This window comes from Ischnura elegans, chromosome 1 (genome assembly GCF_921293095.1).
Source record: "Ischnura elegans chromosome 1, ioIscEleg1.1, whole genome shotgun sequence".
Taxonomy (NCBI): Eukaryota; Metazoa; Arthropoda; class Insecta; order Odonata; family Coenagrionidae; genus Ischnura; species Ischnura elegans.
In genome coordinates, this window is record NC_060246.1 from 106968534 (window position 1) to 107520003 (window position 551470).

The following is a 551470-nucleotide window of genomic DNA, read 5'->3' on the forward strand; positions in this document are numbered from 1 at the left end:
GCAACCGGTTGCGCGTCCGGTGGAACTGGTGAGTCGTGGGGCATAGAATCAAATGAGTCCTATTAGCCGAGGCAACCAGACGCGCCACCAGACTTTCCAGTCGCCTGAGCCCCGCAACCGCGCCTTCCACCTTGGGTTGCTTAGGCCCCTATTAGCCGAGGCAACCAGACGCGCCACCGGACGCGCCACCGGTTGCGCGTCTGGTTGCCTCGGCTAATAGGGGCCTAAGTATTGAGATTTAGGGTGCGTCGACGGATAGGTCATTTCGCACCACTACTACATCATTTAATTCCAATACTTAGATGGAAATAGAATAAAAAGATAGCCACTGTACCTGTTGACTTCGTAAAATGGGTGAGAATACTTCATATTAAAATACTTATTTCCTAGAGGAACCTAAGAGTATTATTTAAATTGATATGGTGGTCTCCTAGGAGGGATTCTAGGTCTCCCCGTAGAATAATCCGTCTCCGCGCGTCGCGGTGCTTATCACAATCTATCAAATCAGCTAATGCATGAAGCTTATGCTCTCACAGCCTTATAGAATGAGCATTTTGCCATACTCAGATACAATTCGTTTTCAATATGATATAATTTTGAAATTAAGTACATCAATTTTCTACAAGAATATTTAATCCCATCGCATGGAAATAACAAGAATGAAAAGAAAACCATAGGAAGAACACCATGTTTCAAACTGTTGACGTAAAATATCCAGCTCCATTGCATCTCGTTAAATAAGATTTGATGTACGGCGAAAACAAAAATAGCAAATAGGATGTACATGAATGACGATTCATGGATAATAAGGTCATATTCATTGAAAGCAGTTAACACACTCCTTAAGTAACTCGCAGGTCGTTAGCTGGAATTTTGCCTCCAGCGAGGATGTTGCATTGTCATATAATGAATGGATTCCCATTAATGGAGATGTAGACACGGTAAATTGACCTTAACCTACATGAAAGCAAAAAACATTCGCCTGCCTCGCTAGTCTGACAAATAGGAAACTTCATCTTTCCTATGAGTAAGTGCAGTTACCGAGTGAGGTATTCCACTATATTTTCCAATGAATCCCAACTTAGTTTAAATTAAGTCTACTTGACATACGTCATGATATCATGAGTATGCATGCATAGTGCAACATATGGAACACGAGGGTCATGCAGGCGAAATATTAGTTTAAAATATCTCCAATCCGACAACCTCGAATATTATCACAGTACGAACTTTGCTCTTAGCTATCTGAGGAAAAAGGAAGGATATTTGTTCAACGGCGAGAATGTGCGATACTGGGGTTCAGAGTAAAATTTACAACAATTTAGGCTTGTATCGTTACATCCCAATTAAAATTGTTATTCATGATTTATCCCAAGGAACTTTTCATCGCCACATTATCCTTAGATATTAAGAACCAGTAGTTCTAGAGAACGTCATTGGAATATTATTAAGCATAAAAAATTTGGAGAATAAAACGCAAAAGAGCAACACTTCGACGTTTGAGGGATACACCAACTCGAACATTAAGAAAATAGGCATTTAATAGAGGGCTATTGTTGAATTGTATGTATTCAGGATTTTAAGTCGCACGTAAGATGCCCACACGGAGCCAAAATGAAATGAATCCAAGTTTTGCCACGTGCTAGACATTAAACACCACACCTTGTGGTAAACAATACGAAATTTTGAAAATACGGCGAATAAAAGCAAGGTCAATCCACAGAGCACGTCCAAAACACTCGAAACACGAAATCGGAAAGAGATGCATCTCCTTTTCCGACATTTAAATAATCCCTTCCAACTAATACTCACTCGATGTTTTATTATTTGTTATTTCATGGTGATTTAAATTGCTTTTGTATCATTACTGCCGTACGATTCGATAAAAAGGCAAAATATTGAACTAATCATTTTTGTACTTAATAATTTATTGCAGCCCTTTTCATTAGTAATGCGAAAATTCAACAGTAAAACGCTATCTTTCCGGAAACGGCTGGGCTTTGGAGGTTGATATTTTCCGGAAAACTGCAGAGTAACCTAAGAATTAAAAAAAAAAAACGGTAGGAAAGTTATACATATGTTTCAAACGGTTTCCTTTCATTACACAATTATCTCTTCCGTTAAACGTAATCACAATTCTCACATTTATCTGAACACCTAGGTTGCTTTAAAATGTATACCGATCGTAGGAAGAAGTGAATTGATGAACTCTATGAAATTTGCTATGACTCTGTTGTTAAAAATAAGAAGTAATTTTTTTTATAAACACCACCCAAGTCGTTTGTGTGCCCTGAAATACGTTTAAAAAAGCATTCCCCCCTTACATGTTCATAAGAGGAGTAAATTTTCATCAGTTTCATCTTAATACCATTCAATATAATTACATCGTTGAGTTGTAAAAAAATTCATGCATACGCACTAACTACTTTTATTTATTTTTCTCCTCCATAATCGAGTAAAGTGAGGTGACTTGATATCTCAACAGCAATGGTGTCCTAACGACCATACTACTGTATAATTGGTTGAATAATTACTTAAATGTAGAATTCGTTATGTTGACGTTAGTACAAAATCTTATAAAAATATTTCAATTCGAGTTTTCACGAACCGGCAATGTCTGTTAATCTCTTAGTAATGGTACTTATGATGATCTAGAAAAAAATGTTGAAGTCAATCTTTTTAAGAAAATAAAAGGAAAGCGTTTCAATGTAATAAGCCTCATGGAACCCCGAAAAAATTGGTAACCAACCGTAACGGATACAGGAAAAACTCAAGGGGGGGCGCAAAATTTATTTTGAGCTACTTATACTTTTATCTTAATGAAAAATAATCAAGTTACAAAGATAGTTTCATTTAAACTGATTATTCGCATATACTAGACAATGCTATCTTATGATATGAAACGGTTGCAATAGAGTGTTTTCCAATTATTTTTTATTGCCTAAATCGAGAGATTATTACTCCTGGGGTACGTATTTCACGCTTGTAGATTTTTAAATGACGATATCTATTTTTCGCGATTAAATGAAAAGTGAAAAATTTCAAGCGCGCGAAAACGCAACGGCTAAGTATGAATGCTGGGAAAACCCCGTGTGACGTCATTCTGGTTCCCGCTGTCGCCGTGTGAGGTGACCTTGGAGCGAGGATATGCGCTCTATTGCTATTACGATGCAGGATGCAAGCAGGTAGCAGAGTACCCTGCTAGCAGGTAGTGCTTAGCTTAAATAAGGGTTATTAATACCCTATCAAACGAAAGAAACTTTCCGACCTTAGGCAGTTTCAATTGGTGATTATTAAGAAATGTTTCCCTGAGCTCTGTGCCTCATGCATGCATTGGTACTCTCAGACGATGTAAAACTCCTATCTACTCGTATAGAAACTAGGTCCCAGTGACGTCACGTGGAGTAGCATCGCATGGGCGCCAATCTGGCCTTTTTCAAATGCGGTTAAAATTGACCATTGCCATTCGTCTGAGCTGGGATTTCTAAAATCAAATAATTTGTATATTATGAATGCACTAATGGTGGGTAACGAATCGTAATCAATGTCCTTCGTTTTCTTTGATGAAGGAAACTACCCTATTGTGGTCCTGCAATGTTCGCCAATGTGGGCAGCCTCGCAAGAGGGTAGGGGGGCGCGCGCCCCCAGGGCCATCCATATGTATCCGCCACTGGTAACCAACCTATAGTTGTGGTGACGAAGTAGCAGTGCGAGGAGATGATTTGGTAACGACTTTAAAATGAGCGGAGTCATGTGGAATAACACGTAGTTAATAAATACATAAATAATAGCATGTAAATACATATTTTTTAACAAAATAACAATGACTGATTACAAAAAAGTGGCACATTACGTGGCTTAAAATAGGTACACACAAGCTGAATCGTTCGGTCGAATAGCGAGCATGGATTATGTAACCGCGGCGGAATATCAGCAATGGCTAAGTACTTGGGATTTAAAACACACCCCGTTTCCCAAAGCCCATCCCAAAAATACGACAACGGAGGATTATATCGAGCAACAGTCTTTGCAAGCTCAATTGGGCACTATCGCCACCAAGCCATGACCGTAAACAAGTTCTGATGCACCCACCGGGCAGACCAGTACAACACTGATTCAGATGAGTGACGAAGAGTGGATAAAGCGTCTCCTGGACACAAACTGTAGCGAGAGTCATAATAAATGACCCGGAAGAAAGTCGAGAAGCTCACTGGAGCGATGCAGAAGGGGGAATGGACGTTACTAATTACCACCGAGCCACTCCGAGCCTCAAACTTGTTTGGAAGCTGATATTAATGCAAAAGAGACAGCACAATGCGTTTACCAAGCAGTAATTCCAACAGCGAAAGGTAGGACTTTGTAGCTTACTTAAAAGAATCTTTGAGAGTTAATTAGTCCTTCTCGTCAACGCTGTGAGGTAAAAATTAAGAGAAATGAGAATAAGAACACAAAGAAAAATATGCAACACAACTAAAATGGTAGAATATGGTAAAGGAAAGAGATAAATATTTTCCGTGGTAAGACCGAATCTAAATCATCGCTATACTACCGAAAGAAAACTGATCCTTGACTCAACCAACTTACGCTATCATACGAACAGCAATGTTGAAGTATTATAAATTTTAACACTTACTTCTTGCCAAAAATCGAGAGCAGGGTTTTAGCTAACTTATGGGTGAATTCAGCGTCCAATTTTCAGCGAATCTACAGAATGGAGTTTTAAAGATCACGAAAAAGTTAATAATATTCATTGGAAGCTAGAGAATCTTACGAATGGCAAACCTTCTCGATTTAACTAGGATATTTTTGTCAAACCTATCTATTTATTACCTTACAACGATTAAGTGCATTTGCTATGCACTAACTGACCGAATGAATTTATCCATTCCAAAATTTCTCAGCCCCATATAAATTATTCAGTAATTTTTGCCAAATAATAGTTTTTCGATTTGATTCGGCTGTTTGACAAATTTAGGATTAAGATTTAAATCTTTCAACACTATTATTTTCAATTTTTGGGAGGAATTTTAGATTAAATTAAACAAAGGCATAATTATATAAGTAGGCATTATAAATTCAATTAATTAATTACTAACCAGAAGATACTTGAATACGATGACTACCGTGACCTTATTCATCCTCCGACTGAAATAAAATCGAAAAATTGAAGGGAGGGAAGTTAAGACTCAGTGAGCGGAACTAATTTCGTTTTGCCTATGGAAAACAACTTCCTTGCGTCGGAAAGTTGTCTGGAAAATTAAACATAAATTTACCATCGAATTTCTCCTTCAGGTCCTTATTCTAATTAAAACCAATGGACTCTTCCGTAGCTTACAACTTCGAAGGGAAAATAAAAAAGGATAACTTCCACGAATGCTGAATAATACTTCCTCATAGAGTCCAGCCTCGTGGGATGCATTAACAAAGCATTGTAAATTCCACTTCTGGCCAAATTATTTCTCATTGAAATTAGGTAGCAACGCCATGAATCCGGCAAATGAAGTACATTGTTTGGGAACTTACTAGTGAAGTAAATTTAAAAATTCTATAAATATAAACAATCCTGAAATTTGAAAGACTGAATATTTGATTTCTTTAGAAACACGCGATTTTCTCGTATCTTCGTTCGCTAATAGTATTTTTTGATGAATCGCGCAACTTTTCTCTGTATTTTATTAAGCTAACGGGTTAAGTCTTTCTGGGCCATATGCCATGTGCTCACCGCTTATTCGTGGCACCGCCTGACCAGCGCAAAGTAGCACTTTCTCATGCAAAAGCCTGCTCACAACACGCTTGACGAATACTAGCTACTTCAGAGCTCTGCCACAAACATTTATTATACGTTCTCCACGATAAGTTCGAAGTCATCAAATATTTGACATAGGGATACATATACATACATGGGGATAGTTGGACATCTTTTACAAGACACGTGATACGAGTATAGCAGAAATAGAGAGGGGAAGAAAAATAAATCATAAAAGATTGCCATTCCAGACCTATTAAACATCCCTAGCAAACACCTACTTAGCACCAAATGTTGCATAAAGAATCTGCACATAACTCGCAAAATTTACCCGCTTTCGTTAGATTGGGGAATCGAAAGAAAGAATTAATGCGTCCTTTCGTCCAACGTTGGGGCGTTCGGCATTGAAGGCAACCACGCACATGCGCAAGTTTCATCCAATATGTGCTTCCGAACCAAAGTCTTGCGCAAAGAGACGTACGACTTCTCCAATTACAGGCGAGGGAAGGCCGGCATCTGCGGGGTTGGAACGAGGGGAGAATGCATTGGGAGAGTTGGGGGGGACGGGGGGGCGGGGGGGGGTGCGGAAATTAAGCAGAGACGGAATGAAGTATGGGAAAGAGGAAGGGAAATGGCCCCCGACCACCCGCTCCACGCATGCGCCCTCTCCGAGAAGGGGAGGAAAGATCCATAAACCCATATCGAGTGACTTGCAATCTGTTGAGATGAAGGAAGGCGGACGATGGAAAATGGAAATAAAGAATGTTGCAAATGTGCCAGGAAAACAGGCGGCTGAATTATCCGCCCGGCTGCTGCTAATCGTTTAAACTCGCAGTGATGTCCGAAACGAGGAAAGAAAGACGATTCAGTTACAGGCAACGGCTGTTAACATATTGAGGACCAGGAATACATTGTTCAAAGGTTTCAAGGGCAGTAAAATACATCATACCCTAATGATTCTTAAGCATTCAAATATTATATGGTTCGTGAACCTCAGAGATGCCACTAAAAATTCAGGAAATCCTAATATGTAAATATACATAAGTAGGAAGATTTGATGCTAAAAAACAAGTGCATGGTAATTCTTGTATATAAGTATTTTTATCCGAACTGAAGCTTCAATAACCTGATTAACTGCGTGTGAAAGTGACACATAAAAGCAGTAGATATATTTCCTTGTGATATATCCGTGAGTGAATGCGTGAAACATCCATGGGTCCATTCATCCAGTATCCACGAGTGAAATATCCAAGAAAGCAATCAGTCTTTGCCAATGAGTTCAATAAAGTTTGGAATAAAGAAGTTAGCAGGAGAATATAATTGGTTAATAGCTACTTAATTAATAACTATTTAGATACTTCTTACAATAAGAAAATACACAAAATAACCAGAATTATAATTACCGAATAAAATAATTGTTTACATTGTCTGGAAAAAAGTTATTTCCTGTCGATTAAAAGCATTATAGATTATTTATTCAACAGAATGACGATGTTACTTACAAAAATAGATGCCGATGGACTTCGCTACATGAATATGAGATACTGACACATAAGTTTAAAGGTATGAAAAGTATTAATTAACTAACCGAGGTTTTACCCAAGTTTGATTCTTGATTATGCAATCTACAATTCTATCATCCGATGGAATTTTTCAAATATGTGATAAAATTATCATTTAAGTGAAATAACTAAGTTTGCTGACTCCAGATTCCACTCATATATAAGACGGAAGTGGAGAGGAATGCTCCGATATTGCCGTACTTTTAACAAACTTTGCGTGTTTCAGAGTGCACTTTCATCGCTCCACCAGTTCCAAACACGAAGTTTGACAGGATGTAGAAGTTAGCTCAGATATTTCAAATGTCCTCGTATGCCCGACCCACGCTCATTCTTAGAACAGGAATTGGGTCGGAGGGCAAAAATACTGAGTGAGGGGTAAACGCCCTACCATGGAAGAAAGAGAGCGCGATGGGGAAGGATGAAAACGAAGTGCTCCTTCCATCGGAATAAAAGCTGGCGCCGCAAATACGACAAAATATGGCACTTCTCAATGATAAAAGAATGCAAGAAAATTGGCATTTCGACACGTTTTTGGGAAATATTCAGATCATGTATTCCCTACTTTTCTTTGTAGTGATTCATTTTAAGAGCTTATAATTAATTTCCTCGAGCTACAATAACCGATTTACATTCTGATGCAATAAGTCCCTTAAGTTTCACATTTCGGTAACGATGAGAATGAAAAAAATACGTTACTTTTACTGCCAACTGAAATTTTTGTTACAAACATGAGCGTCCATCACTTCCTTCATTAAAATTTTTACACTTTCCTTTGTTACATAACCATGCCAAACATCTTATTGACTTAAATATAGTAATTATTCATACACATCAACACGATAAGCAATATAATCAAATTCAATCCTAAAGAAAATCACAGCTAGGAAAATAATGAGTGATTTCCAAATTTTATCGAAAAATAAGCATTAAAGGAAAAAGGAGACCTATCGTTACTTCCGCAATTGCTTGTTATGGGATTCACTCATGCGGATTGGCATGAGAAAAAAATTAATAAGAACCGCTCATCCAGCCTCAGGCCAAGCCTTTCTGGCCCTCTGAATAGACCACTTTACGTTATAGAATCTATCGTTTAGTTGACGTTGACATTATATTTCGTTTAGGCAGAATACCATGGGAAATAATATGCCCGGAAAGACAATATATATACAACAAAAATATGAGAAGAATAGGTAATTCCAATATACGTCTTTGAATTCTGATCATATATTAACGACGCGATCAATAAAAGAAGGTATCTGGTAGAATTTTCCATTGGAATTTAGAAGTCACTACAGCACATTCATAAAATATAAATGATAAGTTGTCTAAGCGTTTTAATTTATTATCATATTTCGACGGAAATCAGATCTTTAAATAATTTCCATTCATTATGCCAATAGAATTGAAGTTAATATCTTAAAAATTTACCTAGTGCTCTAGGGTGGAGAAAAGTTTAAATTGAATTCAGGTATTAAGCCTTTATGTGGTTAAAATAGCTCATAGATATTTTAATATAACAATGCAATGTCATTGCCGTATAAAATTCAAATCTTTATTCACTCCATTGCCAAAAATTTTCACGGTGACAGGCAATTTGGGATTTGAGTAAACATTCTAAGAAGGACTACTTCCTAGAGTCTCGCAGCTAGGCGCAGTAAATGTGGATTCAAGTGATTAGACTTTTTTACCTATCTGGTTGAATGATTTTTTTCAAGCAAAATTGTATAAATCTGCATACATTAAGCAGATGACGCGAGTGTGTTTCTACATCCGTCGATTTCCGCTTTAGTCAAAGATTTCGAGGAACTATGGTACAGGTTCAATACGGAATCACGATCAATATCGATTCATTTTTCTCTAAAACAATCGCTGGCAGTCGATGCGTTTTCATCACTACCACTGACAAGGAAGAATCATTAACATAGAATATTTTTTATATGCTTGATTAGAACAAAACGAAACGTCTAAATTTCAAGACAAATGAACGTCATTTAATATGTCCGACCCCTCCAAACAACGAGAACAACACTTGAGCCTGAGACAAAAACTCACAAGCCATTGGTCACATAGAGAAATTGATAAATTCTGTTTCAATCCGTACGGAAGAACTTTTCCATCTCATTTAATAATATACATTTAAATCCATAGAGCATTGCGCATAACCCATTATGCATCCAAAAACAAAGTCCCTTCATTTCCTTATTCAGCTGTTCAATCGTACCAGAAACCATTCAAACTTCCAGTCATATTTTATCAAGATTTTAGGATTTATATTATAAAATAGTTTACACTGAAAAAGGAAATAATTAATTAGATTTTCCAAAAGTGATAGTTCGAAAAAAAGCATTTTTTCCAAGATGAGATATCAAGAGAATTCTGAAACGGGCAAGCAATCCGGCAAGTAAAGCCTCGAAGGTAAAACTGCATTTCATAAGGAAGGAGTTCTTTCAAAGCCTGAATTTAACATGTATTTCATGTCAATAAAACTGAAAAAAGGTGCTCGGTAAAAGTTAGGTATTTAGCGGGCATTAAATATGGAGGAGATGGAAGATATCCATATACATCATACAACGGTGAAAATTTTCAACGCTCACGATTCCGCAAGACTCATATTGGCTATTAATTTATTTCTAACCGCAAATATTATAATATGGTATGCCTCGCACAAGGCGGATATTAATAACCGATGAGGCGAAGCATATGGGGAAATAATACCCTCCCGGCACTGTCTACTGCCCGCTCAGCAAGTGTGAAACCTGGGGAAGTATGCCTTCCAGGGGCGAGAAGCCATTTCTTTTGAATAAGCTGCGTCTGTTTGTCGTTTATTTATATTTATGTAATTGCTATTCACTCCCACTTACTTGAAACATATGCGCTATTGTAAAAAAAAATAATCCTCCTGCATCACATTCTGGCAAAAACAAACTCAATCGAAATCAAAACACTAGATGAACATCAATATGCTCAGATCTCGGCCTAAATCGATAATTAATGAAGCCCTAAGTAAAATTACGAGACATTACGTCACCGTAAGCGATCAATAAAACTGACCCCATATTGTCAATGCTTATTAATTATGGGGCCAAAGAAGTAAAATATTGAGTCTACATAAGGAGAATTCAATTTGAACCAAACTATATTGTTATATGGAAGGATAGACGGAGAGAAAAAGAATCATTTTGCTCGATTTGGTACGTGCAGAAAGGTAATTAATAAATGAGATTAACAGAAGACATGTTTTTCAGAGTGCTTGCGTCGGGAGGATTTAATGGCGAAGGCCATGACTGAGGGAAGGATTTTAGATAAACGGTATGGAAGGGAATTGGAATTAAGGCAGATGAGTTAGGGCGTAAGTCGACGTGAACTAAGTATTGGCAGCCAAATGAACCTACTCCAATCGGTAGGATACTTGGATAATAATATGGAACAATATTACAATATTTTTATAGCTGAAAAATATGCTTTAGTTCCTAAAGAGAGTACTATTTTGGCGGAATATTCTGGAAAAACAAACTTGTTTTAACTTTCAAAATCTGTGTACAGTTCAACTAGTTTCGATAAAATGTAGATTATACTCATAACGACTTCGTTTCGTCTGCGTTGACTGCGACAGCGTGGTGAATTAGGGAAGAAAAATGACACTCAGGGAGTCGATGTGGGTTTCTGCGTGGGTTTGAAGGCAGCTTTAGACCGAGGAAGAGAGAAAGAAAAGCACACTTGGGGTTGGGAATCATTACTCAGCGATCCCAAAAAAGAATGAGTGAAACGGAGCAAAGAGGTGGAGCATGAGAAATCGGCCCTTCCCAATTTATACATCGTGAGTAAGAGAAAGGATGTTCGAGAAATATTCTTCGGTTAAACAAATGACAAACTCACGCAACATGCGCTGTGCAGACAATTCAATGGAATTGAATCACCTCTCTCCTCCTATCTCACAGCAAATGCTTTGAAGCCTGCGTACACCCGTTAGCTAAGAAGTTCTACCCAGCGAACAAGAGGGAGAAGATGAGGTAAACAGGCTTCCAAGCCAAGAGTGACACTTTAGGTAATTTTGCTCCTAGGATGAGCTATAGTGATTCAGAGACGCTATGTCGTCAGCGTCCATCATTTTAAACTTTAATTCTATAAACACTTATATTCGACAGAAAATTGCTTTCAGGTGAAGAACGACGCTCACTAACACGATGGGAAAAATAAATAGACACCTTAAATTGATTATTCGCAGTCATCCGTTGAGTCTCCCAAGCTGTTTGAAACCCTCCACACAAAAAGGAAATTCTCATGATTATATATGCAGGTAGAAAGGGAGACAGTACACAGCTACACAAATCCTCATCATATTGTCGATATAAACATGGAAATGGAAACTTAGTATTTCGCGAGACAAAAACTAGAGTGGTATTTTACCAAAAGTACTAAGCTCATACATCCTCATTTTGATAAAAGAATTTGAAAAAAAGAAGATAATACCTAATTCTTCGCCTTTACAATGAACCCACAACGAACAATTGGATGAGGGCAAACATGAATTTCATAGTCTAAGGAAATGATAGAACTCAGGAAATGATTTGCCTTTGAACATTCGGAAACATTTCCAGTCTTTTGATTTATTTTAGTTTTGAAGTTATTTCACTTTAACTTTGGTTTAATGCTTTTTTTTTTATCTCACAGTATGTTAATATAATGAAAGAATTTCTCTAAATACATCGTCCGTTCGATATGTATTTGATGATACTTATCAATGATATTTGTAGCTGATTTTAAACAATAGCAATGCATTGAACTAAATCTCACGATTATGATTATGGGTGCTAAATGGATGCAATTTTTTCACACAGGCTATCATTTTGCAACGAAAACCAACTGCAAACACTAAGAAATCAAATCGATAATATACATCGTAGATATGCAAGTAAGGTAAGGTTAGAGTCGTAATTCGAAGAAATGGGAATCCACTCCCAATGGAAGCTTTGATAGTGCAAGTTTGCATCATTTGTTCTATATTTGTCTCGCGACGCACAAATTTAGAGTGCCAAGTTAAAAATCACCTTTTTTTCCTGTCTCACGTTGTCACCTGTAGGGAAATCGTGGAACAACTTTCTGGAACCTTGCCCGCGACGCTCCATAAAAAAACTTAACCCGCGACTTCTATAATGCTTAGAAAAGCCTCAAAGATTGGGCACGTTAGAGGGAGTATTATACTTACCCAAGATCCCTAACGAACTCCGGTGCTTGAATATCCTAAATTAATCCCTTATATAACAGCTTTTTTCTTAAATTTTATTCTAGCACATTTTCACTCTAGCAATTTAACAACCACGTACTCGTCGAGGGCAATCCTTAACATACTACAGCAAATCATTTGCAAAAAACAAAAATCTATTAATGCCACTTACATAGTCTTTACTTCAACTACACTCAAACAGATTCCATTAAGTTGCCTAAAATTTTGCTTCAAAATTAACAATAAATTAATGGAATATTTTCAAATTTAGCCTAGCCCACCGTTTGAAAAGGTGGCTACGACATTATGGGATGAGTTCACGAAATGAGAAAAAATCTCTAAAATTCTGTGAAAGATGAATGCAGTAGGATAAAAATAATTGCATGACGAAGTGAGATGAAATCTACCGCATTCGAGAGTTTACATTGCAGCATGCTGCTGACGTATTTGTTACGTAATCCCACGGCGGTTCAAGAGGGAAAGGCCCGACGGCAGTTCCCTTGCCCTTCTCGAAATAAGCGAAGGAGACTGATCAGAGCGCCCTCAACCGCGAAAAATCCGAACCCCATATTTCCTTCTCCTATTCCCCATCATCGTCCTCCTCCGCAAGTTCTATTTTCGAATGGACGCACTTTCCATTCGCTATGCGCACCGAAGAATGATCCCTCTTATACTCCACTCCTCGGAACCAATGAATTACACGAGGAATAATTACTATCCCTTGCAAAGTGAAAGGATGAACAATCTAATTTATTTATTGCTATTATGCGAACAATATAATTATTGAGGAAGAACAGAAATGAGTGGGTTGGAGGCCAAGGGGTACAAGTGATTTCTCTTTCCTATACAGAGTTAGGTACAGAAATTAGGTATAGAAAACAAACGAGATCAATTAGATACTTTTCAGTGCATTTTATTTTCCGCTCGATGTCAGTACAGAACAGAGACTCACTCGTTTCCCTTGGCAACCAGGTGTTTGTGTATTTCTTCTGACAATTAACTTTACCGAACTCTGTTGAGAAAAAAAGTCACTAGTACCCCTTGGCTTCCAGCCCACTCAAATAATAACCTGTGGAGCTGAGGAAACAACTACGATTATCAGCGTCTTTCGCGATTGCGTCATCTCGAAAATATGAAAAGCGAGCCAAAGTATGTTTAACTCGGCGGCATATGCATCGTTTGGCAGTTGAAGATAAAATGGTGGATGGCTATTCTCCACGGAGTTCGGAATTCATGGCCAAAGCCGCAACATTAAGCGTGTTCTCAACAGAAATATCCAATTCTTAGACAAAATTATAATACTCATACAAACAAATGTTAGTTTGCTCAGTATGGGAGAACATAGAAGTACATAAAATATAGAAAAATTACAGCGAAGATCAGAAAATATCATGTACCATAAAAAATGAACGGTTAAAAACTAATAATTAATTTAATTAGGTAGAAATACACAGCGGAGTTTCAGTGTCTCTTATTACAGACATGAATATCTACTGAGATAAAATAACTGATTTAAATAAACTAAACAATGATATTTTACTAGTGAAATAAGAACTCATTCAGTGTAAGCTTGGAATCGGGAATGCTCTCGGCCTTTGGCCAAAAATCCACCGGCTTCTTACGAAACAACCTATTTTTATCTAGAATCATATAGACGCTAGTATGCGAGTCTTGGGGAATATTATCGTTGAATAGTGAATTTTACAAATCCATGGTAACATGAATGGCTCACTTTCATGTATTACAAATGGCAAAAAATGTTCGAATTAAACACGACTATTACAAATGAAGATTCTCAGTCGGCCTCTATACGTATTATCACCTATCGCGTATTAAAATGGATTTGCAAAAGTCGCCACTCCCGTCGCTGACGGGTAGAGTGACCTGGATTCCACGGGGAAATAAGCCATAATAATGACAGTGAACCGAAATTTATATTTTTGATATTGTGATCTACCAAATTCATACTTTTCCGATGCGATTCCCCGCGGTTATAATAATTACATGGTTATCAATAAGACTAAATGGACCTCGGTCATCTCATCGCCGCGCAGCTGACGTTTTGGAGTACCGATTAAAATGCGCCCGAAATGGCAACAAAAATCAAGCTTCAATGAGAACCACCTCTTTCTGATCTCCTTGGATTAAAAAATATATAAACCATATCATTCTCCATGTTAATCCTTAGAACAAGGTACTATGCGCATCATCAGTGAGCAATGCACCAGTGTTTCAGCGGAAAAGTGGGCATCAAAGAATTACGAATGGCAGTTCCAATACGCTTGCGGAAACAATTGCTTCCAACTAAATTCACGACGGTTAAAAAAAACAGCATCTAAGCCGCACGACCATCCGTTTTATGTATGCGGCTGGACGTGTAGAGGAATTCAGTAAAACGGGCATCTTGATATCGCACGTCTTCCCGATCGATTGGAGATCGCTCGACCTAGTGGCGATCTGCGGAGCGGTCTTACAGCGGCTGCTTATCCATGGAGAACCGTTAGCTGCACTAGATCCAGCACGTTCAAGCACATCCGCTCCACATGTCCCCTACGGCTGTCTCGTCTCTATGCCTTCTTCCTCCTCCACAAGATTTTTCTTCCCCATTAATGCGGTAACCGTATGACCGAGAAAACAGCCTATTGGTTTTGCAGACACCAGTTAAATGGGTCATTTGCGAAATCCTGGTTCATACATCCAATGCATCTTACTTTAATACGCAGTGCACTCAAATTACGGAAATAGATGCAAGATCCTAAGTATCTGAGTGAATGAATTAATTCTTGATATTTGAGCCGAGAAAAATAAATTAATTGCAACCGCAGATTTTTCGTCAGAAGTTCCTACAGGAAAAAATATTTTCTTGTCTCAGACCATCATTTAAAAATCCATGATATTGAAAATAAATAGAGAAAATATTTTATCACCTCTGTAAAGATAAGTTTGGATTATCGGTGCAACTAGAAACTACAACACACACATGCCATTTAATTGTATTAAAACTTAAAGGAAATGCTTACCTACCTCAGCATTCTCTCAGGCTTAAATCCCTCTTTTTTTCTTAAACTATCTCTTAGGTAATAGCCGATGTATTTTAAACACCAAACCCAAAAATGAGAGCATATTAACCAATAAAATTAACATGTTTCCAAATGCGAAGAACTCTCATTTTGCAGGATGATAACTACTTTTAGTTTTAAGTACACCGGAACTAGGTGATAACTTTTACGGGAGTCACCCGCAATGCACAAATTGTCCCATGATAACTACTCGAAGATGCTACCAATGAATGCATAAATAAAAAACAAAATATTTAATAGATAGTGACTGCAATATGCACTACTTGAGACAATAATAAAAATCAGGAAAAGCCAACCCTAGCCATATATACATGAATGGTAAAGTGAAGTCCTAAGACGGTGAAACCTATAACTTGGCGAAAGAGGCAATGAGAAAATAATAAATAAAGACTCTCCTCCGGGATGGGTACGAGGAATTATTTGAGATGAGAATTACAAGTATGCAGCACTTGATATAAGTAGTTCAAGTCGATGAATATGGGTGGTCAAATGATCAACACTGAGCTAAAAAGTTGGATAAAAAAATCATCCAAGATATTTTTTTCAAAAAAGGCAACAGTTTATTCATTCTTTCGTTGGTCCATATATATATGCATAAGCGTTTCAAGCTGTTTATATATTTTAAGCGTGATATATATATTGTTTGTACGATAAGCGAATCGTTTATGAGAAAGCAATAAGATGCAGATCAGATCTCCGCCGGGGTGGGGCTGGGAGTGGGATGATCCAGAAGGCAGTGGTGGTCGCTGAAGTAGGGCCCCGCGTTCCTCTCCGGACTGCCAGCATTACTCACCCATGAGCAGGGAGGCGGCGGCATCGTCCAGCCCGACGGACCTCGAGTGCGATGATGTGGTGGTGGTCGTGGATGTCGTCCGCGACCAGCTGTGGCTGGCAAAGTCGCCCTCGGCGGGGGTGGGCGGGGGCGAGAGGGGCAGGGCGAGGGCGAGCGGGGGGTAGGAGTGGTCGGACAAGAGGTGAGAAGGAGGCCCACCACCCCCGCCGTAGGTCGTGGCTCCCGTGAAGAGTTGTCTGTAGGTCCCGTACTTGTGCGAAGGAACCCCTGGTTTGTGGAACACAGATGGAAGGGACGATATAGGGATCAGGTAATTAAATAAAAAGTGGGGCAAGCTAAGCGCGCTGCTAGATTCTCTCGGGACACTTCAAAATAATGAGAAATAAACTGGAGGAGCGAAAATGCAAAAACAAAGCGAAATGATTGCGAAACTGAATATGGAGGATGAAGTGAAATAAAGCTGAAACCACTAGAAAGAATCCATTTCCAAGTCAGATGTTAAGCAAACCTCATGCGACCACCACCATTAGAATTGGCATTCAACCTGCATCCACATAAATAATTCGCATAAATATCGAACAAGGTTCAGTATGGAATTCCTGCCTCATTGCCATTCCATTCGCACGTTAAACTTTCAGAAGGCACCAACAGCCTTGCAACATACATACACAGGCCAGTTAATTGGAAATAAACCTAAAATTCAAACTATTGTTTATAATTGAGTAAAAGACGAGGCCAAACACTCAATCTTTTATTGACAGGACTAAAAAATCATAAACGTCTCCGTAGTTATGGTACATACCAATACTTAATGATTGTATGCGTTATATTTAGTATCTTAACCACTTTCTTCCTTCGTGGGTGCACTTATTCATTTTCCCGAGGTTTGGTCTGGCAACTTTTTTCGATTAATGAAATATTTCTGTTGGTTAACGTAACCACCAATTACCAATGTAACAAACCAATCCTAACATCGAAACACATACCGAAACGTTGGCTGAGTGACAAATATTTCAATACCAAGAAAATTTGCTTGAGAAAGTGACCAAACCTACGAGAAAGAAAAAAAGCGGAACTTAAGAAACATTGATTGCTAAGAAATCCACATATTTGAACACGAAGCATACATCTAATACTAAGTAGGAACTTAAATTGAAAGAACTACTTCCGCGAGTACTTCTGTGCGCTGTGCTCAGCGAAGTAAATTCCTCATTTTTGTCTTATTTATTGATTTAAATTTTACCCAAAGTTTTCTATTTAAACATGAGTGTGATATACTCATCCAAATTACCGCGTGAACGAGGAGGGAAATCACATTAATTAGCTCCGGTAAAAACATGGACCAAGAAATCATAACACTATCCATTTTCCTATTTCCCATGACAATTAATCTAGGCTCCTGGCGCTTGGCTTTTGGTCCTCGCGGTTCATCATGACTGGCAACGCAAGATAGAATATGCATCAACCAGTGCTTAATTTCTAAAATTTGAGGTACGCATACCAACACGAAATGTGTTGGAATGCGTTCCACTAACACTAAATCCTCACGGTTGTCAAATATAAGCCCCCCTCCTGAAACTTCCGAATTTTTAAAACCCGTATTAAAAGTTATAATCAAGAATATTGTTTCACCAAATAGATAAAACAACGATGAAATTTTTTGATACGACCCAATATTCCCCGAGAGGGATCGAAACGCCCTTCCGGTCGAAATTAAGCCTCGCTTAGCAGTATATGTCAAATGTGTCGATACCACCACGTTAAAAGCGACGAAATTGACAAAGACTGTCATGGGAAAAAATTCCCTTGATCGAGAATAAAACCACTGACTTTTTGCTTTGCGAGCCACTGTGGACACCACTACCCTATCCAGTTTCTTAGATTAACACGCAAATACCAGAAAAACTTTTTATGCACACAACAATTCAAGAAAATGAAAAACCTAAAAAGTTGCATTCAGAAGATACCTTACTACGAACACGCTAACGCTAAACGATATGATCACATAAAATATTGTTCACTACAACAAAACACGAAAATAGTGAAGAGAACCAATTTCGTACATCATTAGGAGAGTAAAAAGTAAGAGTTTTTATTTTATTGAATTTTACAACCTCTTTTCGTTTAATATCCTCTTGTCATTATAATCAGATAGAAAACTATTAAACCACGTAACTTCCACGGGATTCACCATCAGTGAAGACTTGGAATGAGATCCAGCCTCCTTCGGCACGTCATTACCTGACATCCACTGAATACTAAACGGATAACACAAACCACTGCCCCAACAAAAATGTCAGTGCATTGAATTCCCTACGAAGTCGCCAGACATTTTAACATACAATCATTTCTTGAGATCTTGCGAATGCATCCCATAGCTTTTCAAGACATTTGCCACATGACGAGCATATTTCATGATCTGAACAAAAGAATCGCCCTGAATTGAATGGCATGTTAGGAAGATTATCTTGGGCACCGTTATAAAATACCATTTAAAACTAGATATTTCACAATAGAGTAAATACGTCGCTCAAACGATTGTGGTATTTGTCTGGGTAAGCTTGGGTCGATCTACTTCCCATTGACCTTATGCCAGAGACACGTTCAACGGAATAGCTGAGAGGGAACGTAAGAAACCAACTTCTGATACGATGCTCTAACAAACTAACCGAGACAATAGATTTCATGACAGAAACCCCATCCAGAAATAAGCAGGAATGCTGGGTACATTTTTCCAACACTAAAGAATGTGTGGGCACTTCTCCATAATACTGACTCTACGTTGCAACTGAGAGCCAGAATGTCCTCCAGGGCAGGCTTGACTCACATTGTCAGCATATTTTCAACGGTCGAGAAAATTCATAAAATTAGTCGCACGCTTTATATTTACTCTATACTTGCATGCACTTTGCGAGAAGAATTTTTGACGGCTGCGTTTATGACTCGCCTTCTATTGCAAGGTCCCAAGTGAAACGGAAACGACGCTGAGTGGTGATAATTTTAGCCCAAAAATTTCCAGTGAGCATGAGAAAGCCGGAGGAAAACATACAACTGCGCACATACAGGACCTTCTGGAATAAATTCCGTCAGTTCGGTCGTTTGCTTCTGAGGATTTACCCCTGGCATTCAGCCACGAGCCAGCCGCCAGCCATGGCCGCCGAAGAGGAGGAGGTTGGGGGAAGGCGGTGCCGGGGGTGGAATATATATGCAAACGGGTAATATTTTTTATTCCCTGAGAGGAAAAGGGGAGAGAGAGAGAGAGAGCAAAAGTGAGAACGTCAGACGCAAACAAGCGAACAGCGCCGATTTTCCCATCTGCCCGCGGGCCCCAACACACAGAGGAACTCTTATCACGAGAACAGAGCGGGCCAGAAGTGGAGAAAAAGGAACAATGAAATAAATAAATACATCATTTCAAATCTAAAAATAACGAAACGAAAATATTTTCGTTGTCAAAATCTCCATGAGAAAAAGAATACCATTTAGAAAGAATACAATAAAGTATTATAACACCATGTTCAGGTAGTTGCAGTAACCTGATAAATTACATGGATTTCCCTACTTTTCTCTAATACATAGGCTCAATAATAAAAAACCTCCGAACATACTGATGATACAAGTAATTGCAATACGTTAATTAATTGAAGTATCCGATTATAAAAATATTAAGGAGGTATGTTCATTTGAGAACATTGCCTAACGGTTCTGGTGAATTTAAGAGCAGTGCAATGGACTGCTTGCTCAGACACAATGATGATTGTTATCGTTATAAAACGTTAACATGGCAAGGCAACGCTTCCGGTATTTGAATCCGCTCTACACACTACGTCACGATTTTGATCGAGTATCTACAACTAACGACACATCTAATGGATGCTGCCCCATAAAAAAATCATTGGTGTAGTGAGATATTAATTAATTAATATTATGATAGTTCTTTCTTAAAAAGAACCTAAACTTTTACTCTGTTGATCCTAATTTCAAAAAGACCTGGATAAACAAATATTTTGGCCTGAGTGGTGTTGGGTCTACCACCTGACTCACCCAAACTACGTCAATAATCTAATACATTCGCTTAGAAAGGTATTTTCATGGAGAACTCCACGTATCAACGGATCTAGAAGAAAGTGCTTCAATTAGTGTACTGGCTCAGTCCATGAGGTTTGGCCATTACCATTTTTTTACCGATTCAACCACGAGTTGCGTAATAGTTTTATCTTTGGAAGAAAATTAGCACGATTAGGCCGGAAAGTAACATATTGAGCCTATATTTGACCCACATTTGATTGATTTTGTCCTAAAAATTTGGATATCGTCGGCGGAGCATTTATTCGACCTAGAATTTTCTATTATAATGTTACATGAAAGCAAAACCTTGAACCTCGGTGAACCTTGGGCATAATTAAGTCAAATTGGAGCACTTTTGTAGAAATTTATTTTGTATGAATGTGTTCGGAGAAGGTTTTAATAAAAAAAACCTTTTGTTTCTCAGCTTTTCCGGTGGATTTAAGGGGGACAGGGGCACGTGCCCCTCCCACAAGACGCTTAAGAAATTGATCAGTTTTTTTAATACGGCTATCATTAAGTTCGCTTTTTGTGTATTAGGGAGCCTCAATCATTAAATTTCATATTAATAACTTTCATATCAAAATAAAGAGAATATTTCGTACAGTAATTGTTATGTCTTGTATTTGATTTCAAATATGAGGAAGAAAATTTGCTAGTCAGATACCTGTGCTACCCTCCCCCAGAAAAAAACATTGATCTGCCCTTGAGTACACTCATATATTAAAAGGGACAATTTCACCGAGGAAATTAGTTTACTTTGGGAAAAATGCGATTAAATTAATAGATTCCTCCTGTTTCAACGCAAGTAAAAGGGTATTTTCTTAAAAAGTAGGCAAGGGGTCAAGAGACAAAAATATAAGGGCATTTTCTGCCACAAAAGTTTCATGAATTGGCATTCACATTTGGGGATACAGGCTATATTCGTCGGCAAAACTTTGAGGCAACCTTTCCAAAAAAATCGTCGAACTCGAAAAATAGGCAACGAACAAAAAGAAAAAAAAACAAACGGGAGTTCTTTATCAAACGCTTTATGAGTTCGCATTACAACATGGGAACAAAAATCTATACTTTAAAACGGAATTCAAAGGCTACCTTCACAATTTATAATTCTCATAGATAGTATCGATTTCAACTAGCTCATCAAACTTCCGGGAAGTATTGCCTCTCACCTGAAGTTGGGTAAATCAAACACAATATCCCAAGTTCAGGTAATACGATTGTACTTCTTAAAATGAAATGCTCATTCGCATTAATATTTTAGTATATAAGTCGATTATTCCCAAAAGAATACAAGGGCAGTCTTGCTAATTAATTATTCTCACAAGAATTACTAATTCCAGTTAGTCAATCAAACTTTCAAGGAAGACATTTCCGCTCACCTGAATTTGCGTTCACCACATAAAAAAGTGCGAATGGTACCTACACATTCGTGAATAATTCGCAATCTTTTATTCGACGAACACTTGAAAGAAATTGCAAGAATAATGCGCGCACAAATATGCACGAGATGATGGGTAAAAGTTGTCGACAAAATCTTTCCAGCCCGAGCTGATGTGACAGCTTCAATTGCCCGGCACGAAAGCTAAGAGACGGGGGAGCGAGGTAGGAGAGTCCCTGGACCTCGCGTATCTTAGCTGGGCCAACGGGTCGGGCCCACATGGTGCCGAAGCAAATTCTAATCTCGCGGATGGACCACGGAGGGAGGGGGGAAGGAGGGCGGTCGTTAAAAGGCAGCCTTGAGCGCGGATAAATAAATTGGTGCGGAAGGGAGAGAATAGAACGGGAATCAACGTATTGGGACCGCGAGTCAAGAGACAGAGAGAGGATCTGTTTGGGTGAAGGTCGTTGGCTTAAGTGACATCTTCCAATTGTTTCCAGGTCCCACTGAGACTTTGGTTTGGATTCTCAACAGTGAGCTCTACGAGAGACAGAATGAAGGGCAGGGGGAACAGGGAAAGAGACTACAAGGAGACAGTTGATAGATACGGAAAAATATGCGTCACGAGACGACTTTGACGAAATTCACGCGCAAAATAATAGCAGATGGCAAGAAAGGGTATTCATAGAAATAAGGCAATTAGCTTGAAGTACCAGAATAAGCGCCGAATACCGAAATGGCTCGATGAAAGTGGCACCTTAAAAGATGAAAAAAGTAAGCGCCTATAATTATCGACTTTAAATACCGAATTGTACGTCTATTTGATCTAAATAAAAAAACTTATGCCAACTGGTACATACATAATCACTCATAAGGAGTAAACGAGTAAGCTTCTTATCTCAGCCCAAATACTGCAATCATAACGGGTCTCAAGGTCCTACTTTATCGTATCAATGTAAGCACCCACGATTTCAGTCAACTAAAGGGAAAAGCGAAAAAGCAATTCGCAAAATCAGGAAGCTACTCACAAGAAAGGCTACATAGGAATGATTGAGCTAATCATACATCATAGAATGAAAGCCACGAGCTTCCATTAATTCCGTATTTGTGATTCGTATTTATTAGCTTACGTATTCCATTGATTACGATTTTTACAACAGAGATTCTAAAAACCGTAAACCTGGAGTTACAATCCTGATGGAAGCAGTGGCGGACTAAAGGGAGTGCGGAACCGTAATTTCTGGAAAAATTGAAAAAATTGCAATACTTAAGGTGGCTCTCTAATAAAAGTTCTCATTTCTCCAGCTTAGCAAACAATTCTTAAAAGTTATTGAAGAATATCAAAAAGCCACTTATCTATGCTTGTCAGACCTCAAGACGCATTAACGCGGAGAGGTATTGCATGGCACTATGGTACAGCGGAAAGTCATGAAGCGCCCAAAACAACAACCTTGCCGCGTCCCAGGATGGAAGCTAAAAAATTTGGAGTGCGACAGATACGTCAAAGTAGTCTAAATCTGAAGTGTGAGTTGAGCATGAGAAATAAAACCCAACAAATTAGGGAAGTAGGTGTTGGGAGATAAAGACAAGAAGGGCCGATGCGCTTCGATCAGGCTGTCGGGAATCTGCGAGGACTGATCCGTACGTAGAGAGATGAGAAGTGAGGTATGGAGGAGTATGAGCGGCCAGGAAGATTGGGGAAGAGGGTGGGGATGTGGTGGCAGCATGAGGCAGTGGTGGTGGTCATTGCGAAGTTCGACCAGGCCGATCCCTCCTACCTCAATGCCCAGGATTCCAACCATGTCGTCCACCTCGACAGTCTTGCCAAACGCTTCCTCCCCCACTCCTTCCTCTCCACCCCCGGGACGGCCGTCACCAGAGGGCGAATCAAACTGCGGAGGCGGCGATGGCGTCTTCCGCCTCGTGTGGTTCGGCTGAGTAGGGTTGGGTTGTGTTATTCCGTATGCTTAGGCATCCGCTATTTTGTTTGGCACCCACTGCTTGATATCGCTATTTGTGACCAGAAACTATCCGGAAGAGATCTAGGGAGTAAGGGGTCATGGAATACCCAACGTACCACGACGGTGAACGGTGTTATATGTCACTACGGTTAAAACTACTTTGTTGGGCATAAAATGGTTAATATTTATCGTTCTTGGCGATTCAAAGCTACCTAAAGGGTAATGTGGAGCCAAGGGTCACCGTAAGTGAACCAGTGGATGTAGTACAATTATTATTAGTATAATAACAAGTCTTTATAGAAGCCAGACTGACGCATAACTGCTCAGCCTGCCGTGTCTCATAAATCTCACCTCATAAATTAACACGAAATCACAGACCAATTTTGATTAAAAATATTTGGCTAGCCACCCAACACTAGATACTCATAGCTGTTTGCCAACAAGAGGTTCAAATCGAGCAAAAAGAGCACCAAGAAGGCGCGGATGAACGTATAACGAGTGTACTACAATGGGGAATGTACAGGAACTCCCAAAAATCAGCACCGTAATGAGATTTTGGCAGGCCCTACGAAGTTTCGCAAACACCTTGATGAATGAAAAAGTGCTTGGCGTCGTGAAGAGAGACTGACTGTAGAGGTTTAGGGTCGAGCTGACGGAGAGACCTTCGACGAGAGGAATTTTGGCCACCGTTTGCCGCACGGGTAGGGAAGGCCGCCGGCGAACTGGAGCGAAACACCATTAGACGGGCGACAAAAGGATTGGAGCTAAAAGTGGGCAAAACCCTTAAAGGTGGGTTTCCCAAGACTTCAATCATGGCGCAAACACAACCGCAAGCAAACATTCGGCGAATAGTCTTATTTCTCGCACCCCTTTCGAATGATGATCTACAAATACCTCCATGACCGGAGTGAACGTTGGAAGCTTGGGGACTTCGCTCATCGGGAACTAGAAACTCACTCCTTTATGTTGGGAAATTTTATGCAGACAACACAACTCAAATTCTAAATCAGTATTCAAATTGAGCGAAAAATCAATGCGCGATATAATACCGAGTAAATAAAAATAGCCACACAATTACGCACAGATTACTTCAGACTACTGAGAGTAAAATTATTCTGAGTGTAAAAAGAGGATTTGGAATTTTTTTAATCTTCAATTTTAGTTGAAAACATGATGTAAGCATTAAATTGGTAGGCTGCCGAACGGGTACGGCAGAACTTGGACTGAGAAATCTTAACGAAGAACGTGGATACTGCCTAAAATCAAGGTGCGATTTTCTAGCTTCCTGGAGGATTTCCAGCTGGTCAAGGAATAAAAATATACCCTTACTGTGAGCTACATAGGCCTTCCCCCGTAATTTCTTGAAAAAATTGCAATTTTGAGGTGGCTCTCCAGTGAAAGTTTTAATTCCGCCAATTTAATACGCAATGTTTAAAAATAAATTATGGCTATCTAAAAGCCTCACATCTACGCAACCTGATCTCAGACGCATTATCGCTTAGAGGTATTGCATACCTCCAAGTCGCCCCAAAAAAACGACATTAATCCGCCCTTGCATAGACCAAGGTTAAGTACCAATTTAACTAAGCACATTCTACAATCAGATAAATGTACAAGAGACCATAACCCAGGTGGGAAGTGAGCGGTTGCGAGTCGAAAAATGCTCGAAGTTAGTGTACTTTCATTCGAAATCAATCAGGAAATTTATCACAATACCTCCTACTCATGAAAAATATCCTCTAAGATTCCAATGGAAATTCGCTAATAATACTTCCAAGCACACTTAATTGTAATGAATTCAAGATGAATATCCCACCATCTCTCTACGTGATTACAACGTGGAATAAATGAAATTTCATGCTGATGTTCCATAACAAACCCATATGGAGACCGTGCACTCATTGATGAATTAAAATATTTTGAGTATCAGACATCGAATTAGTAGGAAAAGGCCTCCTAGTGTACCTTACCGTAGAGGAGAAGATTCGGAGTAGATGGAACACAAGATAATACAGCTAATATAGGTAGCAAGAAGAAGTAAATAATGCGAGAGCAAGTAAACACTACAAGAGTACTAAATCCAATTGTGCCGTGATCAATAACACAATGGAAATGATTAGCTACTAGAAGATAAAAATTTTCTGACTCAGAAACACTTGATAAGACATTACTTTCAAGGCATAATGATTAATTCATTGACTCATTAGTATTAAACACGGAGTTTACGTCATCAATGCTCCAGCTAGTACACAATTCATGCCAAAGTATCCCATTGCTCAGATTTTTCAAGTAGGTAAAAAAAGAATTGCCATTAATCATGACCCATCCTATTTTGATATTTCAGAGTTATATATTTTCCACCTTCCATATTGTTATCGAAATAATGAATGGTGGACACTCATTAAAGAATATTAAGTAAGAACGAACTCCCCTTGTCTTCAATTATTTCTACCTTTCGAGTAAATCTCGGGATTCTCATACAGAGCCGACAATAGACATTTAGGCTCACGGGACAATACTGTTTTACCTTACCTCTACCCCACCTATAGGAATGCTGAGAATGCTTTTATTTTTTGGCGGGGGGGGGGGGGGCTCTGAGATATACTTCCCTCACTTGCACCCTATAACCTATGGTGGCCCTGTTTCCATCGGGTTAGTAGTTAAGAAACCAGAGTTTCGATAGCTAACTTCGCCATTGACTCGAGGATGGCGAATTTCGGAGTCAACCTTCCCCTTTAGTTGCCATTTTTACAACCAAGAACTTTTCAGCTTACCCCCGATCAGTTTATTCGTCTATACACAGTAATTACCTCGATATTCTTAATCTGAGCTTCAAAGCATTTTAATTAACCGAGAAACAGAGTCTACACTTAATATACCGTCTTCTTAAACATAGTCGCAGAGTAATTTTCAAAAATTATTCCGATTTACTGCTGACATACTTATTACTTTCTGATTGCCCAGACAAAATAAAAATGTCTTCCGTGGGATCGGGGATCGAAATAAGTCGGAACTGATTATAAAAAAGTACCACTCTTTATACACATAGAAAGCAAACCTAATCAGATATTATACATTCGAATGAATGATTCACAACGGTGGCTCTTAAAGTTTACAACGAGAAAATGATACCAAGTAGGTACATAAATAATACCTAATACAAAAATTATGGACGTTGGAAGAAAATACACGTATACAAGGAGGAAACAGTTAAAAATTATCCCGTAAAGTTTTCTCTAGAAAAGTTCCGAGAACTGATGACAGTATCAAGACTGTGAAATCCACTACCGTTACACGAACAAGATTACAGCAAAAATGCCTATCTATAATTGACCTCCTCGAAGTTCAGCAGCAAATGAATTAAATCATCGATAATTTATAACTTCCCTAATTTCTAACACGAAAAAATGATAAAAATGTAATGAATTACAAGCGATATCACCTGATTCATTCATTCGTATTTTTACATTAAAGTGGCATTATTAGTTATGCTTTGCTTTACCACTCTATAAGCTGCGTCTTTGGCGTGCCCAGGAGGGTTTTAAAAGCTTCACTTTACACTATGATTATTTATCTAATTAAATCATTTTGTCTTGGATCTCAGTGTATTCAACGCGAGTACTTTTTCCACACTTTGTCATCAGCTTTTCCAATAGCAAATTTTAGTCTAATTTCTTTAACTTTGCGCATAATATTTCTAGCATGTGCATCCCATAATGAATTGTTGAAATCACGTTGGTTCCCAAATTTTTAACTTCAACTGACAACACCTAAGTGTTAACTCCACTAAAGAAACAAATATCATCGGGACAAAATCCGCCAGAAGTGTAAAGCAATAAACACACGTATTTGTATTTATTTCAAGCTCACATTTCTATTGCTCAAGAAATTTCTGATGTAGGCAATACATTTCCGCGAAGACAAGTCTAAAGGATCATTCTTTACTATGCCACGGGCTTCAGTCGGACGTAACCTTCCCATTCATTTTACATTTCAAAACTCCGAGGTTGATTGGAGTCCAAAATCTAGAAGGCATATGAGCGTCTTGCATTTGAGATAGCTTACATTAGACGATAGGCGCCAAAACCTCTAGCGAGTGGGTTGAGAGAATAGAACTGCCAAATGCGCAGTGAAAATTCATAATTTCAGGGAACAGGTTTATTCCAAATAAATTACGGAGGAGGTAGAAAAACAGAAAATCCCCATCTATTACAGAGATACTGAGGAGTCGTTCAAATTCCTTATGACATTAAGAAATTTCAATAATTTAGGAAACTTAACCCTCAACCTCGCTTTAAAATAATCAACCACAGGGATAGTAAAAAATAAAGAAATCGTTAAGAAATCAAGGGTATAAAATTCATTAATATCGGCGAATAACGATGTTTGACGGTACTCAAATCAAAAGCATCAAGAGATTTTCCTAATAATGGTATTACTTGGTGTTCCACCTGTGACTAAAAGCTTCATTGCTGTGATTGGTTACGGAGGCCAATGCTGGGCGACTATCTCAAAAGAACATAAGAAAACCCAAGGGCCTAAAAAGAAACTAAGACGAAAATGCTTCTTACCGGGAATAAACGGTTACATCTCCGTGTAAACATAGGGAAGGCATCGACATACGTCAATCGCTACTTTCGGTCAAGACGACTGAAGGTCAATAGGCTGAAAGATAAAAGTGGAAGGAGTGGTAGATTGAATTTTCGCTGCTCTGATTGCAGCCTCCGAGGTTTTTAAGGTGCCACCTGGAATGGGGACAGCGAAGCTAATTGGCTCCAAGGTGAACACTTTCGTACGGAGTCCAATTCCGACGGGCTAAACGAAGGTAGGCAATTGATCTGATGCACGTGCATCTGCCTCTCGTCAATTGTGAACGCCAGACGACGGTGAAATATTCCCGAAACCTCTGGCGCCTCACCAGTCGGGGCCGCGAATGCAGAGCAAAAGCATACATATTAATCGCGATGATAGAATGATTGATGTAAAACAATGCGAGGTAGTATGGAGCCAAGGGAGTTGGGACGGAGATACATGGGGACTACAGTCCTTCAATCAGTGGCGGATTTAGGGGGGAGGTCACAGGGGTCGTGATCCTCCCCAAAATTTCATAAAATATTTTATCAAAAATTTGGCTATTTATTTCTTCCATTGTTAAACTTCTAAAACGTCTAAAATTGTCCAATTTCATTTGTTTTTAAGGATAAAAATTAAATTTTAAGCTCCAAAATGCGTAAAAAAAATGGACGTCTAAAAAATTTAGATGAGAGAACGCCCCTCTCTCCCATGGTGGCATTCCATACTCCCCGGACTCAGGTCATGACCCCCAAATTTGATGCTGAATCCACCTCTGCCTCCATGTATAGAGCAACACATTACACTAGATGAAATGCCTTAACATAAACTTGTTTAACACGATGTTCAATTTATATTTTATTAGTACAAACGGTATACCAGATTAAACAAAAAATTAGACTAAAATTTATTTCGTACATTATAAATCCACTGGCCTCTTCCTATGCTCACACCTGACCTCCCGTAAACTCTAAAGCGACAACCCTCCGGTATCTCTCCCGCATGGGGTTGTGCGCATAAATTAAATCCCAGGTTTAAAACTCAAGGCTACGATAATATGGAAGATAAAAATTAAAAAAAATAAATATATTTGTCGATACATCCCGAGATATTGCCATTTTTGTCCAATACATTATTTATTTTTAGTAAAACAATTTTATAATATAACTGCAAATACTAGGCAGAAAAACGAAAAGCAGAAACGATTGTTTTATAATGGTCGACAGCGAAATCACTCAATTTCCCTCTATATTTCGTCCGCAAATACACAAAAAGGTACGTAGAGATAGAGTCAAAAGGAAGGTGTGCTGTGACAAGGGAAAGGAGTGAGAAATGCCTTGATATTTTTCAATTAAACTAAAACTGAAATGATAAAAAGGCACTCACTATTGTTATAAATAAAAATATAAAAATACATCACGATGAAAGTTTAAATTTTATTCAAGCCAAATTATCTCAATTCCGTCGTAACATACAACCAAAAGTCAAAGACTAAAAAAAGTTTTTTTTTTAAATTCTCGCTGAAGTAAAAATTAGCTGACCGATACATTTACACTCACACACCAAGTGGTTCCACTCAACCCTTTCAGATTTTTTTAAATAAGACTTTTCACGACAATAAAATCCAGCAAGTTTTCCAAGTTTTGATTAGTGGCATAAAGTGCCTCAATAAAGGGTGCACTTTAAAGTTAGATGATGTATCTTGTGAAAATTTGAGAAAAGTTACAGGACAGAATGTGGCTATTTGTACAAAGTGGTTTCAAAGGGGGTTGCAAGGGGAAAGGTAGGGTACTACTGGGCTCCAATAGGGTCCCGTAAAACACTACATGAAGTGGAAACAAATTACCCCCAATTAGCCTATTGGAGCGTTCTTAGACATGGGAATACTTCCTGGCATGGAAACAGGCACGCAGCCAAAGGGAGGGGGGGGCTCGAATTCAGGCCCCTCGATTTTTTTCCTTTGTGGCGACTACCCGCTACTATCTGCTGAGGAGACCACTACCTTCAGGGCATCTATCATCTGAAACTCCATTTTTCTACACAGTAATATTTCATAATTCCTGCAAAATATTTAACGACGAATTCAACTTTCAGCACTATACAAATAAAATACAGAGCTACTAATTGAAATGTATAATTTCCCGATGGGTGCGAATGGACAGAAAAATACCAGCATAAGCAATCTGCAAAACTCTCACTCTCGCACCTCCCATTCTCCCCTAACCCGATGAAAATTCTCGGCAACGTACCTTTTGGGAAAATACCATTTTCAAACAATGAAAGCTAATTACGTTTTCCAATACGATAACAGATGAAAAATAACTGGACAAAGTGTTCCACAAAAACGCTTATAATAGTTGAAGCAAAAAATGAGTAAAAAGACGAATTGTGCTTACAAGATGGACCATCTCTTGCTGGGTAAAAAAAGGAAAATACTAAAACATTTCAATTTAAGGCAATCGTCTGGCATAAGATTTACATGTAAAAACAAAAAATTCCAGTCAGAAAGTTATAAATGAAAATCCGCAAAGATAAAACAAATGGATATTAGTTGGGAAATAAACTCAAACACATTAAAAATAATTATTCCATGATTACTCAGGATACAAATTAACGAGCAAAATAATGTTAAATTCCAGAGTAAGCTACGTGAAAAATAATTTTCAAAGGTGTTTGAACCTCACCAAAATAACTCATATAAAAAGTTTAAATCGATTGTTTAACTCCTTAATTAGCAGAAAGGTATAATTCACGTCGCCGTGATATTAATTCGCTAACCGTGAGTTTACACATAAAAACAATTACCCCGTTCAAAGGATTCTAGGCATCTTTTTCCTTTGCGTCAAGCATGGATGTCAAGGTGACCCCAAAATTGGCGCAGAGCCACCCTTACATAATGTGGATTGTAGTAAATATTTCGCTAAAAGGCTGACTATCTCTAAACAATGATTATAACGGCAAGGGAAAGCGGGATAAGAAAAGACAATACATATTCGCATACGTAAGTACCGTGGTATGTATAAAGCAGCATAATTCACCCAACAGGATCACCACATCGTCTATCGCGGTTTCCGCACTACCACTTATATTCGACATTTTATCCGAGCCAAGTCATGTTGAACGGCGAATAACGCATGGATTAACATAAGTTTGGCTGATGAACTGTAAGTATTGACCCTCAGGTATGAAAAGCATGAAATAAAAAGCCCATTATGCTCCATTCGACCACCTTTCCAAGATGAAGGATAAGCTATATTGACCAATAATGAGGAACTACTTCTGATAAAATATACTTCCCAACAAAATTGCACAACTAGTCACAAATGTCTTTGCGTCTGCGGTACGGGAAAATATCTCTAAAATTAAGAATAAGAATTCCTGAAATATCGGTTTTCTCACCAGCTTTCCACATAGAGCCTGGTAATATCTTTTCGAAGACCTTAACGCAAAGAAACACGCTTCTAAAACGTCATAGCTGTCGATAATTGCCCAAGAAAAGGGATCAACCACCCCTAAAACCACCGCTTGATCCCCATAGCAAACAGTACGTCGAAGCAACAATGTACTCGACACCGAGCGGTTGACCGCCATGAGAATAGAGGTACAATTGATTCCCATACTAGCTTTTAGATCCTAAGTGCTGTTGACCTTATCGACAAGGGACATGCGATACGTTAAAGCATCACCTTAGCTGTCGTTGAGAGTTTCACTCAAGGGCTACAAAAGCATCGATACGCTCCATTCGGGACGGAAATGCTAAGAATCCCGCAAGCCACAAAATTCTAAGAATCTCCTTCGCAAGCATCGTGCGTTCTCGTCTCGAAATGCAAAACGAATGCGACCGGATCCACCGCCACAGCGCCATCCACCCAACACGAACAAGAGAAGCGGATGCGAAAACAACAGAAGAGAAGAAGCGCCAAGCAGCGCAGTGTTTCAAATGCGAGGAGTGACCCTCTTCGATACTCCACTGCTTGAGAGGGATGCATCAATCCATCTCCACCGCGGTCTTATTTTGACATTTCCGGGACGTACTATTCGTTCAAAATTTTAAATCTTGAAAATTTCAGGCTGTATAAATTGGAATTTTGCCTAAATTGCCTGTATCTGAATAATTAAAAAATTTGAAACATGAGAAAATATAGAGCTACAATTTGCTATAAACCTGGGAATTTCAATGTGGAAATATACGTTAGCAAAAAATTTTAAAAATTTAATTAATATCTAAATGACACTTGCCTGCGCACATCAGACATAAGAGACACTATCGCTAATAGTTATTGCATATACTACCAAGGCGCAAGGCGCCGCGGCAAGGAATGAACTGCTCTCTCAAAACAACATTCTTAGTCCGCCCCGGACGCAGGAACGGGAGTGCCCAGTGCCCGTTAAGGGAATACATATTCCCAAGCCCTTTTCATCCAATTTAATATCCACCTCAGTTCAACAATCGACATCGCTCCTTATATTATCCATAAACCCTTCCAATCGATCTTCCATCTTCGCTTACTCACATCCTTCCCTCCGTCACGGCCTTCATGATACGGTACATCCCCAAACCTTCTACCTCCCCCTAATCTAATTTCGAATTTCCCCTATCCCCTCGTCGAGTACTTCCTCGTTCCTTCAACGAACGCTTCGTTCATCCCACCTTCTCGCATCCTCCTTACCAATCTCTTCGACGCCCAGAGCGTCGGTCTACGGCCTATCTACATCCTCTGCATTATTTCATCCCGCAATTTATCACTTTTCAGGTGCAATTCAAATTTTAAATTCGCGTAACAGTTACACGATAAAAGCAGAAAAATATTCGCATACTTTGCTAATAAAGTTACTATTCTGCCATAGGTGAAATAAAAGAATCGTTCAGATACAGTGCACTTAAAAACTTAATACATGCAAATTTGAGAGTATCGTTCGCCACGAATAACGAATGTGTGCTACATATGGAATAGGTAAAGAAGGATGTGAAAGAGGAGAAGTACGTAGGTGTGAAAAGATTACTTGACACGAGAATCAGTGTAGAGCTTCGAACCTCATTTCAAACCAATCTTAGGATTGTTGACCAATGATGATGATGTAACGGTTCCATAAAAGCGATTTGAAAATGGAAATATATCCGTAAAATATAGGTATAACCTGCCGTGAGTTCACTATTTAATATTTTTTTCCACTAAATTAGGATAATTAATGCTATTAAGAAGTAAAAAGTGCACTGTTTGAACATAATATCGATAATCTTCTAGTACTCCTGCAAAAACGTTCATGGAAAACAATATTAGAAAACCGATTCTTGCTCAAATCTCATAGCCGAAATTCTGAGAAAACACGACGAAAGACATGAAGAATTCAAAGCAGCGGGAGACGTGAAATTTTTGGATGGAGAGAGAATGGACAGCTCAGGAGCGCGCACTGGTATATGAGAGGGACGGCGGTGCGTGGGTGGTTTGAGCGGCAAGGTCCGTGGGAAGTCGCCGCCGTGGAAGCAAAATATCTCTCCTATTCGTCAAGCGAAGGTTTCGCCGGCAGAAATAGCGACGGAGAGGCGGCCTCTCGCGCTGGCGGCTAATTTTGGGGAGCTTCAGGGTGCCACCTTCTCCCCTGATATCCTCCCCCCTCCCCTTGTAAACGCCCTTCATCCCCCTCCCTCCCTTCGCATCCACCCCTTCCTCTCTCTCTTGGGCTGCCCGCAGCGCTCCACCAAGAAAACCCTCTTAAACCGCACATAACCACGCCCATCCTCGACCTGCTTTAGGAGGACCAATTGCCTCAAGGATCCATTATACTCCCTCTCCCGTCAAAGTGTAAAAACTTACCCGAAAATCCCTTCCCAAGCGTTTTAAAACACTTCCACTTTACCCGTTCACGTGTCGCCCTCTTCTAATAAGGCACTCAAACGATCGCCATTCCCACCCTCTCCGACCTGCCCCCACTCTTCGCCCGTCCTCGCAACCTTCCAAAGAGTCTGGGAATTTTAATTATTCTCCCCAACGAAAGATTCTGGATTTAAAAAGAGGCACTTCTCCAAGAACGAGCCATGGCGTTACTGATGAGCAGAGCGAAAATATTTAATACATGGGTATTCGAGAGATTGAATGGCAGGTGTCAAACATTTTGGATGTAAGAAATTCCTGCTACGATGGGAACTGCCTATCATGAAAAATATTTTGAAAGGCATTGGTGGATTGTATCAGTCACAATGGTTGCATACGAACTGATTAATGCAGTTGAAATTTATTTCATAAACAAGGGCGGATTTCATTAAATATAAATTGGCTTGAGTTACTTCGTCACTTGACGGCAGTTAACTTAAATACGTTAATTATCTACGTCGTTGCGTGTGAACCCCTAACGGTTCTGGCGCCCATTCTTTGCACATTCGTTATTTTACTTCCAAAGTGTATATTAATATTCACTATGGTGTGGAAAGAACAAAAATGAATATTCAATTAATGACCCACTTATCAGGCTGATTTCTTTAAATATTTTTACTATCTAGTGGCACGAACGCTAAATAACGGGTTATCCGGCAGTTTTCAAGGGAAAACCTATCAAATACGACTGAGATACAATTGCATATAGAGTCAAACCGGCTAAAAACTTAAATTCGATCTACACTCTAAGAGTATTTATTTATCTAAAAATAAAAAATCTGAATTCGAGTACATCCGTAGTTACTTTAATTCACCACCGCCACCTATCAAATTTTGTACTACAATTACTTTACCCTCGTAACTATTTGTTCAAGGTGCTCTGATTCTCTGGTAGCATAGAATATTGCTTTGATTAACCGAAGTCGCACATCTCACTAATAATTTTTATAATATTTTTAGGAACTATTTCGCGAGTCCCTTTACTTTCGATTACTCTTACAAGCAGTAAATAGATGCTATAAGAAAATAGTTTTGTAAAATAAAAAAATCGATTTGTATAGATGAATCGATGTGATTTTGGTGATAAATCATGCATTATTTATAATCACGTGTTTTCCTTAGTTACACATGATTCGCATGTTCACGATATCTTTCAAATCCATCAAATGCCTTTAATGGTGATTACAAATGGCAATTCTAAGCACAGAATCGAATGACCGCAAAGACAAAAAGATTGTCAAATATTGTAGTAAAAATAAAATCCTATTTAAAAACTCTGTCCCAAAATTGGGTCAAACTCAAGTCTTTTTCTAATTGAGGAAGATTTTATCACTGATAAACACCTCTAATCAAAATGACTCCAACTATAAATATCTTTCCCCTCCATATGTCTAAAGCGACGCATCAATTGGCGTATTTAAACGTCATGTGCACGACTCTATTTTCCATTTAGAATTCCTATTCAAGCGGATTGCAACATCTCAAGTTTACACTTTCATTAATGAGCATCATTCCTCCCGGCTTCCCCAAAGCTTTCCATCAAATACCTGCGCCAAAATCACCGCAGTTGACGGCGAATCTGCTTCGTTTATCTACTTTCGCAAACTCTTTCACGGCGGGAAAAACGTTACACAAAATTCAGCAAGAGGTTCTAAAATAGTTATCTTTCACCGTCAACAAAAATAAAGAAAAAGTCATAATTCAGGCGACGTAAGTTACAGCAGCCTTTTGCACACAGCCCGAGGGCGATGGCGAATAAAGTTGCTCCAGAATAGAACCGCTCTCTCATTACGAACGCACGTATTTTAGCGTTCCCACATCACCCTACCCTCGCACCACCCCACTCCCCCTCCTGGCATCTTTCTGGTGAGTGTGACTCATTTGGCATTCGCTCTCGTTTCCTGAAGTATAGAGGCGACGCATGAACCAAGCACGCCTTGGAGCGACGCTTCCACCAATCCAGTCCCGTCCTTCCTTCGAACCCCGCCGCGGACGCCCTCCGAAGCCATCTCACCTCCGGCACTTTCATCATCAACAACGCCCCTTCCCGCACTCCTAATAACCTTATAGCACCCCTTACCTAAGAGCGAGCCCGCAATTTTGCCATCTGCGCCTCCATCCGTGCCCTGCCCCCTTAACCGTCAAAGAAAGTGAGGAGTGATTTAACGCGACTTAGGTATGACTGGTCCCTTGAGGAGCAAAGGAGTCATCCTGACCAGCTGTGGGAGGGGTGGGGGAACCCACGTACAAAGTATACAGAAAATGTACGTACATTGAGCCAATTAAGGAGTTGCGCGCCAGCAAATTACGATTCATTGATCTAAAATTGCTACTTAACCGCGTCACTCAAATTCAGACGATTAAAAAATGTTCCAGAAAATATTTTACATTATCCCCGCTAAGATCATTGATGATTAAGATTTTTTGGCGTGGGAGCAAAGTGGGGAAGTCCAAGAAAGTCGGTCCTAACAAACTTAGCCATTACGCTTCCAATAGCTAGCTAATACAGAAACAGGCTATTATAATTTGATATCAAACAAAAAGGTTTAAGGTAACTGAGTTGAAACTTTTATTAATATTCAGTCCAGTCAAAAAAAAACATTGTTAATGCCCTCCTAGATTTATGACGACTACATAAATTCTCCATGATGACATCAAATACCAGAATATTAACCTCTCTGAGAGCGAATGAAAGTAATTTTACACCAATGGTCTATTCAAAGGTGGGTCAAAATATGCTTTCTCACAAGATCGAATTTACCTTGCACTGAAACGCTATTGACTTAAATCAGGATTTTCGATGCAAAATTGGAAAATAAAGTAGTATGCAATACGCAAATTGCAACACCTATGCACATTTTGCAGTTTCTCCTTTGGATAAGCTGATTAAAATTTTTTCTAGACTTGATACCTTATGAGTCATGCTTAAAATTGTTGGAGAAAATCAAAGAGACTTGGAAACAATGGAGTAGCACTCTTTTTCAATGATTTCCACGTTATCAACTGGAGAAAAAGCTTTCATTTGGCTATTTCACAGAGGAAAAGACAATAATGTGAACCTAGTGTTGCGGGTTGCCTACATAAATTATGGCGCTTTTTGCAGGAACCGTAATTGATTTAAAAAATTATTAAAGCGGGTGTGAAACTTACATGCTGTGATTTAAATTCCAATATTCTTTAAAAATAATGTCTTTTACGCAAAATATAGTCACTCTTTCTGAAAATGACGATTTGGTTATTTTTGTCAAAATTTTGCATATGTGAGGCCTAAAAGATATTCATCGGCTAGGAAAAGTTTCATCTGTAATATCGATAAGAAATAGGAAATTTTTTCACATACTACGATTCATTATGAAAGAAAAATGGCAAAATAGGGCACCCAATAGAGAACTATGCAATAGACGAACAGTTCCAGGGTTTGTGCCTTTGGACACTGCAGGCTTCTGCAGGACATCTGCATGATTTTGTAGTTGCCAGAATTTCTTAAAATTGTAGGCAGCTCAGAGAAACATTCACCTTGAAAATTTAGGTGCGATAATGGATATAAAATGTATATTAACTCTAATACAATGAGTCCATACTCCATTCTCACCCACCAAACCACCTCTGAACAATAATACAAAATTGACTGATAATAATGACAATTAATTCAAAGTCATTACATGCCATAACATAAATTTACAGTTGCTTTTGAGTAGCATTATTCAACCCTTACATAAGCCACACTCAAAACAATTTACAATCAATTTTAGTAAACCAGTCATGCATACCCATCCATACTGAAAGCCCTTTCAACCAAGTATTCTAAGTGATGTTATGATTTTGTTTGCATGCATCAAGTTAGCGAAAAACTAAAAACTAAAAGAAGCATCTTCCGCACATCAAACTTTATGCATAGCTTTTATATATTTCCATACCTGAATATGAAGTGTTGTAATTGCCGATACTCCATTCACAAAGTTATTCCTCATAAAATTGGAAAACTAATTGCTTTATATTGTCAAAGAAACTATAACTACAACTACTCACCATGGATGGGACACAACATTTTCAAAATCATGAAAAGATTTAAAAAATTGAATTTAAAGCTATTTTTCATACAAATATAATCAAATTCAAGATATAAAAAGTAAAAACCTCGGTATAACTAGATTGAAATCAATGAAATGATTGGAACCCCACTATGTGAGGCACTTGCAAGAAGAGCATCTACATCACCACTGAATCTGCAATGTGGTGAAGGTTGATTCCAGTGGTTCTTCCTGAGGGCATTTGTAATTTTAACGATGATCCACTGTGAGTGGGACAACTCAGAGGCACCACAAAACGGCATTATGTGTAAATCACAATTAAAGTTATTAGTTAAGATTAGTTAATGATTACAAGTTCAATAGTAGATCGATCGCTGGTAATATGTTGACACTATGGGTGGTATATAGCAATCTCTGTACTGTGCTGTTTGAGAAAACATACCTAATTGAATTGAGTGAAGAATGCTCTTTGGCAAAAACAGATACAGAGGAGAGCCCTGAAACATTCTCAATTCCACAACTGAGAACAGTGTGTCCTTTAGGGACATGCAATTGCCCTATTCAGTCTGCCATTTTGGTGAAAGGTGGTGCATTTGTATTTGATTGAGAAAATTATTACATAACCTCTGTTACCCAACTGCACTCCCAACCAATAATAAAGACACAATGAACAGCAAAAGGTCACCTAACTAGGTATGGCAGTGCAATTTAAGTTCCCATGTTGATAAGCATTGCATTGATATTTAGAAAATTGGTAGGGATTTACCATATATTAAGGTTTAAATTTTACCAGTATGCAAAACCAATACTGTATGTCACTAAATTACAGCTCTTATTAGAGGCAAGAGAAACAAGGATTTCAGAAATGAGTACTGATGTAATGTAATAAATTTTCGTCCTAAAACTGGCATGATCATCTGCCTAGACTTTTAAAATTTTAATGTCATCCATAAATGCCATTGTCAGAGGCATGAATGAGCAATAATGGCTGTAGGTCGTAGGGAGACTGATGCAGTTCCTTTTTATTCGAGTTCTTTATAATGCTCTTTAGATGCTAATTCCAAAATGGTTTGAAGCTATGCACAAATATCACTTTTAAAAATCACAAAGGAAGAACTCACAAACACCATAGCACAAAAGCTGGAAACATGGGCAGAAAACACATTAGGATTCCAACATTACTGCGGATCCCAACCAGAAGGACCCACAACTTATCATATTTTTACAATAAGAGGACATTGGAAAAATGTTATGAATGCAATATATTTGAGATTTAAAATGTAGAACTCATCACTACCAATACCAAAGCATTGTTTCATTTTCAAGTTCCCAAACTTCACAAATTTATTGCAACATTACCCAGTTAAAATGCATATTTTGAAAATTAAATACTCAAGTCAAACTCATCGCCATAAACGTCACAGCTCACAATTGAACAATCAAATTTTCTTTGACAATAAGAACGTACACACCACCATTGGACGGCCTACCTTTATGATACTCTTATTACACTAGACATACCAAAGAAACTCATTTATGTGGTTAAGATAATGCTAACAGAAACAAATAAAAAAATAAAGATGATTTTTTTAAAATTTAGCACTAACAAAGGGCTAAGACAAAGCAACCCCTCGTCATATACCTTCTTCAACCTGACATTGGGAAAATATATATGGAAGATTGAGATGAATCCTGGCAGAAGATTATTAAAAAGGAAGGCACAGTATCTGGCATATGAAGATGACGTGGGCTTAATCAGAGGGAATGTGTGGGGACTAACAGAATGCTTTCAACAAACAGTTGAAGAATCAGAAAGGTCTGGCCTTTCCATTAATGAGGAAAAAACTACGATTATGGTTATGAAAAAGACTGGACATGAGGCTTTTGCATATTTTGCTGTAGGTGGATACCAATTTGAGAGAATGCCCACCTTTCCTTATTTACGCTCATATATGTCAGTAAGTTGAGATAATTGCGGAGAAATCACAGTAAGAGTGAATGCAGGGGGTAACGCCCACTTTAGAATCCCGCACCAATTTCAGTCACGCTAATTAAGTCTGAAAACATAAGAAAGATTATAAAGCATAGTTCTTCGACCCATGGCCTTGAATACCTATGTACCCTGGATCACAAAAAGCCTGGATGAACTGCTACTCAGAAGATGGGAGAAGAAGATCCTGTTAGGAATCTACAGACCTCACCAGGAAAACATATTTTGGTGAATCTGCACTAATGCAGAGCTATATAGACAGCATGATAAACCTAGTCTCATTATTGAAGTCAAGTGTCCCAGACTGAGGTGGTTTGGTCATCTAGAAAGAATGCCTGAAAATAGGCATTGGCAAGTTGGCTGAATGATATGGAAGATGACCTTTGACTAGTTGGTGTAAGGGGAAGAGTACCTCTTGCTCTTAAGAGAGAGATCTTGAAAAGAATGATTGGGGAGGCACGGTACCGTTCAGGGCTATAATGTCAGTCAGAATGGTAAGATGCACATTAGAATGTATAGTTTCCAGATTAGAAGAGTGCAGTTCCCAAATGATATTTCTTAAAAAAATTTCAAAAGACGAATAGTCTGTGACGTGACTTAGTTAACTGCTTCATGCTTAAATGAATTACCACTGGCCAATGGTGTCCACTGAAAGTAGGGAAAAATATGTATATTGTTTACACAAGAAATATGTTCGGTTCATTCGAGGGAAAAGTAGCCGCTTATGGAGGCAAACACAAAATAGAGGAGGGCAATTTGGCATATCTCACTGTATTTTTCCCTATAAGGTCAAACTACAGTAATTTCAATTTGTGCTGAAACATCCTCATTAAATGCCTGTAAGTCACTATAGATTTGAAATGCTCTCATCATCCAGCCCTCTATACTTATTGAAAATTTTAATCAGCATTAAATAATGAATTTCAAATTCTTCTAATGTAATTCAACTTTGATTTTCTTCAGGGGTAGGTCAAATAAAAGGTTTCTCCCTCCTATACAGAACTTAGGAATCTATGCCTTAAAATTATACCAAATTAATAGGAATCAAAAGTAATATGTACATTCACTGCTGCTGATGCCAACTGATGAGTAGCTAGTCTGACTCAGAGATTGGAATGTAGCCTATGTTATAATTTTGCTTTTTAAGTTACTAACCCTGTACGGTGGCACTTCAAATTTTAAGCACGGTGAACATATTAATAATAAAGAATGCCTCACCATCAGGGTGATTTCAAAGATTAACACTTGACATGCATGAAATACCCAATTTCAAGAATATCATTATACAGACAGGTATGAATATGTAGATATTTGTAATACAAAAAGCACCATTATAAGTGCTGCTAAGCTAACTACATCAGAGGAGGATTTATAACAGGGTCCCCGTGAAGGAGAGAGAATTACAGGCAGGAAGAAGAAAAGAACCCAACACCACAAAGATTCTTGATAAGTATCAACTTATTTATTTACATTGACAGCTACAATGCGAATGCCAAGTCACCGACACACAATTAGCCCATTGATAAGACACCATTTCACCACTTCCAAAGCAGAAATTCACAATAACATTTTCACTTTCAAAGCCAACAATATTGCATATAAAAATCTAAAACAATATGCAGCACAGAATGAGTGCTACGAACATTCAAAGAGTACACCACCACATCAAGGTAAAATTACTTTGTTAGTCCCACAGGTCTTTCCTTACATTTTATGAAAACATTATGTTGGTATTACATTACTAATTTCTCCTATAACCAGTATTTAATGAAAGCTTCTTAAGTACACCTGTTATTTTTTTGCAATTCATCAACTGTGCTGAATGTGCCTTAACTGTAGCTTGCAATAGCAAATCAAGCTATTAACTGTTAAATATGCCTGAGTTAAATAAATATGAAATTATTAAATGTGTAAATCCAAATAAATATCTATCACCAGTCCAGACAACTTTAACTTATTGTTAAGCATGAAGTTCAAAATGAAAATTAAGACACAAATGTTTTCTTGAAGGCAACGCGAAGTCACTGTATCACTCATACCTTGAGAGGCCTACGTTTCTCACCTGGAACTTGTAGAGAACCTGTGGTGCCAATAGTCCCAAGCATATTTGTAGCAGTACAGGTATAAGTCCCAGCATCCTCTGAAAATATTAAATGGCATTCAAAAGTAAATTAAAAAGCATTTTATCAAACTCTCACTAAAATATGGAGCAAACTGCAGAATAATTTCATCCAGAACTCTTTTTACTGTGGTAGTACAGATCAAACTTCACAGATTCAGATAAATCACAATTTATTAAATATTTTGTTTAATCAATAGTTCGAGGTGTCAGTGGGAGCTATTGCTTAACTTTCAACTTCTTTTTTTTGCTTCAATATTTTGTTACAGTAATTTCCTTGGAAGACATATTAACCAAATAACTTCTTCATATTTAAGGAGTTTGCAGCATTTATTCATGATCAAGGCTTTCAGGAGTTTCTCTACAGTTGGGTACCTCATAGTCACAATAGATTCTGCAGCCATTTACAAGTTCTGATGAGGAAATGCCAGAAAGTTCGCTGAGATTCTACTATTGCCTTCAGAAAATTGAACGTGGAGGAACACCTGAAAGTCTTTTCCACTTTGGCCAATATTTTATTATTTACTATGTTAAGAATTTCTCGTCCCTTTAAAAAGTACAATCAGGAGTCTGAGTTATTGCATTTCAGAGTCGAGTCTTCAATTATCACGAAGGCTTGGATCCTCTTACATATCTGCAACACACATAAGATACATGAGAGGGAGAGAAGCCATGGGGTACAAGTGATTTTTTCCTAAACATAGCCAGGACAGAAACAGAAATTATTAGAAGAAATAAACAAAAAAAATTGGTGGCCAAAGGATACAAGTGAGTCTCTTTTCCATCCAAACATCGAGTGGCAAATCAAAATTACATAATATCTAGTTGATCACATTTGTTTTCTTTACCTAGTTTCTGTACCTAACTCTGCTTCGAAACAAAAATCACTTGTGCCCCTTGGCTTCTCACCCCCTCATATATTTTAGACCCCTTTATAACAAAGTCATTTTTTAAGTGCTAACAAATTCATTATAGGGAGGTATTCTGCACTTAGAGTTATGTCACGTCTACTAGCTCATTGAGCTGCTCAGGTATACTAGAAAATCATAACATTTTTTACACAAGTATAATTATTACCAATGCTTTTTGTCTGGAAGAATGTTGTAATTATATACACCAAGGATGAAATTCACCATGAAAAAAAATCATTTGGCTTTCTCACTCATCGAGAGATCTGGGTTCGAATTCTGGCTAAGCCAAATGATTTTTTAATGGTGAATTCCACCCTAGGTGTATACATACGTGTAATTGCACCCGTGCCCAAGACTGCATACAAAGTTACTTGCTTGATGCAATGGTTTGGAATGTGGTACTTATTGGCACACATTTTCAGTTTGATCAAGTTTACTTATCAAAGCAGATAATGTTACAATTTTAATGCAAGCACGTATGCAACTGAACAAAGTCCAACTGAATTCTCCCACCTTTCTTTCAGAAGTATGTCAAGCGGTACCTAGAAACTCAATGAAAAATTATGGGTGGTGAGAAATGTTAATAGGAACTGGATCCATGTCTTACCAGGGTAGGCTTCAGGAATTGTAAGACGACACACACCATTCCTATAGTGAATTTCGTGATCTGGAGAGTTTTCAATAATGCGACCATTCTTTGACCAAAGGATGTTTGGTGGTGGCTCAGCTTGGACAATGCACTCAAACCGGGCTGTTCCACCGCTTTTCACAGCAATATCTCTGAGAGGCTGAAAAAGATGTACATATTTAATCAATGTAATCAATCCTAATGGGAAGATAGTTCCAGTTGAACTTTCTGCAGGAAAACAAGATTTCGGAAGTGCTAGCTGTAAAAGCACTCAGCAAGTGACACTAGTTTGTTCATTCATTTTAACAAGATCAGTGTTGTTCGAACCATATGCATTTGAACCATGAAATAACAGGCGCAACTGCAGGAAGTAGCCAGAAAGTCTCTTCATAGAAGCAGGCTGACTACTTCCAATAGCCAAATTCGACCTAATGAATCAATAATCTGGACAAAATTTAAAAGGTGACATTTGCTCCCTAAAAAACTATATTTTTGCTGGATGATATGACTACTGATGGTGGCAATTATACCTGCATTTAGTCTACTGGGGACCTTTGACTCCCTACTACTTCTATTGCTCTGAATCTTAGGTCTATATATATCAGTTGATACAATGAACGATGAATCGAGGAGTTAGCCATTACTACCCCAAAATAAATTGTTAAACACATCACTAATTCCATATTTAATAGACTTACTGTTATGAATGTTGGAGGTTTCTTGGGTTGAGCAGGCTGAGAAGGGGATATTACATACATTCCATGGGCACTGCTTGGTGTACTTGGAGTACTGGGTGGTGTTGGGGTGTTTCCTCGTCCTTGACTAATTTTCATGGGGCTTTGACCCTGAACACCACCCATCCATGGAGATGATAAAGATGGGGAAGCTATAAAGAAATGAAGGGAATTTTTAAAGTGAGCTTAGGTAAATTTTTTGCACTACATACAAAATGATATTCTTTAGAAATTGAAAGAGGAATATCTCACCACAAATCATCGAAATCTTTGTACATAATTAAATAAAATGATTTTTTACTGGTCTTCCAATTTGTCATTCTTATTTCACAGCAATGAATTTTTATTTTAACAACACATCAACAATTACATTATCATGTGTATCTGGAGACATTGTGAAAAGATAAATTATATCCAAAGATTAATGTGAATAACCATCATATCTTATAACAATTGGATCCAATTTAGGGGACAGGAATAACAAAAGCATTGATCCTGCATGAAAAATGATGTGTGAATCTTCAATTCATATGAGAATAACATTAATTTCTCAACATCAGGTCAATGTACACCACGATTTAAGGTTGGAAAGAATAACAATCCTCAACTCATCTTGCATTGCATTTACATCTGCCCCAAAGGTTAAAGCATTGGGACGTATATACAGAATGGAAGGGGCAAAATGTATTAAAGGGGCAACGGAAAGCTGAAAATCAATGAGATGATACGGTGTTTGCGGTCAAATCTCATAAAATTGGAAGAAGCAAGATAAATGCATTTTCTCCACTAGGTCCAATAAAAAAGTAATATTTGTGTTCGTTTTAAATATTCGGAAGGGTGATAAATACAAATAAATGCCAAAAGAGGCCACAAAAAGGAAGTCAAAAATAAAATAAACACACTAAAAGTTTCAAATTTTCAACCGTACTTCTTTTGGTGGAATTAAATGGGAAGGATAAATCTGAGGACAGTCCTCAACCTTCTCCTTCCCAACAAAGACTGCCGAAAGAAGTATGGTGAAAATTTTGAAATGTTTTGTGTGTTTATTTCATCAGTGACTTCCTTTCTGTGAACTCTCTAAGCATTTATTTACATATGTGTATTCATATTAAAGGTAATATATAAATGCATATTTTTACGCAACAAGTTCACTCTTGAATCCACAGCGGGAGACCAAGCTGGAGACCCGGAGATACCTCATACAGAACTCACATAGCACAAGACAACTGAAAGCTCTAGCCCCCACATAATACACTGTCGTAAATAACTGATAGCACGAAAGGAAATTTGGAAGCTGGTAATGAAATTGCAATCTTTAACTGCTCATGAAAATTTGCATGACTGTGCCACCCTTCCAATAAGACAAGATTTTAGAAAAATCAGCACATTAAGTTATTGAATCATTTAAATTATCTTGCCTTCTACCTTTTGTAACAGTTGAATGCGTATAGGTACTCCACTGAATGACCACTTACAGAATTAACTTACATAATTCCCACAAACTGAGTCAAGACAATAAATTTATTGATGGGTATATTGTGGACTAAATCATGGTGTAGTTGACTAAATTTTTCCCTAAAAGTTATACCCATTATATATATAGCCCATTATAGCATCCATGACATACTATTAGTTACTTACTCAAATACTTGATTCATCCACTAAATTAGAACAATCCCTTCAAATTATTAAAACCCAACATAAGATTCAGCTGATATTGGGCAAAATAATGAATCACTATTACACAAAAATCATTCCATACTTTAAACGTGTAACATGATTATTTATTCATTTGCTTTTTAATCAGGTTACCTAGCTAGCAAAATGTGAGTAAAAATTTCAAAATCAGACAAAGAAAGAATATCAGAAAATTGTACCCGTTAGAATACTGATATGTTAATGATGTGTTATATAGCTGACTGAAGGTAACAACCATGGAGGAGAACTCAGCCATAAGTGTTTGTTGGATAAATAGAGAAAGCTAAAAGCCCCTTTGCTTCAGGGGAGGATCACTTCAATTGACTAAATCTGTACTGAATATATTCCATGTAAATTAACATCACTAAATCTACTTCATTAGTCTCAAGTTTGAAATAGACAAGATGAGCATGAAACTTCATAAGAAATTGACAGCAGACTTGAAATGAATTTTGACTACACATATAAGGCACACACTACCAATCATTTGCCATGTGAAATGCACCACCAAATTTTGAGTACAGTTGATGGTGCACAGTTGTAGGGGACATTGCTTGTTTGTGGATGTTTGAAGTGTGAAATAGAACACCCCCATGTAAAACCCAAAATGAAAGTCACGTCAAGTCAAAATCATAAACTTATACATATCTACTAAACATCTTACCATCGGCAATAGAAATAAACAATTATAATGTTAGTGGCTATAAATTTTGATGCTTAAGCTAAAACTAAGGACACGGCTAATTAAAGTCATCATCTACCTGCGATTATTAATGACATAAATGATGACATCACCTACAGTTAATTTAGTTATATTACTCCCTTTCAGTGATAAACATGGAAAGCAGTGCCCATCTACTAAATTCTAAGAACACTTCATAATCAAGCGATTATATCCAAAATTACATGCCAGTAACTATAAATAAAATAACTATGTTAGTCTAGCTAAGTGAGAGCAATGAAATATGGATGTGCATGATTGATATTACAGATGATTGAATGATAAAATTCACTCTATTTCCTTCCTCACTAATTAAGAATTTCAAGAAAAGTAAACAAAATATGCATATAATTACATTAAGGTAGAAGAAAAATTAAATACAAGTATCAATCTTAAAATATATTTAACAAATTTGCACACATTCATGATCTGAAAACAGAAGAAAGGAAACACAAGCATATGTAAATTGAAGAGATAGTTCTTATTTAGAATGAGACATAGCTTTTTCTCTATCTAGTCATAAATTATAAATTCAGCAATTTTTAAACATAAAAGTAGCATTCCAATAAAAAATCCTTTCCAGTTCCTCACCACATCTACTTCATCAGTCTCAAATTTGAAATTCAAGTTTATCACAGTGAAATTTGAACTGAAATTCTCAAAGACTAAGTCCCTAAATGACTGATTCCAATGCACTTGATTCCCATTACGAAATAAAATTTTAATTAGCAGAAGGGTGTCCAGTAACATAACAAGTGTCACCCTTCAGTTTACCACTTTTTGATCTGAAAAAAAAAAACAAAATGGCGATCCAAACTTTTGACCCATAATTTCAACAAATATAGAAGTGGAACAACATAATTTAGAGCACTTTTGAATGCCACTACAAAAACCCTTGAAAGAATTTCAATGTACTCTCTGTTCATAAAACTTATGAGGATTTTTCACCATTTTAATCATAGAAAAATGCAATGCCTCTCACTAACAATAAAATTTAAATATAAAGTGAAATATCCTCAAACCAATGATCATTTCATAAAATTTTCATTATCCACAAATACCAATACTTTACCTTAAGAAAGCGCTATCTCTACAGTTAACTTTCTGTCTACCTCTACATGAACTGACAGGTGATACTAAGGAAATGAAACTTCTCATATACTCTAAAAAACCTTAACAGAAAGCTAACTACCAATGTTGCTGATTGAGTAAAATGAAAATGTCAACTGCACTTTTTCATAATATGGCATCTGGTATCCTAATAACTGTTCATAATGCAATTAAAGGGAAAAGCAAAGGTTGACCAAATTTTGTCATTTGGTACGTTGATAGCATAGTACCGGTTTTGGCTGCCAGGTAGCGGTAGTGTACTTCTGTTAGTTTGGCATATGGATGCTACGTAGTGCCCTTCTCGTTGTTAGGGAAATGATTTCTGTCATACTCAGGAAATCTTTCTCTTTGATTTCTCCACATTTTCTCTAATTTTTCACCAAAATATACAGATATATTTTTCCTTTCCATATAAGTTATCTCTGTTTTATACAGAAAGTTTATGTATATTTTGGTTCTATTTACAATGTTGTGCTGGCTGGGAAGATTCAAAGGTATATGTGATAGATATCAGGAAACTTTAGAAACATTGAACAAAAAGATCAAATAAAATATGTTATCAAACTCCATGATTCATATAGATGAAGCCACATTTTGTACCATCTTGAAAAAAAATTTTTATTTGAAAAATTAATTAATCTAGTTCTTGATGGTGCACTTCAGAAAAAATTGTCGATGTTAGAAATGAAATATTAAAATTAGTTGTAAGAAGTAGTTGATAGAAGAAACGAAAAGCACCACATTATTATTACATCCCTTAAATTGTTAGTATCCATGAATTGCAATCTATAGTTTTTATTCTATAATTTGTTTTAGTATCGTCAACAACTTAACGTGGACTGACCATGCAACATATAAATAAAAAAAGTTTGCACTGCAAGCATACATCCCCAAAGTAAATATGAAGATACCAAAAAATGAGAAGCAGAAGACGTATGTGAAGATGATAGAAAAAAATCTTTCATACAAAAGCTGCCAACTTCTGCTAAGGACAATAACACTTTCAGACAACATTTGTGGATCTTTGAGAACCATGACTGTTAGTCATCCACAGGCATTTGATGCACTACACTAAATGCAGTGATACCTGAAGAGTCTGCCCCAGTTGCAATTCTTAGAGGTGTCGCAGCACTCCCGGCTACACCTTGCTGCAGAGGGTGGGGCGAAAACGAGGGGAGACTTCGAGGGGAAAGGGACACAGGACTCATGGTTCCAGTATCACCCCCACCGACCCACTTCCAAGAAGAGGGAGAAGATGACATGGGCGGCGGAATGGAAGGAGATGTTGGGATGATGATTCTTGGTCCAGCCATTGGCTGGGGAAGTCGACGGGGACCTCCCCCTCTCGGTAGAGTCCCTTCAGCGTCAGACAGCTCACTCTCGGAAGTGGGCTCCCACTTGACCGACTTCAGATGGCTAAACTTTTTGGGGTGAAACTGAGGAGCAGAGGACTTTTCTTTAGGGGTACTTTTCCCAGCAACCGTGGGAACTGATTTATCAACTGATGATTTGGAGTCTTTCGCACCAGATTTCTCATGGATGACTGGTACCACTATGTCATCATCTCTTGGTTTAACATTTGAAGTTCCTCCCGAACCAGCCACTGCTTTTTTGGCCCCCATACCTGCTCCCTCTCCAGGAAGGAGAACACCAAACTCGTACCCAAAATCATATTTGAAGTATATGAGGCCTGTGTCAGGGTCTATACATTTTGTACCTGGAGTAAAGGATTACTTAAAGTAGACAACAAAATATACACAAAGAGGAGTGTAAAAATGATGATGAGCCAAAATCTGACAAAGAAACATTTGGGAATTTGATGGTAAAAATAACTTCTTAATATGTCCTAGAAAACTGTCGATATGCATTGTAAGTGCTGTCTTTCAGTAAATAATTCTTTGATTGAAGTAAAAATAACTGAAAATATTATTCAATTTGAACGCAATTACTCATTTTACCAATATCATCAGCAATACTTAAATACAGTGCAACCTCGATAAAACGACACCCCACGGTGCACCAATAAACACTCGTTATATCGAATTGTCGCTTTACCGGAGGTGACCTGTTGCGAACAGTTATACAGGAAAAGAGTGGTGCGGCGACAGATTAATTTCTATCTGATAAACGTAAGCATAAATCCATTAGAAAGGTGATGTTTTTTTTGCATCATTAAATTTCCTTACTCAAACAACGACTAATTGTTTGGTGTTTTCTTGGCCATGGTGTCTGCCATCAAATGCTTTCTATTCATGCAGCTCATGGACGTGCAGGTATGCAGACGACTGCTTTCTGCCGCCCGAGGAACAAAAGATCAAGTATTCGCGAATGCTAATGCCACAATATTTTCACCAAAATTAACTACTTATTTATCAAACGACAGTTTACCATATACATTTGAGACAGAGCACTCCATTAACTTCATTTCTAACAAATCGCTAGCAATTACAGAGATTAAGGAGTCTTGATGTAAGTTTTTCCGGCGGTGAAACCCTCGCTATGGCGAGAGCCAACACCAAAAGGGCCTCGTAAAAACGAATTTTTTAACATGCTTATTATAGGGTCGATCGACGGTGCATCGGCTATCTCTCGTAATAGCGGGGGTCTCGCTATAGCCCGTACTCGCTTTAACGAGGTTCCACTGTATATTGAAAATGCTTTACTAGGATCTGTAAGAAGAATATATCATTTCTGGTACTAGTAAAATATGTCCAATTTCTATGCGAATTTATTTCACAATCGCAATTCATTGATGCTGAGATTCTAAACAGCCCACAACAATGCATTTGATAAAAGTGCATAATCAGACCTTGGTAATAACAAAATTACAGCAAGCCTAATCAGTTGTGAATTACAGCTCTGCTATTTTAGGTATATCACAACACGTGAGAAATTTTGAGAAATTGTAAGCGCCATATTTGTGTTGTGCAATATCAAAATTCTGCAAATGCTTTGGTATTAAAATATATTTTCCACGCAGTTCATAAACTTTCATCACAATAATTTGGGAAATGAATATAAATTAGCAACCTTCTGAAATATTTAACTTTCTCCTGGCAACCTTAGTTTAGTTTAGTTTTAGTTAGTAGTAATGTCACCATTTTCCTGGTCTCAAGGAGTGGACATACGTTCATTTCAAGACTAAAAACTTAGTATCGAGCCAAATTATCTCTGTTGATAGTAAGAGAACAAAAAAATTAGATTATAGAAAGTTTCAGCCGATTTTTTTGCAATTCATGATTAGGTAAGTGATGCCAAATTTGTCAAGACTGAATATCTTGATTCTGTACAGTTACTTCCTCATAGCATAACAATAGCAAAAGTTAAGAGCAATTTTTAGGGACTTCAATAGCTATTACCCTCTTTCAAAATAATATGAATTAAAATAATGCTAAAAGTGACAAAATACACATTATTGGAGGAAGGAATGTTAATAAAAGGCAAATAAAAATGATTTAACCTCCACCGAGATATTCACTGTACAGAAGAATGAACCATTACCAATTCTATACAAAGTCATGTTCAATACAGATGAGAAATAATCATTCCATCCATTCACATATAGCTTAATTTAAAAATAAAGAATTATTTTCTATAAAACTATACTCTTTCTCTTTCTTAAATATGTACTGAGGTACTAAATAAGAGGAGAAACAGCCATAGCCTATAAATTCCAATTTCTAATAAATCTCATTAACTCTTAAATTACTACTGTAACTGTGCATGCTGTGAATACAAATACCCTAGAGGATAAAATTCATGACAATTAGTCTCTCTAGTGCTTCAAATACAGTAAATCTATATGATATATATTTTAAAACCAAGTCCCTATTCAAGTGGCAAAAAATTTATTCACACAAAACACAATATTCTAGAAAATAAGCAGCATAAAAAGGAAGATATATTCATGACTGACACAAATCCTGTGCACCAATAACATTATGCGATCTAATAATAAGATAAATATATAAAATGCATTTATTAAATTCTGTGAACTAAAAACTATCACAACTTATCGCATTAAACATATCTTAAGTGCTACACATATTTGACTATGCATGCCAATAAACAATATTGTGTATCAGAAGTTTTCAGATATTGGAATGAAACTACTCACCAAATTGAGACAACCTTGACTCTTCACGATATGCATGAGGATCACTCCCATTAGCCAATTCTTCCTCACTTTTCGGGAGTGTCTGTGCACCATTAGGCTTGGATTCAGGACTAATTTGATTGGTTGTTTTCACTATATCGTTCACAAACTGTTGAGCTTTTGATTTAAATGTCTGAGACATCTCACTCATGTGATGGGTAGCAGCATCTAAAGACAAAAAAAGTGTTCTCAGCATATTCCCATCAAACAAAATTCACTGGGTTAAAACTAAACATCATCGAGCTTAGGCAAGTTTTTCTTAGCTACATTATAAATACAGTAGAGGTAGGTAACAGTATAGTAAAACTCCTTCGACAAAATTCCAAACAGCCAAATTTTCCGCAAACCTCCAAACAACTAAGTCAAAGCCCTAGTTGCTTCCCACATATAATGCAAGGATATACATAAAAACCTCTGGTAACTATTTCCCAAAAAACATAATTCATTCAATAATGTTCTGGAAAAAAAGTCATTTTCAGATCAATACAAATTCAATACACTTCTCATGCACCACCAAAAACCAATATCGGGGAATTATTTACATAAAAATTCATGTAGCAAAAGGACAGACACATGTAATTTAATTAAAATATATCATAATTTAAAACATAAAAACTAATTATGCCTAAAAATAATCCCCTAGGAACAATTTCGTACACAATTCTCTGAATAAAAATGAGGTACATATGTAGAATTGGTATTTTACCTTTCATTCACGTCCAAAATTACATTGTAAAACATTTTCTGTATTGATGATTGACTCTTAGCCTTTTCTGCTTAAAATCATCTGGTATTTACATCCCATATTTATCCCTGATAATGAATAATAAAATTTCTAAAATTTCGAACAAATAGCTTTTTTATTCATTTTTGAAAAGGACTTTACTCCTGATAAAATACAGTAAAACCTCTCTTAAACGAAACTCAAGGGACCGAAATTTTGCTGTTTTGTTGATCGAGAGTTCGTTCCCCGGAGGTGATACGCACGTTGCATCATCTTAGGGGCTCGGAAATTGAAGCAAGTCTGCATGCGTTACCTTCATTCTACCTTCGCATATTTCAAAACAGTGCTGATTTCTTCAGCTGCAATGCAAATCGCGGGCAATAGACCACATTTAGGAAGCCACAGTTCGTATTATTCAATCGCTTCGCGTGCTTTTTCATCGGTTTTCAAAAATGTATGCAACGGAGCGGTGAGCGCGAGGTCATCCCTTTATTCTCAATATTTGAAATAGAGTATATGTATTCGCGAAGTTTACACTAAAAAATTAATAATTCGATAGATTTGACCATTACTAATATAAAGTTAAGGTAACAGCGCCAATTATAGCTTCATCATGAAATTTAGATCGCTCTACCATAACGGCGCGAGTTGCGACTTTCGTCGACCCATTAAAGCGCAGTGGGTGGCAGCATTTATTTATAGTAGTCGAATCCAGAATATTCCATAGCAATATTTGCGGTCGCGGGCTTCATAAATAATTCATTGTACTAGCATCATTTCCATCGCATTCGGGATAGACAACTTCCGATAAGAAAACGTCTTGAAAGGCCTTATGCAGGAGTTCTCGAAGTAAAATACGTCACGATTTTGAAAAATGAGTTTTCAAGAAAATATATTCTGCAACTCTCAGTTCCCTGGCTTCGCGGATAACGAAATTTGAGTCTATTCTAGTGAACCCATCAAACGACCCTTCAATATTCATGTCTTTTGAGAGACCCTGCCAGGATTCACGGATTTCGTCATCACTCTCCATCGCGTGGTCGCAGTTGATTGCGAACCAGATTGACAACTCCCGATAAGAAAGCAGCTTGAAAGGCCTCATGCATGAGTTCTTGAAGTAAACTAAGTCACGATGATGATGCTGTTGACTGCAAACCCAGGTTTTGCAAAATAACTAAATATGGTGACAGGTGCGACACGCTTCCAAGCTTTGCAGAGCCGGTGCATTACCTGCAAATTGGTCCTCTTCAATTTCGCCGATCCCTTACATCCATTCGACAAACCAAAAACTCAACTAAAATCCCACGTTAATGCCGCTTTGCTGCAGAAAGGACCCCGCGGTCGAGAGGTTGCAACTTAGCTGGTGCAGTTGGGGGGAAGAAAATAACGTGCACATTTCTTATTGTTAGTCCTATGTTCGGGCCCGTGCAGCAATCGAGGAAGAAATCTACTTTCCCCATGAGTGCATCAACTCCCGCAAACCACCGCTGAATTAATCCCGCTGTCATTCATGGATTTTTGCCGCTACCACCGGGGTGAGGCATCACTCTCACCATCACATGGTATGTTTAGACTGTGCCAGTGGCGTAGTCAGGGGGGAGGTCCGGGAGGTACAAAATATTCATTTGAAAAATGAATTTTTCTCGATTATGAAAAGTGTTAAAATTGGTTTAATACTCTCTACTTAGTAGAACAAAGTTAGTACCCTGTTTTTCAAAAATTCCCCCCCATGTTTTCGACCCCCCCGAACAAAATTCCTGGATACACCCCTGACTCTATCATTCTTAAAACAGCGGGGTTGCACGTACTTCCCCACTAAAAACGGAGGTAACTTCTCTGAGCCATCATTATTGATGCTTAGGAGTACTATAAAACGTTCTTTGCTCATTTTTCCCCCGCAGCCCGCCTATTCCTTTAGACTACGGTCAGGAAGCAAATTATAAAAAAAAGCGCTTCGTGAGCATTAAATATGTCCTTGAAACTGTTTTTATTCAGCTATCCATTCCCAACTTCTTGCTTGCTCCTGCAAGATGGGCCCTGAAATGGGGATCAGCTCCAGAAAGATAGTTGAAGACATTTGTCCATCGACATTGGTAATGGAGCGTTTTCGGTTAGGCCCCTGAGACGCAACGTTAACAATTTCCGACCGTTATGCAAGAATTGTCAACAGTATTATGACCGAATGTCATACTTAATTGCGACTGTCGTCTTCTTCATGCAACAATTGACGGCCGTCGCAAACCTTTTCCTCTGGGGAAAATCAACACCGCTTCACATCACGTTAGGACATCACTACAATCACCGACAGACAGAGACCACCCTTTAGTATAAAGCACTCAATTCGAGTAAAGTCTAGATCAATGGGAAATGTTGGCTTTCGTCTCTTAAAGGCGAATATTTTTTATCCAAGATTGCAGCAAATGCAAAAGTTTCTCCTATTTTTTAGATGATATTGAAATAAACAATTTGAATGAAACAAGAGTAACTACTGAGTCATATATTCAAGATAATTAAGAGAGGCAAATTTTGGCTTTCATCTTCTAGCACGCACATTGTATCTTCCGTAATTTAGTTAAATTTTAAAGAAGTTATCCAAGATGGCGGCGAGTTAAAAAAATGCTTATCGGAATTTACGCATTGTAATTCTGTAAAGTAACTTAAACAACCGTCAAAAGAATGCGATCGAAGAACATAACTCTAGATATCATATCTTTGAGCGTGTAAATATTGGGACATTGAGTTATTTACGAAAGTCAGCATTAACATTTTGCACAATTCGCCGCGAGCTGCGAGTTGGGGTCGGCAGAATCACACCACGGAAGGCAATGGTTACGGTTAATAACGACGATTCTGATTGGCTTATTCAGTGGAAGTCTCTGATTGGCCCTCCAACGCTACAAATATTAAATTATTCATCTGAAAATAAAAATTTAACCGGAAAAATTGGTTATTGAGAGGTGAATTTCACTCGATCGCGCCACAATTTCATTTCGTTGTTCGGGAGTTTTCGTAAAAGAGGAGTTAATTCATCGGGGTTTTTCACTACTGTGTTTACATAGGCAATTGGCCGGACCGATAGCATTTGTTCGTCGAACGGAGTTCTTCGTTTAGCGGGAGTTCGTTAAGGTGAGGTTTTACTGTAACATCATTATTAAAAAGAGAGCCAGAAGTCTGCCAACTTAAAACTTTTAACCTTTCACGCACAGTGGATCTGATTAGAATTAGGCAAAACAAACCACTTACATGATGCAGCAGCTGGAAGTCCTTCAGCAAATCCATACTCTGGTTTCTCTCCAGGTTGAAGCAATATGTCTTCCGAATAATCGACTGGCCTTCCAACCGTCCTCTGAGTCTCAGAGCCCCCGCTAAACCTCCTCTTCATTTCTTCTACCCTCATCAGTCTTTTCTGCTCTGCTTCGGTCTTCGTAGTTGAGGTTATGACTTTGGTCTTCTCTTTCCTTTCCAGAGTAGGAATTGGTGATTTCTGAGGGCCACACAACTCGGGAGGCTTTTCAAATTCTGTAGGAGGTGCTGGAGATGGTCCACCCCTGTCCACCGTGTCCGCTCTTTTTGGTGTAGTAGATGGAGGTCTCACCTGGCATGTACAGAATATTGCCATAACACATAATTGGTTGCTTGCAAAATAATTTTCTGGATGAGGTGGCTGATATTAGAGACAAGGTACTTTCAAATATTATTGATTTGTGAATGAAAAACTTTGCTGTTTCTACAATTTGGAACTTTATTTTCCTGACTAGTTTCGATACACTGTATCATATTCATAGGACTAATATGATACAGTGTATCGAAACTAGTCAGGAAAATAAAGTTCCAAATTGTAGAAACAGCAAAGTTTTTCATTCACAAATCAGTAAGATGGATTTCTACAACGTGAAGGCCTCTACTATTCAGTGTTTCAAATATTATATAAAAATTTAGCATGTAAATCTTCAAAACTACAATCATCTTTTTTAGTGTCAAACTATATCTCATTTCTGAATGATTAAAAATCAAGCCAAGCAGCATAGAACAATTCAGTTTTGCATTAAGTCAAATCTTTTTGAACTTAAAAGACACTTTAGGCTGAATAAAAAAATGATAGCCTTAAAAAAGTATTGAAAGATTATTTTGTGAAAAAATGATTAAATATTTCCTACATTTTTTGTTCTTGGAATGAAATATTCAATGCCAGATTCATTGAAACCCAAAGAAAATAAGTTTTTTTTCTTTTTGACAAATAGGCATCACTCAACTAAGTAAAAGCCCACTAAAGCCCAAGTGAAAGATGAGTTTTTTTTACATTGGAAAATTTATCATGCTATGTAATAGATGTAAATAAAAAATACTCATTACATTGGTACATATTAGTCATGCTTATCTTACGATCAGGAGATAGATATTAGTTCTACAATATCATTCCCATTATAATCCAGATACATAGGAGTAATAAACATTCTTGAGATTTAAATGAATACTTTAAGATCTACCACAAGAATTGCAGTGAAATTCACATTTCAATTGCCATGAGAAAATATTCTCTGTACCAGAATTTCAAACTCTGACCTAAAGCTAGAGGTCAATCGTCATTCAATTTTTAGGCAACAGGTTTCTCAAAGCAATGCAAGTGAGCCAGTTAAAATTATTATCATCTTATGAATTACCATTCAATTATGTAATAGAGGTTGCACAATACCTTTCTATACTGAGGTTCGTCACCATCACTTTCATGAGGAGCCCAAATAGGTTTGATTCGAACACTATCGACATCACTCTCATAGTCACTTTCTCTGAATTCTCCTTTGGTGAATTTCTTTGGCTTAGGGGGAGGTGGGCCAGATGGATGCCTTGGCTTTTGAGGGTCAGGTTTAAAAGGGAATGGTTCAAGTTCAACCAGTTCTACCAATTTCGGCGAGTCTGCAGAGGGTTGAGTTTGACTTCTAATGGGATGCACTACCCCCTTCACACCCTGATCACCGAACTGAATAACCCGTGTGGTTTGTTCCATGCTCACAACCCTATGACATGTCTCAGATGATTCAGTGAAGTGCATTTTATTTGAAGTCTCAACAGCCTGTAAGGGATTATTGTCAGCTGGCTTCTTCTTCCTCCCTGGAGCTGATGCTTGTGGCTGAGGAGGAGGAGCATAGTGCTCAACTGGAGGTGGGCCTGGTTCTGGCAGTATGAATTCAGTCTGGGCAGGTAGCTGTCGAGGAACTCCCATTGGCCTATTGATAAAAGGAACAGGAACGATGCGTAAATTTTACCAAAGAATTATGGAAGTAGAAAGAAAAAAATAAAAATCCACTAGCACAGCAGATTTTGCCAGTTTCCTTATATAATGCTCAAGGCCAATATGATCCACTTACTTTAAAATTAACAGTGGTATGGGTTTATTTTCAAATTGGATGGTATCTGTTGAGGTTGTTTTTCCTTCGGTTTCAAACTTACGACAGAAAACATGGGAATGGTCAATGATTATAGTTTGATTAGAGAGAAAATATCTTCGGATACATCTCTTAGAAGGAAAATTTGAGTATCAATATGATTGTTAAATTGCCCCCACATTTATATTTTTTAAAGCTTAAAGACTTTTTCTAAGAATTTTGGGCTCATAGAGCCACTAAATCTTTGAAATCAAAACAGTAGATTTTACTCAAAAGTTGCCTGACAGGCATTTTATAGGGTATCTTCATAGGGAAAACTATGCCTCATAGAGACAAGAAGACAATATCTGTAGAGAGCATAGTAGTCAAAAAACACCTCTTTTGTCAAGTGTTGCAGGGATAAGCATACTGGATTGTGTATAGAATAATTGAAATTCCATTTGTTAACCGCGATACATCATCATAAGATTAGTGAAGGATGTCAGGAGACAAATGTAGATGTTGATGGTATAAAGCCATGTCAAATTTAGCTGACCATAGTAGTACATGTACTTTGAGTAAAAATTGATTTTGATCAATGATATGAAACTCAGGAAAGATAGAAAATATTTAAATGTTTATTCTGAGTTTGCTAATTAACAACAGTTATAGCAATGGAAACAGGAAGATATAATAAAATCTCAAGCAGGCATGTATAATCCAATGTTGCACAACCAATGAATCCTGTTAACAATGACACATTTGTGATAAGAATCGAGGAAGTAAACAAAATATTAGACAAGTATTCAAGGTTTAGTCAAAAGCTAAGTGAAAATAACACATTTCACAAAGATATTTTCTCACACAATACAGCCTGCAATAAAAAAAGGAATTGAAAACTATTATATATGTACCAAAATTTTGGTAATTTTGAGAACATTAAAATATTGAATAGGAAGTCTGAGATGGGTCAAAAATCAAATGGCATCTTTTTACTCCAACAAAAAAAAATAATGAAAACCCCATTCACAAAGCATAATACATATGTTGTACAATTATAACTTCCATGGGATCAACATGAAAGAATTTATAGCTTTCAGCACTACTAAAAATGCAAAACAATCATGGTGTTCAATTAAAAATTTATACTATCTAAACACTCACTTTGAAGAGCTGGAAATCTCAAACTGCTCTTTCTTGCTAAATTTACTCTTGGATGCCAATGGAATCTCCTTCACAATAGCAGGTGCAATTAATTCCTAAAAAATTAAAACTGATTAAGTACAGTAAGAAGAGTATGTTACAATTTCCTGTGTTAAGCACCCAACAATCGATGGTGAAGTTAAAACAGTTAGGTTAGCTTAACATTCAAAACTTACAAGACAAATCTCAATTATTCCAAAGATAATTTCCACAATTATCACCTCCATATGAAGCTCTGATGTATACTCATCAACTTCAAGACTGAGGAATTCTCTACTGCTACAAAGTCAAACATCAACATCCACTATCTATGAAATTGGGCAAACATTAAGAACAAATCATGAATAGAATAGATAGTGTGTGAGCATAAAGTCATTGGTGAAAGCTGTAGGGGCAATTAAAGAAATGATATTGTATGCAAAAATAAAATGACGCATACCACTACTCCCATATTTTTATTCCATCTAATTGTGTGAAGTGCACCACCATAAACAAAGTGATGAAATAACCTCAAATGAGCAAACTTGATATATTCATGCCTGCAGCAGAAGCCTGGATTTCAGTACTCATTGATGATTGCCCTCCGACTGCAAATGGCAAGAAATGAATACAGATATTTCCATCAAAATTATGCAGGACCATGACTGACAAAGAATTATCATTGCGAATATTCCTAGCAGGCAACCCACAGCTGAGGTGCAATGAGGGAAGGGTAGGCGGAGAGAAAATTGGCATTGGCCCGCTCTTAAAGAAAGGCACCAAGGGAATCACAGCTTGAAGTCCCATCCAAAGTGCTACACTTGAAATACCCTCCACAGAACACTCAAGTAGGGAATACTTAATGAAGTTACAGGCACTGAAAAGTATCTAAAATTGTCTCTCAGGCAAGTGAGGGGAGAACTGTAGATTTTCAAATACTAAGCTGAACAAGATAGACAGAATGAATTGGCAGTGGATTAGTCTTTACAGGCAGGTGCTAAAACTCCTCTATGCATAACTCCTAAAATGATAAGACACAATTACGCCCAGTGGCAAAGGTAAGATATTTAAGGTAGGTATTCCAATCCATTGGTGGCTTAACTTAAGGCCTCAGCTTAAGAAACAAATAATTATTCCACAAGAAAAACAATCCACTAAAATCAGACTGATCTTCCTAGTTACAGGGGACTAGTAAGCAATAATCAGCATATTAATGTATGGACATGGTTTCAATTAAATATTTCATCAATTCACCATCAATGATAATTCTCTTCAACCATGAGTTTATGCTGAGGGTCTGAGAACTAAGCGGGGGTCCATGCTCTCAGAACTCATGTTCATGAAAGAATCATGTTGCTTCAAATGAGAGTGAATTTCAGTAGATGCATAGCAACTAAGTGTATGAGCCATCTGTACATATGGAGTCTGCCAGTATTCCCAGTCCAAAGCCCCTAGAACACCTCAGCTGAATGCAATACATAAAATTGACTAAATGTCCTTTTCATCGCTTGTCAGATACAACCAAATTTGAAAAATGCCAAAATATTTTACGGAATTTTTTGGCCTTCTTTGAGAATAGGATTACTCTTCAGCTTTAGCCCTGATTATACCAAGCACTCACAGTCAGATAGAGCTGATAAGGTATTTTTCCAGACTATAACAGATAACATATAATTAGCAGTTAGTTTACTGTTAGTAATATCTGTGCAGCCAGATAATATGCATTCCACATCACAAGTACATATTTAGTAAAACTATGCTAAAAAGCACACAAAAATAAATGAGAAATCATGCCATTTGATGCAAACCTCGAATCCAGAAGGCTCACTTTTAATTCAGTCAAAATGTCACAACAAAGGGCCTATCTAAAAAAGTTCTCGGGTATTATTGATTTCTTCCGCTAAATATGGGTTTAGGGTTGTTGACTTCGATTCTGAGGTTTGATAACAAAATTTTGTGATGAAAAATTGCAAACAATGGCAACATATTGTTAATTTTGCAATTTTTTGTTTATAACTCAAAATCTTTCCTCTTTCAATAAATAATTTTTCAGTTCAAAGTTAAAGTACATAGAAAATTATGAATAAATTTCAGCTCCTATGATTGTTTCTCTTTCCAACCAATGGTTTGGACCCCGGCGACATTTGAAATTGATGTTTTTTGTCCAGAACTGTAAAAACTACCAGTTTCTCATAAATTAAAACAATTCGGGAATCAAAGCAAGTAAAATATTTTCAAGCAAGGTAGACCATAAAAGCATAAGTGAATTTAAGATCACTTACGGACAGTAGCAAAAGAACAATGCAATAAATTAAATACAGAAGGACACCATAACACCAAGTACCTCTTTCATTTTTCTAAGAATGAATATTATGCCTGAATATTTACAAGCAAAATCAAAGCTAATCCTAACACAAATCTTTAAAAGGCTAACATCTAAGAACAGTTACAAGGATGGAAAAGAGCCATGCTTAGTTCACTTACAAAGCTCTAAAAATAAGAGAAAAGATAACTATGTATTTCTAACCACAAAAGGTACTAAATATATCTCATAAGTGCTGGCTTGTAAGCAACACATAGAATTCACAAGTAAAAAGCTATTTATGACAGAACGAGGCAGCAAATTTTTAGGAATAGAGATATCTCATAGATCAGTAAAATTTTCCTTTCCAAAATTGCAATGTAGACTACATGGAAATGTAGCACTAAGTTAGCAGACAAAGTTTGAAATCTATATCACAATTATGAATACACACATTGCTAACCTTAACTGAAAACATCAGTACAGTCCTAGAAAATTTGGTACCTCAAATGACACAGAAGCTAAAATTTGTGCACTAATCTAAATGCCAAGGACAGGACATATTTAAATGCCAAAAGGCGAAATTGTAAAAATTCTGCAGGTAACACCTTGAAATACACATGCATAATGAATCATCTCAACCATATTAATCAATCGCAAAAGCAACAAAAAGAAACAAAACAAAAATTGAGCTAGACAGATACTGCTGAATGCAACAAGCTCACACCTTCACAGGCTTCCTCCCAACACTCGGCTCCACGCCATGAGTCTCTCCTTCGCCTATAAGCTCTGCAGCAGCAGCTATTTGCTGCTGTTGCAAAAATTTGGATGATGCTTGATGATGGTGATGGCCTTTCTGAGGACTTTTGGCCACACCTTCCTGCGATGATTCACACACCCTCTCCTCAAATTTTGATGTCATTGTTGCTGTGGAAGTAGATTGCACTGTGGAGGATTTCATTTCCTTCTGCTGCCACCTAGGTTCATCAGTGTCAGCCATGTAACCACTCTCTGTCATCTCCTTTTTGATCTTCATTTTGGGCGAAGTTGGCTTGGTTTTCACAGGAGACTTAGGACCAGCACCTTCTTCTGACTCTTTTGCTGGTGCACTTTCCGCAGGGGGAGTGAATATTTTTCCAGGAGGTGACTGCTTCCTCTTTTGCCCATCAACTTCATGCTTTAACACCTGCTTCTTGATAACCTTTACTGACATCACCTCCTTCACCTCCTCTTTCATGTGCTTTTTAGATTCTTGCTCTGTTCTGCTAACCTTAGTCGTCAATGGCCCACGAGTCTTAGCTTCTTTCCCAACAGTCAATGGAGATGGTCCTTCAAGTTTTGGAGGTTGTGCTTCAAATGCACTGGGAGGCAATGGTACTGGTCCTACTGAAGTAGGTCTCTTTGGAGGTACACCAGAGCCTGGAGGCCTTACCCGGCGATAAGCAGGCTGATCACCCTCATTGTCACTACCATAAGGTCTCCATTTAGCAGGTATCCTAATTGATTCAACGTCACTCTCATAATCACTCTCAGTAAATTCACCCTTCCTAAACACAGATGGTTTGGGTGGAGGTGGCAGCTTGTTAAAGGACTGTTTTGAGGGCTCAGGCTTAAATGGAAATGGTTCCAACTCTGGAAAAGGCTTAAAAGCACTCAACATCATTGGTGGGGTAGACTGGGGTCTTTCCTCCAGTTTGGGCTTTTTTACAGGTACCCTTTTCTGAGTTTGACTCCCAATTGGTTTAAATGTTGTACTTGAGCTTGCTTGTGGTTTCTCAGCCTTTGCTTTTTCTTTTACTGGAGGAGGAATAGTCCTAACTGCTCCAACAATGTGTTTTGACGGCTCTTTGTCTAGGTCTAGTTCAATTGACTCCACTTTTGACACCCTTCTTTCTAAAGTTGGTTCTGCAAATACAATTTCAGGTGGAGGGCCAGGCTCAAGCTGAATGGGTATATCATCCTCATGTTTTTCCACAGGATGAGGATCCACATATTTCTGGAGTTGCACTCCAGTCTTAATTGCTGGAGGAGCCATCATTTCAAACTCAGGCTGTGAGCAAGGGGGCCATATCTTTTTTGCTTCTGATGGTTTCAAAACCTTTTCCTCTACAACCATGGCATTTTCACTGGTGGATGATTCCAAAGTGGAACTGACTTCTACTCTTTCAAAAGAACTAACTTCCATTTTAGTACTTGATGTTATCTCAGATGAGATTGTGTTTGCCTCAGTATCTGCTGCAGAACTAGAGTGAGTAACATGAGCAACATAGTGAAGCACATCTTTCGGAGGACCGGGTGGCATTGACTCAGTAATATTTTCTGCAGATGATACAGAACGAAATTCTTTAGAAACTTGGGGGACAGGTTTGAACAATGACTCTGAAGGCAATGAAGGTTTAAAGGATGATTGCAGTGCCTGCATAACAACTGGTTCTGGCATTGCCGCTGGCTTCAGAATTGGTTCCGGAGGTGGAATAGGTGTGAAAATTGCCTCTTTTGAGGCAATAGGTTCATGAACTGTTTCCATTGTAGATGAAACACTCTGAATAACTTCCTTCTTCATTATTGATGATTTGACTGATGTGACTTCCTCACAAGAAGAGACAGTAGGAGCTGGTTGTAGTGGAACTCTCTCAGGGAGAGGAGAGGGGCATTTGGGGGGCTCAGATTCACCTTTTGAAACCCAAACAGGAGCAATTCTTTCTTCTTCCCCACCACTTTGCTGTGGAGGCCACGACATTTTAATGGACCTCTGAGGATGCTTATGAGCCCACAATCGATCCATGGCAACACCTTGTGCCGATGGCCTGGGGGATTTCGTGCTCTCCCTTGGAGGAACCTGGTATGGGGTAGGAGAGGGGCCCTTTGTAACCACAACTTCTGGCTCAGGAGTTTTTCTTGATGCCCAAAGTTTCTCCATGGCTATTCCTTCTGCAGACGGAACGAGTGAACCAGGAGTGAGTGGCCTCATGAGGGGACTTTTTGGTCTGAGAACCTTTTCAGGAACCCCCATAAAGGGTGGTGGCACCTCAATTTCCTTCTTGATTTCCTCTTTCATAAACATCTCCCTCTTCTCAGTGAACGTTTCTTTCACACTGGAAACTTCTTTCTCTTCCTTTCCTATTGGATAGAAAACTGCCGGGGGAGGAGGCACTTCTTTTTGTTCAGGTGGCATTGAAACGGGTGGCTTTACCTGTTCTCTCTCTTTCCCAATCCAATGCGTGAATGCTGAGCTGGAAGTTCCCATGGAAGTTGAGGTAACAACTGCTGCAGAGGTAGAAACAGGGAAGATCCTAACGCCACCGGATGGTATGTCTATGGGAGACAGCACCTTCTCAGATTCTTCTTGAAGCTTCCTCACCTTGCAAGCAACTTCTTCCTTTTGACTTTTGGTAGAGACTTCATTCTTAGGGATGTAACCCATTTCTGGTGGAGGACCTGGTTGTATCTCTTCTCCACTTTCAAGAATGAGAGATTCAAGGGGTTTAGCAGCAATGGGTTCATCTCTTTCAACTTGTGGGGGAGGTGGAACAGGTGCAGTCACAGGGGGTATTCTCTTCCCATCAGTCTGAGGCTCTATTTGCTCCACTTGAATAGGAATTATTCTTCCTGAGGAAGATGACTCATCCACCCTGGTCACAGAACTGGCCATACTCAATTTCTTTACAATTAAAACATCAGAGCTTGCTTGCTCCTGCTTGAACTCCTCTTGTTGCACAAATTTAGGCAGAGGGGGGCTCTCTTGAGATTCAAGTTTTTTAAACTTAGACAGTGCTTCCTGCACATTCCCTTGCTGCTGGATTTCAACCAATTCTTTTTGGATCTTTTCTCGGTCATTTTCTTTTGCTTCCTCTTCAGGCTCAGGGGTTGCTGAGGGCACATCTGGAGTAGTATCAGATGGCAACGGTGCTTCAGTTTTCTCTAACTGAGTACCAACTGGTGAAACCACCTTCCCGATTGGAGCAGGAATATCATCAACCGGGATATGTTGCATTTTCATTGACACATGCCTCTCAGTATGTTGAGTAGTCTCTAATACAATTTCAGTGACTGATGAGGAAGGCATGTCTTTTGTTGGAGCAACAGGTTTTTCAGTTTTAGAAGCATCAGTAGGCATGGGCGATGTTTGAATTCTTGGCTTCTCAACCTCGGCAGCAACCACCGGACGGGGTACAACCACGACCTTCTCAGTTGCTTGCTTCGGTTTTCTCTGCAGAATACCAAAACCTTATTTTGACAAAAGAATCAAACCCTAACATTGCTAAACAATGATAGCAAACAAATATTGGCAAGTATAATTCATAGGATAGAATAACAATTTTTACAAATATTTTAAATGCACTAATTAAAGACAAATTATAAAATGCCACTTAAGAAGGAAAACCTATTGAACACAATTCATACCTCACGACTTGTTTCTTGGATATCTTCAATTACATATGTGGTTATTTGCTCAGCTGTTCCTTCTGGAGGCTCTTCAACAACAACAAAATCAGCAGAACTTTGGGCTTCTCCCCCAGCATTCACAGCTCTGACAGTAAAGCGCCCAGAATGGGAGGGTGAAGCTGAAAAAAATTATGATTATTTTAAACCATTATAAAACATGAAAACCTCACTTCATTCATCAAATTTTCTCCCTGGAAAAAAATATCATTCTTTACTGAAGAAAGTGATAAAGCCCAGGACTGTCAGATGGAATTCTATCATCAACTTACAGCTTATATTTGTCTTTAAATGGAGAAAAATGAACTTAATCTACCAAAATAAAAATAAATAAATTTGGATTATATTAAAATTTTGGGAAAGAAATTCATGAAATGCTAAAAAATTTTCACATGTCCTCCCATAAGTTGACCAAATGACCAAGGGCATACCCAGGATCGAAACTAGACGGGGGCAAGCTGTGGTGATTCAAGTTGTAACACAGAAAAGATTATGAAACCAAAATTTCAAGAAAACTATAACCGTACTCAATTGTTTTCTTTAATTATTTGCTCAGAAAAAATATTTTTATTTTAATTACATGTTTAATACTACTATGTATCACTTTTCCAGGATTTACCGAGAATTTTTTCAAAAATTTCGTTTTGAACTAAATTTAATACTGCTCCCTCCTGCCCCCTGCTGGGTACAAATGATTTAAAAGTTTAGACTAGCAGTAGTGATAATACACCCATTAAGACCATTTAGAGTGTCTTTTGAGAGCACAGAGAGCGCTTTTGAACATCAATACACTCATCCATCCAAATTCTACCAATCTTCATCAAATAAATTAGATATATGCTAAGATCCATTTTCTGCAGTATTTCTGGTTGTATGAGAAAAATTTTCCTCAAAACTAATGAAATGGCAGAGTTAGTGGATTGGGAATATATGGCCTTGAAAGAAATCACACAATGAAAAAGAGCTATTCATGTTTAAAATTTGGCAAAATAAGAGAAACTAATTCATAGCTTTATTAAACTCCAGACAGTAAATTCAAATGCAACACCCCACCATTATTAATGGATGTTGGTAGTTAAAAATTAATTTTGGTAAAAAGGACTTCCTTCAACATAAAATTCTCACTATTCAAAGAATAAAGACTAATTGGTATTCAATACACACATCTACAGCTACTAGGTTGAAGTGAAAATTCCATCAGCAAACAGTTCCCATTCATTTCAAACCCAATAATGAATAAATAAGCATTAGAAAAATGTACATTACAATTGTATTGATCCTTTGAGACAAGAGAAACAGTTACAAGTTCACAAGATAAGTAGAAGAAGACTGAAGGAATAAAGGAGGACCTAAGCCAAATATCCAGCTCAAAACTTGTCACCCAGCCAAATTTCTTCCAGTCATGCTGGCTGGCTAATGCTTCCCCCACTTCATACACAAGGGTATACCTAATGCATTAAGTCCCAATTTTAGCATGGCCTGCAATAGGCATTGGCCATTCATAGATGATTTATCATCTAGATAATAATAGGAGTTTAATAAATGGTAGCATGTAATATAGTATCTACAGTGGGTTGTATTGTTGTATTCATTGACCTTATTTGACTACACCCATGTCTCGTATAGCGCAATTTCGATTAGCGCAATTTCGATATAGCGCAAATTCATTCCTCGGGGAAACATTGCAACGCAGTGTAGCCTAATCAAAAATCTTAAACGCTCTCGTGATAAAACGTGAACTTGCGCTAAGTACACACGAAATTTCTATCATTTTACGCATACAAATATTATTGCTTGCCTCAAATTTTCTTTTTTGTTTATATATTAATCGAAATCCATTGCTGTGCTATGGCCAAAAGGATTAATCGTCATTGGGTCCAGATAGCCGGCCTACCGAAGTAATTTATCTCGTCTCCTTAACAGAATGAGTTAATTTAGATCATTAATTAAGCGTGGGGCTAGTGGAAATGAGTGTTTTTTAAGCAATACTGGTTGAGACGTAATTTTTGCCGTCATAAGTTATCGGGCGATTGACTTCCAGGTAGAGGGTCTACACTAAAGCCTTCAAGGTCATCGGTATTCACGGGAGGAAATGGAGCAGTGGCCGAGTTGCGCATGAAGAGCACCAACATATAAGAGGGTCCCCTATAGAGTCTCAAACACAATAGCCTCGTTCCCTCCCCGCAGTCGTAGGCCCTCTGCATCTCAAGAACACAGTTCAGCAGTAGAAGGTGATTTCAATAGAGCCATGCAGAGTAAAAACCAAGAGAAAATGGCAAAAAATAGGAATGCGGGTAGAAAAATCATAAACCTAGAAGAGAAATTGATATAGGTCAGTTGCTTTGAAAATGGAGAGCGTCAAAGCGATATTGCGCGGAAGTTTAAACGCACGATGCCTTATTCTGAATAAAGACGAAGTTAAAACATCAGTGACCGCAGCCGCACCAACTTCAACCAAGCTGTCTACACATACGGAAAGTTCATAGTGAATCAGTACAAAAAGACGAGAGTGGTAATCGCTCCGAGACATTTAGTGAAAGCTCCAGTTGGTTCTAGAATTTAAACGGCAAGCAGGTATTTTCAGTGCGGCAATATCAGGTGAATCTGCAAGTGTTGATAGCGCAGTCACCACAACATTTTCTGATGAACTCCAAGCTGTGATTGAAAGTGGCTCCTTTCCCCCTCAACTAGTTTTTAGTGTTGACGAGACAATATTCTATTGGAAAAGAATGCATTCTCGTTCATTCATTTTCAGGGAAGGAAAACCTGGGAAGGCTTCAAGACATTTAAAGACTGTTTCACGTAGCCGCTAATGACTCGGAGGACTTCAAATTAAAATGATTTATCATTCATAAATTCCGCTAGCTATGAAATGGCATTCAAAGCAGTGTTTGCCTGTCACTTCGATGAGCGACAAAATGGCCTGGGTGACACAATAGTTGTTTTTAGACTGGTTTGAAAAATCGTCCACTGCCGGCAATGCATTACGAACCCCTGAGATAGCAGATGTTAGCCCACCTGCACGACAGGAGGGAATTTCAAAAGCACGTAAGAATTTTTTTAAACGTGAATAAAAGTCTTCAAATGCGTGCATACTATCTTTAAAGATGTTTTAAACTATAAAAATTTATATAAATAATGTTTTCTAAGGCTATTTATGGGAATATATATGTTTTAGAGGAAATTCAATACCCAAGACCTATGCTACCAGGAACGCATCCCTATCTTCCCAATATTAAAATGCTCTCGTATAACGCAAATTCGTATAGTGCAAAGACCCCAAGGAACGCATCCCTTGCGCTATACGAGACATGGGTGTATTTGAGTCTCACGGCATGAAAAAGGTACCAACATTGATCATATAAAATTTTATTTGCACCAAAGATGATAAAATCAAGCTTTCAATTCCATTTCCACCAAACTCTCTACTTTTAATAAACATATGGTTATATCTAATTCTAAATGGGACCCTATATTTCTGGCTATGGTCTTGAATGCACAGACAATTCTTTTCCACCATTAATTATTGCATGTGCCATCAATAGAAAACACATGAGTTGATAAAACACTAAATGTAAGGGCAAAAAATGAACATACATAGGGGCTTTGGTTGCCCAGGGCAATTAAGAAATAAAATAGACATACAAGATGCCGGGTAAAATAAGTGACTTAAATGTCAAGGAAATTGCTCATTATATTAGGTATTTGTTATGCCTGAAATGAAAGATTAAAAATCTCAACTCCCCATTTCTCCATATTTTTATTTTGTATGTGTGCTCTTTGAAAGAGGTAGAAGTTTTGTACTTGAATTGACTCACATTTTATCTATAATTATGCAAGTGAAATCTCACAAAACAAAACTACCGCTTATTCACAAAAACTATCACGTGCATCTAATATTGGTCCTCTTATTACAGGACCTTTCAATTCACTTAGACTGGTATTTCATACCTTCATCAATGATTAGAGAATGGCTGCTTCCTTGGTGCTTAATCTTGTAGGGTTTAGTGTTGTAAATGATTGTATTGCCATCCTTTGACCAAGTAATCGTGGGATCTGGTAATCCGGTCACCTCCACCTCCATCACAACCCGTTGTCCTTTTTTAGCCACCTGAGCCTGTAATCTCCTCCCAAACACAGGAGGAAACACAGTTTCTAGGAATAAACAAAACAAATCAATTTCACCTCTACAACGTGAGAACTCAATATTGCTCCAGGAAAATATATTTTACTCACTTTTCACCACAAGGTCAGCAGTGCTTGAAGCAGATCCAGCAGGATTCTCTATTTTACAAGTGTATCTTCCAGCATCCTTGACTTGAACATTTTTGAGATCAAGCCGAGCTTTCCCATGGTCAAATGACACTTTGGCATTAGACTCAGGTTTTGAAGTATCCACTTCTTCAGTTCCATTCTTAAGCCATGTGACTTTTGGCTCAGGGTAACCTATGCATATAAGCCATACTAATCAATGGAAATCACATGGAGGATTAACCAGAATCAACTTGAAAACTTTGTCTTATAATTTACTGCTAAATTTTTAATAGTTTCTCGAAAGACAATTATATAAAATAAATTATTTTAAGGGAAAATGTAAAATGCATAAATTAATCCAATATAGAGTAATTTGTAGAAGCATGTTTCTAAGGACGTGAGTGCTCACATACTTTCCACATCGGTCATAATGAACAGTGAGTAAAAATTTAGCTTTTCCATCTTTTAAATCATTCGCTTCTTAAAATACATACATATTAACAAGCCCTTGAATAAGAGTGTGATTGTTCTGGATGAGCCTTTAAGCTATGGCAGCAAGGTTAAGAGTTATTATCAATGACTGCTAATTTCCGGGTTCTCCAGCCGCGTCTGTCGTTTATGGTTGACTACAGTTTCGGAAGCCATCCTGCTTCCAAAACAGTAGTCACCATAAACGACAGACGTGGCTGGAGAACCCGGAAATTAGCAGTCATCGTGAACAACGCCGCGGAAACCTACGCACAAATTTCAGTTATTATCAAGGTACAGAAAATATGCTAATGATCCCTGCCTACTTTTCCCATGGCAAGAAAAATAATTCCCCAATTTAATTATTTAAATTGTCTAGTGGGAGAGGCAAAGAGGGTGGAACTGGAGGTAAATGAACAGAAGGCATGTGAATGTACCAGGCACGAGCGAACACTGCTGTGATGTACCACGCATTTTCATAGCAGTGAAAGCGTTATAAAGTAAAATATTGACTAGAAAACTAAAACTTGAAATTCTAAGACCACCATACTACCATTGGCCTTGTGTGGGTCATAAAAATGGGCTATGTCCAATAGGTAAAAAGAAAGCTGACAATTTTGAAAATGCAATTTTAAGATGTATCTTTGGTCCCATAAACAAAGATGGAACGTGGAGAATCTGAATCAACAACAAGCTAAGGGAGCTAGTATATGTGGAATAAGACATGACCATAAGCAGAAGACTGAAGAAGGCAGGTCATGTAAGGAGAAAATTGTACAATTAAGGTGGTGTCAGAAGACCTACCAAGAGTAAAGCGATCACAACTCCATCGGAGAGATCACGTCAGAAATGATAGGAGCAGAAAAAGACTGGATGGAAGATCAAAAAAGATGGTGAGGAGTGTTGCAGCCAAAAATCTTATCAGATTTGAGTGGCCTGATTGTTAACGCATTATTTGAAAATAAATATTGCTAGAGAAATGATAATTTTAAAAACTCCAGAAAACCCCTTTGCTGAAAAAACCATCTGAATCATTGAGATAGGCATCTTCTGAGGATCTAAGTAATCACTCACAGCCAAAAGAAGGACAATGCTTTACCTATAATTATTGGCAGTCACATACAAAATTTTTTTTCGGCAGCTGAAAGGTTGAAGCAGCATTCATGTTGGTACTCAAAAGGATGAGCCTTAGGATGTGACTAAGTTTTTTATCTTTTCTCAAATTTTTAATTTAAAACTCTCAAAATTTGCTATAAGGAGTAGCATTAATGTTCTAAAAATTAGATCAATTTTTTAAAAGTTAGAGGTTGCTCAAGAAGCCTAAATGAAATAAAGTTACAGCACATTTTGAGAGCTTGAAATTGAAAGTCTGAAAAAAAATAAAATAAATTAGCCACACCTGAATCCTCACCTATGAATCCTGAATCGACCAGAAATTATTACCCTTAGATAGGTTTTCCCTAATTAATCTCTTGTTTTGTCTTACCATCAATTATTGCTTCAAGACACAAATCTGCTCCTTGATCGACTATTCGGCCCATCAATGGGGAAATGAATCTAGGAGCAACTGACTTTCTTTGAGGCTTTGGTGGTGACGGTAAAGGTGCAATAACTGATGATGGGTCACCAGACGAATAGCTCTCTTCGTGAATCTTCTTCTTATCCCCTTCACTGATGATCAAGGAAGCTTGCTGTTTAACTACTGGTTGGTTGTCATTCACTTGCTGAATGACAGCAAATTTCTTCGCTTCAACCTTTAAAAGGATGAACATTCAAACACTAATAAGCAGCTGTGATACATAGTTAAGACTAATAAACTAACACTTGAAATAAAAGTTATCAGATGGTTCTGATAACAAAACAGTATTATTTGTTATGCATTAAAATGTTGTGCTATGACAAATATATTTTAAATATGTATTCCCATTGATATTAGATAGTTTTTCAAGGGTGTATGAAATTTTATTTCCATTCACTCCAATTTAGATATTACACTATTAGCACATGATCATTTTGAACTTGGGTGTATGAGGAGTCGTCAATGCATATACAAATTGCTAGAATGAAATAGACTATATATGGAGCAGGGATTCAAAGATTCAGGAATATATTCTCAAATCTATGGATTTAAAATTCAAATAAGAGTCATGCAAATTCTAAAGTGTAGGGGAATTTATGATTTCCTTTCAAAAATTTGATTTAAGTATCAGATGGATTGAAATGGAAAATACATGACCACAATTTCATTCTAATTAATGAAATTTGAAGGTAAAGAGACAAACACATTCGATGAATTGATATCACTTTTTACTAGGGATGGCCGGATCGGATACCTCGGATCCTAATTCCCTGAAAGCCCTAATTTAAAATTTCGGATCTGGATCCGAAATTTTAAATTAGGGCTTCAGAGAATGCAGAGTCCCATAAGAAAGAGTGTAAAGAACCCTGATCCTCTCTTCACATGCATCATTTCATCGCGATGCTTGTCCTACTCATGAAGCATTTTGTTTAAAAGCTCTCGTAGTAGTTATGCAACAGAATTTCAGCCGTGGAAAATTTTAAGGCAAAATACAACAGGCACACAGCGCGAATTTTCCAAAGCAACTATTGGGGGAATCTCAGCACCATAGGATAATAACCACGTCAAAAGTAACTACGTCGAAGGTTTAAAAAAGCCACCCTCCGCCCTCCATCAGCCCATGCCTTTGATATTATTTTCTTTCCGAGACTAGACAGGCCATAAATCATTATCTTTGAAGGAAAATATCAAGTTACACGAGAACAATGGAATCCTGTTTCATCCCTACCCCATCTCACTCACTAACCTTTTTCCTCCTACCTGCTTCAATCTTCCGTTTCTGGAGGATAAATGCTAGGTGAGTTACTAGCTAGGCCTGAAAATACTTCGATAGCTTTCGGCAATTGGATGACATGAACGAGATTCAAAAAAGAATAAAACCAAACAAGACGCATTTATGACAGTGTTTAGGTTTTTTAAGCCCTAATTGATTGACATGAATAGGGTAGTTTCCTTCATTAAAGAAATCGAAAGACATTGATTGCGATTCGTTATCCACCATTACTGTATTCATAAAATACAAATTATTTGGTTTTAGAAATCCCAGTTTAGATGAATATTAATGGTCAATTTTAACCTCATTAGAAAAAGGCCAGATTGGGGGCCATGCGATGCCACTCCAGGAGAACCAATGTATGCCATGTGTGTGCACTGTGGCGTGAAACTATCGTGAGGAAGTGCTAAATCCACCTCACCACAACTGAAGCATTTGCGGCTGAAACACAAATCAGTATGCGATGAGAAAGGGAAAAAATTTAGGGAAAAAGTGTGTGAGAAAAATTTGAATTCAGTCGGTGATTTATCCAAAGATTTTTCTTAATTCCATTTCCAAACGCAAGCGTAACAGTTTAGATGCTGAGCGTGCAAAGATGTGTTTTTAAAAAAACAACTTGAAAGCTTACAAAAATGAGTTATAATCAATAAAAATATAAAAATGAGAATGAAAATCTAAAAAGCATTCCTTTGATAGTACGTACACAGAGGAAACTTGAATAAGTACCTACTTTGTTTTATATCAGGAATTTCAAAATGCATTTGGATCCGAAAATATCCTAAGATCCGGCTCTGAAAATCCAGGATCCGATCCGGATCTGGATCAAAAAAAATCCTGGATCCGTTCATCCCTACTTTTTACGAATTTTTAGAACTTAATGTAAAATGCAAGAAAATAGTAAAATGGCATTCTTAAGCAATGCACCATCATATTTCTGCATCGATTATTTTTCACTAACATGCGAGCAATAATAAATTATTTCTAATGTTAATTCCATTTAAATTCAACAATTAGGTTAATCAGGTAGAACAACATTTGTAAAAGATTTATTGCCCAGATTGCACATACCTGCAGCGGTGGCTGATTTCCTACTTGCTTCATAGCTTTTTCAGTTTGGGATGAGATAGATTGTGACTGAGTTGAAATTGTTGGCTCCCCAGATTTATTAGAAATTGAAGAATAACTACTGGATGAAGTTTTTATCACCTGAGTCTGGCTGCTTGACTGCATGAAAACAGCTCTTTTCATTGAAAATGAGGGTGAAGATAACCCATCTTCATCATCTTGGTTAGAAAGATCAAACTCAGCTGTTCCATTGGTAATTTCAGAAATAGCAGGAGCTATAAGTAGAGAGAAATGCATTAAAAGCTGAACAGGTATGAGAAACATTAAACATCAGAAGTAAAGATTCTCAATGAATATTTTAAATTGAATCACAAGGCATCATACATCCTGGTCAATAAAAATGCAACAACAACATGAGTACTACAAAGTAACTTCTGTGAGAATATTGTTTTAAATTTGCCTCCTTTGTTAGTCCGAGAAAATCCAAGAAAAAGGAGAGAGACAAAGTGAAAAGGCAGAGACCATGATTTCTTGGACAGTTTCAACTTAATAGGTGATTCATTGCATAGTGAAGACATAAAAAAAAACAAATACACAAATTCACCGAGATTTTTGTTTCTAAGATAAACTAAGGAAATATTTTTTCCAATTTATTTGATTCCAAATGCATTTATTGGATTAATTATTTTAAGTTAAACCTCAATTCATTTTTAGTTCACTGCATGATTTTTCAAGAAAATAACTTCCATGAAAATTTATTGGAATAATTTCATTGAAAAAACTCCCAATTAGCTTAGCTTGGGAAGGACAGTATGAGTAATGGATACTTTGGATGAATTATTTTCCGATCAGTTCACACTGTAATAACACTTATCAATCAAGAAAAATATCAATTGGTGCCTGAAGTGTTGCATGCATACAGGGGCAAAAATTGTGCTTCCAAATACAAATCTGCGGGCTTATCTTAGGAAAATCCTTTTTCGTTCTGCCTCATAAGACATCTTTTTTATCAAAGGGATATAAAAGACAAAAAAATTCAAGCTACCAAATCATACTATATTGCAAATTATACTAAGACAGTTACGAAACACTTTCAATTTCAATAAAAAAACTAAATTTTGCAAAAACTTTTCATAGAAGTCACTCAAAAGAATTCTAAGTAGATTCTTAAGAAATTATCTAAAATTTTATAACAAGGTTTTAAGAATTGCCCAAAAATTCTGCATGGATTTAAAATTGTCTCCCTTTCTCTTGTGAATTTTTTCAGCAAACCTCGGCAAAGTTCAGTGAAATACGCATATATTTCATGTGTAGGTCAATCCACCTTGATCAACAAATGTTTGTCACTTAGGGTTCCAAGATCTTGATAAAAATTCCTGCCCAAGTCTATATACACCTCAACTTAGTACCCCTACAAAGTTTTACGAAAAAGTTTTGTATTTTATGCGCATTTTAATTTTTTTCCAAAGGAATATGCCTTGAATCATAAAATTCCTTTTAAATCACCATCATGCATTAAAGCCGTGATTCATGGATTATTTCAAAGCTAAAACTTTTTTTAGGACATAATATGCATCAAAAACTGAATAATTCCCCTTTCTTATCATTATTATATTTGTTTAAAAAAAATTCATTACCATTTTATCTCAAATACTCCACCTCAGAATTAGCCCAAACTTTTATTTAATAATACAGGCACTTCTAACTTACGATTCCTAGAATAACATTTTGTGGCAATTTGTGAATGGAATTTTTGAAAGTATTAGAATACTATTTAGATTTTTCTCCCACACAGTTTTGGCCTCTCCACTAGAAGGCTTTGGCTTATTTTACAACTCTGTGAATGTGATAACACTGCTGACTATAGTAATTTGACCCACAGCTTTAATTATAAACCATCAACGCCACCAATTTTTGTTACTAATATTTTTAACAATTACTTTGGACACACCTTGCACAAAAGCTGTACTAAAGATTTGGATCAGACAAGTAGCTAGTGTGACATAATTTTCAAGTTCACACGTACTAACCACAGATTAAGGATTGAAATACTTTTTAAATAATTACAACTATAAGTTTTCCATTACCTTCAACTATTAGGTTCGCACAACATGTAGCTTTTCCAGCCTCATTCTCAGCTATGCAAGAGATTTTACCAGAAAGGCGAGGTTCAGCATCAGGAATACTTAGCACTTGTCTCTCACCACTGGTTGATATCCAAAATCCTTGACCAGAAACTGGCATATCATTGAAGCACCATCGGATCTTCAGATAAAAATTAAGATACAAAGTAAATACCAAGTAAAAAATAAGTGAGCTCTTGAAAATATGCTAAGAAGAATATCATCTTTGGAATATAAAGAAATAATCATAAATACACCACCAAAGGATGAAGTTCACCATGAAAAAATATGTCACTGCCACTGTCAGAGAGAAAAACCCCCATTTTGTCACTGGTGGCGACGACGAATTTCAACCGACAGTTGCTTAGTAAGCACGACCCTTGCAACATGTGCAACAGTGTGGACTTATGATGTCAACATCTTGTTCCATAAAACCAATCCTGAAGTTCGCTCTGAGAAAATGGCTTGGTGGTGTAACACCTAACCCGCAATCGGGAGATCCAGGTTCGAATCTCGGACAAGTCAAATATTTTTTCTTGGCGAACTTCATCCTTTGGTGTATTCAACTTTGCACCCGTGCGCATGACTGTGTACTAAGTCACTTGTTTCTGCAGTGCTTTGAAATAATAATAAGTTAAAAATCAAATTTTTAGACATCCTTTGTCCTGATAAAATGCTAACCAAATGAAGTGGTAAAAGCTCGTGAACAGTAAATGTATAGCTGATAATACAAATACATAATTAATAATTGATGATGAAGAATAAACAATAATTGTAAATAATGAGAAGAAAATCGACTACCTTTGGAGTAGGTCTCCCAGTTACTATACACTCAAATTTAACAGAATCTCCTTGCACAACTTTTTTGTCAGAAAATAGTTCCTTGAAAGCCGGGATGGTATGATTTTCCACTAATTCCATCACTACTGGTTTGCCCCTCTGGCTCTCGGGAGTTTGTCCAGCTTTGACAATTAGATTGGCAAAGCACTTGGCTTCTCCACTGGGATTTGCAGCCTTCACAGTGTAAACACCTCTGTCATCAGGTGACACTGAATTAATTGTCAGTGTGACAGAACCAGATGAATCTTGATCAAACTGAAGACGGAAAAATGATTTTGATGCAAAAAAAACTCAGTGTTACACTCACGGATTACTTCCACAATGTCTTGCCAAGAAAGATCTTTGTGTTGAAAATACCTTAATGCGAGGATTGTACACAATTTCCTGATTGTTTAGCAGCCATTTCACAGAAGGCTCAGGTTCTCCAAAGACTGAGCACTCAAGAACAACCTCTTCTCCCTCACGTGCAAGCACATCTGTCAAAAGTTTGTTGAAGCGAGGTGCTATACCAATTGGCAAGGGCTCAATTGGCACAGGTTCAGCTGCAGGAGCAGGAGAAGCTGCTTCACTAGCAGCTGAAATGAGGATAAAAGCCAGGAGTTCAGTAGCACAAAAATAACTGAATAGCTCATTGGCCTCAAAAACATAAATGACTACCCCTACTGGAAGGCAATATGTGGGCCAATCTAGTCCAGGGGAGCTGCCCACTCATCACTTACAGTATCATGTTGCCAAAAGTACACCATTAATACAAAATTTTAAGTACAGTTTAGCATAAATTTAGAAAAGAAACTCGTGAAATATTTTTTGTTTTTCAAACCCACCACCATGTGAACTCATTACTAAATATATCAGATATGTAAAACAAAATTACCATTTACAGTAAGTCTGCACTTGCTAGAAGCTTCTCCAGCTGAGTTTATAGCAACAACCTTATAATCTCCAGAATCTTCCGTGTAGGCCTCTTTAATGATCAAGGAACATCTATCTCCTTGGAACAGAAGTTGAAAATCTGCAGATTCTTTCACAGGTCGATCATCATGATACCATATAACCTAAAATTACAATTCATTATCATATGACATTCAATTCAAATGATTAGTACATAATAATAACACAATACGTGTACTCCAGATTGAAACAGAGAAATTCAAATATTTTATCCGGCTGAAGTCACATAGAGCTCTCTAGCTAATGCATCTCACAAGAATTTCAATTAGAATTAATTACCCATGCCAACAAAAAATGCAACTGAACATGTCAGAACATCTTGCAACAGTCATACATAGAATGTACATCCAACCAATGATATCTTTAGACTAATGGGCTCTTTGGCTAGTAACTTTCGTTGCCAAGATACGGAGAAAAATCTAAAAAAAAATGAAGGAATTGACATATTTTAGGCCAGGTTGCTTAGGAAAGAATGATAGAAGGAAAGTAGAATGGGGGAAGATATAACCTGGGAATAGTATTTCTAGAGAAGAATTGGATTCCCTTAAGCAATTCTTATCATGGCTGGGATTCTACCCAAAACCTTTTGTATAAAAGACGAGCCAAGCCACCACAACAATCAAATCACATTTTTTTGCTCTGTATTCAATACATTAAATGACTCACCTCCACCACATATTTTTTAAATAAAAAGAAAGAGTACATAATATATTTTGAAAATACACTGCTCTTACTTCTGGTTCTGGCTGACCAACAATAATGCAATCTAATCTTATTTTTTCTCCTTCTTTCGATGTAATATCATGAAGAGGCACTTGTATTGCAGGTTTGACAGGCTCCATGTCACTGGCTAATTCTGAATCAGATGTTTCAGTTGGCAAACGACCCTGAAAATATTTCAAATATGTAACGGTTAAAGGACAAGTCAACACTCAATGGCTAATGTAGGTACACAATGGCAAATGCAGGAATTACAAGTACAAGGAAATAAAGTTAATATGCCATCTAGAAATACCATAACTTCATTCCAGCACAAACCACCAACCTAAGGTATTAGAACTATCGTTAAGTTTTCATAAAGACTAAAGATATTCACTCAAAAAAGGTTAAGCATGACCAGATAGCATATTCCATGGTACTGAATTTTATAGGTAGCAATATTCTAGCCATCTGTAACAATATTCTAGCTGTCAAATGATTTTTGGATAGCCTCAAAAGATTGAACTTTTAATGTGACAGTACTCGGAACTCTGCCAAAAAGATAGGAAAAGATGTAGTTCGTGATGAGCAATGTTTTGAATAATTAATTTGTAACAATTTTTTCACCATAAAGTTGTATTTCCATTCGCAAGTTTGCGAGAACTTAGTTGCCTACCTAAAATAAAATTTTATGCGACAATTTTTAATAACCTTCCAACTAATCAAAGTAATATGTATACGTAATAGATACGTAAATCTCTCATTTAATTAAATTACCTTTACATTGAAACATGAAGCTTAGCAAAAACTTTTTAATCGAGGCTTCATTAGCAATCCATCCTCATCCCCCTCAAATTCCTATTAAGTAATTTTTCCTCTTCTTTCACTAACACTTTTCCAGAATTTTTCCTGCCACTAAGGAAGGTGGTAAGGCCACCAAAAATTATATTTTACTAAGAATTGTCCTATTTGTTCTTTAATTGCTTCTTGAGAATTTCACCAAACCTGATTTTTGCATGTACAATGAATAAAATGCTTCACTGTGATGGTTCAATACTCTGACCTCCACAACAACTTACCTTCACAGACACATTGCAAGAACTTGATGCTTCTCCACATTTATTTTTGGCACTAACCACATATATACCAGCATCTTTTGGAAAAGCTTCTGAGATAACTAGAGTTTCCTTTTTGCCATCAGAAGAAATCTGTAATCATTAAAATCAATACCAAAATTAAGGCTTCTTATATTGCTCCTATGATAAAAAATAAAATACTATGATATAAAAAATAGATTACCCTGACATCTCTTGTTTCCTTGATGACTTTTCCATTGTGCATCCATGTTAATTTAGGAGTAGGTAATCCTTTAACTTCACACTCTAACTTAAGCTTAAGTCCAGCCCGTGCCATTACATTAGATAAAGGAACAACAAATGATGGTGCCTCAGATGGCTCAATGGCTGTAAATGCAAGAATACATAAAAGATAAATAAATGAATATTTAACGCCTTCAAAAATCCAAAACTTGTACAGAAGTTGATTCATAAAATTTATGAAACTCCTCTGCATAAATTACTTGCATTATTTTTTCACCCAAGAACACTGAAATCATAAACTTAAATACATGACATGACAGGTATCATCCAACAATTTTCTGAATAGATTTAGAGAGTTAAATTATTTCACCATCCTTTAATACAATATGGAGTTAGGTCAAAAAAGAACACTGACAGTGAAAAACTAATTCAGAAGATATTGGAGCCATAAATTGATGAAACACATATTGCATATGCAGTACGTTATGAAGAGTGTGTGCTGAGAATTCCCCATACAATGTACAGGGAATTCTCCAATAAAACATCAACTCTCAACAACAAAACTTTGTGTGCTGCCTACTAATATTTACCGAAGTTACAATAAGACCCAGATAGCACAAGAGAGACTTTAGATGGAAATATTTTGGGTAAAACAAGAAGATGTTACCCTTTCCTGCTTTACCATGACTTGATAACCCATTTGCTCGGATCAAAGGGGCTGGTGATATGGGGGAGGGAGCACGAGAGGGTTCATGGTAGTTATATGTGGCCCCGTTGGCCCTAGGTATACCAGATCAAAGCCAGGGGTGATTACTGCTACAGCACAACTTTATCTAAAGCTCTCTAAGATAATCCAGGTCCTCAGGATATGTGAGGTACTCCTGCAGCTGTAGCATATTTTTGAGTCCACTCATTCCAGTACTTAGAGGTAAATAAATGCACTAATCATACTGCTCACGGTGGAATGATTAAGTAGATGTTTCAATGAAGGTCATGGTGACAAAAAAGGATTTTAAGAGAAGATCACATTTTAGCCGACTACCTCCACTGGTTCTTTTATTGTAATCAACAGGTAGCTCAGTCGTCGGTTAGGGAGAATTTAGGATTACATTTGATGAATTTTACCACCCTTTTATCAGTCTCTTCCGGGAAATTTAGAGGTAATAATTAGATATAACCTTTTTTGAGCTACCGGAGGTCTTTAGGTTAAAAGGGAATTTAAGCATTGAATCACTACATTAGTGAGTTGATTATGCAATCATCGAAGATCCATTAACAGTGGATGATTAAAAATCCAGTGTTTTAAAATATTACAATTATTAATCCCAGGTTGCTAGTAATCAGAAATTAAATTAAGACTAGATGTAACAAAATTACATACCTTCCACGGTCAGTTTTGCTTTACTCTCTTCACTTCCAACACAGTTGGTGGCTCGGCACCTATACTCTGCCTGATCATCAAGGAAAACTTCCTCAAAACGCAGGACTGCTTCACCATTGTTATAAGTTATAGCATAGTCAGGGCTAGAATCAATGCAAGTATCTCCCTTAAACCATTGTACAGTTGGTAATGGATTGCCAGAGACACTGCATTCTAGTTGGAAGGATGAACCCTCTTTAGCAGTGGAAGGAGCCAAGTTGCGTGTAAATAATGGAGGAGTCAGTTGATCTTGCATTTCAGCCTCTGTGAATTTCACAATTTATGCATTTCATTGCAGGGTAAGCACCAATTCAAACAAAAATAAATGCAATAGCAGTAGTCTCATCAGTGTGTTTGTTTATTCCAAATAAAACATTGATCGATATTTAACAGCTGAATTAAAGGGGAATGAATGACGATTATCTCCAAAACTTTATAAACCACAATGACTTGAAAGATGAAATTTTGATTACTTTGAAGCATAAATACAAATACAGAAAAACCTCTCTTAAGCGAAACTCAAGGGACCGAAATTTTGCCGTTTCGTTGATCGGGAGTTGGTTTCCCGGAGGTGATAAGCACGTTGCATCATCCTAGGGGCACGGAAATTGAAGCAAGTCTGCATGCGTTATCTTCATTCTACCTTCGCATACTTCAAAACAGTGCTGATTTCTTCAACTGCAATGCAAATCGCGGGCAATAGACCACATTTAGGAAGCCTCAGTTCGTATTATTCAATCACTTCGCATGCTTTTTAATCGGTTTTCAAAAATGTATGCAGCGTAGCTGTGAGTGCGAGGCCATCCCTTTATTCTCAATATTTGAAATAGAGTACATGTATTCGCGAAGTGTACACTGAAAAATTAAGAATTCGATAGATTTGACCATTACTAATATAAAGGTAAGGTAACAGCGCCAATTATAGCTTCATCATGAAATTTAGATTGCTCTACCGTAACGACGCGAGTTGCGACTTTCGTCGACCCATTAAAGTGCAGTGGGAGGCAGCATTTCTTTATAGTAGTCGAATCCAGAGTACTCCATTGCAATATTTGCGGTCGCGAGCTTCGTAAATAATTCATTCTACTAGCATCATTTCCATCGCATTCCGGATAGACAATTGCCGATAAGAAAACATCCTGTAAGGCCTTATGCAGGAGTTCTCGAAGTAAAATACGTCACGATTTTGAAAAATGAGTTTTCGAGAAATTATATTCTGCAACCCTCAGTTCACTGGCTTCGCGGATAACTAAATTTTAGTCTACTTTAGCAAACTCATCAAACGACCCTTCAATTTCCATGTCTTTTGAGAGACACTGCCAGGATTCACGGATTTCGTCATCACTCTCCATCGCGTGGTCGCAGTTGACTGCGAGCCGGATAGACAGCTGCCAATAAGAAAACAGCTTGAAAGGCCTCATGCATGAGTTCTTGAAGTAAAATAAGTCACGATGGTGATGCTGTTGACTGCAAACCCAGTTTTCGCAAAATAACTAAATATGGTGATAGGTGTGACACGCTTCCAAGCTTTGCAAAGCCGCTGCATTGCCTGCAAATTGGTCCTCTTCAATGTCGCCGATCCCTTACATCCATTCAACAAACCAAAAACTCCACTAAAATCCGACGGTAATGCCGCTTTGCTGCAGAAATGACCCCTCGGTCGAGAGGTTGCCACTTAGCTGGTCCAGTTGGGGGGAAGAAAATAGCGCGCACATTTCTTATTGTTAGTCCTATGTTGGGGCCCGTGCAGCGATCGAGGAAGAAATCTACTTTCCCCATGAGTGCATCAACTCCCGCCAACCACCGCTGAATTAATCCCACTGTCATTCATGAATTTTTGCTGCTACCACAGGGGTGAGGCATCACCCTCACCAGTGGCCCAGTCTAAACATAGCATGTTTAGACTACGCCAGTGGCGTAGCCAGGGGGAAGTCCGAGGGGTACAAAATATTCATTTCAAAAATGAAGTTTTTTCGATTATGAAAAAATTGGTTTAATACTCTCTATTAGTAGTACTAAGTTAGTACCCTGTTTTTCAAAAATCCCCCTCCCCCATGTTTTGCACCCCCCCCCCGAACGAAATTCCTGGATACACCACTGATTCTATCATTCTTAAAACAGCGGGGTTTCACGTACTTCCCCACTAAAAACGGAGGTAACTTCTCCGAGCCATCACTATTGGTGATTAGGAGTACTATAAAATGCTCTTAGCTCATTTTCCCCTGTGGTCCGCCTACTCCTTTAGAATATGGTCAGGAAGCAAATTATAAAAAAAAAACGATTCGTGAGCATTAAATATGTCCTTAGAACTGTTCCTATTCAGCTATCCATTCCCAACTTCTTGCTTGCTCCTGCAAGATGGGCCCTGAAATGGGGATCAGCTCTAGAAAGATAGTTGAAGACATTTGTCCATTGGCATTGGTAATGGAGCGTTTTCAGTTAGGCCCGTGGGACGCAGCATTAACAATTTCCGACCGTTATGCAAAAATTGTCCACAGTATTATGACCGAATGTTATACTAAATTGCGACTGTCGTCTTCTTCATGCAACAATCGATGGCCGTCGCAAACCTTTTCCTCTGGAGAAAATCAACACCGCTTCACATTACGTTAGGACATCGCTACAATTGTATGACAGAGACCGAACTTTAGTATAAAGCAATCAATTCAAGTAACGTCTAGATCAATGGGAAAATGTTGGCTTTCGTCTCTTAAGTGCAAATATTATTTAATCAAGATTGCGGCAAATGCAAAAGTTTCTCCTAGTTTTTAGATGATATTGAAATAAACAATGTGAATGAAACAAGAGTTACTACTGAGTCATATTCAAGATAATTAAGAGAGGCAAATTTTGGCTTTCATCTTCTAGCGTGCACATTGTATCTTCCGTAACTTAAAGAAATTATCCAAGATGGCGGCGAGTGAAAAAAAATGCGTCTCGGAATTTACCCGTTGTAAATCTGTAAAGTATCTTAAACAACCGTCAAAAGAATGCGATCGAAGTACATAGCTCTAAATAACAATATCTTTGAGCGTGTAAATATTGGGACATTGAGTTATTTACGAAAGTCAGCATTAATATTTTTCGCAATTCGCCGCGAGCTGCGAGTTAGGGTCGGTGGAAACACACCACAGAAGGCTATGGTTACGGTTAATAACGACGATTCTGATTGGCTTATTCAGTGGAAGTCCCTGATTGGCCCTCCAACGCTACGAATATTAAATTATTTATATGAAAATAAAAATTTAACTGGAAAAATTGGTTATTGAGAGGTGAATTTCACTCGATCGCGCCAAAATTTCATTTCATTGATCGGAAGTTTTCGTAAAAGAGGAGCTCCTTCATCGGGGTTTTTCACAACTGAGTTTACATTGGCAATTGGCCGAACCAATAGCATTTGTTCGTTGAACGGAGTTCTTCGTTTAGCAGGAGTTCGTTAAGGTGAGGTTTTACTGTATAACTTTAAATTCTAATAACAGCATCATTAAAATTAAGAGCAGCCGCTTTCTGCTATACACTTTTTCCAATGAAATTTTTCCATTTTTTATATTAAGTTCATCCAATTTCATTGTTTTCATACCACTTCTACATTTTGGCTTGAAATCTTTAATGTAATATGTTGCTGGGATAATTTAATGAGTAGAGAGCCTTTAGGTAGATTGGAAAGAAATTCTGTTGACTGTTTTTATGTTTCCCTTACTTACAAAACTAGATGCACACAGAAATTGCACTTTCCATTATAATTATTGCTGCCAGATAGAAATGACATTATGAACCTTGTTAATAAAAATGTATCATCATTCTTTCAAATTCCCTTCCCACAAGGTTCCATCAGACATATCATCAAATGGATTCCAACTTAATTATCGATTATTGATTTACATAAAAATAACTTCAGAGACCCTTTTTTCATATCAAATTGCTGCTTTCAGAGGGGCAGTGAGGAGTAATGATTTCAGTGCAATTACTCAGGAAATAGGATAGTTAGGATACTTGGTTCCATTTTTCTATGACAGTATGTGTATGATTACTAATCAGGCATCAGCAAATAAACAAAAAAACAAGCAGTTTATAAAATTACATTAGAAAAAAACAGCTTGGAGAGCATACCTTTCACAGAGAGCATTGCACTTGTTTCAGCCGTACCAGCAACATTTGTGGCTTTACAGGTGAATTTAGCCGAATCTTCAGCAAATGTCTCTTCAATTGTAAGAGAACAAACACCATCAACATAACTGGTATGGTAATCAGGATTACTCACAATTGAGATTCTATCTTTGTACCAAACAATTTCTGGAATTGGATCTCCAGTAACTCTGAAAAGTGAGAAAATCTGATTAAACCACCACATCAGTAAAAGAAAAACAAATTAAAATATTTCTTCAAGGCTGGTCCATTCAAATTTTCGCAAAGCTTTATAAGGGAATAAATCAAGACCTCTTAAAATACACAGTTATTGCAGAAAAATGTTACGTGCAAAGATGTGTAATCCAGATTTGACTGCATTTAGCAAAGGCTGTATAGGTAACAATAGCTTTTGAATTTATTTCAAATTTCCGCACTCATAAATAATTCAACTGTTCGCTATGTAAGGATTTGCCATGAGAAAAATTAAAACAAATATCTGCTTTGTGTTGTGTATGTAATTCATGAAAGTGCCATTACTTTTCCCTCATCTCATAAATTATTTCATTTACCCTGATTCAGACGAAAGCATGCATTTTTTGAAAATACAGCACTAATTTATGAAAAAATTTCACATAGTTTGTCAAATCATGAAGTGAAAAAATTTCACATGGTTTTGAGAGCCAAAATTGCTAGGCTACAGATGTACAGATTGAGGCCATTATATAGTAACTATGGTAAGCCATAGCTATAAGTGCCACGTATGGGCTAAAATTTGGCCAAAAGGCCATGGTTTCTGTGTTGACTGGGATTTTATCCAACATGCAGACGAAAATCCTCCAAAGCCAATGGGAAGTAGTTAAGATGCAAGTAAAACTAGCATAGCTTTTAACACAAGGACCTTGATACACATGAACAGTCAATTCTTGGGCTATTAGAGCCCATCACATGAAAATAACATGCCTAAACGGGAGTTAAAACACACTTACTTGCATTCCAAAGTAAGTCTCTCGCCTTCTTGAACACTGCGATCATGTAAGGCAAGAGTGAATGTTGGTGCTACAGGTTTTGGGGCTTCCACTTCAAGCACTTTGACGGCCTTTACTGGACTAGGAGATTTTTCCTTCACTTCTTCTGCAATCTCACGGGTTGAAGATGAGGTAACAGTTTCAATTTTGTGTATGTGAACCTACAAAAATATAAAATGCAATTTGCTTGATAAAAAAGCACATGGAAGTCTTCACTGTAAAATGTAAACATGCTAACACTTGTAATGACTGACAACAGGTTGCTTCTTCCATGGGGAAACAACTGAATTACTATGGAAATAAAAACAGTTACCTATCTTTAATTTCTGTATCAACAATAACAACCAAAAATAACAATTTTACAAAATAATAATAATCAGAGATGACATATCCAACAGCATTTATGAATTCAATAGTACCAATTTTGCTTATGAGTTACAAGTGGAAAAATTACGAAAAACCTTAAATAGACATTAAAATTGGAATAAATAAAGCAAGGCATATTAAAAGTTTTCCCCTGGAAACAGTGATTTTTAGCAAACTTATTCTTTAACTAGGTTTCAGATGGATTTCCTCTATTTATACAGGTCAGTGGCTTGTGATAATAAACACGAATTTTAGAGTATACATAATTTCTAAATGAAGCAATCATGTAGATTTTAAAAATCACATGATGTTTATTTAATCATTACAAAACTATTTGTTGCGCTGCTCATTAGATAGATAGGATAGATGGAAAATAGTTAAAGGTGGATGTATGAATGAAGGTGCTTTGAAGGAGGAATACTGGAACTATACAGACTATCCATAAGATAATGTGCATATATTCCTAATATCTACATGCATATTTCTTCCAACAAAAAAGTATAAAAAAATTTAAGATTCTTTTAAATATTTCTTCCACTGAAATATTATCTACATTTGGAAGTTTTCATTGCAAAAAAATCACTTGAGGAAAAGAAGAGGACATCCAACATCATTACTACTCAAATTATTACCATTTAAAAGGATTTTTGCCTTGAGAATAATTGATTTACTTATCACATCTGAATTCACTGAAACTGAGAAGTTAAGGTTGCATAGGTAATACAGAATATGTCATGGCTAATGTTGTGCAACAGACTGACATTTAATATGTAGCTTAAATTGGTGATAACCCACCAAACCACTGAATATGAACTCACTCTTACCTGCTCAATCAAACTTCTTTGAGCAATTGTGGCCTCTTGTATAGCTTTGGCTGCAGCCTCATTTAAAACCTTTGCAGCAGCCTCTGCAGCCTTTCTGGCTTCTTCAGCAGCAGCTGCAGCCGCACTAGCTGCAGCAGCTTCTGCCCTCGCTGCATACAAAGATGCATCCACTTCCTCTTGCTCCTAAAACATTATAACAGTTATGTAATTAGGAACAATATTTTATAATATTTACACATGCACACAAAATAAAACTCACTTATAGGCTCCCAGACTATTGGAACTGATTTTAACTATGTTTGAGGGACATAATCTGAATATGAAACCAGTTTTTCACAACTAAATGAAAAGTAAAACTAATACTGCTTTGAATGTACAGTTCATAGATTTGATATGATTTGATAAATGAGCATGAATCACATGTGAGCTCAAAATACAGTAAAGTTAGGTATAAATAGCTTCAATTTCACGAAAAGAATTACAATTAGGTGTACAAAAAACACAGCACGTCATATGAATAATTTAGTTATCTTATTAATAATTTTGCTGCCCTCTATTATTTCAGTATTAAATATGGTTATTTCAGCATGAACGACAAAAAAAATATCTATACACCCATGTCTCGTATAGTGCAAGGGATGCGTTCCTTGGGGTCTTTGCGCTATACGAATTTGCGTTATACGAGAGCGTTTTAACATTGAGAAGATAGGGATGCGTTCTTGGTAGCATAGGTCTTGGGTATTGAATTTCCTCTAAAACATATATATTCCCATAAATAGCCTTAGAAAACATTAATTATATAAATGTTTATAGTTTAAAACATCTTTAAAGATAGTATGCACGCATTTGAAGACTTTTATTCACGTTAAAAAAAATTCTTACGTCCTTTTGAAATTCCCTCCTGTCGTGCGGGTGGGCTAACATCTGCTATCTCAGGGGTTCGTAATGCATTGCCGGCAGTTGACGATTTTTCAAACCAGTCTAAAAACATCTGTTGTGTCACCCAGGCCCTTTTGTCGCTCATCGAAATGACAGGCAAATGCTACTTTGAATGCCATTTCATAGCTAGCGGAGTTTAAGAATGATAAATCATTTTAATTTGAAGTCCTCCGAGTCATTAGCAGCTACGTGAAACAGTCTTTAGATGCCTTGAAACCTAACCCAGGTTTTCCTTCCCTGAAAATGAATGAACGAGAATGCATTCTTTTCCCAAAGAATATCGTCTCGTCAACACTAAAAACTAGTTGAGGGGGAAGGGAGCCACTTTCAATCACAGCTTGGAGTTCATCAGAAAATGTTGTGGTGACTGCGCTATCAACACTTGCAGATTCACCTGATATCGCCGCACTGAAAATACCTGCTTGCCGTTTAAATTCTGGAACCAACCGGAGCTTTCACTAAATGTCTCGGAGCGATTACCACTCTCGTCTTTTTGCACTGATTCACTATGAACTTTCCGTATGTGTAGACCGCTTGGTTGAAGTTGGTGCGGCTGAGGTCACAGATGTTTTAAGTTCGTCTTTATTCAGAATAAGGCATCGTGCGTTTAAACTTCCGCGCAATATCGCTTTGACGTTCTCCATTTTCAAAGCAATTGACCTATATCAATTTCTCTTCTGGGTTTATGGTTTTTCTTGATAAATTCTTGATTTTTCTACCCGAATTCCTATTTTTTGCCATTTTATCTTGGTTTTTACTCTGCATGGCTCTATCGACATCACCTTCTACTGCTGAACTGTATTCTTGAGACGCAGAGGGCCTACGACTGCGGGGAGGGAACGAAGCTATTGTGTTTGAGACTCTACAGCGGACCCTCTTATATGTTGATGCTATTCATGCGCAACTCGGCCACCGCTCCATTTCTCCCTCGTGAATACCGATGACCTTGAAGGCTTTAGCGTAGACTCTCTACCTGGAAGTCAATCGCCCGATAACCTATGACGGCAAAAATTACGTCTCCACCATTATTGCTTAAAAAAACTCATTTCCACTAGCCCCACGCTTAATTAATGATCTAAATTAACTGTTATCATTCTGTTAAGGAGACGAGATAATTTAAATTACTTCGGTAGGCCGGCTATCTGGACCCAATGACGAGTAATACTTTTGGCCATTGCACAGCAATGGATTTCGATTAATATATAAACAAAAAAGAAGATTTGAGGCAAGCAATAATATTAATATGCGTAAAATGATAGAAATTTCGTGTGTACTTAGCGCAAGTTCACGTTTGATCACGAGAGCGTTTAAGATTTTTGATTAGGCTACACTGCATTGCAATGTTTCCCCGAGGAACGACTTTGCGCTATATCGAAATTGCGCTAATCGAAATTGCGCTATACGAGACATGGGTGTACATGAATATTAAAATTAAACATTGATTCCTGCTCATTTCATGGTTGCCTATCTTCTTTTAATACCTAAAAATCAATAATGACACACAATTAATGGAAGGCTTGAAACATTTTTAACAGATAAATTGAGTTTGTAGATGGTTTTTTGGTGCCTTGGCCAGTTCAAGTTTGAGATAACATTTCGATAGCTGCATTCACTTCTGTTATCTGTGGAGGTGGGAATTAGAGGGTGTGGTTGCCCCGCATTTTTCATAAGTTCTGTAGCAATTTACTTACAATAAGAAAACTGAAGAAGTATTAACTAAAAATAAAGAGGCCATAATTTTGCACCAAAATTCTTTCAATCACTGACAATTGCCCCCTTTTGAAGGCAATGGTCCCCATACTTTTACATTTTTTTTCTTCTATACATTTCCTGAATGATCCTGTCTTTTCCTAGAAGTATATTCAACGGCGTGATCATCCATTCCCCAGACATTTCACACTACTTTAGATTCTGTCCCTCCCTAAGTGAACTGCTTTGTGGCCAAATCTACACTGCCTTTGTTTGATTATTACTCTTACTCCTGGTTCCATTTTTTTCTTTTAATACCTATCTAATGCCTTCCTTTATTTAACATCCTTTCTTTCACCCTCACACAATTTCATTACTTTAAAAAAATAAGAACCTAACATTTTACAGAATAAATATTTTCTTGGCAAAAAGGAAGAAATTATGAGAAAGAAAATAAGAAAGGGCGGGAAATAATTGTTAAAATATAATGAAGTAATAATAAAAACTGAAAAATATTTATGCGAGAACCACTTTGATTGACAGCATTTCCCCCAAAAAGATAAGCAAGAAATCAACATTTCACCTTTTTCTGTAGCATTCTTTGCATCTCAGCTGCCTTCAAATTCTTTGCCAGGGTATTTAATTCATCACTAATGATGGTGAATGAGTCAAGCATTTCCTTGTTTTCCATCAATACCAGACTGACTTGTTTGGACTTTTCTTCTCCTAAAAAAAGGAAGATAGGTTTTACAACAAATGACACAAATATGAAATTATTTAATTTTAATTACAAAATGTCTATGACATTAGGTATATGCACATACTTCTTGAGGGTGTTTTGAAAAAAACACAGTAAACATAACTTGTTACCCTGATAAAAGTTTTCTAGCTAAGAATATCTAAACAAAAATTTAAAATTTCTTTTTCTCCTAATATTCTAGATAGATCACCCCAGACAAAAACAAGCACTCGCATGATATACCCTATTGGAAAAAAACTGCTCATTCAATTGAAAATTTGAATTGAATGTGCCAATTTTCCATAGAATTTCCTTACATTCAATTGCATTTTCATACATTCAATTGACATTTGTCACTTTTCCATTGAACGCTTCTTAATATTTCCAATAGGGTATAGGTAGGTATGATAACCAATCTTAGAAATTTAACTAACACAACAACAATGCCACAAAATCAGTGTTAGAAAGAAAGTATATTTCCAATGCTAACTTTAAAAATGATAATTTACCATATAGCTCAATGGCAAGTGCAGATATTTTCTTGATCCTTTCATCTTGTCTAATTTCTCCAGGTTTGAGAAACATTTCCACTTCATTTAATAGCTGTGTTGCTTCTTCTGGGCTTTTCACAGCGGTAGACTTCCTGGCTATAGTCACCAAAAGTTTACTTCCCTCTTTGAACCATTTTTCAGCCTAAAAAAATTAACAGTCATTTAAAGACAAAAACTAGCTAATTACCAAGGATAGATTAGAGATAACACCTATTGAAGCTGTTTACTACTATTACTTACCAAATATTGCATCCATTATTCATATATGAAGCATGAAACATAACATATTTACAGTAAAAGTGAACCACTTCAAGCAGTAAAAAGGCTACTAAGAAATACTAGGAAATTTGGTAAGACTCCAAAATTATCAATCCATCCAATGTCGAAGCAAGATATGACATTAAAACACAACATTCAGCAACAAAAAAATATACAAAATGCTACACACCTCTTCCACCAAAGTGAAATATTCAATGCTAAGATTGATCAATCTTCGACTCTCAACGACCTGTGAGTGGAATGCCGACCATCTAGCTTGCAGCTGAGACAATTCCCTGTGAATATGACTCTCGGTGAATGAGTCATCTAAATCATCAAGATTTCCATGGCGAGTTCCAGTTCCAGCATGCTCTCCAGTGGTTATGAAAGTTCTGATTCTCTGCTCCAGCACCTGTAGGTAATGATAAAATTATAAGAGAGTTGAATATAATGGCAAATTATTGGTACACACTGTACACATATTAAACAAGTCCTGGGCTACATTTTAAAAACCAAGTTCATAAATACAGTGCAACCTCGATAAAACGACACCCCACGGTGCACCAATAAACACTCGCTATAGCGAATTGTCGCTTTACCGGAGGTGGTGCAAATAATAGCCAATATACCTCATATTACTCCTTTATTTTTATTTTATCGCTTAGACGTGTTTGGTGTTTTTTTGGCCATGGTGTGTTCCATCAAATGCTTCCTATTCACACAACTCACGGACGTGCGGGTATGCTGCCGTCTGCTTTCTGCCGCCCGAGGAACAAAAGAAGATCAAGCATTCGCAAATGCTAATGCCACAATATTTTCACCAAAATTAACTACTTATTTATCGAACGACAGTTTACCACATAAATTTGAGACTGAGCACTCCATTAACTTCATTTCTAACAGATCGCTAGCAATTACAGAGATTAAGGAGTCTTGGTGTAAGTTTTTCCGGCGGTGAAACCCTCGCTATGGCGAGAGCCAACACCAAAAGGGCCTCGTAAAAACAAAATTTTTAACATGCTTATAATAGGATCAATTGACGGTGCATCGGCTATCTCTCGTAATAGCGGGGGTCTCGCTATAGCCCGTACTCGCTTTAACGAGGTTCCACTGTACTCAATTATATTATGTCAAGATCAATGTCTCAGCAACTACCCATGAAAATTTTCATATTTTCCAAAAGTAATTAGTAAAATAAAATTGGTGAAGTTCACAAATGATATCAAACACTTCAACTTCCATTAGCTCCAAAAATATTTTTAACTGTAATTAAACCTGATCTGATAAACTGGATATTAATCAATAAATCTGAAGAGGTAGGTTTGTGTTTCTTTTCCGCAAAAAAACCTAATGCCTAATTTTTTTAACCAATCAGGAGATATTTAACCAAAATGTATCAAATTTCATCCAGTATGTGTCATGGAACTTCTCTTTGCTAATTTTACCATTTGGTTGTAGGGATAACAGTATTTAAGAATGGGGAAAATTTATGTTCAAACGTCAAGGTTGCATATTACTGAAGGCAAAGATTTTCATGAATAAAATCGTAAAATTTAATCAAATAAAACTGTCGATTTCTGTTTATTAGACGAATGACAATGGTATGGAAAAGTCTTTCATGTTATTAATTGTTTCAAGTATGCTAATCTTCATCCGAAAAAAAAGATGCTGGAAAATTCAAAGAAAAATGTAATAACATGGATAAACAACAAAAACCTTCAGGCTGGTCAAAAGTTTACTGCATTATTTGAAGTCAACGTCAAAGCCTACTCAGTTGCATTTTAAAAATACTAATACATCTGATAATTCATATTAAATTAAATTTGATAATTTTTTTACTTTTAAAATTATTTAAAGTTTAAAAGGATTCATGCAGTACCTACCTCAATAGTTCTCTCAAAATAAACAAATGCAAGAGAGGTTGCTTGTGCTGTGGCCAGAGATTCTCCATATTGCCCACGGATGGCTGAAAGCTGTCTTCCCAAGTCACTCAATTGGGAATTGATCTGCTTCAGGTCACAGTCAAATTGACACCGTTGAAGGCTCTGCTCCAACTGAGCTCTTCTCTCAGCCCATGCCGCTTCCCAAGCTGCACGCTTGCCCCCCAGAAGTTGCATGACTTTCTCTGCATCCTTCTTGCCTGGCTCAAAAGGTTCCTAAAGGGAAGCAGAAGTTGACATCTCAGTAATGAATTTAACAATGGCATAACATGGGTGGATTTAAGGAGGTTCTATCGTGACTGCATGACTCAAAACCATTACTTTTTTTTTTAAGTACATATAGCTAAATATTTCATAGATAACATAAGTTAATGTTATAACCAAAATTATGGTAGGTGCACAAAATATAGGAAATTCATAGTGTATATCTAAAAACTTATAGATTTACCTACAGTTGAAGTTGACAGAGATACCATAGTAATTCAACCTACATATTTTGGTCCCGATTTCAGCAATAATTTGCTAATCTATACATATATATATATATAAAACTAAGACAAAAATTGAGTTAATTACACCATTTATAACTCGAAAATAGCAGTACAGATTTTACAGAGAAGCATTCTTTATAAGTAAGAGCAACTAACTCATCAGACTTGAATGATAACCGAAGATGATTTACATTTTTTTGTCCATTTTCTTCACTGGCACAAAAGAACATGGTTGATATATTCAAATAATTTATGATATCTACCTGCTGATATATCCTCTTTATTATTTGTTCACTCTCTGCTTGAGTGAATTTAAATAACTCGAGGACTGCCTGTCTGGATGCTTCGTGTTCTTTAAGTTGAAATTCAGCTTCGGCCAGATCCCTGGGCATAAGACTGCTTCGATACTGAGACTGCAAATTCTCAATTGTTCGGTCAAGCTGCAAGAAAAGTGGTATGAAATTATTTCTTATTATCAAACAAAACACAATGATAAATAAAATCCATTCTCCAATGGTTTGTTTATATAACTGATTTTTTATTAATGTTCCTACCTCGGACATATTCCTGAAGAATGCAATGAGCATTTGCACCAATATCTGATATTCAGTGCAAATCATTTGGAATTTTTGGTGCAACTCCATGAGATTTTTTATGACTTGATCCTTCTGTACTTCTGTATCTCCTGCAAGGGTAAATGCAAAGTTTTAAACGCGGAAGTGTATTACAAATGTACTTAGTGTCTATGGGGTGCTAGATATCTCTCAAGCTAGATAGCTTCAACTCCCTCCCAAAACTCAATGACAGACCAGTTTCTTTGAATTAGAAATTATCCACAAATCAACTTTCCCTCTCTCAGTAACAATCTTTTATAGTGAAACAACTACGCAGTTACCCTTATTTTTGCTTCATTAAACCAACTTTTTATCAACTTGAGACAAATAAAAACACTTATAACATGGAAAAATGCACAAATGCATTGCTTTCTGCATTGTAACCAAAAATAAAATAAGTACCATCTGAATTTCAAAATTTTTAGCACAATTTTTCCAAAAATTCACAGAAAATTTCTCAAAACGCATATGATATTAACCTGGTACCACTGCTACTTAATAGCATCCCACATACTACTTGAATACATATTTCAGTCTGAAAAATGAGAATGACTGCTTGTTTAAAACATTTCTGACCACCTCTGCCACTCACAAAGTTGACTATTATTTAAAAGCTGATATATTCATAACTATTCACCGGTTATACTAATACTTTGTTACCCACAGTGGCGGATACAGATGGGGGGCACAAGGGGCACGCCCCCCCCTTGCGGGTCCACCCGTATTGCCGAACATTGCAAAACCACAATTGTAACTTTTTTATATCATAAGATGGCATTGTCTTTTACATGTTTATAATCACTTAAAATAAAATTTTCTAATACTTTGCCTGTGACTTGATCATCTCTTATTATGATAAGAGTAAAGACAACTCAAGATACGTTGCACCCCCCCTTGATTTTTTTCTGTATCCGCCACTGGTTACCCATTGCATGGGTTGAATTATCTCACAATAGTCGCATGTCTTCTCTCTATATTAGTACTTCTCATGGCTAATATTAATTGTACATGTCCCATTTCCACTTTTACTCATTATGTGTTTAAATAATTTATTTTCCTAATTTTATTTTCGTATAACCAAAAAAGAATTTTCAAGACCCAGCATTTTCGACGACTCATTCTGCACAAAAAAAACTCCAGAAAACACCCATGTATACCTTTTTCAACACATTTTATACATGTTTTCAAAAATGCACACTATGGTTAAAAATTTAAATATTTATTACAAAGATCAAAAGATCAACAAAAGACCACAAACCTCTTAAAGTGAGAGCTTCAATTGTTTTCACCCTGAGTTCAATTTCAGATTGGGCACGTTTAACTTCTGGAATGAAAGTCTGTAGTCTTTCTTCAAGTTCACGAACAATCGTTCTAGATGAGGAGCTCTGTCCCTGGAGTACTGGATAAAACTGTAATTCCAGTTTTGAAACCCATTCTAAAGTCTGTAAATAAAAGAGGAAGAAGATATTAGAGGATGGTATACCTTTGTCTTCTCCATAGCTGACTTAAAAAGACAGGATGTGGTTCAAGTATTAAAGAAAAATAAAAATTTAATGGCTAAAAAATACAGAAAATTTAAGTTGATACTACTCTAAAATTGATTATTTTCAGCTATTATAAATAAAAATTTTATGATGCACATCAGAAATATTCAAAAACACCATGAAGATAATATTAAGGACACTAAAAAGCCATCAATTATAGATATTATATAGTTTGAAGCAATACAAAACCAAAAATACCATGCCTTCAAATCAAATGACAGTTTAACACAGCATTTTAATGACTGTCAAAGTAATTTGCATTCTGGTTCTCCAAGCACACATTAAAAAAAAAAAATCAAGCTAACATGGATTAAAAAATTTGATACCTTGCCACTTTCTGCCATTGTCTTCTCCCACTGAACCTGAAATTCCCTCTGAATGGTTATGCGCTGTTGCCAAGCCTCCCAAGCTTCGTTGACCATAAGCTGGCGGGACCCTAGGTGCTCCAAGATGGTTTGAACACACAAGCAAGCTCGTTTGATATCCAGATAGGGATCCGTTGCCTGAGAATAGAAATTGGCAATGAGCCAATATGGTGGAGGATGAGAGTGAAGGAAAATGTGAGAAAAAATGAGTTTGGGAAGAGCATGGGAATATGTGGGTGGAAGTTATATAGGACAGATGGGCCATAAGACATAGGAGGGAGGGATACAGGGGAGGGTACAGATATAGATAGGGGTTAAGATGGTAGAGATGAAAGAAAGATTAACAGCGTATGGAGGGAAGAGATGGGTTCGAAGGAAATGGACAGAGGAAAAATAGTGAGGTAAGAGAGAAAATATAATTCCAGATAATAATTTAAATCTGAGAGAAGAGTCAGGATGTAAATGAAATTTTTGGCAATTTGAATCAGAAGGTGAAAAAGAGGAAGTTAAATTTAGACTCTACCAATCTTCAATCATTACCTAAGGAAATATTGACTGCAGGAGGATTCTTATTTTACACAGTCCAATAATTAACTTTTAGACAGCTATCAAGCTACCGAGTTTTGCTGGTAGGATGGTAACGTCTTGATCAATGACTAATTAAAGTATTTGTTCACAAACAAAGTTACTATTTTGGATTTATTTAATTTATAATTTCAACCAGACCAATGCAAGAGTTAATACGAGGATTCAAAAAAATTAAGCATTACTTATAAAGAGCCCCTAGATCAAAATTAACTCTTAGCCTTATTATTAATATTTAACATCAAAGAAGAAAATGATTACCAAGACAGCACAATGAATTACTATGACTGAAGTATGTATGTTGTATGTACTGAATTTTAACCAAGTGAGATGAAGTTCTTCTCAAAACATAATTTAGGATGGTGTTTGTGCCATAGGGAGTTCTATGCTTTAATCGCCACTTGCTTGCTACGTTGTTTGTTGGGTGCACGTGTGGGCGATAGTTTAATTGTTAAAAGTTATTGTTTTCATGGCTGTTGGCCATGAACGTGGGAGTTATGAATGTGTCATCAAGTTGGAAGCCGACGCTGCCTGAGGAAGCCATCGACGGGAGCCTGACACTCAGGTGAGTGGTGATTTTGGATGGGGTGGTACTCCCGGTGCATTTAAAAAAATACAGTCCACTTTTAATACTCTTGTGTTGTGCACACAGATGGAAAAGGATTATGTAATACATGATGTCTAATATGGACGGAAACAAATATCTTCAGCACATTTTAAGGCATCATATATGTATTGAACTACTTCTCCTACTGAGGTTCTCCCTGAGCTTCTTAAAGTATTCTATGTGATCTTAAGGATGGAGAAAAGACAAAATTGACCCATTCTCCTGTCTGCCTCTAGATGACTCAGCCAAAATATAATAAGATTGAACAAAATGCATGCATGCAAGGGCGGATCCAGGATTTTTTTCTCGGGTGGGTCTGACAGGCAAACGGTCTTCTCATATTTGGGATTAAAAACTACATGCAACATTTACTCTATGACATATACCCGTATTTTAATATAAAAGTTATTAATAATTAAATATTTATAACTTGTATATTACAATATAAAATTAATTGATGTTTCCATTAAAAATCTTGTATACTCTTTATGCATCTGAGTGGGGCACGTGCTCCCATCCCCTCCACTCCTAAATCCACATATGCATACATGCAACAGAGATAGAAAGCCTTGAATAACAGACCATTTCTAGAGAGGCAAATTCGGGAATGAGAGAAAACTTGATACCACACTTGCAGTAATTGACGTCTCATCTTTCAGGACCCCAGTCTCAAGGTTCAATTTTGATATTCAAGTCCAAGGAAAGAAATATAACTTAAGGAAATAAATGATTGATATGACACAAAGATTCCATTGCCTTGAAGAAGTCTTCAGCAGTGGAGTTGAAACTGCAGGCATATACTTTCTAACTATGGTGTGGGTTTGCCCATTAAAACATCGCTGGACAACAAGCCTCACGATTAACACAATTTAAATAGTATTCCCACAACAAGGTGATTAGTGATGGAAAAATTTTGGTCAAAATTGATCTGTCGAGCAATCGACTTTTAAATCAAAAGCTTGACTTTTCAGCATAAATCAAAGTTTGAACTGAAGATAGATTAATAAAAAAAGTTGGTGATCAATTTTATTTGAATACAGTTTGTACTAAAACAGGTTTCCTATATTATCAAAAAAAAACACTCAAATACTTGCATTATCAGAGGCCAATAGTGATGCTGCTGATATCACACAAATTGGTCAAGATCAAAGTCCAAAAATCGACTTTTGATTGAAACACTAATACCAAGGATCGATCTCGATTTCCTCTGGCATTTAAAAACTCGATTTTCGATTTTAATCGAAATAGGTTTTCCCACCACTATAGGTGATCTGGCCAATAATTGCAAGCCTTATGCTGTGTGAAATATAAGGGCTAAAACTTCTGTCAGGTCAAAAGGAATTTCACGTTAGAAATAATTCACTCTCTATACTTTCATAATTATTTTGACATTATTATATACTTATAGCTCCCTTTCGGCCAAATTAAGTGAAGGCAAAGTTTTATCCAATATTTACCTCCCTACAGCTGCAGTAATATAAACAAAGAAAATTGAAACAGATCTGTGGATTGGACCACACTGCTTATGACCATACTAACAAGCAACATGCCAGCCATCCACTAAAAAATTCATTACCTTTTCAGCATCCTGCAAGAAATTTTTGCCTGTGTTTGATAGCTGTAGGAATAGTTGCTGAATAGAAAGCCATCTTTGTTCAGCATCCATTTCATCTCCATTTCCTTCTCTTCTCTGCTGCTTCTCTCTAAATCCCTCTTCAGCAGAATCTATTTCCTTGGTCAGTCTAGTAGCTAATGAATGGAAGGCAACATATGGTGTGCATAAATCAATCCTTGATTCAAGTCGAGATCGCAAATCTACCCATTGCAGTCGAAGAGCAGATGCCTTGCATGAAATATCAGTCCTCTGTTCTCCATCCAGCCACTCCAGAATAGGAGGTAGAGTTGAAAGTAATCCTTCAATTTCAGTGCCTTTCAACTGGATTCAATAAAAAGGAAGAAGGAAAGAGTTTTCATCAGACAAAACCTTGAAAAATGACAGAACAGCAGCATTCAGTAACGCACAAAGAGACAAAAATGCTTAAATGTCTCCATTAAACTTACATTCAAGTCATTTAGTAACTTTTGGTGCAATTCAAGAAAATCTTGTGCCATTGGATACACACTTCCCATATCCTGGTGACCCTGAAGGAAGGCTTCAGCTATGCTAACAAGCCATGAATACAACTGTTATGAAAAAGAAAATATTAAATATTACCACATGGATGAATGACTAATGCAGAGAAATCATCAAAATACGCTTTACAGAATCAATTTATCCAATTTTCTAACTACACAGCTACTCAGGAAAGAAGATTCCTTTTTTTTTAGCTTCTGGATATGCATGAATCTTTTTCTGAAGCTGCCGATTGATTCACCAATTTAAATGAGCGAACTATGTATTCATCGAATCTTTTAACAGGAAGAATCACAGGCAATATTTTTCTAAATCATCACTTCTGTTTCATATACAAAGCAGTACATAGTAGCTGATTCACTGTACCAAGTTAAATGAGAAAACTAATATTTGACTCGCTGGATTTTTTTTAGAGTAATGGATGCTATTTCTGTTTAGAACATCCCAGTTCCAAACAAATGTGGCTGTTAATGTTACATTCATTCCACAAATTCATAGATGTTTCAAAAGAGGGAGTAAATATAAACAGCATTAGCTTAAACCTCAGTGCCAGCAATTAAAACTTCATGTAGACAGTAACAAAAGGGTTACAAAAATTTGTTGGAAATAGATCATTGGTGGAAACAAATATTCAGTTGACCTTAATGAAGAGCACAACCACTGATTATGATCTTAAGGTGTTGTGCTCCTGTAATGTAAAAGTATCCAGTATCAAATGAGGAGAAGGTTTGTAAACCAATGTATTGGACAGGTTAAAGATATTTAATATATACTGCATATGTCATATTAAATGTATATTATGATTTGCAGTCATATTTCCATTATTATTATATGCTCATTGAATTTTATCACTTGGTTTTCTGTAGTTCAATACTTTTAACTTTTATTTAATATAAATCAATAGTAACTGAATTTTTTTGCATTACTATTTCAAAGGAAGCATGATGAAGAGTATGGTAAATTTTTACATAAAATTACTATACCCCAGCTGACACAGCCCACACTACATTTATACGCAAAGCATATGCAAGGTGGATGTGCTATGCATCAATTTTCCATTTCTCTTACCTCATTTTGCCTTTCCAAAAAGAGAGTTAATGCTTGAGTTAGGCGAATATTTTCTTCTTTATGTGCAGTACACATGTTGCCCAATCGAATTTTCCTGTTTTCCAATTCTTCTATCACTTTTTTGACTCCCTGAGAAAGAAGTGAAAATAAATTTGAATGGATTGAACAAGCACAATGAACACAAACATTATTGTGATTTGTGTTTAATATTCAGATTTAATCACATGCACTGCCCAAAAAATATTTTCCCTCTACAGAAAATTTACTTGGTCACTCAATCACAAGTTTCCAATTTGTGCTGTAATGACCATTCATATTTTCCTTTGAATAATTTTCTGCTTTTCAATTAGTCTGATTAGTTTTTCTAGTTGGGTGGGTCCCCAGTCAGCCGGTCAATCAAAATTTCCATGACAAGAGGCTCTCAGGCAGGGTAGGATCCAAGAAATCCCGCCGCTCGCACCATGATTTATTCTTTTATGGAATATGCAACATAGCAGACAATCACCGATTTTATCATTACCCTCATTAAATACTGATTAAACTGGTTTTATGATCAACCTTTTATGACTAACTTTAATTATTTCATATACATATTTTGAGAGCCATTCAAAACCACAGAAATTCAAACAAAAAAGGATGATAGAAGGCATATTGTTATGCCCTCATTCTTGCAGCTACTTCATCCTAATCCACTCTCTGTCTCGAGAAGGGTCGTTTATTGCCCTGAAGGAATGTACGGATAGTGGGTGCAAAATTGTCATTTCCTCAGAGGCACACTATTCAGAATAAGTTCTGCCTTTCTCAGTACCCGTTTAAAGATGGCCGTGATAAGATTATTCTGAATGTTACCACTATCGCCCAATTCTAGACTAAATCTCAAGATCAAGTAAAAATTACATGATAAGCGTTCCAATCAGTTCCCCTCAATCACACATGTCGCAGATAAGTTCAGAAAGACTGACTAGATACACACCTGAGTTCCTCTGCTCCCCCTATTTCCAATTTCACGCAGCAATTCATTTCCTTCTTGAATTGGAGCTTCAACAACATCATCTAAAGCTTTAGAAACCTGTGAATGTAGCGATGCCAACTGCGAATTACTTATGCCATATCCTTTAGGCATTGTGCACAACTGAACTTCTAACTGGTCAAGTTTTGTTTGAGCCTGAAATAAACAAAACACATAGATGCATCTTTAACAATGCATTGATTATGATCGGAGGATAGAATTTTTTCAAAAATAAATACCAACACAGGGTTTCATCATTTAAAAATGTGAAATGCCTGCTGCATATGACTAGCTAATTATGAAAAATGGTAACTACTGATACATTTCACAAGGCTAAGTTTTATGCTAAGTCGGTGGCAATTAGTAATCACATGTCAAATGTGCTTTCTTAGTGGAGTATAGCCCAAAAATGCAATTTTTTCATCAATTTATTTACTAATTCATGTGAAAAGTGAGAATTATCACATGGATGTAATTACATATTTACAATTTAATATACAAATAATTCAAATTAAAATAGTTACAATGACAGTGACACAGCATATTAATTGATGCACTCTGTTGCTCATGGATGATCAATACAAAGTCCACATACAGTCTACAGTTAACATGTGAAGCTAGATTCATTTGTAAAATGAAATATTTAAGTATTTACCAGTATAAACCACATCCGTCCAGCCTATGCTGATATATTATTAAAGCCATCAAGAAAAATTCCAGGCTCGGATTCCTTTGCTGGTAGCAAAAAGTTGTTTACATATATGTTTATTCACGAAAAAGCTCTAATCAATTGCACAAAATAGAATATTAATATTACATGATAGCCATAAATCTAATCAAAATTACTCACCGCCTGAGCAGATCTGAAAAATGTAATAGCCTTCATCAGCAATGCAGTTCGCTGATCAACAAGTTCGCCAAAATCTGTACAACCAGCAAGAACAGCATATGCTCTAGATGTTGCACGTCTCTCTCCAGATGACTGACCTCCTGGAGCAGGGCCACTACTGACAAGATGTTCAGTGGCTTTTGTGATTTTTAAAGCTTTGTCCCTAAGCTCCTGAATGAACAAAAACACAAATGTGATCATCAAATGTTAATACAATTTCATCTAGGCAATTTCAAAAATTTCTTCGAAGATTAAGTATAAATTATTAACCTTCACCAAAGGGAAGAAATATTTACCCCTGAAATATGTTCCACTTTCTTGTGCTCATGAAGTAAAAGCTCAGCTGAGGATGATGAATCACCAAGGGGAAGGTCGTACACATTGCCTTCCTTTTGGAGGAAATTGACCTCTTTGGCTTGGTATAAAGCCTTCTCCAATGCTGTTAAATCACTGGCCAGTAGAGAAAGGGCCAGCTGTCGTTCCAAGTTTGACCTGTAGTTTCTCCATGCTCCATCTAAAGACTGCCTTTGGTCATGGAGTGATTCCAACCAATGCTCCACCTGGGATACAGCTGAAAAATAGTCTTAATGTAACCTTCCTGCATTATAAATTATGACTATGAATTAAATATTGAATTTTTAGCATCCCAGAGTAACCATATAAGTATGAATTTACTTGAAGTTTAATTACTTACTATCTAACACGCTTATTGTCTGCTGAAGTTAGAATATACATACAGTAAACTCTTGATTTTACGAAGCAGGATTTTACGAAGTTTTCGATTATACGAAGTGATATTGCGGTCCCGGTGAAAAGCCTATGCTAAATACATGGCGCTATTCGATTATACGAAGTTTCGATTATACGAAATTTTTTGAATTTACGAACCTCAGCTCGGTCCCTAGGAGCAAATGGCATTCGTTTATACGAACTACGGCGAAAAATTTGTCAACAAAACTAGTTACGCCGGCGTAAGTAGCTAAAAAATCAGCGCTTCCAACTGTGGTCCATCAAAAGTGCGAAATCGTAAATGATAATGCAACTTCGGAGAGAAATGGGTCGCCAAAAACCTCACTGTGGGAATTTAGGGGGAGTAGGAGTTCAGTTAAAATATCGCGGCTGATATTATGCCCCTATTTACGTGCCTGTTCGTAAACATAGCATCGACAATAATTCGTAGTTTAACATGTCAGGAAGGTCGCGCGGAGTATTTCGTACACACCTAATTAACCCTTTGCACTGCTGTGAACGTACTTCGAAGACTACTTGACTACTTTTCGCCGAAGCACTTCGAAGGGTCCCTAATCCGGGACCCTTTCCTCGACGAGCTCACCCTCGCTGGCCCCTGAAACTGGGCTATTTTTTAATGCATTACCTGACGCAACCCTGGGTTTCAAAGGGCAAAGGTACCATGGGGGGAAAAAGAGTGAAGTGCGTGTTACTGTGGGGCTGTGCGTCAACCAAACGGGCACGGACAAAATAAGCCCGTTGTCATTGGGAAATTTGAAAGGCCACGGTGCTTAAAACATGTAAAATTGGAAGCCCTCCCCGTTTTTTACCATGCAAATAAAAACAGCTGGATGACCCGAGAAATTTTACAGCAAACGGTTATACGTCTACAGAGAAAAATTGCTGGAGAGAACAGCAAAATTGTTTTAATAATGGATAATGCCACCGTTCATAAATACGTGGAAGATCTAAAATTGGCTAATGTTCGAGTCCTCTTTTTACCCCCGAACTCGACTAGCAAGTCCCAGCCCTTGGACCAAGGCATTATCCAGGATTTTTAAGTCCTATACCGGAAGAAGCTTGAGCGGTATTACTTGCGATGGATCGGTATGTATACATTCATCTATTTTGCTCATGTGCGTTTGGATATCGATTTAGATATTTTTATTCATGATTATCATTCTTTCAAATCTATTTGCTACTTATATAAATGGGAACAGAAATTAATAACATCCCGAAATGGACGTTGATACATGCAATCCGCGCCATAATATCTTTTCGTGTATATATTGGCCTTTGTGAATGAACAACTTAAATATCTTAAGTACTGGGCTCTATTTACCGCCAATTTATATTTCAGGCTTCTCGTAATGAAGACGCACTTCCAAGTCTAACCATGAACTTTCTTCTCATGCGCTTCCCCGTTCTCCCATGCTGGGGTTCTGTCTTTCCAAAGCCGTCCCTTCCCTCCTGCCGCCTTTGGCTGATCTTGCTGACACCCACCTTATGCATCCCAAACCCCTCCTTCCCCAGCATTTCCCATTCACTCCCTCCCTAAGGAGACTGAGCTTGTGTGCGTCGCAAAAAAATACGGCCCCCAAAAGTAGACTGAGGCAGAGCTGAAGGCCATTTCTCCACCCTTCTTTGTCCTGCCCCCTTCACCAGTCCTTGTGCTGACCACACTTCTTCCCTCAGGCAATCCCCATCCCACTCTTATTCACCCCACCCACTGGGAACATTCCCCGATTGTGGAGAAGGGCATGGTTCATCTTTACCTGCAACGGGGGGAAGTTATTAACCGGAGAGAGGCAGAAGAAGTATCTTCCACTATCGGGAAAATGGTGCCGCGCTTATAATTGTCTCTCTTCTTCTCAGCTGACTTTTCAATTGAAATTAATTTCTTTGCTCTTTCCAAACTGTATTTAGTTACGATTATGGCGCGACTATTTTTTAGTGCTAAAACTAAGAAAATCTTTTCTCTATGTCAATGATCCTTTGCCTAACTTTCAATACGGCGGAGAAAGGAACACGAAAACTAAATGAGGTGACGGTACAGGTTTTTGCGTGTCATTTTTTTGGAATTCACGCTAGCGAACCAATACTTAACCACGTTGAGAAATGATAAAACGTCTCTTGTAGGAAAACAATCAATGTGGATAATAATGTTTCTATCTATATTTCTCCGATACTGTAAGATGTTTCTCCTGTCGTTTTCCGGTTGGAACCTTGCTCCTGTCGGCATAAAAGGAGAGAAACATACTATATGAACAGGTCACCTCACACCCGGTATGAAGAATACAGTCCTGATGAAGAATTAAGTCTTTTATGGCAACGTCTGCGAAGATGATGGAACAAAGTAGTCGGACGGAGAACTCAAACAGAATTTACTTCAAATATTTGCCAGAAGATAATCACATCCTACGTTATTTATGATCGTAATTGAATCTCAGTGAAAATAGAGCACATTCTGCTGAAAATACGAAGTAACTCGAAATATTAACATGCGAAGGTTATTTTGGAAACGGGCTTAGACCCTTGTTTTTCTTTTTTTCTCGTCACTGAGCGATAGAGGGCGACATAAATGGCGGTTAGGCCGGCTGCCGCTAAAATTCCGTGGGTGTCAGAAACAAATATCTATCTTTTGCATACTTAATAGTAGCTATTGGCTCCTAACCACAAATTTATTACTGTTAATTCTTATAATAAACATTGCAATTCATTATTTGATTACGTTTTCTAAACTGGTCGGGAATTTCTTTAGCGATCGTTGATGTTGAAGTATGAACAAGAAATGGGAATTTTATGGTGGTATAATTATTTAACGATTTTTCACATCATAAATCGATAGCAAAAAGCCTTTTCTATGAATTATACCGAGAATAACCACCGAAAACATTTAAATAAGACCACTAAAGACAAAAAACGGCGGAAGAAACAAAAGCGAACATTTTTTTGTGACTTATGAAAAAGGTTTGAATTTACGAAACTCGATTTTACGAAGTGCCAATTTTCCGGTCCCACTGACTTCGTAAAATCAAGATTTTACTGTAATTAGGCTAAATGCTTTAAATGGCCACAGATATTATAATTAAACAGTTAAAACAGTTTATTGATCATGCAAGAAGTATATAAAATTCAGACAATGATACTTTCAAATACAGCAAGCAGAGTGATACAGTTATGAAAGTAAAAGTTGTAAAGACATTAGGCCTGAATGACTGAAAATAATTATTCAATGGACAATACTGTAGCACCAGAGATAAAAATAAAAAAAAAGATTTCTTTTCATAAATAAATTCTTCTTTTAGTTTATATGATATATGTATAAGACTGATATTGTGTTTCAAATAAAATGCATTAAAATTGGTGGTTTCCGTTTGTATATACACAAAGTATAGTCGACACTATAAGCATAGATGTAGAGTGGTAGGTTTACCATGCAGCAATCAGCTTCAAACATTGACAACAGTAATATCTAACAATAGGATACCTTAAATTCGACTTACTGAAACTCAACTCATTGAAGTTCAAGTTAAAACATCTAAAACTCCAAGATAAATTGCCATCCCACATCCAAAAAATGCTTATGAAATAGAAGTCTTTAAAAACTCACCATACTCAGCACCAGTACGGATTTTATCAGGTCTAGAATCAAGAGTTCCAGAAGCAGCAATCTCTTTTGTCTTGCCAAGAAGAGCCTTGCCTTCTTGTAAAGCAGCAGAGAGTGACTCAAGCATTAACTTCCGAGATTCATGCAGCCTAGTTAATGCTGCTTTCACTAATTCAGGGTCATCCTCACCTAACTCTTCATTCTTACGACGACATTCAGCCTCAAGATCATGCATCCTTTCTATACACAAACTAGCTTGACTGAAAAATGAAAAAAAAAGTAAATAAACATGATGTCCACTGAGTGGCATTAATAAAATTCCCTGAGAATTTCAGGTTTCCTAGGGGAACTGCATTGTTTTCCATCATAAACATTAGTATTTTTGGCTAAATGTTGCTCATAGTTTATAAATTACGGACCATGAACAATTACAACTCCGTAGAGCACCGTAGACACATCTTGATGATGTACAGAACATGGAGAAGATATAAAGTTATTTAAACATGCAAGTTACTAAATTTAGATGAGGTTCAATTCACCAACAACTTAGTCCATCAAAGGTCAAATATTAAGTGATGAATGAAGAGCACATGAATTATACATTTATCCTGATCTTTACTGGCAGTACCATGGTAGACACTATTTTCTCCTACCTCCACAAAATATTGACCTTACAATGCTCTCAACAAGACAGTGAGTATTACGGCTAAACTATTATTTCTTGTACTGACAGGTCCCTCATTTTTTTATTTGTTAATAAAAAATAAGATATGCGAGAATTCTACACAAGTAGGAGAGAAACAGGAATTCAATGCATTGGGCGGATGCTGAAAGCTTCACTGGTCATAAATAGATTTTGCGAGGATACTCGCCAATTTTCCAGTTTTTTCAGAGGGCCAAATTTCCCTCAGAAATTCAGGTGTTCCAGATAAGTGAACACCCCGATTGATTCCCTCAGATTAGAATATAACACCCAATTTTTACTATGCAATAGAAAAATGATATCGACCTAAGTGGAGTCATTCAATGCTGAGATATATTTGGGCTGAAAAAGCAAAAAATAAATTATTATCTTAGCTTATGACATAATAAATTCCCAAATTTGCAATAAGAATTCGGTCTTTAGAAGCCTCAGTAGCTCAGTTTCATGTAGCTGAAGAAAATTACTTGAGGTAACAGCATGAAATAACTGGAAGTATTTGTATCTTTGTATAGACAGCAAAACCCTCTATTAACATAACAATAAACACAATAAAGCACGTTATTTAGTAGTCGTAGTTGCAATTGCAACTACGACTGCAATTGCAATTGCGACGTTTAAACCAAGTGTGTATTTATATTTTTGTAATGATTTTTCAATTCTTCATTTCTAACGACTTTGACATGCAGTTAGTAATAAAGGTTTTGAAATTATTATTATAATAGGTGATCAATGTATTGTAAAAGTGTATTCCCTTGGGTTATTGGGAAATAATAAAAATAAAATACATGAATAGTACCCCAGGGTCTTGGATTGGAAAATTGGAATGTGGAATGCAGTGAAATACATAATGATTCACGAGAAATTGAAAGTATGAGCCCAATAAAGCATGTATATATGCTCACATTCCTTAAGAAAGTTAGCAGAAGAATTTTCCTTATAATAATTTTGGTATCAAAAAGTAGCAAGTAACATCAACATTACACACCTATGATAAGCAACATTGAGATCAAGTACTGTCTTCCTTAGCTCCAGAAGAGAATTTACATCTTTCCAAGCTAATCCCAAAGATTCAGCCATTGCAGCATACACTTCAGCACGAGGTCGCTGAGTTGATATTAACTGATCAGCCTGCCGAAGTAATTCTTCAACGGGGCTCTGCTTACTCTGCAATAAAGACAATACCACCACTTGTGAGGTTATGAAACCAAAGTTACATTAAAATATTTTCAGAGTATAACAAAAAATGTCAGAGAGTTTATGAGAGCCCATAAGAGGGATCAAGAAGAAATCTAACAGAACTATTTATTATGACTGGACTAAATCTTCACAAGCAGTTAACAGGTGAGAGAGTTCACGATTGGCTGACATTTTGAGCCAACTTGAAAATTACCTCCAAGATGAGCCAAGAGCAGAAAATCGAAATGGATGCAAATATTGACCCTTCTAACCACATGTAAGACTTAAATGATTCCAACCAGCTAAGATGACATAAGTTTTTAAGTACCACATTTATGCACCAAAAGGTACATGGATAAGATCTGTCAAAACTCAGCCTCATATTTTATATCCAGAAGGCAGTCAAGTATTTTGAAGAATTGGCACCCTTTCAATGGAAAACGATGAGCATTCACATTAGATTGTTGGCTGGTTCTAGCCAAATGGGGTCATCTGCCCCCTTAATTAAAATGAAGTATGCAGTTGATATTTTTCATCAGCAAACCTGCTGAACAAATCCAGACCCAAGGCCTCTTGGTCCCCTTGAGTGGCCCACCATATGAGCTGGCAACGCCCACTCATATACTTGGCTGTCATTGGATAATGCATCATTATTGATAACAGAAAGCAGGGCCGGGCAACCCGGGTGAGGTAGCTAGGGGGGAGACCAAAGGCCTGGATCTCCTTGATCTCATTATGCACTTAATTGAAGGTATTCCATTCCAAACCCCCCGGTAGGGGAGCAACACTACAGCAGTTTGGCCGAGTTAAGTATTTTGCCTTGAGCCGGCCCTGTTAGAAAACACTCATAGTTTACCAGGGAAAAATTGGAGTACCTTCGGCACAGGTTTCAACGACATTATGTAGAAAGTGACGCATCAAGGAAATCCAAAACTAAGGAAATGTATTTAATTATTACCTGAATTTTGAAACTTTGACGTTCTTGTTAACAAATTCTTGATGCCTATGACCTTGCAGTTTACCATAGCAAGCTTGGTGAATACTTGCCATAACATGCCGCGATAACTTGGCCAAACCGTACGTTAAATGAGTGACATGCTTGCCGTGAGTGTCACCTCAAATTCTATCAGATTGTGAGATTTAGTTACATCAACATAAGTTCATAACTTTTGGGCTCTAAACAAAGGGGTCTCTTTTCTATCTCTTTTGGGGGTGGACCATTTGTAAATAAAAAATATGAAAATATACACTACATCAACGACATTGCATCAGTTCCTGCCGAGAAATTGAGATATGATGAAGTCACAAGAATTAATTTAAAAAGAGATACCACGACGAATTTCGTTGTACCAAGAGGTACAAAGAAAACAAACCTAATAAATCCACGGTAAAAACTGCAACAGACTGGTAGACAAGAATAGCTGCCGAGAAGTTTTGAGAAGATAAATTTCCTCGAAAGTACACATGAATTCGTCATTTTAATGACTTATGGCCGCTTATTTACTCCTGAAGATGTAGAACACTGCGTAGTTGCACTTCTTTCCAACGGTTGTGTTCGTAGTCACGGTAGTCACCACCTACACAACAGCGTCCGAGGATCCTGTAGAATGAAGGTTTTTTAATACTGAAAAATCAGCCCTACAATCATATTTCACGCCGAGAAAAAAAAACACGAGGACAATATTGACTTGAACTTGAAAACTTGTACGGCCTACCACTTGTTGAAGTCCCACAATATATCGTTTGGCGAGATCGGTATAATCGATACTGATCGATATATTTTTCCCCGCCTGTCGTCTGCTTCATGTCTGCTTCCGTTCAGTCCGCTTTTCGACTATTAGAGGAGAAAGCAGGGACATTCAAATGAGAATACCGTACTTATTTTTCAAACGTATCGCTTGAACGGTGGTTAAGCCCTTTTACGATGTACCAGTGCTTCGCTATGGCCCGAAATCGAACCACGGACAAATTTTTCCGCGAAAATTCATTGATCATGCTCGCTAAATGGTCATGGGATGAAATAGGCACCTTAATGGCATACGAAGTGGTCCGTAAGCAATATATTTTCGTCTTTTTGTTACCACTACTGCCTATGCGGCAATATAAAAAAGGCAGAGTTACCCCATCTTAATCCCGTTGGTTGCTTCCGTCAATTTTGCAATTTTTTTAATATGCGCTCGAGTCGACTGACAGCTATACATATTGTCATTTGCTTTGGTGGCGTTGATTTAGCGCTCCATCTAATGGACAAAGGGTATGCTGTAATTCTACATCTACATAACACCCTGCGAGCCACCTCTAGGGTCTTTGGCAGGGGGTGATCAAAACTTTAAGTGCTCCCCACTCTCGAACCACCTAAATGATGTGTGACCCAAGTTGCTCCATAAAAACGTTTTTGGGGAGGAAGCAGTACAGATGTGCATTCCAATTTTTCCCTGCCCCCAGAATAAAATTAGGGATCGGAATACCACATAAAACTCTCCTCCATAGATGAGAGGTGATCTCAGCTACCCAGGATGACATCCAGGGCAAACATTGGTATCCCAGCACACTGGCTACCACACCGACCCAAATACTCGTGAACGCAATATTGTTTACATTATAACAAATGTAAATTTACATTAACAAACAGTTAAAAAAGTTAATGATGTCGCAACGTTGCTCAGCTCCCTGACTCATAGCCCATCTGGCGGCTGAACTCCCAAAGAAGCAAATGTTCCACTTCTTCTCCAGACACTTTTATGTGAATTTTTCTAGGGCTACATTTGTAGTGGGTGTAATTCTTCGTTTAATTTTACTGATATTTTTTATTTAATATTACATTAATTTTATGTGCAGTGCGCCATCGACTCCTCCCTATTAGGCACGCCTGGTTTTTGAAATGCGAAGTTAATGAAATCCTATCTTAAATTTATGACATTTATTCAATTTTGAAGTAACTAAATTGAATAAAAACTAAAAATTGAGTGTGTGAATATACATCCATCCTTACGAGATATTTCATGACTTTTCACTTAACACTCGACTTCGATTTCATTTCTGGACATCTATGAAGCCAAAGGTTCGTAGTTCCATTCCTCATCCAGGGTAATATTTTTTCACTAGTGCATTAATTCAAACGTCTCTGTAGTTCACGCTGCTCGATGCATCGATCTCGATGTCCATTCTAGGTTCGGCTTTGCGAATACCTCCTTAACCTGCCACCTTCTAGCATCTAGCTTTAACACCCTCAACGGGCTCCGTAAATCCGCAAAACCTTACACGAATAACCTCCGTAAAATTGCCGAGAGAATTAAGTATTTGGTAAGAAAATTAAGATAATATTTTCCCTTGACCATCAAAGTAAATTTCGAAGACGGGTTGTATTTAATGAAGAGTAACATTGAAAAACCAATTAATCGCTTGATATCTATCAAAGGAAACCCTTACTTCTTTTGAGTTGCATCCAAATAGAGTTCTGACCATGCTTGGCAACAGAAACTGAACTTAAGACAAATATTCTTAAATTTCAGGGCACTTCCATTATTATTTTGGATGAGACTGTGGCGCAGCCCACGCCAAAAACTTTCATGAAACCTTATAACGAAGGTTACACTCATGGGCATTAAAACTATGGTTACCTCTGGCAACTTAAATACAAACCTGGAGCTGCATCAGGACATTATCGTGAGCTATCTGCATGGCAACTGCTTCGGCAAGAGTGGACCCCAATCTCGATGGTTCCGGTACTGCTTCAACTATCTTCAGCTGCAGCCAGTCCCTGCTCTGTAAAGAGAAAATTAAATCCTATTTAAAAAAATTGTTTGTCATTATACAACTGAATTGATAAGAAGATTACATATTAAGGTAACTTTAAATTCAATTATTTCGGTAATTTAGATAATCAAATGCTATGATCACAGTGGGATCATTCCGCTTCAACTCGATGTGAAGAAGGGTAGCATTTTCAACCTAAACTTCTCCCATTTTTTATTTTAAAAATTTTCATACTATTTATGCACACGAAGTAAGCAATGAAAAAAATAATTTCGGTTACATCCCATTAATTCAATGTCTTCCGATTGTGCGCTCCCGCGTTCTATTTGTGGCTTCAGTTTTGCTTTTTACACTTCAGTGCTTCAGCTGGAGTTTATACTATCTAACTTCACAAACATTTCAAATAATACGTTCAATAAGTAAAAAAAGCACGTCATCATCCAGCCCACTTTGGTGTGTCAATAAATGCCTGGGTGGACTTTTCCACCACTCGCAATTTGCATGAATGTGACATTAAATAACTTAGTTCATTGGTTATTGTCAACGAATGAGTTCATTCAAAGAGAGTATCTGAAGACCATAAATAGGTTTATAAAATAAAAATATTTTCTTCAGTATATTCTTCTGCGTGAGATTAGAGCGGATTTTACTCTTGATTGATGAGTACAAACACGAAATCATTTTCATTAACTCTTAACTATTTATAATTATCTCCCCTCAAATCAAATAGATTTCATTCAAAACCACGTATTTTTAGTTAGATATGCTGTAGGTGTTCTTTTGGGTCAGTTGATCCAAGGCATTTTGGGTGAATTTTTCATTTCATAGGTAGGTAGTTTATCCTCCAACAATTGCTCCTTGTAAAATAAATGCAAAGGTTAGATAAAATTTTATAACTTTGACAGCATACTTCAGAGGGAATAGGGAATTCAGTGCCAGGGTAAGCCGACAAAATATGCGTAGAATTTAATGAAGTTTATTATATATAGAGTAAGTAACAATAAATGGTTAAGAGTAACTAAAAAATTTTATTCGTGTTTGAAATCATCAATCAAGACGCATCATCCGCTCCAAGCTCACGCAGAAGAATGCAGTGAGTAAACAGATTGGCGGCCATTTAATATGGTCAATTTCCTTTTAAATTTAACTGCTAATTTTCAATTGACATTCCATTATCATCAATTGAAGAAAGCGAATGCGATCTGTGAATAACAATTTCTAATATTTAATGCCAGTTCATCCATTTGTACGTGAAGAGACCAAATAATTAATGGTGCATTGACTTAAATGTGCTTGGGGAGTGTGACTTGGTCTTATTATGAACGCAAATTGTCAAATTAGAATTTTATTACGATAATTTTCGTTATTTTTAAAGTGTTGGTTGAATGCAAAAAAAAATTTAACATCAAATTTCAGCGACGACGCCTTGCGACAAGATGCATCCCGCGGCACTGACAACTTCAACGGGTTGCGTCACGCCAAGGATAAGTATAGCTAGATCCAGAGTTCCCGTTTCTTACTGAAGACATTTCTGCAAACACTGCGGCACTCTTCACATTTAAGATGAACAACCATTGTAATGAATAAACGCTGGGCCACGAGGAAGTTAAAAAAATAAAACTAGTTAACCCGAACGAAAATTTCGCACTTCCACGCTATAAAAGAATAAGTAGCGGTGAAGTAACGGTGTTATTGGGTTTTCATTAGAGAAGGTGTATCATTCAGTACTTTCTTTATACTTGTTTTCTTGCTAAAATTTACAAAACATGTGAATAAAATATAGGTAAGAGAGTTTGAGTACCAGTTGGAACAATCGTGACGTCTGATAAGGCCGCTTTACACGGTACACGGAATTGCGCAAACTGACGTACGTGCGAAGGCGCAGTCAAAATTGCGTCGTGTAAAGCGGTGAATTGCTAAAACACATGCGAGAATGCGTGGATGCGAGACGGCAAAATAGCCCCTGTTCTAATTTCGCTCATGCATTCGCGCAATTCCACGCCATTTTAGAAATGAATGCAGCTCTAATCTGCGCAATTCCGTGCCCCGTGCAAAACGGCCTTTACTGAATAATGCACGCAATTTACAAAACTTCTTTAAAGACAATATTAAAAATAACGATCTTGTAGTCGGTAACTTCTAGGTTTCTTTAACACAAATATAAATATCACCGAGAGAGCGAACTCTATAAAATGCTGCATACAACAGTCCGTGCGAAAAAATGGGTACAAAAAAAGGTACAATCCGGCTCTCTGAAAAGCCTGACCCTGTGCTTTGTTAATTTTCATAGCAAAGGCCACTTTTTATAAATAAATTCATAATATTCTCTAATTCTTAAAACAATTTCATAACCAACTCTCACTCTTATACATAACAATTAAAATTCACCCACGTACAATCACTATGTGCATTTCATACTATATTAATTTTATGTTGTCAATTCCCGTTGGTAATTATTCTTTAATACTTTCAACACGATAATTTTACTTATTCGTGATACACGCTATCTTTTATGTTCCTTACACACGATCATTGACGAATCCAGAATAGGAACAAGAGGGGCTAAGTGGGGGTTAACTTACCATCTGTAGTGGGGGTCCGAAAAAAATTCTATCTAGTATAAATTGAATATCCAAGGGGCCACTGCACATGATGCCTCTTTTAGAGAACTTTAAACGTTCTTCATACTTCTTATGTTTCATTTAAAAATTTTTTCCTGCTTATGTAACGTTTATTTGGTTTACTTATGGATTTTACGGATTTTTAAACCTTTTTTTGAAGTTTAGAATCTAATAATTGTGTGTGAGTTAAAAATATCTCGAGCGAGTAATTGACATGGAAAAATCGAAACTTTTAAGTCACATTAATGGGTGAATAGTGAAATCAGGGCAAGAATTACAGCAAATGAAGAGTTTTGGCACATCTTCTCCTTAGTAAATAGTAGATGTTTGGTAAACCCATGATATAAAAAAAATCCAAAAGGTTAATTAATATTTGTAAAACAATATACGCCGGGGAAAGCTAATGAAAATATTTCCCTGTGATATGGACTCTTGGAGTTTGGCTGTTGAGGTGATGCGGGCTACAAGGGTGGAGTTGGAAGCCGGAGGAGGACTCAAAGAAGCACGCTACTGCATAGCGGAGATATGTGTCAACGGCGAGGGAATTAATCAATCAATTGATTACATCACAAATTGACAATAGTCTTGAAATCGTCTAAAGATCCCTCTCTCAACCTATTGTTCTGTTCACATCCTTTCTAGCTCCGTTCGAACAGACTGTAGGATAGATTTTAACCAGTAAGGAAACGTTGGCTGCCGATGAAATTTGTGCAGACGACTACGGCCGCATTATCCATCTGAAATTTTCATATTTTGTAATTGTATTCAGGTTCATGTGATCTACAGCCAGGTATTCCCTATGAATACAGCTAACCCTCTCACTTACGAAAAAAATGGTCCTTGTAAATGTGTCCGTAAGTGAGAGGTGTCCGTAGTTCGAAGGTAAACAAAAGAAAACCTCATTTTTATGCTTAATATTACCCCTCAAGTATTATAGTGTAGGAATTTTAGCCAGCTGAATGAAATCGTTTCATTTAAAAAAACTCAATTTTTTAGTGATCGGTCAGAAAACCAATAGCGATGGTGTCCGTAAAACAGTAAAATTGTGCCCAAAAAGTGTTCGTATAAGTGTATGTATACCAAAAGTTCTATCGTTATACAAATGCATATCCTCCAGCCGGTGAATAAAACTCTGCCGTTAAGTCAGAGGTGTCCGTGAACAAAGGTTTCACTGTATTTACAACAGCGACACGAAAATCTTTAGTCACAAATAAAAAACTGGTGAAAGATTACAAGCACATCACAAGGACTATACGCCATGGTTACCAGAGTCAGTGGCATGGTACCAATGATTATTTAATAAAAATGTCATTGCACCAGGCTTTAATTGACGAAGTGATTTAAAATTTCTCGTGTTGATTATGTCTTAAGGCATGAAAAATTATTTTATAGCGCTACTAAATCTCTATCATCCACATAGTTATGCTAGTTTACCCGATTCCAAGTCTTAGATTCGGTTCGAGTAACATTTTTCTTATCGTTTCCTCAGAGGTTTCTCCGATAATCACTTGAACCACCATACCTCTTTCTTGCCTATGCTCCTTTATTGCTCGATTACATTTCCCATTTGACACCATCACTGGCGCTTGCTGCGCCGTGAAATTATTGATACCATATTCCATTCGCCCAGTCTTTCCGAAACTTCTCATCATCATTGTTTTCGAATGTTTCCCCACTTCCTCATTAACATAGTGATATTATGGTTTATCTTCCCGATCCATACAAAAATTGCCATACGATCCATACGAAAAAAGTGTTATTTTTCACCCAGTAAACATGCCAAATAATGTTACTAAAATAATTTAAACCGAAATTACTATTTTCTATCTATTAGCGATCTATCCTAGAATGTTCTTTCCATAGGAAGCATAACAATTTTAAGAATCCTATTGCTCTACCTCCAATTTGATCTCACCCATTAGGGCGAAAAATCATACGAGCTAGTGGATCATTTTTCGAGGTCTTACTGATTATTTGAATTTGAGTTTATTCTCAGACACAGCCAACTTTTTTCCTCATTTAAATTTTTCAGGTTTCATCATCCGTAAATGTTTATGGACTCAATTCTGTCCGTCTGCATGTGGTCACCTAAGCCTCGGAAGTAGTGTGCCCCGATGGAGTTTAGATATTTCCTGGCTCCGCTATTATTTCTGAACCTAGATCTCGAGGAAATAAATGATTTAACCTCGTACTATCCCCACAGTAGTACCTAGGTAATACAAACAGATAATGAGTGACAATTACATCCTATTCCATTCACTAATTCATCGCCACATTACCCTACCACAATTTTCCTGAACTCCACCAATATTTATGCGCCATATATTAATTTGTAACTCTTTCTACTTACCTTAACAGGAGCAATCTACATTCCAATGTTTCCTCTCCTTCTTTGTACATCAATGCCATAGTGTAATTATCATAATGTAATGGCAATACATTGAGAATTTTATTTTAAGATGCGGAACAAGCGAAATAAGACAATGAGCGTATGCAAATTTGACGGATATGGGAATCGATGGGATGAAAAAATATGAGAGTGAATCAACAAGTGGAAAATTAAGGAAGATAGGCTCCATTTCTAGCAGAAAAAACAATTCTAGTGCATGAAACACTGAAACATTGTGAGAACTGTGAGGAATCAGGCAAAGCTAGAATAATCTTGTAGCAAAATAACCTCGTTTATCAGTACAATTTACAATTCCAATGAATTTCCATGAGAAACAAATGGTAATTATGATGAAATATTACCAATTTACTAAGCTTGTTACTCAAACATTAACACATACGACACTCATGAAACACAAGGACTTGGGCAAAGAAGAAACACCATGATTTTCCATCATTGTTTTATACTCAATGATTGAATAATTCCGGCGGAACCCCAAAAAGCAGTTTTAAAAACATAAAATTAAAAACTATTTAAGAGCTAATTAAGAGTTAAGATCTACATATAACATGAGGAAGATATAAATAGCTATTATTATAAATTATTTCAACTAATAAAGCATATTAGCTATTGCGTTTATTCTGCTTAAATAAAAAATCAAGCGTAAAAACTGATCAGAGAGGTAACCACATTGAAGGATAGGATTTGATTCTCACAGTTTTCATATTCACAGGGAGGTATAATTTCGGAAGTGAAAAATAAAAAAAAGCATTCGATTATTTTTAGTTTATAGAGATTTCTGTCAATCCAGTGCAAATGAAAATTACAAGCAATATAATTTGAGACTACTTCTAAGATGCATTGCCGTTCCTCAATTCTCTTTAAGACGGCAGCGGAGGGGGAACATAATGACATAGTATTTATAGTTTCAAGGATATTGAAATACCTACAATTATCTTACGGTAAATTTTAGATATGTGTGGTCTATTAAGACAGCATTATTTTTAACGCATTATTATTATAGTATTCTCCCTATTTAGGTAGGTTTGCATGGAGTAATTACGAAGTATCATGGCAGTATCCCCTCCCGTATTGGACTTCCCCCCTAAATTCACACCAATGCCTACTCCCTTTTGTTCTATCTAAAACTTCTATTTTCTGTCTCCCTCTCCCTTGTTTACCCAACATTCTACCCTCTGTAGCACCGCTAGAAACAAGAAGAAAGGGAACAATTTTTTCATAGGAACCAGGTTTTCCCATCTCCTTCCCCCTTCTCTCTGCCCTTACTGTCCTCCATTCCAGTTAAAATTGGTATAAATTGAATGCAATACCCACCATTTGTACGCTGAAGATGATGAAGTGACATTGTCACCTAGGTAGTAATAACTTTTATAATCGTGGAAAATTGCAAGTATTCAATTCAATATTTCGATGTGTATAAGGCTCTTCGTACAAATTCACAAATAGATGCAGTCTCAGAGTTTATGTAAATAAGATAGATTTTTGACTTTTGGACTTGTGACCAAAATTGAAATGGTAAATTCCGAGGATACGTTTTATTATTACAGTACTCCACCGATTACGGTAGTGTTTTATGGATTACTTAAGAAGCATTTTAGCAGCCTCCCCTTCCTTCATGCCCTTCCCTCTTCAATTCACTAACTCCTCCTTTTTATTCCATCTAAAACTTCGTATTCTTTTCTTTCGTCTCCCTCATTTACCCAACACTTCCCCCTCTGGAACTGTTGTCAACATGCCCCCCTCGCTAAGTGCTCCCTCCATTCATACCTTCTGTCTCCTCCGTATCTCTTCTAGGAGCTGCCTCCCCTCACCCACCGTGTCCAGCACATAGTCATACCTCCTCCTCTACGTCCTCACCTTCTCCATTCTGCTTCAAACCCACCTCTCGAAGGCCTCCAGTCTTTCCTCGACCTCCTTCCTATGTGTCCATGTTTCCGCACCGTAAAGTGCTGCACTCCAGGTAAAGCTATTCACTAGCCTTTTATTTTAACTCTTACATGACCATCCTGAACTCTTCCATCTGTATATCTGCCCTTTTTGACAGCTAAACCGCCTGTTTGTGACGAATAACTTGTTTCTACTCCAAAATTATATTGCTTTTTCTTCTTGTTCTTCCCTATGATTGTGATTGAGTATGTAAACTTGACCCACTACTAGGATGGTGGATCGCGACTCAATTTCTACCACCAGAATCATATTTCTTACCTGATTTATATCTACCACTCCCTTACTAAGCTTCCCACTTGCTACCAAAGCTACCCTACGTTAACTTTCCTCCACACCACTATAGATAACCCAGTAACAATCACTCCTGTAATCCCCACTATCCTTCCACATATATTTGTGGAGTCCCAAAATTATCCCTTCCTTCATTTCCCTCTAGATATTTCACATCTTACCCGCCCTCATCATTGCCCTAACATTCCATGTCCCTACGATAATTGCTGCCTTCTCCTTCTCTATCGTCTTGATCTTCTTTTTTGGATGCCGCTGCTGATGTCATTGCAAGGGTAACGCATGTTGATGACGGCCTTGCCGACCTCGCTGCCGTAAATGACCCGCCCATTGCGGACGGGTCCCATTTGATGAGTTTCCTAGGCTCATTTGGCTGTATTTCATATTTTCAGGGAAGAGATAGTTGGTAGGGTTCTCACATCTATTCCAACAGTGCTTTTTGTGACAACATCACGTGACCCACCTTTCGTCTGATTCCTACCCTACGATCTATCTAGCATGGGTGGCCCTACATGGTATGGCTGAGAATTAATCCCTCCAGTGCAGCTGTAGGTGTTACGAGAACGCGCAAGCCTTTCTACTGCAGCAAGGTTATAGCCCAAGAAAAAGGTTTAATGAATGATAAACATTATTGAACTAACGCGAATATGGTCGTCCTTACGGTTTACGGCTCTTAACAATACTAAATTGTATTCAGTAATAAATTTATATAACGTAAGTTCCAATAATTTCAAACAGTAAGTTCTGATAATATTTGGAAACAAAATATCTAACACAACGTCATTATATGAATGAATAATTTCAATCACTGTAATTGAAAGAGAAATTCACTTTCACTTTTTCTTGATGAAAGGTAATTCTCCTTTTTCTGATGAAAAGTACGGGATTGCGGAGATGAAATCGAATCCTTTAGAGCATTCTCCTATCTTACACAACCAGTACTCTAAAAATGCAAGACTGAATCAAATTTTTGCCAAAAAATCACATATGCCCAGGAATGATTGAAGTATAATCACAATTCAACTTTTGCTTTAATTCACTACTATGCCATGAAAAATAAAATATATACTTTGTTAGGTTCACTAATATATTTGAAAAAGCACGACCCCGTTATCATAACATAGTTACATCGTCAGGTCTGATCTGACGACGTAATAATGTTATGAAACCCGTGTCATGCTTTTTCAAATATAATAGTGAACTGGACGAAGTATTTTTTTTTCATTTTCCATAAAGGAAAGTTTTCATTTAGTTAAGCCTAAAATCAACAGCACCATTATCCTATTCCTTACCCGCATTTGAAGTGGTAAAGAATTACATGAAAATCAAATCACACCAATGGGACGAGTGAAGTAATATGAATAGCAAAGAGAAAATGGATATGGATAAACTCATGATTACCTTTCAGCGGCTAAAAATGAAAGAGGATAAGTCGGAACACATATGATTTTAATGGTGATATTTTATTGTTCTCTCAACAAGATACAAAATAATATGGTCCACCACACCGAGGCCCTTATAATATCAATAAGCGTCCTGAAGTGCAGACTTATTACAACAAATAACATACATTCACACACCCAGACGTCCATACATGCAACCTCGAGTGGTCCCAAGCGCGAAGAAAATGCTCGCATCACATTAATTATTATTTATGAGATACAAACACAACATTAATTGGCAAGTAAATATTTAATACTTGTCTTACAACAAGTTTGACTTCAGTCATTTGCTATCACCAAATACGTATATAAAGCAAATAAAAAACTATACTTGTATAATAAAAAAGGCAGTGACATTAAAATTGTATGCATTACTATGCCTAAGCCTTTCCAGCAAATGCAAACAATAAAATAGTTTTCCTTTAAATGGAATATATTTACACTAAAAATATCTATAAGTAGTTATAAAAGTATGGCTTAAATCATACATACAGAGAATTTAAAATGTGAACATATATAATTCATACAGACATGGCATTTTCGAAATTATAATATCCAAAATGAAATAATATATATACTTTTGCCAAAATATGTATGTATACATGCATTTATATCTTCAGAATGATAAATATTTATGGCACCAGCACAGGTGATTAAAAGCTCTTCTATTGGCTCTTATTAAAAATTCACACTAAAAATTAAAGCAACTTTGCTGACGACTTGTTTTGGTGGCACAAAACCAGTGAATTCAACAATATAATTCGCACCCAACCAAATATAAATGTTAACTTAACCTTGTATTTGAAACGTATATCAACATAACCTTTACCTCGATAAACGTTTGCCAGAAGCAAATAAAAAGACACACCACAATTTTCCCCAAATATCATTAAAAAATACCCACCAGGCAACTTAAAAAACTGAAATGAGTAACATTTGATCATAAACATTATAAATCATTGCGTTTTTGCGTATCCCAAGGGCAGGTAATTAACAGGAGAAAATTTTTCCCTAAGAAAAAGTCCTTTACTAAACAAATATAAGTATCGCTCTCCATTGAGACAAAGGTTATTAAAACATTATTTGAAGGCACTTATAGCAAAAAATGATACTGAGAATAATAAATAAATATCATTGTTATAAAAGCATTACCAGGCTTAACAACCCTGGAAAGGTGCTTTTTCTGGCGTTTATATCACCACGAAACATCTTCAAGAAACCCAGGAAAATATCTCAAAACGTAGTCGCATTTATTTCTATCCATAGCAGGTTTTACTTTTATAATCATTGTTAAACTCAACGACCCATTTCTTTCAAATGTAACATGGTTTCCCATAGTTCTTTATTTAAACATAGGGAAGATAGATGGAAGACCGATAACTGAGCCTTCTCGGCAAATGATCCAATTGGAGTTATAACACTTGTTATAAGAACTCCCTTCTCACGTCGGAGTGGATACCAAGCTGTGACAACTTCCGTAGAATTCGAAAGTGAGAAGCTGCGAGAAATTACTTGGAAAATGTAGGAGTTCGGTTATACTAAGCCTAATATATGTTATACATCTGACGAGTTCTCAATTTCGGTTCCTTGACTTAACTCTCCGGATCTGCTTCTTATAAAAGCTGTGACTGTAATAATCACAGGTTGAGAATGTAATAATGGAGATTTTCACATTAGCTGTCGATATTTCTGCGACTGTTCATCAACTACTAGGTTAAAACCAGCTGTGGAACAAAGTGCGGTCAGCTCATGGCTCGGATTTCATTCCGGACGCAGATTAGACAGTCTTTTTGCCGTTTCGTTATACTTAATCGTGGGGGAAGAAATACCGCTATTTTATCTCATTCTAAAATTTTAACATAACTTTCAATTATAAAAGTATTTAATTCTATACACAAACAAATATTTTTGGATCCACTAAACTACCCAAAAATAATAGTTTTGACTGATTTAACAAGATAAACTTTTTAAAAAGAATTAACAATATGGCAAGTTCAGCCAACAAATATCACAAAACTGAAATTCAATACAACATCAATTCATCCTATACTTTTCACAGCAAGCATTACGAGATGAGGGACATTATTAAAGTAGGTGATATGGAACAAAAAAGAAAGAAGAATCGAAACATGTTATCCACTCATGATTGCAGATTAATGTTCCAGTGAAATTGTTATACATTTAAGTATGCGATCCCTGGTTTTAAAAAACTTAATTTTTTCTCAAAATAATGTACATGTGATAAGAAAAGCTTTCAGTTCCCTCAGAAAACAAACAAGACACAGGGGAATCATACAAGTATATGTATCCATGCTCATAAGCCGGACTTCTCTACGGTTGAGGAAAAAAGCATAAACGAAATCAGATATTGCGGAGGCAGATAACAAATACTGCGTGATTTCAAGCAGTGATACTAGAGAGACCAAGGTGCTAATGCATAAAAATACCAATCAGAAGTAAATATTTCAATTCGTTCTACATGGAAACAAAACTCTAATTAGAATAACTAAGACATTTTCCTCAATTTTACTCTAATTTGACCATAAAAAATTAGTAACACACCATCAAAGGTCAAATTAGCAATATTTATACCAATTTCATCTTGGAAAATAATAATCCCGTTACAATAACCATCTATATTTCAACTTTTGGAATAATTTTATTTGTGGACCAATAATGATAGAAGCCCACGTCAATAGTTCTTCATTTGGATAATTTCCACCCCGGGGAAGTCATCGGAATGATAACGAAAAAGGTCGACGCTCATGTTCGACCGTGTTCCTGCTGCAGTCTCGTCGCCGCCGCTCCCTGACACAACCGCTTCCATCCTGCGGAGATCCTCCTAGGTGGCGCTGTCAGCGATGGGTCCCTCAACTCGCCGCTAGTGCTCTCCTCTGACCCCTCTTCTTCCGGGTTACTGCCTGATGAAGACGCCTCGGCGTCCGGCGAAACATAGGTGGCAGGGAACACCAACCGCCCGCCGTCATCTTCGCCAACCCCTCCTCTGACTCCGACGCTGGCGGTTCCCTAAGTGATGTGCACACGGAGATTGTGGTGGAGGTCGGATGCTGTGCTTATTTTCCCCAGCATCCACCTCCTAGACCCTTCCTCTACACCCTCATCCCTCCCGCACTTGATTTCCATTGGGGGTGTCCTCGTTTGGAAAATTTTATGAGTCCAAAATGTACTTTCATTCATTACATGCATTCATTTTTCTCTTTTTTAAGTTATGCGTTTTCATTCACAAAATTTTCTGACCCAAATTTTCTTCCCATAATCCCTTTTTTCCCTTAATATTTTCTCTTTTTTCCCTTTTCGATCCCTTTTTTTATAACTAAGAACACTCCTTTAGCGATAAACATGCGTAAAAAATCGTATTAACTTCCTTCAGAGAATGAAGTGAGCAAATACGATTCACGGCTTCCTGTTACATGATTTTTTGAGCAAGAAAGCAATATCATGCGCGGTACATTACATACATTATAAACATTGTTTTCCCCAAGTTAATTTTATGCATCTTCTCCCTTCCCTCACTTCTCCAAAAGTTACTTTTTTCACAGTTTCGGAGGCGAACGAGGAAATCCCCAGGAAACAAAATTTATTGGACAAAAGAAAAATGGTCCCTTCGAGGGACGTTCGTTCACGGGCGCCTTCGAAGATGCTCGAAGATGCCCGTCAACAGACAGGAGTCGCGGATGAAGGGGAGGAGGGGAAGAGGAGGAGAGCCGAGAAGAGGTGCGTCATCATCACCCGCAGACCGTAAGCCGGAGGAGGTGCCGTAACTGAGAAGGGATAAAGACGGAGAGGAGGTTGGTCGGACGGGCGGCTAGATCTGGATGGAGCGCGGCGGGAGAATCATCATTGCGAGGGGACTACCCCCCAAGGCTGATATACCACCCCCAGGATATGTGCGCTTCCCTCTGCATCGCCAAATTCTTTTTTTCACAAGGGATGGACTCGAAAACTAACGACTATTTTCCCACCCATGCAAAATAAACTGAGGTACTGAGGCCATACACTTTGTGGAGCAGCGGGAAAACCCCACGACGGTGAACGAAAATATCTTACGGCAAGACGGTGATAAAAACGCAAACGTTTACTAGCAAACGATCCTAAATGGAACTACCGCCAAGTGATGGCAAGGCTATTACGAGACCTCTAACGCGCTGATTCATCTTTTGAGACCCCATAGCGTTACTGCGCGCTACGTCTGGTCAAGGGTACTTGTTCAACATGTATGCTAGGGTGAATAAAAGCACCAAATAGCCATTCAGACCTGAAATATACAGCCGCGGTGCCGTAAAAATTCATCTCTATAGATTAAAAACATGTAGGCATTTTTTTATTATTATTAGCTGCCACTAAATATGAAATATGATATCAAAATGAAAATGGAGCCCAACTTAGAAAAGTAACCGACAGCTATAACGACAGGAGAATTGTGTCTATACGCGGATAGAATTTTGATTAAAGATACGGAAATCAACTATTATTCATTAGCTATTCGTGGAAGCAAATGAGCTACATTTTTTTAAAACACTGTGCATGAACTATATTATACAACAGGGCAAAACAATAAAAGAAATCTTTATACTCCAGTGGAGACAAAAACGGAGACTTAATAATTGGCCGTCATAAGGAGAAAGTATTTGTCCATTTATCATTGGCCAACAAAAAAACAACGATTTTCAGAGGGAGACAAAAAATAACTAAAATAAAAAATAGAGACGATTCCTTACCCTCTATATCATTTACAATCATTGGAAAAAATAGTTTTACTTTTACGTTGAACTTTTTTTTACAAGGAAAACCCAATTTTAAAAATTCAACAACCAAAACACTAGGTCGTGCACATATCCAAAAGGTCTTAGGCATTTTTACTCGAAAGGTAACTTAGTCCTTGATTCCGCCGCCCAACACGCTCCAATCAGGGATCTCAAAGGGAAAAAAATGACAGAAATATAGAAGAAGAACTAGAAAAACGAAATAATAAGAGGTGGAAGTATCAGGAGTTGGGTCCACCGTGAACGAAAGAACACGTGGTCACACACACGAGAAACAGGCAATTCAGAGACAAGGCGTCCACCAGCGTCACCACCACCACCATTACACCCGCCGCAGCCCACCGCTGCTGTCACCAATACCACCACCAAACCAAAAGGCAACCGAGCGAGCCAGCGGCCGACCGCCGACACCGCATTACCTACCGACTGTGCATGCATGCCATGTCCCGCACCTCCGTTACATACCCAGTTGAGGTCTTTTTAAGACTCCAAAAGCGTTCCAGGAGAAATGGGATAGGATATCGACCTCAGGAATCAGCATGCGAGACGAATGGTGATGAAAGGCCTGGGGGCAGCGGTCCCAGACAGACGATGTTTACGACGCCGGAGTGGTGTAGATAAGAGGGGGCATGAGTGACCACAAGAATCCCACGTATTATAAAACCGTGCCCGGGCTGGTTTTACACTCGCGGAGGAACGCTGTCCTCCCTTCCGCGAGCGACCAACGGATCACCGTATCCTCTTCACGGCAAGATCGGGAGGAGGGGAGATTTTAACGAGAGCGTCCCAACCAGTTATGATGATCGACAGATATGGGGAAACTTTTGCCTCCGTAACACGGAGACTCCATATGTAATCACCGACTGGCAAGGAGCTAATTAATGCTAACCAGAAACGGTTCAAGGATCAGTGCAGGTCGCTTCAAGAATGAGAAGTTAGGAATTAGAGGAGGAACGTAATATGGACTTCGTTGCACAATATCTAAATAGGCAATCTCTAGAGAGTGAGTCATACAATTTATAAGCTGCGCTTCAATATCAATTTATTTGAAATAGCTAAATAACGACAACTGTAGTTAAATAAAATATAAAAAATAAAACCACAGTTAGAAAAAAATAACTCGAGCGCAATTCCGCCATGTCCTTCATTTTCATCGCGAACAAGGACACTTGCCCAGTTTTCCAGAAAAGAATGCTAAATATTAATTGTCTGAAATAAGTTTAGAAAGGATGAGCATGATCTCTGTAAGGAAGAGAAATAAATATTGAGGAAAAACTTCATTACCTTATTATGATAAAGCTCTTGAGCATATGCTTATTTATATAGCAAGAAAGTTACAGCTTCTATATAATGCGATTAAGTAAATTTCATGGTAATGGCTGAAAATATCTATAAAATGCATTTAATTTCTCTGAAAAGACTAAAAATCATGTATATGAACAAATATTTCGAATTATCAAAGCTGATAATAAAGTACCTACTGTCCCACATGGTCATGGCATAAAATATCAAAGCTCTTGAAAATTTAAATGAAGACAACGGAATGGGGAGGCGTATAATATACTCAGTGTATTACACCGTAGACTATAATACCAATTAAATACAGCGAGCATGCAACCAAGTTCCATGGTTAAGTTAACTCTTAAGTTTGAAAGTATGACGTATTTTTGTATGAGAGTTTGGTGCGAGTCTCATTCACCAGAATAAACGAAAAATTTTACGATCCTTTTTTCGTAAATTGGCTTGTTACAAAATAAATATGCTCCCATATATACTCCTTTGACAGGAGAACTTAGTCTAACAATTAATATCATTCATTAGCGCCACTAACGTCTCCGTGTGTTCGTCGAGAGAAAATCGAGACGGAAATCTGAAACATATTTGTTTGCAATCAGAAAAGGGAACTAGAGGATAAATGGGTGAATGTTAATATTAGCATCAGTTCCAATAAAGTTACTTTTACCCAGTTAACAAGCAAAATTTTCCAGTTTGGCGACTTTGGATCATTTAACACCGAGTGCCTTAGGGAGTAGCAAAAAAGCCGACCGCCGCGCAGAGGATGTAGAAAATGAAGTCATCGCGGCCTTTGTGCGAGGTCTCAATCGGAAACTCGATGAGGAGACATCAAGATGGAACAAGTGGGGTTGTCACGGGAGAAGCAACACGCGAGGGGGCTGATGGGAAGAAAAACTGCAGCGATGTTCACACAAGACTTTCAGCGAGCGAGGTTTGTTTATCGCGCCTTAATGGACAAGGCATCCGGGAGATGGCAGGCACGCGGGGAATGATTGACGAATGAAAATGGATGGCCGCAACAAATACGTGGAGACGCCAAGGTGGAGGAGTGCCAAAAAACGGATGTGATTTCATTAAAAAATTGTTTGAACCGTTGCCGTATTTCTTGTCCCGTAAACTTCGTCCGCAATTAGTGAGTGCTGAGTTAAAACAAAAAAGAATGATCGTTTTCATGAGAAATAGTTTTCAATACTAGGACATATCATAGGCTTTCCGAACTTAAATGTTATTTTCAAATTAAAAGACAAAAATAAGCAGTAATAGTTGGATAATGTTACCAACCTCAGGGAAAACGAGAAGCTCAGCTAGGAACTGATTTCCTCAACATATTATCTTCTCTGCGAAAACTGACAACCTAAATTTGACGTACTATTTTTGAGAATTAATGTAATAAAGCAAATTTTATTATTTAAGCGACAAAAACAAGTACTTCTACATTTCCATAACCCTATGGAAAGGAAACTTGTGCGTTGTGAAACAATTAGTATGGATATTGTCGTCTTCCGTGAGGGACAAAGAAATGAGAATTTGGTTGGGAACATGACACCCTAACCTTGCTTACTTGCGCTCATTCGTAGAGGAGAAAATTTTTACAGCTCGAGATAACATATCAATGCCATATCATACAGTACTGACAGGGCGCATGAGAAATCCACGACGATAATAATTGGTAGATCCACAGCAGAGTAATTACTTAAAAGTTACAGGCCAAAGTGCAATTATGAATGATAAAATACAGATATAACTTGCCTTCATAAACGAGCTTCAATTCTTGAATGCTCGCATAATATAACTGCGTTACACAAACAAAGGGACATATTCGTAGTACCTTAGCGTTCGTTGAAGCACTTTAATGAACTAATTAAAATATAATGTAACACATATTAGGGTGCATTGTGTGCATGCATAAAATTATGGATGAAAAATCACACACATCTGTTGTTTATAAAACGAGGTGCTACAGGTTTTCAATGCCCTCCAAAAATATCCTCAATATGCAAAATCACATCCTGAATCACTTGGTGATCACGGATGTAGTACCTTTTCAGCAGACATCGGAATAAATACGGCTGGAAACTAAATTGGACGAGAGCTTTTTCCAATTACAATAATGACTCACCCAATAAGTGAGTAAATTGTTATCGGAGCGTTCTTTTAAGGAGTAGTAAAGGAGTGCAATAAAATTCCTTACGTAATCTTCTTTGCGGAATATCCACGTAAGGTAACGTTGTCACGTCATATCCTTCTTCTACTCCGCCCTCAAGCCTCACGTAATGGGATGACATGTTGTTCTCCTTGAGGAGAAGAAAAGACCGATAGTGGAAGGCATGAGGAAGACGGAAAAGGATCGCGAGCACGAGGCGAAGAAAGGCTTTCGGCTGGATTAAGCTTTCGCGTGAGGTGAAGTTCCAACTCGGTGCCTGAAATAATAGAAGGAGCCAACACCCAACGGACGCTTCAATGCCTCGCGAGAGAAGCGACTGAAAACGCGGGATAACGTAAAAGCCTTCTAAAAAAATAAAACACGAACATCGCACCCACGCCAGGCCGAGTAGAACAGCGACGAAGGCTCCCAACACGGAGTGAATGGAGGGGGGACTGGGGATAACAGGCAGTTAAGGACGTATGTGAGAGTAGCGGAGACATTCGATTTTTTCGCCATTTGTCTTCAAGCAAACAAACGGAAAGACGGAAACGAACAATGGAACACGTCCGGCTGTCGTTTGCAAAGTATTTACATCGATTACCACGAAGGCCTAAGATATTTATTTGACTGCGTGGACAGAGCTAACGTATGCGGCTAATAAAAAACGAAGCAACGAACGACATTGTTCAGTTGTTTTTCGATAGGGAATAGTAATCAGGTGGAAAACAGTGATCACGGAAGACAGTTGTTTCTTTCTACCTCAAAAATGCACCAGTTTTGCACGTGTAAGCATGAGGTTGACGCACCCTTCGGAAAGAATGGAAAGATGCTAAATAAAGCAATGTAAACTGTATTCATCGTTTCAACAATTTCTTCACCACAGTATCCCGTTCCATTCCGTTTTCATTTATCACTACAGCGATTAAAAGATGAAACGTGCACGGTAAAAAAACGCATAATACTGGTACATGCAAAATTGAAATCAAACTTATTTGCTTTATTGGGAAATATTGAGCATTATATAACTAAATTATAAGATGGGAAGACAATAAAATGAAAACTAAACGTGGAAAAAATCACAACACGGACGTAAAAAATCACTTCTGCCTTTATTTAGTGGAAGTTCGATATGTGGAAATTACCATTTGAGTTCATGATGAAGGAACTCAAATGGTAATTTCTACACTTTCTAATTCCAGAACTCAACAACCGACCATGGTTTCAACACATTGTTACAATTTGTTGAAACCATGGTCGGTTGTTGAGTTCTGGAATTAAAAAGTGTGGTAATTACCATTTGTGCTCTTTCATGAAGATCACAATACGGATATTCAAATTTTCGTCACGATATTTTCACCACGAATTATTCATTAATCCCCATGCATAAAGAGAAGTTATGAGTCAATAAATTGAAACCGGATGCAATTGGCTTTAAAATATGGCAAGAAATCATTCAATACAAATCAAGCCACGCTACTTCTCACGAGACGCGAGCACTGAATCGCAGTATTTTTCAACACCATTAAAAAGAGGGCTTATAAAACTGGCCATGGGAAAGAGAGGCCTCACGGTTCAATGGACTACGTACTCAATGCGCGAAAATAAGAAAAAAAAGCAAAAGAGTTTGATGAGGAAATAACAAGCCTTCCAATCAGCCGTCGAGAGAGGGCTGCAAATGAGACTGAGATCCCCAGAAGAGTGCAGAAGAGGCAATAAGTCGGTGTGGAATGTGACGCAAATGAGGATGAATAATGGATGGGGATGAGACGACAGGAAAGGATGCGCAGTCGACGAAGCAATCAGAGACGAGAGTGAGAAAAGGCTTTCATTGGCAATTTTTTTTCTCCCTTCAAAGAAGGAAGGAGTAGCGGACAGTTGCAGTGCGTAGCGTGATTTTCCGCAGATGGGAGCGAAGGACATGGTGAGAGGAGCTGTCTTTCGGAGAGAGGGAAAGGGAAGAAAAGGACGGAAAAGAAGATTCTCTCTTATCCCTCTCATTTTGACCGCGACATTCCGCTATTGGCGCGATCCCATCAAAGCTTCGTGCCCGTTCGTGTGAGGCGTCCTTTAAAAGGGAGTTAAATACGTGATCGGAATCGACTATCGTTCCCATTGCCGATCGCTCGAAGAGGATCGCGTCAGCGCCAAAACGGTGGGGCGAGGAGAGTTGAATAAGGCGAGATCAGGCCGTGAGTATTCTATGCAAAGGTTTTCTCGGGAGTCTGGATGCTACCGAGTCTTCTTATTTTCAACCATTTTGGGTGAACTCCCTACAAAGTTTTGCGGATGCCTTCGCAATGAGGAAAAAAGATTACGACAGCGCGGAAGATTAAAGCGGTAAAGGGATGAAGGAATTCGAGAAGGGCACATGTTCGGTTCGGTTCGCGGTTAATGCCCGGACAGTGCCCGGAAACTGAAACAAACCATACCAGTTTTGCACGTGTAAGCATGAGGTTGATGACACCCTTCGGAAGGAATGGAAAGATGCAAAATAAAATAATGTAAACTGTATTCTTCGATCCAACAATTTTTTCACCACAGCATCCCGTTCTATTCCGTTTTCATTTATGCTCTTCATATTTTATTACATAATCCTATAATCTTGACAAAACTTTCCTAAAGGAAATATATCCGCAATATTTCAACCAATGCAGTCGAACAATAAAGCTCATCCACAAACCACAAAAGTTATCGATCTCATTAAGTCTCATGCATTCATTCGGGGTAGGGAAATTTCACCTAGCATATCATCAGCTAAGCAGTTAAATAAGATAACATACCGAATAAATGCGACAGTTTTACATTGCAATGAGTGTTTATTTAAAATTAGAAGAATAAGATTTCTTTGAAGGCGTAAATAACTCAAATTTGAAGAATAATAAGTACACCTAATTCATTATAGACATCTAAAATTTCGATTTTCAGGAAAGATAAAGGCAAAATAAAAAAGTTTATTTAAAAATCACGAAAAATGATTATTAAATAAGTGAATAGTCAAATTGCCCTCCAAATGCACTGGAAATCAATCAATTGTCGCTCCATCGAATTTTTAATTTTTAAAGTTCTTCAATATCCTTCGTTACCGTGCAAGATAATCAATAACCTTTTCTAAAAATTATTCTTAGGCAATGGTATTTGTCAGTCTAAAAAGTGATTGTTTTCATTCAAAAAAATATTTTACGCTAAACAAGAAAACAATGACGTCGAAATGAAGACTATTATTCGCCTTGCTCATTATAACTAAAAATAGACGTATACTTTTTACTCTTCTCTTTTTTCTTCCTACATTCCATTACCCCTAGCGGACAAAAACTTCATTCATTACATTTCGCACAACGTCGATGTCGTTATCCGGCTCCAAGTCTTTAGCTTGCAAAGTCCGCCTTAAAAGGATCCGCTTGCTTCCGTGAGAGTCCACATGTGTGACGCAGACAAGGGTTTAATCATCCAGTGGAGAATTAAGCATAACGATGCAGAAAAAAATCAAAAGGATATGTTGAGCTGGAGAAAACTTTTTTGAAGAGGGAATGTTAGGGAAATAATATCCTAAAAAATATGTGATATATATTTGGAGACTCGATTCTCAAGTTCCATTTTTTGGAAGACAACAAAGAGGTTCGAAAAACAACTGACAAAAATATTTAATTTTCGTATGTATATATATTTGAGAAATTAAAACAGTATTAATACTGCTAGCACTTAAAAAAAAGTTTTATGTGGATGCGAAATAAGTTTTCGTCTTTATCAATAAATTCAAATTATTGAAGCTTTCGGGAAAATAATAATATTTTAAATACTATATGAATTTTTTTAACCTTGCATAGTCGAAAAACAATATCCCGCCGCTACGGGAAGACTGGGCTCTCAACATGAGATCACAAAAACCTTGGGCACAGGAGGCAAACAAAATTGCCGAATGATTTATTTATTACTCATGTCGTAAAATGTCTCAATCGTACCAACGCTATGTGATGAATAAAGTTTGTGTCCGCAAGGGGTAATGAATTTAGAGAAAAAAGATGAATAAAAAGTAGACGCATTTTTTCAGTTCACTTGGACAATTCGAATTCTAGCATTTATTCGGACACCGTTATATAGTTCTTGTCTACCATTAAATAATTTATTTTAATTAAAAAAAATATTGATTTATTTTACTAATAACATGGCCTGTGAATAAAGTTTCGAGAATATTATTGGATTGCCTGCACCTTGGCGAAAGATACTTTTGTACTTTCACTTCTTCAGAATAGAATTCGCAAACAGCAAATGTCGACGGAAACAGGAGAGACAAACAAATGTGACTAACGCTACATTTATTAATTTCACATTTCGTAAAATATATCAATCATACCGCACAATTTCTTCTTGATATCATACATCGACGCATTCATAGCAGAATATGCAGTAGTCTTGGAGAGATAAACAAATATGGCCACTGCTGCAGTAATTTATTTAATGTTCCGCGAAATGCCTTAATCATACCGCACACCTTCTTCTGGATAGTAAAAATCGACGGAAACTGCGGAAAAATCGTAACCAGTGATATATTTGATGGATCTTGTCTCGCCCACCCACAACGATCTAAAATCTCGCACACACAACACTCAAAACGCGATCTTAGCGGTCATGAAATCTGGGAGGAAGTTTACGGACGCCGAAAAGGGCAGACGGAAACAAATTTTACGAGTGCTCGGAGGGCGAAGAAGGGAAACGCCGATGGCTGGACTATGAGCGTGGGGGTGCGGTACCCACACGCCCACTACCCTTGGCGATGGGCCGGCGGGCGCGGAGCCGCCGCCGCACCGCGCCGGGCTGCGGGAGGGAAGGTGGGGAGGTAGCGAAGAGGCAGCGAGGGAAAACGATGACGCGAGGTCTAAAAGGGAGCGTGGGCCTATCCCGTCACACGGACGGAACCCAAAAATATCCTGGGCCTCTAAAAACCACCCCCTCTTGCATCTCTCATCCAACACACACACACTGCGCGGCCACAGTATACGGATCAAGAGAACGAAATGGAGGCGACAGGGGGAGGGAGAGAAAGAGGATGAGGGTCAGAAAGAACAGGAGGGGGAGGAGTTTTTCAGTGTGGGCGTGGAGGGAGGATTGGCTGATCTGTCGAAATCGTGGCGAAAAGAAGTTGAAATTAAATTGTCGATCAATCGAAACCACTGTCGATGGTTTGTGTTATCGATGTTTCAGTAGTGACTTTAGCGAACGGTTACAATAACGATACCTCTCTATCGACAAAGATTGTTCTAATCCGCTTTCCTATGGCCAATTATTTTATCGAAAATGAATCTATAATGAGAACTCATTCGATTGTCTGGCCAATTGAGCGCTGATGGCTAACTGGTTGGATAATATCCGACTGTACATGTTCAGTAGAATGTGTAACCTTGATAATGGCCATCAATTTTCAGTATTTGTAAAAGTGATAATGATAAGCATATCATAACTTATATGAATAATAATAATAAAAAATTAATGATGAAAAAAAAGACAAACTTGGCACTCAGTCCGTCCAGATAGGACGGAAAGTCGTGTGCTGAGCTGCAATTCTCGAAAAAGTGTACTAGTTGAGTAAAATTAGAGCTACTATAGTCGCATTTTATTTTGATTTAATTAATGCATTAAAATTTTCAATTTCAATGGAATTTCTCACACTTAAAAATTTTGTTGCTTCACGTGGTACAATTCTTATAATCTTGCTCTGAAATAAATAAATGTGCCGCGAAAACTGAAATTCAAAGTGAAAACTGAAAGAAGTAGAGGATAATACTGCACATGGAAAGCTTTGCACTCGAAAAGAAAAAGATATTTTTAATGTTGATTACGTAGATTTCCTAACTATACACAATATCCAACACTTTAACACATCAGGTTCATGTAATAAGAAAAATTGTTTATAGTCATCAAATTTTATAGAGTGAACCTTTAAAAACCTACAGAATTATTTAAGATTGTGCCGCACTTTCAAAAGGTAAGCACGCAATAGTTACATCGAAATTCTCTCAATACTTCGCCTGACATCACTTTTTTATTTAAACCCTGAGTAAAGCTTGAAGACGAAATCGAACTCCAGAATTAGCAGCAATCTGCCTGAGTCGCTACACTCAGGATACCAGGGCTGACTTTTAACATCACAACATAAAATACAACTATGATAAAAGGAGATCTAAATATAATTTTCACTCTTGAAACATAATCAGAAAACCATGCACGAAGCAACGACTTAATGTTTTTTATAGAGAATTCCGTGTTAAGCAACATTTAAATATAAAAATAGCATACTTGTGATGAAATCTAAGTCAATATTACGCAGTAATTTTTATTTTAGTGGGTCGACAACGTTACGTAATGCAGTGTACTTTTTGGGGAGGTGAAATTCCTCGGGGAGGCTGTTTTTAGAGAGGAATGCACCGGAGGAGTGGAGCCTAGGCCGGGGAAATGCCACGAGGTATCGCTCGCGTGAGATCGCATAGGAGCGGGTGCAGCGATGGAATTCCGGGCACACTGACGCAAAGCGAGGCCCATATTCCCATTTCTTCCCACAAGCAGTGATAATGCCACTCAGCAGCCCAAAGCGAATTCCAGCCACACAAGGAAAAAAATCACGCAGGGTTGGGAAGCGACTTAATTTTAACGAAATCGGATCTATTAAGGTGCACATGATGAAAATTTAGGATAATGGATTCAAAATGGATGGATTTAAAGAATTCTATTTGACCTCGAACAATAGAATCCGCAAATGCCGTGTAGCAGGAGTTTATTTCCCTAAGGTTCCGAGCGAATAACTCCGTAAGAGTAAAGAGGACGATGATAGCGATTCTTCCGATATTCCGTTTACAATAAATTTATATTGCCTCCGTGGTTCAATTATTTTTGCATCAAAATGGAATTTTAATGTGGTGATAGCGAACATAAGCAAACCATATTTAATAGCTCGTGTGGAGGCTACAGTCCTGGTAGCTTTATACTGAGTCGATGCAGAGACAGATGAGGCATTGCCTAAGAACGTATTGAACCAACAAGTTGGAATTATTCCTTGAAAACTGCATGAAACTAAATGCCACCACCGAGATATTTCTACATATCGTTTCATCCTCTTTAAAGGCAGGGCGCTCAACATTTTTCTCTGAAAATATACCCACTAAATACCATTGTAATTGCATCTAAATAAAAAAAATAGTTATAAATACGCTTATAAATGCCAGTTTGAGAGGCGATTTTACATAAATACTTACGCACCGGCAAAAATAATAATGTGAGAGTGTAGATATGAATGAAATAAATCAACAACAGACCAAAATTGATAGCATAAATGACGTGTATTTTTGAATGCTCAATAAATTTGCGACTTCAGTTGAACACGTAGAATGAGAAGAAATAGTAGAAAGTAATCTTGCCTCAAAAACTAGCAAGGCGAACATTTATGCACTCCAGCTGGCGAAGTCCCAACGAAAGCTCTTCACTTAGTACGCGATAAGCGAGGAACGGAGGCTTATTGACCGTTCCACACAACGTTATGGAATATCTAACCTGTTCCTAAGTCAATTCCTCCCTTTAGAAAAGGCAATAAAAGCATAAGAAGTTCGCTATTGAAAAATCCACAATTTTTTAAAGAGCAGAAGGTCAGTAGAGAGAAACACAAGCGACAGTCTGGTGGCACATTTGAACGGGTGGGAAGAATTATTTTCGCCCTGACTTAGATCTAAATCCTACCAACAACTATAAAGTGTACGTTCATCCTCTAATTTTTTATACTTTTCTTTAACTTTGAGATATATTTGTATTCATTTTCGACAGAGTTGAGACATGTGTCAGCCCCTCACATAGCACACAAGCACCTGATGTACCAATTCAATAAATTCTACTCTTTTGCAAAATATACGTCATTTAAAGGCTTATTATGAACAAGCAAAACGATAAATACGCTATAACACAGCCCTTAAATATCGACAGTGATCTCTTGAAATTTATTAATTGAAGTCATAAATGGCCTAAGTTAATCACTACATAATTATAGTTTCACTTCCAGACCGTAAAATCCGTTACTTGAACTTTGCAATAGTTTTCAATGAAGTGATTTTTTAGAATAAATACAGAAATTCCAAGGAAAGCCTTGTGACTAGCATCACCAAGACTGCGTTCAATATGAAATTCTCAATGTTTTATTACCTTAACTCGAGAAAACACATAATAAAAAGTCGGAAAATATGGACAGGTATTGGCTCAATGAAGTCAAATACAAGTGCAATGATTACTAGCCCTGTACCGCCGCGGCGGTACAGGGCTAGTAATACCTGAAAACTAGTAATACCGGGCGCGCCGTAAGACCTGAAAATTTCGTCTACTAAGCATGCGAAAACTTGATTCAATTGCAAAAAAAAGGGTGTCTTCGCTTTCTAACGACGCGACGCGTTGCAAAAATTTATAGCATCCCCAAGGCTAAGTCACATAGTGAGAAATACGGCTCCTTTGAGTACTATACTCACTGCGTTCACACTTATCTATAAAAATTACTATAAAACACTATCACCATCGCATTCACTCATTTTTGCGGCTAATTAAGAGCTCTGTATTGCCTGGTAAAACAATTATGCCAAAAATATTGGCAAAGGCTGTACACTGTGTACAGTTTATATTTGACACAGACAAACATGCCCTACACATAAAATGAACAAAATTAAGCTAATAAAAATACCAAATGCAAACCTTGATTGTATTTTAGAAAAAAATATACCGAGCAATTGTAAACTGAGCCCACTTTCGGACGGCAGCTCCCAAGGAAAAAAAGCCTCTCATAATTCTTCCACACACATACACATGCTTGCCAGCCGCGTCGGGTTCCTTCCGAGAAAAGGAGAATCAGGATTCGAGACGGCACCGCGATAGATCACTCGTGAGGACCACAGGAGCCCGAGATAAAAGGGAGAACGGGAGTCTATGGCCAACGAGGACACGGGGGATGTGGGAGAGGGTGGGGGTCGATCCTCCATTCCCTCCCCCCGGGTGGGTGCTGGCAATAATAGACGCGGCGACCAATGGCGATAGTCGTGCGCTCCACGATCTTCACACGCCTATTACTCCTGCGCGTGTTATTCCCTCCCCTTACCCCAGTCCAAGCCATCCTTCTCTGCCGGGCGACAATTTAAACGAGAGAGAGAGAAACGGGAGGAAGGGCTTCGCGATGAGTCGCCGTGAGAATGCGATCTTCCGGCCAGAAAGAGGGCACACAATCGACTCAGCCTCGCGTTTGCCAAAACAAAGTGGGGTCGCCCTCACAGGAGAGATTCACGGAATGCCCTAGAAACACGATGACTAAACGCGGGCCGTGTAAACAATCGGTTCACCCCTTTTTCGTGGGGATTAATCTCGCTGAAATAAAATAAGAATCACCTGCAAGATATGAATATTTACCGAGAGAGAGAGTTCGGAGGATGTGTCGGATCCAAATGGATTTTTTTTCTAAAAAATATTGAAGGATAAAGCAAACATTTTCCGCCAATAATTTTTATTCTCCGCGACTTATTGGGCCTGATGGGATTTGTCACTGCTTCATTGTAAGGGGAGCGGCAGCTACCCCACCCTGCTCCTTTGGCTACATTTATAGAAAATACCTCATCTAAAATATATTATTTTACCAATATTGGTAAAATTGGTTTTTTTACGGTAGTCTACCATTATAGTTAAGTTCAATATTTCTATCATTTCTACAACAGCTACAACCCACCAACTCAATTACTCTATCTTGGAACCACCCTGATCAATGGTAGTAAAATTAAAACCTTAAAACACAAATGTTTATAAATAATACGGCTAAAATGAAAAGGAAATATAAAAAATAACATGGAAGATTCACGTCACGTAGAAGCACCTATGTTTATCTCCGGAATGTACAAATTTCTACCAAACTCTGCCGTCAGGCCTGGATGGTGACAGTTATAGAAAGCGAGAGGAAAAAGGAAGACGTGGAGAAGGAAAAGCACATGGCTTCGAAAAGGAGAGATGAAGCTGGAAAAAAACGGAGCAAATGTCTTCATATTCGAAGCCACGACCGCAGTAAAATTTGAGGGAAGAGGTCTCTTAAACTACTGAAATATGCGATACACAGAGAAGGAATATTTAAAGATTATCACAATGAATAAAAGAAACTCGGTGACACAATCAGGTAGGCCTTAAAGCACGGTCACAGCGGATTGACTCGTAACTCCAAAAATATTTGCAAGGAAGATGAATGATAGCGCGGAATGATGGTCAAGGCTGATGAATCATGGTTATGTAGAAGTCTTTCCATCAAGTAGATTACCAAAATACGAGTAGCTGATCGGATTATCAGAATAGATATTTAATATCTCTTTTAATTATTTTTAAGAATATCATTGGAACAAATTTATCATCGTCAGTTTGGAGAATCGGTGTTTTAACTTCGGCTACGGCAAGCCGCAGGCATAAGGAAGGTAGTTTAGATGTTTGGCCGGCTGTCCATTATTCAGTAAATGGCAAACAATGTGGTCGTTCTATTATGATAATTTTTATCACCTCCTTGTTAGGAGTATTTAACCTGTGCTTAGCCGCCCTTATTACAAATAATGAACACATGTACTATGGTCAAACTTCGAACTCAGTTTATTGATTGGAAAGCCGGAGGGTGGATAAGGCTATAACATATCGGAAGAAGTAAGAATCAGAAGAAGGAAGAAACAGAGATCGATTGTTGGAGAGGGTATGGTGCTAGAGTAACGGATAGGACTTCCTTATGAGCCAGTGAGTTAGAGGGAGGTGCTCCTTCTCGAGGGGGACGGGGAGCAGTGTGTGGTTGAGGGCTACAAATTACAGCTCAGGACACAAAAGAAGGGACAAAGACACCCGAGGGGAGAGGAAGAGCCAGTAGAGATTTCACTGGTAGAGAGAAAGAGATACAGTAATCCCCTCACACTCCGACTAAGCCGCCAGGTTTTGTGAAAATGAAACTATCACATTCACCTATACAAACGGAGTATTATCAAGTGAGATTAAGATACGAATGCATTAACATAGTTGTGAACACGTCCAAAGAATGAGAAAAGAGATGAAAAATTTTGAATACTTTCCCAAACGATAACATATTTTAAAGTGCATAACTTCTACTTTTCTTCAATTTTAGTCTCAGAAATAATGCTCAATGTAAAATTCCAGACAGTGAGCACAGGACGCAGCATTGCCTAGATTAAAAAATATACAAAATGCTCATACAACGGAGGATGCACATACAAAAGGTGAACTTTCGGAAACGCCAAAATGCAAGAATAGAAGTGAGTAAGATCCACGAGGGTGCGTGCTCTTAAAGGACAAGTTTTTTGGGCAAGCCGAGAACGACATATGGCAGACGAAGCTTGAAAAAAAGACAGTGGTGCAAACAAGGACGAAAACATTATGGAGAAAATGGAAACACTAACCAGATCAAACAAACGAGGTACTCGAACCAAGAGACTGAAAAAATTAATACCAATCCGCTAACACGGTCAAACAAAAAAAAAAGAATGCGAGAACACACCAGCAATAAGCGAAATTTCGAGTGTCAATTTTCCTAGGTCTATCACCAGTTCCTTTTCTGAGAGACTTCTCTGGAAACGAGTAAGACAAAGGAAGAGATCTTTCATGGAGCCATGGGTGACGGAGCGTGGGTGGAGGGGAGGAAGGGAGGGGGTGGGGTGGATGCGGAAAGGAAACCGTGAAGAGGAAACAAAAACACAAGTTGGGACGGATACAAACACGCACTCGAACCGAGAAAAGACACGAGAGGGAAAAAAATACACGGGCGCATGTGGCGACGGGTACGATTCGGACCAAGGAGGACTAACATGCACAGAACTGGGAATGTGTGGAGGGGGAGACTGGGCCGTGTACAGGTCTGGTAATCGAAACCAAAACATTAGTGCCACTCCCTGCGACTGGAGAGAAGGAAAGGAGAGGCTGGGGAAGAGATGAATGCATAAACATTTATTGCTTTAAAAAGCGCGGTTATTCAAACCGCAAAGTCACTAACTACCCTCAAGTTTTGACCAGCGTTTAGTTAACAATACAATTGGAAGCAAACTTGCTTCCGTCTGCGACCGGCATTGATACTACCCTTTTGGGATGTAATTTTCCCTGATACAATATTAGTTACGACTTAAAATTTTACTATGGATTTTCACGAAGATGAAATTCAGTGAATTATCCGATTGATTAGAAAGTTGTTCACCTAGTCCGTTTAACAAAAACGACGGGTAAATAAAACCATTCGGGTTGAGAGACAAATTCAAGTGATCGGCGAGAACCATTACCTACTTAGGGAACGGTCGATCATTATTCACTTGTTGGGTTGGCCCATTCTGTGCCATTACCACTGCCTTCGCCCATCATGCAGTATCGGCATTGCGTACAAGCTGAGCATAGAGATGTGGTACTTCGGTTATTTAAAATCTAGTGCGCGAGCCTTTGTCAGAGTTGGAAACCCAATTACTGCGAAGGGTAAAATTTCAACCCACCCAGGAGAGCAAAAATTGGTTATTTAAGTGGAATATTACAGAGGCGCGCTGAGGAGTATGTTCACTAGTAATATTACCCGAAAATAATTTAAATGAAGCCCATATTTTGAATGAGCAGTTAGAGACAAACATACATTTTTGTAAATATCAAAGCTGTTCTGCTTAATTAAGAAACTCTTGAGCCAAGGGCAAACGCAGGAACGAGGGTTTATAGTCTAAAAAAACCGCAGCTTGTTTCATCAAATTTTTGAATAGGTCAATAGGATAGGTGAATAGGTTTGAATAGGTAGGTTTGAATTGGAGTCAACCAATGTTTAAGAAACTTGATGGTACATTATAAGCGACAAAATCAATGAAAAATACAAGCGATAAAAGCTGCTGTGCGATGAAAATTTTTATGATATACCCAGATTCACGGTAGTTAAAAACGTTTTGGACTATATCGTCGCGTCAATATTTTGGGTGGCCCTAGAGTTTCCCGACGCTGGTCGCTCTATAAATTCAACATATTCATAAATCGACCAACATCGGTCGGGAAACATTGGGGCTACCCGAACATTGACGCGGTGACATAGTCCAAAAAGCTATTAACTACCATGACGAGCACGCGCGAAATTTTTAACGACGAATAAGCTGGATTCAAAATACGTGACCATAAAGCGACAATTTTAAAATAACGATGACATACTGTTATCAACCGTCATTTAATCGGCATCCGTCATTCACGTCGTAAATTTATGCAAAATAAGCAAAATGTCTAATTTGGCATCAATTAATTTTGAAATTCCCAAAGTAATTCTCCAGCTTTTAAGCGCCAATTATGAACCAGGGGAACGAAAAGGAATGCGGGATCAGAAAGAGATATAGACTGAAATCACGGCGTGACTTATTGGGAGATAGCCTGTTGAAACGCATTTCTAAGTTGACGCGTTGGTGAAGGCGCCGGATGAAGCAGGGATGGGAAGAAATGGAGTGAGGCGAACCTTTTAACAGGGGATGAATAGGGGTGAGACCCGATAGCTTCAGAGGGAGTGGTGGGAGGAGATAGCACGGGTGCCTGGCACGCCAGCACTCCGTGCGACGGGTAATCTATGCGAGGGTGGGGAGGGGACGAGAAACACGAGCAGACACCCGACATGGAAGAGCAGAGGCCTGTTCATTCAACCCCCGCCAACACCCTCCTCCTTAGACCCGCCCCCTTCTTCCCCACCTCGCATAATTTCTCGACCAACGACTCTGACGTCTTATCCCATGCAACAAGCGTGCCGTAACGTTCAGTAATTTGGTTTGCTTTATGATTCGACACCTTCCTTAACGCCTTTCAAGCGTTCAATCCGCCCATTAGACGAAGTAGATGATGCAACTAGCGTGCGGAGAAACGAAACTGTTGGATAAAGGTAAAAGGAGTTGAGAGATTGGCTAAAAATTACTAACTCCAAAGACCACAATCGCTATTACCATGATTCAAATGTTAGTATAACTTCAAGAACAGCTTAACAAGGTCGTTCATTCCATCATTATATTTACATCAACATGATACCCAGCCTCCCACCTCTCACATTGTTTTTCAAGGCATTGGTTCACCATTAGCACCAATATACCCCGCAACACACATACAAATTTTGTGCATGTCTGCTGTTACGAATAGTAAAGCTTCAACTTCCTCGGCATAATTGTTTTTACTGAGTATACACTGCGTGTTCTGTGGGAATGACCACAACTAATGTAGCAGAAGCTAAGGAAATACGTACTTAGCACTCAGGAAGTGTCAGGGGTAAATGAAGTAGATGCAAGGATACCAAAAAAAAGACATTGCATGTTTTGATACGGATGAAAGAACGCCTCGCCATTAATAATGTCACTCACAAAGTCGCACTTAGTCACTCCAGATTACCACCACTTCCCCCAGCTCACGGCCGCGGCAGAAGATTCCACTCTTCCTAGTCACTAACACGCTTTCAAGTCGTAGGGATGAGACTGACGAAAAGAGAGGGGGATCATTGCAATACCTAAGCGTGCTTATGATTTCACTCGCATAGCAGACTCATCCCTTTGTTGGTCGATCAAGGGGGAACGGAATTGAAGTGCTCTAATTACGACACGCCGAGCACGAGCTGACCCGAATGACAATAAGCGTGCGCCGTTGTCTTCCGGTCGCCCAGCCATACATCAAAAGTACATTATTATTTCATCCATCTCTTCGAGAAAAACTGCTCAAAACATAGCCTGTAAACGAAGTTGTATTTAATTTAGTATATTTCGAGGGTAAAATTGTTATCTGCAAGAGGTTGGAACACACAAAATCTAATTACAAGTCCATGGAAAAACGGTACGCGTTATTTTTCACGATTTCTGGTTAAATCTCGACCTCATAATGAGCAAACGTGACAGCATACAGCGTTTATTTCGGCTTTAACTTGCTAAGGTAAAAGGAGCAATGGTATACGCAAAGATTTCACCCGAGCATTTACTCTACACTGATCACTTGTGTACTTCTTAATTCACGATAGTACATTCACTTACTTCTACCGACTCATGATGATGCATTGCGAAAGATACACCACATCTTTCGTATGAAATCATTGAGAGGCAATAATAAAAAAATGTATAAACTCGTTCATTACATTATAAACGTGTTCAGACTGACATCAATTATACATGACTTGGCATTTAATCCCATTACGATACTCAAGACAGATGGGCTATATCGTATTAAAATACGGATTTCATGCACCAAGCCACTTTAAAGCCAATTAATTTTAACTGATGACCGTGGAGTAAACGAGCTCATACCCATTTGATTTTCAAGAAATACAACCGATAAAATGGATGAGGAAGGAATAAAAAGCATATGTTTTTCATTACATCAATCAATGGACGACATTTTCCTCGCACAAATACCCAAGTATGTCGTTACTTTAGAAATGTTAGTGAAATATCAAAATTGACTGGCGTTGGACTGTGGCGTTGAGAGGAGACAGAGGGAGGAGGTGTGGAGGGACGTAGGAGCAGAATTAGCATGTTAAAATGATAATTTCCAGCTGTAAGTGCCACAATGTGATGAACCAGAATTTAATAAATGAAAAATTACGTGGAATGCTTCATAGTTTTTTAAACGCCGACGAGAAAATTGATTTTGAAGGGCGTATATAAATAAAAATACAAATACTGCGTAATTATCCTTGGTTAGATCCGAGAATAATCTTTCCGTTAACTTGATTATAAAGAGTAATATTTAATTTCCGAAAATATTGGCTGTACCCTTGGTATTTCATTTGGATAAAACAAGGTACAGAAGTAATTCTACAGCACTATGCAGAAAATAGGTGTACGGTGGTGAAATAAGGAGGCCATCGGGTCCTGGCGATCGAGGAGCGAGCAAAGAGAAGGGCGAGGTCCTTGCTCCATTGTTCCGTCATGTGATCGTAAGCGCGATTAAGTACAGTTTTTTTTTCTCTGGGACCCGGTCCTTTCCCTGCTATCCGGGGATGAACCTTGGCGATCGGAATTCTAAGTGGAAGATAATGAAGAAAGGAGGGAGAAAGGAATTGGTTGCAAAACACGAACTCTTACGATTAGCCAATTTTGGTCATGAGACTGGCAAACAAAACGAGCGAATCTGCCCCGACCGGACCCTTTCTCGTATTGGGTGAACAAAACGATGTAAACGAACGAAAGCGTTTATTTTAATCACGTACGCTTACGGTAGAAAATAAGATTCAGTGATGCCATAAACTGCAGAGAACGGAATGCGAAACTCGAGATTGGTCAAAGGAGAGGTCTGAGTCTTGTATTTCTAATATTAAGTACTTTCTTGACCTGCGTGACAAAATCAAGCAGCAAATAAATCCAATACATACTTGAGGGCTTTTGAGTATTCGAGAGTCAACACTAATTCTAACGTTCACCGCAATATATTTGATAAATAACTGGTCAAACATGTATTCCACGAGTATTTTTGCCAAAAAATGGGTGAATGGTTCCATAAAATGAAATATACAACATAATTAGCGTGTGTGAGCGTGAATTTGCATCAAGTCTCAGACCAGGTATAGACCTGTCGTTCACATGATTAAATACACACATATTTAATAAAAATGAAAAGAGAAAAATATATCTTTTTGCACAAGGAGAAATACGGCATTACCCACGAACAGAGCCATAATTTAGACGTCATTTCATTGAAAACAAAAGTAACGACATCATCATTCTTTTTTAAATATTTTCAAATTCTACGGTGAATAGGAGACAATTTATTATGAACGGAAAAAATGTGAGGGAACAAAAAACAAGGGAGACATCCAAAGAAATGCTAGTTCCATTCGTTATTTTCTCACCGCAGAGGTATGCTTCGGAGGAAGGTGGTGATTTCAACGGCTGCTTCGACCTCAAGGGACCTCAAGAAAGTGCGGGCGGTGGGAGAGGAATGCAGGCGCAGAGACGTGGATGAACGGGGACATGGACCCGGGATGGATGCGGGCTAATTTACGAGAGTGAAGTGGAAAGGTAAAGGAAGGAATTGGCATGCCGTCAAGAGGGAAAGCTGCAAACCGCTGCGGTCGCCCATGAACGGCTAGCGGGCGCCACACCGCAGACTAAGTAAGTAATAGGAGGTGAGACGAACGGTCCAGATTGCTGCCGGCTGCACTATGAGGCCGTGGCACCAAGGACTAAGTATTTCTACTTATTACGCTCACTTTAACCGAGTACTTCAGTGAACTTAAGTTTCACACACGGAGGATACAATCAATGCGGTAGACACCCAAACATCACTGGAATGTTAGCATTTTCCACGCTACTTCAACAATTTTTCAGACTGTTTCATCACACGTATTTCGCGAATATTTACCCAGATATACAAAAAACGATAAAACGTGATTGAGAGCAGTTATATACTGCCATTAAAATGAATCCAGTAAAATTACGATGTGTAAGTACTAAATTTTAACAGGCATAAAGCTGACATTCATTCAAGCATTCTGAATGACACACCGGAATGGGATCTTCATATACTGAAGAGATACTTGAGAAATCGAGGATGAGGAGAAACAAGCATTTGGCCTTTTACGGAAATATTGTTTTTCAAGATCTTAACATTCACATTCCCTGTCATTCCTGAACTTTCCAAGTCATTCGAAATTCCGTGGCTTTCCACGTTCATCATAAACGACCTGTTTGGTACTTTCCTAATGTATTTATGCGTTTATCCTCGGAGGCAGAAATTTATTTGGCTATTTCCATCAATGACAGACTGTTTTTTTTAGAATTGATGCCAAGCACTTAATTTTTCATAACGACAGCATACGCATTATTATGGTTAATTGGTACTAAGGCTTCTATTACGACGGAAAATAGAAAATACGATAATGATTATAATGCAGGTTCTCAGAAGAACTACCCCACAGACGCTACTAATTGGCGAACCTAACAGTCTCGTGCGTTTTTGATCGTGCAGGAAAACGGATGAAAGGAGTTGTATCAACCCCATTGCCGTCATCAAACCATAAGAGAATCTCCGGAAGAGAGTTGAAGCGAGAACACGACCAGAGACGATACGAATGAGGAGTACTGAAGATGTCAAGAGGAGGGAGTGCGCACATATTCGAAACAAGAACGAAAACAACTTTCATGGCTTTTTCCTCGCTCTCCTCCTGAGGGGACGGATGGACGGTCATCGGGAACCCGTTCTTACGGCAGACTCCGCGCCGTCGTCCGGAGGGAACGCCTGGCGCACCTCCTTCTTCACCCTTTCGATCTCGGAAATGGAGGAGGGGATAGGAGGAGAGGAGGTAGACGCCGATGATGCTGAAGCAGTGGCGTAACTATGGGGGGAGGGATGAGGGGATAGATCCCCCCCCCCCCCAAAGCCTCCGAGAAAAAAAATATATTTAAAGCTATTTTATAGTTTTTACATGTAAACACTCCATCTTCTTAAAGCTAAATCTTTAGTGCCAAATCATGTAAAATTTATTTCCATGCATATCATTTTTCAAATAAAATTAATTGTTTGAGGCGTAACTTGGTGAAAGCGATTCATAATTAAATTAAGAAAGAAGAACTTTGTACTTTCACATTAATATAATAATAACTTTTCAAATACTTGTCGTTGACCCCTCTCCCTCTACCCCTAGGGCACCCCCCCCCCCCCCCCAAAGCGTATTCCTATTTACGCCACTGTGCTGATGGCTGAGCCGCTGCACCACAAATCGGTCCATGTCCCGAAAATGCACGGCCTTCGATGAAAAAATGCTACTTGTGAAAATTGGAGAGAGGGGTATAGTAAAAACTGATTAGCAAGAACAAAAAAATGCTAAAAGGTGCAAGACACTCAAATAAAGTTACTTGACTGAGCGGTAATGCGGTAACGGCACGAAGCCAGCATTGATAGCGTCGAGTTCCGAAGCTGATTAATAATCCATTTGGAAGAGATATATTTTTATTTTTCAATCAAATTTAGCATACTCCCATCAAAAAGAGGCAGACGTTTCGTCAACGAGTCTGATCGGCGGCATACGGTCACCCCTACATCGCTGACCAAATAAGTTCGTTAAGCTCTCAAAATATACTCTGTAATTGGATGAACTCATAATATTACATCTTCTTTAATTAACACCAATAATTAAAATAATTTTGAATGTTATAGCTTAATTTACAATCACCAATGACCAATCCACTCCGTAGAGACCAACTCCGAGGACGCCGAGGCGCTGGCGCAAAAAAATAATACGCCCGAACACCGCCGGCGATGAATACTTCAGCCGGGGCCCAAGTTTAAATTGGAGCCCACTCCTCAACAGCAGCCTAGCTCCCCTCTCTCCACCTTCAAAGGTCCCTCTATCTCCCATTCTCCCCACGGCCATTTCTTAAACCCACCCCACACCGGATGATGCACGCAATTACGGGTTAGCGACGCTTTGCCCTTCTCTCCCCCTTCTCAAGGCGGAGGATGGCCGGACCGAAGAGGAGGAATGGGGGAGGAGGAATTGGCGGTAAATAACCGGCGAGCAGGGAAGCCTGGCGGTCGTTCCACGGAAAAGAGAGAGAGAGAGGGAGTAAGATTCTGGGCGAGATGGTCAAGTCTGCGGATGGGGAAAGGGAGGCGGGTTGTACGAGGAATCACGGGGCCGGTGAGCGTGAAGGTGCGCGAGATAGGGGAATCGTGACGGGAAGAGGAAGGGAAAAGGCGAGACAACGATTATGCACGGAGGAAAGGGTGGTGGATTTAAAAAGAAACAGATGTGGAAAGGACGGTAACGAACACTCGAAGCCACCAAGGTAGCTTTAAGGTCACTGAATTTCTTTTTCGGCGTATCCTCCCCGCTGGTTTAAGAGAGAATTTGGTTAGATTCGGAGTATACTCATACCGCAGAGCGAGATACGAATTTCTACAGGGTATGAGATTTTGCTGAGGAATCTAGACGCCTTCGACCACGCTTGGGGTAGCTCCAAGAAACGTCCGCCATTCGTTAAAAGAAACTACCATACGAGTACATGAGTAGATACCTTACGTGATGAATTCGCCAATAAGGACGACAATCTCTCCACCATTCCAAGATGATTATATCAAAATCATGGCTTATCATCAATGTAGTTTAGACTTCCAAAAGTCAATTAATAGCAATGCAACATCTGAGGTGGTAAAATTTGATATAAATGTACCGTCTATCAAGGCAATTATTTTTTCACCCCTTTTTATTTGCCAAAATATTCTTGTTTAACTACTTCCAGGGATGAATTAATAATCTATACGATAAAAACAATTATTAAATAACAATGGACTACACAAAAGAAAAGTTTCCAAATTTTCAATTGCATAGAGACGTTCAAGCCATCTGCAGGTTGGTTTATCTGTTCTCGATACCAAATTTTTACGTCTTTCTCTGCAAAAATTACTTGGAACTTTTCGGAGACACAGTAAAGATCAATAACGATTCACCAAGTCAAAAATACTTATGCGTGGACTTACAGTAAGCACTCGATGCCGGACGCGGCTGACTTTATAGGGTTCTTGAGATAAACTAAAATTGAGGATGAAAGACTCGAATACATTTAAAGGTACGCGGTTTATCTTTTCCACTTGTTCAAATACGTTTCGAGGAACGAGTAAATATTTGTAGAGAAGCGCCTGCACGGGAGCAGACGGTTTCTGACTACAAATAAATGGAAATAACGCACTAGATTGACGCGAAATGTAGACATGCCTGAGAGGTATAAAAAGCCAAAAAATCGGTCAATGAACTATAGATTTAAAACGCCAGAGTATACACAGTTGCAGATAATTTTATTCAGCATAAAATGTATACAGGAGGAAAGCGCTACCGATTTATAAAATAGTTTTGTATCACTTGATTTACGCGAATTTATAATTTAATGAATTTGGAATAGTGAGTTTATACTAATATTAATAAGTATAAAAAGATTTTTAGGGAAAGACAACATATTAGGAAACTAAAAGTAAAGGCGAGGTATTATTATCATTAAATTTACTAGAAATCAGGAGTGGAAGAGGAATGCTATCTTGATTACCGAAAAACTGATGATTAGAATTCTTACGAGCTTTGTTGGTAAATCCAGACAAATGATTCATTTCGGCACAGAGGAGACCAATAAATTCCCAAAAAAAGGAAAATACAATCTATTTGCATTATACGCATAGTAACAAAGCTATGGCCTAGCTCTCATAATGAAACCGTCAAAATATCAAGTATTTTCTTAATGAATTTGTATTTTCATAGGGATATTAAAAATAAAAGGAAAAAACAGCATTGGGATTCATTTTGGAATTTCCATACCATTTACACTTCTAAACCGGCACCTCACCATTAAATGAGCATCACTACCTAACAATCAGGAAAGTACTTGGTGAAACGATATCATCTGAAGAGTTATCGAGCAATACTACTGCATGAAATAAAATCCTCGAAATACTTCGAGCAAATGGAGTTCAAATTGTGGACAAAAAGAGCAACGAAAAAACTGGAGAGAAATGAGACTTTATGGAGTCTTAAAATTTCTGCGAAGGATAAGGTCACGGCGCATCGTTGAATACAAATTAACAAAGTGAGATCACCCAGCGAATAGAATGCAAGTGCAGAGGATTCGACAACGATCACGTAAGCGACCAAGTTAATTCGCCTGAGAAAAGTCTCGAGAGCATGCGAGGGACGCAGATCAAAGTTCCGTGGATTGCTCACTTTTTACACGGTTGGCATTCCTTGCGGGTGAGCGAAGGCCAAAAGACGCCGCCAGGGATTCTTGTCAGATTCCTCACGGGGGCGAAGACGGCCGAAAAAAAGGGAAAACAACGGAACCCTGAAGATTTATTGGAGCGAATTACGCGCGGCAATTTGCGCCATAAAAATTCGTACCCTTTTAAGGCGATTGGAAGGTATGCAAAACGTCTGCCATCCTCCATTCGCGATCAGGTGGTTAATTAAGAAATCGAGTAAGTCTTAATCTTAGCCCTATCCCAAACGTGAAATGAATTAATTTCACTGAGAGAAGATTACCTTTCGTACTCCCAAACAACGTATGACTCTTATTTTTTCAAACCCCGATGAAGCATACATCGCCTCTAGACAACACCCTTGAGATTAGTTTGTGATGACTTCTAATCAATCATTACTCCTAAAACCGAAGCACAACATTTTGACTCATTTTTCTCTTTACTCTATCTCCAGATTCTTTTTCTCTAGCTGATTTTTTTACCCTGCTCTTTTACAATCTTCCATTCTTTTCTTTCAGCGGCACAAATAAAAATAAAAGAAATGAACATGATTATTTTTTATTTTAGCAGCCATGTAAAACGGAGCCGTTCACTCATACCCGAAACCGTTGCTTTTTTATAATAATTCGGTAAATATATGGGTGGCATAAGTTATGACGAAAAAAAATCGATAATTTTTATGTATTAAGGCTTATTTCTCTTGAGTTGGAGACGTTATTAGGGCCTTCGCTCGTGTAGTCGTATAGGGAAGAACCGCTCATTAAAGAAAGGAATCGGTCACCAGAAACGAAAACGAACCACGCAAGAGCTAAGAGTAGCTGAAATGGAGTTACCTCCTCGGCAGTAGTGCGTGACGTCTTCTACTAACAGGTGTAAGGGTTAAGGTCGTTAATTTTTCATCGCTTACAGCTCGAAAAGTATGTAGTGGATTAATAAGCAAAAAATAAGGGTTCATTTATTTTAAAACTTTATCATAGCCAGCATATTTAAAAAGAACTTGAAAACCTTGAAGGCATAACTCATTGGAGTTGGGGTCTTCGAAACTTAGTGTTTACAATTTCACTAAATAATGATTTGACAACAACATTGATATTGTTCACCCTTTTTCCCCTCATCCGAATCGAGCCAATGTCTAGCAGACAAGCGCCAATCGCGGAATAAAGCCACTTTAAAAGCCATCAGGACCAACGCGACGAGAGAGCGTGAGCATGGGGGGTTTGGGGCGACCAAAGACAGCTGCAAAGTAAACTCCAAGGGCAAAGTTACGTCATCCGAGAAGTTTCCATTCCAGTTACGCTCACAAAAAATCGCATCGTCCCATATTCAGATAATAACAACATGTTTTTCCTTTTCCAAACTCTCCGATCGCCTTGGAAGGATGTCTGCGGAAACGACACGATCGCAGTTCTCATAGTACCTGCGCATCATCACGTTTCCAACAGCCTAATAAAATTATCGAAAATTGAATGACAATCCCAATGGAAAATTCATCCTGCTTGATAAATAGTATTGATATGATTGAACGCCCTTTTCGGCAATATCTTTTAACGGACTCGCCATAATGAAAGAGAAACACGAGCGCAAATTTCACACAAATTGATAAATGACTATTAGCATGACTCCTTACTCAGCAATACTTCCAGCGTCGATACCATACTTGTCACCACTGCTTCGATTATCGAAATATAAGGAATAAGGGCCCATATATTATGCCTATTTGAAAATTTATTTTGAATGGGATTCTACTCAGACGCCGCGACGATGTTAAACGAATCATATGTATAAATATCATAACTATACAAATAAAATAGAATAAAAATCAGCTTGAAATTAACAAATAAAGAAAAATTTGAGCAATCATTTTAATACTGTATGTATCACGACAAGCGATTACAAGATAACTGTCCTCAAGACGATAAATATCAAGAAGAGAATAAATAACCCTGTCAGTCAGTGGCGTAACTATGGGGAGGGGGATAGATAACCCCTAAGCTCCTTAGAAATGCAAAAATTATTTAAAATTATTGCCTAGTTCTGACATATAATAACTGCATCCGCTTTAAGTTAAATTTCAAGCGCTAAAATTATGTAAAAATGTATTTCCAGGCATGTCATTTTTTTACAACTTCCCCCCCCCCCGATGCCTGAGAGAAGGTCGCTTCCCCAGGCTCCCCCATTCCCCCAAAGCATATTTCTAGTTACCTCACTTGAACCCTGAGATTCCAACCCGAGTGTGATACATAAAAAGTCCACAGCGGTAAATTTAACTTAATTCGAGGTATGGACATAGTGGGATTAAAAGAGCGAATGACCTACACCATTAGCAAATGCACCTACGCTTGGCACTCAACCAGGAGCCAAACACAAAGGCAGGAGGCAAAGTCAATTACAACCGGCGTCACTTGGACTAGAACTGAAACCGTGTTCCCACGGGAAATCTTTGAGATTATTCCTTACTCTTGGCATCCCGCAGACGCAACACCGGAAGCAACATTTACCGCTTCTCTGCGCCAATGCTCGTACGTGGGTCGTTCTACTCGCATTTCCTCTCGCCTTCCCCCCATCGATCTTGCTACCGACCGTTTTCAGTCGACTTATATCTCGGTCCAAATCGCTCCAGTGTTCTGCAAACATACGCACACATACTGTTGCAGACTAGGAAGAAGGGCTACCGGACGATGGCTGGGCCCGATTGCACGAGCGGCGTGGGCGGTTGTGCCCAGTCCCCCATCAAATCACCACTCTCATCTCCCGCCATGTCCACTATCATTCGACCAGGAATTCCATTCCCGGTAGCTAAAACTTGTACGAAGAAGCAGCTGTGGATAAAATAGTTTCGATGGCTGATATCGCAAAATTGAAAACGGCCGCATCGATTTCCATGGCCGTTGATAACAGAACTGGATTCAAAACAAGGGAATAATGATTCCCCCTCCTCCAAATAAAGAATTGAGAATTGTGGATATGGCCATCTCGGGTAGGATCTCGAGCATTGCACTTAATTCACATGCATGGGGAAAAAACGCAGCCTTGAATTTTTCTCCGCCCATCAAATTCGGATTTTACTGTATTTTTCGATTATAAAATACTGGGGCCTTAAACGATAGTCGAATCAATTCAGGAACACTATCTGACGATCGAATTTTGAGCATTTCTTCTCCTGAAATGCATGGTAGCCAGCCATGTTAGGATGAAACCTTTTAGACCTAAACCTTTAAACCTTTTAGATAAATTCAAGAGCAGTGTCTTTTCTGACGAAGTTAACAATATCTTGCGGACGCCAACGTACTACTGAAGATCAGATCATATAAATAAAATAGGAGAGATAGATTGTAGAACAGACAGATTCCGAATGTCATTTTTTCCACGATCAATAAGAGATTATAACGGCAGCAATAGAACTCGTAAATAGATTGCATGACTTGTAGTGTAGCCTACTAACCTATGTAAAACTTAATGCATGTTTCTTAATTTCTATTCAATATTCTATTTCTAACAGCATACAGTAGAATAGTTTGTTATTATACGGGACGTTTTTTTGGACGGTGTGGTGTGCATGTGGGAGTCCAAATGCATGCTGGTGATTGATCACCCCCTGCCAAACACCCTAGAGGTGGCTCGCAGGGTATTATCTAGATGTAGATGTAGATGATGCCCTGAAATAGTTTCAGCCGCACTTCTAATGATCCCGAGGGCGGCAAATAGTGACTTACTAGAGGATTGCTACAATGGATATGACTTTGTTGGTGGATGCAGAGTATAGTAACGTCAATTTTCGTAATTTGGCGACAAACTGTGAGCACCAAGTTAGTATTGGTAGCAGTAAGCATAACAAAGTATCATACTTAGCCTGATAATGTAAATTGCCGGTTTGAAATGTATTTATCACGAAAATTGAGAATTTCAGGCAATAAACTTTTCGGCAATTTCTTTGTTACCATTTACGGAAAGCAAGAACTGTCATTCATTACTAAGCAACCACTAAGGAATTGACGGTTATTGTACAATGAGATCAACAACAATTTCCACAAATTATCTTTTGTTTCATCATAAAAAAGTAGTCAAGTTGATATTAACATAAAAAAATTAAATTTCATCATGTAAGCAAAAGCAAGATTACAAAAATATTCAATTGCATTCAGAAAATAACTCGATTGCTGTACGATTCAGAAAGCGGTGCCTAACTCTTCCATCCAGACGCGAGCCACTGTCGACTCGACTCCGACAGTCCTCGCCGAGATGCCGTGAAACGATAATGTGTCACCCATCCTTTGGGTCTCTCTCCTTCATCCTTCCCCTTTACACTCGCTTCTGGAAAGATATTAATGAATTCACGTCCCATGGAAACTCGTGGACTCTCCACTACGGTCAACGCAACACTCGGAGAGAGTTTAACTTCACACCGACACTCTTTGTGGAGTTCTTCTCTCGCGCACTATAGAATATCTACCGAGAGATTGAGGAGCGTGATAGAAATGGAAGGAATGTTAATGGGCGTATGTTTATCTCGCTCGCCGTGGATTATGGAATTAAATGTACCGATTTGAACGCGGGTAGTTCAAAGGGACCAGCCCACTCGACTGTAAATACCCACACATGAGATCCTTGCGTAGGTTTTCGCGGTGTGGTGAATATTCAGCAGAGAGGTTTATTGGATATGCACCTCGTGTGTCCATATTAGCATACAACAGCTTAGTCAGTATTGCAGCTTACTTCTTCATTACAATTCTTCATCGACGTGCAGAACCCAGCTTAAATGCGCTCGAAACTGTTCTCTACGAAGTTGGACACACGAGGTACAAATCCCGTAAAACTCTCCGCTGAATCACCTACACATTAACGACCGCAACTCATGAAGAGATTAAGTTTTTAGGAACATAATATGCTAAAACCTGACAAATAAATAATGAAATACACCCTGAAAAGCATTTAAGGCAGTGAACTTCGTGAATCAAGATGCGCCTGCGCTTGTATTTCGAGGGAAATTAGAAGTCTCGGGTGATCTTGCAGGTTATTAGCACCACTGCCTAAATGTATATCGTACACACATGGTCAGACGAACACATAAAGAAGCTTTCAACGGGAACCAAATCCAGGTACTTAGCGATATTGAGGCAGCTCCTGAGCAAAATGACTATGGTACCAAAAAATAATCGGAGTGCTTCAGTAAAATGAATCGTGAGCTTCTAAATATCCTTCAAAAGACAAGGATGGCTGGATATTTAAATGATAGACAGTTTCCCTTTTCCACAATAATTTAACCTTTTGGCTGCGGGAACGGTTTTAAATAGGTATTATTAATTTTTAAATATCAAAACCACCGCAAATAGCACTATTCGGCCTTTACATCGGGGTTTTAGATAATTTTCAACAATCACATGTGCACAAACATCCATGACCTGGGTAAGGGTACCTTACCCAGGCGGGAGTAGAACCCGCGACCTTTAGTGCGGCAGTCAAGGAGTTTACCCCGCCGCCACCGAGGCCGGCCGTTTTGTATTTTTGGGATGGCCAGGGAGAGTTAAGCGACATTAGCGATCCCTACAGTGTGGAAAAGTGCATTTGGGCTCTACCCAGGTAGCAATAAAATTTTTGGGAAACTGAAGAAGGTAGTCGAGCCAGTGGCGCAGCAAGGGTTTTTTTTGGGGGGATAAACCTCCCAGAGCTCAGAGAAATTTTTAAATTTAATTCATTTTTCTTAATGGATTAGTATTACTTATAGAATAGTGTTAGGATTAATCAAATATCCTCCAGAAAGCCCTAAAACTCGCCATTTTGAACCATAAATCTTTTAAAAAATTCTGGAGGAGAGCCCCCCGCAACTCCCACTCATCCTGGCGGGTATGCAATATCCCCACCCCTCAAAGTATTAATTGCTTCGAAAACCCCCCCTAGCCTAAATTTTTGGCTGCGCCCCTGAGTCGAGCAATGGTCAAACGTTTAAAAACGTTTTTCCTGGAGTCAGCGCACAAAACATATAAAAACGTTCCTGTAGTCTAAAGGTCAATCTGTACTACGCATTTCGGATCACAGAGACGACATCTGCAACAAGACTTGTCTTCAGTCTTGCAGCAGATGAGGTCTCTGAGAGCCGAAACGCGTCGTACAAATTTAGTTATAGTAGAAAAGTGTCACTACCTTTCATTTCAATATGCCGAACTTCCACTATATCACGCCTGAATCGGTTGAACTTATAGCAGGAAATATTATCACCCGATCTAAATAAAATATTACATAAATGTTTACAAATTTCCAGCGTATTCAGTAAATCCACCCCTTTCTCGTAAATTATTTTGTCTACCATATAATTGCCACAGATTCCGCATTTATTTAGTGGCCACACTAAGATACCAAGGAGGCCCTTTCTATTTGCAGGGTCACAAGAAAAAGTGAGCAGCCGTGAGACACGAGGTCATCCAAGCCATTGTTTTCAGCGAATCCTCGGAAAAGATGAGAACGAAGAAGAATCAGCGAGGCGCGCACAGTTAAAAATAAAATGCGAGTTATTACAAAGGAAAGGACATGCTTTCTCGCCAAGGCCGAAGCCATTATAAACACCCGGAGACAGGTAGGTAAGCAAGCGAGTACGCTAGCCTCAGAATGAGTCGATCCCCGAGGCACCACCGGAAATGCTAAAAAAAACAAGAAATCCGACGATAAGGCTAATTTGAAAGCAACAAGTTACGTTAAAAATAATGAATAACTGAAAAAATGCGCAAAATCAAAGCGAGTTTCGTTCAGGTATCACCCGTCAAGAGGGATGGACGACTTTCCCGACGATCGTGTGTTATTGTTGAAGTCATATAAATACGAAGTTTGAGCAGTTAACAGCGTTCAAATAGAGAGTTTGATGAACATGTAATAAGATAGTTCGAACAGTTCAACACTAGCAAATGTTTATAATGATAAAAAGCAGCATGGTTAACTATTTTAGGACTGATTTGGCTGAGAAAACGTACCTAAATGAATGGCAAAGCGGGAATAATCCGCGAAACTCAGGTAATTTAGGTTTAATTTTACTTCACGTAGAATACAAAAGAACTGCATGCACTTTGAAGATTTCTTTCCCGAAAGACAAAATATGCAAGCGTGGAGATGCGGACTTTTATGAAGAAAAAAAACGGCACATATGGGCGGGGGAAAAAACTAGGCACAACGAATACTGAGTAGGAGATATACGTGATGATGCAGACCAAGGAACAAAAATTAATAGAAGACTTTCATATATATGTGATAAATCAGTATTAGAAAAAAGGTATAAATTGGACTACATTACGACCGGCGTCGATAAGCAATAAGGGTACTTCTAAAGAAATAAAAAAGAGCCATATGTTTACCTGGCATCCAAAATCAACCACTGAAAATGAGTACATGCTTACAGTAACGAGACAGCTACTTTCTCTAAGAACATGCAACTAACTCGCCAATAGGATACTTTCAGTAGTGATGGCAGGTATAACTCGTCATATAATCAATAATGAATACGAAGAATGATGAATACGTCAATTAAGTATGGCAATATAGAAAAACTATTTCTGGGATGACCACTGATGCTATCCTAAACTTAATAAATAGTCATAGCTAACATCATCAATGGGTAATGAATACTTGACTGTGTGAATAAAAATGATCGGTGGCAAGCAAAAATAAAAAAGTATGTGTAATTATAAGAACTGAACGTCATCAAAAAATATTTATGGTTTAACTTACGAATGTCTCAATCGAGGTAATGTGAGGTTTATGTAGTCAACAGATTATGAGTTCATAGATAAAGCAAACAAAATCCAGTAAACAAAGGAAGTGATAACGCAAAGATTTACTCGCGACTTACGAATAAGATACAAGGACTAAATCCGCTCACGACTCAGAGAAAACGAGACACTCCAAACGCTAAGTCACGACTTGAGAACTCAGCTCATGTCGGAGTCCTTGACTTAATGAGGTATATATTCTTAAGAGCAAAGGTAAAGTTTGACCGCATCAGTGACAAGAGTTGATTTTTTATTCAGGTCAGCTGCGAATTCAAACCACACAGGAGCGGACATATTTATCGCTGGTATGAGGCGAATTTATCCCTAATTGTATTAGTAGTTTCACGTATTTATGGAATTAAAAGGTCGCTCCCCTCCTACTGTACCTATTGTATTTTGTCTTATATTTCAACCGTTATGACTCGTTTAAATATTTTGCTATTAAATTTAAATTAGAGTATGTGGAATATTAGAAGTGGAAGATTAGAATATTAGAGTATGTGGAATAAATCCGCATCAACAGTTACGTGTATTTCAAACAAAACTCTTTTGCATCTGAGAAAATAATGAGGTATGATTTTCCAATTTCAAATGCAAGCAAATTTTAAATGAGGTCTACTCTATACACTTTGAACGTTTCCATATAATAGCTTAATATTTATGCTATCATTGCGTCACGAAAAAAAGACAGCTCGATCTCGATTGATGCGTCCCCATAATTTCAAACGATGTCTATCACAGATTTTGGGGAGAGATTCATGCGGTGAAGAGAAATTCAAAAGCAAATAAACTTCATTCTTTACTTGGCAGACACCTCTTTTTGTAAACTGAAAAAGCAAAGAGGCGGCCGGCTGTGACCGGTACTTGGGGCCAATGGCCTCCCTGTACGGAGACACCGGTTCTCCCTCGATCGCTGTTGTTAGCTGTCGATGAACTTGGCTTGAATTATGATGGATGATTTTCCGACTCATTCAAGGCGCAAAAGTCTACGACTTCAAGTGGTAGACAATGCGTGCAAAGTGACCCCAACCACCTCACCACATTCAACTGAAGGGGCGTGGTCGGTTAAAATGGAATCGCTCAGCAAAACCTAGGCCCCGAATGGTCACGTGTATTCAAGTATTTATATGCCATTTTAGTTCATATTCATGAATTCGTATCGATAAGTGGCTAAATAAATCCGAAAAATAAAATTATCAATAAGTAGAGACTCTATCGAATAGACTCCAGAGCTATGAACGCGTGAAAACCCTACCCAATATTAAAAAAAACTTCACCGTAATCAATTTATTTCTTCCCTCAATGTGAGCAGTGTCAAAATTGGACGTCTATACTTTCTATTTTACATTTGTATTCATTTAAATACAATAATTCCATTAAATTCTAGTAAATAAGGCCAAAATAAATGTAAAAATCTAGATAGGCACGAATACCCCATTCGTGCAAGCGGTGAAAATTCCATCACTGTGGATTGAGAAGAATATTTATGCCGAAGATTACGATTGAGAGGGGAGGACTAAATTCCCCTACCACAGGGACTTAAAATTGACCACTACTGAGACTTTTTTAAATACCAAAAGGTTGATGACGAGCGCATCAATTAAAAATTATTTGCCAATTTAAACTAAAAATACTCTATTGAGAATAATTCTTGATTAAAAGGAGTACAATGAAACCTATGTCGACACATTTTAGTTTCAACTTACGATGTACATTTTTTAAGTGTAGCTCATTTTCCCATGGACACAATAATTTTCAATGACTTCCTGTGGTATCATTCCCCATTCCCAAATTCCGCAATACCTTCAAGTGCATTCATGTTCTAAAGATTATAAAAAGATACTTGAAGGTATCGGAATGTTTATTATAGCATTAATAATAAAATATTACTGCCAAATCAACCCCTACGCGATAACAGATAACATTTTTTTACCTATTTTTTATGATATGCCCAGTAAAGCATGGACGAATCGATCTAGTAACGCATGAAATATCAAAGTGCAGGCGAAACAAAGGGGGGAAGTGGTGAGCACGTTCCTCACGACATGTAGTGAACGACGCTGGGGCGGTAATAGGCGCAAATAAAAAACACTCCCGTCTGCCGCACATGGCCGCCCCAACGCCTCCTTTCCTGCGCCACCGCACTAGGTCCGAGGTGCGGTGCGGTCGCCTAGGCGTGAAATTTCATACACGACTTCATAACCATCTCGACTGTCCGCTTCGACTCCCGGAATCGACCGACCTTTTTGCTAAGCAGCGCTCGTGCGAAAGGGAAAGTGTCTGGTGGACTTAACATTCATCGCAGGCATACCTTTCGAAGCGGAATAATAAAATGGTCGCGAATCAAAACTCACATCTCACGCAAAACGGAATTCAACGATAATCAATAAGGGTGATGATACGAGTTATTTTTTTTTCACGAGTCACTATCGATGATATGAAATATTCGTAACATGGATAATGGATATAGAGGTGATGTACATCGATGGATGCGTGTGTAGTGCAAACTAAATTTTTTTAAACAAAAACTATATTATACCCACGACAAAATGAATACGTTAAACTGATAACCTTATGAGGCATAATTGACTGTTTGACAAGTTGAGAAAAAATACTTTAATTTCTTATCAATATTTCTTCATCCATTGATATTCGAGCACTTCCGGTGTTATTCTCCGATACATTCCATTAATTTTATCCCTTGAGTGATTTGCCATTGGATGCTGTCTCCTAGAATATTTTTAATCAACTAGCAATGACACGAAGGCTGTAAGATTACAATGAAAAGTCTTCATGAGGGGAATAAGCACCATCTTAGAGGAAAGTGATAACTTTTTATTGCCAATTCGGCCCAAAACATTTATATTGGCCGTGACAAATAACCGAGATAACTTTTATTATTTAATTACTAAACGAAAGGGTCAAAGAGTTCTGGATCTTTTATTATGATGCCGCGTAAGGAATACGCTCGTGAACCATAACAATGTCAGTTGTCGGCGAAAAAAAGAGGACAGGATTAAGTTATCTACCAATCTACCATACATGGCAGAATTCCGACCCGTTCCAAGTAAGAGTCCCATGGAAGAACTCTGAGTAAGCCTCCTCCTTAAACTCTGAGTAAGGGTAAAGATATCCACCTCCGTTCATTGAATTGATCCCAATTTTCATAATACAATGATGCTGATAATGACTTGTAATTGAGGGAAATAAAAGTTATCAAGATACTTTTCAGGCATAATGTGAAGGAATTTCATCCTACAACTCATGCGGAGATAATAAAGTCTATGTGAATTATAAAGCAATGTTTTTACTTAAATAGTGCCAATTAATTGAACCGGAAACATCAAACCTTGCACTACCGCAGTAGAGAAACGTTTGGAAAACGATTGCTTAGCGCGCACTAAGAATTTGTTTGAATATCTCCTTGAGCTTGGATTATGGCCATCTTCAAAGGATTCAAAACCCTTACTCATATTTGGCAATTAACTTTGGCAAATTAAGTATATGAAATCCAAAATCTAATTTAAAAAGTCAATAATATCATTCTCAGAAACCGAAAGTATGATTGAACAGGTTATAATAAGATTCCCACAGGGGAGATAAACTCTTTTGCAAAATTAGACCACGTGACATACACGATAACAAAACCTCAGAAATCCAGCAGCATCAACCTGATAAACTGAAACGACATTAATGGCATGTTATTTTCTAAAAACGCAAGGGCAATCTTCTGTTTCGCATTCCAACGCGTCTCCGGATCAAAATCATTGAAACCGAAGACGGTGTGTGCTGGGAATAAACAGCCTGGGAATAGCCCTCACGCCCATGCGACGATTTTTAGAGCAAAGTATGCCCCCTTGCGACGACCTCGTAACCAGAAAGTCACGAATCTCGGCGGCGTTGATCAACGGTTTCATTACTCGCAGCGGCGAAGGACGAGTTCGCGGAATCTCGTTCCAGTGACAAGTCTACAATGAGTTCATCGACGGGACTAGAGTCTCGCGGCATGTCCGTGGATGAAGAAGCGAATAAACGCCTCACTCAATGGGAAATGCATTCGCTCCGCACGGGTGAAAACGCTCAACTTGACTCATCCACCTCAAAGGGCATCTTCCGCGTTGCAAACGCGATTTTCAGCCGTTTTTTTCTTCCCCTGCGCACAATAACAACATCAAGGGCAAATTACTAAGTCATCAACCTTTCCGCTCACTTATAAGAGAAGTCAATTTTGATATAATATTTTATGTAGAAGAAAATGCAGCTCCACGATTACTACGTTTTAATGCTTAATAACTTCAATTTCATATGTTTTTTCTTTAGCATTTGATCTAGATTCTTAGCACAGGTGAGCGGCTGACATGGAGGGCGTACTTTCTGGGCCAGTTTATTTTTAACGGTGAAAGTTTTTGTTTCATCACTCTCCTGAAAAAATATGCGCGGCAACACGCCATGAAATACGCGACAGTGTAAAAAATAAAACATTCATGCCCCAAGGTCACGACCGATAAATCTGTCTCCCGAGGTTGAGAGGATGATATCATTACGAGAACTACTGTTAGAAGAGACCACACATTAATTCTGCGTTTCTCGGATAACTCATTAACAGTATATATCCGAGAATATCCTCGAATGGGAAGGTGAACTCATGTTTATAAATGCTTTAATGAAAAATTTGCAACATCCATATTGCCTCAGTCAACCAAAATAATAAACTCTTTTAAATAATAAACTCTTTCATAATATTTACTTGAGCTTACATACGTTAAGATCTCTCGCCATCGCCCGGATTAAAATATAAGATATAGTGAACTTATCTCGTGACGACATCAGCCGTCTTCGGTAATCATCGGATGCGGGCGTTCGTCGATATATTTTCGGATAACGACCGACCTTCCATCAATTGATTTCGGACACCAGAGCAATTCTTCGAGCAACGATATAAAAAAAGATGGCGCCGCGCCATTCCACGAGGGAAAAGGTCATTTGGGTCGGGGCAGCGGTTCATCAAGAGGTCTCCACAAAGTGATCAAAACGATTCGTGGGAGGTCGGGTGGGGAATGAGGGGAGGTAGGAAGGGGGGCGGAGGAGAGTGGGGGGGGGGCTGGAGGGAAGGGAATGCCCGAAAGCTAACAAGTGCGACGAGAGTATGGGAAGAAAAAGGCTGCGAGATGGACGCTGACGGAAACATCAAATAAGGGCGGTGTTATCTTGAAGGCGATGTGACGTGCGCCGGAAAAAAAGACCACGAGTACCGACTCGATGGATTAGGAGGAGATCCAAATGAAATTAAAAGACGCGAACCACTTAGAAGAACAGACAACTACGTCATCGACATGAAAAAAAGAAATCCATGACACAACTTACATATGACCCATAGGTACCGTGACGTTGCAGCCCAAGGGTGTAAGGCTAGAGGTATTTTTCGGGGGATTTTGAAAGCGGGATCACATTTCGAGGGGAGACGTTAGTTAAGAAGGCGTCCACTAATGAACATACCTTTCATACATTTCTGGGAGGGTTTTAACCCCTCCCCCAGCGCCAGCTCGCCACGGCCTTGGGGGTGGTTTCGGATGTAGACCGCTATAAAGCAACCTGTTGATCTCCACACCCATCAGTGGTTGGAATACTTTTAACCTTTAACACTTCAACGAGTGAATTTAGTCATTGATAATTTTTGATTAGGTTACGTTGTGTGATGTCGCAACCCTTTTTTTAATCTCTAACAACAATAGACCTCTATACTCTCTGGAGCTTTATTCTCTCTCCAGCCTCCATTATGGTTCTCTCAATAACAATCAATTATTTTCACTCCGATCACCATAGCGCCCTCAACTCCCAAAACAGCAATATAAACATAAACATGCATACAAACAAAAACACAATTAAAAAAATAAATGCATAAAACTCAAAAACAGTAGGATCATCATCCAACATCAAGGACTCGACGTTACAGTTGTTATCGGTCATGGTCGGAAATAACGAACATGGAACATAATTTGAAACACCATGCTAGAATTTTGCGCATCTCTTACTTTTCACAAGTAACGTTGGACGCATATTCATAGTATCGCTTAAGCGAAGAATAATCTGAAATTTCACGAAATAAGTGTTTTATATTTAAAAAAAAATACAAAATTTAATATCGTACACGCCCCCTTGATAAGCGATTTAAGTTTTCAAGTAAAGAAACGATTTGGGAGCAATTGGTTTTGCGGACACCAACGCAGGTACGAAATAGAAAAAAAAACTCGAATAATAAACTTTAACCATCATATGCAAACAAAAAGTTGTCGTTTTTACCATGAGGCAAACTTGATCCAGAATTAAAATTTCACCAGGAGCTTTCAAAAGAAATTTGAACCCAAGTTGCAGCTTATCTTATTAAGATATAAATATCGCTATGACGCCAAGTTCATGAGTAGATTAGCATCGCGTTCTGAATGCAGCGTTAAAAGTCAAGACCAGAGAGTGGGATCAATGCACTATGGCCTTCGAGCCGATTAGCAAGTTGTTTTTTCAGATATGATACGGAGTTGCCCACTTTCTCTCACTCTTCAACTGTTTTGAGAAAGATAATTCATCGGCCGTCAAACAGCTTTCAAATGTGTGATTCATACTTATTACAATCCGAGTAAACATCGACTAATTGACTACTATTCCGGTAAATTAGGCTGAAAATCCAACGCTATTTTTTTCATAATTTTCTGTCAGACTTCGATCTTGAAAAATTGGATGCTCAAATTTTTCTTAATTGTTCGATTTTTCCATTCCGTACCATCAATCAATCCGTAGTAAAAAAAACAATGTTTATCTTAAAAATTGATATCGTTAAAATGAATTATACCATAACACAAAATCTGAGTTCACTTTTTTAGACGCGTGACAATTCTCTGTTTATTACTGACGGCACGAAACATAGTAAAGTATGATTTGATGCTTTCGCTTGCTTTTGGAGAATAATGCTTGATTGCTTTTGGAGAATACTCTGGGTAAACTTTTCACGGGATTATCACTTGGTTAAATTCTCCTCTTTAGCCAACGTTTCGACCTCCGACTCGGAGCTCATCCTCAGGGCTGCTGAAAGTCGTTTTTTAAGTTTTTTGGTTGCTAAGTCTCATTGTTACAATTTTAGCTGCAATAAAGAAACTGGCACATACTTAGTAATTTTTTTACAGTTTAATGCATCAAATTCATTGTAATAATGAGTCTTAGCAGCCAAAAAACTTATTGAACTACTTTCAGCAGCCCTGAGAATGAGCTCCGAGTCGGAGCTCGAAAATTTAGCTAAAATGGAGAAAAGCCCTTTATCTAAAGTCATAGGTGGATTTAGGGGGCTCGTGCCCCCCCAGACGCTTAAAAAAAGAGAAAAGATTTTTAACACGGCTATCGTTACTTTCGTTTTATTTTGTATATTACAGAGCCTAATTAATTTAATATATATTAATGACTTAGATATAAAAATAAAGATAAAATGACTACAGTAATGTTTGTACTTTTGTTTTTAAACTCAAATATGAGGAGACCTGTCAGACCCTTGTGCCCCATCTCCAGAAAAAATCCTGTATCCGCCCTTGTATATAGGAAACATAAGTTTAAGTTAAGCTAATTCGATAATTACATTACGCTCATTTTAAGAGAAAATTTAGCAACCCACACTAGAAGGAAGTATGGATTGAATTAATTTACATAAACGTTGACGTAACATTTTCCGAGCGACTCTCGGTAAAGGATTACCCATCACGTATAACTAAAAATGTCCCAGGCTCACCTCAAACTTTCCCATTTGCGTTCGACCTTCGCGGTTGCTTTGCTGGCTTTAAATCACTCACACCATATGGAGAGATGTTTCAGGCCCAAAAATTCACATTCATTCCTCGACTTCGTTTCCACACCTATAAGGAGCGAAATACTATCCTTCGAGCAAACAATGACTCATTCAGAATTGAGTAACAGCGCGCGCGACGTCAATGGAGGTCGAGGTCGGGAGGTCACAAGAGAATCGAATGAGAGAGAAAGGTACTGACCTATAGCCGGAATGCATATTCGAGTTAATTTTCACAGTCAATCGTTCTGAAACAGTGCAAGTAACAGACGTGAAATGCCACTCATGATGCTTGGAAGGAGAGACAATGCACGTGAGGTGAAAATGAAATTGAAGTATCAAATCAGCTCAAAAGGTTTTTGTGTAAACAGAGTTTTTAAATGTAATGACATAAATAGGGATTGCAAAATCTCCCACCACTACACACTGGTACTCAATCAAATGGCATAGAATCAAAAATAAACTTCGAACAGGTTAAAACCGGTAGAGTTTTTAATTATTACTGTGAGGAATGTAAAAAAAGGTTTTTTTATTCTATCACGTCACCATTTCACGAGGTGAACTCCCAAAACAATGATTTGACACTCAAGCCACGATGGGAAATGAATATCAAAAGACGGGGAGAGAATTAGTGAATTTTCTTGTTCATTATTTAACCGCACATAAAGGGAAAATTATGGATTATTATAATACAATAAATACATTCGGTAGCATCTATGATCTTAAGCAATATTGTGTTTATGGCATAATATTTATCACACAAATGGAATCAATCGTAGATACAAGCTCGATAAAATAATTGTGAAGTACATCTAAATCAGATAGGTGATTTTCACCAATTAATCTGGATCAAGAAGTTCGAAAGTCGTAAAACCTATCTATCCACTCTCTTCAAGCGTGAAATTGGCAGCTACCGGGATGAAGAGTTAATGGTCCACTGCTAAAAAACTAACCCGCTGAGAATTCACACGAATCCGGTCTTGGCCCGATCCGCATGAATAATTCATTAGATGGAAAGGAAAACATTTTGCAACTTCATTTTACTTTGGAGGGCATTTCAAGCATTCCATTTACATCTACCTCTCCAAAACACTATCTCCGAGAGAGATACATTTTGGAGATGCCATAGTAATCAACATAAAAGTGAGTGTTTCCCAGTCACTTTAGAATCACAAGGCCAAAATCAGAAATATAAGTCCAAATAATTTCTAATAGCACAATAATAAATAAATAAATCTTTAACTTACTCATCTACAGAATATACGTACAAGCAACGTCATAAATCTGAACAAATGATCCCAATACCGATATGTGAATGTTGGTACATAAAATGCCATTTCGCACAGGTGAGCAATACACAAAGACGATCTCTTACAGTGAAAATAAGGATCGAATCTGTACCGGTTAAGTCATTGAGCCTCCATTGTGAGACAATTGCGGTAAAACTTTCGAGCTCACTTATACCACAATACATCTAATTACTACGGATAACATAATATGGATCTGATTCGGTGTCCTACTTTAAATGCAATTGATTCTATCGCAGTTCCTCGCCTCGAGGTACCAGTAAATTCAGAGAGCACAAAACTTTCTATTCCGACCGCATACCATGCATTCGTTTGATTAGGCTCATGGTACGCGTGGTCAATCAAACGCCAAGATAGTAACTATAAAACATCCCACGGTCAGGTGACCACTCACGGAATTAAAATGAGAACTTCACGCTTCAGCTTGACAAAATTTTCCCAATCGTTAAAATTTCCAAGTTGACATGAAGTTAAAGTCAAATAGATGACAGTAGCAGCAAGATTTAATTCGATAGGTAGTAAATAATACCACACACTGGAAATTCCATGCTTATTTATAAGGTAGCCCAAGCAAAAATACGACGCTATTCGCCGTAAAGGTGGACGGGGGCTATCTCCATTTGCATTGATATATTCTTGCCCAAGGAGAATGTGACGACAGCAACGACAGGTATTTAAAAGCCGAACTGTTTCATGCGTCCAAAATATGTGACACAGTTTAAATCCCATCGCAAGAGAGCAGAGAAAATAAACAAAAACTTAAGAATCAAGAGAAAAATATCGGGAAAAAACGTATGGAAACTTAGTCTTGTAGCCGTAGTCTTTGGATAAGCCCAAAATTATAATCGCAGTTTGTTTGAAGCGCCTATCGTTTATGCCTGCAATGTGTGCCATTGGAAATGGATCCCCAAGAAGTCTGGGGAAATCCTTCGCACTCTGAGAATTTTTACTTTATTCAAATTATCAGTAATGTTTATAGCAAATTTCTGATATCATTTCAATGCGTTGAAGGAGACAGAGAATCAAAAAAGAACTGAGAATCTCCAAATTATGCGTTTAAATAAAACATCCCGATATAGACCCAAGAAAAACATGAAAATAAATTGAAGCTAGAAATTTTAAATACCTCAAAGCAGAATGTATAAAGAGTCACAACTGAGCATAAACACTCTCTCGGGATGAAATATTTTTCCCCACTCCAACTTTGGGCAATCACAAGGCCTGCCAGAGGTTAGCATTTTATTAGTCCCAACGTCAGGCCTTATATCACCATCAAGAATTTCGCGAATGACTTGAGCCATAAAAGGCAAGCAACCAGACTTCTTTCGGACGCAGTTGGAACCCAAGGTCATATGTGATTACTTCCATTCGAATGAAAAAAAAGGCCACAGAATAGCCCCAACGAGCCAGTTTCCCAATTATGTGAAAAGCTAATTCACTTCTTGAAGAAGCATAATTTGATGTGCAGATATTCTAACTCATTATAAATCATGCAACAGGATTGCCTCTTTAAATTCAGAATATTTTGCACCAATCCTTGCAATTTACAGCTGAAATTCTATTTTTGGTTGCCTGAAGTATAGGAACAGCTACATTATGCAGGCACACAAACTATTTCTACCTTCGTTGTATTTTACCAATAATCGTCACTCAGATATGAAATCCCAATTCAATAAAAGAATTCGGTCGAGATTGACGGGAAAGATAAGTTAAGACGAAAATAGTGACCTTCCTTCAGCCATTTTCACATGACTTTTTAATACTCTCTTATTTTTTAATAAAATAACTCGAAAGTTGCCACCCAATTTTCATGAGTCAGTGATCTCACATGAGATTTGGCTTATTCTCGTTCAGATATATTACCTGATTCACGGCGAAAGAAAAATGGCTCAATAGAGTGTCAATAACAACGAACCATATGAAATGGCCGAGGAGTAGCGGAGAAGCAGTGAGCCGCATGGCAAGAGTCAGTGACGTCATGGACTTAAATGCGAAAGGGTTAATGCTGTTGATGTTTCGCCGCGAATAGCTTGAGAAGTAGTTGATGGAGCAAAAAACAAAAAAAATCGGTTTTCTTTGTTTTCTAAACCATACCACGATCAATAATAAAAGAAAATAGGAGAATGAGTCCATTACATTCAATAATGCTGCTCGAGTCGGACAATTAGTCATCGGAACTCTTCAACAGCTATAAAAGAGAAAAGATTAATCAGAGGACAGGGAAAATTTCCTTTCCAAATACACAAGGAAAGTGATATTACATCTTGTTCACCAAAACGGCATCGTGTGTAGTATTATTATAGAATGTTACTTGATAAAACAAGCAAGCAGGCATAATCAAACCAGAATCACCCAAGCTGTGCAGAATGGTATATCAACCCGTTCTGCGGAACCACCGAGTCGCGTAAAATAATTAAGGGCGTTCCGCAAGGGATTGATGACGGCAAAAATATGAACAGGTGGGCATATTTTTGCATCACAATTTACTTCAATTTAATAGTTTGTCGTTTCTAGTTTTTCTTATGCGAAAGTTCAGAAGTTAGTATAAATGTCTACCGTACAAAACCGATTTCAGAGAAAAGCAACCAGAGAACCCAGTATCAAGCAGAAAGACTTCATTCTCGTTTGAAGGCACAAATTGATTTGACAGCTAAGCGTTCTGATTGCCCGGTTTCAAGAAGTTTTATTACAGTGATTGCCATTCACAACAGTTTAGGGAAAACACTGCATCCTAGAAATCACTGGACCATTTATGATTCGCTATGCAAAAGGATCGCACGCAAACATTATTCTTGAGCAAAGATAACTCGCACTTTCGCTACCTGAAGGAGTTAATGATACCATGTCGTCAACGCCCATTATGTCGACAAAGCAGAATTATTTATTTCCCAACCTCGCTATCTTTAGGACGTTGCGCAAACGGCGAACAGACCTCCTCCAAAGGGGCCAATGCCCCCTTCTCCCCCCTGCCGCCTATCCATACGCCTCCCTCGACCGGGAGAGGCAAATGGCAAGCGGAATTCCATCCACTTTCGACCCCCCAGAGCTCAAAAACCTCACGCGATACATGCCCCGAGGCGACGGTCAAGGGGAGATATGCCCGAAAATCGTAACCTTCGTTTTGCTCTCACTAGTAAGCACCTAGCAATCTCCCTCGCATCCACCTCGCTCGTTGAGAAGGAAGAGTACGCGGCTGACGTATCTCTCGTTAAGGCGTGGTCTTCTACCCTCCCATTACGATTCGCAAAGCCGTGATCACGTGGCGGGTGGGGAATTTAAGACAACACGACGAATGTAAGCACCGTATGGAGTTCTCCTCAAGTGATTATTGGGAGCTATGTGAGTGGTATTAGCAGGTGAGGGTCCAGCACGAATGTCAACGAAGGCATAAAAACTATCAATTTCGCCAGTGTCCACTGTGGAGTTAAGTAAAGTTATTTCTGGTAATGTATAGCAATATTCGCCAGTATAATGTTTTTTTTTAGTGATTGACCATGGGAAGACAATCTCCTGATCAGGACAACGAGCCAATTAACCAATTCGCCTCTTAATTTTTCATAGAATATCAGAATATAAACCTCTCTTTGATTTCTTAAAATTTTCATTAATATATTATTTTAATCTAAATAAAATTAATAATTCATTTCATTACCTGTAACGGAATTAATGTAGTTATTCGGTATTACATAATATTTATAAATGTACATTACTTTATTTGTACATTACTTATAGACAATTTTTCAAATGCAACAGCAAAAACGCAACCGGCAATTTGACTGCTCTTTACCATTAAGCAAATTGAGACAGGCAGCCGATTCGCCGGCTCTTTATCCGAATGGGTTAAGGCAGGTCTGTTGTCTAACCCCTGGTACAGACTAGGTTTGAAGATAAATTATCACCGTATATGTGGTATGTACGAAATTTTAGTGATCAAAATATTTCCCAAAATTCCGACCCAGTTTTTGGGTGAAGAAAGAGGCAATTATATCCAGAGGTAAACGGCACCAGCATTCCAAAGCTACATCAGCAAAACCGTATTCCTTTTATTTCAAGAGTATTCCTACTCAGCCTCACAATACTGCCCAACAGTATTCATTCCCTACCAATTGTTACTCCTCCAGTATTTTTCGGTATTACCACTGCGTTCATTGGTAAAATGTTTTTACTGACAGTATTTATCGGTATTCCTACTCGTATTCATTCAGTGCGGAAGTCATAGGTAAAATTTAAGATACAGACATTAGCATTATTTTAATGATTATATTTTCCAAATACAGGCCACTTCAATATAATATTTTCATTCTAATAGTATACCATACTCATGCCGAATACTTCTCATCCATATTGAGCATATTCTTTCGCAAATCTGCGCATTATAACCTCAGTGCACGGTGCGGTATCCTTCCTTCATCGAGCTATGAGTACCAATTAAACCCTTTAACCCAGCGGCATCGTATGCAGTATTCAAGTGATGCTTTGATTAAACGATTTGAGCTTGTCTTCCACTCGCTGAGTAGCTTATCTCCAGATGACTTACCATGACGGAAAATCCATAACACCAGCTACCGAGGACGTCGCTTCACTGGTGATAAGGATTTTGCCGACACAGTTGTTTACATTTTGGAAAGAGAGGAACTTAAAAGGGTCGAGATAAACGCAACATCAAAATTTTGTCCTTTAAAAGCACAGAAATACCTCGAAATTAATCACATTCTCCCTCAGGATGCTCAGTGATGGAGAAAATCACGACTTTACGTAATGATGACTTGACCAAGAAGTGACAATGAAATCACTTGGAGACCTTGATTCGTTATAAGCATGAATCGCTGAAGGATCTTGCATACACCTTACGAACATAACTTCCATATTGGCTACTCATGTTTTTAAGCCATGTATGTAATGCTTTAAGTATCTACCCAATGTCTTCCCAATTACTCACGTGGCATCGTGTGTACCTATCAATTAGATTATAGATATTATTCCGTATTCTATAAGTCTCACAATCAGACCTTTAGACCCATAGAGGGGAGGAAGTCCACTACAAGTGACAATAAATCAGCCTTTCCTTTAGAAAGCTAAAAAAGAATAAACCCCTAAGGAACAATAAAATAAGTGACTATCGAGATATTTCGCCACACTGCAAAATATGAGTTTAAAAACGAAATAAGTTTTTTTTCCGAAATGATCAAATGTCACTGAAAATTTTACTAGGAATAAGCACACTAAAAAGTGTATTTCGGGGTAAGGGGGGGAGGGGTGGCGCTCATTCTCCATTAACCGTTTAGATACCTACTCGAGAGTAAGTGAGAATAGAGTAAGTATATTCCATAACTCACTCCCTGGTAATATGCCTGGCAAGAAAGAGACGGAAGCGATTAGGAGTAAGCCTAGGGTACTCTAATAAGAGTAGGTATATGATTAACGAGATAATAATACAGTTCCAGGATAGCTAATCGAGTGCCCATGCATTCCCTAGAGTACCTACTCGTTCGGGAAATAGATAAATATTTGAGGGAGACAATTGAATGTCTCTGTGAGCACTTGATAATCTCCGCGAATGCAATACGTATCGTTTAGATACCTACTCGACAATCCAGACGAATACGCGACAACTCGAGACGGTATATAACTGGGTACCGTAATACCATCTAGGTAGGTAGTCGAATACCTGCAGTGAGTATGTATTACATTTGGCACACTCCTCGTACCAATCCTCCGCGGCGTACAAGCCAGCCTTGGTCCCCTAGTCATTCAAGATGGATAGGTGGCGAAAGGGTTGAATGGGGCGAGGCGGGGGTGGAGGGTGAGGAAGGGTGGGCGGGGGTGAGGGGCCAGGAGATTGGGGTCACCGCTTTCGGCGGCCAAGGGCGCTTTTCGACGGCGGGGGAGGGGAGGGGAGGACAGAAGGGGGGAATGGATAGATGGGGAGGGGCGCAAAGAGTGAGGAGACGAAAAGAGATGAACAGAGACGCCGGAGAGGTCTCTTTTTTTCCCCCGTGCAAATAAGAAAGCCATACGGCTCACGTTGCATTGAAAGCGGCAGAAACGGGGCCGAGGAATCACTTATAAGGCCATCACACACGGTCTAGGGAGAGCATCGATCGGCCATATGGCGGATAACGTGGAGATCTAAACCGTCCACTGCTGATGAAACAGGCACAAGGAGCCAGGTCACTTAGATAGCCCATGGAAGCGCACCCCCCACTTTCGATAACCAAAAACTGATGAATTAATTCTTCTCCGGTTTCCGACATTATTAAGGCTTCATCGTAGAAGCTTTTATACAGTTAGAAACCCGATCCTATTTAGCATCACCACAGTCGATACAACCCTGAAATCCATAAAACAACGAACTTCAAATTAAACTTGGCCTTGAGAGACTTTTTGGTGCAGCACACTACAGCACTATAAGAGCATTTGGGGATTTACAGGTAGGTCTTCGCTCACGAAAAAAACGGTCTAAATTCCAAAGATAAACCATTTCCATAAATGCAACTTCAACAACTTTGTTGAAGGGCCGTTTATCGAAATTTGAAAGGGCCACTGTTGAGAAAAATTCACCAATGTGCACTCAAAAAACAAATGCTCTCCACTAAAGAATAGTAATGGTAGCAATCTAGGCAAGAACATCACTTGAATCGGCGTAAGGATGAAATTATTTCAACCATGAAAATACCTCACCAGAAATTACGAAGATATTAACAGAGTGGTCACGGCATTACGGTAAAAGTTTTTTTAAATAGAGATAGAAATTGGATTAACGGGAAACTTTAAAATGTTAAGGTTAACGCAGTTTACGAGAAAATGCGGTCAGAAAAATACATATCTCAATTGTGCATATAAATCATGGACATACTAAAAAGAATAAGGGTCAAAAACAAACACATTTTCTTTCACTTCAAACGATTTTAGTTTCCCTTTATTGGGTACATTACTTCATGAAAGTGTAATAACTTCGACTGAATATTAAAGATAACATAATGCCACACAGAGAAACCTACTAGTTAGCAATACAGTGGGAAAACAATTTTGTTGAGAATTAAGTCAACTGATTTTGGCGGTAATTGGCGGAGCGAAGTAACGCTAATGGTAGAACAAAAGCAAACACGAAGTAATGTTACACTAACATCCTGTTTTTGTTTATTTCGATAATGACGCTATAGCTCTCGAAACTAGTCGACAGCATTAAAAATAAAAGGTTAATGGAACAGTACTTTGTGTTTGTTTTTGCTCCACAGCACTTTGTTGCGATTTTCTTTGAAGATTATGATGCTTTCATGACGCGGATCACTACGGCAAGTTCGTGCATGAAACCACTCCCTCACTGCAATAAGTCCCATCCAGCCGAATCACCGTGATACAAACCGTTCCACCCTCTCCCCAAACGCAATACACCTACTCCTCAGTGAAATTTACTGAATGAAGCCCATTGTGTACAATACGCTAACCGACATTTCTCTCCCGAATGCAAACAAAGCCCACAGCATTTCCTTCCCAAAGCCACGGCCGCCGCCTCACCCAGAGGAGTGCCCCGGAGCAAACATGGGCTAAAAGAGTCCTTCCTCATTCCACCCGTGATGCTGGATATAGAAGGAATACAATCAGTAGAGATGGAGATCCGAGTGAGAGAGAGAGAGAGAAAAATATTCACACTTGCACGGTTGACGCCTTCAGAAAACCACTTAAAAGCCACCCGTGTCCAGCAGCGGTGAAGAGATACCGCATGCACGCTTCAGCGCAAGTCAGAGTATTCCTATGCCATGAAGAAACGGGAAAACTTATGGAAAGAGCTAAAAAAAGAGATATTCTAAGCAAATATTCACAAAGGTACCAACGACGGTGTGTAATTGACCCTCTGTGATGCCCATTTTCTATGATTCCCAGGTAAACGCCTCGCCAGCAGCGCCCGATGTAATTTTAAAATTTAATGGAAAGTGGACTTTAATCCTTTCCGATTCTAAAATAATTACACATTGAGAAAAAATTAAGGAATGAATGAGAGAAATGCTTTGATATGATAACTTAGAACGTGTAACATAATGAGCGATTTCAACCTCTACATCAATGGAATCAAGATATTTTGGAATGTCTGACCAACACACTTATTGAGGCGGTGATAGTTCGACGCGCCTGATTTAAAAGTTAAGAACCGATGTTCAGTACACCAACACGTCCATACAAATGCCGTAAAAATTTAAAAAATATCGTGCATTGAATAATGTGCTACTACTCAAAAGGCATTTTTAGAATGTAAGTACAGGACAATAACTGGCACCTGAAGTGTGCGTGGAGTTCCGAAGTAGAACATTACCTCGAAGATTGTGTAGGTGCTGCCGGGTATTAAAAAGGCTAGAGTAATCAACTCCAAAGAATTCGAGACACTAATCGAACAGATACAAATTCGACCCAAAAGAATTCACGTAGGTTTTTATGAGTGAACGATGTGAAGCAGTTTGGCCACACCCATCTGATATAGTAAACGCATGCGGAACTCAAAGACGTAAATGACAACAAAAACTGAACCAAATGAAACATGAATGCAAATCAAATAGTATAGTCCAATGTCGCAGTTCTAACTCGTGAGATTTCTGTGATTTTTCTCTCTTTATGGCGCATTTAAAAACTTCTCGAAACAGAACGAGCAGGTGACTGAAAAATGACTATTTTTACCAAAAACGCGTGGCATTATGAGTGGTTTCTTTTTTACGACACGATTTCAAATATATTCTAAGAGCATTTATGACTTTTGAATGCTAAATTTTGAACAGCACGTTGCCACACGGTTCTTTACGCCGAAACTCAAGAAAGTCCTAACAGATACGACCATAATAGCGTCCATAAAATATTCTAGGTCCCTTACGTTTGTAAATGGTAGCTTATAGTTGTTGGACCTGGTTGAGTAGAATTTTTTTAGCAACAACTTACGAAATAGCTCTTCCGAAATATTTTGCTCCGAGTGTTAATGAACGAAGGAGCGTGTATCTCCTGATTAGTATATACCGCACATGCGTATTTCTCAACAATCCTTTCATATCAAAACGATAGATTATATCTACCTCTGCACCCAAGCACAACGAAAACACTAGACACATTTGTAACAAACACACAGTGTATTGATAGCAGTGCAAAAATATGTAACGATTCCATGGCTGCGAAGCCAAAATCCCTCAAGTGATGACAGAATCCCGAAGATAAATCTGACCACGTCCATTTCGTACTCGAGAGGTTAACAATCAGTGGTTGTATAAGCGCCCACGAGCGCGTAAAGTTGCTGGGAAAAACAAGATCGCCACACCCCTTGTCCGACGACTTCGTGACAACAAAAGAAAGACCTCCATCCATCGAAGAAATCAAAACCAGTGGGTGATGTCATCGGTGGCGGGGAAGCTCCGTGGTAGAGGTATGGGAGCAGGAAAGGAGGAGAGGTTGGATCGGAGGAGAGGAGTGGATTACCGATGCTGAGGAGGAGGAAACGCTAATGATGGGCCCAGTGGAAACTTAGTACACACCAACTATAAAAATAGATGGGAAAGGTCTGTCTAAAAACCTGGAGCAGGTAATCAAAGGGTTTCCCTTCAAGTGAGGTGTAAAGTCTACAGAATTTCGCAACATTCTGCGAAATGGAATAAATAAGCACTCAAAAATAAAAGTGAAAACGGCATTAATAATTTCCAGATGAAATTTGCATAAGTTTAGTTAGAAAAACGTATGATACCTTTCGCTTTCCGACACTTACTAAGAGTAACCCTCTGGTTGCACTGGCTGTCTTAAGTGTAAACATTTATACCTAAATAATGCTGTTAAACCACGCGCCTATTACAGGAAGCAGCCATTTAAAAATATGGTTAACGAACTATAAGCCATGGTTTCTCAGGTTCCCATAATGGGCACTTAAACTGATTTTTCGAAGCTCGACGTTCATCTTTGGGTGTAGAATTTATTCAAAGTATACCGAGATATTAGTTATCGCATACAATAATGATATTTAAGAAAATGTGAGTCCAAAATAAACAGACTACGGTGTGACTCCCGAAGATAATGCAGCGATCCTTATCAAGGTACTTTATTTAACCTCAACTCTCAAGTGCCGATACATCGGCTCCGTGTTCGAGATAATATTTGTTCAATTATTTTCTATTACAAATGCATTACTATTTTAAACTTCAAAATTTTTTTATATGAACATTTTCTGAAGAATAAGACCAAGATCAAGTTTCAGCATCATTTTTCAAGCATTAACTTTGCAATAAATATAAAAAACTTGAAAATTTCGAAAACTGGGCTTGAGCTAAATGGAAGCGAAAACGGAAATTGCCGTGAGAACGAAAGGGCTAAAAAAATAGTACATTTAAGATGAAATGGGTAGGAATTCACAAAAAAATTCAACCTATTTGAGGTCCCGACGAAAGAAATTGATGAGCGAGTCCCAAGCGGGTCCACATCCTTCCCGCGGAGAGCGCCCTCGACCTCGCCGCTTGTGCAACCAACACGCCCCCCTCCCCCCCCCCACCAACTCCATCCCCCACCTCGCCGGTCGACCTTTTTTTCTTCCACGAAGTTGCATTCTTCTCTCCAGTCTGGATCCGGCGCAATCTCGTTCGCTTACCTTGACTCTACAAACCCGTCCCGAAACTACGCCCTCCCCGAAACCCCTCCCCAGCTCTCACCCTTACCTCCCACTCCTCCCCCGCTCAGGGGTCAACGAGAGGCCAGAAGAGTACCTACCACACATCGAAAGTGCCACTCCTCTATGGGAATTTCAAAACTCAGAGACAAGCCCACGATACATACATGGGTACCTTCATATCATCCAAGAAAGATGTTCGAGCGTCTCTCCCTTTCACCACGATCTTGTTTACACTGCACGCTGTCTTTCAAAAGATTTCAAGAACCGAGAATGCGATATTTTCCCTCTCGTTCGTTTGCGGGATTCTAGAAGGTTTGGTGATTCCGTTTTCACACGTAAAAAGTTGATAACCACTTCAATGACTGACTTCTTTTGTTTTTTGGGCGTTGACGCTCAGTTATTCAAAGATTGAGAAACGTGGACAACTTATGCAACGTTGAGTGGAAATTAAGATGACGTGAATTCAGCGCGCAAAAATATCAAATACTTCATGGCATAGAAGTATTTTATCTCGATACGATTTGATCAATTTATGTTCAGCTAAATGCGTCTTCCTTTCGCTAGTCGAAGTGCATCTGAGGAAATTGCGGGAAGTATGAAATGAATATATTATATGCAAGCCTATCGACAGAATGTGGGATTACAAGTAGTGGGCATTGCTAGGTGAATAAAGCTTATTTTGTTGTTTTTTTTGTTATTCTTAACTTTAATACTACTAACTTTGTGGTGCTTTCAGGTTCTATCGGGCAATAAGCATCTTCAAATGGAAGCCCGAAATGCGTCCGTCGTTTTGAGTTCCTTTCGAAGTATCGATTATTTACTGCAACAAAAATGCTCTCCATTCAGCCTTCAAGTAGAGATATTATCAAAAACAAATAAAATATATTCTCTGCTTCGGTTGATAGTCGAAGCCAAACCCACACGTAATCAAATATATGAACGATATCGATGGGCATTATAAACGTGAAATTGCATATTTGCCGCCGTAATATGGCTCCGAAATACCTCGACTACAACCCCTTATTAAAAGAAATGATTTTAGATCCTTGTGTAAGGAAAACAATCCATTATTTATCGGATTACTCAATCAACATCATAATGATCGGAAATCGAAGGATATTATTTTTATCATGGGCACGCTCCCAGAAGTAAAAAAATATAAATAATGAAGTTTCAAGTCGTGACGTTATATCTTACAACAATTAAAAGCAAAACCATAACATTTAAAAATTCAAGTAAGAGTGGAACATTATCACAAAGAGTGGGCGAACGCGAGTAAAAAATATAGCGATACAAAGAAACCTTCGGGTAAAACTTAAGTACTTAACAATTCAATTCTGAAACGAAGATACGTTTTCAGTATCACTGAGCAAACTATTATGTGGATAACACGGCATTCTCAAGGCAGTACCACTACGGACGGCTCCACTCCTCCGCCCTCACTCCTTACACCCATCCCAATACGCGCGTGGTCTCATTTCCATCTCCGTCCATTATTTTATTCATTTAATTTTTCCCTCGCTTCGCTCCGTCTGGTTGACCGCAGGGAAGTTAAATGCTCACGAAAATCCCCGTTCCACAGTCTATCCTCATTCTCCCCCCACTTACAATCTCCACTCCCCCTATCTTTTTTACCTTCCGCCGTCGGATCCAGCTCCCCACCATCTCGGCCAACACCCACCCCCCCCCCCTTTCACTCCACTCCCCCCTCCCGTCCGTATTTATAGCCAAGCTTCCCACCTCCATTCTCCTCAAAACCGATAATTTCATTCTAGAACGCTCTCCCCCGCATCCTTTATCCTACACCCTCTCCCTTCTCCGCTGGAACACTTAACAAACAACAGCGAGAATAAAATAAGCTATTTTACGGAGGTTTTTCCCCCAAGTGTGTTCCGATGAACGGGAATGATTGATGAGTGGCCTAAGCTAAGAAATTTGCACTAGTGGGTATTCTCAGAAGCGGATGTCTTTCAGTGATATAATGTTTAATTTGAAAAAGTAAATTAGTTTTTAAATATTAATTACGTTGATTTAGTCTAAAGATGGCGGGATCTACCACCAATCCTACTAGGATCTTCAGGTTAGAAACCTTCCGCCTTGACGGTATGACCGAAGGTAATGTCATCTTTAAAGAACAAGCAACAAATATAAAACGGGATAAACATGATGGCATAATTAATGTACCGCTAAACTTCGACAAGTACATTAAAAAAACTTTTGATGATTGTCAACGTTCCATTTAGAGCTTTTTCCTGGCTCGGTTATAAACTTAACTTTTTTTTAATATTTCTCTCTCGGTCTCAATACTGTACACTCTCAGTTCACCAAACGTAGCAAATCAGCAGCTTATTTATACACATATTCAGTGTATATAGATTACTTCTAATATGATAGAGTCTAATGCAGCCACTCGATAGATTCAGCGCGCATAAAACAAATCAGGTTTTTATATACTTCCATTCTCCCAACCAATTCCACACCGTCGACAGCATTAGGCTTCCTTCACATCCATAATTTACATAGACCCCTACAACAATTCTCGTGCACTGCACATCCTTCTTGGTCTGGATCAGTTATAATACGAGTTCTGCGGTTCGACAGCGGAGCCCAAAACGTGATGCGCCAAACCACCATAAACTCGACCCTCTCGTGATAGACATTTGCATTGAAAAACTTGCGGTGGGCACCTTTTTTCCGAACGGGCGGGATGTTGAAATTAGATACTCATGAGTTATACCATCTCATATCGAGTTACCTCCAACACGGGCATATTTTTGGACATGAAAAACCGAGCGAGCTCATCCTGCATCATCTTTTTCCTCGCCACACGAACAGGTTTTTTTTTATCTACGCACAACCTCATGGATGTACAGCTTTCGAAGTACAAAAATATTGATACATGAGGGACAAAGGAAGAGAAAGTGTCACAGAAAATGCTTTTACGGGTGATCTGCAAGCAACAGTTCCGGGAATCAAATCACCGGTTCGGGGCTCTTACAAAATTAAGTGCCGATCACATGCCTTCGATGCTTCCTTCGCATCGGTGAAGATGAGAGTAAAATGAATTTAAAAAGTTTCACATAACAATTCATATTACCGACGCAGTTTTTGGTATGATCTTCTTCATTGCCAGGGTGTAATACCGCAACCAAAGTCGGTAAATCAAGCCCTTTGAAGACTTTACGAAATGAAATTACAACTCGGTATGAAAAAATCCTATTGTTTCATGGAGGTACGAGGCTTGGTGAATCAATCATACTTGACATGCAATCGTGAGATCCGGAATCCAATCCCAGTGAAGTCAAATGGTTTTCTCGTGCGAATTTCAGTCTTTTTGTCTGAATTTTTAAGAGAATCTTTGAACCTGTGCACGCGAGTACACACAGCGTTAGCGTTTAAGGTTCCACAAATTACCTTTGAGGCTCATTTCCGCACGCTAAGAGTAAGCGGTGTGGTGCTAATTTCCTAGTACACCCTGGAACTATACCCTGTTTGCCATACCTGCATCGATACTGAAACTTCCAGCGCAATGCTTAGATAAAATCTCTTCGGTTTGGTACAAGATCCACTAACACCGATCGTAACACCGTTGTCAACGCCTCGCGACGTAAGACGAGAAATAGGCTCCCACATTCTACGATATTACGCCATGCACGACAGGCCATTCCTAATCGAGGATCCACGTCTTCAAAAATGGAGATGCATAAATATTTTGAGCGCGTCTAAAGCGTGCCCATTACAGTAAAGCCACGGAACGATCCGAACCATATCTCGAAACACAAAATTAATCCCTCTTCAACTCCCTGTCAACTAGAAAAGCTAGCCACTCCAACCTCCCATCCTACTATCCCTCGTTCCTCCCCCTCCCTCTTATCCATTCCGTAGCATTCGCGTTGAAGGGGAAAAAATACGGCCGCTTTTGAGGCGACATAATGTTAAAAAGAGAGTGTTTTTGGCAGTCTGTTCATTCTGAAGGAGGCTCGGCCACAACGGCTTTATGTTGAAATTTGTGAACCAAAGAGCTGTGGAGGTTCATTCTTGTTTCCATCTCCGAAAATTTGCCTGCCAGAGATCGTTTCGTTTGTGGAGCCGGTGGCCTATTTGGCCAGCACTCCTATTTCGAAGAAGTCAATGACCCAACAAAAGCCAATATGGCCTCTTCCAAAAGACCAGCCCCGCCTCCTTCCACGCTCTTATTAGAGAGACCTGTTTTAAATGCACCTCAAACATTAAAGCCATCTTTTCATGCCGCTGGACTGTATTTTAGCAGTAACTTTATATCCACAGGGCGAGTGATTACTTACTTTCGTTGGATGTAGCACCGAGATATAACAGGTATTTATTCATTAAAAAATTGGCCTGCATCGAATCAACTCAAGAGTAACGAGACATGATAGTCATTAATGATGAACGGCAGACTAAATAAGGAATCACTGATACATTTCGACGTCCATAAAAAAATGAATAGCATATTTTCCAAAATATGCGTCGCTATGACAAAGGGAATCTAATTCCAGAAGCAAATAATAACTCCAATTGGATGCATCAAAACTATTGGGAGAAATAAACAATGCCGTATATAAAACGGACCGTTATATTGTAATTAAGACACAAGAGGCCGTTAAATTCAATGTAACCTTAAGCTACAAGCATTTCTCACAGTTGTCGACTGTACATTTTCCCTCACAAGCACTCTTCCTGATAGCACAAATTCATGGCCATCGGTACGCCATTCGTTGAGAATACACGAATAATAGAATGACAAATGTCTTCCCTCCTACACATACTGGAGGTCAAAAGGTGAAAACACTAAAGAACAAGGTGAAAGGATCATTTTACAGTGGTTGGAGAACAATCACATCAACCGAAATGAATGTCAAGCAGAGGATTAATTGAACTGGAAAACTGCCAGTGAAAATGAGATCAGCGTGAAAAAACGCTCGTTGGAAACGAAAAGAAATTTGCCATCCCATTAGGCCTAAAAATTCCAAAAATAAAACTTTTTCTTTTTTTAGGGCGTCTTGAGTTACAACATTTTATTTTTCAATTGTCTCCGATTAAATAATTATACGCATTACCAACAATTCATAGCTTTGAATAATTTTATCGTAAATACGACAAAAAGTACGGCCTACGAGGTAGTGCATGAATGCCAAACTCGTTAATAAATTATTCCTAATAATATAACATTATAGGGTTACTCAATATTTCCCTTTCTTTCGAACATGTGATCCCCACCCGATACGCTGCTAATCTTCAAAATGTCATACCGAGAAAAGGCTCAAATACACTCAACCTTTTTCATCAAAGCCCGCACGCAGTTTGCATAGCAACCTGCCTCTAAAAGATATGCGAAGGTGAATATGCATGAAGGCACATGAAAACCAGTCAGCCAAGTCCTATTCTTTCCGAGAAGAAGACATTACATGCTTATTTCCTAACAGTAAGTATCCACGTTTCCGCGAACGTTCAAATCCGTTCCTCCTGACAAGATTTTAATGAGCGACCTATATCCCTGAATTTATGCAGCGGGTTCATCCGTTCCCATTTATCGGACCACCGCACGCCGAACAATCACTGTCACCTCAGCTAGAGGGAATTTCTCCTTCCTCTCTGCCCCTTTTCCTAACACTTGAGTCCACACGAAGGCAAACGAGGCACTACCTTTTCGCCTATCCTCCGCGACACCAACAATTTTCACATTACCGGCGGCCTCTTACATATTCATGAGTGTAGGGGGGGGGTGGGCAGGGTCGTTCCAACAGATCGTGCTAGTGACGCCCCTTCACGAATTCTTCTTGGAGGAGAGCGGGAGGGATTGGGGGGGGGGGGTATGGAGGGGAGGGGGAGGAAGCGAGAAGGAGACCATTATGCAAGCAGCGGGTGATGTCATGGAACCATTCGGTCACTTTGCGCACACACAGCGAGAACGGTCGTTTATTTCCTCGCAAAGGTAAGCGGGTAAATGGAATGCACGCATGATTAAGTCCCATAGTTAATCCGCTGCTGCACCCATGGATGTATGGTACAGACGCAATGCGCGTGGGCGCGGAGCTATACACTATAGGCGGACGATGGCGAATGCAGTCGTGGCACGGTTTTTCCATGCACGGCGGGGATGAATAGAAGAGGCAGCGTAAGGAAAAACTATCAAAGGCAGTAAAGCATGAAGAAAAACACTTGCGTCGCCGCAATGATCACGGCAGTGGTGATGCTTTCGCAGGAATCTTCCGACCCTTCATTTCAAAACCTCGTTTCGTTGTGTAGCCACATAACCAGGTTCAGAAACGACAAATATATAATTTTTTACGGTCGCAATAAATATGGCGTTGTTACGATGCAACGAAACACGAAATCTTAATAAAGAGTTGAGGAAAAACCACGCCACTGCCATATAGTATATTAAGAAGAAATACAACACAAATAGTGGTAAAATCATAAGGTTATTTCAGCGTGTCGCTTGCGAGCGTGGATATTCCAGATCTTGTCGCTTGGACGCTTCTGAGCAATAACTGTTCCAAATCGAATCTGTGAGCGCCGATTTTACAAAATCAGTCAAACGAGAAATTATCCGCATCATTGCTTAGGTTCGCGCATGGAAAATAGAGTTTGCGTGATCTAGTACAACATCCGTGCCTTTTAAATGCGTTCAAAATATAGTGCAGCAGATACGGGAATCGATCCGAACCAACACAAATACTTTGAATTCGCGTTGAGTGAAAACATTTATCATCACAGTGCGGTGTCAAATTTTCAACATCAAAACTGGATTAAAAAAATTTAATTCGTTCACTGCTATTTTGCCAGCCGCGTATTATCGCTTTGAGAGATTCTTCGCGCCCTTCTATTCTAATCTTATTGCTAAGTCAACGTTCTCCGGATCGGTTATGAATCGATTTGCTCTATTTCTTTTGCCCCAAGACATTGTTTCAGCTCCAACATTATCTCCCTCCCAATCGAACTCGAAGCGTATGCATGAATGTTATTGTTATGTCGCTATCAACGAATTGTACCGAGCTTCACAATATATATCACATCGGCATTAAATTATTGGAAGTTAACGGGGATACATATCAACATGAACATTCACTCAAGTTCAAATAATATTCAACATCTTTTGCGAACTTTTCAGAAGGACTGTTGCATTAATATTACTATTTTTAAAGCAGTATATCAACAAAACAATGAACACCCCCTTTGAAAACATGGGCAAAAAGGAGACATAGCAGAAACTCACGAGGTGATTTAACGGAAGAGATTATTCGCCAGCACATACTAATGTAGCTTATGAGCTTTGAATCAATAATATGCAAACGCATTCAACGATAAGGACTTGTTGGGCATGCCGCAATAAACCTCTTCGTTCACAGGGCACGCAAATCATTTATACGAGCAGAAATATCAGATCGGGTATTCGTGCGAAGATATATCATTAACGTTGAAAGGGGTATTGCCAATGGCACATCGAGGATTTGACTATGTTTCAATGCTCGGCAGAAGATGATAAGCAGAGGTCGATCGGAGAGACCAATTTGCCATGGGCAAGGGTGGATTTTCGAAGAGGCAAGCGAGATAGAGGAAGAGAAATGGAGACAAATGGGTTCGGATGACGGAGGAGTCACGGGAGCTCTTGGCCTTTTCAGGAGGATGGGGACTTGACTCATCCTCGCTTCTTCGCTGGAAAGGACGCGATTGTGGGCGAGGGAAGCAGTGTATTTACTTGAAGAACGTCCATGCGGAGAGCAAAATGAGATTCCAGAAGTCGTGCGTGACAACGATGGCGAAGAAAAATAAAGGATGACCCATGGAAATCAACAGAAACTGACGCTCATCGTGTTTTGATGAAATATTCCCGAAGAAAAACGGGAAGGTTGAAAAATAACCACGTTTTCTCACTCATTTTAAAGGCATCAGATTTCCTTCGGGCTCAATATTTATGCCGCAATTAAATATTTCTGAGATTACAGCAGCAATTAAAGCCATGAAGTATTAATTTAATCTCTTGGAACAATCATGTTAACAAGAGAACTTACGGTAAGACTTGAAGATAAAAGGCACTTTAAGCAGCTGAAGGGTGAAAATAAGAATTCATACCGACCAATAATATCACATAGTTTTAAAATTCGTCATGTTGTTAAGGCGTCAGAAAATTACATTGCGTCAGAATTCTAAGGCAATTATTTGGATGCTGATTATAATTTCCAGTACAACCTCATCCCATCGTTGAAAAATCAATGTCCAAAGAGAGGAGAATTCACTACTAACGCCGAAAGAAAGCAAACTCAACTTAGTTTTGAAATAATGGGATAAAAATAATAATTTTCAATAAATATCATCGCAACATCGCAGCATAAATACTTCTTCCTCAGGTTATGAAACAATGGAGCATTAAGGAGGAAAAAATGTTATAAAAAGCTATTGCAATGGAGTTATTACATAGCGCCGCATAAGAGGCATGAATAAACATGCAATGTCACTACATTTGGCAAAATCTGCATCGCTTCGGAAGGAGGTAAACTACTCCTTACAATTAGCAAATATTTTACGTATTACATGCGTTGTAGAGAAATAAAATGCATTAAATTTACCGCTCGTATTTCCACCGAATTATTTCAGCGACGTCTATAAGTGGAGACCGAAAGAACTCAAACTTAAGCGAAAGAAGGACTAAAACTACGAGAGTTTAATTTTATCAATTGTAAAAGGAACTATATCTACAGCATTCAGATGAATTGGCAATTAAAAAAAAGATAAGACCAATTAAGCGACATGTGTGCCATCATCTAGGATGAATAGAGGCACCCAACCATTTCCAGGGAACCTTAAGGAAGAATGTACAAAGCTGTCAATGTAGATGAACGACTTAGGATAATTCGCGCTTCTTCCAACCGCAAGTGATGCGCCTTGACAGGAACAAGACTTACTCGCCGCTCATACGATATGACTAATAAATCGTAGCTTCCTCCGCCTCGCGTCACATCCTGTGCAACTGTCTGGCCACTATCTCTCCCTTCTTCTGCATAAAAAAGGAAATCACTATCAGAAACTTCACCGAGATGCGTTTCAAGATGTTTAAGTCTCACGGCCATCAAGAGAGATAGATTATTATCACGGATGTTCCCTGAGTAGGTATTGTAACTGCTGGCTGTGACTTAAAAAATATTATATACTCAATGGGAGCACAAGTATGCCTCTAAAATCGGGGGCAAATGTTATCGACGGAATGATTAAACAGGTTCCTAGACAGAAATACTTTCTATGTAAAGAGACAAAAGTCAAAAGAATGCCATTTCACCTTCCTGAACTGAAATATTGCCCCAATCGAGGGTCTCTCGTATTCATTAAAGTGTTCCAATACTCTTCAAGGACAGAAAATAATCGAAAAATTTTAAGTGATAAGTATCTCTGATGATACTTCAAATGAACTGAATATTTTCAATGCGGATTAACCGCTGAATTCTCTAAAATGACAAGAAAAGAGTTATACGAATTGAATTAGTTAGAATTTCAGTTCCAAAAATATCTGTATCACTTCATCCAAAGTTAGCTGTTTTATTGACGGAAAAAACAATAGATATTGCTTAAAAATTAAGTTTTATTTTAATGCAATAAAACTAAGAAACAAAGTTATTTCCGAATATCAAACTATCAATCACGACAACTGCACTTAATTAATCATCTGCGGTAATAAAAAAAAATGATTCCTCTGTCAACCGCATAGCTATTCCTCAGTCTAACCACTACTAACGTCACTGATTGTGACACTAAAAGAAAATATATCCATACTACTCCAATGGAACTACCTCCTTCCCTCGAGTAGCGTAGAAAGAGCACAGTCAATATGTATTCACTTTCGCCGAAAGGATTATGCAGAACGTATCATCTCTGGCTTACAGATCTTTAGCGTCCCGACTATATAAAATACAGCATCGTCTCTCGGCCAGCCGCAATAAATCACCGCTATCTCTCATTTATCTCTAGTTTTCTTTACCCCATCACGCCCAAAAGCCTATTCTCCATTATTATTACAAATAGCCGCCCCTATAACGTTTTTTGTACTCCTTAATTACTGACCCATCCCTCTGGATTCCGTGCGCCCTCCATTCCTCTCTTCTTAGCCTCTCACCTCTCCTCATCATCTAGCAACTCCTCTTTTTCTCTCCAATGCAGACGACTGCGCTACTCTCTTTCTCATTTTCCTCTTTCCTCCGTCTACTAACCCCGGGAAGCTAAAGGTTATCTCAGCACAGCTGATCCCCTTCTCGGCCAGGAGAAAGGAAATGCCAATGGAAATCGAGGCGAAATGGGCGAGCGGAAGGAGTTAGTGCCTCCAGAGACACCCGGTGAACTACCTTCGTTTCTATAATGCCACCCTGGCTTCAGGAGTCTCACTTCCCATGGCATATGAAAGGGATGTGGCGTCGTGGCCTATTGTCAGGGCCGTCAACCCGGGCGCCTTCTCGGGGCGACGTAGCTAGGGACCAAAGGCTTACACAGCAAAAAAATGTTATCCAATTTTATAAAATTAATATTTTGTATTCAAATTTATTGTGTAAATTTATTTTTAAACCTGCGGTAGAAAAACCAGACTTTGCGGACCAAAAAAAGCTCATAAAATTTCATTTTACGTTTTAAAGATAATATCTACATATAAATTAAACATATATCACTATCCCAAGTACTAAGTTTGTTTTTGTGAAATATAAGTCTATGTTAAACCAAGGACGTACCTAAGATCAAAACTGGGGGGTGGGCAAGCCATGGTTGTTCAAGTTGAAACATGGCATGGAAAAGGTGAATGAAACCAACAATTTATGGGGACATTAACAGCACTTTATCAGTTTTTAATATTATTTGCTTGAGCAAAAGTATTTTAGTTACATGTCTTATACTAATATCATTTTTCATGGGTTTAAAAAAATTGTTGAAAACTTTCGTTTCAATCAAGTCCTGAATTTCCTTAAAGACTTTTCCGATTTTTTCTTGTAGGAGGGACCAGCTGCCCCCTCCTGTCCCTCGCTGAGTACGCCCATGTGTTTGGATAAAATCTTCATTTAACCCCAACAAATACTTTCTGATGACTCTTTCCATCAAAAAACTTACCCTGTTATGTACGGAAAAGGTGATGGTATAAATACTTTTGTAAAAGCTCAAAACTCACTATTTTAAAGTTTAAAAAAATCCCATGGGAGAATACCCGGATCCCCCGTTTAATTGGAGGGTATTCCATAACAAACTTCCCGTTAGGATAGCGATGTAACAGCAGTTTGCTAGGGTAAATATTTTGCCTTGAGCCGGCCCTGCTGATTGTAGTATTTCTCAAATATTTTGTGCCCGGGGCTCCTTCAACATATCGCATGTATGTAAAAGCGCCCCTTAGAAACATTCTGAAGGCGACGAATCACGCATGCTCGACCGATCTTTTTCGGCGACGAATTACTCGTTCAAAACACACGCTATTATCTTGACATTTCCGGGGCATGTGGTGTAGACCCTAGTCAACATATGTCAGTATCTTAATATTAAAATTTAATTTGACTGTTTTAGTAGTACCAAGATTTTTAATTTCATGAGTGAGGAATATGTTGAAAAAGGTCCAGTCTCATTAACAGAAATTTCCCAGGCATAAAAGAGTTAGTGGTTCGTCGAAAAAATAATAAAAAATACGACCGGTCGAGAGGAAATGACCCGTTCTCTTATGAGACAATTTTGTAAAGTTTTAGTTATTATTTAAATACACAGCTGATAGTTGTTTACAAAAATGTAAATATATGTGAAATTTTAGCTTAAAAATGTGAGTGCAACAGCGTAAATTATATAAAACTGGAAAATTATCTCAAATTATTTCTAACACCACTATCATATCCACGGATGTGAAAAGTAGGATGTAAGGACTACCATTACAAGGACGAAACCATATGCATAAGATCATCAAAAGTTAAAAATCAACAAACATTGTAATGCCTGTATGCGCTTTTATAAGTTCAAGGAGAGAATATAAGCGGTGCAACGAAATGAATGGAAAGCACCGAGTAATGAGGAATTTTGACCCCTATCCGCCTCACCACTCCAATCCGCCTCCTTTCGCGAGGCCATTAACGAGATGCGTGGAATTTAGCGCTTTCAAATCGAGACATGACCAAGCGGTCGAAAGAAAACCACTGCAATCATCACTTTAACAACACTCTCAGCAGAAGCGTAGTTATATGCCTATCTTAATCAGCATTAATTGAGAACGGTTGCAAAGAGGAGGGAGGCACTCTAAAGTTGCCGTAAAACAATGGGAAACTGAGGAAAGTGGAATTACATTCACAACAACTGTGCACCAAGTTTTAACATCATGTAGCTCGTACATCATGCGCATTATACTCGCGCCGCCGTCCATTTGAACGCTTGCATCGAAGAGTAATGATGTGAGACACAAACTATGTGCCTTAAAGCATACTCTTCTAATGGTACTTTGACAGGCGGCCACAAAAGTCCGCTTCCCGTCCCGCATTTTTTTGTAATGCAGCTGAAACTTCGCATTTTTACACAGACTTTTATGAAAGTATTGGCATGAAATTGGCTAAAATAGCCGGAAAATTATCAAATAAAAAAATATAAGGAAAATAAAGGTTGAATCGACGGTCTCTAGGGTGACTTAATGGAACCGATTCATCATGCGAATGACAGTAATGACTTAGTTGTTCCACATGAACAATATTTCTCTAATATGCCTGTGTTTTGAAGTAACACGTCATCGTCAGGTATCGAAGTAACACTTCACCTTGCTTCATTCCACATATAAAAGCTTCATTCAACGACGCTAGTCATTCAATTGAATATTTTTTATGTGGAACAACGAAGTAAACACTGCCATTCATATTATACAAGGAAAGCATCATCAACATTCTGTGTGTCCTAATTTTGCTTTTATAACATGGATCTCGTCTATGATGGATTTTTTTATCAAGTCTGCAAAAAGTAGTTTCGGATGGCGTAGACGCGAATCTTACCCTTGAACTCTAAGAAAAGTAGCGGAGACGCATTCCATTGGATGTACCTCAAGGGAGCGGGGCGAGATCAAATCATTACCCTCAGCCACGAGAAAGTTCCGAGCCGGAGGAACGCCCAGGCTCATTCCCGCTGTACACAAGCAACACCCTTGCCGCCTTAATGCCCTTCACCGCCCACCTTCATAATAGCAACCCTGAGACTGGTCAGCGACACCGGAGGAATCTCTATACGCGACGGGAGGGAATGGTAGAAGGATTAGGAGTTACGATCGACTGAGAGGAAGCTCGCAAGGTAATAATTCAAAGGCTATCTCTCAATCGCAGAATTCTTCAGTCCCTAGACAACCAACCGGCGCCATACACCGTTAAAGTTTTCAGTTCCCACCGCACTGAAAACCTTTTCTGGTTAGATTGAAACTTCATTTAAACATTTCTACCTATACGATGACTGTGATAAATCGGCCAAAAGCTCAATAGCAGTTAATTGTCTCAGCTGTCGCGGTCCGTGATCACACAGATATATTAGAACGCAGATCAACAGTAAATGAAAAATGAATAATTTTAGTAGAACAATGCGCAATTTAATATATAACTTTTTTGTAGATGTCGGGTGTTCTCGCCTCTTTGTCGCATTCTTGTTTGCCCAGAGAAATCCATTGAAGTGGTAGATATGAATATTTGTATAAGTAACTTGCTGATACATGAATATTCATTTAAAAAAGAGCCAAGTCTGTGGCTAAGAAATTTGGATGAAGATAACGGTTATCCACACCGTTGCATGGTAACTCTTAAGTGATCATAAGAATGGAGCAGTAACCGTAAAATTTAATAAACCGTGAAGTAAACCTGCTCTAAATCGGATACATTTTCCATCATTTGCGAAAATGTTACTCGCTGGAAATGCATAAAACTAAGGCATGGTTAAACGTTGCAAACGGATTAAAGGCATAAATAATTAGGCAGTGCGGTCGGCTTGGAATTACCTCCTTAATAATAAAGAGTTCACACGAACTGAACATTCTGATTCGCTATAAATTGGGATCAATCTCTCTCTCTGTAATAATCCATTAAAAACTATCACATTTAACAGGGCCAAATCACCAATTAGCCAAAGTAAACAGATTCATACCGAGAGTTTGGAGAGTCTTTAAGGAACTGTTTCGAGGCCCTCAAATGCATCCATGACAGAAATCAGTCCCAACATACTATAGAAAAGCAAGTACCAGCTTCAAGGTCATAAGCCTCTGTAATAATTTTTTCCCGTTGTTTCGGAGATTGGAAACAAAAATACGGCATTGATTCGCTGAATCCCTAAGACTGGTCGATCGGCCTTTTTGGGATCATCTGAATTAAATCATTAGCTCGCATTAATTCGTAAATTCTCAGGACCTGAGACAGTAAAATTATTTCATGGCTTTCAAATAGCACACAGGAGCAGTCGCCATTATTTGCAGACGATCCTCAGAAGATATTATTTATGGCACTAAGATCCTTGATGACGGCGAATCCTAAGTACTCCGACTTCTCTAAAACGTTTTTATGGGAGAAGAAAAAACGTAGTGTGGTCATTGGCAACGGCCGAGGCGCGAAGGGAAAAAGAGTGATAAATGGAAATGGCGGCAAACTAGCAAGACAATAAAAGATCACCTCCATTGATCTCACCAAGCCGCGAAGGACGGAGTCCCGTCTACGGTGCTCGAGTAAAGGTCAAAAGGGCTGGGAAACATCATTCAAACAGGAATGGAACGTCTCCTACGCCAGCCGACTGCGAATAGCTTTTCGAGTAACAACGGCACAGTCATATCCTTTGCCTCCTTGACCATACCCTTAGGCATATGCCCACACTCATTCATTTCATCTTTGAATTTGAATTATTTAGAGCTACTTTCAAAGCAGACTGGAGAAGGTAAGATGTTGCTACGGCAAAAGATACTTTATAACTCCAAAGAGAAGAATTATCATGATTTAATTCCTATGCTTACCGCGGATCTCATTCTGAGCGCTAAATGGAAGATACTTAAAGAAAAAAAAACGCTGCATATTGTCTAAAAGTAACATTCTATTACTCATTCGTATAGAGTGCCACAATTGGTACTAGGTTTACTATCATCGTCAAAGCAGATATTAACAATATGATAGTTATATAATGATTATTAACAATATATTAATTATTTTTAAAATTTGCTATTTACAATTAATATCCAATAGTATACCAATACTATCAAAATACATCTATTAAAAATTAAAATAATATAAAAATACCTCTGCCATAAATAAAATAATTCCACGTAAATAGCAAAATAAATATCATTTAAATAATAATAATATGTAAGAACGATGATTTTTAAATACATTTCGGACATTGTACGAGGTTTAAATTTTAAGTTAAAATTCCACCGAACTACGCCACTGCCATTTGCAATATATTGTCCCAGTGACATAGGAGACGGAAAAAGCTTACTTTGCACACATTTAAGACAAACATAGCTCCATTCGGAGGACTTAACTGTAGCGGCCTCAAGCGAGTCCTTGAGAGATTCTCCACTAAATGGTCTCTCCATTCAAGAGAGAGAAGCGGCCATCCGCTTAGCGAGCACGCATTTCAGCCGAGCGTGAGGTCCTCACGACGCGAACTCCGAAATTCGCATTCATCACCATGATGGGTCGACCACGACCGCTTCCCCACACATGCATCAAGTCATTCGCAAGCCGACCTCCTCCACGGAAACGGCTTCATTGAAGTAGTTAACAGAAGAAGAAAAAACAATTGCGATCAACATCCCATTCCTTCCTCCTTGGCCTTGCCGGGGCAACATCATCTGTCCGCCCTAATTCAGCCCGGTTGACGCGGCTGGGAAGCCGTCCAGACATTTTTAAGTGGGGACGGTGGTGGTGGCAATTTTTTAAAAAGGGTCTCGCAGAACAAAACGCAACGGACAATTGTTAAAGTGCGGACGCCCGCGCCGCGCCGGACAACACCCACGCACCACAGGCTTAATGTGGAGTCATCTCGTTTTATCGTTTGAGCTCGTCAGTCGCGCCCTTGTAGGCCGTGTGATGGAACCTCATTCGGACAAAAGAAAGGACAAAGGCGCATCCGCTGTCGTCCCACTATTCGTAAGTATTTACGACCATTCTGGGAGGCTAAAAAAGTTCTCGGGCTTCATGAATGGTAAAAATAAGGGTTCAAGAGTGGATACTCCGCCCTTCAATAGAGTCAATTGCCAAATTTACAGAGTAATTCACACAATTATTTTGCTTTCAGCTTCGTTCTTCGAAACTTCGGCTCAATACGATGATACGTCCTGTGCATTTAAACTGGCACGAGTGATGAGTCAAACGAACACCTGAGTATAGCAAATAATGACGCCAGCAAAATGAAAATGCGCTGAGCTAATCGAAGTTGAGGATGGTTTGGAATAAAATCTAAGAAAAAACACGAAAATTGGAAACACAAATATTGACGAAAAAACACATATGTTATATTAACGCTCCACTGTATAACTCTGGTTAACTGAGTTAAATAATTTGAAAATACGTCTCTAATTAAGAGTGTCTTTTTCATCAATAATTCCCTGGATATGTAATGATAAAAAGTACTTTACCATTTCAACTATAAGGCATGAAAAATAAATGGGATGGATTCTGATTAAAAACCAAGCAGCCATGCTGATACATTTATTAACGATCCTGTTTTTTTTTCTAGTTTGATATTAGCTTATCCTATGATAAAATATTGACTCATACAGGGTATCCAGAAAAGGAGTTTGACTCAAAAAAGTACACCAGAATACTTTTTTTTCTAATCCACTGTGCGAGAGCTATTTAGTGAGTATTGCATTCAATTCCACCAATTCAAAAATGTACAGAAGGCGTACCCATCTGGTTCGAGAAGCATTCATTACAGATATTTCAATTTTTTTAACTACAGCTTATATTACCTAAAAATGGATGAAAATATACCCCTTCCTTTCATAATTGGCACAGAATGTTATTCTGAACGCTAGGAAAAGACAAAAGTAGAGGCAACTGCACAGTGCCAGGCTGAGCCTTTTTGATAATTTGGACAGAAGCCTTTCCACAAAACAAATCCGTTTTCTAACGGCCTCCTCCTTGAAGAGGAGCATATAAAGATCAAAAGGATGAGTCTATATTAAGAGAAGGAAATTATGTCTTCAGAGTGAGGATCCGCATCCAATACAGAGGATATAATATTTCTAATTCTGACCGACTTCGGACTTCTTTCCGAAGAGAACTCCCACATGCAACCCTTACCATAGGAACGTAATAATAAATAAAAGTTCTCTTTATTCGTACGGCAAAAAATATAAGGGAACGTGAAGTGCGGTAACGGGGAAAAAAGAAGTATTCCTTCATACCTTCACGAACAAATACATATTATATCCACCCTGATGGAGGGGTTTTTATACCCTCTAACACCATACTTCCCGAAATTATAGCAAACTTGTAAATTTTACCCACCCATGATCCACGGTAACGGTCACGCGGGTTGAAGAGAAAAAATGGTATGTGCTATTTTAAGACCACACGATACTTAAAAAGAGAAAAACTGGGATAAAACCTCTCGATCGTAGCAATATTTTTCACGGAGCATGCGGCTGCAGCAGGGGCGGGGGTGGGGGGGGGGGGGGCAAGGAGACCGCAAAACGGCACACGCCGCCGCGGAAGGAAGGAACAAATGAAGGAAGAGATGCGACGCGTGCCGTAACCCACCCTCCTAGGGTCGCGAGCCGCCGCCGCCGGCGGACCTGGGATTTTTGAGGCGAGAGGAGGCTGCGGTGACCGAGGACGTAATGAACTCTCGCGGGGCTTAGGGTGAGGTCCGCGACGCGACATCCAATAGCGCGGCGCAAATTAAAAGCGGCCGGGAGCAGGGGTGTGGAGAGGGAAGGTGCGGCGGCGGGGGAGGGAAGAGGTATGCGTACAGGACGTGAGCCCATGCCACGGCGCTTTCAGATAACCGGTTTTTCGCTCTCCGCAGCCGTTGGGACGAGCACGGAGGAGAAGGCCGCTCCGAGAGTCGACGCGACAAAAGAGATCATCAGAGGAGAGAGGACTCGGCAAGTAGGCGAAAGTGGTGGTGCTCCATGCGCGATTTTCGCCAGCGTGTTTCGACCATCTCACATAATAATATTGAGGTACTACGATCACGAGTGCGTGCATACAAAAAACGAATGCTTGACATAGATTGTCGATGGCCATCGATAAAATTTTTTTATTGATTTGCATTAATCATCAATTCTCGATGTCCTCAGATTATTGATGCTAGTCGATTGTCAATGGTCGCCGATGGCCAAATGACGTCAATATTCGAAGATGGTCACTTTTATGAGGTCATCAATTGATAGTAGTCGCCAATTATTCATGTCCGTCGATTTTCGATGATTCTCAATCATAATTTTGTCAATTGTCAAGGCCAAATCACAATCCTTTCATATGAATCGTTTCCGAATAAAGATATTCATTATCATATCCCTAGATTGCCGAACAGGAAAAAAACAATGTGCCCAACATCGATATCGAAGGCCAAAATGATATCGAGGATCTACATCGGGGATTTTCAACTTTTAACAACTGTAAGATCATAATCAATCATGCCCTGGGTAGAGGTAAATTACTCGAACCGCGACCTTCCGTTTAGCAAGTGAGGATTCTACTCCGCCACCACCGAGGCCTTTTACTAAAACACAGCAGAGACGACAGACGTACCCAAACCCTAATATTAAAAATCTTCCATCATCTGCAATGATTCCCTCACGTGATGACAACTGAACCCGCCAACCTCACCTGTGGTCCACTAAACGGTCGAGCAATTGGCAAATCTCCTTCAGAGACACCTGCATAATCCGAGCGCCCATCTCGTCTACCGAGACAATGAGACGTCACCTTCGCCAAAAAAGATCACGGACGAGAATGCCAGTTCCCAATTAGGGCGGCGGCCTCTCAAGTCACTGAGGCGTTCTCAAGATTTCTTGAGTGTACCTGCCGTTGGGGCGAGAAAGAGAAAATACTCCACGTAGGATTCCGGTGTTGAGTGACGCAGGTGAACTCATCTGAGAAACTGGGAAAACTGTTTCTGCTCTGCTGACTGAATAGCATGAGAAGCAATTAAAACATGAATAATTCCATCATATAACCGTATCACTTACTGAAAAGAGTTCTCGCCATCTCACCCTCTTTCTTGCTGCACAGAGAAAATCAGATTATTACGAATTATTTTGCTGGTAAATTAGACTAATCGTAAACCACAACAGAATGGAAGAAAAAATCTTGAATAGCGAATTGATGCAGTATACTATAACTAACCATAAACAAAACTTGACTTTACCCCAATAATAATACGGGCATAATTGCATTAAAAAATCAATAATGAAATTAAAATATCAGTGGCTATGGTTTTTCAGCGGTAAGAAAAATAAAAATAAGCCAACTTCCCAATCGAACGAACTGTTGGAAATTTGTACGCGACGTTTTTCACTAACTCAATGTAAAATATGAATAACATTGACAATATTAATCAATAACATGGAGAGGTGGTTAACAAACATAAATTATTTATGCACAAACACAAATTATTTTTCGTATGAGGAATTCATACGAAAAAAATCCGCCGCTGACAAGAAGATGGATGCAAGGTGTGAATTACATTTCCTCCCATCTCAAGGCGGCATTCTCCCCGACTTCTCTCGTGGAGGAAGGATGCTTACGCAATTTATGTTCGCATCAAAATAAACCACGATGAAGGCGAGAGAGTTCAACTTACCCTCACATGACGAGTTCTCTAAACATTCACTTCTGAAAATTAGGACCTGGTATGAATGAAATCCGAAATGAAAAAATATCAATTCCAAAAGTAAAAGCAGACCCTCGATCATTTCTAGGATCAATTGCGCAATATAATTTTTTGAGCACGATTCATTGAAAATAAGCAGTTTTTGACGTCACTTCCTATGACCAGGAATATTAACTACGTGTAGGGCTAGATCACTCACACTGACGCACGGTTGGCATATGTTGCTTATAACATGTCTTTTTGTACATTGCTCTTTTTTAAAAATGTCTTTTTCAACATTTCTCTCCATGCAATTCATAAAAGGACTACGAGGAACTCAATCACTTAAATAAATAGGAAATGTAAGGCTAGAGCTCACATCAGACTAAGCCACTGGCATGTGAATTTCAAACATTAAAGGTAGGGGGTCAATGTCTTCCCGGGCCACCTCCTCGCACTGCGACATGAACCCGCTTCCCATACTTCGAGGTTTTTTTTTCAAGAAGTCCTAAGGTTACACCGACGGGATTTCAATCCAGGGCCATTCGACCAGTAGCGCAATGCTCTACCCACTATGCCACCATTGAAGTAAAGATTTCTCTGATTTCGCAACGGGTCAGGTCCCCCATGTCTTCTTCCAACGTTTCATTTCATCAGGAATTCAGGAATCCAATCAGGAATTGGATCGTTGAAACGTTGGAAGGAGATATGGAGGACCTGACCCGATGCGAAACCCGAGAAATCTTTACTTCAATTGTTGGCCGGGGGGGGGGGGGGGGGAACAAAAATTATATGCCACCATTCTCTACTCACGGGGGTGCTCAATGCTTTAAAATAAGACGACTAAGTTATGTTGAAACACGCAAAATACAGGGACGGATAATTTTATTAATGATTAATGTGTAACTACGCATAAGCACTTCCATCAATAAGGCCTCAACCAAGCTAAAATAGTCGGGCACATTTGCTATTCCAAACATTCCGGCTCGTGCAGATACCAAACTTAGGTCGTCAAATATTTAAGCCACCAGATATCACTTCAACTCATATGAAAATAAAATTTTATGGCCCACAATGGAAAGGAAACAACCGCGAAAATCTTGTCATTTGCGTCCTAATAAGAAATACTAAGAAAAGGGGAAAATTTACCTCTCCCGAAGACAGTGTAGCAGAAAGAGATTATTCAATTAGTGAGGAGACGAAAATGCGCTTGGTGGCCAATGTTGGATGCTGTGGGGATGACTTCCCTCCCACCAACTGCGCCATCTCGGGGGGAGGAACCGATTCAACCAGCACGGACGGCCCTGGCTGCTGCGAGGAGAACACGCTTCTCTCCCGGCGAAGGCTAACGAAAAGGGTCAACAGCGGAGAGTGATGAGGCTGTTCCCATGCCCGCTCGTTAGCTTCTCCCCGATCTCTTCTCCCACCTTAACCTGAACGAAAGACGACTGGTGCATTCCTTCGACCCAACTCTACGCATCTTCGCCATTACTCGGTTGGTATGCAAATATATATCCACCAAAGAATTTTGAATTGGCGATCGCGAGTCGTTGAGCGTTCATTTTTTAGGATTGTTCATGCACGATGAAAAAAAATCACCAGAAGGACATATCGAAGGAGATATAGGGTGAACACGCTATACTTGCAGAAATGGTGGTCATCAAAGAATTTTCGCATTCAAACCGCGAAATGATACAACACATATTAATGAGACAAATGATAAAATTTTTGCAACATTTCCAAAGAAAATAGTGTACCATACGTCAAAATAATTATTCGGAGGTAGCATTTGATTTTTTAGCTTGAATACTATAAATGATAGCTTGATAGCTTAAAATCAGTTTAAATTAATATCGGTGCGTAGTATAGGTAGTTTTTTTATTTAATGGCAACATAATTTAACAGCAGTGTCATAAGAAGAATATACGGACCATAACAAAATACGTACGAATATAAAAACATAGTTCATAAACACGGAGTTCATGCATTAAACATCTCTAAGAGTACCTTTTCAGTGCCTAATCCTTCCACAATAGTACAAGTGGTTTTTCTCACAAGATTACAACGGTTTATGTTTCGGTATATTCCTCGATTGTCGATTGATTTCCAAATACAAGGTGGATACAAAAAATAAGAGCTATTATCCAATATACCATAACTTCTAATTGCATGATGTGTAAATAAAAAATGTGGTGAGTCACTCGTTTGAAAGAAACGTATTTTTATAAAGGCCGTTTTACACGGTACACGGAATTGCGCAATCTGACGTACGTGCGAAGGCGCAATCAAAATTGCGTCGTGTAAAGCGGTAAATTGCTAGAACACATGCGAGAATGCGTGGATGCGAGACGGCAAAATAGCCCCTGTTCTAATTTTGTTCATGCATTCGCGCAATTCCACGCCATTTTAGAAATTAATGCAGCTCTAACCTGCGCAATTCCGTGCCCCGTGTAAAACGGCCTTAAGAAAAAGACGGAGAAGTGCAAGTGTTATTATGACCGATTCAAACGTAGCGTAGGCAAACGCCATGATGACTGAGTCAGTTTGGTCGCAATAGGAATCTGGTTAGAGATTATGAGAGAGAGAGAGAGACGCGAGCTGGAAGAAATAAAAGCGAATCTCAAGACGTCACTTTTATCTTAAGATGTAAAAAGTTTGTTGACCTCTTCAGGGACGTCCGAACCGATAAAACCGTGTGAAGGCAGGCATAAACCTAATTCTCGTTTACGAGTGCATTTATTACCTCCTTTCAAGTGGAAACGGCGGAACATTCACATTTAACGTTAAAGGTAACGGATCGAAAACATATAAGCATAAATAAAAATGACAAACCAACAAGATGAAAAATCTTCTGAAAAATGAAATCATATAAGAAGTGATCAAGGCTTCAATGTAAGTCACATTTAAGTAAACTTCAGAAGTAAAATATTATTTATACAGATTCCTTTTATGTCAATGATTATAACAGGGATTCAATGGAATTCTGCCACCGATTAACTGATTGGAAAGTTAAACACGAAGAGAATATTGTGCTGAGTTATCTATTTGTTCACCATTAAAAGTATGTCTCTTTGATACTAGTCATCAGTTGCTGAAAATCCAAATTAAAAAAAAAACGAAGATCACAATTTTTTTAAATGCAGTGAGGAAAATAAATCGACCTGAAAATGTAATGAGTGATCAATTTGTTTCCAATGAAAATCTGCCTTATTCCCTTGCCACGTTTCAACTCGTCGCCGGCTAGTTCCCAAACATTAACACGCCTCATCGGCGAGTCGGAGGACTGTGAGCAGATGCAGATGGACTGGTACATACAGCCACACCGAGATGAGACATGAAGTTAACGCTTCAAATCATTCCGAGAGAGAGAGAGAGTAAGACTAGACGCGTGTACGATGAAGGGAATTCTTCCCGTCTCCACGTATCGCGTCTCCTTCCACCCATCGCTCGATGGTGCAAGGGTGGAGGAGGGGTTGGTGGGAAAAAGGATGGAAAGGTGAGGTGGGTGCCGCAGGTGGATGGAGAGGTCGTAGGCACCAAGAGTCAGCGTGGGGCAAGGTGTTGTCGTGGCGGGGATCGAATAGGCAGAGGTCGCGGCGGAGGAGGAGGAAGAAACGACTGCAAGGCAATGACACGAAGGGAGGAGTCGAGGAGAATACCTCGCGCCAGAAACTCTTTGATAATCCTGGGAAATCTTCTTATTCCTCTTATTCGACATGTTGTTTCCGTAATCCTTAGGGTAAGCGTCCAAAAACTGCTCTAATATTGAATACTTACGGTCTGACACGGTAAATTAACACGCATGAGTCAATGCCTAAATGTATTAACTCGTGAATGGACACGAAAATGTACCGTGTAACTTCCCAATTCGTGCGAACGCATGAACAGAAAAAAGAAACTGTTGTAATTTGGTTATGCTTTCGTACATGTTCCGCTCCGGTCCACCAAAATCTTTCATGCATTCACACATTAACTCGTATGCGTTATGTATCGTGTAAACAGGCCTTTAGATGGTGATTTTGGAGATTTGATGCCTATTTTAGTACAAATAATTTATTAGCTCCCATATCGACGGTCGGCATTAAACCATGATCATTGTGTGCTCATGGTACTTAAGGTCATCGACCCTCTAAGGTCAGCTATATCTTTTGCAGATACGTCAGTTGTTGGTTTTTGCCTCTAGGCACTTGATATCAACTTCTGTTCTTCACATTAGTCAGAACTGTTTTGAGCAGAATAATTATGCTTGGGACTGTGCATTACTTTTATCGTATGAAAAAAGAATGTAAGTAAATTTTGACATCATATTTGGAACTTTTAAATGTATTAGAATATGCATACTCAATTTTATTCTACACATGGAATACCACACATGAGTTTTCAAGGATCACAATCAATATAGGAAAGAAATTTAACTGGCAGCAATTCTGGGAAGCAACGTTTCTCACAATCGGTGCATGCGAAAAGAGAGACGTCTACATCATTAATTTTCAAGAAAAACGATAAAAGATATTTCTCTTACATCGTGTCGGCGAATATTCTTTAACGACCGTGATCTGCGCAAAGAATTTTCGCTTAAAGACCTCGTCGAACCAAAAAAAACTTCGAACTCATTGGTGTCGTGTGATTATGGATAGCTAGGCCAAGGACATCATCAACTTGAAATATATATTTTTTGTCCCGAGCACGATAAAAATGCTGGCGATAATGGTCGTGAGACTTGTAATCCGCCTTATACTGATAAACGGCATCGCTCTATGGAACAAAAATCCATATAAGGCCTGTTTTCGAAAGGGAAAGTGACTTTTATGAATGGGAATGGATGTAGGTTTGGCTCCATAATTAACTACGACGCCCCAGCTCAGCCGAGAAAATAAAGTTACATTAGATTCTCCAGCTTTTAATGATGCATAATTGGTATTTTCACAACTTTAACCCCCGTTGAAATAAATACCGTCAACAAATGGGATAGTTAAATTTAATGATATAATATAAATGCATAATAAAAATAAGAATGGCATACTTAGGCTTTAAAGCGTAATATGTTTTTTTTCAGCCGAATTTTTAAAAAATTCCCTCGCCCCTCTCCTGGCCCCGATGATCCTCGCCTCATCTCCGATCACAAAAATCTTAAAACACATGGCAAATCGTATTGCACTGGATCTGAAGGAAACTATTAATATAGATGCTGTAAAAATACACACAATTTCAGCTCTCAACACTATTTGGGCACTTGAAACTAATAAAAAAATCTCGGCCACGGTTTCAGCAAGCTGCCGCCGCCGTCGAAATCAGATAACACTGCCTCGTATGGCGCGTGCGCTGAAAACATTGTATAAATAATCTTTTAAGTTTCTAAGTGACCAATAATCGTATTAAGTTACCCCTATGTTTATCATTTCACCATATAAGCTCCAAATACACCCTCATTCGGGGATGAAGATAAAAATTAATAACATACCAAACAAGCATTCTTCGATCAATGTTACGTAAGATGATAGGGACACCGTGACAAGTAACGAGGTAAGGGTAGTCACTACGCCACAGAGGAGGAGGAATATGCTGTCTCTCCCTTGACTGAATGCGGAATTAACGAACACGTTCTGTACGAAAGGACAATTGATCCGAGAAGGTGAAAGTTCGGTCTTGTACATGCATAACCCATGCATCGAAGAGGGGAGACAGCGAAGATGTCCCTTCGCTACACCTGAAGACCCCCCTCCTCCATGGTTGAGCGAGTGCATGATGGTGACCCCCGTCGGTGGTCTGCCGCAATGGAAATGAGTCCTGGTGCCCTCGTTCTCAACAGAGTTCAGTTCTGCGTCGCCCTGCGCGCGGGCCCGGGCGGAAGTTTCAGCGTGAGAAAGCACATGGGGACCGATGGTATCAACCGCTCGCGGAATGCACCGTACGATTCTCAGGAACTCCGAAGACAGACACGCGATACGGGCTGATTTGATATCACTAATAAGATAAGGAAGATTACATCTACAGCTATCTCCGTAAATTTCAGCCTAACTTATCTTTATCATCAATTTTATGACAAAAAAAATAACTTTAAGGATTCGAATGAGATAACGTGCGGCATACGTGTATTTATAACACAGCCGAATAATTCCTTCATTTCCCATAAGTCACCTAAGGCATCGTGCACCCTTAAATTCCCCAGGAAAAACGTAAAAACGCGAAAATCTGCAGTTAAATTATTCAATTTCAACGTTAATGGTGGCCATTAGGTTTTTCTAGTAAATTATAAAATAGAAGCGAAAAACTCAGATCCTAAGCTTCGTAAGACGACTTTGAATATAAAACATCTTAGTTTTTTCCTTTCCAATAGTAAAATTAACCCAAATTTTTCATTAGGTATTAATGACCATCGCAAACATACGAAATGGATTGACAGATAACATTCGATATTTATACATCGATGTTGATAGCTAACACGATAAGAAATATATGAATAAGTCCATTCCTTTGAAAGATAAGATTGATCAATAGGAATAATAACGAAAATAAGAAAAGACCGGGTTTTTTCTTCGTTTTTTGCACTCACGTAATGGGCGAAAATCTACAAGGAAAACCGCAGAGAGATGATAAGGCATGGCATCATTAGCACGATAAAAAGAAAGACTCCTCTGAATTTTTTTTATCACAAGTCAACGCTTTATCACTAAGAATGTTACGTGAATGAAAATGAAATTGCAACAAAAATGAAAAAAATATCGCGAGACGAAGTGGCCCAGAGAACTGAGCATGAACTCCTACCTTGAAGTTCACGAGCCTTTCACTTACGCCCCTGTGAGCTACCTCACCTATCGGAATCAACCTTTGGGTGTTACATGACCGCTGAATCAAAAATCTATGCAAGGAAGTAGTGTTATGATGACTACGAAGCAATCGTAGCGGTTGTGCTTGGTGGAGCATGACCTCTAAGGCGGAAGGGTACATTCGAACGGTTAATGTGATTTGCTTCCGTCAAATTTGGGTCCCCACATTCGAGTAACCAGGAAAATACCATGCAAATCAATTTGGGTAAATCAAATCAGAACATGAATCCTGACCGCCTTGCGCACTCCTTCGGAATCAAGCTTCGAAGCACACAGTTAACCTTCAAGTCCTCATCTACATCAACATCTATATAATACCCCGCAAGCCGCCTAAAAGGCGTGTGGCAGGGGGTGTTAGGACACCAGCCGTTTACAGCTAAAAAAAATGAAGTACTCTAACGAGGTTGGTACTAGCGTTTATTAAAGTCCTTTATGGTTCGGGAGAAAAACGAATTCCCATATCTATCCGTTCGGCAAAATATCTCTCTTCAATTTATCGCCTCTATCGGACCTGGAAATATAGTGTGGCTCTAATATTACGTTCTCTGGGTCGCTCTTAAAGATATCCATTCTCAATTGTTCAAGCAATCTTAGCCTAGCGCGCAGCCTCCGAGTCTCCAATGGCTCCCAGCCTAATTCGCTTAACATCTGGGTAACGCTGTCTGTACGCCCGTAGCAGTTCTTGGCGAAACGCGCAGCCTTCCTCTGTATTTTATACAGTTCGCGGATTAAGTATTTCTGCACCGGATCCCATACGCTCGCTGCATATTCAAGGTGCGGTCGGACGAGTGCGAAATAGCACCTTCCTTTTACTTTCTCATCCGAAAATCTTCCCACAATACGCTTGACGAATCCTAATTTCTTCAGGGCTATGACGCAAATATTCTTTATATGTGTTCCCCACGTGAGGTTCGAGGTTATCGTAACTCCCAGGTATTTCACTTCGTCTGTTGCCTTTATGTTAATACCATCCACTGCATAAACATGGTTAGAGTTGGACGAATTCCGCAAGAAATGTAACGCCATGCATTTGCTCAGATTAAGTTCGAGTCCTTCGTCAGGTAAGGTCGACAAGACTATTGGGTCCACAGGGATTTGGAGGTTGACTGTGTGCTTAGAAGCTGTTAAGCTCCCAGGCGATATCCATATCCTTATGCTAGAACTCTTCTAACCACAATTTAAATTAGGATAGCGGCAAACCGGCTACTTGACCAGTTCTCAGCTTCTACATACACACGGCTGATGCTCAATCAAAAGCCTCAGATCACGCACGTATAATCGGATAGATCTAAATGAGCACGTCTTAAGCCACGCCATAAGTGAGCACACTTCTTCCTGCCACTTGTCATCATTGACATGTGTCGTAAGATTACACCCTACCCGCGCACATGAATTGCATACCAGGTACATAAATTGCCTATCCAGTTACACTGGTTCTCTCCGCAGACAGCACTCCCAGGTACAGACGTCGACTTAAATTAAGAAAGAAATTTGAACAAGAAATATAAAAAAATGAAAAAAATATAAGTTATCCCTTGGCAAAATCCTTTGAGGTGTCAATATTTAACTCATATTAGCTTGTCCAATCTCCTATTTCATTGGCGCGCCTTGTGCTTCACGTATCAGAACTTCCCAATTCATCTCTTTAAGCTGGCTACTATACACGTTCGTTGAAATACTAGTAATGGTGATTTAACTTCCTCAATTAAGGATTGAATTTTTTTTGGAAATTATAATTTCCCTTCCCAATTATGACATAGTGAAAACTTAACACGTTAAGACTACACGTAAGCAAGACATAAGCTTTTTTTTTTACATCACGATAATCACATCAGAAACTGATGTAGCGACATCATACAAGTAACTTGCGGCAATTTTTTTACCAAGGGAAGAGGAGGCCATATTTACATCAATCATGATGATTTGTTCAATGAGAAGGTAGATATAATCATAACAAGGTTTCTAATAAAATATGTTATCCTAATAATACCTATTATTCAATAAAAATTATATCGAAGAACGCTAAAATTAGAAAAAGAAGAATATTATAAACGCAAGAACGCGTAAGAAGCTGAAGGCGATCACGGTTAAGTCTCGAGAGCACCATGCCCGTGTCGCGATAAGCACACTCGGCCATAGTCGAAGAAATATTCCATCCAATAAAAGGAAAGTTTTTCAAACATTGCGTGAAATACACACCAGTAGCGAAAAGACATTTGAAATGGCTGCGCGCCAGAATCTAAAATTACCCCGAGGACGTCATACGTTCTCACTGGCCCACCTTTGGGAGGCGGCGGCGAGCGACGGTATGGCCAACAAGGCTGTCTTTGTAGCGTCTCCTTTCCTCACTTTCCCAGAAGTTATCAACGATGCTGCCACCCAAAAACGCCTGCTTCAATCCTTTGAAATCTTAACCCCTCCTTTCACGTAAGGTCTCCCTCGAAGGACGTCAAGGACGTCACGATCGTGGAACGATCTCGGAACAAAAGTTATGGGTAGAAGGAGGGCACACTTGATGACCGAAATGCAAGATTTTTTAAATAAATAACGACAAAGGAAAAATTGGGCGTTGCGGACCGAAACACACAAAGGGAAGTTACTCACAATTTTGCGTGTACCCGAAAGTTTTCCAACGGCGACTAAGATGGATTGGAGTCTAGTCAAAGAATATTTGGAAAGATAAAAAAGTTAACATAATATTCAGCAAATGATTTAAATAATGAATACTCCAGCCACGCTCAACCTTCAGGTCGATGATTAATTACTATAATTAATGAAAAAGGATACCCCAGAAATATTGCTTAGCTCTATAGAAATAGGAATCACAACGACAAGGTATTTTACTCATAAATTTACGTACCCAAGACATATACAATTTATTTATATTAAAAAATTTAATTAATGACCAAAATAATTCGCTACATTATAAGGAGAAATCATATATAATAATCAATTCGAAAAATGTACTGCATGGTAAAGCACGAATACATACTAAAATCGTTGCCGATAATTTTGAGGTTTAAGTTATTTAATTACTTTCATCATGTTATCAAGACGCTTTGTAAGTTAGATAAGTAGGCATTTATTATAATTTAGGCCCAAAAATATAGTACAATTTTCAGAATATTATTGATCACATGAAATTCGAGTAAGTATACAAAGAGGAAGGTAAGTGTCCTTCCTAACCAATTATTACGCAATAAAACGCACAAAAATAAGAACTTGTGCCCTTCGCACGTTTCATACGAATAAAAAAATCTTAAATATGTTTTTCGGGTTTATTCAGTAGACTTGACGCCGCGTGGAAAGGAGTAAACAAGTGAAAAGTGAAGGTCGAGAGTGATAAAAATACGTGAAATGCGACTCGAGGATAGCGTGTTCATCCAGCGGCACGAGTTATGCTTTTTTCAGGCCTTAAACCATCGAGTTTGACCACCGAGAAAAATCAACTCCTAATTGGGCCCACGTTGCTTTTATAACTACAGATTTCAAAATGAAATCATCTATCCCAGCATAAAAAGAAAATCACGCCAAAGAACGTCCACAGAATGAATGCAACTTTATGGGATTCTAATTTTTAAAAAAGGATAGGACAACTAACAGATATGAGAGACTGAGAATATGTGAATACAATAAAATTTTACATGATTTTCCAATTTTCCACTTATAAAAAATTCGATGATGATTTTAATGGAAATATGTATGTAAAAGATAATTTATTCAAGCAGGTCAATGATCATAAAAATATCATAACGCTTAAAAATATAGCTATGGATTTCACAAAACACAAGCTCGTGGAATTAATTTAAGTTTTAAACTATGTCTCGCACCTACTAACTCGATAATGTACATATAAGTGGGAAAAATCCTTCTTATATGTTTGAAATTAAAATATATGGAATTAAGGGAAGTGTAACAATATAGCAACACGGAGAAACTAGGCAATATGTTTCGCTTTCTTCCGCTCGCCACATCTCCCATATTTAGCCAGCATGGAACGAACACTTACAAAGAACCTGAACTATAAAAAGGAATTTATTCAGAACAAATTGAGGAAAGGATAAGTATTGCATGGTAACTCTGTGACATGCTAGCCAAAGGTCCAGCAAGATAGTAAAAACGAGTGACAAGAATGATAAGATGGACCAACCAGCAATGAAAAAGCTTTGATATTCGTCTTGTATATAAAAAAGGAAGTTTACGAATCCAAGATTAATATACTTGGGCAGCTTCACCAAAAATTGTGACATAGGCCAAGTTTGAGCAATTCGCACTCACAGGAAAGACGTGGAACTTGAGCGGGAAATTGTTTAAGTTGTTGTGAACTAAAATCCGAAGCAAGTACGGCACACACATTTGCTTTTAACTGAAGTTTGCTTGTAACTGAAGTCATCCAAAGCTTGAAGTAAACAAATTACAAAGATTGGGGAAAGATTGGCATCACGCACTGGTAATTCCTTCCGCTGCTCGTTGACCACTTGTCCCACATGGAAGGGCTAGCATCTACATAACAGGGCGAAGCCTACTAATGGGACGGCGGAGGAAGTGGGGACATCAAGCACGCCGACGAACAGATCGAGACATGAGCAGACATCGAACGCCGGATGCGTAACCTGGGCGATAGACAAGAGGAGGAGACAAAAGGGAGCCGTGGCGTGGGTCGGTGCGATGGGAATAGCAGTAGGCTTAAAAGCCACCACTCAGACTCCCACGTTTACCTTAGCAGTGTGACGTTTTGGTGGAAGGGAAGCAGAACACAGGGACGCTCTAAACACAAATGAGGGCCTGCGAGGAGACCCTTTGGACCCAACTCCGAGCGGGAGGACCGGAGAAATAACAAGAAAGAACATTCGTAAACGGCGGGAGGGCGGTGAAAGGTACTAAAGCTAAATTTGTACGAAAAGCAGAGAATTGTTTTCGTGGACTGTCTTCTTATCGACGACTCTGCTTTTATGCTACCTATTATTTATTTAGTTATGTTATACGCTTGTCAAAAACTGTTGCCTCTTCTAAAACTAGAAAAAAGAAAAATGGATAGAACTAGCAATTCGTAACACATGTAGAAAAGGAAGATACTCAAATGGCCGTAAAAATAATTTTACACCCCGTTTTGCATTCGTAATTCACTCAATAACAAATCAAAGAGAACCGAAGAGAAAATCACAAGAAAACTTTGCTATATGGGGACGAAAAAGTTAAATGCCGAGAAGTCGTGAAGAGATGGGGTTATGAAAAGCAGCTCATCCATAATGATAGGCAATCTGAACAACTGCGATCAATGGAAAATTTACAAATGGCATTTGCGTTCGTAAAATAGTCCCGAGGCACACAACAAGAAGTGAAAATAATGAAAGGGAATATTCAGATTGTTAGAATATATTCTGAAGGGCATTATTATTACACCACCAACAGAACTAGGCGTAAGAATAAATGATCGCTGTTGGAGGAAAGTGTCACTGTGGTCCATATTTTATAAGATATTAACTTTAAACTTGTTTTAAAAATTTGCCATAGATCCGTTTTAACTCTTTTATGAGGAGAGATATGGAATAATAAAATTGCTAAAGCAGTGCAGCAACGACTTTTCCAACTAATTATGATAGGCAGATACATAAGCGAGGCGCTATGAAATAAGTCACGGATGAAAGACGATATACCGGTGCAACACGATTGTATAATTAGCATTGAAAGAGCACTTAAAAATCAATTTCTTTTGGACCACCCTCATGAAGTCATTCACTAGACCGGTCTTCCGAGTTCCTTTCAAACGCGAGGCAGAAGATTTCCAGGTAGTTTCTAAAAAGGTAGGGTCAGACGAACCAAACACAGCAAAAACAGGCAAGGGTGTGACTCTCGAGGTCAAAAGATGGGAAAGCTATTACTTTACGGCAGGCAAGCCCACAGGTGAGAGGAGGAATAACAAAGGCAGAGGAGTCTCGGGGGAAAAACTTAGGAAGGAGCAAGTCTCTGGTCGAATCACTATGACAGGATGGATATTATAAAGAAAATGGCGTTTGTATTCGATAAGTAACCATTAGTCTACTACAAAAAAGGACAAGTTTTATTTTTAATATGAATTAATCATAACGGTAAATGGTTTAATAATTAATGCGCAAATGGCCTTACAACACCATATTACACTTTTTTTAAATCACAGTTACCGCTTCATGCTTTCTATCTTCAAACCGCTGAAGTACCGTGGGCATATTCACTGCTGATTGTCGATCGAAACCACCTGGTAGAGTTGTGTTAAATAAACATTAAATACTCAGCTTCCCATTGAGATTCACTAGACGCGAAAGCATAAGAATGAGACAAGGAAAATCGCACATCTATTCCCAACAGCTCAATCTTTAAGAACTTCACAAAAGGCCATAAAGTAGGAGCACCATTCCTCCTTTTTCTAACATAATTTACATGCTAATGAAAATACCGATACGTATGTTGAAGATCTGTTTCGAAACTATGCGATGAAAGAAATAGCCTTACGCACTCCAGAAAAAAAGGTTTCTGAAGTGTTTTCGTCATATCTTATCATACTATGCCATGCAGTATCGCTCATAAAAAATTGTCACTTCAATGAGGGTTGAAGACGGACAAACGTTCACTAAAACCATAGAGTAAGTATATTACTTATTCTATGCTAAAACTTATCACTCACCTATAAGTTCGGTTGATGAACGGTTGATTTGACAAAACGGAACACCTCTATACAAAAAAATAAACCTAATGTCGCAAAAATACCCCAGATTCGCAAATAAAATAACCTGAAATTCTCCGTAAAAATACACAAAACCACAACACTGATGTCATTAAAGATTAATATGAAGGATAGCTCTATCCAATAGCGGCCGGATTAAGCGGTAAGCGAAATACGCGGCCGCGTAGGGATCCAAGCAAAAGGGGGCGCGTCAGCGCTGGTTTTTAAGCCCTAAAAATATCAAATTCAATTCATAAGAACAATCACACTCTAAGTTCACGCTAATATTTAAGTCTCGACCCTAATTCCTAATTGTATTAGTATTTATTTTAAAATACACCAAGAGAGAATCCCTACTACCTCTCAGATTATTTTTGAGGGGGGTAGGGGCTGAATGTTGTTCGCTTGCACTAGAAAAATATCTAGAACCGGCCCCGTCCACGACAGAGGAATCCATCGAGAGGCATAAATCACGAATCGAATCACATGACTTAAAAATCGCACTTTCTTCAAGAATGAATTACTGCAAGTATGGCTCCCGGATTATAACAGTTCCTCGAAGATAGAGAGAAGCTGTGGGGAGTAACAGAGAGGGAGTAAGACGAGAGGAGGTGAGGCAAAGGAAATGGATCGGAGCAAGGACGCGGGAGGACTCAAAAGAACGAAAAGAAAGGGGAGCACCGCAACGATTGACTCGTAAGACGCCGAGGCTCTCAAGGGGGAACCGGCGGAGGTCGCGACGGAAGGGGAAAAAAAACTACTTAAATGCATACAAATGGCTTAGGTTGACGGCATGAAATTATTCTTCCTGCAAGGAGGAAACACGTCAGGGGGAGAGGAGGAAAAGGAGGGAGTAAGTACCGCTCGACCTGGACGCTGAGGGAGTTGAGAAATACGACTGAGAGGAATGGAAAGAAGAACGAACGACCCCTCCACCAGACAAACGTTCACACAACACAGACGTAACAACGTAAAAACTTAACAAATATTTCGGAATGCACGCATAACGCTTATGGTAAGGGTAGTGGCAGAAAAATGCAGAGTGTTTATTATTTTATGATTACAAATGAGAAAATGAAACATATTAAATTGCAAAAAATCGTACTTCCAAAACCATCTGTTTTGTAACACAATATAAGTTCCTGAAGTATATAATTGAATATAAATATATTGCATACTAGTTTAACGAAATAATCGATGATTTAAGTCAAATGCGCGAGACTGAATTACAGTGATAATAATCGAAGTAGTAGGTAAGATTACCGAAGTAGTTCAAAAGTATGCCTTGACTTTACTTAATACATGAGAATCACACACGGAAAATGCCCTAAAGGCCATAAAGTAGGGGCTGTACCTTTCGTCCTTTTTTATAACATTATTTACATGCCGATGAAAATACCGATACACATGCTGAAGTCCTACTTCGAAACTGTGCGATGAAATAAATAACTTTTCGTGATTTTCTCACGAGAGTGCGCCCAATTAATACGAAAAAGTATTCATACATAAACATTGTGCAGCGTATGATAAAATGAAAATTTGTAATTGAGGACGAGAGTTCATCCCCAGAGAGTTTCTCTGATAAGTGTCAAATTCATTCACTCCGAATAATCCGTCGCTTATCAAAGTAGAAAAAATAATAAATCGATCAGATAAATTCCGGAAAGGAATGGAGTACAGCGAGGCACTTACATTCACGAGCTACGAAAGTCAATAGTAGATAACAACAGCGAGAGGAGTCGTTTCACTCATCAAGCATACGAGTTTTCTTGAATTAAAGATAAAGAACTGAATGATGACTCATTCAATGTAACATCAAAGGACATCATCAAGCAGAGGAAAAAACCAAGACACCTCAAAATTCTCGGGCTACTACCATAATGAAAATGTGGATGACACCTTGAATTGGAGTAATAATTCGTTCATGCAAGCTCTTTAAAAGGCAATAACTATTTTTAAATTATCCAAAACATTCGCTCGTGAAAAGACTCCAACGTATGAAATAAAATAAGGATAAAAAAACAGGAGGCATAATGCTGAAAAATATAAAATACCAACGAAGTAATCGTCCACGTAATAAATGTGCCCCTTGCTCGTTACACAATACAAAAACAGTATTTATCACCAATGATATAAACCCATTATTTAAACAAGGGCATTCAGAGCACAGAATTTTCAAAATAAAGGTGAAACCATTACTTTTAAATTAAGTCAAAATATGAAAGCTATTGACGTTTTGACAGAATGCAAGAAAATATCAACCTAATCCACACGCAGGATTGAGAAAGCCAACAGGCGGCTAAAGTTTCTGAAGCTTCAGAACACCAAAAGGGACGATATTCAACCTCTTGTGAGAAGGATGGCAAGCAGACACATAGAGAACACACTTAATGTAGACGAAAACGATCAGCGCTCCCACGAATGTCGCAATAATTTGGAAGAATGTAAATCATTATTGGAAATGGTAAATCATAACTTTTTCCACTTAACAAGCCGCCATCATCGGCACAAATGAACGCAACTAAAATACGATTCTTCTTTACCATCATACCGCTATAACGACGCACGCTACCGTAAAGTAGCGTATCACATAACACTCGAGCGAATGCGTATTTCTCATATCACTTTCTGCTAGCAAAACTGTGCTCTAATTTACTGTGCGATCGTAATGAAATTCCAGAGGGTGCTCAATGCTCATGGCCTTTCTACGTCCAACTCCTTACTCACTACAGTTAATTTTTCTTAATATTTCTAACAGCATGTTTTGTGTATTTTTGCTTTATTGGCAGATTACCTTAATGAGTAGTTGGCAAGTTTTGTCTTTGCATTAACGTGGTAGTATCATTTGTTAGTATGTGTAACGTTTTTTGTACCGTGTGGTGTGCATGTGGGAATCCTATTGCACGCTGCATGTTGCACCCCCTGCCAAACACCGTAGCGGTGGCTCGCAGGGTATTAAGTAAACGTAGATCACATGGCGTTAAAATAACGGTTATATAAACGAAATAATAACCCCAGTTTTCTTCGTAAACGACCCCCCACTTTCCCTAAGCCCCAGGGTAGGAAACAGAAACAAGCCGGCTGAATTTGAGGGCCCTCTTGATACTGACCATCCCCATAATTTAAAAATAAATGATTTTTAAGGTAAGGCGGGTGCGAGACGATAAATAAATGGAAGACGCTACAGTGGGAAAATCACAGGCGCGTGACCTCCGCGAGAGACGACAAATACACATAGGCGCGGAATGCCGGCCCTTGCCAATGTTCCGTCGCCCATGCATTATGCATCAGGCTCCGCCGGCACTTGCGGGCCGCAACAGGGGAGAAGGGGTCTGCATGGGGCAAGGAGGCGTGTCCCACCATCCCACTATCTGCCTGCCCCATCGACGCCCGCCCCATGCGTCTTGCTCCGTGTCAACCTCTCGTCTCCCCACCCTCCCTGTTTTTCTGCACCCGATCCTAACAGTACCTGCCTGCGTCCCTTCCACACCGAAGGTCGGAGGTACATGTGCAACAAAGTCACACGAACGAAATGTGGCAGGATGGACCACAAAAAAAAAGACACGACAGCATCAACATTAGAATAGAAGGGGATGATCATCAATTGAGATAGTGGAAACGGTGAAAGGGACGACTGACGTTTGTAGCTGAATGAAATTGAAATTGAGTTTCATCTTTGAATACATGACATGTAAAAATTTTCGATTCTCTTTTGATAACATTTTATGAGGGTCCCACGGAGCGCGATAGAAATCATATTTGATCGTTGTTTTCTTGGCGACATGAAACAATTCCTATATCTATTTTTGTTAAAGAGCGGTGAATGAAATACAAAACCTTCCGTGTTCCGGTGGCCAAGCAGCTTCGAGGGAATCAACCATAGCTAAATTACTAAATGATAACGGTTTAACTAGATTCGAAGCATTTTTCAATTCCTATTCGCTTTTTGGAGTGATGACAAGAATGATTTTGGAGAGGAGAACCTCATTTTTGACTTCATAATTTTTGCAATCAATGCGATCATTTTGAATGCAAACAGATTATTTCATCATACACTTATTAAAGCCTTTCGAAAAAACATAGTAAATGTACGCGAAAAATTTTACGACAAAGGTAAATGGATCTGAAAACAATGTCAGGAGTGGAACTCAATACTTATTGTTAGCAGAAATAAAATTGATAGAATACCGCATCCTGATTGACTATTCTACCTAACTCTAACACAGCAGAAATAACCTATTCTGAAGGCTGATTTTTAAACCGAGCTCCATTTTCCATGAGCTATGCAAACCCTAAACGAGAATATGATTAAGAAAATCTATTAGGTTCTTCAACTGGAGACATCTTTCGGCACTATAAAACGATTAAGTATAATTTTCTAAGCCCAATTTTAAACCGCGAAAGAAATTACACGCCTAATTATGCATTCATTTGCATAACAGGCAAATGATGGATCAAAATGGAACGATTTCTCCCGATTCATTTCATTCAATTAGTAAAAGTTGACCTACACACAATTCTCCCGGCGCTGCGAAATTATAAAATCGCGCGGAAACGGAATTTCAGTACCAATTGGCCGAAAAATATATACATAGTAATCGTCAAATGTAATATTAATTTTATCTCTCGAAATCAATAGTTCTTTGTACAAAATTTCATCTTTACACCTACTAGTATTAATCCATCGCCTTATACGTTACTGGTAAGCATTATTGGCTCGAGTACGAGCGAGAGATTGTAAGAGGCAAACCCAAAGTGGCAGAAATCGCCTATCTGAATTAGACGTGAATTCCTGAAGTGTCCTGACAGAAATGATCGCCTCTCGTCTCCGAGGTTACGCTCTGCATTGGGGCCAAACCAATATTTGCAGTTGCTAATGGTAGACCCGTTAGAGGCCAATCTCATAGAGGGAAATGTGTTGCAAATTCTGTTCTCAAAGATATCCGAATAAATCGCACGCGAACAGATTTATAGAAATAATGATGGTCAGCCAGACAACCGTGTTCCTTTTCGGCAGTATTGAATGACCGGCAGAGAAGCGAATGATCAACAGAGATCCCACGGAGCGCTGACAATGTTCTCTCGATAGAAAAAATAGCCAAGGTAAACAATAAAAGCGTAAGATTGACAAGCAGTTCAACATCCGATGGAAAAAGCTCCAGAGGCACGAGAGCTGTCACGCATAGCGAGGGGCGGGGCAGGAGTTGTTGTGGGGACACATGGGGAGTTGGGTGGGGGAGGGGCGCGAGGTAACACGTGAAGATCGCGGCGCGGCGTGGGCGGGCGTATACCAAAGGAGCGCTGACGCGTGCCACCACACTCGAAGCCTATGCGGCGGACACGATCATAGCTCTAACAGTGGAGGCAAGAAGAGCTGCGTCACCCAATCATTTTTGCCATTTCACCTCACCGAAGCAGAAGAAAACTCTTCACATACATAGCCGCGAGAAAATATAGACAGACCCCCCTGAAATTTAATTCACGTAGATATCCACCAGAATTTCACTCCGTTGCGGTGAGAGATTTCCAATAATCACTAAAAAAAAGTGATGCTGGGCCTTTCAGTCACTTAGCTTTGGTCTTCTTGTTCTATCTTACGTGTTAAAATAGGTTTACGGCAACATTACACTTTTGATCAAATAAATTCATTTTTACAGCCCACAAGTAATGATCGTTACGGACCACATCGTATATTCTACTGATTTTTTCCAGACAAATCTAGGAGTAAATAAAAATAACTACTTAGGACATTCTTGAATTCCGAAGGGTCATAGATGGCGCCTTCGCAGAAAAACACACACAAGTACATGAACATGCAAGTTATCATTTGATGCGAGACGCGTTTTGATTTCACCTCAGAACTTGACTTCGGAAACTCTTCTTAAATATTCGTGTCGGAAATGAGCTGAATATTATTGGACGTGATACTTGGAACTGAATCCAAGATATAAAGTTTACGGCACCAATGGAACGGCTTCTAATCTGCTCCTCGATGTCTAAAAACTAAATAAGCAATTCAAAAATGATGAATACTCATTCAGTGCAGGCGGCCGCTTTGAGCATTGGCCTCGCAACGAGAAATTTCAAAACATTCGTGTTGTAACGCAATAATATTAACATTACAATTAACACCAAAGGAAAATATGGCAATGCGTATTCCTAAAGCACACACGTGTTTCATTTACAAGGGGAGAAATGTAAGTAATTTTCACGAATATTAAGTAATTAAATTACGTAAATGTAATTTATGTGATAATAAGTCAAATTAAATTTATGAGGAGAGATAGCAACATCGACTTTAAAATTCATCACCGATTAAATTACCCAAATGGAATTATATTGCCACCATATTCGAATCGAGGCTATTTACATCGCAAAATAAAGATCCTCCTGCATGGCATCTTGCCGCATTTGGACTATAGGTAAAGCTGTAAACCAAGCCTGATGAACGTTAAATATGACATTACAGGAACCTTTGAATTGAAGGGATGGTGCGACATTGATTGTGTTTACATTATTCCGAGCTCGGTAAACATATGGCCACCTACTTGCAGGAGGGCAATGACGATCCTCGTGTCCCCACTTTGCACCGCGATGGTACTAATGGTGGTCGTCGGCGGTGGGTTCTTGGAGCCGAGCGGCGATTCCCCATGGTGATGGCCGTTGAGGACGGACACCCCGCCTCCCCCGTCCGACACCAAGATCGCGCCGCCGGCCGAGGAGGTCGAGGACAGGGAGGTCCGCGGGTGCGACGTGTGCACTTCCGAAGAGTCTACCGACTCCTCCATCGCGTTTTACTCTTTTCTTCTCCTTGTCTCTTCCAGTCACTGATCAGGGCTTTCCCGACGTGCCAAAACGAAAGAGGCCCAACGCTCCCTTCCTGGAACTCCGGGTCGCAGGTCAAGCACTCGAATTGAATATTTATGTTCGGTCGTTGATCGATTTGTTTTCTTTTTTTCGCGAGAGTTAAATAGTAATCTATCGGCTACTTTTTTCAGGGTTAGACGAAATTTGAGGGGGTAACGACACGATACGCATTTATCCGCACTGGATGGAATCAAACTTCGGAAGGGAGAAGAGCTACCGCGCTCGAGTTTCACGAGGGAGTCGAAAAATTCAGTTCCCCGGTTATTCTACGAGGTTTTTTTGCACAAGTTGTGGTGAAATAATTTAGCGTTCCGTCTAATCGAATCGTCTTCGTCACACCGGAGGCTGCTGGCGCCAACACAATGAGATCCCACACTTCCAAAAAAAGACACACCGCCAAACACAATTAATTTGTCACAAAAAAATCACTCGTTTCCCATCGCACCGGCTGATGTAATATACCGTTCACCTGCCAAAAAAAGCACACAAACACCACGTTGAAAAAGCCTAAATTCGTCCTATTTTATTATGTGAGATTTTTTTGAGCGATTTAATTCGATAAAACTTCCAGAGAGAATCACAAAGCGATGTATCCAATTCCAACTTTCGGTATATAGTCGTTTGCGGTCTGCGGTTTTTTTTTATTCTTGTCTCGTCCACTTCCACCGGCCTTCGCCAAGTTTTGGCAAGTCAGCGAAAATAGAACGCGGTGACGAAGCAATCTTCGGGTATTAAAAAAAACTGATGAACAAATACGCCTCCGGAGCACAAAGCAATTCGCTTCAAGGTGTTGTTTCACACAATGTCAATTCATTTCTTTCAAAACTTGCAGGTGACGGTGCAAAATTGTGTCAAAGGTCGTAAAAGGGTACAAATTCTTCCCGGACGGATGGTCGAATGTTCCTCACATCAGCGATCGAATTGTTTCCTAGGCTAATGTGTCGGCGCGTGCTCCCTCGTCTCCGGCCCCGCCGGTCTTCGTGTTACCTCCTTCGCGATTGAGTTTCTGCCCCTCACTGAGAGACAACGTGCCGTACTCCGAGTTTCAGCCCGCCCGCCCGCCCGCTCGCCCTTTCCCCGCCACTGGGACGAAGACATCCGATGTTGCCCGAAAAAAGCCGAACGGTAAGCGTGAAAGAAGACACGACTTGAAAGCGCGGGGACAAGCAAACATGATTTTCATGCAACCAATATTGATAAGCGCTCACCGATTGAAAGGTACAAACATGACGTATGAACGCATATCCAAAAGATGAAACCTACACTTTTGGAGATAAGAGCGACGTTTTGACCAGATAATACTCACGCGAGATAAATGCGCGAACGAAGAGTCTAGTTTCTGATAGGATTACATACTTTTCCCCATACAAGTTGGGTATCTTCATGAAGGAAATATGCTAATCCTACGCATTCAAATATGCGATTTCGATAATTTAAAGATATTCTGTCGAAGAATAAATTGTCATTAACAATTTGGAGCGTTAAAATTATGGCCAATTTATTCCATCCGAAATTACCAAATCATATATTCAAGTTTAAATACTTATAGTAACTCGCATATCAGAACGAATTTCAATCTAATAACTAATTCAGGAAAACGGCATAATTCCAAAATTTGCGTTCGCTAACTTCTTCAAAAAGATTATAAATTAATGGACTGTTATACTTTCGTCCATTTATCAATGAACGTTTCTAGAATAACACAAAAAATACCTTCATGACGACGAATGAAAAGCGATAATATTGATACTAAGGGTCATCAGTAAGTAAGTCTTGATTGAGTTCCTGTACTTGTAATGGTGACTTTCTCGATCCCAGAAGATGGGGTTATTTCATATCTATTATGATATGTAGGCTTGGCGGCACAATATTCTGACGTAATAATTCGATAAGGATCCTAACAGCTTAACAATTCACCTCCACCCAATCTTGATTAGGCGAAAAAATTTATCTCATTCATCCTTCCAAGATTTATCTTATTCATCACATTTAGTTCCACTGTTTCAAGATTATATTCTTACATGCAAGACCAGTGGCGTAGCCAGGAATTTCGTTTGGAGGGGTTCAAAACTAGGGGGGGAAATTTTTGAAAAACAGGGTGCTAAGTAATGGGTTTTAAACTAATTTTAACACTTTTCATAGTGAAGAAACTTCTTTGTAAAAGAATTTTTTTTAATTCATGATTTTTCAATATTTTGATTTCTTTTATGAAGAAAAATGATTGTGTTTTTATATTTCGGGGGGGGGGGGTCCGGAACCCCGGACCCCCCCCTGGCTACGCCACTGTGCAAGAAAATAAATGCCCTCATAGAGAGGTAGGAGCAGAACGAGCACAAAATAGTTATTACATTCAGTTATTCCGTATTTTATCCAAAACCGACAGATAAGATATATTTCCAACATCATTAACTTAACGTTCGATTAAATATTATCGTTCAAATGAGACAGAAAACACTAAGAGAATTTAAAATTTGACGAAGGCAAACCCCTTAACTTCAATGTCCACGAATTTACAGTATTTAAAATAGACTTATTGATGATACAACTACCTACACTTTCTGGCAAAGTAAAAAAATCCCCTAAGAATCCTGCTACCTTATCAGGGTTTCAAAAGATTCTTAAATTCAAATTCCCTGCCTTTTCCTTGAAAAAAAGCTTCCTTTCCCTTAACATTTCATTAAACAATTCTGTGTAGTGGTCGAAGGGGGACTTCGACCACTACTCAGAATTCTTTAATAGTATGATTCATAAAAATACTAAATACTTCAAATAAATTGGAAACCTTTTCAAAATGTATTTATACACCACAGATTTGCAGAAAAACAGTAACTTGTACATTTTATTTCAGTCCTATAAAAGTTAAAATACGGAGCCAAATTTAAACTTACATATCCGACGAAAGTCTTCAAAATGAATTAATAAAGACATTACATTACCATGTGTTTGTTTTGCTAACTCAATTAAAGACAAAAAAGGAATCTTATCATCCAAATTTCCAAATGCATACTTGGGGAGTTTCTTAGAGACTCAAGATCTCCCTCTGCCGACAGCGCAGCAGTTCTTTTGATTAGCACGTCATGGCATTCATTTTTCCTGATACCCCTGATGTCCATTTCAACTTTTTAGATATGACTTTTCAACATGACTTTTGCCTGATTACTCTGGTTTTCCTGACCTGTAACAGCCTAGCTTATAAAATACATTTGCTATCGAACACTCGTATCACATACCGTTAGCAATCTCATCGTAATCTTATCTTTTTAACGAGAGAGGTATTCAAATTATCCGCAATGCCGCCTTTTTGGGGGCGGGGGGGGGAAACTTGAACGGGTCAAGTACAAAGATACTCATTCAAGAAAACAGTTCCCCGATTACGGAAAGCAATAGAAATGACTCCCTCCATCGACAATCGTCTTATTCTCATCAATGAACCCTTACTACTCAGCGGAATGAAAATATAACTTTTAAGTGATAATACCCAATAAGAAAAGAGTACATGATCCACCTGTTTTGGCTTATTTGTCTACATAATATTTAACCTTCAAGCCCTCTCGGATAATTCTCTCTGCCGCCACATGTAGCCACTTCCAATTTATCATTATGTTTATTTATTATCATTATTCATTATCTCTTCCTTGGGCGGACAACTCACTCTAGCATTCACGCTCAGTGTTTTCTTTTCTCTTAGGGTTGGCTTTCGCCAAAATCAACGCCGATATTATTTTTGAGCTCAGAGAATTCAGGTTAGCAAAAATTAAAAGAAAGCACTCGGAAGACGCATCAAGATTTAAACGGCGGAGATGCATTAATAAAGAAATAATAGATTTAAAAAATGTCCCGGGAGATCTGAAAAGCAATAAACGAAACCAAAATATCATTTTACTTTCAAGCCCTACATTTATCAAGATAAGTGGTTTTATTCGTGATAAAACTACAAACTTGGTATTCTCTACACTCTGGCATTGTGAATATTCATCATTATCACTAATTATGACATGATGTCATATATTTCAAAATATTTTAAAGCTTTTAGTCACACTATCAACATGAGCGTTTGCAACCCATCCCTCATTTTTTCTCCAAATAAAATCGAAATTTTTTTAAGAATAATGTGATATCATGGTGTGGCCCTATGCACATGTAAGAATTTTACATTGCAAGAAAGGAATTACGGTGCCAGTAGGAGAAGCAATCGTCAATCATTAATCAATTATTACCTTCGATTAGTTCCGATGACTGGAAATGCAAATTCCAATTAAAGTTGGAAGGAAAAAATGATCGTTGGATTTCCTGTCTTAGAACATAGTCACTCAAGCCAAATAGTAGCCCAAATTAATTATTCTAACCACTGAGTAGGACAAATGAGGCAAACGGTTCTGATAATTCTTCCTCCACGTGGTGAAAACTATATTGATAGTATTGAGGTATATCAGAGGATTCCTTCAGTAAATGTGGAGCAAGATACAATCTTAAATAAATATAATTTCCCCTGAATCATATAATCATACGACATACCCTGGCCAACAACTTCACTCGGGCACGTTAAAAGTTATGACCACCTTCACCTGCTTTAGAGCAAAAATATGAAGCATGCTGATATGAAAAAGGAATAAGTATCTGGGAAAATAATTGAACTATAAAGTAGCCTCCTAAGTAGAAGTGGGTTCTACACACACGATTGAAAAGAAAAGCTAACTCCAGAAACTTCCATCGGAATGAAAAATTAAAAGGGAACACAGTATACTTATATACTTAACGAAATTAAAACCATGGCTTTAAGAGGCTTGATTGTGCAAGGGAGGAAATCAATTTCAAAGCAGTAAATGCATTCGAGAGAATATTCGTTTCACATTGGAATATATGCTGCAAAAAATACTTCGTTTCTTACTATTTCCAGCCATTACTTTTCGCAAAAAGTACCTTGTTTTGTGCGTAAAAGCCAAACTCCCAATGTTGAACGTTTCGAATTCTCGTAATGTTCATTCCAATCGATTTCAATTTTAGTAGAAGGCGAGATCCACCCAAACTGGTGGAAGAAAACTTTTTATGTGCCGCAAAAAGTAAAAATAAACGTGTTTACGACGCAAATCCGCTAACTTCGCAACGAATAGATGAATTGAATTTGAATTTGAATTTAATACTCCAAGCTTGAATGTACACTTTTTTTAACAGGACAACACAAATGGAGCTTTAGGTAGCTCCAATGGTTAAAAAACCAGCATGGGAGCTACCATCTTAAAAATTAATTTCACGGCAGACCAGAAACAAAAGAAAGTATACATAAATTTTTTGAAACATTATCACTATGAAACATATATGTGATACAATAACTTACAATAAGCAAGAATATAGTATAATATGTGGGCAGAATAAAATTAATTTCTTTTTCCTCCTTTCACAAAAATATAATTAAAAACTGATTGCAATCGTTGTGCACTCAAGAATCGTAATAGTCAATTTCATTTGTAATTAATCTGCACTTTTAGCTTTATAGAGGTCTTTAGTGGAGTCGCAATTCATTTGATCCTGCTTGAACCCAGCCAATAGATTGTGACATCACTCACTCAGCCCCATCGCCTCGGTGAGTTCAATCGGAGCAAATACGGGTTAAAACCGAACCAAAGCAAACCTTTTTCCCCGAGACCGCCAATCGCCCTTCTCATCCCGACCACCCCTCGCATATGGGAACCTCAACACGCCCCTCGGAAATCATATCTTCGTTTTATCGTCGGGGGCGGATGGGGAAATAGCTCCTTGCTGCCCACACCAAACTCCCCTCCCCCCCCCCCCCCCAGCCAAGACCAGCAAGATGTAGCATTTTAGTTTTTCCCGGCGTATACTTATACGAAGGAATTTTTTTCGGGTTTCCCACCGGGTGTGGTATTGGATAATCGCTCCCAACGTTTCAACGGCTGATTCTGACATCGCTTTCAGGGGTAGAATACTTTCGATATTTTACTCTTTATTTAATCATATACTTGGTTGCCCCGACTGTTGTTTACGGATCTGATGATTAATTATGGCATTCCAGGCACTGCTTATTTGGAAGCCTTTATCTCTACTTATGCTCTTCTCTTCCAGGTTCTGTGCTGTGCTAATGATTATCGGGATAGGATTGTAAAGGAGGCGATTGAAATTAACCTGGCGGAGAAGGGCATAAATAGAGATAAAGGCTTCCGACTAAGCAGTGCCTGGAATATCATGATTAATCGCTACATGCCTAAACAACAATCAGGGCAACCAAGGATATGAATGAATAAATAAAGAAAGTACTGTAAAGATTTTACCCTTGATAACGGTGGTAGACTAAGCCGTTGAACGTTGGGAGCAATTACCCAATAACACACCCTGTGAGAAAATTTCCTTCAAAGACCATCAAGGATCAACACCAAGCCTCTGCGGTACATACATGCAACCGGCAGCGACCCTCTTTTCTCCCATCCCCCCAAAAAAAGCCAACTCCTTCCGCGCCCTAGAAACCTCCCACCCCACCCATCTGTCCACATCCTAGCTTCCAACCCCAAACACTCTCCGATCACTCCCTTCCTTCGAAGCCTCCCTTCAGTGTGGGTCTGTGAGGAAAAACGATGGTCGGACGGCCGCTTCTTCTTTCTCCCCTTCTCTCGCCTCGAAGTCTTTTTGCGGCACGTGCCAAGAATAGACCGCGTCCCAGGGCGGCGCAGAGGAAGGGTATACGGGGTGCAGAGGGGCCGAAGGGAGGAGGAGGCCGTGTGGATGTGCGAGGGACTTGGATGATGATGAACTCACGCACCGGAACTGTAGGTCTGCGAGAGTGGCCAGCGGCCGACACGTGATCTATAAGTGTTCAGCATTGGGCCACACAAAGCGGGGATCAAAGACGGATATTGGCCGTCAAACATTCCGAACAAAACAATGCCAAACTCTCCAATAGATTGATTGATGATTTCAGGAGTAAAACAAATAGCGGCTATTAATGCAAGAATCCAAAACTTAACTCAAGACGTCCAAAGTTATTTTAAAGTTTTCTTACATATTTGCCGGATGCTAAAACTATTAACCTTTTTTAACTCATTTTTTTGGATAAAAAATAATTGACGAACTTTTTTAAGCATTACTCGATGATCCCGAAAAAAACAATGCATAATAGTATCACTCCAATGAATGTTCAGTGAAGGTTAACAATGATTACTTCAATAACAATAGCATGTGTTCACATTAAGTACATCGACAAATACAAGAGCGTTAAGTTAAGTTAACTGAAGAAGTTAAGAAACTGAGGATGACGAATAGCGTCGAAACCATGATAGTGATCTAATAAATATTTTATGTGAAAAAAAGTTTAATTTTCATTCAAGTTAAGAAACGTCAAATTGAATTCGCTATTAGGTTCCCAGACAATCAGTCAAAGGACTATTTCAACAGACAGGCGTGACAAAAACTGAGCCATAAAAAATTAAAGCGGAAGGATAACCACTCGAAGCTATCATTATTGGCATGATTTTTTTATTATTTTAATTGTGAGGAGGATTTAAAGGGTTAATTTGAAATAGAGAAAAGATAATCAAGAGAACGCCAGGACTACTCCCCTCTTGAATGGAGGTCAGACAGAAAACGCCCACTTCTTCGAGTTAAAAATGGAAGCTAAGCCAAACAGCGCATGAAGCATCGGGAAAACCAAGAAAGAAACATTTCGAAAACCAGCCGGCTGACCGGACGGACAATTTACAGCCGTCGTCCTTTTATCTGCAGTGCTCACGTGACAGTGACAAACTGAGCCTTACAGTGCGCCCTCCATGGCAGAAAGCCCATTGTCATTGAGTGTAATTGACGTAGCAGTAAAACAAATTAAAATACGAAAAAAATGGACGACAAATTAATGCATTTAATTTAATTTTCGAAGATAAAAAATTTCAAAGCCGCAAAATGAGCAAAAACGTTCGAAGAAAATAAACGTGGACCAAATTCGATTATCAATTGCTTGAAATCTGACAATTAAGTAAAAATAATGTTAGAATACTAATGCTCATGGTTATTAAAATCCACCATAGAACGGAAATAACACCCTTCCTCAAATAGTACAAAAAAAATAGAATCAAATATACCAGATTTATACGGAGTCTATTTTCTAATATAGCCGAAATAACCGGTATGACTCAAGAAGATGAAGCAGGAAAAAATTCTGTGCGTAACGGTCCTTGCTTCATCCCAGCATGTATAAAACAGTATATAATTGATGAAATAATTAATGATAATTCGTAAAATAAACGTGGAATCCATTTTTAAGTATAAAGACTACTTTGAAAAAGAAATTTGATGACTTTACATAAACATTTTTCGTTGATATTCCTTTTTTATAATTTAATAAATCTTAATTTTCGGAAATTTTATTCCTCATTCCGGAGGAGTACTGAAAACGTGACGGTTACATGTTGTTTTATATTCATTTTTGAAATATTTCAATGCAGTTCGTGAATTAATAGTAATAACGTCGAGATCGATGCTAACTCAAATTTTTGAAACGAAAAATTCTCTCCATTGAAATGAGACTTCCTAAGAGAGAAACATTTCGAATGCTTTCGTTCTGTAGCAGCTTCCGGATTAATGACGAGCAGGGCGTGAAAAGAAAAACTCCAGGCGCAACCTGACGAATCCAAGGGGAATGAGAGTGAGGATGGAATTGGAACAACCGGCTTGGATAGAGCGGCAGCTTTTTTTCCTCTTTCCGACGGCGGAATTTCGGCCGGATTTTTCGCTTCAACTCCATCTTCCCCGCTTTATTCCTATATACGTCCGGAATTTTCAGGGGAGAACTATTACTCCACTCATTAGTCAGTCCTTTACCGTTTTTGTGAGTGCAGTAGCCTGTCGTCAACTCCTTTGTTCCTTTCACTTTCACCATTACGGGTATTTTTCTCATTCCTACCCCATGAGAAGATCAATTTAAAACTCATTGGATTGGACCTCCACAAAAAGTAATGAAATAATTCCATCCATTCACTATAGCAGATGTATTCAAACGTCAATACAAATGTCGCTCAAATAACAAGTGCAGTGGACAAATATTTGACTAATTAAAAAATGAATTTCCAACACTTCAATATCTACTTTCCCAAGTTGGGCGATATCCGATCAACGAATAGTAATTTCAAACTACTGAAATAACGGCTTTAATTGGCAGAGGAATTTCAATTGGTCGATTTTGCGCATTGATTAGACAAATTAGCCCGCGGTATCATCCGAGAAATTTCTCTTCCGTCAACACGTTTCATATTTTTCCACGTAACACAAGGAAGTAGGTCAATAATTTTGTCATCAATAGGTGTTGCAGGTGGATCAGATTGCTTATTACAGGAAGAGCACTCTTCTGATGCTGGCTCGATGATTCCCATGCCAGAACGCCAAATAAGAAACCATCTTTACCTTATTAGTCTCAATAAAAAGTTTGAAATACTGCAATAATCAAACCCTAACCGATTTCCGAAAAAAGGTATTGATCTACTTATGTTAATTTACGTGATAGACGTTTATCTGTGAAGTCTCTTAAGAGTCTTATCTTATATCTGCTATTCACTGAAAGTAACTTTATTCAAATTATCGTCATTTCATGTCTAGGTGGATGACGGTCTCAAGTTTTAAAGAGCTTAATGAGCGAATGTTCAAATCTCCATGAATAGTACGCATTTAACATTAAGCGGAGAACATTTGCCGATGTATAGGTCATCCGTTGTCCAGCGTTAGGAAAAAACATCGTCCAAGTGGGCATGAGGCCCATGACTTTTCTTATCATCTGTAAGAACGGATCGCACCTCCGCAAAGTGCGATCCTAGTGATAATAATGACTTTGTCATCCAATGTTTCAGTGATGAAATGATCCTGGAAGGAAACTTTAGTTTTGAAATTTTTGAGTTAAATGTGAGCGACGGTCAGTTAAATATAAGTAATCGCAAAACATAAAACGCACCCGGTACCTTGACTGATCTCCGTGGTGAAAAATATACGCGTTGTTAACCATGTATAATGAGCAATAAACTTTTTTGGTGTATTTTCGCGGAAAAATGCGAACTACAAACAGAAAATTGCTGTGATCGCCATTCGCACAGTGCTCGGCATCGATTCTCTATAAAGTCGGCTTCGAATACGTAATTCTGCCCGCTGGGATGGACCCCACTTTGTTCTTCGTCGAGTCCATCCAGATGCGAGCCCCGAGCACCAATGGCAGATGAGAGCGGCAGCAGGTGCGCTAAGGGAATGATGTCACCCACGAGGCATATTTTTTCCCTTTCGAGGGCAGGTTGTGAAAAGGGGAGTGACCATGTATGTTTGTCCACAAAAACAAAGGTGCACCAGACAAGAGCGAAGAGAACTCCATGAGGGAACCGGTTTCCATTGGAGACTCCTAAAAGACTTCTTTCTACGCGACTCATTACATCGACAAAATACGAAAATTGATTTGGTGCAAAGCAGCAGGGGATGATGATTGAAATAAATTACTGTATCAACTTATTGCGTGCATTTCTAAAGGAGAGGTAATTATGCGGGAATCTCGTTTCCGCAAAACTGAAGATTAAAAGTTTACTGCATTTTTAAATTGATTTTTAAACGGGAACTTTAGCGAAGACAGTTATTCATATATTACACACAATGCATCAAATAGTCACATTTAGACGGAAGATAAACTTTTACAATTTTCAATGAATGTTACGTATGTTACCTAAAATATATGACCACGTCCCACTTCTTCATGAACGTCAGTCTCAGAAGTCTGTTTTACTAATTTTATCGAGTAACGGTAAAAAAAACCTTTAAACAACAAATTATCCCCTTTAAGAGACTGATTTATAGATATTACTGGCAGATTAGCTGCATGCATAAAACACCCCAATGAGATGAGTACACTCAAGAAGGTGGAGCATCAACGCAGTACTAACGCCAAAGTATTAACCTACATTCCCTTGGGCTGAAAGCCAAGCCTGAGAGAAGTCAACGACATACGGAGCCGGCAGCGCCGAGGTTTATCCCTGGTTTCCAGAGAAACGCGCACAATAAACATTTTATTCAACGTGTAGTCAGAATAAATAAATATAAATAAATGGTGGATAAATGATGGGGAGGGGCGGCCGCTCTCTCCGTAATTTCTGGGAAAATTGATAAAAAATAAATGCGATATATAACGTGGCTCTCCAATGAAATTTTTTACTTCACAAACTTCATAAACAATGTTTAAAAATTTTTGGTGAAGAAAAAGCCGCTTGTCCGCACATTCAGTCGACATCAGAAACATTTCGATAAGAGGTATTGCATACCACCAAGGCGTCGCAAAAACTTACTAACACCCCTATGCAGCGACCTTAATCCACCCCTGATGCAGGAGGGTATAAGACTCAGTGATTGTGTACAAAATATAAATTGCAGCCGAAGAAAAACTAACTTCATTGATATTCCACCTGTTCCAGATACGTTTTCATAAGATAGAAAAGGAAAAAATAGTTTAAGAGAGAGCTTTAGGATGCATTAACCTGAATTTCATATTTTTTTACAAATCAGTGGCACATTTATGCCCCATTCAGTGCTGCGAAGTGGTCTCCTAACCTTTCTAATAGAAAATCGTAGGCATGGTTATTTCATTGCATAATGTCATGGCCTTATATTTAGTTGCTTAGTTTACATTTCTTAACTCCCTCCAATCATTTTTCTATTCCTTCCTCCTTCTTTGCCAGGCAAAATTATTTTTAACCAAAACTGTTCCCAAGATGATGAGCGATCATCAAAGAGGACAGCGTGAATGAAAAAAATTTGCAAGAGGGAGATCGGGTTGGTGTGGCAGCTAGAAAGTTGGCTTCCCATCCTGTGGGCTCGGGTTCAAATCCCAGTGATGGCAGAGAATTTTCACAGACAACCCGATTCCTGCTTGAGTGGTGTGTGTAGGACAATTCAAGTGCACTACTCTATCCGTTAGATGGGACTTTAAGCCGTGGTCTTCTGGATGCCTTTTGTTATGAGCAGGCTAATGTCAACGCCGGGTTTCTCTCCTCCCTTCCTTTCATACCCTTCTCTCATGATGAAAATGACCTCAGCTGGTGGTAGCCTCCTCCAAATACCATACCATAATTGCTAGAGAAACTTCAAAATGGATTTTTGAGGGCAAGGTATTTCATATACAGACAATGCTGCACATGATCATGTACTAATCTACACTGTGAAACAACACAATATTGATGTAAATGATGACGTACTGTATGCTGAGGTAGGACTACTCTTGATTGGGTATAAAAGGTTTAAAGAATAGAAAAGCTAAAACGATTGGCCAAAAGGAAAAAAAGATAACTTATTATAATGAATAACATACCACAATGAATAAACTATCAGCATTTTTAAGACAGAAAATATTGAGTGTCTTCTCGAGTTTCTGACAGAGCTAGGTGATCCAAGTTATTGATGATCCAGTACTCTATAGATATGGGGTAAAATGGTATGAAAATGCATTGATTTGATCACCATATCATTTCTACCCGGGTCAATCAGCAAGAATCTTATATTTTAACAGTAACTTTGATAATTTCTCATTACTGTTAACTCTAACCATGAAACAACTGTTACCTAAAAAAATGTTGAAAGCTGCATGTTCATTTGAAGTTGTCAGGAATAATGGTGTTAAAGTACCTAGTGGAAGAATTATTATAAAAGCTAGTTAGTTTCTTGTGTAGTTTTATGAAAATTTGGTAATATTTAACATAATCAAATGACTTATCCTTATTTCCACAATATTTTATTTCAACTGATCTCGGCCATATCGCATGTAATGACATTTTCAAGGTGAAATGCAATTTTTTTTCATTTTCCTTAAAAATGGCATCATGCACTGAAACCCAGGCCAGTCAAAATAAAAGAGCCTGGAAATAAAACTAGTTGTTTTCATTAAGTTAAATAGAATTAATACACTTCGATTTTTATGATCTGGAAAATTTTCACTTCGCATCATAAGCCAACCTTAAGAAATTCCAAGTATGTATTCATACCTCATTCATGGGTATATATTTGAAGACTTACCTATGTGTGATGAGGAGCACATTTCTACTAATCCACTCCTTAACTTCTCTATACAAAATGAAGCACAATCTGATAAACGTTAGACAGACATAAAGATGCTGCTTGATCTCTCGTTATTAGCCACAATGCATATAGCGATTCACAACACCCATTTTACCATTTTCTGCTTTACTGGTTGAGCAAGCATATAGAGCTTAGATCCACATACATGAAGCATCAAAAAGTAAAATATTGCCAACCAATATAACGAGCCCAATAAATAACGTAACTTTCAATTCACATGGGCATGACCACGAAGGAATTGTGGTTTCATTACAACCTTTTAGGAGTAAAATAGGTGACACCTAAACTGCTAGCTAGTGTCCCTAATTTTATTCAAAAATTAAATGACCTCATCCGACTTCTTTTGCTAATGATATACCCGACAGACATAGTGCCATGGACCAATTCGACTGGAACAGAGACCCAGCTTGAAATATGGTTTACTGCATTGACACCTCTCAACAATTAATTGTTTCAATGGGGCTCTTTGCCAATAATCTAGAAACTTTCGTCTTTGTATAATTTACTCAGAAATGCTATGCACTCCAGTCCAGAGCCGGTAACCCATGTGCACTGCTATTTGGTAGCATTGAAGTAAAATATGCTTACCATCAAATAAAAAATAAACCATCACTGTGCCTTGGTTGTGGTACCTGCCATGATCTATTTGCCTTTAGCACCACCATGTAATACATCAAAAAGATTTTTGGATTGCATAAAAAACTTTGATAGATGTATAGGCTCATGACAGTTACTGAAAATGGAAGTACGAACTTAATTTTCAGTTACTGTCCAATCAAAGTTATAACCATTCCGCTTTCTAGAAGACATGAAAAATTAACGAGCGATTTCTATTGCTTTCAATGGCCCTTTTTTACTCAGAATGGACCTGAATGTCACTTGGTAGCACTGCCCTGCGTGATGAGAAATTTACAGCGCACAATTACATAGTTAAAATTTTCAAACATATCTTAAATTGTAGGCACTCCAGAGGTAACATTGAACTAAAGGTTAGTAGTTTTACTCCCTTAACCAAAGGTTACTTTATGCACAATTCTACCTTCTTTCCCATTTGTACGCATAAAAACGAATTTTCTGAAGCTTCAGCATGAATTATTTACTATGAAGGAAACATCATAGCAAGAGTTGCTTGTCTTTCAGATTTATGTTTGAGACAACAAGCATTTTCCAATGAAAATGAAAACTATTTAACCTTTGAAGAAAATGAACCAAAAGATATGAAAGGCTATACACACAGACAGTATCAGAAATTTAATATATGCATAACCAATACTGATATGACACAGAAGAACCAACTATATGAGTAAATATAGGTGACAAAAGTAAGAAATCAACCAAAGAGAGGAAATTTGAACTCACAAAAGTTACATTAAAATCAAATACTTGATTTAGTAACTTTCAGAGAATGTGAACAAGAAAAAGGTAAGAAGGATTAATTCTCAAAATTCTCAAACCCGAATGTAATGAAAAATTGCTTTTCCATTAGGTGTCATGCATTCCAAAAGTGATACCTAAATTAACAACATCCTTAAACACATTCAACCTTGATCGCTTGAGTTTTTGATGATGAAAAGAAGATTAGTGTTATTTTTCCCATAGCTATGAATACCAAATACATGCCACATGGCATCCTGGAAGCATATGGTGGACGTGCATTAGTGCTTTTCAGGTCAAATTTGTTAACAAAAGAGATTTCATGCAAAACATTTTTGCAACCGCCACTGCCATTTTATGACATGAACAGTTATTAAAACAACTGGAAAAACAACTAACACACATATTTTGTAAAAATGTGACGTAATTGAATGGGGTTTTTATATTACTATTGAAATATAGGTAAATATTAAGTTTAATTTGTATTTCAATCAATACATATATGTTTTTGGCTATTAGAATTGTTAATATTGACTGAACAATCAATTCTCAAGGGACTCCATTTAATTTAACAGCATTTATGTGCCACTGACGTTGTTTTATTCTTAATCATATCTAATATTTCAAACATACATGTATAAATAAAAAATTAAAGCATCAACAAAATTTGGTAGAAAAGAACAAGAACCGTGAATATAATTTTGCATGAGGGATTATTTATTTTGACACAAATCAAAATGGCAATAGGCCTTTTCCTCCTACCTCTTCCATCTGCTGCATAAGCTCCTCCTCTGAAATTGTTCCATTTGGCATTTCATTCTGCATTGCCTCTGAAGTAGACTGCTCACTGAGAGAAGCTTCAAATGCATGGTCGGAGATCAACTCTGTATCATCTTTCAAATTAATCTTATCATGCATGTTGGTTGGTGCATTTTCTCCAATTGGAAAGCCATCTTTTGTTTTCTCTGAGGTCACAACATACGACATAATTCCAGTTGTATGACTCTGAGAAACTTTGATTTGAGTCAGGGTTGTTTCTGTGCTTTCCTTAACCTGAAGAGAGAAAACAAAACAGACTCATGACAAACTTGCAATTCATGTTGAGCCCTCCCAGTTAGGAGTCAAAATGTGATTTCTTCCTATCATTCTTAATGCTTGGTTCTTACATTCACATTACCCATTTCTAACTCTTTTCACTGGTTAGGTTCACCATAAATGTTTCATGAAGTATTTTATATATATTCATTTTTCTCAGCCCTCAAGCAATCATACATCACTAGTATAACTATAATGATTGAACAAAAGCATAGTTTCAACCTCACTTGTATACATCTATTTGCAAGTTTTGTGCTACAACTTCTCATTACTCAGAACTCAGAGCACATAGATTTGGTAGCAATTAGGTACTTGTCCAACCTTCACTCCTTCCTCCACCAAAGATTTTTCCAAAATTTTAAAACTTAAGGGCTCAAGCAATGAAGGTTAATATTAATATTTTTTTAAATTGATCTGAGACCTAGATAATAATCTCAGAGACTAAAAAAGTTACTTGACTACCTTTAAAAGACTTCACTAGACTTGGCTACCTTTAAAATACGAACATATTACCTTCTTTATGCATTTTTATTTGAAATTATAACTTTAATACATGACCAATATAAGTCTACTTAGCATTAGCAACATGAAAGGATGGTTATTTTTTCCATAAAAATTATTTGCTAAATTTCTTAAGTCTTTCATGAATCTCATGGTATTAAAGTAGATTTTTTCTATATTTACTCTGAGATTTGATGATGACTTCCTTTATCATATTGGTTCCAATTCATTTGCTGCAATGAGGCATGAATACTTCTGTTCTCATAATTTTTCCATCTGTTAACAGTGGACCTTCCCTTTTTCTCGTCCAAATTGACCAATGGACAATCAAATAAGACATGAGGGCAAATCGAAATCAAATAGACCAATAGGCATTAGATGTAGAGGGTCAGTTAATCACGAGGAAGTTGACACAGGTTCAGCTATCACGGCTGTATCGCACCATCTACATATATCTGATGAAGTTCAAGCACTTGCCCTTAAGTCGGACAAGTGTCTTAAGCTCATGTTGTAACATAAATGAAATCATAAGACCAGACAGAACTTTAACAGTCACAGTAATACTTCAGGGAACACATTACAAAATTATTTCTTTTAATAAATGGAGGTCCACGCATATTGGGCAGGGATTGGCTCAGAGTTTTGCGGTGCTGTCTACCATTTAACAGGTGAAAGAAGGAAATTTGACCAAAGTAGGCCAGGTCTGGGAAAACTTTCCTGAACAGTGGAATGAAATATTGGGGCTGCCGTAAGGTTATTGAGTAGGGGCACAGCCAGGAATTAAGGCTAGGGGGATCTTAGGTGCAACAGCACCTAGGGTGTGTGGTATACCCACCAGGATAAGCGGGAGGTGTGGGGGCCCTCCCCCAGAAAATTTTTAAGGTAAATGGTTCAAAATAGTGAGTTTAATGGCTTTCTGAAGGATATTTTATTAATCCTAACACTTTTCCATTCGTATATTAATCAAATTAAGTAACATGGATTAAACTTAAAAGTTTCTCTCAGCTCTGGGGGGGGGGATTTATAACCCAAAACCGCTGCACCAGTGGCATTGAGCTGCATTGGAAGCAAGGGGCAAACCCAGTATTTTGCTGCCCCAGTTCAATGAATTTTGCTATACATAGAATCTAAGTTTCGGGACCAAAAAAAGTGGGACTTAAGCCGTACCCTCAAAATCCGGGAACAGGTACCCGGACCCCTCGTCTTATATTACCCCTCCTTGTGGTGAGGGATCGCGGTCATTCAATTGCTCATTTAGTCAGTTTTCAAAATAAATATTTGTTCCCTTCTCTAAAAATATAAACTAAGAATTGAATTCTTTGTCTTATGAGTAGCATTTACAATTTTAAAATGAAAATCTACCATAAATATTAACTTATATCTCGATTTCAGTATATACACCAGCATGGAAATTGTTGCTGCATTAAATGCATTAATTTTGATGGTAGAGATTCATTCAAAATTTGACAATTCTCAGAATAAAATGAGGAATTCCATTCAAAGACTGCAATTTATGTGCAAGCAACGATTATCCATATAGCTAATACATACAAACAAATTATGATTGACCGCAAACCAATAACGCTGGTAGGGTTATAAACCCCAAAAGGAGGGAGCCCAACAACCCTCGGAGTCCGAGATAATGCGAAGTCCCCGCTAGGAAGGGTCAAAAAAGGTTGGTGCTGAGAGAGTGTGATTATCTGCGAGACCCTTCTTAACAAATGACCTGCAAAAATACTCCGTGCAGAAGGGACGGAAGAGTCTTTTTGGGCTTAGTACAGCAGTCATGCTAAGGAGAGAACTCCACCAGCTCAAAAGGGTTAATATACATCAAGGACTAATCAGATACCATAGGCTTCCCATTGGGATAACATCTGCTCCAGCAATTTTTCAAAGAATTATGGATCATCTGTTGGAAGGTTTGGAGGGTATTGCTTATCTTCAAATATTATCATCACTGGGAAAAATGATGATGAGCATCTTAAAGATTAGCGGAAGGTGCTGGAAACGTTGTGACCTTTTTTTGATAAAGGTAAATTAGGACAAATGCAAGCTGATGAGGATATTTTTAGTTTTCCTCGATTAAAAAATTGATAGGGAGGGCCTTCATGCTAAAAAAATGAAAAGATTTCCGCTATTTTAAATCCATCTCAGCCAAGAATTGTATCTGACCTGAGGACCTTTCTTGGTATACATAGTAGAATACTACTCCAAATTTTGCCTGATATGGCTACAGTAGTGTACCCATTGTATGGGCAACATAAAAAAAAGGTTGCAAGGCAGTGGTCGGAGGAATGTTTCAAAGAGTTGAGGAGTTATATATAAAACCGTATCCGGCTCGATTTTGTGGAAGTTCTTTATATCCATGATAAAAAGAAGAACACAATGGTAATTTCCACATTGTGTTCTTCTTTTTATCATGGACAGTTGAGGAGTTCATTACCACTACCAACATGTAGGCTCAATTTGGTCATTCACTGACAGTTATTTTGGAAGGTAATGCTTTCCTTTATGGGTTGTGAGAAAGCAGTCATCAAGCATGCCTATCCCAATGGGATTGAGAGACCAATTGCATTGGCATCACGTTAATTGATCATCCGTGAAAGGCACTATTTTCAGATTCATAGGCATCAGTTTTTGGAATTAAGCACTTCACTCAGTACTTGTATGGTAGACTGTTCATTTTGCGAACTGACCACAAACCCTTGATTTACATTCTTGGAGATAAAATGGGAATTCCTCAGATAAAAGAAAAATGGCTGCAGAAGAGGGCGAACAATTACCAAATATGCCATTAATAGGCTGAGGATAATAGAGTGGCAGATGGGCTGTCACGGCTGATGGTAGAAGTGAAAAGGAAATTGGAAAAGGTAGTCTTTTACATGGAATTATGGAAGAAAGAGTTTTTTTCCAGTTACAGTATCAGCCGTAAGCAGGGAGTCCTAATGGGATAAAATTCTGAGCAGAGTTTTGAATTATTGCTCATAAGGGTGTCCACAAGAGGTAGAGGATAATACCAAAGTAAATACTTGCAGAATGAATGAGTCAAATGTAGAAAAGGTCTGTTTAATGTGGGGCTATAGGGTCGTATTACTTGAGAAGTTAAGTAAAAAATTATTGCAAATATTGAAAAATGAACGGAATGAAAATTTGTTTTTTCCTCCTTCTGACTCTGCCACAAATGGGGCAGCAGAAAATGTTGTTAAATCTTTTAAAATAAAATAAAAAGTGTGATTGAGGCTAGAGTATGGTTAACTATTGCATTGTCTCCTTTACTTTAAATCATCAGGATTACACCCCATGTCACCACAGGGGAACTACCAAACAAATTGGCATTCGGTGGTACATTGATATCAAGGCTAAGATGTGTTGAACCAAGTTTGGGGGCAGTAGTTCAGGAAAAAACTGAGAGAACAACAACAAACCTACTGTAGGGGTGTGCTCAGATCTTTCAAGGTTGGTGAAAGGGTAATGGTTTGCCAGTACAATAATATGTTCAAATATGGGCAGATGGAATAATCATAGAAGTGAAGGCTTCCAGGAATTATGTGGAGAGAATGGTGGAGGGACATTTGTGCCATCACCATGAAAACCAAAAGAGGGGCTTGGGAAAAACTGGATCAGACTGACACAATGATGCCTCCTTCAACAGGCTGTGAGAAATGCAAAAATGGGAAGTCAAGTAAGCCCTTTCAATCTTCCTTTGGTACTTATGCTTAATACTTACTAGGACGACGAAGTAAAGGAGGATATGAGAAAGATGGGAGTCCAGCTGGATATGGCAGGTGACTGTAGAATGTTGAGGCGTTTGATTGGTTAGGCTAAAGGCCATCTAGTTTTCTGATGGCCACAGGAGTAAGTAGAGTAGGAGTAAGTAAGGCCTTTCTTTTCAGCATCCATTGATAGAGAAATCAGGAGGATGAGTATTGGTGGAGGGGCAAGACACCACTTGGGTTAAAGATTTTAAGTCCAAATACTCCTCCCACCTCAGTAGACAGTGGAAATGGGATGAAAAATGAGAGTGTGAGGTGCAACAGGTACCCTTCAAAGAAGAGGAGGGCAAAGGTGGTACTGGACCTATAAATTTTATATTGAGAATGCATTTTATTTTCTTTTTTCATTTTTTTCCCTCGGAGGAAAGGTATGTTATGCAAGTAGAGATTTTCATTATTCCTCTGATGAAATAAATGGGTGCACGAGTGTCATGTTAGATACAATCAGATGCCAAGATGTGAACATTGTGTCTAAGCTTTCCTCTGTCCAAATGCATCGGACTATGATTGAGAGATTGAGATTCAGTAATTAAATTTCCGGCAGGCTACCAATGAAATTAAATCTCACAATCTACTATGGTCATATCATTCAAATTGAGAATATTTATTTTGAATTGCCCGAAAAATATTAGTAAAGTAATAAAAGTTTAAAACCTTGTTTTATAATAATAAGAAATTATAATTGCAAATTGATTAAAGCTGCCCTTTAAAGATAGTAGTCTGTACATTAAAGTGGAATGCTGTTTCAAAAGTTCCCCCTAAATCATGATCAACTTTAATTTCAATGAAAACAGGTCCCAAATTCAGTCTGAAACAAAAAATTGCAAAAAAACAGACTGACAATGGGAATGGGAGATCACTGAAGGTCACAGAAATGGTTGGTGCATAGCAAGGAGAATTTCTCAGAAATATATAAAAACATATATATAGGCAGATCTAGTGGGTGGGGGGGAGGAGGCACGTGCCCCCCCAGACCCTTAAAAAATATGCAAGATTTTAAATACGGTTCCATTATCATTGCGTTCGTTTTGTATTACGAGGTATCCTTGTGCCCCCCCAAAACAAACTCCTGGATACAGCCTTGCTTGTGTCCCCCCCAGAATAAAATCCTGCATCCGCCCCTGAATATGCATATAATGGAAAGTAAGAATTTAATAGAATGAATGGCACTGTTAACTGCCAGGGTCCAAAATTAATGCTTTAATGAAGATAACAATCGCAGGGAATATTTTTTCACAAACAACAAAATCACTAACCTTGGTGCCACCCTTCCTTGCCATCAAGCCCATCTTCCCCAGACTGGGCGGAAGGGGAGGGGGTGGTGGAGGAAGTGGAATCACTTCCTCCTCTTCTCCCTGCTTGTCGGACGTGTCCACTTCTCCAGACCTGGTGGCCTCAGGATCTATCAAAACTTGTCCCACGCTGTCTTCTACCTCATCATCCTGCCACCAATGAGCCAAATTAAGACCTGTTCCTGATCCGCCTCCTCCTCCATCCGATGCGGTGTGGTATGATGACGAGCGAGATGGACTCCTTGTGCACTCAGAGGCTGTGACAAACTCTTCTTCTTCATCATCCTCTTCAGCACCCTCAGCTTTCATTCTAGTATATACATCCTTGAAAGACAAAAGTAATGTTCTTGTAAGTCAAGCGGTGGGACAAATTTACCCAAGACCATAATTGACTCAGGTTAACTCTATCAAATGTTATTATTGGAATTAGATACCCTTAATGAGACTAGCATTGTGTCAAAGCCTAGAATAGTAACACTTTACAGGACAGGGGCGCAGCAAGGAGTTAAGGGTAGGGGGGGTTTCAGGCGCAACTAATACTGGGGGGCTTGGGGGTAATGCATACCCGCCAGGGTAAGCGGCAGGTGTGTAGGCCCTCCGCCAGAAAAAATTAAGATAAATGGTTCAAAATGGTGATTTTTACGGCCTTCTGAGGGATATTTTATTAATCCTCACACTATTCTATAAGAAATATTAGTCCAATTAAGTAAAATAGATTTAACTTAAAAATTTCTGTGAGCTCTGAGGGGGTTTTATCCCCCAAACCCCCTCTCGCTGTGCCGCTGTTACAGGATATTCCACCTCTGCATGCATTCCCTCAAGGAAGAAATTTGAGGGACATTCCTCCACAGAAAACCGCCACCCAGTGAGAAATGGGTGGTGGAATCCACGTGGAACCCACGTGGAGAATTAATGTGGATACCACGTGTTTTTGGTCGTGGAATCAACGTGGAACCCACGTGGAAATTTGGTGGAAAAATTAAAACAGCAGTTGGTGCTGTCCTAAAACCATTAAAACCTCAACCACTCTATATCTAAACCTTCTATATATGTGTCTACGATTTTTCATGTGCTCTCATGGCTGCCTTTCCACGAATTATATAAAAATAGAATGTGCGATACATTTTCACATAACTAGCGTGGCTTCAGGTTGATAAATGACGCAATGTCACCAGAGAGTTAAGTTCCACAAATTAGAAATTCTGTTTAACATTTTATGATAATCACCACAAATCCACTTGAAATCAATGTGGATTCCACGTGGGTCCAACCACTCAATATCCACCACCACCAAATATCCACCACTCAACGTGGATTCCACGTGGGTTCCACGTGGATTCCACCACCCATTTCTCACTGGGCATATTATTGGGAAATGTAGAATTTCTCTTCTCTTCCCTTTTCAATGAAGAACTCTTTGAATATGTGCCAATTTTAAACCTTCAATTATATTTTTAATTTTAGCAAAAACTGATGAAGCAGATATTCTGAAGGGGCCAAGATTAGCCATGCTTGCATCGACTTCAAAAACTTAAATTTAAAAATAAGACATAAAATATTAATATCAATAAAAATGATGCCTATAATTAGAATTTCAGGAAATGTTTTTCAAATTGTACTAAAATAAATTTTTAGCACACAAACATACATGCAAATAAAAAACTATTAAGTCCTCTTCTTCAATGACTTATTTGAATTAGCACATTTATCAAAGCCCTGATAGGTAAAAAAAAAAAACTATTCAAAATTTTGACTACATGATTAGGGAGCAAGGAACTAACCCAGCAGCCAGTAAGTTAAGTTTTAATGCAGAAAGATAAATAGATGGATGTGAGACCATGTTGTAGCCAGGAATTTTGTTTGAGGGGGGGGGGGCAAAACCAGGGGGGGAAATTTTGAAAAACAGGGTACTAAGTAGAGGGTTTGTAACTAATTTTAACACTTTTCATAATAGAAAAAACTTCATTTTTCAAAGAAATATTTTGTAAACTGATGATTTTTCAAAATTTGGTTTCTTTTTGTGATGCAAAGTAAGAGTATTTAAAATGTTTATATTTCAGTGGAGTCCAGACCCCTGGGACCCTCCCCTTGCTACGCCACTGATATGGGAAAAGAGTTAATGGTTATTCATTAAAGTGATTCAAGTTGCAGCCCTAGGGGATGTAGACATGATTCTCAATATGCTTCATCTTTCAAGAAATGAAATTCATAATTAAACACATGCTATGCATAAATTTCCTCTGTAATAAGATAACAAGATTGAAGTTGAACTAAAATCAATGTAAATGAATATACAATCACCATCAAATCAGAACTATTAAATGATTTCCAAGCTCCATGCATCATGTGAGTCACATCACTTAGGAAACATAGCTACAAAACCATGCCTATATGACCGAATTACTTAATATGATTTGATTAAAAAGAGTCTGAAACAGATTACACCTACTTGAGTAGAAACAGCACTGGATACTCCATCAGGAGCTGCCATTCTTCTTCCGTTTAAGGTGTTTGAGTGAGGCCTCAAGGATGGCCTATTTTGAACGTGTGGTGATGGGAGAGTCGATGAAGATGAACTTGAGGAGTCAAGAACAGATGAGTATCCACTAAAAGATAGATCAGAACTGAATGGTCTTCGTCTGGACTTTCCTCCAACGCTGGCAGTTGATGAATTACTTGGTGGTACACTCGCACAGAGGGAGTTGTCCAGAGACTCAGCCAAAGCAGTGACCTCAGAAAGCTTCTCAGAGATTGCTTCTACAGCAGTAGCATTGTTATAAGGTTCAGAGTTGACTGAAGTGGTGGTAGGTGGAGCAGATGGTAAATTCTCAATACCACTTAAAGCTGTGTTTCTCCAGCCAGAATCCTCAATGATGGTTTTCTCTGGACTATTTTCAACCCTAAAAAAAGGAGGTCCAAATTAGAAATAGTGCATCCAATAATCTATGGCATGATGTGAGGGATTTTGAGGAGTGATTTGAGGGAATTTAAAAAGCCACCATGATCTACAGTTATCGATTATATGGAGCAGTGGAGTATGGATAGATTGACAACCCTGGGATTCCCCGAAGCGAGAGCAGAGCACATGGACAGAACTATGACAGTAATGGGTGTATACATTTAAATCCAGTGTCAACCAATTAATTAGGTAATGAGCCATAAACACCTCTGTTCCATTTGTCTTTCTTTTATTGAACTTCGACGTAAACTGAATGGCAGATGAGATCACTTCATCATTTAATGTCTGTTTTTTTCCAGTAAACAATGACAGTGAAAATTTCTCATGTTTCACACACGGTGACATTTTTCATACCTCCCTCCAACTTTTTAATGGGCAAGTTGAACATCATGTGAGACCTGAGAAATGTTCACTGCCACCAGAGGCGCAGCTAGGAATTAAGGCTGGGGGGGTTTAGGTGCAACTTAAACAGTGGTGTGTGTGGGGGTATAGTATACCCACCAGGATAAGCGTTAGGTGCGAGATTAATAAATTGCGGAATTTTAAGATAAATGGTTCAAAATGGTGAGTTTTACGGCTTTCTGAGGGATATTTTATTCATCCTCACACTATTATATTAGTAATATCAATCCAATTAAATAAAATGGATTAAACTTAAAAATTTCTCTGAGCTCTGGAGGGGAGGTTTTATCCCCTAAATTCCCCCCCCTCGCTGCGCTACTGACTGCCATCACATACTCTCCATTTTTAAAGTTAAAAATAAGTCTTATTTTCTTCATGACAGCCACATTCATGGAATAAATACTAAGGCAGAAATGCTGTTAACAAGAATGTTTATTTGATTCATTTAAATGAAAATACACAGCTCTTACCACTCTCCCTTCCTAATGAAAAATATGATGTGAATAGCAAACCCTAGTAGGCATTGTGGAAGAAAGTGACAATAACTTTCTGAAAATAAGGAGTTGCTATCTACTGACTCAGTTCCTTTTACTCACGATGGGATACAATGGCTCGACAGCTGCTTACCAAAGTCAATTTTTCAAATCGGCCAATGGTTTACAGCGCCCTCAAGAGTAAATATAACCAAGTATACTGATTATTAAGAGTAAGGGCCCCTCAAAATCTTTCTTCAGGCTCTTAAAGGAGATGTAGTGACAAGTTCTCCTGAAAGAATGCCACGCCAGGCCCTAAAATGTCTCTTGGTCATCCCATTCCAGTTACATTGATAGAGTATTTGGTAAGACAGTAAAAGAGAAGGGGAGCACTATTACAAAGGCTTACCAGCATGACTAATTCTCATAAGAAAAAAATTATAACTAAATAAATAGATGTGGGCCACAACATCAGGAGGTAGGAAGGGTTTCGTAGCACACAAACAGCAACTTCTATCAGTGGCGGATACAGATGGGGGTGAGCGCCCAACCCTTGTGGGGCCGCCCGTATTGCCAAACATTGCAGAACCACAATTGTAACTTTTTTATATAGTAGGATAGCATTTTCTTGTATTTTGACATAATCACTTTAATTAAAAACTTCTTAAACTTAGCATGTGACTTGATTATTTTTTATTACGACAAAAGTAAAGGTAACTCAAGGTATCTTTTGCGCCACCTCTTGAGTTATTTCTGTACTCGCTTCTGACTTCCATTTGGGTTAAACTGTAATCCTGGTAGAGTTTTGTCCCTTTGATATGAAAGGCTTTCAAATTTTTGCTGATTTTCCATTTATTTAACTAACTAGGACTAATGATGGCCAATTATCGAAAATTGAGAAAAAAAGATGAAAGTGTTGTTGATCAGACTGATGGAGCAATGATATTACATTGTCCAATTCTTAAAAATGGGTAAACAGATGGATTATTGAGATTTTACTACTAATACACATCATGATAAGTGTGTACCTCTTCACCTAAAAATATTGTAACACTAACCAAAAAATTGAAAGCAAGTTGTTTTTGTTTGCAGAAAATTCGAAGCTCCGACGTACCTACTCTGAATTTAAAGACAGATCATAAAATCAACTATTCTAAACCTTACTTTTAGCAAATAATTTATTTTATAAATATTTTTATACCAACCTAAAACACATTAGCATGATCATTCTAAAAGTATCAATGGTGAACTCTGCACCGAGAAATCCCTCTTTCCTCACCGGGCACTTCAACAAAAGTGGCCCATTCAACCATATGTTGCGCCTTATTTCAAAAACAAATCATATGATGAGAGGGCGAGATGTGACAATTTAATGTTAAAAATATTGTTTTCAAAGTTTTGTCGAACAAAAAAAAATTTAAGTTTAAAAATTAGGGAGAAAGAATGTGAAGGAAAACAGATTCAGTAGCACAGACATCATAGAAGGATTTAGGGGGGGAAAGGGCTCGCGTCCCCCCAGACGCTTAAAATATAGACAAGATTTATACACAGTTATCATTACGCTTCGTTATATTATGTGTATTGAGAAACTTCAACCATTTAATTTCATATTAATAACTTTCATATTAAAATTAAAATAATATTTTGCACAGTAATTGCTGTATGTTGTTTTTAATCTCAAATATGAGAAGACCATTTGCCTGTTAGACCCTTGTGCCCCCCCTCTCCAGAAAAAATCCTGCATCCGCCCGTGACAGACATCACTTATAAACTTATGCAAACATAAAAGCACTTTGCTACATATAATGACAGGCAACTTCATAGAAACAGAAAACACGCGTTGAGTCCTAAATAATTTTTGCAAACCATTTATTAGAACGGAATAAAGAAAATTAAACATGAAAGGAGATGTGCTTACTTTGAAGGTAGGCAATGAAGATATATTATAGTATTAAAAATTGAAGGAGCAAAGTTTGGACGGTCCCATTAAATTTTACGCAACGATGGAGCCTCGGGATACTGGAATGCCGATAAGCCTTGTCAGCCCTTGTTTATTCTCACTTCTCACTGCAAGTCGGCATACAAAATATTACAGGTGAATGGAAATTACGGCATAATTCAAACCTAAGGTGCATTGAGAGGTTCATCAAATGCATCCCAGTTCCACGCACCTTCGGAATACCACACCATTCGCCTCATCTCCGAAGTCGGATCTACCTCAGAACAAAAGACAAATAATTGGCGAAAAATATTCTTAAATGTCTCTCTTTGATTTTACACCCAACACAATTCCGACGGAAAAATTAATCAAAATTCGAATTTAGATCGAATTAGATCCATTCAAAGTCATTATCTCTATCGGACACTAGCTACTCCTTTCTTTGGTCGGTACACAGCTGTTACCAAATAGTAATTCTCTTTGCTGTCATTTAACTTTAATAACCATAAATTATTCTGAGGTTTTCATTTTAGAAATATTGTTTTCTTCCTAGTTATTCATTCAATACTGTCGATGCTGGATATTATATGTATCGCGTGTTAAATTCTCTACCCCAAGCACAATATCGAATCCGCGCGACCAGCTTTTGAACTCCTAGTCTATAGATATGTTCCCCTACCCTCAAGAAAATCCCCTCAATGCTCAAAATACATTATTAATTCCTGGTTCAAGCTTCACGCGATTTTGATGGAGAATGAATTGCGCATCACCGTCTAACCCATGGTGCCATTCAACCCCGAGGGTGACTAGGAGAGAGATGGTGTCCATGTCGAGGCGTGAGACGCGGCGAATACGCCAGGTCGACCGTAAAACCGCTCCTCGCGACCACGCCGTGCAAACAAACGACATGCGACGCCCGCATGCACGCCCTTGCTTACGGCCCTCACGAACGTCATCGCCCTCGCGGAAGACAAGGGAAAACCTTCAAAAATAGACGACACGTGGATGAGAGCCAAGAGACAAATCGCCACACATCCTTTTCCTATGAAATATCTTCAAAGGATATTAAAAGAACTTGAATGGAAGTAAGGATTAAAGGCAAATTATGGATGAAGCGATCGCCATCTGAGGTCATTTACGAAGAGTAACCCAGCGCCAGCATGATCCTGCTCATTTCGAAAGCACCAAGAGGACCACGGCTTAACTTCCCATCCGACGAACGGAATGCTTTAATTGAAAAGCCTTTCACAAAGCACTCAAGCAGGGACCCAGAAGTATTTGAAAATTATCTTCCGCCACCGGGATTTGAACCCGGATTGCCAGGGTGGGAAGTCAGCACTTCATGAGCCACACCAACTCGATTTCCTCATTTCTACATCGAATGCAAGAAAATGAATAGGGCACTGGTCAGGGACCCAAGCTGCTAGTATTCCTTTCATGTACAGCTTTAATGATTCGATGAAATAAAATATGGAAGGATCGGCCCGGCTCCAAAAGACCAAAATTTGCATTAAGAATATGGAAGGGATTAAAAAATACGGCAACTATTTGCGCTGCCGATTAATTCAAACTGTGGTACGCCTTCGCGTAAATTATAGCACTCATAGCTTTTTGCAATTCACCTATAGTTTTTCTGCTGTAAAATTTAATAATAATCAAGACATGGTTATGGCGCTGGACGTTTTCACCGCCAAATTTCCAATTCCAAAAATATTATTTGAGCTTTCGAAGTAACAAATACTTAAAAAGGCATTTTTACCCCAGATTACAGAAATTAATTGAGTGTTGAAATAAAAAAAATTCTATTCGTCCAAGGTCCGTCCTTTACCGACCTTGTATTCATCCATTCAACAGTAGTGACATCTCCCAGAACACCATTGATATTAAACCTTATTATATTAAAAATTATTCCACTTGAATGGTATTTCAAACCTATAATTGTAAATTTTAAGTTAATGTCAAATCAATTTTGAGGATTTTCATTGGATCTCAAAACTATAAATTCTGTCATTCGGACTTAAGGAGATTGACTGTATTACATAGGCATTGCCATTATTTTTGGACTTCGTCTTTCAAAATCAACTTGTACTAGCGTTATTTTTGTTTCACTAACAAAATTACCTCTAATTTTGCGGTCCCGGTTATGACTCTCGTTAAATTCTAGTTTCCGTTTCAGCGTCCAATTTATCTTGCCAAACTTTTCCTAGGATTTAAAAAGTAGAATCCGAAATCGGATTTTCACGGGGGAGCTTCCTGTAGAATTCCAAATAATTAACCCGGGAAAGGGAGCGCGGGGTGTATATCACCCCATGGTTCTTCTTTATTTAATTAAAATAATTATTAGTATCAATTTAATTCGGTGGATCTATTTAAATAAGAACACAGCATAACTATATTATTCCAAGGCAAGAGAAGAAATATTTTCTTTGAGGTGTCGATGACACCCCACGCGCCTTCTAATCTTACCCCAGGCGAAACGGCAGCGTTGAGGAAGTGTTGGGGAAGCGTCGGACGGAGTGTTCGGGAAGTGGCGGGCGAGTGTTGAGGTAGCGTTGAGGAAGTGTCGCGGAAGTGTCCGGGAAGCAGATTATGGCCCACTTGGAACGCTTCCGGAAGCGTTTCGGAAGTGTTCGGGAAGTGTTCAGGAACTGTCCATCCGACACCTGACGCTGCCACATTGCAAAAAAAGATTTCCATGTGGAAAAATAAAATTTTAATTGTAAATCATGGTAATAATAATGAACAGCAGGTTTTTTTTTAAATGAAAGATAAAAATTTATGAAAAAAAAATGCCGCGCTCAAGAATCGAACCTAAGACTTACGGGTACGAGTCGGGCTCGGTAACCACCTGCCTACCGCTCTCGGATAGTGACAGAGTAATTCTAAGGCATTATACCAGCTGCGACCCTCGCTGGCGGCGGTGGGACTTAGGAAATCTATGGCGGTACGACCATCCTCTTCACTACCATGGATTGCACTGTGTAAAGCCGTAGCTGTTTTTAGTGTACTACCGAGATAACATTTAAAATGCTCCTTAATATCCCACACAGCACTCAACCGCTACTTCCACTCCCGCAATACTTCATCGATGCTCCCGTTTCACGTGGGTTGTTTGCGAATTCTCTCAAATGCAACTTCAACTGTTATTTACCCTTTCAATCATACTTTATTAATTACAAATTAGCAATCCTTTGAGGAAGTCCAATGACTGAAATAGCGAAGCCGAAGTGTCGAGAGAGGGGAGTGTTCAGGAAGCGTCCGGAAAGCGTTTCAACCCGGGAGTGGCGAGGAAGCGTCCGCGAAACCCAAGTGTCGAGAGCCGGGAAGTGTTGAGGAAGTGTTCGGGAAGCGTTTCATCCCGGGAGTTGCGAGGAAGCGTCCACGAAGCCGAAGTTTCGGGAGACGGGAAGTGTTCAGAAAGCGTCCGGGAAGTGTTTCAACCACGAAGTGGCGAGGAAGCGTTCGGCAAGCGAAGGGCCGACAGTCAGGTAGTGTTGAGGAAGTGTTCGGGAAGCTGCCGGGAAGCGTCCACATACCGTTAAACGCTTCCTGAACACTCCCGCAACACTTCCCGGACACTTCCGCGAACGCTTCCGTTTCGACTGGGACATTTCGCCACGCGCCCTCTCCTGGGTTAAGCTATCACTTACCCCTACTCTCTGGGTCTCTCATTCCCTGAGAGAATGCAACTAATAATTATAACCAGTATTTATGGTATTTTTTGAAAGAAAACGATGGTTAAAGATGAACGGACAAAATTAATCGACTTTGTATTCATATTATATTGAATATGTTCCGTAACATCCTCGTTTCTCATTCTCTGTCTCGTGAACTACCTTCTTAGGATCGCTTCGGTCAATGGTCTTCAACCCGCGACCCGCCGGCTGATTTCTTGCGGCCACTAAAGGCTAAAGAAAATATTGTACCGCGAACCAAATATCGGCACACTAATCGAAAATAAAAAATGTCTAAAATCGCACTGATTGATTTAACTTTTTAACCGATAAAGATTATTGCACTTTCAAATTATATGTTTTTTTAAAATTTATTGATACGGTTGTGGCGTGGAGCATTGTGGCCCTCCGGACTATGTGAAATCGATGTTTGGCCCCTGCATTGAAAAAGGTTGAAGACCCCTGGATTAGGTCATCCTTAAGTAGCCGTCCTACTTCAGTTAGGTACATTCATTCCGTACAAAATCCCTAAATCCATTCAAATGTCGGATAGCGCAACTGAGCCGCAAAAAGAAAAAGGGAGTTCGTTCTGATTTTGTTTCATATCTTCTATACCTTCACCTTTATTTCACTGCTTCAAGGCCCCAAAGTCATTGACGCTCTGAAAATTTCGAACCGTGAATATGACGTAATTTTGATTCCAGGATCTTGAAAGGTTAAACGAATGCCATTCAAAAAGTTTACACCCATAACTTTCGAAAATCGCGCTCAAGGAAATTCTACGGCTCCGTTATATTCCAAGTTAAGTACTTATTGGAAACTGTCTCTTACCTTGGCCACCTGTAATACATTTATATAATTCCATTGATTCACTCGACATCTCCAAGAAAATTGTTCGTAAAGACTTAATGGACATGAAACCCCGGGGAAGCAACACATCTTTCCTTGGAAAGTAGAATCCTCATCCTCAATTTAAAACTATCATAATTTTTATCTGCGGGGATAACATTCTCCTGGCAATTTTTAGAATTTAAGTTATGATGCTTTCGGCAGGAAGAAGGGGATCTTTGGGACCTGAATTTCTTCCCATTTTGTTTCTAGTCCAACCACTTACTCCTTCATTAATCATGATATACGATGCACTCTATGAAACAAGTGATGGCGGGATCCCGTCTACGCCAAATAGCGAACTGCATCCTTGTTGTTTATGTGATACGATCCTGAAATTCATCAGGTAATACATTCTTCGCCGGAAACTACCCATGCAGCTAAATATTTAAAAAAAAAAGCAGCCACGGATAAAATATTAAAGCGTGTATTACCGCAATAAGCACCACTGATGACGTATCTTTGACGTACGAGCTAAATTAATGGAGCTCCGAGCTCATCGTTAGAGTCATAGGTTTCAAAGCTTCCAAAAAAATGACCAGCATCAAAATAATTACTATCTAGTTTATCAGTTTCGGGCCCAAATTCGACCTTTAAAATAATTTTAATTGGTGATATTTCAAATAGATGGAGGGCAGTATCCTGACAAACCTAAAGGGCTAAACCTGAAGTATCAAGAAAACCAACGACGGCCCATAAAAGTTTTTAAACTCCCCTTTTAGGACATCCAGAAGTTAGAAAAAAACTGTTCTTCCCAGCGAGGAATTCACCACAATTTCCAGAAGCAGCATCAAAAACCTGTCTTCAGAGCAACCGAACGAGTCCCAGGAGAAGATGACGAAACCCGAACGTGAATAGATAATTCATAGGCCGTGAACAGTTACGTGCCTCCTCGGGAGGAGCACGCGGGAAAAATGTGACGAAAGGAAAGGCTGGAAGTCGCGTGAGCTCACGCTCGAATATGTGAGGAATTGCCCATTTTCCGCGTCCCTTATCTGAAGCTCACATTCTTTTACATGCGTCAAAGGGACAAGAAACCCAGAGTGAATTGCGAGGAAGACACGAATAGATGCAGCAATCCGATGAAAATAATGGCTACAGAAAATATTGTTGTTTTGATATTCAAATGATCAGTCTTGGTATGTAATCGAGTAAAAGTAATCGGATTACTTGCAGAAATATTTACTGGAAACGATTACATTACATCAAATGTAATTTTAAATTGTAATTTATTACTTAAGGTGAAAGAGGAATCGTTACATTCGTTGTAATCGTTACTTGCTCGATATCGACGATTACTTTACTGATTTCACTTATTTACCTACACCTGCAGATGAATTCGATTTGATTGTTTAGGTTCATGGGCCATGATTTACTTGCTTAGGATCAGCTACTCTTAAGTTGTAACCTACTTATGATGGGTACAGAATAAGACACCCCTTGTGTTCTTAAACCAGTTTTAATTGCATGTATAGCAAATGAAATTGCAATTAGAAATTTCTGTGACAAAATTATTCCGCATTTTTACTGCAATATTCGGCAGTTGTCAGGTGATCTCTATGGTGGACAGTCTTACAAGAAGTAATTGTAATTGTAACTGTAATTTTACTGATAACATTTTAAAAACAGTAATTTTTACTCGTAATTGATTACTCTTTGTACGAGGTAATAGTAGTTAAGCCCAGTCAATTTTTTAAGAACTTATACCAACACTGCAAATGATAAAATCTGAAAGGTAAATTTAATCAAGTGTGGCCTGCTCAAACGGCTACCTCTATTAAGCGGCAACCTCCATAAACGGCCATTTCTTCCAAAAAGAAACGTATTTACCACTTGAGCATTGAAAATTTCACCTCGTTTCAGCGGCCATTTCATTCAACCGCCATCGGCCGCATATTTTTCGGTCAACGGCCATAGAGACCTTTCGCCCTAGAGCAACCAGCCTCCGACGTTTATTATCAGTAAATGAATATTCTTTGGAGTATTGTTGGAGTTTTGCTACCTCCCATTTTCGAATCTCTACGTTCTAAAGTGCGTCGAGTGAGGGGTAAATCTTTAACTCCTGTTTTATAAAAAGATTCCGCGACGACCTGTGGATGCTGTCATGGTTTCCGGCTCTGCACCGCGTTGTTTGATGTCTGATGAAAACAGTTTTGTGTCGATAGAATCTTCCTACCTGAAGAAGCTGGCGGGAATGCCGGTTAAAAAGTTGTCATCGGACATCAAACAATGTTCTATAAAAACTCCGGAAATATTTAACTTCATAGAAATGAAAACAAATATTCTTGATGGGTAATTTTCACCATCTTTGAATTTTATACTTTTCCAATCACGAGAAAATCGTTCAATATCCACGATTACCACATATGAAATAACTACGAGGTAATAACATACGCTATTACACAAGCTAATGCAGCTTATTAAATGAGAAAACTTGAGTACCACGTATTTCTAAGCATACTATACCTGAAATATACGTCCACGCAAATTCAAAAGGATGGTCTGTTTAAATAAAATGTACTTTCTATCAATACATTGAAAAATAATCGTTCGATATAATGAATATTTCTTCGCAGTCGAAATTTTGATTATTGAGGGAAATACGAAAAAATTCTCCATGGTAAATGAAGCAAAATTCTCTCCATTAATGATACCGTCATGACAATTTAAAGTATACTTTAAAAACAGCAGTAAAAATCGGAATCAGTTCGGGACTACCTGTTTAAATAATTTCCCATGCGCCTCTGGGTAGTTGATTTCTTATCCTAAAAACTCGAGAGTGATACCAAAGGAAAAACAACCGAGTCCATCCCCTTTTCAAACATAGATAGATTAGCCAGTAGAATAAAAAGTCAAAAGTAACAAAGATGGAGAAAAAAAACCACAGCCCACTATGGAGGAGTATCTACGGGAACCTAAAAGTTATTCCCGCAAAGCATACGCACACGGTGTAATAAAAGGGTAATAAAGTTGGGGCTCGTAGTGACTTCATACTTCACAGTCACGACGTGAGGGCGTTAAAATCTTAAAACGTAAAGGACAATAAAATGGGGAGTGAAAAAATAAGGTTTTGGGAAAGGTCGTGTCCGGGTGGTGTAAGGGGATCCGTAAAGAAGCAAGCTTTGCAGAGGGGTCTAAAACGCGGCGACTCCGCGCGCACTGGCCGCCGGGGCTAAAATTGCTCCCCGTCAAAGAAGGGGCACACACTCTCTCGCGACCGGCTGTTCCTCGCCATCCCCGGACCTTCACCCCCTCCCCTAGGAATAAGAGGCAGGCGAAGTGCCAGGTGAAGTCCTCGAGAAGGAGAGGAAAACCTCACTCCCCCAATGCCCACTACCTCCATAGATTTTCGTCCCTCAGTCTTTCTTCTTCCCGAGCCACCGCATGCCCGTGCCAATGCCCTCCAGAATGATCTTATTTTGTGTTTAGGCGAGAGGAAACAGGAGCGTTAACTAGCGGAAGCTGTACAACTGCTTCCTTGTCTGCCAAAGGGGAGTGAATCTCTCTGTAAATCTTCAGTTTCTATGAGAGTTAACCTATAATCACCTAAACTGTGAATGCGTTAGGTGGGTACAATATAGGTCCAAAAATTACCATCATTACAAATTCAAGTATGATTAAGTGTGGGGTGAGTTTGAATTATTTTAGCTAATAGGTAAAAATTCTCGAAATCTGAATATAAAAGCTCCAAGAAATCATCATCACTGGTCCCAGCATCATGACTTTTTCTCAAGGAATTATGATGAGTTTGCCCTAGATAACTAGCGTCACGCGCATCATGAGTCGCGCTGCGCATGCGCGATTCAAAACAACTAACTGAAAACCATGTCATGAACGGCCTCCACAGGATATAAATAAAATATAAACATTGTGACCCAGTGGTCCTAGTTGATGATGGGACCGACTTAGTGATGTGTAAAAAGGAGCATATCTGTTTACGCAGATGATTGAAGGTGTCAACGGAGAAGGTGAGACGATATGTCCACAATAAAGACGTAGGCACTGGGCTTCGAGGATGAAAGGGAGTAAGAAATTTTAAAAGTGGAATGACAATGGGTGAATGGGAACTTTTCCTCTCAACTCCGATACGAAAAGTTAAATTTTGCTTCCTCCAATGGCTTGCAAGAAACTACAAAATTTAATCGCAAAATGTTGATGTAATATCCTCCTTGGGTGAAGAGCATACCAATGATTACCAGGGAAAAATTCCGTTTCATATTATTTTTCAACTTTACACACTTTCAAGTTATTGTTTTCATAAATCAAATAAAAAATGTTGTGGGCACTATTTTGCACCAAAGTGAGTCAAAGTAGAAGTGTTAACAAACGTTAAGTTCTATAACCAGTGCATTCCAAGGAGAAAGAACCTAAGTCTTTCCAAAATCCTTCGATTTACGCGAGCAAATTTATACAGTAGTAGCAAGGCCGTAGCCAACCCATAGTTTATTTGAAAAAAATTAAATGAAATGAAAAAAATTAAATGGATACTTTATGCTCGCTTGGTGCTCACACGACGATATTATATAGCGGCGCAGGGACATCTAGTAGTCCAATGCGACTTAAGTCAATAAATATCTAAGCGAATTTGTAGGTGCAGTGTATGTAGTTGTAGTGCAGTGTGTGAAATAATAACGCTGTGAATTAGTAGAGAGGTGAGTGACTTATGAGCCTCCTGAGGGACCGCAGAATTGACATCGACACCGAGGAGTTAATTCATTTGGTCGCTGCAAAAAAAAGCTAGAAGGCTAAATTCAATTTTATAATAATATTTTTATATTTTACTTTAAGGGTTTATAATAAATATGTATATTTAATCGTATACGCTACTTTATTTATCTTATAAAAATAATTTTAGGTTTGTCTACTATTCCATAAACCCCTCCCGAAAATATTCTCTGGCCACGGCCTTGAGTAGTAGTGGTATTAAAGGGGAAAGGGAACTAAAAGGGGAATTTAAAAACTTTTATGGGCTGTCGTTGGTTTTCTTGATACTTCAGGTTTAGCCCTTTAGGTTTGTCAGGATACTGCCCTCCATCTATTTGAAATATCACCAATTAAAATTATTTTAAAGGTCGAATTTGGGCCCGAAACTGATAAACTAGATAGTAATTATTTTGATGCTGGTCATTTTTTTGGAAGCTTTGAAACCTATGACTCTAAAGATGAGCTCGGAGCTCCATTAATTTAGCTCGTACGTCAAAGATACGCCTTCAGTGGTGCTTATCGCGGTAATACACGCTTTAATATTTTATCCGTAGCTGCTTTTTTTTAATATTCAGCTACAAGGGTAGTTTAGGCTGCAATTTCCGGGTTTCACCGCGTCGTGGTTGTGTTGGAGACAACAGTTCTGCATTGAATGCAGGAGAAACTGTTGTCTCCAACACAGTATTGGTCAATGAACATCCTATATAATTGGGAATACATTTTATGACCGCCAGAAGGTAGGATAGGTCGAAAGAGTTACCGTCGATCAATTAGGGGAACAACTGTGAGAATGAAGAATTTCCATTTGGAGTGTTTGCCAGCGGACGGAGAAGGCATGTTGTAACAGAAAATGTTTTTAAATACAAAGCCAATTAGGTCACTAAGGTGCACTTTCCTCACTTCCGAATTTTTACGTTTTTCCCGCGAAACCTGTCAATCTAGAGCTGCTAAAAATATTTCACCTATCCATCATCCCAACGAATTTCTTTTCTAATTATTTTTGCCACTCAGTGACACAATTTTGGCACGCTGAACGTCAATTTCTTAGACGCGTAGGAATAAAGTTGCATGAAAAATGACGATACTTCATCTGGTCATAAGGGAGGAAAAACTGAGGGAAATGGCAAATTATTAAGTTTGGAGAACTTAACCGCAAGATGGGTAAGTCTGCAACACAAGATCAATACTGTTAATATGTTTATAAATCGACCATTAAAAAACTGTATTCGACCAAATTTGTAACCAGCTTCATTCAATGCGGATGCCGTAAATATCTGAGCAGGAACCTCAGGAACTAGTGCTTTTGAAGGAAACGAAGGTACTGTGTCTATCACTACATTTAATCCTCGTTCTAATAATTACTGTGGACAAACACAAAGTTTTTCATTTCCATGTATCATTGCAATATATTCCAAAACATCTCGCCGAACACCGTTGAATGCAACTACATTTACCCTCATTGCCACAATCCAATAATTGTTAATACTTCTTGATTTGGCCGGAGAACTAATTGTGGACATACATTTAATCTTGACGTATTATTTCAACATGCATGTCTACATTTTATGCCACAAAACCAAAGTAACGTGAAGCAACGATATTTACATAGTACTATTTACTCAGAAATATAGTATGAGCATGAACATGTGGTAGTACCATGTAGTAATGAATACTTAAAAGTGAAGAATTTATTTGAAAAGTAAAGACATTTGGATTATGAGTGAGGAGTTGGAAACGTATAAGACGTAAACGTAATCAATATGACCTGAGAAATGGGTGTTGTATAAATATAAACTGGGCGACGAATAAATGATACTAATTAATAAAAATGGAAAAACCTAGAGTGATCAAAAAATGGAACGAGCGCGAAATAAACGTATTCAAGGTAAAAAATAATCTACGAGTGATACATCACGGGAGAACGGAGATTCTGCACCCATGAGCATAGATTGAAAAAAGATAAATGAAGAATGCAAGCGGAGCAGAGCGAATTGAAATATGACAATTTCTGAAATGCCTACGTCAACAGTGGTGGATAACCCAAGAATTTGAACTTTCGGCACTTTCCTCACCGAATGACGTAATCCGACGGCAGTAGGAATCATTTCACTAATGATGGTAGATTTCAGCAGTATTATAGGCACTTAAATATTCTTTAGGAATTATTATTATTGTTATATTCTTTATTCTCGTTTTTATAGACAGTCAAAACTTTCCTACAAGCTCTCTAAGACCTGGACATATAGGTCAATACATTCACTCAACGCCATCGGAATTCACAGGGAAAATTGCTCATGCACACAGAGTAAACAAGTTAAGAACTTAATGAAGCATATAATAGTAATAATATAGCATATAAACGTAATTTTATTCAAAACACCTCCAAAAGTGAAAACTGGGAGAACCATAACGTATTCCATATTGAAATTTACCTCTATAATATAGTAATATAATAATAATTACCTATATAACAGTATAGATGTTCGACTCTGCCGTGTCGGGTCAACAGTAAAGACGTCGCGTCGTCGCGTTTTCCAACACGCAAGCAGCGGGTTTTTAAATAATATATTTTCTATTGCGGTCAGAAAATTAAATGGCGTAGATTCTTATTTTAAATGGAAATTTTAGATTAAAATTTTCAGTCCAGTTTCAAAAAAAATTCCGCAATTAACCAAGCATTAATTTTTTTCACGTAGCAAGAATATAAATAAGGAAGGCAAAAAACTAACCTCTAATCAAAGTTTGGCACTTTCCAGCAGATTAACAATGAAATGCATTAGTAAAATGAATTTTTTAATGGATGGACTACCACGCTCCGCTCCAACATTAGCAAGTTCAAAGAAACGTTTTATTTTAAAAGTAAAAAAAAGCAAATAATTCTGTTCATTTTACTCACGTTGCCAACCGAAGAAACTCTAAGAGGAAATATCATTCCCCCAAAACTGGTAGTATTAAGTACTTTCCGCGAAGAAGTACTCCTTTCAAACTCTTGCCATCGTCCTTAAATTTTCATGGTGTATCGAGTAGAACTTTTTCAGCATTCTCCTGTGTCGTAAATATGAGCATTTTACCCTCAAGAAAATACTGAGGTTGGCATTTAAAATTTGAGATACAGGCATACATCGAGATGGCTCTACTTTATTTATCCCCTAAATTTCAAGTTCATAGCATAAGTTTTAACTGAGTGACGTAAGGCGAAAAATTGCTGGTCGAGGGAGACCGATGTGTTCCTTAAATATGGAATAAAATCGAATCAAAAAATCAGAAATTTGAAGCTCATAGATGTGAAAAATCTTAGAAATAGAAAATTCTGCACTGGGCAACCTTAGTCATCAGCTGAGAAGAAAAAAGAAACTTGAACCTAGTAATACTTCGTGTTGGATGTGCCATTATTGCGTCAATTTATAAGTTTATCGTATGAAATGACGCACGTCAAGCCATATCTCCAAAATCTTGAAAACGTTCAACCGCGGCAAATGTGGACTGCTATTACACAAAATATCTCCTTTAATAGTTCCTATACTTAAATAACTTCAGAGACGAAGAGTGTCTCAATGCTGATGAGGTTAAATTTGTATTCCGTTGACTCTTGACTCTTTTCCTTTCGGGTTAGCAGGAAAGAAGGTCATCACCTCGTCAGCACAGATAAAATATGTCTCTGCCGCATATTTCTAAGAAAACAAAACTCCTCTAATTTGTCCGGAAGTGAATTGGAATGCTAATTTATTTTTACCCTCCACTAATTCAACCACCATCAACGTCATAGGTTACGCTCAAGTTAGAAATCACTGGGGGACTATGTCAGCATAATATAAATTTTCGTGGAATCACTCAAAGTCTATAGGTACTAAACTCTGCGATAGTACATCCGTTTTCAAGCGCGTATTCTAAGATATGATGAAACTGTTTTTATGTCACTGCTTATACGGAAGCAAATAAAAGAAGTGAGTTTTCTCCAGGAATGCCATTGTGTAAGACACGTCACAATTTTAAATATAGGATAGTATTACAGGTTGCATACACATTGCCGATACTTGAACCGCAATTCTTAAAATTTACGACATTATACAGATAATTCCAATTCTTCATTGAGGTGCTTCCAGAAAGTCTTTAACTTGAATAGACAGGATTCATAAGCAGAGTGGTAGGAAACTCGCAAGCTGATAAAAGCTGAATCAGGGCAGAAATTTTTGGCCAACGACTAAGAAAATTAACGGTTGTTCCATTAGACTAAATTCTCATCTAGGCTAAATAATATGACTCCAATATAAATACTCCAATAGTGTGAGGTTTCATTATTTCTGGCACATAAAATAACAATTTGCACTATATTAACATTTCTACCACTAATTACACCACAAAAAATATAAATTAATTCTTTATACTTTTATTTATACATCTGAAGATAATCTTGAATGATTGTCTTGCGTTTATTGAACATAGCAAATTCAGGAAGAAGTGGATTCAGACGTCCGACACAGAGATGTCAAGGCGGTGAAGACATCAATGATTTATCACTCCCTCGCGCATCGCAACACTCGAAATACTCTCTACGTGCATTAAGATAAATTTAATGGCGATTGGTTTCCATATCCTTCGATTGCATTGTCTCCAAAGTTCTACTTTGACGAAAGACTGTTAACTGCAGTAATTGGAATGTTTTCCAAAAAGAAATAAAATTATGCAATACACGAATACTATCATAGTTTTCTATTACTTGGAATTAATGCTGACAATTAGTTAAACAAATTTTGAATAGAAAATTACGAGGCATACAAAGCATGTTTGCAGAAATACATTAGGCCAACACCCAGAGAGGAAACTGATACAGACTATTAGAATACGGCAAAGCAAGGTCTATAACCAACACTCGAGAAGATAAACATCAACCGGAAAATTGAATAATGGAAGAGTTTGGCTGTCTTTCCAAGCATACAAGCTTTACAGATGCTGGGTCAAAAACCGTACTCATGAATAGACCATGGAAATATTTTTGCCACTTCACGCAACTTAAGAGTAGCCTATTTCGAGAGAGAGGGATAATTTTTAGACCGTCATTGTTATGGAAGAGTTAAAACAGGTGTTCCGTCTCTGCCCACCGAAACTGAACGTCATATTTCAGTCTAGAGATCCAGAGATTAACACCCACTCGATGGAAGGATTGACTTCCTTGGTAACAATAAATACGGACTCATTTTATAGAACAAACCTAAGATAAAATGCGGAATTCGCTGCATTGAAATACGAAAAATTTGAACGGCTGAGACAAGAAAATATAATTAAGGATGCTTGAGTGAATTAAAGCCTCAATAAACCAATTGATTTTATGATTTACAAGAGTATACGGATGAAATTTAGTAGAGTGGCGGAAATATTTCTTCCATTTTCAAATCTTGCTGCTATTTTTCCATGAAGTAAACGAGGAGAAAGACCTACGAAAAAGAGCGAAGATATGTGGTCTTATGCCTCGAATATCCATTGCGTTCTGATGGCATTGTAGCCATTTCAAAACATAGCGGGTTAACAATAGGCAAGGAAAAGCTCAAAATCTATCGGTCTATGCTGATAGCCAAAAATAGATACTCGAATTATGAAGCATATTCTACTCTTTCCTCCACTTTCGGAAATAAAACTGAACTCCGCGTATAGTTCATTGAACCTAATTAGGTGGACAAAAGAAAGCTCTTAATTTTTGTTCAAATAATTCTTAAGGTTAAATTTTAAGCTATGGCATACATGACATATTAACCACACAATCATGCTTCGATTTCATAAAAAAAAATCATAAAAACTTTCAGTGCTAAAAATGAGCCGTATAACGACGCAGCAAATGAACCATCTCTAAAATTACGATTGTACCACCGTGCGCAGAGACATTTTAAACACCGACTTTTGCTGTGCTACTAATTCCTAACGAGAAATATTCTGAAATACTAAACTGATCCACTTTTTAAATATCAGAAGAGACTCCACCTTTCATGTATCTATGAAAAATTATCAATGATTCGTAACACACGGTAACATCCCTTGATAGCAAAAATTAACACTGCTGCCAAATGCCCTTGACCAATATTCTCAAGAGTCAACGAAACGCAAAGCAGCGTTGATCGACACACGTTGATTTCGCACGGTATTTTTTTTAGAATTACATTTCTGAACGGGCAGATTATATCGAGGAATAAAATCCAAGACGTCCATAGCCAGTAACCACCATAAATGATGATCCTGCCGCATTTACTCTTTTTAATTCAGAACTGACGTGACTTAACCACGATGTCAGGATAGTGTTACGTCCTCTTTTCCATGCGACTGCGTCACTATGCATCTCTTTCCCTCCACTGTTCCAGCAGAACCTTCTCCGCTCGGTATATTACTGGAAGTGGTGATATCCAAGTAGGTGCTCAGACGGCTCGACTTACACAGCGACTTCTTCACCATAACGAAATAATGAAACCAAATGTCAGGGCTCGACCGGCAGTTGCCACACTTAAGAGGCCAATAAAGCCCCTTTTAAGTCGCACGCAGCCGCAAAATAATTAGCCTATCAATTCGAATCCCTAGTATTCTAACTTTTTATTTCGAATAAAATCTGAAACCCGAAAATTGTTTTCCCTCGGGATGCACTCATCTTCACAGCCAAAGCACCTCGGTCAAGGAGGGCGTAGCATGATGCACTACGGAACGAACCTGGAATATTCTTCTTTTTCCACTCTTAATACACTTTACACCATATTGAAAGAAGTTACTCCCGCTTTTTAGGTACGGAACTACATTGCTTTGAAGATATGTACACTTGAAACAATGGTCAGCAGTTCAACATTTAAAACGGAACAATTGATGAGAGCGTTTGATTCAATACATTATTTTGGTCATAAAAACGGGAAAACACAAACACACACTGAACACCAAAAAAATCGCTCATTACCTGCTATATAACTCCTCTTCACTCACACACGGAGAAATTCGCAGTCTGCGCCACTAGTTCCAATGAAAAGGATGCACCCTTTTATCCAGTAGACTCTCAAACGCAGCACTCTATATTCCTTTAGCCTCTCCACCACTTTATAATCCCATTCGCGATGAAGTCAAAAAATAAAAATAAAAAACAAGCACACTCCGTCCCTCCAAGCATCCACCGAAGCTTATCTTCTTCCTCCGCCGCGTAGCCGACGACGAAAGACGCGGAATATCCACCCCCGGGGAAGGTCGCGAGAACGGTTACGTATCCCACCGAGGAATAAATAAAAAAATGTATACTTGGAGAAGCACAGCACTCCGTCACGACGCGTAAAAATATAAATGCGATTTTTATTTTTCGCGGAGGATAAATTGGCGCCGCCAACTAACACTCTTCGGTTCTATTCGTGTGGGATTCGTTATCTTTTTGAGACTTTTTTCGTTCGTCTTCGCGAGAGAAAGAAGAAGAATAGAAGAGGAGAACAGAACAGCACCACCCCGAGTTTCGAAAACGCGACCGCCGCACGCACCGACCCAGCGCCGACTGAAAATGTCGCACACCTCGGAAGCAGGAGGGCGGGAAAAAAGCGCGGGCGCTTGTGTGCAGGAAGCGACGGAGAAGGGAGCGCGGGCGAGTTGAGGAGGCAAGAGCGTTACGGTGCGGTTGAGAGGAAATAGAAGGGGCAGGGAGAGTGTGTTGTGGGTGGGTGTGGGTGGATGGACGAAAGGGGTGCAGATGAGAACGTGGGTGGGACGGGTTGGCGGCCGGCGGTGGGATGTGTTTGAGAAAGACCTGAGCGAGACGGTGCGATATTGCGACGCCTGCGTTACGGCATTGCGACGTAAGTTGAGGGCGCGTGCGAATATACGGGTATTATAGTGGAATCGCGGTTTGGCCTGCTTAATTACATTACGGTGGTAGGGTTGAAACATCATCAAAGTGAATACAGCACCTACGACCATGCATAGTGAGGAGTGATATAATTCACTCCGTATTAATAACGACAATTTCGTTTCCAAGATTAATGCCTGGTAGTTTTCCAGTAATAATGAAAAATAGAAAATAAAAGAATAAAACTTGTTAGGTTCACTTGCATATTTAAATAGGCACGACCGGGTTCATGTTATGAATTGAATTGATAAAATTTAGGCATACAAGTGAACCAACCAACCAAGTTGTAATCTTATATTTTCCAAACGCTCGCGCGCAAACCCGAGAGAAGTTTATTCATTGTATTTGCCGGCTAAGTAATACATAATCAGGGGCGGATCCAGGATTTCTTTCTGGGAGGGGCACAAGCAAGGCCGCATCCAGGATTTTGTTCAGGGGGGGGGATACCTTGTTATACAAAACGAACGAAATGACAATGGGACCGTATTAAAAATCTAGCATATTTTTAAGGGTCTGGGGGGGGGCACGTGCCCCCGTGCCCCCCCCCCTGGATCCGCCTATGTACATAATGGTAAGGTTTCGCATAGTAAAGCCTGAAGTTATCAGTTATAAATCTTGAAAAAGGTTGGCCCTTCGGGATTTGCTCCCTAATAATTTCTGCTATCGAAATCTAATCAAAGAAATTTCCTCAATCTTCTCCCACTAACGGTGGGCGCCGCTGACATCGAATATCAGTCCACGCAGCGTCGCCGACGCTGAGTCTGCTGAAAATTAAATTGTCACCATCCTATAACATGATCATTAATACCTCGCGCAAAAACTTCATTTTTAACAACAGATATAAGAGCATTTAAAATTATTCGGAACAAAGGGGCAGTCATTTCTGCTCTGTGGAGGAACTGGGGTGCTGTCTCCCTTGTAAACCTGCCTTCCCTTGATGTGTACCTCAAATAATAAAAATGATAGTCCTGCGAGGATTGTTCCTTAGGAATTCCAGATTTCAAACTGATTGCGTAATCAAAGGATTTTCTTCAAAGAGAAAAAACTAAAATGATCACCTCTGACCTGAACGCAAGCTGGATACCTGGCGAAACAGTCGTACAACATTGTAAAATTTTTAAATAGTTCATCAAATCACACAAAACCCAAGTTTACCTATAACATTCTAGGTTTTCGTTGTGCTGTGACAGGCAACGTTTTAATGCATGTGAATTGTGAAAAAGAGACTTGATGCCGTCAGTAGCGACGAAGAAAATCTCTTTCCCGCCTCATTACTATGAACGGATTACGTATTCTAGTTCAGTTATTCCTTCAAGACGCTTGCGTTGCTCCTGATACCTCAGAGCGCTTATGATCGTCAAATCGTTATGTGATATGTAGGAGAACATGGAGTTGTTTCAGAAAATTCAAAAACAACATTGCAGTGTGGTACCGGAAAATGCTAAAGACACGGGCGGGATTGAGTCGTTCTTCACGAGAGATGGGGAAGGAGAGGAAAATCACCACTTCAAATGGCGCGTGGATGGCGCAGAATGAAGATTTTGGAGAAGCCCCCTAGAAATATTGTAGACCTGAAATGCATGCGCAAACGTACAAGCATTTTTCTTTTCATCGAAAATAAAAAATGGCGTTGGAAAGAAAAATATTTAACATTATCATTTTTTCATTTTCCCTGGAAATTTGGGGAGGGAGAGGTGGTGAGGGAGAGTTAAATGTGTTTTTTCCAACACCATTTTTTACTTCACCCATTTAATGAAAAATACTTGCATATTTTGCGCATGCATTTCAGGTCTCCCACCCAAAAAATATCCCTTTTCAATCCATAATTGGCTGAAAAAGCATTCAGAAGACACATCGAAGACTATTGCCAAGATGTAATTCACTGAATGCCTCTTAATAGGAAAGGAATATAAATAATAAAGGAATAAAATAATAATAAAGGAATGAAAATAGGAAAGTTTCTACTCCGAAAGCAGTACGAATTGTGAGTACGCAATCAAAGTTCATATTTCGCGCTCATTTATGGATCGTGGTTTACACGATATGGACCTTCCCACGGTTGTAGTGTTCCAAAAAAAGTACCACTTTTCCGAATCGCAGTACGGGGGAGTTCAGCTAAAACTTAGGTACTAACGTGGGTCAACACGCTCTCGACCCTCTTTGGAATGATGGATTATAATAAACCATTTTTATGTACGCGTAGCAAGGATTATTGTTATTGGATGAATGAATTATAGCCAAAATCAAAATTCACTTTCAAGGTCGCTTAATTCCAAGATGAAAGTTGAATTTCTACTACGTATATATGGATCAACAATGAAAAATCAAGACTGTACTAACGTATCTACTGAAACTATGAGGAGGAGATGACATCACCCACATTAAGACAAAATGGCTTTGCTTTGCATAGAGAGTTATTTGATAGTCATAATAAAAAAAAAAGATTTTAGAAACAGGAGGAAATACATTTTAGAGGAATATTAAAATCATGGTAATTATATGAAATGATCAAGTTTGTTAATGTACTGCACATTCGCTCCTTCATTTTCACTCCAATACCTCCAACACCCTCCCTAACGAATTCGGAATATGCGTCTTTATGCAGGATAAAAATACGTAACCGTAGATTTCTTTGTTCGACGCAGGGCATAAAGATCAAATTTAGCTCTGCGGGAGGTTTCAAAATGGAGGCGTGATAAAAGAAGCCCGGAATTTAGTTCACTCTCTTAGAAGGACAGTTGAATAACTATTCACTACCGAGTATCTGCTTACCCATCGCTATCTTCACATGTTACATTCAGAATTCAGAATTTACAAATTAAAATAAGAATCAAAGATAAATTGCAATAAAATTACATAAACTTGAGATAAAAACAATAACGAACCAATCACATTCAAATTAATTTTTCCAGGCTGCCACATTTATAAATAAAATCATTGTTGTATTTTCATAATGTTAAATTGGTTCGAAAACGAAAAACTGAAGACGAAAAAAATGCATTTTACCGGAGTAAAGCTTATAATATAATCTTCGGAAACATATCGATGTTCGGACCAAAGCGATTGAGAAATGAAGCATCAAATGTCTAGATGAAAATCTTTTCTCAATTTGAACTAATTCCGGAGGTAAAGAACAATTCCATCATTTGTAAACCACACACTGTGAATTATTTACGCCATAAGTTTGAAACATTATATTCTATCCATTCCTAAAAATTAAATTCACCATTAAAGCTTACTCTTACCAACGCTGATGAGGGCAATAATACCTTTCAACAAACTATAACATTCAACAATGTATTACAAGAAAATATGTTATTCAATCTACCATAAAACTTTCGTTGAATCGAATTTTGTCTTAAAAAACGAATTTATCGCGAAACTGCGCGATGAAATAAGAAAAATATCCTTTGAACTTAGGAGAGTCCCGACGATGCCGCAGTGCAGTGAAACATCCTGGCTCTTAAATAAAATTTATGCATTTGGAAACTAGAGCGAAGTCCATTTTCCTTAATTCAATTATGGAATTCCAAAACATTTAGGGCTGCAATATTCTATATGCATATTCATATAAATAATATATACATATCCGAACACGTCTCTTAGAAAATAACGACCAGCTCATTTGGTAAAGAAAAGATTTTTCTCATCTGAAATCCAATTGCCTGGATTTTTGTCATCATGGTGGTTATATATTTAAATTCGATAAAATTAATTAAAATCTTGAACAATAAATAACTTCCTGTCGGGAATTCCATTATTTACAGGGGAATTTCCGAAATATACGCAAAGATTTTTGTAGGTATAAGTAAAAGTCCATGTGGATTCGCAATCTTCCAACAATGTGCACACACTGAAGTAAATGGTTGGAATCGTGAATGACACAAAACAAAGATATTTGTACCAGTGATTGTATCACTCTTGACCAGGAGTTAAACTTAGAGACTACTCCTCGTCATGTCTCAATATATAAACAGCTTTTTATACACCTGCTGAACGGAGACTAAGATAGTGTTTTAAGAACGGCCATTGAGGAGTTTCTCTCTTCAAGGAACACGCTCGTCAGCTGTTATCCCACCGTATCGGAGAGAGACAACTACTCCTTCAAAGATTAAAAAAGCACACCCGCAAGCAGTGAGCTGACGCCAAATACTTCCTTTGAAATCAGTGCTGAACTAAGAAGGCTTTTATAATTGGCTAAGGATGATGACATAGTTGCTATAGGTATATGAATTTTATTTTACACGCATATTTTCTATTGCCAACTATATTTACATGTTCCTCTGCATTTTAACTAAGAAAACAAACACAAAAGTTATCGCCACATAAATGAAATGCAATGGCCGGGCATATTTAACGCATGCAGAATATTTTAGCAATCGAAAACAAAATGAAACGTTAACAAAAGTTACTTCCACAAAGTGAAAACTTTCTTGGGAACGAATCCGCATCTCAGGACACCTATTGATACAAAGCATTTCCATTCCCTCTTATATAAAATTCCCACAGAAAATATTTTATTTTTACTAACTGTACTTATCAAGATGACTGCAGTTATCAGGATTTCCCATCCGGGTTTGCACGTAGCGAGTGGCGACAGTTTCTAAAGCCATCCTGCTTTCGACTTCAGGTCGGAGGATTATGCGTGTAAAATACCTATCGATCCTCGGAAAAGATTTTTAAAGCACCGCAAGCTTGAACAAAATTCTAGTTGAGAAAAATCTAAATTCATGAAAACAAGTTGATTCTAAAGGTAATCATGCATAGATTCCTTTCTCGGGCAGATTTAGAATAATTCTCCAGAAACGCGCTTTTTTATCATGTCTACTCGACTTCATAAGTTTGAAGAAAAGAAAGTTTCCGTCCCACGCCTGGGGCGAGACAATCTAATCTTGGGACGACTTGTTTTATTCCCTGAAACCCCATTTCACTGTTCGGTGAGAGGAATCATGAGTGCGGACTGTTAAAGGACAGCGAGGAGAGTGAAAAAATATTTCATTGCAAAGTACGCAGAGTGCAAATAAGTACGAAACGAATATTGATGGTTCACCATGTCTGAACCGCTCCACACCAGATATTGACAGTATTATTGGAAATAAAAATTTAATTAATTACTTTAGTCCCAAAAATATTACCTTAAGTAACAGAATTCACCATTCCGCATTTCGATGCTACAAAAAAGGTTTCGACACTTACGAATTTCACATCGTTGTAAAGGATGACTTAAAATTCCATTAATAACTAAACCCCCGCAACAATCACCAACGCATCAATTCCGTTCGACTACTTGATTTCTTACAGTACTACTCGTTAAAAACCTATGCTATCATGATGAATCAGGATGTAAGGAGTCCGTGATATCAATAAATAAGTAAGTACGTAAGTAAGTAAGTAAGTACCTAAAATATATTTTTTTCAAGAGGAGAGGTAGAGAGTAATTATTTTTCCAGAAAAAAACAAGGGCTTTTATTGTTAATGGCCTACAGTAAACACACTTAAATCTCGAGGTTAATATGATGGCGTAAGATTTAAAAAGTAATGGATCACGAGAGCAGGACGGAATAAGCCCGTTCGAGCGGGAGAGGTGCACTCTCTTGATACTTTCGTGGACCTTAAGGGGTATGACCTCTGGAGGCAACGCTTCAGGGTGGGGCAGCTGAGGCCCTGTTTGTCAAAGGTACCGCGACTGTGTCCCCTAAGCTCGGCTTCCAAGGTGAGAGCGTTGATCGGCGAACTATCTTGGGAGCTGATGCATCGGCCGTGAACTTGGACTACCTTTTGCTCCCCATCTCCCTCGCTCTCCTCCGTCGTCGTAATTAGATGCAAATTCCGCTCCGGCCGATGACATGACCTCCGGGAGGGCTAAATCTAAGGCGCCAAGATTCAGATAGAACGATTAATGCCGAGAGAAATTTACGCGCAGCCACTCATATCTCATCACCGAGTAGAATAGTTTATCGCGAAAACTTAGATCTTACAGTCAAAGCCGGACTGTGTAGGCTTTTATAATTGGCTGAGGATGATGACATAAATGCTATATGTATGTGAATTATATATTACACGCATATTGCCATTTTATTATCACCTATTCTTTATCTTATACATATGGATTAACTCTAATTTAAATATGTTTAACGAGTAGTTTTATTCTAAAACATGAGCTAATTTTGAGAATTTTATCAGACTACATCGTAAATGCAATGGCTTCAAGAAAGACTGTCCATAATCATCCGATCCTGCAATTTATTTGTAACTGTGAAGATGAAATAAGAAAATGAGGAACTGAAAGTCGAAAAATTTAAGGGCTAATAATTGTATTTTTATTATTTATATTAATTTACCCATTGATAATGATATTTACTTATATATTTCTGAAAAATTATACATTGGGGATTATATAGCTTTTCCACTGCAGGGTAAAAAGGGAAGTTCCCAACAGAAATACTGAGTGATTTCTCATGTCAATATGGATCTTTGGAGAAAGAACCAAAACAGCAAAGCAGAAAGTAGATAATTGAAGCATTGCCATGTGACAGGAATAAATGGAGGGGTGAAATAAAACAAACCTAGAATTGAAACAGTAGGCAAAAATAATGTAGTCTCATGAGGAAAAATAATGCTTCGAAGTCTACTACGAATTAGAGGAAATAAAAAACTCAAATGAGAGTCAGTAAATTGGTATTTAACTCCAAAATATGTCCTTTTTGTAGAAACTCACTGCTCTGCGGAATCGTTCCCCGAAACATTGCCTATTTAGGTGGAGGTAATACAAATGCGAAAGTTTTTACAAAAGTGGAAGACATGGTCGTTATTTTAAAGTGTTTGCAATAATATCACGCGCATTTGTTTACATGGAATCACACCACATTTCCAAATAATAGCACACAATTATTCAATAGTAATATATACGTCAGTTCTTCAGAAAATGGGTATTCATCAGATGCTGGTCGAAGAGCCAAACTGCAATTAAAGTATTCCTCAAGTTAATCAGCATTCATTCAAAAGGAGTGGAAATGCGATTTCAACAACATGCTTGATACCAATGCTTAAAAGAGGGATCAAAGATTTACCTAAACCTCGCCGTATCCGAAGAAAAGTAAAATAAATTAACTAGGCACAGTAAATAAACATTGTTTCTTGGAATTCGTAAATAATCAAGATTACTGCTTTCAGGTTGCTAACGTAATTCTGGGGAAATATTTCACTTTTTTAGCTTCAAATATGTTGGCATAAGTCCCTGTAAGCTTCAAACGCCAAGACTTATTACGCAATACGACGAGTTTTGGAGAGTGAAAGATGCACCGCCAAATCTTCATCGCTTTCACCCCAGATTCCTGACTGAACTAGAACCACCTAAAGATAAACCAGACTTCCCTCATATCCCATTACTCCCCTACACTCTGCCACGAACTCTTACCTTTACAAAATTCCGCAAATAATCGCACCCCTCCCTCGCGGTACCTACACAGTCTGTTGCGGCACGTGCCAAAGAGGCGGGTCAGACGGATCATTGTTCTTTCCCAACGCCTGCGAGGCAGACTTTGCTTCAAACCTTTTAGTCTTCCTACACATCAGTCAGTTCGAGGAGCCGATCGACATCTGAGTGGGTGACTATAGTGCCACAGAGAGGGGAGGTTTGCGAGGGAGCAGTGGCGCAGCGAGGCGGGGGTTTTGGGGGATAAACCCCCCCCCCCCAGAGCTCACAGAAATTTTTAAGTTAAATCTATTTTACTTAATTGGATTAATATTACTCATGGAATATTGTTAGGATTAATAAAATATCCCTCAGAAGGCCGTAAAAATCACTATTATGAACCATTTATCTTAATTTTTTCCGGCGTAAGGCCTCCGCACCTCCCGCTTACCCTAGCGGGTATGCAATACCCCAAGCACCCCAGTATAAGTTGCGCCTGTAAACCCCCCTAGCCTTAATTCCTAGCTGCGACCCTGGAGGGAAGGCTTTCTCGATGTATGGACTGTCCAGAACTAGTAGTTTTGCCAGGGGGGCAAAGATCAGTTTGCCGCCCCCCCCCCTCTCCCCTGATGCCCCCTCGTTCCCTCACTACCTCTCCCCCACCTCTAAAATATAATATGCCATACATCCGTAAGCTATTTTTTGAGATACGGTAGTTGAAATTACACTCCGTATGTTTGATATTAAGAAGTTTTATTAATATTATTATTTAATAATTTATAATACAATAATAATTATTAAATGATTTAATAAAAAAATAAAAAACTTATAATAAACTATTCAAATTTTGCCATCCCCTGAAATCTGCCGCCCGGGGCACGTGCCCCAGTCGTCCCGCCCTAGTTTCGGGTCTGGGTATCGAGCGGACGTTATCCATTGGCGGAACGTATTTCAGAAATAAAAAAAGATACGCAACATGCGCTCTCCGCGAAAAATTCTAAGGACGTTGTGTTTGAATACCTCGAGGTAATTCGGAGCAATAAGTCTCGATCCAAAGATACAAACCGTGGAGTTAGAGATTTTTAAGCTATGTAAACAACGTAGCTGAGCCCTCTTAGATCGATTTTTTCTGGCCTGCAATCATTTGGAGTGGATCAACTCTCTCGGATGAAGATAATTCCGATTATAAAAATTCTCCAGCGCAGGGATCAGATACCAGACCAAGAGAAATAATACGAGGAATCCCCATTCCATCCCTTATAAGTTTGTTTTCTGTTGCCACCACGGTCGCTTTTAATGTGGTTTTCAAAAATGTCCGCTGTTCGGCGCTGAGTACAGAGTGATAATGTATTCCCAGTATTATGTATTTATTTTTAGATGGTGAGAAATGGCATTGAGTAGATCTTAAATTGAAAGATCATGTCATCACGAATATAAATTTTGGTGAACAGGATTGATTATAACTTATTTATCCATAAAATTCGAATCGCTTTACCCGTAAGCGACGCAAGCAGCGAATTCGGTAAACCTATTCAAATGGGTGATTGTTGACAACACATCTAGAGGCAGGCTTGAGGATCATCTTTTCTAATATTCCTGAACCATACCTTCGGCGTGGGAAATGAGCTTTGAGGGGCGGATGGGAAGGAAACATTCCCTAAAACAATGACGCAATCGCTAACGATAATAATTTAATAGAATACAAAAAGTCCGAGATTGATACATGTTTACCATGAATACTTATGATACGAAAACATTTGCTTCAAGAGCATTCCGAGTATCATAATCGATAAGAAAGCCTTGATTCTCCACCATATTCCAGAAGCTGATAGAGAAAAAACTCAAGGGGGGGCGCAAAAAATACCTTGAGTTACCTTTACTTTTATCGTAACAAAAAAATAATTAAGTCACATTCAAAGTTTAAGAAGGTTTTTATTAAAGTGACTATGTAAAAATACAAGATAATGCCATTTAATGATATAAAAAAGTTAAAATTGTGGTTCTGCAATGTTTAGCATTACGGTCGGCCCCACAAGGGGGGGCGCCCCCCTTCTGTATCCGCCACTGCCGCCGCCGCCCTGCGCCCCCCATCTGTATCCGCCACTGCCGTATTCCGCACAGTATACCCTCAAAAAGTTACGAATGGATCAACAATTTGAAAAAGTACCGCACATAAATCATCTACCACTTTTGGTTCCATTAAATCTCAACTAGCTCCTTTCTTTCAGATCGCCGATCAAATAGGGCACGCGCCGGGCTTTTTACATGAGAAAGTAACAACGAATGATATCCCAAGGTTTTTCTCCCATCCGAGGACTAATTGCCAGACCCTTTTCACATTGCCATCCAACCCACGCGTATATCAAAAGGGGTGGGGGTGAGGGTTAGCCGCGAGGAGTTCTTTTTGGCAATGCATCAAGACGCAAGCGTGGAGCGCTTCTTATATTCTCGGGTGTGATTGGGCGGGAGAGGGGAAGGCGGGAGGGTGGGTCAGAGTGTAGGAGGAGGAGGAGAAAAAGGAGAGGAGGGGGGAAAGGCAAGGGAAGGGGGAGGCTTGGTCGGGTTGCGTCGGGAGATCACATCCCTCCCCCTCTTGAGGACTTGCCAATTCCGTCTCCTCTCCGATTCTCAAGTATTCATCCACTCCCCGTCTTCCATATTTTGTAACTTGAAAATGTGCGGCGGCGAACTTGTTGCCTGGGGATGAGAAAGATTCGACAGCTCCCTTCGCTAAGATAATGCCACGCAATGCTGAACCAGAATCGATATGTATGAGATTCGATGAGGATGGGCCAATATTGAGATCCCAGGCAACATATCGATGGCTAAGTTCTAACAACACGTATCTCAAAAAAAGCAACTTTTCAGGAGAGCAAAAAAAAACGATTATTTTTTTTACTTGTACACTGAAATTAAAAACCAAAAGTTCATAAAACTGAAATAAGTGGCATTCATTTGCAAACAAAAAGTTGTTTTTTTGCTTCTATTTTATTTTTTTAATGTTATTACTCTTTGTCTAAGATATCTGTCTCCAACCGGCCGAATTTGAGGCACGTGTTGTTATAACTTATCCATCGATATAATGAATTGCAATAAAATAATAACGTACGTGGCATCAAGGGTATAGCACCAGCATGGTCCTCCTCTTCCTGGATCAATCGGAGAGAGGAGGTAGTAATCACACGGTTGAGGATAGGGCACTGCCCTCTGACTCATATCTCTCTACTGTTGACAGGGAACCTCCCCAATGCGATGATTGTGGATGTCCGTTAAGTATTCTACATATCCTCATAGAATGTGATAAGTACCGCGATGCGCGGGGACGGATTAAACTAGGGGGAGACTTAGAATCCCTTCTGGGGACCACCCTACTAATTTAAATAATATCCTTCGGTTCCCTCAAGTATTTTTAATAAAATTAAAGTTTACTCATCCATTTTAAGTAGTCAATATGTACAGTGGCTATGTTGTTATTCTATTTCCATTGAAATATCGGAATTAAATGATATAGCCCTTTCATGGAGGGTGTTTGAGAAGCTTGTAGATGTTACAGGCATCTTCTTTCCATACCTACATTCTTACCATCATTTCTATGGGTGCAGAGCAATAATATTCTTCCCCTTGCTTATCAGGAAAGGAATTTTGACAAATCATATTTCTAATGGCATCTCAACTTTTCCAGGATATGGAAATTTAAGCAGTTTTTTTTTAACGTGAACGAGAGGTGCAAAATTTAAAACGTATTTAAAATCTATTTTTATCCTAAATCTTCCAAAATCATGAATATACATAGGTAAGAAAAGAACCTTGAAAATCAATCATAAGGCAACTTAATGAAAGAACGTCATGAATTTTGTTAGAGAATCATAAGAAAAATTCCATTCCACTCACCCCTGAGTGCCATCTGTTGGGGGATAGAGAGGTTCTCTAAGGCGCGTCCGCAGTAACCGCCCCAAACGAACCATCCTTCCCACTTCCATCAACAATTTTTCTCTCCTAGCCAGAAGACGACGCATGGAACCCCTCAATGTTTGTCCAGCAGTTGATGAGTCATTCGCAGTGGCTGAATCATTGAGGGAGATAGCACTCGCCATTATGGACACCTCACCTTTCCTACCCTTAGTCAGACTACATAACGGCACGCGAGCACCATTGCTTGCTAAACTCACTTTTGTCTCTTTCACTTTCTCTATCAATTCAACTAATTGGTTGCAGTGCTGAAAAGAAATTGCATAAATGGGATTAACTGATCACCAGGAGAAAAAATGAAAAACAAATTAGAAATTAAAAAAGATAAACAAACCTCTTGCACGCTGCGATGAAAAACAGCCGAAACTCTCAACCTTGTCATTTGTTCTCGACCAACAGCCTGTAGTCTATCCCATGCCTTCCAGAGTTCACTCCCTAGGCATTCATTACTCCCAACTGGAAGCTCACAGGATTGCCGTAAAGATAGAGCAGCGGATACAAGTTGACAACCATATTCATATGTTCCCTGTAAAGATTTATTACAGAAAAGAGATTAAAGTAAAGTTAAAACATCTCATATCAACTAATTTTTGATTGCTGATAAGAGAAATGGCAAAAATTGTATCTGACAGGACAACATCAAGAGAATCAACTACTCTAAAATAATTCCTACAAATGATGACTTAAGTTAAAATTAGCAGCAAATAAATTCAATAGTGGATTCATTATTGATATGAAATAAGTTTTGATAAGGACTCCCAATTTGCTCACCAATGAAAAAGAAGGATAAGGTAAATGAATTAATTAAATAATATGTATTTCTTCCATTAAAAAAAAACAAAGTTATTGTTCACCTTTGCAGTTTCCTGGAAAGCTTGGTGTTGTTCTTTTTGTAATTGTATTTCAGCAACATTACATCCAACATGTGAATGTGATTCCAATAAAACTTGAAATAATTCATTCAGCCACTGCATAGCCTGCAAAGAATTCGGATATGCATTAGTTATTTTCGTATTGGTCTTCATCCATGAATGTATTAGATTATGAACACTGTTCACCAAGATAGGTACAATTCACTATCAAAAATAGTACTCAATCATCAATGAGAAACATGGTCAAAGCCATGGACATCCAAAGAGAAGGCTGTAAAAATGGGGAGATAGTTGCCACCATGTAGGAATTTATGTATCAAATAGTTTGCTTCAAAAGGTTCATGGATGGTATGTGGGTTTTCTATATGTATGTACTAATATTTTTTCTCCAATTTCCAAGCACCAAAAAAAAATTAATACATATCATTAAATAAGCTGTTAATTTTTCTTCTAAAATTCTGAAGTCTACTGCCATTACTGGGTTTTACTGAAAAGGGTGTACATAGTTGTTATGGGTTAGAATGAACTGAGACGTCATCTTAATTCATAAATTTCAATAGCTAAGAGAGTATCAAAGGATGCCTCCTGAGAAGATGTATGGGGGGAAGTTGCTATGAGGGAAAAAACTTTGAAGAGAAAGATTGGATGTCATGACAAATTTCATTATGAATCTTCTAAAAGTGTTAAACATAAAATGATTCCCACAAATATCTAGAGTCGCAAGGAATGATAGAATGCGAGATCCATCCCAAACTAGTGAGTAGCTTAGTTTCTCACCCACAAATGGGGTCCATGAAAATTCATTTTGCTAAGAGTAGAATCAAAAATTCATCCATTTATACAATTAGGTTCTACTTTTTTGACTAGCTAACGTATAAATTAAATTTTGTCGATAAATAGTTTCAATTACCTGAGTAGCATCTTTCTCATATGCTCTAATATGAGAAATCTGCTCCAGCCTTAGTTTTTGCAGTTCAACACTTTCACTAAAAATCCTAGCCCTGGTGGCAGTAGCTCGAAGCACACCACGAACTTCTAAAATGGCACCCTCCCTGCTCAGTCCTAAATCCCTCCCAAGCGCATCCTTTGCTGGCATACATAATAAATCTGTCAGTTTTTCTCCCTCCCTCAGCACCTCTTGTTCAATGGCATCTGAAATCAGTGCAGACAAATATGTAGATGTCAACAGTACAAGGGGATACAGGAAACAAAAATTGAAGAAACATTCATATGTACTTATATAAAAAAGGAACCTCATTAATAAATATAACACAAAATTAACACATTCACCCTGTTGTGGGTCAAAACAGTTCTTGCGAAAGGAGTGGCTTAGGACTTCATATAGGTACCTATAGCAGTCTGGTTCTCTTGCAGATCATGTAAAGCTGAATCAGCTGACTCAAAGTCTTCAACATCTTCATGACTTATATATGTTTCAAAAACCTCACTAGTTCTGTCGAAGTACTGAAAAACAAGGATGGGATGTTTTCATACACTTCTTCACCACATATGTACAGAAGACAAATGAAAAGATTCACTCACCTCTGCCACTAATCTATAAAACCTCAAACATGTGATCAAGATATTTCTCCTCCTCTCCAAACGGGATGCAAAGCTCCGACAAACAAAATCCATAAAATCTCTCTGCGATTTCAAATCCTTTGGTAGGGCTATATTGTTCATGGGAAGACAATCAATCTTATGAAGTAGCTCTGCATACTGACCATAAGTTTCCTGCAAAAAATAGAATCAAATCACTCTCTGTTTGTTTATATACATGTATGTATGTAGAAACTTTTGCGGGTGTCTCCCGTGAAGTTATCACCGTGGCTAGTCCCGGTATACTTAAATTGAAAGTCTTAATTAAATCTATGCATTGAAAATTTGATTGACTCCATTAGTTAGATAATCAACACATCATCTATGGGCGGTGATTACTAAGCATGTTGAAAAATGGATTATTTTTGGCAATCAAGAAAAATGAATAGTTTGAATGCCTTAAGGAAATAGTCAATATTTATTGTGCATAATCAATTAAATTGGGGAGATTATCAATAACTTTGGAACATTATGGCTAGTGACTGCTTTGGCAGATCAAAAATTTTACTGTAGCTTAAATCTGTGTACAAATTTTATAAAATTTTAAAAGTAAAATTTCATATTGCAGAATCATCTTTTGCAAACCGCTCATGTGTCTTGTGCCATCACTGCTTCATCTGGTAGAGCCATATTTTTAGAGAGATTTTTGATTCACATATAGAGATTTTTGCACTTGCTGCATATTTGGGATTGGCTCTATCATCCATGGATTAGCTTAGTACATATATGACTTGCCAACTCCAACTTTTCATTACAGACAGGCAAGAAAGGTTGAATCCCATTGCATGCTCCAGAAAAAAATATTGAATCCTATGGAAATATACAACGAACACCCAAGTTATAGTTTCCAGTGACTCGAGGAAAAACTGAAATGACTTCCAGCAGTCACTTAACGCTGTTATATCCTTTCTTTGATTTACCCATCTTTTGTGCAGTTAAACATCACATCTTTACATTAAAATACATATTTGATCCCTTTACTATATTTCCTCTTTGCCAGTAAAATTCTCTTTAAGAATTTCAAAGAATGCTGGTAATTACAGCATACAAAGAGAGTGAGTTTGATGGTTTGAAGAAGCTAGTTGAATATGCCAGGAATAAATCCCACCATGTTCGTGGTTACATTCTAGCAGTAGGAACAAGACTCCACCATTCCACCATTGGATGCAGTCCTTGGTGAAACGGGTCATGAGAGAAGATTAACACTCACTCTGCATAACATTTCTAAAGCTTCATGCCTCAGTCTTAGTTCCTCAGATGATGCAATGTCAGAACCAACATCAGCAGAATGAGAATTCAAAAGTAACTCTGCAGGTCCCAGAATCCAGTCAGTAACTCGCCTAACACCATCCTCCAAAGCATTTGCTTCACGTGCATCTCCAAATTGCTTTTCAACAGTAGTCCATGCCTCCTTCATTTTCTTCTCTCCAGACTGAATTGCATCTAGAAGTTTCTCCACCTAAAATACAAAATTTTTTGGAAAAAAATGTTTAGTATTCCCTACATAAATAAGCAAACATCCATTTATACAGAAACCAGCATGATGAAAATTTTCAAATAAAAATGAAATAAACATTAGGGTCTGTATGACCATACATAGTTATTTTCATAATCACCATCTGTATTCAGGGTTGACACAGAGTAAAATTCCGAAAACTAATATTTTTAAAAATTCAGTCTTCCAAGTGTAACGGTTATATCTGTGTCAAGAGTGAGCCAATTGTCTCATAAGCTGAGACAAACAGAGAAATCATTCAACTTCAGCTCAAAGCTACTATTATATGCCACAAGAAGTAGGAAAAGAGTATGACTTATAGTTCTAAAAACAGTTAAAATTCACATATAGCAACATGTCCACCTAACAAATCCAAAATTTAATTGAAAAATATTCACGCAAAATAATTGTACTCTATAAATAAAATGGCCCTATCAAATGAATTGTTTGCATAGAAATTTCATCCCTGCCTCAAAAAGGTGGGGCTGACCCATGAGAGTAGGGTACATATCTTCAGATTTTCTCTTTTTCCCCACACGCCAAAAACCTAATTCCTCATCCTGATGTAGAGGAGAGTAATTAAACTGCAAGGTGAAGAAAGATCTATAGTTTACCTGGTAAATTACCTTGAATAAGTTATCTTGGCTTTCCATCCAGGAAGAATCTATTGTTTTCAATTGGTGGATTTAGGTGGGGGAGGCACAAGGGCACGTGCCCCCGAAACCCCCCCCCCCAGACGCCTAAGAAACTAAACTAAATTTTTATACGGTTATCATTATGTTAGTTTTGTTTTGCCATTTAAGGAACCTTAATCATTTAATTTCATATAAATAACTTTCATACTAAAATAAAGAGAATATTTCGTACACTAATTGTTGCATGTTGTTTTTAATCTCAAATATAAGAAGACCATTTGCATCTTAGACCCTTGTGCCCCCTCCCCCACAGAAAAAAAATCCTGGACATGCCCTTGATCGTGTCTAATGATGAAGAAATCTCTCACCTCGTAGAAAACCTGGAGAACTTTATCCACAAACTTTTTCACTTAATTTTATTTATTGACTCCGCCATCTCTTACGAGATTTCTTGAAGGTGCATAAAATTTATAATTCATTTTGATATAAATATTAATGCCTGCATCCCAGCCTAATCCTCTTATTACTTCATTTGGAAATTCCATTTATTCTCATCCCTTAATATTAACCGATACTTGAAATATGTATTTTCCGGGATTTCAGTCCCCTTTCCAGCTAACCCATGAATTGACGTAATTTTAGCGACAATAAAGAGGCAAAAGACATATCTGAGCTAGCTGGTGTCATCTTATTCCCAAATTACCATTACTGGTTAACACTAGTCAGATAGCATACTTGGCCTCAAAGTAAGCATTATAGAAAAAGAACTCCCAACGTCACCTTATCTCTGGAGTCCAAAATATCTTGAGGTATTTTGTAGGGCCCACTTTTCCAACTGCCACCATTGTAATTTACATCCAAGGCTTGCAGTACTCCTTTTCCTGCATAAAAATAACATAATTAATTATTATACCTCAACCGAACAGTTATTGGCACCAAGAATGAAAGGCACCATGAAAAAACCCTTTGGCTTATCTGGGATTCGAATCCAGATCTCCCAATTACCAATGAGGTAACAGGTAGTATGACTGGTAGCATACCTAACAGGCAATAAGTGGATCACAGTTTGATTCCTTTCTCAACCAAATATTTAAATGGTACACTTCATCCTTGGCACATGTATACAAGTAACTCTGCACATGAGCACATTACTATGTGCTAAGGTAGCAGTGTATAGACTTAAGACAACGCATCTGCCAAGTGCGAGTTATATTTTACCATCAAATTATTTAAGTATTCATTGAAGACTATCCAATTAATCATTTTCAGATGGTAGGTAAAAAGAACCCGTTTTTTTACTCCATCCGCACAAAAAATTGAATTAAAAATCTTCTAAAACCGGAACGAATAATATCATACCCACGGCTAGGTCCAACTTTCGTAAACATGATTCAGAACCTGTTTCTGCAAAACTATATTTGCACCTGAGTTGCTGATAACTTTAGGCAGGACACCTCCTCAAGGAGAGTGCTAATTAGCAATGGCAGATTCGAGAAAAACGCAAATCGACTTAGTTTCCACTTAAAATTAGTCAAAAGCATTGTCATTTTAGTCAACACTACCTGACCTAGTGGCGAAGCCTTCCATCATGTCCAGATTCACCGAGGACTAACGTAAAATGAAAATATAAAGAAGACTCAAGAAAAGGTCAGAAAACGATTTAAAGAAATGGTGCTTAGGCAACTGTACCGTTTGCGCACGAAGAATCGATCGATAACAAGCCAATGATTCGTTCATTTTGGAGAATACCTGCTGAAGCCAATGCCTCTCTCTGCGCCCACCTTCGCCAATCCCGTCCACTGAATACGGCGCGCCGTGGGCGCATAGTGGGCTGAAATCGAAAAGAACTGGCCAAAACCTCAAAAATGCTTTTTTAGAGTACGGAAGTTGAAACTTTGCACACTGGTTGTCGATAAATTAATGCAATTTGCAATGTATAACGTTTCTCATAAGTGGATTTTTTAAATGGAGTACATGAGGTTTCAAAGTTGAACCAATGTCGCAAAAATTGCCTATATTGAGTTTTTTCGAAATTCAGCATATTAACATAAAGGTACACCTTTAGAAGTTATGCAATGAAACTAAAATTACACAATATTATTAAACGGTTTGATATTGATTATTCTCATCATCTTTCACGGCTTACAATTAGTTGTTTTATACCTGATCGATACGATACAAAATGGCGGACCCTGTTTCTCGTCGAATTTTTGTGTTTATATAGGCTTATAAAAGAAGGGTCAACGAGTTCCCTAGAAATATTTACACCATATATACAATAATGCCGGCAGAGTGTGTCCTGAAAAGATGATCGGCGACCGCCAGCGACGCCGAAATTAAGATCGATTTTTTAACCGTGCCGCGCAGTCCGACTGCTTTCGTGACGCGGAGTACACAACCAAACAGAATGGATCTACACATAGTCTTCGATGCGGATATTTTTAGTCATATTTATCTATTAGAACTTCATTTCACGTTTGTTTGATGTTACTACGGCGAAATAAATTTCCATTTCAGGTCATAGTTATGGATTCCAGTAGCGCAGCGAGGGGGGGTTTTCGGGGTCAAAACTCCCCCCAGAGCTCAGAGAAATTTTTAGTTTAATCGCTTTTACTTAATCGGATTGATATTACTAATATAATAGTGTAAGGATTAATAAAATATCCCTCAGAAAGCCGTAAAACTTACCATTTTGAACCATTTATCTTAAAATTCCGCATTTTACTAATCTCGCACCTACCGCTTATCCTGGAGGGTATTACATACCCCCGCACACCCCGGTATTAGATGCACCTAAACCCCCCACCCTCCAGCCTTAATTCCTAGCTGCGCCCCTGATGGACTCATCACCATTTATCCGGCTATTCTCGAATGCAAACATGTCTGAAATGAAACACTGACACTTCTGTATTTATATTTCACTCATTGAATGGGTAAAAATGCTTTACCAGGCTGCTACTAAATTACAAGATGAATTCCTATTTACAATTAGCCGACAAGCCTATATTATCTAGAGGGTATTCGCCCTTCCACCCCCTGCGGTTGTCGAGAAAGAGTCTTTTTATAACCCCGCGTTTATTAATTCCCCGGCGATTTTTAATGATTATAAATGTTGTTCGTATACCTTTTCCACGCCATTTCCCCGCTGCGGTGTTGTTCAAAAATGAGTGGACCACATTCAAACTTATATTTATTTATATCGCTATACATGTTATATAAATCATCTTGATACGAGTACATACGTATTTAAAAATTTTCTTTTGTTATGCATTTTCTATTGCATTCAGTAAGCTGTGGATATGCGTAAAATGGTATTATGATTTCTATTCCCGTTTTCCAAGAATATTACAATAAAAGCTCTAAGATCTGATATTATAGTTCAGTACGGATAACTTCAAAGCAATATTCGGACCAAATTTTAGGCCGATAAAGATTTATACTTCTCTTCAAGTTTGTTTGTCGTATTATCACAGGAGAAATGGTCTATAACGTAAAAATAAAAAATATACAATGACACATTTTTTCATCCTCAAAAATTTGTGGTTCGTGAACAAGCAGTAAAATATATATTTAAATTGTATTACCAATTGAGTTTTTTCTGGACCAATTCATATTGACCCCTCAGAGTACACCTCTGACTGCATGTAAGGATCCAAGACAAGGAAAAAAGTGGCATGATCAATAAGAAATGAATAGCTCAGTGTATAATTATAAAGGGTTTCAGTAAGTAGTAAATAATAATAAATGGGACCTTACCTGCAAGAAGAACTTTTGCAGCAGCCTCACTGGCAGTGTTGCATGCCATTTTTGCTAGGCAAAAGGCATCCTCGGTACTGCTAACTCTAGCACCAGGTGCTAATACACTAAGCCGGGCACAAACTTTCTCCAAATCAAATAAGGAACCAACAGCATCTTTCACAAAAGCTTCACAATACTGCATGCAAAATTAAAAAAGAATGAATAAGAATTCAACTGAATAAAAACTGACAACTGAAAAATACGTCAATCGAAGGTTAGTCTGATAGGTATAATCAATACATATATTAATGCAGCAATGACAATTTTCTTTACTCCTAGTGCATTTTTTTTTCAATGGGTGGCCTTATGGAGGTCTAAATTGGGGTCCAAGGGATTAGATATTCATTTGAAATAGAGTTGTCAACATTATCACGTTTCAAATTTTAAGAAGAGAACCAAATAAAATGTTTGCGCTGTAGTTTAAAATTGGTTTAAAAATATGAGGTCAATAAATAATCTACCGATCCTGTCGTGGAGTCGCAAGTTTTCGCCCCCTTTGCCATCAACCCTCACTCCAAGGAATGCAAGGCAAGGCAAATCGGGGTATAGGGAAAGCGCAGCACAGCTAGAGAGACTAGTAAGAACTATGCTAGACCCCATTTCAACTCAAGGCAATTGAAAATAAGTTGATGGTAAAAGATATAAACTATTTTTTTAAATATCAATAATAGCATGTGGTTTAGATACTTTCACACCTCAATTCGAAAAAATTCATTTAAATAAGGAGTATCGTCTTTAATTTTTCATATGAATTCAAACCTGGACCGTAAAATTTTTCTTTCGTTGCTTTAAAAAAAGTTACTGATAGAGTAAACAATCATTCTTTCGCTATTGAGTGGATTTAATACGAATAAATCATCATGGTAGAAGAGAATATTCATTTTTCTATTCTTTCATTAACTATGTACACTAGGCCGGCCCTTATTTTTCGGAATTGCGAAAAGTTATGTTTTCCTGGTCTCAAAATGATCCAAATGAGGTTTATATTCACGTGTTAAAATTTGGTTACTTTAAAATAACGGCAACCCATGCCCCAAGGGCCCTAAGTACTAAGGACCCTAAATTGAGTTTTTTGAGGTCAAAAAAGTGCTATTCCTATGTAAAACGTAAAAGTAAAGCCCTTTAGGGCCAATTTTCTGTTTGTTTTTACCTATTTGTAAGCGTTTAGGAGATATCGTCCGTCGTAATGCAATTCCCCCCCAGGGCGCCACCCCGCACCGCAGCACCGCTGAGGTACGGCCCGCAGCACTTACTACAGACCTCCCCTCAACCCCCTCCCCTCCCACGGCCAAGACTTTGCTCCTGGTGACAACATTTACATGCTAGTGGTACAGTATTGAATAGTTTATTCCTCTTGTGTCACGATTAATGTGGTTAAAGGCTATAATGTCAATTTTAACCCTTCAACGCCGACCTATGTACTGGGTACCGATCCCTTAAACGTTGATTTTTTGCCGCCACACGGCCACGAACCATTTCAGCAGGCTTTGTTCCAAAGTGCTCTTTATGTACAAAATATTATAAGCATGTGATACAATTGTGTTTATGAATTATAAAGGAATGAAGGGAATGAGCAGGGCTTCCAGGGCTCCATCAGTAGATAGAAATATTCAAGGAAAAAGAAACGAGGTAGTCAGTTCACGAATGTAGATCACTGTGGAGAGATAGTTCTTGTTTATAGTGTGCAAAGGATAGAAGGTGCTAATTTTTTTCGGATTTAAGGAGAATAGTGGTGAAATAAATACTTCATCATGAACGTGACGTTCATTTTAAGAATAGACCAACAAGGAAAGACATGTAATCAAGACTAAATACAGGCATTGAACTGGTTGGAAAAGAAATTGAAGAAATACTCGGCTCAAATTTACCTACAGTGAGAGAAGTACTGTGTTTTCTCTATCACCTAATGGGTTCGTAATTTGTAAGACTTAGTGCGAGAAAAACCGTGAGAAATGCGTCTCATCCATGGTACAAAACTAGAGTTCCTGTTATTACGGAAAATAAGGCGATTGAAAAGTTAGAAAAATGACGCAAAGAATGGATGAACGTGCAACGACATAAAGAGAGCGCGAACTACAGTGGAGATTAGGAGAAGAGAATCTTTCGTAACAAAACTTGATGATTTGTTTGAAATTGCAAGGAGCGGTACCATTGAATTTTTGACGCACGAGGAGGAAAGTGCAGTTAATCTCTCGGATAAATGTGATTGGGCTGAAGAAACAATCTTCTTACGCAAATAAAGAGGAGAACGAAATGTAGTCATTGGTGGAATAGATTTCAATATATTCAAGAAGAAAGGAAAAGATGTGGTTCTCCGCTCCTTGTGCTGCATTAGCTTCCAACAGTGACCCGGAGTTCCTAAAAAGACTTGTAAACTACGAAAGTGTCAGCCTGGACATAGCGAAAGCAGCACAAAAGAGGTTTTCAAACCACTTGTGGTACATGAGTGAGGAGTTGGTAGGCCTGTCATTTTTTGACGGATCCATTTCTAGGTGTGAAAATAAAAACGTGATACGCCGTATGTGGTGGTGTGAAGGAAAATATGATCCACCGAAGAAGGCATTCTATAAACATAAATACATGACTAAGGTATCTATACCATATTTTGTCACTACTAATTCGAGAAAACTATTTAATGCATTGTAAATATGCATTGCATTCTTTGATGTGCACATGCGAGAATGGGATGAACATACAAGAACGATTTGCAAATTATTCGGGGTCATCAAGTGGGAAATGATAGTGCAGCGAGAGGGGTGAAACTAATTCAAGATTTTTAAGCAGTCACGTTGAAGGAAGAGGGCTTTCAAAATTTATTACTAAGTGTGGCTTTTCATCGCAATACAACCCATACGTGCGGAAAGGCACTTTAATTGTCAAATATGGGATGTCAATGAAAAATTAGAAATACAATGAAAATGTATTTTATTTTGGATATTGTACCGAAATTCATGGACAGAGTGAAAATAAATTGATCTCTTGGATTGGAAGTATTGTTATGGCAATTAAATTCTTTCTAAGGTAATCACATTTCTTCAGAGGCTAGATCTTGCCAGTGTGAGCAAAGTTTTTGCCGTGGGAGGGGAGGGGGTTGAGGGGAGGTCTGTAGTAAGTGCTGCGGGCCGTATCTCAGCGGTGCTGCGGTGCGGGGTGGCGCCCTGGGGGGGAATTGCATTACGACGGACGATATCTCCTAAACGCTTACAGATAGGTAAAAACAAACAGAAAATTGGCCCTAAAGGGCTTTACTTTTACGTTTTACATAGGAATAGCACTTTTTTGACCTCAAAAAACTCAATTTAGGGTCCTTAGTACTTAGGGCCCTTGGGGCACGGGTTGCCGTTATTTTAAAGTAACCAAATTTTAACACGTGAATATAAACCTCATTTGGATCATTTTGAGACCAGGAAAACATAACTTTTCGCAATTACGAAAAATAAGGGCCGGCCTAATGTACACGAATAAATTTAGCCATTATCTAATGCTAAGTGGCTGAAAAAGGCTATAACTCATACTTATGAGATGAATTGGTTAACAAAGGAGGAAATTCATTTGTAAGGATCTAAAAACAAAAGATGAAATAAAATATGTACTGACATTAGCAGCGTAAAAAATGTAATGAAATTGGTAGATCTTACTTACCATCCTATTCTGAAGCCAAAGGTCAAGGTCAAAGGGCCAGCTACCGCCCAGATCTTCGGGTAATTGAGAGTTTTCTACGTATTTTAAAAGCCTTGACAGGGTAACATAAATTGGCTGAAATAAAAAATAGAACACAATTTATAATGGCCCAGTAGCGAAAATGATAAAACCATATTATTACACGTTCATGACCAACATGTTGCAAAAACAACAACAAAAACTTTTTTGAAAACTTTTCATGCCAGAAATAGTTGGTAAGTACTTCAGTTAATATTGGCATACTTAAGAATGCAAAACGATTACCCAGTGCAAGTTATCAATTAATGGGAATAAAAATGAGTCATTAGATTGAAGATAAATTGCAATCACTACTATCCAATGGGAAGGGTTTAAAAATGTAGCCACGGTTTTCCTTTCACCGTCAATTTTTCTCTGAATACAAACCTATGCTCCACACAGAAACATCGCTTTAGGACTCCTCCTGGAAAACACCATCATAATTACACTCGAGGTGGTCGGTAACTGCAAAAACCTTTTACAGTCACAACGCGTACGCAGCGAGGAATTTAAGCGTCCTTCAGAACATTCGCAGAAGTCCCTCCTCCAGACAAAGGAACATCCCTCATGACATCTCTTGCGAAATCCGAGGAATTTTAAAAAAGCAAGCGGCAGACCCAACTCAATTCGCCGCCACCCACCTCCCTCCACGCCTCCCAACCCATACAAATATCTCTTTACGCAACACTGACTCAGCGATGCAACAAAGCGGTCGAGAAGGCGGGGGAAGGGGAAGGTCAGAGAAAGAAAGCAAGAGTGGAAAGGAAAAAAAGGGCGTGTGCGGGGAATCGCACGGAGAGGGAGAACAATACCAGATCAACCGGATCATTTCGCGTCCACGTGCGTTTTTGTTGTGCTCATACCTGAGCCTCGCTGTTTCCGCTCCTGGCGCAGTGGACCGCGGAGCCCCGCTGCTTGCTCCAGAAAAACGCGCCGGAATCCGGTCTGATGACGATGATGTTGTTTTGCGGACCGGCCGAGGGGTGTGAGTCGGGGGATGACCGTCCCTCGGCCGGAGAAGTCGTCGCCGCGGGAGGCTTGGTCCCTTCCTCGCCGCCGGTCGACAGTCGTTCCTCCGCCAGCTTGATGGCCCCTCGGACCTCCCGCCACGCGCCCGCTCTCCGGGCGTCCACGAGGAGCGTCACCCCACGACACCTCCGCGTCTCCTCGCTGTAAGAAGCGGAGTTGACACTTCAATCGAAATGATCTTGTGAGGGGGGCGTGGTAGTCGAGCACAATGAGCATTGCACTTCACATTTATCATGGGGAAAATATCATCATCAATTTCAGGGCAACAATTATAAGGGCTTCAGTTTATATCGGCATACTTACTTAAGAATGCAAAACGATTTTCGAGTACAAGTTATCAAGGGAATAACACAAGGTCAATAGATTGAACATAAATTACAATCATGACTGGTGGTGTATCTAGGAATATGCTTTGGGGGGAGGGGGGATGGGATAACCTGGGGTGGCGAACCCCCCCCCAGGCAAATGGGGTCTGGGAAAATTTTTGAAAAATGACATGCCTGGATCATTTTGGCACTAAAAATTTTACTTAAAGCAGATAAAATTATTAAATTCAAAAACTAGAGAATAGTTTTATAATTTTTTTATTTCTCTGAGGCTTTGGGGGAGATCTACCCCCTCCCCCCCATAGTTACGCCATTGATAATCACTATCCAACGAGAAGGGTTTGAAAATGTGAAAATGTATCCACGTTTTTCTTTCCCGTCAATTTTCTTTGAATTTAAACCTATGCTCCACACAGCAGCATCTCCATCCAAGGAATGGTTTGTCGCAGCTCTCACTCGCTGTCAGGCATGATATGGTATATAAAGGAAGAGACAGATAGCTAAGGTAATTTTCGCCATTAGGGAAGGGCAATCTAAGTGAGGAGATAAACCTGGCGTCGTCATTAGCTCACAATTAAAAAAAGTCACCATGGGACCACTACTTAACGTCCCATCAGACGGACGAAGGGTTATACTTGAAATGCCTTCCACGAAGAACTCAAGCAGGGATTGGGTAATGTTTGAAAAATCTCTGCAACCGCCGGAATTTGATCTCGGACCCCAAGGGTAGGCAGCCGGCACTCTAGCGACCACACTAACCCGATCCCCACCACTCAAAATACCTAAATACCCATAAACCACAATAATTAGTGGATGCAAATGTAAGGAAAGGGGAAGAACGTCAAAAATACCGAAGAGGGTGAGTTGGAAGACATAATTTGAGTGCGCAGCTTGAAGGAGCAGTTGAAGATACAGAGGGATTCGAAGTTTTCGCCTCTCGAGGAAGTTCTCCAGAGGATCCTCGATCTGAATTTCACCAGCTAATCACCACGATACTAAAGGAAATAGAGTACTGGTTAAAGAGGTAATTTTTCATCCATGCGCATTTAAACTACAATGGCAAGGACTTAATATTTCGTCTCCCACCTTTTAAAGTTATTTTTTTGTGCTTAATTAAAAAATATAATGTAATTTTATACCGTACTACCTTTCCCTAAAAGGAGAATAAAAATAAAATAAAAATCAACCTGATAACATAAGAGAGTAAATGAATGTAAATGATACGTTTCGGAATTATCAAAAAAACGTCCCACCAGGTGCAAAGGCATCCAAACAAGCCAACCTCAAGGTGTTAAATGTCAGAAATAGAAGGTAACTTGAAGAGAAAAAACGATTTTGGTGCTAATAATGGACACCATAATTGTCCAAGTGAAACCGAATACACTCTTCCTACTGATTAGTAACCGACCAAGCATACACGTAGACGAAGGTTACTCGACCTATCAGAGTTTTTCTCTGCAGCCCCTCCAGTTTCACAAGGATGGGTATCAGGGGAGGTGCGAAGGGAAATGGAAAAAGCTAAAACATACCGATATCATGGATACTAGCCAGGATTACCCAAATTCACCCAATCAGTGATATAACGCGAAGGATAGCTTGGATTGGTGAGAGTAGAGCTCACCCCTCACTGACCCAAAGACGTATGGAATTCGTACTCTCCGGAGAGCGGGGCCAGTACCTTTCCTTGGGCCGCCTAGAGCTACGAGGATTTTTGTTTGGGGCGTCTGAAGCCTTCACCCGAGATTTTAACCCGTGACCTTTCGATGAGAAGCCCAACACCACACACTGGGCCACCAAGCTCCCCAAAGTTGTACTAGTGAAACCGACTTCATGGTTCCGAGGTACATACTGTCTCTACTTTTTATGAGATTAAACCATCAATGAATTCACTGATGACTTAATTTAGAGAAAATTATCTCTATCGTCTCAGCCTCAGTATTGTGATAGTTAATTTTAACAATAAAATGAAAAAAGCTTTGTTTTAATCCACCAATTTTTTTAATGGTATAAGTAGTTTCACCCAGGCACGGCATGTGAAACGAAACGAAAATGTTTCGCTTCGACCCGGAGGGACACGAAAATAGGAAGCCTAGGTTTAGTTTCGTTTCCGCACGAAATTAAAATCACTAAGAAGTTTTGTTTTGGAACGAAACTAAATTAATCGAAACTCCGCCGCTAATATTTAAGTTTCGATCCCAGGAGTTGAGTGGAGGGGGGTAAGAGGCAATTGTTTCGACCCATTACGTTTGACATACGTGTAGAGAGGTTAAAAATTGAGCTTAAAATTCGAATGGCCAGTTTGCGTTCACCGTTCTCCTGTTAGTGGTAAAAATATGAGTGTCCCATGCGTCTAATGGCGGTAGGCCGAATCTATACTTCATTCAACCATTCTTCGTACTCGGTGTGTGGGTCGAAACTAAACCGTTCGAAGGTGAAGCACGTGGTCCCTCCGGAGCGGAAAAATTATCTGCGTTTCGTTTCTTCCCAGAATTTAAGTTAAGTTTCGACCCGAAGTAGTTTTGACTCCGATTTCGTTTCGACCGTGAGTTTAGCTCCCTGGGTTTAAATCCATATCGTTTCGTTTCTACATTTCACTTCCGGGAATGAAATAGGGTGGTTTCCTATTATTTTTTATTGCCTAAATCGAAAGATTATTACTCCTGGAGTACGTATTTCACGCTTTTAGATTTTTAAACGACGATGCCTATTTTTCGCGATTAAATGAAAAGTGAAAAGTTGCAAGCGCGCGAAAACGCGACGCGTAAGTAGGAATGATGGGAAAAAGTCCGTGCGACGCATTTCTGGTTCCCCCTCCCGCCTTGTGAGGTGACCTTGATCGAGGCTCTGAGCGCTGATAGGACGTAGGATGCTAGCGGGTAGCTGAGTATCTTGCTGGCTGGTAGCGCTTGGCTTAAAAGTTTATTAATATCTTATCAAACGAAGAAAACTTTCCGACCTTAGCCAGTTTTAATAGATGATTATTAAGACATGTTTCCCTGAGCTCTGTGCCTCATGCATGCATTGGTAACCTCAGACGATGTATAACTCCTATCCTCTCGTGTAGAAACTAGGTCCCTGTGACGTCTCGTGGAGTGGAATCGCATGGGCGCCAATCTGGCCTTTTTCAAATGAGGATAAAATTTGACCCTTGCCATCCGTCTAAACCGGTATTTCAAAAACCAAATAATTTGTGTATTATGAATACACTAATGGTGGGTAACTAATCGCAATCAATGCCTTTCGTTTTCTTTGATGAAGTAAACTACCCTATTATTGAAATTTTACTGGTATTGACTGGTATAGTTTCTATTGCTATCCCTGGTTTCGACGCAGCGGCGCCATCACCAGATACACACACCGGATATACACAACGGTATGATATATAAGTATATTATGATGATGACGCCGCTGCGTCGAAACTAGTCATACCATTAAAAACATTGGTGGAATAAAACATTTTTTTCATTTTATTACAGAGAAAATTCATGAATGGACGCGAAAAAGTCGACAGGAATTAATAAACCATACGAAGTAAATGGATATGAGAAAGAACCAAAAATTGCCACGCTTACGCTAACCGCTTGAAAGACACCAAAATGTAGGCTCCCGAAAATTCAAACCCATTCATCTTTCTGCCAGAAGTTGGTTTGTTTGAATTCCAATTACGAACGAAACACCTATTATTCCCTTGCTACAAAAATCCTAGACCCTCCACTCGCATTATTGGAGAGGATAATAGGAAATCAGAAAATGTTCAAAATCCTACAACAACAGACCCTGTAAATGACCAGCAGGGTATCAAGTAAATGTGATACTAAAAATTTCCCTACAGATCTCTTGCTTAACTTCGCTTTGGATGTGCGGCGATTTTAACGGGGCTCACCACCTCGAAAAAGAGCGCAAAGCTTGAAATTAATATCACGAATTAGCCCTTTATTTTGCATGAAAACAGTGTAAACTACTATATTTTGGAATATAAACCTATCCAATGGAATGCGTGGACGCATGTTAGCATTTTTTCGAAACACTAGACACACTAGTTTCGCTAGAAACCCTAAAAAAAAAACATGAACCATACTTTACCATATTTCATTCGGCACCTTTGTTTATCCTCCAAAACAGCAGATAGAGGTTCCCTTTGAAGTTGAATTCCAGACTACTATCTGATGTATAGTCACATTCCAATGTAGAGGTGAGGAATTCCACTATAATTGGGTGTTATCCACCATGATGACAGTGGCTGAGAGCCGAATCCAAAATTCGAGCTCCACTAGGAGCTAATAGGACGAAACGGTTATCCCCACACTACCTAACAGGCGGGCTATAAAAACTGACATAAGGAGTAATATATACACCATACAAGGCAGCTTGCGAGGGTTTTTTTCTATGGAAGTATGGTAGCCTAGAGATTAGAGGACTGTGAAAGTGTCCCAGCTCCAAATATCAGCGGCATCTTTAAGGCAACACGGTGAAAAAACCTTGAAGTACGTACGAGGAGGGCCAGGGAAAGAAACTGGCCCTTCTATCCTGTGTATAATTACCTATAATATTTGTGGTGAACTTTCCTCCAGTTTAGTCCTGGGTGAGCTCTACCCAATCCTAGCCAAACCAATCTTCGGGCTGAATTACTGAGCGAGTGATATGGTAGGCTTAAAGGGAAGCTGACAGGCCAATATCAGCCATCATGCTGGAAGGGTTCCACAATTCAATTCATCTCTCTACCTCGGTCTACGACTGACTTCTCTTCATCACCGTTCCTTTTCTACCCCTTCCCCGTTTTTCCAACGTCCTTCCCTCTGTTCACGGTTCTCTAGCAACCCCTCTTCCTTTAATATACACTCCATCCAATGTCACCCCCTAATTTCCTTAAAAAGATTCCTCTCCTCACCCTACATGTCTAGCAAGTCCTCATTCATTTCACCTTTTCTATTCTCTACAATACCCGCATTTCGAACACCTCGAATGTATTTTCATCCTCTTTAATCAAAGTTGACGTTACCGCAATGTAAATTACAAACTTGCAAAATACTTACACACTACTGTAGCAGCTGCCTTGGGCAACAGGTTAAATTTTACCTTATGTGCAAATAATCTTTGTCCGTTAGCCTCTCTTCAACTAAAAAGTGAGAAGCGGGATGGAATATGGAAATATGGACAAAAAAATACCCAAGAACTCAAAATTATGTTTGCATTTTGAAACCTTGGCATCAATTAAAAAACACCGACACTTCAATTCCATTTATTACACGAAACTTTCCGTGCCTATTCTACGAGAAAGCATTAAGGCAAACTATAGTTCACATCTACAGTGATGCGAGCATTACGGAGCTAAAATTAATTCTTGCTTGGCCGAAAATTTTCATGCACGGCATTTAGTAAGTGTGAGTTTTCTACAAAGCAAAGCAAAATTATCTCGAAGGAAAACATTAATATATATTCAATAATAAAAAAGATAAGCCACATGATTATGTTTTAAGTAGTATGCGCAATTAAACACCATTGCATCGAATGATGTATTTCCTTATGACTCCATTCCAATTACTTAACGCTAAAGTGCTTTATTATCAATTAAAGTTGACCCCAGCACCCATACGTTTTCTAAGTTTTTTCTGTATAAGTTATATTTAAGACTACACTCCACGCATAGCTTCGAGTTCAAAACTTCAAACATGATAACATTAAGAATGAAAATCGATTCCAGAGTCAAGAGTGTAGCAAGGACTTCTGGAGACGAAATGCCGGTAATGTTAAAAAACAAAATGGTCAAGGCCTTGGCAGTTTTTCCGTGAAAACTGCTGACTTTTAAGATAAGAAAAAGATCTCCAAAGGACGTACTCCGTAACAGTTGCTCATGCTATTGGCTCTAAGATGGGAACATACCCATAAATGCTGATGACCTGCCTTCCGACATACATGGAGAAAGAAAGTGAAACACTAAGTCTTCTGACAAAGTGGTGGACGCAGGTAAAGTTTTATCACAACTAGCTTTACGTTTTCGCACTCGTACGTTCTATGAATGCAAAAAACTTTTTCAAGTTCAAATTACTACAACCGGAGTGAGAAAAAAATTATAATCTTCTCTTTGTATAATTAAAACGGCCGCGGTGGCGGCGGAGATAATTCCTCGCCTACCACACCGAAGTGCACGGGTTCGAGTCCCACCTGGATAGGTTGCGCCCATCCAGGACATGGGTGTGTGTGATAATCTATTGCTAGTTGTTGAAACCCCCGTAGTAAAGGCCTAATTAGGCTACTTTCGGGTATAATTGAAATATCAAAAAAATAATCAAAAAAACACGAAGATACAAATTAAATTAAGTGGACAGGAGGATTAAAAAAACCTGGTAGGCGAGTCACACTTACTGACGATATTCATATCTTCGCCCTTTTGCGAAAGCCCAAAACCGAAGGAGAGGAAAAATAAATATTTACCCAGCTGAAGCACAGTTATATAAATAAATAAAGATGTAGATACGGCGAAAACGGCAACACGCCCAAGTCTAAACGTGTGTTTACCACCCTCGGAGTTGGATGCACTAAATACATATTTTGAAAAAAAAACTAAAATTAAGAAAGCATTTCCTGGTTTACCAAGCATTCTTTCTTTTCCGTTGTTAGGACTATTCCTTTGGAGTTGCCCTTTTCTCAATGAAAGTATTTAAAAAAAAATGACATCACTATATCTTTAGCATGCCAATTCAAGTAAAAATAAGGCAGAAATCCGGATACTGAGGGCTGGAAAACTGTTCATGAAATTGAATCGATGGAGGTATTATATGTAAGGTTGCATTGCTAATTCATGTCTCCTAAGTGAAGCATATTCATGTAGAGTGAAGTATTATACTCGAGTCCTTAACTTACACGCCCGATCATAATCGTAGAGAAATAACTTTAAGAGTAAATAGAAAGGCAGCAAAGGCACATCTGAACTCGTACGCTAGAAAACTGACGAAAAATGTGTTAAACGTCGAATTTAGGTCAACCCATTGCTTTACAGATACGAATCGAAGTCCGACGCATGAACAGTCCTATTCATGGGGACATGCATTCTCAATCGGAATATAAAATCACGAAGTGAATCCACCAGAGGTCGGTAGACCAAATTTGGAACCAGAGCTTATAAGGACATCTCCCAGAAGGGGTTTTAGATCCAGTTAGTTACCCACTGAGAAGCACATTTTTGCGGGATATCCCGCAACAATGAATACCGCTGGAGATGTGCGCAAAACTGATAGCTAATGATATGATACTAATAGCATGAACGTTGAAACAAAGTGGTCAATTTTTTATCAAAATTTATGCACAACTCGACGACCAGAATCACCGAGAAGAAATAAAAAATTATTGACAGCAAAAACTAGTCATATTTTTAACCACTTATTCCCACGAAACCTCATTAATAGTAGGTGCTGAGAATCTAGAGCACAACTTTTATGATAAGTTGAGGTTGAAAGAGTTTAAGTTTATTAAGTTAATTGAAAATGATAATGAGTTTCTCCATTAACTTTTGACGCTAAAATTTTTCACTACATACAAAAATTCAATTGGACAACTTTCTCACAAATAAAATTTTATAGGTTTAATGAGCATCCAAAATGCGATTTTTACGGTTCGCCCACGATTTGGATGAGTTCAATACCTTTGGAAAAAATTAGACTGCTCCGGAAAATTCATTTTCGTGCAATGCCATTGGTTACACAAGGTAATAACTGATAACATCATCAGATGGACATATGAAAAAATCCTCTTGCGCCGATAACTGTTTCCCCAATACTTTCAGATTGATTGGAGGAAGTATCAAATAAACATCAAAATCGAACTTTGTTATGAAATAAGTGCGGAATAACTATAATTAAATCCATGGACAATTTAAAAAAATGCATTGAAAAAGAAACGATTCTCAGTTTCCCTAAATTTCGCAAGTTGAGGTTGGATTTTTAATGGTGGTGAACGCTAAATTGTACCGCTGGTTTCAAACACCGGAAAATATTTATAATGACATTACTTCATTCTCAGTTTGATTTCGTATATTTTCCCGAGTAAAAATGGGAGAAGGAAACTCTAAAACCCATAGCGGATCGAGGAATTTTCCCGAATCCTTTACTCTTACATATTTTAACACGATTTCATTCGATAATCGATTTAAAATGACAATGATACAATCAACCACACCGGTCGAAGCAAATAAACGGAGAATGAGGGAAAACATTACATGGGAATTTTGATAAACAGTATCATAAAGTAACTATATACTTACTCTATGCAGAGTTAAGCAATATACGATATAAAAATATTGGCTGTACGTGAATCTTAAAAACAATAGTTATTTTATTTTTCTAACCTCAGAGAAATTTCAAATAACTAAATGCCTTATTAGGGATACACTGATTCCAAATAATTTTTTCGCCGTATAGCTGCGACATTTTTCTTGGTGAAAAACAGGGGTGTATGGCACTTATTGCCGTGACCACCATCCACGGACGGTCATCAAAATCCTTACTCTTTATTAGTTTCAGAGACCTCGCTTTATCCACGGATGCATATGTAATTGCGTAAAGGCATTTATTCCCCATTCAATTAGGGAAACACGAGCATTTACCATTGATTATTTTAAAAGTAAAGTTTCTCGAATCTTTTTAAGACACCTGATAAGTCGACTTTATGTCATTTTCAACACATACAATCCAGGAGATATAAGCTGATTAGAGATACTCTCTCTAAGTATAAGTTACGCAGGAATGGCATAAAAAATTTCATCGAAGTGAATGAACAACCTCAGGACTCAAAATTTTAATTCATTATTTTTTCAAGCGTTGAAATCACTTCCCGTCATTTTGCCAACGCAATGACGAAAAAGTGCAAGATGAAGTCCATTCGTAAGCGAGTCATCTCCGTTTTCTCGGGTCTCTAAGAATTGCTACGCCAATGGAAGAACGCTGGAGAATGTTGGGAGGGATGAAAATGAAAACAAAACGGAAAATGGCTGGGATCCAGTATGAGCGAATTTGAGGTATCTGGTCGCTCGAGTTTGCCGTTATCTATCCCTGTTTACCGTTAAAAATATTCAAATACATAAAGACATTCTAACATGATGCAAATAGTAGGGTAGCTTTAAAAATGCTAGTGCAAGGATGTACGGGAAAACGTTCTAGAAACATTTCGCAGTAAAATATCAACTCAAGACACGGGTCTGTAATACTTTTATGACCCGGGTTTTAATTGCGTTTGACAATGCTCCCTAACATGCTTGCCATCAGTGGTGAAGTCAGATATATTTCCCCCCGAAATATAAAAACACAGTTATATTCCTTCATAAAAGAAAACAAAATTTAAAATATTGAAAAATCATGAATTTACAAAATATTTCTTTAAGAAATGTAGTTTTTTCGATTACGAAAAGTATTAACATTAGTGTAAAAGCCATTACTTATCACCCTGTTTTTCCCCCTAGCTTTGGACCCGAACGAAATTCCTGGCTGCGCTACTGCTTGCCATGTTGAGCCAATGTTAATAGGGCGGTTTCCTATGATATTTAATTGCCTAAATCGAAAGTTTATTACTACTGGAGTACACATTTCACGCTTTTAGATTTTTAAATGACGATATCTATTTTTCGCGATTTAAAGAAAATTGAACATTTTCAAGCGCTCGAAAACGCGACTACTAAGTAGGAATGCTGGGAAAAGCCCGTGTGGCATCATTCTGGTTCCCGCTGTCGCCGTGTGAGGTGACCTTGGGGCGAGGATATGTGCGCCGCTGCGATGCAGGCTGCTAGCAGGTAGCGCTTGGCTTAAATAAGGATTATCAATACCCTATCAAACGAAGGAAACCCTCCGACCATAGGCCGTTTTAATCGGTGATTATTAAGTGATATTTCCCTGAGCTATTTGCCTCATGCATGCATTGGTAATCTCAGACGATGTAACACTCCTATCTACTCGTATAGAAACTAGGTCCCTGTGACGTCACATGGAGTGGCATCGCATGGGCGCCAATCTGGCTTTTTTTAAATGAGGATAAAATTGACCATTGCCATTCGTCTAAACTGGGATTTCTAAAACCAAATAATTTGTATACTATGAATACACTAATGAAGGGTAACGAATCGTAATCAATGCCTTCCGTTTACTTTGATGAAGGAAACTACCCCATTGGAGGGTATGCTTTATAAGAACAATTTCCTATGTAAATAACTTATTTAAAATAAAAAAGAGATTCAACAATATTTCACATAGCAAGGACCTTACAAAGTCAGTCGTAGACAGAGGCGGATACAAATTGTAGATGCGGGGGGCGCCCCCCCTCCCCTTACGGGGCCGCCCTTATTGCCTAACAGAACCACAATTGTAACTATTTTATACCATAAGAAGGCATTGTATTGTATTTGTATATAATCAGTTCAAATAAAACTAACTTATACTTTGCATGCGATTCGATAATTTTCCATTACGATAAAAGTTAAGGTTGCTCATGGTATCTTTCGCACCCTCCCTTTTGAGTTTTTTTCTGTATCCGCTACTGGTCGTACATGGCTTAAGTTAGGACGTCTATGGCTCATAAAGAAGCAAAGGAGTAAAAAGGCTGTACAGTGTACAGGGGTCACCTCAAATGACGAGATTGGAAAAAATAAATACGAAAAAATTAAAAAATATGAATAGGAAAAGTGTTCATTCCGCAGAATAACAATGAAGGATAGCTCTGCGTCAAGCCAACCCTAATGCTTATGACCTCCGATAAAGATGACCTTTTCTTTTGTAAGCGATGATCTACCCAAGGACTGATACTGGCGTTACATGTATGGTCAAGGTGCATTCATTTGCACAAACATAGAAACATTGGTTTTGCATTTCGGTGACGGTATGCTATTGAAATAATTTCCGCGTGAAACAACAAGTGACAAACAATGATGCGACAAACGACGATGGGGCACGAGTTCCGCATAGAAACGTGAGTGACCAGGTACGACCAGATATCAGCGTATATGTATTATCTATATCTTAGGGGAGGGGTCAAGCTCGATGAAATGGTAGGTTAAGCAATTGTAAATAAGGACACCCCATGGCATTTTACTTTCAAAATAAACGAGAAATGAAAAAGACAGGAAGTAAGAAAATGCGAGCGGATGGATAGGAAGTGCAAGATATTATCAAAACTAGGGTTGATACCTCCCTCTGGAGCGGTCTTCTTGGGTGACGTATTATTCGCGTAAAAGTCATGCCATCATCTTGAAATTTTCAGGGTACATAGAGTAGACCTTGTTCTACATTTGCGTGTATCTCGAATATTTAAATACACATCTGAGAAAGGTAAAATTTTCAAACTCAATTTAAATTTTCTAACGGTCTAATTCATACTCTCTGAAAGTTCACGATCATAGCGCAAGTTTTAAGCGAGTATTCCGCCGACAAAAAAGAAAGTTCGAGCAGAAGGTATTCGTCCTCCTAAAGTCAAGATATTTTCGTGATTAAGGGGGAGGGCTTTCTCCCATTTTATACGCCGTTGTGACCAGTCCAGGATCAAAACACGAGAAGAATTTCTTCAATGCTTTACACTGTGAACAACAACTGTTGTATCCAGTAGCTGATCCAGGGTACATTCAGGGGTCTTAGTGAGGAGTAACCTCCCAGCAGTAGTGGGGGTAGGAACAAAATCACCATTCTATTTAGTGTAAATTGGATTCCCAAGGGGGAGCTATAGCCCCCATAACCTCCCTCTGGATCTGCCACCGGATTATAAGATAGCAAAGGGGTGTAAAATTGGCCCTAAGTTTATAGATAATTTTTATTCCAATTCTTTAATGTAGCTAAATGTATCGGAAAAAATTACTAAATACTTTTGTAAAAAGTGGCAACCTCCAAAACTTTCGATTTTATTTAGCGTTTGTTTCGACCCAAAGGGGGATTATAGCCTCCCCCCTCCCCCAATAGGTCCACCACTGGTTGTATCAAATAGGAATCGGTCAGGGGTAACTGACAAAGTAAATATACGCAGATCCTAGTTTATAATGATGCATTGTCAGCGTTGCTGGCTAAGGGAAAGCAATATGAAAAATTGTGTGAAATCTACCTGTCTTTGTCTTGTTAGTGCGGACTGAATTCTGCCCTCACTGATCCAAAATAACTTTGGGGTCAAAACACTCAGAGTGGTGAGTGAAGGATGAATGTTTAAATGTAGGAGATAGCATGCACGACCACAAACCTGAATGCTGCCGTGGTGAGGTAGCGCAGCGCGCAGTCCATGTCCTCCCGGAATAATGATATGTTGGTCGGAGATCTTTCACCCGCCGGAGCGGCGTCCGCTTCCGGTCCGGGAGGCAGCCGGAGGATGACCAAGGCGCGCCCATCCCGGTCTCTGCCCCCAGGGGCCACCGCCACTCCGCTGCCCAGCACCCCCAGGATGCTCGCCGCCTCCATCACCTCGCCGGCTGACCTCTCCTCCTCCGAGGCAAGCGATGGGGGCCAATCCACACGTTTATTCCTCAGCAATCCGAGGGAACTGCGCGGTGAAAATATCCACGGTCAAAATGGCCAAACTCATTTCCATCATATCACTTAAGCCGTATTCGCGAAGGAAAACATGCAGATTGCGCACTGAGAATGAAGAAGACGACGAACGCTGTTGAAGTGAAACGGAGAATTCCACGAAATCGTTCCGTCACGAATTTCTGATACACGGGCAGGAGGAAGTTTAGGGTTATATCGAGCAAGGCCTGTAACTTTCAAGCCACTGTATGGATTGTATTCCTGTCGTCAGGGCCTCAAAATTATTTCATGGCATCTCATTTAAAAAAATAGATTCATCGAAGTTGAGACGTCACACTATCAAAGACTCCGAGATTCAGACGCGTACCTTGTTCACCTTGTAGAATTCTAGGTAGTTTCTATTGCCGCTGGGTCCAGAAGAATAATTTTAAAAGAACTAATGAAGACTTAACGTAAAAAAAATCGATGTCATCCAGCGTGGAGGCGAATAAACTGCGCACAAATATCACGTAACCACAAAGAACACGCCGTATGAATTTTCAAATGACGTAGTCTCGGTAGGCAGCCAGCAATGCTTCTCCGCACCTTGCCGTTCGAGGTGGTGTTGGTCCCTCAACTTCGCCACTCTGCTGCAGTGGCTGCTTCACGATCGTTTACTGAAAAACATATGATCTCCCGAAACACCGTTAGGACGGCGTCGCCTACCCTCGCCGCCCCCCCTCCCCACTCTTGGGATGTCTCGGAAGCAAAGAAATTGGGTTTGAACGGAGACTGATGGTGCGCGAAGACTTTTTTTTTTGTAAGCTGCGGTAATGAAAAAAATATTACAACGCGCACAAACCACATTAGCTATCCAGAATGTAGGCTCGATGGCTCAATACTACCACGGTCACTGGGCGGGTTAATCCTCTTACGAAGGGCATCGCCGAGACTTTGAACACGTGTACATTTTCCCGCTACATACCTTCAGCCTCCCGTTACGAAATCATAAAATTAATCAAACGGGGATCCGAGAAAAATAAGGGCACTCTTTTTTTCTACTGAAGGGACCGATAAATCCGCTCAGACATCAAAAAACTATATTTGTCGTAGTATACATCGTTACGGTCGAATGAACATTTATTCGATGGAACAGCAGTTATTTTCATCCCATTCTATATAGCAATCACGAGGAATAAAATATTACTACGCGCTGGAATTGACGCTAAATATGGAATGCGTTGAGGTAGTGATAACTTTTGTTCGCGAAAGAAAACCACAAGACATCATAACGATTGAACTCGTATTCGTCAAGCTTTGGCAACACTAAGAGAGGAAAACACGACTACAAATTAAAAAAAAAACAACTTGTTTTTACTGGGAGGCAAAAATCTGCCCTTCGGCACCGATATTACCTCATACTACTCAATAATGATCAACTTTCACCGAAGAGAATTCCGAAACCATTTTATTCCGACAGCAAAAAAACTCAAGGAACAAATGCATAGAACAAGGAAGTCCTCGGCAAGTTTATTAACTCATTAGGTTTCCCCTCATAGACCTCAAGCGCCATGATTCTGCCAAGACGAACATGTCACTAGTCTTGTGGAGACATTGTCTACTTCCTTCCTACAATCCCAATTAAATAGGTACTTAAGTTCCTCAAGGAAGATTGAATTCGATAAACACAATTATAAGGTCCCATAAAAGGTTCTGCAGAGCATGCAGTAAAGAGACAGTAGAGAAATAATAACAAAAATGGGTGGAAAAAATTGCCTCCAGGAATTAAATTCAGAAAACAATCACTTTGGTACCACTTTATTTTACGAATATTTGGAATGAAAACGAGATATGAAATACGAATGAGATGTGACTTTAATCCGTGCAGTGAGAATCCATTCGATATGAAGTTGGATCTATTCCAAACTGTAAACATAAGATCGATGCATACAGCTGGCCCACTTAAAACTTTTACTTGCGAGCAGGCAAAACGGTATCTCTGCCCTCGCCTCTACCGCTCCCCGGGTGATGCTGCTTGAGCAGGCAATGGACCACATCAAGAGAAGTGACATAAAGATTGTGCATCGGAATCCACGATACTTAAGATGCACAACCCTGCCACGTGGCTTTCGCCGAAACCACCACATTATGAATAAAACCATTTAGTTCGACTACTCTAGTAGGCTAACTCTTCTGATGTCGGCATCACAGTTGAATCACCTGAAATGCACAAAATCTCCCATTTATAGCTCATCAAAAATGATGTTCGTATCAATACCGTGACTCCTTAATTTTTACTGAATCGTTCTTATCGTTCGGTTCAGTTTGACACAATAACACGGTACCTAAAAATGTGATTTTTATACTGATATAACCTGGTGCTCTGTAGGAAACCTAATAATTGACTGGTAAGAAGAGAATCTAATATTGAGTCAGCTCCATATTTTAGAAAGGTAACAATTTTTTCTCAGATTCGCTATAAAAATTATTCCCTGGTAATATGAAGAAGCTAAGTGCGATGCATAAATAATAGTGAGAATAAGTTCCTCCGCGCAGCTCTAGAACAAATTATAGTATTTCCTGGAGATTATTGGAATTCTTGCTCATTTGAGTTCAGCAAGTCGACTCTTGCTCGAGGAGTCGGTAGAATGCCATGTAACAACGAGGAATAACTACGGGACTAATGGCTCGTATGAGGCCGAAGGATTTCCTTTCACCTGTGTCTGGGGGCCAATATCCCGGCCACATTTTTGCCACGCTTGACTTACATAGCACCATTCTAACAAAGCGATTCCGATTATGAAATCAGAATACCTGACTAGGCATTTATATCTATTAATCCCATCCGACGCAATAAGGGAACAATGACGATGGTCCTAAACATTCAACTTCCTACCAGCGTAGTCAGTAATTCATCAACATTGAGGCATTGAAATGTAACAAAATGTGGAATTAAAGTCCTCGGAACAGCGTACTACCTCACTCAGAAGATAGTATTATCAGGGGAAATACACACTATCGATTCATAAAATCAAGCTCACGGTATGTTAAAAGAGATTTGGTGATGAATTTAATGTGACTCACACGGGATTAGCAATATATCTCCGTAAAAATACAGCACGGGAGGCGAAGTACTTATCCAAAGTGATAACTACGATACCATTCATAAACTAATGCGGGAACAAACACAGGCCCTAATTAAGAAAATAATTGTTGGCATTTGACCCGGGGTAGATACTATGAAAATTCACGTCTTTATATGATTAAACTTATAGTACACATACTAACAATAAGTCGAATATAATAGCAGTCACGAATTCCTGTAAACATTCCCTTTCCTCAAATATCATCACCGCTGAAATATTTTCATACGTTAGTTTCATCGATTAGTCTTGAATGCTCTGAGCTTTGAAAACGAAATCGCCTAAATTGAGGAATTTTTACTCTTACTGTTGAAACAATTAAGAACCAAGGTATTTAAACATTTATGCCACAATTACATGATGTTATCACGTAGGAACATGGTATCAAAGCAGCTAATACCCGGGAGCAATGAAGTTCATTAGAGCCGGAAAAGTTAACAATAACTAATCCGTTTCATGAATACAGTAAAATGGCAAGGATGACATCTGCTACTAACCTAAAAGTTCCCATATATTCAGTGAATTGATGAATTTTTTCGTTCGATTTGCCTGCAAACATGAAGTCACTGAGCATAGCATCGATGGTAGTATTTGATAGATGATGTATACATACCACATTGCGCTAATCAGGATGAAATGTACTCCGAGAAATTTAGATATGTTTGCGATGAAATACACACATGTTAAATTCTAATATTTTTCAAATGATCGGTATATGCTTTTGACTTCATGGATGATTTTATTTGTGAACAGTAAACGAGAAAAAAGCTTCGCGTAAATGTCACAGCTACAAGGGCCCAAAACAATGTCTCTAATCTTCTTGTAGCATCGCATAAACCCCTCAAGCCTCGACCACGAGTCGATGCTTCTTCGGTGTGCGAGGCACAGATTGTCTTTTCTAGAGCTTGGAAGCGGTTAGCCGAGAGGTCCACCACCCTCCTCTTTCCCTCCCCCTACAATGCAGCCACTCCCATTATCTCACCATCCTACCTAAACAACCTGCCTGACTCCTCCGAACCAGACCCACCCCTTTGCCCTCCCACTTTCAGCCCTTACGAGACCAAGGAGAGCATGCGTGAGAGGAAAAAAAATATCTTCCTCCATCATCATGATCTAAAAGAAATACTTGCACGCAAGGCAAGCATCAATGCACCACCTCATCGTTTTCTTGAGAAGACGCACTTAAAGCTCCGGTTAAAAAATCTTAAAAATGGCAGCATGATTAAAAGAGTGACGAGAGAGAGAGAGAGGACTCGACCACTTAAGAAAACGAAGGAGGTAGGCGAGCAAAACAAAAGCAATAAAACACCGGTTTGACGCGGCGTCGCTCGGCGTAGGGGGGACGTTCCACCTACAAGACGGTCCATTGCACTTGACAAGGACGAGCAAGCAGTCAGCTGACTGTGGCATCGCCCAGACGGGAGGCAACGATCAAGGACCAGCCCACGAGAAACGGCCACCTGATGATTCTCCCGATGGAAATTTAGAAAAATTCCAGGCAGAACACACGGAATAACACGAGTATAACTCGGTTCACCCCCTATATATATTCAAGTTCATCGATATTCAATCCTTGGAGCAACTTATCCGAGACAAATTTAAAATTCAAAAGCACTGATGGGAACTTCGGAGTTTTAAAATAAGCAGACAGTACAAAAAACAATTTTAAAGCGATTAAAATAGATCGACAATTTTAAACGCCGCATTCCCGTGAAACAAAAAGGATAACTGTTCTAGAGCCAAAGTATGCAAGAAATTGCAATGCATGGAAAATCCAGCATCTAAGGTTGGATTCTTTAATTCAATTCAACTTTATCGGGGCGAAAAAAACGCGTGGATACCCCTGAACGTCAATATATCGGCCTTACATTCCCGTTCTTGTGTGACATGTCACAATATTTTGTTGAATATCACTTCAGGCACAACTATGACTGTAATTTCCACGATGCAAACATTGTTCACTTCCTTAATTTTAATTGTTCACTCGAAAAAATGCACATACCTTGTTTAGTTCATTCCAAAAATATATCCATCGCAAACGCTTCACCTCAGATGTTCTCGGCTAACCCGCCGATAAACAACTGACTTACGTTGGCCGAGTTGTTTTCAACTCCACATTCCGACGTCGCACGGGACACTCAATTTATGTTGGAACTTAAGTTCGCGAAGGGTGACCGGAGCGTAAGAAACGCGCTTTTAAAACCCAACAAATTGCGGTAGAGAGTTGGTTGAGGGTTGGGCATGATCGCATCCCGCACCAAGCTAGCCGTATCGACAAAAATCATCGAGTTTCACTGATTTGCACCAAGAATGATCACATGATTTACTATTTTAATTTTACCATCCCCCTTAATACATGATAATCGCTCACTTATGTTTCCTAATTTTGCCCTCACGGAGAAGCTCCATGATCAGGTTAATTAAAAATGCAAATAGTTAACCAAGATGGAATTTAGAACAATATTTTCATGCACCCATGTCTGCAAAGGTCGTCTGACAAGTTTTCCGTCGCCTCTTATGTCTGGTCAGCTGCGTTCGTTGACCTCATAAAGACTAGGAGTAGGAGGCAAGGCCGAGACCCGAAGGTCCCCCGGCGCATAAGTTCATTGCATGCAACATTGCACTTGCCTATAGGCCCAGTTAACACGTACATCCTCCGCTAGAAAGCCGAGTTCCATTTTACCGGGCTACCATGCACCATACTCATTTGACAGTGGCCAATAAGCTTAGCGTAAATCTTCGGGGGTTGCGAATAAAAATTCGCAACAGATGCAGCTGACATGCACCTAGAGGAAGCCCCACGGTGCTAGGATTGCTGTTACTCCATAGAGAGCATTTTCGAACATATCGGAAGGGTGGCAGCTGCCAACCTTTGCACGCCTTCACAGTTACGGGCCGAAATACCGGCATTAAAGCCTGATGAACGGGCATTGAAATTTCGACCACCAGGTCATGCAACGAAAATATTTTCTGACGACGCCACGTGTAGATGAAAATGTACAAATGGCTTCTATTAGAGGAGAGGGGAGTAATAGCGTACGCTTAAGAATTTTTATTTTATGTCTTTCAATTGAAAACGTCTAAGAAAGAGGCAATCATATTATTTTGAAGGAAATACGATTTCCCACCAACTATTTGCTTCATATTTGGAAAATTTAACTTACTTTGAGTGTTATACCTGTTTTACAAAACCTTACACTGCTCGAAATTGTCCCGAGTGCGGGGCAGTTAGGGCAAACCCTAACTGGTGATGATGAGCGATATTGCAAACACCAGTGGCGTAACTAGGAATATGCTTTGGGGTGATGAGAGGGGATGGGGAAGGGCGACCTCCAACCCACCAACCCCCTTTTAGGAAAATTTTGGAAAATTATATGCCTGCAAATACATTTTGCGTATTTTTAGCACTAATTAAAATTTGGGTGTCATTAAAAGGTTACGTTAAAATTTACTATAAGTCTATGGTGTATGGTACTGCCCTGCCATACGGTAATACCCCGCTCTCCCCTAAAATCCGATTTGATGTTACGTCAATGAAAATTAAATGCAGTGCTTATGATAAATTCTGGTTGACGATGTGGATATCTAAATTTTCATAGAGATATCGTTAAATACATCTAAAATGGCTATTACTTATTCGTTGGACAAAGAGGAAAACCATGGTGGAAATGTAAGGGTTGATTACAAAATAATAAATTTTTCACGGAAATCTGGTTCCACTACACCTTGCATGTCATGAAAACGTGTCATCGACGTGAATCTTACGCAAAATACTGTAATAGACGGAGGGGCACATTCAGCATCAAATTTAGGGGGGGTCATGACCTGGGTTCGGGGAGAATTGAATATCCCCCTGGAAAGAGGGTCGTTCTCCCACACAACAGCTTAAAAAATACCCATTTATTACACATTTTGGAGCATAAAATTTTATTTGTTCTCAAAACAACATAATAAATTAAGCAGTTTGAATTTAACATGAGTCACCAACAATCATGTAACCTTTCAATCAAATAACTAGAGCATAACCTTAATGCGTATCATAGGTATAATAACCTCTACAGAGTATTCACATGGAGGGAAATGCAGTGTGTGATTAGATTTCCAAATTCTCGAGTCACCTTGATTAGTGGCCTTCCCACCACTCATTTACACAGCAGAGCTGACATCGACGAAAATAATTCAGGAATGAGTAAAGTAGCTCTTGCTGAATTTTCTTATGCGAAACCAATGGTTGAAGCATGAAAGTTGAGTTGGTACTGTGATAAAAAAGGGAGGTGGTAAGCTTGGCATTTGCATTTTCCTGATTTAAAAGAAAGGTGCCAAAGGCCCACAACTTACACCCCCCACTGAAAAGAAGAAAAAACCAGAATAGGGTGGTTTCCTATTATTTTTTTATTGCCCACATTAAAAAAATTTTACTCCTGGAGTACATATTTAACGCTTTTAGATTTTTAAATGACGATATCTATTTTTCTCGATTAAATGAAAAGTGAATATTTTAAAGCGCACGAAAGCACGACGGCTAAGTATGAATGCTGGGAAAAGCCCGTGTGACGTCATTCTGGTTCCCACTGCCGCCGTGTGTGGCCACCTTGGTGCGAGGCTATGAGCGCCGCTACGATGCAGACTACCATTTAAGCCCTTGGCTTAACTAAGGATTATTAAAACCCTATCAAACGACGGTAACTTTCCGACCACAAGCAATTTTAATTAGTGATTATTAAGAGATGTTTCCCTGAGCTCTTTGCCACATGCATTGGTAATCTCAGACGATGTAAAACTCCAGACTACTCATATAGCATCTAGGTCCCTGTGATGTCGTGTGGAGCAGCATCGCATGGCCGCCAATCTGGCCTTTTTCAAATGACTTATTCAAGTATACTGGGACTAGCCACGGTGATAACTTTTACGGAGTCACCCGCAATGCACAAATAGGGTGGTTTCCTATTATTTTTTTATTGCCTAAATCGAAAGATTATTACTCCTGGAGTACGTATTTCGCGCTTTTAGATTTTTAAATGACGATATCTATTTTTCGCGATTAAATGAAAAGTGAAAAATTTCAAGCGCGCAAAAACGCGACGCGTAAGTAGGAAAGTCCGTGCGACGCATTTCTGGTTCCCCCTCTCTCCTTGTGAAGTGACCTTGATCGAGGCTCTGAGCGCTGATAGGACGCAGGATGCTAGCGGATAGCTGAGTACCTTGCTGAATGGTAGCGCTTGGCTTAAAAAAGGCTTATTAATACCTTATCAAACGAAGAAAACTTTCCAACCTTAGCCAGTTTTAATAGGTGATTATTAAGACATGTTTCCCTGAGCTCTGTGCCTCATGCATGCATTGGTAACCTCAGACGATGTATAACTCCTATCCTCTCGTGTAGAAACTAGGTCCCTGTGACGTCACGCGGAGTGGAATCGTATGGGCGCCAATCTGGCCTTTTTCAAATGAGGATAAAATTTGACCCTTGCCATTCGTCTAAACCGGTATTTCAAAAACCAAATAATTTGTGTATTATGAATACACTAATGGTGGGTAACGAATCGCAATCAATGCCTATCGTTTTCTTTGATGAAGGAAACTACCCTATTGTGCGAAAAATCCACAGTGGAAAAATCATTCGCCTTGACCGGGATTCGAACCCGGATCCCTCGATTTCCGGGCGAGTGCTTTAGCCAGTTAAGCTACCGAGGCGTCATTCTCCCCTGTGGAAATTTTGCATTTTATAATTGCACAAACCGGCAAGGAAGCATATTTTAACCGTTCCACTTCAGAGAACACATGGTTAGGCCGAGGTCTCCCTTAACTCCCACAGCAAATTATGAATACATCCAGTACTTGACCATCAGGATGAAAATTATAAAACTGGTGGCTGTAGCATGTGACAAACTCAAGATTCTCAGACCAATTTCTAAAAGAATATAAGTGCCTTTCAATCATTCAGTATAAAGCTGGGCCATACACTCCACACACTCTCCACGCACTGCATACCAGTGGGGACAGCAGGAAAAGTATCTACCTTTGACCCTAATTGTGCCATCTTTCAATTTAACAAGCTAATAAATCTGACGAAATTATCAATTTCAGTAAAGTCAATTCTAAAAAAATCCCTAATGAATAACACAATAGTGAGAATTACTTGAGATATGCATTAAATCCTTGCTCAAACAATATCCAACACTTATATGTGCTACATATTAATGAAAATTAATTTAAGGGTATGTACTAAGATAAGACTTGGTGCAGCCATTGCAAATGATGGTTTTATTAACTACGCTATCAGGCAAATAGAGACAGCACAGGAAAAAATATACATCATTCAATAATTCAAAGACAGGCTATATCTGAAGTCATCCGATGGAAGGTTTACACCAATCAATTGTTTGACAAGAAAAAGCAAAGCCATTTTTTTCTGCCTGAATTCTAAACTACGAGAGTATAGCGAGTAATACACAGGGTAGGCAATTTTCAGAAATTGAAAAACTAAAAAATTGAAGACCCTGTCTAACTTGAGGCATAACCCGGTCCAAAATGTTTACCCCAGTAGAAATAATGAGTCACAGCCACCTAGCTTAGCAAGCAAAAATGCTGTGTGTAATAACTTAATGAACAAAATGAAGATTATTCCCGAGAATATTAACCCTTTAAAAACTAACCCCCAAAAAATTAATTAAGATGTTACAACAATCTGGTAGCTGCTTCTATACAACAAATACTTCTGTGCAACAAGTTATTTTGTCCTAATATTTTCTTCGTGCTCTAATTAAAAAGAGGCAACTATAATAGTAATGTAGTAAACAAATAATTAACAAAACATACATAGTTTGTTAAAGGAATGTAAGTTTTAATATATTTAAGAACCTACATTTTATGTGAAAATTTTCACAATTTTTTCACATTTTATTTACATGATCCATGGTAAATACTCCATAATCACATGCAATTTGTATTCTTACTTTACGACAATAGTAATTCAACAATGGGAATCAATTATTTCAGATTCTCCATAAATTTCAGTTCTGACATAAACTGTTCCGTATGCCCTCCAAGTGAAGAGACAGATATGATACATTGGATTTATTCAATGAACTTGGATTCATTTAGAGGAAAAACCAACAATAAAAAATTTTCTATCCTACTTGCAGTTAAAACAATAACTTTCAGTAAAAATCAAAACATATCTTAAATAGTCAGAGATGATATTCATAACATCTGAAAGGAAGAAATAATAACCATCTCCAATAAATTATTTCTCAAGATACACAACCAGAGATCATTCAAGTGTCAAACAAAACTATGAGCAAGATTAAGAAGGGGAATATTCTAGGAAAAAGTAAATGGAATAACTATTGTAAATATATTTCAGTTTTCTTAAGCAAATAAAATTCAGAACTTAAATAAGGAATAAAAAATATGATTATTAATCAAATCCATCAAATAGAATATGCAGCGATTAACTTCTGATGAGAAGCAGATGTTTACACTATATTTTTGGGAAAATGTTTTTTTTCTGATTGGTAACAATAATGGAGAATAATAAGAAATAAAATAATTTTTTTCGTGATATCCATGCTGTTAACAGGAATGATCAGAAGAAGGGAACCTTCAAGTAGAACATACAAGCTGCCGACAAAAAATATCATGGGGAATGAAACCAGGCTGAACATTAACTAAAGGCCCCAAGATCCAAAGGAAGAAACTGTAGATATTTTTGTAACTCTCTTGACAAGCAACAATACTCATGGATTTTTATAATCAAGCTTTTAACAATATTTGCATGGCTACGTCACAAAAAATAGATCTTAGTTTCCCTAATATGTACACTCCACTTATAAATAGAGGTAATAAACATCTAACAGCTGAGTTGCCTCACAAAGGAACTAGTGAATAAGAGGCTCATGCAAAGCACCCATATGCTCATTCACACAATAACATACCTTTCATTGAAACACAATTCTCATACCTTTGCTACACAATCACTCAATTAACAGTGACAACACAATACATGTGCATTAGTTTTAAACATTTTACTTATGCATCATACACATGAATTTCATGATTTTATAATATGGTGCATAAAATATAAACTATGTTTGAGTTTTTGTTCTTTTTGCATTTAATATTACAGGTACTTTTACAAAATTAACTACGAATTTCATCGCAACCGCTGGCGCTGGGTTTTATTGTGACTTACAATTATAACAAAAGGCAAGTTGAACTCAAAGTCTTCAATGACTATGAGTAAATTCTTTTTTTTTTCTATTGCAATATAACATTGAGCACTCAACTGACAATCAGACTAGTACTTAGGTTTATGAAAATTTCTGAAAATAAATACATAACTATGCATGAACAGTACACACAAAATATAAAGAAAATGTAAAAAATGACGATAAATACAAACGAGTCAATCTATATCAGCCAAAGTATTAATGGAAGAGCAAAATTATTATACACACACTCATCAATGGTGTTCAATTTATATCAGGTAAAACATTAACATTGAAAAAGAATGAGAATTGTGAAAATTATGCAGTTTTAAAAATGGAATGGTAATTTTAATATTTTAATCATATTACCAACTAGTCTGCACACCAAAAATGCATAACACTTGCAGCGAACACAGAAATTAAGTCTGAAAAGCTTATAGCCAAAAAGATGCATCATATTTTTGATAAATTAAGTAGCAGGTTTATCCAATTAGAATCTGACAACTTGAGAAATCACATTACAGCTGAAATTTCCAAAGTAGAATAAACACCAACGTACAGGACTGGAGCATGAGAGAAGGTAGCATGTGCATAGCACATGAAAAGCTGACTTCCTAATCCATACTGCTGCCAACTTATTGAGATTACCAAGGGATAAAGCCCTTCATAGAGGTGGCTGACAAGGAGCCAGGCTTAGGTGATAATGCAACATGCTCCTGTCCTGCCAATGAGGATTCTGAGTTATGATTCAAACTGGAACAAGTAATAGTCTGTATATTCATCAATAGCCCTAGGTCATCAATATTTCCTACAGAGATAGGAATCTCTACCAGCTTCCTTAAAAATGCATCATACTACAAACAAGTTGGATATCCATGGCCATCCATTTTAATAATATTCAAAGCAGCTATTAAGTAACAGTTGGGATGACAAAAAGTATAATTTATACCTACAATTAAAGTAACATTTTAACTTTCTAAATGCATTTCAAACATGATGCACATTGTATGAGATCAGATTACAGATGCAATAATGATAATAAAACAGTATTTCAATCAGATTAAGCGTTAATGAACTTACACCGGTTTTTGCAAAAAGAGACGAAAATGATTGCATGTAAAAGGCTACAGCAGACTGGAAAGGCATAAGGTATCACAAAAAAAGACTCCTTACCTTAAGCTAATGAGCAAGGAAATTTTTTACAAAGTAAATCACTTTATAAAGAATAAAAATATTACAAATTATTGGCTGGCCATATCTTCAGTGCAGGTCATCTTCATCCTCTTCTTCATTAGCAACAGCACCACCAGTAGGTTCTGGTCGCATCCCTTCATCATTATCATATTCCTGAACGAAAACAAGGATTAAAAAATTAATTATGCACAGCTACATAGATGGACCTCGGGTTATACTAAAACTTATACATGGTAGAACACATATATAACGAATTTGAGGGGGCTGGAGGTTTACTTTGTTCCAACCAAACTTCAATATTAGCACATGAAACTTTTAACCAAGCCTGCAGCAGTAACATCACGCCAATAACTTTGTCACAAGAAAGGAAAAAAATGTCTGAAAGCATTAAAAAAAGAGTAACCATTCTAATTGACCGAAAAAACCGTAACCTTCCTCCACTTCAGAGCATTCTGCCTTTGCCAACTTGTAAAGAGATTTTTAACCACATCAGAGATTTTAAAATGAATGTACTAATTCCACTATCTTCTCCCCAGTTAACATATAAAACAGGGAGGGGTTCTTTTGTTTTCTTGTATTCATACTTTCATTCTGCAAAAAAATCAAGACTTCTCACCCTTGACCTGAAGACGATAGCAGGATGGCTTTCAAAACTGTTGTCACTCACAAGCAACAAATGCAACTGGAGAACCCAGAATTTAGCCATCTTCATACATTCATGAAACTCCCTCGTTTCCACAGTGAAGGTTTCACCATACTACAGAATACGTAAGTGTTGGATATATTTTCAGGGACAAGCCACCCATTGGGGAGATGAGGTAGTCTTTCTACTTGGGCTAGGCTAACATTGAAATATTGTAGAAGTCTTGGTCAAACTTGTAATGGGGAAACTGAATTCTAGTAAAGGCTCTATACCACTCAGTCCTACATTGATATAATTAAATAATATAATTAGTTGCTCTCATGATTTTCATTTTTCCTGGCTGATGATGATAATTTTGGCGAAGGTTCCAGGGCTTATGTTGGATTTCTCCTCGTAATTGGATATTGATAGTGCTCTCAGCATCTTAAAACAATAATGACATCACCACAATGTTTTATAACAGCTTAGATGAGGTTGAAAACCTAAAATTTACCTAGCATTGAGATGGACTTTGCTCCTTTCAGTATGCCTTCATAAAAAGTGGGATATTTTTCATGGCTAAAAGGCTTTTTATGGCAGGACATGCCTTTCACTTCTTTAAAAGCAAAACTTTGTTTTAAGTGGGTCCATTGTAAGTGGACACCACTGTAGGCAAGTAAATCTAAATTAAAGCTTCATAAATACAGAAAGTTTTTGATAATCCTTCACAAATATCTTAACCCTTTCTAGATGTTGGAGTTATCTCCTTAGCATAACTGCTGTACTGACCCCTGAGAGATTCCTCCGTCCCCTCTGTATGGAGCATTTTTGCAGGACATTCGTTAAGAAGGGTGTCGTGGATAATCACATACTCTCAGCACGAACCTTTTTCGACCCTTCCTAGCGGGGACTCCGCATTATCTCAGACTCCGAGGGTAGTCGGGCTCCATCCTAACCTTACCAGCAGCATTGGTTCGGGTCAATCATGCTTTGTTTATATGAATTAGCTATACAGATAACTGTTGCTTGAACGTAAATTGCAGACTTCAAATTGAATTCCTTGTTTTATTCTGATATTGTTACATTTTGAACAAAGCTCTACCATCAATAATAACACATTTAATGCAGCAGCAATTTCTATGCTGATGTTTATACTGAAATCGAGATATAAGTTAATATTTATCAAACAATTTTGTTTAAAAATTGCAAACACTTTCAACAGACAAAGAATTCAATTCTTAGTTCATATTTATTGAGAAAAGAACAAATATTTATTTTGAAAACCGACTGAATGAACAGTTGAATGACCACAGTCCCTTACTGCAAAGAGACGTAGCATAAGACAAAGTGTACCTGCTCCCAGTATTGCTCCCATACCTGCTCCCAGATTTCAAGGGTACGGCCAAAGTCCCACTTTATTAGGTCCTGAAACTAAGACTTCGTGAACCCGTACCCGTCATAAAAGGGGGAGAGCAAGAAAACATATATTTTCAGCATTCGTTCGCCTGAGTAGAAAAATCTCCGACGAAAATTTGCGGCTTTCATCACCCGGGTCAAGAAACATCCTGCCACATATGTTTGTCGTTTGTAGGGAAAAGGTTAAGGGTCAGGTGGCAGGTTTAAAGCTAATGAGGTCAGATGCCTTACTGGATATCTAAGAATACTTCAAATGTATTTAATGTCAGGGGGCACACAAACGCTTTCAAGAGGGTGTGTTCAATCTCAACATTATAAAAATTATTACCCTTAAATTTTAACTTCTACAGCAAGGATATTTCTAAGAGCATCGGTAAAAGTAATAGGTAAATTGAATTCATTTTAAGTATGAAAACTTTTGGATTGAAAAACATACAAAGAAATCAAGTCTCGAGCAACTTCTCATTGGGTGTAAAAAATACAATGCTCATATTAATGGAATTATATTCACATTATATCCAATAAGAGATACCTACTTCTCAACTTAGGAACAAAATCCCCTTCTTCCAATAGCTTATTGGCAATAGTTGGTAACATTAATTTTTTTTGTTCGAAGAGCAGTAAATATATACTTTGAAATGAAAAAATTGACGCTTTTAACCAAACATTTTGGTGTTTTCAAAGTAACCACAAATACATATTCATTTGGGCAGAAATACTCTATTGAGATAAACTCATGCATGTGCACTCACCCTGAAGATGCCATAGAACAGCAAAGCAAATATTACTATTATTAGCTGATTATATTAACATAAAATATGTTCGGGAAATACTAACTTCCATAAGGTCAGACCTAATTTCATCAAGCGTTTCCATGGCAGTCACTTCAATTCCCAATAAAATTCAATAGTTTTGTGATCTCGAAGTTGAAAATATGTAATTTGGTGGATTTGCTATTACTTCCAAATTTTGTTCAATACTTTTCCAGACTTAATATACAGAAAGGGTACAATTCATAAAATGTAAAAAAAATAGATTGGACAACATCAAGATACAAAAACTATGACTGAAATCACGGTAGTCCAAACTTGTAATATAACCACTAAAAAATGTTTAACAAGGAGTTTAGGTTAGCTATTGTGCAACTGAATTTTTTGCAATATAAATTTTTGCTGCAAGTACAATGAAAGAAAATATAAAGCCCTGCAATTGTTTTCAGTTTCCGGAGAAATTACTCCGGAAACAATGGAAACAATTTCAGGACTTGGTTATTGAATACAAGCAAGCAGATTTAGGAACTGCAGTTTTCTTAGGTTCAGTGAACCATAAAATCCTTAATGATCAATCCCATAGATTATATTGCTAATTACCTTTGCCATAGAACTAGCACCATCACCATCACCAGCTGCAGGAGCATTAGGGGAGACATAAGAAGAAGTGGCGTTCTCCCTGACTGGAGCTTTTAAAAGTGATGAAAGAGTGGGAGCAGGTTCATCTCGGTGGGAAGTGGATGGCGAATCTGTAGAACCATCTTTAGCTGGTTTCGGCAACACGATGCCTTTGGGTAATGGAAGATCACGAGCCAAACGGGAGTATTCAACATCCATGTGGCGAATAAAAGGGCTGTGCAAGGCCCTGGAGACCATATCACCATCTTCTTCATCAAACCCCTGAAGTAACATTTCTAGAGTCTGCACCTGTTGATATTTGATATAAAAGCTCAAATAAACCATCATTTTAAGCAAGCAGCAGCATTAAAGAAAACTGTGGCATGCACTATACATATACAGCTTTCATTGGTTGAACCATGTCACCATAAATAAAAATAACAGCATTTATTCTTATGCACACGATTTCAAACTGACCACGGCAAGTGCTGCATCAGCCTTTGATACCAATGAATCTTGCTTCAAAAGTCTATGTTTCATGCTCTACCATTATTTATTTATAAGTTATTGATAGATAAAGATATTGCTAGAGGTAATTATTAAGAAAAGATGTTCAGCATGAATAATAAGGTGAAAGTCACAAAGTTATCAAAGATAATATGTACATACTAATAAATTACACTGGACGGCAAAAAATAATTTTTTCTCGAGCCCTGATATCATTCCTGCTGATTCCTATATAAAATTACCTCCTGAATCCGAATATGACATCCATTCACCTCCATCACCCACCATTTTCGGGGGGAAGCCCCCCCTCTAATTTTCATCACTTTTGCAATAATTTGGAGGAATGAAAAGGATTATAATAGCATTCATATTTCTTATTAGGTTTTTAAGAGGTGAAAAGTTCTAAAACATTACGATTAATGGTAAGAATTTAGATTTGGGGGGATTAGTTTCTGTTAATGATTAAAAAAAACACTTTAAAAATAATCAACCTTTCCTTTTTTTGCAATTTTTTCACTTATTTTCTTCATATTTCAGCTCCTATTTCATCTCCCTCTACCCGAAATATCCCAGAATGATGGAAAAATATATCAACAGCGTATATCAGCAATAATAAAATATTTAAGAACACAGCATAGAAAAAATAATGAAAATGTATACCAACAGTTCAGGAGGAACCTATACTACCACACTGGCGCCCTCAATACCACACGCGCATCAACAAATTGAAAAATAACAACTGTGAAGAACGATGAATAACATAAGTAATTTGGTATTTTATTTCCTTTTATACACTGTGGTAGAAGTTTCTCACATAAAAACCAGCAGTAGGCTTAATATACATGCCAACATGTCCGCATTCAACTTTTCTGAAAATCTCCTCTCAAATGTGGCGATATCTTCATGGAACCATTCCCAATGTTAATCTAAAACTGCTCCAAAATATTCTATGAAAAGGTCAGCTGTGAATAAAGGAAATCCATTTTTAGTGATGTGTTGCATCCCATGGCCTAATACCCTGACAGAAATTCCTCGATATGGGCAACATAATCATCACTTCTTTGTCACCCAAAAAGTTCTAACACGTTTCAGAATCGAAGCCAAGCTCGATTTTCTTAATGATTCAGTTGTTTCATAAACGTCAAATCTCGGAAAAGTTTCCTAATCTGAGGGGCCCACGAATTTCTTCCTTGGGTTTAGTCTTACTAAGGCGAGGACTTTAAGTTAAAAATTGAAATGCAGCTCCTGTCTTGTCGATTACTTTCACAAAATATTTCATCTGTCGTAGTTTGATGTGCAATGGTGGCAAGTGAATATTTTCTGTTGGAACTAGGGAAACATGAGCAACATTTTTATAAACATGAGTGAAGCTTTCTTGCAGAGGTCAGTTCCGTAAGATGTAATATTTTTCTCGGGCGCGGCTGTTGTATTCACAAAGGAAGCAGCTATATTTCGTGAATCCTGATTGCAGTCCCGTGAGTCGAGCAACAACTTTCAGATTAGTGCAAACTTACCAATTACGATCACGATAATTAATATTTTCAAGGATTCGGCTGATATATCGTACGTCTCCTTTATATCAGCAGAGTATGCAGATAGAACAGAAGGTAACTCATTCACATTGGCCAACAGGACCAGTTTAAATATTGTCTTTCACGAATCCATAAACAGTCTCCCTTTTCCTGGGTCACATGGCATCATCATTTCTATCAACAATGCATTTAATTACAATAAAAATAACAAGCCTTCATGTTACGTAAAAAGTAATTTCAGTGTTGACTATCTTGTCCTAAAGGAAAAGATTTTTATGCCCTTTTCTAAGAGATTGGCAATTATTAAGGCGTAACTTTGTGCCGTGTGTTATAGTAGACCAAGTATCTGGTCAAATTCCTGTAACAAGTGGTTAAGTTTTTTAAGCATTTTAGAGGGGTCATATGATCAACAATAGAACCCTGATAACTCTAATCTTGATATCTGGACACTCTGCGGAAAATCGGCAAGCCTGACACATTTTTTCCACACACCCATAACGAATTTTTGAGGAGCTAGGGCCCCCTCAGGCCCCATGGAGTCGGCACCACTGATATGCATCATATAAGATTTACCTTCTGCTCCGGAGCAAATGCTTCACTTTAATTACTTATGCTTCATGTTTTGCTTTAACACACTCAGGACAGTAGCAAAATTACGACTTATGCCACTTGGTCATGACCATCTTATCTATACACGGTAGTTAATTATACATATATTTATGCAATTTATACTTGACTATGGCATTTAAATAATTACCAGAGTACTGACCTATGGTACAAACTCTATGGTAAACTATAGCTCTAGTGTTATTTGTGTACATAATGTTACAGTGGTTTAAAATCTAATGCAGGTATTTGGAAGAAGGTTACATAAAATTAGCACATTTTTGGATACTTTTTAGGGTAAAAAAGATAAATTCAGGAATTTAAGAGCATGGAGTAATTTTTTGAAAAGCAATGGAGTCAGTTATCAACTATTTTCAACATTAATACTCCAACAAACCATTTTATACAGTACATATATTGGTACACCAAACAAATTCACTAGTTAATAGGTACTATCGGTGCAATGTAATGCATTAAAAAATGTTTAAAGAAAACTATGTCATCTAAAATGGCAAATGATACCACCGATGACTTGCTTTCCTGAATAGATACTACAGCCTAGCGCCTTAATATTAAAACAACATTTTGCTCACAAAATCTTACAAGCATTGAATTGTCCCTGCAAAGATACAGGTCAATTTTTAATGTGACACACATGTTTACAATAGTCTAAAACAACATGGTAACCAACTTACATAATTTCAGAATTAGGTACACTGTGTTTGGACTGATTCTCTTTAAATAGCTATGTGGAATACTATTGATGGAAAATAATAAATTTTTTTCGCAACATAGAAGACATTTCTCCTCTTCTCTATGATGAAGTTTACAGAGAAGAGTGATAGAAACATCTTCCAGTCAATACTCCCTGTCCTGGTAACTGGCCAGTTCTTACGTTATCCTTTCGTTTTGGAGATGATTGTGGGTGGCTAAGACAGCCGACTGTCAGATTTCCACCTATTGGGTGTCATGCAACCATTTACGAAGCAGGATGCCACACTGACAGCTAGACATCTGTCTCAGCCAACTCCGCTGATCTACCAATATCAGAATAACAAAAGGAAATATTGCTACTCTGGCGTAGGTTTCCGCAGCGTTGCTCATGGTCAGTGCTGATTTTCGGGTTCCTCAGCCGCGTTGGTTGTTTTTGGATGACAACAGTTTCGGGAGCAGGATGGTCAATTTTCCTGTGGAAGTTACACTTCACCTGTGGAAGTGACAACAGTTTCGGGAGCCATCCTGCTCCCGAAACTGTTGTCATCCAAAAACAACCAACGCGGCTGAGGAACCCGAAAATCAGCACTGACCAGAAATATTGTTACTTCCTTGAGCAACAGCCCTAGAACCTAGTGGACACTTTTACATATTTTGTCATCAGCATCTAGCCTCGTGATGGTCTCAAGCCTTGGAAATAAGGCACGAAGTGGACGATGATATCAATAACTTGTAGAGGAGACAGCAAGGTTTCAATTTTTGCCCCAATCTTACCTTTCCTTGGGTGAAAACATCTAAAATAACCTTACAACCTCACCGGTGGGCACTTCTAAGTCGAAGTTTATCCTCAGCGTCTCATCCTCAGAGACACAAATTCAGTGTAACTTCCACAGGAAAATTGACTCGTTACAGCACTATCGCCATTATGAACACTCCCTACAGACATATTATATCCCAAAGCTTTTCCACATGGGTCAACCACTGCAAAAAAATCGCACGCTATCGCGCTATCTACATAAGAGACTGCACTTATAATAGCAGACTCCTACTAAATAAATACATAATTTATTGACACACACACTTTGCTCAGAGTTAAGCCACGGCTTTTTGCCTATGAAATTTTCAAATTACAGTACACAGGTACAAGGGACTCTGAAAAGATTTTCTGGTGGCTAGTTCAAGTTTGCCTCCAGAAATATGCTTAACTCACCTCCTCTGGGTCACAGTAGTTTCCCCACTCCTTGAAAGCTTTCTCTGCAGCAACAGTGTCCTCCCTAGCCAACTGCACTAAAACTAGGGCAACCGCCAATCTTCCAACAGCTGCAGTGCATTCACACTGTTGCTGAAGGCCAATTTCCCTTCGGATAGCATCAGCAGCTTGATCATACCTGGAAAAAAATCCAATTTTAATGCATGCACCTTGATATGTACCTATATACATAAAGTATTGGTTTTATAAAAGAGATGGTGGCATTTCATATTCCCACATATATTTTGTCAAAATAGGCTTCTACTTTTATATATCACCAAGTGGGTGAGAGACTGACATCAACATCTGCATTAGAAGGACTTGAACAATATCAGGTTAAAAAAATGAGATGAAATTAAGCAGCAAAAAGAATCTTACAAGGGGAATACATGTTAAGGGTGGAAGGATAAATGAAGGACAAATGTTGCAAATTATTTCCTGAGGGGATATTCCTAATCTTTTGCGATGACTAGACGGCAAGATTGTATCAGTTGGAGGTTTTCCACTCTAACCAGACAAAATAATGGGCAATAACACAAGTTTTAAGGAATTCTTGATTTTCTACTCTTTTCTTCCTCCATTTCGGCTCCATTTATGAGGACAAGTAAACACAGATGGACAATTGTGCCTAATTCCTTTCACAGCAGAGAATGACGGTATTAAATGCAAAACAGGAGTTTCCTTGTAATAGGGTGGTTTCCTATTCTTTTTTATTGCCTAAATCGAAAGATTATTACTCCTGGAGTATGTATTTCATGCTTTTAGATTTTTAAATGACGATATCTATTTTTCGCGATTAAATGAAAAGTGAAAATTTTCTAGCGCGCGAAAACGCGATGCGTTAGTATGAATCCCGGGAAATCTCTCTGTGTGACGTATTTCTGGTTCCCGCTGCCGCCCTGTGAGGTGACCTTGAGGCGAGTTGAACGCTGATACAACGCAGGCTGCTAGCGGGTAGCTAAGTACCCTGCTGGCTGGTAGCACTTGGCTTAAATAAGGATTATTAATACCTTATCAAATGAAGAAAACTTTCTGACCTTAGCCAGTTTTAATAAGTGATTATTAAGACATGTTTCCCTGAGCTCTGCGCCTCATGCATGCATTGGTAATCTCAGACAACATATAACTCCTATCTTCTCGTATAGAAACTAGGTCCCTGTGACGTCACGTGGAGTGGCATCGCATGGGTGCCAATCTGGCCCTTTTCAAATGAGGATAAAAATGGACCATTCGTCTAAACCGGTTTTTCTAAAACGAAATAATTTGTATATTATGAATACAGTAATGGTGGGTAACGAATCGCAACCAATGACTTTCGTTTTCTTTGATGAAGGAAACTACCCTATTATTGCACTCACAATCACAATCAGCTCAGACTTTTATGAAATCTTTGTCACAAGCTATCATTGTCAATGTAATAACCCATATAAAATATTTCTACCCTCTCTCTCATAATTTTCAAGATTCGATGGGTTTAAGTCTCAGAAGCTTGATCAGAAATGGCAGTAGTGGGATTCAACTTTTATATTGCAAGGAAAAAGATAAAAACTCATAGCTTATTAACTTATAAACATATCACCATGAAATTTTTACCTATAGTCTGTAATAGTACATGTATTCCAAAGAAATAGAAAGGCAGCAGGAGGTAAAAGACCTCGATTATTAAGTCAACTATGAATTGATAACTTCAGGCATAAATTCATTTTTACAAGTGTTAAGTTCCTGAAAAAAATTTAATTCACTTATTTAGTTAATTAGTAAACACAGATGAAAAAGTTTAATTCACTTTAATTATTTAATTAGTAAACACAGATGGAAAATTTTGTCTAATTCCTTTCACAGCAGAGAATGACTGTATTAAATACAAAACAGGAGCTTACTTGTAATTATTGCACTCACAATCACAATCAGCTCAGATTTTTATGAAATCTTTGTCACAAGCTATTATCGTCAATGTAATAACCCATGTAAATTATTTCTGCTCTCTCTCTCATAATTTTCAAGATACAATGGGTTAAAGTATACAGTAAACTTTAATTAGAGCCATATTAAGCATTATATGATAAAATTTATTTATATTTCACACGAAATTTTCAAAAAATTGATCTAAGGTGTACTGTATCACGATGCACTTTTGCTACACAAAATCAATTTCACTTTCACTTACGTAGTACAGCCTCCACAACCCTTATTAATATGAGGGCTGACACAGCAGATGGCATTACTTATAGGTAGGGAACAGAAGCCTTCCTCCACTTGAGAAAGACAATTTTGCCAGGGCATAAGGGTGCATAAAAATTTTACTATAACATCACCCTCCTCTTCATGCTAAGATATAAGTGATGTAATAGACCAGAGTTCATCATAGGCACATGAAATATATGAGTTTATTATGATTTGAGACAGCATAATTGCAGGTGCAAGTCAGTCATCCACAAAATGGAATACAATATGTACATAAGTTTTTATCTCAGGTGATCCTCTTAAGTTCAACAGAGATTTTAGACGTAGGCATAAAAATGAAAAAACACACCGGCACAGGATTTGTGTTTGGTTTCAAGAATCTGTGTTTAAACTGTTGATGGGTTGCTGAAATGATTTCTTTCTTCATTATTCAGAAGTTTTTCATTTTTCAGAACTGCAGAAGTTCATGATCTTCTCCATTGAGTTTTAGTTATCTCCTGAACATCCGTGAAGACTCTCTTGAGCAGAAACATGGTTGAATGTACCACAAATGCCATTAAAAGGGGATATTCCATGGATTAAAGTAACAAATGTCCATGATGCCATTAACCCTTTTCTGCCAGTGCCTACGGGAGGAAATTTTTTTTCTGTGCTATGAGTAGCATAAGAATGTTTAAACCTCTCTGTATGGAGCTCTTTTTTGGGAAGGAGTTGCCCAGGTGTTCTCGTCCTTCCTATTTGGGACCTTAGCGCGAGTCCACTGTCAACTTATTACATAGCCAATGATTTTTAAACCATACATTGATCCTGACTTTCAATAATTTACACTTCTATAAGAATAACGTTTTTTTTAGGCATTGTGGAATTTTAAACAGATTTCTAGCATTGATGATAACAAAGTTTGTCAGCACAAGGTAATAGGACTAACTCCAGAAATCTGTAATTAGCAACAATACAATTTTGTTTAAAAATTGCTACCGCAAATAAAAACTTCAAGAATTCATTCCAAAATATAAAAAAAAGAGTAAGCAACAATATGTTTCCTGGCAAAAACCATTGACAACATAACTTGACAACAGATTTCTGAAGTAAGGAGGATCAACAATTAGTAGGAGTGGGCTTAAAGTCTCGCTAAGCTGTCTCTCAGGCAGGGGCTGAATGCATCTGACGATTGCTACCTCAGCGGTCACTTTCCTTCATCCGCCCCAGCTAAAGCTGACATCCATTCATTTGCATTGAAAATTCCACACTAGCTAGCTAGAAAAAAATGCTCATTGGCTACTAATGACAGTATGCACGAAAGGGTTAAGAAGAAATCCTCTTCGTGGTAGCAAATTTTGAGGAATTTTTTTGCAGCATTGATATTGTCCATCACAACCAATCTATGAAAAATTGTAGGGTTTCTCTTCTTCATAAGGAAATCTTTCCTTTCTGTAGAAACATAAAATAATGGTTTCCTTAGTAGAGGCCCATGCTGCCCCATAGATGGCATTGGGATTTCCCTATCACCTTCCTTCCATCCTTATCCTTTCCCTTGAGGCATTGGCGAACTTCTAATCGCAGCAGCGCATCTTTCCTGTTTCCTTCCCCTCAACACCCCTCCCTGGGTGACTGGGCGAATCAGATAAGGTACTTGTTCCCAGCCCCGGTGATTGTAACCTTGTAAGGTCCCACCCTGGGTCCTCATTGTCTATCCATCCCAACCATCACTAAACTAATATGCTTCTGGAATTAAACCAAAAGTTTCCATTATGAATTCAGATAATACTCTTTGAGTTTTATATAGAACAGTTACATCATAATTCAAATCATCTGCTTAGATGCATATACTTGAAAAAAATGGCTGAGTCAACAGATGATATCAAGTGTAAACCAGAACAGTATGCATAATACAACTACCACCGGTCCAGAGAATCCCTTGTACCTCATCATCAATAACATACAAGTGGCTTTCACATAAGGAGAACAGTTGCCAAGTGGGGACCAAGATTTTTTTTCATGTGCTTAAAATAGTTAGCTTGAGACTTTGTAATAAATGACTGGGTCACCAATTTTTCCAGTCTTTCAATTAACGTTAATACATAGGTATTCATCCAATGCAACCATGAGTTCACCAGTGGTAATCTATCAGTGGAAATCCATTGACTGTATGACACTTCATTTCCTGGGTCACATCCTCCAAACTTGTTAAGCAAAAAGCTTTCCTATTTTTCATGTGATGTAAATTGGAAGCACTGCTGCTGGACACAGTCTTGAGTTGAATACTTTAAAAAGCCAATCAAGTCCTGACATGTTCCCCTGTATGACAGGTATGAAGCAGTTGGTTGACATTATAATGAATTGAATACCACATACAGAATATGCTCCAGGAGATCCAGCAAATACAGAACATTTTTGACACAGAAAGTAAAATATATAAAAGTCAATTTCAGTCTTGAGAAAATCAAATTTAAGATATGGATACAAATTCTTCAAGTTAGCCAGCAAAAATCTCTTCTGAACATATACATTTGTAGTGATACTAACTACATCTTTGTTTCCTGGCATCAATCTGGAGTATTCATCAATTTCATAGAAACTCCTCACTACGTAGTTCCGCTGCCTTGACAGCTATTGTCTTTCCTTTCCTAATTATGGCACAGCATATATTCATAGATCTTTTAAAAGCTTTCTTGCTTTTCAGCAACATTTCAAAGGTTTTAACAGGAGATGGAAGGCATCTGTAACATACTTATTCATAGATATACACATAATATGGCAGTACCTAATTAATGTTAATTATACATTTCTCGGGAACTAGGGTAACCATTGTAAAATTAATTAATTAATGAAATACCACATCAGTTAATAGTTCAGTTAAAAATGAGCCATGAGCCAAGTATAATTGTTTTAAAAAATTGTATGAAAAAATACAGTCATTAAAATTAAATGCCACAAACTTATCATTCACTGGTCATTATTTAAAATTAAAGAAACCTGAAAAATTTGCAGGTGCAGTCAAAATACTACCATTTTTATTTCATAATCAATAGCAGGATATAATTAGGCACAATTAAAAATTGTGCAGTTTAACTACTCTGTCTTACGGTGATAATTGTGAAAATGTGAAGTAATGTTTGTGGGTTCAAAAAAGGTCAATTAAAACAACTAAATAGGGGCTAAAATAGATATGCAATGGTAATGAAAATTATTTCCTTTGAATAAATGTACTTATACAGAGTAGAGGTAAAAATTTCATGGTGATATGTAAAATATTGAGAAAAAAATTTTTAACTTCCGCCTTGCACATTAAAAGTTGAATCCTACTGCTGCCATTTTTGAGCAAACTTCTCAAACTTTGACCCTTTACATCTTAAAAACTAAGAATGTGAGAGCAGAATTATCATACAAAGATTATTAAATTTGTGGTAGATGCCTGTGACAAAAAATTCATAAAAATATGAATAAGTAGGTGACATGGCCTGGGTGAACTGACATAGAATGACCCAAAGATAAATAGTTGGTAAAGCCCCCAAGACAATGGCCTTAATCTGCCCCTGGTACTTGCCACAAACACATTCGGTTATGAAAATCTACCAATGGAAAAATAAATCCATAATATATAAATGCAAATACTTAAAATAATTTACGCGAATAAAATAAAAAAGACATACACACATAATTTCAACTATGCAGTTAAAATAATGATGTACTTCGTAACCCATCAATAGGAAATCAAATTGGAAGATATGGATGACATCAAATTTATAAAATTTAATTCGAGGTGAACTTAAGTTATAATAAAGATAAAAATCAGAAACTTACATTTGTAACTTCACCATGATTCGAGCTACCTTGCTACAAAACTCTGCTGCATGTTTGGGATTATCTTCAATCTGAAACACAATACACACATTTGGAAGGGTAAATAAAACTAATTACTCAAGTAACCCATTCTATTATTCGTGCATTTAATTACAGAGACTTAAAATTGAAATTCTTAAGATTGATTTTTTATTTATAATAAATGCAAATGCATTACAATTCATTAACTTTGCAACTAAAAGATTTCCTGAAAATACATATACACCTTAAATAGCAAAATCACTCATACATACACCAAAACTCTCCATGAAATGTTGCATTCAAATTGAAATAAGTGAATGTTAAGTTATTAGAGAAAATTTGGAGGACTGGACTAAAGGCAAAAAAATACGAAGTTCCAACAATAGATAAATGAAATGAACCAACACATCCAACCACAAGCGTTGTGATAGAGGGCCAACAGAACTTCAGTATCCTGCATCAGACTACAGTTGGCAACACACTATATTACTTGAACATAAAGAAACGAAATGCACATGTATTAATACCAGGGCAGATAAATCAAGTTTTTATAACCCTCATTCATGTGCTTACCTTTCTGTAGACTAACCAGAATTTAACAACTGGGATCTATAGATATAGTAGTATTCATTGCACATCCTAAGGGCATTTAACACTTATTAAACTGTCGTATTGTAATTCTCATATCATTGTTGTACTGTAATTCACATGTCATCAGATTCACCTGTCTTTTGTTCTAGTCTTTTAGTGCCATTTAAGTTATTCACATGAAGTAGAAAATGTGCTCTGATTTATCCTGATTAATTAAAACCAATCCTGAGATATAGAGATCTAAACATAAACAACATCCAATGGTTGGTATAATTTTCTCCTCGGACATCGTAACTCCAAAGGAAGTACAACAAAATTTATTTTGACCACAGCGATACAGACTTGATTTTTAAGATAACGAAAGCATCAAATTCCTACTCAAAGGAAAAAAAATATGCTTGACATTCCAAGCCCAAAAGAGTCGAACATTGACATGCCCATAAATAAAACGTCTGAGCTTATGGTGTGGGCTTGAACTGCAAAAAATATATGCCATGAAATTTTACCGATAAGGTAAAACCAGGTTGTACCTCGACTGGGACCCTAGCTTAGCTGAAGCTCCATCCAGAGAACCCACCAGATCTACTTGGCCAGGAAAGCTTATTCCTACCCAGATGGTTGGTGCACAAGCACACTAGGCTGTGAAAGTGGGTGTGACAAATGACGATTGTGGCAGTCAGTGCCCTAGGGAAATATTTTTCTAATGCCGTAAGATGCATGTTGGTATGCCTTACCCTTGCATGTAGGTACTTATGGAGAAATCATGGCAACTTGTTAAAGTCCAAAAGAAGACTAACACACATGATTTAATTAAAGGGAATAGGTTTCATCAGCTTTCATTCATTATTGAAAGGGCTTAAAACTATGAATTTAAGCCTTCCAAGCTTATCACCTCAACATTTCCAGACATTGCACATAAAAATTCAGATTACCGTCCATCTACTCATAGCAAGAACCACTTTATAAATGAAACGAGTTAACTTTACTTTCTAAGAGAAAATATTTTAGACATAACATTAAGCACAAGAAAGGCTAGTTTCCACACTGCTGATTTGAAAACATTCCTATATCATTAAAATTCAAGATGCGTGACTATTCCCGCACTAAAAATATATTTGATATAACATTACATTTCCATTTGCATATTTCTGTGTGAGTTGTTGTCCATAACTACTCGCAGCCACATCCCATGAGATATGTGGATAAATCTATCACTGATGTGCTGAACTTCTTCAATTCCAAATGGTTAAATTTCCGAAGCTTAAGCAATCAATGATAAGGATAGGCTACATCATGCTTTCTTAGTGACGAAAAGAACTCTATGGTAATCTAATTACAATGCAATATTCCTTAAGGACAAAAACAAACACAAAAACAATGGATTACCTACCATAACAACATCAGCTGCTTGCTGGTAAAGTCGTAGAGCTTGATCAGCATACTGAGACTCAAGTAATTTTCCGGCCTTATCTAAAACACTGGCGGCCGATTCAGGTGAACCATGTTGCTGATATAAATAAGCAGCGCGTTGAGCGAGAGACTGCACATCTCGCAGATCACCAAGGTCTTTGCAAGCCAACACGGCGTGTTCCATACATCTTCACAAAAGAAATTCATGGATATAGTAGTAATATCGACAATATAAGTCAAACTTAAATCGAATATTAACTAATGTAAAATTTACTCCACTCAGGTAGAGTAGCAATTCAAAATTAATCTTAGAAAAGGCAAAATATCACACTCATTATCAAGATCATTAATTCACATAAATGAAAATCATCAAATATTCTAACTAATACTCAAATAATCCATTTTTACTCAGCTGTGGATACAATACCATCCCAAATTAATGTATCGTGTAACCAGGCCCTAATGAATAATATCATACTCACTTGGCAGCATGAAACCATCTGATTAAATGTTAAGGAATCGCTCACCATCACATAAAGCTATACACAAAAAATATTTAATTCTTTTAATTTAAGGATACGATTTATTTTGTTTATGACAGTCTGCTGCTCTCAGAAGACACTCCTTGCACTGCTCGAATGATTTGGCATTCTTAAAACACGTAGCTACAAAAGTACAGAAAAAATGCTCGCCTTAAAACCAGAAAACACACTAAACTATAAAGAAAATACCAATGATAATGCCGCTCAGCAACTTTTACAATCAACAATATTGACAGCCTTGGTACTCACCAGCCTTACTAAATTCATCTGAGGCTATCTCATAATCGGGTCTCCATTTCAGCAGGGACGTCTTCAGACTGAAAAATTTAATACGCCAAAATTACTTGAGTTAAATAGCACTTTAATACGAATATGTTGTGTTTATTTAAACGCATTGGATTCGGTAAAACATTAAAATTCGAAACAAATTTGATGTTATATAATAGGCTCTCCCAAGAGGTCAGATTGCGGTGTATATTCTCCACAACTTCAATCACTCGTCAATATAAAAAATACCCACAAAACAAATATATTTAATTATAATTGATTACCTTTTCTCAGCCTGACGTATATGTTCTAATCCTTCATCAATTTTCTTATTGTTTGCCATTTCGGCTTATAGCAGAACGTTATCATCCGACCTTCCACTGAAATTTTCAGTCTTTCGGTGATACACATCAGATGTCTCTCTTTACTGCAGGAACGTATTTCTTGTCTCGACTGTTTACCCAACACCGCGTGATTTTAAAATGGATAAGAACAGTATTGAGTATCACCAGTCAAAATAACTTGAACTAAATTTTTAACTTTACAGAAAATGTTAATTTTAATGATATAACACAGTTATAAGTTTCTATTTAACTCTCCCATCTCAGTTTTAACCGAGTTTCCTTCCCAAGTTTCTTTGCGAAACAATTGCTGCACATCAGTGATTGAAGTATTTTTCTTGATTTTTACATTCTACTGATAACGATATCCGCCAGTGTATGCTTTGACATCGCCCCAGATAGACTTGCCACGGGTTCCTAACGAGGCCCTTTTCTATCACCAAAAAATATGTCATTACTGAGTTGCACACTTCTCTCCTCTTCAATCATAGCCCATACTTTTGCAAAAATGGGCAGTATCGATAATACTTAGTTTCAAATACGTATTTTCGCAGTTTATGTCTGTCATATTTTCAAATCATATTTTGAAACAAAAGTACACTTATGGAAGTATTTGGTATTTTCAAAATATATTATATTTTAAATATACACTCATAATAGGCACACATACATTTTGAAAATATGTGTGCTTATCCTTAATAAACCCCTAATGATGATTGATACTTATGAAACATGACATTTACATAAACAGCTGGACTTAAGTTCTACTGACTAGACATATGTATTGCGGATTTAACTGTAACCAACATGAATATCCCTCTCCTATCTACTCGTATAGAAACTACGTCCCTCTGACGACACGTGGAGTGGCATCGCATGGGCACCAATCTGGCTTTTTTCAAATGCGGTTAAAATTGACCATTGCCATTCGTCTTAACTGGGATTTTTAAAACCAAATACATAATTTGTATATTATGAATTCACTAATGGTGGGTTATGAATCGCAATCAATGCCTTTCGTTTAATTTGATGAAGGAAACTACCCTATTGGAGGGGATTGAAATAAGTCATTGTCTCCAATAGCTTTAGCACAAGCTGGTACAAGGAGAAGTCTGATTTGAAAGACAAACGGTGCCACCAACTTATCAAAAAATGGGTAAAGGCTCTTTATCACAGGTGACAGTTGGAAAAAATTGATGAGCAAGCCCTACGTCATCTGGACCTATAGGTATATACTTTTTGCTCTTGAGTTTGTCCTTACGAATCCTAATGATATTTGTAGATTTATTTAAATGCTTTAATATTTATTTTTTGGCTGCAAGAATGCTAAAATAATAGAGGCATGTAGAAAAGAGAAAGGGAGACAGTCACGCTGTCACCCATGCCCATTGCAATGGTCTATCCATTCTACAGTGAGAGGTATTGACTGCAGCGAACATTAGCTCCCCTGCGGCAGAGGGCACTATTTCACTGGTAATAACATAATACTGTAAAAAAAAATAAAATGCTGATGAAACTGATGGACCTCAGCCTTGTAATAGTCTTTTTTGAGAAATTTTTACCTCTTCGGTGACAATGAGCCACATTTGAATAAGATATATTGTGGCGACAATCTTTCATCGTCTTAAATCTCATTAGCTAAATGATTGGTTCAAACACGGGGTGGCACTAGTATCCCAGCCCCTCTCTCCACAGAATTTGCCCGGCACCCTTCTAAATTTATGCATATGGAGCACCATTATGGTTTTTCACATTATTTCTACTCTCCCCGAGCAAAAATGCTTTAGCAAAACATTGGGTAAACCCCACGGCAGATGTCCTGCTGGCCTCTTAAACATCTGTGGTTAGCCCCGGTCAATTCTTTTAGGACAGAAGACTCCTTGAGAAATACTCTTAATAGCACAATAGGTATTTACTGGAAACATTAGGAGCAACATCTAAATACGGGGTAGCCAACTGGCAAAGAAATATGATCATGCTGCTCAAGAGAGGGTTTTAAACTCATCAATCTGTTTAAACTAATAAATATTTACATATATTTGAACATGATAATGTCTACGTCCACAGCAAACCAAATGGTAATTGGTTAGGTTCTTATCATACAAATGCATTGCTCAATGCTGCCAGCCAATAGGCTGATACCAAGTGACAAACCAAAAGATTGAAGCGCATACATTTAGTATATCCTTATAAGAAAAAGTGACACCTATGTAAATAAATAAATTTTTAGTTGTTTCAGGGGAATTTATGCAAAAATACACATTTGATACATAAATAACAATTTATTTATTTAACAATTCCATAACTTTCCTTGCCAAACCCTTTTTACTTGCCTCAACACTCATTAGACTTAAACATGAAATTATTTTCATAGCAACAGGATTTTGGCCAATATCGCTCTTTTCAAAACTTGAAGTAATAAGCATTTCAGCTATTGTAGATAGTATGTTTAGAGCCAAAAAGCTACATGTTTCTCTAATGTTTTCATCAGCAGGAACTTCTTCTACAATTATTATTATCATCATAAATACATCAGCAATCTGATTTCTGTCGAAATATTCACAGCAGGGAAGAAATTCATCCTGAAATTAACAAAATGTCGTAAGTTTCAGGAAATCATCATAAGAGGGAACACACAGCCTCAAACTACACTTTTATGTAGAACAAACGAAATTCTCAGCATTCTTTCAGATAGGAGTAAGTGTGAGAAAGAGAACTAACGATAAAATATCCCCAACAACCTCATTAATGTTTATTAGGATGTTCTTGGTGCAAATAAGACTAAAAAATATGAAGCAAGAATATTTTGAAAGTAAAATAACCTTGCACGTAAGAGTGAATTCTTGCTGAAATCTAGCACCAAACTTTAAAAAATTAACAGCACTTGAAATATAATCATTTATGAGTACTGGCTTCTCTTCTACTGCGGATAGGAGAATGCAATTTTCATTTAAAAATTTTTCAAAACATCAATAAAAATAATTTCTCCACAACCTAACCTATCAAGTTAGTATGATTCTAAGAGAAAAAGCAATGGTAAACCAGTGAAAATTACATGTTTGAAATATTCATTTGGAAATGAATATTGTTTTACATTAAAATTCAATTCCTTAGAGGAATAATAATAGGGTGTTTTCCTATTTTTTTTATTCCCTAAATTGAAAGATTATTACTCCTGGAGTATGTATTTCACACTTTTAGATTTTTAAATGATGATATCTATTTTTTGCAATCAAATTAATTGTGAAAATTTTCAAACGTGCAAAAAACGCAACGGCTATGTATGATTGCTTGGAAAACCCCATGTGACATTTTTCTGGTTCCGGCTGCTGCTGTGACATCAACTGGCTGCAAATCTGGCCTTTTTCAAATGAGGTTAAAATTGACCTTTATCATTCATCTAAACTGGGATTTCTAAAACCAAATAATTTGTTTATTATGAATACACTAATGGTGGGTAGTGAATTGCAATCAATGCCTTATGTTTTCTTTGATGAAGGAAACTATCCTATTACAATGCCTTGGGGAAATAATAATAGCTTGCTCTTATTTAGTAGCTCTTAAAAATATTCTCTCATCTCCTCGGACCACTATTTCAAAATTGTTAATTTTTGAATTCATTCAAATCTTTACAAAATTAGATACAATAATAAAACTTTACTTCATAACACCAATATTCTACCAATTACTTACCTTTACTATCCTCATATAGCTTTTAAACCATAATTCTATGCAATATGGGATGTTCTTCTCTCCAGAGAGGTATTTTTTGTTTGCCATTTTTATCAAAACAATAAGAACAGAAGAAATGAGGTGAAACAAATTCCAGTAGATATTTTCCATCTTTTCTGAGGCTTCAGAAATTATCATTTTCATGGCATTAACAAAATTTAGCCATTCTGATGTTGTGCATGATGGCAACAACTAAAAGCAGAAAAATATCACAGTAAGATTTTTATTGATAACATCCAGCACCAAATAATATTTGAACACCTTCACAGAGGAAAAAATATAAAAAAATTTAAAAAAATATGTAGACTACCAATTTTCAGCTTTCCTACGATTTGAATCAATGCTACTGAACAATAAATTAAAACTTTTATAGTGATTGCAGTGTCCTCAATTATTGTATACATACATATATGTAATCATGCATTATTGGTTTCAAACCAGACCTGTCACAGATTTGTTGACCACTGAAAAATATGCGGATTGAGTCTATATCAAATTACCATGTAGACAGTACTATTGAATAAATTTTTTTTTTATCGTTTCAATTCTAGTCCACCTAGTCTTGACTGTTTGGTTTGAATTCCATGCTTTCAAGAAACAAATCATGGGAACTAGGAAATGGTAATACTTTTAACTAATATTGGTTTATAAACTGAATTCATAAATCAATTCAGGAAAGAGAAAAATCTGATTAGAATTTGCGATATTTGTTGTCTGCTGTTTTGGTGCTGCGTTGAATTTCGTGTTGTAATGGCTTCTTTTGTTTTTTTTTTGGCACCAATAAACCACAAGAGATCCCAAAGCATCTTTTACACTTCAACCCACATTGATTGTAGCCATTTATTCACAGTGAAAAGGATGTTGAGTTCTATGGAAAAGTTTGGAGTCAGTGGCATAGGTGGGTGAGGGTCCGGACTCCCCCCCCCCCCCCCCCAAAAATATAAAAACATATTTTTTTTCCTTCATTAAAAAAAAAATAAATATTGAAAAATCATGATTTTACAAAATATTTCTTTAAAAAATTAAGTTTTTTTTATGAAAAGTGTTAAAATTAGTTAAAAACCCATTACTATTAGGTATCCAGTTTTCCAAAAATTTCCTCCCCTGGTTTTGGACCCCCACAAATGAAATTCCTGGCTACACCACTGTTCAGAGTGGTGGTTTATTTGTGCCACAATGGCAAAAAGGTATCAGAGTATGATGGTGCTCGCAGCTTAGAAGATATATTACTTTGTTGTGTACCATCACATGATGAGTTATGATCGTGCGAGCTCAGAGCCATCTACATATTAAGTTTGAAGTATTTACATCTTCAAATTGATCTCCTCACTTGGATTCCCTGATACTGTATTTCAGTTTTATGAATTGGAAGCATCTGAAGTTTAAGCAGTGGCGGATCTATGGGGGGTGGCTAAGGGGGCTACACCCTACCCTTGGACATCCAATTTACACTAGATAGAATGATAATTGTTGTTCGGACGCTATTTTTCCCTAATTTTTTGTAAATTGTCCAAATAAAACTTCCACTAAATATTAAAAAAAACCCAACCTCTGAATAAGGCAACATATGAGAGAAAATAAGAGAATAAATGCCGAAAAAATTACTTAAAAAAACTAAGAGAAAAATTACAGCATACCTTATACAGAGTATATGACAGTGGTGAGCTCTCTTTTTTTACCAAATCGAACAGTCTTTTTTCATCTCCGTCTGGTTTATCACACACTAGAAACAAGATTAAAGATTTGAAATCTCTAATGATGTCGCTGGAATGATCAGGCCATAGCTTAGAAAAATAATACTGAGATGTAGGTGATGCTGAAAGCACATTTGTCCTCAGCCACTCCAGGTCATTTTCTGAAACATAAAACCAAGAAAATTTAACTAATGCAGGGTAATTCACAATTCCTAATTACCTGAACAACATATTGATGCCTAAGTTCTAGCAAGACGTACCTCAAAAATAGCAACTTTTCAGGAGAGCAAAAGAAACGATTTATATTTTTGATTGTACACTGAAATTAAAAACAAAAACTTCATAAAACTGAAGAAAAGCATAAATTTGCAAACAAAGAGTTGTTTTTTGCTTGAATTTTATTTTTTTAATATCATTACACTTTCTTTAAGATACCTGTCTCGAACCGGCCAAATTTTGAGATACATGTTGTTAGAACTTAGCCATCGATATATGCAATATGCAACAGATTACACCACAGAGAGGGCTATCAATCATTAACTACAAGCCTATGATCTCATACCTGTTAGCAAAAGCTTTAGCTGCTCAAATTTAACAACATCGAAAGGTTATGGTGTAATTCCATTCACAATCATATGAGTACAAGATTATTTAATCATATGAGTTATGCCAGTGCATGGTTCCCACCCAAACTGAAATATAAAATTCACGGTTTTTTCCAGGTTTTCACGGTCTAGATGTCTTCAAATTCACGGTTTTTAGAGAAATTATTTTAGGCAGAAATATTGATCACGTAACAATCACTGGCCGCATGCTAACTAAAAATTTAACAAATGCGACAGACGCCATGAATGCAAACGCAGCAATGAAAGTGCTACCTCTCCTGACGTCGCTAGCAAAATTCAGCTCGGGCTTAAGTTTGTGAGCGGGAAAATGGAGGGAGCAGGGTGCCAGGGAAATTAAGAAGTGTCTGAATTTTCCCAAGTGTTAATGAACACTTTGGTTACCAGTCTTCCGGCTTTGGTACAAGGCTTAAGGTCAATGAGTCATCATGGCACACGGACCAACAATTGCGCTTAGAATATACGTGTGCAGATAAATGCGTGGACAGTGTCTGCGCATGACTGACCTTGAAATATGATGGACATTTCATTTTTTCTTTTGCTCTTTCAATCGTAGTTCTAAAATCAAGTTTAAGAGATTTTTAAGGTTTCGTGGCGAAATTCAATTAGGCTTTTTCCAGGTTTTTTTCACGGTAGAAAAAATTCACGGCTTATTCACGGTTTTAAGGTTTTCGCGGTTGAGTGGGAACCCTGCAGTGATAATCATGCAAGCATTAACTGAACCAGAAACAGCATGAGAACAGCAGGTAATTATCAAATGTCTTCCTACCTTGGAATGAGGCTTGATCGAGCATCTTCTCTAAAAGAACAGGCAGCTGGGATATAATTAATTCACATGTAGAAGCTGCAGGCACTGAAAAGTACTTCCTCATCTCATACCTCCCTTTCTCCAATATAAGAAGAATATATGCCAAAATTGGAGCAGGATTTGCAATTTCCTTCAATGACAATGATGGGAGAGTCAAAACTGCCTAAATAAATGATAATTACATTGGTTAGGTACTGAAGAAAGTAAAAGGCTATATTGATGCAATAAATGACCGATTTCATGTAACACATCTGCCGTTGCCACCACAGAATTTTTAGCTTTAGAAATTCTATATTAAAATAGGTACAAAATTATTACTGCATGAAAAAGACAAGAGTCCTGAATATTCACCAAAGACTGATAGAAGAAGAACAGCCAATACAACCACCATACTTAACGTGACCTCATTTTGATGAATGTTGCGCAGTATATACTATTTTGGTAATTTTCAAATAAATTATGGGATTTACCAGGTATTCATAGTCAATTTCTAACATGAGCCTAAATAAAACAGTGTTAACATGCCATTTTGACATGTTATAGCTAGAATTATTCTCATGAAGCAATAATGAAATCTATGCCTTTAATTTTTTTCCTAAAAAATTTCCCAATGAATCAGTGCTGGGACTAAAAAATATACACATATAATGCCTGCCATTGCGGCTAAAAATTACAGTGCATAAAAATGATTTTGAAAACATACATAATCAAGAAAGAAATGCCTAAGAGCTGTCCTTCACCTCTGTGGATATTAAAAAAAATATAAATGATAAATACCTAGATGAATGTTTAAAGAATTGGAAACTTTTCATTTTCTAAGTAACCTAATTTTTCATGAAGTTATAGCATAGTCAATAACCATCCTGAGTCAGCTTGACTAACTTGTGTCACATTGCTCTTTTGTTTATGCAAAAATATGCATTTTTTCATGCTTCAAAAACATAGGTATTAATTAGAAGTGCTACAAAACTGAATGTATTACAAAATATATTGCCACCATTATGCGTAAGTATGTGAGTATAAGTATATGAAGCTAATTTATGTTCTTATGGTGCTTTTAATGGCAGTAAAAATTGCTAAAGTTGACACAATTTTGTGATTATTGAACAATTGTGGAATTAGTTAATCCTTCTTATTCAATTAAAAAATGTACACTCACAATGCCAAGAGTAACACTCTGCAGTGACTCTTACCCTAGCCTACAGTGAGTTAATACCTGTTCTTCCCCTTGATGATTGCCAAACAAAATAAAAAAATTGGTTTTGAAGATGTTTTTCCTAAAAGCTACATAGGTATATGAATTTCCTGCCCAGAAATCATTATTTCAATTCTAATGAAAAACATTCCACCCCCTTAATTTCTATCCTCAATTGCCGCTCAAGTTTTTACACAAGGAATATGCCAAGTTATACTGCATAACGCTCATACCCGCTATCCAATTCATATCCCTTTGTAGTCTACTTGCCAGCACATGTTCACATCTGGACCACAATAAAATTAGAGTGGTATGGTGTTATTTCTAGCACAACTATCCCCCGATAAAATCACACCCCGAAGAACTTCACAACCACGGAGTAAACCATGGCCATTTATCCACTGTGCTTCTGGGGTGGGTAGAGAAAGTACTACGCCATATGCCTCTCAGTTTACCTGCATCATTCCAACAAAACTTCTTATGAAGCCAATACATGATCTACCATTTATGCAGCTCCTTCTGCTCAATTAAACAGTCTGCAATGGACAGTCTCACCTAAAGCAATCAATATTGCCCCATACAAATACAACTTCTGAGATAACAGAAAGCTTTTCACCCCAACTAGTCCACAGAAAAGGTTAATACAGAAGGTAAACCGATAGAAGTGATAAAGTAAGGTAGAAACAAAACTTAAGAGATGCAGGTATAGGCATTACATACAAATTTCTTTCTTCATGCCCTTTTTAGCTTCATGAAAAATAAGTCATTAAAACAATTCTAAGTACACGTTTCACCAAATTTCCCTATTGAACCATATTCCTTAACATATTCCACTAATGAAAGAAACAAACCCAGGAAGTCATATCAAGGGGTGACACAGCCTGTAAAATGTTATGACATTACCATAAAACTGTTATATTTTGTTCATTTAAAAATGTTGGGGGCTGAATCCTAATTCTAAATTATTCCTGGTCGGACCACCCATACCAGATAGGTCGAAGGGTAGGAACCAGAGGAAAGGTAGTCCACGTGATGGTGTCCTGTAAAATACACTGTTGGAATAGAAGTGGAAAACCCTACAAACTATCTCTTCCCTGAAAACATGGAATAATATCAAATGAGTGTCAGAAACTCCTCGAACGGAACCCGTCCCCAAAGGGCAGGTGCCATTCATAGCAGCTAGGTCGACAAGGTCCTCGGTGTTGTGAACACGCGAAATCCTTGCTGAGACTTATCATCATCATCAACAGCAGCAGCAATCAAAAAGAAGACAAGAAGTCTAAGAAGATGGAGGAGAAGAAGTCAGCTTAAAATGTAGAGACGTGGAATTTGAGGACAATGATGAGGGCGGGGAAGCTAGAAAATATCAAAAAGGAAATGGATAAAGGGATAATAGATATCTTAGCATTATGGAAAGTGAGGTGGAAGGATGGTGGGGATTACTGGAGTGATGGGTATAGGGTTAATTATAATGGTGGGGAGAAAATTCAGTGAGAGGTACCTTTCGTATTAAACAGAAAGATGAGTAAGCATGTGGTAGGAGTAGGCCAGGTAAGTGATATAATTCTGGCGGTAGAAATTGAGGCACGACCCACCAACTTCATGATACATGGTGATACATGGTGATAGATGCCCACTAGTAATCATAAGAAGGAAGAAGTAGATGAGGTGTATGAAAAGCTCAAGGAAATAAGTAGAGAAACCCTGGGTACAGAAAATCTAGTAGAGGTGGGGGACTGGAACGCCTCAGCTGGGGAGAGGAGGGATGGACACAAAATAGGAGATTTTGGACTAGGAATGCAGAAGGACAGGGGAGAGAAAGCAGCAGAATTTTGCTGGAGATTATTTATCACAATCATGTGGTTCAATCATCATTAAGGGCGAAGGTACACATGGAAAAGTCCAAGGGATATGGGGAAATATTAGATAGAGTACTTTATGGTAAGACAGAGTTTTAGGAATGGTGTGAAAAAATCTTGCAGCTTTGCTGCAGTGGACACGGATTCAGATCACAACCTAGTGCTCAAGAAATGCAACGTAAGATTCAAAAGACTTATGAAAGTCAGGAAGGAGAAGAAATGGCATGTTGAAGCTGTGAAGGGGAGTATGAAGAGAGAATAGCAGGAATAGTGTGGTTTCCTATTTTTTAATTGCCTAAATCGAAAGATTATTACTCCTGGAATACGTATTTCACACTTTTAGATTTTTAAATGGCAATACCTATTTTTCTCCCTTTAATGAAAAGTGAAAAATTTCAAGCACACGAAAACGTGACGGCTAAGTGTGAATGCTGGGAAAAGCCCATGTGACATCTGGCTGCTGCTATGTGAGACCACCTGTGTGCGAGGCTATGAACCCTGCTACGATGCAGGCTGCTTGCTGCCGAGCATGGCGGTAGCATAAAGTACCCGGCTAGCAGGTAGTGCTAGGCTTAAATAAGGATTATTAATACCTTATCAAACAAAAGAAACTTTCCGAGCATAGGCAATTTTAATAAGTGATTAGTAAGACATGTTTCCCTGAGCTCCATGCCTCATACATGCATTGGTAATTTCAGATGATGTAAAACTCCTATCTACTCGTATAGCATCTATGTCCTTGTGATGTCACGTGGAGTGGCATCTCATGGGTGCCAATCTGGTGTTTTTCAAATGAGGTTAAAATTGACCATTACCATTCGTCTAAACTGGGATTTCTAAAACCAAATAATTTGTATATTATGAATACACTAATGGTGGGTAACGAATCGCAATCAATGCCTTTCGTTTTCTTTGATGAAGGAAACTGCCCTATTACTGGAAAATAGTATCCAGGATATTGGAAGAACACAGACTGTAGAGGAAGGTTGGGATAGTATTAAAACAGAAATACATAGTCAAAGCGGCAGAGAAGTCAATCGGCTACATCGACATCAGGGCCCTTGTTCAGTACGGCAATCTCTCAGATAGTTCGTGGTTGGTTCCCGGAAAGACGTCATAATATCGGAATGAGCTATCCACTAAGGTCTATTCAAACTTTCCGCCATGGAATCGCATCCGAGTGCGGCCAATGAGAGGGAGGGTGTCGGAAAATGACTTTCTGTTTCTCAGAATTAGAAAGTGATACGCCAGCTGGTATCTTATGGTACATTTTTACAGCGAAAAAGGTTCTCCAGATTCTGGTAAGAGGTGATAAGTAAACATGCACAACTGGCACGGTATGTGCACTGAAGTTATGGGAAATGAATGGTTATGGAAGGAGAGAAGTACATAATGTTCGAGACGAAACCAGTTGAAAAAATTTTGTGTTAAGCTAAGTGAATAAATACTGATCTTAATAAATATTGTTGTTTTAGGTCGCAGACAATTATATAAACCAATTCTCTCAGTGTTTGGTATCCCGGTCAAGGCGAATGATTTTTTCTTTGTGGAATAATTTCCACATCAGTCCAGACCGTCTTGTTTGTTATAGGTCACAAATTTTGCGGAAAGCAGTAGATCCTACGATAGCTTAACTGGAAAAGTAGTTGATCGAAAACTTGGGAATACGGGATCGAGTCCTGGTCAAGGCTGACTTTTTTCTCTGTGGATTTTTTGCATAAGGGTTACTTTGTTGGTATTATTTTTAATATTTCGATGGATTTTTCCTGGTAACCTACGCAAATTTTAATTCTGAATCTTTTTGATATCATTTTTGCTCAGTTACTAAAGTTTAACAAATTCACTGCAGATATCAGCCCAAGTGGTGCACTAACACGGTTGTCATAGGAGGTGAGGCAAGAGCTTAATTTTACGGTGGAAAATCTGAGTTTGGTCACAGCAAAATCATAGTAATTTAAATATAAAAAATTGTTAAAAGCAAAATTAATGTCATTTAATTGAATTTTTTTTGTAAACAAAATATGAATGCATGATCAAAATTGAGAATTGTGATCTCTTTTGATCTTAGGAACAACTATCGTTATGTAAGAGGATATCAAACCCGTAAACGCTTCAAATGTTGTCCACGCCTATGAAATATCTGATGACAGGGGTTTACAGTAGCCAAATGTGAAAAACAGAAAGAGATGTATGTCACAAATTCCTACAGCAAACGAACTTTCTCGAACAATCAATGATAACCTATCAAAGATAGGATTAACATTGCAAGATTTTTCGAGTACTATGTACATCGTAAACGAAAATCAAGATCCACACGGTGCGAAAATAAAAGAGTTTTTTAGTCTTCGCCTAAAAATGTCACTAAGTACCGATTCCGAAAAAGAGTAAGTCTAGGAGGTCCGTTAAAATCCAAAAAGCATAAATTCAAAAGCTAGCCGATTGAAATCCAGATGTAATGTCAAAATTCAAAGCAAATTGATAATACAAGGCACTAACACTTTTCTAATTTCAACCCAAACACCAAATGCGTGACCTGTATTTGAGGATCCAACTGTAACTGTATGGCAGACAATACGAAATGTAGCTGCATCGAAAAATGGAGTACCCTTTCCTGGCTACGTGCTGGCGAGGTGGTGAGGGAAAACAGGTTGTTGCAAATTATGAATAGTTAAGAGGACTAGCCAATGGGCTATCAATGGGCTAGTTCGACAATTATTTAAAATTTGAAATACAATGATTTTGCTGGTGGCCAAACCTGGAATTTCCACTATGAAATTATGGAGCTCTACCTTCTGCTCGTATGACACCCTCGGTGTCACCTGTATTGGAGGACCACTTTGGCCAGTATCCATAGTGAATTTGATAAACTTCAGTTATTGAGCAAATTATGTCATTACAAAGATTCAGAATTAAAATCAATTTAGGTTGTATGGAAAAATCCATCAAAATATAAAAAGTAATACCAAGGATATAAAGAATAATACCCAGCAAAACACTTGTATGGAAATTCCTCAAAAAAAAAACTAGTCCGCTACGACTGGGAGTTGAACCCAGATCCCCCCCCATTCTCCAGGTTGATGCTTTAGCCACTTGAGCTACTGCGTCTTCATAACATTTACTGTAAATTTGTTGAATGTACATAAATAGATGGTTTGAATGGCTGAGCACATTATTTCACAGAGAAAAAGTCATTTGCCTTGAGCGGGATATACAATGTTGGAAGAGTTGGTCAATATAGAAACTTCGGCAATCTCCGCCTCTCCTTCTGATGACGAGGGTAGGGCATGGAATATATCCCGATAAGCATAGTGGATAGTGTGAAAGAGCTTCCGATTAACGGAAACGGAATCGAAATATTCTGAGATGGAAACGGAAATTTCGATTTCGAAATCTCGGAAACGAGAAGACGTAGTTACTGGATAGGCCTCCAGAAGGATAAAGAAGCTGTGGATTACGGAGGCAATGGTAAAAGAAATGGAGGAGAGAAGGAATTGGATGAATGTGGACACGTAGAAGGGAAAACGAATGTTTAGGGAACTAAATAATCGATAACAGCGTGAAACTAAGAGGGCAAGGGAGGCTTGGTGGAAAAGACAGTGAGAGGAAATGGATCAGTTTCAGAAGGAAGGAGAGCTAGGAGCATTGTACGCCAAAGTTAAGTCGCTATTGGGCGGCAAAAAAGGGCAAGCCCTGTCTAAAATTAAGGCTAAAGATGGGAGGATGATAACCCAGCAAGAAGAGGTACAGAGTAGATGGAAGGAATACGTGGAGGATCTGTATGACGGAAGAAACAGGCCGGGGAGATTGACTTAAGAGGAGGAAAGTGCAGTGGAGGAGGATAATCTTGGGCCGGGGATATCAGATTTGGAAATAGAGGGAGCACTTCCTGATGCGAAGGCTAGGAAAGCAGTGGGCATGGAAAAAATACCATGTGAGCCTCTGAAGAATCTAGGGAAGGATAGAAAGAAAAGCTTTTTCGAATTGGTAAGCAGGATCTATGAGGAGGGATGTTGGCCAGAGGATTTCGTGAAGATGGTTTAACCCTTCCGCCACAGAAAAAGAAGAAAGCTGTAGAATGCAGAGATAATATGACGAGTAGCATATTACCACACATGACGTCAGTGGTACTAATGATATTGAACATAAGAATGGAGTCGAGTGCAAATGAGCATTTGGGTGAATATCAGTTTGGTTTTAGAAAAGGGAAGTCAACTCATGATGCAATAGCAATAATGAGGTCGCTTGTGGAGAGAATATGACCAGGAAAAGCATTTGATAGCGTGTAATGGGTAAATTTAAGGGATATTCACAAGAAAATAACAGTTGAAATCAGAGTTAGATGGTAGAATGTTAGGTAAACGAGGGAGGAGAAGGAAGAGAATAGCATTTTTAGATACAATGAAAGGGAGTAGGCCTTACTGTGAATTTAATAGGGCAGTGCTTAAAGGAAAGGAGGCTCCCATAATACTTCTTTAGTACTCCATGGAAACCTACCTTAATCAGTAGAGTACTATAGTAATAATCCCGCAGGATAGCCCCTGCAACCTGATGCATAGCTCATTTTAAATGTTTACAGTAATTCGGATCATGCCATTGTGGAGGGGTCTGAGTAATACATTGACATCTACAAACAACACTCCAGCCAAAGGAAGTAAATAAATCAGCCATATGGAGTAAATAAAGGGGAGAGAGACCGAAAAAAGATGAATATACAGCCATGATGATTTGCTGATTATATTGCTTGTTTCATTGAAAGATTTTATCAGCCCTTTACTAAAATGTAGCAGCTGATGGCTCAATAAATACACAGAAGATCTTTGATTGTTCTTGATTTATCAAACTAATGAAAGGAAAAGCACAAAAATATAATTTAAAAGAATGAGTAGTCCATTCCTGTTAATTTTTCCCATCATTTTTAACTTTGGCTTTTGGTCATGCTCTCTCTATAATTTTCCTCCCATTTCATTCAAAACTCTTTATTTAGAAGAGATGAAGGGTAAGAAAAGGTGAACAAAAGATGAATGGAAAGGATAAGGATTATTAGGAGGGCGGGGTGTGGTTATGTCATTATCTGGGTCCGCACATAACCCAGATAATGAGGCTCTACTATACTACCAACAACTTCACACAAGAAAATAACAGGACTACAAAACTTACATTTAGTATTTCCAAATATATATTCATGGAATCCCAATAAGAATGTTCCATGCAATCTTCCAGCCCAGGAATAATGCACTTCTCAATGAAATTCTCTTTAGGCAATAGGGATGACTCAATGCACTGAGTGACCTAAGTTTGAGATGTAAAGGTTGAGATTTAATAAATAATTCAACAAATTACACCAAGAAATACAATCATTACTTACCAAGCGAAGAAGATTGGAGTTTTCAGTTTCATTCCAGTTTTTTTGTTTCATTAAAAATGACAGTTGATGACAGAGTATACATATTCCGCGATCAATTGACTGATCTTTTGAATACTTAGAAAATGAATTTTCATTCACTCTTGAAAGACAGACCGATGAGAAGTTTTTTAAAACCTCAACTACAAATGTTATCTGCGAGTGACACCCCACACCTAATACTAACAATCTCCTGATGACATCCACAGGAGACTGCAAACACAGTACACTTATATCCGAAACCAACTGAAAGGAAATAACATAATGGAAGATCAAACTGAGGCACAGGATGGTTTAAGCCGCTGAAAAAAATCAATAAGCCAATTGGTATGTCCCTGAGGCAATTGGACCACCAGGATTATCGGGGAAGCAAGAAAAATACTTTAAATTTTTCATAATAGTATACCCACCTGGTCCATAGCCTCATTTGCATTCACAGCCTTATTCATTGTTTGGATTGCTTTCCCTTCAAAGTCTTCCATCATATAACAGTTTGTCAATCCAAAATCTTCAAAAAAATTTCCAACCAAATTTCCCTGTACGTCTCCTGTCACTTGAGGGTAAGCTTGAAAAACTACATTTCTCATTTTATTTTTCAAGGGTTCGGTAATTTTACTACACCTTTTCTCTTCTGAATCCAAATCAGAGGGCTCCGAAGAGTTCATTAAAATTTCACCAACTTTTTTCTGAAGGAGATAAATTCCTTCCATGCAGTTCAAAAGATCAATGAACTGCTGAATGCAATCCACACATTCTTCTTCTTTGGAGTTCCAGGAAAACTTCATTAAAGCTAAGAGCCACTTCTTTCTTGATTCAGGAGATCTATCGGTTTCTTTTATTTTGAAAATGATTTCACTTACATCTTGAACTTTCTCTATTTCATCTTCATCAGTCACAGGCTTAATTTCCATGTTTTTCAGCACATCTGATAGTTTGACAGCTTCTGGAAGGTCTTTGCAGAATTTCTCCAACTTCTGTCGGCAAAGAAATGCTTGCAAGCCAATCACTTCTTGCAACGTTCTAGAACTAACACTAGAATCGACTGGGGTCTGCCATTCACATTCCGACCATGACAACCACGTAGATAAATCTATAGCATTAAGATTTGATCCTAACGCATTTATTAAACAAATAATATCTTCGTTTTTTTCGAGTTTAATGGAAGTCGACGATGGAGAGTCGATTTTGCAATCTGAAAGCGACAATGAGTAGATTTTATAGATATCTTCCACTTCTGAAACAGAATTTAATCTGTGGCAGAGACATGACTGCAACAATGATAAGAGACTCTTAACGATGTACCCCAGTTCATTTTCCTTTTGCGGGGGATAAAAATAAATGCTGAGAAATTCTTTGAAATAATATGAGACACCACACTTGAATTCCTCGACCATATTCTGCTGCCCATTTGTTAGTCCACTTAAGGCGAGAAGTCTTGCATTTAGCGAAGACAGGATATTCTCCACGGAGGCTAAGGTCAACAAAGATTTATCAACGCGAACTTCACTCAGTAACACCTCCAAATACTCCAGGCACATCGCTAAATGACCATATATAATCATTTCACACACAAATTCGTTGAATTCAAGCATAGAAATAGTTTTAACCAAAAGGAACTTGTCAACTGAAGGTGCTGAATCAACAATATGACAAAAATTGTCATCTTTTGCGACTTCTCCAACGAACGAAAAATTGGAATTCAATAAAAGGTAAATAAATGTTTTCCTCAGCTCCGGCTTATTATCTTCAAAATCGCTAACTATTTTACGCAAAGAGCTTAGAAGTGGCGACTCCATCACTCCTATAATCAAGGAAAAATATCTTAATATAATAATATTTACAAATTTCACCATCAAAATACAATGCACAGTTAGTACCTTTAACGCGAGTGAAACTTCTCTGCAATCCATTTTGGCGATTTAGCGTGACCAAGGCACCTTGTATTCTAGTTAGATATTCACTGAATTCCATATTCTTAACTAAGACTACATAAAATAACGAAGAAATACCACATTAATTTCGCGGGTACATTGCACAGGCACAGGCTTTTTTAATAAGTGAGCATCAAAATGCACGTTGGAGATAAGGCGCCATTTCCTGAATTTTTAAAACTATCCACGACTAATAAGCATTAAGCATATCTGCGTTTGAGTTACAGTATAATAAAATAATCCTGGTTATTGCAAGTACGATACAAATATATAGTATATATAAAGAATAATTGGAGTACAATTACAATTATTCAAAAACGAAGTTGTTACGTTACATGATCAAATTTATTTAGTTCCGTCACTCGCACTATGGTTTGGTAAAATAAGGATTTAAGTGGGCGTTTTGATGTGCGAAAATTTTATGCTAAAAATATTATTAATAGAATCAAAGTAATTATTACTTAATCTATCGACTTGGGTATGGAAGAATGGCTGGTTAGCGTTAAGGAAAAAGTCATAATTCGATCTAATGGAACAAGTTTGGTGCTCCGATTACTTACATGAGACTCAATAATTCTCTTTATTAAACTGGAAAATCGTATTTGCCACAAAAATTTATGAAGGGGAATAAATACAAAATAATACGTTTAAATACTACTGTTTTTATTGCAACATTACTAATACTGCCAAAGGAATTATTTTAATTTTATGTCCACGCGTAAAGTTAATCATGCGAAGACACTTATGGATGAACCCTCTCCATGTATATATCGTGTAAATCACAAGTCGGATTCCATATTGTATATGCGTAGTACAAATGAGGTCTCCAGGGATGCCGACAAACAAAAAATGTTGGGGGGGCCCAAAGCGGGGATCTTGCCTCGGGAAATTTTATAAGTAATGAGTTTAAGTTTTTTAAGCATTTTAGAAGAGTCATATGATCAAAATTAGAACCCTGATAACTCAAATCTCGATATCTGGAAACTCCGGGGAAAATCGACAAGCCTGACACATTTTTTCTTCGCAATCATAACGAATTTTTGAGGGGGCTCGGGCCATCTCAGGCCCCATGGAGTTGCGCCACTGCTCATTAATGACCAGTTCAGAAAATGTTTTTGAACTCCTTACAGTTCTTTTCCGCGCCATTACCAGTGCTGTCTACCTGGAGTAGTCAATATAAGTTTTATGAAAGTAATAGAAGAATCCAAGATCACTACCAGGTCCTTGTTTGATGCCATTCGTATAGCATGGGAAACTTTTCTGAATAATGAAAATAAATTACACTTGGATATATTGAACTGAATTTTGTTTTATCACAATTTGTGGGGCTAAGAGGATTAATAGGACTGTATGCGGTACGTTATAATCCCACAATTAATAGCGAGTAATATCAAAATACAACAGTAGAGAAACCTTGAACACTTAATACACAATAAGGGAGGGACCCAGGGGGATTTCTCCCCCCCCCTTCACTGTTCCCCCTCGAAATGGAAAAAAATAATTGATCTCAATTAATAAAACATTATGTGCGTGAGAAAATAGTGATACCAAGTTACTACCTTTTTAAAACAATAGTATTTTAAGAAAGAACTTTCTACTTATTTATTTTTATTTACTTTATGAATTCAACCAACAAAAACCAATGTAAATCATTTATTATCATTACTAATAACTCATTAATGGTATTGCTCACCCCCCCAAAAATGATCTATATTCGCCACTGTCTTCTGCAAATAATAATAATATGTTTATTTGCCCAAAAGACCAAGGTGCATTTACCAAGGTATAAGGCACGTCCATCAAAAACATAAGTTACTTCACAAGCATAAAATCAGTGCACATATATATCACATATAATAATCACTCATAACAAAGAAGGGAAAAAAATCGCATTGTATAACATTCCATCAAGCCCTTAACTCATGTAAGTATTCCTCCAAAGAGTAATATGAACCTGAAAGTAGGAACCTTTTTAATTGTATTTTAAAAGCATGAAATTTTTTAATATTTTTAAAAAATGTATGGACACATGGTGGCATAAATAGTTCATGCACTTAAAATGATATAAATGCGCACTAGGGCGAATTGGAAAAAGTATTTTTTTCAAGGAAACCTGTCGTGATGAAATGCAGTAGTGAAACTGATAAAAAATAAAACCAAAAGATTTCGAGACCTCTAGGTGAACCCCTGACGCCCGCTCATTGACCAATTAAGGGAGGGTGGATCACAATTCGACGAACATTATGTTTCATGGTAATTCTACGTTGCAAATGCCGAGATACTGCCCTATAGTACAAAAATTCTCCCGTTACGTCTCAACAAAACAATTTTGAGGTCGCGTCTACGAGGAAAATATTCCAACACCCATGCAGCGTGGCGGGGAGAGAATTCTCTCGGTACGGAGAGGGGACGAGAGCGGCATACTGCTTAAGCAGTATGCCGCTCGCGTCCCCTCTCCGATCGCCTCTCCACCCCTCCACACCCCATAGCGGATCCTGGGGGAGGGTCACAGGGGTGAAGACCCCCCCAAAATTTAGGAAACACTTCAACTTTTATAAGTTTAATTTTTTTGTATCCTTAAATGCCTAAAATTGTTCAATTTCATCTATTTTAAAGGTAATAACGAAATTTTAGGCTCCAAAATTCGTAAAAAAAATGGGTATTTTAAAACTTTTCATCGGGAGAACGCCTATTTCTCTTCATTTAAGCCAGGGAAATAAATTTAAAACTCGCGGGCAAACATTTCATGCATTTAGGCGTATCAATCACTTTCTCCGTCAAGCCACAAAATATTTTTTATAGTGAATAAATAATTTTTTGGTAAAAGTGTAACTGGTTGACACAGGTCTTTTTACGTTTTTTTCGAAGTGTACCCTAAAACTCCCTAAAATGTTGGAAAACCTAATGGTGGTCCTAACACGTGGTCGCACCCGATGTTTCGCCCCAAGTACTCATTAAGTGTGTTCTCAATGTGCGTGTATTTTGATTGGTGAACTTAGCTATGTGTTGTCGCTCTGTGTATGCTCTCTCTTGATGTATTACCCACTTCTTCTTCTCCATCTCCTTGGTCTTCATTTCTTCTATCCTTATTGCTGCTGATGGTGATGGTGTTGACAAGTCTCTGCAAGGATTTCGCATGTTGACGACCCCGAGGACATTGCCGACCTAGCTGCCGTGAACTACAACTGCTCATTGCGGGTGTAGTTCACGGCATGCGTCCCGGTCGATGAGGTTCCGAGGCTCATTTAGTTATACTCCATGTTTTCAGGGAAGAAATAGTAGGTAGGTAGTGTTTCCCACTTCCATTCCAACAGTGTTTTTCACTCGATACCATCAAGTGGACTATCTTTCATCTGGCTCCTACCCGATCTGCTTCGACGATACTGGCTTAGACCTAATATCTGGCATATGAGCCGGGTGGCCCTACCGGGAGTAATTCAGAATTAATCCCGCCAGTGCAGCCTTAGGGGTCATTGGAACGCGCAATCCTTTCCACCGCGACAAGGTTGTAGCCCAAGGCAAAGAAATTCCCTAATAATACCACTAAATAAAATCCTCTTTTATAGAGTAAAATACGTGCCAGTAGAGTTAAATGGTAGATTGTTTAGTTTGTGGGACGAAAGCAAATCCAGTGAAAAAATTAAGCGACCAGAAGCTAGCAAATAGGCAATATGTACCTATCGAGAATAATCTTTAAAAATAGAAGGTGGAAGGCCGTAAATTGACATCGAAAGAGCTGCATGCGAGCCGTATCTTGCCGTTCCCTGGCCAAGTGAGTTGAGCGTTTGGTTGTTGATCGAAGGGTCCCTGGATCAAATCTCTGGCGAATCATTCGAGTGGTCCAAAAATAAAAATTCTCCAAGTGAGAGGCGGCCCAACGATAGGAACTAGTGATGGCATAAACGACTCTTTTTGGTGAGCTACCTCGCCGCTTACAGCACACTTCCGAGAGTCGCTCGCACACTACGACTCTCAAAGCGTTTCTGGGTTAGGGGAAGGGGAAGAGGGGAGGGAAAGGTGGTGAGGGGGGATTTTTGAGCGAACATTTAAAATGCAAAATTTCCCTGATCACTATTTGATTCATATTTATTTCAAATGAATCACATATAGCATACAGGAACAAAATGGTAAACTTCCTTTCCTGAAAGTTTATTTCGTCTCACAGTGCCCAGCTCTAGGTAAGTTTCTTTAGCTGTGAAATTAGCTACCAACCAGATAAAGTACTTTTTTGGTCATGTCACATAGTTCGAGGTGCTGTGCTTTATGATTACTCCACCATTTCCTTTATTTTTTACGTTTTTATTGTGGGAAAAGCAGGGATAGTTTCTCCATCCAGCTGATTTAATGGCAGAAACAATATCACAGCTATCACAACATTATCACAATATTGCAACATTATCACTGGCTACGGCAACAATATTATTTTCAATATCCCATTCATGGACAACTCTCTTAAACTCTTCTGCCAGATTTTCAGCCGTATGCCTCTTAGCAGAAGTAAACATACTGAAGTGTATAAGTTTTCAGTTTAATTTCTTCATCAATAAAGTGCACAGTCACGGAAAAGAACTTTTGATCTTACTCAGAAGTCCAACCATCTTTAGTGATACTAAAGTACCTTCCAATCTTCACCTGTTTTCTTACCCTTTCTTTCGTCATATTAAATAGCTGAGGGATGAGATCATTAGAAATTTTCTTCCTGCTTGCTAAGCAGAAGGAACTGTTCAATTTTTTCTCAGCGTTTTTAAAATAAACCCTCTCAACTAATTGCAAAGGTTAATGGTTTTTCACCAATGTTTCCGCAAGGGTAAAATTTATGTCTTGATGCGTAATGATGTGTTATATCTTTCATGGAAGACGGACAACATATATTTCCTGTGCTTAGTTCATGCAAAATTCAGCAGCATACTTTTGTTTTTACGGTGCTGTTCATTGCTTCTTATTGAGTCCCCCACCTTCCTTCTCCAACAGAGTTTATAAAAAAAACTTGAAAATTAAACAGCATTTTTAATGCACAATAACATAAAATTTAATTCTCATAGCTATATAAAAAACATTATATTTTCAGGTATTTTTATTTCATTTCCAAACCGTGTTTTTTATCTACTTATTTCTTTTTTTATCAATAAGAATAAAATTAACTGTACAGATCATTTTCAACTTTTTCACTATACAGGTCATTCTCTAGCACGTCTGTTCCCAACCGGTGGTATGCGTACCCCTTGGGGGTACGTGACGAACCAGTCGGTGGTACGCCGAAAATAATCGGTATTCGGTATGCATCGGTGTGAATTCAAGGAGAAATGATTTTGAATGCATCGACATGCGTCATAAATTACGTTTGGGTCTCAATGGACAATGGATTATACAACGATAATGAAGTTATGAAGATAATGAATGTTCATGAAAATCGATTGACATTAGGATTGGTTCTCACGATAACTTCTTTATCATTGCAAATTAATCTCAGTAGTTCAATAAATCGCAGAAATATATATAAAAAACATCAGATTAATTGCAGTAATTCAAGTTGAAATAATTAGAAATGTATCTGCAAGCCTGTAATCTCAAGTACTATCATTCTAGCCTTTCTCTAGTAGTTAAAAGGGAGTATAGACACAGACTCAACGACTCAATGCTAGTAAGAAGAGCAATTTTTATATCTCATGTGATAAAGCAGAAATCACGCTAATTTATTAGAAGATATTCAGACACAAAAAACGTGTTATAAAACTTAAAGGGGCAAAGGGCTTGACCTATATTAAAGCGATAAAACACTGATCGTCAATTCTTGTGAATGGGAAACTTCGCGAATGAGATAATAATTTGATCAGTCGTTGGTGGCTTATTTCAGAACTTATGTTGGCAGAATGACTTCCTTTCAGACTGTGTTGGCCTCCGTATTTCTTTCTTTACATTTATTCATCGTCCAAGGTTCTGACTCCCTGGCATCGGTTACACAAAACACCTGTGCGGATTATTCATCATCGAAACGGGTCGTGAATGTGATCATAAACAGCAAGAGGGATAAAGATGGAGAGTGGTTGACCACATTCAAAGCCATTCGGTATGACGGAAACCCTGACGATTTTGCGGTGGATGTCACTCAGACTGTACACGACTGCGCTGGAGGAGAAGCCATACAGATTTCGGGTGTTATCCATGGTAAGCTATTGGCGTTTCGGAAGTACATTTATTTATCTCTTGAATTTTAAACTTGAACTTTTTAAACTTGAAGTTTTTAAAGTAGTTGATGGCTTGAGGCGTTACTTTATGGAATTTATTCACATTGAATGAAAATTGAACTATGTTTTTCCTCATAAAATATTTATTCGATCACTGCCATGGTTTCAACGCACTGCGTCATCCTCCGGAGTTTCGTTTACATGCACTTACAATTAGTTTAATTTTCATTCAATTAGTTGTTAAATGTCCTATTTTAACATAGGTTGACCACGTTCGCTTGAGAATTGCGCATATTAGGTGGGGGAATGCAGTCGATGGGTGGTTACATGTAACTTTGGTGAAATTAATAGCAAGCAGCGGGAGTTAAAGAAAATGCTAAAATGTTAACCGGGATTCGAGCCGCGTGATACGAAGTCAAGTCGTTTTTTGAAACGTCGGAAGAACTGGAAAATATCACACGGATCGAAGCCTGAAAAAGATTTTTGTATTCAATTCACTCGGGATATAGATAATAAAAAAGGGAGTAGGATATCACAAGATGATTGAATGGACAAGAAAATTCATTTAATGTGATCCAGTAGACAAATAAGATACAACCAGACATTAAGTAGCCCTTACACTACTCATTGTCAGCCTCAGCCTTGACCAATTACAATGACTTTAAATTTAATTTTTTAGCGATCTATTGTAAACCTTAGTATTATTCATTAATATTGACTCTCGTCTTTGCTCAAAAGAGCACCGTGACTCGTTGGCGTATATTATTATCATTTGTGTACTATTCCATCCATTTATAAATTTTAAATGTCTTATTGACCGGCTTCATTTTAATTTAAATCGCAAAAAAATGTTAGAGTTGTACGATGCCTCTAAGCAACAGGCGGTCGACATCTTAAACGCAAAAAAAAAATCCTCACTTCGGGGAGCCTGTGTAACCAGGGTAAATGGTATGAATGTAGAAAAAATATATCTCTGCTTATTTCCACTCTTTAAATGATTCTGTTTAGATATGACTGTGTTAACGAAGATATAATCATCATTTGAATAATTAAATCGTTTAAAACATTCGATATTAACTTTTTCTTGACTCATCTGCATAATGTATGTTGATTTTAAGGATTCCTTTTTTATAAAATGAACAAATAATGATTAATTTGGACTCGAACCCTCTCAGAACTTCACCGCATCTATCGTGCACAGAATAGACGTAATCGGCCACGGAGCCATGTATTACTTGCACATGAATAGTGAGTTAAGTATGAATCTAAAAGAGAGGAAAAACCTCGCCAGGGAGCCCGTAGGAAAACACTCCGACGGCCCAATGTGTGAGTGGACGTGAGTTTCCTCATTGCATTCCATCTGCTAATCTAAATTCTGCAGGGGCATTTTCCACTGGCGTTTGACTCCAGGTTCGCTAGCTCAGTCGGGCCCGCGTCCGTCCTCGTCGGCTCTTGGTACCGTAAAGGGAAAGGATACAGGTTGCTTTATTGGCCAATAGGGTGGTCCTTATTTTTAAAGTTTTCGATTTTATTTTGGGACGTCCCCCAGTTTTGTTCCATTTGGTGAGAAAATACTTTGTGAAAATTATTTTTGCAATCGGATACCGGGAAAACGTGCCGTATCGTATTTAAAGTTTAGAAATTTTGGTAATTTTGGGCGTTTTTCGGAGATAAGTGAGGATCGATTTCGGATTATTCTATCACCTTTTTGTCTTCTACAACGACTCGTTAAACATTTGAAGAGTGTCAGCTCAAATTTCTTACATTTCTGCCATTTAGTTCCCGAGATATCGCACCGAGAGTGAGCGCGCGCCACCTCAGTCAGACAATTTGGGTGGCACGCGGGTTGCATACTCTCAAATGTTGTTAATCATTCTCACTCATCGTAAAAGCATAAAATTCGTAAGATAAACTTTAAACTTCGTCAATATAACCATGAATGCTATATTTATCACTGTGTATTACCAAAATGGGCTTAGTAGCAGTGGCTTATTCTCCATATTTAAATCTCATATCTAAGTATTCTGTTTAAATTCAGTGATTCATTTCTGATAGCTAATCCCCTGAATGGCACGTGAAGGTGCTTCTACTTGCATGTACTTTTTTTGTAATTGAACAAGCTCTTGGTTTAAACTTATGAGATTTTATTAACTTGCATCAGGAAAAGGTGGGATTAGTTGAGAGTTAATAGATAGGTGGGGGAGGGGCGGCCTTAGGTTTGGTGGATATCCCAGTTTTGATGGATCTTCGACCAGCAGAGGGAGAAGTAGGTAAGGAAGCGAGTGGTTAATTAGGGTAGGAGTGCAGGAGGAGAAAAGAAGGATTGTCGAGGGCACAGGGCACAATAGTAAATGGTACATCATGGGTCCGGGCGTTGACGATTCGGTCATAGGATGATGAATTCCCGGAAATTAATCTCCCTCTTTTCCAACCCCACAAAGGAACTTTACAGTGATATTTCATAGTCACCATCCACCTGTGTGCATTGGCATATTCCTGAAATTTGTTCCAATCAGTCCCACTTGAGAGAAAATTCCCCTGTTTACAGGACACAGTCGCATATATTATGAAATTTGCATTGGAGAAATAAGAAGTAAATCAACCGAGAGAGAACTACAGAGAACTCCTCGAATAAACAGTAATATTTTTGGGCTGTGTTCCTGTTCGAGGGATGTCATTTCGCGCTCCCGGGGCTTTGCATCATGTTAGATAAATGTCCAAAGCTTTGTATTGCCTGACAATATATTTCTTTTTAGCAAGGAATTCCCCATATCGTCATTAGAGGAGAAAATTACTCGTGACGTGAGCCTGTTTGTTGTGCGTATTTACGTGGACGACTGCATTACTTCGCCTAATGAAGAAGAGGCTCCAAGGAGAGATTTATTATTTTACAAGTTATGTCATAAAAATGGAAATGAAATACAAAGGAAAATGTAAAGACAACACGAATGGACATTCTCAACAAAGCACTGTATGCTCGCAATGTAAAGGAAGATAAATATTTAATAACGCAGAAATAAGGTAGCAATTTATTAGAACTTGCGTCCAGAGCAGCAGTGGCGTTACTAGGAGTATGCTTTGGGGGTGATGAGAGGGGATGGGGAAGGGCGACCTCCTACCCCCCTCCTGGGAAAATTTTGGAAAAATGACATTATATGTCAAAACTAGACAATAGTTTTTAATATTATTTTTATTTCTCTGAGGCTTTTGGGGGGGATCTATCCCCCTCCATAATGACGCCACTGCAGAGCAGCCATCTTTCTGGCAGTGAGAAATGGACGAAGACAGCAGCAAATACATCAAGAGTGGAAGCCAACCCAAAGCGTGCGTCGCCACACTCTGCTGTCCTCGATTGGCATGGTAGTTAGTGGGTTTATATGCTTGCGGCTGCATGGTGCTTTTCTTGGAAAACCATTCTTTTTTAATGCGGCCCACTTTTCTTCAGTACATGCATAGTCTTTTTATGGGGGTTGATTCGCTGATCCAGTACGATGCACGGCGCCTTCAATGCCGGGCGTTGAGCCCTGAAGACGCGCCACATGGTCCTTAGTCGCTTCCGCCGTCTGGGCTCTGTAGATAACCTTTTGAAGGTCGATGGACTCCGCAGCAAATACGGCTTCCTTCAACCGCAAATCTCGCATTTCCAACAACATTTGCCCTAGTGACGACTCTTCGAGATTCGTAAACCTACATGTTTCGGCAAGTAGGCGCAAATCTGCCATTAATGTTTGGAAAGATTCTCTGACTAGTAAGAAACTAGTAGTTATAGTATGTAGGTATAGTAAGAGAATCATAGACTCTATACGAGTAAGAAACTCTACTACTGAAATATATATCTATGAACATATGAATAGATTTCTATTCAATTTGATACAGTTAACCAGGGCATGATTATCCTATGACATATTACATATTAAAATCTAACTTGTCTTGCTAAATGCAATTATTTTAATGCGAACACCATATGAATTGAATCCGACGGTAGCGAACAATATAATAGTTTAACCGCGAGAAATTAAAAACAATACAATCTCTGAAAATAATTATTTGTTTTCATTTAGTTGGACTTACGGCAGTTACTGAAATAGCGTATTTTTCTTGAAAACATATTTTAATCTTAGCTGTGATTAATCAGGAAGCACTCTAATTTATTAGAAAATTACTCAGATGATTTTTTCGTCACAAAAACGTGCTATAAAACTTAAAGGGTCATAAGGCCTCGCCCTGTACTAAAGCGATAAAATTGTGATTGTAAATTCCTGTGAATGGGAAACTTCGCGAATGAGATAGTTATTTGATAAGTCATTGGTGGCTTATTTCGAGACGCGCACGCGAGAACTTATTTCGGCAGAATGGCTTCCTTTCAGACATTGCAGGCCTTCGTATTTCTTCCTGTACATTTATTCATCGTCCAAGGTTCTAAACCTTTCTGACATCGGTTATACAAAACACATGTACGGCTTATTCATCATCAATTATTATTATAGTATTCTACCGATTGAGGTAGGTTTCCATGGAGTATTCGAGAAGCGATCTGGGAGCCTCCCTTTCCTTCCAGCACTGCCTTCTTAAATTCACTGTAAGGCCTACTCTCTTTCAATCTATCCAAAAATCCTATTCTTTTCCTTCCCCTCCCTCGTTTCCCTAACATTCTACCCTCCAACACCATTTTCAACATCCCCTCCCCGCTAAGTACTCGCTCCATTCATACCTTCTGTCTCCTGCGAATCTCATCTAAAAGCTGCCTCTCCTCGCCAACCATATCCAGCACTTCGTCGTTCCTTTTTCTCTCCGTCCATTTCACCCTCTCCATTCTTCTCCATACCCACATCTCGAATGCCTCCAATCTTCTCTCGTCTTCTTTCCTCAGTGTCCACGTTTCCGCACCGTAGAGAGCTACACTCCAAATCAAACTCTTCACCAGCCTTTTCTTTAAACTCTTACACAACGATCCTCTCAGAAGCTCCTTCCTGGTCATGAACGCCTCCTTCGCTAATGCTATTCTCTTCCTTATGTCCTTACTACTGTATCCGTTTTCCTCTAACGTACTGCCTAAATAGTTGAATTGCTCAACCTGCCCAATTTTTTCACCACCCACCTTTATCTTGAGTCTCACATTCCTCGCTCGTGATGCTTTACAAAACCGCATAACCTTAGTTTTCTTGTGATTAATCCTCATCCCATACTCCTCGCAACGTTCGTATAACGCATCCACTAGAGCCTGAAGCCCCCTCGCTGACTGGCTGATCAACGCCTGGTCATCCGCGAATCTCACTGATTTGAACATCATTCCTCCCACTTTTATCCCAGTCTCCCTTACCATCTCTTCAGCGTACACGTTAAAGAGCAGCGGCGATAGAGGACAGCCTTGCCTCACACCTCGGCCAATGCTTGCCCACCCAGATTCTCCGTCCGCTTTCCTCACTTGCGCAGTCCGGGCCATATACAGATTACGAATCAGTCGTCTACCCCTCCAATCTACACCCATTCTCTTGAGAATATCCATTAACTTCACCCAGTTCACCCTATCATCATCAATAAGGATCGTAAATGTAATCGCAAACAGCAAGAGGGATGAAGCTGGAGAGTGGTTGACTACATTCAAAGCTCTTCAGTATGATGGAAACGCTGAAGATTTTACGCTGGATGTAACTCAAGACTGTACTCAACTGTGATTTCTGGTGTTATCCATAGTAAGCTATTGGCGCTTCGGAAAAAAATATATTCTTCTCTTGAATTTTATACCTGAACAAAAGTGTTATTTGTTAAATGCCCTATTTTTAACATGGGTTCACCTCGTTCGCTTGAGAATTGCGCATATTTTGGTTAGGAAATGCAGACTATGGGTAGTAAAATGTAAATTGGGTGAAATTAATTGCAAACAGCGGAAGTTTAAAAAAATGCAAAAACGTTAGCCTGGATGCGATATCTCTTCCCTGAAAACATGGAGTACAACCAAATGAGCCTCGGAATCTCATCCACCGGGACCCGTCCGTAAAGGGCCCTCGTTAATATTTTGATGCATACGCACATTGTCACAAGGTGATGATAGTTTGCCTTTTGGGAAGCGAATTGTTAATTGCAATATTATTGGGAAAGTTTTCCGTATGATACCATCGATAAGTGGCATCATCAATTTTGTATGGGTAATATCTGTCACACAAGATGGTTAGGCATACATTGCCAAAATAAAGCCTTATTTTATATTTTTTCTAACCTACCTACTGTACATGAAGTGACAAGTTATTTTTTACAATTTTTTTAATATTCACACCATGTGCCCTGGGCCTGAAGTAAGGATATTTTTTTTTGCGTTTAAGGTATCTACTGCCTTATGCTACGAGCTATCATACTACTCAACATCTATGAGATTCAAATGAAAATGAAGCTGATCAATAGGGTATTTCACATTTATAAATGTATGGAATAATAAATAAAAATATATATAGGCTACCGATTCACGGTGTCCTTTTCAGCAAATTTAATCCATTACTTATCGTTGCATATCCTATGTGCGTGGTGCGGTTGCATTGTCACCGGAATCTCATTAAACATCTTGATGCCTAAGAGCTTCTCGGTCTGAAGGCCATCAGCTGTCTCGATCAGTAGGGTACCATCTCTTAATTTTTTGGCTGATTTCAAGTCACATGAGAGATAACTGGCGAAAAAACGCTTTATCGCAAATGGAGACACCTTTGTGAATGTCTCATTTTCTATGGAACATTTCATAAATAAATGGCGCTTAGACGCGCAGAAAATCTTTACTCCCCCGCCCTGGTTAGGACGGGATCTTTTACGTGGATGAAGAGTAATGGTCTCCATAGAACTATAAAGTTTTTCATCCTCTGGGCTCCCCACCCACCACGTAACCACACATTTGGGACGCCACACGTAGCCACCGAGAGACAAGGCCTACGCAAGCGAGCAGAGAAGGTCGGTGACGTCAGGACGAGTGGGGTTACAAATGTTGTTAGGGAGTTGTTGATGGAAGGATAGTGGCATTGTCGAAGTGGTAAACAGAAGTCGCTTCAATGCGTGAGACGTGAAAATAAAACTATAATTTGAAGAAATTAAATAGGTTTTTAGCAGTGGTTCGTTCTACGGTAGCAGTGGATGTTACTGAAGTTCTACTAAAGTGTAAAAAGTTGTGCAATTAGTATTAACTACCGCAGTGTTTCTGACTGCCGAGGAAATTACAAGACGGGGCCCAAGGTGTCTGTTTTCAATTTCCCGAGCGATCCAGAAGGTTGAGAAAAATCCATTCGTGCCATTATGAGAGAAGAACTTGAGCCAACAAAGAACAATAAGGTACGTATCGTATAATTATAGAGGTATTGATGAAAGTGTGTTCAAAATAATTTTTGGTTTTGTTAAAGATGCCTACTTATTATTTCGATGAAATTGCCGAGTTTAAATTTGAAGGGCATGAATCGATGGATACTTTTAAAGTCTCCTGAGTGATTAAACATTTATTAAACGTTCCTGACTTAGTTATTGGAAGTCTTTTGGCAATGATTGCAGTGGTGAAAAAGTTATTCATTGTTAAATAGGTAATTCGGCATGTTTAATTTAGTCATGAATCCCATTCGGTGGATCGAAGTATATCATTTAATTCAGATTGATATTGCTTTAAGCTATTACTGAAAGGTTCTTAATATGGTAATAAGTAAAGGTAGCACAGTGAAATTACTCAAGTGCATAAAAGATCTTTGTTTTTATGTCACCGTTTGATGTGAATGAAATATTTTCATGATTTAATATAAATATTTACAATTAATCTTGTGGGTTATAATTAAAGAGATGAGGAGTTGAATAGCGGCATTCACTTACTACTTAAAAAAAATTAGAATTTCTTTTAATTTAATTGACAGCAGTCCATGATTTCCTGTACTTGGAAGTGTGTAAATTATTTTAATTTTATTGTTTGGTGGAGTCAAAGAGTGTAAATTTAGTCTAGCTGGCCAAATATTCAAGTAAGTACTTACTTAATTAATTATAAATAAAAGAAGCACGGCCGTGGTATAAAAAATCCAACCGGCTAGAGTAGCATTTATTAATAGCTTTTTTTATTGGAAGGCTTATTGTATTGATCGCAGCGATAGAAAAGTTATTGCTTTCTAGTTAAAAATTTGGGCAATTCGTCAAATTTTATTTATTCATGACTCCTATTTGGTGAATCAATTGTTATTAATTCCTGTAAGCCATAATTCTCGATTATTCATAGTTAAACAAATCTTGTTGTCGGTGATTGTTTTTCGGGTTCATTCCGCGTGGTCTCATATTTTGAGGACGGCAGTTTCGGGCGTGTTCCAGCTCCCGTCTTCGGTTCCAAATGATTGGACATTATCATTGATTATCATTTGTACCCGAAGACGGGAGCTAGAACGCGCCCGAAACTGTCGTCCGCAAAATATGAGTCAATGCTGAATAAACCCGAAAACCAATCACCAAATAACTCACCGCGGAAGCCTCAGTAATAAATATTGTAGTCATTGGTATCCCTATACACGCCTCAGTTTTCTCAAGGTTAAAAATTAAAGGCATGAGGGGTAGAATAGAAAAATAGAGTAGTCTAAAGAATTGAAAATGCTTTAAAATAAATTAATAGTAATTCAAAATATCATGTAATGGGAAGTAAGGGATTACTTTTTATGTGAGCGTAAATATGTAAAATATTTAATTTGATTGTTGTACTGAGACCTAAATAGTGAATTGCATTACTTTTACAGGTGTGTGTGAAGAGAATTTTGCTCCTCATGGCATAATTCGTGAATTAGGGAAGTATGATGAGAGGACAGCGAGATTACTTTCCGCACCATTGAAATGGTCACGACTGAGACGCTGTGACATCCTAACTTCCCTATTACCCCATCTACCTGTCTTCTCAGGCAAGCATACGGGAGAGCCCAGGCAAACGAAGAAAGGTGAAGGAATTTTCTGCATTGGAAGAGGCGGTGGAGGAGAGCATTACGGTGAAGGAGACATACGACCGACAGAATATTATTTCAAGCTTAGTGAATCTTGGAGAAAAGTTCAGTTTCTTGATTTGTGAAATGTTTGGACAGTGGTTCATAAGCATGACTGCATACTTGTTCCGAACACATTATCCTCAACCCCATACCTTGAATTTAGCTCTCTGTTGTGGTAAACTAGGCACGCAATGTTAGTGTTAATTTTGAAAAAGTTCCAATTTTAAAACTAGGGAAGTTTAGCTTACGCAAGAATGTTTATAATGTTGGAATCTGAGGTGAGACTTTCTCCCAAATGTTTTGATCTGCCTCTTGTGGTAGATATAGCAGTGACTCCTTAGTCATTGCCTCTGATTACTGAAAATCTGTCATGCCAGACAGTGATCCCTGTTATTACTTTATTGGCGAACACCTGTCCTTGAAATATGTTAACAAGCCTGATTATTCCACAGATATGTAGATATTTAGTGCAATTCTTCCCTCTCTCTCTATCTCTCAACTTCTGCTTAAAAGTCAAAGTACCAGGGAAATTTGTGCAGCCGCATTTGAGAATGTCCGCTGCGATGTGTACAATTACACTTGAGTTTTGATGATAATAATAAACATGTTAATACGCAACTGTTGACATCCTTATTTATGCATCACCTCCACTCCCCTATGACTTTTATTTTTAAACAGGTCCATGGTATCCAGATAATCAATTTCGGAGAGGAGCTCGTCAATTAAGTGAGATGTCTAAAGCTACCGGAGTGATATACTGAGAATTTTGGTTAAGCCTTTGCCAGCTACTTCATTCCGATCAGATTTTAAAACGTATTAATTAACGTCTCGTGGAATAATTTATCATATAATTGGAGAAAACTAATGAGCTGTTGCTTTTCAAAGGATTCCCCGCAGCAAAAATGTGTTACTGAACAAGAAGTTCGAGCATTGCGTTTGCTTACTTTCGGTGGTTTAGTTTGCAATCGTAAATATATAAGGACGTTAAGAGCTGAATAAAGTAAACCTGAAATATTTGTGGTAAATATTTTAACGTAGTAAAGTAAATGCGATAATTAGAAAGAATTACGTTCACTCCAGTTGCGATCGTTCAAGCGAACGACGAGTGGCAATAATCTAACCCTTCTCGTCGTGACGTCACGGCTGGTTGCTCAGGCCTTGTCTCTCGGTGGCTACGCGCCACACCGGTGTGGTCGCCAGGGCTACCCAAGAGATATGGAACCTTCGATAGGCGGTCTCATTCGGGTTAGAACCTCCGGCGCGGGGGCCCTCCTAATGACCCGTTTACACTACGATCGTATCGACGTTGATCGCAACTACGACGAGTTTACACGTCTAAAAGTTACCATCGTAACTCAGTGTTGCCCTCGTTGTGGAATTGTGTCATATAACAACTGACGACGTGACTGCGTGAGGAAATTGAAATCCTGGAAATTAAGAAGCAAAAGAATATTTATGTTTTATGTGCTAAAACTAAAGCTAGACCGAACTGTCGGTAACACTTCGAAGAATGTAGGATTCATTATGGGAATCTGTCCAAAGTTTAACAATATTCATGCGGTAACACAGTAGATATGTCGCTTTGCTACGTTCCAAATTGGAATATATTTTTAACTGGTCACCTTTTTATAATATCGACTCCATTCGGCTTGAACGTGTCCAAAATAAATTTTTCTAATTAAATAATCACGATTTAGGATTCTTACTGTCTGACAACAACTGTTACAACACTTCATATCTTCAATCCCTAGTCATCTTGAAAACCCTTGCACGACAGACGATCCTCCAACAACGCCCTATTCCTCTACAAAATTATCAATTACTATTTAGATTTTTCCTATCTCCTTTATTAGTAAATTTTAATGGATCCCGTCCCAACTATACAAATCCTCACCTGCTTGTTATTAATTACCATAGAGTAAATTATGTCTTCAACTGCCAGCTATCCAGAATGATGAGGAAAAACTCAACCTAGTCATAACAGTCTGTGAAGCCTTTAAGAATCTATATTCTTCGGGAGAATATGTCAAAACATTCAAGAATATTCACGCATTAAAGGCAGTACATATTGTTATTATTATTTAACTAGAAAAGGCTTATTTTTCGGGTGAATTTGGTACAAGTTTTCATTTCTCCATGTCTTCATCTAAATGTTAATGTTATTTGTGGCAAATTTTACCGTGAAATCCTGTATACAACGATTTTAATTGGTTAATATTTTGTGTATGTTTGTTATTTTCTATCATCTATGAAGTATAATGTAAGGATACATACTTATGGGTTAACCTGTAAATAAAGAAATACATAAAACTGGTATAGTATAGAATATCCGATATCATTTGCTAAATAGAACATTAGAAAAGCTTTCCTCTAACGTCCTTCCATTACCTGCTCCATAATGTCTTCAATCCGTTGCTATGTATATTGTAACATAATGTAAACAAGCCAACATGTTGTTAGCTTAAATAATTTAAAATTAACAATGGTAGTGAGGAGGCAAGAATGGTAGTGAGGGACGCGGAAAGAAAATACACAAGGGAGAGTCGTGGGTTGAGAGAGCTACGTAGAAGACGTGTTTTATAAGATCGGCAGAATAAGAAAAAAAGAGAGGACGCAAAGAAAAAGGAGGCGACCACTAGAGAGAGAACCGATAGAAGGAAGGACGCGTGAATAAGAAAAGGTGGAAAAAGATCGAGAAAGGGATCGTGGAGGAAGATATCAGGCAGAGAGTGAAGTTGTGGAGTACTGTACCAACCGGCAGCGTTTGAGTGGAGACGCGAGCAGTGAATCCGATAAGTAGACTTGAATCTTCTCCTTATATATACAACCGCATGTATAACCACTCACTCACTCATGTATACTACTTCCCGACCACTTCCAGAAGAGCTGGAGAGTTGAAATTTTGTACACAGGTGGGGGACCGGAAATGGTCCCGAGGAAAATTCCGAAAACTCAAAAAAGTCGATTAGTTTTCGAGATATATCGACTTGAATTAACATGGGAGCCTTATGGGACTAAAACGTTTTTCTTTTTATTGCGTATTCTGAGGAAAATGAAATTCCTCTGACGGAAACTAGATTTTTTGGTTGATTTTTTGATGTGGTTGTCATTGCGATATTTTGATAAAAAGTATTTTTTATGATTTTTTGAAAATATCCTATGATTTTCTTACGGTTCTATCTTTGGAATATTTTTTACTAACTTGCAATAATCGTAGGACAAATTCCTTAAATTGCAAGATACTAGATTTTTTGCTTGAATTTATGGCTATCTTGGAATATTCGTAAGTCGAAAGAATTCCGAGGAATAAACGATTTTCCATTGTTGAGATGACAATTTTTTAACTCGGATTTCGGCCTTGAGACATGTGCCATATGAAAATTTGGAATCTTCTGGAAAAACCGTGAGGGTACGAAGTACCCTCAACGAAAAATATCCTGCACATGAAAAATCATTGTCGCCACTATTTTGTGAAAGACACGATCTTGAATAACTTGGCAACCGTTCAAGCTAGACAAATGAAAATTTTCAGGGTAAATCTGTTATGAAAAAAGTCAACTTTTACAATGGTGGCCATCCCACCTGATCGATTCATGTGAGAGTTATATCGATACCAATCTCCTTGGATACGCTTTATTCGCTAATAACTTTTTTTTTATTCAAGGTATGAATACGAAATTCAAATGTAATACTACTGCTAACGTGCTTAATCAGACAAAAGTTAAATCCAGCGGATCGAATGATTAGAAGCGAAGTTATTATCGATCCAAGTGTGCATTCGATAGAGCCCTACTTCACACTTATTTACATAGTTACGGGGATAAAAGTTTTAACAGAATGCTTAGATAGCAATGTTCTCTACATGCATATGAACTATTTTGATAAGCAACGTTTCTTTATAAAGATATATCGAACTGAAATAATATCGATAGGTCTCATTTTCTCATTTGCTATTTAACGTACTTGTCCGAAATTTTCAGGATAGTACGTGATTGGTGACTTTAGATTTCTGTTATCTTTTGGTCTCCATGGCAACCATAGTTTTAACTTTATGCCGAATATAATTCTAATGTAACGCAAATGGGAATATACTAAAATTGTTTTATACAAGTTTCCCCTTTTGCGAGATTAATAAAAATATATGGGCATAATCATTGCCATATAGGTCACAATAATCAATGATGCACATTCCGCTTGACCCATTTTCCTGCAAGAAAAATCGAATCGAAGATGCTGGAATTCGATTTTTCCCTTATATCTCTTTTATTTAATTAGGCAAGGGACTGAAACTCTCACTGGTAGATAAAAATAAGGTACAAAACAAGATATAAGTTAAAGAAAACTAATGCATTTGTTACAGTTGAAGTTATGATCGATAAAACTGTACATTTTATAGATATCTTTTGCAGACCTGTTACTGTAGTTGTTGGGATAGGGATTTTCACGGTATGCTAGAAGGCAACGTTCTATTAATACATGTAAAGAATTTTTGCAGAACTACATTCACTTATCAAGATATGTCGATATGAAGTTATATCGATAGGTGTCATTTTCTCCAACCATATTGACCGTACCTGCCCGAAATTTTTGCCTTTTAGTGCGGTGAAGTGCAAGGTATTTATAGTAAGTCCATCTTTAGTCAACACAATTAAACTGGATGATTTACCCACGCGATTAAAGATGTCACGTACAATTGTGTCCGTGTGGAAAACATGGTTTTCCCATATCTAAGCCACAAACAGAAATACTTTGGCCTCGAGACTTATTTACTGTCATTGCGAATGCGAATCTTATTGGAAATTGAACCCATTTTTATTCAATTGGCACATCTGTCGGATTCGTGGTAGTAATACATACATACCTTGGAACATGCCATTTATAATTTAGTGTCATAGAAAGAAATTGTAAACGACATAAACAATACTGACGGACGTCAAGAGAACAGCAAGCCAAAAACGCTATAATTTCAGCATTTTAAGAGAGATATGGATATGAATTCATATCGATAGGTCTCATTTTCTCCTTTGCTACTGACCGTACCTGTCCGAAATTTTAGAGGGTAGTACCCCGATTGGCATTACAAAATTTCAGTTGACTGTATTGCTTCTAGGAAGACACTGTTTCGTGTTATACCGAAAATTAATTTCAATGTAAATTAAATAGGGATATAATAAAATCGTTTTATATCAGTTTCCTCTTTAGCGAGACTACGAAAAATATAAGAATTTAGTCCTTACCATAGAGGTCACATTTAGCAATGATGGACATTCCAATTGGTCTATTTTCAAGCAAGAAAAATGAAATCGAAAATCCTGAAATTCGATAAATGACACAACGTGTTTAAATAACGGGGAGTGGGGGGCTTGGTGCTCCCTGTCGGCGGCCGATCACATGGCCAACCAGCAACGAGACGGTTTTTTTTATCCCCGCTGCGTGCCTTACCGCTAACCCTTAGCCGACCTCGCTTTTCCATTCGGCTTCTTATTAATTATTATAATATGCATTCCATTGGCAGTTTAATGTGATAGCCAATATTGAGACCTAAGTAAATAAATTATCACGTGTTGAAGTTGAGGTTAGTTTCACGGATAAATACCATTGGCACCTGTGAAGAGGGTCAATGAGAAATGAATCAACCCTTCTTTCTTGGGTACACCCTCAACTTTTCCTCGTTCGTTTCGACGTTTTCGTCTGGACGTGGACAATATCCCGTGTGAGCTTCTGAAGAATCTAGAGAAGGATAGTAAGAAGAGGTTTTTCGAACTAATACGTAGGATTTATGAGGAGGGATGTTGGTCGAAGGATTTCGTGAAGATGGTTCTAATTCCGTTACCGAAAAAGAAGAATACTGTGGAATGTGGAGATTATAGGACTATCAGCCTAATATCACATGCGGCGATAGTGGTCCTGAGGATATTGAACAGACGAATGGAGGCAAGGGCAAACGAGTATTTGGGCGAAGATCATTTTGGTTTTAGAAAAGGAAAGTCAACTCGTGATGCAATTGCAATAATGAGGTCCCTCGTGGAGAGGAACCTAGAATATGATCAGGACGTATATGTCTGTTTCGTGGATTTTGAAAAAGCGTTTTTTAGGGTGAACTGGGTAAAGTTAATGGCTATCCTCAAGATAATAGGTGTAGATTGGATGGATAGACGGCTGATTCCTAATCTGTATATGGTCCAGACTGGGCAAGTGAGGGCAGCGGACGAAGAATCTGGGTGAGCAAGCATGGGCCGAGGAGTGAGGCAAGGCTGTACTCTATCGCCGCTGCTCTTTATCGTGTGCGCTGAAGAGATGGTAAGGGAAGCGTGGGATGAGTTAGAAGCTGGAGTGAAAGTGGGAGGAATGATGTTGAAATCGGTAAGGTTCGCGGATGATCAGGCGCTGATTAGCCAGTCAGCGAGGGGACTACAGGCCCTAGTGGATGCGATAGAGGAGCGGTGCGAGGAGTATGGGATGAGGATTAATCACAAGAAGGCTAAGGTAATGCGGTTTTGCAAAGCATCGCGAGCGAGGAATGTGAGACTCGAGATAAAAGTAGGCGGGGTAAAACTTGAGCAGGTGGAGCAATTCAACTACTTGTGCAGCACAGAGGAAAACGGACACAAGCACGTCGGGACATCGGGATGCGAATCGCACAAGCAAAGAGAGCTTTCATGAACAGGAAGGAGGTTCTGAGAGGATCGTTACATAAGAGTTCAAAGAAAAGGCTAGTGAAGAGTTTGATCTGGATCGTAGCTCTCTACGATGCGGAAACGTGGACACTGAGGCAAGAAGACGAGTGAAGATTGGTGGCATTCGAGATGTGGGTATGTATGGAGAAGAATGGAGAAGGTGAAATGGCCGGAGAGGAAAAGGAACGACGAAGTGCTGGATATGGTTGGCGAGGACATGGAACTTTTAGATCAAATACGGATGAGACAAGATATGGATGGGAGGAGTACTTAGCGGGGAGGGGATGTTGAAAATGGTGTTAGAGTTTAGAATGTTAGGGAAACGAGGGAGGGGAAGGAAAAGAATATGATTTTTAGATATATTGAAAGGGAGTAGGCCTTACAGTGAATTGAAGAGGGCTGTGCTGGAAGGAAAGGGAGGCTCCCAGATCACTTCTTTAGTACTCCATGGAAACCTACCTTAGTCGGTAGAATACTATAATAAATGTTATTTAGCATCATAATTTATTTAAAATTTTATAAATACATCTATTAAAGACGAGATGATTCTACATATTTACCATGAAAATAGTTAACAATTTCTTACATTTCAGGGAACAGGAAAAACGTATCTTTCTATGATACACTTACTTTTCATCCAAAATGTGGAAGCAATGCAGGGATCAGTGACGATCGGAAATCGGTAAAGAAAATAAGGTGTGTATCCGCGCTTTCTCTATTAATTGAATGAACGCGTTTAAGTTACAATTTTAGCACGGGAATGGAAAATTGTGACATATTTTGCAAAAACATTGTTCCTCAAATTTACTTTTTTATAATGAGCATCTTATACTGTAGAAAAATTTACCTTGCAGTGACGGAGTTCCATTGAATGGAGTAGTTTTAACTAACAGGCCACTCAGACGGAATGAACTGTTTGAAGTGAGACTGGATAAAAAGCTAAAAGCATATTCCTACTCTCTGGGTTTAGGAATAACTTCATACACGCCGGACAACATCAAAGTTCCCGATCATATGTTTAATTTAAAGTAAGTTCATCATGCTTTACCAAGTTAGTTATTTACACCATATTCGTGTGGTATTTTATAAATCGATAGTTTGGTTTATAGTTTAACTTTTATTACATTTTTACTCCATTATCAAATTCCAGAATTATGTACAATAGTTAAATAAAATAATAGCAATTCTTTATTATTTAAACCCATCGAAAGTGATTAAACATGTCCGAATAGGTGAATGGTTTGAGTCTGGCTTTTCTTTAGCTACAGGAAAAGTTTTTTTTAGGGTTAATTTGATGCTTATATTTAAGGGAAGACCCTATCCAGTTTTTGTAAATTTTGTTCGTAATTCTGAGCATTTAGTAGATGGGTGAGTTTCTACTATTTTAATTATAAATAATTTGACTGGAGTTAAATTGAGCATATTAGAAAAAAAAAGATCTTACCGAACAGTCGTAATACCTACAAAAGCCATTCACTTTTATAATCATTCATTTTAAACTGAAATTCCCCGACTTTTCTAGGCCTCACCAGCTATACTTCCATTTCTTAAGAATTTGGCAATAGGTATGTCACGGAATAGCGAAATATCTTTTCGGTAGATGATCATGTGATTAGTTGCGATCAAATGGCGCCTGAACGGCTATTTATGTAAATTTACCACATAAATATGAACTTTAAGAGATTTGGAGATCCAACGCAGAGACATTATGTGATTAGATTGTTCAAATATGGGAAATATACCAAGTCATGAGAGCATGAGGAAAAAGCACCTCCAGATTTCCCTGGATTTTTATGAATTTCCACAGACATTTGAATTCCATGATTTTCCTAAACTATTCAGGTTTTCCAGAAGAGTGGCCACCATATTTTGCATCTCTCATTATACTGAAAACTTAAGCAACATTAGGCCCGTTCTCTTGATACTTTACCAAGTAACAGAACACTCACGCATATAAATTCAACATGCATGAGCCCAATGTATGAGGTGGTTTTTATTAAAAATTGTGGAAAACAATTCATTTGTCAGGTTTCAAAAACGTTTGGAGGTGCCCATTTAATATCTGATTCCAAAACACTGATCTATGTTATTGCTCTCATATCCAAGAGGGGCTTGGTACATTATTCAACTTAACGTGTTCTTTTCCACTAGATTTAGTGCAAAATCACTGAGTCTTGGCGAATCGATTAGCTGCTTTCGAATTTTTTTCACACACTTTATTTACGTTCACAGATCAGTTTTTGGCCGTTTCAGGACCAAGCTCAGTGTTGAATTGCAATTCTCTCTATCTTTCATCATTCTCTGATAGTGCACGCCCAACGTTTTAAAATTTAGCCAAGCCATAGTGACTAAGACAAAAAGTTAATACCAACATCCATCGTTGTCCGGTGGAAATGAACTTTTAATCACAACATTGTCCTTTCGTTTCGGAAATCTATGCAGGAAAGGAAAGCTATACCTCACGGCAACTATAAATCATTTTATTAATCTCCTATTCACAACTCAACCGTACAAAGTGCCTTTTTATTTAAGTACTGAAATTAATTGATTTAATCAACTAATATTTTTGCATTATGTGAAAAGGAAGAAAAGTTGGTGAAGTTGTGAAGGTTTTCTCTCGTAACATCTACGTCACTTCAAAAATATGTGTTGAAAATACTAATTTTCACTAAGAAATAATTGCATTTGCAGGTCTGGAAACTGGATGTACTATCACTCGCATATATATAAAGATGGAGGAACTGCTGTGACAAATTATGGAAGAAATATTAATAATTTGGAGGTATGCTTTATTCTCTATTACCACCACTAAATAAAAGTCTACTTTATACAATAAAATACGTGCCAATAAAGATGAAGAGTAGATTGTTCAGTTTTTGGGACTAATGCCAATTCAACGAAACAATTTAGCGGCTAGAAACTAGCAAATAGGCACCATGCATCGAGAATAATCCTTTAAAAAGTAGGCATAATCATAATAGCAAAATTTTCATTAACATGAATATTGCTTGTGTTGAGGTGTTGGATTTAATTATTACGATATTTGGCAGGTACGCATACCCGAGAGAACTCGTACATTATAATAAAGTGGTTAATTTTCCAAATACAAATTAAATCAATGCTGGAAAGTATTTCCAATGATTCCAAAAGCACAAGAAGTGCTTCTATCTCATTTCCAGAATCTTTGAAAGGGGGAAAATGTTTGCTTGTCTCCATCCCAAAATCCTAAGGACAATGTGTCTTTGCTCGGGCCTAGTAAATCATTTATCTGAAATAAAAGTACACCTTCAATAAAAGACGCAGTAGATTTATTAAAAGCTCCAGCCTCAATGGTAGCTACGGAAGAAACGTTCCAGGCGAGGCCTATCAGTGAATTTGTGTTCTGTTTATTGGTGTCACTATGTTTTCTGAACTCATATCCAATTCACGACTCAAATTAGCATGGTAAATATTTATGAGAGAATGTAGCAGCATAGGTAGGCAACCTTTTGAGATGGGGAAGAGCCAAAAGTTATGCATCCAGTTGCGCAGTTACATTTGGACAGTGCTTTAATTTGATGCGTAGTTTTCCGCGGCGTTGTCTAGATGATGTCTCCATGTTTCTGGGTTTCACCGCGTGGATTTTGCCGTGGACATCGACCTGAAGACGCCGGTTGGAATACCGGAGAAACTGTCGTCACAAAGAAAATCCACGCGGTGAAACCCAGAAACATGGAGACATCAGTGCTTTAATTTGACAACCGGCAATGTAATTGTTATAACGACTGTTTATCCTCTCCCTTTCCTAAATTCATGGTTTTCCTCCTGTTTGCAATGTTTTTTGAGGTTGGAAAATAAAATAATTATTTTTTGTGCATTTAACTAGAAGGCCGTTAATTGACGTCGAAAGAGGCGCATGCGAGCCGCAGCATGCCGGTCCCTGGCCTAGTGAGTTGAGCATTTGGTTACTGATCAAAGGGTCCTTGGATCAAATCTCAGGAGACACATTCGCGCATTTGCACAAGTTATAATCCTCGAGGTGAGAGGTGCCCGAAGGATATGAACAGGCCCTGAATATATGAAATTCGTATGCCGAAATGTATTTGTTTTTGAGACACTTCATAGCGGTCGACAGAATTATTCAGTCATTGCTGATAGAAAATTACCGCCAAGAATGAGATCCATTGCTATCCGAAGAGCTTCGAGTTAAGGTCATTTTGAGAAATTTTCGAAAAAAAACCTTCCTCAATCTTGAACTGCAAGTAATGATGGTAGTAGGATGGTGCCATGTATGGAACACATATAGGGGTTGATAAATTGCTCCTAACATCATGGCTGAATGTGGTTTTCTGGTGTTTTGGCTTAGAGGAAATCAGTGAGCATTTTGGAAACCCATCAGGAAAAAATCTTACGATAGCCTAGAAGTACCCTATGTCTTGAAATTTTAGGAAATTCATCAGAAAATACTTTCTTCAAGAGACGTCTCTTCTGACGAATTTTGTTTTACCGACTTTACTTACGAGGCCATCTTACTGGCAATAGAAGGCCGACCACTTAAAGTTCCATCATAGACATACATCCTTTCGTAATTCTTACCCAATTTCTCCCCACTCCAACAAATCTTGGCATTTTCAACGAAAACGTCAAGAATGTGACGATTACTTTCGGCCGGTTTATGCTTCTTGGGTTCAAAAACTGAGTTACGGAACGGATATCTCCATTGGCATGTTCAAGAATGTCGCTAACCATTATAAATAAACGATAATTAGCATTAATTTTAGTAGCCGAAATACCATAAATAAAATCGCAATACGAATTAATAGTAAGTAAATCATAATAAAATAGCATATAAAAATAGATAACTTGGAACGCCTAAAATAAATCAATATTTAAATCGGGGTAGTTCAGGACACCGCACAATATTAAGTTACAATAATTGACGGGGGAGTCAAGAGATTAGTGGTGGATAGTGGAATTAAGATAAAAAATCACGTGAAGAAAAAAAAGGACAAAAGTCGGGAAATAATGACAGCAGCAAGCGGAGACTTGACGGTATCAAAGTGACGAAAGAGGAACTAGTGATTTATAGACAGGAATCCGGTAGGAGATCCAAGAGAAAAACCATACGGCCCAGAAATCTGAAAATAAGGAAGGCAGACCGCGATCCCATACTTACACCTAGAGGGATGAAGTCAGAAACCCTCAGCAACCGATGAGTATAGCCACCAAGGGTAATAAAAGAAAGAATTACGAGTAGTGGAGACTGCTGTACCACGGAACATTTTTTCAAATTTTTTATATAAAGCAAAATATATTTATTGAAGTTTATACTTTATCACAGTGTAAATTTTTCTTACAGGTTCTAATGAGTTTTTAACATTATATTGTGACTTAAAAGCGGTCAAGTTTCTCAGAAGGCTGAAGAATGATCGTAGGTTTTCCCGGCGTACTGAATTGTGGAAGGCTACACGGGATTTCCACCGGGTCAGGTTCTCCAACTCCATCTCGGCCGACGTTTCGATGGGCGAGTTGTCCATCGTCTTCAGGGCATGTCGAGTCTTGAAAATCGTCCTCCTTATATATGGAAGACGATTTTCAAGACTCGACATGCCCTGAAGACGATGGACAACTCGCCCATCGAAACGTCGGCCGAGATGGAGTTGGAGAACCTGACCCGGTGGAAATCCCGTGTAGCCTTCCACTTCTCAGAAGGCTATTTAATTTTACTGCTAACTTATGGCAGGGGGCAGTGTTGTGAGACACTACGGTTCTGATGGGTATTTCAGGTTTATGAGTCTTGGGTAAGCCGAAAAATCTAAGTGGCAATGGGTTCATGTTTACCAGCTTCCACTTTTCTTCAGCACTCAACACAATGTTGCATCTCGACATAGAATCTTTAAGGCGTTTTTGATAATAATTCCACGCAACGCTAAGATTTTATCATTTAATGTGTGTAATTTGTTTAGACTTACCCATTCTTTTTATCATAAAAAAAGAATGGGTAAGCTGAGAGGAGGAAAGAACTCTAAAGAAACTGACCAATCACAGACGACCTGACCTCCCCAACGGTGTATATAAGCCCGGCAATAACCAGGTCTATCATTCGCCCTGAAGACGATGGCAGAGAAGGCCATCGAAACGTTGGCAGCAATGACCATCATTACCCGGCTGATTTCCCGTGAAGATTTGATTTTGTGGAATATTGCTATATCTATGATAAAAACACTAATGGAAATTTCCACACTATTTAATTTAAAACTCAACGACCGACCTCACCAACCAACCAACCACCACTCAACTCTGGTTAAAACCAACGACCACTCAACACTTTGTGTCATTGTCAAGGAAATTGTCATTTTCGACCTTGAAAATGACACAAAGTGTTGAATCCATGGTCGATCGTTGAGTGTTAAATTAAATAGTGTGGAAATTACCATTTGTGTTTTTATCATGGACTCCGACAAGTTTTTCTAAAAACATTTTTTTTCTCTATTACGCTATTGCACACCACACATATTTGAAAATCAAAATTGTTTTTGTCCTATTATGTTATTTTTAATGTTTATAAATCAGCACCATCCGCCTCTTGAAGAGTTGATGGTAACCCCAATGCAGGTCTACCTAAGGGGTAACTATTTTTACTTTATTGATTTATTTATGACATATATGTACTTTGAAATCCATGAATAAGTGGAATAAATAATATTATTACCTAGAAATTACTCCACTGATTGTGTTTTCATCAAGTCCCGTCTAAATATGAAATTCCTAACATCAATCAAAAAGATTTAACGCATTGTCCGCATGAAGACTCCAATTCTTTGCAATGAAACATTTGCTGTCTATACTTTCAGGTTGGAGACCGCATTGGATTATATGTAAATAGTGGGGGGACACTACACTACGTCATCAACGGCCTAGACCAGGGTCCTGCAGCATCAAACATCCCCAATGTGGTATACGGAGTTTTTGAGTTGTATTATAACTCAGCCGAAGTCACTATCTTAGATCCAAAACCTCAAAATGTCGATTAGAACTATTTTTACTCCAAAACAGTCTACGGAAATAATGGAAAACTTTATTTGCAAACTTATGTTGATTGTAAGAGGCTGTTTCCTTGTGTCTGAGTTCCATTTATTTCATGGGGCATGATTAAAAAGATATGAGATCACTACAATCAAATTGCTTCGATTCAATTCCGTCAAATGTGCTTTCTATGTCTGTTGTAGATTCTTTGAAAGGCAAAAACCCATTAAGTATATTTACAATGCAAGAGGAGGATCAGGAAAAATTATAAGTGACATTAGGGACTATTTCTACATCGGAAATAAAGACATTCATTTCACCAAAATAAAGTATTTTTTGTTTTATTGGTACGACCCTGTAAGTAAGGAATTAAATTACGCTGGTAATCACTCCTGACCATGAAGAAATTCGAGATTTATTATAGATATCACCCCAGAAATTCGTACAGCGTTAGAGTGAGTGGCTATAATTTAAAAAAGAAATGAGGTGAACCATAACCTACCAAAAAATCAATTTCTAGAGCTATTTTACCTAAGCTGTGGACACTACATATAACCGAATCAGGCACCCGCTAGATGCAGTGGCGGATTCAGTGGTGGGGGAACAGTAGTAGAATTGAGTGTTCGGGTTCGTCGACGGCGTCGGTCATTCTGCACCACTGCTCACTCATTTGATTCAAATCGTTCATTCAAAGGGTCGTAAATGCATACTTTATTTACATAAAATATGAGGGAATTTTTATATTTTATTATACAGACCAATTTCCATGAGAAATAAAATTAGATTATTCAAATTAGTAGGGCGGTCTCCTAGACGGGAGTCGAGGTCCTCCCCACGTCGCGGCCTCGGCTTCTCCATGGGAGGACCGGTCTCGTCGCGACCGCGTCTGCATTTGTGCTAGGAGAAAAGGATCAGAGAGAAAAAGCCGTCGACTTTACAAAGATTTTATTGGTTCAAAAAAGTACAAAAAATGGTCGCCGAATCTTCGGCGAAGCTTCTCCCGACAGCGGCTTCCGGCGCCGGCGGCTACATCCGGCCACGGCTTACGTCTGGCAACGTGGATGCCCGGGGGACTTGTCCGGCGACCCGAATTGCTCCTCTTCGGCTCCCGGACAAGACGCAGGATGGATTAAAATCACGCTGTGAAATGGTCAGCACCTTCTTGTGCCAGTAAATACCATTGCAATTCCATAGCAAAATAAAAGCCATGATTAAAAGATTAAGGGTATACAAAAACATGAACTGCGTCATGGGTGATCACCGCCGAAGTCCGTTCTTCTACGTCTTTTTTTTTTTGGCTTGGAGGATTTGTCTATGAGTGACTTTCGTCTTCCTCCATTGACTCCGGTTGATCAATTTTGCCTTTGAAGATGCCGGAGGTGCTTGGAGGTGGCGTAACTTCACGCTTATTTTGCATGACGCCGGTGGTGTTTTTGGGTGGGTTCCCTTTAGGGGAGCCCACAGCGGTGGAGTTGTTATTTTTAATAGCCAGTTTTGATGCATTATCCGGTTTGGCCAGTTCTCTGGTATTATTTTCATTTTTTGACATATTCTCCGTTTGCGCCCCAAATGAAACCTTCGCAACTGCTTGTTGGACAACCTAAGCGAAGGATTTGGATCAGGTCGGGGCAGTCATCGACCTGTACTTCTTTCTTGCGTCGAAATATGTGCTTATCTCTGTGATATTAATAGCAGTAGTATGCAAGTTTAGGGTGCGTCGACGGCTAGGTCATTTCGCACCACTACTGTGTCATTTATTTACAAAACTTATGTAGAAAGAGAGCCACTGCATATGGTGGCTTCGTACAAAGACTGAGCATAATTAGATTTTATTTGAAATATTTATTTCTTTGAGGAACTGAAATGTATAATTTAAGTTGGTGTAATGGTCTCCTAAAAGGGCTCCCAGTTCTCCCCCTAGATTAATCCGTCTTCGCGCGTCGCGGTACTTAACACAATCTATCAGGATACGTCTAATATTTAACGGGCACATACATTCATCACATTGGGGAGGTTCTTTCTCTTCAGTAAAAAGATACGCATGGGTCAAAGGGCTGTGCCCTATCCTCGACCGTGTGAATACCACCTCCTATCTCCGATTGCTACGGAAGTGGAGGGCCACGCTGCCATTACGCCCTTGATGCCCCAGATCTTGTTATTATTCAGAGTCCTCCACGACTCCCTCCATCGTTCGATACAGCATTTCTTAGTGATGCTCTTAGGTCCTCGTAGGGAACCAACGTTGAGGCAAACTCTTCGTCACTCAGTGCTTCCTTGGCCATAGCATCTGCTTTCTCATTCCCGGCTATCCCCTCATGTCCCGGTATCCACAGAAAACGGATATTAAAACCCTTTCTCATAAGGGTCAGCAGCAGGGAGTGTATTCCTTGTACGATCGGGTGCACGGGTGAGGAGCCAGAGATGGCTTATAGCGAGCTCAGGGAAACAGTGCATATGACGATGGAGCCACCGTCGTCACCTAGGGCTTCTAGAGCTGTCCTTATAGCATAAAGCTCCGCCGTGTAAACACTACACATCGGGTGTAGCTTCGCTCTGATGTTCCCGTGGAGAGGGAAGAACACTGCACATGCAGAGTTATCTTTCGAACCGTCAGTGTAAACGGGGGCAAGGTTGGGGTGATTCCATCGAAACATAGCAAACAGACCCTGGTACTCCGTTGGAGTTGTGCAAGACTTCGTTCGAGATCGTAAAAGAATATTCACCACCGGAGTGGGAGTGATCCAAGGGGGTGTTCCGAAAAGGAAACAGGATACACTTCGGGCAGCCTAAAATCGCACCCGTTAATAAAATCGTTAAAACGAACGCTCACTGGTCTGGTTGCTCTAGTCCTTCGGTTAAAAACATTTATATAACGGGGTTTAAAAAGTAAACTATAACATGGATGACTCGTCATTGCAAAATTTTTGAAACGTAGCTACAAAGCAGCCAGGTCTTACGGTAGCATAGAGACGGCTCACCTGCATCGGAATAGATAATAGGGATCGGGCTGGTCCTAAACGCCCCAGTGCATAGTCGCAGTGCTGCATTGTGCACTGAATTTAGTGCTCTCAAGTATGTCTCGCGAGCGGACGCATACACGAATGAGCCGTAGTCTAATTTCGACCATACCAGTGTGCGGTTAAGTAAAATTAAGGTGGTGCGATCTGCTCCCCAAGATGCGTGACTTAAAAACTTTAAAAGGTTCAAAGACTTTAAACACTTCACCTTAACAGAACTAATATGCTCCTTCCAGTCGAGTCCGTGGTCGAGGGTCATCCCCAGGGAACGGACAGATTCCACAAATGGAAGGTTTCTTCCGCCGAAGTGTAAAGTGGGATTTACATGGACGCCTCGAGTGCGAGAAAAGTGAACGCACTTGGCTTTCTCCGACGAGAAAATAAAGCTGTTATTATGGGTCCACTTGTGAAGTTTATTGATAGTGAGCTGCGCCATACGCGATGCATTCACGACCCTGAATGACATGCAGAAGATCGCAAGATCATCCACAAACAGTGACCCTATCACTGGCTCCTGGATGCAGATAGTTTTGTCATTGATCGCAATGGCGAACATTGCCACGCTCAACATGGAGCCTCGGTGAACCCCGTTGTCAAGAGGGTAAAAATTTGATAAAATCTGTCCCGTCCTCACTTTAAAAATACGGTTAGTTAAAACATTTAGTATAAAAATGGGCAAATTGCCCCTAAAACCCCATTCGCGTAATACGCGTAAAATCTTACGTCGCCAGACCCGGTCGTAAGCCTTCTACAAGTCAAAGAAGACACCGACGACGTGTTGCCGGAGCAGGAAGGCTTCTTGGATGAAATTTTCAATTCTAACCAAGGGGTCCATGGTGGAACGGCTCTGTCTGAATCCGCATTGTATGCTGGAGAGAAGGTTTCGGCGCTCCAGCCACCAGACGAGACGTCGATTTACCATTCTCTCCATTACCTTGCACAGGCAGCTGGTGAGAGGAATCGGCCGGTAAGAATTCAGGTCGGCCCGGTCTTTTCCATGTTTGGGAATTGGAACAATGATGGACTTCCGCCATGACTAAGGAAACTCACAATCGGCCAAGAGCTGATTATATGTTTGAAGGACTTACAGCAATGGCGTATCCGATAGATTTCGGAGAAAAGAGTTGTGGATCTCGTCGGGTCCTGGGAACGTATCGTGGCAGTCATGGATGGCAGACTTCAGCTCCCAGATGGTATACGGGATGTTGTAATCTGCCGTCGTATGAGACTTGTTAAAGGTAATCGGAATGTTCTTAAGCCGTTGCTTCAGGATGGAGAGAGATGCTTCGTAACATTCGTCACTGCTCACTTCGGCGAGTAATTGACCATATACGTCCCCTATGGCAGCTGGAGAAGTGTTAACGTCTCCATCGGCTTTTAGGGAGGATATACCGAGATGCTGATTGTTACCCGATATGCTCCTCACCTTACGCCGTACCTGTGCAAGCGGAGTCCGATGGTTGACACCATAGAAAAACTTCATCCAAGAAGTCCTCTTTGCTTATTTAATCACCTGGCGCGCTTTAGCTCTCAGTCGCCGATAAGCGGAGAGATTATTTTCCGTTGGGTACTTGCTGAAAATTCGCAGAGCTTTCTTGCGTTTTCGAATGGCTTCTGCGTAGGCTTCGCTCCACCATGGCACCGCATTTCTAGGAAGGATGCTCCGAGATCGAGGTATGCTAACTCAGCGGCTTGAGTAATGCTGGAAGTCAAATGATTCACGTTTGATACACTATTGCAGTTTTTGTCCCGCACGTAGTTGAAATTGGACCTAAAACAATGCCAGTCGGCTTTCCGGACAGTCAAGCTGCCTGGTCTAATAAAATCAGGGTTAAAATTTTGCTCCCGTCTGATTAAAAGGGGAAAGTGATCGCTCCCACTAAGGTCCTTATGCATAGACAGTGTGAGTTTATTGACCAAACTCGACAAAATAAGAGTCAATGGAGTAGAATTCGCCGCTGAAAGAGTTGAAACGGGTTTTCTCTCCATTATTGAGTAAAACTAGGTTAAGATCATTAATAAAACTAGATAAAATGCGTCCCCTGCAGTTTCACTGTCCCGCAGTGCTTCGCCGTAAACGATCGTGGGCATTAAAAGTATCTCCAAGTAAAACGAACGGCTGAGGCAGCTGGTGAACAAGGGATTCTAGGTTAAACGGACAGGTGAACTCTCCTTAGATAAACGTTGCACACCGTAATCGCCTCGGGAGCATGCACCGTCACAGCCACCGCCTGAAACGGTGTGTTAAGATTTATTCGGGAGGTGCAAAGTGCCTCCCGAACATACACCTCCACTCCACCGTGGGCTCGTTGGCCACAAAAGCCACGGAGGTATACCGGTTGACTGACCAGATGATTCTCCAGGTCATCAGACAAGGAATGGTTGTGAGAGCGGAGGAGTGGTTCGACGCGACGCGACACCTGTATGAGGATTTGACGTTTTTTGACATATTCTCCGTTTGCGCCCCAAATGAAACCTTCGCATCACGACCGGGGCCGAAATTGGTGGTACTGTTGTGTTGGCCCAGGCCATATCAATGTGTTTTAAATGCTTCATCCCATCTACATGTGTGAGTTATCGATACACATGGCCTGGACTAAAACATTGCATGTGTATCTGAAATGATACACATGGCTTCAGTGGCATTTCCCTTGTGTATCATATATGATACACATGGCAGTGAAGGTGTAAACACAACAAAGGCGGGATCCCAAACTAGAGAAAATAATTGCTAAATTAGAAGCGGGCGGATCCGGTTAAAGATATCAGCTGATCGAGGAAGGGTTAGTTCGCCTTGGAAAAAGAGGAAGGAGGTTTTATATCTCCAACACCATGTTAAGTACCTTAATAGAAGAAACGCACAAGATGTACGGGCATATGGTTGCATCGAAATTATATCGAGTATTGTCTCAACAATTCACGTACCCAAAGCTCCAAAGGGAAATCCACAAAATGACGGCGGCAAGTGACGTATGCCAAAGTCTTAAGACGCCCAACAATCACACCCATTCTGAGATGCAAACAGTGGTACCGGAAGGAAGAAACGATCTCTTATGCATCGATATTGTAGGTCCGCTAACAAAGAGGCAGTACGGTTATCACTACATCTTATCGGCAATAGATGGATTTTCAAAATTCATAAAACTAAACCCAATCAGGCGAGCTAATACGAAGAATATAGTCAAGATCATCTTTGAGAGGCACCTACCAGAAGCGGGGAATAATAAAAGGATATTGAGTGACCGAAGGACCCAGTTTCCTAGCCCCGAATGGTTGAGGAGACTTGGGCAAGAAGGCATAAAATGCGTGTTATGTAGTATTCGACACCCGCAGGAAAACCAGGTGGAAAGATACCACCGCACTTTAAAACCCATGCTTAGGATATTCAAGGTCAATAATATAGGATAATATAGGTCAATAATATAGGTTAATATAGGATAGGTCAAAATGCCCACTCTAAGTGGGCAAAATGGCTACCGATAGTGGAATCCTGCATGAACAACACACACAATGGTACAACCAAGTTCACACCAATGGAAGCTCATTTCGGGAAGAAATCGGAGCGAATATAGGATAAATGGCTTAAATCAGTAAAGAAAGTGGCTCTGAGAAGGTCGCAAATAATATATTTTGGATGCGCGAAAATATCATTAAGAAGGGCGAAAAGCGGGCGGAGAGAAGGAGGAAGAAAGACAATAGGAAGAGAGCGAAATTTAAAATAGGAGATAATGTTTTAGTACGTACCAATCCGGTATCCGATAAGCAAAGGGGAATTTATCACGGCTTTTTGGCATTATGCGAAGGTCCATCTGAGACTTTAGAATTCCGAGGGCCATCTACGTGTTTAATCCACAAACGAACGAAATACGAGGCACATTCCACTTTACCAATATTAAACTATATAGGGAATAATAGCACAGCACTTGGCAACACTCACATCTCACATGCACATAAGAAGAGGACCGAAGCCAAACTGACCATAGCACGCAGTCGTTGAATTGAGAAAACCGCTGCCGCAACTTTATAATTTGATCATTTTTAGCAAGAGAACTGTTAACCGATATTATACATTGTATCAGGGCCCGACATACGAGCGGAGCTTACGAACGAGAGAGAGGGAGATCAGGCGGTAGGTGGATTTGTATGCTATGCTTCGTTTTACCCTTCTTTCAGTTGTGTATATTCAGTGTCATGTTGTCATTATTTGATTTGTGTTTGCTTACGTGTGAATGTGCTCTTGGACGTAAATTGAGCCGGAAGGTGGGAGATTAGATCGTATGAAGAAACTTTAAGTGCTATGAAGAGAATGTGTATAATGTGTTTGGCCTGTGGAATGTAAATGTGTATGGCCTGTTGATAACCCAGTGTTTTAAAGGGTTAAAAGTGAAAATGAATGTCGAGAAGAGGACGGATAGTTTCATTATTTGCATTTTGTATTAACGTTCAATGTATCAGTTAATAACATCGTTTAATATAATATGTTCTTGATTTTAAATTACGTGAATAAGATTTTCATTGCTTATGTGTTAATTAGCCTATCTCAAGCAAGAAAGAAATGGAATAGACTCCCTTTTTATCTGGTGTATCTTATACCTTGAGTAAATGGAGGAGACGCCATTTTTAATTATGTTGATTGATAATAATGTATTCCTGTTTAATTTTTGCTGTAACGCAATATACTCATGTATATATATTATTCAGAGGGAGGCTAAAATTTTAAGGGCGTTGGGCCCGCGTTAGAACTCATTTTGAAGGCTTTAAAATAATTCCTTTCCAATAATTCCAAGTCATTATTTTAATGGGGCAAATGTAACACTTAATTTTGAGGTGTTTTGAGTTGGATGTTGGTGTGACGATTGATGGGAGGAGGACAATGAAGCGGGCAATAAGGAGCAGCAGAGGGGAATGGAGCAATTGTTGTTGACGGCGCGGGAGGGAGTGGGGAGTTGGATTGTAAAAGTTATGGCGTGCGGATGTGTTTTTGCTCCCGAGTTTGTTTATACAGTGTAATAACAATATTTGTGAAGTTTGAAGTGGAAAAATAAAAAAAACGTTACACTTTATTATACATTAATACAACACTAAAACCTTACCTGCAATTTCTTCTGGAGCCATGTTGGAGGTGAATAGTAAAGGGGCTGTAAATAGCTGTTGTCATCAAATGTGGTAAAATGTTCTGAACTTCTGGATCGATTTCCGGTGATTAAGGAGGCCTGCTTCTGCCAGTTTTCTTCGTCTCTGCTTTTCTTTAGTTAATGTACTCCTCTGGTTTTGCTTTATATTCGACCACCATTTCTTCAGTTGATCAACTAGAGCCCCTGATCTCTGCAACATAATAATTTATTATTGCTCAGAAGGCCTTTGAAATGAATGACTTTTTGACTTTTTCGTGCACTAACATTTTGCCGGCAAAACCAATTATCACACACGTATTCCATACCGTAAAATTATAAAATGTTACCATACCTCCTGCGTAGTGACACTGGATGTGTTGTACACTTCAGTAATTTTTTGCCAAGCATTTCCATTTTCGCAAAACGTCGACCTATCCCCTTTTTTGTCTTCTATTTTCTTGGTTTTTATAAGTATATCAGGGAATACTTTGTTTTAAAAAACAGTGTAATTCCAATATTTGTCTAATGTTGATGCCACTACCACACTTCCGCAAATATATTCTCCTTAATTCACTCGAAATAACCACCAACTATCATATACCCGTTCACCGCTTGGCGCTGTTTGTCGCGTAAACTAATGTAACGTCGTCGGTGATTGGTCGATTTTGACAAGCATTTGCGTGATGAAGCTCGTCTTGTTTCAAATAAGGCCAGCTTGATCAAGACCACCTAATTTGTTGAGATTGAAAGCGGCAATCAAATAAGCTCGCCTTGACCAATAAGGCGGTCTTCATCAAGACGATCTGAAGTAAACAATTAAGTCGAGACTATGAATACGGCCCGAAGAGCTTCCTTGTCCATGACAACTGCTTTTTCGTTCCCAGCTATGGCTTCATGTCCCGGAACCCAGAGAAAAAGAACATTCTCTCTCACAACTCACTTTCTCACGAGGAAAAACAGCATGGTGTGATTATCTTGAACAATTAGGTGCATGGGTGATAAGCCAGAAATACATTATAAAGAGCTAAGGGAGTCAGTGCATGTGACGAAGGAGCCATCACCGTCAATTAAAGCTTCCAAAGCCATCTTAATTGCGAAAAGTTCCGCCTTGTAGACACTACACAGAGGATGTAATTTGGCCTTCATGGCTCCATGGAGGGGAGAGAAGGCAGCAAGAAGTTGCATTTTGATCCGTCAGTGCAAACGGGGATGAAGTTTGGGTGGTTTCCTCGAAAACCTAAACATAAAACTGACGCAGATTTCCGAGAGAATACAGGAAGATTTTGGTTGAGATCGTAAAACCGTATTTACAATAGGCGTGGCAGTGAACCAAGGTGGGTGCGTAGAGTACGCAACAGGGTAGTAGTAATAGTATTTTGTTTTAGGCTGCCTCGACAACTAAGGTCATTTGCACCACCGACGTATCTTCTCCTTATATATACAATCGCATGTGTATCTTCTCCTTATATATACAATCGCATGTGTAACCACTCACTCACTCATGTATACTAATTCCCGACCACTTCCAGAAAAGCTGGAGAGCTGAAATTTGTTGCACAGGTGGAGAAAAAATATTCATCGGGAGGAAAATTCCGAAAACTCGAAAAAGTCGATTAGTTTTCGAGATATATCGACTTGAATTAACATGGGAGCCTTATGGAACTAAAACGTTTTCCCAATGAATGCGTATTTGTTAATGTTTCAGGAAGATGAGATTCCTGTGACGAAAACTAGATTTTTTAGTCAATTTTTTGATGTGATTGCCATTGCGATATTCTGATAAAAAGTATTTTTAATGATTTTTTGAAAATTTCCTATGCTTTTCTTACGGGCCTATCTTTGGAATTTTTTTTACCAACTTGCAATAATCGTAGGACAAATTCCTTGAAACGCAAGATACAAGATTTTTTGCTTGATTTTTTGACTATCTTGGAATATTCACAAGTCGAAAGAATTCCGAGGAATAAACGATTTTCGATTTTCCATTGTCGAGGAGACGAATATTAAATTTCGGATTTCGGCTTTGAGACTTTCTCATGTAAAAATTTGGAATATTCGAGAAAAACCGTAAAGGGTACTTCGTACCCTTACGTTTTCGGCCACTTTCCCCGTAACCCTCTTGGTTAATGAATAATAAAATTCCGAAAAATATCCTGCACATGAAAAATTATTGTCGCCATTATTTTGTGAAGCACACGATCTTGAATAACTTGGCAACCGTTCAAGTTAGACGAACGAAATTTTCAGGGTAATACTATTATCAAAAAGAACAACTTTTTCAATGATAACCATTCCACTCGATCGATTCATGTGAGAGTTATATCGATACTAATCTCCTTGGATACGCTTTATTCGCTAATAACTTTTTAGTTATTCAAGGTATGAATACGAAATTCAAATGTGATACTAAACTTTACGTGCATAATCTGGCAAAAGTTAAATCAAGCGGATCAAATAATTAGAAGCGAAGTTATAATCGATCCCAGGGTGCATTCGATATATATCATTTTCAGACTTATTTACATAGTTACGGGGATAAAATTTTTAATAATTTGCTTGGACAGCAACGTACTATACGTACATGTAAAATATTTTGTTGAGTAATGATTCCTTTGGAAGATATATCGAAATGAAATAATATCGATAGGTCTAATTTTCTCCTTTGTTATTGACCGTAGCTGTCCGAAATTTTTAGGATAGAACGTGAATGGTGATATAAGATTTCTGTTATCTTTTGGTCTGCATGGCAACCATAGTTTCAACTTTATACCGAAATATATTTTCAATGTAAAGTAAAGGGGATATATCAAAATCGTTTTATACAAGTTTCCTCACAAGCACACGATCTTGAATAACTTGGCAACCGTTCAAGTAAGATGAATGAAAATTTCAGGGTACTAAAATTTACGTGCTTAATCAGACAAAAGTTAAATAAAGCGGATCGAATAATAAGAGGCGAAGTTATTATCGATCCAAGTGTGATTCGATACATGCCTTTTTCAGACTTATTTACATAGTTAAGGGGATAAAATTTTTTATGAATTTGCTTAGACAGCAACTTTCTATACTCAAATGTGAAATATTTTGATGAGTAATGATAGCTAATGAATATATATTGAAATGAAATAATATCGATACGTCTAATTTTCTCTTTTGTTATTGAGAGTACCAGTTTGATATTTTTAGGATAGAACGTGAATGGTGATATAAGATTTCTGTTGTCTTTTGGTCTCCATGGCAACCATAGTTTTATCTTAATGCCGAAATATATTTTCAATGTAAAGTAAATGGGGATATATCAAAATCGTTTTATAAAAGTTTCCTCTTTTGCGAGATTAATAAAAATATAAGGACATTATCCTTACCATAGAGGTCACATTTAGCAATGATGAACATTCCGCTTGACCCATTTTCCAACAAGAAAAATCGAATCGAAAATGCTGGAATTCGATTTTTCCTTTTTATCTTTTTTTATTTAATTAGGTAAGGGACTTAAACTCATACCGGTAGATAAAGAAAGGCACAAAACAAGATAAAAGTTTCAATAACCTAATGCAGTTGTTGTAGTTGAAGTTATGATCGATAAAATTGTGTACTGTAGAGATCCCTTTTACTATAGTTGCTGGGATAGACTTTTAACTGGGGCAGACTTTTAACGGTATGCTAGGAGGTAACTTACTATTCATACATATAAAATATTTTGCATAACTGCATCCCCTTATCAAGATATGTCGATATAAAGTTACATCGATAGGTGTCATTTTCTCCTACCATATTAACCGTACCTGCCCGAAATTTTTGTCTTTTAGTGCGATGAAGTGTACGGTATTTATAGTAAGTCCATCTTCAGCCGACACAAACAAACTGGATTGTTTACCCACGCGATAAAAGTTGTCACGTAAAACTGTTTCGTTGTAAAAAATCACGGTTTTCCCATATCTAAGCCACGAACAGACATACTTTGGTCTTATTTATTGTCATTGCGAATGCCAATCTGATTGAAAATTGATCCCGATAGTATTCAATTGACAAATCTGTCGGAATAATATAAATTCCTTACCTCCAACCTTTAGCCGACTTCACTTTTCCATTCGGCTTCTTAATATTTTTTATAATATCCATTCCATTGACAGTTGAATATGATAGCCAATATTGAGACCTAAGTAAATACATTATCCCATGTTGAAGTTGAGGTTAATTTCACCTTTGGCAACTGTGAGGAAGGTCAATGTAACATGAATCAACCCACTTTCCTTTCTTTCCTGGGGTACACCTTCAACTTTTTTGCGTCTTCCTCCCCAAAGACACCTACTGAGAGGGAAATAGCCCTGTCCTCCTCAGTGTCCATACTAATGTACGCAGATTTGGTGTATTATACCACTGCCAGGGAGTACCACCAATTATGCGGTTAATGAATATGGCGAATCTCGGCAAAGGAAAGATAGGATCGAAAGCTATACTGTACAAGGAAAGATGTGAATGCACATAGGCGGATCTAGGGGCCATGGGGGCACGTGCCCCCCCTCAGACTCTTAAAAAATATGCAAGATTTTTTATACGGTCCCAATATCATTGCGTTCATTTTGTATTACGAGGTATCCTCATGACCGCCGGAACAAAATCCTGGATACGACTTTGCTTGTGCCTCCTGCCTTGAAATCCTGCATCCGTCCATGTGAATGCAACTATGTGCTGTTTTGAATTCATTCTCCTTATATATACTTAAGGGTTCTTAGGGGAATTTTAATCACTCAATTAAAATACAAGAGTTAAATAACAAACTGAATTCAATGCAGAACTACATCCTGTTATTACGATATATCGATATGAAGTTATATCAGTAGGTGTCATTTTCTCCTACCATATAAACCGTACCTGCCCCAAATTTTTGTCTATTACTGCGATGAAATGTACGATATTTATAGTAAATCCATCCTCAGCCAACACAAGCAAACTGAATGGTTTACCATGCGATAAAACCTGTCACGCAAAATTGTGTCTGTGTGGAAAACTAAGTTTTCCAATATCTAAGCCACAAACGGACATGCTTTCGTCTTATTTATTGTCATTGCGATTGCCAATCTAATTAGAAATTGAACCCGTATGTATTCAATTGGCACATCTGTCGGAATGATAGGGATTCGTGGTAGTAATATATCTCCTTGGAACATGCCATTTATAATTTAGTGTGATAGAAAGATATTTCAAACGGCATAAACAATATTGACGGTCGTCAAGGGGACAGTAAACGAAACACGCTAAACTTGAACCTTTTTTGGATGTTTATTTCTAAATTTAGTGTAAATCAGGCATACAACGAAATGGATCTGTAGGAATAAGAAAGTGCAATTCTTTTCCTTTCGAATGACATGTGGCTTAACTTAATGTGACCATTTCCACTAATTTTAATGTGCAAACACAAATACGTCTGCAGGCATTAAAAATTTAATTTACATGTATTTCTTATGGAAATGACTCGTGGCACATTCCAGGGACTCATGACCCAAGAAGCTCAATAAGAAATCAATCAACTCTTCTTTACTGGAAAAATTTAATAACTCCCGATCCCCGTTACGTAATATCAGGTGTAGGATAACGAAAATGATATTTGCTCATAATATGTTCTGCGAAATGAAGTTAACAGTTTCTTTCAACGTCGTTGATTACTCAGAAAAAAATTAAAATATTCCGAAAATCACAGAAAATTACGATTTACAAAGGATTAACACAACATTTCGTGAACCTTTTCCTGACCGATGTAGTTTAAACTCTTCAATAATATACAACTATGCATATGGTTTTAGAAAAGGCAATCGTTTCAGAAATATTTCAATCGATATATCCGCGAAAAAATTAAAATGGTGGACACTACTCATTTGTTTCCCGGGAAAGTCTTGCTTTTTACTGTATTACTGTCAAAATATGGATGTCATTGGGGTAACCGCTCTTAGATATGATAGTACATAAATGTGACCATATAATACCGTCATCTTCGAACCCCCTGAAACACCCACAAAAAAATTAAATTATGCATATAAGTCTCCTTTTCGGGTACTTTTCGTTACAATTGCGCCAATTTTCCAACCCCTACCATGTCACGGAAATTATGTGGACGATTGGTGACCCCTGGCAGTGCAAATCTATTAACCCCCGTTTCCCCAATACACCCCGAAAAAAGTTGAATTTTTCATTTTGAAGTCTACTTTTTGGGTACTTTTCGTCACAATTCCACCGCTGAACCCTACCCCCACGAATCATCCCTACGGAAGTCACGTGAAATACTGGTGACCGCCAGCAGTACACCCATAAAAACCCCAGGTATCCCCCTGAAACTCTCAAAAATGTAAAATGTGACATTAACTCTCCTTTTTGGGACTTTCTGGCCGACATTACGCCGCACTGCCCGTCCCCTCACAGCTCTAGATATGGAATATTTGCTAATGCAGGGCCACCGTAAACCATACGGGAAAAAAACCTGAAAACCCTCGATGACCTCCTGGAACCCCCCAGAAAATTTAAATTTTTTAAGGTCGCCTTTACGGGTAGTTTTCGTCACCATTCAGCCAGTGTTTCCTAAACCTACGAGTTATTAAAACCCCCGATAACCCCGTGAAACTTCCCAAAAAAAATATTTTTTGAAAGGTCGCCTATTTGGGTGTTTATCTCCAGAATTCCGCCACTGTTCCGGATCCCTACGACTATCGGCACGGAATTAATGAGATCGATTTATTACCACTGGTTGACCACAAATATGAAACCCCCGGTATTTTGTTGAAACCTCCCCTAAAAATTAAAATTTGCCATTAGGTTTTTCTTTTATGGGTACTTGTCGCCGCCACTACGCCACATTGCCCTACCCTTTCCAATCATCGCAACAGAATCAATGTGGATTATTGTTGACCGCACGTATAACACACATTAAAACCCCTGCATTCCTCTGGAGCCCCTGTCGGAGGAGGAGACCCGTCTAACCACCGAGGAGGCGAAGCCGCCCTTCAACCAATACTACTAGATTTGACTTGACGAGGTCGGTCGTAGGGGAGAGTCGCTACCCGCGGTTGCGCCGATCCTCGTTTCGAAATTTGCAAAAGCAAAAACGTCTGCAGGTATTAAAAAGTAACTTTATCTGCATTTCTTATGCAAATGACTCCGGGCCCTTTCCAGGGCCTCTTAGGCCCAAGAAGGTCAATGAGAAACCAATGAACTCTTCTTTACTGGGTTCCATTTTGGCGAATCTAGGCAAAAGAAAGATAAGATCAAAAGCTATACTGTACAGGGAAAGATATGAATGCAAATATGTACTGCTATGAATGCCAGTGGCGAAGCGAGGGGGAGAGGTTATGTGGGATACGTTCAAGGCTCTAAATAAGTTAAATATATTTTACTTAATTGGGTTAATATTACTTTCGGAATAGTGCTAGAATTAATAAAAATATCCCTCAGAAGGCCGTAAAAATCACCATTTTAAGCCTTTTACCTTAATTTTTTCCGGCGGAAGGCCTCCGCACCTCCCGCTTACCCTGGCGGTAATGCAATATACCTCCAAACCCCCCAGTATTAGTTGTGCCTGAAACCCCCCTTAGCCTTATATCGTAGCTGCGCCCCTGCCACCAATCATGCGGTTAATGAATATGGCGAATCTCGGCAAATGAAAGATCACATCGAAAGCTATAGTATACAAGGAAAGATACGAATGCAAGTATGTACTGTTTTCAATACATTCTCTTAATATATACTTAAGGGATCTTAGGGCAGTTTTAATAACTCAATTAAAATAAAAGAGTTGAATAACACACTGAATTCAATGCAATTTGCACTCTATTGTTGTTCCGTCCCGAATAACTGTTTATTTATTTTTATTTATTTATGCAACGCCTTACTTCATAGCAACAATGCAAAACAACCAATCTGGAAAGCGTAAGCGGTGCTGAAAGGTACCCTCCGTGCACTCACGCGTAGGAGTTAGGGAAGAGTGTTTGGGGTACAGGAATTTCGGAGAGTGAACCGATTATCAATGAAGCCACACGAAATGTATGGAGTTCTCCGTTGACGCTACCTCTACGCTCAAGCAAGCGCTCGATTTTTACCATGGAGTGGAAGTGAAAGCGACTTTGAAGTAGCAATGTAACTTTTCGTGGTGAGTTTAAATAACTTAATTCAACTAAAGTAGGTAAATAACACACTGATTTCAATGCAATATGAACTCTTTTGTTGTTCCGACCATAATAACTGCCTATTTATTTCACGCATTACTACATAACAGAAAGACCAAACGACCAATTTGGACCACAATATTTCGAGCTGCGGTGATGAAAATGGTTTGAATTAAAATTACTATTGTTAATGTTGTAGAAAACAAACCCTCCTGGTTGTCGCACCCATGTACTTTGCTTTGCCTTCCTGGTACAATCTCCCACGTAGTAGTGATGAATGTTGTGATGAATGTCGTTTTGAATGTTAATTTATGTGGAAAATGTTTGTGAACAAATCCTTAGTGAGTGGTTGCGGGTTTCGTCTAACATTGCGTTTCCTTAATGATGCCCTCTCTCGCGTAACAGTAATGGACATGTTTTGGAATTTGAATTTTTATGGATATTGATAGTGAAAATACCTTGCGCAACTGGTTGTGACTACCATCTAATGCTGATTTGCGTTCGTGAAGACATGCATCCCGTAACAATTAAAAACATGTTTTAGAATATCTATTCTTATGTATAATGTTAATGAAAATAACTTACATGTCTGGTGATAGTTTTCTGTCTCGATTAGTCGTGTTTCTATTGCCATCTCTCGCCTAAATTAGAAGAACAGGTTTTAGAATTGCTAATTTTAAGGATGTTAGAGAACATAAAACTTACAGATCTGGTGATATTTCTGTTTCACTTTATTCCGCATTCGTATAGCCAAATAGTAGGCTGCATAATGAAATACATCTGTTGACGTCTTGGGAATGGAATTGAAGTTATTACGACCTATAAAATTATGCCTTAGTATGCGATGCACGCAGCAGCGTTAGTATTATTTCTGCAGAAAATTAATTTACATAGCATCATTCAAACGCAGAATTTGTACTTGTTACAATACTTTGTGCTCCCTTCCTCGTACTTGTGACTGTATGACGAAGTAAAATAATACATTATGCATTCATTAATTGTTCTCCAATTAACATTAATAACAATTTCTTTCCGTCAACCTTTATTGCAGTGAAAAGAATTAAACCTTCTTTGAATTTCACTATTTTCCTAAGAGACTCATGCTATTAATTTCATCCTCCCGAACTTGGGATCCTATACGGGTGGTTACAGTTTACTTAGAAAGCTAACGAATGTTTTCAGGCTCTCTTCAATTTATTTTACACGTTTTTTATGTAAGTCATTTCAAAAAGCTTTCGAATCTTAAGCATAACAGGAGAAATTGCAGTATTTCTCCATATTGTGATGTTTAGGCGTATTTTTGAGATAAAAGAACGCCAACATTTTCCACATCACTGTACAGTTTTTATTAAATGAATAATTCTAATTACAATCCATTTAAGTATATTTATATTCGAAATCATGGATAGAACCCGCAATGTAAATACCAGCACTTTAGCCATACTTAACGTTCCAAGAAAGTTCTTTGCCTGTATATACACCATGATTATGGTTTGGATAACTTAGAATGCAACGTATCGCAGTATAATACTATCCAGACATTATTTTAATTAACATTATATTTTATTTCACGCATTTTGTACCGCGTACTTCTATACGTCATTCCGGAGTGTGCTGGCGAAGCTGGCTGCGGCGGGCGCTACACTTTCCCCCTGGCCGAAAAAATCGGCCCCTGGAACCTAGCGGACAGACGTACGAGAAACGGCGTTCCGAGGAGTTTACCGGCGATGTCGGTCGTGGCTCATCCAAGGGTCCGCTTCCCTCCCCTCTGTACTAGCACTTTTCGGTCAGATTACTTGTATGAAAACTCTTCAATCACCCACAAAATTAGACGGCGACGGCCATTACGAGGACTTACTGACGTAGGCGCTGGGGGCGTCAGTAACCCCCGGGTGGCGAAGCCACCCTTTACTAGAAACAGCGAAGGCGTACCGAAGAACAAGCGGCGCAGCCGCTTCGGGCTTTTACCCTCCCTGGGCGGCGAAGCCGCTTCTTAACGAATAACGGCGAAACAGTTACGAGGACTAATCGGGGTACCCCCGGGGGGGGGGCTCAACCCCTGGGTGGCGAAGTCCCCAGTAACCGAGTAACTGCGAAGCCGTCCCGAGGAATGAGCGTGGCGGCCGCGGTTAGACTCCTTTATATCCGGGCGGCGTGGTGCCCCGTAGGAGGAATGGCGAAGACGTCCAGAGGTCAGAGCATCGCAGCTTCGGTGGATTCCCTTGCCCCTGGGCGGCGATGCCATCCCTGAAACGAAGATCGGTGTAGTCGCGGTTAGTGACTCTTCCCTCCGACCGTCCGCGGCAGGGAATGGCGAAGAGGTCCAGGGAGGCAGCCGATCAAGCTGGCCGCAAAAGGGCTTCCAGGGGTTCGAGCCCTACTGCCCCAAAGGACCTGGTGGGCAGCGGTAGGAGGATGGGCGATGACGTTACGAAGACTATGCCTACGATGCCGGTGGTGGAGCAGCCAAGGGTCCTCTTCTCTACTCCCTATCACTTTTGGGTCAGAATTTTCGAATAGAAATTCTTTGGACAAAAACCAAGACGGCGAAGCCGAACAGGAGGATTCTAAGTTATAAATGGACGCCGATCGTACGACCGATTTCTTACGAAGCTTGCACTTACAAGAAATTATGCATTACAGTTAGGAAAAAGTAAACTTAGCCAGGGGGGGCCTCCCCTCCCCTCTGGTCAATGGGATCTTGTGAGCGGAGCTTCTACGAACGGCGAAGCCGTCACGAGGGGTTCGCTGGCGACAACCGACGTGGCGGGTGCTACCCTTACCCAATGGCCGCCGAAGCCGACGCCTAGAACTATATGGACTGAGCTACGAGGAACGGCAAACAGTTCCGAGGAGTGTGCTGGAGAAGGTTGGTGCGGTGTGCGCTATCCTTCCTCACTGGACGGCGAATACGGCCCCGAGGACTTTTTGCACAGAGCTTCGAGGAACGATGAAGCCGTTCCGAAGAATATGCCGGCGAAGGAGACCGAAGTGTGAAAGAGGGTTCGTTCGTCCCGACCCCTGTAATTTTGGGAACGGAGCATCCAAGGGGTTTTTCTGCGAACCCGGTGGAAAATTCGTCTGTGAATACATTTTATGGAAAAATATAATACGTTCCATTGCTCTTGACGTAGTTTCGTGGGTTGAATAGTGAAAATGATTACCATATATACTGTCAATATCTTCAACCGGATGTTGGCAACAGATTGTTTCCATCTCCCTATGTTATAGAGATAAAAGTAAAACAATGCCAAAAATCACATAAATTTCTATTTATAAAAGATTCACAAAACATATCTAGTACTTTCGGCCGACCGAGTCCTTACGAAGGCGGCCGCGGCGGGTGCCAACATTCTTCCTGGACGGAAAACGGGTGTTTTGGACTTAAAGGACAGAGCTTCGACGCATTACGAGGCCGTTACGAAGATTGCGACGCCGAAGCCAACCGTGGCGTAGCCGTAGGTTCGTTTTCGTTCACCATTTGCGGTCAGATTATTCGTAAAAAAAATTCTTCGGACACCAACAAAAATAGAGGGCGAAGCCGGATACGGGGGTTCTAAGGGGGCGGAGCCCCCTAGCGAGCCACAGCGAGTCTTGTCTATACAATCAAAATTTTAAAAAATACATTTTTAAAATTTAAACAATCATAAAAATTTTGAAAAAGAAGGGGTGGTCAGATGATAAGTGGTAGTAGTATTTTGTTTTAGGGTGCCTCGACAACTAAGGTCATTTGCACCACCAACAAATCTATAAAATCAAAATTTTAAAAGATACATTAAAAGGTATTTCAACATTCATAAAAATAAAAGGGGTAGTCAGATGATAAAAAGGTTAGAATTTAAACACTATTAATTAACCCAGTCTCTATTAAAAACTTCATGACTCGGCTGATACTATCAGGGTCGTCTGCTTGGATGTGCCCCTTGTCTCCCCCGATGTTCAGCCGATGGCGCACGGAACGGTATCTCTCACACTCTGCCAGGAGACGTCTCACAGAAATGGGAGAGTCGCAATCATCACGTAGGGGTGTAATTCTCTCTTCAGTGAAGAGGTACAGGTGGGTGAGAGCGCAGTGCCCAATTTTCAGTCGCGTGATTGCGACCTCCTCCCTGCGATTACCTAGCGACCGGATAAATGATTACCTAGCCTCGCTCTAAAAACACGGTCTGCCAAAACATTTTTGATAAATATTGGAAGATTTCCTCTTAGGCCCCACTAGTGTAACGTATTTAGAATCTTCTGGCGCCAGACTCAGTCATAAGCCTTCTCCAGATCGAAGAATACGGCTATGAAAAGTTGGCCCAGGAGGAAAGCCTCCTGGATAAAATTTTCGGTTTTCACGAGGTGGTCTTTGGTGGATCTGCCTCGCCTGATACCGCACTGGATATTTGAAAGAAGGTTCCGACGCTCCAACCACTAAACGAGCCGACGGTCCACCATTCTTCCCATGATCTTGCATAGGCAACTGGTCAAGGATATTGGCCTATAATTATTTGGGTCTATTTTATCCTTTACTTGTTTGGGAATAGGCACAACTACGGATTCCCGCCAGGCCGTAGGGAAGCTTCACTTAACCCATATTTGATTGAGGGTATGGAGAATATCCATCAAACCGTTATCCAGAATATTCCAAAGAAATATGTTTCGGACACCGTCCATTCCTGGCGCTGTGTCTTTGGAATCCGTTATGGCGGACTTCAGCTCCCATAAGGAAAAGAGATCGTTGTATCCGGCTGCTGCGTGCGATTCGGTGAAGTTCAAGTGTGAGGAGCGTTCCCTGATAGACAGGAAGGCTGCTGAGTAGTTCTCGTCGCTGCTGGTCTTGGCAAACGAATCCCCGAGAACGTCGCATATCTCCTCCGGTGAGTGAATTGTCATACCTTGAAATACAAGGCACGAAACAACGTGAACATGCCGCGCTCCGGAGATAGCCCTCACCTTGTTCCAGACCTGTGTTATTGGAGTCCTATTGTTGATGGCGGATACATACTTTATCCAGGAGGCCTTCTTTGTTTCCTTTATAATTGGTCGAGCGTTTGCTCTGAGTCGTCGAAATTAGGTAAGATTAGAGGCAGTTGGAAACTTATTAAAAATACGGAGAGCACGTTTCCGTTTCTTAATAGCTTCGGAGCATTCCACATTCCATCATGGTACCGCTGGTCGACGGATTGCGCCCTTGGATAAGGGGACACTAAGTTTCGCAGCGTCCACTATGCTAGCGGTTAGCACCTCAACGTTCTTTGTTCCCCCCCCCCCCCGAAGAGCAACGTACGTGAAATTAAAAGAATTAAAAAAATAGACTAGTCGGCTTTGTGGACAATCCAGTTGCCCTCGCGGATAAAATCCGTATTGTAAATCTGGTCAGATTTGATTAAAATCGGGAAGTGGTCACTACCACAGAGATCCGTATGGACAGGCAGTTTCAGTCTTGTAAAAATGCTGCTCGTGCGTAAGCACAAATCAATGGAGGAATATTCTCCATTAAAAGAGTTAAAGCGTGTCCTCTCACTGTTGTTCAATAAAAAGAGGTTAAAATCTTGGAAAAAGCTGCTTAAAATCCGTCCCCTTCTGTTGCGTTGGGCATAAGGGCCTCCCCACAGAGGATCATAGGCGTTAAAGTCACCCTATAAAATTTAGGGTCTCGGCGATTGACGGATGAGGGCTTCAAGGTCATAGTCATTTTCCGGAGGTTCTTCCGGGAGGTAAACGTTGCACAGCGTCACCTCCATGGGTGCATGGACGGTGACGGCCAGAGCCTGGAATGGGGTGGTTAGCTGCACACGGGAGGTGTGTAGGGTATCCCGGACCGCTATTGCTACACCGCCTTGGGCTCTTCGCCCACTCAAGTCATCTAACCTATTCATAGAATATCCTTTTAAAATTCCTCTGTCCGATGATTTAAAATTTGTTTCTTGCAAACATATACATAAAGGGTTGAAATCGTTTATTAAAACAGCCAGCTCCACCTTATGCCGATAAAATCCATTACAATTCCATTGTAATATAAAATTCACAAAGAAGATAAAAAAGGGGTAAAAGATATAAAAAAACAAAATACGTACGTAAATATTAAAAACTTGGAGCAGCATTAGCCCGGAAATCTGTGGGATCATCGCTTTAAGCGACTTTTCCTTCCCTTATTTCTTACTTTTTCGATCTCTTTGTCCGAAATGCAGAGATATGCGTCCATATCCTCCTGTATCGGTTCCAAACCTTTGCCGGAGGGCCCAGCAGAAGGAGTTTTCTCCCGCTGAACAGGTTTTTCGGTGGTTTTCTTCGTGACTTTTTTGGGAGACACTCCGACAGTTCTAGGGGTATTTTTTTAAAGTATAGCTACTATTATTCGCATTTGTTTTTTAGTACTTCTCTCTGCTTTTCAGGTTCCGTCTGTGTGGAGATGGTGCACTTCTTAACTGGAGCGGATGTGATTGCGGCAAAGGAGCGCGAGAAATTTGGGGCCTTAAGGACTTTAAACCTTTCCCTTGCGTCTAGGTACGACATTTTTTCTAATGTTTTAACTTCCATGATCTTCCGTTCCTCCAGCATTTTTTGGGCAATCGCGAGAGTAAGCCGCGTGAGCACCCTCGCAATTCACACAGCAGTCCTCTTCATTGCACTTTTCCCCATCGTGCTTGTCCTTGCCGCAGCGCAGGCAGTAGACCTTGCCCTCACATCGCGCAGCGATGTGGCCGAAGCGCTGGCACTGGAAACAACGCATGGGGCTAGGGATGAACGGTCTAACGGAAACCGATTCGTACCCAATAAATACTCTGCTGTGGAGGGTTTCCATCGCGAACGTGAGGATCACGGAGGTGGTGCTTTTAGTCTCACCGTTTCGCCGGCTCGTTATCTTTTGGCATCCTGTGACGCCTTTCGACGCCATTTCTTCGGAAATAGTTTCGGCGGGAAAAGCAGGAAGTCGACATTTGACACGACCTCCTTCGAGCTGTTAAGTGTACGGTGTGGCTCAACAGTCACCAGAACACTCCATAATTAAATGGCGCTTAGACGCGCAGAAAAGCTTTTCTCCCCCGGCCTTGTTATGACGGAATCTTTTAGTCGAGGAATAGTGATGGTCTCCATAAAACTAAACATTTACATCCCTTGGGCTCCCCACCCACCACGGAGCCACATATTTGGGACGCCACACCGCGATCCGGTGTGGTCCAGGTGTGATCCGGTGTGGTCCCGGTGTGATCCGGTGTGGTGATAGGGGGCCCTCCTAACCCACACACCTTTGGCCGCCCTACGGAGACCCCCATATCTCCAGAACTAACCCGTCCTGGCGTACGCTCGAAAGGAGCCGCCAAGCTCCCCAGCCGCCAGGAGCCGATTGATCGAGTTGGGCCCTTCTCGGTCTCCCGTTTTCGGGGAATCCAGGGCCGAAGTGGGGTATTGAACTCCGGCCAATACTGGGTATCCGACGCCCAGCTGGGTGCCGGAGAACTCACCCACCAGGATTCCCTTCTCCCCCACGTACGGTTCTCCACGTGCGGAAAATACGTGGGTGATCAGGACGCCAGATATTTCGGCTACTCAGAACAGCGGAGTCAAATGCTGTCTCGACGATATCCTAGCTTACGAAGGGTTTTTACGAGGTTATCTCCCCGGTAGGCTCGGGTCCGTGGGGGCGCGGCTCCCCAAAGGAATAGATCACCCTCTTCCCCCCGTGCGGGGGGCCACGTTACAAACCCTGAAGAGTGTTATTTCAAAGCTCAATGATTTCCAAAATGGCCACAGCTGGCATTTAATATGGAGAAGCTGGTGGAAATTTTCAGTATATGTGGTACTGAGGGAATAAGATTAAGTACACATGGGATAGACTATCAATGGCAAGCCACGCGTTACCACCCGAAAGAGAATAATTGAGGCTATTAATGAATATCTAGAGGAGTCGAGAAAGGTTGAATAAAAAGAGTAAGACTGAAAAATTATCTTATGCCTTATGTATATCATGGTTTAAATGTATATGGTAAAAATGGTTATAGGGTAAAGTCTAATAGATATTTTTTTAACTTCTTTCAGATTCTCCCCCACGTCCTCTTGCTTGTGGTAACAGGTGTCTCCTGAGTAAATAAACCAGTATCTTCAGGTTTGCTACATGGGTATAAAGGTTTTCCTAACATAATATTGGGAAATTTATCCATATATTTCTTTTGTGTGATTATCTTGTATTCTGGTTAATGCGTCAACGCCTTTGAGTGAGAATGATTCTTTAGAAACTCCCTCCTGAATTGTTAGTCGGATTTTATCGATAGGTCTGATCAATTTCTTTGCACACCTTGATTGGCAAGAAAATTATGCTATCCCCGCCAAGGGATTGTTGTTACAAGGGTAGCAAGGATTTTATTAATTAGTTGGACCGGTGAAAGTTATTTTAAAACTGTTTAACAACTTGCCATGTAATTACTAAAAACACATTGGGTTCCACTCTATATACGTAAATATCTTTATATATGAAATTATCCTGTTTGAAAAGGTAGAGGTAATCGATTGTATCGCCGTAGTTGACCGGTCGACGGCGCAGCTCGACTGTGAGTCGACTGGTGACTTCGGCTTCGCCCTGAAAGCAGTCAGTCTCGTACTGGACGCGCTCGGGTGCAGGTGGCCTACCACCTCTCTAAGAATATACCTGTTTTAAAACTACTTTCGTAGCCTATCATTTATCTTTGTACCCATCGCGTACAATCCTGAAAAATTTCACCAGCTTCTCCATATTTTGTAGAAATTACATTCTTGTCCACTTTTACCTGCAAGCTGCACAAAATCTGCAGTCAAGGCAAATCCGGTGGTCTCCATTTTCAATGCTATTGGCTCCTGAAGTAAATCACTATCAAGATCAGCTTCCATGGCTGAACAGTAACAACCTACGTTGATTCAGAGGGACTGTAACTTGTCTCCTTACTGTAGCCTTCATTTTTTCTTCCATTCTGCTGGAGTGGGACCCATGGCATATGCAATGCTGAATGCTAACAAAGAAATGTTTCTTTATAGGACTAACCTCTGCCCATTTCTGGGAAATTTGCTGTGAATGCCTGAAGTGTATTATTTTAACCTTTGATTTGAAGGAAAGAAATCCCACTACTACCCAGACAGCACAAGCATTTGTATACAAATGGTATATCTTCTGTACATTTACAAATTGTTCCGATTTTTGTAGTACCACTGTATAAAAAATGTATTCAAACTTCTTGTACACAGATGATTCGTAATTCAGTTGTAATACAAAGGAAAAATACAAGGGAAACACCACATTTGTAATAAATTTGTAAAAGCTTTGTATTACCAGGAGAATTCTTCAACCGCCCGGAAAACAATACAACGATGAAATACGTATCGTCGAACTTCCTTTCCTGATACCTCGTTGTGAGAAGGTCGAGAGAGCCCTAGCGTACATTTTCTGATTCGTTTTGTAGATTACTTGGACCCCTGCACCGTATTGGACTCTATTTCTCCCGGTTTTGACCCCTGCTTTGTTTGGTTTGGAATATTCTCCCGATTTTGACCCTGGCTCCTTTTGATTTTGGTTGTGAAACTACGGCTGCAACAGCGGTATACCTGTACCTGTCGCTACCAGTTTGCGATATTTATTGAGAAGATTGAGACTAAATAAGTTCTCAGTTCATCTGTGCTACAAGCTCCCTTGCCAGCTCCAGCACCTACGGTTTTTGTTGCAGGTTAGTTATGGCAATATATGGTTTAATCGATGCATGCATACAAATGTTTGATGGGTTAAGCTTGGGAAGGCTTGCTTGAGAATGACGCGGAGCGTCGAAACCATGGTCGTGTAATTTTAAATATATTCTGTGGAAAAACAAAGTTTAATTTTTTATTCATCATGAGTAAGTTCCACTCAGTAACGCCTCAAACCATCAACTTTAAGAAGAACCAGATTTGGAAACCCTGGCTATCAAGCTAAATTCGTGCCAGAAAGCACAGGAAGTGCTACTTGATGCCAAAAACAGAAAGGCAAGGATAAGAATTCCTGTCAAGAAGGCTCAACCTGGGGAGGAAAGCACGGAGCAAAAGAGCATTATGCCTCCTAGAAAGAGAATCCCTCCTCCATCCATGAGGGAGAAAACTGGAGATAATGCTCCAATTGCGGATTCTTTAGAAAACTCAGTATATCCCATTAGATGGAGATGTTATGTAACTTAATGATTGTCCCATGTAACATTAGTAGCACCATAGGAAGACTGCTCAAATTTTCATTATTAATAATTTGCACATATAAAAGCAAATGACAATTTTGAAGTTTCAGTAATAGCTATTGTAACAGTAGTGGCTTTAAAAAAAATAAGTATTATACATGCTTCATAAAACAAGAAAAAATTATTCCAATGTTGTAATGGTTCAGACACCATTACGAGGTGCCATTCAATTCGGCGCATTCATTTCCCTACCCGCTCCGTTCCACTTAACTTCCCCCCCCCCAAGACCACGGCCCGTGGAGGAAAGTGTGTATGCGTAAGTGGGGATAGATGTCGGTTATGTAAGATTATGAGTGTTGTGTGAGTGAGTTTGGGAGGACGGGAACTCCCGTGAATAACGTGTTCCTCTTCCCTTTCTTGTGCGTTACCCCACCCTAAGATGGGGATTATAAAAAGGTTGTGCGCGTGGAAGAAAAGAACAAATTTTGAAGTGATTGTCGGGCGGAGCCCATGCCCGAATTTGGGTGCGACAGGCAGAGAAGACGAGGGGACTACCAAATCACGCAACTGATTGGTTCCAGATGAACACGGTCTGAAATAAGAGACCCCCCCTGTCCAAAGGAGCAAGGACCAACTGAAGAGGACGCATTCCCTCCGTTTCGGATGCAGCTTCCTCCAACAAGGGAGAAAGAGGAGTGCGCAGTAAAGGGAACGAGAGTTTGCTGGATCCAACCTGGTCTAACCACGGACAGCGGTCAAGTAAGATCGCAACTATCCCCCCCGAAAGCCCCCTGTTGTCTTCTGCCCAGTTTAAGACAGAGTCACGAAACGCATCATTTACTCAGTGAAAGTGAAATTAATCACCAAAGTAAAAATAACACTCATTGGGATGGCCTTTCATTTACCTCCTCTATCAAGAAATAATTAAAAAGTGTATAATTATTCACGTGTTCACAACCGAACTATATTTTGTTGTTATCGTTAGCTATTTCAATTATTTCATCTTGAAAATCAAGTTATATTGTTGTGTTTTTATCATTGATGTGTCATAAATTGTTTTCACCAACTCATACATCACTAGTTTATGAGAGGGTTTCTTGTTTGCTTTGTTACATGCAGTTTTTTTGCTTGTATTATATTTTGTTTCGCTGAAAGTGTTGAGTGTTTTTGTTTTAACTCCTTCACGGGTCATCTTAAGAAAAAATATCCCTCGCCATTCCTTTCGCCCGGTCATTTTTCTTTCCGTGAATGCGTTGTGGAAGAGTGCATAAGCGTCCGAACGTTACCCATTAGGTCGAATCGGGAGCCCCCCACCCGCAATTATTTCCCAAGAAGGGGAATATTTTTTATTTCTGTAAATTGTACGAAGAGAGTGACATAGGTTTGTCCCGTAGGTCCCATGCGGGAGGGATCCAAGCGGATTTATATATTTTTTTGTTTTTGTGAGACATCTCCCCCCGGTTATATTTTGGTATCCGGGCGAGCCAGGGGTGGGATGCCACAATATGAAGTAGTAGTAGTATTGATCGTTAGGGTGCGTCGACGGCTAGGTCATTCTTCACCACTACTCAGTCATTAGACTCAAGTCGTATATTAGAAGGATCGTCACTGCATAATTCATTTATATAGATTGGAAACAATCAGACATTATTTATTAAAATTAAAATTTGAATTATACCATTATATATACCAACATTATACCATTCAGATTAGTCGGGTTGTCTCCGAGGAGGGATTCAAGCCCCCCCCCCCTATATTGAGCCGAATCAGCGCGTCACGGTATTTGTCGCACTCCGTCAGGATATGTCGGATACTTAAAAGACATCCGCACTCATCACACTGAGGCGCTTCCTTCTCTTCCGTACAGAGAAAGGAATGAGTCAAGCGGTAGTGCCCAATCCTCAGCCGAGTAATTACCACTTCCTCCCTTCGATTGTTCCTGGCGGAGGGGGGCCAGGCTGAAGTTGTCGCCTTGATGCTTCGTAATTTATTATCGTTCAGAGTCCTCCACGACTCCATCCACTGATCAAGCACAGCTTTTGTAAGGGACGCTCTCAAGTCTTCGTATGTAACTAGTATTGATGTGTACATATCGTCCCTTAGAGCTTCCTTGGCCAAGACGTCTGCTTTTTCGTTCCCCGCTATCCCCACATGTCCCGGAACCCAGAGAAAGCATACAATGACTCCCTTTCTCTTGAGGGTCAGCAGCGTTGAGTGAATACCTTGGACAATTGGGTGCATGGGCGAGTAGCCAGAAATAGAGTGTAGGGAGCTAAGGGAGTCGGTGCAAATGACGAAGGAGCTACCATCGTCACTTATGGCTTCCAAAGCCGTCTTAATTGCGAAAAGTGCCGCTGTGTAGGCATTACACGGAGGATGTAATTTCACCTTCATGGCTCCATGGAGAGGATAGAACGCTGCACATGCAGCGGCTGAGTTGCGCTTCGATCCGTCAGTGAAAATGGGGATGAAGTTGGGGTGGTTCCACCGAAACATAAGAAACTGACGCTGGTACTCCGATGGAGTAGAGGCGGATTTTGGTCGAAATCGTAAAACCGTATGAACAATAGGAGTGGGAGTCCACCAAGGTGCATGGGTAGATTACGCAACAGGGTATACGTCGGGTAATTGCAAATCACATCCGAGAATAAAATAGTTTAATGTGAATATTTACAGGTCTCGTTGCCCTAGTCCTTCGATTAAAAACGTTTATAAAACGGGGTTTAAAAAGTATGTCGTAACATGGCTTGACTTGACTTAGTTTTTATTTTACCTGGCCCGGGTGAGGCCACAATCCGGCCCCCTCTTCCCCGGGCCAGGGCTCTTTTACAGAGTTGAGTCATTGGATAATTAAGTATAAGTTCATATGTGTTGGCTCGCAGGCCAGTTATTTCTCTTTCAGGAGTCAAGTCAGGAGCAGTTTGTGTCAGGTATTGTTGCTCCGATGTTTTCAGGCATCCTCCATTGATTGTCACAGCAAGACTCGGGAGGAATCACGCCATATATAACATGATAGTGAACAAAAACCGAAAATTAGTAAATAAATAAGTGCAATTTTAAATAAATATATTGTGACGGAACATGAAACGCCACATAGTTTATAGGGTGGTGAGGGCATCAATAGTCCCGAGTACGGAATGATCGAACCATTGTTGATTACTTTGAAACACAAAAAATAATATATTTTCCACTTGCATAACATACAAACAAATTTATGGAAATCAATTGCCCTGATGAAAATGAGGTGAACGAAAAATGCACAAGATGATAAGATTCAATTACCCATCCAAAAACAAAAAGAACAATTCGTGATTTATAGAATATGTGGGCCGAGTTTACAATATGCCCAAATCAAGTCTTGAGTCTGCTTTCGTGATCACACTGAATAATATTTCTGACACCGAGTCAATAGTTTGTTGCAAGATACGGCGCACCGGGACAGAGAGAGAGAGAGAGAGAGAGAGAGAGAGAGAGAGAGAGAGAGAGAACCAATACTCTGGCTACACAAATTGGGGAAGTACTTCGGGTCTGGGCGAACAAGTGCGGGGACGAGTCGCTAACTGCGACGTTCTTACGGTTTTTCGGAACCTGAGCAGTAGGAGCCGTCAATGATGCGACGAGTGGGACCCAGGTGTCCGCGGGATCGGGGGCTGTCTTCCTCCGACCTCTGGGTGTTGGTCCGTCTGTCGCTTGTCTGCAATCTCGCTCCGCTTCAGGCTTTTCCGTAGAACACTCTCCTCGTCCTCCACTGCACTTTCTGGTCACCCCCCAAAATGACGACCATCCGGCATGTCACCACTATCGTTCTCTCCGTAACGGTCTAGGATTTCTCTCTGGGTTCTCTCTCTCCGCGGCTTTATATGCAGGTGGAGGGGAATGATGCACTCGGGATAGGGGTTTTGAGGTGAGAGGGGGTTTCACCTGTGCCTCTCAGTCGAGTGGGGCAACCACCGGTCCGCGCTGACCAACACCAAAACACTCGTGAATCCTTATCTCATGCCCAAGGCATGGCACTCTACCCACACACACACAGTCACAGGCACACTCCTCACACACACGCGATCATCCCCTGCTCGGGTTATTGCTCACGAAGGAAATACCGGACATATGGTCGGTATGTCACAATATCAATAGATAAATAAATAGATAAATAAATAAAACAGTAACAAGAAAATGCTAAAAGTTGGAACATCCAGGGATTGAATAAAATTAATAAATACCCTAAAACTGATGTTGGCTTAAAACAAAATCATTACAATTGAAGTATAAAAGGAAAACTTTTTAAACATGGGTGACTCGTCATGGAAAAAATTTTGGATGCATAACTGCAAAGAAGCCAAGTCCTACGATAGCACAAGGGAGGTTCCCCTGCATCAGAATAGATGCTTGGAACCGGGCTTGTTCGGAAGGCCCCAGCGCAGAGTCGTAGCGCCGTGTAATGGAAAGAATTTAACGCTCGTAGATACGATGAGCGAGTGGACGCATAAACAAAAGATCCGTAGTCTAGTTAAGACAGCACCAATGTGCGGTACTGTAGGAGCAAGGTGGTGCGATCTGCTTCCCACGATACGTGGCTTAAAAAATTTAAAACATTAATAGACTTAGAGCAACTTATCTTCAGATTATTAATTTGGTCTCGCCAGTTGAGTTAATCTAATGTTAGCCCAAGAAAACGGATCGATTCTACAAATGGGAGATTTCTTCCGCTAAGACGAAGCGTAGGTGTTACATGGATGGCTCTGACACGGTGGAGGTGTACGCACTTGGTTTTCTCAATAGAAAACCGAAAGTCGCTCCTATGGGTCCATTGGTCCAGTTTGCTCCACGTGAGCTGGACCAATCTTGATGCAATAGCAACACTGGATGACCTGCAGAAAATCGCCAGGTCATCTACAAACAGAGTGGCCATTATCGGCGTCTGGATGCACTTGGCTACATCATTGATCGCAATAGCGAACAGCGACATGCTCAAGACGGAGCCCTGGGGAACTCAGTTGTCCAGAGGGTAGGAATGCAATAGATATTCCCCCGTCCTTATTTTGAAACTACGATGCGATAAAAATTTTTGAATAAAAATCGGTAGGTTGCTCCTAAAACCTTTGTCATGCATAGTGCGCAAGATTTTTCTACGCCACACCCAATCGCAGGCTTTCTCTAGATCGAAGAACACCCCAACTACGTGTTGGGAGTGATGTGATGGTGGTTCCATTTACTTTCAAGTAGGGGACGCCGAATTGCTGACGGTTACCCGATATCTGCTTCACTTTACGCCATACCTGTGCTAGTGGTGTCCTGATATTGATACTATCACATAGTTCATCCAAGAATTCATCTTTGTCTCTTTCACAACTTGGCGGGTTTTCGCTCTCAGGCGTCTGAATGCGGACATTATTTGCCGTGGGATATTTGTTAAAAATTCGCAGCGCTTTCTTACGTTGACGGATAGCCTTTGCGCATTCATCGTTCCACCATAGAACGGCAGGTCTCGACATTATGCGCCGAGATCGTGGCACGCTTGTCTGTCGCGTTGATGATAGCGCTCGTTAAGCGTTTTCTATTAGAAACGCTATCGCGATTTTCGTCGCATGTATACTTAAAATTTTCTTTAAAACTATACCAGTCGACTTTTTGGATAATCCAGCAGCCCGGTCTGATAAAATCGGGGATTAGATTTCGGTCCTGAGAGATTAAAATAGGAAAATGATCACTCCCGCAGAGGTCGTCGTGAACACTTGATGAAATTTTGTTAGTTGAACTGCTCCATGAAATGCATAAATCAATGGTAGAGAAATCGCCATTGAATGAGTAAAAGCGGATTTTCTCCCCGTTGCTCAATTAAATTAAATTAAAATCAGCAATAAAATTAGATAAAATACGTCCACGGTGGTTGCATTGCGCCGCTGTGCTACTCCACAAGATATCATGAGCGTTAAAATCTCCTAATAAAATGAAAGGCCGAGGCAGTTGGCGGACAAGGGACTACAAGTTCAAACGTGTGACTGGTGCTCCCTCCGGCAGATACATCTACATCTACATAATACTCTGCGAGCCACCTCTAGGGTGTTTGGAAGGGGGTGATCAATCACCAGCATGCATTTTGACTCCCACATGCACACCACACCGTCCAAAAAACGTCCCGTATAGTAACAAACTATTCTACTATATGCTGTTAGAAATAGAATATTGAATAGAAATTAAGAAACATGCATTAAGTTTTACATAGGTTAGTAGGCTACACTACAAGCCATGCAATCTATTTACGAGTTCTATTGCTGCCGTTATAATCTCTTATTGATCGTGGAAAAAATGACATTCGGAATCTGTCTGTTCTACAATCTATCTCTCTTATTTTATTTATATGATCTGATCTTCCGTAGTAAGTTGGCGTCCGCAAGATATTGTTAACTTCGTCAGAAAAGACACTGCTCTTGAATTTATCTAAAAGGTTTAGTCTATTTTTCAATCTACGGTCCGACAGAGATTCCCATCCGAGTTTAAAGCTATCCGAGTTACACGTTGCATAACGTAATCGCCTCAGGGGCATGCACCGTCACCGCTTGAAACGGTGTATTAAGGTTTACTCGGGAGTTGAAAAGTGCCTCCCGAGCATTAACCGCCACTCCACCATGGGCTCGCTGTCCTTTCGTATGGGCCCCCGGGCCCAACAGGTTTAGGAATTGTGACCTGTTGATCTGTGCGTGTGCGAATTGAATCGTGTGATTATTGAACTGAAATAATAGTCAATAGGAGACGAAGGACTCTTTTTTCCCCTATCCGTGTGCTACGAACCCCCCTAGTATTGGCTGTGAAATAAGATCTTGGGCTGGCCCCACCTCCACGAGGTGCTACGGGCAATAAGTCGGAGACTGATCTCCGCCCTAATCTCCCGTAGCCGGCTAAGTGGGCCAAACGCGAGTGACAGGACAGTGGGAAACTCTGCCTAGTGCTTGTGTGACTGTATTTTTGGACTGCCTAGTTGCAGAGAACTGTGTGTGTGTGTATGTGTGAATTACTGCAAAACGAAACAAGATGTCAAAGAATGAGGAAAATCCAGAACGGGATGCATTCCGTCGTTCTACAACACTTGCAAGGACACCGCCATTTACCTTAAACGCTGATAAGAGGGGTAGAGGAAGTAAAGAGGATGAGTAGAGAACACCGAAGCGTGCCAAGGACGTTGAGGAAATAAATCTGGAAAGTGGAAACAGCTACGAAATGGTCAAAGATCTACTTGAAGAAACACATAAATGCTTAAAATCACAGCAAAAGAGTAAAAATATTAGTAAAGCTCACCTCGATGAACACATCAAAAGATTTAAAGACATGGAGCGTATAACCTTAAAAATGTGTCTAGAAATAGAGAGGCTTAGAGGAAAACAGGAAGAACGTGCAGAGATCGTTAAAATAATAAAAGAAACAAATGAGAAACCAATTGGTCCCCAAGTTCCATCATTTGCGACTATCCTCAAAAGACCACAAGTGACTGGACTTAAGCAAAAAGTAATTAAACCAGCTCCCCAATTAATCACTATTAAACACACAAAGCAAGAAACAACTGGTAAGGAAATAAAAGAGATCTTGGAAAGGTCTATTACGCCAGGAGAACTCGGCGTGAATGTGAAAAGAAGCAGACACATAGAGAGAGGGATCCTGATGGAATTAGAAAACGAATCACAAATCGAAAAAATGATTACAAATGAGACACTAAAAAGTAAAGGTTTGATTGTTGAAAAGTTGAAGAAGCGCAAACCTCAAATTCTCAAATATGATGTAAACAAGAGCATACCAGTCGATACCGTGACCAATAAGATTTATGACCAAAACATTGGTGCACGAATACCAAAAGCAGACTACTTACAGGAAATGAAGCAAGTACACATACTCAAATCAAATGAAAGGGAAAAGGTACACCTAATTTACGAGTGCACTATGGAAATTAGGGATTTACTCATAGGAAAAGAAAAGGTATATTTAGGATGGGAAGCATGTAAGATTAAAGACTACATTACCGTCCTCAGGTGCTACAAGTGCCAAAATTATGGTCACAAGACCACCAATTGTAGAAAGCCTGTGAGCATCTACTCCCATTGTTCGGAAGAACATCTCTTCGACGACTGCCCAAATAAGGATGAGGAACCTAAGTGTCTGCATTGCTCACAAAATGAGAAACCCAGTCGCCATAAAACAGGAGCCAGAAATTGCCCATACTAAGAGCGCGCAAAGGAAATTGAATGTGAACGGCTCGGTTATGGCGGGACATAGCCAAAGTATAAAAATAGGCCAAATCAACACCGGAAGAGGATACGCGGCTATGCAATTTCTGGCGCAAACTGCATCTGAACAACAACTAGATGTCCTGGCAATACAGGAACCATACACATACCGTGGAAAAGTAATCTTCCCCCATGGAGAAACATTCTACGATGGTAATGCAAAAGAAATCTGGAGCTGCATTATAGTATTGAATAAAAGAATAAAGTCACTATACCTCAAACAGTTCTCCAACGGCAACACTACGTGTATTAAAATAAAAACTAAGAATAGCGAAATAATAATGATTAATTCGTATTTTAAATATTCTGACGCAATTGAAGGATACATCAATAACATTGAAAATATCCTAATAAAAACACCAAATACTAAAACAATTATCGCTGCGGACGCCAATGCTAAATCCAACCTCGGGCATAGTGGAACTACTGATAGAAGAGGTGAACTCCTCGAGGAATTCACTTTAAGTTGGCAGCCACAAGTGGAAAATCTCCCCTGCGATTTTACAACGTACTGCGGACCGCTTGGTCATGAAACCAACATTGATGTTACCTTCACCAGGAAACTCGAATATAAGATTACTTCTTGGAGAGTGGTAGACGAATCATTAAGCGACCACCGATTAATCACTTTCGAAGTAAGCGACAGGATCCAATTACACCACTTAAACAATATGGAAAGCAATTATAACATCAAAAAAGCCAACTGGAGAGAATTTGATTCTGAATTAATCAAACAATGCGATAACATCAAAAACAAACCAAGCCCTGAAAATATTCAAGCCGCAATAATAGAAACCTGCAAATTAAGCATTCCGACTACTTCGACCACAGATAAAAAGGTAAATTGGTGGAGTACCCAACTGGACGACTTGCGAGCTCAAATGAGATCGAGCAAAAATGTTTACATGAAGAAAAAGAAAATAAACGCCGCGGACCTGGACTTCTGGAGACACAAATTCACTACCTCCAGAACTATTTTCATTGAGAACATCAGGACGGCGAAGAGAGTTGCATGGGAAAAGCTACTAGAAGAAGGCAACACCAATCCGTGGTGTCTTGCATACAAGATCCTACGAGAGAAAAGAAAACCCTTGATCCCAACTACTCTAAGAAGATCAGATGGAGCGTACACCAAATCTGCCGAAGAAACCTGTGAACTCATTCTAAATACCCTACTACCACGTGATTACGACGATGAGGAATCGGAAGTGCATAGAACTCTAAGAAGAAATGCAAACACAACCTACATAGAGAACGCGATGGAACCCTCCTTCCGGGCAGAAGAACTCGATTTTGCGGTATCCAAAATGAAGAATAATAAAGCCCCCGGTATAGACGGGATCAAAGCAGAGACTGTGAAAAGGGCATACGGAAGAATCAAGCCACATCTACTAGAAGTATATAATGAAGAACTTACTAATGGAAAGTTCCCTACATTATGGAAGATAGGCAATTTGAAAATATTCCCAAAACCAGGGAAAGACATTTCTTCCCCTAAATCCTACCGCCCAATTACACTGCTACCGGTGTTAGGTAAGATCCTCGAACGCCTGATTGCTAAAAGATTGGAAAAATACCTCGAGAATAAAAAATACTTTAATTCACGGCAATTTGGATTCCGGGAGGGCAAAGGCACTAAAGATGCCTTATTACAACTGTCTAAAGACGTTGAAGAAGCAGCGGAAAAATACGTCTTGGGAGTATTTTGCTCAAACCTCCCCCGCAATTTATCACCGTGAAACACTCCAATAATGACTTCGATGGAAAAAAGATCAAGTAGATCCTTGAGAGTACAATTACACCCACTGAATTGGGGATTAATGTTAAAAGAACCAGGAATATTGACAGAGGAATTCTAGTGGAACTCGAAAAAAAATTACGGATTGAAAAAATCATAGCCTGCGAAAACCTTAAATCCAAAGGTCTAATCATAGAAAAACTTAAAAAGAGAAACCCTCAGGTTCTCATCTACGATGTTCCTAAGAGTATCTCCACGGAAACGGTGATTAAAAAATTATACGAACAAAACATAGGAATGATCATCCCTGAAAATCAATTTTATGAAAAATTCAAAAAAGTCCATCAGCTCAAATCAAATGAACTTGAAAAAGAGCACCCAATTTTTGAGTGCACCATGGAGGTTTGGGATATACTGAAAAGTAAGGATAAGGTATATCTGGGGTGGGAGTCATGCAAAATAAAAGAATATATTACTGTGCTCCGTTGCTTTAAATGCCAGCAATATGGACAAAATACTTCAAAATGCCGAAGGCAGGAAAAAATATGTTACCATTGTTGCGAGAAACAACTTTGAAGATTGTCCTAATAAAGAAAGGAAACCCAAACGTTTTCATTGCTCAACCGACGATAAACCAAATAATAGTCATCGGACTGGGGGCCGTAAATGCCCGGCTCACACAAAAGCCAAGGAGACAGAATGCCGAAGACTCGGTTATGGCATAGCCATTTAGAGAGAAGGCCCAATCACAAGCGACGGCTGAGGCTCTGACGTCACCACGAGAAGTGCTGTGTTGCTACGGCTGCCGTTGGAGACCACTTTGTTGACGAGTGTATTTACGTTACGTTTAACCACATTTACGCTTCTGAGGATAGTGAAGTTTCCTTTATTCATGAATTTTTATATGCCGGGCTTCAGAAACGTGTATTTGTTGGGCATTTATGTTAAAAGTTCCTTTTGTTGGAAGTTGCGATCATATGATATCAGCTGCGATTATACCGATGGGTACACCATCTAGCGGCAAGTATAGGAATTGCATAGTCGCTACTGGTATCTATTTACTTTTGTAGAGAGGTAAAATATAAATAAAGTATTGTTGGTTGTGCTCTTGTCAAGCAAAGGTGGTGTATTTATTTTTACTGATTCCCTGTCCCAGGAGTGCATTTCTGGTAATATATTGGGCGAGTTTATACCAAGAATCACGCTCTGCTAACAGGTTATGGAGCCCAGACTCAGGGACGTATAGTGAAAAGTAATATTTATTTGAAAAAAAAAGAAAAAAAAAACATACACTACCTAGTGAAATACTGTGAAGGCGAAAACTAAAGATGGAAGTAATATCGCAAAATACCATTCCACGTTTAAATAGAAGGAACTGGAATGCATGGAAGGAAAGGGTGAAAGCGGAACTTTTGGCGAAGGAGGCATGGGAGGCGATTATAGGATACGGAGATGAAGACAGTAATGTGACTAAGCAGAGTACGACGAGCGATGCAAGGAAAAGAAAAACAAAGGCAAATCTTATCGCACTAGCCATTTTAATGCGAACTGTCGGAGACGAACTTATAAACGACATCGCCGATTATGAAGTAGCGAGGGAGGCCTGGAATCATCTGGAAAGGGTTTGTTGCCAAAACACCGAATACGGAGCCGCAATGAAATTTAGAGAACTCGCAAGTTTCAGGAAGACACCAGGTATGTCTATTCAAGATTATTGCAACAGTATGATGGACATGAACCGATGTTTAACACGGAACGAATTGGGTCTCACGGATAGACAATTGGCCGCAGTTTGTCTTACCGGATTGCCGAAAGAGTACGAAATAACAGTAAAAACATTAATTGCCCAAAAAGAAAACCTCACCATGTCCGTAGTTAAACAAGTGTTAATCGAGGAAGAGGAGCAAATGGATCTTGGAGTTTCTCACGAAGCGTTGAAAGTGCAGAAGAAAAAGTTCTACAAGCCCAGGAACAACGCTAGCGGCGACTTTGGGAGTAAAAGGGAACACCAGGAGATAAGAAAACAGGAAATGAGAAAAGAAGGCGAAGCTAAAGTTTACTGGTGTTATGCTTGTGGTCAAAAGAATGATCATATTGCAAGGTTCTGTCCTTTAAAAATTGAGGAGAGGAAGAAAGAAAAACAAGCAACCGCAGGAGTAGTGACCAGAGAACATGTAGCATTTTGTGCGCAGAGAACTGAAAAGAAAGATGATGGAATTTGGGTGGTTGATTGTGGGGCGAGTGATCACATGAGTAACAGGAGGGATTTGTTTACTAGTTTCACAGAATTAAAAGGGACTGTTGCTATGGGGGATGATGCGCCTGTACAGATTGAAGGAGAGGGAGCTATTTGTATCCATCTTTCTGATGAGTGTGGTAATATTGATATTACTCTTTCAAATGTACTGTATGTCCCAAACATGGGGCATAATTTGATATCTGTAGGACAATTGGAGGAGAAGGACGTTAAATTCGTGACAGAAGGGGGCAAGCAGGTGGCATCTAAGGGAGAAAGGACATTGTTTAAGGCCCACAGAATTAACAGGTTGTATTATTTATCAACAGTTGGGAGCTCTAGCATTGCAGATATAAGAGGTGCTTATCATGACAAGAGGGCGTGTAAAGTGACTTTCACTACTTGGCATGGTAGGTTGGGGCACCCAAATTTGGATGCTATGAAGAAATTACAAGTATTGACCTCTTTAACTAGTAAGAAGAAAATGGATGAGGACTGCTCTGTATGTATCCAAGGAAAGATGAGGAGAGAGAGTTTTCCTGATGCAAAGGATGACAGAGTGAAGAATGTGCTAGACAGGGTTCACACAGACATCATGGGACCAATCACACCAGCCTCATTGGGACAAAAGAAATTTATCATCACATTCATTGATGAAGCGACCAGGTATGTTTCTGCCACAGCCATCAGAAGAAAGAGTGAAGCTTTGGAAGAATTCATGAAATTCAAGGCCAAAGTGGAATTGCAGCATGACAGGAAAATAAAGCAAATCCAATCTGATGGTGCAGGAGAGCTGACCAGCAAAGAATTCCAAACTTTTCTGGAGAAATGTGGCATCACGCATCGTAGGACAGTGGCCTACACACCTCAACAAAATGGATTGGCCGAGCGGATGAACTTGTCACTGTGCAACACTATCAGGTGCATGCTGATCCTGGCGGGGGTGCCTGGTGCATTTTGGGCGGAGGCTTTGAAGACTGCTTGTCATGTGAGAAATCGATGCCCATCTAAACCTCTGGGGTTCAAGACACCTTTGGAGATATGGAAAGGGAGAGCACTGAGAGAAACTGATTTTTCATACTTGCGGGTGTTTGGGTGTCGGGCGTGGGCATGGATTCCTAAACTGAGCCAAGAAGGGAAGTTTGGAGCCAGGGCAGTCGAATGTATGATGATGGGGTATGAAGACGATGTAAAGGGGTATAGACTCTGGGTATTAAAGGAGAAAAGAGTTATTGTGGCACGAGATGTAATTTTCAGGGAAGCAGTTTTTCCTATGAAGCCACAGGAGATGGAGCATCACCCAGTTGAGCCTCCACAAATGTTTGAAATGCAGAAAGATGGAACAGACCAAGTGGATAGTGAACCAAGGTTTGGACATAGGGAGACACCGAATCTAAGGGAGACGCCACTCAGGGGAGGCCGAGCAGGGGATGATGATGGAGAGGTGGTGTATCCAGGGGAGGCACCACTAATGGGAGGCCAAGGAGAGGATGATGAAGGAGAGACACCATCCAGGGAGGCGCCGGATCCAGGGGAGGCACTGCTCAGGGGAGAAATAGAGCAACAACCCGGGAACGAGCATGACCAGGAGGGTGCCAAGGTAAACGAAAACGATGGTGGCAATCCAGCCCTTGGGGGACAAGCGAGAAGGAAGCACAACCCAAGAGTACCATGCCGCCTACAATGTTGCATGATCACCAAAGGAGAGCGGAAAGGGACCCTCATTGACGTGCCAACTTCTATAGGTGAGGCCTTGAGTGGCCCACAGGCTGCTGAATGGAGGGCAGCCATGGAGGAGGAGCTGTCTATCCTCAAGAAGATGAACACCTGGAGTTTAGTTAAACGATCTGAGGCGGGAAATGTAATTGGCAGTAAGTGGGTATTTGCCCTTAAAAAGAATATCCATGGGGAAATTATAAAATTCAAAGCAAGACTTGTTGCACAGGGGTTTAGGCAAATTGCAGGGGTTGATTTTTGGGAGACATTTAGCCCAGTCATGAGGAGAAGATGTCTTAGATTACTAATGGCTATAGCAATTGAGAAACAGTGGGTAATACATCAAGTTGATGTAATATCAGCCTACCTGAACAGCCCATTAAACATCCCTGTGTATATGGAGCAGCCAGAAATGCATTTGATGGAAGGGAAACATCCTAAAAATTTTGTTTGTAAACTAGAAAAGAGCCTGTATGGTCTCAAGCAGTCGGGTAGAAATTGGAACCATTTCCTACATCGAATTCTTTTAGATCTGAAATTCTATCAATGCAAATATGACCAGTGTGTGTATAGGAGGGAAACTGTAATTTTAGGTATTCATGTGGATGACATATTAGTCATTGGTGAAAAACTGGCTGTTCTTAAATTTAAAGCTGAATTATCAGAACTGATAGAAATAAGAGATTTAGGGGAAGTGACAAAAATTCTGTCCTTGTCAGCAAAGAAAGAGGAAAGTGGGCTAACACTGGACCAAAGTTTGTATGTAGATGAGATACTCCACGAGTTTGGTATGGGTGACTGTAGGCCAGTGGCGAGTCCTTTGGACCAAAATGCAAAGGACAGAGAGGAGCAAGTGAGGAGGAAATTTTTGATAACTACATGTATCGCAAAGGGATTGGATGTATTTTGTATCTAGCAGGAGGAACTAGACCAGATATTTCATTTGCCATTTCAAAGTTAAGTCAATATTGTGAGAAAGCTAGCCATAAGGATTGGCAAAATGTTTTACATGTACTGAGGTACTTAAAGAGTACTAGGAATTATAAGTTAAATTATGTAAGAACTGGAGAAAAAATTAAGGTATATGTGGATGCAGATTTTAATAATTCTCAAGATGGAATTTGCATCACAGGTTATGTAGTCATATTTGCAGGTGCAGAAATATATTGGAGGAGCCACAACCAGAGCTGTACCGGAACCTCTACAACTCACTCAGAATACATGGCTTTGTATGAAGCATGTACAGAAGTTGCATGGTTAAAGTATTTTTTCCAGGAATTAGGAGTGGGAGAGTTTGTAGAGAGTCCAATAAAAATTTGTGTTGATAACATGGGAGCAATAAAGTTAGCTGAAGGAACTAATGTCTCTGAAAGAACGAAGCACTTTAGACCTAAGTTCCATTATGTGAAGGAATTAGTACAAGAAGGGACAATAATTTTGGAGTATGTTCAGTCGTCAAATAATTTAGCTGATCTCTTGACAAAAATATTATCGGGTGTGAGGACTAAGATGCTCACTCAGAGATTGGGTTTGATTTGAATATTTTTGTTTGTGACTGTACTTTGACTGTGATTTGAATGTACTGTGTTTTTTTAACGTGTAAATTTTGTTCAATTACTGTATGTAATTTATCAGCTGATTTAAATGATTGAGGGGAGGTGTTGGAAGTTGCGATCATATGATATCAGCTGCGATTATACCGATGGGTACACCATCTAGCGGCAAGTATAGGAATTGCATAGTCGCTACTGGTATCTATTTACTTTTGTAGAGAGGTAAAATATAAATAAAGTATTGTTGGTTGTGCTCTTGTCAAGCAAAGGTGGTGTATTTATTTTTACTGATTCCCTGTCCCAGGAGTGCATTTCTGGTAATATATTGGGCGAGTTTATACCAAGAATCACGCTCTGCTAACACCTTTCACGTGTGTAGTGCCGGGATGCGAAGAAAACTCCAGGAGTGGACCCGAAGTTCAAGTTTTTAGCTTTCCAAAAGATCCTGAGTTGAAGAAGGAGTGTATTTGAGGGATAAGAAGAGACAATTTCTGTTGGTATATGCATATTAACATATGTGCAATTTCACATATTAAGTTCTAGTTGCTGCCATGGGCATTGTTGACTTTGTTGATTTTTTTATATGAGTTTTAGTATGTGAATTTTCATGAAAGAGACGTTTTTAACGTTGTAGTTTAACATTAATTTCCATCCGCCTTAAATTCTACCCACTACAACAGGTTATGGGCCCAGCATTTCATCGGAAAAAAAGGAATCGTTGTTAAATTCGATTAGTAAGAATTTTAAGGAGTACGATTTAGTTTCCGGAAGTATGGATGACGAAAGATATAAAATTCCACTCTTTGATGGCAAGGAATATGATGAGTGGAAGTATCGGATGGAGATTTACTTAGATGAAAAGGAGTTACTGGAGCATGTGAGAGTGCCATTTGAGCAACTGATGGAATCTAATGAAATACAGGGAGGAGATAGTACTGAAACTCAGGCAAGTACAAGTTCCGCGGCATCGGAATTGAAGAAGCTTGACAAAAAGTGTAAAAGGTACATTATCCAGAGCTTGGGAAATTCTCAGTTACTACTAGTGCGAAGTAAAGAAACTGCGAATGAAATATGGACATATTTAGAAAGCAAGTATGAAAAGAAAACTCCCGTGACTAGAATGATGCTGAAAAAGAAGTTAAGCAACCTTGAGTTTCAGCCGTCATCAGAAACATTTGATGATTATTGTGTGAAATATGACGCCCTTATTATGGATTTGAAAAGATTTGAGGAAATGATAGATGATATGGGGAACGTCTTACAATTCCTAATGACAATGCCTGAGGATTATGATGCTGTAGTGTCAGGATTGGAGACCTTGGCTACGGAGAGGTTAACCATGGAGTTCTGTCGTCTTCGTATTAGTGAGGAGGAAGCAAAGAAGAAGGAGCGGAAAACAGGGAGAAGTCCGCCAGATGTCACTGATGCATTTCCCACAGCATTTGCCGGTTCAAGATACCAAGATAGAAGCCTGAAGAGGGTCGGCAAGTATCACCTTGTTTGCCACAATTGCAAGCTTCGGGGCCACAAGGTGACCAAGTGTTGGAGACCAGGTGGAAGGATGTACAAAGGTGCAGATAGTTTCAAATCAGGTAATGCACATTGTATAAGGCAGGAGTCTTCTGAGGATGAACTGCCAGCGCATAGTTTTGTTACATTTGGAACAGTAAATTACAAGGTAAATAATGTATGGATTCTAGATTCTGGTGCTTCTGACCATCTGGTCACGGTAGATACTCCTGTTGTTAATAGAAGAAAGCTAAAAGAATTAGTGAAGATTGGTGTAGCCAAAGCAAGCACATATTTAATCTCGAAAGAAATTGGTGATGTGTATGCACTCACCTATGTTGATGGGAGACCAAGGAAAATAGAACTAAAGAATGTATTGATAGTTGAAAATTTGAAGTTCAACTTGATTTCTATTTCTAGGTTGGAACAAAAAGGGTTCAAAATTATTATTGAGAAAGGTTTATGTACTATTACTAAAAATCAAGCTATTGTAGCGGTTGGATGGAGAGAGTCAAATATGTATAAATTGGAGTTAAAAGAATTATCTAATGTCGAGGCATGTATTGGTATCAGTGATGGACAATTGTGGCACCGGAGATTGGGTCACATAGGAGTTGATGGGCTGAAGCAGATTGGTAAAGCGGTAGATGGACTGTGTGAGTTAAATGCTAAATATGAATTGTGTGATATTTGTGCACAAGGGAAACAGGCATGTCTTCCACACAATCAGAGTAGAGAAAGGGCTCGTAGACCGCTTGAGAGAGTCCATAGTGATGTATGTGGACCTATATCACCCACTGCTTACAATGGAGTTAAATACTTGTTGACTTTGATAGATGATTTCTCTCATTTTACTGTAGTGTATGGTTTAAAAAGGAAAAGCGAAGTAATAAATTATTTAAGAATTTATAAGGCGATGGCAACTAGCAGATTCTCTTCTAAGATATGTCAGTTTAGATGTGACAATGGAGCAGAGTATGTGAATGAGAATGTTAAGATTTTTTTTCAGGAGAAAGGAATTCAGTTTGAGTTAAGCATTCCACACACACCTCAACAGAATGGAGTTGCAGAGAGGATGAATAGAACTATTTTAGATAAAGCCAGGTGTATGCTTTTGGGGTGCAGTTTAAGAAAAACATTTTGGGTGGAAGCTGCTATGACTGCAGCCTACTTATTAATAGGAGTCCAACTAAAGCCTTAGATAACGGCAAGGTTCCAGCAGAGATGTGGTATGGTTTCCGTCCAGATGTAAGTAAGTTAAGAGTGTTCGGATGTGTGGCATTTTCTCGTAAAAACAAATCTGAATTAAAGAGCAAATTTCATGAGAGAGGAAAGAAATGTATTTTGCTTGGTTTTTGTCCTAATGGTTATAGATTGCGGAGCTTGTCTGAAAGAAAAGTAATTTCTGCTTGTGATGTTGTATTTGATGAAAGCAGGAGCAAGCTCTCAGGTGAATTTTGGGATGATGATATGTGGGAGAATTCACATGATAGCTCTAGGGAAGAAGAGAAGCAAGGTGATGAACTTGAGATGGAAGATTTGGACTATTCTGATAGTAAGGGTAAAAAAAAGGTAAATCTGGGATTAAGGAGGAGTAATCGAGTCAGGAGGAGGCAAGAAAGTTTAATAGATAATGCTACTTTGGCACCTACAATGAACTGTAAAGAGGAGATTTGTGATAAAGAAAAATTGTATTCAGAGAATACAGCTTCGTGCCTAGAATATTATCCCATTGATGAGTCATGTTGTGTATTGAATGCAATGTCTTTTTGCTATAGTGTCCCTGAGTCTTTTGATGAGCTAAAGGAGAGATGGGATAAAGGGAAATGGCTCAAAGCTGTGGATGATGAAATTCAGTCATTGCTAGAAACTGACACATGGGAACTTGTAAAATTACCTGAGGGAAGGAAATTAATAAAAAATAAGTGGGTTTTTGCCATCAAGGAAGATAGTGAGGGAAACATTGAGAGGTACAAGGCAAGACTTGTTGTTAAGGGATGTTCACAAAGGAAAGGTTTAGATTATTCCGAGACATATGCTCCTGTAGCAAAATTATCAACTCTGAGGATCGTCTTGTCTGTATCTAATTATAAGCAGTATTTTGTGCATCAACTTGATGTTAAGAATGCTTTTCTGCATGGTGTGCTGAAGGAAGATATTTATATGTCTCCGCCACAGGGAGTAAAGGTTGAAGAAGGCTTGGTGTGCAAATTGAAAAAGACATTATAGCCAATTTCAATGCAATGCTACTGAAGTTCAGTGGGAAGGACTGAAGCGAGTGCTCAGATATATTCAAGGTACTAAAGGTTGGGGATTGTGGTTTAAATGTAACTGCGAAACTCCAATTATAGGTTATGCAGATGCAGATTTTGCTAACCATCATGACAGAAAATCTGTTTCTGGGTACATGTTTGAAGTTTATGGCAATACAGTGATTTGGGCATCCAGAAAACAAAGAAGTGTAGCTTTGTCTTCCACTGAAGCTGAGTTTATTTCTCTGGCCTCAGCAGCAGCTGAATTTCTTTGGCTAAAACAATTGGTACTTGAAATGCACATTGAAGTGCCACTCCATGTAAAAATCTTTGAGGATAATCAGTCATGTATATCTTCTCTGTCATGCTGGGATCAGAAAAGACTAAAACATATTGATGTTAAGTATAATTTTATTAAGGACCTTGTTAAAAACAATGTAATTGATGTGGTGTATGTATCCTTAGAAAACCAGAAGGCAGACATCTTCACAAAAGGTTTGCCATTTGATCAGTTTTCTAAAATTAGAGAGAACATAGGAATGTGTGAAGTGTAAGTTTAACATGGAAATTGAGGAGGAGTGTTGGTATATGCATATTAACATAAGTGCAATTTCACATATTAAGTTCTAGTTGTTGCCATGGGCATTGTTGACTTTGTTGATTTTTTATATGAGTTTTAGTATGTGAATTTTCATGAAAGAGAATACATGTTCATTTAACATTGTAGTTTAACATTAATTTCAATCCACCTTAAATTCTACCCACTACAACAATTTCACCTCCACGAAAAACAGTAAGGTATGTACCCTTTATCGCTGTAATTATTTGGATGTAATTTCTAGCTAGATGTGGCTTGGGGATGTTGACAGTACTAAAAGTGGTGATTTAAATATTGAAGCGACAATTAAATAGGAAATTCTTGTATTTTAGCTGTATTTTTTGTATTATTTCGCTCAGTAAACGTGAGGTTGAAGGAGTTTCTGTGAATCATAATATAGCAGCCGATTTCTAGTAACGTCTCGTTAAGGGGCTCCGCCCCTTAAAAACCCCGGTTCCGGCTTCGACGTCTACATTTGTGGTCGTTCGAAGAATTTTAGTTCGAATAATCTCACCTCAGCTAGTGGCCGGCTTCGACGGCCAGGGGGTAGGGAAGCGCCCAAATCATTCCTCGGAACGGCTTCGCCGTTCCTCGTTGAGAGGCGGCTTCGCCGCCCAGGGGTTGAGTGTGCCCCCCCAGGGCTACCCCGCTTAATACTCGGAACGGCTTCACAGTTCCTCGTCTGGGGTCGGCATAGCCGTCCAGAGGTCGAGGGCATTTCGGAACTGTTTCGCCGTTATTCGTTTAAGGGGCGGCTTCGCCGCCCAGAGGTGGGGGGGGGGCAGCAGTGGCTGCGCCGCTTGAATGTCGGGGCGGCTTCGCCGCCCGATGAACTCTATGGAATCAACAATTCAAATTCAACAATTCGGTTGAGAAATCTAAACAGACAAAAACTTTTAACAGTAAAAACCAATTGAACAGTAATAAACAAATTAACATAACTCACAATGATATCTTATAAAATCTATAGCAACAATAACAACAATTCAATTCACTAATGAGTTGAGTAGTCTTTCAAAAACTTGGGCCTGCGAATTACTCTGCCTACCCTAGTAACAACAGGGTTATTGTCACTTAAGGGCTCAGAAAGGCTAACATGCACACCAACACTGGCACTATTAGGATCACTGACATTTACTTGAACATCACCCCCAGAAGGGCTTACATGCAAACCAGCACTGCTACTAGTATCATTGACATCATCCCCAGTCCTATACCTTACTGAGTAATAGGACCTCCTCAGCATTACTCTATTTCGACGAAGATTGTTTCAATCTTCATCTCTTACCAAATAGCTTCTAGGAGTATTTTCACAATGTTGAATCACTTCAACAGAAACCCAATTATCATTTTTTCTAATTAATACACTATCACCCTTATCAAACTCTTTAGATCACTTGCAGTACGATCATAATAAAATTTAGGCATTACCGATTCACACACTTTGTTTACAATTTTTTGTTTTAACAATACTGAATTCACTGGTAACTTGCTTTTCAACATCCTGCTTAAGAACAATTGTGCAGGACTAAATTCCTGATTAGACAAAGGACTATTTCTGTACTCAAGCAACATAAATGCTAGGTCTTTTTTACTTGTAAAAGCCCTTTTCAATAACTGTTGATACAGATTGATACAGCTTTCTCAGCCCTACCATTACTCTTAGGGTAGTGCGGGCTACCAGTGATACTTGAAAAATTCCACTCCTAGGCAAATTTAATAAATTCTAAACTGGAAAACGGAACATTGTCTCATAATAATTTATCTGGTGTTCCGTTACGAGAAAAAATACATTTTAATTTAGAAATTACATCCTTGGCTGTTTTATTTTGCCGCTTTTCTAACTCAATCCAGTTAGAGTACTCATCAACAACTGTCAGATAATTTTCTCCTCCAAAGGAAAACAAATCACATGATATAAATTCCCATGGTCTACTTGGCTTAAGGATGATGCTAATGAAAGTAGTGATCTAGAAGATTGTAAAATGATCCATAGTTTATGCAATCAATTGAGCATGTCAGACAGTAAAAAGGGTGTGTTCAAAGTGGCTACAAAAAACGATCCTGTATTAACCCTAGAACGACGGGCTGGGTCCAATGGACCCAGTTGGTAGTTTTGAAAGTTTATAATTATGTCAAAAATGCACGAGACTGATTTTGATGCCGTGACTTTTCCTAAATAAATGTCCTCTAAAACATACCAAAAAATAACGAGAATGGGGTCATTACATTTTATAGTATACTTTAAAGTTACATAGTGGACGGACTGGGTCAATTGGACCCAGTCGGCCATTTTCAATGCTATGGGTAATTCATTTCAACTTATCAGCAGCTTTCTTATTTACTTTGTGTTTTTGGGTGATTCAATGTTTATGGAGATGTAAACAAAGTCGTAGGCGATGGTTATTACCAATAAGTGGGAATTTTTTATGGATTGGCTTGAAGCCTTTCATATGCTCTTCCAATGTCACATTTAGAGTGACACAGTCAGAAACATGTATCCACATCGTTTCGTAATGGGTAGTTTTTGTAACTTTCTCTGGTTTGAAGCACACACAGTGTGAACTATCAACATTCACTCCCATAATATGTTAGTTTTATATGTGAGACCGTTCATCTAGCGTCTGCGGTGCTTTCGTGGTAGACAGTCAGAAGTTACGCTCGCAAGCTGGAGTGGTCTCGCTGCCTGCCAACATTTGCTGTTATTCCAACTATCTAACTGAAGACATTGAAGAATTTGAATTCTATCATTACATTTTGATATCATGCATGGTAGGTACAAAACTTTATGGTTTATATAAAAGACTATATTCCTTCATTCCAATGTACTTCTTCAGTATTTACCTCATTTACTACATCGCTTACTCCTCAGATGGATTAGTTAGATGAAGTGGTGTATTGATTTTCAACTACTATGATATACAGCAATGTCATTATTCCTATCTTTACAGGATGCTTGGTGGTACCAAATTTTGTGTAGTGAGGTATTGATGTGACTGAATTCATAGAGTGACTATTGATATACTGAGTAGTTGAGGAGCTAAGAAGTCGGCGTCGCCATTTGGATATTACAGTCAAAATAACTATCAAGATATTTTTGAGGTAATAAAAAAAGGATTGTTTATAATTATTGTGAAAATTAGCTGTTTTAGCAAAATTATTGAACTCTTTGAATTGCTTGATGATATCAGAAACATAATACGAGACAGTGCTTTGCTAATTTTTACCTAAATTTACAACTAAGGAGTAGCACGAACAATGTTATCTTCCATTTATATCTAAGTAAAGTTTGGAATGAAACATTGATAAATTTCATTGCCACTTTATTCACAGGCTTGCTAATAGTGACACACATTTGGAGTGCATTCATCTAAAGATTGCAGAACGACGTGTTCAGCATCTAAATATACAGCGCTAACAGGAGGAGGGTAGTAGTGACTCCGGTAGAGATGAAGCCTAAAATGTTGAATAAGGATGGAGAAGAACTGAACCTTGGCCGATTTTTCTTCATCTTACTGAGAAGATGATAGAAATACGAAAATGGGGAATTCCTATCGGGAGAAATTTTTATTTCACGCAATCTGAAAGAGGAGTGGTAAACAAAACCTCATGCCACTAAAAAGGGTAGAATGCGAAGACAATATTTTGCGTCATATCCCGTGCGCCGTGCGGAATTTTTATTCTGTCTTCTGCTCTTTTGCTAATTTTGCGTCCTAACATCTTTGATATTGTTAGAAAATGGACCACCATTGAAAGGCATATAGTTTTTCATGCTTTGTAGAATGAAGAAGATGACTGAAATAAATAAGTCAAGCTTTGTAGAATGAAGAAGATGACTGAAATAAATAAGGTCCTGGCATTGCTAATATATATTATTTTTACAAGTAAAAAATCAAAATTTTTCACAACTTTGGAGTAAACTAGACGGGCAACCAATATGCAACAGTATTATGGAGTCAAAAGTAATACTGCGGGTTATTTGATTTGATAATGCGACAGAAATGAGGGAAAGCAGAGGCAAAGACAAATTGCAGACTCTTAGAGAGATATTTGATGGGCGGAATGAATATTTGAAATATGCATTTGTGCCAGGATCCTGCATGACAGTTGACGAACAGTTATTGATGTTCCGTGGGCGAGTTTAGAGAGTTTGTATCATCGATACCAGGAAAGTATGGAATTAAAATTTTGGCTGCAAGTCGTAGTATTGATTCATACAAGTGGAATGTCTAAGTATACACAGGTAGAGAATCTCATAAAAGTCGAGAGGTCAATCAAGGGAAAAGATTAGCTACAGGTATGGTTTAGGGACTAATCAGTCAGAAACATAAGTAGGTAGCCCACTACTTTCCAAATGTTTAGCGATTGTAGAGATCATGAGGTAAAATAAATGAGGGATTCCACCCGAGCTCACGTCTGTAAATGCCATACAGGCTACAGGATTTCCTAACAAAGTGGTATCTCATGAATCTCATGGAATCCAAGAGAAAATCAAGTATCGGAAGAATTTACATCGTGAAAAAGAAAATGTGACACACTCCTTGACAACCTTAGCAACCTAGGAAAATAAGTGTCGTAAGTGCAACTACTAAAGGGATAGAAAGACACGAACATCCACTTCACAATGTGCACAAATTATATGCCAAGATCATTCAGAAATTTTATGCAATCAGTGCCTGTAATAGCATAGCAGTTTTTAATAACTTTTGTAAATTCATCATACTTTTCTTTCATTAAATTTGTTACATATCTAATTTAAAATTGACAAAAAATCCATTTTGTAATTTTTGTTAATGTTATTGTGCTGATAAACATTCATAAAAATGGGAAAGGTGGAGTGATATTTCTGGCAGAAGGAATAATATTATGCTTCGCTGCAGTAATAGCTTCAAACAAAATAATTCAATAATAATAAAGACGAAGAAATATGTTGAGGAAGTAAATAAGATGGAAAACATCACTTAACTCAGCCTAAATTCATCATAAACTGGTAATATTGTGGAAAAAATGTTTCAGGGTCCATTGGACCCAGTCAGGCTACTACGCGATAATTTTTTTTCAGTCTTCCTAGGGTTAAGCAAAGTATTAGATTATTGTCTGGGAAAATGGCCTTCAAATATAGACATGTTAAGCTCTGAGTTAAAACAATATTATAAATTGAAAGAAAATGATTCACATGAAAGTGGTCTGTTGTTTGTTGGGAATAAAATTGTTGTTCCCTTAAGTCTAAGACTTCAAATGTTAAATTTAATACATGAGTATATAAACCCGTATATATACGTTTTCTAGCTCTCCCCCTTTCAGGACGGTCGTGGGTTTAGGTCGCCTTTGTCTCGGGACCCAACGCTTCGGGGTTTAGGATTAACCCTCCGAATCCGGGAGCAGGTACCCGGACCCTTCGTCTTTTATAACCCCTCCAATCAATCTCCAATATCTGTTCATCCGTTTTCAATCTCTTCGCCATGATTCCAGCCGCAGCAAACAGAGATTAAAAACACTGGCGGTACACTGCCAATTTCTCACGACGAATGCAGTAAAGTTATCACTCGCAGAATGAGAACCACAAACGTCTGAACCCAAGAACGACTGAGACAGAAGTGAAGGGAGACTTTATAATAAAAATAATTGTGGGTATGTGAAAGAGAATGAACTTTACCCATTCTGAGAAATACGTTTCTATACTGATGGGTGGAATTCCAGAGAAGGTCTTCATGAGTTATTTCAGCCCGTGGTGGAGCGTATTTTCCAAACAAAATGAGGGATTTAAAAAATTCCGAGAAAAAACATAATTATACTGGTGGATGCAATTCCAGAGAAGCTCCACAGGTGTTCTGAATGCCCGAGTGGAGCGTACTTTCCAAGGGATACCAAGGTTGCCCTGTGACAGACGAAGAGCTTTTCTTGCAAGGATTTTTTTTACCTCAAGTAATGCATTTCGGAGAAATAGCTAATGAGATTTTTGGAAGGGTTTGAATTCGATAAGAAACATTTTAGGAGCACATACTTGGCATTGAAAGGATTGATGCATTAAATCCGTTAAATTGACCGTAGAACTTCGTTTAAAATTTGACAATGCTCAGAAAAAAATGAGGAATTCAATTCAAAGTCTGCAATTTACGTGCAAGCAACAATTATGCATTTGAAAAATCCATATAAGCAATCCATAAGTTGACCGCGAACCAATGCCGCAGGTATAGTCGTAAACCCGGAAAGGAGGGAGCACATCAACTCTCGCTGCCCGAGATAATGCGGAGTCCCCGCTGCGAGGGGGCGAAGACGAAAGTCATGCTATGACGAAAACTCAGCGGTCTCGAAAGGGCTGCTTTTACTGCTTTTCCGTGACAACAGATATGCTATTATATTATTTCTTCCAGGTATATGCTTAACATTTAAATCATATTTTAATAATTTAAGTCTATATTTTGGTAGACTACTTGGAATTTTATGTAATTCCTTACTAAGCACACCAAGAATTGGTTTGTGATCAGTAAATATCGTTACCCTTCTACCATACACAAATTGATGATGTTTTGTGACTGCAACGCACACAGCTTTCAGCTCCTTCTCAATTACAGAGCATCTTTTCTCTGAGTCACTTAGAGATCTGGAACTAAAGGCAACAGGGCTCTTAATTTGCATTATATATTCCCCCAGGCCCTCATTACAAGCATCAACATATATCTCAATCGGTACATTTGGGTCAAAAATCTTTAACGTTGCCGCTGCACTAACTCTATTTTTCAATTCTTTGAATGCAATTGCTAGAGCAGTAGACCACTTCCACACAATATTTTTTCTTAAAAGTTGCCTGAGTGGTGCAGTTATTTTTGCCATGTTTGGGATGAACTTACTTAAAAAATTTACCATCCCTAAAACTCTTTGCAACTCCTTTTTATTTTTGGGCTCTTCTAATGCTAAAATTGAATTCACTTGCTTTGGGTCAGGCTCAACACCCTTCTCCGAAAACATTAAACCCAGATACTTAACATTATCTACTTTGTACTGCATCTTCTTAGGGTTAAATTTAATATTATTATTCTTAGCCCTTTTCATTAACTTAGCCAACGTCTCATCATACTCCTTTTCAGTGTTAGTTGCAACAATGAAATCATCAAAATATATGCCAACGTTTTGTATGTCACCGAAACATTTTACAATTTCTTTCTGAAATATTTCTGGACTAACACTAAGACCAAAAGGTAATCTTGTAAATTTAAATTTTCCAAAAGGCGTGATAAAAGTTGTTAACAGACTACTTTCTTCATCTAACTCCAATTTAAAGAATACATCCTTCATATCTAAGACAGTATAGTACTTTTTTCCCCTTAAAAGTTGTTATAATTCACTACTAGATGGATAGTACGGATTTACCTTCATACATTTGTTTAACTGTGTGGGATCTAAACAAATTCGAAGGTTGCCATTGGCTTTTTCTACAATTACTATGTTATTTACCCAAACTGTAGGATAATCCACACATTCAATAATATCCTGCTTTATAAGGCTACTTAAAGTTCCTTTCAATTTAGGCTTACTTAATACTTTCGGGAATTCTCCGTACTGAGTTTATTACGGGCACTGAGTTAGACTTTAGTTCCAATCTTACAGTTGTGGGAAACTTGCCAAATCCTTTGAAGACTTGCTCATAAGTTTTAAAAAACATTTCCCTCGTACACCCTTCAGTTCTTTCATTCAATACGAAAGATTCAACCCTCTTTATAAGGTTCAGCCTTACACAAGTGTTTAATCCCAAAATTGGTACATTATCAATTTTAACAACAACAAATTTTACTTTTACCTTACGCCCCTTTACTATGCAATTTAGTATCACTGACCCCACTATTTCTAGTTTCTCATTAGAGTAAGTTAACAATTTAAATTTTGTCTTTTCGACCTTTTCTTTTATAGGCAAATGATTGAACAATCTGTACGGCAATACATTACATTGCGCCCCTGTGTCCAACTTGCAACAGATTTCGGCGTCTTCAATCTTGATTTTTTCTCTCCACACTTGGCCATCCTTTGTCTATTCTTCTTTGTGCAGCACATCGACAAACAGCTCCGACTCTTCCTCGCTGTCTCGCTTCCTCGTTTGTTCATGCAACTAGCGGACGTTCCCCCGCTTTCGACAGCCGATCACGAAATGATTCTTCATGCCGCAGTAGTTTCACACCTTATTGTACGCCGGGCACTTAGCTCTTTCATGCGTAAACCCACACTTCTGACACTTATATTTCCGATTACTTATTTCATCTTCAGAGGCATTAATATTTCCCTTATTAGCAAAAGTCTTACAATTTTTCTTTATCAAATTAACTTCTTTGCTCGCACCTTGCAACGTTTCAGACTGCATTTTACTCGTCTCAGCAGCCCTACCATAGTTTATCGCATCGGATAACGTTAGGTCACTGATTCTTAAGTCTCTCTTGTAATTGTGAATCGTTTATACCGATCACAATCCTCTCTCTTATTAAACTTTCTTTTTCAGCAAAGTCACAATCTTTGGCAAGCTTTCTAAGTGCAGTTACAAAATGCTCAAACAATTCACCATCCTCTTGTCTTCGTGAGGAAAACTTAAACCTGTGATAGATGACGTTCTTTCTAGGCTCACAAAACTTGTTAAATGCCTCAAGTACCTTATCAAATTTTTTGGCCTCTTCATCGGAAAGCTTTAAGGTATTAAACGCTTCTAACGCCTCATCACCCACACAGTTAAGTAACATCGCTACTTTTACTTCGTCAGGTTTTTCATCGTTACCTGAAGCTTTCAAGTAGATTTCAAAATTCTGTTTGAAAATCTTCCAATTTGCGGCAATGTTCTCGTTGATTATTAATTCTTTAGGCGGTCCAAACTCCATTATAGTAGCGGACCACTTCTGACACCATGCAACAATACAGATTATGCGTATGTACTCTACATAGATGTTTATTAGGCACGAGGCAAGCGGAGACTGCCCCTGCAGACCACACGGGTGTTGACTAGCAGGCAATGACAAATGACATGCGATGTACATATGTTACAATTTAACTATACTTTTGTAACTTAGAGTTGAAAAGCAATTTGAATTATTTACGCGATAAGTTATGTATTTGGGTATTTTTGATAAAACTACCAGTGTATTATTTTTGGCGTAATACATTATATTACGGGGGAAAGCACATAAATTTCTAGGGTTCTTGAGTTCAAATTAATTTCAGCTTATGTATCATTTCGTAAGACCAACGATATTTACTTGATTAATTGCATGGAAAGCATCTAATCATGAGAAATTCATGAGTCTCGTCAGAAACGTATGTAGTATGTTATTTGTGTGTATGAACCACCGTGAATGAAAATATGCGTTTTTCTCATTGCAATGAACCGTTATTTATCTGTGCCCGGCTTTCATCATCTGAAATTATCCTATGTTCCAGTTTCAAATTCTATATTTCTCCTATATTTACTGGCCTTGTCATTAGATATATCTCTCACTCAGAAATGCTTCAAATTGGAAATGAAATAGCTACGTTGTAATTTACATGGTATTTTCTTATTTATTAATGCTAGTGGTGTGAGCTTCACTTCACAGCGAGTGACATCAGAAAAGAATCTGTGGCCTTGCCGGTGAAGATGGGGAAGATAATTCGTGTTGAATTAAAGGTGCCCAGATTCGAGGAAGGCGCCATTTCTTCATAGTTAGCGAACTATCATCTAGAAGACAGAATGACAGTGGTTGAAGTGACATATAGGACTATGGTGGATTTCTTTTTTATAAGTGGATGATGTGACAATGGACATTCGTCGGAAAAACTATTGAAGATAGTTATTGTGGCTTCTGCCAGTGCACTTCTAAATAATTTTTGTTCAAAAGAGAACACCAGTATTTGTTTCACCAAATTAGTTCATGGAAATAAGAGAAAATTGCTGGTATTATTGTGATTGACTAATAAAAATACAAAATATTTGTATTTTATTTCTATTTTTTTTCTTTCCTGCCACCAAAATTCCTTGCGGTGATTACTTCATGCATGTTAAGTAAGATCTGAGGTGTGATTTTAGAGATGTCGTGTTCTTTATACAAATGTTTATGCTGGTTATTTGGCAGGACTTCCAGATTTTTTATTAAATTGATACATCTACCGAAGTGACATTGAAACTTTTGCTCATCCCAAATAATTTTTCAAATACTTAAGCGCCTGTGACGGGTACGTTTTATTAGCCGGGGCTTGACTATACGTAAATTTTGGCTTGCATTTTGATGCATTCGAGCGTAATAATAGCAGATGTGTCAACGATCTTATATTTCACAAGTAACTATCATTGAAAATCTTATTTCATCAGGCTCTAGGGTAAGATTTTCATAGCCCATTGGCATACCTATTTTAGTGTAAAAATAAAGAAGAATTCAGTCTTAATTAATAGATCCATTTGGGACCTTGTGTGAACACCTTTTAGTCTGCAAGAATGACATTATTTATCCAAGGAAAGTACATGGAATGCAACCAGGGCACAGTGGGGCCAAACCCCACTTTAGACGGACAAAAGTCAAAAACTTTTACTAACAACCCTAAAATATTTAAATATGTGTTTTGGAGACCGCTTTATTGAAATCCAGTATTAAGTTTTCAATATTTTCGATTTTTTTCCAATTTTATTTCTTTTAGAATTTGAAAAGTAACTTGAATAGTTGTAAAAATAGATTATATTTAAAAATTTGAAATACTAAGAAAAAAGTTCACGTTAATAATCCTAGTGGTCAGAAAAAAATCTGATATAAAATTTGCAGAATTATTTTAGCAATATCTTTGAAAAAACTTTCATGCTTAATAGAAAAATAAAGATTTGCTCTTAAGTTTGCATGTACCATTTTCCAATAGAAAAAGAAAGAAAATACTGCATTGAAGAGGTAGTTTTAACTTTCAAAAATAAAATAAAATAGAATATGGTTTATTGCGCGTAGAGAGTGAAAAAGTACTAAATTGGCATTCCGGAATCTAATAAGTAGGTACACCTCAGTTGAACGGAAATAACCTTTTAGAGCACTTCATTCACGACAGGGTGGGAGCCTCGGGAATGGCCTCGCTACATGTCAAAAATCTCAGCTCTTGTGTAGAAAACTTCACCGCTTGTATCTATGAGTAGACAAAATATATAATGCATGCAAATTTCAGTTATTACAAAATAATAATATCTTAATGGACACTGCTTATATTATAGTTTACCCGTTGCTATGCGGCCATTACGGCCGGATGGATTCCCTTTCGGCTTGCCATGCATAGCTAATCTTTTATCATAAAACTCTTTTCGCAACTCGTGGCAGATGATTTCTTTTAAATTATTTAGCTCATTCTTCAATTAATAATATATCTAAAAATCACGTTACGATTCCGTCCGATTATATAACTTTTCTCTTATTAAATAAAACATTTCATCGTGAAAAATCAACGGCGTTCCATTCATGATAATTAATTTCTCCAGGGCTATTTTCTCCAAAATATAAATAGTAAAAGCAAATTTATATTTTCAATACTTATTATAATTGATTGAAAGTTAAAAAAAATAAAATCAAAGGGACCAGTGTACTGTAATCATAGTTTAAAATCCACCGTCCATTTAGGCGTCTGCGACTCCGAGACCAGCGCTTCGCTGTTCTCTCACTTGGACACTTATGTCTAAGCGAAGGTGCACACATACCAACCCGTGAAATACACTGTTATGCAGTTCAAACATCCTATTACCCAACCTAATATTTAAAAAACCCCATTTCAAACTTTCATTTTTGGATTTTTGTCCACTTAATGTGGGGTTTGGCCCCACTGTGCAGGGGGTCGATTGTATAACAATTCAGATTCCGCACGGAATAATTACCATGTGAAACGGTTGCTAAGAACGGAATTGGAATCCGTGCTGAAATGCGATTGTGTAACGTAACTAGCGGAAACTTAATTCCGTGCGGAAAACAAGATTCCGTTCGAATAGACGTACGAATGGAATATTTTTTGTTGCCAGATTTACGATAAATCCAAACTTCTGCGCATGCGTATTAGTGATTCCCGCACTTAAACTTAAGCCGGTATTCGAAAAGAAATATTAATACTTTTTATTATCAATGTCTCCAATCGTATATGGCATGATTAGGTGGAAAATACTTTATTCCATGTCCTATATATTAACTTATATGTAACTTTTCTCAATGCGACAACTTAAAATACTTTCTAAGCACCGACCGCTAACCTCAATTAGGTGGACATTCGGTGAAACCTTGGTGGGTTTTATGAAGTAAATTAGGGAGGATAAGGAGCATATGATATTATTATTATGTTAATTTTAATTACATAGATAATTTTAAGAGTGATGATTTTCCTTAGACTCAAAACACCCTCGTTATAATTTTCCACATTATGTAGTTTTTGACGATGACTATTGCAATGTATTTTTGTGAAATGTAAAATAAATTATTATTATTTAAGAATACACGATACATTAACTTGCACAAGTTAATGATTGAAAGCATGAACGGGAAAATGCACTGTGTAACCACACCAAAATGTACAAATGCGTAAACAGAAAAAGAACGTACAAATATACGTACGTGTTCTCATTTTGTTCATACATAAGCATAAAAGGTGAACTAAAGGGATGACAGGCCAAAAAAAGTATTATGATCATTTTCAGATATGTTTCAGGCATTATAATCATAATCCGTGGGTTTAGGTCTCGCATGGTGCGGGTATACACTGGATTTTTGTCGATAAATAAAATAATAATGATAATATGTAAATGAAATAAAGGGAAACATTAAGACTCTTGAGTACTTCCATTGTATCGAGGGATTTTGAGTGTTATTTTCAAATTAACAATAATACTAGAAGTTATTAGGATTTCGGGTGATTTTCAAATTGACGAAAGTTGACAAAAAAATTTAATTCAATCGCCGGCACTGATGCCGCTGCTTGTCCAGCGGGACAAACGAACCTAACTATTGTTGAAACATACGGCGGTAAGTACCAATAATTCACTTGAAATTCCTTTTGTTGAGTTTTTTACTAATAAATTATTTATAAAATTAACAAACGTTAACGTACAACGGCAAATTATTAATTCCTTCGCTCAAGAGGACTGCAGAAACTAACGGAAGCTGAGACAGAGAGAGACAGAGAAAAGTGACCTAAATTAAGAATGGCCAGGTAAGTTAACATTACAAATATCATAAAGAAGTGAAATTTTATAAATCTCTAAGTTGTATATATGATCATGATATTGGATAAGTATATCAAAATCTGTACATTTTGTTAAATTATCAAGGGATACAAAGGCGTCTCATGGACAAGTATCATTACTTATAAAATTCATGGAAGAAAATAAGCAATTTGCTCGTGGAGGATTTGTAGGGCCCACAGGCCGAATAAAAAACAACCAAATGTAGGAGCAACTTTCCGACCAGCTAAATGCAGATCGGAGCGGACCTACTAAGCCCGCACATAAATGGCAAAAGGTAATGGTCAAATGATGGTCAAACTAGTATAATTAAAGTTTCATAAAGAAAAATCATTGACATCCCCTAATTATTATCCTAGACGTGGGCAGACCTCAAGTGCTATATTTAAAAAAAATACAGCAAGGCCAAGCAGCATGCCATTGGGACTGGTGGCGGACCTCCTTCCAGCCAATTAAATGCATTAGAGGAAAGAGTGCTGTCTCTGATGACTGTGGAGGGGGACTCCTCTTTAGAGGAAGCGGGGCCCTCACTACCATTTCAGGCCATTCCTGTAAGTAAACTTATAATTTGATTGTGGAATAAACATTTGATATTAATTGGCGGTCACAGCTAAGGATGATAATACTATAATCATTGTTTTTTATGTCACAGGAGCCTGAAATTGAACTAGAAATAAGGAGTACCAGCCATCAGGTCCAGGAGCAGAATGACGAAGGACCTTTGCCACTGGTAATTTCCCTGAAAGCACTTATCTGTATATTATTTGTTAATATTTGAGAAAAGAGCAGACCGTTATGCTGCAATGGGCAGTCATATAATGTTTAAACCGGAGCTATATACTGTTTCAAAACCCGTTTCCACTAGTGAAATTAGTTTCAAAAAACCATGTTCCAATTGAATTAATAGTTTTTCAAGGAGAGACGAGGCTGTAATAATCAGGGTAATTTGTATACCTCTTTTATCCTTTTCATTATCCCATTCTATCTTAAGCAGTCCACGATTCTAACAAAAATATTAAAGCCCCTCATACTTCATCCTATTTACCCAAAAAACAATATTTATTACTATAGATATCTCCTCCACTGTACTCCTCCCTCCATCACAGATTTCAACTCTTGATTTTTTTTACGTCTGACTATTTCCCTTCTTCTCCTTTCACTAAACTAATGGCTCTGCTTAAAGTTTCTCGGAAATGGGCCCACTAAAAATAACCACCCTAGCCTGTGAGGATTTAAGTAAAATTAATCAGAAGTAATAGAAAATGATTTCGTTCACATACTTCAATATTCAAGTAACATTTTAACAAACAAATTCAAATAAGTATTCGACGTACAACAAATTATTATCAAGTCAAGAACTTTTACTGAAACTATTGGTTTTTCTTACCATTCTCAGGGACCTCCATCTACTGAAATGGTCTCCAGTCCCCTGGTTAACAAATATCCAAAGAAAAGGAAGGTAGGTTCAGCTTCAGCTGAGCTTACCTCTGATTTTATAAGTATAGAGGAGAGGAGATTGGCTATGGAGGAGAGATTAGTCGAAATTAAGGAGAAGAAGGTTAAAATCGAGGAGGGAAAACTCCAACTAAAAAAGGAAAAACTAGACACTTAAAAAAATCATGAAGAAAATTTAGAAGAATACAGGAGGAGGACAGCTGCTCTAAAGGAAGCCTCGGAGAAAATAACACAAATTCTCAAGGATTTGAAACAGTTTTAATAGTAGAATGTTTTTAAAATTTATTCTTGAATTCTTAACAATGTAGGTATTCTTTGATATGTGTTAAAATTCAAAATTTTATTTTTACATTAAATTAATTGAAAAACCTAAAGCCTAATTTATTGCAACAAGATGTAAAAAAATAAAAGTAAATAGAATATTATATTCATCTAAAATGCTGGGCGATCAGTCGCCTCCTTATTGTGCTTCCATCCTCTGCAGGGATTATGAAAAAGTTATCATATCGTTGCCCATTAATACCCTCCTCCAGTATGACCTGTGGAAGAGGTACTCGGTAATATAGAGCCATATTGTGTCATACGGCACAGCAATTAATGATTTGACCTGAAAGTAAATGATAGATCTAAGTTTTCCCATGTTGCAATTATATTTCCAACAATTATGTATTGTATCACAATGCAGATATCTAACCTGCTTTTTCTGGTGAATAGTGAAGGGTGCGATCACGTCGCAAACACCTAAACCATCCCTTCCATACTCCAATGCAGCGCTCCACACAATTCCTGGCTAGGATGATAGCAGCATTATATCGTGCCTCTGAACTCCCCTCCGGGGGATCATGTACGGGCGTCATTAGCCACGGCTCCTGGGGGTATCCAGAGTCCCCTATAACATTTGACATTCACAAGCATTATATTTCAATAATTAAAACAAATTGAACTCACAATGACCGGGGAAAATATAATAATTTTCATAGTGTGAACCAACCAATTAGCCAGCTGCTGGAACCACCTAGCCAGTATGTTCTTCTCATGTACTCCCGCAGCCGGGATGCGCGCCATACGTGGGAGTCATGGGATCTCCCTCCATGTTGCGCATTTAATGCCAGAATTCTTAAATCATTATCACACACCTGTCAATAAACATATGGTAATCTGGGCTGTTGTATAAAGTTAGACATGTTACACATTTTTAAAGTTTCACATTGGATATAATACATAACAATATTGGAGGAAACTATATCCATTCATACTCACTGCTTGCACATTCTTGCTGTGAAAATGTTTCCTGTTAAGGTAAATGTGCTCCCGGGCTGCATTAGGTGGGACTATGGCAATATGTGTCCCATCTAGGGCTCCAATAACCCCTGGTAGGTTGCTTTTTTCCATGAACCTCGAAAGTACATTTACAAAATTGTAACATGGAAATTTCATTTATATTAAAATGAAATTACTAATTTATGTTATTGTGAGGGGTTTGATGAAATCGTATTAGTGAGATGGTTTAGTTTTCAGGATATATTAACTTATTGTATCTAGGTTTCAATAAATATGATCAACAAGTCAGCACTAACTTTAAGTTCAAATTCTTCTTGCTGAAAATCAAAATATTATAAGATAATTTATATTACCTTCTTTTTATTCCATTCCTTACCCGGTCTGTTATGGGAAATTTTATCCATTCATTTAATAAGATGTTGCTTATTGCTCTCCTTACCACGCATATACTCTTGCAAACCTCCGTTTGGCTCATACAATTTAAATAATCCTGGCCAATTCTCCGCTGATAGCTTCCACTTGCACAAAAATTCAGACAGCACAGAATCTGAGGGAAATAAAATAAATGGTCACTACTATTCTACGCATTACTTTGAAGATAATTCATTGTGACTGCATATGATTACTATACTCGTGTTGCTTGGCCTTACTAATATAAATTCACATCACTTTACACGCATATATATATGACTCACATTTGCATTAATTTAATGAAAACACATTTGAGATTCAACATCATCTGCCGATGACTTCTTCATGTATTTGCCTCTTTGCATCAAGTATATATTTTTCCAAATCTTTTCCGCATTAATTATATTTAAGTATCATTTTTCTCAAAAATTAAAATCAAGATTACTCACCCGTATACTATTGGGAATTCTTGTTCTTCTTCGTGGTTGTTGCAAATGGGGGCTTATTGCCTCAATCAATCGCCTCGCGCCTTCGTGAGGAAGCCTATATAGCCTTATAAATTCTTCCTCTGCTACATCAAAAGGATTCATTGAATCTCGTAATCTCCTCCTCGTGATTACAAGATTCTGTCTTCCCTCGCGCTCCATTTCTTCCGCAATCATCACCGCAGCTATCAGTCGAGCAGCCATTTTAATATTTCTAACAATTCCGTTGTTGATTCCGTGGCTTTCTGTTACGTGGAATTGTTTCGATCCGACCGGAATTAAAATATCGGAATTTTGCGTTATGCAATCGCATTGTTAAATTCCGCGCGGAATCTTTCCAATATGGCGGCGATACCGCAGCGGAATTCTTGAGCGGAAAGTTACGCAATCGACCCCCAGGTTTAATCAAATACTTGACATCACCACTTAATACTTTCGAATTTCGAGACGCTTTTGTGTGGAAGAATAAATTCTCTTTGGATGCAAAGAGCCTTTTCTACATTATTATTTCAGATTTTAATCTTGTTATGTAGTACTTCTAGTTCACGACAATTTATGAATCAGCTATAAATAGTTTTTTTTCTGAAGAACGGCGAAGTTATCTGGTACGTGGATTAGACGCAATATTAACGAATAACTTCAGATTGAAAAATATTTTTGTTTATGCGTATTAGTATTTTCTCGGAACCCGCTGACTATTTTCTTATTGACTGAGTAAATTAGGTATCAATTATCTTTTCATTACGGCGGCTAAACCACTGTCGCATACAGCACCACGACTACTTCCATTCTGCCATGCTCTCTCTGGCGGTAGCACTACAATGAGTGACGTCACACGCCTGTGAACGGGCCTTCTCTCTAGGTGGCTTTGGTTATGGCGGGACGTAACCAAGAAATTAAAATAGGACAAATAAACACCGGTCGAGCTTACGCGGCTATGCAGTTTCTTGCGCAAATCGCCTCAGAACAGAAAATCGACGTCCTGGCAATTCAAGAGCCATATACCTGCAATGGCAAAGTTATCTTTCCACATGGAAAAATTATATACGATGAAAAGGCGAATGAAATCTGGAGCTGCGTCGTCATATTGAATACGCACATCAAGGCTTTATACCTCAAGCAATACTCCGATGACAAAACCACCACTGTTAAGATCTACTCTAAGGATAACGAGACTGTATTAATAAACAGCTACTTCAAATTTTCAGACGCAATAGACAAGTATATCGATCACATATAATACAACCTCACCAAGTTACCAAACTACAAGACAGTAATCCTAGCCGATGCCAACGCAAAGTCTCATCTTTGGCATAGCGGAACTACCGACTCCAGAGGCAAACTCCTAGAGGAGCTTGTTCTGAGTAGGAATTTGAATGTCGAAAATATACCTTGTGACCTTAAAACATACTCTGGACCCCTCGGATTCGAAACGAACATCGATGTTACCCTTAGTAGAAAACTGGAAGGAAAAATACACTCATGGAGAGTGATGGACGACTCAATAAGTGACCATCGCCTCATCACATTTCAAATGCGCAACAGGGAAATCCCTAATCTTACGAACAAAATGGACAGCAAATTCAATATCATAAAAGCAAACTGGAAGGAGTTTGATGAGGTCCTCGTAAGACGGTGCGAAAACATCAATGGCTACCCAAGTCCTGAAGAAATCCAGACACTACTATTAGAAACGTGCAAAGATAGCATACATCTATCTAGTGATGGGTCGATTCCAAAATTTTATCGATTCCGATCCCGATTCCGATTCTGACATTTCGATTCCGATTCTACCGATACCGATTCCATCGATTCTGATGTCATAGGCTCCAAGAAAAATATCACTTAATTCCAGGCAACAAGAAAACCACTTTAAAAAATATTACTCTGTGAAAGAGTTAGTTGACAAAAGCATCTTTCAAATAATTACTACGTAATTAAAATATAATAGCTAAATTTCAAAACAGAACATACCTGAGTACAGAAATTTTCATAACTGTAATAAAGATTACATACTACGTATATGAATCATGTAATATTTGGCCCTTTCAAATTCTCAAGCAGAGAAACCAATTGTTCTACATGCTCAGCCAGCAGGTTTTGACGTCTCCATGTTACAGTATTACTGCCTGCAGAAAATTGCCTTTTGCTACACATGTGTGTTATTGGGCAAGTACTTTCCCACCAAAATTGCAAGATTTCGGAGACTTTGGAATTTTTATTAAAAATTATATCAACGATTTTTTGGATCTTGAATCTTCATGGAATTCAAGTGGTCGAAGCGAACAACTATAGAACCAAACTTTAGTTTTGTAGAGCCAAAAAAAATGCTATGCTTCTCACGTCATTTAATCAACCTTAAAATCTCTTGCTTTTTTTAAGTTCAAGAAAGAAACTAAACGCTACAAACGACTCTGACGGACGCAGTAATAAAAGAGGCTAAAAGAGCCTTGTGGTGTGAAAACTCCCCCTACCGCGCGACTCACCTCGGCGAAGGTGGAAAGGGAAAAAGGGTATCGGTTGTTGCCTTTCACGGAAATAGTTCTTTTTTCTCTCTCTTAAGCATGCTGACTTAATCTCTTCACTTTACTTCAATACCCGAGGCATATTTCTTATGCGTGGGATGGTTCCAAAAAATATCCAATCCTTAGTATTTTCACTCGAGTAATGCGCTAAATGGTAAAGTCGATCCTTTAATAAGATAATCCTTTTTAACATCCTCAGTTTAGTGTTTTAAGTCAATGAAGACGATTATATATGCTTTAAATGACGATTTTCAAGACTAATGTTTTAAAAAACTTGAAAAATCGGCCTCAGCTACCGAGCCTTAAAGTTCCACAGCGTGTAGCTCAGCCTTGACGCGCGATTGAAAAATCGCTCTTATTTCCTTCGTCGCAAACTTTTTTTTCAAGATTTCTTATTAGTACTATTTAGAAATCTCTACTTTATATTGTGGTTCAAATTTTCCGAGTTATATTTTCCGTAAACGAAAGATAATGTATACTTTATGTCAAATTTCACGTGAAAAACGGGTCGGCCATTTTGCGTTGTAAAACCCGACAGATGAGAGCCAAAATCTTCGAAAGTCATTAAAAGCATAGGCAAAGCACCAGATCAAAGGAATATTGCGTTTTATATTCCATAAAACTCACACCAACGCAAAAACAACTTCAAAGATTTTTTGAGGAAAAACGATATCTCGCGTGGCATTGAAAAATTGGTCATGCTTGGGCCTCTGTATCTCACTAAAGGTTCGTATTTATGTGAAATGGCATATAAAGCAATATTTGGTAAATATTTATGAGTATTTACGCTGAGTTTCAAGTCTCTATCCCCAAAAAGGTAATTTTGAACTTTATTCCAGCTTTTTCCGAATTCAGACTAGTGTGCGCCGGGTAGGAAGACGATCGGCCGCTGCGGCTGGCGTAAAGGTATTCGGCGCCCACGTCGACAACTATATTGTATTCGGCAAGCTGAAACTACCAGGCCAAGGCATTAGAATGACTTATCGGCTTTAAAAACTACATTATTACATGAGTTTCATGATAGCGCTTCCTGTCGGCAGATTGCTGGACCTACTAGCCTCGAAAGCACTGTAACCTTAATTACTCGACTCGACATTCGTAATGCGACTCGAAACGCTCGAGTCGAGTACCAACCACTCGATCGACTTGAATTTTCGAGTACTCGCACATCCCAAGAAGTGTTTGTGTGTTTATGTGTTTTGTTATTACGATTACGTGGCGCGAAAATTCAAATGACTGTTGGAAACGCGGTCGTTTATTTTGTTGTTTGAAGTACTACTGGAATCGGAATCGATTTTTCGCCTTGGCAAGTACTCGTTTTCGATTACGGTTCTTGGCCGAGAATCGAGGAATCGAAGAATCGAGGAATCGAACCGACCCATCACTACATCTATCTAAGCCCACTGATACGAAAGTGAACTGGTAGAATCCTGAGTTAGATACGCCCAGATCTAAATTGAGATCTAACAAGAAGATCTATATGAAACGGCGGAAAATAAATGCAGCTGATTTAACATTTTGGAGGCAAGAATTTGTCAGAACCAGGACCGAATTCATCAATAAAATTAAACAGGCTAAAAGAGAATCTTGGGAGAAACTATTAGAAGAAGGTAACCAAAATCCGTGGTGTCTCGCGTACCAAATTTTACGGGAAAAAATGAAACCCACGATCCCGACCTCCATTCGGAAAACCGACGGCATTTACACCGAAGACCTTGAAGAAACTTGCTCCCTGATCCTCGAAACCTTATTACCTAGCGACACCGAGTGCAATTATAAAGAGCACCGACTCACAAGGAATTGAGACTACTCCGAGTACAACGCAAGAAACGACCCCGAATTTACGCCAGCAGAGCTAGACGATGCAATCCGGCTATTAAAAAATAATAAGGCTCCGGGAAATGACGGAGACAAGGCTGAAACCGTTAAGCGTGCGTACCCACGGATTAGAACTAAACTCCTCGAGTGCTACAATAACCTGTTTTAAGAAAATACATTTCCAAACTTATGGAAAACTGGTATCTTAAAGGTCCTCCCTAAATCAGGAAAAGACCCGGGAAAGCCTAACTCCTACCGGCCTATTACCTTATTGCCTGTGCTTGGGAAGGTATACGAAAGATTGATTACAAAAAGACTGCAGAAACACCTATCACTCAACGAATACCTAAGTCCTAGGCAGTTCGGATTCGTAGAGGGTAGGGGCACTAAGGATGCCTTAACGCTACTCGTCAGAGAAGTTAAAGAGTAGTAGTATTTGTGTTTAGGGTGCATCGACAACTAAGGTCATTCGCACCACTGAAAACCTATTAAAAAAAATTTTTAAAAGATGCATTAAAAAAACATTTAAACATTCATAAAAGTGTTGAAATAAAAGGGGTTGTGAAATTATAAAAAAGGTTGGAATTTAAACACTTAATTAGCCCGGTCTCTATTAAAAACTTTATCACTCGGCTGACACTATCAGGGTTGTCTCCTAGGATGTGCCCAAGGTCTCCTCCGATGTTCAGCCGATGGCGCACAGAGCGGTATTTCTCATATTCTGTCAGGAGATGTCTCACAGTAATGGGAGAGTCGCATACATCACATAGGGGTGGAATTCTCTCTTCGGTGAAGAGGTTCGAGTGGGTCAGAGCGCAGTGCCCAATTCTCAATCGTGCGATTGCGACCTCCTACCTGCGATTCCTCCTGACAGACGTGGGCCACGCTGAGATTACCGGCTTGATTGCGCGCAGTTTATTTCCGGTAAGAGAGCGCCAAGTCTCTTTCCACTTTTCTAAGGCTATCTTTTTTGTGGTCGCCTTCAAATCTTCATATGGTACCAGCACAGAATCAGCAACGTCGTCCTCGCTGGCTGCCTTCGCGGCCGAGTCGGCCTTCTCATTTCCAGCAATACCCACATGTCCAGGAACCCACAGAAAACGGATTTTCACTTTTTTCCGAGCAAGGGAAAGTAGTCTATTTTGAATTTCCTGGACGATTGGGTGACAGGGAGAAAAACTGGAAATGGACTGCAGGGCGCTCATGGAGTCGCTGCAGACCATAAAGGACGCGTTGCTATACTTAATACCATCCAGAGCCATCTTTATGGCGAACAGTTCTGCCGTATAGCCGCTACACAGCGGGCTGAGCTTGGCCTTGAGGGTTCCATGGTGAGACGAGATCACTGCATACCCGCACTCACGCTCCGACTTCGATCCGTCCGTGTAAACAGGAATGAAGTCGAGGTGGCGGTGCATTACTTCCTTGAAGCTATGCTGGTATTCCGCGGCAGTTGTCAAAGATTTTTGATTTTTGTGGAGGACAAAGATGGCTTGTGGAAAAGGTACCTGCCAAGGTGCATTTTCCGAATTCCCAATGGGGTATACTTCTGGGAGTATAAACTCACTGTCCAGGATAAAATTATTAAAAGTAATACTTTGGGGTCTAGTTGCCCTAGGCCGCCTGTTAAAAATATTAATAAAGCGTGGGTTAAAAATAATATTAAAACTAGGGTGCCCTCTCATTGTTAGAATTTTAGCAAAATAGTTGCACATAAGGATGTTTCGGCGTGCAGTCAACGTGGGCTCCCCAGATCCTGAGTAAACATTCAAGACCGGAGAAGTCCTGAAAGCTCCAGTTGCCAATCGAAGCCACGCATTGTGAACCGTGTTCAAAGATCTCAAAAAACTTTCACGGGCAGAGGAGTAGACAACACATCCATAGTCTAATTTAGAGCGCACCAATGCTCTATACAATAAAAGCATCGTGGAGCGATCGGCACCCCACGAGTAATTACATAGATATCGCAAGATATTTAAAACTTTCAAACATTTGTTTTTTAAAAACTCAATGTGCTCACGCCAATTACGGCGGTGGTCGAAAATCAAACCCAGTAAGCGGGCTGAATCCGTATAAGGTAGAATTCGGCCGCTCAGGCGAAGTTCTGGTGGAGGAACACGTGCCCGCGTACGATGGAAGTGGACACATTTCGTTTTTTCAACGGAAAAACGAAATCCACTTCGATTCGACCATTCCCCAAGTCTGTTAAGGGTCAGCTGGATGACCCGTGCGGCACTGGCAATTGTGGACGATCGACAGAAAATGGCCAAGTCGTCCACGAATAAGGAGCCCATCACTGGTGTTCTGAGGCATTCTGTAACGTCATTTATCGCAATTGCGAAGAGTGTGACGCTGAGTACAGAGCCTTGTGGTACCCCATTATGTTGTGTAAAAGGTCCGGATAAATGATTACCTAGTCTTACTTTAAAAACACGGTCTGCTAAAAAACTTTTGATAAAAATTGGAAGATTTCCTCTTAGGCCCCACTCGTGTAACGTATTTAGAATCTTCTGGCGCCAGACTCGGTCATACGCCTTCTCCAGATCGAAGAACACGGCTATGACATGCTGGCCCAGAAGGAAAGTCTCCTGAATAAAATTTTCGGTTCTCACGAGGTGGTCTGTGGTGGATCTACCTCGCCTAACACCGCACTGGATATTGGAAAGAAGGTTCCGACGCTCCAACCACCAAACGAGCCGACGGTTCACCATTCTTTCCATGGTCTTGCATAGACAACTGGTCAAGGATATTGGGCTATATATATTTGGGTCTGTTTTATCCTTCTCTTGTTTGGGGATAGGGACAACTACGGATTCCCGCCACGCTGTAGGGAAGCTTCCCTCAACCCAAATTTGATTGAGGGTATGGAGAATATCCATCAACGCGTTCTCCGGTATATTCCGAAGAAATATGTTTAGGACACCGTCCACTCCTGGCGCGGTGTCTTTGGAATCCGCTATGGCGGACTTCAGTTCCCATAAGGAAAAAAGATCATTGTATCCGGCTGCTGCGTGCGATTCGGTGAAGTTCAAGTGTGGGGAGCGTTCCCTAATAGACAGGAAGGCTGCTGAGTAGTTCTCGTCGCTGCTGGTCTTGGCAAACGCTTCCCCGAAAACGTCGCATATCTCATCCGGTGTGTGAAATGTCACACCTTGAAAAACAAGGCACGAAACTCCGTGAACATGCCGTGCTCCCGAGATAGCCCTCACCTTGTTCCAGACCTGAGTTGCTGGAGTCCTGTTGTTGATGGAGGATACATAATTTATCCAAGAGGCCTTCTTTGACTCCTTTATAATTAGTCGAGCTTTTGCTCTGAGTCGTCGAAATGAGGCAAGATTAGAGGCAGTTGGAAACTTATTAAAAATACGGAGGGCACCGTTGATAATGGCTTCCGGGTGCAGCTGCGTGTTGCGCTTTGTCGTGCAAGCTTTCGCGACCGTTGCAGGACGCATCATCAGGCGATGAATGAAATTACGGAATGCGTCCTGCAACGGTCGCGAAAGCTTGCACGACAAAGCGCAACACGCAGCTGCACCCGGAAGCCATTATCAACGATGCCCCTTGCTGCGAAAACCTACGTTCAAAGCTATGCGGAGGGCACGTTTCCGTTTCTTAATAGCTTCGGCGCATTCCTCATTCCACCATGGTACCGCTGGTCGACGGATCGCCCTTAGATAAGGGGACACTAAGTTTCGCTGCGTCCACTATGCTAGCGGTTAGCACCTCAACGTTCTTTGTTCCGCCCCGAAGAGCATCGTACGTGAAATTAAAAGATTTTTGAAAAACAGACCAGTCGGAGTTGTGGACAATCCAGTTGCCCTTGCGGATAAAATCCGTATTGATAGTCTGGTAAGGTTTGATTAAAATCGGGAAATGGTCACTACCACAGAGATCCGTATGGAGAGACAGTTTCAGTCTTGTAAAAATGCTGCTCGTGCATAAGCACAAATCAATGGAGGAATATCCTCCGTTAAAGGAGTTAAAGCGTGTCCTCTCGCCATTGTTCAGTAAAAAGAGGTTAATATCGGATATAGCTGCTTAAAATCCGTCCCCTTCTGTTGCGTTGGGCAGAAGGGCCGCCCCACAGAGGATCATGAGCGTTAAAGTCACCCAATAAAATATAGGGTCGCGGCAATTGACGTATGAGGGCTTGAAGGTTATTGTCATTTACCGAAGCATCTTCCGTGAGGTAAACGTTGCACAGCGTTACCTCCATGGGTGCATGGACGGTGACGGCCACAGCCTGGAATGGGGTTACCCGCACACGGGAGGTGTGTAGGGTATCCCGGACCGCTATTGCTACACCGCCTTGGGCTCTTCGCCCACTGATGTCATCCAACCTAGTCACACTATATCCCTTTAAAATTCCCTTGTCTGTTGATTTAAAATGCGTTTCTTGTAGACATATAAATAAAGGGTGAAAATCACTTATTAAAACAGCCAGCTCCTCCTCATGCCGATCAAATCCATTACAATTCCATTGTAATATAAAAGTCATAAAAAGGTTTAAAAAGGGTAAAAGATAAAAACAGAAAAAATTGATGTAAATATTGAAACTTGGAGCAGCATTAGCCCGGAAATCTGTGGAATCATCGCTTTAAGCGACTTTTCCTTCCCTTATTCCTGACTTTTTCGATCTCTGTGTCCGAAATACAGAGATCTTCGTCTATGTCCTCCTGCATCGGTTCCATACCTTTGCCGGAGGGACCAGGAGAGGGAGTTTTCTCTCGCTGGTCAGGTTTTCTAGTGGTTTTCTTTGTTGTATTTTTGGGAGACACTACGGTGGTGTTAGGGGTGTTTTTTTTAATACATCTACCTGCTTTTCAGGTTCCGTCTGTGTAGAAATGGTGCACTTCTTGACTGGAGCGGAGGCGATTGCGGCAAAGGAACGCGAGAAAGAGGGGGCACTAAGGGCTTTGAACTTTTTCCTTGCCTCTAGGTAAGATATTTTTTCCACAGTTTTAATTTCCATAATCTTCCTTTCCTCTTTCAGAAATTATATTTGTCTAAAGCAAACGTGAGAATTACTGACGTGGTATTAATCACTTCACCGTTTCGCTTCGTAGTCAGTCTGCGGCAGTCGATGACACCCTGGGGGGCCATCTCTCTCATGATCTCTTCTGGTTCCACGTAAAGAAGGTCGTAGTGACTTATTACTCCCTTAGAGGTATTTAAAGTGCGGGGAATCTCGACTTTAACTGGGATGTCGTGTAATTTTTCAGTTATAAGCAATTTTTCAGTTATAAGCAATTTTTCAGCTTGGATGTTGTTCGCAGTCTCTATTAGTAGGGTACCATCTCTTAGTTTTTTCACCGAATTTGGCTCTCCTGTAATTATCGATTGCATAGCTTTTTTTTATGAAAAAGGGAGACACCTTTTTCAGAGTGTCACCTTCTCTGGCGCATTTCATAGACAAAAAACGCTTCGAGCTTTCAAAAGACTTTTCTCCTCCGCCCGTGTCCGGGCGGGATCATTTTGGTGGAGGAAGAGTAATCGTCTCCATGAAAGTCAGAACATAATTCATCCCCTGGGCTCCCCACCCACCACAGAGCCACACATTTGGGACGCCACCCGCAAGTCGGAATGGACGTCAGGGCTACCCAAGGGATATAGGAACCTTCGATAGGGGGTCTTTTGGGTTAGAACCTCCAGCGCGGGGGCCCTCTGATCCCACACGCCTTCGGCCGCCCTACGGAGACCCCCATATCTCCAGCACTAACCCGTCCTGGCGTACGCACGGAAGGAGCCGCCAAGCTCCCCAGCCGCCAGGAGCCGATTGACCGAGTTGGGCTCTTCTCGGCCGCCCGTTTTTCGGGGAATCCAGGGCCGAAGTGGGGTATTGAACTCCGGCCCATACCGGGTTTCCGACGCCCAGCTGGGTGCCGGAGAACTCACCCACCAGGATACCTTTCTCCCCCACGTACGGGTCTCCACGCACGGCAAACACGTGGGTGATTCTGGACGCCAGATGTTACGGCTACTCAGAACAGCAGAGTCACATGATGTCTGCACACTATCCGAGCGAGCGACGAGGTTTTTTAACGAGCTTGTCTCCTCGGTGGGCTCGGGTCCGTGGGGGCGCGACTCCCCAAAGGAAGAGATCACTCTCCTCCCCCCGTGCGGGGGAGAAGTTAAAGAGACTCAGCATAAGTATGTCGTCGGAGTATTTTTGGACATTGCCGGGGCATTTGACAATGCTTGGTGGCCCGGCATTATGGATTGCCTTCGGAAAACAGAATGCCCCTAGAATATATACAACGTCATTAGGAATTACTTCGAAAATAGAAAAATAATATTCGAACTTGAAGGTGTCAGCAAGAACAAGACGCTTAGTAAAGGATGTCCTCAGGGGTCGGTTTTGGGACCCACACTTTGGAACGTATTGTACAACGAATTCATCGAACTAAAACTCCCCGAAGACGCAAGTATAATAGCTTATGCAGATGACGGTCTACTTTTGACCAAAGTAATAGCCGTATAGACATTGAAAATAAGGCCAACGCAGCGCTCGCTACGGTAACTAACTGGGGAGTGCGAAATAAACTAGTCTTCTCCCGGGAAAAAACTGTTTTCACACTACTGAAATGTAATCTCAAACGAAAACCCCTAATCAAGATGACGTCTCCGTCTCTAAAATACGAAAAATCCGTGAAATACTTAGAGGTTATGATTAGTGAAAAATTGGACTTTCTTGGACACACGAAATACGTATTACAGAAGATGAAAACACAATTCCTCCCACTTATGAAGTTAGCTAAGAAAAGCCACGGTTACACCACGCAATCCCTGAAAAAACTCTACAGAGGCGTCGCCCATCCTATTATCACATACGGCTGGGAAGGGTGGTACAAAGAAGTCGCAGGCAAAGAAAAATGCCTAAGAAAACTTAGAACTGCTCAAAGAATCGCCCTGCTAGGAATTACTCGCGCGTATCGATCTACATCTACCGACGCTTTATGTGTAATCGCAGGAATTCCGCCGATCGACCTCTCGCTTCAAGAGCTCCAGGATTTACAAAACATCGAAGCTGTACCTTCTACGAAGAGGATTCGACAGGAAGAAACCCTCGTCAGATGGCAGGAGAGTTGGGACAGGAGCAGCAAAGGACGTGAAACGTATAAATACTTTCCCTTCGTTCAAGACCGATACACTTCGAATCTCCAGGAGATAAATCACAACACGATTCAGTTTCTTGCAGGTCACGGTGACTTCAATGCTAAACTTCATAGTTTCAAATTAAAGATAACTCCAAACTGTGATAAATGCAATGAAATTGAGGATGCATGGCATGTGCTTGCAGATTGTAGCACCTTCTCTGAAATAAGAAGTGATTTACAGAAGGCATTAAATAATGAAAATTTGGACCTCACACATCAATCTTTGGTGAAACAAAAAGTCATAAAAACTACTATAAAACAATGGCCTCAATTCTACACACAAATCACAAACCAAGATGATGATGAACAATAAAATAAACCATGTTGATCATCATAAATGAAACTACCTAGTAAAGAACTTGTGACAAACAGCCAAGAAAAGTCGACTGCCCAATGATCCTCTTCACTTAGGAAAGGTGAGGGGGACACTGGCCCCGCAAGGGGATAATCAATATTAACACGCAAACTCAGTCGACAGAAATGCCTAAGAAGGCAAAGAAAAGCGGCCTCCCGAACATAAGTCACTGACTTGATTTCGGGAGGGGTGGAGGAGGGTCCGCGGGGGCTTTGTCCCCGAATCCAGTGTCCTTTCGTATCGGCCCCTGGGCCAGCAGAGTAGTATCGTCTACCTGCTGTTTTGTGTGCGTTTGCGGATCAACCGTGTGAGTGAAAATAAAAACACTGAACTTTTAAGTCAGTTGGAGGGAGTGTTTTCAGACTAAAAACTGAAAAAGAAAAGGAGCGATAGCTAGTAGGCAATAACATATGGGCAGTCCCGCCTCCGTGAGGCTGGGGCCCGGCAACGAGTGCAGGCCATTAGTCGGGGCCCGTGCCTCGCAATAAGCTCCTGCACCGGCTAAGAGGACTAGCGCGCGCTTGGACAGTGCGACAGAGACCCTGAACTGTGTGTAAGGTGTGTGTGTGACTCTGGACTGCCGTAGCAGCAAGAGGGTGTGACTGTCGGTGTGCGTGCATGTGTGCTTTTTCCTAGTGTTTAGGACAGATTCTCATCTGACCCATTTTCAGGTTTCAAATTTATTTTTCTCTTATTAAAATATTTTTTGAAATTTTGAAACTTTTTGACTTTGTTTATTTTGGTCTATATTTTGATAAATTAGTGAAAATTCTACTATAATGTTTTGTTTAAAATTTTTATGGCATGTTATACCTAGAAGGACGGCTGGGGGTCATTTGACCCACAACTTGTTTTCGCGCTATTTTCTACCTTTTCTCTTGCCCATGGGGACTTTTTTTGCTACGTATAGCATATAATCAGCAAGAGGCTAGTATGGTAGATGATTTGCTTTATGTTGAACCCGCAAGTACCCGGTTCAATGCCAGTTTCGTTCCAAGGGCTCCTACCTCTATTCTAAAACCTAGGCGGAGTGACTCATTGTGCTCAATCTTTCGATGTTTTACGGCCAGCAAAGTGAAATAAAACGTTCTGAATGCTTGATTTGCGTGAAATTCATGCAATTATGATATTTTAATTTTGTGTTTCTTTTATTGTTCAGTGATTATTGTATTACCCACACTGGAAAATCATCACGTGTCCCATGACTGTTTTCCGTCAGCCAAGATATAGAGCTCATAGAGACATTATTTTTCATCGTCGCCTCATAAATTTTACGAATAACTTTTTCATTTTTCTGGCCTAATGGCACTGTCACTCGGCCTTGCCCCTTTGCCGTGTGTCCAACCGTAGTGCCGCCTGACCCCGTCGGGGTTTGAGACTAGTGGACTGCACGCTGCGCCCTTGGGAAAATCTTGTCTACTTTTGAGAGAGCGGAGGAATAGGGTGGACTGTAAAATTCTGCTGTATATCCTACCCTTGGAATCCGCACGTAGGACGGGGAAGAAGCATTACTGCAAGTTCTTGGAAGATACGAATCAGGATACGGTTGGCGGTTGAGTCCCTGCCTCTCAAACGGCAATTAGCGTTACATCTGAAATTTTTGTCCTTCTGCATGAATTTCTAATGCTCTCCAGCTCTTTATTCCTCTGATGCAACTGGAGAAGATTCTACCATATTGCGCTTTCGTTTGTAGATTTTTTCGCATGCATATCAGTAGCGAGTTGAGGAAGAACGTAAGAAGTCGAGAAATATATCAAGAGAAGAGAACCGTCGCCATTCAAATAGCTGTTAGGGAATATAAAAGATCAGTCTGGAAGTAAATCGGAAACATCGGTTCAAGGACATTCTGACCAATCCATCATCATCTGCGTGTGATGGAAACGACGAAGTCCAAGATAGTGAATCCGATGGCGAATTTGGTGTAACAGCAAATGCACAGCTCTATCCAATGAAATGCAGCTGCCCTTTTATGAGGCATATTCCAAATGAACCAGAAAAATTTAGAATCGAGTACTGGGTTTTGACAGATGAGAAATGAAAATACAGCCAAAATGAATTTCCATATTGTGGCAAAGATGAAGATTGGCCATGAAATCAAGCGTCGGGGAAGTATATAGTGCTAAAGTAACCGTAGCATACAAGAATTCAGGAATAAATGTAACTTGTAACAATTATTTTCCATCCATCGAGCTGGCAGTATATTAGGAAAAAATGGAAAACTTCTCTTGCAGGGACGATCTGAAAATACAGACGTGACGTACGAATATCCATGACCCCTAAAATTACGTAGAATCTTATAACTCTTACGTAGAGTCAGGCAAACTAGAACAATAATGTACTTTTAGTCAGCAACATGGTCTCAGGCGACACCATTTCCGAAACGAATAAAAGAATACCAGAGACATCCTATTTCATAATAAAAACAAAGTGGGAGTAGATATGATGGATAGCATGTATCAATTTATTTACACGTCTCCAAATCCAACAGTCATATCTACACGGGCACAAAAAAGAAAAAAATACCAAATATCACTGAATTGCACCAATTTCCTTTCCATTTCACTAATTCCTTTTCATGTGCAAATGGCTGGTGTCCTAACACCCCCTGCCACACGCCTTTTACGCGGCTTGCGGGGTAGTGTGTAGACTTAGATGTATATGAACAAATCGTCCAATGTACGCATTCAGTGCAAAAAGGTATTTTGTGGAAACGGCGCTGAAAAATACTGTCTGAGATTTACAACAAAGTAATAATTTTTAAAATTTTAAATGCAAATTTTGCAAACCCAATGAGTCTATTGTTTAAATATAAAACACAAGTTTTGTATTGAATGCATGTATTTTCATAATTAGATTTACAATCGACTACTAAATATGGATTAATGCATGATTTTTTAAAATAATTGTTATTAACTTTTGACAATGAAAATAATATATAATGATGCTAAATAGTGTTGTTAATGAACTGATTCAACCATTGATACGATTAAACTGAATTTTGGATGAAAATTAGGCGTTTTATTCCAAAATACATTTTAGGGGTCAAATGACCCCTAGCCGTCCTTCTAGGTAGCGCGAAACTCCCGTCCTCCTAGTGTTAATCGAAGCGGCCTGTCGTCCCAGGTCCCTCTGGAACCCATCTTCCCAGGTCCCCAGGAAACCCATTTCCCCCCAGTGCTCCGTCACAGTGCCCGGGAATCCCTCCCAGGCCAAGGATACCCAACCCATACCCCACCAGTGCAGTGCTACAATACGCTTCATCCCGCTCTCCCAATCGTCACTCCCGCTCCCCCCCGGACTGGCCGGTCCCTTCCCGCCCCGTTCCAGAAGAACTCCCGGGAGTCTCCGCTGCTCCCTCGAAGTGACGATCTCCTTGCGAATTGGCATCTATAGGAATTGTGGCTTTAAGCGAAAATTTAATGGAAGAGGTGGAGAGGGAAAGGGAATCTGTATTCAGACGCCCCGGAAGAATTGAACGCACTCCCCCCACTAGTGAAACCCCAAAAACTGATAAGAGACTAAGAGGAAGCGGAAGTGGTGAGTGTGAAGGAAACACCCCGAAAAAGGTGAAAGATCAAAATGGAAGTGAAAACCGAGAAAATACAAGTGAAACGACGGAACAGTATGAGAAAATTAAAAACCTAATCGAGCAAATTCAAAATGGACTGAAATCGCAACACAAGAACGGTAAATTTCCCAAAAATAACTCGGATGATCACTTCAAAAGACTACGAGAAATCGAGAGTATTAGTCTGAGAATGGCTATGAACATTAAACAGTTAGAGGGTAGGGCATGAGAGAGAAAAGACATTATCAAAATTATTGACGAAAACGAAAGAACGACCTCCATCCAGGCGAATAATGAAATAAAGACTTTAGCGGAAATCACACAAAGACAACTAAATCAGACGCAAAGCTCTTCAAATCTACGCCCAAAGGTGACCGGATTAAAGGCCAATCTAAAACCGGCTCCGCAAGTAATTATAATCAAACACTCGAATAAAGATTAAAGTGGAAAAGAAATATCGGCGATGCTAAAAAGTACAGTAACACCGGCTGAACTAGGAGTTAATGTGAAAAGAAGCCGCAACGTGGAGAAGGGAGTGCTTGTGGAACTAGAGAAGGAAAATCAAACTAATAAAATACTTAACAGTGAAAAACTCAAGGAGAAAGGGTTTGTTGTAGAGAAAACAGGGAAAAGGAGGCCACAGGTTCTAGTCTACGACGTACCCAAACATTTAAACGCAGAAACTGTCATCGAAAAGATTTATACCCAAAATGTTGGAATTAGGATGAATGAGGAAGATTTCGAAAGCAACTTCAAAAAGGTGTATCAACTCAAAAGCAAACGAAACCGAGAAGGAGCACTGGAGTTTTTAAACTAATATGGAAATTCGACATCTATTAATAGAGAAGGAGAAAATTTATCTAGAATGGAGCTGCTGTAATATCAAAGATTACATCTCGGTTCTCAGATGTTTCAAGTGTCAAACTTATGGTCACATAACTTCGATGCGTAAAAAGGATGAGGACATTCGCTCGCACTGCTCGGGCAAGCAAAAATTTGAGGACTGTAAAAAGAAAGGGGAAACACCGAAACGTTTTCACTGCTCGTCAGCGGAAAAGCCACATTCTCATCGTTCTGGGGAAAGTTTTTATATATATAAATAATCTGGAACTTCTCCAACCATGGCACAGTACCCTATTATTACACTCTATTTACACCATTATCACAAGTGCACACAAAGTTCGTCATCACATCATCCCATATGTCCTCACAATAGGGTGGTTTCCAATTTTTTTAAATTGCCTTAATCGAAAGATTTTTACTCCTGGGGTATGTATTCCACGCTTTTAGATTTTTTAATGACGATACATATTTTTCGCGATTAAATGAAAAGTGAAAATTTTCGCGCGCGCAAAAACGCGACGGGTAAGTATGAATGATGGGAAATCACCGTGTGACGTCACCGGTAGTGACCTTGGTACGAGAGCGCCGCGCCCGCCGCGCCGCTTCGATGCAGGCTGCTTGGTGTGCATGCAGTAGTAGTAGTGTTTCTTTTATAGGGTGCGTCGGCGGCTAAGGCCATTTTGCACCACTCACTGACTGGAATTGATAAAGGGGATTAGGCCCGTGCTGAAATTAACGTGTCAATAATTTACAAGAGGTATCATTTATATTTTATTGAAAAGTCGAGTTGAGTGCAGGAATGCTATCAGTCGGGAAATGTTCACGGGAGTGTCTCCTAGTACCTCTGCTAGGTTATCTCCGAGCTTATGATTCGTCCGTGCAGTCCGATATCTTACACAGTCCGTCAGGATATGTCGCACTGTTAGTGGACAATCGCAATTTAAGCATTGGGGCTGTATCCTCTCTTCGGTGAAGGGGTATGAATGGGTTAATAAGCAGTGACCAATTCTTAAGCGTGCTAAAACCACTTCCTCCCTCCGGACATTTCGTATAGAGGTTGCCACGCAGTTATTACGGGCTTAATTTCCCGAAGTTTGTTATTTTGGATGTCAAGCCATTGTGTCTTCCAATTTTGTCTAATTATACCCCTCATGGCATTTCCTAAATCTTCCGCTTGCATTAATTGAAAATCTGTATCCGGAGATCTGAGTGCATCTTTGGCTGCAGAATCTGCTTTCTCATTCCCTGGTATTCCCACATGTCCAGGGACCCAAGCGAAGCTTATAGTGGTCCCTTTCATACTCAGGGATAATAGAGTGCTTTGCATGTCCTGAACAATGGGGTGACAAGGAGAATAAAGAGATATGGATTGGAGAGCACTGTATGAATCTGTGCAGATCATAAATGACGCAACACTGTTTTTAATGGATCGGAGAGCAATCCTAATGGCAGTGAGCTCAGCCGTAAAAATGGAAGAGTACGGATGCAATTTTGCCTTAAGGACTACATGATATGGGGATACCACAGCGCACCCACAGGCGGTATCCGATTTGGAACCGTCAGTGTATACGAACGAAAATTCGGAGTTTTCAGCGCGGAATTCCGTGAAAAGTTGTTGGTATTCTCCCGGCATAGTAGTAGATTTAGAGCAACGAATAAGATCAAGTCTCAAAGCTGGCCGGGGAATTAACCACGGCGGCACGTTACTGTACACCGTGGGGTACGTGGCGGGCAGGGTAAAATTGCGTTCTGCGATTAGGTTTCTGAAGCGAACACTTAGAGGTTTAGTGGATCTTGTCTTTCGGTTAAAAAGGTCTAAAAGCAGTGGGTGAGAAATAATGTTAAAACAGGGGTGGTTCGGCGCAGATAAAATTTTTGTGGCATAATTGCACATCAATGTCTCTCTACGATTGACTAGGGGAGGCTCTCATGTATCTGCGTAAATGCTCAAGACAGGGGAGGTCCTGAAGGCACCGGTTGCTAAACGCAGTCCAGTATTATTAACCGTCGAGAGCGGTTTCATGTAGGTCTCACGGGCGGATGAGTACACAATCGATCCGTAGTCTAGCCTTGAACGTACTAATGCTCGATACAGCATTAGCATTGAGGTACGATCCGCGCCCCATGTCGAATGTGACAGAAACCGTAAAATGTTCAGAACTTTGAAGCATTTGTCTCTTAGAGCTCGGAAATGTTCGCGCCAATTCAGGCGCCGGTCCAATGTCATACCCAGAAATCGGGCGTTCTCAACGTAAGGAAGCTCATTACCATTGAGATATAGGTACGGTGGAGCTTGTGCCCCCCGTCCTCGGTAAAAGTGAATGCATTTCGTTTTCTCAGTGGAGAAACGGAATCCATTCCTCTGAGACCAAACGGAGAGCTTATTCAGAGTCAGCTGGATCAGCATAGAGGCATTTGTTAATTTTGATGACCTGCAGAAAATAGCGAGGTCATCAACAAACAAGGAGTCCATAACTGGGGAGCGGATACACTCGGCCACATCGTTTATCGCAATGGCAAATAGGGTCACGCTCAGTACGGACCCCTGGGGTACTCCATTTTCTTGTGGATATAAACTAGATAAATATTCACCTATTCTAACTTTGAAAACTCGGGCAGACAGAAAATAATTTATGAAAATAGGTAGATTTCCTTTAAACCCCCATTTATCAAGTGTCTTCAGAATTTTGTACCGCCAAACACGGTCATACGCTTCCTCTAAGTCGAAGAACACGCCAATTACGTTTTGCCGCAAGAGAAATGCTTCCTGAATGAAATTGTCAGTCCTGACGAGATGGTCGGAGGTTGACCTACCTCGTCGAAAGCCGCACTGGATATCCGAAAGTAGGTTCCGCCGCTCCAACCACCAAACGAGACGAAGGTTTACCATTCTTTCCATCACCTTGCATACGCAGCTGGTGAGAGATATCGGTCTATAGTTGTTTAGGTCCGATCCATCTTTTCCTTGTTTAAGGATGAGTACGACTATGGACTCCCTCCAAGGGTCTGGAAAACTACCCTCTGACAAAATTTGGTTAAGGGATCGCAGCATGGGGGAGTGCTTCTTTGGGAAGATTTCTTAGAAAAGCGTTATGCACCGTATCTATTCCTGGTGAGCCGTCACGGGATTCGAGGATGGCGGAGGTCAACTCCCACAGAGAAAAGGGGTCGTTGTAAACCTCGCCAGAGTCTCTCGGGTTAAAGGTAAGAGGTATCGTCTCATTCTGCTCTTTCAGTGTCCTAAATGGTTCGTCGTAGCTGCCGTTACAACTCGTCTCCGCAAGTCGACGTCCGAAGCACTCGCTTATTTCGGGAGGTGACGTCAGGACTCGGTCAGTCTCCTTCAGGAATGAAACTACAAGGTTGTGGTTAGAGCCAGAGATGCTTTCAATCTTCCTCCAGATGTCGAATATGGGAGTCCTGTGGTTTATAGAACACACAAACCCCTCCCATGAAGCTTTCTTGGCCTCCTTAACAACTTGCCGAGCTTTCGCTCTGAGGCGCCGGAAGGCGGTGAGATTTGTCGCCGTAGGATATTTGCTAAAAATTCGGAGTGCCCTCTCTCGCACCTGTATAGCTTTTGCGCACTCCTCGTTCCACCAAGGAACTGTGGGCCTGTGAGATTTGCATTTAGACCGAGGTACGGTGGAATTTGCGGCTTCTAGAATGTTATCTGTGAGTATTTTTATGTTCCCCACACCATTCACATTGTCGTCGTGTTTGAAATAAAATTTTCTTTTAAAAAGAGACCAATTGGCCTTGCGGGAACCCAATTGCTTGGTTGAGTTGACGGTGGATAAAACCGCCACCTTTAGTAATTAAAATAGGGTAGTGGTCGCTACCGCATAAATCTTTATGTACGGACCACTCAAGCCTACGCATTAGGCCACCCGTCGAAATGCTTAAGTCAATACACGAGAAGGTACCGTTGAAGCTGTTGAATCGAGTTTTATCACCGGTGTTTAGTAAAAACAAGTTAAGGTCATTCCCTTTGATTGCACTGAGTTCTTGTGCTACCCCATAGGGTGTCGTGTGCGTTGAAGTCACCCATTAAAATTTAGGGCCGAGGTAGCTGGCGAACGAGGGATTCTAAATTCATACGTGTGACTGGTGCTCCCTCAGGTAGATACACGTTACATAATGTAACCGCCTCGGGGGCGTGTACCGTCACTGCTAACGCCTGAAACGGTGTGGTTAGATGTACGCGGTATGAGTAAAGAGACTCCCGAATAAAAATCACCACGTTCAATGGTTTCAGGCTCAACTTTGTGGAAGTTAAAGTTAACAAATGAAAAAACGACTTCGTTTTCTTCCATTAATTTATTTTCACGGTACGACATGTTTCGACCTTGAGCGGTCATTTACGAGTACGTACTCGTAAATGACCGCTCGTTTTTTCATTTGTGAAAAATCACCACTCCACCCTTGGCTCGTTCGCCAGTGGTATCGTCTAACCTGAAAGCATTAAAATTTTTAAAAATCCCTTTGTCCGTGGTTTTAAAATGAGTTTCCTGAAGGCACAGGCAGCACGGTCTAAAATCTCGCAATAAAATAGCAATCTCCTCCTTATGCCTATAAAATCCATTGCAGTTCCACTGCAGAATAAACGCCATAAATAAATTAAAAGAAGGAAAAAAATATAAATAAAAAGTTATAAATAAATAAATATATTATCGCCGCAGGCGATTGCTTTTCCCCTTCTTCCTGGCCATTGAAACTTTCGCCTCAGTGGGATAGCCGTCGTATTCCATCTCCTCCATCTGACATTGGGCGTTGCTCTTGACTTGAGGCCCGGGGAGAATAGAATTGTCACCTCTTTTAGGCGAAACACTATTTGAACACCTGAAAGTCCTCCGAATCTCTTCGGAGGACTTTCAGGTGTTTGGGTCTTTGGGAGGGAAGGATTATCCTTACGGTCGCTCTGTGATTTTTTGGATACGTCAGTTTGTTTATTTCTATTATTTGTACTCTTCTGACCAGAAGCTAGCTGGTCGCGTTTCTCAACAGGAGTATCTTGGATTTTTTGAAAATCAGTCTGTGTTGAAGCGCAGCGGACAGAAACTGAAGCCACAGAAGCAAAAGAGCGGGAGAAAATTGGAGCCTTTTGGGCGTTGAATTTCTTCCTAGCTTCAAAGTACGAGATCTTTTCAAGAGTTTTAATTTCCACGATTTTCTTTTCATCCTTCAGCTTCGGACAGTCACGGGAATAGACGGGATGATCGCCGTCGCAGTTCACGCAATGCGCTTTGGAAGAGCAGTTTTCATTTTCGTGCTTTCCCTCACCGCAGCGTGCACAGGCAGCGGTGCCTCGGCATCTACTGGAGATGTGTCCGAAGTGCTGATAGTTGAAGCATCGCATTGGATTTGGTATGTAGGGACGCACCGGATAGGAAGTATAGCCCACAAATACCTTATCGGGTAGGGAATCACTGGCGAATGTGAGAATTACAGATTTTGTATTTATTACTTGGCCGTTCTGTTTTCTTGTAAACCGGCGACATTCTATGACACCTTGGGGGGCCATTTCGGTCTTTATTTCCTCCACATCAACGTACAGGAGATCAAAGCAGGTGACCACTACACGACACGTGTTTAGTGTTTTGTGTGGTTCGACTGTTATCGGAATGTCATGTAGTTTTTCTAGTTGCAACAGTTTGCGACTCTGTGTTTCATTTCCCGTTTTTATCAGTAGTGTACCCTCGCGTAGCTTCTTCACTGATACCAAATCTCCAGGAATGGCGGCAGACAGCACTCTACATATTAGGAACGGAGATACTTTGGACAGATTTTCGCCTTCTTTTGTACACTTCATAATTAGAAATTTATTTCTTTTTTTAATTTCGAATTCTCCCCCGTCCACATCTGGACGGGATCTCTTGGGTGGAGGAAGAGTTTCCAACTTCACACGAACAAACTTTTTTCATCCCCTGGGCTCCCCACCCACTACGGAGCCACACATTTGGGACGCCACACCGTGATCCGGTGTGGTCGCCAGGGCTACCCAAGGGATATAGGAACCTTTGACAGGGGATCTCTTTCGGGTTAGAACCTCCAGCGCGGGGGCCCTCCGAACCCACGCACCTTCGGCCGCCCTACGGAGACCCCCATATCGCCAGCACTAACCCGTCCTGGCGTACGCTCGAAAGGAGCCGCCAAGCTCCCCAGCCGCCAGGAGCCGATTGACCGAGTTGGGCCCTTCTCGGCCTCCGGTTTTCGGGGAATCCAGGGCCGAAGTGGGGTATTGAACTCCGGCCCATACTGGGTATCCGACGCCCAGCTGGGTGCCGGAGAACTCACCCACCAGGATCCCCTTCTCCCCCACGTACGGGTCTCCACGCACGGCAAACACGTGGGTGATTCTGGACGCCAGATGTTACGGCTACTCAGAGCAGCAGAGTCACATGCTGTCTGGACACTATCCGAGCGAGCGACGGGGTTTTTTAACAAGCTTGTTTCCTCGGTGGGCTCGGGTCCGTGGGGGCGAGGCTCCCCAAAGGAAGAGATTACTCTCTTCCCCTCTTGCGGGGGATGTGCATGCAGATGACGCACCATCTGAGAGGATACCTTCAACGCTTCGAGCAAAAACTATATTTTTCAAAGAAAAACTAAGCTTTACCTGCACTCCAAATACACAGTATCTTAGATGACCGTTTTGTAATGGATCTTCCAAGATATTTAAATGCATAGACAAAAGTGGTGCACGTCTACTTCAATATAAAAATGTAATAGCATTGTTAACGATTGGTTCTGCTACATACAGAACTGAATATGATGTATTGTAATCATAGCAAAATATTACGCTGGATGGAATTTATGTCGAAATGTATTAAATTCGTCAAAAATTCTTAACAGTATTCTGACGAGGTTTGGGGGTAGGGCTAGAAGCATATTCCCTCCTTTCAAAGGGAAAAACACAAATATAGACTTGTATTACGACACAAGTGTTGAGTTACAATAATGTAAATATTAACTGTTGGGTCATAATAACTTCACGATGTGACTCCAAATAGTATAGTTTTCATACAATAGTTAGCATTTTATTACGACTGGCAAAAGAAATTCACATGGCTCTAGCCGCCTCGGATCCGCGTCGTAATTAATAACGATTGAATACGAAGGCTGATATCATGATTGAAACAATAATGCTATGCCTTACGTAGGGCACTCCACTACACTGAACACCCTCCTCCCCAAGGTCCTTAAATCCAGTGATTCACATTGTCTCCTGAATGACTTGAATATCCGTGGTAAAGAGCGTTCCACATTCAGTTGACAGTATGGGTTCTTACGGAGAATCGTTTCCCATGTTAATCTCCATAAGGCCGCGAGCGCGGTATTGTCATTAACAGCACGAAAATTAATGTTGCGCTATGCACTGATTAAAAATTGTGTTCTTATGTAGAAAGAGATGCCGCATTCATTGGTGCCAATACTTTTTCGATAAAAATTATAAAAAAGCTATAGAAAATATTTCCTTAAATTTCCGTGAGGAGCGTGTCTTTTTTACTTTATCTTCTTCTCGCAATTGCTGCGTGACCGTTGTTTGTATTCAATTGAATCTTCTGCACAAAATTCTTCATACTCTTTTATCTTTGATGGTCTTCACCTGTTCCACAATGATTGAGTTAAAATGTTGTTATGCCGACGTAACACCCTTTAGGACAAGAAAATTTTGATTTTTGCAAGGTAAAAAGTAGTCGCCTACTAACTTAAGTGTCATACGTCGTAGGTCCCCATATGCTGCGTATGAAATTGGAAGGAAACTACAAAGTTATTTTTAGTGAAAAAATTATTAACTTACATCAATTCTGAAGGGAGCAACGAAGGTTTTGTTATTAAGAAAAAATATTACGGCGCCGCTGGGCCGGGCTTCTTGCTTTTTTTGCGAGAAGAGGGAAAATTCCAGGGCGGAAAAGGAGCTTTTTGTCAATGCATACTATGAAATATATAACTATTAGTTTGATATCCTGAACAGAGAATGCTCATACATCGTAACAGCAGTGTTTTTAATTCAATTCATTGATACACGAAAGAAAGCAAATTTTAACGGCTTGGAATTAAGACGCAAATTTCGCCTAGGGTGTTTCGGCCCCGCCGCAGAAAACAAGAAAGAGAATATCTCATAATCTGTGCGAAACACTACCCCTTCCAGTGCATGCCTTTCACAAAAGTATTTGTAGTAGTAGTGGTAGAATTGAGCGAAAGGGCGCGTCCACGGCAAGGTCATTTTGCACCACTACTCAATCGTTTGATTCAAGACGCATTATAAATGGACCTTTACTACGCAATTTGTTTACATAAAATAGAGGGAAGCTTTTAAATTTTATTAAAAAGACCCATTTCCTTGAGAAACAAAATTGTACTACTTAAATTGGTGGGGTGGTCTCCTAGAATAGATTTAGGTCCCCATCTAGATTGAACCGTGTCCGCGCGTCACGGTATTTGTCGCATTCTGTCAAGATATGTCGGACACTTAAAGGGCACCTACACTCATCACATTGAGGAGCTTGCTTCTCTTCGGTAAAAAGAAAGGCATGAGTCATAGGGCAGTGCCCTATCCTCAAACGAGTGATAACTACTTCCTCCCTTCGATTGATCCTGGTAGAGGAAGGCCAATCTGACGTTGTATGTTTGATGCTTCGCAGTTTATTGTCATTAAAAGTCCTCCACGACTCCCTCCACTCTTCAAGTACAACATTTTTTAGTGACACTCTTAGGTCTTCGTACGGAACTAGCGTTGATGTAATCTATTCGTTAGTAAGAGCTTCCTTGGCCAACAAATCTGCTTTTTCGTTTCCATGTATCCCCGCATGTCCCGGAACCCAAAGAAAACAAACACTTATTCCCTTGTTCATGAGAGTCAGCAGCGTGGAATGAATGTGTTGAACAACTGGATGCATGGGTGAGAAGCCAGAAATGGATTGTAAAGAGCTACGGGAGTCGGTTCATATGACAAACGAGCCATTTTCGTCACTCAAGGCTTCCAAAGCCATTTGAATTGCGTCAAGTTCCGCCGTGTAAATGCTGCACAGCGGATGTAGCTTCGCCTTAATGGCTCCATGGAGAGGAGAGAACGCTGCACATGCACAGGCAGAGTTACATTTCGATCCGTCCGTGTAAATGGGAATTAAATTGGGGTGGTTCCACCGAAACTTAAAATACTCACGTTTGTATTCCAAGGGAGTAGTTGAGGGTTTTGGTCGACATAGTGGAAACATATTAACTGTAGGAGTGGGAGTCAACCACGGTGCGTAAGTAGATTACGCAACAGGGCATACGTCGTGTAGTTTAGAATCACATCCGAGAATAAAATCGTTAAAACGAATACTTACAGGTCTCGTTGCACTAGACCTTCCATTAAAAACATTTAAAAGCCGAGGTCAAAAAAATATGTCGTAGCATGGGTGACTCGTTATCGATAAAATTTTGGATGCATAACTGCAAAGCAGCCAAGTCCTACGATAGCACAAGGGAGGTTCTCCTGCGTCAGATTGGATGCTTCGAACTGGGCTGGTTCGAAAGGCCCCAGTGCAGAGTCGTAGCGCGGCGTTGTGCAAAGAATTCAACGCTCGCAGCTACGATGGGTGGGCAGATGCATAAACAAAGAGCCGTTGTCTATTTTAGACCGCACTAATGTGCGATTTAGTAGGAGTAGGGTGGTACGGTCTGCTCCCCACGATATGTGACTCAAAAACTTTAAAATATTTATAGACTTAAAACAACCTGCCTTCAGATTGTTGATGTGATCTCGCCAGTTGAGTCTGATCTCCAGTGTTAGCCCCATAAAACGGATTGACTCCACAAATGGGAAAATTCTTCCGCTAAGACGAAGTGTAGGAGGTATGTAGACGCCTCTGACGCAGTGGAAGTGAACGCATTTGGTTTTCTCAGTTGAAAATCAAAAACCGCTACTATGTGTCCATTGGTCTAATTTGTTCAACGTAAGCTGGATCAATCTCGATATGTTAGCCACTCTTGATGACCTGCGGCCATTATCGGTATCTGGATGTACTCCGCTACGTCGATGATCGCAATAGCGAAAAGCGTCACGCTCAAGAGCGAAGAATACTGCAACCACGTGTTGGCGGAGGATGAAGGCTTCTTGTATATAATTTTCGATCCTCACCAAGTGGTCCAAGGTGGAGCGGACCTTCTAAATCCACATTGAGTATTGCAGAGACGGTTTCGGCGTTCCAACCACCAAATGAGCCTCCGATTAACCATTCTCTCCATGAGTTTGCATTAGCAGCTGGTGAGTGAGATCGGACGGTAAGAATTTGGGTCGGACTTATCTTTCCCATGCTTGGGTATGGGGATTATGACACTCTCCCGCCAGGACGAAGGAAAGGTTCCTTCTGCCTATAACTGATTAGAGGTTCGCAGGACTTCCAACTAGGCGGATTCGGTGAGGTTGCGAAGTAAAGCATTGTGGATATCGTCTGGTCCTGGAGAGGTTACGTGGGAGTCGTGGATGGCCGACCGCAGCTCCCACATAGAAAACGGGAGGTTGTAGTCTGCCATCGTCCGATTCTCCTTAAAAGAGATAGGGATGATTTCTAATCGCCGTTTGAAAGAGCGAAAAGATGGGTCATAACTTTCGTCGCTGCTCGTCCTGGCGAGTAGCTGGCCGAAGACGTCGCCTATAGCAGGGAGTGATGTGATGGTAGTTCCATTTACTTTCAAGTAGGAGACGCCGAATTGCTGACGGTTACCGGATATCTTCTTCACTTTGCGCCATACCTGTGCTAGTGGTGTCCTGATATTGATACTACCACATAGTTCATCCAAGAGTTCTTCTTTGCCTCCTTCACAACTTGGCGGGCTTTCGCTCTCAGGCGTCGGAATGCGGACAGATTAATTGCCGTGGGATATTTGTTAAATATTCGCAGCATTTTCTTACGTTGACGGATAGCCTTTGTGCATTCATCGTTCCACCATGGAACAGCAGGTCTCGACATTATGCGCCGAGATCGTGGCACGCATGTGTCTACCGCGTTGATGATAGCGCTCGTTAAACGTTTCGTATTAGAAACGCTATCGCAATTTTCGTCGCATGTATATTTAAAATTTTCTTTTAAATTATGCCACTCGGCTTTTTGGATAATCCAGCTATCCGGTCTGATAAAATCAGGGTTAAGATTTCGGTCCTTAGAGATAAAAAAATAGGGAAATGATCACTCCAGCAGAGATCGTCGTGAACACGTGATGAGATTTTGGTAGTTAAACTGCTCGATAAAATGCATAAATCGATGGTAGAGAAATCGCCATTGAATGAGTTTTCAGGTTTTCTCCCCGTTGCTCAATAAAATTAAATTAAAACTAGATAAAATACGTCCACGGCGGTTGCATTGCGCCACCGTGCAACCCCACAAGATATCATGAGCGTTAAAATCTCGTAATAAAATGTAAGGCCGAGGCAGTTGGCGGACTAGGGACTCCAAGTTCAAACGTGTGTCTGGTGCTCCCTCCGGTAGATACGTTGCATAACGTAATCGCCTCAGGGGCATGCACCGCCACCGCCTGAAACGGTGTATTAGGCCCGTATCCAGAAACCTCACTACTGCTAGATACGTCATCAGATGATGACGTAGCCGCTGTAGCGGCCGAGCACCGCTACGGGCACCGCTGCAAAAGTCTAGTGAGGTCCATGGCACACTACTCGCTACAAGTAATATGGCCGCCGGGTTTCGTCTGCTTATCGTCTCGCATTTATTATTAATAATTATTGATGTTTAAAGGGCTATAAGCTCATGAGAATTATTTATTATTACTTAAAAAGATAGTAAGAATGCTTCAATAACCATATTTTATCCTAATGAGTAAATATTTTACCTAATTTAACTACCAATAAATACTGTCAACAATACCGTGATGAAACCTCTTAGGATTCACCGTTTTATTTGCAATTAACTTCTAAACGGGCCCTGTCATGCCTTGAAAACCATTTATAATTAAATACAAATAAATTAGGGACACAAGAGTGTCTCGCCTTGATGCTTTTTAAATACTTTTTTACGAAAAATAACCATTGTCAACGCAACTATGCTGAAACCTCGTCGACTTTGCCATGCTAATAGCTATTAACTTTGGTATAGACCGTGGCTTTCCTTGAAAACCATTAATATTATATATATATATATAAGTGCCCAAATAAAGTTGCAATCACCAGCTTTGTGTCTCTGATATCCAAAATTTGCGTAAAATACTCAAAGCGACAAAGTCGTCTTCCAGTCAGCTACGTCCATTCTCAGTTACTGCTAGTTTGAATAATTTCAGTTCCGAGCCATTGAAAACCATGTTCAATTACGTGAAAACTTACCTATAATGATTTATGCCGTCACAAAAATGATGAGTTAAAGTTTAAGGGAAGGGTCGATGGAAATGGCATATTGCTTCTCAGTCCGTTTACAATAGCACATGATATTCATCTCATAATGAATGTCACGTAAATCTTTGGACGTTGCAATACAATACATGTATCTATTATATTACCTCAAAGTCTAAAATATCCAACTATACCAATGCAATCGACAGTTGTACGAGTATATTTGTCAACCACAATGACGAATTGCGCAAGTGACACCAAGGATTATTCAGCAATAAATACCACCACAAGAATTACTGAGTTCACAAACTTGTATTTATTAACGTCGTAAAACTCACTTTCAATTCAACAAATAAAATGATCACACTTTACAAGAACACTTGTCCAAAAAAAAGTACTCACGAAGAAAATCAACATCAACACGACACGTACTGTTACTTCACAAATCTAATTAACACAAATTACAAATAAAATTGTCCCGGAAATGTTCACACGAAGAAAATCGGGAGCGAATACACTAACTGTAACTTCACAAATCAAATTACACATACATTGCGGACACAAGAAGTCGGTAATTAGAGCGAAACATCGGCAGCGACGACCCGTACAACTTAATAACGGCACTATTTTTAAAAAATGCTCACTTTCCTTTCATTTCGCATTGTCAACAATAATTGTAACAGATGAAACATTTTATTTAAAAAATCATCAATAAAGTCAGCACCGAAACTAGGGTGTCCTGAACAAAACTTGATGAGGTTACTCTTTTCCGCCCAGATTGGTGCATTTTCGGGGTGCGGGGTCTGGGGCATCGGCCGGCTTTCCCCGGGGGCAGAGCCGCCGAGGCCAGCCGGCAATCACCGGCGATCGACACTAGTCGAGACACTTGGTACACGTCGCGAGATTTCTGAACACGAAGATTTATCAGCATGTACCAGCTGGTTCTCAATGATAACTTTGCCGATTTAAAGAGACACTTTTCACATAATGAACGGAACCAGATTCACAGAAGAAACTTGAAGAACCAAGAAAATCCCATGGAACCGAGAATAAATTCCGTGTGAGATACCGCATCTCCTAAGACATCTTATTTCCACGAACACCACTAAAAAAGAGAAATTATATCAATAATTTCCATTCAGATTTTAAGAACAAGACAAAAGATTCTCCGCTGAAATTTCACAAATCACGGCCTAATAATGTGCTTACCTTCGTTACGCCATCGTGCCGATTAAAATTCAACCTCCACCTTCTTCCATGCCATAGACTTTAAAGAAAGACTCACAGCATTGGTTTTCTTGCACTCCAATACAACTTTCCTATCAATAATTAGTTTTAAAATCAAACTCTTCTTCTACGCCGAGATTCTTCTCCCAACCCGTTTCCATTTTGCTTACAAACAAAGTCGCGTTGCGATATTCGTTATTCAATTGTCGCCCTTAGTTCCTCTCAAAGCCCGCATAGTAGGGACTCAAAATGTCGCTAAATTCGTCTACGTCATCAATCCAGCCCAAAATAAATGTGGCAACACTGCCCCCACCCATTTGGAGCGTTTTGGAGTAGTGAGGTTTCTGGATACAGCATTCAGCGGTGCGCGCCGCTACAAGCTGAAGCATGGTTTCTGGATACGGCCCTTAAGGTTTACTCGGGAGTTGAAAAGTGCCTCCCGAGCATAAACCGCCACTCCACCATGGGCTCATTGTCCCCTCGTATTGGCCCCAGGCCCAGCTGCGTAGTGTCGTCTACCAGCTATTAGAGAGCGTTTGCGTGTGCATCAAAGAGTGAGTTAAAAAAAATAACACTGAACTTTTCTAAGTCAGTTGGAGGGAGAGACTAAAAACTGTGTCTGTGTCCAAAACGTGCGATAGCTAGGGACCAAGAAGATCTGGGTGGCTCCCCCTCCTCGAGGGCTGGGGCCGGGCAACGTGCCGCGGGCCATTAGTCAGGGAACTCCCTGCAATAAGCTCCCGCGGCCGGCAAAGAGAGCCATCGCGCGTGTAGGACAGTGGGACAGAGACCCTGAACAGGTGTGCTAGTGTGTGTGATTGTGCGTATGACTCCGGACTGCCACGGCAGAGAGAGTGCGTGTGTGTGTGTTTCTCCCTAGTGTTAGGTTTATCCAGAGACTCCCATCGTTGGAGCATCAACGTCAATAGGACCAGACTCGTCGTCCCAGGTCCCCTTGGGACCCATCATCCCAGGTCCCCCAAGGTCCACCGTCCCAGGTACGACCATCTTCTCAACCCAGGAAGAAGAAACTCCCAGTGCCCTCCCCTCACCGCCCGGGAACCCCCAGGCCCAGGATTACCAATCCCCCTGTGAACCACGATACCCCCCCTGTTCTTGCCCCGACTGGCCAGTCCCTCCCACCCAAACCGAAGAAAAACTACCGGGAGCCACTCGGGCTCCCCAATTGTGGGGATCCCCGTGCATCTGCGTTTTGGCTTCTATAGGAAATGCCAGCGAATATGGATCCAGAAGAGACAGAAGTGGAGGAGGTGGAGGACGATCCAGCGAAAGCGTTTAGACGATCGAGTAAGCTTGATCGAACTCCCCAGAAGGAAACCCCTAAGAAGGAAAAGAGGCACAGGGGCAGCGCCAGCGATGAGTGCGAGGGAAACACCCCATAACAGGCGAAACATCATAGTGACAGCGAAAACCAAGGAAACACTGATGAAACAACGGAGCAATTCGAAAACTGCTTAAAGTCGCAACTAAAAAACAGCAAACTTTCTAAAAACAACGTGGAAGAACATTCTAAGAGGCTACGAGAAATCGAAAGTATCACTCTGAAAATGGCCATGAACATCGCGCAACTAGAAGGTAGAGCAAGTGAGAGAAAAGAAATAATAAAAATCATTAACGAAAACGAAAAAACAACATCAATGCAAGCTAAAAACGAAATAAAAAGTTTCGCGGAGATCACTCAAAAACAACTTAATCAGGCGCAAGGATCCACGTCTCAACGCCCAAAAGTGCCTGGACTAAAGGCTAACTTAAAACCTGCTCCGCAATTAATCATAATAAAACATACAAACAAGGAAAAGAATGGAAAAGAAATTTCGGAAATGTTAAAAAGCACTGTAACGCCAGCCGAACTCGGAGTTAATGTAAAACGTAGCCGCAATGTGGAGAAGGGAGTGCTAGTGGAATTAGAAAAGGAGAATCAAATCACAAAAATGCTTAACAGCGAAATACTCAGGGACAAAGGATTCATAGTAGAAAAAATAGAAAAAAGAAGGCCACAAGTCTTACTTTACGATGTACCAAAACACCTAAACGTGGAAACAGTCGTTGAGAAAATCTACACTCAGAACGTGGGAATCAGAATAAACGAGCAGGAATTTAAAAACAACTTCAGAAAAGTGTATTAGCTAAAAGCAAACGAAACTGATAAGGAACATTGGATTTTTGAGACGAGCATGGAAATAAGACATTTGTTAATCGAAAAGGAGAAAATCTATCTGGAGTGGAGTTGCTGTAAAATTAAAGACTACATCTCGGTTCTCAGATGTTTTAAATGCCAGGCATACGGTCACAAGACAACGATGTGCAAAAGAGAAGGAGACATTTGCACGCACTGCTCGGGCAAGCACAAGTTTGAGGACTGCAAAAAGACAAAGGAAACGCCCAAATGCTTTCACTGCTCCTCAGCGGATAAGCCACACTCACATCGTTCCGGAGATAGAAACTGACCATTCTTTAAGAAGGCAAGGGAGCAGGAGTGCGAACGGCTTGGGTATGGCGGCACACCCGTATAAATTAACGGTAGGACAAATTAATGCAGGAAGGAGCTTCGCAGCAATGGGGAATCTAGAGAAACTTAGCAACGACCTCAAATTAGATCTACTAATGATACAAGAGCCGTATTCTGTAAACGGTAAAGTTCCCTTCTCCACGGGAGTAGCGTATGGGGAAGCTAATATAAAAACCATATGGGCAACTACCATCTGCAGAAATAAAAACCTAAAAATTACAACTTCAACTGAGTTTACAAACGACAAAACGGTAACCGTTAAAATAACCACTCCAGGCTCAAGAGACATAATTCTAATAAATAGCTATTTTAAATTCGCCGACGCAATAGATCCGTTTCTGACCGAAATAGAAACGGCCCTCAGGACCTTCACAGATTGCAAAATCATCGTCTCGACGGACGCAAATACTAAATCTACCATGTGGTTCAACAGGGAAAACGACGAGCGTGGGGATAAGCTCGAGGATTTTATTCTGGTGAACAACATGACCGTAGAGAACGTTTTTAGCGAATTGACCACCTATGAAGGACCAAACGGATCCAGCAACATAGACGTGACCCTCTCCAAAAATTTTAACGACGAAATCCACGGATGGAAAATCAACGACGACGAAACGCTAAGTGATCACCGTCTGATAACGTTTAAAATCACCAAAACACCTACGCCGAGTCAAAAACTTACGGAAAGTAAATACAACATCGCAAAAGCAAATTGGAAAGAATTTAAGCAGGAAATAGAAAATAATGCATCGAAAGTGTACGACGTCGAATCCCTAACTAATCTCATACAGAGTGCAAGTGAAAAATCCATCCCAAAGATAAGGCCACGCCAGAAAAATGTCCCCTGGTGGAATGATAACTTAACCATATTAAGGAAAGCGTGTAGGAAATCAAAGAAAAAACTAAGTCAAAAAGTCAAAATTCAAGCTCACAATTTAGAGGTCTGGTACAGAGAATACAAGGAAATCAGAAATACATATAACAACGAAATAAAAAGGGCAAAACGAGAAAGTTGGGAGAAAATTGTATCAAAAGGAAACGAAGATCCATGGGATTACGCGTATAAAATAATACGAAACAAACGACAAACGATAACACCACGAACACTTAAAAAACCAGACGGGGAATTCACCAAAAACGACGAGGAAACAGCCGAACTTCTAATAAATACCCTACTGCCCTCTGATGCGCAAAGTGATGAAAGTGAAAACCAAAAGAATCTTCGTAAAATAACAAGCAATAAACAACAAACTGGAAAAACTACGATGGCATTCGAAATCAAAGAACTAGACGAAATAGTGCAAAAACTAAAGAATAAAAAAGCCCCTGGATTCGATGAAATAAGGCCTGAAATGATTAAACACGCATACCCGCACGTGAAAAACAAAATGCTCGAAATTTATAACAAATTACTGAATGATGAAAGCTTCCCCAAGGAATGGAAAATCGGCATCCTAAAAATATTTCCTAAGCCAAATAAAAACCAAACGGAACCTAAGGCTTACAGACCCATCACGCTACTCCCGGTGTTAGGAAAAATCTATGAAAAGCTTCTTTCAAAAAGAATTATGAAAGAGCTAAATGAAAAACAATATTTCAACCAAAGGCAATACGGGTTTATGCCAGGAAAAGGCACTATCAACGCAATAAATCAAATGTGTGAAAGTGTGACTAATAGTACCCAAAAATACGTTCTGGGAATATTTCTGGACATCTCCGGAGCATTTGATAATGCATGGTGGCCTAACATTTTAAATGAATTGAGGACGCAGAACTGCTCGAAGAACATCTATAATGTCACTAAGGAATATTTTACAGAACGACGAACCGTATTGGAGATAAATGACGCATCTGTGGAAAAGCTTTTAACCAAAGGCTGCCCACAGGGCTCTGTTCTTGGACCTCTGTTCTGGAACATTTTATTCAATGACTTCCTGAACCAGGACCTACCCAAAGACTCGGAGCTGATAGCTTACGCAGACGATGCACTTTTACTTATCAAAGCGGATAGTAGGAAAGAACTGGAAGAAAAGGGAAACACGGCGTTAAATCTAATATCAGACTGGGGAGAGGAGAGGAAATTAAAGTTCTCGAGGGAGAAAACAGAAACGACTCTGCTAAAAGGAAAAATCCAACGCAAACCAATCATTAAAATGAATAATTCAAATGTTAAATACAGCAAGAAAATAAAATATCTAGGGGTGATCGTGAGTGAAGAGCTAAAATTTGATGAACATTGTAAAAACATCATTAAAAGAATCAAGGAAACTTTTCTCCCCCTCGTCAGGCTTGCCCGAGCAGCGCAGGGATACACGTGCGAATCTCTAAGAAAGCTCTACGTAGGACTGGCTGAATCACTTATTCTGTACGGCTGCGAAGCATGGGGTAAGGAAATCACAATTCGCGGAAAAAGCAGGCAGAACGTTCTTCGAGCACAGAGGATGGCACTTCTAATTGTGACTAAAGCATATAGAACCGTCTCTACCGAGGCCCTTTGTATCTTAGCGGGATGCATCCCAATTGACCTCTTAATCGAGGAGAGAATGAAAATTTTTTACGATAAACTAACGAACGCCGACAGCGAGATGAGAAGGAAACTTCACAGAGAGGATACACTTACCAAATGGCAAGAACGCTGGGATGAGTCCACTAAAGGAAGAGAAACTTATTTTTACCTTCCGGACGTGAGACAACGAATAACGAGAAAAGCAATCGACCTAGATCATGTGACCTGTCAGTTTTTAACTGGACACGGCAACTTTAACGCTAAGCTTAAACATTTTAACCTGTGTGAGAATGATAAGTGTACTTTCTGTGGAAACCAATTGGAGTATGGATGGCATTTACTGGGGGAATGCACAGTAGGGCGGATCGGAAAAATCGATTTTTTTCAAATCCATCTGGCCCAATGAAAAAAAGTTGTGGAACCGATCAAAAATAAGGCCTGAAAAATTTGAGACCTCTAGGTGAACCCCTGACCCTCGCTCAAATGCGATTTAGGGGGGGAGGGACAAAATTCTAAAAATTTAATATTTTATGGTCATTCCCAATAGATTTTGCCGAGCTACTGCCCTTCTAGGGCGAAAATTTCGTGCATTTTGACGTATCTGCCACCGTTTAGCCACAAAATGCCTAATTTGAGTCAGCGCCCGCGAAGAAAATGTTCCAACGCCCACGCAGCGTCGCGGATACAAGAGCCGCAGGCCGATCTCCTCCCCTCCCCGCTCCCTTCTACCCCTCCCACGCCTCCAATACAGCAAAATTCATCCCGCGTATGCTGCTAGGAGGTCATTTATCTTTGATAATATAAATCGGAAGATGGTAGAAGGTAATAAAGGAAGCTTAGTGAGACGACTTGTCCCTTATTAGGCGCCTCGTCGGGGTTAAACAAATCGATGTTACCAACTTTTAGAGAAGTGATGAAATATTTTTAGATCCGAGAACGCAGGAAAGGAGCCTACGGTCCATGAAAAGGCCTCTCGAGTGGCTATAAAGGTGTGCGAACTATGATGACGCTTCCCTTCCATTATGTGTGTGACTAAATGGATTTAGCGGTACAACAGGAAGTACTAAAACTTACGGAAAATGCGAATAGGCCAAAAGTAGGGTTTTTGCTTAAGTACAAACCTGAAGCCTTTTTGAAAGAACATTTGAAATTATGCGATATTTTTGCGGGTAAGTACAAGAAGGAGCATAATGTTCCCCCCAATGAAGAAGTATGTTGAGAGACCAGCGGACGAAACTAAAGATGATGGCTGCTGGATTGAGTCCTAAAGAAACTCGACTGGCGCCAGACTCGGTCATACGCCTTCTCCAGATCGAAGAACACGGCTATGACATGCTGGCCCAGAAGGAAAGCCTCCTGGATAAAATTTTCGGTTCTCACGAGGTGGTCTGTGGTGGATCTACCTCGCCTGAAACCGCACTGGATATTGGAAAGAGGGTTCCGACGCTCCAACCACCAAACGAGCCGACGGTTCACCATTCTTTCCATGGTCTTGCATAGACAACTGGTCAAGGATATTGGCCTATAATTATTTGGGTCTGTTTTATCCTTTCCTTGTTTGGGGATAGGGACAACTACGGATTCCCGCCACGCTGTAGGGAAGCTTCCCTCAACCCAAATTTGATTGAGGGTATGGAGAATATCCATCAACGCGTTCTCCGGTATATTCCGAAGAAATATGTTTAGGACACCGTCCACACCTGGCGCGGTGTCTTTGGAATCCGCTATGGCGGACTTCAGTTCCCATAAGGAAAAAAGATCATTGTATCCGGCTGCTGCGTGCGATTCGGTGAAGTTCAGGTGTGGGGAGCGTTCCCTAATAGACAGGAAGGTTGCTGAGTAGTTCTCGTCGCTGCTGGTCTTGGCAAACGCTTCCCCGAGAACGTCGCATATCTCCTTCGGTGTGTGAAATGTCACACCTTGAAATACAAGGCACGAAACGCCGTGAACATGCCGTGTTCCCGATATAGCCCTCACCTTGTTCCAGACCTGAGTTAGTGGAGTCCTGTTGTTGATGGAGGATACATAATTTATCCAGGAGGCCTTCTTTGACTCCTTTATAATTAGTCGAGCCTTTGCTCTGAGTCGTCGAAATGAGGCAAGATTAGAGGCAGTTGGAAACTTATTAAAAATACGGAGGGCACGTTTCCGTTTCTTAATAGCGTCGGCGCATTCCTCATTCCACCATGGTAGCGCTGGACGACGGATTGCGCCCTTAGATAAGGGGACACTTAGTTTCGCTGTGTCCACTATGCTAGCGGTTAGCTCCTCAACGTTCTTTGGTCCGCCCCTAAGAGCATCGTTCGTGAAATTAAAAGAGTTTTTGAAAACAGACCAGTCGGCTTTGTGGATAATCCAGTTGCCCTCGCGGATAAAATCCGTAATGTTAATCTGGTCAGATTTGATTAAAATCGGGAAGTGGTCACTACCACAGAGATCCGTATGGACAGACAGTTTCAGTCTTGTAAAAATGCTGCTCGTGCATAGGCACAAATCAATGGAGGAATGTTCTCCGTTAAAAGAGTTAAAGCGGGTCCTCTCGCCATTGTTCAATAAAAATAGGTTAAAATCTCGGAAAAGCTGCTTAAACTTCGTCCCCTTCTGTTGCGTTGGGCAGAAGGGCCTCCCTACAGAGGATCATGAGAGTTAAAGTCACCCAATAAAATATAGGGTCTCGGAAATTGACGGCTGAGGGCTTGAAGGTTATTGTCATTTACCGGAGCATCATCCGGGAGGTAAACGTTGCATAGCGTCACCTCCATGGGTGCATGGACGGTGACGGCCACAGCATGGAATGGGGTAGTTAGCCGCACACGGGAGGTGTGTAGGGTATCCCGGACCGCTATTGCTACACCACCTTGGGCTCTTCGCCCACTCAAGTCATCCAACCTAGTCATACTATATCCCTTTAAAATTCCCTTGTCTTTTTCGGCATCCTGTAACGACCTGCGTCGCCATGTCTTCAGAAATTGTATCGGCGTCCAAGTGCAGGAAGTCGAAATGAGATACGACCCCCTTTGAACTGTTTAGGGTGCGGTGTGGTTCCACTGTCACCGGAAACTCATTGAAAGTCTTGATGCCTAGGAGCTTGTCGCTCTGTAGGTCATCAGCTGTTTCTATCAGCAATGTACCATTCCTTAGTTTTTTGGCTGATTTCAAGTCGCCCTTGAGAAAGCACGAGAAAAAGCGCTTAATGACAAACGGAGACACCTTAGTGAATGTTTCGTTATCTCTAGAGCACTTCATAATAAGGTGGCGCTTAGACGCGCAGAAAAGCTTTTCTCCCCCGGCCTGGTTACGACGGGATCTTTTCGTTGGAGGAAGATTAATGGTTTCCATAAAACGTAACTTTTTCATCCCCTGGGCTCCCCACCCACCACGGAGCCACACATTTGGGACGCCACACCGTGATCCGGTGTGGTCGCCAGGGCTACGCAAGGGATATAGGAACCTTTGACAGGGGATCTCTTTCGGGTTAGAACCTCCAGCGCGGGGGCCCTCCGAACGCACGCACCTTCGGCCGCCCTACGGAGACCCCCATATCGCCAGCACTAACCCGTCCTGGCGTACGCTCGGAAGGAGCCGCCAAGCTCCCCAGCCGCCAGGAGCCGATTGACCGAGTTGGGCCCTTCTCGGCCTCCCGTTTTCGGGGAATCCAGGGCCGAAGTGGGGTATTGAACTCCGGCCCATACCGGGTTTCCGACGCCCAGCTGGGTGCCGGAGAACTCACCCACCAGGATCCCCTTCTCCCCCACGTACGGGTCTCCACGCACGGCAAACACGCGGGTGATCAGGACGCCAGATGTTTCGGCAAAACTCAGCACAGCAGAGTCACATGCTGTCTGGACGCTATCCTAGCGTACGAAGGGTTTTTTGACGAGGTTGTCTCCCCGGTGGGATCGGGTCCGTGGGGGCGCGACTCCCCAAAGAAGAGATTACTCTCTTCCCCCCGTGCGGGGGTATCCATCCAAGAACCATATTCTGTTAAAGGAAAAGTCGCTTTCTCCTCCGGCACTGTTTACCACCAAGTGAACTCCGAAGAAATTCGGGCATGCATAGTGGTAAAAAATCAAGACCTAAAAGTGACAATGCTAACTCAGGCTACGAACAATGAAACTGTAACCATCAAAATCTTCACAGGCAGCGCGGAAATAATTCTTATAAATAGCTATTTCAAATTCTCCAGCGAAATGGATCCTTTTCTAAACGAAATCGATCTAACACTTCGTACGTTCAAAAACCACAAGGTAATAATCACAGCGGACGCCAATGCAAAGTCGACGCAGTGGTTCAATGAAGAAACTGACGAACGCGGAGTAAAGCTGGAGGAATTTATTGTTTTTAACGAAATTTCAATAGAAAATAATTTTAACACACTGACGACGTATGAAGGGCCTACTGGTTTTAACACAAACATCGACGTAATTCTAACTAGAGGCCTAAAAGATTTTATTACAGATTGGACGATTTGTAATGAAGAAACACTAAGTGACCATCAACTAATCTGTTTTAAAGTCTCCAGTTCTAAACCCAAGACGAAGCTCAGTGCAGCGAATAGAGGTTTTAACACCGCCAAAGCGGCATGGGAAAAATTTGAAGAAGCGGTAATCACAAAGTCTGAAATGCTCACAGACGACTGTGACGCCGAAGATATTACCGCACTTATCCTCAATGCCTGTGAAGAATCTATCCCCAGATACCGGCCAAATCAAAACAATGTCTGGTGGTGGAACAACACGCTCACACTACTAAGAAAAACGAGCAGAAAAAAAATACATGAATAAAAAAGCAATCTACGCACATAACCTGGAGTTCTGGAGAAGGGAATACGCACGCATAAGAAATAAATACAACTACGAAATTAGAAAGGCCAAACGAGATAGCTGGGAAAAACTAGTAAGCGCAGGAAACGACGATCCATGGGGCCACGCTTACAAAATTTTAAGAAATAAAAAACAAAATGTAACAGTGAGCACGCTTCGTAAACCCAACGGTGAATAGAGTATTTGCGTTAGTGAGGAATTTTGTTGAAATTTATTGTATCGAGTAATGTTTGGTTTCAGAATGCCACGTTCAAAATGCCAAGATGTAATAATAACTAATTAAATTAATAAATAGCTTTTAATATGCATTGTTTTAGCATCGAAAATACCAAGAGCTAAACGCCCATTCATTGGTCCTTCGTATTGTGACGTCATGCCCCATATTGGCGAAGCGGAATAGCATGTTACGGTGCCTGCGCGTTGAGAGCACGTGGAGAGGAAAGATAGTATTTGCCTTTCCTACGGTTTTTTCGCAGTTTCGTGTAAAACTGAGCAGGTTTTCACAATGGAACCTGGATTTTTAAAAGCAAGTTCAAATAACCTTCCGTGTGTCGACACATTAATGATAGGAGATTTCCTGAGCAAGAACGCTGACTACGTTGGTTGTGAGCAGCGAGGCGTGAAATTGTCACGGTAAGCCATATTATTATCACTTTTATTGCCTTCTATTATGTAATAAACCATGAATTAAGTAATCCGTTTAGCATTCGCCGCTTTAAAATTCTATACATTTTACTGAAGGTATTCTAAATATCAATTTAAATTTTTTCTAACAGTGCACGATTAACCTTGAGTTTGTTGTATGAGAGTATTACCGCATTACTTGAATGGAGTTCATTTTAAATTATTTATTAATAATAGAAAAGTGATGGCCTTTGTGATTACTGACAGACGGTTATATTTTTGCCTGACGCATTTGTCAGAAAGTGGTCTATATTTTATAATAGAAATGCTTCGTTTTGAATTGATGAAATGCCTTTTACTGAGTTCTCATAACTTAAGTACGCATGTAATATTTCTCCTTTGGTTAAATATTCATTTTACTACCAGAATTAGGAAACGTCTACGTTTAAAAGCATGCAGTGTGTACCTAATATAGGAAAAGGACTCGATTTCTTAATATATATTATGTTTTAGCAATGTTTACAAAGTGTTTTCACTAGCAATTGACAGAAAAACTGAAAAAAATACGATGAAGTTAGGCATTATATGCTAATATTTCCTGATTTTTTTAGCCTAATTTGCAGTTGTAACCTAGTCTTAATGTATCAACGACAATAATAATTAGGTATTGCTTAGAAAAATGTCCAATTGAAACATACTTTTCCTTTAGTCTTTTCCAAATTCTATTTAATATACGTTTCTCCAACCTCTCCTGTCCGCCTCTCTACAGTAGGGATATTGTTGTATTTAAAACTGTTTCTCTTACCTTTACATTTTGATATAACCTCCTGAATAGCAGTGAATATTGTTAAAGGTATTAATTGTGCAATTTTAGGTCTTCAAGAGAAAGCTATGGGGATTCTGCCATTGGATATGTACAGATTAAGCGGGATGGTGGAAAGTGTTGTGTTCTTGCTAAGGTTACTCCGGAGCACAAAGTAAGGGAGAAGCCGTACTTGGTCACGGTTACTGTGGACGAAAATGAGGAGATGATTGAAGATGCCAGGTTCCAAAGCTGTACTGCAGCTGAAGGTAAATATAACAAAATCCATTATAGTATCAGAACTGATTGATCAGAGCTAATATTTGGCTGATTGAATTATTGGTTATCAAGTCTTATGTTTATGAAAACTTTTAGTGAAATTATCTATCAAAGTGTTTGTTTTTACCTCAGACACTACTTTTTACTGTACCATGAAATGCAGAAATTTATTAAAAACAAAGGATAACTTTCATTTCATTCAATTTCAGGGGGTTGTAAGCATGCCATTGCTTTGTTGATGTGGCTGCACAGGAGAAGCGAGGAGCCCTCTCCCACTGAGGTGGAGAGCTATTGGAGAAAATCCAAGCTCTCAGCATTGGGAGGTGGAGCAGCAGTGATGAAGGTGACTGATCTGCCTGGAGCTATTCCTGTGAGACGTGTAGAGGAAGGGAGTTTCAGGAAGGAAGTAATAAGGGCCCTAGAACAGTGTGGAGCATACGACAGTGCGCTAATGTCAATGAATTTTCATTTGAATGTAAAGAACTTGGCCATCCATCAGATGCTCATAACTTACAGAGGGATTGCTGCGGAGGAAGGCCAAAGTGAAGAAGCATTCACACCCCTTAATTTTTTAAATTTTGCCTCAAAGTATATGATGCAGCAAGACTTGTGTGGAACTGTGTACAAAAGTACGTTGTCACAGCATTTTTCTCATCTATGGCATCAGTTAAGACTGGGGAGGATATCGGCATCCAGGGCTTATGACGTAATGCACTGCAATAAAAGAGATGGTGTACTGGTTAATGTGATAGTTGGGGCGAGAAAAGTGAAAGACAATGCTGCCATGAAGCGTGGAAGGGAATTAGAAGGTATGGTGATCCAAGAGCTTGAAAGGGAATTAGGAAACAAAATTGAAAGATGTGGTCTTGCTCTGGATGCAAAGTATCCTTTTCTTGGGGCTACTCCAGACGGAATGTTTGGTGAAATAGTGGTGGAGGTAAAGTGCCCCCAGAAATATAAGACAGTGCGTAACTACTTAAAGGAAGGCAACCCTACGCCAAAGTACCACACTCAAATAATGATGCAAATGCTAATGCTTAGGAAGCAGCAAGGTCTTTTTGCTGTAGCAGATCCTGAATTTGAAAGTAATAAAAAAATTACCAAATGTTTAATCCATTTTGATGAAGGCATGGCCCATGACATTGCCACAGAATTTGAAAAATTTTGGTATGAAACAATTTTCCCAATATTAAAATAAAAGTTATATAGATAAAATATAAGTTTTGATGTTTTTCTTTCAGCATTGTATTATGTGTATATTTAAAGGTAGACTACTTCAGCTTTCCTTTAGTACTGTCATATTTTTTTAAGTGCTCGTCCCCTTTCCCATTCTTAAGTTTTCATTTATGCTTAAATTATTTAGTATTAACAATAATCGCTCATTCCCTCTTGGCCCATCTTTTCCAAGCTTATCTCTGCAACTACTAAGTCTATTTACAATTCTTTTTCTACTCCATGCAGTTTCTTTCCTTGTAGGTATATACAGTTGAGATGATTGAAGCTTCATCACAGGAGCTAGTTTTCAACCTAAAACAAAGCAACTGGTTCTGTTATTGTTTTAGTACATAACTACTGCCTCTTAAGATTCGCTTGTAGACAATTTCTAGGCGTTTAAGAAGATATTTAGTAATAAGTTTTCCTCATTTTCTAGAAATTCTTTATCTTTACAATTTTTTCCTGTAACTCCTCCCCTGGATATTCCTCAAGGCATACCTAGTATCAAAGGTTTTGCAAAAAATAAGGTGAAAACAATGACTGGAGCAAGTTTTAGCATGTGAAATAATTATTGCAGCTTTTAGTACTCAATTCTTATCTTAAATTCATTATATTATTAGAATTTAATTTCATGATATGCTTATGTATTGTAAATTGCATGTTGGACCTAAGAAAGCATGGAGGAAGATCACACACTTCCACAGCGCAAGATGGAAATTCTTTTATGGATGATCATCACACACTTATGTCAAGGAATATATGAATGTTTGAGATTCCACCACATGTGGTAATAATTTAAGGAAGTAACACTGCCTAAAATACTTAATCTCAGAGTTTAAGGATTCTTGGGACACGAATAATCGAGTAAACTTTGAAGCTATGTACGATTGAACAAGAAAAGAAAAAAAATAATAGTAAATGTAAAAAGGTCTGCTCAAAAATAATAAGTAAAACATAGCATTTAAATTCAGTGATAGAAATTCATGCTAGATTCTAGACAATTTGCAGATTTTAGGAAAGGTGATAGTTTCATAAGTCATGCAATTTGAATTCCATTAGCATTTTGTGCTTTACTTATCTTAATTACTTACATATTGATGAACAAAATATGATACCCTTGATAGAAATAATACGATATCCTTACACAGAAAATATTGAGTAGCAGAGCTCTCTTTAAGTTAGTAAGCCCATATGCTATGACAATCATGCAGTCCGACAGTCTTACTAAGCTATGGTCCATGAAACATGAGGGCTTAAGAATTGCAAAATCCATATTACACCTAATAAAAAGTTCGACGTGGATGTGGAGGCTGGCAACTTTCAGATGCATATCTAAAACAGGGCAGATACAGTAACTCAAGTCATTTATTTACAAAAGTCAGTTGCATCTTATCATGGTCGAGAGATATAAACACATCAGTCCTAAATAAACACACCAATAAATCATCAAAAAACAACAACAACAACTTCATGTTCTCACTATCTGAGCATTTAGGTTGATAAGCCCACATGCTTTGACAATCATGTGGTCTGACAGGCTTACTAAGCTATGGTCCATGACACTTGAGGGCTTAAGAATTGCAAAATCCCTAATGCGTCCAATTACACGTTCAACGTGGATGCGGAGGCTAGCTACTCTTTTTGTGTAATGGACATCACTTTGAGACATCTGTTGTCCAGCTGATATTGATGGAGGTCTTACCAGCTTGCAAGACCTCCTTACAAGTTCTCTTTCCAAATTCTTAAAAGCCCCTATCTGCCATTACAGTGCTTCCCGGAGGTATATATTCTAAGAAACCACAGGCCTTGGTGATTGCTTCATCAGAAGCTCTGCCTAAATATCCACCAGAAATAAAATTGATTAATCCATTTGGCGAGCATGCAATTAAATACTTAATCGTGTTGGCTTTTTTGTAATTAGACCACGAATGGGCCTGATGTAATGAATTAGATGGTTTTTCTACTGAAATTTCCAAGCAGTCAATAATGCAGGATACTTCTGAAAAATTAGCAATAAAGGCTGTTGGCAAAGTTCTAAGCCTGCTTTCCTCTTCAGGCCAGCATATAAGGTCAATCATGAACTCACAAATTATTGGCATGGTGTCCTTGAGCACCCTGCTGACTGTTGAATAGTGCAGCCCAAATTCATTCCCCAATATTTTGAGATGGTCATTTAGTTTATTTTTTTAAAAACATATCATGATATTCTTCTCTGGTTTTTTAACTTTTTCACACAAAAGGGAAAGAATGGTGTGACTATCTGTAGGTATTCCCAAATATAACTTAGGGTCTTTTTCAATGAAACTTCTCATCAAACGAAAACTCTCCTCTTTCACAATTTTCAGTTCTTCATCTGAGTCCAAAAACTCATCACTACTTGAGTAATTACCATTCAACTGAATACTGTCTACTTCCTCATCAGAGGTAGAAGTTTCACTATCACTACTTATCCTAGCATCCAATACTTTCATTGGTGAGGTGCAAATGGAACGGGTGAATACTTTCAATGGGGATGTTGCCACTGTGTTACTTTTTCGTCCATCAGTTTGTATCAATTTGCTTCTATAAGGAGAGCGCACTTGAATACCCCTATCAGCAGTCATTAAATGTAGTGAGTTATGACAGCTGATGGGCTCCTGATGATCCTGTTGGTGGGCTGTGTCATCATTTGGAGGATAGCCCGAACACTCTGTTGTTGTAGTTGACTCGCTGGTATTGGATATAACACTTAGCAGATCCATCAACTTCCTCTTCTTAACAGCAGGCCTCTCGGTCAAAGGCCTAGTGGATGGCCTAGATTGGCACTCAAACACATGAGGCAGTACACTTTTTTTAATACGAAGTGGGCCACCCATAATTTTCCACCTCATATAATTTTCTGCATCCTCTTCCAACTGAAAATGGAATAATGAATATTCAAGTAGTAATTACAGTAATTTGGTCCTTAATGTTCTAATTTGGTCATTAATTTTCTTATTTGGTTGCAAGTAAGAGTTGCCATAATATCACAGGGGCAGTAATAATATATTATCAATCACTTAAAAACAAAAAGATGATCTAATTATTGTAATGCAAGGCAATAAACCGTTAAAAACGGCATATGAAAACAAAATTTAAAAAATCGCTTCAAATCTGTCTACTGCAGCAATGATCTTGATCGATGTTGTCAGCCTCAATAAAATTTTCATAAACGGTTAAATTTCCTTAAATGTTCTTCGATTTCAACTAGACAAACATTAGTATAGCACAAATTGATTTGCCGTAACAGTCTAAGAAAAACATGGCCTAAGAAGTTATCGTGCGACACATACATGCCAACCAACAACTTATTTTTTAAGTACATTTGTCATAGGTACTTACGTTAAAATGATCAGCACAACAACGCAAATGCGACGATCCAGATAATGGCATGGTTTTCAGGTCTCTTCTGGCGGCAATTAACCATTTCCTTTTCAATAAGGGATTATCCGGAACGTTTAGGAAAATCTTCTCCGGTGTTGACACTCTCGTGCTCCTACACAGTGGAACAAAACAATACTCGTTCCACTTTTTTTAGCGTTGCTGGAATTATCTACTTCTTCCATTGCAATACAATTAATACAGTAACAGAAATCGCCCCAATAATATTTGCAGGAATAATAGTAAGCCTCGGCCGAACGCCAAGACCACTCCGTCACACTATATCCACATTAACAACTCGTCGACTCTGGGGGATGACGTCAAAGCTCAGTAAACATGGCGGACCACTGTTTCGGCGCAATAACAATTTAAGAGATTTTATTAGTTAATAAAAAATTAACGAAAAGTCTCTCGAACGTAAGAATGAAAATTTAGCGTCTGAAGTATCGAAAGATTTTTTAGAAGTAACTTCCAAAAAGTATGCAAGTACTCTATTCACCTCTAATGATTGTGAAACGGCAAAACTTCTCATAAAAACACTCCTACCATAGAGTAAGTATATACTTACTCTATGCTCCTACCCGGCGATAATGATGAAAATGAAACTAGAACAAGTGCAAGTGCGAAATAAAAATAAAGAAAAACTATCCACAGGCCAAAGGACAGAACCATTTGCAAATGAAGAACTCCAAATAGCAATCCAAAAATTAAATAATAAAAAAAGCCCCAGGAATCGACGGTATTAAATCAGAAATGATCAATCACGCATACCCTAAAATAGAAAACGAAATGCTCACTATGTTTAATAAACTGCTTAATGAAGAAAAATTCCCACTGGACTGGAAAATCGGACTGCTCAAAATCTTCCCAAAACCCAAAAAAGATCCTTGCAATCCTAAGTCCTACAGACCGATAACAATCCTACCAGTTCTTGGGAAGGTCTATGAAAAGCTTTTAGCTAAAAGGATAAACGACGAACTGGATTCCAGGAATTATTTTAATCAGAAACAGTACGGTTTCATGAAAGGAAAAGGCACAACGGATGCAATTTTTAATCTTGTCGACACTGTGGGGAACACTACGAAAAAGTACGTGCAAGGCGTCTGTCTGGACATCTCAGGCGCCTTTGACAACGCATGGTGGCCCGCAATTTTAGACGAAATGCTCGAGCAGAAACTATCTAAAAACATCTACAGCGTCACAATGGAATACTTTAAACAAAGAAGAACGAGCCTTCAATTAAATGAAACCGAGATCACGAAGACCTTATCTAAGGGATGCCCGCAAGGTTCTGTCCTCGGACCCCTCTTTTGGAACATACTCTTCAATGATCTACTAAACACGGACCTAGAAGACGATTCTGAAATATTCGAATACGCCGACGACGCCCTTCTCCTAATCAAAGCAAATAGCAGAAATGAAATTGAAAACAAAAGTAATAAATTTAAGTATACCGGGACTAGCCACGGTGATAACTTTACGGGAGTCACCCGCAATGCACAATTGTGCGAAAAATCCACAGAGAAAAAATCATTCGCCTTGACCGGGATGCGAACCCGGATCCCTCGATTTCCGGCCGAGTGCTTTAGCCAGTTAAGCTACCGAGGCGTCATTCTTCCCTGTGGAAATTTGTGGACTATACCGGACATGGTGGTATGGACTGCCGAGCATATTATGCGACGAGCAGTCCAAGTCGTGCGCATGGCGCCACAGCCGGAGAGTAAAGCCCGAACTTTGAACACATAGAGGTGTTCTATCTTGACGAATTTAAGTATACCGGGACTAGCCACGGTGATAACTTTACGGGAGTCACCCGCAATGCACAATTGTGCGAATCCCGGTCAAGGCGAATGATTTTTTCTCTGTGGATTTTTCGCACAAAAGTAATAAAGCCTTAACTAAAATCACTAACTGGGGTACTCGTAAAAAACTTAAATTCTCTCAAGAAAAATCAGAATGCATTCTATTGACAGGTAAAATGAAACGAAGGCCTATAATAAAAATGAATGGTGTGAGCGTAAAATACAGTGACAAAGTAAAATACCTCGGTGTGGTAGTGGGTGAAAATACAAACTTCCAAGAACATTGCAAATATTTAATAAACAAGATTACTGAAACTTTCTTACCACTATCACAATTAGCAAAATCATCAAGAGGATACACAAGTGCATCACTACGAAAATTGTACGTCGGAATAGCTGAGCCAATAATACTTTATGGGTGTGAAGCGTGGGGCAAAGAGATCCAAACCCGAGGTAAAAGCCGGCAAAAAGTACTAAGAGCTCAAAGAATGGCACTACTCAAAGTGACAAAGGCCTACCGCACAGTGTCCAGCGAGGCACTGTGCGTCTTAGCGGGATGCATCCCAGTTCACTTGATGATAGAGGAAAGAATGGAAATTTTTAACTACAAATTGACAAACACCGATAGTGAACTACGTAGGAGAGCTCTCCGAAAAATGACGATCGCTAAATGGCAGAGAGAATGGGACGATTCCGGAAAAGGCAGAGAAACTCACCAGTTTTACCCAGACGTGCATGAGCGAATTCGCAAAAAGGCTAAAGATCTTGACCATGACTCTGTCCAATTTCTCACAGGACACGGAAATTTTAAACTTAGTGAAACCAGAAATTGTACTTTCTGTGATAAAAATGATGAATCCTCTTGGCACCTCCTAGCTGAGTGTGAATCTTTGGCAAGTGAAAGAAGAGATTTAATAAAAATAGTGGGAGAGAATAATCTAATAATAAATAGAAGGAACGTTGTACATGAATCTATCATAAGCACAACGAGAGATTTGATGAGCAAAATTCTAAAAATGGAATATGAATATGAATCTATCAACCTAAGCTGACAAATTACGAAAGCCGATTCCCAATTATCCTGCCGCAGTTTGCGGGAGGTGAGGGGGACACTAGCCCGGCGAAAGCCGGGGCAAACTAAACACGCACTTTAAATCGGCAAGCCAAGTAAAACGGCTAAGAAAAGCAGCCCCCGGGAAATTAGTCACTGACTTGAAACCCGGGGGGGTGGAGGTGGGTCAATGGGGGCTTTGCCCCCAACACTAGTGTCCCCTCGTATCGTCCAATCTAAAAACCTTAAAACCATTTTAAACACCCTTATCTGTTGATTTAAAATGAGTTTCTTGTAGACAAATACACGATGGATTAAAGTCACGCAATTAAAAATGGCCAGCTCCTCCCTGTGCCGATAAAATCCATTATAATTCCATTGTAATGTAAAAGTCATAAAAAGGTTTAAAAAGGGGTTAAAGACAAAAAAAATAAATATGCATGTAAATATTAAAAACTTTGAGCAGCATTAGCACCGAAATCTGTGGGATCATCGCTTTAAGCGACTTTTCCTTCCCTTATTTCTTACTTTTTCGATCTCTGTGTCCGAAATGCAGAGATCTTTGTCCATTTCCTCCTGCATCGGTTCCAAACCTTTGCCGGAGGGACCAGGAGAGGGAGTTTTCTACCGCTGAACAGGTTTTTCATTTGTTTTCTTGATGACTTTTTTGGGAGACACTACGGTTTTATTAGAGGTGTTTTCTTTAGTAAAGCTACTATTATTCGTATTTGCTTTTTTAAGTAATTCTTTCTGCTTTTCAGGTTCTATCCGTGTGGAGATGGTACACTTCTTAACTGAAGCGGAGGCGATTGCGGCAAAGGAACGCGAGAAAGTGGGGGCACTAAGAGCTTTAAACTTTTTCCTTGCCTCTACGTAAGACATTTTTCCAGAGTTTTAATTTCCATGATCTTCCGTTCCTCTATCATTTTCGGGCAATCGCGAGAGTAAGCTGCATGGGTACCCTCGCAATTCACGCAGCGGGCCTCTTCAGCGCACTTGTCCCCATCGTGCTTGTCCTTGCCGCAGCGCAGGCAGTAGACCTTGCCCTCACATCGCGCAGCGATGTGGCAGAAGCGCTGGCACTGGAAACAACGCATGGGGCTGGGGATGAACGGTCTCACGGGAACCGATTCGTACCCAATAAATACCCTGCTGGGGAGAGTTTCCATAGCGAACGTGAGGATCACGGAGGTGGTGATTTTAATCTCACCGTTTAGACGGCTTGTGATCTTTCGGCATCCTGTAACGCCCTGCGACGCCATCTCTTCAGAAATAGTTTCTTGCAATAGAAATGAACATCTTAATGCCTAAGAGTTTCTCGCTCTGTAGGTCATCAGCTGTCTCTATCAGCACGGTACCATCCCTTAACTTTTTGACTGATTTCAAGTCGCCCTTGAGATAGCACGAGAAAAAGCGCTTAATAACAAATGGGGACACCTTAGTGAATGTTTCGTTATCTCTAGAATACTTCATTATTAAGTGGCGCTTAGACGCGCAAAAAAGCTTTTCTCCCCCGGCCTGGTTAGGATGGGATCTTTTTGTTGGAGGAAGATTAATAATCAAATGCACAAGCCCCCATAGTTCCGGGATCCATTGCTGGTAGCTCGAGACCCACTATCTCAGAGTCTGTTATTAGTGCTCAAAACATCCCATTTGATATATCGAATGCGATTGAGAGTTCTGCGATTGTCATCCCTCCGGGAGACCTTATTACAGCACCAATCCCTCGTGCTGAGCTGTATTTGCTTACCTTGGAAGCACGTTACGACTCAGAACAATATGATAGGGCTTTTGAAGGGGCTGAATCATGGTTATTACATTTAGCCGTGAATTCAGCAGGTAACACTCCCAATTTAAACCTCAGCATCTTTTTCTCTACACTGTGTTTGTACATGCCCACTATAAGGAGAGAGTTAAAAGATTATGCAGATAGGAGAAGACTTTATGGAGTTGTGGAGCTGGAATTGGGGAGATTTTTGACGATGTTCGGGATAACTCTCGGAGAAGGAGTTTACCCAGATGTTGACTTCAATTGTGATGTTGACAATAAAAAAGGTATTCTCAATTTGGGGCTACAATGTCTATTGATTGGTAAGTCACTACATGAGAATAACCATGTGAACTGGTTCACTAGAAGGTTCAATAGTGTTGGGGGAACTCTAGGAGTCAGAGAGACAATATATAGAGACATGATGGCCTTTCCTCTAGAATACTGCAAGGATGTGTATGCCTGCATGTCCACAAACAAGGACTTGCGAAGTAAAATCTTTCGTGTCATGTTAAGGATCACAAAAGAGAACATACCTCTTAAGACAGTGATGGCTGCTATATGCAATCTTCTATCAGGATGTGAGTTGACTAGCTTCCTCCTTGTGTATCGACACCTCTTAGTTGAGAATCCAATGCTCTTCTATTTAAGTGATCTGATACGATTGACTCCTGATCTACAAGCAGCTTTGGCAGTGTTCAGAGTTTACAAAGAAGATCGCATGTACATAAAGCTTCTCGGGGAGGAGAGACATGGTAAGATGTTTAATACACCTGCTATAGCCACACTGGCAAAGGTAGCAAAGGCTGTAGCTATGGATACTGGAGATGCAACAATCAGGTATTATCAAACCACTCCGTCCACAGAGGGAGAAGAAAGACTATGCAATCAAGCAGTGGCCTTCCGGAGGTTAACCTCTCTTATGGTGACCAAAGAATCTGATGCTTTAAGACAGTCTCACCTTGCGGATACAGAGAAAAACACTAATTTGGTGGCAATGAGTTATGCCACTAATTTTGATAATATCATGGCAAGCATCAACCAGGTAGATGCTCCCTTACCAGTTTTCGCAGGGGGAAATCAGGCAGAGAATGTTGGCTAGTAGTTGCTGATAAAACTCTAATCTGTAAAATACCTCAAGCAGAATTGAACAAAAGATTAATGACAGGTTTAATATAATCTAATATGAGTTTATTTGTGGCTAACTTGTTTCTCTTAGATAGATGTCAGTTTAAAAATAGAGGGTTCAGATGCAGTAATATGATTAACATTTCCACACAAGGGATACCATTTGTCAGAATTGTATTTGTTGGGTATATATCTCAAGAATGAATAAGACTTGTTTATGAGCTCTTTTATCACTTATGTAAGAACAATTATATAAAACATAGTTAAAAAAAGACAAGTCCAAGAAGGATTAAATCTCGTTAAGAAAATTTTAGCAATATTCACGAGATACAAAGAGCTTATTGCTGCTAGAATCAAACATCATAGTGTCACTTGAAACAGATTGCCACTATTGTGAACATCTGCTGGGCATGTACAACCCCAAAAAGAGTAGAAAAGGATCCCATCAGATCTTCCGCTCTCACGAGACTACAGACGGAGACTCTGATTCTGAAACTTTGGTCGGGGATCATCGTATATATAGTGATGAGCAAGTAGAAAAGTGTTCAAAATTTCTGATAAGCTCAAGGATTACTAAAGGTTTACACCTGGAATCAGACACCATTAGGGATATTTGGGACAGTGTACATAAACCTGAAGCCAATCAAATATTCAGGAGATATCTGGAGGAAGCACATCAAAGCATGCTGATATCCCAACATTGTCTTTTCTATTAATATTTTAAGTGTAAGCGACCGTGTAACGTCATGGTGCATCCCTGGTGGCGGTGTTCCTCAGGTGACGCAGGCGGTTGGTGCGGCGGTACGGGGCACGAAGTGCTCCAGACTGCGGGTCGTGGCTCATGTCGGCGTCAATGATGCCACCTTCCGTGGATCTGAGGAAATTCTAGATTCCCTCCGGGATCTGAATTCCGAAGTGAAGCGGGTGGGTGGGACCATTGGAGTCGGCATTGAGCTTTCGATTTGTAGTCTTGTCCCGAGGATCGATCGTGGTTCTCTGGTTTGGAGCCGAGTGGAAGGCATAAACCAGAGGCTGCGTCGTTTCTGCACGGACATCGGAGCCTCCTTCGTGGACCTTAGGCCGGCAATCCGATCGTGTCGGATCCCTCTGAACCGTTCGGGAGTCCATTACACGGCCGAGTCGGCTAGTCGTGTAGCGAGTAGCATATTTGAGCACTGTAGGTCTTTTTTAGAGTAGAGAGTAGGGCAGAGTGTAGATATATTAGTGGGTTGAAAAATAAAGGGGTAAGTTCAAAACTTTTCACAGACAAAGATTCTTCCAGAAATGAGAATAGAATAGAATAGAATAGAATAGAATAGATATTTATTATGCTCTGGGAAAAAACCCTTGGAGCAAAAAACACAATTTACAAAAATAATTTACAAAAATAATGGCTCATCAAAGCAAAAAGTTCATGAAAAATGTCAAGTAAAGTTGTTTGATACGCACCTATAAAAAGGAAATAACACGTAACAAGGATTGAAATTTGACATCATAGGCAGACGGAATATAGTACATAATACATAATAATGATACATAATAGGCTGTATTTTCGTGGGAGTTTATTTTAGCTCTCCACTGAGTAAATCCATGTACAATTTAATTTTAAAAGCATGGATGGAGCCCCTCTGTCTAAGATCCTCAGGGAGAGAATTCCAGAATTTTGATCCCGTTATCAGAAATGATTTCTGGTAGATATTAGTACGTGGAGTAGGATAACATAAATAGTCATTTTTGCGAGATGACATATGGGTGGTTACTGATCTGTTCATAAAGATTTCCCGGAGATAATTAGGGATTCTCTCTCTGAAAATCTTAAAAAGAAGAGCACCGAGTAGATATTTCCTTCGATTACAAAGATTTAGCCAACCAAGGCTGATTCTGTACTGTGATACATGAACATCCTTTCTTAAATTGAATACATATCTTACACATGAATTAAGTAGCCTTTGTAACTTTTTATCCAGCTCTTTAGGCATGTCATTATAAACAAGACTACAATAGTCAAAGGAAGGGAATACCAGGGTAGAAATTAACATTTTTCGGGTGGATATAGGAAGTAAGTGCTTGTGCAGTTTTAGTTGATACAGTGTGATATTGACTTTATTACAGATTTCGTTCACATGTTGGTTCCAAGACAAATTTTTTGTGAGGGTTAGTCCAAGAGTGCGAACAGAGTCGCTGAACGGTATTTGATGGTCACCAACTACAACTGGAGGAAGGTGATTATAATCTATTTTGTTTAGGATCCTTGAGCTACCGATGATTATTGCTTTCGTCTTCAAACAGTTCAGTATGAGGTGGTTTTTACCCACCCATTTTGTGATTTCTCTCACGTCATGATTCACTAGATTAATACTATCAGCTATGTTTTTAATCGAAGTATGGATGTATATTTGAAGGTCATCTGCATATATCATATATTTACAATTTTTAATCGCAATTGAAATGTCATTGACAAATATAGAAAATAGCAGAGGTCCCAGGACAGATCCTTGAGGAACTCCGAAAGATACTGGAGCCCATGCGGATAAGTTATTTTCAGGTCCTAAGACTGCTTGAAATCTATTGCCTAGGTAGGAGCAGAACCAGTTTAAAGCTGAACAAGAGAAACCAAGCTTCACCATCTTATGGATTAGTAGATTATGATCAACTCGATCGAATGCTTTACTGAAATCAAAAAGAACTAGTATTGTAACCATACGCTTATCAATATGAAGTCGAATGTCATCGGTTATCTTTAGTAGTGCCGTCTGCGTACTGTATCCATGCCGAAAACCTGATTGCATAGCGTCAAGTTTGTTATTATTATTTAGGTACTCTGTAACTTGCTTGAAAACAATTCTCTCCAACATTTTCGACAGGGCGCACAGAATAGAGATTGGCCGGAAGTCAGAAGGTAATTTTGCATTTTTTGTCTTCTTTATCGGACGAATAAGTGCTTTTTTCCACTCCGATGGAAATACTGAATTATCGAGAGAATGGTTGAAAATTTCAAGGATGTAAGGTAATAGGGCATATTTGGCAAGTTGAATAATCTTTACTGGAATGTCGTCAACTCCAGTGGCATTTGACTTGGAGAACTCCAATACTTCGATCAGAGTCTCAGGAGTTACGTGCTTAAAGTAAAAGTTGTTATCACTGAATGGTATAACTCGCTCAAGTCTGGAGTTAGCTGGGGCATCATTATGACTAATCGTAGTTGACAAAAGTAGGAGTTTAGCTGATCGAGAGTTATATTTGGGGGTAGAGAAGAGTCCCGTCTTCGAACCAGCCCAAGATTTCGAAGCTCACGCCAAATCAATTTCGGGTCTCTCTGCGAGGAAAGCTTCGAGGAATAAAACTGGCGTTTACTGTCATTGATGGCTGATTTAACGCGATTTCTAAGTTCCTTGTATTTTTGTCGCAGAGTGGAACAACCAATGCGTCGAAAGGCACATCGCGCTTGGTTGCGTTCTTTAATCATGAGTTTTATCGTCTCATTCAGCCAAGGAGGTGTTCGGCGTTTAGGCCGACATACCCGTAAGGGAAAAAAAGTGTCAGAGCAACTAGCTATGTTTGACGTGAAACAACCAAGTTTTCCATCGATAGAACTAGAGTTAAAAACACCATTCCAATCCAATTCCAATCAAAGAATAGAGAAGTAGAGAGAAAAATCAGCGTTTCAGGTATTACATTTAAGCACGAGAAGCGTCAGTCGAGCAACACGTTCAAAGGCAGTCAAGGCTCAAGTCATTTTGATAGTGTGTCAATAAGACATGCATTTCCATTTATCAGCGGTATAGAGCCTGTGAATAGTCTATTCGACAAAAGCATCATTCTTCCCTGTGGAAATTTGTGGACTATACCGGACATGGTGGTATGGACTGCCGAGCATATTATGCGACGAGCAGTCCAAGTCGTGCGCATGGCGCCACAGCCGGAGAGTAAAGCCCGAACTTTGAACACATAGAGGTGTTCTATCTTGACGAATTTAAGTATACCGGGACTAGCCACGGTGATAACTTTACGGGAGTCACCCGCAATGCACAATTGTGCGAATCCCGGTCAAGGCGAATGATTTTTTCTCTGTGGATTTTTCGCACAAAAGTAATAAAGCCTTAACTAAAATCACTAACTGGGGTACTCGTAAAAAACTTAAATTCTCTCAAGAAAAATCAGAATGCATTCTATTGACAGGTAAAATGAAACGAAGGCCTATAATAAAAATGAATGGTGTGAGCGTAAAATACAGTGACAAAGTAAAATACCTCGGTGTGATAGTGGGTGAAAATACAAACTTCCAAGAACATTGCAAATATTTAATAAACAAGATTACTGAAACTTTCTTACCACTATCACAATTAGCAAAATCATCAAGAGGATACACAAGTGCATCACTACGAAAATTGTACGTCGGAATAGCTGAGCCAATAATACTTTATGGGTGTGAAGCGTGGGGCAAAGAGATCCAAACCCGAGGTAAAAGCCGGCAAAAAGTACTAAGAGCTCAAAGAATGGCACTACTCAAAGTGACAAAGGCCTACCGCACAGTGTCCAGCGAGGCACTGTGCGTCTTAGCGGGATGCATCCCAGTTCACTTGATGATAGAGGAAAGAATGGAAATTTTTAACTACAAATTGACAAACACCGATAGTGAACTACGTAGGAGAGCTCTCCGAAAAATGACGATCGCTAAATGGCAGAGAGAATGGGACGATTCCGGAAAAGGCAGAGAAACTCACCAGTTTTACCCAGACGTGCATGAGCGAATTCGCAAAAAGGCTAAAGATCTTGACCATGACTCTGTCCAATTTCTCACAGGACACGGAAATTTTAAACTTAGTGAAACCAGAAATTGTACTTTCTGTGATAAAAATGATGAATCCTCTTGGCACCTCCTAGCTGAGTGTGAATCTTTGGCAAGTGAAAGAAGAGATTTAATAAAAATAGTGGGAGAGAATAATCTAATAATAAATAGAAGGAACGTTGTACATGAATCTATCATAAGCACAACGAGAGATTTGATGAGCAAAATTCTAAAAATGGAATATGAATATGAATCTATCAACCTAAGCTGACAAATTACGAAAGCCGATTCCCAATTATCCTGCCGCAGTTTGCGGGAGGTGAGGGGGACACTAGCCCGGCGAAAGCCGGGGCAAACTAAACACGCACTTTAAATCGGCAAGCCAAGTAAAACGGCTAAGAAAAGCAGCCCCCGGGAAATTAGTCACTGACTTGATACCCGGGGGGGTGGAGGTGGGTCAATGGGGGCTTTGCCCCCAACACTAGTGTCCCCTCGTATCGTCCAATCTAAAAACCTTAAAACCATTTTAAACACCCTTATCTGTTGATTTAAAATGAGTTTCTTGTAGACAAATACACGATGGATTAAAGTCACGCAATTAAAAATGGCCAGCTCCTCCCTGTGCCGATAAAATCCATTATAATTCCATTGTAATGTAAAAGTCATAAAAAGGTTTAAAAAGGGGTTAAAGACAAAAAAAATAAATATGCATGTAAATATTAAAAACTTTGAGCAGCATTAGCACCGAAATCTGTGGGATCATCGCTTTAAGCGACTTTTCCTTCCCTTATTTCTTACTTTTTCGATCTCTGTGTCCGAAATGCAGAGATCTTTGTCCATTTCCTCCTGCATCGGTTCCAAACCTTTGCCGGAGGGACCAGGAGAGGGAGTTTTCTACCGCTGAACAGGTTTTTCATTTGTTTTCTTGATGACTTTTTTGGGAGACACTACGGTTTTATTAGAGGTGTTTTCTTTAGTAAAGCTACTATTATTCGTATTTGCTTTTTTAAGTAATTCTTTCTGCTTTTCAGGTTCTATCCGTGTGGAGATGGTACACTTCTTAACTGAAGCGGAGGCGATTGCGGCAAAGGAACGCGAGAAAGTGGGGGCACTAAGAGCTTTAAACTTTTTCCTTGCCTCTACGTAAGACATTTTTCCAGAGTTTTAATTTCCATGATCTTCCGTTCCTCTATCATTTTCGGGCAATCGCGAGAGTAAGCTGTATGGGTACCCTCGCAATTCACGCAGCGGGCCTCTTCAGCGCACTTGTCCCCATCGTGCTTGTCCTTGCCGCAGCGCAGGCAGTAGACCTTGCCCTCACATCGCGCAGCGATGTGGCAGAAGCGCTGGCACTGGAAACAACGCATGGGGCTGGGGATGAACGGTCTCACGGGAACCGATTCGTACCCAATAAATACCCTGCTGGGGAGAGTTTCCATAGCGAACGTGAGGATCACGGAGGTGGTGATTTTAATCTCACCGTTTCGACGGCTTGTGATCTTTCGGCATCCTGTAACGCCCTGCGACGCCATCTCTTCAGAAATAGTTTCGGCGTCCAAGTGCAGGAAGTCGAAATGAGATACGACCCCCTTCGAACTGCTTAGTGTACGGTGTGGCTCCACTGTCACCGGCAACTCACTGAACATCTTAATGCCTAAGAGCTTCTCGCTCTGTAGGTCATCAGCTGTCTCTATCAGCACGGTACCATCCCTTAACTTTTTGACTGATTTCAAGTCGCCCTTGAGATAGCACGAGAAAAAGCGCTTAATAACAAATGGGGACACCTTAGTGAATGTTTCGTTATCTCTAGAATACTTCATTATTAAGTGGCGCTTAGACGCGCAAAAAAGCTTTTCTCCCCCGGCCTGGTTAGGATGGGATCTTTTTGTTGGAGGAAGATTAATGGTTTCCATAAAACTTAACTTTTTCATCCCCTAGGCTCCCCACCCACCACGGAGCCACACATTTGGGATGCCACCCGCAAGCCGGAATGGACAGCACAGCAGAGTCACATGCTGTCTGGACGCTATCCTAGCGCACGAAGGGTTTTTTGACGAGGTTGTCTCCCCGGTGGGCTCGGGTCCGTGGGGGCGCGACTCCCCAAAGGAAGAGATTACTCTCTTCCCCCCGTGCGGGGTCGGATGTACTTGCCTTTTTCAACAACATACATTTGCGAAAAAGCGTTTTCAACTCTTGTGGCGATCAAAACCAGGTACCGCAACAAACTTGATGTCGAAAGTGACCTATGCTGTGCTTTCTCTGAAACTCAACCCTGGATCTGTCAACTTATCCAGAACATGCAAGCGCACCCATCTCACTAAATTACATTTTGTTTTGTTTTTGTAAGTAGGTAGGCCTATTGTTTCACCTTCCTTAATTGAAAATGAATCTGTGATACAATGTTAAATTTTGTATCAGTAATTATAATCGTTTTTCATGTAATACTTGTTTTAATTTTCATCATACGTACAATTATTGACTCTTTCCATTCTGCGTTACCGCATTCAACAGTGAACAAAAAAATCTACCTACTCACCGTATCAAGTAGGCACATACTTGTACGAGTACAAGTACTTGGTATGTACGGCACCGTGGAAATAGGGTATTGTAAAATGGAAAGCTGATATGTGGAGCGGGGGGGGGGGGGCGTGGTACAAGATAGTTTGGGAACCCCTGCTCTATAACATGAATGCCAGCAAAAAATCTGCATATAAAGTGTGTTTTGGGCGAAATTGTCGTTCTACAACGCTCAAAGCTAACGGAAAATCGTTCGTCACGGTTCCACTGAGCGAGAAGAAGAGACTTTTGTGGTTTGAAGCGGCCAGAAGGGATTATACAACCCGTAATAAAAATACTCGCTTTCATTACTGTAGGTAGGTACATTTTAAGGTTAGTGCTTACCTATCGACGAAGTGGAAGTAAAAAGAATATCCATACACGGAAAGGACGTTGGTATACCTTGAAAAATCCCCGACATGTTTAATAATATATTTCAGCTTGAAGATGATTTCGAAAACCACATCAAACATAAATTAACTGGGGCCAAGTTAATCATTAAAAACGATGTGGTGCCTCATATATTTGACAGCCAAACCGATAGGAATACCGCTAAGTCTCCTACACCTCGACCATTCGTTCTCAAAAGACAAAGAGAAGAATTAATAAGGGAAGCCTTTCGGTCAGCAAAAAAAGTTGCTTTGGGACACAAAGGAGCGAGTTTTTAGCGAAATATGACATTATCCTGGGTATGACAATTTTTGCTGTTCAGCGACTTATCTAATTCTTGCAATTTTCCGTAATTTTAGTTATTGCAATCATTAGTGGCTGCAACATTTGCAGACAGTGAGCAGCCATCCACATCTAAGTCTTTTCTGTCAATGGCAAGTCCACTACGCTTTTCTAAATGCAAATGAACAACTAGAACGATTATTTTATCATTATTTCTTGCGTCAATTTTTTCTTTCTGGAGCCTTTAATTCATCCAGAGGACAACATGAAGTTATGTGATAAGAACCCTTCTGTCGTAGTTGAAGAACAGACGAGCACTTCCGAGGATGAAGATATTGACTCAAGTGATGATCTTAGTGATGAGGATCTTGGAACAGAAGAATGTGGTACACATTCCAAATGCATTCAAGCCAACATTAGACCAAATTACTGTAGCAAGGGGGTCCAGTGTAAGGTTAAGGTTAGTGAGGTAGCATCTTCACCGTTCAAATTAAGAAAAAGCGAAGTCAGGCAATGTATTTCATTTTCACAATCAGACTCTCCACAGTCTAAGTCAATCAGTGATGAAGAATGTAGTGATGATGATGACAGCTTGTCTGATGTCATAAGTACTCCCTCAACTGATACATTTGTAAGCAACACAGAAGAAACTGTTGATACATGTGAAAGCAATACAGACCAAACTATGGAATCACTCATACAAAAAGCCCCAAAACGATACCTTGGATTGAATGAGCATATTCATTTTGTCACAGGTTTACTCATGAAATCTGCCAAAGTTACTCAAAGAACCTTGTTTCTCATTTTAATGAAAATTAGGTTGAATGACTCTTTCGATCGTTTAGGAGATCAATTTGGAATCAAGAAATCATATTTAAAGAAACAATACCATTAATATCCCACTTTAAGTCAACTCTCATCTTTTTCAATGAAACTCACAATAAACTTAGCCTACCCATTTCATTCAGAGCCAACTTTTCTAAGGTTAGATCAATAATTGACTGCTTCGAAATACAAATACAAAAGCCTTCAAACCCAATTCATCAAGCATTGACCTGGTCAGAATATAAAAATGCAACACTTAGATATTTGGTTTCATGTGAGCCCCACGGGTTTATAAACTATATTTCTATAATATGATGTTAACTGTCTAAATACCAACAAGGCATTGCCAGTTAGAGAACTTCTGAATTATTAAAAGTAGACTGTATTAGACAGAATATAAAGAGAGAAAAAATTTTCCAGAAGGTTTATTGATATTAATTATTATTGCAGTGACAAACTGCTTTGTTATTTGTCTTTTTATTAATTTGGAGTAGCAAGATGAAAATGTTTCTTGTATTAGGTTTTAATCGAAGTCCAACTTTTTAATTATTTCATGAGAACTTAATCTGCTTCTAGTGGAAAGAATGTCTGCAAAAGTTCAACTTAAATAATGCCATTATAATTGTAATAATTAAAAAAATGGGGCATCAATAAGATGCATGAATATGCATATTCAAAGATAATAATTTAAATCCTTTGGGAATCTTCTTTAACTCATATGTAGTAGTAGAATTGAGCGAAAGGGTGCGTCGACGGCAGGGTCATTTTGAACCACTACTCAATCGTTCCATTCAAGACGCATTATAAATGGATATTTACTACGCAATTTGTGTACATAAAATAGAGGGAAGCTTTTAAATTTTATTGAAAAGACCCATTTCCTTGAGAAAAAAATTGTACTACTTAAATTGGTGGGGTGGTCTCCTAGAATAGATTTAGGTCCCCATCTAGATTGAACCGTGTCCGCGCGTCACGGTATTTGTCGCATTCTGTCAAGATATGTCGGACACTTAAAGGGCACCTACACTCATCACATTGAGGAGCTTGCTTCTCTTCGGTAAAAAGAAAGGCACGAGTCAGAGGGCAGTGCCCTATCCTCAAACGAGTGATAACTACTTCCTCCCTTCGATTGATCCTGGTAGAGGAAGGCCACGCTGACGTTGTATGTTTGATGCTTCGCAGTTTATTGTCATTCAAAGTCCTCCACGACTCCCTCCACTGTTCAAGTATAACATTTTTTAGTGACACTCTTAGGTCTTCGTACGGAACTAGCGTAGATGTAATCTCTTCGTTAGGAAGAGCTTCCTTGGCCAACAAATCTGCTTTTTCGTTTCCATGTATCCCCGCATGTCCCGGAACCCAAAGAAAAGAAACACTTGTTCCCTTTTTCATGAGAGTCAGCAGCGTGGAATGAATGTGTTGAACAACTGGATGCATGGGTGAGAAGCCAAAAATGGATTGTAAAGAGCTACGGGAGTCGGTGCATATGACAAACGAGCCATTTTCGTCACTCAAGGCTTCCAAAGCCATTTGAATTGCGTCAAGTTTCGCCGTGTAAATGCTGCACAGCGTATGTAGCTTCGCCTTAATGGCTCCATGGAGAGGAGAGAACGCTGCACATGCACAGGCAGAGTTACATTTCGATCCGTCCGTGTAAATGGGAATTAAATTGGGGTGGTTCCACCGAAACTTAAAATACTCACGTTTGTATTCCAAGGGAGTAGTTGAGGGTTTTGGTCGACATAGTGGAAACATATTAACTGTAGGAGTGGGAGTCAACCACGGTGCGTAAGTAGATTACGCAACAGGGTATACGTCGTGTAGTTTAGAATCACATCCGAGAATAAAATCGTTAAAACGAATACTTACAGGTCAAGTTGCACTAGACCTTCGATTTAAAACATTTAAAAGCCGAGGTCTAAAAAATATGTCGTAGCATGGGTGACTCGTCATGGATAAAATTTTGGATGCATAACTGCAAAGCAGCCAAGTCCTACGATAGCACAAGGGTGGTTTTCCTGAGTCAGAATGGATGCTTCGAACTGGGCTGGTTCGAAAGGCCCCAGTGCAGAGTCGTAGCGCGGCGTTGTGCAAAGAATTTAACGCTCGCAGCTACGATGGGCGGGCAGATGCATAAACAAAGAGCCGTTGTCTATTTTAGACCGCACCAATGTGCGATTTAGTAGGAGTAGGGTGGTACGGTCTGCTCCCCACGATATGTGACTCAAAAACTTTAAAATATTTGTAGACTTAAAACAACCTGCATTCAGATTGTTGATGTGATCTCGCCAGTTGAGTCTTTGATCTCCAGTGTTAGCCCCATAAAACGGATTGACTCCACAAATGGGAGATTTCTTCCGCTAAGACGAAGTGTAGGAGGTATGTGGACGCCTCTGACGCGGTTGAAGTGAACGCATTTGGTTTTCTCAGTTGAAAATCGAAAACCGCTACTTTGGGTCCATTGGTCTAATTTGTTCAACGTGAGCTGGATCAATCTCGATATGTTAGCCACTCTTGATGACCTGCAGAAAATCGCCAGGTCATTACGAACAGTGGCCATTATCGGTGTCTGGATGTACTCCGCTACGTCGATGATCGCAATTGCGAAAAGCGTCACGCTCAAGAGCGAAGAATACTGCAACCACGTGTTGGCGGAGGATGAAGGCTTCTTGGATATAATTTTCGATCCTCACCAAGTGGTCTAAGGTGGAGCGGCCCCTTCTAAATCCACATTGAATATTGCAGAGAAGGTTTCGGTGTTCCAACCACCAAATGAGCCTCCGATTAACCATTCTCTCCATGAGTTTGCATAAGCAGCTGGTGAGTGAGATCGGACGGTAAGAATTTGGTTCGGACTTATCTTTCCCATGCTTGGGTATGGGGATTATGACACTTTCCCGCCAGGACGAAGGAAAGGTTCCTTCTGCCCATAACTGATTAGAGGTTCGCAGGACTTCCAACAAGGCGGATTCCGGGAGGTTGCGAAAACAAGCATTGTGGATATCGTCTGGTCCTGGAAAGGTTTCGTGGGAGTCGTGGATGGCCGACCGCAGCTCCTATATAGAAAGCGGGAGGTTGTAGTCTGCCATCGTCCGATTCTCCTTAAAAGAGATAGGGATGATTTCTAATCGCCGTTTGAAAGAGCGAAAAGATGGGTCATAACTTTCGTCGCTGCTCGTCCTGGCGAGTAGCTGGCCGAAGACGTCGCCTATAGCAGGGAGTGATGTGATGGTAGTTCCATTTACTTTCAAGTAGGAGACGCCGAATTGCTGACGGTTACCGGATATCTTCTTCACTTCACGCCATACCTGTGCTAGTGGTGTCCTGATATTGATACTACCACATAGTTCATCCAAGAGTTCTTCTTTGCCTCTTTCACAACTTGGCGGGCTTTCGCTCTCAGGCGTCGGAATGCGAACAGATTAATTGCCGTGGGATATTTGTTAAAGATTCGCAGCATTTTCTTACGTTGACGGATAGCCTTTGTGCATTCATCGTTCCACCATGGAACAGCAGGTCTCGACATTATGCGCCGAGATCGTGGCACGCATGTGTCTACCGCGTTGATGATAGCGCTCGTTAAACGTTTCGTATTAGAAACGCTATTGCAATTTTCGTCGCATGTACCCAGGAAAGAAAAACCGATTTCCAACAGTTTTGAACCTCATTTGAATCTGATCTGAATCCTTAAAATCTGATTTGACTCTGTCTTGACACTGATTTCCACTGGTTTCCAGCGGACAGGAAATGGAAGGAAGTGATTTGAATCTCATTTCCATTGTAACTGGTTTCCAGCTGTCTTCCACGTGAACTGTATTGACACTGAATTGAATGTCGTTTGAAACACTTTTCCTTATATATTGATTTGAGAGTGTTTTCCAAATGTGCTTTCCAACTGCTTTGGTAGTAGTAGTGTTTATTTTATAGGGTGCGTCGGCGGCTAAGGTCATTTTGCACCACTCACTGACTGGTATTGATAAAGAGGATTAGGCCCGTTCTGAAATTAACGTGTCAATAATTTACAAGAGGTATCATTTATATTTTATTGAAAAGTCGAGTTGAGTGTAGGAATGCTATCAGTCGGGAAATGTTTTCGGGAGTGTCTCCTAGTACCTCAGCTAGGTTGACTCCGAGGTTGTGATTCACCCGTGCAGTACGATATCTTGCACAGTCCGTCAGGATATGTCGCACTGTTAGTGGACAATCGCAATTTAAGCATTGGGGCTGTATTCTCTCTTCGGTGAAGAGGTATGAATGGGTTAATAAGCAGTGACCAATTCTTAAGCGTGTTAAAACCACTTCCTCCCTGCGGACATTTCTTATAGAGGTCTGCCACGCAGTTATTACGGGCTTTATTTCCCGAAGTTTGTTATTTTGGATTTCGAGCCATTGCGTCTTCCAATTTTATCTAATCATACCCCTCATGGCATTCCCTAAATCTTCCGCTGGCATTAACTGAAAATCTGTATCCGGAGACCTGAGCGCATCTTTGGCTGCAGAGTCTGCTTTCTCATTCCCTGGTATGCCCACATGTCCAGGGACCCAAGCGAAGCTTATAGTGGTCCCTTTTTTACTCAGGGATAACAGAGTGCTTTGTATGTCCTGAACAATGGGGTGACAAGGAGAATAAAGAGATATGGATTGGAGAGCACTGTAAGAATCTGTACAGATCATAAATGACGCAACACTGTTTTTAATGGATCGGAGAGCAATCCTAATGGCAGTGAGCTCAGCCGTAAAAATGGAACAGTACGGATGCAATTTTGCCTTGAGGACTCCATGATATGGGGATACCACAGCGCACCCACAGGCGGTATCCGATTTCGAACCGTCAGTGTATACGAACGTAGATTCGGAGTTTTCGGCGCGGAATTTCTTGAAAAGTTGTTGGTATTCTCCCGGCATAGTAGTAGATTTAGAGCAGCGAGTAAGATCAAGTCTCAAAGCTGGCCGGGGAATTAACCACGGCGGCACGTTGCTGTACCCAGTGGGGTACGTGGCGGGCAAGGTAAAATTGCGTTCTGCGATTAGGTTTCTGAAGCGAACACTTAGAGGTTTAGTGGATCTTGTCTTTCGGTTAAAAAGGTCTAAAAGCAGTGGGTGAGAAATAATGTTAAAACAGGGGTGGTTCGGCGCGGATAAAATTTTTGTGGCATAATTGCACATCAACGTCTCTCTGCGATTGACTAGGGGAGGCTCTCCTGTATCGGCGTAAATGCTCAAGACAGGGGAGGTCCTGAAGGCACCGGTTGCTAAACGCAGTCCCGTATTATGAACCGTCGAAAGCGGTTTCATGTAGGTCTCACGGGCGGATGAGTACACAATCGATCCGTAGTCTAGCCTTGAACGTACTAATGCTCGATACAGCATAAGCATTGAGGTACGATCCGCGCCCCATGTCGAATGTGACAGAAACCGTAAAATGTTCAGAACTTTGAAGCATTTGTCTCTTAGAGCTCGGAAATGTTCGCGCCAATTCAGGCGCCGGTCCAATGTCATACCCAGAAATCGGGCGTTCTCAACGTAAGGAAGCTCATTACCATTGAGATATAGGGACGGTGGGGCTTGTACACCCCGTCCTCGGTAAAAGTGAATGCATTTCGTTTTCTCAGTAGAGAAACGGAATCCATTCCTCTGAGACCGAACGGAGAGCTTATTCAGAGTCAGCTGGATCAGCCTAGAGGCATTCGTTAATTTTGATGACCTGCAGAAAATTGCGAGGTCATCAACAAACAAGGAGCCCATAACTGGGGAGCGGATACACTCGGTCACATCGTTTATCGCAATGGCAAATAGGGTCACGCTCAGTACGGACCCCTGGGGTACTCCATTTTCTTGTGGATATAAGGTAGATAGATATTCACCTATTCTAACTTTAAAAACTCGGGCATACAGAAAATTTTTAATGAAAATAGGTAGATTTCCTTTAAACCCCCATTTATCAAGTGTCTTCAGAATTTTGTACCGCCAAACACGGTCATACGCTTTCTCTAAGTCGAAGAACACGCCAATTACGTTTTGCCGCAAGAGAAATGCTTCCTGAATGAAACTGTCATTCCTGACGAGATGGTCGGAGGTTGACCTACCCCGTCGAAAGCCGCACTGGATATCCGAAAGAAGGTTCCGCCGCTCCAACCACCAAACGAGACGACGGTTGACCATTCTTTCCATCACCTTGCATACGCAGCTGGTGAGAGATATCGGTCTATAGTTGTTTGGGTCCGATCCATCTTTTCCTTGTTTAAGGATGGGTACGACTATGGACTCCCTCCAAGGGTCTGGAAAACTACCCTCTGACCAAATTTGGTTAAGGGATCGCAGCATATGGGGGAGTGCTTCTTTGGGAAGATTTCTTAGAAAAGCGTTATGCACCTTATCTATTCCTGGTGAGCCGTCACGGGATTCGAGGATGGCGGAGGTCAACTCCCACAGAGAAAAGGGGTCGTTGTAAACCTCGCCAGAGTCTCTCGGGTTAAAGGTAAGAGGTATCGTCTCATTCTGCTCTTTCAGTGTTCTAAATGGTTCGTCGTAGCTGCCGTTACGACTCGTCTCCGCAAGTCGACGTCCAAAGCACTCGCTTATTTCGGGAGGTGTCGTCAGAACTCGGTCAGTCTCCTTCAGGGATGAAATTGCAGGGTTGTGGTTAGAGCCAGAGATGCTTTTAATCTTCCTCCAGATGTTGGATATGGGAGTCCTGTGGTTTATAGAACACACAAACTCCTCCCACGAAGCTTTCTTGGCCTCCTTAACCACTTGCCGAGCTTTCGCTCTGAGGCGCCGGAAGGCGGTGAGATTTGTCGCCGTAGGATATTTGCTAAAGATTCGGAGTGCCCTCTTTCGCACCTGTATAGCTTTTGCGCACTCCTCGTTCCACCAAGGAACTGTGGGCCTGTGAGATTTGCCTTTAGAACGGGGTACGGTGGAATTTGCGGCTTCTAGAATGTTATCTGTGAGTACTTTTATGTTCCCCACACCATTCACATTGTCGTCGTGGTTAAAATATAAATTTCTTTTAAAAAGAGACCAATTGGCCTTGCGGACAACCCAATTGCTTGGTTTAGTCGGACGGTGGATAAAACCGCGACCTTTAGTTATTAAAATAGGGTAGTGGTCGCTACCGCATAAATCTTTATGTACGGACCACTCAAGCCTAGGCATTAGGCCACCTGTCGTAATACTTAAGTCGATACACGAGAAGGTACCGTTGAAGCTGTTGAATCGAGTTTTTTCACCGGTGTTTAGTAAAAACAAGTTAAGGTCATTGATAAAATTTGTGACTATGTGTCCCCTTTGATTGCACTGAGTTCTTGAGCTACCCCATAGGGTGTCGTGTGCGTTGAAGTCACCCATTAAAACATAGGGCCGAGGTAACTGACGAACGAGGGATTCTAAATTAACTCGACTCACAGGTGCACCTTCCGGCAGATATACGTTGCAGAGAGTAATTGCCTCGGGTGCGTGTACTGTCACTGCAATTGCCTGCAGCGGAGTGTCCAATTGCACTCGTGAGGTGTATAGGGCCTCCCGAATAGCAATTGCCACTCCACCCTGGGCTCGCTGACCACTGGTGTCGTCAAGTCTAAAAAATTTAAAACCTTTTAAAACGGTCTTGTCTGTCAGCTTAAAATGCGTCTCTTGCAGGCATATGCAGACGGGGTTATAGTCTCTAATTAAAACAACCAGCTCCTCCTTGTGCCTATAAAAACCATTCATATTCCATTGTAGAATAAAATTCATGGTTTAAATTGTTAAAATAAATAAATAAATAGGTTAAAATCTGGAAATGTACGTATGTACACAGTGAGCGGAGGATCAACGTTTTAACCGCTGTTTCCTCTGCTTTATCCTCGCCTGGAACACTTCTGTGTCCGAGACACAGAGGTCTTCTTCCATGGCATCATATTGTGCATCTTTAGAGGATGTGGGTGGGGGTGTTTTATCCCGCTTATTCCCAGCATCCTCAGAAGTAGATTTTGGGTTTTTCTTAGGGGAAACCGCCTTAGAATGACTTTTCCTGTCTGTGACTTTATTAATTTGCTTTTCTGTTTTTTTTGTTCTCGTGTGGGCATCTTCGTGCTCTCAATGCGAAAATCATTATAAGTCTGAGTAGAGACGGTACATGTAGTTTTTTTTAGTGGTGGTTGCGACTATTTGCGAATACGATTTTGAAAATGTTGGGGCCATCTGTGACCGGTATTTCATTCGTGCCTCGGAGTAGGGGATTCTTTCCAGGGTCTTTATTTCCATTATCCTCCTTTCATCTTTCATGACGGGACAATCTCGGGAGTACGATGGATGCGTGCCCTCGCAGTTGACGCAGTAAGGCTCCGATGAACATTTCTCACCGTCATGCTTGTCCTTGCCACAGCGCGGGCAGGTGTTCTTGCCCTCACATCGCGGTGCGATGTGGCCGAATTTTTGGCATTGAAAGCAACGCATCGGGTTGGGAAAGAAAGGTCTCACAGGTACCGATTCATAGCCTAGGTAGACTTTGCTCGGGATTTTATCCAAACCGAACGTGAGGATTACCGAGGTAGTATTAATCACTTCACCGTTACGCTTCGTTGTAAGTCGTCGACAATCAATGACACCCTGGGAAGCCATCTCCTTCTTAATTTCGTCTGGTTCGACATATAGTAGGTCGTAGTGGCTTATCACACCCCTAGATGTATTTAGAGTACGGTGGATCTCGACATTGATTGGTATATCGTGCAACTTTTCTACTTTTAACAATTTTTCGGCTTGTACGTTATTGGCTGTTTCGATTAATAGGGAACCATCTCTAAGTTTCTTTACTGAGTTTGGCTCTCCTGGAATGATGGCTTGAAGTGCTTTTTTAATGAAGAAGGGAGAAACCTTTTTCAAATTTTCGCCGTCCTTGGAGCATTTCAATGACAGAAACCGTTTTGCTCTTTCGAATAACTGTTCTCCTCCGCCCGTGTCCGGGCGGGATCTCTTTGGTGGAGGAAGAATTTCAGACTCCATGCTACGTTATATTTCATCCCCTGGGCTCCCCACCCACCACGGAGCCACACATTCGGGACGCCACACCGAGATTCGGTGTGGTCGCCAGGGCTACCCAAGGGACATAGGAACCTTCGAAAGGGGGTCTCTTTCGGGTTAGAACCTCCAGCGCGGGGGCCCTCCGAACCCACACGCCTTCAGCCGCCCTACGGAGACCCCCATATCTCCAGCACTAACCCGTCCTGGCGTACGCTCGGAAGGAGCCGCCAAGCTCCCCAGCCGCCAGGAGCCGATTGACCGAGCTGGGCTCTTCTCGGCCGCCCGTTTTGCGGGGAATCCAGGGCCGAAGTGGGGTGTTGAACTCCGGCCCATACCGGGTATCCGACGCCCAGCTGGGTGCCGGAGAGCTCACCCACCAGGATCCCCTTCTCCCCCACGTACGGGTCTCCACGCACGGCAAACACGTGGGTGATTCTGGACGCCAGATCTTACGGCTACTCAGAGCAGCAGAGTCACATGCTGTCTGGACACTATCCAAGCGAGCGACGGGGTTTTTTAACGAGCTTTTCTCCTCGGTGGGCTCGGGTCCGTGGGGGCGCGGCTCCCCAAAGGAAGAGATAACTCTCCTCCCCCCGTGCGGGGTCCAACTGCTTTGAATTGTAAAACCAATTTGATACTCTCCTGAAACGAGTTTCTGTAAAAACTGTTCTCACACCGGCTTCCAATTTGCATATATTAGAATACACATTAATTTTTCTGAGATTTCAATAAGTTAACTATTTTCCAAATCACTTTTGGAAAAAAATTACAGAATTGCAAAGAATGCACTGCAACATCTCAAAACTTAATTCACTGATAATATTTACCCCTATAAAATAAAATTTACTGTACATCATCAGTGCTTCTCATAAAGTTTGCAATGTTTATTAAGAAGCCATACCATGAACAGCAAACCTGCCAGTATATGATTGACCACATTGACGCATCTGGGGGGCATGTGCCCTCCCCAGACCCTTAAAAGATATGCAAGATTTTTAATGCGGTCCCATTATCATTGCATTCATTTTCTATTATGAGGTATCCTTCTGCCCCCTCCCCCAAACAGAATCCTGGCTACGGCCTTACTTGTGCCCCCTCCAGAAAGAAATCCTGGATCCACCCGTAATTGACCATTTATTCATTTATTGCACAAAATGTATAGATTAAATGTACATGCATGGGCAAATTACCCATTGATGATTAACAACTGGCATACATAAAATATCAAGAGAATCAAATTCTATTAACAAAATGTTAAGAGAGATATTACCCATTAACAAGGAAAAACATTTCATGTCAATGTAAGACATATTTTTTAAACCATGTAGCCTTCATTGCATAAATATCTATTTTAGGAGGAGCTTCATTTCCTTCTTTCAAAACTGTGGCTATTGGGTAATCGTTCGTATGGTGTTGATCATGAGATACTGAGTGGAATAAAGGCGGGCTTCTGGTAGCATGCTATGGTGCTCGTAAGGAGACTAAATCCGTAAGATCAATTCTAGATCCACCGTTATTTAATGCCTTGCGTAATAACATCATATTTGCTATGATGCTATGTGAAGAATGAGTCCAGATCCCTATGTATATCTGCGCATCAGGGTCGCATTCCAAAACAGGCAGAAATAGCCCAGTAAATAGCTATTTAAGAAAGGCTACATGAACTAAATCTCTGCTGAATCTTGCGAAAACCCTTGCATTTTATTTGGTATGGTGTCCATACCTTAGTCAAACATCATGGATGTAAATAAGCTGAAATTCTTGGTCTCCACAGTTTGGTAGGGAGGTGCATTCACAGTAACATTAATAATAATCATGCGAAAGTCCCGGTATAATTTGAAATAATAACAATATTTATTAATGGGCAGTAGTACTTCTTATAAATACATAATCACACTAGCTTAGATTTATACAGAAATTTGGATTAAAAAAGTATAACAAGCATAATTAAAAATTGCACTAATCATGGCAATATTGCATACAGCAAGTGATACATTCATATATCAAGTCACATTGTACATTATGGACCATGATTTCCAGTTCCATGGCATCGAGAGTACTCCAGGTTGTTTATTTATTTACAGTGTTTTGCATCTTTGCAGGGCAAGGCAATCCATTAAATTAAAATTTAGTAAAAGTTTTTTAATTAAAACAGGTGTGAAAGAATGAGAAAAACGCAACAAGAAAATGTCTTCCTCTACTCAATTTCAGAGGAGTTTACACGCTTAACACAGAACATTTGATTTTCAACAACACAAAGCACACACAAATCAAAAATATCGTGGACAGTTATCCCAAATGATGAGGGGTATGCCACAACTTGGCAAATGAAGATATTATCAGGCACTCCACCAACCGGTTTTCTCTCACACTTCCGAACAATGGCATAATATTTGCTTCCACATAAACACTTGCTTCTACAGGGACATAACTTAAATTTAATGAATTTTTCAACAATGCCTAAAGATGAGTCTCTTAACATTATGAGAGAGGAATTAAATTGTGGAGAATTGCCATAGCTTTCAGCAACCACAGTGAATTTTCCTTTCCTAAGACGGTCAAAAGACCAAACTTTGGTCACGCCAGGCACAATTTTTGTCTCCACTAACTCCTTAACAGCAGAATACAAGTACAAGGAAATGGACTTCAATGGCTTCAATTCTCCGAGAACATAGGTATCCCCATCCACTTCCTCAGTTATCTTTACCCTATTATGGAGGCTGTCTACAAACTGTTTTGCTTTGCAATCCCTCCTCAGAGACTACTGGCAGGGAAATGCATTGCAACATTTTGAAAACGTTAGCGATTTTTATTTGAGGACATTTGGTCCCTGTCACCAATCTTTTCATCACTCCCATTAGTCCCTCGAGGGGAAAACAGGAAGTTTCAAAACCAGGACCCAAACTCCTAACAGTTTCCCCTTTATGAAGTAAGGCATGGACATTGGCCGACATGAATTGGGGACCATAGAGTGACTGAAATAGTTTCACAAATTTCATTAGCTGCATGCTTGCAATGTCAATGTCATTCAGTAATACTACATTTTGATTCAGAAGGAACATAGCATGAACCAAAAGGAAATAATGTGTTAAGTATTCAACCTTCATCAACCCACTCAGCACTGGAATTGAATAATAGTACATCCAATGTTTAAATTCACTAGTTTTGAATGAATGGAGAAAAGTCTCTAAGGATCTTGGACGGCGGTTGAGAAAGTTTGCAGGCTTAATGCCTGTCAATCTTCCATCCACATGATGTAACTTGCTTCGAAGGGAGAATGGAAAGTCCTAATACTTAACATCAAAAAACAAATTTACCAACTTCTTGCATACACCACCAAAAACCCCATGCATTTCATCAATACCTGTACCCTCAATTATATCAGGAACAAGTTTACCAAACACACTTTCTCCCTTGAAACCATTTACTGCTTTGCCACATAGCTCTGTCTTTTTACAGAGTTGAACAGTTTCTATGTGCGTCCTCAATTTAGCTGTGTCATCATATTTGAAGCAAAATGTTTTCTTATTGCCATCAAGTTTGTATGTCTCCCCTTTGATGTGGCACTTAACACAGCTGAAAAAGCCATTAAAATTGGTCATGTTTAACAAAAGGGCTTTCGCTGGTAGGTCACCTGTACAATTAATTAGGAAACCACTAACAGTAGCTGGAATTTCTGTGGGCAACACAACTTCTAATCTAGATTTTAGATTGAGAAAACTTGGCACCAGAGGTTCCATGAATGCTTTGAAGTTTGGCTTGTCAGGACTATACCATAGCCCACCAAAAACAACATTTTGTGGAAGATACCTTTTATTATAGGGAAGTTCATTAACAACAAAGAGAATTGGCCAAAATGAGAGCTTATTGGATCTGAACAACTGAATACCGTCAGTATAGAGCATCATCGTAAAGTCATAAACACTTTTAAAGAGACACTGCACCTTTTGAGATAGAGCACCGTCAGTAGCACAGGCAATTGAATCATTCCTTTTAAACTTGTGAAATCTACGAGTCAAATCGTACACAAAATCTTCCCTTTTGAAAAGATATTTAACCTGATCCTCCAATGAAAATGTTAGAAATGATGAGACTTTGGCCTTCGGGCATCTACTGCAGGAAGAAGTACTGAGAAGTTTCCCACACGTATTGCAGCATTTCACCTTAGTAAATTCTGATTTATAGAAGTTGAAGTATGGAAATAAGGAATGGAGAGACTTAATAGCTTTGTTTTTCTCAGGGAGGTGCAGATGCAATAGCCTGATAAAGCTGTCCATGCATGCATACGAAATGTTATACTGCAGGAAAAGTGATATCAACATAATGCAACTGTGAAAAACACTCAAATCAGATCCTTCAAAAATTTTGCAATCCTCTAAATCCTTCCAGAGAAATTCCTCCTCTGGAAAATCATCGTCAGCATCGAAGAAGTCATCGGAATCCTCCAGATCCTCATATTGCACATCTTCCATTTCCTCATCATGGTTACTGGAAAGGGAATCATCAGTTTCTTGCCCTGGAAATAAAAAAGAAATACACCAGAAAATATGTCATAAACTTTGTGAAATGATTAAATAAACTTTTCAAAATATGAATGCGGTAAAATTAATGAAAGATAATAGGGAAATATTCACACCATATCCGATTTCATCGTCGCTTTGTATGTTATTCGCAGTATGATCTACTGCGCCGTCGCTGTTTTCCATCTCAGCTACTGAAAATAATGAACGGTAAATTTATACTTATGAAGAAGAAACACATAATCTACCAAAAGCAACAGCTGAATTCGTAAACAAATCTCCGAAATCCGTGGATATGCCTTCGTAATATTCCCGAAGTCGAGCATCTTCTTCACCGAAATCGATGGTTTCATCTTCTGCGGCAAGCTCAGCGTTAAGCTTAGCGCGTTTCTCTCTCCGCCAATTCGTAGTTCGTGATGATTTTTTGTACGTTATTTTAGGCATTCTGAACTTCACACGGAAAAATCGAATTAACGGACAGAATGCCTTTCAACTTTCCAATCAATGCTTAGAAGATCAAAGTTTAAATTACAAGAACCTTACAAACTTATCGCACGTCAATTGTTTTCGCCGATTTCTCCCTTCACTTTTTTCCGACGCTGTGCATGTGCTCCGATGTACGCCGCCATATTAACTGACGAGCTGTAGCGAGGAGGTCCTTCACGTAGACACGATTTCTTCATGGAACTTTTGAGAAGCATGGAGTATGATGAGAGCTCACTGGAAAGTTGGTGCTCCAACTCCAGCATTAGGAGGAGTGAGAGGGAAAGGCGGCAAAAAAAAAAGTGGAGTGCTACATTTTTATAGCGACAGCACGACGGCTGCCGTAAAGGATCTTGGCAGGTACATTAAGGACCCCATAGTCAACGAGGACTTCCATATAACATGGGAAGGTCGCGAAGAAAGAGTTCGCATTACTCAATGTGGCGGTAAGTATTTAAATTTTTACGAAGTATAGTGTGTGCGGCAAAAATTAAGCGGCCTTAATTGCAATAAATATTGGTTTTGCTTTCCTTAGGATCCATGGAGGAAGCCAAGGAGTCTCAGATGTATTTCGAGAGGCTCATGGCAGTCAATGTGCCCATCAAAGAGGCCATTGAGCTGTGCGTCTACCCCGCACATGCCAATATGCGGATTAGGAGGGAGAAAGCTAAGCACACGACGAACGCGAGACGGCAGGAGTGTGTGGCGGCAATACCGGCCGGAGATGCCGTAATTGGGAGCCCCGTGCCGCTTCCAAAGCCTGACGCTATCTCCGAACTGACAAAGGAGTTGCGGAATGCGGGTAAGTGAAATATTTATATACATGTATATGTAATCGGCGAAATTCAACCTAGATCATTTACACATTTTTTCCAATTCCATTTATATTTTCATTATTCTTTCCTATTTTAGGGAGTGAAGCGCAGAAGGGAGACATATGTCTGAAATATGCAGCCATATTTCATGGCGGTGGAGAGGAAAAGGTAAGAATCATGTCATTTATGGGGTCTGGGTGAAGTCCTCCATTCTGTAACAAACCTAGTGGAATTATCATGTAACCTTGTCAGAGGCATTGACATTGTGATGATCATATGCTGTGTTCCTTGCTATCCTTCTCCTTAGCGAGATAGGTCGATATAACCCCACTGTGGTTAGTCTAGTTAGCTATCTATTCATATTGTGAAGGTTTTTATTCCCTCCGCGTAATACATTTGCGGCAGCAAGCCATTGTCTTGCACCTCTTTTTTAAAGGCATATTGCCGTATCTAGTGCCTTAAAGTGAATTTACTCAATTACTCATGCCTATCTTTCAGGTTATACTGTACCCAGGGTACAAAGTGAATATTGGACGAAATGCTAAGGCAAAAATAGTCCATTCTTCAGCCGGGAATCCGGCGAAAATGCAGCGGCAGTTGCTGCTAGAATTAAAAGGGAGGGAGTATATCATGAGCCACTCGGCCACCGGCCAGAGGTTTGACGCTGATAAAAGTGGACTCCCGCCAGCAGACAAGGACACCTTGAGTGCCGTGGAACGTGAGTTCTTTCTATTTTTCTGCAAGATAAAGCTGCAACTTATTCAATTGTTAAATGTTAATTATTATCTCTCAATCATAAAGATGCGTGCGATTTTTTTGTGGTGTTAACGCAAATTACTTTTTTCACAGTGTTCGTGAAGTTCAAATGCTCGGGGGTGCCCACTCCAGCGGTGGCCTCAACATTCAACAAGTTGGCGGGGAATCTGCGGATGTATGCCCAGCGGAGGGAGGGCAAGAAATATAACTACCCCCGGAAGTCGACGAAGTAAGTTATTTTTCATAAAGAATCATTACTCGTTACTTTATACAATTTAAGAAGTGCAGTTCATTCAAAATGACTGGTAATTGAAGGTCTTGCTCGCCGCAAGCCTAAGTCCGTTTTATCCAAATTTGAAATTAATTGGGTGTTTTGTTATTCAAGGTCCGCTGCAGCCACCATGAAGGCAGCCGATATCCCCGAGGACGTGCGGAGGATTTTAGAAGGGTTGGAGGAGGACGGCGAGAATTCTATATAACTTGTATATCTAATTGAAATGTATAAATTGTCATTTGTGTTATTTTTTTAGTGTTCTTTTGTTTCAAAATAAATGTGTGAAGAGTATATGTTGTTTCATTGTAATGCAACACTTGCGTTAAGTTAATGCAGTGAAATTACTCCCTTATCATTAAGGCGCGATTATCTTGCCGAGTGTAATTATAGTTTGATCGAGGAGATTCTATAAGAAAGTTGGGTGAGTACTGTGTGTTCATCAGTGAGTTTTAAAAGTGGAAGTAACTCGTAGGTGGTGAGAATCTAGTCGCAAACTGGACTTTTTAAGAAGGTGGAAATCAGATTCAAAGTAGCAAAAGTGGGAAAACCAGATTCAAACCTGTAGGATGGTGAAAATCAGATTCAAAGTAGTTAATATGGGGAAACGAGATTCAAATCTGTTGAACGGTGGAAACCAGATTCAAATCTGTCGAATAGTGGAAATCAGATTCATACCACCCGTGAAGGAAATGAGTGGGAAAACAGCCGCCATATTGGACATTTCCCACTGTCTTCCTACTGCTTTCCAGCTGTTTCAATTTTCAAAACAGATTCAAATTGGAGGGAAATCAGTGCGTCAAACCTGTTGGAAATCGATGTCAAATCCGATGGAAATCAGTTTTTCTTTGCTGGGCTGTTGGAAATCAGTGTCAAATCCGATGGAAATCAGTTTTTCTTTGCTGGGTATATTTAAAATTTTCTTTAAAATAATGCCACTCGGCTTTTTGGATAATCCAGCTATCCGGTCTGATAAAATCAGGGTTAAGATTTCGGTCCTTAGAGATAAAAATAGGGAAATGATCACTCCCGCAGAGATCGTCGTGAACACGTGATGAGATTTTGTTAGTTAAACTGCTCGATAAAATGCATAAATCGATGGTAGAGAAATCGCCATTGAATGAGTTAAAGCGGGTTTTCTCCCCGTTGCTCAATAAAATTAAATTAAAACTAGATAAAATACGTCCACGGCGGTTGCATTGCGCCGCCGTGCTACCCCACAAGATATCATGAGCGTTAAAATCTCGTAATAAAATGTAAGGCCGAGGTAGTTGGCGGACTAGGGAACCAAACGTGTTCAAGTTCAAACGTGTGTCTGGTGCTCCCTCCGGCAGATACACGTTGCATAACGTAATCGCCTCAGGGGCATGCACCGTCACCGCCACCGCTTGAAACAGTGTATTAAGGTTTACTCGGGAGGTGTAAAGCGCCTCCCGGGCATAAACCGCCACTCCACCATGGGCTCGTTGGCCACTAGTATCGTCCAATCTAAAAACATTAAAACCATTTAAAACACCCTGGCGCACAGAGCGGTATTTCTCATATTCTGTCAGGAGATGTCTCACAGTAATGGGAGAGTCGCATACATCGCATATGGGTGGAATTCTCTCTTCGGTGAAGAGGTACGAGTGGGTGAGAGCGCAGTGCCCAATTCTCAATCGTGCGATTGCGACCTCCTACCTGCGATTCCTCCTGACAGACGTGGGCCACGCTGAGATTACCGGCTTGATTGCGCGCAGTTTATTTCCGGTAAGAACGCCAAGTCTCTTTCCACTTTTCTAAGGCTATCTTTTTTGTGCTAGCCTTTAAATCTTCATATGGTACCAGCACAGAATCAGCAACGTCGTCCTCGCAGGCTGCCTTCGCGGCCTTCTCATTTCCAGCAATACCCACATGTCCAGGAACCCACAGAAAACGGATTTTCACTCTTTTCCGATCAAGGGAAAGTAGTCTATTTAAATTCCCTGGACGATTGGGTGACAGGGAGAAAAACTAGAAATGGACTGCAGGGCGCTCATGGAGTCGCTGCAGACCATAAAGGACGCGTTGCTATACTTAATACCATCCAGAGCCATCTTTATGGCGACAGTTCTGCCGTATAGCCGCTACACAGCGGACTGAGCTTGGCCTTGAGGGTTCCGTGGTGAGACGAAATCACTGCATACCCGCACCTACGCTCCGACTTCGATCCGTCCGTGTAAACAGGAATGAAGTCGGGGTGGCGGTGCATTACTTCCTTGAAGCTATGCTGGTATTCCGCGGCAGTTGTCAAAGATTTTTCATTTTTGTGGAGGACAAAGCTGACTTGTGGCAAAGGTACCTGCCAAGGTGCATTTTCCGAATTCCCAATGGGGTACACTTCTGGGAGTATAAACTCATTGTCCAGGATAAAATTATTAAAAGTAATACTTAGGGGTCTAGTTGCCCTAGGCCACCTGTTAAAAATATTACTAAAAAGTGGATTAAAAATAATATTAAAGCTAGGGTGCCCTCTCATTGTTAGAATTTTAGCAACATAGTTGCACATAAGGATGTTTCGGCGTGCAGTCAACGGGGGCTCCCCAGAATCTGAGTAAACAGTCAAGACCGGAGAAGTCCTGAAAGCTCCAGTTGCCAATCGAAGCCCTGCATTGTGAACCGTGTTCAAAGGTCTCAAATAGCTTTCACGGGCAGAGGTGTAGACAAAACATCCATAGTCTAATTTCGAGCGCACCAATGCTCTATACAATTAGTTAGTTATTATTGTTTTTAGGGTGCGTCGACATCTTAGGTCATTTTGCACCGCATCATTCCATTCGTAAAGATTCGTTTTGGGAGGATCACGTCATAAACCTTAACCTAAAGGTATCTGGGTATTTATTTCCTCGGAATATAAAATAATAGGTGAGAAAGGTGTGTGCGTGAATACAAATTGTGTAACGAGGTTATAAATTCGCCCTTCGGAGACCCCCATATCTCCAGCACTAACCCGTCCTGGCGTACGCTCGGAAGGAGCCGCCAAGATCCCCAGCCGCCAGGAGCCGATTGACCGAGCTGGGCTCTTCTCGGCCGCCCGTTTTTCGGGGAATCCAGGGCCGAAGTGGGGTGTTGAACTCCGGCCCATACTGGGTATCCGACGCCCAGCTGGGTGCCGGAGAACTCACCCACCAGGATCCCTTTCTCCCCCACGTACGGGTCTCCACGCACGGCAAACACGCGGGTGATCAGGACGCCAGATGTTTCGGCTACTCAGCACAGCAGATTCACATGCTGTCTGGACGCTATCCTAGCGTACGAAGGGTTTTTTGAATAGGTTGTCTCCCCGGTGGGCTCGGGTCCGTGGGGTCGCGACTCCCCAAAGGAAGAGATCACCCTCTTCCCCCCGTGCGGGGATTTTCTTCCGTCTGAGTCGAGGTGGTGATCTTGCCGATAGGAGCGGAAGCGATTTGGGCGAAAGATCTAGAAAAAGAAGGAGCTACTTGAGCTCTGTACTTTTTCCTCGCCTCAAAGTACGGGACCTTATCTACTGTCTTGATCTCCACTATTTTTCGCTCTTCTATCAACTTCGGGCATTTGCGGGAGTACACGGGATGAGCACCCTCTCAGTTCACGCAACGCTGGTCACCATTGCACTCACCCTCATGCTTGTCCAGGCCGCATCGTGGGCAGGTGGCCTTGCCTTGGCACCTAGTGGCCATATGACCGAACTGCTGGCACTGGAAGCATTTCAGGGGTGCCGGTGTAAATGGCCGCACTGGAACCGATTCGTGACCGATGAGCACTCTGTCAGGGAGTTTGTCGCGCGCGAACGTGAGTACGACAGATGTCGAGTCTATTCTCTCTCCGTTGCGCCTTGTAGTGAGTCGACGAGCATCTGAGACTCCTTGGGAGGCCATCTCACGGTTGATCTCGTCGATCTCAACGTACAGCATGGTATCCGACGCCCAGCTGGGTGCCGGAGAACTCACCCACCAGGAACCCCTTCTCCCCCATGTACGGGTCTCCACGCACGGCAAACACGCGGGTGATCAGGACGCCAGATGTTTCGGCTACTCAGCACAGAAGAGTCACATGCTGTCTGGACACTATCCTAGCGTAAGAAGGTTTTTTTTGACGAGGTTGTCTCCCGGGTGGGCTCGGGTCCGTGGGGGCGCGACTCCCCAAAGGAAGAGATTACTCTCTTCCCCCCGTGCGGGGGTTAACTCAAATGGTCACCCCATCTTAATGTCATCATCACAGGTTTCAACAATCTCAAAATGGCCAATGGTCCAAATTTGTGTCAATAATGGCTATATGGAAATTTTATGCCCTGGGAACACCAATGCTCCATTAGCTAATTTTATCCTCTCCCATTTAAGTAGGCATATGAAGCCATTAAGTAAATTATGGCAGGTCTTCAAAGTGATCATTTTTATGAACTTAATATATTAAGCCTTATGGTTAGATGTTTTTACAAAGCCTCTAAAATGTAATACATTTTGTTACAATGAAAGATTCATGAGATTTGCAGAATGTAATTATGAAAAATTGATACTTCAAGAAAAATTAATGGATTCAATGTACATATTTAATTTCACCAAGGCATGATTTTAAAATTACCACTCCTACACGTCAATATGGATTGTAGTTATGGATCATAAACTTTTCAAATAAAAAGTATGCAAAGCTTTAGAAATGTTAAAATGTTATATTTCTGGTAAAAGCAGATGTGTGTATTGCATGTACTTCTTCTTTGGTGTTATTTATATGTCAATGATACAATCAATTGAATCCGTAATTTTGCTTACATTTCTGGAGGTTGTAAGCGTGCAATTTCACTGCTAATGTGGGTGCATCGAAGAAGTGAGGAGCCCTCTCCAACGGAGGTTACGTCATACTGGGTGAAACCTAGGCTTGAAGCTGTCATCTTCTGAGTTCCCTGACAACTCATCATTTCTGGAGATTGTTCTTGAGGGCTCAAAGGCCTTGAGGAGCAGTCAGTATTAACAAAAAATGTCAATAAAAGTCCACATTTAAAAGAGGAGGAACTTTCTATCCACTTCCTTTGCATCAAATTCATGGAAAGGCATGTGGACGAGAAAGTGGATGCTGATATTTTCTCCAAGTTTGCTGAAAATTTTGCTACTGATGAGTTAATCAGTAGTGCCTTCCTCATCACTAAGGGTCAAACTAACTCCCCTCTATGGAGTGAACTTCGCTATGAGAGAATTACTGAATCAGTTCACGAGGCTTCACGATGCAAAAGAGGTGGGACACTGATGAAACATATTTCAGGGGGTAGGTCTGCTCTGGTTACCAGAGCAGTTTCTAGGGGCAAGAAGTTAGAGCCTCTTGTAATTAATGAGGTGGAGAAAATGCTCAAAATAAAAATTGAAAGTTGTGGCATTCAACTATCCCACGAGCACCCCCTCTTTGGTGCATCTCCTGATGGTGTCACTAGACTTTACTGTGGAGGTTAAGTGCCCATCAAGAGAAAGCACAAAAGTGCTTTATGTTAAGGGTGGGCAACTCACTGCCAAGCTTAAGGCTCGAGTCCAATTGCAAATGTTCATGATGGGGAAAGAGAAGGCTCTCATTTGCATAGCTGAGCCAAATTTTGAACTTGACAAAGGAGTGGTGTTAATGTGGGAGAAAATCAATTATGGGCTCATTAAGACTCATGAGTGATGCTCTCAAGTTTTGGGAGAAGTTTGTTTTTGCAAAAATACTAGAAAGCTGTAATTAAACAGGTGTTCAAAATTACTTATTGATCTTTATTTATCCTTCAGCTTCCATTTTCAGGATGTTGGAGGAAAAAATGCAAGGGAGAGCATTTTCATGAATGGTGTAAGTTACTTGGCGTTGGGGCAATATGGCTAATGAATTATAGTAGTATTTTTATACCTTTTTTATGTTACTTTTTGTGTAGCAATGGCTGTAAATTGATCGACCCACTATTTCTATCTAGTAATCCAATTAAAGTGTTGTCAACCGCGGAGTGGGGTGCTAACACGATTTTCTCGATATCGCCGAATTAGCCTTTCTACATGGATCCTAAGGGCTACAATTCTTTTTGTTTCCACCGCCATATCTCTGGACATTTTGGTACCATCAGCAATACTTGGGGGTCGTATGAGTTTACAATCCTATGATGCTAGCATGGGCTCTATGTATTTGAAACCCCTATCAGCCATGACCTGACATTTGGGAGGGAGTTTTTCAAGGTAAACACTGACTTTAACTATTTCTTGGCCTGAGATCCTACCACCATATCCTTTAGAAATATAGTTTATGAACCCATTGGGCTCACATGAAACCAAATATTTAACAGTGTTGCATTTTTTTATATTTTGACCAGGTCAATGCTTGATGAATGGGGCTTGAAGATTTTTGTATTTGTATTTCGAAGCAGTCAATTATTGATCTAACCTTAGAAAAGTTGGCTCTGAATGAAATGGGTAGGCTGAGTTTATAGTGAGTTTCATTGAAGGAGATGAGAGTTGACATAAAGTGGGATATTAATGGTGTTGTTTCTTTAAATATCTTTGAACAATATGATGTATTGGAGCCGGCGGGCAATAATGCCGCACATAAGGGTAGGGAAGAAGTGCTACAGGACACTCATCTTCCTGGTTTAGGTGGGGAAAATGGGAATGGTGGGGGGAAAATGGGAATGGTGGGGAGAAAATACTGGCACAAGCAGTGGTACACCAAGAAATGCAAAATGAATCAATACCGTTTTGCTCACAGGCTCTTGATAATGCTCCACCTACTATGTACTCTTCAGGTTCGCAACCTTTTCCCCATGATCTTGTATATGAGGCCGTTTTAAATGGAAATTCTCATTCGGCAGGGTATGGTACTCTAACATTTTCCCAAAGCAATGGTGAGACGAGTTTCCGTGGACAGGGCGGAGACCACAATCTCATTTAATTTGATTCTCCGACAGACGCGGCCCGATCGCATATTGACGTAGGAAGAGTGCACTTGATGTCCCTTCAATTTTCAATGAAAGTATTAACGAGGAGGCATCGTTGTCACATTAGAGTACAGCTAGGGATGTAATGGATCAGAATATAAATCATGATTACGGTCGGAAACAAGTCGGTTCCGGAGACACTGGGGCAGACGTAGATCTTATTTCTTTTACTTCTGATCCACCGCCAGTATCTTCTCTCGGCACTGAGGGCACAATGGCCAAACAGGCGTTAAAAGAGGAGCAATTGCTGGATCTACCTTTACCCGATGGGTTGGTCGACCCTATCGTTCCTAAGGTAAATTTTACATTTTTAAGTGAGAATCCTAGTTTTCTACGTAAGTTCCGTCTCTGGGGGAGGGAACTAACCATTCAGATCCACCCGCTACCGCTGGGATCCAGCCCTCTCAGATGGTTTGGAAGTGTGATGTACGAACTTCTAAAAAAAAATTTAAGGAAGGGATAGGAAGTGATGCACGAGTTAATATGACAATTAAAAGTGACACTACTCCAGATCGTCCGATAAATATTTCTTACCGGCGGGCAAATCAACTCGATACTGCAGTCATCCTTCAGAGAATAGAAAAGGTTGTCCAACTGAATGAATCCTTTTTGATTGACGGTCCTCTTTCAGTGGCTTTCACGTACGTGAATATTCCAGAGAGCGGAGCCCCAAAACGCAATCTTTTGTCTTCTTTCAATGCGTTTTGTAAGAGTAAACGTTCCATTGTCGTTGTGCGGAATTCTGACATCTGCTTACCGCGAGCTCTCGGCTTTGGAATATCCCATCACACGGATTCTGAGTATGATTTTCGTCTACTCAGGAGGGGTACAAAACGATTAGGAGAAAATGCAGAAGAGTCATGCCTAAAAGCAAATGCCGATGTTGTGTACGAAGGATGCGGTATTAATGAATTGCAGGCATTCCAATCGGCCCTTGATGTCTATCAGATAACCGTTTATGGTGATCGGTGCGGAAGAGAGGCTATATTTGAAGGCCCATCTAGCACAGTAAATAATGAGAAGAGGAAAAACATAGACCTTATACACGGTGAAAATCATCATAACTCGATAACATCATTATCTGGGGCCTTCAACTGTAGCTACTACTGCAGACCGTGTAGGTATCCTTACAATTCCCAGTTTGCTCACAGCTGTCCGAAAGAGTGCATAAAATGTCTCTCATCACCTTCCTGCACTCATGCCCCTTATTTAAAATTCAATGAGTGTGGGAGGCTTTTCTATGGTGTAGAGTGCCTGCGGAAACATGCTGTTAGAAAAGGACAAGGGAGGTCAACTTGCGACACCATACGCTACTGCGAGAAATGCTGCAAGGTCTTCACTCTTCACACCAAAAATTCAAAACATGAGTGCGGAATTATTTACTGCCACGTTTGCAAAAAAGAAAAACCGGTAGGATATGCTTGCTACATGCAAGTACAAACGGCCAAAAAGCTTTCCCCGAAGTTTGTTTTGTTTTTTATGACATTGAGACAAGACAGGATGACAGATTTGGGCAACAGGAAGGGGTTTTGCCCACACGCCAAATCTACTGGTCTCACAAGTTTGCTACGACCAGTGCATCAGTAGCACCCAACTAAATCCTGACTGCCAGGGGTGTGGCGGTAGGGAAAAAGTATTCGAGGATCCTGCACCTGTGCTTCAATTTTTGGAGTACATAAAAACTTTGGGAGATGATGGATTCAAAGACATCATATGCGTCGCATTAAATGCCAAGGCATTTGACAATCAGTTTATTCTGAAAACTATGTAGGAAAAGACGGCATGGAAGCCAGAGTTATTAATGAACGGTTCGAAAATCGTAAGCATGTCCTACGGAGGCTTGCGATTTATCGACTCGATAAACTTTATCCCTATTCCCTGGCCAAGTTACCAGCAGCTCTTGCTTTAAACAGTGAGCTCACTAAAGGATTTTTCCCTACTCTTTTTAACACTATTGCTAACTCATCTTATGAGGGAGCGTTGCTGGATGTATGTTTTTATGGCCTATATAGTATGTCATCCTCTGTGAGGGATAATTTCATGCGTTGGCATAAACAACTAAGGGACAGGCTACGTTTTTAAGATGAGGGATGAGATCAGGTTCTACTGCATAAAGGACGTTGAGATACTGAGGCAGGCATGCCTCAAATTCCGCGATATGTTTCTTTCTACGACCGGCGTGGATACATTTCGTGAGGCATTGACTATCGCCAGTGCCTGCATGAAGGTATTCAGGAAAATTTCCTTAAACCGGATACAATTGCAATCATGCCATCAAAGGATTATTGCTGGGCTGATGTCCAATCCTTTAACCTCTTCGGTCCCCTTGTCCACATATGTGGACGGCCGGTTTATTATTAATTCACAGGCTAGTTTCTTCCAGTAGAATATTGTACTCTTGTACGCATCTGTGGACATACCTTTTTTTGAATTTTCCGCCTTGACAGCGCCAATTCTACATACTAGAAGCTATTTATTTCAGCATTTGTTTTCCAGAAATCAAAATGGCGGCCACAAATAAGCACATGGGAAGTAAGTAAACTATATTTCCGCTAATTTTCACTGGTTCATGTTGAATTTTTTTCTTTTAATGTAATCATTATTTATACTTATGATGGTAGTCTGTTGTTTTTCGTGCGACCACCAATTATTTTTCTATCCTTCAATTAACAAATGTACACATATGTGGACATCGGGTTTAACTTTGCTGTTTAACATGCTATAGGCCTCTCTGCTGATGACATTTTGGAAATGTTAGGAGATAGTGATGTGGATATTCCAGGGGAAATATCTAGTGGTGAAGATGAAGAACATGATTTTAATGAATATTTAGAAGAATATTCAAATGAAGATGATGTTCCACTAGCATCACTCCGTTCACCGAATTCAGAAAAAGGCACTCCGAAGAATAAAAAATGGACACGTGACAAGTGAGTTAAAGTGCATTGAATGATACTGCATGCACTTATGAATACATTGGTGATAATAATAAATAAGTAATCTGCAAAAAATTGTACAACTTACAGGATGCCACCATATGTACACGACGTAGAAGATCTCTTTTGTGATCATGAGGAAGGGAGTCAAAATTTCCTCGATATGTTTTTCGAGTATTTTCCTCCCAGCTTTTGGAAAAGTGTGGTAGAACAAAGCAACCTGTATTCAGTACAAGTAAGAGATCATCGCTCCATTAATATGACCTACGATGAAATCATCAGATTTGTTGGCGTGTCCATTTTGATGGGTTCACTAAATTATCCGCAAACAAGGCTGTATTGGAGTAGGGATTTGGCCGTTCCTCTCATTCAAAAAGTCATGTCACGGGACAGATTTTTCGAGTTAAGGAATCATTTACATTTCGTTGACAAATTTGTTACTAGCGATAGCGATGACAAGTTACAAAAAGTAAGACCGATACTTGATGCCTTTTTGAAAAAATGTCACATGCTACCTAGATCGAATGAACAATCTGTAGATGAACAAATGATTTCTTTCACTGGTAGATGTCCTAATCGACAGTATGTACCGAATAAGCCACATCCAGTAGGACTAAAAAATTTTGTTCTTGCAGAAAGAGATGGTCTTGTTCTTGATTTTCATATCTATGTTGGAAAAGGAACCATTCCTGATAAGGACATGAGGGAGCTTGGTCTGGGCGCAGGAATTGTGAAGTTGCTAACGAGGACGATCATCCATTCCATCATCTACTGCGACCGCTTCTTCACTAGTGAAAAACTAGGTGATTACCTAGTGGCAAATAATTTTAACCTCTGTGGTACTGTCATGAAAAACAGAGTAGGTGGTGCACTTAGTATTTTGAAATCCGACAAAGAATTAAAACGGGGTGATTATGACGAGGTTCTGCGCAGTGATAAAAAAATGTGTTGTGTCAAGTGGCAGGATAGTAAGGCAGTCACTATGCTATCTACTTGCATAGGTAGTGAACCCCACTCATCTTGCTTGAGATGGGACAAAACAGAGAAGAGGAAACGTGAAGTCAACCAGCCTCTAGTTATAAAAAAATACAACCAATGTATGGGAGGAATTGATCTTTGTGATCGACTTCTAGCATATTACTCTTCTTCAATGCGTACCAAAAAATGGCCTTTACGGGTATTTACGCACTTTGTTGATTTGGCTATAGTAAATTCCTGGGTAATGTACCGCCGAAATTGTGTGAAGGCAGATGTACCAAAAAGAGAAATTGCCTCACTTTTGCAATTTAGAACTCGATTAGGCAATGCAATGATTCACTTTGAATCTGGAAGGGTTGAAATCAGGGAGGAGATCCAAAAAAAAAGAGGCAGGCCATCAAAATGTAGTTCAATTAGTCCAGGCCCTCATGAGAGTTCTAAAATATGTGTAAATGAAGAAACAGGCATTGAAGATCAGCAAATTGACCACGAGGATCAAACCCAGCAAAAACGTCGAAGAATCATACACCCTGTCAATGACGTCAGATTTGACAGGATAAATCATTGGCCTATTTTTAGCAATGACAAAAATGCATCACGATGCAGACACACTGGCTGTTCATCAAGAACTAGGATTAAATGCCAAAAGTGTGATGTATACTTATGTGTGAGCCTCAATGGCTGTTTTCAAAAATTTCATACAAGGCACTAAACATGCTGAAAGAAAACAATTGTTTTTTATTTTTTTAAGATTGTATTATGTATCATAATAATTGAACTATTTGATTTGTACTAAGATTTTAATTACTTATGTGCCTTTATTTTAATGTCATTGTAATTCATACTTGACATAACTGTTTATTTGAGAAATATTAAAAAATAAAAATTACTAAAAAAATTATTTATTCTTCATTTTGTTGATAAACTTTTATATTTTTATTCGTGGTACAATTTTTTCGCATGCAATAATAGTATTTGATCAATTAAGTAAAAAAAGTACATATATATCGCAATAAAAAACAGAAAAGTATATTTCACAATCTGCATATATGATCCTCATGTCCACATATGTGGACATAGAATATTTTAACAATTATAGAAGCAATTTCAAAAATACTTCCACACACAATGTCAGTAGTCTCATATGTGCTAAATATTAGCAAGGAAACATTTTTCTGAGAGCCAGGTTTTTTTCGGGACCGAAGAGGTTAAGGCAATATTGTGGATCCTTTTTGAGGAAAGAAAAAGGGGCATAATGATCTATCACGCCGGGAACGGGATGGAGAAAAAGATTCTGGGCGACAAGCACGCGCCGCGGCCGTACTCTCCACGTCCACCAACCAGTGGTGAATTCCGGCGCCCGGCTAATCAACCGTCCACCAGTCCAGAGATTACAACAATAAGAGAAGAGGAAAGTTCATCTGAAATAGGAATTACAAAGATTCAACGTCCTCGACATCTTTGAATTCTCGAGGGTGGATACAAGTTAAACTTTAGTGACAGTGGGATTGGATATAAGAAATTCTTGTTTCCCATTCATTACCATTGGCAAAGTTGGTGGGTTTGGTGTAAAACTTGACTACGGTGACATCTGTGAACTGCTAAAATGTGAAAGCGTTATCGCCTCCTATTTCTATACAGATATCGTGCCAATTAAAATTTACGCTGGAAAGTGTGTTCTAAAATTCAAGACAATATTCGGAACAAAATCCGTCGTTCTGAAAGAAGCAAATCCTACCGATGACCGTATCTGAGTTTACCTAGATAAGTCTTCATGGTACGGTTTATTGGACTGTGCAGAATGTGTTCGACTACGGTGGGAAGAGCGAAGTGTGTGGTCCTCTCATGCTCACAAACTATTGAAACTTTATTTAACCTCCATAAATCGAGATATTGATGACGGAGAAGACGGTGAACTACGAGAAATCATTTCACGAGAACATGTTTCAAGTGCGCGGATTAATACAGACGAGATTAGCAATACGCCACACTAATTAAATGTTCAAGCTCTTTCCGAGGAAATAAGTGTAGTCCTGAGGACTCACGCTGGGAGGGATTTCATGTACGAGGAAATTTCAAAAAGACACACAACATGGTGTTTTCAGTTGATAAAATCAGAGTAAATGTTTTTCCTCTTCAATTAATTCTAAATTTATTTTGTAAAATATATGTAATAGATTGTTTATGATATTATTTTCTTCAGAAAAGTTGTATTTGCACCTCAGGTTTTTTTTATTTTTGAAATTGGATGCTATTTATGTAACTGTAAGCAGCATGGGTTGAGGGCCTCTGTCCTGCCTTCCCCTTCACCTCACGCCACCCACCGCCACGCGATGTTGAGTCCGCAGTCCTTACTTCCTTCTCGCATCCCTCCCCGTTCCTCACCTCAAGCGTGGGACCGACGCAATGTCAGCAGGATGGAGATACCACGGGACGGCGGAGTGGGAGGAGATAGAGCGTCTATGCATGCAAAAAGAGGACGCTAGGAGAGTGCTTGGCGACGGTAAAGCACGAATGTGCCTAATAAGCCTGCTTCGAGTAGTTGGAGAGTTTCCTTTTAACTAATCCTGCCTTTCCCTGATGCTATCGATATACTGAACCTTACATAACGAGTTTAAATTCTGCTAATGCAAACTTACCGAGTTTTCATTCATTTTTTGTGTATTATTGTATATGTTGTGACACAAATAAAATCACAGTACACAACTGTGTATTTGATCGATTATGCCTAAATTTTGGTTTTTATTTAAAAGGATATTGACCCAAATCCCAAAATTAAGTACCATTTCTGTCAACTTCATCATTACTTGCAACAATTGCCATCAAAAGTCACGAAAGAAAAGGGAGGGGGAGTGTTTCAAACCTGGGATGCAAGTCTAGTTGCCTTCATCGTCTCAAAGAAAAAAGGGGTAGGGGGACCGACTCGTAACTATTTTGAAATACACCTCGTCAATACCGCGTCCTAAAGAGAAGGGGTTCAGGGACCAACGTAGGTGTCGTATGAGAAGCATGTGAGCCTGTCTGTGAACCATAGAAAGTGGACGGGGAAACTCACGGGCAAAACCAAATAAAAGTTATTAGCACTGATTGAGGGAGGGGGGAACTCGTCTTAAATGCCCGTACAGCTTGGACTGGGCTAGTCTCATACACCCTCGCTGCTGAGGGGGGGAGGGAAACAGTCCCCAAACGCCCTTAAGAGCACGACTTGGGGAGAGGGGGAGGGGGGAACCGTCCTCAAACGCCTTTACGAGCAGGGCATGGAGGGGGGGAGAGGGACGGGAGGGGACCTGTACTCAAGGGCCCTATATACTATCGATGTAATATTATACGTGAAGAACAAAGATGCAACTTTATGTCATTCATCATACACGCTTTCCATGCAAAAATATGTTGTTTTCAAATTCGTTCAATGAATATGACAACTCTCAAGAAACAAATACCATAGATAATCATTATTTCGTTATTTTTCCCCATCGAATTGACGCTCGATTGATAGATACTGATTTTGAGGTAAAATGCTGCCTTTTTTTTCGAAGAAAAAGAAAAGAAATATTTGTACCCTATTCCGACTACCAACGGGATTTCAATGTTTTTTTTATTTTGAGGGAGGTAAATTTTTAGGTGTATTTTTAACTCGCATAGAATGAATTTAAGTAAAAGGGAAAACTAAAAGATTTTTTTATGACTGGGAATCGTTAAATAGTTGTGCTCTGGAGAAACTTGGGCTTCCACGAAGTTCATAGTTTAGGACTCGAAAAACCGTTAAAGAAGAGGAAATACAAAAAACGTATTCCTGATGAGAAATTTCCAGAATTGGAATGAGGTGTTCGATGGTTCCATTCTTAAAGAAAAGTCAACACATTAAGCACTAAAAATGGGCATTGAAAATGTTCATGCCTCCAATGGTTGGATTGATTCTTTCAAAAATAGACACGGATTCGTTTACAGATGTGTGCGAGGTGAGGCAGCTAGTGTTAACCTTGACGTCATTGAAACTTGGAAAGAAAAGAAGCCTACCAGAGTTGTTTGAAGGTTACAGCCGCGATTAAATTTACAATGCCGATTGTATGGTTATTTTTTTTACTTTTTACCAGACCTTACATACGCATTTACAGGAGAAACATTCCACGGCGGCCAGTTGAACAAAGAGAGGCTGACCGTTCCATTGCGCTGGAACTAGAGGGGGACTGACACGCTGATGCCGCTTGTTATCAGAAAATCAAGACACCCAATGCGATTCAAGAAAATAAGAGCCTTTCCCTGTCCATACGCAGCTCATCCTTCAGCGTGGATTACCTCTATTTTAGAAACCTTTTTGCGTGGGTTTAATGCCAAACTGGGAGGAAAAAATGAATATTTTACTTATTGCCTATCGATGTGCTGCCCATCACGTCGATACACGTTCTCAAGAATATTCGGCTGGAATTCTTTCCAGCAAACACAACAAGTCACCTTCAGCCCCTTGACCCCGGTGTTTCAAGCAAAAATATAGATAGGAGATTACTTGTTCAAAAGAGGAGATTCCGTTAGCAAAGAAAATATCAACAGTTGCTTTAATGCTGCTGGATTTACACTTCATTGTGTCGGCAGCGCTTGCCAGCATTTTTTGTTTTTCAAAATTAATTCATGGTTTATTTCCGTTTAAAAGAGATTCTGAGTTTCCTCTCCCGTTTGTTTTTTGTTTGTTCATCATTTCTATTTGTTTTTCGTAAGATATAAATTTCGAAGGGTTGATATTTTTGTGTGATTCAAAAGTGCGCGCTAACCACGCGATGAAGTCTAAGGGCGTAGTCCAGTACACGCTCCCAATGCTCCCGCTTCAAATGCCACAGAAGGCATGGAAGGTAACGTAGAAGGAAAGAACAGCAGAGGAAGACTGAGGTTAAACCGAAACCGAGGTTGTGGTGTGTGGCAGCACTGGTTGCGTATGCACGTCCGTTTGTTGTGAGCTGCTGAAAAGCTTAGCTGTTTCGGTTTATTTTGTGACCTACTATACCACGTTGAATTTATACGATTTAAGAGACCTTATTTTCCCTTAAATATTGTTGGAGGTAAAATATAAGGCCTCTTGGAGATAAATTTCGTGGTGTTTTGATCATTGTTTACAACAGCTAACAATTGACTATCGACTTTTTTAGGGTTTTCCTTGGTGTTATCGAAGTTTGTCCATTCTTGACTTTAAAATGAGTTCTTGTTCGCGTTGCGAAGAACATTTACTTTCTGATGGAGATTATGTGAAGTGCTACGGGTGCTATACCAACTTTCACTATTCTTGCGCTGGATTACGTGCCACTTCATATCGTACAATGTCCAAGAAGAACAAGGTGGAGGTGTCCTACCTGCCGAAATGCAAGGAAAGGTGCACCTGAGAATAATAACCCGGAGGCCCCGTCGCTTCAAGTCTCTAACTCGAGAGGGGAGGACGGTGGCCGATTGACGAGAATGGAGAATGATGTAAGTGACATTCAAAACAGTTGGTCTTTTTTGTGTAGCAACTATAATGACTTACATAAACAACTCGACATAAGTAAAGAACTAAGGTCTGTTATATCTGGACTTCAAAGTAATCTTCAAGAAAAAGATAGAATTATATGTAACCTACAGGAACGAGTGAATGACCTCGAACAGGCTCAATCGAGCAAAAGTGTAGATATCATTGGTATTCAGCCCGATAATAGAGAATGCTATGAAGTTGTTTCTGATATCGCTTTGGGTATTGGTACAGATAATTTCACTGAGAATGGCATTGATGACTGCTTTTTTGTACCCAAAAAGAAAGATAATGGAAATTGGTGCTGAAATTTGTCTTCATCAATGAGAGATAAATGGCTATACAAAAGAAAGAACTTAGGAACAGCAAATTCAGTGCCAATTAAGGGAAAACATTTTACATCAACGAATAATTAACGAGTTACTACAGCAACTTATCTTGGAGAACTAAAAATATTTGCAAAGAAAAAGGATTTCAGTATGTTTGGATAAATCATGGGAAGATATTAGTTAAAAAATACCCTAATTAAAGTGAAAACTGGAAAAGACCTTAGCATGAGGAAGAAGGCCTATGAGGAAGAAGGCGAGGAGCAAAAGCTCTTTCGACGAAGAGCTCTTACCTTTCCTCAAGGAGTCCGAAAAAAATCGAATGAACGCTTTGCACGGATGGAGAAGCGGGACGAGATGATGCTGGCAGAAATGACTGCAGTGTCCAAATCTTTCAACGAGTTTTTGAAGTCATCTGGCTCTTCCCTTCATGTATCACCTACCTCCCATCCAGGCCCTAATCCACCTGCCTAACTACCTGTGGCTACTCCTATCTCTTCCCTCACCCCTTCTATCTGCTACATCCTCAGCAGTCATCAACCTTCACCCTCAATGCCAGCGAACAGGAGGGCAGAACTTGCAAATAACAATGGAGGATCTTTTGAAATTAATTAGATCCTCAGCCTCCCCTACGATCTCCACTCCCCCTCCATCGAATTACACACTTCCGTCAAAGTACCCCTCTCCCCATCAACTCCTTCATCTGGTCACCTTCATCCTGATAGAACCCCTCTTCCACAACACCAGTGACGTAACAATACATTAGACTGAATGATGGATCCATCGTGCCTGTTCTTAAAATTTTAAAGAGAGAATTTATTAAGTCAAATAAAAGAAATTTAAGGAAGACACTTCTTTTATTTATCAATAGCTAATCATCCTTATTAACCCATTACCGCCCACCGTAGCCATATGGCTACACCCCGCCGCGCTGAGTGTAAGACAACGTTAGAGATTAACTACCGACTCAATCGCAGTGAAATTGTAGACACATTGTCCTTTAGGGTGATGCTCATCTATTTTGCGTGTTATTTTGCTTTGGAAGGCAGTTAGTAGTGATACCGGCGAGCGGAAATAGAGGTGATCGTGACCGAAGAGCCAAATGGAGGCCCGCGGCCGGTAAGTGGATATTTTTGTTTCCCTTATGAACAAATTATTTTGTTGAAATTAGTTGTCATTCTTTCTTATGAACCTCTACGTCATGTAACTACTTCGCTTTTTTTCATTCTTGGATAATAAGACTTTTATAGATTAATAATTGCCACTGTAGCCATATGGCTACGCTGGGAGGATATGGGGTCATTATGAGTATGTCACCAATATAATTTTTTCGATTGGACTGACCATATTTGACGCTTTTTATACCATTTTTATAATTTGTAATTTATAAATATATACATATATATATATATATATATATATATATATATATATATTTGCGTTTCAATGCTCGTCGGCATTTCGTTTCCTTATGGTCCTAGCCTAGATTTGGCGTACTTGAATTAATTAAGAGTTTTAAGTCTCTGCTGTTCGATATATGTACAGTTTGTATTGGGTAAATATAATGAAGCGACTTCATCAGTCTTGAAAACAAGTCTGCTGAATTCGCTTTTTTCTGAAGAAATAAGACGGTGAGAGATATTTTAAATATATCGGAGTATGACGCGGAGACTGCTGAAGTACACGGCATTTACATTGAACCTCCAGAAATAAACACAATTTCTTATGAAGACTCTGGTGATGAAGATGCAGATAATCTCTCTGGCCGTCAACTCAGGGCTCGCGCATCATTTCAATTGGTGCAGTCTACTGAGGAATATGAGGAAGATGACCGAGATCAAGTATCGGGCGATGCAGACTTCGGGGCCTCAAGGTACGAATCGGAAACTGGACGACACGGTAAAAAAAGAAACAGAAGCACACATTCCAAAGGTGAAAAAAACTCCGTCTAAGAAAGAGCGCGAGAGAAATAGGAAGCCAAAAGCAGCTAAAAGATATTCAATCGCATTTAAATGGGAGAAAAGATATCTTCCAAAACATACTATTGGTATCTTTCGGAGCCTAATTACTCGGATCTGTCTACTTTATCTCCTGTAGATCTATTTGAATTGTTCTTTCATGCAGATGTCATCGTTTTTTTAGTGATTGAGTCGAATAAATACGCAATTTTCAAGAATGGACCAAATCCTAGCATTACTCCAGAAGAAATGAAGGCTTTCATTGTCATTTTGCTGCTGCCTGGTTACGTACAGCTTCCGGAAAAAGAACTTTTTGGGAAGAAGCTCCGGATGGGCACAATATCTCAGCCAGCTGGGCAGAAAAGTGGACGGGTATATCAAAAACGGAGAGGAGAAAATAATTTTTGAATTTTAAGGGTGTTTTTTTCACGATTGCCCCAAGTGTTTCCCCCTGAGGCATGTTCCAGTCTCCAATAGTACGAACGAAACAATGCAGACACGATTCGAAGGCACCGAAAATAGGAGGAAGATGTTCGAGTGTGCGGGCTATAAAATCATTGAAATGTGGGAATGCCAGTTTGAGAGGGAGGTTGCGCGCGACATGGCATTAGCAAGGTTTTTGAAAGAGAATCCAGTGAACAAGGAAATCCCGTTGAACCCGCGCGATGCATTTTACGGTGGAAGGACAAATGCCTTGCGGCTTTATCATATGCGAGGCATCTGGGGAGACGATCAAATACATCGATATTCGCTCGTTGTATCCATATGTGAATAAATATGGCTCATATCCCGTCGGTCATCCAACCGTCTACGTCGGTGCTGAGTGTCCTTCTCTTGATAACTTGGAGGGAGTGGTAAAATGCGATGTTCTTCCTCCAACTGACCTTTACCACCCGGTGCTTCCTATGAAGGGTAACGGAAAACTTCTATTTCCCCTCTGTAAGACATGTGCGCTGGAAGAAAACCAGGGGGAATGCAGACACAATGAGGCGGAAAGGATGTTGACGGGTACTTGGTAGTAGTAGTAGTATTTGGATTTAGGCTGCGTCGACGGCTAGGTCATTTTGCACCACTACTGTGTGATTTAATTACAAAAGTTATGCATAAAGTAATCTACTGCATCTGATGTCTTCGCTCAAAGTGTACATAATTAGACTTTATTAAAAATGTTTATTTCTCTGAGAAACCGAAATGTACAGATTAAGTTGGTAGGGTGGTCTCCTAACGGGTACTTGGGTGACCTGCGAACTTAAGAAGGCAGTGTCTCTGGGTTAAGCCGTCAAAAAAATCCACGAAGCATGGGATTACAAAGTGACGCAGTATAACCGCGAAACCGGCGAGGGTGGTTTATTCGCTGGGTACATAAATGCCTTCTTAAAACTTAAACAAGAGGCAAACGGTTGGCCTATCTGGTGTGTGACGGACGAGAAGAAAGAAGAATACGTAACAAAGTTTAGAGAGAGGGAGGGTATAGAACTGGATAAATCAGCAATCTCTCTCAATCCTGGAAAACGCTCCCTTTCTAAATTGCTCCTAAACAGTTTTTGGGGGAAACTGGGGCAACGCGACAATTTGACAAAAACAACGGTAATTAAGCAAAGTGATTCTTTAAATTGCCTTCTCTCCGACCCGAACGTTGACATTCAACGCCTTGTTGAGGTGAACGAAGATACCATCTACGCCCATTGGGTGGAAAATGAAGAAGCTATTGCCCCAGCCGCCTCAAATGGTATAATGATGGCTTGCTATACAACATCACAAGCCAGATTGGAACTGTACAAATACCTGGAAAAGCTGCAAAGGCGTGTATGTTACCACGACACGGATAGTATCATCTTCACCTAGAAACCAGATGAATGGTCTCCACCTGTCGGCGATTACCTGGGTGGCATGACGGATGAGGTTGCTCCATTGGGGCAGGACTGCTACATCAGTGAATTTGTGTCTGGAGGGCCAAAAAATTACGCTTACGTGGTTCGCTCCTCTACCAATTCTGACTTTGAGAAGAGCGCATGTAAAGTGCGAGGGATTCCTGTAAATTCGTCAAATGATGGAGTTGAGTGCTTTGACACTCTTAAATCCATGGTGCTGCATGGAGAACCTGGAAGAAGGGTAGAATATACCCATAAAATCACGCGTCTGAAGAACAAAAAAAACTTTCAAGAAGTGATAAATATGGAAACCAGTGAAATGATAAATACTCTTAGTTCAAGCCAGAGCGTATACAACTCTCAAAATCAGTTTGTATGCACTTGTATTAATTGTGAAAATTGTATTGATAGTGAAATTGGAAAAATAATTGAAAATTATATAGATGTGGAAATAAATAACTGAAAACCATCTTGTGAATTTCATTGTATCATCAAACTGCCCAACCTACGAAATCATCCCATCCTGAAACCATCTTGGCCCATTAATTCCAATTGCTGATTTAAAGCCTTAACTTTTAAACTTTTAAAAAGTTAAACTTTTAAAGCCTTTGGTGGCGGGAGAGGCAATGGAGAGAAGAACATTTTCGGAAGAGGACACGAGAATATTGATCGAAATATACTCTTCTGATATAATTCGAAGGAGGTAGGTGCTCTTAAAATCATATAGTATTTATCGAATATTAATCAATTTAAAACTTGATGTAAGGTAAATGATATATTTTAGTCCATGTATAGTGCCACTAGCTCGTCATGTATTTTTGCCAAAATATTACATAACCTCTTTCAATTTATTGCTAGAAGTTGTTAAGTTGTATGTGAAGTTTGCGTAACTACAGAAATTAATATTTTCATTGTATTAATTTATTTGTGATGGCCAAATGCCAACCACGTGGTGTGACGATTGTGAATGAATATCATGCTTCCAGTTGCTGAAATGTTTTAAATGTTACCCCTTATAAAGCATTAATATTATTGAATATTAATTAATTTTTAACTAGACGTAAGTTATGCGATATATTTCAATCCGTGTATAGTTATCAACCAGCTCGCTTTGTATTTTTACGAAAATATTGTATGACCAATGACAATGTATTGTTATAAATGATGTGAAGTTAGCGAAACTACAGTAATTAATATTTTCATGTACTAATTTATTCGTGATGGTTAGATGCCAACCGTGTGGTGTAATGATTGTGAATAAATATCATGCTTTCAGTTGTAGAATTTTTTTAATGTGACCCTGTATGAAGCTACAGCTGGAGGGCTCATTATTGCTGGAAAATATTTATAGAAAGGTGAAATTTAACGAACATATTGCGATCGTAGTGATGATATTTAGATATATTGGCCTTGACGTCACAGGACTCCGGCGAGGGAACTGAGACCACCTCTTCTTTACCGCCTCAATGTTCACACTACCATCATTCTTAACCAGCGTAAGATGACGTCAGAACCACCGTGCGTTCACACACATCATGGATAGACCCTGGCGACATGATGAATGGTAAGGTAAGTCTAACTAAAAAATGCATCAACAGGGGCGAATAATTTGGCGGGTAGAAGCTAGTCACATTGAAAATCACATCATGGATGTTGAGGAAGAAATTGTTGGTTATTGTAGTGACATGCAATTTATTCGCCGAGTATATGAGAATTCGTAACGATAGACTTGCCTTCCAGCGTCGTTGCGCGTTCTTGATTGCTCTACTCTCGCGACGAAGAAGGGGACGGTTATTCTGCAGGGTGTGGAAGTACGTAAACTCTCAATTCTTTTGGAAGAGAGATGTCACCCTCTGGTCCGAGGACAAATTTCCTTCAGTCTTCAGAATGGGAAGGAACACTTTTCATATGCTAAGTGTTGACCTTGGGCCGTGGTTGTCAAGGAGGGACAGCCATTTACGGGAGGCAATAAGTGTTGAAAAGAGAACTGCCATCGCAATTTTCTTTCTGAAGTCAGGCGCTGACTATGGCACCATTGGCCTTACTTTCGGCGTGGGTAAGAGCACAGTTCACTCGATAGTCTAGGACTTTTGCACCGCAGTGCTCGCAGTATACTATATCGAAAAAAAATCGGTTTCCGGAAACGGAGGAAGAGATGCGGAACAGTGCGGCTGAATTCCTTACTAGGCATGGGCAATCTTCTGCGATGGACTGTACTCCTATTCCACGAGATGAAGGTTGCATGCACTGTAGAATACGATAGTAAGCATGATGAGATTGTGGGCCCTAACTCATCAATGATGGTGGTCATGGCAAGAGGTCTCTGCGGTAAATGGAAGCAGCCAGTATATGTGGAATATGATAAAAATGACGAAATGCATTTTACATAGAATTATTACAGACCTTCACCATTCATGGTTGAAAGTGGTGAGCTGTGTGAGTGACATGGGTGGAGATAATATTGGCTTATAGAAAGAGTTGGGAATTTTACATTTTGCTCCATCTTTTGACCATCCTGTGACTCAGGAACCAATATACTGCTTTCCTGATGTCCCCCACTTGTTTAAGCTCTTGAGAAACTGGCTGCTTGATACAGGCTTTGTGCTCCAAGGTGGCAGGTCAGTATCCCGACAGCCTTTGGGTTTCTTGTTGAATTTAACCTCAAGTGAAATTAGTGTGTACCACAAGTTGCAGGAGACGCATCTCACATGCGAACGCATTCTGCGGCAGAATGCGAGGTTGGCAACACAGCTGCTATCCCACACTACTACCACTGCTTCGTCGCACTATCTTCCTGGCTCAAGTGAGGAGGTTGCAAGGGAGTCTGGTAGGTTCATAGACTTAATGAACGATTGATTTGCCTTAATGAATGTATATACTCCACTTAATTCACTTCGCCCAAGTCGATGTGCTTATGGCAAGCAGATGGAGCTACAGAATGCTCTACTTGATGAGGTTTACCAAACCATCAATGGTATGAGGTTCTGTGGGATACAATCCCTCCAGCTCTTCCAGCGGGGTATTTTGATGTCTGTGAAATCTTTAGAAATATTATTGGGATATTTAAATACATTCGGTGTGTCCGATATTTTGACAACAAAATTAAATCAGGATGCTCTGGAAAATTTGTTTTCACAGCTCCGGACAAGGGGAGGGCAGCCTGATCACCCTGCACCCCTCAATGCTCTCAATCCATTGAGAATGAGAATCCGCGGCAAGAATCCTACATTGTTGTTCGTGGAATACAATAGTGCGTGCAAACTCAAATTCTGCTGCAGATGAAGAATTTTTATTTGCAGCAGCAGTCCGAGCAGCTGAATTAGATAGTTGTGATTCGAATAAAATCAATTCTAGAGTCAACAGCAGTGAAACAGACACCGATAAAGATGTGGCAGGTTTATGTAAGGCTTCCAACTCAGTAATGGCAGAAGTTGCACCTGGACAAGGCAATGAAGCAGCAAGAACAACGTATTGAGGGTACAGAAGATGCCGTAGAATACTTTGCTGGGTGGATGGCCAAGAAATTTGAAGGTACTCATCCCCATCTTGGCAGCAATGGTGTGAAGTTGAAATGCCATGATTATGCTTTCGCCTGGATATCAAACCTTACATATGGTGCTTTGGTATCCCCCATAGCAGATTTGAAGAATCAAAATTTGAAGTTGGAAAATTATTTCCAGGAGTTTGCTGGCCCCTTGCTTCCAAAGAGAAGGAAGACAGTGAAAAGTATTACCACTTTGGAGAAACTGGGTGAAGGGGAGTTGGATGAAAAAAATAGTAAGAACTTATGTAAGACACAGGGTTGGTATTAGACTTAGTACCTGAAGAGCAAAGGACTTCTGGGGCTGGAGAAAACAAAAAATAAGACTGCAAAGTCTAAGCACGGTGAAAAAGCAAATCAGATAAGAGTCTAATACTCCTTACTTGTATACTAAGTCTAGTCTAACTCATTACCTAAATTGCGAATGAAGGTTCTAATAAATTAAAACTCTTGACATAATTTAAGGTTGTGGTCCTAACAATGCTTCCTCCCTTATTGTTGAAATGTTGTAATGATACTTTGACTTATCCTCTCCATCCCAAAGGATCTCACCTGGGGCAATACTTGAAATACCAGGAGACAATTTGGGAACTTTTGGATTTTTTAGGAAGAACTATTCAGAAGCAGAGGAAGTATTCAGTGTTATTTCTCTGCGTCACCATAGATAAGTGCTGCTAATTCAACCCTCCTATGGGTAACCATTGTTAGTTGATGGACTCTTCATTGAGCCAACGCTTAAATAGCTAATCAGTGTTATTCCTCTGTGTCACCATACACAAGATGACTCTACCCTCCAATGGGTAACCACTGTTAGTTCGTGGACTCTTCAATGAGCCAACGCTTAGATAAATGTTCAGTTATTTCTCTGTGCCACCGTAGACAAGTGCTCCATCTTGCACAATAGGGTGCATCGGGAAAATAGTGGAGATAGATTGCAGCGAGCTCTTTGAGTCTATGCATATGATGGTAGTAAGGTTGCAATCGTCAGCGACCATCTCCAATGCCTTCTTAATGGCAATGAGCTCCGCTGAGTATATGCTACACGACGGGCTGAGTCTCATCTGCATGATGCCGTGGTATGCCGAGGACACTGCGCAGGCACAGGCAGCTTCTGACTTCGATCCGTCTGTATACACGAGCCGACTACTATTGGAGATACATCCGGGTATTGTATTCCGGAAGTTTCGATGAACTCTTTCAATCGTATACGTAGTGGCTTGGTGGCTCTCGTTCTAAAAACTTTGGATTAAAAATAGTGTTAAAACAAGGGTGACCTCTTTATGGCTAATCTGCTACGTCATTGACGGCTATCGCAAAAAGTGTCAAGCTCAATACGGAGCCCTGTGGTGCCCCATTTTCCAGGGTATAAGATTGCGATAAGTCTTGGGCTATTCTAATCTTAAAGGTGCGGTTCTTTAAAAAAATTTCGATAAATATTGGCAGATGCCCTCTAAATCCCCATTTGTGGAGCGTTTAGAGTATTTTTCGACGCCATCCCCGGTCATAAGCCTTCTCCGCCACCGGCCACACCACGTACAATTCACCGGTTCTCGTTCGCTTCAAAAACTTACCTCTGAAGCTTAAGTCTCAATCATACAAAAATATATTAGTGGAAGGTGTAAATGATGATGATGTTGATGATGTATTTGAGCCTAAACAATCAGTTGATTAGTTTTTACGCCACAATATATTTGTGGAGTCTGACGATATAAAAAATCTAAGCAATGCTATAGCTGTATTAACATACATAACTGGGTATTGTGTGAGACCATATTTAAAAATAATTGCTCATTTTGTAAAAAAATGTTAGTGAAGGAAAGAATGTTAAAAGAGGTAGACAGTGTCAGTTTTGTGAAGCGCCTTAGTCGTGGTCTTTTTGTGCCTCAGGAAGTTGCTGTGAATGCTGTTGTTCATGTATAGGGGAGAGTGGGGCAAAACCGACCAGGCGGGTCAAACCGACCCCTCTAATATTCCCCAGTAGGTGTTGCTATCCAGCGGCAAAACTATGAACTAGTTGAAGAGGCCGCCATTTCGTGCAGATCGAGCTTGGTTTCGTTGGCATGCTTGACAATGTTGGGGTTATGTAGAGTTCTGAAGTTTTAACCAGTTTCTTTTACAACTTTAATGTCATATTTATTTTGATTTGAGAAGTGTAACCATCACTCTAATTTACCGGAGGTGAGTACATGTGTTTATTTACAGTGTTTACTTATATTTTAACGTACGAGTAGCTTAGCTAATGATTTTGGATAACCTCAAATTTTCATATTTGTTTTACTGTGTACCTAGGGGCAAAACCGTCAACAGAAAGTGGGGCAGAACCGACCGGGGTCGGTTTTGCCCCATGATATTTCAACTTATCAGCTGTGCTTCACTATATCTATTAAAATAATAGAACCCATTTTATTAAGTACTAGCTGTACTCGTGTATAATTGTGCATAATATTGAGATTCCATCGTCTCAGCCAAACTTGAATCGATTGGGCTGAAATCATAGTCTTTTAACAACATTTCTATAATTAGCCTACTGGATGTTAATTCCTCATTTTGCTATGATCCTGAAACTAATACACCTGAAATTTTGTTTTAGACATGGTGAGGAACTATGTCAGGAAGACGGATCGGCAGAGTTGGTCTCATGAAGGGATGGGGGAGGCTGTAAATGCAGTTCTTGAGGGACGGATGGGATATACTGCAGCATCAAAATCTTTTGCTGTTCCCAGATCAACATTAATTGATCGGGTAAAAAAAGCTCGAAAAAATCAGCTAACACCTGCGCTAGCCTCTGAAAAACGTCTAGGGCGATATGACACTGTGTTTACGGAAGCCCAAGAAAAGGAGATCGTTGAATACGTACTGTTTATGGAGGCAAGATTATTTGGATTAACAATTACCGATCTTCGGCGGCTGGCATTTGATTTAGCAGAAAGAAATTCTATCAATCATACCTTCAACATGGTTGAAAAAATGGCAGGTAAGGACTGGTTTTATAATTTTGTTAAGAGGCACCCTAAAATAACATTAAGATCACCCGAGTACACATCATTGGCTCGAGCTAAAGGATTTAACAAGTGTGCTGTTGGAAAATTTTTTGATCTCTTGGAGTCAATTTACACTGAATATAAAATTCAGCCAAATGATATTTATAATGTGGACGAAACCGGGATACTCACTGTCCCAAATAAACCTTCAAAGGTGTTAGCTCTCCGGGGGAGAAAACAAGTTGGGAGTTTATCCTCTGCAGAACGGGGTATCCTCGTTACTGTGGAAACATGCATGAGTGCATCCGGGAACTTTATGCCACCAATGTTTGTGTTCCCCAGAAAGCGAGAAAATCCATTGTTGATGGATGACGCTCCTCCAGGATCCTTTGCCTGTTACCATGAATCTGGGTGGATAAATAATGAAACTTTCCTCGTCTGGTTCAAGAAATTCATCGACTTCTCAAATCCCTCAAAGGAAAAGCCAGTTCTACTCATTTTGGATGGGCATGAATCGCATGCAAAAAATTTGGACCTTATTGACCTGGCACGGAAACATAATGTGGTTTTACTATGTTTTCCACCACATACAACACATCGTCTGCAACCCCTGGATGTTTCATTTATGGCTCCTTTGAGCACTTACTATGAGCAGGAAGCTAGGCAGTGGTTGTGTAGTCATCCTGGGCGCTGTATCACAATTTACCAAGTCAGTAAGCTTGTGAATAAGGCTTTTACTAGGGCTGCCCTCATGCAAACTGCCATAAAGGGCTTTGAGAAGACTGGCATATACCCACTGGATAGGAACATATTTCCTGATGACCTGTATGCTCCATCTGAAACCACTGCTAGACCAGATGAAACAGATCCTACGAACTCCCAGTCATCAGCGTCTACAGAAGAATTGAACACTGCACCAACTCAGATGTTAGCTTCAGTTTCACCTTGTTCTGTCCAGCCCCAGACCTCTGAACAATTTGATCCCACATCTCTCCTGCCTTTGGATTATAGAAGACCCGATGTTAGCCTTCCTCAGTCATCTTCATCTAGTGTTAATCATCCTCAGCCACCAGCATTTCCTGCTTTTGATGATATGATGTGCAGGCCATCAACCTCTAGAGCACAAAATGAAGCCTGGAACCATCCCTCATGTTCTGCAGCAACATCGGCGTCAAGTTATCTCCAATCCCTTCCGATGGAAAAAAGTGTGTGGAAACAAATTTCACCCAAACTACTCATGAAACCTCCACAAGAAAAGGAAAGAGTTAAAAAGAAAGGAGGAAGAAAACCTGGAAAGACAGCCATACTTACATCGTCACCTTATAAATTAGAACTAGAGGAAGACGAGAAAAAAAAGGAGGAGAAAAAGATTATTAAAAAAGAAAGAATGAAAGCTAAAAACAAAGGAACAGTGGCGAAGAATGATAAAAATAAAAAGGGTCCTAAAAGAAAGCTTGCTTTCCAAGCTACAGCCCCCCAAATACACAAAAAGAAGTCGAAAAAAATGAAAACCGATGCTTTCGAAGATGAGGAAGAATATGAAGAAGACGAGGCGGCATGCATATTTTGCAAGGAATTATATTCAAGATCTAAAGAGAGGGAGGGGTGGATTCAGTGTTTGAACTGTAAAGAATGGGCTCACGAGGCGTGCGCTAATTGTGAAGAATATGACAATTTCATATGTGACTTTTGTTCCTAAAATGTAAATCTAAACTCACACAGTGTTAATTTCTTATTGTTAATTAATAAATATTGCTGTACATTGTAAAAACAGTGTGTTTTTTAAATATAAATTACCAAAAATAGCATTATAAACTTTTTTTAATGTAAAACATATGGGTGTCGGTTTTGCCCCACTAGTGGGGCAAAACCGTCATTATGTCAGTGTTAGAAAAAAAATTCATATAAATTTAACCTGTATCAGTAAAGAATAATGCATCAGTATTTTATTTCTTTAAATAGTAAATATTGCAATTACGCTAATTTTGTGTAAATATTTGTAGCAGAAAGCCAAATTTCTCATGAAATAGCTTAGCAGGTCGGTTTTGCCCCACTCTCCCCTATGTTGTGATGAATAAAATCATCAGCAGTGATTTAAAAGAATTTTTAAAAGAAGTCAGTCAGAGGAATATATTATAGTGTCAGCATAAATGCGTTGATTTTAAATGACTATTAAAATGACATCTGTGACGATGGGAACCAAATGCATAATGCTATCAAAAAAATTGCATGTTTGTGCCAACATCTTTTCAAAACATCACTGGCGTAGAAAGAATTACGAATGCTGTCGTGTTAGTAATGCAAGAAAGATAATGAAATTTGTGAAGTGAATTCATCATCAATAAATATAGCGATACAATAAATTTGTATTCTTGATTATTTATTACAGGTTTTCTTATTAGATCCTGGGGTCTTATTTAATGTTCGCATTGTTTTTCTTTGAGAGCCTTGAATCAACGCAAGATTTATCAATGGTAAGTGAAATTTGAGAGGTGCCTCTTAAAATTCTTCCAAGAGTCTTTAATATTAAAAAAAAAAGCTTTCCGATTGTTAAGGAATTTTGATTAAGTCTTTCTACTATCTTTGCGGCGAATCCGATTAATGAGTTCCGATATTTCGTAAAATAAATCTGTTTTTTACGGCTTATTTAAAAGTGATACATTTACGCATTTACAGTAAACTTTCATTGAGTGGGTCATGGTTTGCATAGACGCGAATTTAATGGCTACGATGAATACGCGGGCGTAAAAGTTATATTCATGCTTTGATTTTCGGAGTTGGATTAAATATATAATGCCCGTACACAAACAAGATAAGAGTTTTCAGTACGATGAATGGTTCACAATCGGCCGGACGGCCTTCGGGTTGTGACGCCACTCGCGAGTCCTCAGGCCTTCGCTCTAGGGGCGTAGTCCAGTACACGCTCCCAATGCTCCTGCTTCAGACGCTACAGATTCGTGGTCCACTTCCGCTGCCATCGCTACCGTACTGGATCACGCCCGGAGCGTGCTGTTAGTCGTTTGTTTTCCGACCGCGCCATCATTGTAACCTGTTCCTGTTGACCACGAGGAATCTGAAGTCAATATGAACCACGAGGAGTTGATGGCTTTCATTGTTGCAGGAGGAGAGATAATGCAGCCTCCCGACTACTTTGAGGGTTATAGTGAAGACGATGAAGACCTGGTAGTGGAGCATGTGGTCAGGGAAGGGGAAAGAAGAGAGCGAAATGTCATTCCGAGAATCGAGGGATACGCTGAAGATGTGGTTCCGCGATTCTCGGACGATGAATTTCAAAACCACTTCAGGTTAGTAGAATTTTATATCCTCTTAAACTCCAGGTTAGTAAAATCAAATAGTTGATCTTCCTGGAATTGCATGGATTATTATCAGTCCTTAATTTCGGTCGAAAAATCATGTGGAATGAATGTGTGGGTATGTGTTCCCGTACCTTAATGTTTAGAAATTACGCACTCGGTATCAGGGATCCCAGTTAAAGTGTTAGTCCATAGGTTGGCCATGCTAGTCAAAGGTCCGTGGTTCGATTTCCGGTCCAGGCAACCTTTGGCAGTTTTCAACGAACTTTAGTACATGCTTGCTTTTCTTAAAATGAAGTGCCGTGTATACACTTAGACAATGTGGGCGGATTTCGTGGAATTTGAGTACAGGAAGAAAAGTTGGATTTTTCTTATTTATTGTGCATACACCTTTATTTGTAGGGTCCTTCCCGCCACCTTCCGATTCATCTTGGCGGAGATAGGGGAGACGCTCCAGAAGAGCACCCATAGCGGGAACCCTGCTGATAAGCAGTTGCTAATGGCTCTGTGGCGCCTAGCGACGCCCGATTGCTACAGGTAAGGCATCGTTACTTTGTGTCCAGTATTTATGTTCCACTCCTCATGTAAAGGACCAGTGGAATTAATATTTTTTCTATGGAATGCACACTGCGTTATGATATATATAGTGTAGTAAATGAGCATGATTATTCTGACATGCTAACATGAATGTATGGTTGTGAAGAAGTCATAGTTTTCAATTCAATTCTTGGCAATCAAGTTCTGTTTTCTATTGTCTGTGGGTAATAGGTGAACTCATAAGTTTATTCAGTGTGTCATTCCTATCCTTCCATTGATGCCTGTTCACAGTCTTCTGTTATGCCAGCTATGGTTAAGCCTCAGAAGTTTTTAGCACTTTAAGACTTTAGCACAGTTAACTTACAATATTCAATTCACATGTAGCAATATTTCATGGTATTTCTTTTTAAATGAACTTACATTTTTAGATTTTATTAAATGGCATGACAATTGATTCCATATTTTGCAAGAGGTGGCATAGAAGGAAGTAGTGTAAATCGATGTTCGATAGTGTGGTATGTGAAGTTCCTCCATGTGGCATGTTGGACGTTTATTTGTTCTAGCTTTATATTATACATTTTGGTGTAAATATGTGTAATTTTATTCCCCTTATTAATGGCTTCAGTCACATCAGTGGGGTAACAGTCAATGTAGATCTGAAGATCATCGGCGTACATGTGGTATTTGCATCTTAAGATAACTTAACATAAGGGGTCCAATGATTTACCCCTGTGGCACTCCTTTGGTTACAGGACAATAGTTTGAAAGCTCGTCCTTTGGTCCTCTAACCTCTTTTTTCCTGCTAGAGAGAAACGACTTGAACCAGAGCAAGGCTGAATTTGAAAGTCCAACATCATTCAAGCGATTTATTAGAATTTCGTGATTCACCGAGTAAAAAGTTTCTGTAAAGTCTAATAGAATCAGCTTCATATGTGGAGGCAGAGCATTATCCAGGATTGTGCTTTGAAGTAAATCTTGAATATCCTACAGTTAAAATTAAGTATGTATTGATTTCAATGTGTCAGACTTTGAACATGATGTCAGTAAGTTGTGTATTTCCCTATGGTTATAGCTTTTGAATGTAGTTGGCACTAATGAAGCTCTTCATTTGTCTGAATGTTTTGCTAAACCATTTGAAAATATTAATCATGCTTTTGTTGCCTACTTTCTAAAAGGATTCATCATCAGAGTTTTTTGAAATGCCTCACAGTGGATAGAATGAAACTTTAGAAAAAAAGGCACATTGGCATTATATGCATGTTTTTAAGTATTCAATAACCATGTTTAATGGACTTTCATTCATTAGCAATTTAGGCATTGGTTTCATTTCTACCTGCATATGGATTGCTTTGGGAATAGTTTGTTGTACTATTTTGTTATTCAGAAATGCATTTCCTCATTTTTAGGACAATAACTCAACGCTTCAGGGTGGGCCATGCTACAGGTGTCCGGGCTGTGCAGAGGGTGACACGTGCCATTGCACAGTTGTGCCCCCTCTTCATTGTTTGGCCTCAGGGGGAGAAAGCCGATGAGGTCATAAGAGGCTTTTTGCATACGAGTGCATTCCCTGGCACCATTGGAGCCATAGATGGCACACACATCGAAGTAAGGGCCCTTACGAAAATCCTGAGGCATACATCAACAGGAAGGGGTATCACAGTATGCATCTGCAGGTTAGTCAAAAGCCATAAGTCAATTCATCTGACCATAGGTCATAATTTGTGTTTGAATGTGTTGTGCTGGTACCTACTTATTTCCATTTGATTCTTTGCAGGCTGTTTGTGACCATAAAGGAATTTTTACCCATTGTTTTGTGGGTCATGTGGGGTAAGTGCATGATGCCCGCGTGTTTAGACTCTCCAGGGTATATGCTCTTAAGTTCCCCAATGATTCTCATATCATTGGGGATTCCACTTACGCCTAGCATATCAACCTCCTGACCTCCATCCGCTGACAATGGCCATCGGCAGAACTTCAATTTCTGCCATTCGTCAGCGAGAATGGTTATTGAGAGGACCTTCGGCCTATTGAAAGGGAGATGGAGAAGTTTACTAAATGAATTGGGCATGAGGAATGTCTCCGTCATTCCATATCATGTGATGGCTGCCTGCGTTCTCCACAATGTTTGCCAATTGAGGCAGGATGCTACCCCAAATGTTGTGGTTGCCGCAAGGGTGGTGGAAGACCAGCCATTTGGAAGGGGCGTGGAAGAGGACAGGGTCGTGGCAAGGGAGAAGAGGAGTAACATTTCGGGGGCCCTCGTGCTGAGGGATGTATAAAATTAGCTTTTTGTGAATAATTTTATTGTTTGTTTCCATGGTGGTGCTGATAAAACCGTGTCCCAATAGGCCATTTGGCTATGCCAATCCCAGGGTTTGGAAATGACGCCATCTTGAAAGGATGTCCCAACTCGTTAGCAATCATAAGGGAAGGAATTTGGGCAGCTAACTTGGCCGCACTTAGACATTGGAACTCGTTCGCAGACACTTTCATTGGAATGGATTCTCGGTGGATACGAGTAATTATATTAACGGCTACCTAGCGTGTAAGAAGAGTAAGGCAAGGAATCAAAAGATTCAGACTCAGATTACAGAAGAAACCTCATACCCCATAAGAAAATTAGAATTGGATATCGTGGGGTCACTACCAAAATCTTCCCATGGTAACGAATACATCTTGAGCTGCCAGGACCATTTCACAAGGTATCCGGAAACTATCGCCATTCCCAACCAATCCGCAGAAACTATCGCACGAGTTTTTGTTGAAAACGTAATCTGTCGTCCATGAAAACCAAAATATCTCTTGACGGGCCGTGGTGCTACTGTCACCTCAAATTTTCTTAAAATGTGTGTAAGCTGTTGAAAATGTAATCGATATTTACCTCCCCCTACAACCCGTCGGCCAGCGGTCGCCTAGAACGAGCGCATCAATCGTTTGCATATGTAATTTCGCACGGTCAACAAATAAGTTTTTAAGTCTCGCAGGACCACACAGACTGGGATGATCTTTTATATTCTGCTCTCTTTGTCTACCGAAATAGTAAAAATAGGGTCACTGGGTATTCCCCTGCCTACTTAATGTGGAACGAGTGGATGGGTGCTTGAATTCTTCAAGCGGGTTGGAGAGGGTAGAGAAAACATAATTGTGTCACGTGGTTTCGAGTCTCGTGTCCATACGTTTTTGAAAAGTTCTAAAATTCCACCACGTAATGTCAAAGCAATTCGATATATTTTATGATAGCGCAGATTCGATATTTATCGAAAGATAGTCCATCCTCTGCATTGATTTCTAATGAAAAGTACGTGGAATACTAATATGTACTCACATACCAAATTTTATTGGTCTAACTGATATAGTTATGAAAATATATATATTTGAATATTGGTTACAATAATGGAATCAAATGAATAAAGTGACATCTGTATTGAAAAAT

At 39.3% G+C, this 551470-nt stretch overlaps 7 protein-coding genes across 12 annotated transcripts; 2 read left to right on the forward strand and 5 right to left on the reverse strand.

Annotated features, from left to right (window-relative positions):
• Positions 1-16149: 16149 nt before the first annotated feature.
• Positions 16150-306991, reverse strand: LOC124167698 (titin). Of its 5 annotated transcripts, none has more exons than XM_046545709.1 (59): positions 306921-306991; positions 301513-301809; positions 288823-289129; positions 287903-288016; positions 284219-284396; positions 281243-281343; positions 279543-279791; positions 278276-278467; positions 278083-278197; positions 277644-277885; positions 276716-276838; positions 276196-276387; positions 275784-276109; positions 244040-244490; positions 241555-241914; positions 235692-235982; positions 113986-114108; positions 110153-110331; positions 108468-108724; positions 104422-104696; positions 104087-104296; positions 103201-103392; positions 102228-102356; positions 101087-101209; positions 100602-100961; positions 97795-97971; positions 97183-97366; positions 95865-95995; positions 95574-95750; positions 94763-95035; positions 93070-93291; positions 92580-92763; positions 91915-92057; positions 88704-88886; positions 87475-87674; positions 86471-86676; positions 82322-82624; positions 80921-81084; positions 80701-80829; positions 79657-79809; positions 78846-79026; positions 78329-78546; positions 77933-78226; positions 77096-77273; positions 75012-75283; positions 72578-72845; positions 70606-70815; positions 70321-70524; positions 66331-66491; positions 65120-66136; positions 59607-59701; positions 57773-58304; positions 56323-56674; positions 52317-52523; positions 49287-49916; positions 44635-44822; positions 43916-44096; positions 42341-42418; positions 16150-16672 (listed from the first exon to the last, which is right to left on the reverse strand). In XM_046545709.1, the coding sequence occupies exons 2-59, from the start codon at positions 301725-301727 to the stop codon at positions 16398-16400; spliced, it is 13674 nt and encodes a 4557-aa protein (XP_046401665.1). In that variant the 5' UTR covers positions 301728-301809; positions 306921-306991; the 3' UTR covers positions 16150-16397. The 5 variants fall into 5 exon arrangements, with proteins under 5 accessions (XP_046401665.1, XP_046401647.1, XP_046401681.1 ...); XM_046545691.1 differs by having other exon boundaries at positions 62654-66136; XM_046545725.1 differs by lacking the exon at positions 65120-66136.
• Positions 306992-311735: 4744 nt separating this feature from the next.
• LOC124167734 (gamma-soluble NSF attachment protein-like) lies at positions 311736-331593 on the reverse strand. Its single transcript, XM_046545748.1, has 9 exons — positions 331457-331593; positions 331155-331222; positions 330944-331028; positions 330846-330863; positions 330344-330551; positions 328342-328412; positions 322315-322492; positions 317728-318054; positions 311736-314472 (listed from the first exon to the last, which is right to left on the reverse strand). The coding sequence occupies exons 1-9, from the start codon at positions 331513-331515 to the stop codon at positions 314386-314388; spliced, it is 1101 nt and encodes a 366-aa protein (XP_046401704.1). The 5' UTR covers positions 331516-331593; the 3' UTR covers positions 311736-314385.
• A 2187-nt stretch (positions 331594-333780) lies between these two features.
• Positions 333781-348886, reverse strand: LOC124167744. 2 transcript variants are annotated; one of them, XM_046545759.1, is made up of 8 exons: positions 348703-348886; positions 347236-348626; positions 346790-347071; positions 346582-346713; positions 338332-338533; positions 336883-337100; positions 335207-335437; positions 333781-334095 (listed from the first exon to the last, which is right to left on the reverse strand). In XM_046545759.1, the coding sequence occupies exons 1-8, from the start codon at positions 348794-348796 to the stop codon at positions 333796-333798; spliced, it is 2850 nt and encodes a 949-aa protein (XP_046401715.1). In that variant the 5' UTR covers positions 348797-348886; the 3' UTR covers positions 333781-333795. The 2 variants fall into 2 exon arrangements, with proteins under 2 accessions (XP_046401715.1, XP_046401722.1); XM_046545766.1 differs by having other exon boundaries at positions 347236-348646.
• A 5687-nt stretch (positions 348887-354573) lies between these two features.
• Positions 354574-377917, forward strand: LOC124153418 (neuralized-like protein 4). The gene is made up of 5 exons (XM_046526559.1): positions 354574-354921; positions 371181-371283; positions 371442-371615; positions 373279-373369; positions 377421-377917. Exons 1-5 carry the CDS (start codon positions 354627-354629, stop codon positions 377598-377600), a joined length of 843 nt encoding a protein of 280 aa, XP_046382515.1. The 5' UTR covers positions 354574-354626; the 3' UTR covers positions 377601-377917.
• Positions 377918-471791: 93874 nt separating this feature from the next.
• LOC124158058 lies at positions 471792-485462 on the forward strand. Its single transcript, XM_046533267.1, has 4 exons — positions 471792-471931; positions 481908-482104; positions 482324-483199; positions 485386-485462. Exons 1-4 carry the CDS (start codon positions 471792-471794, stop codon positions 485460-485462), a joined length of 1290 nt encoding a protein of 429 aa, XP_046389223.1.
• Positions 485463-497689: 12227 nt separating this feature from the next.
• On the reverse strand, positions 497690-499086 carry LOC124158135. The gene is made up of 2 exons (XM_046533355.1): positions 498511-499086; positions 497690-497806 (listed from the first exon to the last, which is right to left on the reverse strand). Exons 1-2 carry the CDS (start codon positions 499084-499086, stop codon positions 497690-497692), a joined length of 693 nt encoding a protein of 230 aa, XP_046389311.1.
• Positions 499087-511705: 12619 nt separating this feature from the next.
• On the reverse strand, positions 511706-517913 carry LOC124167758. Its single transcript, XM_046545776.1, has 3 exons — positions 515121-517913; positions 514959-515036; positions 511706-514838 (listed from the first exon to the last, which is right to left on the reverse strand). Exons 1-3 carry the CDS (start codon positions 515284-515286, stop codon positions 513610-513612), a joined length of 1473 nt encoding a protein of 490 aa, XP_046401732.1. The 5' UTR covers positions 515287-517913; the 3' UTR covers positions 511706-513609.
• Between the last annotated feature and the right edge of the window lie 33557 nt (positions 517914-551470).

Bases quoted from the DNA above. Each gene is read 5' to 3' on its own strand.
- LOC124167698 (XM_046545691.1), bottom strand. From the start codon at position 301,727: ATGGAGGCGGCGAGCATCCTGGGGGTGCTGGGCAGCGGAGTGGCGGTG. The intron at 281,344-284,218 runs GTAAGGTCCCAT...ATTTTTATGCAG, and splicing joins TGCAAAAGTTCTTCTTGCAG to GAAAAGGAGTACTGCAAGCC. The intron at 95,036-95,573 runs GTAGATATCATA...GCTTCCCTTTAG, and splicing joins TAAAGAGGATATATCAGCAG to GAACCTTTTGAGCCAGGCAA.
- LOC124167734 (XM_046545748.1), bottom strand. From the start codon at position 331,515: ATGGCAAACAATAAGAAAATTGATGAAGGATTAGAACATATACGTCAG. The intron at 322,493-328,341 runs GTAAGTTTCTGA...ATTTTTTTCCAG, and splicing joins ATCATGGTGAAGTTACAAAT to GTATGATCAAGCTGCTGATG. The intron at 318,055-322,314 runs GTGAGTTAAGCA...AAATATCAACAG, and splicing joins ACTACTGTGACCCAGAGGAG to GTGCAGACTCTAGAAATGTT.
- LOC124167744 (XM_046545759.1), bottom strand. From the start codon at position 348,796: ATGGAATTCAGTGAATATCTAACTAGAATACAAGGTGCCTTGGTCACG. The intron at 347,072-347,235 runs GTGGGTATACTA...ATTTCCTTTCAG, and splicing joins CAAATGAGGCTATGGACCAG to TTGGTTTCGGATATAAGTGT. The intron at 335,438-336,882 runs GTATGCTGTAAT...TTCTGCTTTTAG, and splicing joins TGTCATATACTCTGTATAAG to TTGTTGCCATCATGCACAAC.
- LOC124153418 (XM_046526559.1), top strand. From the start codon at position 354,627: ATGACTTCCTTTCAGACTGTGTTGGCCTCCGTATTTCTTTCTTTACAT. The intron at 371,284-371,441 runs GTGTGTATCCGC...TTTACCTTGCAG, and splicing joins AAATCGGTAAAGAAAATAAG to TGACGGAGTTCCATTGAATG. The intron at 373,370-377,420 runs GTATGCTTTATT...CTATACTTTCAG, and splicing joins GAAATATTAATAATTTGGAG to GTTGGAGACCGCATTGGATT.
- LOC124158058 (XM_046533267.1), top strand. From the start codon at position 471,792: ATGGATCCAGAAGAGACAGAAGTGGAGGAGGTGGAGGACGATCCAGCG. The intron at 471,932-481,907 runs GTGCGAGGGAAA...GTGCAATTTTAG, and splicing joins AGGGGCAGCGCCAGCGATGA to GTCTTCAAGAGAAAGCTATG. The intron at 483,200-485,385 runs GTAATAAAAAAA...TTTCCTCTTCAG, and splicing joins AGCAGATCCTGAATTTGAAA to GCCAGCATATAAGGTCAATC.
- LOC124158135 (XM_046533355.1), bottom strand. From the start codon at position 499,086: ATGAAGTATTCTAGAGATAACGAAACATTCACTAAGGTGTCCCCATTT. The intron at 497,807-498,510 runs GTGAATTGCGAG...TTAAATCAACAG, and splicing joins GCGCTGAAGAGGCCCGCTGC to ATAAGGGTGTTTAAAATGGT.
- LOC124167758 (XM_046545776.1), bottom strand. From the start codon at position 515,286: ATGCCTAAAATAACGTACAAAAAATCATCACGAACTACGAATTGGCGG. The intron at 515,037-515,120 runs ATTTGTTTACGA...CATTATTTTCAG, and splicing joins CATATCCACGGATTTCGGAG to TAGCTGAGATGGAAAACAGC. The intron at 514,839-514,958 runs GTGTGAATATTT...TTTTATTTCCAG, and splicing joins CGACGATGAAATCGGATATG to GGCAAGAAACTGATGATTCC.